Source organism: Anopheles gambiae, chromosome 2, assembly GCF_943734735.2.
Source record: "Anopheles gambiae chromosome 2, idAnoGambNW_F1_1, whole genome shotgun sequence".
NCBI lineage: Eukaryota > Metazoa > Arthropoda > Insecta > Diptera > Culicidae > Anopheles > Anopheles gambiae.
Window position 1 is genome coordinate 97,292,982 of NC_064601.1, and position 513,371 is coordinate 97,806,352.

Below are 513,371 nucleotides of genomic sequence, written 5' to 3' on the forward strand. Positions count from 1 at the left end.
TCACCATGATCACTTTAAAGAATATGCCATAAGATCCCACCACTCACTCATACTTCCCTCATAAACAATCGCTTCAAAATGTCACCATTATCACCATAATCCGTGACACCACTAACGATGCAATAATTGAATCTAAACGCACAATCCATTGCCCCGGTTTTGTACCATCAATTGCCCTTATTGTGTAAAGGAAAGGTCACCAAAAGAAGCCACACAACACACACACACAGATACAAATCGACACACACTTTTGTGGAGATACTTTTCCGCATCGAAAATATCATCCCCCAGCGTGTGAAACGCTCACCATCGACCCATCGAAACGGCATCAGCAGCAGCTCGCGTATCATCACCGGGCCGCGTATCGGCGGCACTCGTTGCAAGCTAAATGTTACAGCATTTATCATCAGCACGAACGGCAATGGCCTGGCACAGTGCCATAAGCCGCCGAACGGAACATTATGCGGGTTGGGCAAATATTATCATTGCCAAATATGCTCTCGTGTCTTCGTGTCGCTTTGTGACGCTCGTCTCGTCACATCTACACTGGCTCAAGAGTCCTTATACTCCATGGCGGGACAGACAAGCTAACGCCAAAAATCAAACCTCACTCCAGCGAGAGAGCTCACCCCAGACGATGAGAGCTGTGTTTGTGTTTGAGATAAAACTGTTTACCTTTTGGCTGACAGGCCAAGCGGCAGAAGGAAAGGAAAAGACAAATATCGCTCGAGCTAATTTCTACACCAAGACACAACCTTCAGGCCTTTGTGTGTGTGTGTGTGTGGCACAAAGTCGCAAAGTTGATAACACAAAGTGCGTAGGGCGCTCCATCCATTGAAAGCGTCGGATTATTTTCGATTGCAGCAGCGGCTGTAGAGACTTAATTAATGGAAATATGATACGGTTGATACGTTCCGGGCTATAATCTCGGTGGGAACAGGGCGTGATGGAATGGCATCGCATTACCCCGCGCCGACCTTCTTTCCTTCTTGTATTGATTTATCAATTAGGATCAACTTCTTAAGTGGTTAACGGTTGACTTAGAAGCTGCGCAAGATTGGTGGCAGTTAATTAATATTTTTTTATGAAATATTTTATCATAAAAAATGACAAAAATCACACTTATCATCATGTTTGAACAGCAATTTATTAATGCAACACGAGACAAAGCTCTCCAAAATTAAAGACAAATGAAACGCTTATCTCTTCACTAAACCTTAAATCGTCTCTTCATTGTGCTCGATTTACCAACCTCAACCATTCTTCGTACAGCAAAAACAACATTTTGTTGCACTAAATAAACCATCGACAAAATGGGATTTCTTTTGCGGCATTGTTCGCAAGCTAATTTAATTACACCCTGATTGACTTGTACTGGTGCTGCAATTTCGACCGAACGTACCAAGCCAACCGAACGATGCGTATGCCCGTAAATCTCCCGTGAGAGGCGTAACATCATCCCGTCCGATCAGCCCAGATTCCCTCATCATTATTATGTTATCGGATACGTTCCCCCAGCGAGCTGGCGGATATCCGGTGCGCCAAGAGGAGAAGAGAAAAAAAACCCGAGCCGGAAATGGTTGGGAAAAACTTCCCCAAAGCCCTCGACAATATTCTTGTCCGTGCTCGTCGGCTACTATTGAGAGAGCGGGGTCATCTTTGTAGTAAGATGTGTCAAGTGATACTGTGACGGAACGGAAAGAAGAAAGAAAAGGAAAAGCGATGGCTTGCCCCGAGCCAAACCGATACGGCGAGCGATACAAGTAATAATACAATAATAGAATAAAACCAATCAAAAATCAATTTGATAGTCCTTCAACCGATTCTTTCGTTATCCTTTACACGCTAGCGTTTCGGTAACCCGATTCTCTCTGTTCCGGCTATCGGCCTTCGGTCCGGTTCCATGCTCCCAAACTTCCCGCGCCATCACCATCACGAGATCAATTTCCTTCTTCTTTCTTCCTATAGCCGTGACCACTAAAGCGTGTTGAAGGGCCCATCCAACGCCCCTGCTCAGTGAGCCTCAGGCAGCAGAAGAACCCGGGAACTGGGTTGAAACGAGTCGATCTGGAAAGCGTCCGATGCTGAGCCGTGTATCAATCGTACACCACCGTACACGATGTGCGGACAAAACGGAGAGAAAAATTAAATAATAAACATTAATCTCCTTGTGGAATAGTGGCTAAAGCAGTACACGGTACTGGTGCTCCCTAATGCTGTTACAACGTACCGGTTCCACTGTTCTTGCGATGCTTCACTCTACTGTCGATATTCGGGCAGCGTTTAATCAGCGCCCGAGGTCGAATTCGGAAGGATAAAGTTAATTGTGAGCGTCATCACTCGGATTCCTTTGCAAACGTGCCGTGGCTGAGATAGAGCTTCTCCGGGGACGAATGCCATCGCTAGTGCAAGTTTGAGGCAAGTGAAATTTTTGACTCACATATTCAATAATTTTTATTAAATGATAAAAAAAATTATTAATCTTTTTTAAACAAATTTCAAAATTAAAATGTTTATATACACCTTCACTTTGCTTTACTTTTGATATTTCAATTAAAATCGAAACGCATAACTAAAATAAAATTAATATATAAGTAATTAAAATAATAAGCTTAATTAAAAGCTGATTAATGATTAAAATGAACAAAAGAATGAATGATTTCAACACTGAATGAAATAGTAAAAATATTAAATAATCAAAAGTGTTAATGAATCAGAGAACACGTAGCTAAATAATTAATAATAATAATAAAAATTTATGCTAACCTTCAGAGTACCAACATCCAAAATTTAATGAAAACAAAATAGAAAGAAATATAAAATGACCGAAAAAGCTATAACACAACATAAATAAATTAAAAATAATAAAGAAAAAACAAGCATAAAAATAACAAGCAAATAATCAGCTCTTTGAAAAGCAAACGTACAAAAGAATAAACACTAAATAATTACAGAAGTGAATTAAAACTAAACAGAAAACATATAACAAAATCAAATATGTTAACGAATCAGTACATATACCTATCGACGTGTAACTAAATAAAAAAATATAAATGAAAAAACAACACATATGATGGGTTCTACGAATAACAAATGTACAAAAAAAAGTGCTTGAGTTTTGAACAAAAAAAATACAATCGGCACTACGACGACTATGTTTTTTTGCACATTCTACACTCTCCTATTAAGATTTAATAGTCATGTAAATTAAGTAATGCATTTTTCTGTCACTTATCAATATGTTTTCACATACAGCTAACGACCATCGTTATCACTCCATTCCCTCCATTCTGAAGACTATTCCGAACACAAACTTACCTCCATTTCCAGGACAGAAAACGCTCGCGGGAACGAAATGCATGTGCCGATAAATAAAGCTAGTAGTTGCTTCCTTTTCTTTTTTCTTCCTCCTAATCGTTAAAAACACACGCACCGGTAGGGCCCATTCGTGCCGGTCGTGCTGTGAATCATCATCCGCTGTCGTCGGTGGGTTGTTGCTAGTATCCAAATCGCACGACCCATTTCCCCGCACGGGTAATCATTTGTACCATCTTGCAGCACCACACACACACAAGACTCATGATGATTACACGACGCAGCAGGGAATCCTTTTTGCGTACGGGCCGCTGCTCCACATCGTTGTACGACATTTGTTCGCCAATGGGTCGGTTGCAAACTCCCGCAACTTGCTAGGCGTCCATAAGAAAGTGTTCACGAGTGGAAAAAAATGCAAACGAACACAGAACGAAAACAACAACAGCAGAAAAAAGGATGGTCACCATTTACAGCTGTTATCAATTTGCTGTAATAAAATTTTATGCCAACCCTCAGAGTGCCAACACCCCAGAGTACGGCAGTACGGGGTCCCATAAAAATGATACGACAAAATGATGTTTTATTTAACGGAATTCTGGAGGATGATAGAGCAGGATGGCGAGAAGGGCAAGGCAAACCCCTTATATTGCATGAAGCTATACGGTAAAAAAAGAAAAAAATACGCATACTTACTACAGTACGGAGGGTGTCCTGGAAGTGTACGATATCCCGTTCAATAAATATGTTTTCGTTCGACCTACGAAGGACAAACGCTCACGCTCTGGTTAAAGGGCTGCCGGGCTATGGTTCGCCGGGAAATAAAGATGTAAATTTGATCGGGCGTGTTTCACCGATTATAACATTTCTCTCTTTTCATGTAAACATAAGGACAATGAAAGGAAATGTGTGTTTTGGAACAAGATTTTGGAGAGATTTTCTGCGAAAATTCTTAGACGGAATACGTCTGCAATATTACTATTGTATGATTTTTCTCAACTGAAATGGTAAATACCTTTACTACTAGCATCAACAGAACCATATTAATTTTATTATTTACTTTAACTTATGGTTCTTTATCACATTTTTTTCACTACCCCAACGCCACAACCCTTTCTACCAAATCTTTTCCAAAACTACAGCAAAAAAGCCTCCCGGGCACACTTTGCCAAATGTCCATTGCAATGGCCAATTTAACCAATCGAGTGAACTTGTACTGCCCGCACCCTTTCTGCGGCTGCCAGAAGACCGTGGCACGAAGACGGTCCCAAAAACGGATACTGCTGCTGCTGCCTCTCGACCAAGGTGGTACTGGTAAAACATGCAAAACTTCTTTACACTCCATTACCCCAGCGGGGAAGCAATCGGGCCACTGGATGGGTTCCATGGGAAACAAATGGGACCGAACAACCGGGTGGTGAAAATGAAGTTTTTCTTATTTCGATGGAAAGCCCCATTCGTTTTATCATGGGGGAAGTAAGAGCATCCCTTGAGATGGAAGGTAAGTGTGTATGTGTGTGCTGTTGCTGCGTGTGGGAAATGTAAATTGAGTGTAAATGTAAAACTTAAATCACAATTCCACCGAACAGCAATAGCGCTCGAGGTGGGTTGGGCAGAGGTGGTGATACGCACCGTTCGTCCACAAAAACGTTCGAGGTGTTGATTGTCCTTCCGGGAATGGAACAAAAATGGGTTAAAGATTTTAAAGACTGTTTGCTGGAGTTGGTAAGGATTGGTAAGGATTTTGGAGCAACGTTTCAGATTGGTTGAGTTAGAAGGGTTTTAGATATCTTATAAAAACTTTATAAATCAAATGTATTAAATTAAATTGTACACAAACGTCTTATACGTCCTCAATGTGCCTAAAAGAATGCTAATTTAATTTATTCAATAAAATTGACGCCTGAAAGTATGCTATAAGGATGATAATATACTGTTAAAACGAATATTGTGCATAACTTAAGGCGTAAACCTTTCAAAGCAAACTTTAAACCAGCAAATAAATCGAATTTACGGTCAATTCTTGGCTAGTATGAGAAAAGCGATATGGATTGTATCAAAATTGCACAAGTATTCTGTTCAATTAGGACTACATAATTGTATTCAAAGTGTATCTTTATAAGAATCAATTTGGTAGAATTAAATTGTACCAATCTATCCGACCCCCAATGGCAACATTTTCCCACCACTCACTGGCGCACAATCTTTACGCAAACTTTAAACCATCCTCCCATCGCCAGGAGCCAGCAGCAGTTTTCACGGTCTAGCGCACACAACCGTCTCCGCTATACGATCGATTTTGAGCACATCGATTGACCATCGCAGGCTACTTTTGCAGTTTTGTTTTCCTCGCAGCCCGCGTGAAGTCGATGAACCGGGCGCATAAGTCACTTCGCTTCATTTCACTTCCAATTCGATTCGATTCTTCCGTGCCCTCCCACGAGTTCAACAAATTACAATCTCGCCCCGAAAAGTGGCTCACTGTTCCGAAGCCGAACCAATTGCCGTTCCAAGTCTGTGCTGATGTTTTGACCAGTCGGCCAGCATCACTGTGCCGCGTTCGGTGCGGTTTGATATTGAGTGCGTGAAACCGACCAAATGGTGTGCTGGTACTCATGGTCGGCGATGAAATTTCCATTTCACCCTCCGATTCGTATCGGTGAAGCTCTGGAGCGAGGTTGAAGCTGTGTCGAGAGTCGAAATTGTAAGTGTAGCCATCAAGGCGTGAGTTTTTTTTTTTTTTTGTTCTTTCCTTTCCTGTTACTTTTCTCTTATCGGACGACATTCGGAAAAAGCCATCATGCAACCGGTCGGAATGTAACCTGCGAAGCGAAATGATGTCACGTACTCGAAATGATTTTCGTATCATATGGAATCATAATAAGTATCCTCCCGCACGCTCACTCACACGCACGCAGTGTTGGAGCGTCTGCTGGGACGTTTCTCGGCATCCGTTCATTCAACCGGCAGCTACGCCCGGTCTCCAAATGTCGCCACAGCACGAAGACGAGTCTAACGCACATCACACTCACACACCCATCACAAGCTTCTCGCCAGGTTTCAAGCTCGGAATTGCTTTGAGAAACGGAATCGAAGAACTTCTCTTGCACGAGTGAATTGTTCCATCTTTTTTCCCCCCTCTGGTTTCTCTGTAGCCCAGTTTCTTCGATGAAACCAGCACGGTTAGGCGGGGAACAGTGAAGGAATGATTCGTAAAAGGATTCGTCCACCGATCCAATGAAGCTGAAGGAAGCGAAAGTTAGGTGAAAAGTGAAGAATGGAATGTAAGCACCATCCCTTGGATGAGGCAGCCGAAAGGGGGGGAATGTGGCAAAGGGGTGGAATTGGCTGCAGGCGTTGAGTATGCTGGTGACGATACTACTGAATGCAATTTTGCTGTAAAGTGGTCGGAAAGCCTTTTTCCTTAGGCGGGTCGCTTCACGGTGGGCAAATCGATGAAACGATGCTGACAACTTGCTTAAAGTTGTTTGAAGATTTTGCAGTTTTAAGCTGAATTACGCTAAACGCCTGACAGTATGCAAATATTGCCTCTTAACAGGCTTAATTGTTCCTAAAAGCTTACACATTCTCACATGGCAGTGATTAAATATTATTAGGTACACCATTAAGCCAATAAAAGGTCTAACAAGCATATCAAAAAAGGTTAAATAAAAACTAAGCAAAATAAAATGTTAATAAAAAAACATCATTGCATACTTTCAGGCGAATAATTCGAACAGATGTAATTTAATCCAAAGAAGTAATTTAATGCACTACAGAAATGAATTATTTTTACCAAAATTTCAAAATTTATACCAATCCAGTCTCACTGTGTAATGTGATGGCATTTGCTGTGAAGACTACCCTGCGATGCAGCACAGCAAAACGCGTGTCTTTCAACCATCCATAAGTACGTACCGATGCACAGGCGTACCTTCCACTGGCTTGCCGTACAATGGCGATGGGAGCAGCGAACAGGACGATATTGTTCTGCTACGTGATATTCTTATCGATTTCGACTCGACTCCGATCTAAACTACGGCACGTTGCCGCCGCGTACGACATACCATACCATCCCCAGTGCCTCCCGCGAGCGCATCGAAACACCAATATGGGCCAAAGTCGTTCTATTTCAATTAGTTATAATATATATTTGTCCCGGTATCGTGTGTCCCGTTTGGTTCGTTTGACTTCGGATGAACAAGATCATGAATGTGGAATGTCGAGCAGATTTACACGGCCAAACGTGACCTTTCCTGCTCGCTGACCGGGGAGATAAGTGAACGTACGCGACGGTATGCGCCAAAGCGGATTCTAGCAAATCGAACGCCATAAAATTTGAGCTTGTTTAAAAATGTCCCTAAAGTTATCATCTCTCTTCAATACGGCCATATTACGATATGATGATCTTTATGCAAAAACGATTCATTCAACCAGACCGTTTCAATCGCTTGGATGTAGCGAATATCTTTCACTTTAAGAACCATCGCACCATCGTCAAAACGGTCCACCCGGCTGGCCCGGCATGTTCCGGTCATTCGGGGCATGTTTAACAGGTAATCGAATTTGCATTAAGCCGTATTGTGCAAACATCCTCACCCGAACAAAAAGGGCCGAACCCAGTCCCGGGATCCGACATTGAAATTCGATTAAACTCCCACAGCGCTAAACAAATTGCGTTCGAAAGTGACACCTCGGCTAAACACCCACAATTAACCCATCGGTCCGATCGGCGACCTCGGAGATCATGGTTCGTCCACACAAACACAGCCAGGTGGACTCTTCCTCCCCCCTCCCCCCCCCCCCCCCCCCCATCTCTCAACCCATCCCTTCAAGTATGCACTTTAAGGGAGTTTTTTGTTGTTGTTAAACACACAACCTTTGTCCTGCGTGCGCTCGTCTGTGGCATAAATTATTCAATCCATCTGCAGCGTAGCGTAGGAGGGAAAGCGACATACTGCCCACTTGGTGTTAGCGATTGGAGCCCAATCGTTATCAATTAATAATCAATTTGTTGCATAAATAATTATCGGTGAGCCGTGTGCGTCAGGTGTTGTCCCATGTTTACACGCAAAGTGGTTTGTGACAGTCTCACCGATGCGTGGCCAGTGTCACATGTGTGTGGATGAGTAGAGCATCTGATTGATATTAGAGCTAGAGAAAAATGTCTAACAAGTTGGTTGGTACGTTTATTTTTCAAATTTAAATGTGAAAATAATTGCTTTTTCTTGCATGGATTTTGGTGCTCTGGTATAAGCAAAAATATCATGAAGACGATGGATTTGTTATTAATTTTGGTAATTCCAATACATCTCCAAAAAGGGATTACAAAATTATTCGATTTTAGATTCTAGATCAAATAAAAGTTAGGTTAGAAAAACGACATACAACAAACTGATCCATCAAACATTTACTTTCTCGCTATAAATCAAACAGCCTCTTTCCTCCTCCAAGCAACGCTCCAGAACCTCCAAGGCTAGCATGAGCGGTATCCTTCCAGCGGCATGTGAGCTGTGACCCGTTCTACGCCATTTCACCTCCCATTTCGGTCTGCTGCACATCGCCCGAAGCGAACAATTTATCAATATCACATACACTCCCGTAACGATTCGCTACTTGCTCGATTCGACATCACTCCATCAGCACGAAAAAGTCACCCCACTGTGCTGCGACCTTTTGGGAATTACACCATCGCAAAAAAATGCCTTCCCATAATGAGCCCTTTGAGTGTTTAGTGTGGCAAGATTTTGTTGTGGTCCTCCATTGGTTCTCGCCTATTGTTTTTCGCTAAACCGACGAACCAACAAAAGGTCACGCGACCGGGGACCGAAGGCAGCCAGTGGAGAACAAAAATTACCGTCCACGAATCGATCACTCGATTCGACCGTACCACACACACACACACACACACACACAAAAGCCAGCAAAACTTCACACCCTTCCGAGCGAAAGTAATTTAAGTTTTATAAATTTCCTGTCAAGTGCGGGCGCTCAGTTCGGATTTCATGCCCCCTCCCTAATGTACCCAGCTGGCTAATACTCGGTCCACTGCTTGCAGCATTCCACTCCAATTCCGCCTTGAGTTCAGCGAATGAGTTGAAAGACGCCGGAAGAAAATCCCCCTTATCCCAAAGCGCCAAGGACGTCAACAATGGGGCGACTAGCGAGAGGGACGTTGGGCGATGGGAGCAAACCATGACTCACCTGAAATAAATTACACCCATCAGTGCAACGCGCCACAACAGACTCGAGGGAAACAAACAACTCGAGGTGGTTTGCGCGCGGTCGTGTACACGTTCGGCAAGGGTACACCTGGTGGTCGCGACGCCACGACCGTTTGTTGGGTGAGGATGCAGCGTAAGACCTGTTTACAATTTACCTTGTCCCGGCTGCAGGTTGCTCAAGTGTCTCGTGCATCGTATTAGCTAATAGGTCGAAGGAAAGGGTAGAAATGGTAAGAGAAGTGTTGCGATTGGAAAATAAACTTGGATCAACACTGATGCTACTGAATGTGTAGAATCGTAAGATTTTATAAATTCAGCAACAGGAAAATTCAAGTAGTATGACAAAGACTCAGTTTCTTTTCAGTGAGTTGACACAGCAATAACAAATTAGCATACAAACGACATGCAGCTGGCATCATATGCTCTTGTGCCACTAACATAATTGCCAACATCTGGTCGTGCTTATGGCATAAACATCAAACATTGTTGATAGTAGAATAATACTGATCAATAAAACCCAAACACAGTAGCTATTAGAATAGTACTGAACAAAGCATCTACCATTGTAGCTATTAGAATGATGCTGATCTTCACTGCAACAGCATCTCATGTACTGCCTAAAATTGTGTTTTCCTGAAGTCAGTGTTAATATATAACGTGCTGTCTTAATAAATAGTTATAGATATTGTAGAATTATGTATAAGGCAGCACAATTTTGGGTAAGACATTTTCTCACACTCAAGCAGCAATGTACATCTAATTTGTCCATTACAAATAGATTGATATGTTGGAGTAATTTGTTTCGCCTGTTGTGTTGGCTGCGGTTGGCTGTTCGATCAAAATGCAGACCCGGCTATTGGTTATCGACAATCGACAATCGCTGAGCACAGTTTCGTAGTTGATGGATCAGCATCTTCTTTTTGTCGCGTCCATCCGAAGATCTCGCTGCATTAACGGATCGATGTCCAATTCGTCCCGGTGGTGTGATCGTGCATGTAGCTATGGTGCAATTGCCTGTACATCAATAGAACAAGCAGGTTAGTTCTATGTTTTTATCATTTTGTAAACCATCATTTTGCACGCTATGGTGTACAATCAATCCAACTAGTGTTACCAGAGAGTGTTTACTAGTTTTTTGCCTTTTCACCCACAGAATGCATTGTTTTTGCAGGTCCAACACACCCGAAACCAAAGCATAATGAAATCCAATAAAACTTCCCTATAAATACTAATTAATTTTCTTTTGTGCAAGTTTAATTCCTTCCTCAATCACGGCGCGTTTGTTGTTTGTGATTCGGTACGGGTACAAACGCGGGATTTGCGACCAAAGGAAGCGCAGAAAGTGGTAAGCTACCCTTTCTCTCTCTACAATCGACAAAACAAAAAGCAGTGATTAGTGCAGTTAGTGCTGAGATTTACGACTCCCACTACCGAGCCATGATGACTGATGGTAGCGATTAAAAACTAGTTTTACAGTTAACCATTTTTGCCGGAAGGAAGTATGTTTTTGCAAAACTTCCTGCGTTTATAAGCAACTCAAGGGGCGATCCTGCACGCATACACCGAAACTGAGTGCTGTGAAAATATTGTTCTTTCGGCTTTCCTACAGAAAACACCTTCGTTTCGGTATCGTTTTCATACGCCGTAGCAAAACAGGATTAGATTTTGCTCACCTGATCGCAAAGCGTGGAAAACTAGGGCAGCCTGTGCCCCCCTTCCCTGTGCAGGTGTGAAAGTAAACTTCCAGCACGCTTCCGGAAGCATTGTTTACTTCCCGCACGCACCTCTACTGGGGGCGGAAATGGTAAACGGCAGGCAAAGTTTACCTTTTTGCAACCCTTTTTCACCGGCATCGGGACGGAGTGACTGGCTGCTGAACGATATTCTTGACAAAACAAACCCAAACTTCCCTACATATCATGAGGGCAGATGATTGTTTGCTCGATTGTTTGCCTTTTTGCGATGCGGTAGAAGGGACAGAGATTTGCATAGGATAGTAACACCGTGCGGTAATCGTGTTGGCCCGATAATCTACTTACGATTACGCAAATCAGCTTCACCAGCTCAGCCGCATCACAACATCATCCGTTCGCTGACTAAGAGGCCGTGGAAAGATTCTGCTTGAGTCCCGCCCCAATATTCCAATCCAGCGCACACAACCACAACCGTTTGGAAAGCCGAGGCGTAATACAAACAGCACCACTTTCGGATTACCACCTTCCCGAACAGGATCCAATTAACTAATTACAATTATGACCATCTCGCAGTAGTAGTAGTACTTCTACAGCTCCCCAGGGAGAGCAACTTGGAACGGTTACACTCCACACATCATCATCATCATCGGGAGTTGAGTCATTAAAGTTTCTTTCCAACCCCGTGCAGCGTGACAGCTTGTCATGTGACGTACGTCTGGAAGGCGCTAATTAAGTTCACGCTGTGTTACCAATTGCTATACTACTAGCAGGGCGATTATAGGCCAAAGGAAGATATACAGCAAAAGGTGATGAGGTGTTGCGTGCTGGGAAGAAAATGGCGAGCGAGCGATGATGATGTCGGTCTTAGCTTAATGAATATTTTATTGCACTTTTTTATTAATTGATTGAATTACTTGAACGTGAATGATATGTCTAGTCTGACCAATTTTATAACAAAAACTTTTTTGTCATTTGTGTTGAGCGTATCTGCTATACAAGACCTATTAAAATGCACACTATAAACTATACACACATTGTAACACATTTCGGTAAGCCAAATCACACCATAGCAACACACTTGACAGAGTTCAGGCCAGCCGTTATTGCAGCAAAGTAGGTGAACCGAGAACGCATGTCAACTTATCACCTTAAAAGCGCAGCGCAGGTAAAGACCGACGAAAACATCCGTTCTTCAGCAACAACAGTTGAAACCTTCTTTCACAAAACAATGAAAGTGCAGCATAGACACGTATCAACAAACACCTCACACCAATCCAGTTTATATATTTTTACCAATAACAACTGGTTAATTAGAACAGAAACACATTCCACAAAACAAACCATAACATGTTTTGAGTGTAAATAAAACCAACTTCGACCATAGTGCAATGGGTTCGGAGGATAGCTACGTACGCCATGTAATGCGATGATGGTACAACTGTACCTCGAGTACCGTCGCGGTAGGTCAGTTTTAACTGATATGAGCCGAGGTGGAATAAAACTTCGTACGAGCGGACTTTTCGACACTTGATGGTCCAGGCGATCATAGAAACCCAGAAGGGGTTACCCTTACAGGAAACGTTGGAAGAAGCCTTACCTTGGGAAGGGGGACATAACTAAACTCTTGAAATAAGTTAGAAGGCGAAGTTTTTAAGCAGCGTAACGTCCTATCTTGACAGTCCGAACGAATCGGTATTGCCACGGTCGGAATTGGTTTTATTTATACTCAATAAGTTTCATACATTTGGTTTTGGAATGTGTTTTTGTCCTAATTAAAGGTTATTGATATGAGGTGCAATTTATACATTGTATCGGAGTGAGTTGTCTGTCATTATGTGCCTATGCTGCGCTTTTAGTGTTTTTACGAAGGTTCTGGAAAGTATAAACTGTTCTTGCTAATGAACGGGTGCACTCGTCGATCTTTGCCTACACTGCGCTTTTAGCAATAAGTTGCTAGGCGTTCTCTGTTTGTCCACTTTGCTGCAGCAACGCTTGAATTGCTTATGTTGTGCGTTTCGGTTGTTTTCGATAAATGTGTCTCAATGGTTTTTTCTATGGACGGTATGGTCTAGGTATGTTGCTATGGTGTGGATTGATTTGCTGATGTAATATAATGAATGTGTTGCAATAGTGTGATTTGGCTTTCCGAAGTGTGTTACAATGAGCTATAGAGGATAGTGTGGTTTATAATAAGTTCTGTTTAACAGATATGCTACAATAGGAAGTCAGATTCGTTTAGATTGTCAGGATAGGAGTATGTCCCTTCCTACATCTATCGACTTCTCATTTAAAGAGTTTGGTTATGTCCCCCTACCCAAGGTAAGGCCTCTAAACTCCAACGTTTCCAGTAAGGGAAAGCTTCTAACAGTTTCTATGATCGCCTGGACGATAAGTCCACTTGGAACAAGTTTGATTGCATCTCGACAAATGTCAGCAAAACACTGACCTACCGCGACGGTGCTCGACGACCACTGTGATGAGTACATACGATCATCACATTACAGTATAGAGGTTTGTATAATTTTACACTAATTTATGTGTTTACTTGAAAGATCGAACGGCCTTATGGAAACTATTTTGTGCACAGAGGCAGACAATCAATTAGATACAAATTTTTTTTTTTTTGTCTTAAAGCAGTGGTCTCCAACCGCGAAAAAATTGATTTTTCAAAACAAGAACCTCATTACAATAAATATCGTGCGTTTCCCCCCACAATCAAGATTAAATTTTCAACCGACATGTCTTGAAAAAGATTTAAACATATGTTTTATGAAAAAGCTTTGAACTAAGTCTACTAACTCAAATATATATAAATGCCCTCAATATATGTTGACCGGAGCAAATGTATTTTCAACCCAAGTGGTTCGTGATTCTCAAAAGGCTGGAGAGTACTGCCTTAAGGGTTATATTTCACACATTATTTTTATATTTATTTTACCTAACATACAATTATTTAAACACAATCACTATGTAATTGGGTATGTCAAACAGACATTAATAATTATTATTTAATGAAAAGAATTTCTTCATTCTTTAAAACTTTAAAAATAATCTCAACAAACACCAATCTGCTCTGTGTCGTCTTTGTAACAACCAAATCTGTTCATAGACTGTTTCCACCTACCGATCCGTGTCGTTTCAAAAACACGCACCATAAAGAAAGCAGTTGTTTACCTCGCCGACATCAACAATTGAGTTTAAACTCAGCCATGCTTATTCTCACAACAATCACCATACACCGTGAACCATCGAAAAGGATTAAAAACACCCCAGCAAAGCAAAAGCAACCGAACCTAACGTCAAACGATGCGCACAAAGGGGAAATTTGTAAAACTTTCCACCCAAAAATGTTCTCGTGACCGTCGCCGTAACCTTGGAAAGAATGCTACCACATGTTCTTGCAACCTTTTCGATGTTTGTTCTTGGAAAGTACACCACCGAACACACACGACGACGACGACGACGACGACGATGGCATTCAAGAAAGCAACCAAAAAGGACATTAGGCGTGACGGTAATGCTATCGTGGACGAATTCACCCGCTACAAACGGAGTTGCTTTAAGAATTATTTCTTCACCCAAACCCACTGACATCGGATCGATTTGTTTGTGGCACATACTGGGAAGGGTGGAAATGTGCTTCCTTCTTCACGTACAAAAGCCTCGAAATGAACATTTGTATTTTGGTGACGGTGAAATCTGCAAAAACTCACCGCCAAAGTGAGGAATTTTACAAAACCGCGTTACTTTTCCTGAGAATGCGCAACTATCATCCGTACGAAACGGCAGCACCAACACCCACCGAACGTCTTTTGGAATGTGCAGTTTTACGGTGGAAAAGAGTTGAAACTTTTACCCTCTTTCCTCTCCGGCTGGTGCCCCGAAACACGCAAGACCACTCTGCGTGTGTCACCACCGTCGCTGAGGAATCGGTTTGGGAATTTAATTAAAATGAAGTCATGGAATGCTGCACGGGTTCATTTTACAACCATTCTTGGCGGTGTTTTTCCGTACGAGATTTTAATTGCTGCCTGCAACTACTGACAGCACCGTATCACACCGTGGTGTGTGTGTTTATGGGTGATCGTGGATGGGTTTGGTTGGAAGAGAAAGTAAAATTATGCTAGCAATTGCAATACAGTTCAAGAGCATCCTTACATACCAAACGCTACTAAAGAAGCTTCTTCAAGGACAATGAAAATGTAAGAGGAAATTATACAGCGCTTTAACTCTTTAAAGCGTTTTAGCATACATTAAAGTAGTTTTTTTACTAAAAGAAAACATAAATTACAACCTTTTCTTTAAAAAAAAATCCCGTAATAGCTTTCAATAACATAATTACCTTCACTATCAATCTTCGTTATAAAATTCAAAATTAAGTGGATTCAATTAAACAATTAAAGGCATAAAGGCACTCCTTCCTGCTTGTTTGCACTACACACTACAACATGATCGCTGCAAAATTACACTAAATTTATGAACACCTGCAGTAAACTTGTGCATGAAATATGGTGCCTTGCTCCCCACCAAGTGGACGGTCCCTGTCTACAAGTGCGGCGACGAAAATCGACTTGAGTGAATTTTTCCACTCCACTCTTAAGCTGGAGTCACCGTTTGGTACGTAAAGCTCCTCAACCAATTCACCCACCTCCACTACCGGTAAAGTGGAGAAACCGTATCGTTACACCAGCAAGAGTTATTATGTCAACCAAGTGACCGCAACAGCACACTGAGGAGGTGGGTTACAGGGCTAAACGTTTGCTGCTTTAGTTTGGTACTGGACGTTTATTTTTTCCCCCTCCGCTCTTCCTGTGCAACATCGTCGCTAACAAAACGTTCGTTGGAAGGTGCAAGGTGAAAAATGCAATGCCGCCATACATGGTTCACCATTTAACGGTGGTCGGTTGTTGTGCTGTGGATGAGATGAAACGAGTCGTTACCCCATTTTTGTTCGCGAAAAATGGGGTAAGAGTAGGGAAAAAGTTATTACGCTGTTATTTTTCAATGGTGGTTGTTGCTGGTGGATTATTATTTGGAGTGCATTTTTATCACACACCTAGAGAAGAAGATTGGTACAAGACGATCAAACCGTTACAGGAGAGCATTAGTTTCCCTCACAAACTGCTGTTATATTTTTCAGACGGTTGTTATGTTTATCGTGTACCATCATTGTATATGTTCGGTCAAAATTATTATGTTGTTTAGATATTATTTTTTAGATAACAATATATTCTTATTATTGCATGAAACAAAGGAAGACAGCTTCTTCGCCCTTGGTTGCCGCTCAAAAGGCTAAAACCTCTTTAAAAATGCTCCTTAAGTGATAATATTTATTACCAGTTTTGCTCTCCATGCTCCATGCGTAAAGAAGACCCTTCCAAGCCATTTTGGCTAATTAATCCACCAGATGCAGTTGCACCCAAACCCCCAACGGGGTGTAGCTGCCAGCTAACGTGGATAGCACAAATTAAATATTTATTACCCTCTTCATTAGCACAGAACGCTGCTGCTACTGCTACTGCTGCCGTTGCTCCATACTTTCGCCCATAAGCGCTGTAAGAGTTACATTGCAACATAAAAATCCCATGAGACGACTAGAGTGAGAAAGAGAGAGGCGAATAAAAAAAAACCCGGAAAGGAAATTAAACCTCTGCCGACAGGAAAGCAATAATCGCATTTAGCACACTTTCGCCGTTTGCGTTAGACACGACGGCAATTGCACATTCTCCGTCCGTGCAGGGGGAAAACATTTTCCGGCCAGGCGGAAAAGTGTGCCACACAGCCCCGAAAGGGATGTAACAGCGGATGAGTTAGGAAAAACAGGGGGTAAAAATTACATCTTCGTTTTCCTGCGGCTTGTTTCCTGGCGTGGTACTACAGTGTGATCTTAAATCGACCGTCGTTTGGTGCAAGATGCACTTCGGTGGCGGTGAAGTAGGTCGCAAAGATCGCAGCGTTGCGATAAATTTTAACAGACACTTGGTCCCGAATATAGGAAGCATACTGATTAAAGGAGATTTCTTGGCTTTGTAGCATTTATCTTTCTCTCGAAAAAAAACACTGAAGTTCAATTTAAAGTGTGTCACTTTATCGACTTCTTTATAGTTAATTTGTCTTATTTTCTATTCATCAAGTAAACCCCTCAAAGTTCCTTATCGTTTTGCACTCTGTTTACCTAGCTTTAAGCGCTCCAGCCTGCTCCACCAGCACAATGCAAATAGGTTTCCTATCATCATGCCCTATCGATCGTACAGTTACCAACCATACCTTCTGCGGTATCAATATTTAAACATTCCACACCGGTTTCCTAGTCTATATTCAAATCATCCGCCGTTCAGTTTGCATATCCCCGTTCAGGAGCAACGAACTCATCTGCCATTCTTTACATCTTTGCTTTCTGCATATGTCCTCATCATATGCGATTGCATCGCACCCGTACGGGATGAGGTTGGGATGAAAATCATTACTGCTCTACCTTCTTTTACTCTTCTATTTCTAGCACAAGGGTTTATTTAAACAGTATCTTGTAGCTCTTCTTATCAATCTCTCATGCTGTGCCTGGAATCAGATAACAGTTAACTAACAAACAGAGCGCACCCTCTGCAAAAATGGAAACTTCTTTCCCAGTGACACCAAACACACATTGGGAAGACCTTTTTGACTGATTGTCACACATTCTAGAACAAAAAAAGTATACAAAAAAGAAAAATTCCTTCGAGAGGCATCAAAAACTCACCCACCTTTTCTGAAATCCTTCGCAACCCAACAACGCAATATTAAATATTCATGTGCACGCATCGCTACCCAATCGGGTACGGGATCAATCGAATAATTTCGTGCTCGGCGGGAACACACAGCAAAAAGAGGCGGGAAGCAGAATGAGCTTACTACAATATCAAATCCCAATGCCTGACTGTTGATGTTGTGTCGGATCGGTTTCACCGTGTGCTGGGGAGCGTCACCATCATCATCATTATCATTGCCTGCGAAGCTGTGGAACGATATTTATTTTATGAAGGTAGAATTACACCGATGAAGCATTAAATCCCAGCTCCAGACACCGAGCAGGAACTCAGAACGACGGAATGCTGTAACGCGGGATGAAAGCGTGAGCTAATTTTCTCGATTGATATGTGACGTTATTATCGTGTGCTAAAGTGGTGTTTGGTGTCTTACCGTTTCATGTTTGCGTTGACCACTTTAGTCAATGAAATGGTAATGGTTTGGTGGGAAGGTTCGAAAAATGGGATAAAAATGCTTTTCTTTCATTATTCATGAACTGTGGATATGGATATTATAAGGCTGGGTTTTGCTGTCTAAATGGTGCAACTCGAGAGCTACGTGTTCCCACTACATAAAACTTATTCTGAAGCAAACTAAAGGTTTTAACCTGTACCTTTGGAAAACAGCGGCAAGCTACGAACCTACATTCAACACGTTATACCAAAAACATAGCATTATTCTATCATCTCACATCTGCAACCCATCACGAAGAAGAAATTTTTTACATTTTCAAACATTTTCAGTTCACAAAACCCACAAAACATAAACACTTCACGCCTCCCAACGCAGAGCTGGATTGTTCACAGAGCAACTGGGCTCAGATTTCATGGTCCAAAAGGCCCACACAGAAACTTCCACTTCATATTTGTTACTCGATTCCCAAACAATTACGAACGTACGGTAGAAGAAGAACAAAAATGCCCACACCACGAGTTGGCTGATTCCACAGAGAATGGGTAAAAAACCCAAGCGATCCCTGAGACAACACATATTTTCCAAGTGCAACCAGTTGTCCTTGAGCAAATGGCTGTTTCGAGCTGTTAAAATTCCCACTTATTTTTATTATAAACAGATGGATGGATGTATGTAGTTTAAAAAAACCCTTAAACAGATTCATTTAAGTTATTACTTCGTCTTTACTTTGTTTGTTGTTGCCACAAGGATAGTTTGTTTGTGAGATATGCTATTTACTTATATTTAAGTAAAACCATGGAACAAAAAATCAGTCAACTGAACGAAAAACGTTTAAAATAATTATGATTTTCTTTAATGAACCAACATTATTTTGATTTGTTAGTGAATTACTACTGAACGGGTTAAATCAAATACCAAAGAAACGGTATTATCCGAAAACTACTTCAAAAAGGCATAACAGAATGACCCGATCGTCACCACACACGATCAAAACCACAGGCTACATACCACCAACGAAGCGACCTTCAACGACCAAGGAAGCTGACGCAGCAATTTCGATCGCTCAACTTGCCCGAGTCCCAGCACCGATCGCCCTCGCCTTATGAACCCGGCTTGCTGAAAGTAAGTTCATTAGATTCTATTCTACCGTTGTTGCTGTAAGACGTATCGTTGAGTTCTTGCGTGGAAACAGCAGTGGATTATTGGCAGCGTTAGCCAGACGACAGTAACAAACTAGATCGCTTGAACAGCTCTGCTCTCGTACGTGTAAGGGTACAAAAAAGTTTTTGAAAACTACTTTACCAATTTGTGGAAAAATTACATTTTACAGTGAAAACCCCTGCAGTGAAAGTGATAGCAACCACCACAACTGACAGAAACGAGCGTGCCATTCGGCAGGAAAGTAAAAACAACAACTAGACTGCGGCGCAGTGAAATCAGCGGACTTAATTGCATTAAAATCAATTCTTTTTTGTGTCACCTGAAAGTGCGATCGCAAATCACAAAAAAATGAGTAACATCTCGCGTGGTAGAGGCGGAAACTCTCGTTGCTACTCGTATTATGAAACGAGATTGATCCACGTTTCCCGCCACTATCACGAAATGGATGATGATGATTGCTGTGATATCTACAATCACAGCAACGCACCAAGATACAGCGTTAGAGAAAACAGCTCCTATAACTACACAAGCAACATTAGGCAGCAGCTGCCGCCCATTCAAAGAGCAGCCATCCAGCCAAAAGCTGCCGCTGCTTTGTCACCAATTGCCGTATCATCGAGCCAACAGCTTCAGTGGCCATTTTCCAAAGAAAGTATCATAAAGGTGCCAGTGGGGATTAAAAAAAGTGCTCCTCGTTCATTTTTGGTGGGCACAGGATCAGACATTTCGTACATTAAAGCAGATAAACTAACTATGCCGTTTCAAGTTAACCACAGGGAAACATTAACTATATACCGTTATCTATCCGCGGCGGTAGAGTCGTTGGGCACTGCCACAGTTGATCTACGTTTCGGCAAAAAGAGAATCAAGCACCTGTTTCACATTATACCAGATTACGCCGGGCTGCACGTCGATGGGGTTCTGGGGTGTGATTTTGTGCACGTACATGTAGGCAGCATTGATTTTGGTAGCCATATTATCACCATAAGGGCAGGGAACTAAGATTATACTTATTGGAGTAAGAGTTTGCGTGAAAAAATATACTCATGATTACTTTTCAAATGAACATTTATAATCTTACATGTAACGAGATATCACTTATTTTTTGCAGCTCTTAGGTACTTAATCAACAGCAATGTTTTTTTAGTTCATCTTCTTTTCATTCAAATAATTTCGATTTTTTTACACAATGAAATGTTTTAATCAACAAAAACCAATAGCTTTAAGGCTATTAATAATAAATATTAATAATTTCCACATTTTGACAAACACAATAAACAATAATGAAGCAGTGATTCATCAACTGTGTTATTATTAAAATTAAATGTTATTCTTCATTAGTACAGAAGTCTTTGAAAAGTCACGTAGGTACGATTTGTTTAATTTGTATTAAATTTACCAGTTTCAAATCGTTGTGAAAATAACGATCTTTGGCATGAACCATTACCACGCTCACCATTACACATCTGAAACCCACCACAAACAGGATATATATTATCTAACCAATTCATACAATGGGACTCTTTGTTGGAAAGTCACTCAAACTATTTGGCTCTTACAATATACAGTCACAGATCGAAAATATTTCATCATATTCCACACACTTGTAGAAATCGACATTCTCTCCAGGCAGTTAGCATTTCCGTTTACGCATTGCCCGAACTTGACCCGGGTCTGCTCCATCGAATGTTAAGAGCACAACGCGAACAATGTTGCTTCATCTGCAGATATCTCGCGGACTGAAACAGCGATATTGTTGTTTACTTATTCTTCTACACTTCCAGAATCAAACATCAAACAGTCCCCTTCTTCAAACTAGAAAGAGACATTGCTCCATATACCAACCGTTTGGCGAGGCAGTTGGTTTCGCGTTGTGGTAGAATGAAGATCGCTGCTAGCGTGCATTCTTCTGTCGAGGTATACGCAAGGGTATGACCTGAGAACTTTGTGGCTTTCACGACAAAAAAAGAGGCATCGTCAATCGTTAAGTGTGTTTCTATCTCGCGATATCAGGTGATTTGCAGATTGAAGAGATCTTTTTAAACACTATTCGTTCGGATGTAGGTAGTTCGATTACAGAAAGGGAAACAAAATAGAGTACCTCATATTATGTGTTACAATTTTAGAGTGAATCTTATTTTATTTTATAAAATACTTTGATGGTGTTTTCCGAGTGAGTAATTTGATACAATAGGCTAGCATTCGTAATTCCATACGATACGCTACAAATTGTTAAAGCTTCTCAACGCTAACGCATCAAAATTTGAAAAAAAAATCGCCTAACCTTTACAGTCTGAAGTCACTGGTTGAACTTCGATTCCCTGCCAACTATTGAATATGTGCTTTTTAGTTGGCACGTTTTTCCATACAAAAAAATTATGAATTTTTTTTTCGGCAAGCCATGAGATTTTTGTTAAATTTTCAAAGACCGGTTTTCCCATACAAACGCATGCTTTTTAATTGAACTGTCAGCCAACTATCGAGCGTTCAACTAAAAAGCATGCCAACTAAAAAACGTTCAACTATTGAATTCTGACTGTATTGCTGTATCCTAAGGTTTGAAGTCCGATTCATACAGATTAATTTAATGTATTGGTGTATATACGTGTCATATTGCTACGTCTTTTTTATGTCTTTCCATGTATCTGTTTTCGGGTTTTTCCTAGGTTTCTTTATGGTGGGCTATGTTTATGATTATGTTTCAATCCCATGCCCTGCTGGTTGCATTCTACACCTGAGCTTTAAACAGCCTCGAACAGACATGTCCTTTTATTGTTGGCTCTATTACCTTACGTTATTGGTTTAAGATGTTCCTACTTATTGTCCCACCTGATCCTTGTGTACCTTCCGCTTCTCTATGAAAAGCGATTTCGTAAGGCGTTTTCTTAAAATTGCTTCAATCACTACAGTATTAAATTAGTAATTTCCGTTGGTTTCTCCGATTTTCTCTCTCATCCTTTGCTGTGACTCGAAATTGTTTTTCCATATTTGCTCGATACGCCTGAAATTGTGGATTTGTGTGTTTTCAATTGTGATCAATTGTGTTGCAAGCGCCAAGATATGATGTGTTCGTAAATTAGACTTTCTTCTATCGATTGACGATGCCGTCGAACTCATTTTACATTCATAGCTTTGGTTTTTGATGAAAGACAAAAGGTAACTTTGTTGTTGTTTTTGAAAATCGGTATTATATAATTATAAAATTTAAGTATATACCGATAGAAAATGTCTTTTCCAACCAAACCTAGAAAAAAGCAACGAAAAAGCCGCATCACAGCTGATTTTAAAGGACTTTTTTTTAAATTCCCTTAAACTGCACCAGTTCGAAACTGAACAATTTCGAGCAAATGTCACTTGGGGTGTGATCAAGTTTCTTGAAAGCGCGTTTAATTCTTCAAAAAACCATAACCTCATATCACCATTTCTTCTTCACAGGGCTTGCTACTGCAAGATTTTACACCAAACAACGATAAAAGATTGCTCCTGCCACGATTCCTTTTGGTGTATTTTGAAGACAGTTTTCTCAACCAATCCACCAATCTACAGATATTTTTATTTTGCCAATAACTCCGGATTACGCGTTCGTGTTCTTTCCGATTGTGGCAAGACAATCTGGTCACCCTGACTATTTGTCAGACTGACCGCACATGACAGACTGATCGACAGAGAATACACTACAACAAAAACAACACAATCGAGTAAGCGTCGTAGAAAAGCCGCTAAAATTTCGCATCAAGTCCATTCCTGCAAAAAAAAAACGTTCACAAGTAATAGAAACAACGAAATTAGACTCGTTTTCGTGTAATCTAAAACTGTGCGATCGCTATAACGCCAAAAAATGAACCACTTCTTCGATTACGACGATAGCTACAGTGCCACCAGCTACGAGAGCAGCGTGCGGTCCTCGATGCAATGGCCGATTTCCAAAAAGAGCGTCATCAAGCTACCGATTGGCGATCGAACCAAACCCTACTCATCGCTGCTAGTTGCCACCGGATCAGCCATTTCCTTCCTCGCGGTGAACCGTAAGAAAATCCCCAACCTGCGCCACAAGGATGCGATGGCCTGGAAATGCAATCCCGATGGAATCGTCCACACGCTGGGAACGGCCACGTACAATCTGTGCTTCGGAAGAACCACCATCAAGCACGAGTTTCATCTCGTACAGAATCTTGTCAACCTGGAGTATGATGGCATGTTGGGGTGCGACTTCGTAGTGAAATATGGATGCTCCATCAACTTCGAGCGCTATCTGATTACGATTAATTTTGACTAATAGTAGTGTAAAGCATGTGGAATTTTGCTACATACAATCTAATATGAACTTTACAAAACTGAACTTCACATAGCGTTATCTGCAAGCAGATAGAACATGGTTCTATTACTGGTGTAATAGTTTTTCCATTATTATTCATTTACATGCCTTGCCTAATGAACTCATGTATTACCAGGCCATGAATAAAATAATGAACTAACATCAATCATTGTTAACAAAAAGTCATATGAAATAGTTGCAAAATTTTTATACGAACCCTTGCATTACGCAACGAACAGATTTGGAGCCATCATGAAGGTAAGAAATTGCTTCCTTTTAACGATTATCATGTTTAAGTCAATAATGCAGTTTGTTTCATATATAACCAATACATCAATACTTCACCGAACACACGTACGCCACGGCAAGCAGCATTGCATGGCGTGGCAGTTGTGGCCGGATTAGTATCGATTGCACAATAATAACCCCGAGGATCACGGCTCAAACCTCATTCGCTGCACTATTTGTCGTGTAATATAAATGCAAATCGGCAACCATGCATGTAAGGGCCGTACCGTCTACCTTCAAGCAGCGTCGAAGAGAAAAGACTGTCCCTAACAACCCATCGGGCGGGGAGGGGGTCTCATAAAGTATCATCTCGGCGTAAACTGCTTCAGCATAAGATTAGTACTTCGTGCTTTGAAATTTGACGTGAACCACCCGGGAAAGAGCAATTGGAGTAAAAACCTCTCGTCCCTATCATTATTGCCCCGTGGCAGAGCATGAGATAAAACGAGGGAACAAAAACAAACGACAACCGCAACAACAGACGCGTCTTGATCCCGAATTTGAAAGAGTGATAGTAATAACAAAAATAATTCAGTCAAAAAGAAACGACACCACAACGCCATTGCAAGTGACAGGGCTTGAAGCAGCAAACACAAAAAAAAACATTTGCACAACCTCTTCCCACCAAGCATTAGAAAGGAAGGGGGATCGTTTAGTAGTGCCGCGCTGCTCGTGCCACGTGCGATGATGAAGCGAAAAAATCCTATTATTGAAGATAATCTCCATTGCTCGCGTCGTCCTCGACGTCGTCTCTCCGTAGGTTCGTGCGATCCCCTGTATTCCGTACACCGCAACGACACAACCGTCTTAAGGATGCGTTTAGTTTTCAGCTGCCGGCTGCTGGAAAGGAGCCGAATTATTTTACCCAAGGATTTTTGTCCGCCATCTCACAGCACAAAGGAAAAAGAAAAGGTAAGCAAATGGGACCGGGCGAACCGACGGCGGCACCGAGAATGCAAGACGCGAAATTAATCCTATCAAATAATCGGCCAGATGACAATGTCCTAGAGTTTCTCGCTTGCTGGGATGCTTGTTTGCTGCTGGCTCCACTTGGATTGCCCTTTCCGCCTTAAAGGATAGCGACCGCCCGCGAGTAGTGCGCCCGAGTCATAGTAGGCGGACGAGCGAAAATTCAAATTTGCATAAATTCCACCATGACACCGCGGGTTAGCGCGCGGAACCAGGCCATGCTCAGGACCGTGCACCCCGGGGTGTAGTGGGTGAATTTGGGTGTGTTTTTTGCTTTCATTTATTTTCTTCTTGCTTTGTTGTGGTCCTTTCTTCCTCCCCAAAAAAAAACCGCGACCAACCCTCCCCATGTTGTTGTCGTGCGGCCTGATCCCGTCGTGCGCCGGATGAACATAAAAGCACAAGACGGGGGAAGGACAACAAACCACCCGGATTGGTATCTGTTTTTCTTAGATTCAAAATTGAATTAAAGCAAGTCACCTAGAAACCCCCGACAGTACCCCGGCGCACAGCAGCTGTCCTGAGGTAGGTGTTTGTTTTTTGTTCTTTTAATGCTTTCCGGCGGTTGCTCACTGTCCCTCCCGCCGAGAGGCTAAGCGGAATAGCAAAAGGACACGCAGAAGTACGCGCGGCGAGAAAACGCGACGAATTAGCGAAGCTCAAGATGGAGCTTCTTCCCCTAAATTGAACCGGAATTCAATTTAACTGTCACTGCCCGGTGTGTTGGCCGACCGGAAGCATCTTTTTGGAATTGGTTTGTAGTGAAAGACGAATATTTCTTGGCGTTAGGAGAGAGCTTTGTTTTTGAAAAAGGTAGAGAAAAACTTATATAGTAGTTTAGGTGAGTTTTAGCGTATTTTTGAGCAATCAAAAGCCATAAATTCATTAAACTTGAATTTCAGTATCAATTCCAACCACCCTCTTTTAGTTGCAAGAAATATAAATATCTTTCTTGCCACTCACCTGCCATATTTTCCTCACAAATTCGTGTCCAAAGATGTCACCGGCAAGTTTCAAATTTCCCAACCATCTTTAACGCTAATTATTCCCCTCGTTCGCTTGTTAGCGCTTGTATCGTCCGCCATCTTCGTAATGCAACACCCATGTAGTTCTCTTCCCTTTTCTAAAGCAAGAAAAAAAGCTCAAAAACACACTCTCCGAACCAGAATGAATAATGGTGTCCCGTATGTGGCCACAAACTGCATTGTGCGACGGAATTAAAACAAAACTAAAAAAGCACACACACCTATATGACACGATGGAAGAAAAACGCGCGACCGCCGCCGAAAAAGAAACGACACATGATTGATGAAATCTTCCGACTGTCGTTGACAGTTATGAAATATATACCACGGGCGCTCGCGGGCAGCCCCACCAAGACACACGGCTGTAGGGCTGAAACAGGGCGCTCAGCATGAATGATAGCTGTACAACATGGTCACTTATTTGTGACCTGCTCTCTCCATCACCGACCGCTCCACTGAGGAGAGGCGTGATCGAACGACTTATGGTTTATGTTTTACAGCGTGCTGCGGGTACCATAGCGACCGTGCGACAGTGAAAGCATGAATTTCCCCCCGAGAAAGATGGATGGTTTTTTTATGCGTTTGCACTTGCACGCTTGCTAAGGAAGGTATATGGAAGGAGTGTCGTAGCTTTCCTTTTTCTCTCTCTCTCTCTTTCTCTCTCTCTCTCTCTCTCTCTCTCTCGCTCTCTCTCTCTTCCTTTAATTACCGATCGAGCGTCAATGATAGCGGTTTATAAACCGCAACATATTTAATCACCTCAACTGCTGACCACATTTCCTTCCCGGTCAAACGACTTCATCCCGGCAGGGAGCGTAATGATGGAGTTAAACGTTTTACGACTGCCCGCTTCGCGTCCCTTTCCGGCCGAAAAAGGGGTGATTGCAAGAGGGAAAGATTCTGTCGAACCACTTAGCCACACAAACACACACACACACACACACACCATCGAAGGTTCCAAGGTCCATCCCGTTCGTACATTTGTTGCGGTTCGAAATGTTAATTTTACTACGCTTTTACTTACCGAGGCCCATACCGAGTGGGCTGAGTTCCCCCGGGGAGCTGCGCGGTTACCACAAATTTGTTAGAGGAAAAGGGGACGCATCCGCATCGTTTTGTAAATCGGAGCTGCGGTTGCCGTTAAGTGACCCCGGCTCCTAGGTACAGAGGGGGGAGCATGTTTGTGTGTGCGTGCGTGTTTTTGCGGTTTTTCCTTAACAGCCCTCTCTCGGATGCATGGGAAAAACTGGCAAACCGATAAAGAGATAAAGTGTTATTGGGAGTTTGGTTGGGTTGGATAAAATGAAAATGGTTTCCCGCAGTAACAACAGGGCGATTAATGTTGGCCAACATGTGTTTTAGTGCTGTTTTTTTTTTTTTATTATGCATTTTTTAATGGTTCAAGTGTGTTCTAAGGGGTTGGTTTATAATTGGTGAAAGATAAGAATTAAATAATAATAGTGAAAATAATAGGTGAAAGATAAGAATAAGAATTAAAGCAATTTGCATATTTATAATAATGGCATGTGTACTAGAAATTACTTTTTTTAGGTCAAATTTTAATCACATATTGTCCTTTTTGTCCTTTGTGTCCTGTCTTCAGGATTGTTGTGTTATCTTAGATTTTATTGAATCATTCCACTGCAATGTCTCACATTTGAAGTGTAAAAATATATTTTTTCTTTTATTATTGTTATGCTTTTAACAGAAATGTTTTAAATTGTTACAGAAATGTTACTCGTCTCTGTATAAATTTGTCTCTTAAAGGAGCTTAGAATAACATTTTCGCATGCAAAACAAAATAATCATCAAATTTTTAATATGTATCATTTATTTTTCCACCCAATTTGATTGATAATATACTTTTCTAAAACATTTCTTTGTCCTATTATGGAACACTCTTCTACTGCGAGTGTGATCTTGCTGACAGCCGGGCCGTAAATAACGCTCTAATTTACCAATTGTTCCACACTTGTTCACCCTAGCAAATGATTGCCGTACTTAGAGCCAAATTTACTACCACTCGCTACTTTCATCGATGATAAACGGGGCCTCCCCTCCTGATTGCCCTCTTCCACCACTTCCAAGCAGTACACATCTTTCGAAAACCATCTCTCCACGCTTTCAAGTGCACCAAAAGGGGGCATGGGGCTGTCTCTTTACTTTAGCACGGTGAAAGATTTTCCGGCCCATCATCACCATCATCTTAACGCACGCAGTTTCGCACGCATCTCTCACGGCCACGGTTCACATCCGGATACGGGAACACGCACTCCCTCCCATCGAGTCCCGCAACGCTCCGCAATAAGCCCGCAATAATTTCCTTATTTTTATTCGGGCTAGAACATATTCATTGCGTTATAAATACCAATTTACGCTAAATAAATATTTCGTTTTATTGCCCTTTCAATGCGACCGGGGGGCCGTAGAGAGGGAGAGTGGGAGCCGTCCCATCCCTTTACCAGCCTTTCTTTTGGGGCGACCTTTCGTCGACGACGACGACGACGATGTGTGTGCTACGTTCCTCCCGTTGGCTGTTTGGCGGGAGTTGGTTGTCTGGCGTTGCGGCGTGTTTAAGGATGCTTTTTGGGGGCTGCACCGATAGAGAAAGATACACCGAACCTTTAAAAGACGCGCCGTCGTTATTCCCACGTGCCCATCTGTTTTCTGGGGTCGTTCTCATGGGGGGAGGAACACGGGGAAAGTGAAAAGATGACGGAAAAAGTCATCCCGTCGCCAGCGTTGTTTGTTGTTGCTGTTGATATGGCTGGTGGTTTCTTAGCCCGTCTAACAACCAGCGAAAGGGCATAATACACAAACACACATACACACACATTAACCATCCCGTCTGGTATGAGACAGGGCGCACAGAATGGCACGTGAGAAGACATTTACCCCGTGTGGAGTGGCATTTAAGGCGCACATACCGCGGGCCGGCCAGAATCGGCGGGTTTAAGGTGAGATGTGAAGCAAATGATGTGTGCATTCCAAGGCTGAACTGTGAATATATAATGCTATAAACAGCAGAAGATTCAAAGGATGAAAACAATACACACAACTTATTATTTATATCATTTACTAAGACGTTTTAGAACAATTTTCATTAATTTATCGCTTCCTTTAAGAGATGAGGATCACTATTGATGATTTTAATCAACTTATTTAGATGTTCAGGTGCTCGCGTGTTTTATAATTTTCCAGCATATATTGACTCTTACAATAATTTTAAAAAAAACTAACAATCAACTAAACATAAGCATAAGAGCAAAAATAATTAAAAACTAAGAAGATTCAAAGAAATTGGGCAAAAAAGTTGCCAAGGCTAATTAGTAACATTAACTAGCTACAAGACACTGATCGTGAAAAGGGAAAAGTGAAAAGAATGCAAAGGATAAAAAAGACTAGAACAAAAAACTAGTCATGAGTAATTAAATAGTAACAAGTAATTGGACATTGGAATGGAATGGACGAATCTGTTAAAAGAGTGAATAAAAAATAGTTGAAAAGTTTACAGTTTATAGTTGAAATACTAGTTTTTTATATTTATTTGAGTTAGATAAGGATAATAATTTCTTTGAAATTATTTTAAAAAATGATCTAAATGTTCAATTTAAACATTCTTTTTTATTCGGTCTATGAGTATTTCTGGTTTTTATATTGTAAATTTTACATTGCATACAGTTTATTGAGATTTAAATTTCATTATTCATTATCACATCTTTTGTTTTCTTTCTCTTCCTGTTTGCAATCCCATTTCCGAACATGTTCATTATTTTATATTTTTATCTTTCCGCTGCATTTATATTTAATTAATTTTATGTTCATCGTATATTTTAAATGCTTTAGTATTGATCCGATTACATGCAGCGCTTTCCAACCGAACCCAACGACTGTGTCTAAATTATTCAAAACCCATCCCGGAAAGTGATCCGATTCACTGCATTTACTAGTATCATCAGCGCCGCCTCATCACTATCAACAAAACCATTACATGGGCCAATGGTCCACCGCCACGCGTGCGGTATCAGTTGTTGCTGGGCTACAGCAAATACATCACGTTCGTGATATGCCTTGATCGATATGCAAAGCCCATCAGTCCACCAGGATCTGGGCCGCGGCTTTGTTAGTTAATCTGTGAACCTAAACACTACCATTGACTTGCGACGGTACAGTTGCTGCACCATTGACATCGGTGTGCCATCCAGGGAGTTGCTCCCGCGGAACGGTTAGTGATTTATAGATAATTATGAACTTTGCTTTATTTATTGTGCGAATCAGCTTAAATATCGTGTGGCTTTTTGTTGTTGTTGTTGTTGTTGTTGTTGCGTTCCACACCATTTTTGCCAATCCCGATGAGGTCAGGATATTTTTGCTCCACACTTCTGCCACCTCACACTGTGCACACGGATTCGGGTTGATGCGATTTTCCCGACACAGAGACATACATTTAACCATACAACCCATACACACATATACATGCACACACTCCCGGATAGAGTAATTCGAGCATGAAATTATTATATTTCTCTAACAAACGGCAGCACTCGCCCGCCCATCCACCCAGCCACCACCTCGATCGCTCGTCGATAATTTTAATGATTTATGGATTAATTTAATTTTCCCTTATACTGAATCACTCACTGCCTACACCACTCACTCACTCACTGGCACGTCCTGGCGCTGCTGCTCCTTCACTGATGATGAACCGCAATGGTTGCAAAACAAAACAAAAAGAGTGCAAATTGAAAATCACCGCCACGAATCAGAGCGCAACGGGCATCGGGCATGGAAATGAATAACACCGTTCCACCCTTCAGACTCATCAGCGAGGGCTGTGAGTGTTTGTTTGTGTGTGTGCTGAAAGCATTTCAACCATCCTTTTTCAGCCATCACTCCATGTGGTGTTGCCGGTACCATCGATTTCACCAGGTGGTCCAGGTGGCGAAAACTCCCCTCCACCCCTCTTTTCCGCGACTGTGTCACACATATATTTTCATCCGATCAGCCGGGCTGGCCATTTTTACATTAATTTATAAAATGATGAATAATTTATTCAACTCCCAGCATCCGATGCATCCGAGTTTGTATGATACAGAGCGGAATAGTGAGTATTTTATTCGAAATCCGATGATTGTGTTCTCTAAAGTAGCAGCAAATGATAAACTGGTGAATTGACATTTCGTTGCAATAATAATAATAATAATAACAACATAATATTTTTGTCTTTAAGCAATACGGCAAAACCGTTCCTCCTGAGTAAAAAAATAATATATTTGTTAATTTAAAGCATAAGGCTAAAATACTTGACGCAAGGTTTACACGATCGCGTTCAATGCGTATAACAGTATAATAGTTCAGCTGTCAAATCCATCGCGCCCGTATTATTGGCCCCTTTGACAGTTAGTATTTTTACGTTAATTTGGTTTCCAAGAAATCCTAAAACTAATAGTTGTAGGAATCCAAGCAAGATCCAAGTAAGAAATCGCTTGGTACATTAACCAGATAAAGAAATAATTCAAATTATTAGTCAAATTATGGCTATGAAACTATCAAAAGGTGTGCAAAAATCAATCAGACTTATGTATTGTATTGATGAATTTAAATTCACCATACGAATGCTCTTTTAACAATCTCGTTATGCTGTTTTTAATCCAAGTATATCGAGATGGTCTCGCGAGCCAGATTTGCAGACTTATGTTCTAAACTATTTTCATCCTTATTATTTGCCACAAATGTATGACTCGTTTGTCTTTTTTAAATTAAACGTACAATAATCAAATTGTAACTATATTCAGCATCATTAGAACTAATCGCTTAAAGACACTCCCAAAATTTCAAAACGATTCCTTAGGATTACCCAAAGAAGCATTGATTCGATTTTTAAATCATTAAAAAAATAACCCTCTACCCTCATTCATCAATCATCCAAGTGGGCAAAATGCACTTCCTCCGCGGCGCTATTCAGTTGACCGCCGTTGACCCGGATTTAGGTTAACTTATTCTGCTAATTTCTTTCAGTTTCAACCTCTTCCCTCTCCCAGACACGGTCACGGTGCTGTGACGAGTCGCTAATGAGAAAACTTTTAATTAGCTGATTAATATTTAAGAATCCAGAACACTGGGGTTTAGTTTTTCGCACCATTATCGGCATTATCGGCAAAGGAAAGATAATAATTTGATCCGTCTCGGTGCAATTGATTCGTGCGCTGAAAAGTGTCAATTTCAGTGTGCAGAGGAGGAAGTGTAGAAAGACATATTTGGTAGATTAGTGCTTGGTTTTAGTCGAATATAATTTGAATCAGTTTAAAGATCTCCTGAAGGATCTTGCCCTTAATTAAAAATAGGTTAAAATATCGCTGAGTTTGTTTGCCCCAGTATCTTACTACACATTCCTCAGCACATTCTATTCACATTTCAGTAGGTCATTACAGAGCACAGCGTTTTATATACACCACTTGGCCCATTCCTACGCCGAATAGCCTCTAATAGCATTCCACGATCATTAGATGCAACAATGTTGATCGTCGCGAGTGTGGTTGATCACCCGCTCGGACCATCCCCAAAACATAGCCATAACCCTAACACATTACACTTTTAATTAGTAGTCACCAGCTGACCAGATGACTTGCCTTGACGCCACGTAATCCTCCCCGAACAACCTCATTCGGTTTACAGAGTCAACACGTTCGGATTTATACATCCCCCCTTGCTGGGACCGTCTATACTCTCTCTCTCTCTCTCTCTCTCTCTCTCTCTCTCTCTCTCTCTCTCTCTCTCTCTCTCTCTCTCTCTCTCTCTCTCTCTCTCGCTCTCTAGCTGTCTACCATTGTCTTGGCCGTCTGTTGCCCCTGTCCCACTGACACCTGTTTTTAGCTCATCCATCTAGTGTCTGGTAATGTCTGGTGACACCTATGCCTGTCTGGCATATCGCGACGACACTATCGGTTAGTGTTGGCGCCCTTTGAAACTACATTAACCTCCCGTCCTACCCTTTTCCCGAAGCGTAGAGCAAAAACGAACGTTTCATGTTATAGTTTTCAGCTTTATCGCCTTTCAAACCTCCCCGTTGCTAGTTTCTAGTGCTTCTGGGAGTCAGATAACACTGCACTACGATCACCGAATCAGCGTCCCTGTGTTTGCTAATTAATCACACCGAGATGAAATATCTACATGTCACGCGTGACAGCGTTGCCACAAACGACTCAACTTTACCAAACAAAACAGTTTGGAAGAGAAGGAAAACAAACGCTAAATCCCCCTTTTTTTGGGGGGGGTAGTGGAGGGTCGGGAAAATAAAACACGAAATATTACACATAACCCGGTCCGGCACACGCTTACGGGTTTGCCGCCCGTAGGGACACAATAAAATAAAACTGAAAAATACACACACACACACACACATCTGCCCAGTGAAAGAGTGAAGATGAAAACCCAATCATCGTTACCGGACGGGTTAGTAACTATTTTTAAAGTTATAGGGTACTTATTTTTAGATTGGTTTTTAATTTAATTACCTCTCCGTTTCACTGCTGCTACTGCTGCTGCTGCTAGGGGCGCTGTGCACAATGCCGTGCGTGGTGATGTTTTATGTGGCGAGTACCCCCTACCGCCAGTAATCAACCCGTTTCTAGTGCCACCACCGGCAACGCGCTGCTAGTAAATGCCAACCCATTACTCTACCACAAAATGGGTGAAAAATATTGTTCCTCGTTTAACCGATTCCGGCACACGGTTTCACATGATTTCGAGCAAACACACACACACAAAAAACCGCTTCCCGATTGAAAACAACTAGCTGTGAATTTGTACATTTCACTACCTTGCTTCGGTAGGAACGTGGTACACAATGGAGCACATGGGATACGAGATTGGGACGCAACAAAAAAAACCATCGAGAACACATGTTCGGGGTCGATTTATCTTCGCTACCATAAATTGCAAGATTTCCACCGCATTGCTCGGTGCAATTGTGGCGAGTATGTGTGTTTGAGTTGTAGTTTTCGGTTCAACTACTAACGAAGGACCTGGGACATATGTCTTACCGTTTGAACGTTGCAGCCGACTGCAGGAGAGGTTGAACACGTGCAGTTGCGATAAATTCTGTATGGATCGAATTTGCTTGTGACCATTGCTCTGGACAACTATAAACAAGCGTGATTGATCAATTCTCATGCTGGGGTAGGAAATTGTTTGCTTTGGTTGTTTACTAAGAAGATTCAATAAAATCGAGTTAGTTTCACTCGGGCAAATCCTCATGGGTTAATTCAACAGCCGCTTAAACACGTGTTGAGAAGTTTAGAGTTATACACATACCCATACCGATGGAAAATGTATCACAAAACAGTCTGACTCCAAATGATCCAAATGAGCCCATGACGGGCATGATGTTAAGGCATACAAGTTGACAACTGTATCACGAAACCGGCAACAACAAATTTGGAATATAGGTTCTTAAAAGCTTGATTATAGTGTAACAGTAGGAGATACCTACACGCTCCTATTGAAATCGCACGACACCTTACTGATCAAAAAGTGCACTCGTGCTATTCTACGTCCTTTTCGTCAGTACACGTTTCATATGATTGATAAAAAAGAAAATAAAAAAGGAAAAACAACATGGATTACTCGCTTGACAATCATCGTCAAAATGCTGGAATCTCTTACTGTCGAAAGTATCCTGTTGGTTGGCAAACAACCTGACTATTGAGGTGCCAACTACCGACTAACCTAACTAAAACGGACCACCTAACCAGTGAGGATCAATTGTAGCTCTGTTTGATCATTGGTATGAGGTTTGTTAATACGTAAGAGATTCTCTAGGAAGCTTTGCAAATGCAAAATGCAATAAGCAATCAATGACTGCCGATGAAGTCTTTTTAGGCCGTCTATACGGACATAGGAGGCTTGGCAAGCCCAAATTGAGGTGGCAGGATGGCGTAGAAGCGTCCGCCATTAAGGCCGAGATAACGGACTGGCAGATGAATGCGTGAGATCGTGAGCGATTTTGAACACTCCTGAGGCAGGCCAAGACCACAAGGCGATTGTAGCGCCTAATAAGTACCCAATGACTGCAAATTAAGTATATCTATTTGTCGGTATTCATTACAGTCACAATTGATCCTTTATCAAATCATTTTGAAACAGTACAAGTGATATTGTTGTCTTTGTGGTCTTGAAACCATTGAGTGAAACCATAAATACATGATAAAGTGTAAAAAAGCTCTAAATTTAATCGAAAATACTGAGTAGTCAAGTGTATTTTGGTTAAAAACCACAAAATTCGACTTACGCGGATATTCGAGTTACGCAGATTCCTCGGGAACGCAGAAACCGCGTAACTCGGTAACAGAGTGTACAGTTACAGCTTGCAGCACACAAATTTGCTTAACATTATGAAGGAAATCCCAGATAGAGCATATATAAACTCCGTTAAAATAACGAATTTCGATACGAAACACTCCATTGAAACGAAAACCAACACAACAAAAAGGACCCCAAAAAACTGCAGTGTAACAGTTTTAATGGCTTTTTAAAATAGCCACTGATGGATGATACGGAACCACCACCCACCCAACATTCTCAGAATTTATTACAGCACTGATGTTTGCGATCAAAAAGATACGCTAATAAACTTCTCATTTCAATTTACATAACTATCAATGGTAAAGAGACACGAAAAAGCAGGACCAAACTTTGCTTCCCTCTCTGCTCAGAGAGCAGAAAATAAAAAAAATGCCACCCAAACTTTACCCAATTCATTTGCAGCGACATTGCCACTGTCACATTGATTAAACAGATCGGATGGAAAACAAACTTTTAACCCTCCCCACCGGTGGTGCCGTGCAAAAGTTTGATCGAAGCCCTCCACTATCTTGATGGCCGTGTCGCATTTCTGTTCGGCAAATGATTTGTCATGCGCTATTTGTCATTAGCTCCCGCTGCTCGAGGGTGGAATGCTGAAGGGATGGTGCAAACTAGTCCGGTAGTCGTATAAAAATAACCAAAAACGGCGTGATAAAAATGCTGTAGCAGCGATAAAAATTACCATGTAAATGTTTGAGCAAGGAAAGTAACCACCAACCAAGAGCAAAACTCTTCCCAGTGAAGGCATAATTTAATTACCACCAGTCATGCACAAAAAGTTTGCTAGCAAATGCCCTGCCAAGGAGGGAAGTTCTTCCTTTTTTTTTTGACTCCTACCGAAAAGAAACATCCTTGTTAGTTGCTTGAACATGGGGTAACATTTTCATTATAAAATAGTTCCCACATTTTATCGCCCACCGCGATTGGGCCGCGATTTCATGTTGCTTGTGCTGTGTGATAAAAAGGGATCGAGCACCACCACCATGCACGATATTGCACATTCGCTTATCGCCCATCGCCTCCATAATGTTCACCGAAAAAGCAAAAAAAAAACGCTAAACGTTTTACGCTGGATAGAACTTTATCCGGTGCACCAATCCGGGAACCCGAATTTTAAGTGACAGGAGCATATTTTCGTTGATTTCAAATTAAAATCTACCATCTGTGGTTCCGAGAGAGTGAGAGAGAGAGAGAGGGACAGCAACGCCACCCAAACGGTATAACGAGAAAGTTATGCACTTTAGTGTACTTTTACCATTGTTGTACCTCATCGCATCCCTTACCAATGCTGATTGCTCTTTTCGTACCACCGCACTGTATCAATTACAGTTGTTTTATGGATGTTGTTGGTGTGATAGTATCGCTACACTATCTGGCTCGGGCTCATTTCGCTGCCCGAAAGTCTTCCCTTCACAAAATTCTAGCGGGAACTAAACGAATGAACTTCCTTCCCCCATTGCAGCACCACCTTGCTTGGTTAGCTACCGTATTATAAGTTTATTATTATCGTAATATTGGTAATCTTAATCATGGCTCCATGAAGCCAACCCTAATTTGACGCCAGCAGCAGCAGCAGCAGCATGGTGCAACGGACCGAGTTCGCGCTGTAAAATGGTTAACGGACATGTTTTACAAAGTTCCGACCTCCGGCTAACAGCGAGCGTGGAAGGGAATGCACGAACAACTTGTATCGTACCATGTTCGGGGGGAATGGATTGGCAAAAGTTTGTACCAAACTCAACAGGACCGGGGTCTTGCTTCGGTAAGGAATAGCACTGTACTCGTTTGCATAGTTGACCTCGAGCTTACTATCCGTTCTGATTGATGGTTCCCGGTTCCGGTAAGCCGTTTAAACTTCCCTTCAAACGAGCCGGAGATGTTTATTTATAAATTCACCCAACTATTGCACAAAACAGTGTAATTTCAGGACGGTTCTGGGTAAAAGACGTTTACGCAGCTACGATTAAAACTCCATTATAATGCCGGCGAATCCTTTAATTGATGAGTGAAACTATTTTAGCACAGTTTTTATGTCCGTTCCTTGCCTTGAAGTCTTGAAGTTTCTGCTTCCACGGCTTAAGACAACTCTGACACCTTGAACAGTTTGACGTTTGCTTCAGTTTCTTTAAATTTAACCCCTCCACACAAAAGAAAGTGCCTACTAGGACTTGCTAGGAATTCTTGGAACCATTGCGCTAGTTTAATGCGGCTAGCCTGACGGACTCTTCTCCCCATGGCAGCCCCTGCCTGCCGTTTTGATACAAACGATAAAACCCCACAGGCGGTTGCTCCAGCACCGTCACCACCGTCATTGTCGCCGTCGCAATGCATCTTCAACAGACATTCTCCATTAGAATTAGGTCCGGGTGTTGATGAAGATAAATTACACTCAACCAGACACTCCGGGGTGCCGCGACCATCCACGCGAACGGAATGTGAAGTTGACGTCCCGGCGGGAGGGACCCACTCATCCGCGCCCACAGACCAACCGCGACGGCCAGGCCCAGCGTGGCTTTAGTTGCTTTTTTATGTTTTAAATAAAGATTAAATTTCCTTCTTTCCCTCCATTGTTGCTTGCCACTGTCCCTGTACACGCACAACCCGCATTAAGCACGAGAAACTACGGAGGGCGCATGAGATGCCGCACGGAAACTCCTGCCCCAGAATGCGTACGGCGTAATCTTCTGCCCAACCATGGAATAAAGGCAAGCCACCGATGTTGACGTTCAGATGACGACGTTGCTTTCGGCAGGCAGGATTAGACTAGCCTATCCGCAGGAGCTTAACGTCACTGATTTACCGCAGACTTCGGGGCTGGACTCCCCTTGCGCCACTAATCCACTTTCAATTTGTCCGCATTTGACAAGTCTTGGCCACAGATTTCTTTACCAAATACTCACCCAGAGCTCAGAGCCAGCTGGCTAGCGCGATGATTTGACATCGAACGGCGGAAGCTCTGTACCTCGGTGTGCTGCAATGTCACCGTGCCGCGCTTAAATGTCCTTCGTCATTACGCGGTTGTGGTGGTAGAAGGCAAATTTTCCATTAAAACCCATCACTGTCGTGGTCATGCCATCAAACGTAATTGAGCGGTGAGCATACATCAGATAGGCACACGAGGATGATGCAACTGATTTGTTTCGCTTTTTCTCTTAGGGGCATAGTGATGGTAGCATAGGGCTATTGAATGGATCATTGCAAGCCATTTGGGACAGGATATATCAATTTAGTATTTAATGCATATTTTATTATAGGTATTCGGTGATATTCACACATACTTTTGTAAGTTATTGTCATCGGAAGATCTTTAATTACAGCATGTTATTTAAAATTCTAACAATTGTTCAAAAAACCTATTTTTGTCTGATGATGAACGCCTGAATGTATGCAATGTGTTGTATCGTTAACTGTTATACGATTATCGATAATGAAATTTAGTGTTAATTGTTAAAGTATTTCAATCACATACATGTAAACTCTTTCTGAATATGATTTAAAAAAAACACGTATTAAAATGCCTTTTAGAATCATTATATTCGCCAAAGCTATCGAAAAATTGGATGATTCCACCTCTAGCCTTTAAAGAGATAATAATATATACTATTGCATACCTTCAGGCGCTTATCTAGGAGGTAAAGAAGAAAGCTTTATGTTCGACGATATTTTGTATGCATTCATAGTTTGGTATGAATGACATTGTCTGAGACAGTCAACATATGCTCATGACATTTCAAAAAATAGACACTAGAAATAACATACATTAAAAAGCATTATTTCATTACTCCCCAACGGGTTCCGATTCCTTGCCACTTAATTTACAACCCACAGCCAGCATTACTAAGCAGCACTCGTTTAATAGCCTACTGCCTGCGACCATGAGTTTGCAGCAAATCGCACAGCAAATCACAACCGCTCGACCGGCTTCTTAATATTCTCAAGTATCCTGATTCCTTCACATCGTTTGCTGGCCTTGCGTCTGGGAATTTTACCAGCAACCCCTTCCAAACGCGAGGGCTGCCGATTTAGGGAAGCCGCTTGGAGCGTGATTTGTAGCCGGTACCGGTTTCCGGTGCAATCCTTTTTCCGACCCAACTCCTGCTTGTCTAGCTAATTTATTCTACCTTTCTAGTAGATATCACTCTTTCGAACTTGTTGTAGAACTGTCCTACTCCCCTGTTCTGTTAAAGCAAGCATATAGAAGTTGTATGCAAACGGTCAAATCCTTCTTGATGGACTCCTTCCCGTCTTTAATTATTGTTCCTTAAGGTGCGCTACCACAAAAACTCCGTCCTTTTCCCGCGGCTTTCAGTGTGTCTTTCTCCCTCTCGGACACACGGAATCCAGTCCTGTTTCAGTCGGTCAGTTCGGTGGCTAGTACATTTCGTTTCCGCGACTAAGTACACCATTCCCAGGGCTTACATTTGCAACTCCGGCCCTATACCCGGATTGACCGGAAACCGAACTCTCCATGACATGGGCGAAAATATGTTGCCACCGAGCACGCAACGAGTGGGCATAATTTAACGTTTGCTTCTGGTCTATAAATTACAACGCAGCAACGCGGCATCCCTTCAGCTTGCTGCTGAAGGAACATCTTTCCCGCGCGCTGTTAGTTTGTTGCATTTTGCCATTTTTAACCATTTCTAGCAGCAGTGAGCGAGAAAAAAGAAGATAATTTATGCAAAGCACAAACCGCAACCAGCAGCAACAACCAAATTATTCGGTTCATCCATAACCGTACAAGTACACAACCGCCAATGTTCTTCACAGGATCCACAAATCTCCGCTGCCACGCGGCGTTTGGGGCTTCCGGGGTTTCTTCCCTCGCCCGGACAGCTGACATTGTTTTTCAAGCATCCGTTTTCAAGTATCGAACAGCTCCGGTTTGGGTGCTCCGGTGTGGTTTGGTGCAGAAAATACACATCCCACCCGATCGGTGTGCCCTCCACTCCGCCTTATTTATGGGTCGCTAAATCATGCCCAACATCAAAAACAGAACTGCATCCGTTCGGTTCGATTGTGGTGCTCTTTGGTTCGGTAGAAACAGTCACAAATAACAGCAAGAATGTTGCTAATTCCCACACGAGTTTAGATTGGCCGTGGTGGAAATCGTTGGGAATTATCTTGAGACTAGGAACAGTTAAGAACAAAATTATGCTTAATTAAAATGGTACGAGTTGCCCAACTACGTAGTTTACGCCATGAGTTTTTAGACGTTTGTTGCAATAAACACAAAAATCATGTTTAAATGCGCCTAAATGTATTCTATTTCATAGTAAAAATCGTTAAAAATTTACATATTGCCAAGTAGAACCTAAATTTGCATACTTTTAGGCGAGTAACTAAAGTTTTTAATGGGAAATGTTTTATTTTCATTATTTCTATCTATGTTTTCAAAGTCCCTCTCTTATTTATTGCCAAAAGTATACTCAGCAATGCGCAATCCCACGACCCATCTTATCACCTTCTGTGCAGCATTTATTAGTCATCCACTGTACAGCACCGGCACGATAACGCCGATCACATTTCGGACAGGGGTTTATTGCTCATCGCGTTCTCACAACAATGTCCATTCCAGCGCGTCATCATCCTTCTACGAAGCACCCTTGCTGCCCTTTATAGCGGGCAAAATAGTCAATCTTCCATATCTTACCCACATCGCTAACCCAGTTCCCAGTACTCGTCCTATCTCAACCGTGAGCTCACCGACTAACAGCACAATTGGATCCACCTTCACCCGTCTGTGACAACTCGCCAGAGAGACATTCCGCGCCTTCCCACACTTCATAGCGACGACACTGGAAAACCGTTTTCAAGCGAAATCATCTTACATTAGTCGGTTTGGCGGTACAATCCATCGCACTTGTGTATAGCGCACAGTGTTCTCCACACTCCCCACACTCAACATCAAACACTAGCAATGACAAATATGTAGGAGAATTGATTTCTTCACCAACCAACCAATCACATGTAGCCAGTGGCTACAACCCTTTTCCCCGATTTTGTTCCGGTTGGCACCTTCTGTGCAAACCAAGTAAATATAGCAGAAAATTGCATTATAATGCCTGTCACATTCGATAAGGACGTTCTGGTTTTGCACTTGTCATAAACAATTGCAATGAAAATCAATTTCGCACCGGTACCGGTTCCGTTTTGTCTGGTGTACTATCTGGCGTGTACTGGGACCGTTGAGCGTTGGTCGCACTTCATCGTGATATGCTTAAAGCTCTGAGCTGCCACGTTCATGCATTCGAAAAGGATTATTTCGTCTGCAATAAAAGAACACAATTTGTAACGAATATCGCTCGTTTGGAATGCATCTTTTCAACATTATTATTCCTGCACTCTACCCAAAAGATTGTTTAGCTGTAATTGTAGAGACAAATTCCATCTCTGCTACTAATGGCGGTTTATTAAGCACCATCACCATCACCACCACTACTCAGCCAAACACACTAGCTGTAATTTACGATTTTTGTTATATTAATTGCTAAACTTACTCCCGCAAGAACCGACAACGGGTCCAAATTCAAAACAATATCGATTGTTTTGCGCTTGAACGATGAATGCGATTCGCTCTTGCGTACTCTTGCGCAACCACTCCCAACAGACGGTACAGCGGTACTATCTACAAACCACTACTACCACTACTACCCCCAAAACACCAAACACCATAAATACCATTGTTTCCTGATATTCAAATTGCATCATAAATTTCCCGTTGGAATGTTTTTGTTGTCCGGAAAACGGACGGATGCACATCTTTTACCTTCCATTCTACTACTCCCGCTTCCAGCGAAGGAGCAGATTCGAGTCGCGCTGCAGTAACGACACCGGAACGTTTACGCAAGAATCTCTGCCACCTTCTTAATCTTTGCAGCCGCGTGTGTCTTTGAAATTTGATGCGATCTCATGGTGTACCAACACCAACAACGACTTTTTGCATCCTCGCTGCGCTCGGTTGTGGCCTGTTTGCTAGCTGGGAGAAGAGTTTGGTCCCGTCATCTCCAACTTTTCTTATAAAGAGTACACGGAAACACACATACACACACACGCGTGCGCGCGTTGCGGTATGATGTGGGTGCTTAATGTGAGTTTTCTGCAGCTTCGTTCTGTAAACTGTTGCTTCACAGTCTTGGTTCGGGGTGCTAGAAGGGTTGCTACATGATTGAGCAACGGGTTAGGAAATGCACAAGCGTGGTGACTTTTAAAGCGAAAAGTTTTTGTATTGGTTTGCATAAACGAGGATTAAAGGTTGGTGTTTTACTTTGGAGAAGATTTACTCGCTCGTAGCGCAACAATTGAGCGTGACTTTCACAGGATGTTACCAAACCATTACTATACGTTTGGAGGATTTAATGGGAATATGTACAATAAGAAAGGAACTTCATAGAGCTTGTTTATGTCGGAAATTGAAAATCATTTTTGAATTTTTAATTCGATAAAAATACGATTCGATAGAAATACTAGCAGCCTACGTTAGAGTACAAGGCTACAGTCTGCTTATCGCACAGTTGTAAGGTTGAAGATTATATGCTTATGCTACAGGAGCAACGCATCGGAGAAGAACGGTTGAACTAACGGAGAAGCTATGCCAAATGTCAAGGATCGTCTAGACATGAATCAATGCCACTATCAATGCCCTTCTTCGTATACACAAGGATACGGCATTAACGAAGGTCTGAGGTTGGCAATACTTCTATCAAGTCTAAGACTACAGGCAACGAGTCATAATCAGACCCTGGACAACAAGCGATCAATTGATAGAAGTGTAAATCTAAAGATCATGTAATAATGATATGATCAGCAATCCATGGCCTTGAGTAGTTCTGAGGATTCAAAACTCTGCATGTAGTTAGAGCAAATTCTTGCTAGTAGTCTTTTGGAGTATGCCTGTAATGCTAACATGTACTTAGGCTCTCTTCAATTGTTTGACTCTGTATTCGTAGTAGATCTAGGTCTCCCTTAGCACCTCCCAGACTACCCCATTATTTCAAGCTCGAAGGGTTGGAAGCTCCAAGGGTTCCACTTCCCCATCATTCCAAGCTCCAAGGGTTCCAAGCTACCGTAACAGTTCTAGACGAAATTTAAAGCCTCGTATACATAAACTCAGATTTAATACCATAATTTAACTCGATCATATAAATACTTTATTGTTGTTTTTTCAACTTTTTTTTTCATTTTAATCGTTTCAGTAAAATCCAAAACATCACTGCTTCAATAACTATGCCAAAAAAGCCCGAAAGAAACTGCGATCCACTGAGCTCTGCTCTGCAAACGTTCACACCCATGGTAGCCTTAAAGTTTACTTTGTGGCCGGATGAATCATCCATCCACACCAAAATTGGAACGCTTTTAGTACAGCATTTTAAGTAGCAGTAAAGTGATGCCCGCACCCAGCATACTCCAGGTGACGCCACTCAGCTTGGACGAACCCTAGGGAGAAAGAAAAAAAGACAACAAAAAGCCAAACAACGTAACGTAAACATGTAACATGATAAAAGCTATTCGAAATAGAAACACCAAAGCATGGACGTCACCACGACGTGCGGGCGTTAATTTCTTAATACCATACCGAGTGACTTGTGGACACGGATGACGAACCCATCCCGTTGGGGAACTTGTAGATCGTCGTTTGCGCGTAACCGTTTTTGTTCTGTTGCGTGTCTTGCGAGACTATTTCCGGATTGCCGAAGGGAAACTGTGGTCTGCGCGGGGCAGAGAAGGCAAAACAAAAGGTTACATTAAGTCCATTGTTTCGGGGTTTTGAGTTTTGCGCCCAGTCGATCGCTTCACACCACTTACGGGGGGAAATTCGGGAACCCTTGGGGTTGCTGTGGACTTCTCGCGATCCTCACCAAACTGCCCCGGTTGATTTCACTCGGTTGAAGATCATCGATAGCTACGGAATGAACGCATACGGAGCGTGGACAAACGTGCGACAACACTGTTAAATAGCTCTACAAACAAAATCACCACTCCAGCAAAACTAAACCAAACAAACCTGCGGCACTGGTCAAAGCGATCACCGCCAAGACGCTCACGAGCAGAAGCGAATAATGTACCGAAAACGAAGCCATCCTATCGCGACAAACTCGGAAGAGAAACTGAGCACAGGTTTATGCGCAACACACGATCATTCCCCTTCCCTTGTGGGGGGCAAAAAACATATAGATGACGATGACGATAGGTCCATGCTCCAATGGACCACCGTTTAGCACTTCTGTGTTGGTGAGCGTTGTGGCCATGCTGTAGTGCGGAGCGTCAGACACATTTTTGGAGCTCGCACTTGCGACTGACTCACGCCAAACTGCGTCGTTATCTTAATTTACCTCGTGCGTTAACGTTGACCTACGCACCTCCCCCCACGGGTTTCTGTAGTAATTCGTACACCTCCATTCAAGGTTTTAGCGTTTTGTTCTTGTGACGCCAGGGTCCATGTTCGCCGACCGGAACATAAACAAAACACCAACACAGCTCTAGCGAGTAGTGGAGTGCGTATGTGTGTGTGAGTGTTCGTTTCCGACGCATAAAACATTGGAGATCGCGGTTGATCTTGTGCCTCTTCAGGTACAGCAGGTGTGATGCAACACCACCACAAGCGAATGGGGCAGACAAAACAAAAAAAAAACACCCAAACTATGGCAAAGAACGAACGATCAAAATAAAACCGCGTAAACTGGTTTCGGTCCAGCGGTCACGGCACTGTAGCAACGAGGTGCGTTTGGTTATGGACAAAATTGTAACAGTTTAATGATTAGATAACATTGGCCCGCTACAGTCGTAGTAAAGTTGTAGCAAAGAATCAACACCTTGTGTCCCATTTTGGCCGTGAGTAAGCAAATGAGTCAAGCACCAATTTGAGTTTTGTGTAAATACAAGTATGGTTTACTTTGTCTTATGTGTCACCAAGGAAGTTCGAACGAGTGTGACATGGAATATGACTTTATCTGTAAGAACTTGGAACAAAAAACAACAAGTGGTTCAAACGCATGTATGTTTTGAAATGTGTTTAAAAATTTCATGATATGACGAAAACATCACGTCATTGGGCGATGGATGAAAACTGCTCCAGCTTGAATTTAAATCTAAAATTAAATCTAGAATTAATCAAGAAGTATAGAACGACTAGAAAGACGTAACCATTACGCCTACGTATACACTTTGTAACTGGTTTAACCATTAAATCATCAAATAGAATACAATATTCACTTGTTGGAATGATGTAAATTGTTAGACGCATCTTGCATCGTGAATAGTGCCAGGCTTCGGTATGGCTCCTAGTTGCAAAATTTCATCGTTTTTTTGCATATTCTTGGCTCTAATGCAACCGTGAGGCCAAGGTTTAATTAGAAACACTACCTACAATTCGGCAGGTTATAAATCTATGAATCTTCTATCGCAAACTGCGCTATTTGACTGAATTTCTAGAATTGATTGACCCAATATCCATTAGAGAACATTAGCCAGGTACACTTCCTGCACCTAGAATCTCTTTTGAGGAAGCAAGTACTAATATCACCGTCCCGTGTTAGAAAACTGACCATGTATTTTTTTAGCTCTTTCTAAATTCAGGATCGTATCGTTTTCCTTTTACTCTTGCCTGTAGTCACCAATTTCTATCCAGAATTTATATGTATCCTAATCCCGGACTCTCTCACGGTTCATGTCTAGTTTTCTCAGAATATGTTACAGAATGTGTATCACACGTTAATACACGTTGCTGTTCAGCAAATCTCGTTTCCATCATTAGTCTCTTTTTTCCCTGTTATTCCAATTCCAGCCCTAGTCAAGCCTTCATTTTCATCCTGTGCTTTTCGTTGAATTACGTTAACACAAATAATACATCCCGTTTTCTTTCTAGTGCTACAAATGGATTTTATTTTTAGAGCCAGATGTGCCAGAGCGATATAAATCGAAACACAAATTGATAACACAATTGTAGCTGCCCAATCCATTCGCGTCTGAGTTATGATAGAAATAGACACTTGCCCCAAATGATATCTACCAACGGTGGAATCGAGATTGAAACACATCTTAATACGATTATACATCGCATGGAAATGGAGCTTTGCCAGCGTATGTTTTAGAAGTCGCCTGGAGATTGCTGGCATATGAAGTGCTGGCCTCTTTGTATGAACCAACCGCACACACACAATAACACACACACATGCTAGCCCATAACCTATCCCAACTGCGCAAACAGAACATATTAAATGCTCCCACCATAATGATAACGCTTTTATCGTCCAGCACAACGGGACACAGAGTCTGTCCTCTTAACCCAAAAAACAAACAAGCACCGGCCACTTTCCCGACACACGACTGTAATGTAATTAAGAAACCGGACACTACACAGCACGGGTATGAAAATAAAAACTGCGCCAACTTTCCCAAGCCCTTTTCCCAGCAGTCTCACGGACACGTACACTTACGTAGCCCGCGGGGAAGCACATAAGCATAATTGTGATAATTGAAAAGAGTGCGGTTTTCTGAAAACCCACACACCACTTAGACCGGTAAGGACGGCGACTCTCTTTCCGGCTGCAACGGATGACGTTTTGTGCTAATTTTCTAATGTCTCTGCACAGTTGCTGCGTCCTGTGTCGAGCCACTACCACATAGGATCGGAATGCGCTGGTTTCAATTTGTCAAGCCCAGGGAAGTGGCTTCATTTTTGTCCAAATTAAACACAAATTCAATTTGTGCCCACAAAGTGCTTGAGAAACCGAGAGCCGGAGACACTGCGGATGGACATTCGAAGTATGAAATGTTGCCGATCCTTAATTGACAGATCATTTAATGTTTTTGGAACACACCGAATAGCATGAGGACAATGCAAAACATCGCTTCATCGTGTTCGGGGTTTAGTGTCCGTTTTGGTAAACTTTTTAAAACGAAAATACCTGCAATTGCCCAACATGTCCTAAGCTTTTATATCTTCTGCTACGCTGAATCATGTTCATGGTTATTTTCCCTTTTTTTCTGATCGAAGAAGCCATTACATGGTTCTAATATTGAATGTAAGCCTTTGTTAAGCCTCTTCTCACATTCACACCTGCCAACTACCAGATGGGACGCTACCCCTTCCCTTGAAGCTCGAATCCCTTTAGAGTACCCAAGTGAAGCCCTAAACCAGATTGCAGCAGTACTGAATTTATAATCACATTTCCCTCAACTTTACTCGCGCCAAATACACGGGAGCATTGCCTTCCCTGTTCCCTTGTTTCCAACGAAAACTTCCCCATGGAACCACTGGCTTCACGACCGTAAAAAAATCCCCCACTACACACTACCAACATGAGATAAACCGAAATCCCGGTGCGCTAAAGGTCAGATTCTTACCAGAGCTGGACAAGTTGACTTTGGAACTGTGGTTTGGAAAGGAACGGAAAACCCGTTCCGGAGCAATCACCACCACCCTCAAAACACCACACTGCTGGACCAGTGACCAGGACCGTTGCAGTGTCTGTGGTGAAAGTTCTCTTCCCCCTGGGCTGAACCGCGCGACAGCTATATTCCCAAAATTCCATCCCAAACCGGGATGACACGTCTGTCCGCTTCCCGAAAGCAGGATCCGTCCTATTGCCAGCGAATGGATATTCCTGGTATGATAAATGTTTAATTTTAATTTAAACTCCTTCTGCCCCTTTAGGGAAAATACACTCACACACATACAAAGATAAGGCCCTATGAACCAGGAAGTGACCAGGCTAGCCTGCTTTTAATAATTTTGCCAATTGACCGTACCCGTAAATCGAGCGATTAATTATGAAGGTGCACCATTTGGAAGGGAGATGGTTGTTGTTGTTATTCGTGTTGACCAGCTCACGATTAGATCAGTATGGATCAAAGTGTGCCAGCAGGATGGCGAATGTCTCCCACCAATCGGCGTGGTGTTGTAGCATGTTGCAGCCTGGATACACCTGGACCAGGTGCAGCTTAAGGCTTGTTTCTGGAAGCGCGAGTTTTAATGCATGCATAACGTCAATCAGTGGAAAGTTGGGCGTGTAATATCTTATGCTAATTAAGTCTGTCATATTTGATGATGCCAGTGATGCTTTGCTCCAAGGTGCGATGATTTATTTGGTGTTGGTTGTGGATTAGTTGCTGAGGAAATGTGATATATTTGATGAACGGTATATCGGTATGTGTGTAAATTTAAATTATTTTGAAACCGTTCTTTTTTTCCGTTAGATAGTCCAAAAACGACTAATATGTCCGAAAATCCACTACGAATAAACGATTGTTCTAAACCCAATATTGCAATCTGCGCAGTATAACAGTATAACAGAGTGCTTAGTGATCGTTGCGCTCATGATCAAGTAAATTCAATTATATTTATTTCAGTGACAAAAACTTTGCAAAAACTCTATGCGACGATTGTTTTGAACTTAATCGAAAATCGAAATTAAAAAAATCAAGATATGATTAGTATTCAGTATAAAGATCAAAAATCGATCACTACCAACCACCAAATGATTCACTCATAATCGATATCGGAAGTTTCGGTAGCCGTTCATTACACGTTTGACTGGTCATGTGATGGAAATGATAAAAAACGTGTCCAAAAATCCAACCAATAGTCTTTTAAGTCTATCTACGATAAGAGTTTAAGAAATAGGGTGCAATGATCATAACACATTTCCAAAAAACCAAATCATCCCTCTACCTAACATTCTATCTCAACCTTTTAACACATATCGATGCATTCCTCCCTCCTTCAAAGCTCAAAGTACTGCAAAACTTTCCATTATGCTTCTCGCACTGCCGGAAAACCATTAGCCTCCCTCAATGGGCTCAAGATTATCCGGCCAGCACCGCCTGTACCAGAATGCCCCCGAAAATAAACTGCTTCTCCCCTCCTAATGAAAATATATACTTACACATCTACACGGGAAACACCGGGGCGGGGGTTCCATTCGGCAAATCCAAAACCTACCAAAGATCCGCCCCACGCTGAAAACCGTATGCCAGCCCTACGTACCAGGCCAGCCATCAATAAATCATAAATTATTATGATTAGGAAATATTTCTCCTCCGGCCGGCCAATGAAATATTGAATTTGTTTATTACCCGTCCGCACTCAACAAATTCCAGCAAACCGTGCACGTGCCACCTGCAGCAGCAGCAGCAGCAGCAACAGCACCCTTCAAAGTACGCACAATCACCACCAACGACGAAGCGAATAAGGTACCAAACGTACACAAAAGTTTAATTTTCTACCGACGCTTTTCCCTTCACACACCTTAGCGAAGGTCTTTGCAAACCATAAACACCAAGACAGTAGGTGGGCAGGTTGGGGGACAAATAATTTATTACGCAAAATGCACACCCACCTCACCCCGTGCTTACCGTTTTGCTTAACGCAAATGCAATTTTGGGCCCGTTTTTTTCATCGCATCGCGTAATGGCGCTAAGGGTGAATAATCTTGTAGCCCCGCTCGCCCAGCCCGCTGTGGCCGTGCTTGCGGTCGTAGCTGGAAACGTCATGATGATGCTCCTCCTGTCCCTGCCCGTTCGCGAACTCCCCATGATGCTTATCGTACGAACCGTGCTCCTTGCTGCCCGCCTTCTTGTGGGCACTTTCCCGGTGAGCGTGATCCTCGTGGCCACCCTTCGCGTGCTGTCCGGCCTCGTTGGAGTGTTGCTCGTGCGACGAACCGTACTTCTTAAACTGCCCGCTGTGATCGCTCGTATCGTAGAAGATGTGCTCCTTCTTGTACTCATCCTTGTGATACACGTTGTGATAGCCCGTCGTTTTCGAACCCTTCTTGTGGTGCTTTTTCTCGTGATGCTTGCCACCCTTGGTACGCTTTGCCTCCGCGTGATGATCGTTGTAGTGGGAGGCTTCATCGTGATGCGCATGCTTGCGATCCCCACCGTGCGCGTAGTGTTGCTTGTGATCCTCCTTTCCATACGATCCCTTGCTGCCGTGTTCTAGCGCGTGCTTCTTGTCGTATCCTTTCTCCGACTTGTCACCCTTCTTTGCGTGATGATCCTCGTCGTACGCTGAGCCACCTTCTTGTTCGTGGCCGTGCTCCACCACTCGGTACGCTGCATGATCATCCTCATCTCCATCCTCATCACTGCTCTCTAGCAAAGCTTTCCCATGATGATCATCCCCTTCGTCGTGATGGATGTGCACTGAGGGGAAAGATTTCAGTTCCGGTAGTGTTGGAATCACCGACAACCCATCAAACGGTGTGCCAAGCTCAAGCGAATGTCCTGGTGAACGGCTGAAGTAGAAGTAGCTCGATGCAGCTTCATTCGCTGACCGTTGTACACGTGGGGCAGCACTCACTGAGGCAAGCACTAAACACGTACAAACCAAAGCAACACTTAGGATTTGCATCTTGCTAGGCACAAGTAACACAACAGATCACAACAGATCACAGCTCACAAATCACACAATCACTTCTCTATGCGAGACTTCAGAACCGACTACGACACAATCGATCGGTGCACCTATTTCTTATACCCTCGTTGAAAACTTCCACCCCATAAGCCCCCTTTTTGCGAGCCTAATCGAAGGCGACGAAAAGCTTACGCCGGCGGTTAATCGTGCGGGCTTTTGACTTCGTCTTCACGCCTCAACGCTTGTTGTCGCTGTTACCCCGAGCTGGCTCCATCTCCATCTAGCTGAGGTGTGAGATCTCTGCTGATCAAATCGATGAAGGATGACGGATTTTTTCGGCAGGTTTTTGGTTGTTTCGCACATTAACTTTAGTTGACAATAGTTTAATCAGCCATGGGGTATACCGATGTACAAAAGGCCCTACTGCTTACTCAAGGCCCTACTGTTTACTCAAGGCCCTTTGGTGGTGTGCTTTCTTGGTAGAAGTGTCGGTGTGGAAAATCATTATCAATGGCACTTGGGAAACTAGAGGGGGGGGGGGGGGGCTTAGTTTCTTTCTGAGACTTTGAGATTGAAGGTTGAGGATTTTTTTGGTTTTTTCTTTTTCTTTATGTGGAGATCGGAAACCAATTTGCATGTGAAGATCACTCCACTCACATCGATTGATGAGTTTTCCATGCATGGCGTTTCCGTAAACGCTTCATTTTCATAGAGGAAGGAAGCTATTAATGACGACAACAGGTAATCAATGATATACATGATATTGGTTTATTTCCTGCAAATGTTTGATGAAATCGCAACGAATTATAAGAAATGACGTTTAAATGCCCTTCAAAGGTATAAAGAGTTAACATGTCGACATTGTCCCAAGAGCACTTAAAATTAAGTTGAAAGAAGAAAATAACAATGAAATTGGTTTTGTAGTAGAAAAGGCAATCTAAACGGTATTATTTAAGTATCAAATAAACAAAAATAATAAGCATTAGGAATAGGTTTATTACATCGTTATGGACATCAACATAATCCTAATAAATAGCCCAAAAGTCTCAGCAGTTACTTCTAGCCGTCTTCTTCTGTTTGGAGTAACGTACTACGTGGACATGCTGGCGGTCTATACAGGGTTTTGACTCTTGTTCAGTGCCACGCATTCACCGTACCCGTATTTTGCCTAATCAGTCCTTGCCTAATCAGAGTTGACGACTGTACTACGGGACCGCTCGAAGAACCATGGCTATGATTACTGAATATATTGTTCTCGCTGACCCAATCAGTATTGGTTACTGATACAAATTACGTTCAAAAGATCCTACCTTCTTGAGTTCTTGGGTCCAGTTACAATCACTCTTTTGATGACTCTTCAAGTTCTGGTTCGATTATCTCTTTTATTGCTAATTTCTGGGGATTTTGGAGAATTTCTTTAAAATAATGTCGTTTATACCTTTTTTGTGTTTTAAGGATCTTCTGCAAATCCTTAACTGAGCAGAAACTGTTATTCGAATTTTGTAAGAGTTGGTGAAAACTATCGATGAAAGAAGTATAGAAATACTTTTAGGGTACTCAAACTGTGGAGAAATTATCAAAATGTAAATGCAGTATTAGTCTATATTTATTATTTATTTGGCATGTTTGTTAGCAATCCTGGACACAAACAGTTGAACAGAAACGAATTCTTCGGACAACAAAACACGTACTTTGCCAACATTCGTACATTTTCCCCAGCTTCAAATGATCAACTTCTACAAGCAAAAGATTACACCACGGCTAGTCTCTTGTACTTTGTAACCTTCACAAAAAAACACACACACTCCTGCATCCAATGGGTGTCTGCAGCACTCGTATTAAAACATTAAATTCACACAACACTTGACTCAGCAAATAATCGTAATTTGTTGCATACCACCCCCCTATTTCCCCGTGAGCAAAAATACACCCAACCCACATCATTAGCGATAATACCACGAAACACGTACCCGACCCGACCGTGCTCTACCCCACTGCACATACACACACTCCCCATCCTACATGTAGCCAGGATTAACAACAACAAATACATTTTCTCACCTCACCTCAACAAACCCTCGGGCTCAACACAACACTTTCCACCGTTCCCCGTTTGAAGTCAACCTTTAGCGTTGGCTTAATGCAGTACGCGACAAATTAAGCACTGTAGCGTTCTATTTTTTCGGCAGTGGCCAGATTTGGCGCCCTTGGGGTGTGCCCTCGCGGTGGTGGGAAGTAAGCAAATGCAGCAACACACTGTACATGTGTGTGTATGGGGGGTTTTTATACATCTACTTGCAACATAAAATCTGGTATGTAAGTGGTTTTTGTCGCTTGCTCAAAGGCAAAAGCTCTCTTGTCCCGCTTCTCGGCGCAAGAAATGCTCCACACCAGAATGTGTCGACAGTTTGCAAGGAAGCAGCAGTGCGGTATCGGTAGTATGGGTAGTAGTAATGTGTGGTTCAGGACATTGCCACAGACCATTCGTGTGCCTTTCTCTTGCCCACAGAGGTACGCCCGTGTGCCGCTCACCACCAGACAACGGCTGTACAACGAAGCTTTAAAGCAGTTGAATGCTCTACTGCATAAACAACCCAACTCGCACACACACACACTCAGAGCGACAATAAGGACATTGAAGAACGGAAAAGAAAAACAAACGTAATAGGAAATGCATACCAATCCCAGACGGTGTGCTGTTCCGCGGTTTCGCTTCGTAATAGAATTTAATTAGCCACATGGGTGACTTTTACCTTCGAGCGGTGCCACAATAACGGGCGACGGGCGGCCACAAACAACACGACGTTCCTCGCTCGTCGTGACGTGCAAGAAAACTCTTCTGCCAGGACAATAGTCGAGGGTGGAGAGAACTAGGAGAGAAACTGGAAAATAAAGCACATACACCCACACACACGAGCGTGCCCGCAGCATGGTTGATATTGTTCTCCACTCGATCACTCTTTCACACGTTTTTCCAGTCCCTAGTTGTTGCAGGACCGAAATCTTAATCAGTCTAATTCAAACGAATAGTTTCGGTAGCGTGTTTCGGAGCCCAGTCTCTACCCCGTGTGCTGATGAATATGGATGCCGTCGCCGTGGATGAAGCTCCCTGTTATATCGCTTACCGATCACAACAATGGTCGAAAAGCGAAACAAAAAAACACACACACGCCCGCACAGAGCGATGCCATAGCGATACTCCTCCTCATAATCTAATCAACCGGAATACATCTTCGTCAAACGGAGCGTGTCACGTGCATTTTTGTGCTAATGGGTTGGAAATGGTGGAACCACTTGGAGATTATTGGGACAGCGAAAGCTGGTTTCTCCGGCGCTGTGAAAACCTATTATTCTGCTGCATGATTTATGCTGCATTTTCACACAACATTTATGAGCTCTGACCAGGGAGCAGGAGACAAGAAGGGAGAAGCCAGTGCGGTGGAACTGTTTGTTTCGAAGGAATCATTCATTTATTCTGGCACGTTGTTAGCACACCGGTTTTATGCGCTGCGAATCCCTTCGGGCGTTCGGGTGGACATTCGGTGAGCCGTAATTTCTGGTAATTTGTGTGACACAAGAAGATTTACATCGCCTAGCGACGATGATTTATGGAACGGTGCTGGCGAAATGTTGTCTGAAGGATGTAGCGGTTGAACCTTTTTTGTCTTGAGACAAATTTTTTTTAATTATTTATTTTGCAAATGAAAGCTAATTGCTTCGGGAGGATTCATAGAGTATCATAATTTTAAAGGTTTTTGTTTTGCTAAACATAACCGAACGGGCTAGAAATTTACTTTTAAATACTAAACTACTGCTATTGTGTTCGCCAGAAAATTAAGCAGTCAATAGGCATGAGGTTTAAGGCTGACATTTACACCTCATCACGTTGATAATAAATTAAAAGCAAGTTGTAAGTATGTACTTCATGTTTCTGTACCCGTTAACAAAGAAATTTTGCTTCAAATACTGTGAATTGAAATGTTCAAGTCCCGGATGCATGTCCTACGGTGGCGTCACCTAGTGGAGAATAGCTCAAACATCAGACAGTGCACTATAGTCGATTATTGGCGATCGTTGGCCATGCAATTCCATAGAAATTTAAAACATCGTAAGAAATTGGGCCGGTCTCGTAGTACAGTCGTCAACTCGTACGACTTAACAACATGCCCGTCATGGGTTCAATCCCCAAATAGACCGTGCCGCCATACGTAGGACTGACTATCCTGCTATGGGGGGAAATCAATTAGTCACTGAAAGCCAGGCCCACAAGTGGTACAGGCAGGCCTTGACCGGCAACGGTTGTTGAGCCAAAGAAGAAGAAGAAATTGTGCAATCATAGTTAAACGAACATTGCGTACGAGTAAATCTTGCTCTTTAGGATTTAATTTGTATATTGAATAAATCTTCCGTTTATCTTATCACACCTGGTTTCAAATCAATGGAAAAGAAAGAGCAACAAACACATAAACGATTACTGGCAGTTCATAAACATTTAAATTTATTTAAAATTTTAGTTCAAATGCTAAATGTTGTTACGAATTTTTTGATAATGAATCATTTAATTTAAAAAAAAAGGCTACGGTAAGTTTGTAACAGTAAATGTACCTAAAACATTCGATCATTCTATGTGACTTCAAAATTGAGGTACTGGTGACATCTTGACGATTAACTGTTGTTCAATAAATTGAATAGCAGGTATTCTTCTTCTTCTTCTCTGGCTCAACAACCGATGTCGGTCAAGGCCTGCCTGCACCCACTTGTGGGCTTGGCTTTCAGTGACTAATTGATTCCCTCCCCCATAGCAGGATAGTCAATCCTACGTATGGCGGCACGGTCTGTTTGGGGATTGAACCCATGACGGGCATGTTGTTAAGTCGTACGAGTTGACGACTGTACTACGAGACCGGCAGGTATTAGCTCATAAAATAAACCAAAGCGTACAACGGATCTACTCTATTTACCTTCACTTTCGTGGCACTTGGCATGAAATTGGTAACTAAAAAAATCACTTCTAAACACCACTAGAAACTGGAAGTATCCATCTTTAAAGTGGACAGTTTGCGGCCCGGTGCCAAGCTAGTAGTTCTCGTACCGCTCACCGAAAACAGTGCCTGGTTGCGTTTTTGCACTTCCTTACCGCTAAGCCTGCAATGAGAAAGAGAACCACGCTCGGTAAGCTTACGCCCGCTCGTCTTCCAGTGCTCCTCGCGCTACTTAACCTCTGTTGCAGCAGCTTCCACACTTTGCGCTTCCACACAAACAGGAAGAAGATAAACACACCGCTGATGCAGTTACAGACGTCCGTCGCATACACTAGCCAGTTCTGCGCCTCAGCGAACCAGGTAATGAACTCAAACGTCCACGTTACACCCATCACTACGAACAGTCGGACGTACAGGCCATATCTGCGATGGACGAGCTCAATGAGGATCTCTAATATGGTTTACTTCATGTAGTTCACTCACCTATTTCGTTCGTTCGTATACTTGCTGTGTCGTCCCGACTCTCCTTGAAGAGCTGCCGCTGTGGTGCGCTCTATGCTGTTGATCTTTGCAGCAGTGCTGATGAAGAAGAACAGATTGGCACTCACCAGCAGCACCAACGGAAGGTACAGATACAAAAATGATACAAATTGCTCTCCTAAAATTATAAACAACACTGATTCTCATATGTAATTCAACATTAAAACCTTTCCTTACCCTTAAAAAGACACTGCCCATCTCCGAACCCTGGCCGCAGGCTCGTATACATCAGTTCGGTATGATCCGCCACCAGTGCGATCGCCAGGAAGATCAACGGACTGCCAAACCCGTAGCAACAGTACAGTAGAAATTTCCCCTGATCAGTCGTCCGTCGTCGCCTGCCACCGAACGTCCAGAAGATGTCGAACGCCATCAAATTAAGCCAGAAGAAGCTTGACATTACCGAAAAGTAGTACGCGTACCCGATGCCCGTACACCAATCGGGTGAACCATCAAACACGCTGCGCTTGATCAGTATCAGTGCCAGATAACTAACCATCAGCATTAAGACGTAGCACATCAGCGACTTCCCAGGGATGTTACGTAGGTCCGGTATAAGAGCGTACACGATCAACGTTGCTATGAGAAACGGTATGGAGATGATCATACCTAGAACAGAGAGGGATTATTCATTGTATAGCTTAACGGGAAATAGTTGTCTACTAGCAATACAGTGCTGATCTTTTCATTTCGGTTTCCAACGAACATAAGATCATGTTCTATTTTGAGATTCTGTGCAATACGGGTTGTGGTCCTTCTAATGGATAATTATGAATATCGAAACATATCAGGGAGTTGAAGATTCTCTTCAACTTCACATAGTGCCTCACACAAGTTGAAAAAAACACCAACAAGGACGCAGGCCAACTCCACGCACAACAAACAGAAGATCTCATAAACTACAACCCCAACATCCCCAACTCACCCAGCGAATGCCACCGGTGCACCTCCAGATGCTCGTCCGTTTCCATTATCCACACGTGGGGCGTCGAATCTTCAGCGGGATTTATGCAGTACGTTCTGCTCGCGTACACTTTCGCCCCATACGCAAAGCTTCCATCCTGCAAAGCATCATAAACATCACATAACACATTACCGCACTATCGCTTCCTCCTCCGCCACGCTTTCGGTACCCATACATTAATTAGTTCACCTTCATGGCCCGCGATCTGTAGCGAGTAGCCGGGCATACTGCTCCAGGCCGGTGGCGTCGCATAGATCAGCCAGTACTCGCTACTCTCCCGTAGATCAACCTCCTCCAGCAAGTCCACGTCGCTCCAGCTCGCTCGGTTTAGGCTGGTTCGATTTAAGGGCAGGGCCGATTGTTCACATTCCGTTCGATTAATGTGATAGCAACACACGTACACACACTTCCGCACGGCACACACACAGCTGTAGCGATGGTTGTGGTCCGAGCGTTGGGTGTAGTTCTCGGACGGATAAACATTCCCGGCGAATCGAATAGAACCTTGGAGATCTGGGACACCCTCCGTTAGATCGATCCGTTCTGCAGTGGGACAATCGAAAGGATCCATCTGATCACCGTAGACAATTTTAATTTCAATGTTTGCACAGTAAATGATCAAGATCATTTCAGCATAGAACCAACTGTAGAGCTGCATCACATACACTTTTTACACCACACTTCTTCACCATCGACTTGAGTGGACCACGTTTCGATTAGCACTGCAATGGTTGTATCTGCCACCTGTAAAACCAACCGGAGATCGTGACCAATCGCTTCACTACATCTCCAACATCCTCTGGGGGAGATCTTGCGGCTAACAATCGCCACCGCGTGTGGGAGCACTGAGAACGGATTTCGGCACCAAGAGCACACAGAAAGAAGCATCGACGAATCTTTGTTTATACACAAATCCGAAAAGGTCCTATTCCAGACAGACACCACCACCACCACCCCTGGAGAAATTACTTAACACCTTAGCAGCCGAGCAGATTTGGAGCAAAACAGTGATACTACTCTCGCTCTCTTTAGCCCGGCTGGTAGGTAGTTCTATTTTGAGTACATCGCGTTGCTCTCGCCCCCATCCACATCCCAGAAATCCGTAGGGGCGATAAACATACTTACGATTGTGTACCGAGAGTTATCGAATGTCCATTTGTGAAGAAAGCGAGGTAGAAGAAAACGAGCAACAACAAAAACACTCCACACACTGGCTAATCACTTTCTCCAAACCACTGCGAGGTGAAGATGTTTCAGAAAGTGGGAATTGAATGGTACGTACACAAACAGTAGTATTGTTCTCAATTTGCTCGACCACATAGAACTTGAAGCACAGAAACACTGACGGCTTGACATTGAACAAATAAAGATTTATTCTTCGGCTTAACACAATACTACTATCTCTTGTATCGATGCAATACTCTTTACACATTGTGTTGTTGTAAAATTAGTAAACTAAACATACACTATTTCAAAACGTACAAAGCAGTTTTGTAGTTGAATTCAAACGACCAGCGACGATACCGCACAAAACATACCAAAATATACAGAATGTAAAGCGCGCACACTAGCAACAGATGGTTGTTATCTGGCTCTGCATGGTTGTGTTTACCTAATGCGTTGAAAATATCAAGATTTATGAATCACTTTAATGCATGCATGTTGGTGAGTCATTGTGGCTGTTGGTGCGATCGCTTGTACTGCTTCGCGTATCTCACTGGAATAGTTTAATATGGATGTAGAGAGGTAGATAGAAGTACTCTGAAGAGTACAAGGAATTAACACTGATTTACATTGCGAATGTCTTTCACTAAGCTATTTTCGAATAACTATTGTTCAAATGCTGGATGCTCGTTAAGTAACTTTTCATATAATTTAGTCGATTACAGTTAAACATACGATTAGGTAAGTATTTTTGCATATTTTTTGTTCTTCTTATCAAAATCACCCGTCAAAACGTGATTGGAAATGACGGTTGGAGTTAAATTTTTAAATGAAAATCGATGAAACATTTGCTCGACCGGCTCGATTTGAAATATTTCATAGCAGGTGTGAAATATTTCAACAGTTTGAATTGTTCCTATCGATTTACCAGTTTTTGCATGAGTATTCGCTATTCCATTCGTGTTGCGTGTGACTTTGGAATACTTAACGATTATTTTACGTACGGCTCGTACGACTCAACAACATGCTCGTCATGGGGTCAAGCCTATAATGGATCGTCCCCTCGTAGCAAGGACTTACTATACGGGTGAGTTATACTGAATTAAGTCTCAAAAGCCAATATATGCCAGCAGGTCCCTATAGGACATTAAGCCAAATAGAAGAGGAAGGATTCATAAAATTAATACTTTTTTTCAAAACGATGTAGTCAATGACTGTTGTGTATCTGTGAAGAAAGTCTTTATCCGATATCGACAGGAAAGGAAAGCCCTACAATACAATGAGGTCATGTGATCGAAGATGCATCATTTCGCACGCTCCACACACACACACACACACACACACACTTGAACCTTCCCCAAAAGATCAGACGAAATGTGCCATAAAAAAGCAAACAGCAATATACTTGCACTGATTGCCAGTTAAGGTTGGTGGTCATGGCCATGCTCGCACGCCTAATGGTCAATCATCATCCGTACATGAAACAATGGTCGATCACCAATTGAAGACGGCAGTACATTAGCCCGCGGTTTTCGCGAATACATTAACTGCTGCAGCCGGTCGGTCGGTCGGTCGGTGCGTCGTGCTCGCGTCCATTGCGTAAACATTCCATCAATTCCCGTGAGTCACATCCGTCAGGCGCGTCTCCGCGTTTGCCTTCAGGTCGGTCGTACGCGTCGTGCTGATGGTGCTGTTGGTGTGCTGATCGTTCCGACTGGCGGAGGCCTGGGAGAAACCGAATCTGCGAACGGGTAAACACGGCCATGGGGCTGACTATGTGTTGGCGATCATCGTCACCTGCCCGGAATGCGGACGGGAGTGGGTACACGCCCGCACGCCCTTCAGAGGGAACAAGAGAGGGCTGGCACTACTGGGGCACACATCAAGTGGGAGGGGGAGCATCGGAAGGAATGAGGTACTTACCGTTTCAGCAGCAGCTGCTTCACCTTTTGCTTCCACACAAACAGCACGAATATGAAGATGCCCGTCAGACAGTTGCAGATATCGACCAGATAGATGAGCCAGGACGGTTCGCGCACCAGCCAGGTAACGAACTCCACCGTCCAGGTCACGCCCATGATGATAAACAGCCGCAAATACAAACTATATCTGCATGGGGAGGATGTGAAATGAGCACAAAGTGGGTCGCAACTTCCGGTACACTAATGGTGGACCCGGTCCACAAGGGCCACACCCTTACCTGTTGCGATCCTTCTCGTACTTGGTGTGGCGCCGGGATTCCCCAGACAGAGCGGAAGCGGTCGCCTGTTCCATGCGAAAGATGCGGTACGCCGTCACGGCAAAGAACGTCACATTGGCACTTACGAGCAGCAGCATGGGCAGGTACATGTACAGGAACCCAATCAGCATCTCCGCTGGGACGGTGGGCGCACAATGGAGAAAAAACCACACAGCGGGGTTAGAACGATAAACTAAACCCTTTCGGGACCTAACAGCTGCTGACACTTACTGCTGACGAAGCACTGCTCCGCACCGATCTGGGGCCGCATCGACTCGTGTACGAACTCGGTGTTGTCCAGCAGGGCTACGAGCGCCACGATAACCAGCGGTGCACCCCACCCGTACAGGCTGTAGTACAGGAACTTGCGCCGCTCGCTCGACCGGCCCCGGCTGCCCCCGAACGTCCAGAAAATATCGAACGCCATCACGTTCAGCCAGAAGAAGCTGGCGAGCAGGGCCGCGTACACCAGATACCCGGTCGCGACGCACCAGCCCGACCGGTAGCTGTACACGCTGAAGCGCATCAGCGCCAGCAGCAGGTAGCCGACGGTCAGGCACGCCACGTAGCACATCAGCGACTTGCCGGGGATGTTTTGCATCTCGGGCAGCAGGGCGTACACGACGAACGTTGCCACCAGGAAGGGAAGCGACAGGATGATGCCTGTTGGGAATAAGCCGCACAGTTTCGTTGTTCTAGTATCGTGTTACGGGACCGGGTAAACACAGAGAACGTGGCTGCAAACATCGTTAGCGGATCCGCTTATACCCCATGGGGAGCCGACTGGATGGTGTGGCAGAAACTCGGCAAGATTACGATCTACGTTTTGGGGTGGAGTGCACCATCTCGTTACTTAAGGCGATTGGTGCGAGGTTTAATCGATTCCACCTGCACTGCATTAATGCGATATTGTTTGTGGTGGTGTTTGTTTTAAAATATTGCTTTCCACAGAGTTCTTCAGAATATTTGCATACATAATAATGCATTTAAATTAAATACACACGTTTTCCCATTGGATTTTACGGCTGAAGAAGCCTTATTAGGTACTAATTTCAACCATTTCAAATTAACTCATTCTAATAAGCTATTCATAGGGTGTTTGGTTGGATTTTATCTTTTCTCATGAAAATAAACCTTTTCTAGCTTACCTAAACCCTAAAATGGCACTGCCCTTACAACCAATACCAATTAAATGCAATTAAAATTAATTAAAAAAGCAACTAAAAATTAAATTTTTAAATAATTAACACAAAAAGTAATTATTCTTCGTCATAATTCCCGTTCAGTCATGCAATGATTCGAGTTCAAAAGATGAAAAATCCATAAAAATCACAAACCATCCTCAATTGTGAATATCTTAAGCATCTGACCAGCTCGTATTGACTTTCCGCTACCCTGCAACGGGACAACACACCTTGCAAAAGTACCTATTCCGATGAAATCGAGATGTTGTTGCCTCCCTATATTTGCCTTGTGACTTAGAAATAGATAAAACCGTTCGGTTCGTTGTCAATAGCTAGTTTGCTCCTGGCAGCATTAAAACGTGAACTAACGCTTATTTACAAATGCAAGCTACCGTAAACCAATAATGGTTTGTCCGCTTTGTCTCTGTGGCTTTTATCTTTCAATCCCATTTACTGTCAAAGGCAGTTATAAATAACAAAGATTGTCTATTGAAATAAGAAAAGCAAATGCCTATCTATTGCTACCTTTCATTTCACGCTTATCTAAATCCCGGTTCTCCCCAAAAAAAAACAACCCTCACTGTCGCGCTAAACTTGTTATCACCTTTTTGACCTAGCTCAATCGGAATTCTCCCTTGCCGTGTCGAAATTTACAACACAAGCAAGGTGCCACCGTGCGAAAACAAATCCACTAATGCATTGCACGCGCGCCCATGCGGGACATGTAAACATTTTCCTGCGTGTGGCTGTGCCCCCAAGGACGACCCCAGAATACGCCCAAAATACGCGTGTACACAACCAAATGCACGCCTGCTTGGATCGTCGCCGCTCCCCGCCAACTTACCGATCGAGTACATGCGATGCATCGCGAGTACGTCCACCGTTTCGCAGTAGCCGGCGAGTGCGGTCGGTTCGTCGGCCTGCAAGCAGTAGTGCCGATAGTCGTACGTCGACGCACCGTACGCCAGCAATCCGTCCTGAAAGAAGGAGAGAGCACGTGTCCCAGCGTGTTTGCATGTTGCATCGAAATTGAAACTTCAACCTTTTGGCGACATCACCTACCGATCGCACGATGTACTCGTCCCCGTACAGTGTTAGCAGCGCGCCGGAACATTCCGGATTGAAGTAAAGCAGATGGTAGTTCGGACTGTCCAGCAGGTTGCGCACATCGTGCACCGTCCCGTCCGGTGTCATGGAGAAGTTCACGTTCAGCGCCACCGGTGGACAGGGTTCGCCTTCAGGCGACCCCATTGGGCAGCAGATGTGTAGACACTGGCGCACGAGGCACACACATCCGCGGACGGTTGAGTTGGCATCGCGAAAGTACTGATTGGACCCGTACCGAACGCCGTCCAGCTCGATAGAACCGTCCGCATTCTCCACGCCGTTGCTAATATCGACGGACTGCACCAAAGGACAGGGAGTTTTTGCTGCAGCGACGTCACCGATACGGAGGAACAGCGTCCCCAGGCAAAGCAATGCCATCGAATGCCACCACCAACACTGCCGCCGCTGTGCCGGACGTGGTCTTATCATGCCCCGATAAGAAGGCACACGTTGCGTCACTTCACCGCACATCATCATCACACTTGGGGCTTTTGACGCGCGCGACCGAACCCAATTTGTACCGTAAGTATTCGTGACCCTTGTTTTATTAACACGCTTTACTTTCGCACCGTTCAGACCCTATCATTTAAGTCATCAAAACACACACACACACGGTTTTGCTCTTTTAATCACACTTACTAATCAATCATCACTGCACCGCCTACTTGCTGCTGCCCGCATGCTACTACACCATAGCAACGCTTGCACACCCTTTTTTCGCGCAACACAACTCCCCAAACCAGGAAGTCCAGGAAGAGGAACAGCTCGCGGCCACGGTCGAACGCGTACTGCTGCGATGTTGTTGTGTCCGATGCTTGTAGCTATTTTCAACAATATCGCACGCGCGCACCACACATCACACCCTGCACAAACGCGGGATGACGCGAATTTGGGGTTGGGGCACGCGGTTTTGGAGTCGAGACAACGGCACAGATCATCCAGCTGCGCTGTTGTGCCTGTGTGTATATTTCAATTCCCGCGGAATTCTTATCGTTTCTCTTTGCACATCACCAACCGAAATGGTTGGTTCGCATACTAACCACTACCTAAAGATATTGGAGCCGCGGACACACTTACACATCACCACGATCCACGCCGCGCGGATGAATCATTTCGGTGGAGCAGCCGCTTGCTCCATCCACCCCTTCACACGGGGGTGGAAGTTTTATGTTTCGTCGTCCTTCGCCGACGACATAATTACACCAAAGTGTGAACACAGGAACTCAAGATATTTAGCGCCCGGCCCTGCTTCTGCGGCCTTTTTATGAGCTCCTCCTGCACCCAGTCCCTCAGAGTCCTAATAGTTGCACAATGAAAGTCTAATTAAATACCGATGCTCTTGCCCTCTTTATATTGCCCCCACACACAAACACACCCTCTGCTCTTTTCGCCGACATCAGACCCGATCAGCCAGCGTGTTTATGTTACGGGGAAACCCGTTGGCGCTTTACACTTTTTACAGTCAATAAACAATCGACACGACCATACACACGCCCGCATTTCCTTATGCCTTATGGTTTCTGTTGTATGTTTGTGTGTGATTGTTTTGCTTGCTTCTTCTCTTCCTCTTCCAATCATTTTTACCACAATCTCAATTTTACAATTTATTTTATGTTTCACTTCACGGTACTTTACACCAAACAACGTCCGATTGACCCAGTCTCGCGCGTGTGCGTGTGTAAAAGACGACGATGTCACCCTCTGCGACTGCAAGCCAACCGCTGCCTGTAATGTTTGCGATAGGGAGGTTGAGAAGCACCGATGATGATTGATAAGAAAGTGTTTGGAAAACAAGTCGTTCCATTGATATCGCAGGGTTTTTGTAGGGAGCTTTTTTTCTGTTAAGATTGTTTCATGTTGCTTTTTTTCGTTTTTAATAGCTTAATAATCTTTCACTTTATTCAATATTTGATTTTTGAACATAATAGCACGTTTCTTTTTTTATATGTTATGTTTGAGAAGCATGGGAATGTAGAATTTTTAATTGTTTCAATTAGATTCAATAAGGATTAGGTCTAAACTTTTGGTCCTTTTGAATTATTCTGATTGTTTTCATTCAATTTTATAATATTGTGTATTGAATATTTTTACTGTTTTCCATAATATTTTATAGTTTAAAATTTGTATTCAATACCACACGCTAACGACTATTTCAAACTGATCATTTTCCAGCTCTTCAACCTGTTTGATGCCCCGCACAACAATACCTCCAAATGTTTACATTTACTCACACCATTTATGCAGATTTTTCCAACAAAAAAAAATCCTATTCTATTTTTATTGTTCGGGGAACCCCCATCCAACATAACGTTTCCCGCCGGCAGAAAGTGATGAATGTTTGTTTATGTTCTCGCGAAAAAAAAGTAAGAATTCCCTCTCTTCAACACAAACCATACCATCATGATCATTGGTTTGGCTGCCTTTGGTCCCATCATCATCATCCTCATGCTACCACCGCCTCCGCCACATTTCGTTAGAACCAATTGTTTAACAATTTGCGTGTGAGTGGTTCCCATTTCCGTTGCGAGCTCTTCCCTCCTGCAGCTACGGTGCCCGGTACCTTACAACCAGTAAACAATTGGGGCGTGTGAAAGAGGATCTTCCTTATTTTCGGAACATTTCATTGTACGCGTTTGAACTTCCGCTTTCATCCGAAACTGGCCCCGGAGAAGATGAAACAGTGGTGCGTGAGTAATGTGCGATGGAGTCATAATATTTATGGCAAATTCAACAAGCACCACATATGCCGGTGCAGTGTTACGATCGTAAGTGCATTTTGGTGTAACTAAGGGTTACGGTTCGGTGAGGATCGATCGCATTACAGTACATTCTTTGCATACGCATCCCAATCCAATGAGACTCTGCTAATGAACATTTGAACTTGTTTTAAAGTTTCTACATGCATTGTTTATTGGTTGTGGATTCGGGTGATCCTCTTAATTCAATAACGTCTAAGTACATTTTACAAACTACGTCACATCGGTTAAAACTAAATCTGTCAATTTTCCTCTTGTCATCCTTCTCACTTTCCACATAAATGCGATCTTCACGGCGAAACAACTTTTGCAAAGGGTTTTTGTTTTTTACTTTTGTTTTCCCCTGCTTTTAGCTCTTTTCAGCGGTGAGGTAGGTTTGAGTTGTTTTACATTCGTTTTTTTTCCATTTCACACACATTTTTGTACTACATCTAACAAGAAATACTGTTTTTATTGTTGTTGTTGTTGCGCTTATACGTTCCTTGCACACATCAACAACATCGTGGTGATGATCGTCGCAGTCCAGAAGGAGCTACCGTCAAGAGCCAATTGGTAGAGCCGAGCTGTTTCGCCTCCCTCTCTCGCTCACGTTCGTTCTTTGGTTTGGAACAATGTCTCGCTCGGTCATCGTATATGAGATTTGGCGCAAAACAAACACTGATCGTGGGGATCGAACGCCTGTTGCCGATCGTATCTTGCGTTCACTTCCAGCCGCCTTAGATCGCGTTCGACTCACGCGTAACCAGCGGGTTGTCCGACTTGGACTCCTGGTAGGACGAAACCATGGTGGCCGTTGTTCGCGTACTGCACGATGACGTCTTCTGCTCCTGTCGGATCTCCCGTATACCGAACCTGGACGGGGAGTAAGAAACGAAGCAAGACAAACGTTTTCTTCGGTTAAGCACACAACGGGCAGAAAAGCGGCAAGCGCTTAGCGTAGAAGTTATTAGATTTGATAATGAACTTGTTAGGTGGTTTCCAAACACCTTTTCAATGTTTGTTAATCAACAGATTACAGATAAACGTTATTCCGCAGTAGTCACCCAAAATAAGGGAGTGTAGAGAGAGTGAGATTAGGGGCAGCAGAAGAAGTGGATTATGTTAGACTTCACCACCTTGAGACATTAAAAGCTTACACAAAAGGACAGGATTATCGCAACGATCATCACCAGAAACCAAGCAAAGCTACACACCACTTCCGCCCATGGGAGGGGGCAATTGTCAGTAATTGTACAGTTTGGCAAACCAAACAAGCGTCCAGTTTGGTTTCGGGTTACCTCTGATCACCTGACAAACATCCCCACGGCCAATGAAAAGACGACAGCACGAACAGCACGCCGGAAGCAAGAGACAGCACAATATCACAAGGGAGAGCATCATCATCGAGCATCACAGCACGAACATATACACCCGGGTCACGTAGTAGTATTGTCCCCTTTCCTTAAGATCCACACACAAAAACACACGAATACACACACAGGCACACAGGCACACATAAACATGGATCGCAATGAGCAAGAAAGAGACAAACAAAGAAAGAGAGAGGGTAAGAGAAGGAAAAGATTCAAATCGAAACAATCGCGAGATCAAGTGGTATCGAGGTACGCCACGGATGTGGTAGAACAACAGATAGATATCATGGTTGATATGTACTAAAAGCGGCAAATGGTTCTTCCGGGTCTTCGAGTCACAGCGGTACAATCGACATAGTCAGCGCACTACACACTAGCGCGATGGTACTTACTTTTTGTAGATTAATCGTTTAATTTTCTGCTTCAACACAAACAGGGCGAAAATGAGAAATCCTTGAATGCAGTTACACACGTCTGAGACGTAAAATATCCAGGCGTTATTATCGACGGCCCAGGAGATAATCTCCAGCGACCAGGTGACTCCCATCACGATAAACAGTCGCAGGTAGAGTCCGAATCTAGAAGAGAAATAAACAAAGCACAAGGTTAAACCACCTGTCTGTAATGATTTACGTGTCACGGATCTTATCAACACGTGTTTACATCGTTACGGGTTTGAAGTTGTGCTTGTTCCTATCGTAGTTAATTTTGGTTGTGTACAAGATACTGATCTTGTACAACAAAACGCTACTGAGATAGTGAGTAAGAGATTCAGAAGGTTGGAATTACATTTCACGAGCGTTTAATATTGCTGTTGGAACCTGTCTCGGAACACAGTGTCTTATCCTATTTACTTTCCCCTCATTTTATCTGACCTTTCTTTAGACTTGATTATCAGCAATTATTACAATTATAAACTATGTGATTATTTAGTTTAAAACAAATTTCAAGTTCGTCTAATGGAATGTGGCTCGGTAGCTAAAAATGTAAGCTCAAGTCGTACTAGTAAGGATTACGAGCATTATTTTTGTGACTTCCTGTATATTTGGAAAGCTAAGCCTAAACTACGCTGCGTTTCAAGCAACTGCTGCCGAGAATTGGCCAGTATGGTAGCTGAATCAGTTTCATAGGATCCAAGCAGTTACTGTACTGGTTCCTGGGCCAGGACTGAGACAGGTCAGGTACAGTTTTTTTTTTGCAAAATGATATAAGAAAACCGTCACGGGTGTAGAACCAGTTACTGGTCCGTTACGAATTCGGGATCAGTTCCAGGACTGGTATGGATTATAAATCATCTCTAGGATGGCAATGGATTCAGAATCAGTTATAGATCTGGTATAGGTGCATGTTCAGCTTCAGCACCAATAATAGTCAACGATCAGGTTCAGAATCAGTATGGAACAGTTCTAGGACCTATATGGGAGCAGCATTAATTCAAGAACAGGTTTAAGTTCAGGACCAGTTCCTGGATCGTTATGGGTTCAGGATGAATATTAGGACCGGTATAGGTTGAAGATTAGCTTCAGGATTTGTATGCATGCATGATTAACTGCAGGATTAATACGAGTTAGTGCCAGATCAAACACGGGTTTAGCTTCAATTTCACTTCCGGCACTGGTTCAAAGTCAGTGTCCTGCGATGTGCATAGTAGCAGGTATAACTGGGAAGATTTTTTTTATGATACCTTCGTTTGCACCCTGGAGTTTCTACTTCTGTTCGGAATCCACGCAGTCGGATAGTAAATCCTACGGGGGATCGATCTATATGAGGCCTGAACCCATGACAGGCAAGTTATTAAGTAGTGCGAATTATTACGCCCCTATACTAGGAGACTTTCTAAATATCCCTGCAATTTTTTGGCGTAACCCTATAAGCGGAACAAATTAACATCCACATGCTAGAAGATGTAGCCTAAATGGATGGTCTTTAAGCAACTCTTACTGGGAATATCTTAAGTCTACTAAGCCTGTAAAAGATCGCTTGTGCTACTTAGATCATAGATCACTTAGACCTCAAGAAGAGAATCAATCCGAATTCAACTCTGCTTTAGCTTCACATGTTCATCATTAAATGCGGATTAAATCCTTCTATCCATACTTAAGATACTTCTAAGAAAGAGGCTTTGATTCTTCTTCTACTTCTTTGCCTGCCTGTACCACTTGTGAGCTTGTCTTTCAGTGACTTATTGATTTCCCTCCATAGAAGGATAGTCAGTTTGGGGCTTGAACCCATGACGCTAATATTCTAATTTTCAAATATTGCAGATTAGGTCCTATCAATCGTCCCATTAGTGATCTTTTTATAAACTAACTACTAGTGCTGTTCTTATATCTTCCGTAGCTCCTGCCAATTTCTTCCAGGACATTTGATCTTATTTATATCGCGCTATAAATTACTCCAGTAAAACCCCTATCTTCTCCAATTCTTATGATTTTTACCTATCACGGTCGTTGTCAAGTTTGGTGTGCCGTTTCGAGTCACCCCGGCGCACCACCGAAGTTTCACACTGTATCTTGTAGATACGCAGCGCAGTAATGACGAAAAACACCACATTCATAAACACCAGAATCAGCAGCGGCATGTACAGATACAGGAATTCGATCAGCTTGTTTTCTAAAATGCAGAAACAGAACGACGGTTAGCATTTCACCCGCCCAATTCACCAATTACAATTACTTACCAACAAAGAGACACCTGGTCGTACCAAACTGGGGCCGCAAATAGATCGGCAAGATGTCGGTGTAATCCGCTATAATTGCCGTCGCTACCAGCAGGATCGGGCAGCCCCAGGCGTACAGTGAGTACAGGAGAAATTTCTTCGTTTCCGAGCTGCGAACACCCGTGACGCCTCTGCGGGAGCGATGGGAGAGAATCAAACAAGCATAACGCTTTCGATTAAACACAGCCCACGACGAAGATTGGCACAGCGGGACCACCTACTTGAACGTCCAGTAAATGTCGAACGACATCACATTCAGCCAGAAGAAGCTGACCATAAACGAGAAGTAAACGATGTACCCGGAGATTACGCAGGACGCGCTCAAGCCGGGGAAGACACGCAGCTGCACCATCGACAGTACGGTGTACCCGACGCTCAAGCCCAGCACGTAGCACATCAGCGACTTGCCGTGCATGTTCCGCAGGTCCGGTATGCAGGCGTACACGAAGAAGGTGAGCAGCAGGAACGGAACGGACAGCAGCATGCCTGCAAACGATCGACAGCGATTAGTGTGAGTGTGTGTGGGATTGGCTAATCAAAACGACCTCGCCCCGCACATACGGGGCCGGCGGGATACAATTAGCAAACAGGACGCTGATTATGATTGACATTCGATTTGTGGCGGCTTCCAAACAGTTGGGAACGCCACCACAGGAAAAAAAAGTACTTTATTGCCGCCAGTAAATTGGGCGATTAGGGTGTACGTGGGGCAGATAGGCATAAGCCATGACCACCCAACTCGGCCACATTCGGGTCCAACACATTAGCAAGATTAACATGTGCATTGCGGTAAGGGAAATGTCAACAGTTGATAAGGTTGCACCCCATGTGGATACGGATGAGTCTTGTGGCATGAAAGTAACTCCAAATGCCATCTGTGATTCGTAGCACCATCATAACTTCACACCTATCCCGGAGAGCTTCACCATGGGAAACGGACACTAGCAAACGATCAAACGATATGAGTTTTCCAATTAATTATTCCACTGTCTCCTGTTGCTATATCAGTCATTACCGCAGGGAGCACCAACATAGGGAAGGAATGATTAAACTCTCTGGAAGCGCCACTCCATTAGGCTAATAAATGATAGTTACGGGAGTTTCAGGCTGAATGAAAATAGAATGCTCATTTACTGCTGATGACGTTAGTGAGGTTTATTATTATAATGTTTTCTTCTTGTAAATTGAAACCTTTGTAGAAGGCTTTAGCATTTTAGTAAATAGCAATTTCTACAGCAATTTTCCACCCAAAAAACTACACCATAATTGGCGCTCCATATAACCCTATCACTCACCGACCCAATTTGATATGGTTTTATCAGTGATCCCTATCCGAAACCAATCTATTTACCGTGGCATCGGTATCACATACCATTTTGATGCTCACTCGCCCCAGCTGGGAGAGCAAATACGATGTAATTTAATACACCAACTCCAACCTATCGGCTGCACCACCGGCTGGCGTTTTTGGATGGCGCCAAAAATGTTAATGAATGACAAAAGATGATGACCATCTAGCCACTGCTGGCCACCCCTTACATTCAAATGCAGCATATGGTCACGCTGCACGAAACAAGCCTGGAGCGGGAAAATTGTATTTAAATTTGGAAATGCTGCTATAGCTCACTCGCCCAGCAGACTCGCCCAGAGTTACATCAGTGGCAAAGGATGTCACGGCGGTAAAAGCCCTTCCTGGCCACTCCCTTCACTGTGGGTAGCGTAAAACAAACAGTATACCTCGCTGTCAAAGCCAAACCCCATGTGCTTCCAAAACAAATAGCGCTGCTTCCGTTATCGTACGGTAGGATGGAGGGTTTCTTTTACGCGCTTAGTACCATTCTTCGATCCCTGATCAGGCTTGGCTTTATGTGTGGAAAGAATTTTTATACGGTTGGTTTGACTGTTCACAAACTTTCAAAGGACCTCTATTTATGGGAATTTTTTTTTGAACCCCTAATTCATAGTATTTTTCAATTAGTTCTGAGAACGCTTATGGAGAAACGACTATTAGCTTAAGAGCGTGATAAATAAAGGGAAAATGGTAAATAAAGGAAAATAATACAAAATAAAGACTAATGAAATATTCAAAATTGTTCGATAGATTTTATATTTCACAACTGAACAATTACCAAGAAGAAAAATATTATAAGAATGTGAGAAACTATCTTAAGAGCATCAAAAACAATAAAAAGCTAGTAAAATTATAGTAAAACATTGTATGACGCATAGCATAAATGAAAATAATAAATAAAGTAAAAAAACACAAATAGTAAAACATATCCAAAGAGAAAACAAAGGATCATAGCAATAGAATACAGCATTGGTCTCATGTTCTTCTCAATTGGATCAATTTAATCCATTAAACAAGATACAATACAGATCATTTCAAGTATGATAAAAATGAGTGTGGGATCTTCCCTAACAACACCACGGCCACTTAACACGTGCCAATGCAAATTAGTTTTTACGTCACCGGAGTTCGCCCGAGCATGATTGGCAATTTTTTTAGCTGTCCTCTTCCCAAGGGGAAACCCAAACTGTCCCACCCAGTGAATTAGAAGCCAACAGTCATCGTTCTGGCTTCTGGAGGAATAATTTAGAACTTTTACCCTGGAAACTTCCAGTCATTCTGCTTCTCACGATCTATGCCCTTCGGTACCCTGTGCCTACCTATGCCATAGGGTGTGACCTGTGCCCAATGTCAAACCGAACCCACCCATCCCGGGTTATCGATAATTGGACGCGACTAGGTTATTACCTTTGTCTGGATAGTACCAAGGCCAGACATACAGACAGATGGCAACTGATCGAGATTATTATCGGGCCGGAAAACATTAAAAGACTCGGGGAGCGACAGAAGAGCACCACGTGTGGTAGATGACAGCGTACAAATTGGCCACATTTGCGAAACACTACACTACACAGAGGGTCATATTGTTCGGGGTACGAGATGCTGCATGCAAAGCCAAGGTCACACTGTACGATAACATGGGGAAGTGTATCTATGCGTAATACCATAAGTGGTGCTAGCTCAATACACCCGGTACAATGTCAATATTGTGCCCGGTTGTCGTTTAGCAGTCATAAACTTCGTCTCGCCTCACACATTGCAAGTTGGGCAAACACGCGCCCAGTGTGATTCCTGCTCACTGGAAATTATACCAAACCGCACAAAACCTCTAATTAAGCCGAAATTGGTCCCACCCGAGCCTTTTACTTACCGACCGGATAAAGATTGTACTTGAACTCTTCGTTCGTGGTGAAGCAGACGAGTCCGGAGGCGAAGCCATTATTCTGTCTCGGCGCTAGGCAGTACTGGTTCCGTTGGATAAGCAGCTCGTCCGCAATGATAAGGCTGCCGTTCTGTTGGAGAGCGAATAGGGTCACATTAAATTAGTTATTTGGAATTTGGAAGTATGGAGTATAGTAACCAAAAGGGAACAGAAGCATGACCTCAATGACTTCTGGAAATATGCCTATACTCCATCAACAAACTAACCCGCTATATTTAGAGAAGCTTTTTGTCGATTTACGTCACACAGCATGGATGGTTTGTATGTGATTTTTCTCGAGTGTTAGTCATCTGAAGATGGTGCTCACGTTTGACACGCGTGTGTACAAAGATCAACCGGAAAGGGGGGATGATCATGTTAGCTTCATCGTATTGTGTTTTCATGCGAGTCTTCATTTACGAAATAAGGAGGAGGAACAAAAATATATGTGTAGGTAGATTTCAAAACAATCTTACAGAAAAAAAACCTACAACATGACACAATCTACGATTGATCGTTTCATCCTTCCGTGATCTTTTGACATCCACGATCGGTTGATGTTTCGTTATGCATTGCCTGGGCTTCACTACAGCACCGCTTACTACACATCGAAATAAAATGTATAACTTTATCTACACCGAAGGTGTTAGATCAAATTAACGCTACAAATGGGCAAAAACCCAAACCGTTCTCAATCAGAGAAGGCGGGAAATCCGCCCAACAGCCAATATCAAGTGTTGCGACACTGTGTAAACCACCCCAAAAGCCTCACACGCGGACCAGATGTGCTAAGTGTATGGGTAAATAGTAGAACCCACTAAAGCCGCACTCGACCCGTTGCAGGAACGACTCATCATCGAGCATCAGGATTGCATATCTCAGCATTTATCATTATTATCGTAGCACTTCAAATTTGCACCTCAGCACAGTCACCTTCCGGCCTTCGGTGCGTACGTTCGCTCGAACGAGCAGAGATACGTACCGCGGATGAAGAATGTCATAAAATTTACTTCTGCATGTCGGTTAAGTACATACCGTGATTGCTTCCATTATTATTTGAGCCATCCCCATTGATTCCTCTTTTCTAATGTTCTTACCCATATTTGTAACCGTCGTGTGTGTCAAACTCCCGATCAGTCACATAAATGATGATCATAAAATTAATTCGAATGATTTTCGACACACTGCTTCTTACGAATCTTCACGATCGTGAAGCGTTAACACGCGCTTGTGTGTGTGTTTTGGCAAATTGTTGTGCCACTCACACCTTCGTACGCGGCAGCCGCTCAGCCAATCAAAGGTGTTAACCACACACCGCAATCTAAAAGCTTGACTGCAAAACTAATTCAAAAATAAAACAACCAAGCATTGCCAAAACCCTCATCCATCATTTCGAAACACGGTGAAGGAAGTAACAATACACAATCAAACCAGGATTGCGATATTAATTATCATTCGTTAATTTGTTTCATCTTCGAATCTTCTATCTGTTCGGGTTTCAGGTATGCCAATCTCACCACCAGAATTGTTGAAGATAGATCATATGGAAACCCACCCGTTGGAATTTGACGTATTCCGAAATAATCTTACTTCCTAGACCTTGAGATTCGTAAATGACACGACGCTACGTCACTTGTCAAGTCTATAATTATCTCCAAATCAATGGGATTTTAATGCGCTTTTAAGCTCTTAAGTTGGCATGCACTCGAAACGCCTGTATAATGAATCTCCCTAGTAACGATTCCTCTTGATGCTTTGGCCCGTCCTAACATAAAGGTGCCTACTTAGATTTGGTCAACCTGTGCCTGTGCGATCTTATCGACGGGGGCTTATTTTGATGATTAGATGATTGATGTCTTTGTTCATTTAAAATGTTTTGCTTAGATCATTAGAAACTATAAACAATGTTCAACCTAAAGTGGTATTGCTAAAAGAATTCTGCAAAATAAATTATATGTATTCGGAAAAAGGCCTTGATTTCAAGCAAATAGTCAAATTGAAAGACTGTAATAACTTTTCCTGTTTCTGGATCACGATTTGGAGGCTTGGATCAGGATCTTCTTAAAAGACTCCCAACGACATCCCCAAACTTACCCTCGCGATGCTCCACTCGTCGGCCGGGCTTTCCTCCGGCAGCAGCTCGTACACCTGCTCGCACGGCTTCCCGTACAGGAACCCGTACAGTGAATGGTTCCGCAGATCGACCGCTTCCGTCGCGCTCACGTTCACCAGGATCGGCAGATAGTCGTCCGTGTGCGTGCACCGCTTCCCAAGATACTCGTGCTCGCCGCAGCACAGCCGCACACAGATCCGCACCGCGCACAGGCAGCCGCGCACATAGTTCGGCACGTACCTTTTCGTAGCAAAGTCCTGGTAGTCGTAATCGATCACCCGGTAGTACGTCTTGTTGTAGATCACACCGTTGTGCCGGATCTCATCATTCGGCAACCGTTCGCCATCGGTAATGTTGACCGAATCTATGAAATCGCACGGCAAACTGCACACACTAGACCGCACACCGAACAGGACGAGCAGGCAGGCAACTATCCTGGCCGCATGCATCCTTGCTCGCGTCTCGAACCGTACTGAACCACCGAAACGCGGAACTGAGGGAATATGTACCTTTTTTTGCCTCCTACTGCTTCCACTTCTCCTTCTCACGCCTACCTGCGGTCCATCTTTATCCCGCCAAAGCACACGCTAAAAATCGTCCACAGCTTCCGAACAGAGAGGTTGTTTTTGCATACAGACAGCGGTTATGTCTACCGAAACCTGTTCCGGTGTGGAATTTTGGGAAGAACGGGCTCGATTCGGGAAATTCAAACACTTCTCTGTTCTCGATAGGCACACCACAGCCTTTCTATCGCAGGTCAGCGAGCGAGTCCGGTTTCTCTGGAGGAAAGGAAAATGAGTAAAAGAGCAGAGAAAGAGCAGCAAATCAGATGGTCGTAAATTAAAACTGGTGTTGACCACGACCCACACATCCCACACGGGGACACCATCAGGGAAGATGGCAATAAAAATTAAATCCATCGCTCGATTCTATACCGGAAAAAACGTGCCCCCTAAATTCAAAAAAATGCAATAACTCCTCCCAGAGAGACAACCACACGGTCATTCACATATGCCACCTGAGCCGAGGAACTTCTGTTTACCCCGGTGAGTGATCACGCTGTTAGACAAAGAAGCGCCGTTTACGGTGTTTATGCTCACCATCGGTATCACGTGTGATCGAAATATGCTTTCCTGGCAGAGAACTACAGACAAATATTGGTTTAATTTTGATGAATTGGTATCGCGGTATGTGTAAGGTGAGTTAAAGCAAATAGCATTCGAACTCTGACCTTTGCAAGAGTAGGAACGGCAAACATCGGGGTACCGTGGTGTAAAACGGTCGATAAATCAACCGTATTTCGGTAGTATCAACGGTTGGAGTAAAAAACCCCTTTAGGTACAGAAATTATCAATAACATTGTGTTGATAGTAAAACAAGAGTATATTTTGTTAAAATGTTTGAATATCAACACAACCATTACAATCCACTAAGCATCATGTAGCCAGATACGTCACCAATCCAATGTCCTCAGTCCTCAAGCAACAAGTGTTCATCGCGTGACGCCAACTCAATAAAAGTCGTTAATTAACATTTTAACATCACGGTCGTTGTCGTTGTCCTTTCCGCTCCATTTGGTCCCTTTTCGGCAACGGCGTTGTACGGCTTCCAGCATCCTTGTCTGCGTCGTCCTGTTGGCGCCACCCAAGCAACCAGATCAACGCCGGCATAATTTCGACGAATCGACGAGATGTGTGAACAAATAGCGACGAACAAGCCTGTAGTCGCACAGCACCCCTCGCTATGCGTTAAAGTAAACAAAATCAACCGAAAATAGCCCAAACCGTGCATGATATTATCATGACAGAAATGTTTCATTTCACGCCCGATAACAACTTCCCTCGTTCCCTTTCCTTGCTTTCTTTCTTTCTTTCTTTCTTTCTTTCTTCCTTCCGACTGCAAATTAAACAAACAACGGCAGGAAGCATTTTTTGCTGCACAAACAAAGCCGCATTCGAAACGCCAATAGGGATAAACGAAACGGCCAAGAGCGAGCTCTAGTGCGTACTGTTGGCTGCAAAAGAGTGCAATTTGTGTTTTATTTTTATCCATTCTGCGCGATTCTGGGAAGGCGATTATAATGCGATCTTTTGCTTTTTCCAGCTTTGAAACTGCTGTAAGGGTAAGCACCATCTTTTCTCCGAAACTAGTTCTCCAGCTGTACGGTTCTGTATGGGCGATCAAATAGACAAGTTTACATTGTAAAAACTGCACTGTGCCTACATGATCGTGTAGAACTCGTTCAAGAAAGCAAAGCAAAGCTACCCCATTTTGCGTGAAAGATTCATAGTTCGTTGGAAATAAACAAATAGCATGTTACTAAAACAAGATCAACAGCTAGGATCTATGAATGAATTTTTTTTTTTGCTAATCAACACGTAACAAATTTCCCTCGAGTGAAAACCACGACTAGAGGGGATCTCACGTGTTGCACGCGATCAATGCGATACATCTAGCACACATCACGCTAATGGAAATGTGCTGCAAAAAAAGCGGTAGATGGAATGAACATTCTCATAATTATCGGTTGATTATTCGCGCGCTGACGTCAGGAATGGAAGTTGGTGATGGGGAAATATGCAAGAGCTCAATCTACCTTGTAATTATGCAATCTGTACTCCAAAGTAGAGACTTTCATTTGGCGAATTGTGTGGTAATGTAGATCACAAACAATAATTATTAAATTAGAAACCATTTAACTTTAAGATGATTCCCATTTTAGCCGTAAATTAGCACTAAATCGAACATATTGGAAACATTTTCGATATTGGTGATCTGTTCATTCTGTTTGATCTATTACTTGATATTTCTATTAATTATTGAAAGGCATGTGTACTTCGCTTGATTAGTTAAAGATTGATTTTTGTTTTTCAATTTTTCAACAAAGCTGACAGTAGTTCATTAAAGTCAACTATCAACAATTCATGATTAGTGATAATATAGTGATAATTTATTAATCATTTAAAATAATTAAGATGTTTAAAACAAACTATTTTAAAAATAAATAAAAAACTATTTTAAAAATAGTGAAAAACTTGTATAAAATTTGTAGTTAGTTGCCATTGAATTACATTGCCATATATGATAAATTATTCTTACAATGGAATTAACGACGACAAGAGGTTTCAAATACATACACTGTTTTTCGGATCATTTTACAGTGTTCCTAGAAAAATTATCCGATCGCGAGATGTTTTTCAACAACACAAATTTACGACAGCTGTTGAATCACACATTGGAAGCGTTGAAATTTGCTACTAACATGCGAAACTGAGCCCCAAAAATATTTTAAATCAACTTTTCACTACAAATGGTTAAGCTCTTTCGCCAATGACCCATACAACCTGTCTGATCGCGATCTCTTAATACAAGGCCGAAGCCGATCAGTCATTATTATTTCTTTCCCGTAGCGAAATCATTTCCCTAAACAATGCCTGCACGCTCTTCCGCTGTTCAATTTGTTATACTATATATTCTGCGAAACTATCCAATATTCATCTCCTTTACCCTGTGCCGGCTGTTTGCTGTTTGCTGAAAGATATTCATAACAATCCACACGGTGTTGCCATGCTACACGGTGTTACTAAACCCGGTTACTAGGTACCAAAATGTGTCGACTGATTTGTACCACCCGTCTCCGTGTAGTAAACATTTTACAATGGAATGGAAGTTGATAGTGATCTGCCATTGAAAGATGACCCGCTGGCGAACGGGACTATCTCACCCCCAGCCCTTGTCATTGCAAACCAGATACAGCCGTGTCACGAGCGCATATTAATAATTAGCAAGTGGAATAGTGTAATTCCAACGCTCGATGAGCGCGGAGTACATTACGCTGGCTGGGAAAAGCCATCACGAGCAAACGGTTGCGTTACTCAGTGTGGAATACTTTGCCTCTATTGAGGCGCCGGTTACAAAATAAGCCGCAGTAACCTGCTAAAAACAGCATCCCAATCGAAGATCACCTCGCTTCCGCTTGCGTGGCAATCAACGTGAAATTAATCTGTCCAGACACACTAAACCTGTTCGGGCGAGACTAAAATAGCTTTGTTCCATTCTTCCTCTTTGGTCGACATTTTCCTTGAAAAGGTCGTCTATTTTATGGGAGCTTTGAATTGACCTTCAGCGATCCTTCAGCGACATCAGGCAGCACGAAAAAGATTGTGCACGCAGAAGAATCAAAGTTTAACATTGATTGTCTACAGAAAACCATTCGAAAAAAAACAAATGCAATTAGTTGAGGAATTAAATTACTTTTGTACAAGATATCACTTTCTGCTGCTTCCTAAGCATCCTCTTTGAATGTCAACTCCTCTTCGGTCACCATTCTTCTGGCTAGCCTGCTATGGTTTAATGCTCTTCTCCGATAAAACATTGATCAGTACTTCACGTCGCGTCGAAGCCTCACCTTCCAAAAGCGTCCTAAAATCATTTAAACAACATACAAAAAACCCATCCCTAACAAAAGAGTTTCAACATTTCAACCAACCAACTAACGACGACGGAGCTGGGGAGCGGAGAAGTTTTGTTTTGATTCCACTTTCCCCCCCCCCTCACACAAAATACCGGTTTTGCGGTGGAATATTATAGTGACTGTTTTGTCCCCAAAATGTGTTGATGTAAGCGCGCGGAATCTTGGAGACTTGGACAACATCATCTCCGCAAGGGTTTTGGCCTCGTTGATGCCTGTGTTCCGTGATGTCTCTCTCACAGTGTGTGGGTTTGTGCTATTTATCAAAAGACGGTTAGAATTGCCCAAATAACATGTTAATCGTAACGTGTTTGAATTGTGTGATCGCTCGTTCCGAACTGAGGATCAAGTTGAGAACTCGTCAACAAGCAACCAGTTACACAATATTACCAAAAAACTGGTATTTATAGCTCAACGCTGCCGTACCTCCAACTCCAATTTCAACAATGATGGAGCAGTTTGTGAGAACCACACAGCACAAAACAGAAGTAAATGTCACTTTTTGCTTCACCGGTACTCAACTCAAGCGCCATTAAACAGGGAATCGGTACAAGAGTAATCAATACGACAGCGAGAAATAAAAACCACACTACACACAACCTGTTCAGATGTGTGTCTCTCCCGCATCGTAATGCATCTCCCCGCCAAGGTGAGTTCCTTTCACTTCCATACAACACGCGGGATTCCGCCCGACTGCCCTGCCAATCAGCATCATAAACCCGGCTACAACCAGGAAAAAACCCGCACAGGTTTACCATACGCCTTCACCAAACAGTTACCAAATGGTAATGTTTTAGTTCGACCGAATTACCATATTTACATGCACGCACAGAGCTGTAGTAAACAGCAGCTCCACAAGGGTGGATCAGTGTCTCTCCCTGTGTCCACTGACTGTCCAGAGGCAGAAAAAAACTGATTCATTGATAAAGAGGCGCGAAAGGTACCAGCAACACAACACGCGCGAAACGGAACCAACCTCCTCATCATGGGACTTATCCACTAACGGCTTCGACGACGACTGATAAGCGAACGAACCAATATCTTATCGAACTTCTTGGGTGCATCTCGAGTTGCTTTCATATACACCGATAGCAAACCATCGTCAACCTTAACGACACTGTGCACCATTTACCCGATTTGCCTGGGTCGTTCTTCTGATAAACACTTGACATGCACTGTAAAACCTTGCCCGGTAGACTCACGCTCAAGGATGTGTTCAGAGCGGATCAATGATCTTTTCTGTTGTTCGAGGATCACCTCCAATAGCACAGTTCTGGAGCGGAAAGATCTGAAGATAACTTCAGCTGAGCTTTCAGTGCCAACCAGTTAGACCTGTGGAGACCTGTTCACCAAACAAATTAACACGACATCAGTTCCGGTTTCTCGATCGTAGGATCGTTCAGGCAAGTAGCACGAATGTCCAATAAAATCAGAACTACTACAACTCACACTACGCGTGATCAGTATCCCGCAGTTCAACGATTAGAAATTAATATACCAGACAACCAACCAACCTTATTTCCTATCTTGCCCGGCAAAGATGCCCCTTCTAACCGGTAAGATCACACACACACACTAATGTTGATCACTCGCGAGCCCGCGTCGCTAACTTTGCTTGTGGGGCTATCGGGGTTGATTATCTTCGATTTTGTTTTCGGCAAGAAATTCAAGAATTCCCCAGACAAGATATTGCGGTCACAGACACACTTACACACAATCACCCACACGCGGAAACGACTCGCCGACTCACTCTCACTCCCGTTTCGCACTGGAGAACCAGGAACTTCCGACCGGTCGAAAATGCCGAAACTCCCGAAACTGGCACACAACTTCTGAGCCCGTACCGGCCAATAACTTGTTTCACCACAAATCCACCTCTAAAACTCAATATCGAATGGGGAAGATCACACAATTTCGATCCACACAAACAACACCAGCAAACAGGTTTAGATTAGGAGCCCCCGAAAACTCTTCACGTTCGGGTTTCTTGGCTGGCTCACGCGACAAAGTGTTTGAATTATTCAAACGGAATTGGGATAGTTTCGAGTATTTCTTCAGCACGATGAAACCACGCACGTATCACACACTTCGAAAACTCTGTCCACACACCACGCTTGCTCGGACGCGCGAGTTCGCTAGCCGCACGTTCGCCTTCGCTGGCCGTTCGAATCGGATTGAGCGACGGGCGATGCGCGAGAGCCCACCGAGAGCCCGTCGTCGCGCCGGAATGCAACGCACGACGGGCGTGCAAAAATGGTGGTCTTTGTTGTTGTGGTTGTTGTTGAGGGTTGTATCGCGGCACGAGATACGGTTTACAAGGCACGACGGCAAAACATACAAACACACACACACTAGACTAGCAGCTGAAGTCAATCATTGGCAGGGCCGACAAGGGGTGTCGCGGAACGTCCGTTGCACGCTGCGCTTGCACGGTGGACGCGATTGATGGTGGTTAAAATTTGAAAACCGTTAGAATGGTTTATGGGGAATTAATTTGAGGATTTTGAATACATAACCAGACAAATATATTTGAAATAACACACACATTAACGACAAAATCGTATAGCTATGGGTAAATTGATATGAAATGACTGTAATGCTTTTTAGCATACATTAACGTTGCTATATTTAATCCTAATTATATTATTACGATTAACCTACTATAAGTTTAGATTGATTCAACTTACAGGGTTTTCCAGGGGTTCTATTAATTGTGGGACACTTCCTTGACTCTTACTTATGGGAAGTGAACTACATGTGATGGAAATTGAACTCTATTAGACAGCTTCCATTGGACCATTAGAAATTCTTATTGGATTTGTCTAACAAAGGTGCTATACAGTCCGACTCCCATTACATTAAGTTTATTTCACAGAAGAAAGAGTAGAAAAAAGTGTCCAATAGCTATAATAACCCCTGGGAAATCCTGTACAAGTACCTATATTTATTTAATTATTTCGCCAAATTTTTAATTCTATAAGATAACTTATTAGCTTATTATCATCAGAACTGACACTTTTCTCTTATGTGTATAATGAATAACGAAAAAGAAGGTTATTTAATCTGGAAATATGTCATGATTACACAAAAGAATTTTTCAGATATAGTTTCATATTATTTTTTACTTATTTTTGATAACAACCGTTATTTTGATCGTTATATTCAATAATACCAGTTTACTGATTTCAATAATCCTACAATATCTTCTAAATTTCTAGCTTTTTTGACCGCTCCTCCGATTTACCGTTCTGTTTGATTTTACACTTCCTCCACACTGCCGGATGATAAGACATTCGCTTTGCTTGTTAGGTATCTCTCACAGCAAACATACACGATAAACCTTTAGAAGTATCTCTCTAACGGCGTTTGTGTGTATGTTATTCAAATAAAGTCACGTTTCTACCGATTAGAAGGTGGAGACTGAATGAAACTTCCGTTCGAATAAAGCTAGCTGGTTTTTCCATCCTTACCACCCAGAACACATGTATTGTAATCTGCGCAATAAAAAGAACAAGAAAGCAACAGCCGTGAACCGCGTGTAAAGACGATATGTCGATATTTTGAATCCTAATCACGAACGAAGAAATCCTTGACATAGAAAAACCTGTATTTAAAATTCTGGCCCATTGGCCAAAAATTCCAAGATTGCTCTAAGAGGTCTAGAACCACGCGCATACACACACACACACTCATAGAGGGCGATCGGCCGCAAGCGTTACGGGCATCCATAAATTAGCGCAGGAACAAGTTTTGCCGATCACGAGAGGACAATGCGTCGCATATGTTATACGCCGCACGATCACTTACTCTCTTGTAAACATAAACGCTTTCTCTACCATCGCCCCCCGGGATTTCACGCGTTTTTCACCCATAACCACCTCCGTTAGGCGTTAGGGTTTTTTGTGGTTTGTTTGATTTTTATTTTTAGCGATGCGTTTTTTCCCCCCGGGCTTTTACTATCGGGAGATTATCCGTTTGAAAAATTTGCGATTGCACCGTGCTCCCATAAATCTTTTCCCCGAGCAGAGATTAAAATGATGGCAATAAACGTTCTTTGGTGGGGGTTTCTTTTATTTTGCATCTACATAAATGATCTCTAGAGGAAAAACAGATTTCGGTGCTAATTTATGTTTAAGCTTAACTCATTTTTCTCTTCAAAGATACACTAATCACTTCACACATTATTATGTATTATGTTTTAAGCGTTCTTTTCACCTTATTTTTGCCAATATGTATCATGGTTTTATTTTATTTCAGTCCATTTCCTTTATGGGAATGATAAGTTTATGGACTCAACAAAAATTATGATCTGTTCTGATTTACAGGGAAAGCGATCATTGATCGTAGACGGTTTAATGATCTTCAGTTTTCTCGTTTGATTTAGAACTCATAAAATGTCAGTAAAAGGCAATTTATTATAGACTTGTTCTTTATGTTTGAACCAATTAACGGGTGCTGAAATATGTGTGAAAGTTGTTATATGTTGAAATTATTAAGAAGTAAATTAAATCATTATTTTTATTATTCAGGAGCGACGGCTGTAAATTAAATCATATCCACCCCACAAAGTAGCATAACAACGGAAATGTAAGATCAATGATATTATCTTTAAAAGGTTTTTTATTCGTCAATACGCAGAAAAAATTAAAATAAATTAAACAAAAATGTTTCTCCAACGGTTTTCCAACGAAACAATCAACCACGGTTCCACCACAGTTGATTTACCAGTACGCAGCCACACACAAAGTGCGCAGCCACGTGCGTCGCGAGAGAGTTTTCCACCGATTGCCCAGTTTTCCATATCCAGTCCCCGCGGGTGAAGAAAAACTCACGCACACGCACACTGCTCAGTTGTCCCGTGTCATCTCATCGTGACTGTACACACAAGCCAGTCTGCCAGCCGTCCAAGCAACCGAGCGAGTCTAAGCTAAACAGAAGGAATAAATGTAGCATTAGGATTTGTTAGTGCAGTGGTGTTTATCGTGCTGAAATGTAGTGAACGTGTGAGTAAAACCCGGAAAGAACGCAAGTTACATCAAATCGAGTGATATAAAACATTTAAAGTTGGATAAAGTCGAACCGATTCGATAAGGGAGGAGGGACGTTTGTGTGCTTCTTTGTTAGTGGGTTGGAGGAAAAAACAGGAAAGACGGTGAAAAGCTAAAAAGTTAACAGGGAGCTGGTGTGCTATTGTCTGTTCTTTATGTGAAAAATTGTGCGTCCTGCGAGTGGTGGGTGGCCATTTTTACTGTGTAAGTGTTTTCTTCCCCCCAGTGCACTCTGTATTTTTTCTCTCTCCTTTGTGCTTCACGTGAAGGATAAAGTTGCATTACCGCGTAATCCAGAGCTTACTATGTTGTATCGTAGTATCCGCGTACAGCGGGCGCAGCAAAGCCACCACCACACCAACACAAACCAAGCGTCTCGATTGACCTACGTAGTTGTAGTAGTGTTGGTATTTGTTTGCTCAAAGTGTGTATCAAAGTGTGTATTGGCACTCTCTGTGCAGGGCGCATCCGTTTAAACATAAAGCATAGAATGCTCTATCGAACCGCGCACAGTCGCGAGGCACCATCAAAGGGGGAGTAGGTGTGCCGACAAATGCACCGTCGTATCGATGCTGCAAGCCGTACCGTATTCTTCGTGGGTGAGCAATGCTATTAATGCTCTTCGCTAAACGAGGAATGCAGTAAAACGGTGCGTTTTTTTAGGGTCCCTGGTGAAGAAATGTGAAATGAGTGTTTTGACATCGGGAAATCAGGTGGGAATGTGATTAATGGTTGTTTTTAATGTGTATGTGTTTCTTTTTATGGACGATAGCTTAGAAGCATTATCGACCTCACACAGGGTCTTCATAATGCACTGTTGGCTAATACAGTCAATGTTCTTTCATAACTAAAACTGAAAGTAAATGTGGTTTAAATCTGATTTAGGATAAAGGTAAATTCTTCTGAATTTGTGTGACTAGATTGGTTCACCAATAACAATATAGTTCGGTACTTCATGGTGACTTATTAGAGGTCCAATTCAACCAAAATTATATCCCATGACGGTCATGTTGTTAGATCATACCACTTAACTTTACGCTAGAACATGGAGACTGTCCCATAATGTTAAATAAGCTTGTTTTCAAGTTCTGAAAGCTCTTGAATAGTCTGAAGTAAAAAAAATAATAAAGTACAGAAGCTAATTAAGATTTACTAAACGCAGTTTATCAGTGATATGGCTACATTTTTTTCCTCAAATTGATTAGATTAATATATATTTGTCTAAAATCAACTCTAAGTTGATAATGATGGAGATATTTTGATGGGATCGTTTGATAAAATTCTTTATTATTTTTAGTGTTTGTTTATTATTTAAAACCAAATAAAACAACATAACTTCAATGGATTTACTACAAACCACACCTATTAAACAACAAATGTAATGCTTCCCCTTACAAAATGTGATATTGTCCACTATCGATCGAATATGATCATACATTGATTATAATCAGAACGGTACGATATGTACATCATTTTCCAAAAAGCCGCCAATTTCGCTGGCGGTTGATTGACGCGATTGATTGACGCGCTTGTTGCCGAAACGCCACTCTGTCTAACGGGCTGTGGTGCCTGCTATCTGGTGTCGATTTTATACTGCCCAAAACTGATTTTCGAGAATTAGAGAGAATTCCAACAAGTGGTTGCATGCCGTCTACTGTTTGCACAGCCCGATGTGATAGTTTCGCTACCCGCATTTCGACCACCGAATTTTGTCTGCACAAGTCGGATCTGCCGCTATCTTGCAACATGTCATGCAGCTCCGCACGAAAGTTGTTTAAACTATTTCCGATGCCGGACAACAGTTCCGGGAAGATGTATGTTTCCCGAACACGGACAGTTTTGCTATTTGGCAAACATTAGCGCACATGTCAACCGACACTCACGGATCACCTAGTTTATTTTGGGCTTGCAGGCTTCCATCAGACGCTTAAATCATGTTTATTTGTTTTGCTGCCTAAAAATTGGTTTTGTTTGTTTGTGATAAAAATCTGGTTTTACTTTGCCGGTGAGTGCGGCGGTACACATTAACGAAGAAGTCTTTGGCGTCTGACATGCGGCAAACATACGGCGATAGGGCATAATACATTGTTAAATGTTCATAAGAAGCAGATACATACAGCTGTGAGGTAAAGCAAATAAAAGAAAAACGACAACCATGCACGACAGGGGCAAGCATTTATAGTTCTATTTTTTTTTAATGGGTTTGATGATCATCATGGTAGCAACTTTGATACCTTCTATTTGATACGTTATATTTCAACCCTTTGTTATGCAAATTTGTCAATTCTATTTCACGAAAGCATTAGCTATTATTAAAAACCAAATATCATAATAGATAGGGCCCTCAGCTTTTTTGCATAACAATAACTAAATTTAGTTTTAAAATTTCCTTCTATCATCATTTTACACTTAAAATCACTTCTAAATGCAGTAAAACGCATTTTTGTATCGGAAATACATAATGGATTTGTGAAACGGAAAACAAATTCAACCGAACGTTCGCAGCCTACAGCTGCCACAGTTGAACTCACCCTTTTCCCAAAACACACGATTCATAAAACGAGTGGCTGCGTACTGCCTCACGCCGTGCCAAAAAATTTTGACACATGCAATGAATAATTTCGTGTCCCTGCGTGCTTCCCGGCAATCTCGGTCACGAAAATGACCAAATGAAATAATCTTAATAGTTCTAATATGAAAATAAACAATTCTATCACAATTGGTTTTTAACATCCAACCGGTAATTTCAACCCCCTTGCGTCACATCCAACGCAAACAGCTGTACAAACCTTGACCAAAAACATAAAACAGCCATCCCCTTGCTGGTGCCGCTGTGTTGGTGAGCTCGGTTCCGTTCGTCTGTGTTGTGTGTACCACCAGCAGAAGCAGCAGCACAAGCAGCACCAGTAGCATAGCAGAAGCATAACTTTCTCGTCCTTTACACCGTCGATGACACACAAAAGCGTGCAGAGACACAAAGTGCAACATTTTTAAAGGGGGGCACAGCAGGGCAGTGAGTGTGCGTGGTGTGGTGTGGTGCGGCAGATGCTTCTAGTGGGTGTGCTGCTGCTTTGTGTGGTGCGGCTGAGCGTTTGTGCAGAAAAAAAGAAAACGTCTTATCCACCAAACGCGTTGTAAGTGCAAATCAAAAGCCAAGTGAAAAGTGTGTATGCATGTATGTGTGTGCGTGTGTTTGTATCGGGGAGAAAATCTCACACGCACTCGATAATTGTCGTGGGTTGATTTCGCTTGTTTTCTTTCCATTCCATTTCGATACGGTACGGTGAGAGGGTGTGTTTCGTTCGTTCAGCTGCCTCGGTTCAGTAGCATTAAACCACGCAGCATTACCACCAATACCAACGGGAATACATCAAGGAGATTCTTCTCCGCTGCCTTCCTCCCTCCTTCCTTCACTCCGAAGAACCTCAACTCCAAGACACAAACAAACAAATTACGGCTTCTGGGGGTCTGTGCATTTCTTCCACCAATTTGGCTCACGGTAAAGCGCATCCAGTGTGCACATGTGCAAGTATTGACTGTGTGTGTGTGTGTGTTTGTGTAAGTGTGTATAAGGAGCAAACGAACGGAAGGGAAAAGAAAGAAAAAAGTTATACCCAACTTATGCTTTCTTGAGTGCTCTCCTCTTTCTCCACTGCTTCCGAGCGTTCCCATCATAATTTCCAGCTCCGCCGCCGTCGCGTTATTGGCTAAACACACATATCCGTCGTGGTGAGGAGGGGCAGAAACGACACAGCGAGCCAGCCAGCCTGCCAGCATAATCCACTCCCGGCACGGACCACGAACCACCGATTCTTTTGTGTGTCGGTGGCAGTGTTGTTTGGTGTTGCTTGCTTGTGTGACGTGCGTGCGCGACTGTGCACTGTGCAGTTTATGCTGCCCCGCCGAAGCCTTACTACACACCCAAACGCGGGGGGTGCTTAAAGTCATAAAAATTGGAAACAAAATATAAAAGTCAGCTTCTTCCTCCCTTCTTTTCCAGCGCGTGCTCTCTCTCTTGTTCCGTCGTGTTGTACACGCAATCGCCGCCGCTCTACCACACGGCGTAACTTTTCCAGCCAAACTAGCAGTGCAATGAAGTGGTAGTTCCGTTCGGGTTTTAATGGAGTGTTAGAAGGAGTATTTATTGAGCGGATATAGTGCTCCGTCCCCCCGGGAAAGTTCTTAAATTCCAGTGTTTAAAAAAAAAAGGGAAGCCGCCCAGTGTGTGTTAAAAGTGACCAGAGCAACAACGGTTACCAAGCAAAGCAGGCGGCACGCTGCCGAAACTGTTGATATCATCATCAATCGTGAAGATCGAATTTCGTGTGCGTTCCTTTTTCCGATACCGGCCGCATTGAGTGCGCGTGAAAGTAGTGGCGTGGAACGCTATTTCCACCTTCTCTTCCTCTCTCCTTTTCAAAGTGTATATGTGTGTGTGAGTGCGTTTTACGGCGTGCAACCGTTAAAAGCATAAATTTTAATCGACCCCAAAAACCCCCCAATCCGCCCCAAGTGGCACGGTTCAATTCTGCCAGTAGCCCGTGCTTCGTGTTAAAACCTGAAAAGTTAAAACCATTCAACCTGTGTATGTGTGTGTGTGTTTGTGATTGCGTGTGGAAATAAATTTCCCTTTACCGCCGTGCGGGAGGGTACACACACACACAGTGTGCCTCGATACGCTCGTAGGCCGGCAGCGGTCCATTAGAACAGTGCGGTGCGCGCCCATTTCCCACACGGACGCCGACCGTCGCGGGTCCGGGGGCCGTCGAAATTATGTTAAAAGTGATTTACATCCTCACGATTGCCGGTTGTTTACACACGCCAGTGACTTTCGGTCGGGAACAGCAGCAGCAGCAGTACCAGCAGCAGCAGCAGCAGCAGCAGCACCAGCAAAACCAACCGAACCATTACACCTCGGACACATCCAATGGGTAAGTGAAGCCATGGCGGGCGTTTATAGGGCATAGATTTTAAATACGAAATTAAACACATGCACACCACTAGCTGGTCCTTCATCCCATACCCACTGGACGAGAAAAGGCATTTAAGGATTGACTAAGGGGAGGAGGAAAAAGCCGAAATATATAAATCGCTGCGGACTAACTCGACGAAACGGTAACCGGCAGCACAGTCCCCTTTCGGCATGGAGATTAGTTTTATGGCTTTTGCAGGATTTTTACTTCCTTTTTCGAATGGTTTTATATTATTCCGCTCACGGTTACGATTATTGCCCGGTACATTGCACGCCCCAATATTGACCACGTCCATTCCTCCCCGTGTGGAGTGACTAAAGAAGTGGTAAAAACGCAAAAAACCAATCTGGAAGAACGCCCAAAAACCCACCGACCGTACTGACCTAAAGCCGGTCGACGTCGTCGTCGTGGTGGTGGTGGTCGTTGTCGTGCAGCTTCCACCCGCACAGCCTCGGATAACTAACCCAATGACCTCGGTTGGCAGTGCGCTACCGGAAGTCGAATTCGGTCGAAATACCCCCCCCCCTCCCCCTTCCCCCTCTTGCTTGCTGGTATGCGACCATTTTGCTCGACTTCCGACCACGGTTGTACGGCGGGCGACGATTTGTTATGGAATGCCAAATTTGTTGGCCCTAATCCAATATCCATCCAAGAATAATGCTTCCCAGCGCAGAGATAGAGAGATACAGGGTGCTGGAAGGAAGGAGGATATTAAACTTTTCCTCCCTCGGTTCGATTTGCTGGTATTATATATAGGTGGGCATGGTGGTGGTGGTGGTGGTGGTGGGAAGTTGGGTGGGTACTGTGCAGCCCAATTCAAGATAGAGATAGGGACAGACATTAGGACGCCAGTGGAGCTTTGCTTTCGAGAGATACGGGAGCCTGTTTTCCTTTCGCTGGGAAAGCAAACATTCCGCACCACATCGTCGAACTCTCCCGTGGACGGTTGCTTCCAATACGCACTTGGAGATAATTTATGTCAAGCGATTTAATATGTAGATGAGGTTTTGGTCTTAAAGGGAGTGTGAGATTGAATTAGAAGAGTGCAAAAAAAAAACCGTCCCGTATCCTCCTCCCCCCGGAACAACAAGCTCTAAATGCCCACACACCGCAGAGAGTGAGGAACTGGGGGTCATCTGCAGCCTGCTTGCTTGGGGGGAAAGCTTAGAAGCCGTGTGGGGAATTGAAAATTAACTTCCCGCAAAACTCCCAACGATCCTATTTTTCCAGTCTGGTTCCAACGGGGTTTTGTCCTTTTAATAAATGCAAATATTAGTCGCCCCAACCAGCCACACACTCCGGTCCAACAGAGGGTTTTGGGGTTGACAGCAACCCTTTTTCCGCCGTTGACTTTAAATGATCTCTCCAACAAGAACAAAAGTCACAGCTTTTTTTATTCCAGTCGTTTTCCTCATCTTCTGCTTGTCTTTCGTGTGCGTGTCCCCGCTCGGAAAAAGGACAGACACAACACGTACACACCACACCTCACCCACAGTTCGATTTTATCCCGCACCAGGATGCTACTATGCTGGACACGAACATTAATAATCCTTGTTTATGTTTCGGATGCCAACGCACTCGCACTCTCCATCCTTCTCGGGCACACTGAAACGATCCGGATGGCGACGATAGTCCCGTCCCATCCCACCACACACACACACACGGAGAAACCGGATATACAAGATTAAGCCATTAGAATAACTAAACAGTAGAAGCCTAACGAGAAACCGAGCAGCAGACCTTCCCGAAATCTGTCCAGGCTCCACCGCAGCAGCAGCTTCTTCTTCCGAAGAATCGGGTCGGAAGATGCGTGACAAACGCTTCAGGAGAAAGGGACAGGCGGACAACAGCAGGATGGCAAATGGATTTGTGTTTATCGTCAAGCTCGTTTGCTTCCGGGTTCCGGGAGTCCCTCGGAAGAGCGGGTAAACGGGAGAGGATGTGCAGAACAAGGATGAATTATTAATACATGCAATCAATAATAACGACATAAAGTCTGCCGTTGTTGATGAACCGTTATTTGATCGCCGTTCGTTCGCTTGTCCCCTCCCCTGTCCCTGGTGCGTGTGTGTTTTCATATGTATCCTCACATTTGGTTGTCGGTTTGTGGACATGATGCTATTTGAACTTTCGTATAGCTCTGCTACCGCTACGCTTACGGAGTGATTTGAGTGGCCATATTGAACCATTTTCCGGTCATAAAAATTGGCAGAAGAAACCATTCTCGTTACTACTACTACTACTACTGCAGTGCAATAAATATTTCATTCGACAAGAGAGTTACAGATAAGGTTATTCACCGTTATCACTATATTAGGAGGTTCCTTATGGTGGATAGGAGGCACTTAAATCACTTAGAAGAAGGAAGTAATCAGGAAATTTGTACAACAATTGGATAAAATAATAATAAATGTGTAAGAACTCTTCAAGATGATTGTCTGTTCAGAATAACAGGAGCATCCTTCCCTTTTTGTTGTTTCAATCTCGGTTCTGAACTGCCAAGAGACCTCTATGAGAGGCTATCTATGAATTATTGATTTTGCTATAATAGAGTAATCATCCGGTGTATGTGAGTACGTTAGCGAAGCCATGGGTAAAGCACAATGCTCTGAGAAAGGATTAAGCTTGGTTGCTCATTTAAGCACTACTAAAATACTAAAACTTTACCTGAGTGGTTGAGTTGATAGTTGGAAATGATTTTAACCAAACATACCACAGACTAATATGCGACCTTAAAGTAGATGTCTAAGCGTCTTTTGGTTAAGAAATATGTTCTCTTTTGGATCCTGTTTCGATTTGATTTAGATTTGAGCTAAAAGCCATTGATGTAAAAGAACGAGGACTTAGCAACATCAAAAAATTGCTATCTAATGCAGTTCTTGTTACCTCAACTCAAATGTTGGCATTTTTGCAGATATTCTGTTGATAGCATCTATTCCAGGATTGTTCAAGTCATCTTCAAGAAATCATCAACTTTGTCGAGAATATTAAATTTTTAAAGTTCCCTGATAGGTCAAATTATCTATCTAACTTCATGGCACATTCATGCACGTCTTGGATTTAGTAGGTCCCATGTTATTACTTTACAAAGTGTAAAATATCACTTCACTCCCAGGGAAAAGACCCCCAAAAAACCTGCCATGTTGCTCATATTTTACAATGTTTACTTTAAACATAAAACAAAGCCAAAAGAATGCCTTCAGCAGATGACAAAATCACCACCAGGCGCTAGCTTAAAATAACCACTGTTTTGTATCTAAAATAATCCCCCCACCAAACGAAATGGACCTATTTCTTTCTCCCCGCACCGACGGGAAGTAATGTGGCGACACGGCCACAATCAAACAGCCATCCATCAGTCAATCATTCTGCTTTACGACATCGTCCCATCCATACTGTCTTTGGCCATTTCCTGCTCCATAACAACGAAATTTACTACCTCCCCTGGCCCACACCCGAATTCATCACGCTCTCTCCCCCTGCCAGGGTCCATCATATTGCGCCACATCCCCAACGTGCCCGGGCGAGTGGACATGAATTTGTCATCTTAGTTTTTAATGAGCAACCGCCACTGCAGTCCAGTAATGTTGCTGCTGCTTCATCTCCTCTTCGTAGTCCTCCTCCTCTTGGCATGGAAAGCGACCACGGATGACAAAACATTTACGATGCCCACTGATCTAGATCCGAGCGAGATGCATTTGTTTACACTAGAGCGCGGTGCACGAAGGACCTCCGAACCTCGCTCGGGCGATATTCGAGACGCAAGACCAGGGAAACGGACACTGGATAATTAATGTGATGAAAACGGCCACCACGAATCGAGGGGGAACGTTGGTGGTGTTGTGTCAGGCGACACGACTTCTCAATCATTCAGAAGCTCTCCGTTAGCGAATTGGTCGTCCGGGTCGTTTCCCCCTTACTGTTTCATTTGCCATTCCATTTTACGGACCCGTGTGCACCGGAAACCGTTCCAGGCGACACTTCGCTTGGTGTGTCATTTGGAGCGCTTGGGACGTAAATTTACAACCACCATACGGGCCCCGCCACGGACGACCGTTTCCCGGGGCCGAAAGACTCCCAAAGTGGTCGTAGTGGCAGTGGAGAGACATTCTACTCGTCTACTATTAGGTCCTGTCTGCCAGCTGCGAGATTGATTGTTCTCTAGGAGATTGCAAGAACGGACGACAGGCTTTTAGTACCCGTGCACGAAACAAAAAAAAACGAAAACAACCATACATTAAACCTTAGAAAGCTTTTTTTTTTCATTACATTTACAACACGCGCTCCTCTGCCTTTGTTCGTGTTCTGCGTGTTCTGTAGCGCTACCGGGGGGCGTACAGAAAGTTTATTGAATTTTGGCGTTCGTCCTAGCGGTTTGATTGCATATTTCATTAACTGTTAGCTCATTACCGAATTGTGTTAAGTGTTGTTGAATTAAAGATGGCGCGCCCGGCCTTTTCACACCGAACATTAGCATGTAGGGAAATTCTATATTCCATAATAAATTCAGGAACTACTTTTGAGGGAAGGAACCACTTTATCAGGAACAATTTTCATTACGTTGAGTAGTAACTTCAATTATTAATTTATTCCTAAATAATAACTGTAAGTGCGCGGTTGAAACGTTCCATTTCCATTTCAATTTGAACCTCATATGACCTTATTAGGAGTACCAACAAGTTCGTAACGTTTTGAAGTCAGATGTAGCAAGTTGATTGTTAAATAGATTTTTAATCAGGCAACACCCTCAACCAAAGTTGATACAATATAAGTTTTATAAACTCCAGAAATGGTAAATTTTGCAACGAATAGTGCATTTTTACAGAGAATTGGCCTGCCAGTTCTTATGATAGCTATATATAGGCTATATTTTAGTGGATGTTTATGATAGCTATGCTCTAGCTGAAGGAGCTTGCCAATTTTGCTTGTACAGGTTAAAAATTATAATTTTGAAGTAGAAAATGAAAAAGATGACTTTCAGGATGGACATCTTGAATAGGGAGTTCCATGAAGAGATCCTACTTCATAAAACATATCAAGAACACGCAAAGATACTTGAAGTAACTCAGCGAGTCATTTCCCATCAATTAAAAGCAATGACAATGGTCCGAAATGTGGATTCCATTTAAAGTGCAACCGAGAGACAACGAACGCCGTTTGTTCACTAGTGAGTAACTGGTCAAAGCTTCAAGCTTTAGACGAACAGATTTGAAACCATGACTAAATAACCAATTTTCAACAAAAAAGTGTCAAACTTCACTGAAAAAACTGAACTTATAGGTACACCTAATAGAAACAGGAAGTCGCTTTGCTGTTCTGGTAGCCTTATAGAAGAAATTGTATTGATTTTGTCCACTATTAAATAAAACCTTTCATGCACCAAAACCCATCCCATCATCCCCAACTCAATATCAATTATCTCTCATCGAGCATAAAAAGAGCATCAAACCTTGATGACCCCACCGGGGCTGACTGTAAATGGTTCCAGAAAGTAAACATGCAATTAAACTCCATCGTAGGCAAAAGCACCCCCTCATGAACTATACACAACGTTTGCCACCGTTGTTTGTTCACTATACTCATATTTCTTGTTCCGTCGAGCAAAGAAGACTCCGATACAAAATGCTCCAAATGTACAGCCGTGCGGTATACGTTTTGTTTGTCTTTGAAGCGTCAGTCAGTACGCTTCAGCAGAGGATCCATTCGCTGGGAAAATCTCCGCGCGTCCACCAGCAGCAGTACGTAAAGTGACGCAACCCGAGCCCGCTCGTACTCTTGCCGAACGCGCGACTAAATAAAAGCCAGATGGTGGCGTGGTGCTCGACTTTTTAATAACGGGCCTTCTATCGCTTCTTTCCATCTAAAAAAAATAAAGGAAGGGAAGGCTACTTTACCGACTGCATACTTCTTTGCCTGTTTGACGGGGGGAGCAGCAAACCTCAGCAAACCACCACCACAGTTCCATGGAAGGATACCACACAATAGCCAAGAAGCAAGAAAGCTCTTAAGCCATCAACGGCAGGCTTGAAAAGTGAATCACTTAAAATTCACATTTTCCACAGCACACACACACAAACACATGCACCATTTTCTTTGGCTCCTTCCAACACACCGGGATGCCTACGCGAGCGTGTAAAGTTTCCACCGACGACGCGTCTTGGAATAAAAGTAGGGACGATAATTTCAGCATTTTGTTTGAACTTCTCTGCATTCCCGCGCCATTTCCTCCTTCCATAGTTCCGTGGGCTTCCCTAAAGTTCAAGCTAACTTTCCATCGCACCATCCATGTTTGTTTGCACTTCTTTTCTAATTGTTCACTCCCCTTCTCTCTCTCTCTCTCTCTCTCTCCTTTTTCCAGGCTGACATTTACACCGTCCGGTACGGCCGGATACGCCCGCACGGCGTCGACGGGCAATGGCAGCAGCAGCAACAGCTACTCACCAAATGGCAAGTTTAAGCGGCGAAAGAAGACGGAAAAGCTGCATCAGCAGCAGCAGCAGGATGCGCTCGAGGAGGACACGATCGAGCCGGGCGTGTGCCAGGTGTACACCGGCACCACCTGCGAGCAGTACCTCCGCAACCAGACCGTCTTCGTGACGCCCGACATCACGATGGAGATACTGGAGGAGCGACTAAAGTCGGCGTACGGCGTGATCCGCGAGTCGAAAGACATGAACGCCAACTGTCGCGTGTACGCACTGCCTAGCCTGTGCTACAGCATCCTGCCCGTCTGCCGGACGCCCGAGCTGACCAACCATCAGTACTTTGCGAACCGTGCGGCCGCCGAAGCGGCCCAGCGGGCCGCCACCATCGGCCGGGGGAAGATGCGAGCGCACGAGAAGAAAAACAATCGCAAGCAGCTGCTGGTGAAAGCGGCCCTTTCGACAGTCACAACACCGTACGAAGAGCGCGGCAATGGGACACTCACCACCACGGAACGTCTGCGGGTGTACTTTAGCGGTGGCGTAACGCCCGATCTCGGCGGGCGCTTTTTCGACGGTGAAATTGTGACGGAAAACTCGTTACCACCGCGGTACGATAATGCGCGCCGCGGTCGACGAGCTGCCGGCCATCAGCAGTACGTGCAGCCGGGCGAAGAAATAACCGTCCTATCGTACACCTCATCCTCGTCGGGGCCGAAAAAATCCTACCCACCAACGCGGAACACGGAAAACCTGCGGCGCATCTGTCGCAACGACTGTGAGCTGCTGGAAAACGAGCTGTGCCAGAAGGAGTACGCTATTGCGAAGCGACATCCAACCATCGGGCAGAAGCTCCCACTGGAGGAGTGCGACGATCTGCCACTGCAGAAGAGTGTCGATGGGACGATCCTGAACGGCATCGGAGGGCTAGGGAGTTCGGGCGATATGGAGTGTATGCGGTTGGGGATTGATTTGGACATTAAACCGAACGATGATTGCTACTGGGAGAATGGTGCTAGCTATCGGGGCATCATGGACCGGACGAAGTCTTCGAAAATTTGTATGCGCTGGTCGAAGCTGATGCACACCATGTCGGAATTTCCACATCTGGCCGGTCACAACTACTGCAGGTTGGGTTACGATAAATACACCAGTCTATTAAACACAATTGTTAAACTCCAATTCTTTTTTTACAGAAATCCACCACACGCCGGTCCAATGGATGCACCCTGGTGCTACGTGGACATGCAAAAAACCATCGAGTACTGTGACATCCCAAAGTGCTCGGAGCGAATGTGGATGTACATCATCATCGGGTTCGTCGCCGTCATCTCGCCCCTCTTCATCGGTATTGGCGTGTTTTGCTGCCGAAAGTATCGCAAACATGGCGTCTCGAACATCCAAAATGTAAGTTCTTGTATACTGCTTACTAGAAGAGAAGTTATTGAATCTTGAACTTCTCCACAGATCAATCTACCTAACGCGGACAAGAACATCTACGGTAACTCGCGGCTCAATTCTCCAATCGAGATGACCTCCCTTATTGCTAACCAGTCGTCTACGGGGGCCGCTAGTCGTAATGCCGAAAACGGTGGCATTCAGGGGTTAACGACGGGCCAGCCCGGGAATGGCCATAACCCGGGCCAATCGTCTCAGTCGCGTAACAACGGTATCTCGCGCGTCCCACAGTACACACTGCAGGACGTACGGTTCGTGGAGGAGCTGGGCGAGGGTGCTTTCGGCAAGGTGTACAAGGGTGAGCTAACGCAGAAGAACGGCGAACGAATCTTCGTTGCGGTGAAAGCACTAAAAGAGAATGCGAGTGCTAAAACGCAGGCAGACTTCAAGCGGGAGATTGAACTGATATCGGACCTGAAGCATGACAACATCGTGTGCATTCTGGGGGTGGTGCTGAAGGAGGAACCACTCTGCATGCTGTTCGAGTACATGGCCCAAGGTGATCTGCACGAGTTCCTGATCGCCAACTCACCGAACGAGGGGAAATCGCTTAGTCAGCTGCAGTTTCTACTGATAGCACAACAGATCTGCGACGGAATGGAGTATCTTGCAAGTCATCATTACGTGCATCGGGATCTGGCAGCCCGGAACTGTCTGGTGGGTGACAACTTGACGGTGAAAATCTCCGACTTTGGGTTGTCGCGTGACATCTACAGCTCGGATTACTATCGGTAAGTAGGTTCTTGGGAGGACTCGTATAGAAAACATGTTTCTAACACAGTTCCTGTCCTCTTTCTTGCAGTGTTCAGTCAAAGTCACTTCTTCCCGTACGCTGGATGCCTTCGGAATCAATTCTGTACGGGAAGTTTACCACCGAGAGTGACGTTTGGTCGTTCGGTGTGGTGCTGTGGGAAATCTACAGCTACGGTCTGCAGCCGTACTACGGATACAGCAACCAGGAGGTGATCAATATGGTACGCGCCAGACAGTTGCTACCGTGTCCCGAGTCCTGCCCAAGTGCTGTCTACTCGCTGATGGTGGAGTGCTGGCACGAGCAAGCAGTACGACGACCCACGTTCCCAGAGATTGGCCATCGGCTGAAGATATGGTACCAAGCGCAGAAAAGAAGTAAGTGTTAATGCGTCTACATTCGACAACAGTGACAAATTGAACAATTAATCACCCGCCTGTTCTTTCCAGGTGAACAAAACGAACAGGGAGGTTTCAACCGCAAGGGCTCGATGCTGAGCGTCAACACGAATCGCATGTCCTCGCAGGGCAACTTGAACATTGCCACCCCGTCGTCCTCATCCAGCCATCACTCGCTGAGCCGGGAGCGTAATGGAGACGGCCGCTCCGATCAGCAGCTGCAGATGCAACAACAACAACAACAACAGCAAGCCCAACCACTGCTTGCCCAATCGCAGCAGCGCAAACATCATCATCATTCGTTGGAGCGCGAAAAAATCCTACGAACAAATCAATTACAACATCAACAGCAGCAACAGCAACTGCAGCAGCAGCAACTTCAGCAAGCTGGACCACCTCATACGGTCACTTCCCGGCCGCATCATCAACATCACCAGCATCACCATTCGCTGGACCGTAGCAACAGTGCGGCGGCCGGCCGGCTGGACGAATCGAACGCCTCCGCTGGCGATCAGTTCGAGACGCAAAGCAACCGCAGCTTCTACCACAATGCGAGCGCAAGTCGAAGCAACAAGAGCATTCACTCGATGCAGGAACCGGGTCAGCACCATCACACCAGCAACCACCATGCCCATCCGCACCAGCAGCAGCACCATGGGCACCACGGCGGCCAGCAGCAGCCATCGATGGGACACCCGCAGGGATACAAAAACTTTAGCCTGCCGCGGAAAAGCATCGACAGCGGGCACGAGTACGGGCTGGACGGTGCGTCCGGTGCGGATCTGGCCAGCCTGGCTGCCGCCAGCTGCAGTCCCGGCTATCCGGCCGCCGGCAACCGGGCGGAGATGAAGGCACGCCCACCAAAGGACCCGCACCGGCATCACCACCATCATCACCATCACGGTTCGGGCCGAAGCAGCCGGAATCTGATCGATGCGGTTGCGGCAGTTGGCAGCTCTATCTCGTCGCTGCCCGGTAGCAGCGATCTAGCGTCCTAGCTAGACCGCCAGGCACAGCACATACCAAAGAACAGCACACAGTCACTGGTTGCCGGTCAGCAGCAACAGCAGCAGCCGATGGCTGGAGCAGCACAACCACCGATGCCACCGATCGGGCGCAAACCGAGCCACAGCGGTAGCATCCTCAGCGTGGCCAGCAGTACGAGCGAGCAGGCGTGTGGGATCAGTTCCTTTCAGCCCGGTTTCAGCTCACCCGCGCCAACAGTGACGGCGAACGGAGTCGTCACTGGTGTTGGAGACGCACCAATGCTGCCACAGAGCGCTCTAATGCAGTCGTCTTACCACGAAGGCTAATGCGTTTCATTTCAGAAAAAAGGCCGTTTTATCAACTAGCGTAGCGTAGATAAGGATAAACAGATACTCCCCACACCACATCATCCCCAGTGCATATGTTCTACATGTCACCTCCTGTGTGGCATAGAACACAACCAGATATAGAGAGAGCGTTGGCAGTTGGCAGTAGGCAAGTTCGGTTTCATTTCAATTCACATACATTGCAAAACCCGCTCAAAACCACAGCACCGGATCCTTCACTCTGGATGGTGTGCCATGTTTCTCGATCTCAAACATTGGACTGCTAGTGCATTAGGAATTAGGCGTTAGGGAATGGGACACACCACGTGTTCATTCATTTTCCATTAAAATCTCATTTCGTTTGTATGTGCCACGCATCTTGGCAGGATGTGCTGCTTCAGACGCTTGGAAGTTCGCACATCCGAGGCTGTTCCATAGAGTAGACATCGGTAGCTATTGCTACATCCCCACAACAAACACATCTTTACCATTTCCCACTCTTTAGAACTGAGCATAGGTAAATTAATTCACTGTTTTAAGGTACGGAAGCTCCAGAAGAGCGAATGTCAAATGAAGAAAGAACCTCAAAGCAGATACTAGCCCGCAGTTCTCTACTAGCTCATTTTTTCGACTAATTTATTATCATCTTAAGTTGTATTGTAAGCCACGAAAAGGGGAGGTAACTGAAACGACCGTCTACGTGTATCCGTGCACTCTACGCGGTGCATTTGGATGACATTTTTAACCCGCACCCAGCAGTTCGAGATTGATGCATTTTAAGTGAACTGCCAAACAGTAGCAGACTCAATTGAAGCCACAGTTTAAACCAAGTCATCGATAATTCCGTACCATCAGAGCCTGTGCAGTCTTATGTACTTCGAGTGGGGCACAAACATGAGAAGAGTTACAGCCGCGGTACAGCAACAACCAACAAAACAAACAGAGAACTAAGAGACTATGCATCTGTTTCCGGGAAGGCAGTATGCATTTTCCAAACGCTACACGCCGATGGGAAGAAAGGATGCATTAAAGAATAAATAATTTAAATATCATAGTAAGGCCAGATGTTTAATGTTTAAGAAGGACAGTGAACGCAGAAGCGCACAACAAAAGGTGGAAAAACGCTCCAAGGAATGGAAGGAACTGTTGTGGTCGCAGCCAGGAACAGAAGGAATAGTCAGTCAGTCAAGTCAGTCAGTCAGGTGCCGTTCAGGGCAACAACCCGCAAAGGACAACGTCGCATTTAGCGACATTTTTATGAAGTGAATGAAAACCAAAACCGTGTAATAATAATGTACTATTAGTAAGGAAGATTCATTCTTTTTTTTTGCATGTGAGAAAATAAATTCAACAACGGCAACAAAACCAAAACAAGCTCACCCGAGAGGATTGATGCGGGAGCATTAGCCAGGATGAACGAATTTGTCGGAACAATAACATACCTGTGTTGCGTTTTTTTTATTTTGAAAGGAATTATAAAGAAATTTTTGAACATGTCTTCAAAAAGTATTTTATGCCTCAATTTTCACCACGGTAACTTGTAACTTCAATGTACAAATAATAGTTATCGGGCAGGTATAACTTCTTTAAATTAACATAAATCAAAGGTATAGATGGACCGGTCTCTTGGTGAAATCGTTACACGCACGACTCTGCAACTATACCCATCCTGGGTTCCAATCTCGTAGGGTCCGAGGATGACCTCACCCGTACGTATTCCGTCTGAATTTGTAAATATATTGCAAAAAAGATGATAGATAATCCATCTCCATTTACATGTTACGGGTGCATACTAGAACTTTGAGTAACGGCATGAAATTGATTTGATAAAATTAATGACGTAAAAACTACAGATTAACGTAAATTAGCAATTAAATTTGAAATTAAGGATGGTGACACTCTAATTCGTTTTTAGTTAAAAAAAAAAACAACAATCAGCATGCAACATGCACTAGTGTTTAGGAGTGATCATAAGGTTCCATCCCTAAAGTCGTCATAACAATGTCATTGTCAGCAATCAGAATTGATTGCATTTGCTTTTTTAAACTAATTTCTACCGGTACACAGTGTACTAAAGAGCATTATTGCACCAAACCATGCAATTACTTTCTTTGATGTGTTCGATCGATCGATGAGCACACCTAATCAAGCAACATTACCGAGCAGTCTGGCGTGGAATCGGATAGTGAACACGCAGAATGGCTTTGCTATATATAAATGATTCATCTTTTTCTTTACAAACAGCTGATAAGGCCATCAAGCAAACTGCATCGTCTCAGCTGTTGTAACCGGTTATTATCATATCATTGAGAGAAAGGGCAGGGAGGGTCGAGTGCATTGCAATCATGCTTCTAGAGAGGTGAGAACTGCAGCTTACAAGGGAGAGAGAACCATTCATTAACTTCTTCACCCAGTGGTACTTAATGCGAACGAAAGATAGAATTTAAATACTTGCTTTTAAATACAATACCATTCTATGTTACTTGAATGATTATCGAAACATGAATATTTTGTGTATCCTATGAAACTAAATTTGCAGCTTTCAGATTTGCAGGTCTCTTTCAAAAGCCATCGAAAATAAAGGTGCGTGCAATGTTACACCTCGTCCCTGATTAGTGTCAACACACAAAAACACACAGCACATCGCGACCCTTTAAAACAAACACGAGACTGCGCCCACTGGAACTGTCTGCTCTCGCGACTCGCGCAACAAGAACCTCACGCGTACGCGTTCGCGCAAATCTTGACTCTCTCTCGCTCTATCAACGCCCCGACAGACAAAGAGAACGAAATTTTCAGGCGAGGGGTAGGTAGAAACACGCGGTGGGGGCCCGGCCCAAGATCGGATCCAAAGTCCGTTGTTTTGGGCTCGAAATTAAAAATGGCGAATGGAGCGCTACCACGGAGAGAATGCGCTCTCTTGCTTGCCTTTAAAATACACGAGGCGCTCTCGCTGTAAAGAACGCTCGCTCGCGCTGTTTCATCGTATTTTCCTCATACCCCTTCCTTCCCGTTTCTTTCGGCTTGCGCAGCGCTGAACTGGTACCCCCTCCCACTTGATTCCAGCGAATTGCGCTGCGCTGGACTGACACCCCCTCCCGCTCGTTTCTTTCGTAGCGCGCTGTGCGCTTCCCTTCATTCGGACTTGGTGCACCCGAATCAAAACAAAAACTTGAACACATCAAACTTGGTTTATATTTTATCACTTTTATTGCAAATAAAGGGGCATTTTCACACATAGCTTCACACAATCTTGCCACAAAATCACACACATTATTTATATAAAAAAAATCGCCGTATTTAAAATAGTCGCCTAACTGCATGGATACCGTTGTTGATGTTCAATACAGCAAACAAATATTAAAATGAAGCAACGCAAATCACACATTGAGGATAAATGATAACAAATAAGCGCAGCTTCATTTCAATGTGCACAACACTTCAACACTTAGCGAAACTTCGATCGCCCGGGACTTAGGCTAACACGCGCGCAGCCTTTCACGGCGAACGCTTGAGCTGAACTGACGATTTCGTGTGGTGGCAAGAAGGGGAGCGCACAGAGGAACACTCGCTGCACTAGTGCGAGCGAGACACCGATACCCGCATGCCGCTGCGAGAAAACCAAACTGAGCGCGCAGGCTGAAAGTGAACGCACACATTCACACATGTGTAATTGTGTGAGTGCAAAAACTGTGTAGAAACCAAAACACGCTCGCGCCTCCGCGTAATTCCGCGTATTTCCAACCGTCTCCCCATGCTTCTACATGCCCCTCGCCTGAAAGTTGCACACTTTTTCATTCTCATTGCTAGTAGGGGCAGCGCCAAAACCCTTTTTGCGCGATGTGATCATCACTCGCTCACGATCAGTCGTAGTGAGAGGAACGTGTCCAGCGTCGGTCCCTCGTGTTTTGTTACGCGTTTTTTTTTTGTCCAGTTCTTTTAGTGTTTCTTCTTCTGGTGCTTCGTAGTCATATTACTCTCCTATTGCTGTTTGTCCTTGAAGCGGACAATTTCACAACTTTCGCATTTTACAGCAATTCTACACGAAGTGTCCTAAAAAAGAGGTTAAATTAAGACAATGTTCTCAACACTCGGTAGCTACATATGGGGAAGTTCGGAAGGCGATAGGTAAGGGATGCTGCTGTGAAAGTCCAAATTCCTGGCCAAAAGTGTGCGTGTGTATGTGCGTGTGTGTGGTAGCTTTGTGCCCCGAAACTACCATCCAATCATGTTTGCGAACCGTGCAATCCATCACACTACACCATCTCGTTTCTATCCATTACACTCATCCGCACGCCGAGAGTGTGGCAGAAAAAAACAGCAACAGTTCTTGAGACCGGTTTCAAACCCGAATCCAACCGTACCACCATGTACACAATCACCCTTTAGCATGACGCGAAAATTGGCGTGTGAGAGCTATTGTTGGATTGTGTCGGTGTGTGTGTGTTTTTTTTAATGTTTTGTTATGCTCTTCCATTCGTCATGTCTTTTTTGGGGTCGTTTTTTTGCATCTGTTGCTGAGCTATTGAACATGTTTAAAGAGAAAAAAAAAACATGCACGACAACAACCTGGTGGAACACGGAATTGCGTGATTGCGGTTGTTTGTGCACATTTTTTTTCCTACTTGTTGCATTCATCGCCCGGCCCATAAATCTCGTCCGGCGACGTGACAAGCGTCGTTAAGCGACCGAGAAATAGCGGCGGGTAGATAGCAATCTTGCACGGACGACTAGATCCTGCACTGCCTATATGGCAGATACGTCATAGTGCACCGATCATGTCACGAACTGCATTACCAGCTTCCTATCAAACACTCTATAGTGAAGTACAAAATATTGTAAATAAATGCTACACTCTTGGGCTGCGCCACTTCAACACACTCTCCCCCTTATCAACGGCAACCAATGCGCAATGGACATATAATGATAGGTTTTGTTGTGGGTCTTTTTTTCCCTCAGTCCCCTAACGGAAGTCACCTTTACAATCAACGGCAAGCCCTACACCGGTAAGTGCGTTGTGCAATTAGCGCTGGAAAAAGATGCGATATGTCAGTGTGCGTGTCTGACTGAACGATCTTGAATCTTGATTGCAGTTGATGCGGGTAAGATTTCGGTCGATACGTCGCTGAACACGTTCATCCGCAACCATGCCCAGCTGACCGGTACCAAGTTCATGTGTCTCGAGGGTGGCTGCGGTGCCTGCGTCGTCAACGTGAACGGGCTGCATCCGGTCACCAAGGAGAAGAAATCATGGGCAGTCAATTCGGTAGGCTTTCGGTGTATCATTCACAAGCAAATTTGATTACAATAAGAGCTTCGCTTTTAGTGCCTGTTCCCGATCTACGCATGTCACGGGCTGGATGTGCTAACGGTGGAAGGAATTGGCAACCGCAAGGATGGCTACCATCCGATCCAGCAACGGTTGGCGCATCTGAATGGGACGCAGTGTGGCTACTGCTCTCCCGGTATGGTCATGAACATGTACAGCCTGATGGAAGCGAACCGCGGCTCCATCTCGATGGAAGACGTTGAAAATGCGTTCGGTGGCAATATCTGCCGCTGTACCGGGTATCGGCCCATACTGGATGCGTTTAAATCGCTGGCAGTCGATGCCGATGAGAAGCTGCTCGATGCCTGTCAGGATATTGAAGATCTGACCAAGACGTGCCCCAAAACGGGCAGTGCGTGTGCGGGCAAGTGCCCGTCGGCGCGGGATCGTGCCGAAGCGAAGCGTCCGGTGCGGTTGGTGTTTGAAGATGCGAAGGAATGGCACCGGGTGTCGCAGGTAGCCGACATCTTTGCGATCTTTGAGCAGATTGGCACCAAACCGTACATGCTGGTCGCGGGCAATACGGCGCACGGTGAGTGGGGGATAGCTACTAGTAGCTTCCAACGACTCTAATTAGCATATCTGTTTGGACAGGTGTCTATCGACGTAGTCCATCGCTGCAGGTGTTTATCGACATCAATGCAGTTGAGGAGCTGCACACGCACTCAGTAAGCAACAGCGAGCTGGTGGTCGGCGCCAGCGTGTCGCTGACGGAGTTTATGCAAATACTGGACACCGCGGCAAACAAAAGTCCAAACTTTGCCTACTGCAAGCAGCTCGAGAAGCACATCGATCTAATTGCCAACGTGCCGGTACGCAATGCTGGCACTATCGCGGGCAACTTGAGCATTAAAAACCAGCATCACGAGTTCCCGTCGGATATGTATCTGATTTTGGAGGCGGTCGGTGCCAAGCTGACACTGGGTGAGCTGCTTCTTTCAAAGACGTTCTTCAGAAAAGATGTTACTGTATTTTAACCAATGTTATTTCTTTCTTCAGTTGAAGCGGGCGGAAAAACGAGCCTCATATCGCCGTCCGAGTTCGTCCAGCTTGATATGCAGAAAAAGCTGCTAAAATCGGTCACTCTGCCAGCACTCGATGGCACGCACTATGTCTTCCGATCGTTCAAGGTGATGCCACGATCGCAGAATGCCCACGCGTACGTCAACGGTGCCTTTCTGACCAAGTTCGCTGAGGACAGTGTGACGGTGGAGTCGATCCGTATCTGCTTCGGTGGAATCAATCCAGAGGTAAGGCACTTATTACTTTAGAAAGCTCCAAACAATCTCAGAACACTCAGGACGTCTTCCCCTCGCAAACAGTTCACCCATGCCACGGCGACGGAATCATTCCTTGTGGGCAAGAACCTGTTCGACGCAGAAACGATCCAAGCCACGATGAACCAGCTGAGCAACGAGATCCGTCCCGATTGGGTCCTACCGGATGCATCGTCCGAGTATCGTAAGAACCTGGCAATGGCACTGTATTATAAATACCTGCTGAATGTAGCCCCGGACGGCACCGTGCTGGTGAAACCGTCCTTCCGTTCTGGCGGTACCGTCCTGGAGCGACCACTCTCCTCCGGCCAGCAGTCGTTCGACACTTACGAGCGTAACTGGCCCCTCACGAAGAACATTCCCAAAATTGAGGCACTCGCGCAAACATCGGGCGAGGCTAAGTTTACCAACGATTTGCCTGTCCAGCCCGGGGAGCTGTATGCCGCGTTTGTGATCGCTACCAAGCCCCACACGCGCATCGGCAAAATAGATGCCACCGATGCGTTGGTAAGTGTGTGAACAGTGGTCTTTTTGGAGTATGGAAAGAATTCTTAAGTTGTCCTTTCCCTCACAGAAATATCCCGGCGTGGTTGCTTTCTACTCCGCGAAAGACATCCCCGGTACGAACAACTTCATGCCCGCCAGCCTCGGCAACCAGGAGGTGGAAGAGATCTTCTGCAGCGGTGAGGTTCTGTACCACGGCCAGCCCGTCGGTGTGATCGTGGCAGAAACGTTCAACCAGGCCAATCACGCTGCCACCCTGGTGAACATTCTGTACGAACGCATCACGCAGCCGCAACCCATCTATCCAACGCTCAAATCCCTCGTCGACAATCAAACCAAGACGCGCATCTTCGACGAACCCGCCACAACAACGCGCCGCGGATCGAGCTACCGCGTGAAGGTGTCGGCCGCCCGGAAGGTAACGGGACGGTTCGAAATGGCCGGCCAGTACCACTACACGATGGAGACGCAAACCTGCGTGTGTGTACCGATCGAGGACGGTATGGATGTGCACAGCTCAACGCAGTGGGTCGACCTGTGTCAGGTTGCGATCGCATCGATGCTGAAGGTGCCGGAGAACAGCCTCAACTTTACCGTCCGACGGCTGGGCGGTGGCTACGGTTCGAAGATTTCACGCGCCGGACAGATCGCTTGTGCCTGCGCATTGGCCGCCCATCTGCAGAATCGACCCGTGCGGTTCGTGCTGACGATCGAGTCGAACATGAGCTCGATCGGCAAGCGGTACGGCTGCATCGCCGACTACGAGGTGGACGTGGAGAGTAATGGCCGGTTCGTTAAGCTGACCAACAACTACATGCAGGATTATGGCGCGTCGCTGAACGAATCGGTCGGCGAGGCGACGTCCGAGTTCTTTAACAACTGCTACGACACCAAGACGTGGAAGGTGGTGGGCAAGGCGGCCAAAACGGATGCACCGAGCAATACCTGGTGCCGGGCACCGGGCACAACGGAGGGCATCGCGATGATTGAGAACATTATGGAGCACGTCGCGTGGGAGCTGGGACTGGATCCGCTCGAGCTGCGGCTGGCCAACATGCCCGAGGGTAGCAAGATGCGGGAGCTGCTGCCACAGTTCCGCGCGGACGTGGAGTACAACCAGCGGAAGGCAGCGATCGACCAGTTCAATGTGGACAATCGGTGGCGCAAGCGTGGCATCGCCATTTCGCTGATGCGCTATCCGCTCGGGTACTTCGGTGCGTTGCATGCGCTCGTAGCGATCCATGCCGGGGATGGATCCGTTTCGGTAACGCACGGTGGCATCGAGATGGGCCAGGGCATGAACACGAAGGCGGCCCAGGTGGCGGCCTACGTGCTCGGACTGCCGCTGGAGAAGATCAGCATCAAGCCGACGACGAGTTTGACTTCGCCTAACGCCATCGTCACCGGTGGCAGTATGACCAGTGAGGCCGTGTGCTATGTAAGTGTTTGGTGTGCAAGTAAGCCCGTTGCGTTAAGCGTATCTAATCTGATCTTCTCTTTTACAGGCCGTCAAGAAAGCGTGTGAGATACTGCTCGAACGCATCAAACCGGTTCGCGATGCGCATAAGGACGCACCGTGGGAAACCGTTACCCAGCTCTGTTACGCAGGCAATGTGGACCTGTGCGCTACCTATCAGTACCGTGCGACCGAGCTGAAGCCTTACATCATCTGGGGCTTAAGCTGTGCCGAGGTGGAGGTGGATGTGCTCACGGGCAATGTGCAGCTGCGCCGTGTCGACATACTGGAGGATACTGGAGAAAGCTTGAGTCCCGGCATTGACGTTGGACAAATTGAGGGTGCGTTCATTATGGGCGTCGGGTACTGGCTGACTGAAGCGTTGGTATACAATGCTGAGGACGGTGCCCTGCTAACGAACCGCACCTGGACGTACAAGCCGCCAGGTGCGAAGGACATTCCGGTGGACTTCCGCGTGCGCTTCCTACAGAAGAGCTCCAATCCGGCCGGTGTGCTCCGGTCCAAGGCAACCGGTGAACCGGCGCTGAATATGTCGATCGTGGTACTGTTTGCACTACGCAACGCGCTACGTTCCGCACGGAAGGATGCGGGACTGGCGGACGATTGGATCTCGATGGGTACCGCGTCCACGCCGGATCAAGTACATCTGCTTGCCGGGAATTCGATCGAACAGTACAAACTGAATTAACAACAAGATAGTGATTTCCCTATTTTACATGACATATGGTGCTGGATATTGATATTGAATATTCATTTATGAGTATACATTCTATACATCTCTACATATTCTATATTTTTGCAAATAGAAAAAAAAATGCAATAAACATTATCATTTAAACATGTGCCATACGTTTCATGCTTAATTTAATTTACGAAATTATTTAATACCTGAATCGTCGTAATCCAATGGCTGGGGTTTGACAACCCTGTATCATTGGAATGTACAACTTCATTGAGGGCCATAATTCAAACATTAAAACTATTAAAAATACCTCAGCATTTATGATGACCATGTTAAAATTAGCAGCTACGGTTATAAACATTAATCAATTGATTTTTTTTTTTCAATAATATATTATTTGCCAAAAAAGCAACACACTAACGATTCCACAAGATAGAACCAAAAGGGTTGATCGTGCAAAAAAAATGGATCTCGATCTGCAACGGCAAACGATGTTAACCGAAATCTACAGTCAGTCGCTGTTGATCGTTAGACTTGGACGGTAGTGTGTCTTCATTTGTGGTTATCATTCTTACAGAGTTTGGTGTGCGGAAAGGCAGTTTAAGATGCTTTCATCAATTGGAACGTATCTTTGGAGTAACTCGAGCTCAGTTGAAAGGTAGTACCCGTTACAGTAATATATGTAGTGTAGGTTCAAAAACTACTTGGGCCGGTCTGGTGGTACAGTCGTCAACTCGTACGACTTAACAACATGCTCGTCATGGGTTCAAGCCCCGAATATACTGTGCCCCCTTACGTTGGACTGACTATCCTGCTATGGGGGGGAATCAATTGATCACTGAAAGCCAAAGCCTACTAGTGGTACAGACAGGCCTTGACCGACAGCGGTTGTTGTGCCATAGAAGAAGAAGAAGAAGGTTAAAAATCGATTTTTTTTTCAGATTCATATGAATAATGTCAACTGGAATTTCATATCGTAAAGATATTATGATTAGAAGATATTGTGATAATAATATTACATCTGACTTTGTTCTTTTATATGTTAAATACTGGATAATCAAAGCGATACGAACTGATTTCAGGTGTAAAAAATCAAAAACTATAAGAACTTTATGCTGATGTGGTTCTCTCACCTCCCTGTGCGAAAAGAGTGAATTGTATAAAAATATGAAAAATATTCAAAACAAGAGGAAAAAGTTGGTTCATTATAAAAAAAATATTGTTATACAAAACAAACTGCGTCATATAGTTTGAAACCTGGCTAACGACTAACTACGTATTTCTGTAAATTGTCTTTGAACTTGATGTTATATACTTCCGCGTACACTAGTTGTATGTTTTAATAATTAAAAAAAACACCAATTTTAACAACTTTAGACGACCGTAACATATAACACGCATTTTATCTACTGTAAATGGAAGTGATATTTCATTTCTCCTCCACATATCTCAATCTACTAATGTTCGTTTTTTACGATCTTCACTCTGAATCTCTTTTGTTCTTAATTTCTTTACCCATCTCTCCCCATTCTTAAACGATCCTCCTTTCACTCGAACGTGTGTACACTGATTCTATTCCAAAAAACTGGTTATTTATGTTTTTTTAATGATCGATTCTTTTTCATACGTTGACATTTCATTTGCTTTATCTTTATTCTCGCATTCGTGGCCAAATCGTGGCCCAATCAAATGTTCAGCTATACGCAATGTTTTGCATACGATCTTGGTGGAAGGGTTTTTATGGCTTTCGTCGTTCTTCTTCTTCTATTTGGTGTAAAGTCCTACGCGGACATGCCGGCCTATACAGGCTTTCGAGACTTATTCTGCTTTCGTCATTAGAAAAACCCATTTGTTGTGCGTTTTATCTTGTTCCTAACGTTCCAGTGCTGATGAATCTTTTCACTGTATCTATTTTTAGTCCCCTTTCTGAAGTAACGTTCACCATTAATGGGATTGCTTACACAGGTAATGGATACTAAAATGCAAATTAAAATGTAATGCAAACTTAAACACCAAATCCAAATACCTACAGCCAAAACTGAGAACCTTTCATTGGACACTTCGTTAAATACGTTTATACGAAACCATGCACACCTGTCCGGTTCTAAGTTCATGTGTCTTGAAGGAGGATGCGGTGCGTGCATCGTGAACGTATCCGGGCTCCATCCCGTAACGAAGGAAACTAAATCCTGGTCCGCGAACTCGGTAAGTTAATTCCACAAATAACCTAGCGGGCAGTACTCTAACGAATTCTACCTAGTGTCTCTTGCCCGTCTTCGCTTGCCATGGTTTGGACGTCAAAACTGTCGAGAGTCTCGGCAACAAACGCGATGGTTACCACCCGATACAGGAGCGTTTGGCACACATGAACGGAAGCCAGTGTGGCTATTGCTCACCTGGCATGGTCATGACCATGTACAGCTTGATGAAATCGAAGCAGGGAGCTGTTTCGATGGAGGACGTTGAGAATGCGCTGGGTGGAAATATCTGCCGTTGTACCGGCTATCGTCCGATTCTCGATGCGTTCAAGTCCCTTGCGTCGGTGTCCGTGCAAGAGCTGCCTGACATTGAGGAGCTTAAGATTTGTCCGAAAACGAATACCGCCTGCTCGGCCAAGTGCCCCGTGGCGGCCAGTCTCATCGAACCGGGACGCCCCGTGCACCTTGTGGCTGGGGATGATCGAGAGTGGCATAAGGTTTTTACACTGGCGGAAATATTTGCCATCTTTAGTAAGATTGGAACACGGCCATATATGCTGCTGGCAGGAAATACAGCACACGGTAAACCGTCAGAAAATTGTGGAAGAATCAAGTTAAACTAAATGAGTAATTCAATCGATTTGTCACAGGTGTTTACCGGCGTAGTGAGTCTCTGCAAGTATTCATCGACATTACCTCAGTCGAGGAACTTCGTAACTACTTCCTGCGAACAGGAGAGCTGATCGTCGGAGCGAACGTTACACTGACCGAGTTCATTGAGATACTGGATAAAACGGCCACAAAACGACCAAATTTTAGATACTGTGGAGAAATTGCTCGACACTTGCGGCTGATTGCAAATCCTGCAATACGAAATGCTGGAACGATTGCAGGCAATCTGACCCTCAAGAATCAACACCCACAGTTTCCATCCGATGTTTACATTCTGCTAGAAGCTGTTGGAGCAAAATTAATTGTCGGTAAGGTACATGATAAGCTATTGAAAAGGTAACAATCACTCAAACTATTGCCTTTTATTATTTCATTTCAAAAGCTGACTCTTTGGCAACGTACCAAGCAAAAACTGCGCAGGAATATTCGCAAATGGACCTGACGAAGAAGTTGCTGAAAGTTGTATCACTTCCCCTTACTGACTCGTTCAACACGGCTTTCCGATCATACAGGGTGGCACCACGGGCCCAAAACGCTCACGCCTACGTTAATGCAGCGTTTCTACTACGGATGGCCAGCGATAAAATGACTGTCAAGTCGGCTACACTCTGCTTTGGCGGTATCAATCCTAAAGTAAGATGCGTTACAATAAAACTTCCTTTAACAAGCGCACTCACATACACTGCATCTTATTCGACAGTTTACACACGCCTCTCGCACGGAAAAATTGCTTGCTGGTAAACAGCTTTTCAATAACACCATCATTCAGCAAGCGATCAACACACTTGCATCGGAGCTACAACCTGACTGGATCCTACCGGACGCTTCAGCCGAATATCGTAGCGGTCTTGCAGTTTCTCTCTTCTACAAGTTTCTGCTTAGCGTAGCGACAGATAACAATGTTCCGCTTGATCCTCGATTCCGATCAGGATCCGCTATGCTTCAGCGCCCCCTATCGTCCGGACAGCAGTACTACGATACGAACAAGAAAAACTGGCCCGTAACCAAATACGTCCCAAAGCTGGAGGGGCTGGTCCAGACGTCCGGTGAAGCGAAGTACACAAACGATTTTCCACCATTTCCTGGGGAGCTGTATGCCGCATTTGTTGTTGCAACGCAACTGAACTCAACCATCGGCAAGATTGATCCCACGGATGCATTGGTATGGATAAACAGATTAAACGCCATTTTAAGCCCATTTTTAATGCCGACATAACACCCATTTTTTGCAGAAACTGCCCGGTGTGATAGCGTTCTACTCGGCGAAACACATCCCGGGAGTGAACAACTTCATGTCCGACGGTATGCACTTCTACTTCCCAGACGTGGAGGAGATATTCTGCAGTGGACGCGTACTGTTCCACGGCCAGCCGGTTGGAGTGATCGTGGCCGAGCGGTTCGATCAAGCAGTACGTGCTGCCAAGCAGGTGAACATCATTTACGAACGTATCTCCGACGAACCTATCTGCCCCACAATTAAGGCGGTGTTGACCCATCGATCCAAAGATCGGATTGTAAGCCAACCGGCCAGTAGCCGCACCAGCCAACAGGTAGACGTTCAAGTGTCGAAAAAACTGCAAGGAACCCTTGAACTAGCAGGACAGTACCACTACACGCTCGAGCCCCAAACGTGTGTCTGTGTGCCGATGGAAAATGGTATGGACGTCTACGCGGCAACGCAATTTATCGATCTGGTGCAGGTTGCGATCGCTGCTGCACTCAATGTGCCGGAAAACAGTCTCAACCTAACCGTGCGTCGCTTGGGCGGTGGCTTTGGTGCAAAGCTAACGCGTTCCTCTCACATAGCTTGTGCGTGCGCTTTGGCAGCCCATCTTACCCGACGACCGGTACGGTTCATCATGACCATTGAGGCCAACATGAGCACGATCGGCAAGCGGTACAGCTGCGTCAGCAACTATCAGGTAGAGGTTGATAGTAAGGGCAAGATACTAAAGCTTGCCAACAACTTCATGCAAGACTACGGCTGCAATCTGAACGAAAACGTTGTCGATGATGCAAAGGTAGTGTTCGGACTGTCGTACAATTCCAGCGCGTGGAAGGTGGAAGGCAGTTCCGTTCTTACCGATGCACCTTCCAACACCTGGATGAGGGCCCCGGCCACTACCGAAGGCATTGCCATGGTTGAAACAATCATGGAACACATCGCCTGGATCACTGGGGTCGATCCGATGCAGGTACGGCTATCGAATATGCCGGCCGGCAGCAAGCTGGTTACGTTGATGCCTCAGTTCCGTAAGGATGTGGAGTTCGATAAGCGGAAGCAAGCAGTGGACGAATTTAATGCGAAAAATCGCTGGCGTAAGCGCGGCATCGCCATGGTTCCGATGCAGTTCCCATTGGTACATTACGGCGCTCTACATGCACAGGTGTCCATTTACGCGAAGGATGGAACGGTAGCGATCAGCCACGGGGGTATAGAGATTGGACAGGGAATTAACACCAAGGCGGCACAGGTTGCAGCCTTTACACTGGGTATTCCGTTGGAGAAAATTGCCATCAAACCTACCACCAGCATGACGTCCCCGAACGCCGCAATGACTGGGGGAAGTATGACTAGCGAGGTCGTATGTTATGTGAGTACAAACCGGAATTCTTCTTTTTAGCTCTCATCCTAATTCACAAGCGTTTTCATTACACCTTTTCAGGCCATTAAAAAGGCGTGCGAAATACTTAACGCTCGTCTGCAACCCGTCAAGGACGAGCTTAAAGCTGCCCCATGGGAAAAGATCACCCAGACGTGTTACGCCCGCGACATCGATCTAAGCGTTCTTTATCAATACAAAAAGTCCGATCTTAAGCCTTACAGTATCTGGGGTTTGAGTTGCGCCGAGGTGGAGATCGATGTACTTACCGGGCAGATACAGCTTTCCCGCGTAGATATTCTTGAGGATACGGGCGAAAGCATCAGTCCAGGCATTGATGTCGGCCAGATCGAGGGAGCGTTCGTGATGGGGATCGGCTATTGGCTAACGGAGGTCCTCGTCTACGATATGAGCAACGGTGCGCTGCTAACGAACCGTTCCTGGAACTATAAGCCACCGGGCGCGAAGGACATACCGGTGGATTTCCGCATTCGGCTCATACAGACCGGTGATAATCCGTACGGGGTGTTACGATCAAAGGCAACCGGTGAGCCAGCCTTAACCATGGCCATTGTGGTGGTGTTTGCACTGCGATATGCCTTGCGTTCAGCGCAGAAGGATGCCGGACGGCCGGATGATTGGATTGCGCTCGGATCAGCATCAACTCCGGATCAAATTTTCCTCAAAGCGTCTAACGCCTACGAGCAGTACAAGCTTAAATAGAACGCATCCTTAAGCAGAATTAATCAATTAATTGGTGGAGGGATATAAAATCCTGGATAATGCTGAAATCTTTTTTTAAATTAATAAATACGATCTACACCGATCAAATATTACTGTAATCTGATCTCACGCCTCAACATTCTCAACAATGAATCACTCTAATCTTCAAGTATCTGCCAATGTCTACAGAAAATCAGAATGACAATCAACGTTTGAGTCGCACCGACGCTTTGAGATAAAAAAAATGGATAAACACAGCGATGATTTGCAATAAGTCTCAACACTACTACACACTCATCATTACGCAGCAAAAAACACCAACTCTTCACAGATTGTGTCTGCTCGTTCGGTCGATTCGATTTCAGTCTAGCGTTGACCGTGCTATGATTAACATCAATTGAACCTAGTGGCCGTTGTGTGATACGAAATGATACGTACCAAAAATAATGTTGTCGCGGTGGCATTCCTATGCCTGGCATTTGTGATAGGGAACAATCGTGTAGAGGTGGAATCGGCCAAAATTCTTGGCATCTTCCCCACCGCCTCCAAATCGCACTGGATTCTTGGTTCTTCGCTCTTGAAAGAGTTGGCTCAAGATGGACACGAGGTAAAGTCTATCAACGGATCAAAGTGGATTTATGTGATTAAGTGTTTTGTTTATCGTGTGACAATCTTAGGTAACAATGATAAGCCCGTTCCCGTTGAAAAATGCTCCCAAGACGTACCGGGATGTTAACATTGCATACAACACGAATCTGTTTGATGGTACGAGCACGCGACAAGTCTTTTGAATTAAAAGTTTATAAATTCATCACTTTCATGTTGCACCTCGCTTTCAGATATAATGGATGAAGTGTTTGAAAAAATCGATGACAGTATTGTGGAGAAAATGATGGAGCTAGGGACTTTTGTGAATGAAATCACCAACACTACGCTCTCATCGCCGGAAGTTCAAACACTGATACATTCCGACGAGACTTTTGATCTACTGATCTTAGAAATATTCCTAGATGATGCGTTGCTTGGCTTTGCCGATCGGTTCAACTGTCCAGTTGTCGGCATGTCAACCTTTGGTGCTTCCTCGTGGGTGAATTCGCTCACCGGTTCTCCGCAGCCCTTATCGTACGTACCGCATCCAATGTCAAGTTTTACTGATAAGATGAACTTCTGGCAACGGCTCGGTAACGTACTGTTTACTGCGTTTGATGAAACCCTTCTCACTGCCATGTGCAATCCAATACAGCAGAGACATTACAACCACTACTTTCCCAACGCCACTCGCTCACTGGATGAGATGCGCCGCCACGGAGTCTCCCTCGTGTTGATCAACAGTCATTTCAGCTTGAGCTTCCCCCGACCATATCTGCCAAACCTGATCGAGGTCGGTGGGTTCCATGTCAATCGTAAAGTGAACCCTCTTCCTGAGGTAAGTCTTACAGCACTCGCTCATTGAACACTTTCGCTTACGAACCGTCTCTATCTCTTCCCAAGGACATCAAATCCTTTATCGAACAATCAGAACACGGTGTTATCTACTTTTCGATGGGATCTAACCTTAAACCATCCAAAATGGACAAGCAAAAGCGAAACGACGTCATTAAGGTGCTCTCAAGTCTTAAACAAAACATCATCTGGAAATGGGACGACGATACACTTGTGGTCGATAAGAAGAAGTTCTTGATCGGAAAATGGTTCCCTCAGGACGATATCCTGGCACACCCGAACGTCAAGCTGTTCATTACACACGGTGGTCTGCTGAGTTGCACCGAATCGATCTATCACGGTGTGCCGATCGTGGGCATTCCGATTTTCGGCGATCAACTGCTGAACATGGCACGAGCGGAACAGTCAGGCTGGGGTATCGGTGTAACCTACACCGAGCTCAACGAACAAACGTTCAGCAAAGCGATCACCACCGTTCTCGGTGACCCAAGGTATGTGTTATCGTTCAACTTGACTTGAACAGTTTCGAACTAAGATTTTATATTTCAGTTATGCTGCAAACGTCAAGACGATTTCCCGTCGAATGAGAGATCAACCCCTGGCACCAATGGATACAGCTAAATTTTGGGTTGAGTACGTCCTCAGGCACGATGGCGCAAAGCATCTCATATCTTCCGCGCAAGATCTTAATTTCGTTCAGTACAACAATTTGGACGTCTACCTATTTATTGTGGCAGTGTTTCTAACGATCGTGTTCGTTGTTAGATTGAGTTTTAGAAAGCTCTACAGAGCTCTTTGTAAAAGGAATCGGAACTCTTCAACTGTCAAAAAGACGAATTAATTTTAACACAATAATAAAAACTAGCCTAACGACATTTGAAATCTAACGACACATTTAAACTTTTTATGGTAAAATGATTTAAAATGTAACAAATATAAGTATTAAACTCACCAGAGTTTTGTAAACAAAACCACAAATGTACAAAAAATATAAAAATGCAACAAAATAATTAATGATTGTGAGACAATCCACCTTCGTCCATTCATTACAACACAAGGATGCATACCTCTCTCTTCGAGTAAATTTAAAGTCTAATGATAATCAGAATAACAATCAACACTTGGGCCACACTGGCGCGTGTCTAGAGATAAGGGATGGATGAGGGCAGCGATGATATGCAACATTTCTCGAATTCGCTGCGTAATCATTATTACGAAGCGAACACCAAAAAAACTCCTCGCATATGGTATATGTTCGTTCAGTCGATTCGATTTCGGTCCAACGTTGACCGTGCTATGATTAACATCAATTGAACCTGGTGATCGCTGTGTATTTTTAGAGTGATACGAAATGCTAGGCGGCAAAAATAATGTTGCCTCGGTGGCACTCCTATGCCTGGTGTTTGCGATAGGGCACAACAGTGTGGTGGTGGAATCAGCTAAAATTCTTGGCATCTTTCCTACTAGCTCCAAATCGCACTGGATTCTTGGTTCTGCACTCATGAAAGAGTTGGCACAAGATGGGCACGAGGTATACTACTGGTAAATTAACGATTTAATTACTATACATTCATATTATCGCACCATCTTAGGTGACAATGATGAGCCCGTTTCCGCTTAAAAATGCTCCCAAGACGTACCGCGATGTAAAGATTGATTACAAAACAGGATTGTTTGAAGGTATGCAAATGAAGCCATGTTCTTCTATTGAAAAAATATTAACTCTCTTTGTACCACAATTTCAGCTGCAATGGACAAAGTCTTTGATAACATCGATAACAGTATTGTGCAGAAAATGACAAAGCTTGGAAATTTCGCAAATGCAATCACCAACACTACGCTCTCATCACCGGAAGTTCAAGCCTTGCTGCAATCGGACGAAACGTTCGATCTTGTAATCCTAGAAATATTCCTAGATGATGCGTTGCTTGGCTTTGCCGATCGGTTCAACTGTCCAGTTGTCGGCATGTCACCGTTCGGTGCATCTCCGTGGGTAAATTCGCTCACCGGTTCCCCGCAGCCCTTATCGTACGTGCCGCATCCGATGTTAAGCTTTACTGATAAGATGAACTTCTGGCAACGGCTCGGTAACGTACTATTTTCTGCGTTTGATGGAACCATAATCAGCGCTATGAGCAATCCGATACATCAGAAGCATTATGACCACTACTTTCCCAACGCCACTCGCTCACTGGATGAGATGCGCCGCCACGGTGTCTCGCTCGTGTTGATCAACAGTCATTTCAGCTTGAGCTTCCCCCGACCATATCTGCCAAACCTGATTGAGATTGGTGGGTTCCATGTCAACCGTAAAGTAAACCCTCTTCCTGAGGTAAGTCTTACAGCACACGCTCATTGAACTCTTTCGCTTACGAACCGCCTCTATTTCTTCCCAAGGACATCAAATCCTTTATCGAACAATCAGAACACGGTGTTATCTACTTTTCGATGGGATCTAACCTTAAACCATCCAAAATGGACAAGCAAAAGCGAAACGACGTCATTAAGGTGCTCTCAAGTCTTAAACAAAACATCATCTGGAAATGGGACGACGATACACTTGTGGTCGATAAGAAGAAATTCTTGATCGGAAAATGGTTCCCTCAGGACGATATCCTGGCACACCCGAACGTCAAGCTGTTCATTACACACGGTGGTCTGCTGAGTTGCACCGAATCGATCTATCACGGTGTGCCGATCGTGGGCATTCCGATTTTCGGCGATCAACTGCTGAACATGGCACGAGCGGAACAATCGGGCTGGGGTATCGGAGTTACCTATAACGAGCTCAACGAACAAACATTCAGCAAAGCGATCACCACCGTTCTCGGTGACCCAAGGTATGTGTTATTGCTCAACTTGGTTAACAGTTTCTAATAAAATAATTTATCCTTCAGCTATGCCGCAAACTTGAAGACTATCTCTCGTCGAATGAGAGATCAACCCCTGGCGCCAATGGATACAGCTAAATTTTGGGTTGAATACGTCATCAGGCACGATGGCGCAAAGCATCTCATATCTTCTGCGCAAGACCTTAACTTCGTTCATTACAACAATTTGGACGTCTACTTGTTTATTGGAGCAGTATTTCTGACTATCTTATTCGTCATTAGGTCGGGATTAAGAAAGTTGTATAGAACACTTTGCAAAAGGAATCGGAACACGCCAACTGTGAAAAAGACTAATTAATTTTAGCAAAATTATTATAACTGGCTATTTGTACAGTAACATTTCAAAAATGAGCAGTAAAAACTTAATAGAAAAATTCAATTCCGCATTTAAAAAAATGCCAATAAACAAAGGATACACGTGTAAACATGATAAATTATTTTCCCAGCCTCTTTTACCCAGCCCGTGCGTTCAGGCGTCGATAATAATTATCTCTGACACAACAATGCGCCGCTCAACTATCTGACCACATGAGATTGCGGGTAACAGTCGGCTCTCAGCCAATCTAAGCACCATGATGAACTGCTCTCAGCCGTCAGTCGAAAAGTGAAAGTCGCTCCGAGTAGTTGTGTGTTGTTGTGGTTTGTTATTTATAGTTCGCAAGCGGCCGAATTGAGACGGGTAGCAAAAATGGCCGTAGTGTTTACAATAAATGGAAAAGTATTCAATGGTAAGTTAAAGAACCAATGCATTCTACAGTATTGCAATTCATTTATTGTCTAGTTCAAGCGACTGAAATCAACGTCAATGTTTCGTTGAACACCTTCATCCGCAACCATGCCCATCTCAGTGGCACCAAGTTCATGTGCCTTGAGGGAGGCTGTGGTGCTTGCGTCGTCAATCTGAGCGGAGCACATCCGGTCACCGGAGATGTCTTCTCCTATGCTGTCAACTCGGTAATACACTCTCCCAATCATGCCTCTATAACGGCCACGTGACTAATTTTATCTCCACTTCTGCGAAAACAGTGTCTGTTTCCTGTTCTCGCCTGCCATGGCATGGACATTACCACCGTCGAGGGTATTGGTGACAAGCAGCGGGGCTACCATGCCACCCAAAAGCTGCTGGCCCACTTCAACGGTACCCAGTGTGGCTACTGCTCTCCTGGCATGGTCATGAACATGTACAGTCTGCTGGAAGCGAAGAAGGGAAAGGTCACCATGGAGGAGATCGAGAACTCTTTCGGTGGTAACATCTGCCGCTGTACCGGCTACCGACCGATTCTGGACGCCTTCAAGGCGCTGGCCGTCGATGCTGATCCCAAGCTCAAGGCAAAGTGCCAGGATATTGAGGATCTTACCAAGATCTGTCCCAAGACCGGATCGGCCTGTGCTGGCAAGTGTGCCGCGGCAGGAAAAACTAACCCCAACAAAGGCCTCCATCTGAGCTTCGAGGAGCAAAAGGAGTGGCACAAGGTGTACAACGTGAGCGACATCTTTGCCATCTTCGAAAGCATTGGAGATAAGCCGTACACGCTCATCGGAGGTAACACTGCCCACGGTGTGTACCGTCGAAGCGACGGAATTCAAGTCTTCATCGATATCAACGCTGTCCAAGAGCTGCGGACCAGTTCGGTTGGAAGCTCTCTTACTGTTGGAGCTGGAACTTCGCTTACGGAGCTGATGGACCTGTTGACCAACACGGCAAAGCAAAACAATAACTTTTCCTACTTCGAGCACATGGTTCGTCACATCGATTTGATTGCCAACGTGCCTGTTCGTAATACTGGAACCATCGCTGGTAACCTCAGCATCAAGAACCAACACAACGAGTTCCCCTCCGACCTCTACTTGATCTTGGAGGCTGCTAATGCGACACTGACGATCTGTGAGTATTTACAATTGTTATAATGGAAATTGGAACATTCCTTCATCAAACATTCTCATCCCTATTTCAGTGGAGTCCCAAGGCAAGACATCTACCGTCCGACCGTCCCAGTACGTCACCATGAATATGAACAAAAAGCTGCTCCTCAATGTGATCCTTCCTCCGCTCTACCCATCCGTCTACGTTTATCGCACATTCAAGATCATGCCCCGTGCTCAGAACGCTCACGCATACGTCAACGGAGCGTTCCTGATCAAGCTGGAGGGTTCTGAGATCATCTCCAGCAACATTTGCTTCGGTGGAATTGATCCTCAGTTTACCCATGCACTCAAGACGGAAGAGTTCCTCAAGGGTAAGAACCTTCTTACCAACGAAACGATCCAAGGTGCTCTCAAGACACTGGCCGCTGAGCTGAATCCCGACTGGGTGCTTCCGGATGCTGCTCCTGAGTATCGTAAAAATCTTGCCCTATCATTGTTCTACAAGTTTACGCTTCAAGTTGCTTCAGTATTACGCTTTCCACTGAAAAACGAGTACAAGTCCGGTGGATCAGTGCTGAGCCGTGCCATTTCTTCAGGAGCTCAACAATATGAAACAAATCAGCAACAGGAACAGTGGTCACTAATTAAAAAGATCCCAAAAATTGAAGCATTGTATCAAACTTCAGGAGAAGCAAAGTATATCAACGATTTACCCACATTGCCCGGGGAACTGTATGCTGCTTTCGTGCTTGGTACTAAAGTTCACGCCAACATAGCTTCCTTTGATGCGGAAGAAGCTTTGGTAAGTATACTTAGGGCTCGATGAGAAGGGATCCTTAATTTCACCCCCTATGACAGCAAATTCCAGGTGTGATCGCGTTCTACACAGCAAAGGACATCCCTGGTGTTAACGATTTCATGCCCGTAAAATCAGAGTTTAGTCCCAATGTTGAAGAAGTGTTCTGTAGTGGTCGGATTCTTTACCACGGACAACCTGTAGGATTGGTGTTAGCCGACACGTTCGAAGCCGCCCAGAAAGCAGCGAAAACAGTGTGTATCCACTACTCCACCGACACCGTAACTGAGACGATCCTTCCAACGGTCAAGGATGTCGCTGATGCCAAGCGTCACGATCGCGTTGTTAACATCGATTACGGATTCACTGGACAGTCTTACGGCGATGCTACCGTTCCGGAGTCCGCGATCCACGTTTCCGGATCGCATGAGTCCGGTGGCCAGTATCACTACACGATGGAAACGCAAACATGCGTCTGTCTGCCGCTGGAAGATGGTATGGAAGTACACACGGCGACACAAGCGATAACACTCACTCAAATTGCTATATCGCAAATGCTAAGCGTTCCAGAAAATAGCCTAAACGTATCCGTGCGCCGAATTGGTGGTGGATACGGTGGAAAGGCATCACGTGCTGTTCAGGTCGCCTGTGCCTGTGCGCTGGCATGCCATCTAACGAAGCGTCCAGTGCGTTTGGTAATGACGATCGAAACAAACATGGCCGTGGTTGGGAAGCGATACGGTGTCGTATCAAACTACACAGCTGAAGTAACTCCCGAGGGAAGAATTCTTCGTCTGCACAACGAGTTCCTGCACGATGCGGGATGCAACAGCAATGAGGCACCCGATTTTATGCAAGGCTATTACGGAAATTGCTACAACAAGGACGTGTGGTCCGTGGTGTCCAAAACAGCTCTTACCGATTCCGCCAGCAACACGTGGTGCCGTGCGCCGGGATCAACGGAAGCGTACGCCATGATCGAATCCATCATCGAGCACATAGCGTTCGTCACCAGGAGTGATCCGCTGGCAGTGCGGCTTCAAAACATGCCAAACGATTCCCCGATGAAACCACTGCTGCAAACCTTCCTCGCGGACATCGAGTACGATCGGAGGAACGGTGAGATCGCTCAGTTTAATTTAGAAAACCGTTGGCGTAAGCGTGGCATCGCGATCGTGCCGATGGAGTATCCCGTGGGTTACTTTGGAACACTGCACGCGCTCGTCTCTATCTATCACACCGACGGCACGGTTGCCATTACGCACGGTGGCATCGAGATGGGTCAGGGCATTAACACGCGTGCGGCGCAGGTTGCGGCCAAGGTGCTCGGCATTCCGGTCGAGAAGATCGCAATCAAACCGACCACCAATCTTACAGCACCGAACGACTTTTGCACACAGGCCAGCATTACCAGCGAGGCCGTGGCTCATGTACGTAGTTGATGTTTCGCTTAAAATGGGTCCTTTCTTGACGCTCTTTTTTTAATTTCTTTCTTTCAGTCAGTGCTGATTGCGTGTGAGACACTGCTTGAACGGATTGCCCCCGTCAGACAGCAGCATCCAGACGTTTCCTGGGAAAAGCTGACCCAGCTCTGTCACTCACAAGGTGTGGACCTTTGCGCCACGGCCATGTACAACGGGGTGGAGCTACCATCGTACAACGTTTGGGCGTTAAGCTGTGCCGAAATCGAACTGGACGTACTTACCGGTTGTGTGCTGCTCCAGCGCGTCGACATACTCGAAGATGCCGGCAAAACGCTTAATCCCGAAATTGAAATCGGCCAAATCGAAGGAGCATTCATGATGGGCGTGGGTCTTTATCTAACGGAAGCACTCATCTACGATCGAGCAACGGGCGAGCTGCTTACCAACCGGTCCTGGAACTATCGTCCACCGGGAGCGAAAGACATACCGGTCGATTTGCGGATCCGGCTGCTGCAGAACACCATCAACCCGACGGGCGTACAGCGTTCCAAAGCTACCGGCGAACCGGCGGTAAATATGGCCGTGGTTGTACTGTTTGCACTGCGGAATGCTATCAATGCGGCCCGGACGGATGCGGGCATGCCTTCGGAGTGGATTCCGCTTGGGGTGCCCTGCACGCCGGATCGAATTCTACGCCATTTGGGCAATGCGTACGATCAATATTTGCTTCATTAGGGTAAAAGCAAGCGGAAACAGGTGTCATATTTCACTGGAAGTAAAGAGGAAACAGAAAAACATTTGAACCTTGTCGTTAGTAAAGTGGATAAAAGGAATTCCTTCAATAGTGAGTGTTGAAACGCTTTCATAAATGATAATAAATTATGTACTTTTACATCCTGCGTCCAACAATACGTCCATCACTGTATTACATCACACCGAAAATAGAGCCAAGCGAAGTTCACAGCATGCCTATCTAATCAACATTTGTGCCGGTGACGCACACACCCTTCCCGGCTGCTCCATTCCCTTTTACGCGAGCTATTTTATTTTACCGGCACGCCAACGCCAATGCTCGTGTGTAGTGGTTCTAATGTCGTATCGCGTCTGAGAGCATTTTGCGCGCTTGGCGGGAGCATACTTCTCTTGCGTGAGCAACAGCATGCCCACCCAACGTGTGCCGTACGACATTGGCTCACAACACATTTAACCAGGCGCGAGAAACTGTGTTTGAAAAAGCGATAGAATAAACAAATGGATGATTTTTGTATAGACTGGCTTTTTTTCGTGTGTAAAGGGGGGATGGTCTCTCATCCCCTATATTTTGCTCACCACCATCAACGCAATCGCGTGGCCGAGCCAAAATTTGCCTCCACGGCCTTGGTGCTCTCTCGCGGCGCGTTAGTTGTAGTGCCGGCGAGCTACCGAAAACGTGTGGGGCCGAATTTGGATAGAGGGGCGCGATTGGACTTTTTTTTCTTTCTAAATATTTATACCCCTTTTCATTCATTCGTTTGCGAATTGTTTGTGGAGTGGACAGTATTTCATACAACAAAAAAAGAAACGGTGATGGTGCTGCTGGAGATCAACTTCACGATCAACGGAAAGGTGTACAATGGTGAGTGGCGGAAGGAACAAACGAATCTATGCCATGATACAGCGAAAAATGTAAGGGGGTCGAATGAAGGGAACGGTGAATTGTTCGCTGATTTGACTGTGTTAGATCATATTAGTTAAGTTTTGTTGTAAGGTGTGAGTTGAGGTTTTGCACTTGAACAGAGATCTGCAGCTGATCTTTTTGATTAATATTCGAAGTATGGAAAAAAGAGTGATTTTCATTTTAAATAAAATACATTTTTCTGTTCAATGATAAATAAAATTATAAATTAAACCAATTTTTTCATGAAAATTGAACAATAACAAATTGTTTACAAGCTTTTTCTCACACGACGCCTTAAGTGCAGCTCAAATTAGAACTCTCGAAGTAAACTGTTTTGTCTTGCCGTTATCATCCTTTCAAGCACTGTACCTCAATGGCACTGCAAACATAGCAATACAGTGCCGGCGTAGTAATTTACTACGATTTCATTAATTTATACTCAATGAACTACACCGCTCAGTGTATTCGTGTGTCTATCCCAGTTACGATTATACAACGGATCCCGATTATCACCGTAATAGGTCCCCCCGAAGGCAGAGGTTTCATTACTTACCGTGGTCGACGACTGTGCGATTCGATTCCAGTAGTAGATGGACAAGATTTGTCCTCAACGTCGCGTTCCGGTGGGTTGGGTGGGATGACGGTGTGATGCATACGCACACACACCCACCACCAACCACCATTAGCCGGCCACTAAACAATTGACCGAGGTGACAGAGCACATTTTTGCACTAGAACCTGCCCGTTCGATAAGCGTGGCGTGTGTTTATCGCGATTTTCTGCCACTACCAAATCGGTGCAATCTTCGCGCACGCTCCTCACTCGCTGACGATCAGTCGTAGTGAGCGGAGCTACTTGGATTCCACAGTGCTTTTTTTGTTTGAAATCGCTGCGCGCTAGTGCTACTACGATTCAACACTTTAGTGACAGCTTGAATTCTGCAGTTGTGCTCATTTGTCAACCACTTCCAGTCTCCAGTTACCGAAAGTGTTTTCGAGTGATTTTTGCACAGTGTTGTGAAATTAGCTGCAAATTATCTTTCTGTGCCCAAAAACCGTCCCCATCATCATGGAGGTGATTTTCTCTATCAATGCGAAACCTTATCAAAGTGAGTATCGTATGGTGCGGGGCAGAACAAAAAAACTTAACGACCATATCGATAAGATTATGACATCACGCTATCATCAAGGAAATAAAAGACACGATGATATCGACGTTTTTTGCAATTTCATAATCAGCTTTTCTTGTGATTTGTGTGTCTTTATATATATTTCATTATTGCAGTCAACTCGACGAGTGTGCCGGTTGATACGTCCTTGAACACTTTCATCCGCAACCATGCCCATCTCAGTGGCACCAAGTTCATGTGCCTTGAGGGAGGCTGCGGTGCTTGCGTCGTCAATCTGAGCGGAGCACATCCGGTCACCGGAGATGTCTTCTCCTATGCTGTCAACTCGGTAATACACTCTCCCAATCATGCCTCTATAACGGCCACGTGACTAATTTTATCTCCACTTCTGCGAAAACAGTGCTTGTTTCCTGTTCTCGCCTGCCATGGCATGGACATTACCACCGTCGAGGGTATTGGTGACAAGCAGCGGGGCTACCATGCCACCCAAAAGCTGCTGGCCCACTTCAACGGTACCCAGTGTGGCTACTGCTCCCCTGGCATGGTCATGAACATGTACAGTCTGCTGGAAGCGAAGAAGGGAAAGGTCACCATGGAGGAGATCGAGAACTCTTTCGGTGGTAACATCTGCCGCTGTACCGGCTACCGACCGATTCTGGACGCCTTCAAGGCACTGGCCGTCGATGCTGATCCCAAGCTCAAGGCAAAGTGCCAGGATATTGAGGATCTTACCAAGATCTGTCCCAAGACCGGATCGGCCTGTGCTGGCAAGTGTGCCGCGGCAGGAAAAACTAACCCCAACAAAGGCCTCCATCTGAGCTTCGAGGAGCAAAAGGAGTGGCACAAGGTGTACAACGTGAGCGACATCTTTGCCATCTTCGAAAGCATTGGAGATAAGCCGTACACGCTCATTGGAGGTAACACTGCCCACGGTGTGTACCGTCGAAGCGACGGAATTCAAGTCTTCATCGATATCAACGCTGTCCAAGAGCTGCGGACCAGTTCCGTTGGAAGCTCTCTTACTATTGGAGCTGGAACTTCGCTGACTGAGCTGATGGACTTGTTGACCAACACGGCAAAGCAAAACAATAACTTTTCCTACTTCGAGCACATGGTTCGTCACATCGATTTGATTGCCAACGTGCCTGTTCGTAATACTGGAACCATCGCTGGTAACCTCAGCATCAAGAACCAACACAACGAGTTCCCCTCCGACCTCTACTTGATCTTGGAGGCTGCCAACGCGACACTGACCATCTGTGAGTATTTACAATTGTTATAATGGAAATTGGAACATTCCTTCATCAAACATTCTCATCCCTATTTCAGTGGAGTCCCAAGGCAAGACATCTACCGTCCGACCGTCCCAGTATGTCACCATGAATATGAACAAAAAGCTGCTCCTCAATGTTATCCTTCCTCCGCTCTACCCATCCGTCTACGTTTATCGCACATTCAAGATCATGCCCCGTGCTCAGAACGCTCACGCATACGTCAACGGAGCCTTCCTGTTAAAGCTGGAGGGTTCTGAGATCATCTCCAGCAACATTTGCTTCGGTGGAATTGATCCTCAGTTTACCCATGCACTCAAGACGGAAGAGTTCCTCAAGGGCAAGAACCTTCTTACCAATGAAACGATCCAAGGTGCTCTCAAGACTCTGGCCGCTGAGCTGAATCCCGACTGGGTGCTTCCGGATGCTGCTCCTGAGTATCGTAAAAATCTTGCCCTATCATTGTTCTACAAATTTGCCCTTAACATTGCTCCGGAGCTGAATGCATCCGTTAAAAATGAGTACAAGTCCGGTGGATCCGTTCTCGATCGACCACTTTCGTCTGGCACGCAATCGTTCGACACGATTAAGGAGAACTGGCCGCTCACTAAGAACATCCCGAAAATTGAAGGGCTGTTGCAAACTTCCGGCGAAGCAAAGTACGCCAACGATTTGCCCGTCTTTCCGAACGAGCTGTATGCGGCCTTCGTCCTAGGAACGGAGTCACAAACGACGATTGTCAACATTGATGCTTCGGAAGCGCTGGTATGTTGGGCAAAGAAGTACGAGGAGTTACGTATTGTTTGTTATTTATTAATTTCTGCTTTTGATTTAATTCTAGAAACTACCGGGCGTTGTTGCCTTCTACTCGGCAAAGGACATCCCTGGGGCCAACAATTTCATGTACTTCAAAGGATTCATGGGACCTCACGATGAGGAAATTTTCTGCAGCGAGAAAATCATCTACCACGGCCAACCGGTTGGTCTGATTGTCGCTGAAACGTTCAGTCTGGCTAACCGGGCCACCAAACTGGTGAAGGTACAGTACGGAACAACGGCGTCTGTACGTTACCCGACCGTAAAGGATGTGCTGCGCGCTAAGGCCACTGAACGGTTGCACGATATGCCGTACAGTACGCTGGGCGAAGAGTTTGAAGCTGCACCCGAAGGTGCGATCAAGGTGAAGGGAACCTTTGAAATTGGTGGCCAGTACCATTACACGATGGAGACGCAGACCTGCGTCTGCATCCCGATCGAGGACGGTATGGACGTGTACTCCGCAACGCAGTGGATCGATTTCACGCAAATTGCCATCTCCAAGATGCTACAGGTGCCGGAGAACAGCCTCAACCTGTACGTCCGTCGCTTGGGCGGTGGTTACGGAAGCAAGGGTACAAGGGCCACCCTGATTGCATGTGCGGCGGCCCTCGCTGCCCACAAAACCCGCCGGCCGGTGCGTCTGGTGATGACGCTCGAGGCTAACATGGAAGCCATCGGTAAGCGGTACGGTGTCGTCTCCAACTACGAGGTGGACGTGCAAAAGGATGGAAGGATTACCAAGCTGCACAACGAGTACGTGCATGACTTTGGATCCTGTCTGAACGAGTCGATGGGCCACTGTGCCGAGTTTTTCCGAAACTGTTACGACAACAAGGCGTGGAAGACGGTCGCCAAGGGTGCCGTTACGGATTCTGCTAGTAACACCTGGTGCCGTGCACCAGGTACGACCGAGGGCATTGCCATGGTGGAAACCATCATGGAGCACGTCGCACACGCGACCGGGCTGGATCCGCTCGACGTACGCATGGCGAACATGCCGAAGGATTTGAAAATGTACGAGCTGATGCCGGAGTTCCGTACCGACGTCAAGTACGATCTGCGCAAGAAGCAGATCGACCAGTTTAATCGTGAGAACCGCTGGAGAAAGCGTGGCATTGCCATCACGCCGATGCGCTACCCGCTCGGGTATTTCGGTTCGATTCATGCGCTGGTGTCGATCTACCATACGGACGGCACGGTCGCCATCACGCACGGTGGCATTGAGATGGGCCAGGGCATGAACACGAAGGTCGCCCAGGTCGCGGCCTATGTGCTGGGCATTCCGATGGAAAAGATTAGCATCAAACCGTCGGCCAACATGACGTCACCGAACGCTATCTGTACCGGTGGAAGCATGACCAGCGAGACCGTGTGCTTCGTAAGTGGAATTGTCGTTCGGTTGCTTAATCATATCAAATTCTAACGTTCTAACTCTCCTTCCACAGGCGGTAAAGAAGGCATGCGAGATTCTGCTTGAGCGCATGAAACCGATCCGGGAGGAGCTGAAGGACGCACCCTGGGAAACGGTCGTGGAAACGAGCCACTTCAAGAACGTGGACCTGTGTGCGACCTACATGTACAAGGCGGAAGATCTGCAGGCCTACATCATCTGGGGTTTGACCTGCAGCGAGGTGGAGATCGACGTGCTGACCGGCAACGTACAGCTTCGTCGGGTTGACATTTTGGAGGATACGGGTGAAAGCTTGAGCCCCGGTATCGATGTCGGTCAGGTGGAGGGTGCGTTCATTATGGGCGTTGGCTACTACTTGACCGAAGCGTTGGTCTACGATCCGCAGACGGGTGCACTGCTGACGAACCGCACCTGGACGTACAAGCCGCCGGGCGCGAAGGACATTCCGGTCGACTTCCGCGTGCGCTTCCTGCAGAAGAGCTCCAACGCGACCGGTGTGCTCCGATCGAAGGCAACCGGTGAACCGGCCATGAATATGACCGTGTCCGTACTGTGCGCTTTGCGCAATGCAGTACTCGCCGCACGTATCGATGCGGGGCTACCGAACGATTGGGTTCAGCTCGGTGCGCCATCCACGCCCGATCAGGTGTATCTGATGGCGGGTAACTCGGCGGAGCAGTATCTGCTGAACTAATGCATTTTGCGTGGTCCCATACCATTTGCTTTATTAATTGGTGTTTTATTTGGTTGAAATGCAATGTTTGCATCACCTGTATTGTAGCATGGAATCAATAAACTATAAAGAATATAGAAAAAGAGATGAAGAAATTACAATTTACCGGCATATAGGAATGCGAAATGATTATCAATGTGCAACAATCAGTCCGAACATCTGCATTAATGCATTGTGAATATTGGTCCTCAGGCTCAGCCGATATTTGAATTCACGAACCGCCAGAATTGCATTCGAATTCCATTTTAAGATATCATATGGAATAATAATATCTTGGTAAATTAATACTATGTACATTCCTTTAAAGGCGTAAATTTATACTATACGGGGGCGGTCGCGTAGTATAATCGTGAAACTGGTGCGGCTTAATACCATATCCAGGCCCAACATATGGCCTAATTTGGACCGTCTCCCCGTCGTATCAAGGGACTGATTTATCCGGCTGCGTGGTATTGAATAAGGTCTTAAAAGTCTGTGTAGGCCTGCATCATTGCGTAGGACGTTAGACAAATAATAGTAGAGAAGAAGATGATACATTCCTTTAGTACTTCCACAATATTGTGGCACATCGCCGACATTTATTACAGGCATGGCGTGCCTTAGCTACTTGGGAGTAGGTTAAAATGGGATGCGATACACGTCCGGTATGATAGGAACCGGTGAGGCTACCATTAGACCACCAGGTAGCTCCATCTTCTCCGGTGCAAATAGCGTATCATATATGATGACGATATGTTTCCCTTAATGCTTACTTTCCCCATTATCGTTGTATCCTCACAAACGAGAACATTCTACGATAAGTTGGTTGATAAAAAAGCGATTAATAAAAATCTATTTTTATCACTCAGTTAAAGATATCAGGAAGAAGCTTTCAATTTATTGATAAGATACATGCATCGGGGTTTCGATAAAAATAAATAACATAAAAATAAACGAAAGCCGCATTTATTTTCTTTCCCACGCATCAACGATTCCCGCACAAAACCTACGCCAATTTAGTGCCCTTGGCGTGTGACCTTAGCCCGTTCCAATTATAGGGTGCCAAAATTTCGAACTCCAAACCGTTCGAACCGGTTCAATTCACGCCGGGTTGGGCCAAGCACAGCAATCGAAACGCCTCCCAACCGGTGATGATTTAAATTCCGTTCACGTGGAAACAATGCCGTCGATCGTACCAACACACGGTCACCTGTACCGAACGGGTATACTCGCTAAACACACACGCAAAACCCCGCTTACGCTCTCAAACGCTCTCTCACGCACCGGCAACAACAAACACGTGAAACCTCTACGCCTCCCTGCCCCGCGATGCTGTCACGCAAACACAATAGGCCGGCCGACGGTGATAAGGTACGTACGGGCTCGGGGTGTATAAAAACCCCCGGCGCGACACTGCGCTGCGTTGATGAGAAGTCGCGACTTTAGTCTCTCGCTAACTCGCGACTCGCGTGCACGTACGCTAGTCGCTCGATCGCTGTTCTATCGCGCAAAGCTGCAGCAGGGAGAGTGTTGTGTGTATTCTTTCATCGAACCGCATTTGCGCTAATCTTCGGCTGACACGAGCCACAACGAAAAGCCAGCCCCAAATAGCCATGCAAATAGTGTTCACCATCAACGGAAAGGTGCACAAAGGTGCGCACAAGCAAGTATACGAAATGGGAAATCTTATCGGGGTGCCTCGAACGATCGTTTTGGTTCGATAGGGAATGGCGAGTCTCGGCCGTATCAGTGATAAATTGCCATCCGTGGTTGTGCGGGAGGGGTTCAATACGCCGGCGAGTTAATAATAAGGGAACTGCGCGGTGTGTCTGTGTCCGTAATAGATATACCATCATGCCCAACAGCTCTGCTAAATCGGTTGTTATCAACCAGCCTATCTGCCGCACAGCTCTCTCTCTCAGCCACAGCAGGTTCCTAAATTCAGTGTGTTATTATATATTTCTGCGTTTCTCGTTTTACCCCTTCCACCATAGCTAACAGCAGCACCGTCCCGATCGATACCTCGCTAGGCACTTATCTACGCTACCATGCTCAGCTCAAAGGCACCAAGTTCATGTGCCGCGAGGGTGGCTGCGGCGCCTGTATCGTCAACGTTAGTGGGCAGCATCCCGTCACGAAGGATGTCATATCACGGGCAGTCAACTCAGTACGATATCACAGTGGCCAATCATTATCCTGCCATTGCTAAGAGCTTCTTCCCTGGTCTTTTTAGTGTCTATTTCCACTGTTTTCCTGCAACGGGTTGGATATCGTCACCATCGAGGGCATCGGTAACAAGCTGGAAGGATACCATCCTGCCCAGCGTCGGCTGGCCCACTTCAACGGTACCCAGTGCGGGTTCTGCTCCCCTGGCATGGTCATGAACATGTACAGCTTGCTGGAAGCGAAGAACGGACAGGTCACGATGGAAGAGGTGGAGAATTCTTTTGGCGGTAATATCTGCCGCTGTACCGGCTATCGGTCGATTCTGGACGCCTTCAAATCGCTTGCGATCGATGCCGACCCGAAGCTGCTGGAGGTGTGCCAGGACATAGAGGAGGTGCCTAAAATTTGCCCCAAAAGCCGGGAGGGAGCGCCCTGCACCGGCAAGTGCTCGCTGGCAGCACAGGGCGAGGAGGCGAACGATATTCATCTACAGTTCGTTGGAGGGCGCGAGTGGTACAAGGTGGAGAATGTGCAGACCATCTTTAAGATATTTGATAAAATAGAAGCCCGTCCGTACATGCTGGTTGCGGGAAACACTGCCACAGGTAGGTAAAGGCTTGAGTGAGGATCAATGCGAGCTTCACACATCTACCTTTTTTCAGGCGTTTATCGACGACCCCACGATCTGGAGGTGTTTATCGACATTAACTCGGTAGCGGATCTGCGTGTAAACTACTTCAACGATGCACTGACGATCGGTGCGAACGTTTCGCTAACCGAGCTGATGATCATTCTAGAGGAGGCGACAACTGCCAAAGGGTACGAATACTGTCGCGAGCTGGTCAAACATCTGGACCTGATCGCTAACGTGCCGGTGCGCAATGTGGGCACGATCGCAGGCAACCTCAGCATAAAGCATCAGTACCGAGAGTTCCCGTCCGATGTGTATCTGCTGCTCGAGGGCGTTGGTGCACGTTTAACGATCGGTAAGTGCTTCTTTGTGGACTTATGTGATTATGATGCTCTAAGATAAAGCCTCTTCTCAATTTTAGCGACTTCTACCACCTCCACAAAGATCGTCACGGTGGAAGAATATCTGTCGATGAACATGAGTAAACGTATCATACTTAACATCCTACTGTACCCGCTCGACCCCGAGCAGTACTCGCTGCGCACCTACAAAGTGATGCCACGGGCGCAGAATGCACACGCGTACGTCAATGCGGTGTTTCTACTGCAGTTCCAGGACTCAAAGCTCCGCACCGCTTCCATCTGTTACGGTGGCATCACGCCCGGCTTTACCCATGCCGTGCAGCTGGAAAGCTTCCTCGTTGGGAAGGACATCTTCGACGGCTCGGTATTGCAAGAGGCGCTCGAAATGCTCCACACAACCATTGCACCAAACTACGTGCCACCGGATGCTGCCCCCGAGTACCGGAAACAGCTGGCCCTGTCACTGTTCTACCGTGCCGTACTAAGCATCGCAGCAGATCGTGGCGTACCGATCAACCCACTGTACGCGAGCGGTACGCAGCTCGGCAAGCGGATGCTGTCGAGCGGCCGCCAAACGTACGATACGATTCAAGAGCATTGGCCCGTAACGAAGCACATGCCGAAAGTGGAGGGACTGTCCCAAACGGCCGGCGAAGCGGACTACACCGATGACCTGCCGAACCTGCCTGGGCAACTGTTCGGGGCGTTTGTGCTCGCCACCAAACCACGCACCCGCATCGTAAGCATCGATCCGTCCGAAGCGCTGACACGTGCCGGGGTGGTAGCGTTCTACTCTGCCCGCGACATACCCGGCAGCAACAATTTCATGCCCACGGAGCTGGGCAACAAGCAGGTGGAGGAGATATTCTGCAGCGATCGTGTGCTTTACCACGGCCAGCCGGTAGGAATTGTGCTCGCCGAAACGTACGACGAAGCGTACCGTGCCGCGAAGGTGGTTGAGATCGTGTACGGTCCACCGGACGGGGAACCCATTCTGCCCACGGTGAAGGATGTGATTCGGGCAAACCGAACCGAGCGCATACACGCGAGCGCTCAGCTGGAGGTGGGCGAACGGTACGAAACCGGCGCGGGACCGATCCGGCTCGAGGGCAGTTTCGATCTGCCGAGCCAGTACCATCTGTCGATGGAGACGCAACAGTGCGTGTGCGTACCGATCGACGATGGGATGGACGTGTACAGCTCGACCCAGTGGGTCGACATCTGCCAGATTGCGATCGCGCGCGCCCTGCGCGTGCCGGAAAACAGCCTCAACTTCCGCATACGCCGGCTGGGCGGTGCCTTTGGAGCGAAGATATCGCGCGCGTCCCAGGTCGCCTGTGCCTGTGCCATTGCGGCACACTACTCGCAGCGCCCGGTACGGTTGATCGTCTCGCTGGAGGATAATATGGCGGCGATCGGCAAACGTTCGGCGTGCGTCAGTCGGTACGAGATCGAGGTGGACGAGCGTGGCCGTGTGGAGCGATTGCTGAACCGTTTCTATCAAGATTCTGGCTGCAGTTTGAACGAGCCGGTTGAGCAGGTTACCTTTCTGTTTTATCGCAACTGCTACGACACGAGCAGCTGGAAGGTGATGGGGCATAGCGTGCTGACGGAGTCTGCCAGCACCACCTACTGCCGTGGCCCGGGCACGAACGAAGGCATCAGCATGGCGGAGAACATGATGGAGCATATCGCGCACCGGCTAGGGCTGGATCCGCTGGCCGTGCGGATGCAGAATCTTGCCGAGGATAGCAAAATCCGGGAGCTGCTGCCCATGTTTGCGCAGGATGTGGAGTATGAAGCGCGGCGCGAGGAGATTAACCAATTCAACGCAAGCAACCGTTGGATTAAGCGTGGTCTAGCGATCGTACCGATGCGCTACCCGCAGTACTTTGTCGGTACGCTGCACGCGCTCGTGTCGATCTACCATGCGGATGGTAGCGTTGCCATCACTACTGGTGGCATCGATATGGGTCAGGGCGTTAACACGAAGGTGACACAGGTTGCTGCCCGTGCCCTAGGCATCCCGACGGACATGATACGGGTGAAGGCAATGGCAAATATAACCTCACCAAATGCGATCGTGTCCGGTGGCAGTATGACGAGCGATGCAGCCTGCTATGCGGTGCAGAAGGTGTTCCGGGCCCGACGGCCAAGCCGACCGCGAAGGTTTCGGTCGTTCTGGAGCGCTTGATAACCGTCTGCTGCCACGGAACAGAACGTCCCGGGCAAAAGGGTTTCAGGAGCGTCAACGGTCCAACTCTATTTCACCAAACTAATTTCAGTATTGGCCTACCAGGCTAGTTACCTCTTTTCCAAATTAAATTGGGAGGTCTATGCCGTGGAAGCGCCGCTACTGATTTCGTAAAGCGCCGTCGAGAAGGCAATCGTATTCGCCCTGGTTTCACCCGGGAGAATCTTAACACCAAATAGAGAAACGCACTCTTGAAATGCTGGTGTAAGACTAATTTATTATAACTATTTCCTCCTTTTATACTCTAAATTACTAGCTATCATAGCCTACTAAGAACAAAATATAAATTATTTAATTATAAATTCAAACAGCCACCTTTGATGTGGTCGCTGCGCAACATTCTCCGACCCGTAAATAATCCTATTTACAATAAATAAGCGCAGCCAGTCAAGAGTTATGAGGGACGAAGTATTTTAGCATTCGAAGTATTTTCGCTCGTAGCATCAATAAGATTCCGTTTAAGATGATGGCTAGAATGCTTCAAAAGATGTTCTTTTTGCTCGACATCTACTACTGCTACCTTTACCGCCGGTCGTTTTATAATAATATTTCCTATTTTAACCTCTACTGATCGTACTTGATTATCTTTTGCTAGATTTACTTGCACTACTCGTCCTTTCATCCATTTTCCTGGCAATCCATTTTCATCCACTAATACAACTATATCCCCTTCCTTCAACGGTTCTATTCGGGTCGTCCATTTGTTTCGTTTGATAAGCGTTGGTAGATATTCTTTTTTCCATCTATCCCAATAGATCTTGGCGTGATGCTGAACAAGTTTCCATTGTTTCCTATCTACAGGATTGGTCTCAGATATTTCTGGAGGTGCACACTCGAAGCTTCTTCCGATCAAAAAATGATAAGGTGTTAAAATTTCGTCGTCTTCGCAGCTAACTGGTATATCTGTCAATGGTCTTGAATTTACCATTGACTCTATTTGTATCAGCGTTGCCCGTAGTGTTTCCGGAGTAGGTTTTCTTTCGTTCCATTGATAGAAGAGATGCCGCAACGCCTTTTTTACGGTTTGTATCAAACGCTCCCAAGATCCGCCAAAGTGTGGAGCTGCAGGTGGATTGAAAGTCCACTTGATGTCGAATTTCAACGCTGCTTCTTGTCCCATACGATGATCAATTTCATTTACTAATTGTTGAAGTTCCTTCTCAGCTCCAACAAAATTTGTTCCGTTATCGCTGTAGAGGTGCTGGACTTTTCCTCTGCGATGTTGGAAATTTTTCAAACATACCAGAAAACTATCTGTGTCGAGTTTTTCAGCAAGTTCGAGATGAATCGCTCGTGTTGACATGCATGTAAATAACGCTCCCCATCGCTTTTCCACGGATCGCTTCACTGCAACTTCTATCGGTCCAAAATAGTCCACTCCAGTATGAGTGAATGGTGGTACATATGGATGTGCTCGAAAATGCGGTAGAGGTGCCATCAACGGTTCTTTCGGTGTAGCATTTTTCAATATACACGTTTGGCAGCATGCTTTCACATTTTTTAGTACTACTCGAAGATTGATTATCCAATAGATCTGCCGCAAAGCTCCTATTACTACGTTGTCTGCTTGATGAAGGTATTGCTCATGAAAGTTTCGTACTAACAGCTTTACTATGCGAGGTTTCTGAGGCAATAATATCGGTAATCTTGTTGTCATGGAAATAGCAGCAATGTTTTCTAAGCGACTTCTGGATCGTAGTATTTTATGTTCGTCCAAAAACGGCATTAGCTTATGTATTGGACTATGTTTCTCTACTACTTTTCCTTTACAAAGAGCGTGATATTCATCCGGAAATCCTTCGATTTGAGCTTTGCGTATCAAAGCCCTTCTTGCGACATCGACATCCTCAGGATCAATTTTTTTCGAAAATTTCTCCCGATCTTTCAAAAAATCGACGAATTTCTTCAAAATGGTTGTATGTTTCAACAATTTACTCCATGATGAATAGTTGTTTTCCGGAATCAAATCGACGATTTGATGCATGGCTACAAATTTCTTTTCTTCATCCGTCTCAACGATCTTTTCTTTTTTCGGCCAAAACTGCTCCTTCTCTACGAGAAAATCGGGTCCATTGAACCAAAGTCGCGTATCTTTGATTATCTTAGTAGCAATATCAGCGGGATTTTCTTTTGATGGAACCCATCGCCATTGGTTGGCACTTGATACCTCCAAAATTTCACTGATTCGATGGGCCACAAACGAATGATATTTTCGGTGTTGATTATTTATCCACGACAAAACCGTTTGTGAATCACTCCAGTACGTTGTTTTCTGAATCTGCAGACGTAATTCCTTTGCTATTGCTTCAGTTAGACGAATACCCAACACAGCCGCTTGCAGCTCCATCCGAGGTATCGATAGTGTTCGTATTGGTGCCACACGAGCTTTTCCAGAGATCAGTCGTACCACGTAATGTTCTTTGAAGCAGGATCGAAGATATACACATGCCGCAAATGCCTGATCTGATGCATCGACAAATGTATGTATCTCCAGCGGTCCTTGATTATTGATTAGTAATGGCCTAGGAATTTGTAGATCCTTTGCACCTTCGACCATGGTTATCCATTCTCTCCATTGCTCGTACAGCGAATTGGAAATTTCAGTATCCCAATCGTTTGAAGAAACGTGTACAGCTTGCATCAGGATCCGTCCATGTATTGTTAGATAACTGATCAGCCCAAGTGGATCATATGTTCTCATGACCGCACTTAACAATTCTCGTTTCGTAGGCTTCTTATTATTTCCGATGTCTGATGATATTCCTTTCAAGTTCACCTTATAGCCGAAACTGTCCGCAACCGTATCCCATTGTACACCGAGGATTTTCTCCACGTTCGATTGCTTCTCATCCATTGATAAAGGTTCAGGACGTTGTTGTCGACGCTCTTCTGAAATACTGTTCATTAGATCCTTATTGTTTGTAATAAAATTCCTTATGTGGAAACCTCCGTTCTGATGCACTTCGATCACTTGTTGAACAGTATTGACAGCATCTTCCAACGAAAAGAAGCTGTCCAAATAATCATCAACGTAATGTTGACGAATTATTGGTTCTACTGCTAACGGATGCGTTTTCTCGTGTTCTCTAGCGTTTGTATTTTTTACCACTTGAGCGCAAGCTGGTGAACATGTTGCTCCAAACGTCATCACTTGCATCACAAAAGTTTCAATCTGGTTGTTCGCATCTCCTTTTCTCCACAAAATCCTTTGTGAGTCTTGATCCTCCGGCCTTATTTTCACTTGATGAAACATTTCTTTTATATCGCCTACCACACAAATGTGTCCTTCACGGAAGCGAATCAAGACTCCGAACAATGAAGCCATTTCATCTGGACCGACCAATAGCTGAGAGTTTAAAGACACATTGTTGATTTTTGCAGCTGCATCAAAAACCAAACGCGGCTTCGGAACCGGCTTGTTTTTATTAACCACGATGAAGTGTGGCAAATAAAATGTCCTGGGCGTATGCTTCGAAACTTCAACCGGCGTTAATTTTCTGATATATCCTTTGGCTTCATACTCCTCAAACGTTTTATTCGCCCACTCCATCAACGCAGGATTTCGAATTAATTGCTTCTCCATACATTTCAACCGCGTTAAAGCGTTGTTATAGCTGTTCGGAAATTTCGGATCGTCACTTTTCCACAATAGACCAATTTCAAACCGCTCTCCCGTTCTCTTCAAAGTTTTTTCTATGATGGAATTCGCTCTTTCTTCTGCACTAGATTTCACCATCTTTGTTGCCTTCACTCCGAAATCTTCCGTTGAAAAATAATTTCGCATCATCTCGTCCATGCACTCGTCTCCTTTATGAACCATCAGATGACTAGATTCGCAGTCATAGGTTGCTTTGCCCAAACCGAAAATTATCCAACCCAGCTTCGTGTAAATAGCGATTGGCTCATCTGCTTTACGCATTTTTCGATTTATCGGTACTATTAGATGGCTATGGTTCAAACCTATTAATATAGAAGGGCGAATATTTCGATAGCTGTCCATCTCGATATTACTCAAGTACGGATATTCTGCCTTCATTTGTTCCACATCTAGGCTTTGAACTGGTAAATCCAAATTTCGTATCGTCCTTACATCGTTCAGTTCGTATTCTTTATTATTTTTTCCCGAAATTGTCACGCGAACTCTTTGGCTGTTGGACTCCGTATTTTCGATGTCATTTGTCCACTTCATTGTTAACGGGTCTCTTACACCTTTCAATTTCAATTGCTCTGCCATATTTTCTTCCATCAGAGTTAAAGATGATCCAGGGTCCAAAAAGGCAAAGGTCGTTATTTTCTCCGATCCATTTCTTAAAATAACTGGAACAACTTGATAATACAGTTTTTGTGTACAAGGCCACAATTGATGGTGATTTAATATCGGATTTCTTGACACGTTGTTTTCATTATTATGAGGTTGATTCCATTGCCTTTGAACAGGATTGCGTTGTTCGATCATCTGATTTCTCGGTTCTGGACGGTTGTTTCGGGCAGGTACAGCATGACGTTGTTCTCCCGGCTGATGGTTTCGTGAATCTTGTATTCCAACTCTTCTGATGGTTTTTGCAATAGGTTTCAGCCATTCATTTAGATCTTTCAAATTGACTATTTGGTCGCCGTTCTCTTGGTTATATTCCGACCATTGGTACTGGAATACCATCGGCAGTTTTTCAACGATCTCGTTAACCAATCGTGGATCGTTCAAATATTCGCCATGGTTTAAATTAGTCATATTAATTACCAGATTTTCCACGGATTCTGAAAGTTCCGGAATCTGCGAATGCCTGTTAACTCGGACTTTCAAAATGTCCTTTAGCAAATCCTTGTATACAAGATCTGGTCTACCGTAAGTCTCATCCAAACGTTCGATGATAGCCGGAACGTTTTTTTGGGTCCATTAACAGCGGTCGTATGCTTCGCTCTGCTTCTCCTTTCACGTATTGTTGAAGTCTTCGCAAATTCTCGAAATTCGAAAATTTTGCATCCTTAGTTGTCTCGTCTAATGTTTTCTTGAATAAAGGCCATTCCTTAGGTTTGCCATCAAAATAGGGTAATGGAACTAGCGTATCACGCCGTATCGCAGAGTTCGTGGTCTCGTCCGTCATTTTTGTTTCTTCAGTCTTAGTAGTCATTCCCTTCAGTACATTTATTAGCTCCTGAATCAGCGATTTTTCGGCTGTATCGGATGTTTTCGATGATGGTTCAGGAACATTTCTCGAGGAACACTTGATGCAGAGCCATGGTTCATCTGGTCCCGGTTCGCGAGTCAGCTTCGCACAATTCAAATGGAACCACCTGTCACAGTCATCGCATTGAACCATATTATCCGCCAGATCTGGTTCATTGCACAATCTGCATGCGCCATTCTTATTTTCTACAAAAAACTTCTTCCTTGTCGCCATGTTCTACAGCAAACAAATTCCTCCTCTCGTCGTTATTCGAAAAAATATGCGGGTTGTTGGTTTATTCGATATCGTTCAACAGTAAAATAGAGTTCGTGAGATTACTTCGCTTGCTTCAAGCAAGATTGATGTAATGGAACTCTCCGTGAGGTTCCTCTCTGGAGCCACCAATGTTCCGGGCCCGACGGCCAAGCCGACCGCGAAGGTTTCGGTCGTTCTGGAGCGCTTGATAACCGTCTGCTGCCACGGAACAGAACGTCCCGGGCAAAAGGGTTTCAGGAGCGTCAACGGTCCAACTCTATTTCACCAAACTAATTTCAGTATTGGCCTACCAGGCTAGTTACCTCTTTTCCAAATTAAATTGGGAGGTCTATGCCGTGGAAGCGCCGCTACTGATTTCGTAAAGCGCCGTCGAGAAGGCAATCGTATTCGCCCTGGTTTCACCCGGGAGAATCTTAACACCAAATAGAGAAACGCACTCTTGAAATGCTGGTGTAAGACTAATTTATTATAACTATTTCCTCCTTTTATACTCTAAATTACTAGCTATCATAGCCTACTAAGAACAAAATATAAATTATTTAATTATAAATTCAAACAGCCACCTTTGATGTGGTCGCTGCGCAACAGAAGGCGTGCGAAATGTTGCGCAAGCGCATCGATCCTGTGCGCGAGCAGCATCCGGAAGAGTCGTGGGAAGCGATCACACAACGCTGCCACCAGCAGCACGTGGATCTGTGTGCGCTCTATCAGTACAACGTGACGGAGATGCAGCACTACGTGGTGTGGGGTCTGACGTGCTCCGAGGTGGAGGTCGACATCCTTACCGGCAGCGTGCAGATTCGTCGTGTTGACATACTGGAGGACGTAGGGGAGAGCATCAGCCCCGGTATCGACATTGGCCAGATTGAGGGTGCGTTTGTGATGGGCATTGGGCTGTACTTTACCGAGCAGCTCGTCTACAGCGGGGAGTCGGGCCAGCTGCTGACCAACCGCTCCTGGAACTACAAACCGCCTGGTGCGAAGGATATTCCGGTCGACTTTCGCGTCAAGTTTTTGCAGCGCACACACAACAAAAACTTTGTACTGCGGTCGAAAACGACCGGTGAGCCAGCGCTCAACATGACCGTGTCGTTGCTATTTGCTCTGCGCATGGCACTGAACTCGGCACGCAAGCAGGCCGGTCTGCCCGATGAGTGGTATCCGATCGGTGAGTAGTGTTTGGTTGGAGGTGTGACTCTAGGAGGAGTGATTTCATGTTGTTTTCTTTCTCTCTTTTCCAGAGGTGCCAGCGACTCCCGAACAAATATGTCTGCTGGCGGGCAGCACGATCGAGCAGTTTAAATTAACGTAAAAAAAAGAATTCGATGTTTCGTTTTGATAAACTCGATAACGCATAATTCCTTTGTAGCATTTTAGTGTTCAATCAAACACTTCTACGTTTTATATGTCGACAATTGTTTAAGTTTCTTGTAAATTTATCTTTAAAGCAACCAACAACGACGTACATGAAAAATCTAATAATTTGATTTATCAATTTAATAAAAAATATAACTACGATATTTAGTAAGCTACTAAAGATGCAATCAAACTGTACTACCAGCACCGTATAAAGTGTTTACCTCTCTTAATACAACTGTTCCCGTTTGTACAACGAATCCCACAGCAGCATGCGTCTCATTTCCGGCAAATCGATAAAGCTCACACCGCCATTGTTAATATTTAAACACTTGTACGGCTCCACCTTTGCACCGACCGGTTGCCATATATCGCCAACACTGCCGCCAACATTCGGGCTGCCCACGGTCGCAAAGTTAGTAAACAACTCGACCTATTGCGAAATGTTCCTTTAGAGTGTTTTCCAAATACTACGCAAACACTACGCAAACCATACTACTTACCAGCGTTTGCATCGTCCTGTACTCCATCGTGCCCACATCCGGCACCGGGCTGAACACGTTCTTAAACAGATACGAAAGATCATCCGCATGGGCGGTACCGCGCACGTTACGATCGCAAAAATAGATGCGATAGTGATTGTACGTCTCCGAATCCACTGCAAACCGGTAGACGAACGTTTTGGCCGGCTTTTGGGAGCTGATCCTCGAGCAGACGGTACGGTGCAGCCCGTGCCAGAAGAGCTTATCGGTCATGAGCTGCAGATAAATGAAGGGAGCGAAAAAGAATCATAAATGTTTGTCAAAAAAGCCCGATTTGTGGCTCTCATGCTACCGTTAAATAGCCTTCCCGATTGTCGAACGATGGTTGGGATCCACCGTAGTAGAACTTTTTCAACTTCAGCCCATACTGCTGGCATGCTTGCGATCCACGCACCAGCTCTAGCTCGGTAGGTACGAGATACTCGAAGTTTTTCAGATTATCCATTATGGCGGGGCTTTCCTTGATGGAGCTCAAGCAGAACAATCCTTCCTCGGCGTTTCCCCCGATCAGTATGTCGATGTCGTTGCTCCATGCCTCACGGCACATTTCTAATGGTGCCTTCGGAATGAAAGTGCTTTCTGTTACGTACGGTTCCACCACTGGACCAAAAGCGAACAGAATACGGTTTTCCAGCTCCTAAGAATACATGAGAAATTAACATTCTTTTCTTTAGACTCCACATCATTTTTTTCGTATTCTTACATTCGGAGTTAGTAGCAGATCCTGATGCTTAATAATCTCCTCGGCCGGTGCTGCTCTCAGCACCTTCAGCAATTCCGCTTCGCCTCCCTTCCCGTTCCAACCGAGCGCTTTGGCCAACCTTTCCGCCATACCGCGTCTCGGCGCCGTTGACCAGTTGTTCAACGTACAGCCCGACATCACTATCGCCCGCCGGAACAACTGTCTCGATTGGCTCGATACCATATGGTAGTGGACCGAGCAACCACCGGCACTCTCACCGAACAGCGTCACATTGTCGGGATCGCCACCGAACTGTGCGATGTTGTCGCGCACCCAGCGAAGTGCCACATTCTGATCTTTCAAACCACCATTTCCGGGTATGCCAAGCTCCTTCGAATCGAGGGACAAAAATCCTAAAAACGGAAAACGGTTTGCTGTGTGAGAAAAGAGAATCACATGGGAATGCCACACATCCAGCCGTACCGAAAGCTCCAATGCGATAGTTGAACGTAACCAGCACAATGTCCTTTTGGATGAGATAGTCCGGTCCGTACATTTCGGTTCCGCTTGAGCCGCGCATAAAAGCGCCCCCATGAATCCAAACCATTACCGGGCGCAATTTTGCCGGTTTGAGCTGAAACGGAAGAGAAAAACAGTAAGTAATCTAGTGCACAAACGTGTTTAAATTCACCACATCTTTGTGACCACAAACAATGTCACAGCCTACTCGTAAGATAAGAGAGCGGGGCTGGAAGAGATTTCGCCAGACAAGCATGAGAACACACTATTTGCTATCGCTCCACCATGATTAGACACAATTGCGAAGGAGTCATGGCAACTCTGACCGTTTTGTTACCTCTTTCGTGTACACATTCATGTACAGGTGATCCTCACTGCCCACGATCTTGTTCAGCAACTTGTTGAACTGATATCCACTGGGGCCCTGCTGGGTGCAGTCCAGCGGCTCCGTCCATGGCTCTGGCAGCTCCAAATCCTTCCGAAGATGATGTAATCAAACAAACAATTAAATACACTTTCTCAAGAGGTGTCCACCTCCCGTAGATATCTGCTATCTGTTCTACCTTAAAGCGTCGCTCACCGATCGGTGGTTTACAGTAAGGTATCCGCTGGAAGTTCAAGTACTCGACACCGGTAGCGGCCGTTTTCCTCACGCCCCGCACTGGGCCGTACTGCGTCACAGCGACAGGGTGATCGGGCTGGCTCATTTTGAATACGTTAGCAAACAACAACCGGAGCAGATCACGTTTGAAACACGTCTGTGCGACCGCACCACACCGCTAGTAAGGTGGCGGAAAGATACCTTTGCTCGGGAAGCTGGTAGCTGGTGCACGGTTATGGCTGAATGTAATCTAGCGGGGAGGAGCGTTTGCTGATAGCACTCTATCGATAAGGGTGGCAAATCGTTCGCTACTCGGTCTATTATTAAGTTTTATCAAAGAGGCGGTAATTGATAGTGGTGAGATAATAGCACAGGTCAGCCGATCGATGATAAAGGTCAACAGTGTTTTATATTATCGCATATTTTTCTTCTCTTGGCATGAAAGTGGTGGATTTATTATTTTTTTTATTTTATGACTATGATTATCTACTTTTTAATTCTACAATAATTTTTATTTATCAAAATAAATATATTTTAAAATTATCCATCTTCAACACTCTCTCAATATATTCTGTAATATTTACGCTTCAACATAATTTAAAATATTATTTTACAAAAAAAACCCTACAACACAGCTCTTGCGTAAGAAACACTGACCTCAAACGCAATCAGCGTTGTTGCGTGCGCAAAGCACCCCATCAGTCGCGTAAAAAAGGGAAACGAAGATCACCACAGCATTATCGCCCAAACCGCGGCCTACTGCACAACCACAACTCACGAACCACTTGTCATCTAGAAATCTTCCAACAGAGGTGGTTCAGTTTACTTCTTGCACGGTTCGGGTTGTGATTGTATCAGAGCAGTTGGTGCTGTGTTGTGTCCCTTTTTTGTTCGTCTGATATTTTAGAGCTTTGAAAATTCAAATCATATCAAGCTGCAATGGCCAACAGCGAGCTGATTGTTAGCACCGGCTACGGACCGGTTCAGGGCACAGCCAGGACATCGCTCTACGGGACTGGGTACGTCAGCTTCCAGGGCATCCCGTACGCGAAACCTCCGGTCGGAGAGCTACGTTTTAAGGTAAGATAAAATAATTCATTTACACAATTTAAGGGAGACAGTAACAAAGTGAGTTGCTGGTATTAGTGAGCAACACCCTTTTCCCAGTGTTAACTATGCTCAGAGTGTTTTGCCGGTTGATTGAATGAGTTTGCTAAGTGTTGTTTTATCATGCACCGGGGCTCTCTTGATGCATGATGTCATTCCATTACCGTTCGCTTTCAAAGCAGTGGTTCCCAAGCGAAACAGTTTAATATTATTTTTATTGTAATAAAATAAACAAAATAAATAAACATCTCTTTCGAAGGATCCCACGCCACCTGAAAACTGGACGCAGGTTCTCGATTGTACCGAGCAATGTGACCCTTGCTTTCATTTTGATCGGCGCGTTAACAAAATTGTCGGCAGTGAGGACAGCCTGAAGCTGAACATATTCAGCAAAACGGTAAGTATTGACTACTGCCAACAGAAGTACTTCCATTAGCAAACTGTTATGATGCAACTTACTAACCCTGTTCCAGATTAAACCCACCAAACCTCTGCCCGTCATGGTGTACATCTACGGCGGTGGATTCGTCGAAGGTACCAGCGGAACCGAACTGTACGGTCCGGACTATCTGATCGAAAAAGACATCGTGCTGGTAACGCTTAACTATCGCGTCGGAGCACTCGGTTTCCTCTGCTGCCAATCACCCACGGCAGGTGTCCCGGGCAATGCAGGCCTGAAAGACCAAAGGCTGGCGCTCCGATGGGTGCGGGACAATATTGCGTCCTTTGGAGGCGATCCCAGCGCGATCACCCTGTTTGGACACAGCGCCGGGGGAGCGTCGGTACAGTATCACACGATTGCGGACGCGTCGAAGAATTTGTTCCAGCGTGCCATCATCATGTCCGGCAGCACGATGTGCAGCTGGGCCCTTACACCCCAGCGCAACTGGCCGGAAAAACTGGCCAAAGCCATCGGTTGGCAGGGCGAGGGTGATGAGGAGGCGGCGCTGCAATATTTGCGCCAAGCTTCGCCGGAAAGCATTGTGGATCATCAGGAGAAATTGTTCGGACCGCAGGTAATTATCCATTTTAAAGTCTAAAGTCTTTTTAATCAAAACTGATGCGCAAATGTTTGCAAATTGCAGGAAATACAAGAAGGCCTGCTTTCTCCATTCGCGCCAACGATCGAACCGTACGAGAGTGAGGTATGTTTCATCCCACGATCGCCGTTCGAGATGTCCCGCACTGCGTGGGGAAATTCCATCGACATCATGATCGGCGGAACCTCCGAAGAGGGCCTGATACTGCTGCCGAAAGTGAAACCACAGCTTCCAAGCATGCTGCAGGATCCGCGACTGTTTGTAGGCAATGTTCCCTTCCATCTCAAGCTTAGCCTAGAGCAGCGTATGGCTTTCGGGGAGCAGCTGAAGCAACTCTACTATCCAGATTCCAACCCCTCGATCGACAACCTGGATGGATTCGTGAACATGGCCTCGGATCGCATCTTTTGGCACGATCTGCATCGTACCATACTGGCACGGGCCAACTACGCCCGCACTGCCAAAACATTCGTGTATCGCTTCTGCGTTGATTCTCCGTTCTTTAACCACTATCGTATCCACATGGTCGACCCGAACGCACGTGGGACGTCTCATGCGGATGAAATTTCTTACCTGTTTTCAAACATCTTCGCGAAACCGCTGGACAAGAGCACGCTCGAGTACCGTGCCATCCAGCACTTGGTCGATATCTTCACCAGTTTTGCCACCAACAGCGATCCCAACTGTGATAGCACCGCCAGTCTGTCGTGGACGGCCGTCCCGAAAACGGCACCGCCGTACAATTGCCTGAACATCTCCAACGATGGTGTGGAGGTTGTGGTGCTGCCGGAATCAAGACGTCTGCAGCTGTGGGATTCGTTCTACGTAAATGATGCACTCTTCTAGATAGTACGATATTATTCGACGAAATTTTGAACAACAATAAATTCTTTATGTATCGTGTGCAAGTAAGCCCACCCTATCTGTATGCACCTTTCTATCACCTGTCAACAGCTGACAGTGGAAATGTCACAACAAATCCGAACAGCAACCAAAACAACACTGACTCATTGCAAAACAAAAAAGTCCATTATGCGAATAGGAACGCACTGTTTTACGATTCTATTCTTTTTCTAAGCGTATTTGATAATTCAATTAGGTTCCTCCGGCAACCAGCCAGTCGCTTTTGCGGTCCATGCACGATGGGAAACATTTTCGGAAAAACTAAAACAAAACCCGTCAGTCGGGTGACGGAGCAGGACAAAGCTGTTCTGGTAAGAAATCTTCTTTGTCACACATTGTACGGAACTGCTAAACCCTTTTTGCCTTCTTATCTCTCCAGCAACTGAAGCAACAGCGTGATAAGCTAAAGCAATATCAAAAGCGCATCGAACTTTCGCTGGAAAAGGATCGCGAGCTGGCCAAGAAATGTTTAGCCAGTGGGCGGAAGGAGTACGTATCAGGTTTCAGGTTTCTCAATACAACGATAACATTCACTACGGTATCTGCTTCCCCCGCTTTCCCTAGACGTGCCAAAACGTTGCTGCGCAAGAAAAAGTACCAGGAGAAGCTGCTGAGCAATACGGACGCGCAGCTGGAAACGCTGGAAAAGCTTGCCTCCGACATTGAGTTCGCACAGGTCGAAGCGCAGGTGGTGAGCGGACTGAAGGTAGGCAACGAGGCGCTTAAGAAGGTCAACGAAATCCTGTCCATCGACGAGGTGGAGCAAATACTGGACGAAACAAGGGAGAGCATCGAGAAGCAGCAGGAAATCGACGCACTGCTCAACGGTGTGCTGAGCGAGGAAGATGAGGACGAGGTGTTAGCCGAGCTGGAGGATCTAATCGGTGCGGAGCAGCCAAAGGAGCTGGAAACGGAGGACATCTCCACCCGGTTGCCCGACGTTCCGGATGAGGAACTCGTTCTGGAGCGCAAGCGCAAGGAGAAGGGTGAGTCCAGTGCCGCGTGGTTCGCTAAAGAGATAGTAAACCATCAAACAACTTATGCACTTTTGTAGATACATCCGGAGCGAGCAAAAAGGTTGCCTTGGAGGCTTAATGTGGAAGTTTGGGGTAGGCTGCACCTAGCACAGGGGCCCCCGTGGCTGTTCCGTGGACTGTTGCCATCGGTTTGTATGTCGCAATTTTGCAACGATTTGTGTATGCTTCATATACATATGCCTTTATGAGCGTTTAATGTTTTTTTCCAAACGTTTTGGAAAACCTGTGTAAATAAACATATTCTAACTATGGGAAAGCGGTGCGCACACTTTGTGGTTGTATTGTTAACTTAAATAGAATAATATCACAGGAATGCAAAATGTTTTAGATAAACTTTCGACATATATTAAAGTAAAATGCTTCGCTCGAATTGCATAAAAGCAGCGCTTTCGGGTCAAAAGGCCAAAACCGAAATAAACAAATCAAACGGATTATGGCGATAACAGCTCCCACACGGATTTCAAATTTATTTGACAGCTCGGCCGATGCTCCCCGTCTCGCTCGCACACGCCGTCTTTGACATCTCTGGTTTTGCTACGTGAATCGGCGAGAGCAGGGCAAAGAAGAGGAAGAAAAAGCTGCTAGCTTTCATTTGCGGCGCCCCGACAGAGCGGCATATTTTCTTCCCTAATCCAATTGAACTAAAAATTCAAGAAACAGCAAAGCAAAGCCGAACATATCTGTGCAAATTAACTCGCCCGATTCCGCTGCACGTTTGGCCCGTGGTGTGGCGCGCGTGTGTAGTGTGTGTATGTGCGTGTACGTGTACGTTTGCAAAAAGGTGAGCGACAACGGCACGGTGCGTGAAAATTCGTGACCACAGCAGGCAGGGGGCAGGCAGCCCAGCAGTCGCTTGCTCTGGTTCGTGTAGGTTGAAAAGAGTGCCGGCGGAAGCGGCGACGGCGGTGGTGGCGTGCACGGTCAAGTCTATTTGCTTCCCCGGTCCTAGCGCGTGTCCGTGGCTATGTGTGTGCGTGTGTGTGTATGAGTTTTTCTCGGTTGCCAAAGTAATGTAGGGTGTCCGTAGCCTGCCCTTCCCCGACTGACTGTGGCGTGTGTGTGCGTGTGTGCAATCGATCAAAGGAAACGCAGAGCGCGGATCCTTCGCAAATAGGAGTCCCAAAGCCTCCGGAAAAGTGCAGTCTTCTTACGCCAGAGAAAAGAGTTGCTCCTCATAGTTTTAAGAAAGCAAAGTTCAACCGCTGGGGACGGTCACGCACAAGTTGTCGCAGCTATCTTTAAGAAATTAATTTTCGTACCACACGAGATGGCCAAAATTGCAATAATTGCTCTCTCTCTCTCGTCTCGTAGAAAGGGAACCAAGCCGCTCGAAATTTCTTCCTCCCCGCAGGGTGGAGTGGAGGAAAGTACAAGATATGAGACACCTCCCCCTTGGACATCCGGGCGGCGGGAGAGCCACCAAGAAGCAAGAAGAAATCACATTTGCTATCCTGCCTCCACGTGTCCCTGTTCTGTGCGTGTCTCTCGCTCCCTCTCTTTTCGATATTCCCCTCTCCCTTCGGCGTCAACATCGGTCGTCGTCGGTGGTGGAATCTGCGCGCTCCTGTCCCGGTTTTTCTCGCCTTTTTTTTTCTTTGCTCATTTCGCTTTCTGTAACCGCGCACCGTCGCTGTGTGTGTGTGTGTGTGTGCGAATGTGCTGCAAGTGCGCGCGGACGAAATTTTAGCGTGTGTGTTAGTGTATCTGCACCATGAAGTGGAAGGGACTGCGGCTACAATTTATAGCACGAGATAAAAAAAAGTCCTCTTATTTTGTATTATGTTGCCCTTGAAGAAGAAAAAAAATCAAAAAAGTTTTGTTTAGAGTAAAAAAACTAGTTTGTGATGGACCCTTCGCAGCGCATCCTTTTCGGCGCGAGGGAGTGTTTACTTAGAACCTACGAGAAAGAGAGAGAGAAAAAAAGCAAGTCTGAGAGAGGGAGTGTTTTTTTGCATTAAAGGGTGTTCCTATCAAACATTTCACTACAGACTGGTTTATTTTTTTATTTTTGGGAAGTAATGAAACATGGAAAGAATCAGATATTCAACATTTTTACGAATATTAGTCGCTTGAAGCATAACTCAATTTAATGTTTAATTTAGAATGTTAAAAATAGCCATTGGTACAAATTTTGAACGGAACACCCTTTACCAGGATATTTACTGGCGCAGGAGCATCACCAAAATGCGTAAATTCGCTTTTGTTGGATTGTTGTTGATCGGCCCGGTCCTTCCCAGGAGTGTGGTAGCATAATTTGCCTCAAATATTCTCTAAACACAACTATTGATAACCATTTCTCTATCATTTCGTTCCATACAGACGTCCACACGGAGGAAAGATCCCTTTCCCTTAGCATAACATGGTGACTTTTTGCGCGTTGGAACTGCATAAGTACGATAAACAATTTCAGCTATGTTCACCCCAAGGTGTGAAAGAATGAACGTACATAATTAGTGAAAAACTGAAAGGAAACGTGTGGAACAAACACAAAAAAAGTGCGCCTCCTCTCCCAGTCCGCAACGTGCGTGCGCGACCGGCCCGAGTGAGTTTGTGTGTGAGGAAGTGTAACTGTGTGTAGTGATTAGAAGCCGGTTCCTGATTTGCCAGGATACGCGACACCGGTACCACCAGATCGTTTTTGCTGGACGCGTAACAACGAACACAAGACCGACCTGCTGGACTGGAAAGCAATACGAAAACGAACGAACAGTGTATATCGCTGGCCAAAGCAATCGCGCCTTCCCAGCTGCCCAGAGCAGGACGAGGAGGACGAGAAGAGGCCGGGTGGTCATCACCTCACCATACCATTATTAGCACCGTATCCGTTGGAAGCTGTTGCAGAACGCCGCTGCCAACTCTCTTTATGCACTGACCCTCGGTGGCTGTGAAGATGCCAATGTTGTCACATTTTCAAATGAACTTTCGCGTGTTTCTCGTACTGGCGTCGAAGTTATGGACATGCATCTGCTTCATGTTCAAGCGGCAGGTTCGGGCGGTAAGTTCGGTGTCCCACCGGTGAAATGGGGCGGCCTTTTCTTTTTCTGTTCTTTCATGCACCTGTTACTTCTCGCCTTTTGCGTTCGATTTGTGTTCAGAGTAGTAGTAGTAGTAGTAGTAGTAGTACTAGCACCACGTGCGCTTCTTTTAGAGTAATTCGTTTCAATGCTTTTCGTTTCCGGTGCAAGGTGGCTGGTAAAATGCTGGACCCAATACGGTTCATTGGGTTGGCTTTTTTCATAATAATTATGTTAAAAATATTAATGGCAGAATTGGTAAAACAATAACACTAAAAATAGAAAGCAAATGACGTACCAGCGCTTCATATCAACGCTGAATACATATTGGAATAGAACACAGAAACATAAGCCGATAGAAGCAAGGGTGTTGTTTGTTGTATCCATTTATTCCGTTGTTGAAAGATACTGCACAGCCTGCATAATGTTAGCCCCCTGGCTGAAGAAGATGTAGGAAACAATCCAACAATCCGGGCCACAAATATGTTAATACAGTCATCTCTCGTTTAGCGAAGAAACGAAGATCACTTTGAAAGATGCTTAACTGGTCCAATTTGCTTTAAAAAAAAAAGCAAGCAATTGCACACTTGTCTCGAATGTGAATCGAAATATGGAGAACTACCATATCTCATCCGCCTGTGGCTCGTTTTTGTTTATTTTGTCCTTACTTTTGGCATGATTTTGTCGTGCGATGATCGAGCCAAAAGCATGAGTTTGTGAGCATGCCAACGGGGGGGGTAATGGGTTAGAAATATCAGTTTAAGTATAGCAACGGAAGATTTTGCCCACGTTTGCGGGCGGGTGAAATGACGAACACCACAATAGTGGACAATTATAAATAACTCACTGAAGCACTGAAGTTCATTCATGTCATGTCGTGTATTATTACGTTTGGAGCATGTGTCTTTCCTGAATAGCTCAGCGTTTGTGTGGAATGAAGCAATGAATTTAATTTCAAAATGTTGCTTCGAATTTAATTTCAAAGCTATATTAGCGCTTCAAAATACGTAATTACTATATTGTATTACTTGCGTTATAAAAACACGACCAACTCGGAAATAAGGCTCCTTTCATTAGGAGGCATTGTAATTAAAGCAAAACAGCCTTATCTCGTTGCATATATCGCAATGTGGACCTGATTATCAGCCGAGTTGATTGTGACCAATATACGCGCACCACGGCGACGATATGTGCAGGAGAGAATTACCGCGTCATGCTGACTAATGTGTGAACCACCAACCGACCAACCTTACCGAGAAACATCCAACGAGGTTGATAAATCCACTTCCAGCACACACGGGGCCATACGGCCCTATATTCGCCGAATTTGATAAATGATAAATTAAAATCCGTTTCACGTATCTCCTGCATATGCCAGACGGTGGCTCAAAATTTGACCACACAAAAACATGCACAAAAACTCGTTTGGATGTGATGTGGTCGTCGTCCCAGATGCGAACCCTCCTATACGATTGACGTCCGTATTAAGGGCCGTTCATCTTCCGCAGATTAGTGGCCCATTAGCTCATGTTGAAATCGTACCCAAAAAAAAAAACCACGAACGGCTCTGACGCGCGAAACTGAATTGCGTTTGCCGCTGTTAATGTTAATGCAACAACATCGCATCGGTTTTGAGTGATGGCAACGATCGATTGCAAAATCATCAGCAGCGCAACCACCGACCAACCGTACATTCGTCCAACGCAGCACATCTGATGGGCCCCGCAGGAGACGGCATTAAACGGAATGACGCGGTGCTGAAGTTTTGACTGCATTTCAACTGCAGTTTGCATTTCGGGTTGGATTGCATGTGTTTGAAATTGAAGCGTTCAAGGAGAAATGGGGAGGCTCGTTTAATTAAGCGGTCATGCTATTTTCAGTTGCAGGTTGTCAATGTTTTTTTAGCATATGAACAAGTTTGACAATTTATTATAAATTTTTCAAAAGTTAACTTTAACCACAACCATTTTTACATCACTCAATCCTCTGTTGGGCCTCTTGTTGGGCTCACTGTTTTGTGGCTCTCCGGCTAATCAATTTGTTTCACAATTGGCGATGATGGTGCAACTAACAATTAGAGGCATGGAGAAAATAGCAACAACAAACCCCGCCGGTTCCGTCACACCGTGCAGACACAGGCCACAGGTTAAATTCAATTACCGTCAAGCGGGGACGCACACTAGCTTAATGGGTGATAAAAACGAATCGGAAACCAATCGCTTATCCAGCGCACGACACACCACTGGCACTGCAATTGCCGCTGCTGCTGCATCGTCGCAATGTCCGCTGTGGTGTGGTCAACCGTGCGCTGTATAGGGGTCACCACCACAACAGCACAGTTCACACCCAGCACAAATTGCATAACCCCCCCTCCTTCACCCCTTTTATGCAATTGGCGCCTTCATTCGCCGTTCGATTATCCGCTATTAAAAATGACAAACCGACCCGCGACTTTGCAGCGGGTTTAGAGACAGCCAGACATAAATCCGAGCGCGCTCGCGACTGCGGCCCTCCCCGTCGCAATCCGCGCCTACTACGCGTGCCCCTTGCACTGATTGTTTGTGGCAGCACGTGTATGTTATGTTCATAGTGTGCAATGCACACACTGTGCTGTCGATCACAGCGGCGTTTCCTGTAGTTCTTCGTTGTGTGTTTGTTTGTGCCTGTGTGTCTCTCTCTGTGTATGAGAACACCTTCACCTTTCTCCCTTCAGTCTGCTTGCGGTCGTGCCTGCCGCTGTATAAACAAACTGCGCTCGTGCTCTGTTATGGCGGTTGCTTCGCTTCATTCGCTTCGTTCACACATTTCTCGTTGGGCGAAGCTGGGGGTTCCATTCATAAATTCTCGCGTACTAAGCCGCGAACACTGCGGGCTGCGGGCTCGTTTCGATAAGCTGTGATGACTGATACTTTTTTAAGTGTGGAACAGTAATCCCAAATTAAATATCGGTTTTAGCCTATTTAAACATATTTTGTTGATGCATTTAACCATCTCCAAGCAGTTTCCGATCGATGACCAACACACAATTTCTCATCATGAAACCAAGCACACACCTGTGAGACTGCTCTCCCACATTCAATTACTACCCAATATGATCTAATTTTAGCCGGTCCGGGCTTTGCATCGCTGGTGCCTCTTTTTGCGCGTGTCGGTTAATGAAAATGGTCGTGCCAAATGAGTTATTTCTTTCTTTTTGTTTTGTTTTGGAAAACCTGGTTTGCGCTCCGACGGATATAAATAATGTTACATTTTCATGCAGACAATACTAAAACGAAGATTGGCACTAACGATGATGAAATGTGTGCTACAGTACTAAAGAATTATGCTTGCTTCTGTTTCTGTTTTGTATCATTATACACTCTTATCAGGGAATAGTGTTCTTAGTCAGCTAATTCATTAAAATAGAGCGGTTTATCACCTGTACATTAATTGGCATTCTGTATTTTTTGTGCGAAAACAAACATAAACTCCGCTACAAAATGACATCCCCTTTCGGCTGTTTGAGTAAAAACGACATCTGGTCCACATTGTCATGCCAAAGGCCGTGTGTTGTAATTTTAATGTTTTATGTACGCTTTACTGCTTACTACCTTGCCTATCTTTTTCACGCTACAATTATTGAACAACACAAACCAACACCACGTTGCCGATAAGCCACACTATGTCACGAACTCACACTTCCGAATGCATTTAAAAAAAAGGGCATGCAAAGTAGTAACACTCCCCTCCTGCCACCACCACCACTACTACTACCCCGCATTCTGAACCAATATGTTGCCAAACACAAGCACAAGTGCGCCATTATCCGCCATCGCCCACCCACCACCGCCACCCACCCGCGAAATGATACGCTTTATGATTTTCTCTTCAACGATAATTGAACTGCCTTAGTTTGTACAGCATCAACCGGTGAGGTATCAGCTGTTCCCGCTGTCGCCGGTCTCCCGCCACCGGCTGAGCATGGTCCAGCGGAAGACGCTGGTGCTGGACCTGGACGAGACGCTCATACACTCCCACCATGACGCGATGCCGCGCAACACGGTCAAGCCGGGGACGCCGCACGACTTCACGGTCAAGGTGACGATCGATCGGCATCCGGTGCGCTTCTTCGTGCACAAGCGGCCCCACGTCGATTACTTCCTGGACATTGTAAGTAGTGTGTGCGCGAAGCGCGTTAATTTGCTTGTCCCCTTTCATTTAATATGCGTTTCCCTCTTTGTTTTCCCAGGTTTCACAATGGTACGATTTGGTCGTGTTTACCGCCAGCATGGAGATTTACGGTGCAGCCGTAGCCGATAAGCTAGACAACGGACGTAACATCCTGCGACGGCGCTACTACCGACAGCACTGTACGCCCGACTTTGGCTCGTACACCAAGGACCTGTCGGCGATATGCAGCGATCTTAATAGAGTATGTAGTAGCGTTCGGTTCCCTCCCTTCGCTCTCATAATCTTCTTTTCTAACTCCCATCACTATTGTGCCATTGCTTCTAGATATTCATCATCGACAACTCACCGGGTGCATACCGATGTTTCCCCAACAACGCAATACCGATCAAATCGTGGTTCTCCGATCCGATGGACATTTGTCTGCTGTCACTGTTGCCACTGCTGGACGCGCTAAGGTTTACGAACGATGTGCGATCGGTGCTGTCCCGCAATCTACACCTTCACCGTTTGTGGTAGCAGGTGAGCAGGAAGGATCCGCGCCCAAACACCCCTCTCTCTCTCTTTCATGCTTTGTGTGCTAATCATCGATCACATCTCTTTTCGTTGCAGAATTTAACTAATTTTTTATGGTGCGCTGTGAGACTTCTAAAATCTTACAAATACTTTTTTATTTTATTCTAATCTTATGATTACTTACCGGTCTAGTGAAGGGATTGTGTGTGTATGTGTGTGTGAGAGTTCTACTACTGAGAACGGTGTGAAACAAAAGCGTTAGTAGAACGGAATGCATGCAAAGACCATCGTCCTCTCCGGGTTGTGTTTTTAGCACAGCCGAAGATGGTAAAAAGTATCATCGAAAGGGGGAAGGGATAGGGTATATGCTCTTCTCCAACTGTACTGTACCCGTATACCCGACAAACTTCCTACGTGTGTTACGTTGCTTTATTGACAGGCTAACACCACACACCCACCACCACTCCTCCTTGCTGCAAACGCAAAGCGGTACCGGGGTGGTACAACACACCCTATTTAAGGTTAACGAATCGTGGTGGACATCGAAACAAATTAATGCCAAGCTGCTGGTACTAGAATGGTGCGCATATATATAGAGAGAGAGAGGGAGAGCGAACTCTGCTACTATTGCTAGTGATGAATACTAGTAAGAAAAAAAGGTGGTGTGTCCAGCATTTGGTATGATTCCTACACTTCGAGGTAATCGCTTCAAACGCGTGACGATTATAAAGCACACCTTGGGAAAGGAAGGAGTAGGAGAGAGAGTGTATTTGCTAAATATGTTTTGTTATTATTTTATCGTCAACCGATCAACTTCAAGCCAATGGGTTAGTACCATGATAACCATTAGGATGAGCGCTTTTTCGTTTGAAGGGTTCCCGAAAACCACATCCTAAACCGCGGCGGTGAGCATCCTCCACACTCGTGTTTGGATTACCTTTTGTTGAAAATATTGTGTGTAAAATAGTAGTTTATAGTTCCAATCGTTTTTGGATATGATTATTTGTACGAGGCTCTCCTTTTCTTTTGTTATTCAATCAACTAAAGTGCGCTATGTTACGTTTTCGCTTTGTTGTGAATAAAAAAACGAATAAAAAAACGAAAAACAAAATCCCGATTTGAAAGGACGCCGGGAGGAATTCGATTCAAAGCTAAACCAATAAGAAAATCACTATGTATCATTGGGCAAAACTGTAGCTGCACAGGGCTCGCGCGCGCTTTCTATAATCAAACATAGTTAATTTTCTACGAAAATTAGCAATTAGCACGGTTAAGTTCTGCGTTTTTCTGGAGGGGGCTGTTGTGTTTGATCAAACGCCTCCAACATCTAAAGTTACGTTCACTTTCAATGAAAGCGATCAACGGGGGGCGCTAAATCAGTATCTATAGCCACCGCCCGCCGCGTGTATGAAGTAATCGATGTGTGAGTAACAATCAAGAAACTGCATCGAAAATCGTCACCCCTTGCCCTCTCGCTGCGTGTGACAGCGCAACAGCCAATTTGCGTCCTGAGACAGCAGCTTACAGAGGCCGCCCATTCTGCGCGCTACCATCATTAGCTATAAGATTTCAATCGCGAAAGAGACATTCTCAGCAGCTTCAAATGTGGTGTAGCCATACGGGGGGGTATGGGGAATTCGCTATCACAAAAGCTATCGTCGCGAAATAGCTAATTTAATTTGCTCAATCAGTCGCAGCAATATTTGGCGATAAAGAGAACGGTTGGCAGAACTTACGGTATTGCGTCCAAAGACAGACAGACAGAGGGAGATAGAGAGAGAGAGAGTATGGATTGTTCGTGAATATTACTCAGTATATGGATGGTTTTAATGCTTCCGTGTCGTATCTATCTTTTGAACTGGATAGTAACTGGATTTGTTCGTTACATTTTGATCCACTTTTCATGGTCAGACTCCATTTTGATTTTAGTAAATTTTGTTTGCTTGATTTACGTGTTTGCAAAACGAAACGGAAAATACAAAAGACACCGATTGGCTCATCTAAAACCAGTAAACGATGCCCAATTATACCCTCACAAGAAGAACACTTGAGAAAAAGGAGGAAACAAACATGTATTTACATATAAGTGAACGACACACGGTACAAATGAAGTAAGCAAAAGAAACACACACACACAAACAATATCATGACGTAAGTTCGCCGGCACAATGTTGTGCGTGCGTAATGATGATGATGAAGACGATGATGCTGCAGATATAAGCGTAACATCTAAGCAAATTAAGTAAGCGTAAAAAAATCACACCCAAACACAAACACACTCAACGCGCAATCCAAAGAGAACGTGCAGAGGAAATATGTATGCGGAATTAGGATGAACAACACAAACAAATGATGAGCATAGGGGAAAAGAGAAGGAAGCAGCAGCAGCAGCAGCAGTTGTTACACAATGTGTTGCGATATCGGTTTGTTTGCACATGTATAAAATGAAACACCAGTACATACCGCCCCCGCCCAGCCCGCGCCAATCCATCCGGTCAGCCGGTTTTGGGTTTTGATAAAAGATCAGGAAAAGTGTAACCATAATCCGGAGACATTCATTGCATTTTCTTTTGAAAAATAGAACCGTTTTCTAACACACGCAACGCAGAGAAAATGTGGCAAGCGGCACCACACGCATGTATTTCCCATTCATCGTGAGTCAGCCAAGTCAGAAAGGCAGCAGATACTCTTGTGTGTTTATGGATGCGAAGTACTGCAAAGTACTGCTGATAAAACCAGAAACCAGAAGGTACCAGAGTGACAAAAACAAAGGTGTTAGTGCACACATACAGAGAGAGACATTGAAATGTGCTCTCGAGATAGGACGCTGATGCCTGCTGGGCATGTCGAAATAGACAACAGATTGTAAATAGTACTTGTTAGCATGATGATTGAAAACGTGTGTGCAAACAGAAGCACATTTAACCGTAAGCGAAGCATGTGAAAGGAGCAAACAAACTCGACAACAACGCATACCTAGAGGGGGGGAGAGCATTAAAAAGCATTAGGACATACCGGCAACACACACACACACAAACACAGTACAGAAAGATGGCGAAGCTGGGCACACATTTGTGAGGACGAAAATGGGGAGCGGTGGAAAGCAAAAATCTGGAAAAACAATAGAACGTAATGGAATGTATTTGAGGGATGTGTTTTATTTTTTCTATGGGGCGTTGGATGTCTATTGAGAAAAAAGAATTCTTGTATTGAAAAACACACACAAACACATGCGCGCTATTTTAAACTGCATAGACTTGAGTTGATTTATTTTCCTCTAAAAGGTACATCGTTCTGTATTCATCAGTTCCCGAGCGGACCGTCGAGAAAGCTAATTTTAAGTCATTTCTTTGCTTATACGCAGACTATTGTTCTGTTCGATCCCTTTACCTCTGTCCCACTTTTACTGCAAATAGGAAGTGTATGGTTGCTTTCTTGTGTTTTTTTCTCTCTGTACCCAACCCAATGGCTTGTTATTTATGTTTCTAATTACCCAAACTTATCCCACAAAACTAAACACAAACAAACAAACTATTTACCAATTGAAGAACAGCTATATGTACCCGATTGTTTCCCTCCACAAATCCACGTACTGAACCTGACTGAGCGCTGTTTCGAGAGAAAGAGAGTTAAAATTAAATCCTTACTATCTGGAGCGTTTCTAGTGAACATTGAACTAGATTGTGGAAGCAGCAGGGGGTTTCGTATAATTAAAACATAATGTACAAATTCAAAAACAAAATAGTTTCATATGTCGTCGACTGTGTGTTAGGTACGGGTAGGACAAAAGGAAAAAAAAAACTTTAAAATCGTTTGCTTAAAGTTTTACCCCATACTGGACCCGACATACTGGGACGCACACACACGGGTTGGCGTGATGATGCTTATGGAACGTTTCAACATATTGCAACGATTTTGAGATCGATTATGTCCTTCCAACTAAATGTGTCGCTTTTCGGTTTCATGTGATCATCGCTCGCCTTCCTTTGCCATAATTCGTCCAAAAATGCCTACGGTGTGAAATAGATGGCCCTTTTACAAAGTGCCACCACCGTGTACCGTTCTGTTTTGGTTTAGATGCGCGCTCCTTCGTACGGCGGTTGTTGTTCACTCCTCCCCCGGAAGGTTCACTCCTCTCCAGCAGTGCGGTGCATTCACATTGTTCGACCGTTTAAGATCTGTGATGTAGGACGAAAAGAACGATTTCTATTAGCACCAGCCGCAATGAGTGTTGTGACGATGATTTTAAATACATCGCAACTGTCTTTTTTTTTGTTTGAATTACATAATCTCCAGGCTGCTGTCGCTGTTCTTCAGGACGACATCATTTTCACTCGACCCAGAACCCGATCCGGTGTCGTTGTCGTCGTGCTTGTCGTGCTCGCCCTCGCTGCTGGCCGGTTGATGTTGCTGGGAACGTAGCTGCCATGCCGGAATGGACGGTGGAACGACCGGAAGGTTTGGTGCGGCGAATTGTTTTCTAATGGAAGGAATGAAGGCAAATTAAAAGCAGATCATCACCAACAGACCTGTCCTTACCTGTTCAATAGGAGTCCCTTAATCGAATCAAGATCGCCCTTAAAGTTGGCCAGCTCCTTTACGGTCGCATTGGTTTGGTTTACCTGGTTCAGTTCGGCCTTGATTTTGCTCAGCTCGGCACTCAGCGTGTCAATCTTCACCGTCATCGTCTGATTAAGCTCCGTCAGCTGTTCGGTGACGGTTTTCTTCTTCTTGCTGCGAAACAGCAGCGGTTCAATGAATTTCTAGAAGCAACAAAAGAAAGCAAATAATCAAACAACTGTGCCCCTGTGCCTGTATCAGATACGATGGGGCTTTGGCGTATAATCTGAGAGACACACACGGGGTACTCAACACACATAAAGCAAAGCGCATTTAATGAAATTGAAAGCAAACAAACAAAAGAAAGAAAGCCCAACCACCAACCGTGTTGTCGTCACACAGATGTGTGAGAGAGTGATTTGTGTCTTGTATTTTTTTATATATGCATGACGGCGAGTATTTGGGAGGCAAACAGAAAACATCAATCCGTCCTAGTCAGCCGAACGATGCGGGCACACGTCTTCTACTTTTAAATACCTTATAGAACAAGTACACGCCATACATCAGTCCGCTCAGTAGAGCCACCGAGCTGAGCATGTCCTTCATGCGGGTAAGAAAGTTTTGCCTTGGCTGAATTTGGTAACCGGGCTTGGCATAGTTACCGCCACCACTCGACTCCACACCCATGCTGATGACCGTCTGTTGTGTGGGGCTGGTCGTAAAGACGCCCGCTCGCTCGCACGCGATCTGTATCTCATCCTCCGACAGTCCTTTGGAGCGCAGGAAGGCCTGCTTCTTCGTTATGGCACTGCGAACTACGTTCGGGTTGTTGAGGAACTTTACGGCAGTCACAATCTGCGGGACCAATTGTGAGACATGAGAGAGAAAGTAGTGGCGGGTCATCAATCTAGGTGAACGACACCAATAGATGAGACGCAAATGACCTTTGGTTCCAAGGCAATGAGTGGAAAGTTCCACTTACCAAATGTTCCCGCGGTGGCAACGGTGGCACAGGTGCTGTGGTTTCGGAGGTGCCAGTCGAGTCAACCCCCGCGGAGCTCGACGGCGGCGGCGATTCCGCGCCCTCGTTACTACCGCCTTCGCTCATGTTGATTTTCACCGAGAGATTAATCTTGACTGATGTCAACCGCCGCGAGCCGGACTGATAATGGGTGGCGTGCGGCGTTTCCGCTGCAAACGAGGGCGAGGATTAAGCGGTGCCGCTTATCACCCCCCTGTTACGGTAGCACTGGCGTTTTTACTGGTCCGCAAGCAAAGGGGTACACAACGACGCAGCCCCGCAACAACAATACGAACAATTCCAAATTGTTGAGAGAAAAATCACGTTTATAGGGCACACGCACACACTAAACACATCACTGCGCGGTACTTTCGAGGGAATAGATGGTTTTCTTTGCGTTTCAGAGGGTTGTAAATGGGTGAAAACTGTTTTAGCTACTCAGGATGGGTGCATTTACGCAAATTAGTAGAAATCCTAGCTAAAAAATTATTTGTTTTCATTTCCCCCTTTATCTGTCACAGCGAATGACAGATCGTTTTGGCAGATTGTCCACGTTTATATGCTCGGTTTAATGAGTTTGAATTTTTAATTCAACGCAATATCAAGCTCAATCGTTCGTTTCATTGGATTTTTAGGTGTGAAATAGCAAAAAAGGTCATTTTCTGTGTATAACCTATATTTCCTGTTCCATTTTCACCGTATGTACGGCTTTCCGGGACTGAAAATGAATTGATAACGCCTGCGTTGACAGCTACAAGCCGGTAACGTTTTGTTTATGTGTTCCCGGAAAAGCAAACAACGAAACCATTCCACAGCGGCGTGCTCGCTCAACTCAGCAATGGACGCGGTACTGCAGCCCTTTTTAAGCTTTTTTAAAAGCAAACCAGGCAAATTCATCATCGCTGGCGGATTGCTGATCGTGTCGTCGGAAATCGTGTACGAGCTGTATCTATGGGCGCGTAAACCGGCCAAGCCAAGGCAAAAGTCATGTGAAGTGTTTTTCATCAATCGGCGCAAGCTAGCGCAGCCCCTGCCGAGCCCGCAGGAGTTTACGTACGAGCATATCAATCGCATCATAAGCTACATAAATCGAGCAGAGAAATCCATCTGCCTGGCGATGTACATATTCACCATGCGCGAAATAAGTGAGGCTGTAATACGCGCGAAAAAGGAACGGTCGGTCGTGGTGCGTGTGGTTACGTGCGAATCGATGGTCGGCAACGAAGGTTCCCATCTGCGCGATCTGATCGCTGAAGGTAAGGATAGCATTTTAAGGTAAAGAATTGAAACCCCACGATAAGTTCTTCCACTCTTTTGCAGACATAAAGGTGCAGTATAAATACAAAAGCGAGTATCTAATGCACCATAAGTTCTGTCTGATCGACACCGACTGGTACTGCGCCAACTGTCTGATCGAATACCATACCGAGCAGTACGGGGAGCCGACGAAGAATATGCAGCACACCATGTTCGATAAAGCTGTAATGAGCGACCGGGCAGGATTGTTGCAGCGGTTCGGTAGCTCGTGTGCCCGTTGCAACCCGTCGAACCGTCCAAAGCAAGCCGTTCCGCGGCGAAAGAAGAGCAATGATCCGCTGCCGAAGCATGGAGTTCTCATAGCGGGCTCCAGCAACTGGACATTTCCCGGCTTGACCACGCACTGGGACACCGTGACCATTTCCTCGCTGCCGGAACTGATCGATCCGTTTGCAGCCGAATTTCAAAGAATGTGGTACGAGCTGAACGATCCTTTGAAGGAGCATGCTACGAGGGAACCGCTGTACAAAACGAGACGCGGAATGGAAGGGGCACACTAATAGAACGTGCCAGCGTCGTGGATAAATGGATAGGCTGTATGAAATGTGCCACATTGCATTTAATGTATTTGGAAGATTTGTTTGTTTGATTTTGAACTTTTCTTTGTGATGCAACACGCTTTAAAAGCAGAGAATTTGTATTCCAGACACGTGCTACGAACTCAATAAAACATTATACTACTCTACGCTCATTGTGTCTCATGTGGTGTCTTTAGGTTAGGTGGAATATGATCGGCAAAGCCACGCTACGGTTCTGGCGGTATTGAATTTCTTATTGCATGTTGTTTACAGAAAAAGTGCAACTCAGCAAAATTATCATACACGTTTATTCTTGGTGGAAAGCGTTTGCTTTTTTAGATATAATTACATTTTTAAATCTAATTTAGCACCTTTAACGATAAATAAAGCCAATCGAAGAAAATTGGATCACACAATTCTCATTTAGATTTCACATCAATTCGGCATAAACCGTCAATTCGCATTGCGTCTGTCATCCACGCGACAATCAACGTACAGCTAATATTTCTTTTGGCCCTTTTCCAACTGCAGCACACGCCAAAGCACGTGTTGTTTGTAAACAAGTTCCCAACACGCGCCCCACACTTTCTTTCTACAATGATGGAAGATAATTTAAGTTTTCGTACAGTTTTGGAGTGCAATCATATCGACGTACTGCTGGATCTACCAGAGCTGGATCTAGAACATGAAAGTAATCTAGTGTTGGATGTTTTTCCCAACGAATGCACCTTTACGGCCGCACCGTATCATGCCAGGTATGAAGCAGACACGGAAGCAGAAGAGCAGAAGAGTGGAAAATAATTGTAATTCCAATGTTGTTTGTAGAATACCTTTACCCCAGCCAGCACAACCGGGGAAATCGTTTCCAGAAAGCATAGATTATGAGAAAAATACGGTAACGTTTCGTGTGCCACTGGAAGTTAAAGCTAAAGCGGTTGATAACGATACACCATCTTACCCGTACGGTTTCTGCCATTTCTATAGCGGTCCCCTTGCATTGGTAAGTCTTTTTTGAAAACTACTGCATTCTAAACAAATGATCATATTGATTTCTTGCATTTACAGGAAACAAGCCAAGAGCTGAAGGTGCTTCCCAATCCGCAGGAATGCAGCTTTTCCCAACGGTTGGAAATGAAGGAAGCGGCCGAAAAGAGTGACTTTTCCGCCGAACACTATGGCATGGACTATATTCAGTTCAGCATCGATCAGCTGGGTCTTGATTTGGATAACTTTCCCGCTCCCAGCAAACTTACGGCCGACCAGTCGTACCGAATCCGGGTGATAGTGGATGAAAAGTTACGTGAACAAGAAAGCTACACCTCGATCGAAGATCATCGCGCAGTGCTGCTCGGATTGATCGATATACTGCTGGCGGCTGTGTACGATCAGCTGACGAACAGCAACGAGCTAAATGAGGCCAATTCGCATATCAACATCCATCGAATATCGGGCACGCTGGCGTACTTTGTAGAGTACGGCGGTGTGGAGCAGATGTTACGATCGTTCTACCGTCGATCCTGTACCTATCCTTACTACAGAAACAAGGACATTGCGCTGGCCTGTGTAAAGCAAGTGTTATACAGAATGTCCTCCGAAGACAGGAAGCAGTGGATACAGCAGCAGCTAATACACACGTACGAAGCATTCAAGCGAACGGACTGTGCCGTCCTGAACCATTACTTTATCAAGGATTTTATTCGCTACGTGGAGCTGGGTTTAAACGAGGAGACATTATTGCAATGCGTAGAAGAAGTCGAAAAGGTACCATCGGTGATGTCGCACTGTTTGCGGTAAATAACTAAATTTGATTTATTCTTCCTACTCTAGCTGCTTCCTTACATCCATCAAGCAAGTCTTGGGTTCGGCGAAGAGAGCTTGCTTCAAAAATTGCTGCAGGATATAATGGGACAGGAGGAATCCGATTCTACTGACTCAGATGATTATGAATCGTCCGAAGAAGATAGTGAGGAGAGTGACAGTGATAATGAATCGGTTGGAACCGATACGGACGCTAATCCGAATGAAAATGTACTAGAGAAGCTAATGAATCTTAAGCTGTCAGGTTGAGTCCTGCGTTGTAAAATTAATATTGGAGGACAAAAAAACACCAGAATTGGACTCAGAACTCAAACGATAGTTCAACTCAGCTTTGTAGAGATGTTGGATTTTATTCATTTCATTTTTGAGAAAATGTTTTATAACTAAAATAGTGTCGGAAATTCATGGCCATCGCCTTTGTCAAGAGTTATCAAAATAGTGGTATTATTATGTTGCACACAATCACACGGTCTTTTTAAGGTGTTAAATTAATACATTTTATATTCTCCTCTACGAGGAATTACTTACCAGTTACTCACACACACGCGCGCGTGTCTGGACGCGATAGAGATATAGCTCTCAAAAACTATGAGATTTTGACTTTTCGGTTTATCTTTTTAGTAATCCACATACACACCTCTCCTCGCTCGCTCCCAGCTCCTCAAAGTCTTCAGGTGTTTTAACCTAAAGCAAAACAAAAACAGTGAAATTAAACAGTGTACCAAAATCGTTACAATTACTTCCGCATCACACGCACCTCCACTGCCTGTCCGTGCGTCACACACTGTAACGGCATCGAATCGCCGATAGCGGCCTGCTCACGCAGCTTTCCCTCGATGCGGTGCCACGTTTTCGAACACTTTACCAGCAGCGTCATATTGCCCACTATATAGAGCCCTTCGCGTGCACGCGACAGCGCTACGCAGATGCGATTTTCATGCGCCAGAAATCCGATCGTATCGGTACCGCCGTTGCCACCGGTTCCACTGCGCACCAGCGAGAGTAAAACAATTTTACTCTCCTCGCCCTGGTAGTTGTCAATCACGGCAATACGTACGCCGTGCAGGGATGGACGATTTTTCTTCTCCTGTTGACAGTAAAAACAGCAAAGCTATAGCAAAGCGCCCGCTCAGCTCTTTATATGGATGGTAATAAAAACTTACCGCAACGAACTGCAACATTTGCCCGTTGTAAGCCGTCAGTATGACAATGTCCTCCGGGGTGTACGTGCCTTGCGCGAGCAGATACTCGCACAGTCCGAGCAGGAATCGACATTCAAAAATGTTTTTCTTCGATTTTTCATCCCCTCCATCGTCTCCCACCGACGAATCGTTGGCTGGTCCACCTCCTTCGGGGTAGTTGTGCGTCAAAAAGAACATGTTCCGCATCATTCCATCTACGTTGGGACGTGTTGCAACCGTTTCAGCATCGTCCAGCACCGGATAGATGAGGGGACGCAGCAGGTCGGCCATCTCCGGGCGCATCCGATGTTGTACGGTCATCGTGGCGACGCTGAACCGGTTATTGATCATACGCTCGAACAGCGACAGATCCATCCGATAGCGACTGGAAAGCACATACGTGCTCGTCGTCGGTCGCAATTGCTTGTGATCACCGATCAGGATGCACTGGGCGGTGTGACGGGTGAGAGCGGCCACAATGTGCGCTTCAAGCACTTCGGCCGCCTCCTCGATCACGACGATCGGCGTACGCAGCAGCTCTAGCAGTGTGCGATTGCGAGCGGCAAAGGTGGTAGTCATGGCAACTACGCGAAAGCCCTGTATGAGCTTCAGCGTGTTGAGCTGGCTCAATTCGCTCAAACGCCGGGAAGCGTCCAACAGCTCTTCCTAAAAAAGGTGAAATTTGATTATAGAAAATTGCTTGCTTTTAAAAGCATTTTTTACCCTTACCATACACTCCTGCATTGCCTGCGTCATACCGTCCAATGTCTCCTGCTCCTGCTGCAGCGCATCAAACCGCTCAACCAGCTTCAGGTACTCTTGCTTCGCATTGTAGTAGCTGATGCGCAACCTTCGATCGATCCGTTCATCTTCCTGCAGTTGCTTCACGTTGTACGCATCGAGCAGTGGGTGCTTTGACTGGCCGCCCATCCGCACGATGCTGTCCGTGAAGCGGGTCACCCCGCACAGGAACTGATCCAGCGCATGGTTGGTGAGGCAGATCAGCAGTATCTGCTCGCCCGTGTTCGCCAGCAGCGTCTCAACGATTCGCAACCCTATGAACGTTTTCCCCGTGCCCGGAGGTCCTTGGATTAGTGAGAACCGGCTCGTGAGCGCCATTCGGTACGCGTCGAATTGGGACACGTTCAAGCCAGCGGCAGCAGTCAGCGCTTCCGTAGGCCACTCGTCGGGCTTCTTCAGATCGAACTGTATGCCGGCGTAGTTAAAAAGATGGCCACCTCCCTGGTACAGATAGCCGGGCAAACATTTGCCGGGCAGTGTCACATCGACGATGTATGATTTCAGCGGGAAATTATCTTCCCGCAATCGGCTCAGCGCGTTAAAGGTTTGGTGGTACGGTTCGAAAAAGATTTCACTCTCAATCATCAGCAGTGGTCGATTGAACAGGTTCATACCGTGATCGGCACCCATCGGCTGATCCTGCCCGCCTTCCCTTTGCTTCTCCATCCGTATCAGCTCCACGTAAATGTACCCGTTCAGCAGCTGAGCCGCATCGCGATTACTAATGACGGCGACGACCAGCTCGTTCAGCTCCGGCCCATCGCAGAACAGTACCATCGACCCGTTCATGAAGCGTTTCGTGTTCGGCAGCGCTAGGCGTTTGTAGCGCGCCGACAGGTTGGAATAGCCGCGCTCGGTCGGATCTAAATCGACCAGTATGAGCTGCTCCTTCGCCGTCCGACGATTGACCGTGCTGGGCAGCAGCAGCTTGACCGGGTAGTGGACGCGAACGTTCTCCCCGACGAACGATTTGCCCGGCCCTTTCGTGTCCACGTGCTTGCGGTACTTTTCGATGCCGGTGCGCAGGGGAATTAGAAAGTCTTCCTTCAGCAGATTCAAGTGTACCTCCAGATAGTGCTGCACACTTTGGTACTTTCCCTTCACGATGTTTTGCTTCAGATTGATCGGAGGACCGGCGCCGTCCTTCAGCTCCCGGATGGTAGGATAAATCTGTAAAGAAAGGAATCGGATTGTTGGTTTTCCGCCTTTACGCGCACAACACTCTTGCGCTTACACTAATCTCCTTGGTTGCCTGTTGTTGCTGTGCCTGAGTGTCCCTTGTCAGCTCTTGCAACAGCTCCACCTGTGCCTTATCATCCGGAGGTGCACTTTTCCTCAGCTTCTCACAAAACTCCACCGCCTGCTGGGGTAACGTTGGCGCAACGTGCCGCTTCGCCTCGAGCAGAAACTTCAACAACACCTCCATCATATCGTTCCGCGCCACGGTCGGACGGATGACTTTGCTTTTCTTCTTCTTCTTCTTCTCTCCCTCGGCCGGCTGGTGGAAAAACTTTAGCAGCTGCTCCCAGAAGTGTGCCTGCTCGAGCAGCACCCCGAACAGCTGGCGCACCGTCTCGTACAGCGGCAGCGTAGCGAGTTTATTCATGATTTTCATCAGCACCAGCAGCAACTCCTCGCCGTACGTTTTCTTCGCGAGCGTGGCGAGAAACTCTTCCTTCTGCACGCAAATGTCGGCAAACATGGAGAGCGTTTCATTTTCCAAAATGTTGGCCAGCTTCGTGAGGGGAATGGTTTGCACGTACTTTCCGGGCGGGCCCTTCGGTAGCTCAAACTTGGCGGTGCGATCGGTGCCGGCGCTTTTGATCGAATCCACGTAACTGCCTCCAACGTCTGGAATGAAAGGCACAAATTAACAGGAACCAGGCGGTCAACAGCTTTTCTCCGCCCGCCCGTTTAATACCGTTCAATGTAAACTTTAAATTTTCCAACAATTCCCGCACGGACGTTCCGGGTCCTTGCGCATCATCTTCCTTGTCGCCTTCGCCTGCCTCGTCGAAGCTGTCCGCGCTGGTTTGGCTGGGTATTTTTACAACGAAATCTTCCTCATCCTTGTTGAACCAATCGTCACAATCATCGTCATCTTCAACATTTTTCGAGTTCGACATTAAATTTGTGCGGCTTTGTGTGCAAATTTTCACAACGCTTCAGTGCAGAGAAATGGAGAGATTGAATGCAGAAAACCAAACCAAACGTATCACAACAAAAGCTCAATGAAAAGTGTCAAACTGACAATAAGATTTTCTTCTTCTTTTGCGCACACACACACAACAATAACAAAAGCGTAGCGAAATTGGAGAAAAAAAAATGAAAACAAATTGCTTTCTTTTGCTTTCACTCTTTTTTTAGCTGTAAAACGTTAGAACTAGTGATGGGAAAACTGAAGTTTTCGTAGGAATTGATTCCGGAATCGGAATCGGCTCCAGAATTGGTTCCGGAATCGAAATCTTCTCCAGAATTGGTTCCGGAATCAGCTCCGCAATCGGAATCGGCTCCGGAATTGATTCAGAGCACGGAATCGGCATCGGGTAGGTCCGATTCCGAGCTCCCACCACTAGCTAGAACTACTATGGACGCCGTTTTAAAACGCTTTCTTAATTCTCAATTCAAAGCCTTTCTTCTTTCATTATTTTGGTACATCATTTAGAGTTAATTCAATTTAAAAAAAACTAAAATAAAATAAACCTACCTCTGGCACATGCTAATTAGTTCTGTCTCCTACCTCCGGTTAACTAAACGAATGAGATCATTAACATAAAACGCTTCTCGTTGCATCGTTCCCTTTCCCAGCCCTTCCAGCCCTGCTTATCCCGTATCCGAGGTACAATCCGAAGAATCGTCGGTCGAGCTGCTCTGCGCGGAACGGAACGAACGTCGCTTCTGTTCGCCGCTCGATCCACCGCCACCACCACCACCAGATTTACGATTTTCCGGACTTTGTTCCATCTTCACATAGCCAACAGTGGAATTTTCCCTGCTACCACCGGCTGCCAGCACTTTTTTCCGCTCCTTTGCACCACCCTCCGTTGCTTCACTCTTGCTTGTGGATGGTTTGCCGCTTCCGCCGGACGATCCCTTAACAGGAGTGGACACAGCAGGCGCTCCACCGCCAGCACCAGCCTCGGCACCCGCACCGTCCGGTTGGTCCCGCTTCTCGTCCAACGTTTCCGCCCGGCTGGCCGTATCGATCTCGTCCTCCTCGTCGAAGCTGATCGGTTTGTTCTTCGCTTCCGCCTCGGCAAAGGCGGCCGGATATTGGTTGCCGATTTTCGTCTTGATCGTGCGAATCTTGCGGAAAATGTAGTCCAAATCCTTCTTCATGTCGTGCAGCAGTTTGGTGTGCTTTTTGAAATCATCCGTAGCCAGCTTCAGCCGGCTAGCGCTGAGCGCGTTACAGTTGAGCAGCATTTCGTTCGTCTTCTCGAAACGCTGCAGCCTGCAAATGGGAGCGAGGGGATGGAGCGTATTAGCACCGTACAGTGGACACGGCAACCTAAACTAAAACACTGCTTACATTTGCTTTTGGGCGCGTATCATAACTTCTACGTCGGTTTGATTCACCAGTCCGGCCAAACCCTGGACGAACACTTCCGGGGCGGTGTAGTTCTGAAAGCACTCGATGCTGAAATCACTTTCCGGCCGTCCCGAGTGCATGCTGCTGCTCATTTCCGAGTTCATCATGACTGCGATGGTTTCTGGGTGGTTTCGATATTGCAAAGGTTTTGAGCGAAAATGTGCAAGATAGTTTGCGATTTTTTACATTTGGTGTGCGAACAGCTGTACAAAGAGCAATGTTTTGCGTAAACAAAGTCGGTCGATATTGTTGTTGTAATTGTGCTGTAACGGTACGTCACTCTAGTAACGCATACATTTTTCACTGGGACGATTTCGAATGACTTTTCTTCCCGCAGCAGATAAATCTCTTTTCAAAAGTCGATTACATTTTACTCTCTTATTTCTATTTATTCTTCAGCTTAAAATCTACAAAATGGATACGACCGTGTCTTGTAAGGACAGTTCGCTTAAAATATATCATCGTGATCATAACACACCAGCTCACGATTGTCCTTGTGTTTGCCCTTCTGCGACCGGTTGGTAGCGAGCGCGGACCAGACGGCCGACGAGCCGGCATCGTTGATCGGATTTATCTGGGGCTGACGGCGGGCCAGCTGCACCTGCAGCTGTATTCCTCCGACCGTCTTCGAATGCAGGTCGGCAATCGCCTTGTCGGCCGATTCCGTCTTCGAGAACGTGATAAACCCTCGCCCCTTCTCGATCTCCATCGATATGTTGAGAATTTCGCCAAAGTCGCTGAAGTGCTTCTTGAGAAAGTTCTCCGTCACCTTGTTGCCCGACACGTACACCGTGTTCCCGGAGCGTGGTTTGTCCTTCGATGCATCCGCGCCTGGTTTCGATTTGTCGCTCTGGTCCTCCTTCTCCCGCTCGTTGGCAAACTGTTGGTACAGGTTCTGCACGCGGCTCGTTTCCTTCTCCGCCGGGCTGTTGGGAGTTTCGGTTGGCGTCGTCGATGCACTGGTGGCACTGCTGGACGGGACGGGAGGCGTTGCGCTGGAGCTTTCAAACTCCGTTGACGCACCGAACGATTGGTACTGACCGGCGGGGGACATTTCCGGCTGGGTTCGCTTCCGCTCCTGGCCCTTCGGTCGCTTGAAGGAACCCTCCTGTTTGGGCTGAGGTTTCTGTATCGCCTGTATGGCGCCGCTCTTCAACAGCTTACGGGCCACCTCGCGGGCATCTCTCGCGTCGGCCGGACGCTTGGGAAGCAAGTTCTTCTCCGGTTCCTGTTTCGGTGCCTTCAGTGCTTGGAGCGCTTTTTTCTTCTTGCGCAGCTTGGCGTACTTTGCCTGAAGCATCAGCTCTTCTTCGGTAAGGTTTGACGGGAAGTGGATGTAAACCATTTTGGTTTACCAAAATACTCTCCAAAAAGTGTTTGAAGAACGAACGAGCACGAAATGTTTTGCTTTGGCAAAGTTTGTTTGGATTGTTGACGTAAATAAAAGAGAAGCGTTACACCCAAGGTTACTAGATAGTGCATAATTGCTAATTGTTCATTTACACTTGCGGATAGTTAAATGGGAAAGAGCATGCACAAAAAAAGCCATAGACTTGAATCACATTGGGAAAATAATCAAAAACCAACTCAAATCATAAAGTTTCATTTGTCCACTCGTTTAAGGCGTGCTGTAAATAAAAATGAAAAGAATTCCTTGTGTTATTCATGTGCACGTGTACACTCTGCTGCAGTTCCGCCATCGCTCGTAACGGCTTTCTGTCAAGAAGATGGCTGTCATTTGGTGACACTTGACAATGCGTTATTTCAAAGACCGAAATTCAAAAGATCAAACCTGTAACGGCCAGCTGTGGAATGTTCCACAAATGTTCTATCGTTTTTGTTGTTTTATTTTGTGTGGTAAGTCATTTGTAAGTGCAATATCAACCAAACCATCGCAAATAAATGTTTTCTATTGCTGGATAATACATTTTCTTTCATATTTTTCCCACTTTTCCACTGTGGAATCTCATCCGGATCCCTCAACCAGTGGCTAAAAACACAGCGCCCGTAAGAAGCATCCTCGCCCTTTCGGAAATTATTAAATGCCAGACTCAGCAAACTGAAACGAAGGCAATTGTTGTAGCGAAGAAAGAGGGAACGAATCGCATCGCGCTCAAGGTAGCCTTTGGCAAAAAAAAACTGCTGCTGGACCAGATCGAAGGACGAACGAGTTATCGAAAGCCTGCAAAAGGTTGTGAATAAGCGTACAGTTCTAAGCGCCATCCCAAGCCAACGCCATCCTCAATCGAGTCGCTGTGCCAGTTTTAGGCGTGTACAGGGAGAGAGAGAGTGTGTGTGCGTGTGTCGCCATTGGGAAATAGAAAACGGTGTGCGCGTTCGGTGCGGTGCGGCACGGAAGCGTAGCGGAGTGTGTTAAAGCAACAATTCTTCTCCAGACTTGCATCTCAGCGCCCAGCTGGGCAGCTCTCGGTCAGTAGGAAAGCCAGTGGGCAACGCGTCGCTGGCGAAGCAGAACGCCTCTATCGCCGTAATTATCGCGCGTTTGACATAAACGTACGAAAGGAAGGGCAGACCAGAGGAGGAGGAGGAGCAGCTGCATCTATTCACCATCCGCATTGCTAGTGCGCTAGAGTGTGTGGAAGAAAAGAGGTCTGGGGCAAGCAGAACCGCAACGCGTCCAAAAAGAAAAGGCGAAGGTGTGCGTGTGTGTGCGTTTGGTTAGCGCAGATCAACAAGAAACGGGAGGAGAAAGAATGGCCCAAAACATCAACCCCGAGCGCGCACAGTCATCGAACCCATCGAAACAGAACGATGAGGCGCTGATAAACAACAATAACCAGGCGGTTAGCAAACGGTGAGTGTTGTTTCCACTATTTTCCGAACCTGCGGGATGTCGTCAGGAAACGGATGTGCGGAACTACTAGTAGAAACACAGATGAATTTGCGCGCGTGTGAAAGCTGCGCCAGATGGCCGATGACTCCATCGTGAAATGATGGAAAACGTAGACACCCTTGTCGTACTGCTGCCTTTGGGTTTTTGGCAATGGCGAGTGTCTTTTGCACAATTTTTTGCAAATCGTCGTTTATGTTTTGATGTTAGTCAATCGTCAAATTGCGCAATTTGTTGTGCACTCTTCCGATGAATCTCTTCCGTAGCTCCATGGGACACGCATTGTGTGTTGCAGGAGAAAGGCAGGGGTGGAGCACAGTGAGGGTGACGTAGTTGGGGGGAGCCCTATCTGTCATGGCGTTACGCGTCTCAACATTCTTGTAACTGTTTTTGAAAATGGTAACGGTTTCTCTGCCGCCGCCTCCTACGTGTTGGTGCATATTCTAGCGCAACGTATTCGATAATCTTCGCTTACGCTCGTGAAATTTAGGCGCGATTGAACGGCGGATAGGGCACAGTTCTAGCGCATCAGAAAATGCTCGCTGTGAGAATGTTGGGTTATGATTTGCATCGAATACCATTAAGTTCATTGACCTTTGCCGCCTTTTCCTTAGTTGCAGGTTGTATAGAGATTTACAGTGCAAATGAGATCATTGCAATAGCTCTGGTACGCGAGTTTGTATCATTAAACGTTCTCTCGTTCTCCTTCCCACAGACTCCAAAAAGAGCTGATGGCGCTGATGCTGTCGTCGGAAAAATCGATCTCCGCCTTCCCGGAGGGTGAAAACTTCTTCAAATGGATCGGCACTATCAGCGGCCCGGACGATACCGTGTACAAGGGGCAGAAGTACAAGCTGCTGCTGGAGTTCCCCAACTCGTACCCGTACTCGGCACCGAACGTCAAGTTCATCACGCCCTGCTTTCACCCGAACGTTGACCTCAGCGGTTCGATCTGCCTTGACATACTGAAGGACAAGTGGTCCGCGCTGTACGACGTGCGGACGATCCTGCTCTCGATTCAGTCCCTGCTCGGGGAACCGAACAACGATAGCCCGCTCAACTCGCAGGCCTCCCAGCTGTGGCCGAACCAGGTCGAGTACAAAAAATATTTGGACGATTTCTACGAAAAGAACAAGGACTCCTAAAGTGGTGGGCGTGCGTGTGTGCGGGACTTGTGAGTGTAGCTTTCCTCTCTCCTCTCCCTCCCCGATTCACCGGATGCTTGTTCGCAGCCACCTCCTCACCGATTGGATCCTTAAAACTACCGACCCTACACATCCCCCCTTTAATTAGTAGAACAATTTAATGATAGGAGATTAGCCAGAGTCAGCCTTGTCGTCGTCGTCGTCGTCGTCTGAGTCAGTCCCATCCGGAACCGGATCGGTCAGTGGGAATGTTCTTGATGTGTTGGTTAAATTATTCGCTTTAAAAGTGCACTTTTCGGATATCATTTGGAAGGATAGGAAGGAAATTAGTTCAGTTGCAGAAAGAATAGAAGACTATTGCTCTCAATGAATTTCAAACGTTTTCAATCAACCTTTTCAGACAAGTCCGTACTAAAAACAAAGCGTTAAATTTAGTTTATTCAACAGTTTCAAGGCCTTCTCTTTCAATGACTCCGAGAGGTAGCGAAGGCGAAGGTTAAACTACACCATCCATCATCACCGCATCACCGATTGGAAGGAACCGACTTTGTGTTTATTGTGCTAGCTTTTGTTGCACTTTTCGTACTGTTAACAGCAGAGCTTTGGTTTGAGGAAGCGGAAGGGAGATTTTGATTTACTTAAAATGGTTGCGAACTGAACTAACCGTACGCAAAACCAAACGCGTGTTGCCCTAGTAGTTTATAGTTAAATGAAATTCACCATGTAACATGCTTGTTTTTAAGGCCCATTTTAATTTTGACTATCATTGTATTTGCGTGAACCTTGTTACTTGAGTCGCAATAGTTTTGCGTGGTTCAGATTTTCTTCGGGCACCACTTTATTCTCATTCAATGTCAACAATCCAAAAGGTTTAGCTTAGCATTAATGATTTAGGCACATACACAGCAACACACAGGCTACGATTCGGAGAGCTAAAAAAGCGAAAGACGGTGAGACAGTTTAGTTAGTTTGTTTGTTTGTTTTTTTTTTATGTGACCGTTAGCACATGGATGGCACGTAGCTAGCTGATGGGACGATGAAAAAACAAAAAAAATCAATATCCTTAGTTGTGTGGTGGCTGCTGGCCTCATCTCCCTCTCATACACTGCAATCTCGGCCAGAGTACGGGGCGCGGGCAGGCTGAACGAATCGAATACAGAAAAGGCTAGCCAGTTTCAATTAGGGTCTGGAAAGGGAAAGAATTTATGTATTTATTTATAATTTTGTGTGCAGTAGAAAAGCGAAATGAACTTGGTCGTTTAAATCACAGCAACTAAGCGGAATCAAAATCTGTGTACGCGTGTCTGTTTGGTATTTTATTATTAACTGATGACAAAAAGGAGTCCTATTTTAAAGGTGCATCGTGTTCGAAGGGTAAGCTGTTCGCACAATTCTTTAAATTATGAAAGTTCCGGAAAAATTGCAAATTATTTTGCCATCCGAAGTGCGATAGCCTACTCTGTTTCGTTTCTGGTGACGTCATCGCCGAACGTAAACAATCAATAAACAGCTGTCAAATGAGCTAAGGGCAGCAAAACAGCACACAAATTTATCGCACAATGGAAGAAAACAATTCGCTCGTGTATGGGCTCGAGTTTCAGGTGAGTGAAAAGAGCTGTACACCAATCCGCAGACTTGTAATTCTTTTCACCATTTACGATCCGGGCCGCAGGCGAGAGCTCTCGCGTCGCAGCAGGCCGAAAGTAACGACGTCCGGTTCTTCGTTGCCACGCAAAGCCTCAAGCCGAACAATCAGCTGCACGTCGTCGATCTGAACGAGGACAGCTCCGCGCTACAGTCGCGCATCTTTGCCCATCCGTACGGGGAAGTATGGCGGCTAGCGGCAAGCGCTCACGACCCACGCCTCCTGGCCAGCTGCTACAGCCTGCTGAAGGGCACGCAGGTGGTGATGGAAACGGCCCTGCTTACGCTGCCCGAATCGCTCGAACCGAAGGACGGCGAGGAGCAGGAGTTCCTCGCGTTCGAAAACGTGGAAAAGCTGGCCACCGAAGGGTACGGGGTGGAGATACGTACCACCGAGTTTCATCCGACCGACGCAAACCAGCTGGCCTGCGTGGTGGATGGAAAGATAGTGCTGTTTAACCGGGCGGAAGCGGCGACCCGCGTCGTGGCCGAGATAAATGCCAAAAATGTGCCCAAATTCACGACCGGCCGGTGGTCTCACTTTCACCAGGGCAATCATTTCATAGCGCTGCATGACTGCAGCATAAAGTAAGTGGGGGAGGGGGAGGGGAAGGATAACGTGCTAGAATAACGCTCCAGTTGTGCAATGTTTAATGTGTGTCTCGTCATACCTTCCAGATCGTACGATGTGCGAGATCCCAACCACGTCGTGTGGAGCATCGACGAAGCCCACAGCCAGCTGGTGCGCGATCTAGACTGCAATCCCAACAAGCAGTGCCACATCGTGACCGGCGGGGACGACGGCGTGCTAAAGGTGTGGGATTTCCGCAACACCAAAGAGCACGTGTTTGCGCGCAGCGACCATCACCATTGGATATGGAGCGTACGGTTCAATACGTACCACGATCAGCTGATACTGTCCAGCGGGAGCGACGGCAAGGTGCTGCTTACCTGCGCCGGAAGCGTTAGCTCCGAAGCGCCGGAAGTGATCACGGGAGATGGAGGGGGTGGTGAGCAGAGTGGCGGCACCGAACCGAGGGAACACTTGGCGGACGGACTGTTGCAGACGTTCGACCAGCACGAGGATTCCGTGTACGGCGTGGAGTGGAGTACGGCCGATCCGTGGATGTTTGCGTCGCTGAGCTACGACGGGCGAATGATAATCTCCAAGGTGCCCAAGCAGTACAAGTACCAGATACTGTTGTAAAAGGGTCTCGTTTTTTTTTTAAGATTCCAGACACAGAGACAGCCACATGCCACTTGTTTTCACAAATAAAGCATTCCTTAATTTATTGCAAAACTCGTTCAACACTCTCAGCGTACTTGGATGCTTATCGTTTCGAATGTAACACAAAACGGCAGCTGCAACGATTCATGTACCGTTCCGTTTTGGGGGAAAGACATACCAAGAAAAGATAGTAATTTATTTCTATTATTTAAATTTCACTTTGCTTCACTGCAGAATGGTTACAAAATCCCTGACCATGGGTGGTGCTACAGACGAACCTATATCCACAGACGGTTATAGCCAGGACGTTACAATACACGCTACAAGAACGGACAGCGCAGATCGCGGAACACGCACACGAACGGGAAGCTTTGAAAGAATAGTTTGTAACACAACTGTTGCTGAAGAAGGGAAGGGAAAAGACGGGGGGTGTTTTTGTTTGTTTGTCTTGTTTGTTTTTCCATGGTCGCCTAGAACTTAAACTCCTTGTACTTCTTCGACTGTTTGCTGGTCGTGTCGGTTTGCTGCCGTTTCCGTTTCGACTTTTGCCGCGCCACGTGCTCCGCCAGCATGTCCGACAGGTCCTCCTTCTGCAGGTGGCTTTGCTGTTCGCGCATCTGCTGCTCGTACCGCTGCGCCATCGCTTCATTGTCCAGATCGAGCTCGGACGGATCGAGCGCCAGCTCGACCATACCCTCCCGATCCACCGGCCCACCGCCACGACCCGGTCCGCGGCCACCGCCCGCACCAGCCGCCGGGCCACCTCCCGCACCGGCCGGACCGCCCCCACCGGCGGCCGAAATGTCGTACACGTGCGTCGACGCCATCATGGCCGCACCGATGCGCTCGTTTCGCTTCTCAGGCAGCACGTGGTACAGCACTGGTGTCTCATTATCCTCCATCTCGCTCTCGATCTTCTTCTTGCGCAGCTCGATCGTGTCCGGCGTCTCCATGCCGGCCGGCACACCGCTCGTCAGTCCGGACGGGGTCACCAGTCCTTCAGCGGGCGTGATCAGCCCACTCTCGTCCGGCTGGACCGTCATGTCTTCCCCTTCATCTTCCTCCTCCTCGGACGATTCTTCCGATTCTGACTCCAGCTCACCCCAAACCGTTCTATCGATCTCCTCCTCACCCATGCCACCTTCCCCGTCCATACCGGCTACGCCAAACACGTCGCCGTACAGAGGTTTGCCGGTTTCGTCGACCGGCGGTTTGCCCCACCCGCCCGCATGGTACCCGAACGAGCAGCCCTCCGGGATCGGGGCGTTCAGTCCCGGTATCTTCAGGTTGGGATAGCTCGGCGGCGGCCCGTACCGCTGCTGGGCAATAAGCCACGGCGGCGGTATCTTGTGGCAGGCCGGCCCGATCGGCATGCCGAGCGCGATGCGCAGCTCCTCCGACAGGTCGCCCGGTTTCTTCTCCTTCAGGCGCGTCTCAAACTCCTTGCCCTCGTAGTACAGATCGCCGTGGATCGTCATGCGCGGCTTCGTCTGCCATTTGAAGAACGCGTCGTGCAGCTTCTGGTAGTCGATGTCGATCTTGCCCATCTTTGGCCGGGCCCGCTCGCGCATCTTCGCCTTCAGCGTCTTCGCCTCGTCCTTCTCCTGCAACGAGGCGCGCATCTCCATGATGCCTGTCTTTTTGATGAACGCGGGCAGATCGAACGGCGGCTTCTCGATGCCGCGCTTGCCCTGCAGGTACTTGCGCTTGAAGCACCAGTGCCGCGGCACCTGCACCGTGTTCCGGTGGCTCTTCAGCTGCACCAGCAGCTTCGGATCGCGCGCCGTCACGTCGTGCATTTCGACCACGTCCGGGCGCGTCACCAGCTGCTTCAGCTCGGCCACGGTCAGCCGGTTCAGCTTCTTCAGCTTGCGCTTGGAAATCTTCTCCTTGTCGTCCTTCTCGTCCAGATCGCCCAGATCGTCGTCGTCGTCATCCAGGCCGTCGTCCACCTTCTTCGTCTCGGCGGCCGCCTTCTCCTTCTCGGCCTCCTCCGTGCTCTTTACCGCCTCTTTCGATTTGGTGTCGAGCTTGAAGATTTCAAACACGCGGTAAAATTGACGATACATCGGTCCGAGATCCGCTATGGTCATCTTTTCCGGCACGTACTCAATTTCCACATCCTTCAGGATATCATCATCGCTGGGTGTGCTTTTCTTTCCCTCGCCCGCTGGCTGTGCTTTCGTCGCTGGTGCCGACTCTTTGTCGTTTTCTTCACTCTCGGCACGATCAACCGGTTCTGCGTCGCCGTCTTCCTTCTGCCCGTTTGTACGATGAGCAGCCTCTTCGTCTTCCGCTTCGTCCGCGTCACCGTTTTTCCCTTGATCGCCATTCAGTTCCTTGCCCTGGTTCGGTTCCGTGTCCTCTTTGTCTTCACTTTCCTCCACCGAGTGCGCCGGATCCTCCGACTCCGTGGCTGTGCGTTGCTCCTCTTCCCCATGTTCGCCACCGTCCCCACTCGGCTCTTGGTCCGGTTCATTCGAACGGATTGGTTTATGCTTCGAATGCTGCGTTTTGTTGACTCTTTCGGGCTGCTTCTGTTGCTGCTGCTGCTGCTGTAACCGCTGTTCGTGTGCTTTTTGCATCTGCTCACGTCGCGCCTTGCGGTTTTCCTTCTTCCGTTTCTTTTTGCGCCGATTTTTGTCCTGCTTGCCTTCCACGCGCGTCTGCCCCGCGTCTGAAAATACGCCATGCAGTGACGAATCGTCCCCGTCCGCGTCCGCTGCGCTCGGTTCGTTTGCATTCTCATCGTCCGATTCGGCCTGTCCTTCCTGCTCTAGATACGAGCCCGGCAAAACGGAACCGGCTGCGGCCAGCGTTTCCTCGGCTCCCAGTTCCTGGGCGCGTATGGTCTTCAGTGCCAGTACGTCCTCCAGCGCTTTCGGCAGTACCAATTCGGACGGTTTCTTCGCACTATCGTCGGGATTGTCCACCTGCAGCGACATCAGCGCTGGCGGTGGGGACAGCTCCGGCTGTGGCTGTTCTTGCGAGTCCTCTTCCTGCGGCACATCCCTCTCGTCGACCAGTTCAGTTTGCTGAGCGTAAGCCTGCTGCTGTTCGTCCTGCATCATCGGGACCATTTGTATGGGCCATCCGCCACCACCACCATCACCACCGCCGTCCATTTCTAGGGGCATACCCATCAGCATCTCCGCGGGCGCCATTGGCGGTGGTGCCAAGGTGCCATTCGTTTGTTGCTGAAAGCAAAAGAAAGCAAATTAGTGTTGTTTCTGCTGCACACGATAATTTTCGTTTCTTGCCGCTAGACACAAACAACACTGCATCTGGAGGGAGAAATTTGACGCCTAGCTGTATAACTTACCTCAAAGTTATTGTCCATCGTGGTATAATGGACCTACCGAGCCCGGTTACACTACACAAAGCAAGATTATGCGACAAAATCACAGCGAAAACTAGTAATTTTCATCTATCGAAAGCGGCCGAGCAGAGAGTTGTTTGGTATTGCAACTTGACATTCTGCTGCGGGATAAACCGCGACGGGCTACCATGGCGCACCTGTCAGATGGCTGTCAAATTTGGCCCGGTTTGCGATATGGAGTGGGTGAAATTATATCCCACTCGCTGATCGTGAAAATAGACACCTGAAAACAATAATTGTTGTGTTAATTTTACATTTTGAAGAACAGCACAAGTTTTGCTGACAATATTTAATTACGTTTCGTTATCAACGGCACGGAAAGATTATCTCGCTGATTATCCCTCTCGCTCTCTCTGTCTATCATGTCCTGGTCGTTCTCGCGTCACCCCGGATAATCGAGAGACGCCATTTTTAATTTGAACTACTACACCGACAAGCATGCCGTGAGCTCTTTCAAGTTCTTCTGTCCGACCAAAGAAACAGAGAATACCGCCCGGACAGTGCCCGGAGTGATCGATCCATAGAAAATCGCCCATCATGTGCCACTGAGGCGAACCGGCGTAGCTTGTTCCGAATTTCCAAGTGCTTCCCCGTAACATCCGCATATAACAAACAGCCCAACAACAAATACAGCATCGAGATGCTGGAGTTTGTAAGGCCGTTGCAGAGCATTCTGCAGATCAAGCAGGTCAACTCGACCGATCTCGTATGGCGGCTTCACTGTCGTGTGACGGTGTTCCTGCTGCTGCTAGCGTCACTATTGCTATCCGCCCGCCAATACTTTGGCAATCCGATCGACTGCGTGATCGGATCCGGCACGGTGTCCTCTTCGACGATGAACGAATTCTGCTGGATCATGGGAACCTACATTAGCAACGATCCGAACTTCGGTATTGTATTTCATGGCATGCCGGCGTTTGTGTGTGCGCTGGATGTTAGGTTACCTGCTGTAATTGTTTTTGCGTGTGCTTGCGTTTCTTTCCTTGCTCTTTCTACAGTGTTGGATAGCACCGATTTGGTGAAGATCAATGCCAAGATTGGACACATCCCGGAGAGTGAGCGATCCTACCAGAAATACTACCAGTGGGTCGTGTTCATACTGGCGCTGCAGGCGTGCATGTTCTCGGTGCCCAACTTCCTGTGGAAGGCCTGGGAGGCCGGTCGTCTGCAATCACTGTGTGATGGTTTGAGTAAGTATCAAAAGTCGAGTCCTCCAAACAGACCAAGGACAAAGTTTAAGCTATTTCTTCCCACCGTCAGCTACACCCATCCTTCCGGATCACTGGGAGAAGACACGCAAGAAGCAGCTGATCACTTACCTGTCGGCCGATTTCCCCCGCCTGCACCGCACGTACCTGCTGCGGTATTGCTTCTGCACGCTGCTCAACTTCTGCAACGTGCTGCTGAACATCTTTCTCGTAAACGTGATCTTTTCCGGCTTCTGGTCGAACTACCATCCCGCCGTCAAGGCACTGCTGTCGTTCGATTTTCCCTCCTGGAACCGGTACAACTCGCAGGTGTTTCCGAAAATTGCTAAGTGTGATTTCCACTTCGTCGGGCCGAGCGGTTCGAAGCAAAACCGGGACGGACTGTGCCTGCTGCCGCTGAACGTGGTCAACGAGAAGATCTTTGCCTTCATCTGGCTGTGGTTCCTGGGGCTGCTGGTGATATCGATGCTGAATCTACTCTTCTGGATAGTGGTGCTGTGCAGCAAAGGCTTTCGCCTTTGGCTGCTTACCGCTCCACTGTACCCGATTCGTACGTCTTACGTCGCACGTGCGCTGGACGGTCAGGGCGTCGGACAGTGGTTCTTGCTCTATCAGCTGTGTCGCAATCTGAACCCGATCGTCGGCCGAGAGCTGGTCCAGAGTGTGTCGAAGGCGAAGGGACACAATGGTCACAAAACGTTCCGAATGCCGAAGGGTGGTGAACCGGACTTTTACACCGATCCGGAAGGATACGATGAGGAAGGCGTGTGAGAGGACGGCGAGAAGTAATCATATGTCCGCATTTTGCGCAAACCAGGCGCTTAGACAATTTGCGCGTAAGCACATTCGAAATGTGCAAAGCTGAAAGCAGTGGTTTCGCCAGCCCGAGTTCAGCGAAACGGATTCCTTCCAAGTGTTTGCATTCCTGGCGGAGTATTCCTCCCAAAATGCACTCACCCTGCGTGCAGTGCCAAATCGTGAGTTTCCTAATTTTTTCATATTGTTTATTACCTACCAACTAAAGTTGTTGTTATATATTGCGTTTTACGTACGACAAATAAGTTCGTATTCAGAAATATTTGCGATAAGAGAGAACTCATTTGCGATGAATCTCATTGTATTTAGCTAAGTGCCTTGATAAGTAAGCGGAACAGCAGGAATATGACACTCCTTGGGAAATACATGTAAGCGTCTGTGAATTAGATATATATACACGCAACCAAATGGTCCATGGTTGATTTAAGCACTGCCTGTTGTCGAACATTGCTATAAGCAAAATAAAGAAGCATTCATTAATCTAAAATTTCTTCAAAGTGACTTCAATGATGATCTCTAGGCTATAGTGAAAGCTGAAAGCTTATTCGACAATGCAAGGGAAAGTGACGCACGTGTGTCGTATGGGACCGCGCGCATTTATTCTCTCAGCTAATTCCCCTAATCATTAGTAATTGACGGCACGATTTCTGCTTCTTACTTCCTTTTACTTTGGAGCTTTTCATCAATAAAACCAGTACCATGGCCGTACGCTCAACGGAAAAGCATTCACAAAAACCCGCGTTCCTCGTGTGATTTGTGGGTGAGTGGCGCCATCTATTAGAGAATAGCTGTACTACATCTCGTGGACGAAGGGGTCAGAGAAGTTGAAAGAGAGCTTGATCGACTGCTATCCAAGCTAGGCGAGGAAGGGAGATCGCTAGAGCAAAAGAAAAAAAATAAGCAAATATCTTTTTTTATAACAAATCGACGTTAGCGAAATATGTTTGAATCGATTTAACGGTTAGAATTCCCTTTGGTTCGTTCATTATGCGATAAGTAAATGAACTAGTGGAATCAAAATCTCTATAATTCTATCCCGAAATTAGCCAAAAGTACATTGCTCGGTTTGCAGTGCATGCAGTTGAGCATACAATCCAACTTTTCTGCCCTTTCTCAACAGCATAGAACTAGTTACCTAAGTAGCTGTTGCCATATGTTTCACGAACCTCCACTCCCCTAGCAACGCCTACTGTTGCTACCAAACGAATGCTGTTATTACGTTGCCAACAAACGGCGCCGCCACAGCTCACACGCTTCCCTCGCGGCACACCGACACAAACCATTTAGGCCCTTTCGCGTCTAAATTACCCGGCAGTAACGAAATTCCGATGGCCAGCAATCCACCGACCACCGCCAGCAAGGTGAAACCTCCAACGCTGCCCTCAATGTTTACGCTGTTCGCCAAGTACCGTCCGACGCTAAACTCCTTCCAAGGCGATGGAAAACGCATCCTGCTATCGCAAAGTGACTGCTGGATGCAACAGGCCAACCTGATCGGGCCCAAACATTTCACCCTCACCCAGACGGGGTTAATATTTTTCGAGTTTAGGTAAGGTCATGCATGTGCGGTGGCACACGATGGTGGCAGGATGCATCGCGTGATTACAACCATTTGTTACAAGCATTCCCCAATCGCTGGGGGAGCATAGATAGGACTTTGCGTGGCACCACATGTGATGGGATGGGAAAAATTGCAACCTTCACTTTCACTACCTGTTTCCTCCACACATTTACAGAAAGTCTACCCTGGATTACGACGAGTACCTGCAGTTCCTAGCGCTGCTTTGCAACGAAAAGCAGGTCAGTGTGGAGGAGGTGAAGGAAAAGTTAACCAACTGTGGGCCGCCCGGCATCACTTCCTGACAGTTTGGAACGCACACGCTAATGTCGTACCTGAGCAGCATCCTGGACGATCGTGGAAGTACGCAGGAGTGTGGTCTGCCTATAGTAGGCTAGCGGATTACCAGTTTGCACTACAAGTTACCAGAATGTGTAAGCATTCCTCCTTTCGTTCTTAAGTGGAGTGGAGTTCACGGGCCAAGATAAGCCATCCGATCGGTTATTGTATCTAAATTGCCTTTATTACTGCTTCATGCATTATACAGCTCTCGGCCAGAGCTCGTCACCTACTAGTGAGAAATTGTGGAAAGCGTATTTTATATTACTTTATTATCGGTTCGAGTGTCTTGCCCTCCTCCCTGTCAGTCCCAAGTCTCGCCATCATTTGCTCGATCGTGTTCGTTCGCTCGTTCCTACGGTCAAGGATCGCTAAGGATCGCATCTACTACCCCGTCTGGGAGAGGGGGGACAGAGCATTCTGCATCCGCAATACATCATTGACACCGTTACCGGCGTTCGTTTGGTACCATTTAATATCGCACACAAGCTCACACAACAACACCAACCCTGATCCTGCTGCTGCAGCTGCTACTTCCTGAATTGTTTGCATCGGATTCTGTTATATCAGCGCCAGGGGTTTTTGCAAAGTTGCACAACAAATATTGCAATTATTAGAACGAGGGCGGTACTCCGCTGACTTTAGCTTACATTTCTCAAGTAGATTAACATTGGTTTAGAGGGAGGGAAAGGGGAGCAACGTTGCCGAAGATAGGAGAAGGGCACACGACCATTTACAGCATTCTCGTTCGATACGTAACTTAATTATGTTCAATATTTAGTAAAACATTTGCTAATAACCACGGTGTGTGTTTATGTGTGTGTATGTGTATATCTAGGCGGCTCTCGAAAACCCGAAACAATTCGTATTCAATGCAGATTGCAGCATCAGTTCCTTATCGTCAGCCAGAGCTCGTTTCCCCGCTCCCAAACCGGTACACGCTTATGACACTGGCACTAGCAGTTAGAGCATCCTCTCCGGCCCCTAGCACGTGAATGCACGTGTATGAAATGTGAAGGGTATGAATTTATGTTTCATATGTATAATATGCATGAATAAATGTGTTCCTTTCTCTCTCTCTCGTGCCGACTACCCCTGTTGTTGTAACTGAAAACAGGCTAACTTTTGTTTCTTTTGATACGCTTTTTACCTAAAACATTTAAATACCCTTCCCCCCCATACATGACGGGGATTGCCCAATCCGGCATCATTTCTGCCTTCCTGAGCACATCAAACAAGCCTCATCACATCTCATGGCCACATCTAATGTTTCACAATTATCGTGTGGTTTTGTTAGTTCTGCTTAAACCTGCCCCACCTCCGCTCGAATATCAGTTATGTTGTGTAATGTTAATGTGTGTGTTTTTTTAGCTTACTTTTCTCACATTCACATGCCTCCTTCCAATGCTTCTGTTTCTTTTTTTGCTTGTTTTTTTTTTCATCTTCTCTAGCAAACTCTTGTTTTATACAATCATATTAAACTCATAATATACATGGCTAAGTGCGGTAAAAATAATAATTCAAGACTGTATAAACGTTATTTAAAAAAAAAATGAAGAAAAACACGAACAACACATAATCAAAGGACAGTAAACAATATTGCAAGCCAGCGGCATTGTTAATTGAAAGGATATTCTCTCAAAACAGGGAAAAAATTGCTACACAAAAACCAACAGGAAAGTGATGGGAAATTATCCGACACACACGCACACCACCGGAAAAAGTATGATTCTACCCTGATTACAAATAACTCAACTCAAAAGCACGCACAATTGGATTCGAAAAAGCGTAGCCATATACGCTACTTTCGTGCACTTTTTTCGCTATCAATCTAAATAGTTAACCTGGACCCCGGAGGGTGGGCAGAAACCCGGGGTTCCACCAAATGTTCTACGTAATTTTGATTAATCTTTTTTTCCCCCCATTTGCAACTGTGCTGCATATTTGATCGGTCTTTTTAGCCTGTGCCTACTGTGCCTATCCCCCCACCCTTTACTAATCTCTTCTAGTTTGCTCACAAACTGTAAATTTTGGTCCGATCTGCGCATGCGCGACGGGCTTTGTTTCCTTCCGTTTGGTGGCACCATCTCTTCCCGCACCATTCATTCCTCCAATGGAGCTGCATATCCAAACTGTTTCTTCACACACGCACACACACCACTGTTTTGTATTGTTATCTACCGCTTTTATCACACCGTGCTAATGCTAATGCGCATCCATCGACTCTATAGCGAAACGCACACGCGCACACGCACGGGCTGCGCAGCAAAAGACGCCGCCGCCGGCGCTTGCTGCTTGCTCATGTTAGGAATGTGTTGCACTTTACGGTAGTCTGTTTTAAGAAGTGACCGTCGTAAACGGCCCATCAATGTTGCTAATCTTGAGCGAGCAGTAGTAGAGCGCCTTCGCGAAGAGCAGCACGGAGATGAGATAAAGGCTGATGTACGCCACAAATATGCCACCGTAATCCTGCAAAGAAGTGCACAGTGGAGAGAGGGAGAGTGTGCTGGTTAGTGTGTGGAAGGAAGGACGGAGCGATGGAGAAACTTACCCTCACGTAGGTGTAGGTGGCGAATGTAACGCCGATACCGATAGCCAAAAATATAATTCCACCAAGGAAGTGTAGATTGCGACGCTTGCGGCAAAAGTCGGCCCCGACCGACGACACCTTGCGACAGTGCGGGCATCTCGCTAGATTATTCTTCAGCGTATCAAACTGTTTTAAAATGGGAGAAAGTAAGAGCGGTTAGTAAAAGCGGCAAGGGCACCGCTGGACAAAAGCGCTGGACGGCGGCCGTACCAAGAACGTGTCGTGACAGTGGCCGCAGGTAACGCGGCACATGCCGGGCATTGGGAGCAGCGGCGGCGTGACCGGGCTCGGGGCCAGATTGATGATGCGTTTGCAGTTGGGCCGCGGGCAGGCCACCCGCTGGGAAGAGCTCTTGCAAATCAGCAGACAGTTGCACGGGCATCGTACGTACTTCTTGCCGGCCGGTGCATTTCGAATGGGCTAGAAGAAGAGATAGGGGGGAGGGAAAAGGTGAAAATTGTAGCAATCAAAATGGGGGTGGCCGATGGGTGGTAATGGGGTATCCCCTGCTTTACTATGGTACTGAAAATTGGGCTCAATTTCAAGCTTAGCAACTTAACTTCTAAGGTTTTTCTGAGACATGCATCTAGCAAAGGTTAGCGCCTGTGTATAGCACGAATTGTCCAATCCAGCTGCACACACACCGAGAGAACCACGGAACCACAGGAAAGCCTACATTAAACAGTAACACCCGTCCCGTGAAGCCGCCCAGGAACGTGTCCACAAGCGTCAAAAGCTATCTCGTTTTCCATCCTCACCGCCGTCATCAAACATACTTGCAGCGCAGCAGCGTGTGTGTTAGTATATCATATACCCAGCGAAGGAACAGGAACATTTCCAGCAAACTCACTGGGCCTGGGTGGATTAAGTGGATCATGTTTCATTGTACCAAAGCCATTGTGGGGAGTTGGGATTCCGGGTGAAACAAAACAAATATCGTCCAGACCCACCGGTGGTGTGTGGTGCTGTTTTGACCAGTAAAAAAAGGCTTCACACACAGAGGCGTTTCGGTGTTTGGGTCTGCGGCTAAAGATCTTGCAGTGTGCAGTGGTGGGGCAGCAGGACAGAAAAGCAAAAACTGCCAATGCAAGTAAATTGAGCAGCTGCGGTCAGGCGGCGGCGGTGGCCGCAGACATGCACAGCTTACTTGCACAGCATTCCAGCTTCCTCAGCCCTCTGCCCCTTCCCCTCCTAAAGGTCCTCTCTACGTACCGTCGCTTCGTTGCACTGCAGACACTTGACGACGTGCTGTTCCTTCTTCCAGGAGATGTCGATCAGTGCCTGGCACACGCGGCACGTCACGATAATACTATTCTGTTGCTCCTGCTGATACGACGGCGGTACCTCGTCCGGCCCGATCGGGGATGCATTCACGACCGCTGCAAATGGAAAATCAGGAAAAAATGGAAAGCAAATGGTTAAATAGTGCTGATCGAATCGAGAGGAGTAGTAAAACTGAACGTTTACTCATAAGGAACTTGAGGGAAAGATTGTTTCTGACACATTCTTTACCGATAAATTGGCGTAGGTCATTGATGCAATACATGTTTTGTTAATACGATGATATTAGAGGATGAAGTAATCGTACGTGAGATGGCGATAATGTTCCCATTCCCAAGGGGAGGCAAAGGATGAGGGTCGATCGGTGAATGTTTGCATGGCAGAGTTGACTGTTTCACCACATCACCACCAGTCAACGGCTGGAAGGTCCGTCGTACCCGGGGCCTACTGCTATCTGCACACGTTCAGAGACGGGGGCACGGGGAGACGCGGCAATGCCACAATCGTTTTCGGTTCGCAGTAGGCACAGAGCTCTCTCCCACCACCACCAACAGCAGCTGATAAGCAGCAGCGGAAGGCACTGGTGTATAAAAACAAAAGAAACAAACCGCTGCCTACACTCGACCCCACCTCCTTCCTGACTCATGTTTTTGTTCCCCGCAACCATCTAGCAAAACAAGCTCACAGTTTCCTTCTGTAAGCTAATTTGACCGGTGATTTTCATTCGTCAAGCCCTAGCGCGGTCTCCTTGCCCTCTGCCTCCTGCCTCCTGCCTCCTGCACACAAACGGAGCAGCAACGAGAGAGCTGTATACCTTGCAGCGCTGGCCCGAAAGAGACAACAAACAACGGAGGGCTGACTCATCGCATAACCCGCAGCACTCTAGATGTAGGGGAACAGAAAACACAGTCGGGGGGAGAGAGAAAAAAAATGTAATAGAAATGACAAACCATCCTCCGCTTCTCGCTAGAACGCTTTTTCGGTGTTTTAGCAGCCACAACGGCCTACGGTAAATTCAACGGAGAGAGATTAAGTTTTCACGCAAGTATTTTACTAACATTTGATAAGGGGCCATCACGCACCACGTTCCATTACTCATAATTGAAGCGTTTGTTCTAGATTCCCGAGCAAAGAACGGCCCTCGATTTTTGGGGGAACACTCCCGGATAGAGAACCCGCCGAACCCCGATCGACCGCAAATCCGATTTTCCGGACCCGGAAGTGTGCGCGAGCCCGTTCACCCAACCCACCCTCTGCTGCTACTTACGCTGCACTGATCCTGATTCCTGCGACTGTTGCTGTGCTGCTTGCTTCAGGAGCGGCTGTTTTTCCGATTCACCATCCATCGCGAACTTCCGGATTGTGTACGCGAGCGTTGAGTGTTGCGCACACACGAAGAAAAAATTGCACTTGCGGCCGCTGCTCGGTGTGTTGGTGCAATCCCTGCCCCGCTCTCTCGCTCTCTCTTTCTCTCTCTCTCCTTTCACACACACACACACACTCCCCCTCTCGTTTGCCACTAATTTACTGGCACCCGCTTGCACACACTGTCGTGGCCACCACCACCACCACTGGCTGCCCTCCCTCGTCACACACTCGTTTGCTTGCGTTTCGTTTCGTACGTGCAAGCAGCAGGCAGGCAGACAGTAGGCAAGGACAGAAACAAAGAGAATTTCTCAAACAGGCACCTCCTTACAAAGCACCACACCACACACACACGACAGGCAGAACGGTTTAGAAACAACGCTAGAAAATTTCCTTCACACCCTGCGGGGGGAATCGGATTCGCTCTAATCTAATCTGCGGTGCCGTTTGCCTCGCGTTTGCCACAATTCACTCGACAAATCTGTGTACGTCGTGCAGGGATGTGCGGGGAGGAGAAAAAAAAATGCGATACGCTTTCGCCTCACTTTGACATTTGCGATGATTTTGCCCTTTCCGTACGCATCGAACGAATTTCTATTGCTTCCACACCATCGTACTAACACGCTTCACACGCCCTCTCGGTGAGCAGCCACTCGCAGGAGGAACTCGGCGTTCTTGTCGTGACTTTTTTCTTCGTTCCTTTGCTTTGCTCCACCGAACCCTTTTGCCACTGATTCCCACCGACCCGCAGTTGTAGCGTAGAGTGCACAGTGCTAGCGGCAGCGTATCACCTTGCCTAGTTGGGAGGCGCAATAGCTGACCGACGGACGAACAATGAATGGTAAATATTGCACAGAGCAGATGCAGCGGACGGGGTGTCGCTAGAAAGTTACACCATCGGCTGCGTTTGACAGCTCGGGCGCAAGAGTGCATGCATAAAAAACGGCGAACGATCGGCCGGGCAGGGCCGATTCGTTTGGAATAGCCTACGAATATGGCTTCATCGCTACCCCTCCCCAAGTAGCAAACCGTCCTGACATCAGCTGTCTGCTTTCAGTACGCAACGTTTGCACTAGATGGCGCTGTTTGTTGATGTTTTGGATTTGTTTTTCTTTTCGCATTTAAATGGGGCGGTAAACGAGAGAAAAAAACGGTCTTAAAAGTTAATCTTTTCCATGCGTACGATCAGAATGAAAATGTTTGTATGATTTTAGTTGTTAAAAGTTATGAACCATTTGGGAGAGGGTGTTTTGGTAACATTGAATTGGTGATGGGAGAAGTTGGAAGCATCGTCAACGAATTATTCCATCGCTTGTTGACCTTCTTTATTGGGCCGGTCCCATAACTGTTCTAAAGGACAAAAATATATTAATTTTTGTTATAATTACACAAGAAAACATACTCCCATTGCGTGAAATTCGTCATAAGTATTTCAAAATTGTTGCCCAAACGTTCATGACAGCTAGCACTAGAACGCTAGTCAGACGATGTTGTACGATTTCGAATGAAATTATCAGTTTAATTGAACACAGAATTGCACAGTTTAATCATCAAACCGTGCCGCAAGTATCATTAACGAATTGTGTATAATCACCGTACAAAGGATACTAACGTTGAAGCATGTAGAGTTCAGACCCCAGAGTTATGAATGGATCTCACAAATGACTAAAAAGAACCCATTCTATTTAACATCCTACTGAATCTGAATGTCATGTTTGTTTTGTAATACATAATACAGTGTTTAGCAGACACCTAACTAACAAACGGTAAACATATTCGAAATAAAGAAAGGGTAAATCTTCTAAACTTTACATCCTCAAATTACTTAGGTTAGTAACTCATGAAAAGGTTGAATATTGTTGTAAGCGCTGGGATAACTCCTTGGTGTGTTAAGTAAACCCATACACTGCCGATCGGAACAGATGTTTACTGTCTTTTTACACTTATCGGTCACTGTGTTCAATACATTTAGTCTAGCGTAAAACGATACTTTACTCTCCTAATGTTACAAATGCAAAACAAACTCTTCCTGCTATTTTTTATCTTTTCGTCGTTTTAAATTTAACCCTGTGTAGCGTAGCTTAACAATGAAAAAATCTGCCACCGCTCGGTCGTCAATCGTACAGAGCCGGGTAGTGCCTATTGTTTTAAACAGTTGAACCACCGCTTTGTACCGTGACATTGCTAGTTTGGCCTGCTTCCCTTTGCCGGTCCAGGTAACGGTACAGAGAAACTCCAGGGTAAACATAGCACTCAGCGCTCTGGACATGCGTTTTTTGCTCTCATTCGTGCATAGCCGCGCTTGCAGCCACTGGAGCAGCTTCTTGGCGTACTCTTCATCCGTTTCCAAACGCTCGTTCAACAGCTCCAGATCCTCGCTGTTGTCGATGATTTTAAATTCAAACGAGTTCGCCGTCGGTATATAGTCCTCCACCTCGCCGTCGTTGGGAACAGCGACACTATTCAGCAGCAAACCGATCGAACCCTCGATACTGGCCAACCGGGTATTTATCGAACGCAAGTGGGTCTGAAAAGCGTCTGTAAATAGAGCATACAAATGCCAACCGTGTGTTACCGTGCCTGTCCACCTTTTAGCATCGACTGGCCAATATGCTAACCTTTTATAATCTGTCGTAGCTCTCGCCTGGTGGTAACGATCGGTGTGTCATCGTCGATCTCGCCTCTGCAAACGCCGTATTCTGCAACATATCAAATGTACATTAATTCGGATACCGAACATTGTCAGCGCTACCAACAACACCGACCAATGATGTCCTCAAAGTCTTCCATCGTTTTGACAGGCGTGCATGGGTCTACGACCAGTTCGGAAAAATCGTCGGTTACATCCGTGGAATCGGAAAAAGAGCTAACTATACCCGCCTCTTCCTCCGATAGTGGGTTATGTTCCCAATTGGGCTCATCTTTTATCGCTATCCTCGGTGCGCTGGTGTCTGAGAAGAAAAGGCCCAAAGATGTTGAGATAGGTCCGGACTGAAGTGCCTGTTCAATTGTACTGACCTGAAACCGTACCGTGAGAAACCTTGGTTACGCCAATCACTTTGCCCGGCTTGCCTGGCTGTCCCTGGGTAGCCATTAACTCTGCAAGGAAAGTTTGTGAACATGGGTTGTAAAGATTAAACGGTTTGAAATCGATGACACGGTGTTATACGCACTTTGCAGCTCCACTGCCGAAACCTTCTTTACGCTGCGAGCTGCCGGTTCACCATTGGCAGGCGGCTTTTTCTTCTTTTGCCTTGTCGGTGTCGGTTTCGTGGTGCTCATGGTAACATCAGCAATCGTACGTATCCTTCAAGAATGCAAACTTAATAGATCAATTCGGAGAAAACCCTGCCAACCCGTGGGGACACTGCACATTGCGCGCTGTGGATGCGAATGGTTTTGTTTGTGTACAATTCGCCGATCCCGCGCTTGACAGTTACGCACACTCACTCGCTCTATCCTGCAAGCGGAAGTGAGACAGCGAACTCTTCATCTAGCTGCACAGTGGTTCGTTCTCTTCATCAAGCTCGATGAACGACGAGCAACAAAAAAAACTCGAACAAACAACGGCAAAGCACGACTTTGACAGCTGCTGGGTGAAGAAGCGACGCCAACAGAAGCAATAACAACAGCTTTGGTGCCGGGATCGCGTCATCTTGGTGGAATGTTTTGAACGAAACGGGGCAGGAAGCAATTAGCACCAACGCCCGCCCCTGTCAGCGAAGTGAAACAGTAGTTGGACGCAGTCCGGACGATATCCCAGCAAGAGAGTGATTCTGCCACGATATGGGTTGCTTCGAGAGCAAGCCCGACCAGCAAGTGCAGCCGGTGACGGTGCGATCGCCCACCGACATCTTTTGGCTTGTTCTGTACGTTGTCTTTTGGATTGCATTGGTACGTAAAAGTGTGTGTTGGGAGGGGGGGGGGGGGGGGGATGGGCACATCTAGCACCCATCGGAAAATGTGCCCCGGGTACCATCTCCTTTATAAACCAGCAAGAATCCTTTGTATCTATTATTAACCGAAGTTTGCATCGAAGCGCGTGCGTGCAGTTAATTACAGTGTATTGACACGATTGCTCCCCCAAGCAAGCCGTGGCATGCAATCGTTTTGGGGTGTTGTCCCCTTCTTGTTTTAATTTCCATTACCTGCCACATGCAACATATGGTTTTTCCATCGCACCCTGACCCTGACAATAACTTCCTCGCGGAAGGAGTGTCGCTTGTTTCAAAATAAAAAGGGGGAAAGCAAACTCCACTCGCTCACTCTTCAAGGTCAAATTTAATGATCCACCACCACCACCACCTGTGTTACAACCCCTTCGAATGCTGACACACTAACTAACTGATGTTTTCCTTTCTTCCCTTCACTCGCTTCCCCCAGATCGTCATTGCAGTGTTTTCCTTCATCTACGGCAATCCGCTACGCATCATCAATGGGTACGATTCGTTCGGTAACACGTGCGGCGTGCGCAGCAACGACAAGTTCTCCAACTTTCCCCTGTCCGGCATGAACACGGAAGACAAACCGTACCTGTTCTTCCTCGACATCAAGGAGCTGCGCCACACGCTCAAGATCTGCGTGAAGGAATGTCCCCAGCGAGAGCTGCTGAACGCGGCCGAACTGTACCGCTACTACGAGGACCGCAAGACGAAGCTCTGCCGGTACGACTTTAACATGAGCATGCTGCAAACGCAGGAAGCGAACCAGGGGGCCAAGTACTTCGACTTCAATGGGCCGTGCCCACCGTTCCCGGTGTACCAGTCGGCGCCGGTACTGCACCGCTGCATCCCGACCGGCGTGAACGCGCCGCTGCAGCAGGTGAAGAAGATGTACGCACTGATCAACTCCTGGGAGGCGACGCAGCAGGTGTTTAGCGATCTGTACAAGGCGTGGCCCACGATCGTGCTGATCTGTGCGCTGAGCCTGGTGTTCTCGATCGTGATGATTGCGCTGCTGCACTGGCTCGCGACGATCGTGTCGTGGCTGATCTGCATCATCGTGGTGGTGGCCAGCGTCGGCATTACGGGCGTGCTGTGGTGGAGCTACTACAAGGCCAAGCATACGCTCGACACCGACCAGCAGCTGTCCTACCTGGAGGAGCTGGTGCGGAACGAGGCCACGATCTACGTGCTCGCGATCGCTGCCACCTGCATCATGATCATACTGCTCGTCGTCATCTACTATCTGCGCGAGAAGCTGACCGGCCTGGCGGCCCTGTTCGAGGAGGCGGGCAAGTGTATGCTGCAGCTGCCGGGGTTGGCCGGACCGCCGCTGCTCGCCTTCCTCGCATTGTCGATCTTTCTGGCCTTCTGGGTGGTGGTGGTCGTTTGCTTGGCCACCGCCAACTATCCCGGCGTGAAGCCGTTGCTTCCGTTGGCCCAGCTCGAGGACAGTGCTTCGATTGCGAACGATCCGAAGCTGAAGCCGGAGCTGGCGGGGAAGAATGATACCAGCTTCAAGTGTAAGTAACTGCAATTGAAGGAAACGTGGTCGATCTAGATGCAATTAAATTTATACATTCCCCCCTCAAAACAGCATTCAAATTGGTAGAATATCACGACGTGAACGTGCTGCGACACATGCTGTGGATCTACATCATTGGGCTGATCTGGACGAGTGAGTTTATCTTCGCTTGCCAGCAGCTAGCCATTGCCGGTGCCGTCGCGTTCTGGTACTTCCGCAAGCCCACCGATTCGCCCGTCCTGCTCGCGATTGCCAAGCTTGTTAAGTACCATCTTGGGTCCGTTGCGAAGGGTTCGCTCATTATTACGATCTTCAAAATCCCCCGCCTCATCCTTACCTACCTCTACGCGAAGTGAGTTAAAAAAAAGCAAACATTCAACAGCAAAAAAGAGAGGGTTTTTAAAATGAATTTCCATTCCACCCATTATTCGCTTGCAGATTGAAGCGCCACCAGCAGGAAGGATCGGAATGTGCTAGCTGCTGTTTGCGGTGCTGCATCTGTAGCTTCTGGCTGCTGGAGAAGTTCATCCGCTACCTCAACCACAACGCGTACACCGTGATCGCGATCGAGGGTGTTAACTTCTGTCCCGCTGCAAAGATTGTACGTGCGGCTCGCCGACCACAGGGTGGCAATGAATGGCATTTTGATTGATCTTCTTATTTGCTTTTACGGCTCCCATTTCCCAGGCTTGGAATGCACTCGTCACGAACGCACTGCAGGTCGCCACCATCAATGGTATTGGTGATTTTGTCCTATTCCTTGGCAAGCTGGCGGTGGCATCGATCTGTGGGCTGATTAGCATCCTGCTGCTGCGCGACAATCCCGATCTGCACTTCTACATGGCGCCGGTGATCATTATAACCGTGTTTGCGTTCTTCATCGCTCACATTATACTGTCGCTTTACGAGGTATGGGAACAGTGGGACAATTTTATTTGAACATAAGCGCTTAATTCTCTCATTCATTCTCTCCTCCAGATGGTGGTTGACACGCTGTTCCTGTGCGTGTGCGAGGATCGCACCATCAACGGCAACAGCGGCCGCTGGAAGGAAAGCAATCTGGCACGGCTGCTGGGCGAAGCGCCGGAAGAGGACGCAGTTGAGGCACCGATGCAGGAGGTGCAGCTTACCCCGATCACGAAGCAACCTTTCTCCGCCCAATTCCTGCAGGCGGAGATGGAAAACAGTAAGGCTTAAGGATCATGCATCACAAAGTAGTACGCCACCGCGACAAAGGTTTGCGCAAGTGCATGAAGCAAGTAGAGAGTAAGGTTTTTCATTATTTTTTTTTATATTAACTATAAAGTGTATTTAAAAAGTTAAGGGTAAAACTTCCCTTTTACATATTTACATCTTCCGCTACATCGATATTTAACTATATTGGCGTGCCGGCCATTTAGGCTATTTGTATTATGGAACGTCTTTCAATAATCATGCACCTCACAATCGCCCGCGGGGTGGAAAGGAGAAGTTTTGAACGCCCCAAAGATAAATCTCATCCACTTAAATAGCATAATTATTTCGGCCATGCACATCCGGTTAATGGCTCACGTTCGGTCGTCGTAACCATTTACTTAAATTACTATCTTAACCGTCGTTGTAATAATTTCGCCAAACGGAAACAACCCGATCACCGATCCGGAATGGAGTGGAAACAAAGCATTTACACTACTGACTATCACGATCACTGATGCACGATTCTAGCGCTCAAATACAAAGAACAAAGAAACGAAACAAAAGAAACAAAACAAATAATGCAACAATTTACTCAATAATAATATGCTCTTCTTTGAAAAGATGTACGGCGTGCTTCCGATATTAAGTGTGGCGCAATGGAGAAAGTGCACAAGACATGACCGCTGCCGCCGGGGCATTTGAAACTGTTTGAAGATGTTGCGAATCTATATTTACAAAGTTGTGCTCATTGCAAACGATATATATATAAATATCGCCTGTTGAATGTTTTTTTTTTTCTTATATACAATAGAAGTTTTGTATGGGCCGTTTTTCTCTTGGCGCCGTCCTTTGTAACAATGAGCGTACCACAACGTCAAGGCAGAGCAGAAAGGTAGAGGACAAATAGGAAGCGAGGGAATGTGCGAGAATTTCTACTCAAAATATTTGCTACAATTTGTGCTATTTAACTATTGAACTACAAATAAAGTTGCGCACCAGCCGAATAATGTGAAACGAAACACGACTTGTGGGTGAGAGAGCACGCCCAATTTGGTTTTTAAAATAAAGTTTATTCTAATATACATTCCTTCGTCAGTTACAATAATAGGTCAAATACGAGTTATTAGTACCACCGGGGGGTTTGAACAGATCCAGCAGCAGCAGCAGCAGCAACGCATTGGAGACGCTGCTAACCCTCCTTTTCTGTAAAGCACGTCAATTTCGCCTGTATGGTATTTAGTGTTTAGTTATCGGTGAGCTCAGTAAACCATGCGACGGAAACCAGAAGAATATCCCCTCCACCGGACGCCACCGGAAAGGTCCATGGCATTGGTGTAGTAGTGACCCTCGTGAGCCACTTGCTCTGGTGAGGAAAAGGAAATTGGGGGAGTGGGGCGGAAAGGAACGGGAAAATCCCTACCCGTGTTCAGTTCTTCTTCGATCCACCGAACCCGGCAAATCCCATGATGGCAGCCATCTCCGAGCTGCCCGCATCCAGGTCCGGATCCGTCTCGTCCTCGTCGTGCTTTCGCTTGCGCTCTTTTCTCTTGTCGCGCTTATACTCCCGGTAGCGGTCCTCCTCCTCCTTGGCCTCCCGTACCCGCGACTCCAGCTCGTAGTCCTTCTTCTTCTCTTCCGTTTTCTTCTTGTTAATCTTGAACCGCTCCTTCACCTGGTCGAGCGAACTGCGCTCCACCTTCATCGACATGCCGAGATTGCGCTGGTGCTTCTTGCCATTGATGTGGTCGAGAAAGTTGATCGAATCCTTCACGACACAGTCGCACACGTTGCAGTAGTAGCCGCCGGACTGGGACGACGGTGTGCTCTTGTTGATGACCATGCTCTTGCCCAGCTTGCTGTCCAGGTCGACCTTGTATTCGCGCTGCTTGAGCAGCTCCTTCGTGACGGGCTCTCCTGGTTTAGAAAAAAAACGCCAATCAACAGGTTAAAAATCGCAACCAGGGGAGGAAGCATATGATGCCACGGCAAGCCATCTTACCATCGTCCTCGTTGCCCTTATCCTTGGCAAGAATGCGCTCGTGCGCGAGCCTTTCGTACTCCTTCCGGTCCCACTTCCGGCGATGATCGTCCGGCCGCATTGACGACATCCTGATTGCACCAAGCAGTGGGCTGTTTTGCGGTCCCAACGGTAACGTTTTATCCGCACTTTCCGCTCTTATTTTACCACGAATAGAAAAGCTGTTTACAGCGCGAAGGACTAACTGAGCGATTGCAAAAACAATAACAATGCCCAACAAGCGTGTGAAGGACGGGTGATGCCATGTCGAAGAAGCTGACAGATGCCATCGAAGTAAAACTGCTTTTGACAATTGCTGTGTAAGTTTATTGATAGAAATTATTTTTAGCATGTTTTAACTATTCTCGCCTATTATTAAATCATATTAAGAGAACACACTTTTAGATAGTATTTCGATTAAAGTTCTCAATTAAGCAAACACAGTATTGAAACATTTCAACGAAACCCTTTTGTAGAAAGATTAAGGGTGTTTCTACTGCTTTGTGTACGTTGATGATTTACAGTGCGTAACAAAATGTATGTACACCAGTTTATTTGTTTTCTCAACAGGTCTATTGGTACGTTTTTAATTGTTTTATTTCATTATAACAGATTTTGAGTCGACATTAGCTACATTGAGTCTGAATGAAAGATATAAAAAATAATTCAAAATTTTAATTTCCGTCAACATATTTTTCGCTAAATGTATATTATATTAACAATAAGAAAAAAAAATAGATTTAACGGCTTTCTCTCAGATTAAACACGATAAACCATTCGTATTAGATAATAGTACATTTATTACCAATAGAATAAAATACAATAATTTTTTCGTCGTTGTTGCCATCGCCGCCACCACCGGACCCCGCTCGCTACTGCTACCTTCGCTCAAGTTACTAAGAGAGCCCGTTAGTAGCTAGCAGCCCCACAACCCCCACCCCAACATCATCATCATTCAGCACAATCTGGCGGCGGTTGCGAAAAACTTACACCACACAAGACGACGACGACGACGACGATAGCTCCAATGCGCAGAAACCATTGCTAATCAACTCAAAAGATATAACTGGCTCCAGCAGAGTACACACACGAGCAGCACAGGGGAATCGCTCTCTATCTCCTCACGGAACCCAAGACGCATGTGGATGATGGGGGCCCGCATTAATGTTTGGCATGCATGTTTGCCGCCCTTTCCCAGCCTGCACCCCTCCACCAGCACTACTTGACGTACAATCTCCGTTTCCGCACATGCCGTTTGCTCTAGCTTTTTGAAGTAGATATAAATTATGACGCATATATATGAGTTGTTGTTCTATCTGTGTGTGTGTGTGTGTGTGTGTGTTTGTGTGCCATTTTCTTGTGTGTCTAGTTGAACCTTCTGCTGTACTATTACACCTTTCTCCTTCACTACGATACGATGATTATTATTGGTGTTACGGGCATGAGGAATAAGTTAATGAATGTTAACCGGGTTTACAGTACGTTTGCTTGGGCATCATTTGTTGCACTGATTGTTTCTCGTCTGCGTCCGCTTGGTTTGCGGGTGATTCCCCCTCCCTTCAGCGAGTTCCTTTCCTCTCCATCTGAGTGTTCGTTCTTTTTGATTCTCACAAAAGCGTATTTCATTCAACTGAATAAGGCTCATCCAGACAAACATCCGGTATCGTCCATCCTCTCCGGGCCAGGTCTTTCCGTACTTCACACATCTTCACACACACACACATCCTGGTTTTGTTTTGTCGCTTTGTCGCTTTGTCCGTTAGTAGAATACTTTAACAGTGAATCATTACCGTGCTTTACTTTATCGCTGCCCCGTGTTTGTGTTGATGTGTTGTGCCGGCTGTGTGTCCGTGTCCAAGTGTGTGTGTCTGTATGTGTGTGTCTGTATGTGTGTCTCGGTGTGTGTATGTGTGTGTGGAAACGATAGCGGTTAGGTTAGGAGCATCGAAGTTCATTCGGCCTGACTGTCCCCGCCGGCACAGTTTTAGGAACACATGGAGAGCGCGATGCCGAGAAAGTCCTCGAACCCGATCGTAATGATGCCCTTCTGCTCGGTGTCCCGGACGCGGAACGCGTCAGTAAAGCGCTGTATCTGGATGCACGTCACGATGAACTGGTCGACCGAGATTTCCTTCCGGTTGATGGGATCGTTTTTCGCAATCAGGTACTGTATGAACTGGGGCGAAAAGCGGAAACCCATCTGCGTCAGCGCCTGGGTCAGCTCGGACTCCTCGATGTGGCCGGATGCGTCGCGATCGAAGTTCTTAAACACGTGCAGCCACTGGTTGATGTAGTTGTACAGCTTCTCAAAGTCGTAGATGTCGACCGTGCCGGTCTTGTTGCGATCGAACATGCCTATACACGAACCGGGGGATGAGAGAAACGGAACAGAGCAAAGAACCGTACAGTTGAGTCATCAGCAATTCCTCAAGCACTACCGCTCACATTACACACACTCGCGCGCGTAAGCACAAAAACTCACTGATCATCAAATTGCAGGCCGTGTCGGAGAAGTGGTCGCCCCGTCCATTGATCAGCGCTTGCTGCAGCTCCCGGTTGTTGATGCGGCCTGTGTTGTCTTTGTCGATGTTGCGGAAAATGTTCTGGATTTCCGGATTGACGGGCGGTTGCTGCGGTGGCGGTGCGTAACCACCGTAACCGCCTCCGTACCCGCCCGCTGCAGCCGGGTTTTGTCCATAGCCTCCATACTGTTGTTGCGGGTATCCTCCCTGTTAGAAAACGTCCCGTCGAGACACACGAAACGACACAATTAGAATGAATAAAGCTGGGCGTATACACACACGCACGAACGCAGCGGAGGGGGGAGTCAAGTGTGCACCAATGATTCACACCATTCCAGTAGTTTGGCCCAATGTTGGGGCTCTCTATCAATCTAGTTAGCATCGCAAAAGTCGCGTAAATAAATCACCACAGTGACGGACGGGTCAGGTGCACCCTCCCCCCAAACAGAGGGAATGGGGCAAAACAACACGTCAGCTTTTATCAAACAAGCCGAAATCGGCTGGCACTCACCTGATAAGCCATCGTCGTCTAGATTTCTATCTTCGCTCAAACACACAAACACTCCAGAGTGGGAATAATAACTTAATCACGTACAGATAAAACGAACGCGAACAACACGGAGCTGCCTATTGCCGACGCGATTTTTTTTTTTTCTCTTTGCTCTACCTAGCTGGCGAACCAAATGACAAATGACGGAACGGTGAGCACTGTCAACTGTCAACTGAAAAATTGGCAATATTTCTGCACGTACTCTGCGGGCGTGCTCCAAACGGCAAAATTTGCAGCTCGTTCCCGCTGCGTAAAAACAAGCTCGCCAACGCACCAAATCGGTACGATTTGCCCTCGCTGGCGAGCGTTTTTGAAAGGCGTTGTGAGGGTTTTTGAGAATTCAAGATGGCCGCCAAAAAGCTCGCACTAGTGTGCGAATGTGTTGGTGGACAAAATTCAATGGCAAAAAAAAATCTCGCCACCATTCCCACCACCTCTCCTTCATTGTCTTCCAAGGCTCCTTTATTCCATGTGTGCGCCATATAAGTACCTGAGCTCCGCCGTCTCTCTCATACATGTTTCGCTGTTACATCAACTGATCGGCGGTGGCTTTTTATGCACTGCCTTCATTTACTGGTGACCTTGACGCTGAGGGAATCAGGGGAAAGCCGGTATTGAACTTTTAACGGTGCTTTTATTAATGTATTTATTTCGTGCCAGTTCTGCTAATCATCAACTGTTCTACGAAGGCTCATGGTCATGGCTGTCTCCTTTCACATAGGCCATGCGTGCAGCAGGTCCACAAGATCGGAGTCGGAATAAACGATTGTCAACCCAAACGATTGATGCAAGAAAGCATAAGCAACTCCGACCCATTGTTGCAGTGAGTCTAGGTCGGGTCTTGAACCTATTTTGGTCCGATTCCGACCCGAACTCGCGCCCCAACGGGTCGGAATCGCTTATGCTTTCTTGCACCTAACGGGTTGATCCGAACGACATTACGGGTCATAGCGCACATCACCGGCATGCACCACACGCTTGCTGACGGTGAACTGAATCGTACTCGAGGGCTGGATCAGGTTGAGCTGATTGGTCTTTTGTAAATCGGAGACAGACGAAGACGAATGGGAAGTAGGCCTAGTCACCTTTCCTACGTGCTCAATCGTGAATAGTCCACCTAAAATGATGAGGCAAACGTGTTGATTACACATCTTATAATGTACATTTTTGCGTGTGTTTTGAATTGAGGTCCTACGCGTTGCTTAGCTTTCCTACGGCCCTTACACAGCAATTTAATTACATTTGTACTAAACTGTAATCGATTCCGAGGTAATATTTTTTTGATTAACACAAGAACACTATCAATAGATCATTTTTAGCAACAAAATACGTTGTCATATTCGGTACCGGCCGGTACACTTCGGCCGTCATGTCGCTACCATTACTATAACATTAGGAATTGTAGACATTCTCTGTCATTATAGTCTAGTTCACAAACAAGCACTTGGAAATTTCACTCACTTTTAAACACTGATCCTAACAAATAACAAACCCAAACGAATATGAGCAACATATTTATAATTAATATGGTTTAACTCACTAATATCACGGTGTGCCATTCCGCTTGTTCCCGCATCCTCTTCATCCAACATGTTCTGCCGATCATACTCCGTGGACATAGCTGCAAGCTTCTTGTTACGCCGAGAAGTAACTTTTCTGCTCCTCTTCATTGGTTGTGTATCCATTTTACTGAAAAAATTCAACAAATTTTCGCAAAACAACACAGCACAAAATTTATTTTCTTCTTTCGTCAAACATCAAAGCCAAATAAATGACAGTTGAAACCGGTGCCATCGTCGTTCGCTACAAGAAGATCACACGCACACAATCATACTTGCCACTTCCTACACGGTTGATCATACACACACATCCACACTTTAGAACGGTTCGAGCACCAATCGAGCAAAATTAGTAATGAAGTGGACGAGGAGGGTACAAAACCTCAGTTTTAAACGAGTAAAGGAAGGGTAGAGAAAATGAGCGAGATGCAGCGATATTCGTACGTCAAAACCCCTCGCCATGTTGTACGGGCGGGTTGACATGAACTTTCTACGAAAATAAAAAGAAGAAAACATTGATGTTGCCGTATCGAAGCGATCGCTCCTGCTGCAGCTAAAAACTGAAAACAAACCCAATAAACTAGGCGAATCTCGGTTGATAGTACCCCAAAATGGCAGACGATTTGCAGAATTACAAGCTGCAACTACAGCAGGTAATATTAGCATGCGCTGAATGGCGGTAAAGGTTTGCGATTAGTGAAGCCACAGTATGCCAATGCAGCGCTCCGTTTTCGTAACCCTAGGTCGAAGCTGCCCTGCTAACAGATCCGGAGAACTCGGAACTGCTCAAGCTGAAGGAGGACCTGAACGAGGTGATCGAACTGACGAAGGATCTGATCAAAGCGCAGCAGGAACCGGAACAGAAGAAGTCGTCGTACATTGAGCCGGCCACCAGCAGCTACTACGAGGGCGTCTCGGGAGCGGACAAGAAGCAGTCAAAGCCAGCGAAGGTATGGAAGGTGGGTGATAAATGTTCTGCTAAGTGGATTGAAGACGGTCAGTACTATGATGCTACCATAGAGTCGATCTCGGAAACGGGCGAGGTGAACATCGTGTTTGAGGCGTACCAGAACCGGAGCAACACCACGATTAGTGAGCTGAAGGAGCCAAAGACACGGAACGAGGTGTTTCCCGCCAACAGTAACAAGTGAGTGGAAACCGCCTCTACGCAGGCAGGCAATTATGGGAGCTCATATGCGCTAATCATTTCTTTTCAGACGCATGCGGCACAATCAGAAGGAATACCTGAAGAAAAAGAAGATGAAAAAAATCCAGCGATTCAAGGAGCTGGAAGAGGAACGGGAATGCGAGAAGAACAAATGGCTTCAGTTTACCGCCAAATCATCGAAAAAGTCCGGTGGCGTGAAACCGAAGAGTATTTTTGCTTCGCCCGAAAATGTGAACGGCCGGGTCGGTATCGGTACCTGCGGTGTGTCCGGCAAACCGATGACGGAGTTTTCACACGGAGAAAAGTACAGGAAAGGTGTTTAGGGACGCTTTTGCTGGCACGAACGAGTGCTGGGGCTGAGAGCTTGAGTGCTCCACACGAATCGTTCTGCTTTCTTTTTTCAATCGAAGTAAATTCTTGATATGGCTTAGAAATTAAGATTACTGCACACACATACACACACGCACATAGGCTTGTGTGCAGTTTGTCTACACCTTTTTACCTAATCATTTTACACAGTGAAATGGTCCGTCTTTGCCATCGCAGTTCCGGCAGAAGCCCCCTTTTGCTGGTGAAGGATTTAAATTCCAGGACGAGCAATTTGGGTACGTGTTGCGAGCATACTGAGTGGGTGGAAATTATCATTATGAACTACAAATAAAACAAAAATTAGTTAAAAGCTGCTGATTTTCTATTTTTTATTAATTTGTTACCAAAAAGCCCTCTGCTACTGCTGGTTTAGGCTAACCCGAGTTGAAGTACTGAAGCCGATGTGTTAAACTCAAATTGAGAATAAAAAAAAGTTTGACGTACGATGCGAGTGAAATCAAAACATTTTTCACAAATAAATCCACCCGCGGTCGTACGGTTCCCTTTTTTTCTGCTACGTCTCCGAAAATATTTCCACCTTCAAGATGACTTCGCCGTTGGAAAATCTGGAAAATCATCTGGAAATGTTCATCGAGAACGTGCGCCAGATCCGCATCATCGTGAGCGACTTCCAGCCCCAGGGGCAGAATGTGCTGAACCAGAAGATACAGTCGCTCGTGACCGGGCTGCAGGAGATCGACAAGCTGAAGAACCAGATCGACGTGAACGTGCCGCTGGAGGTGTTCGACTACATCGACCAGGGACGCAATCCGCAGCTCTACACGAAGGACTGCATCGATAAGGCGCTCACGAAGAACGAGGAGGTGAAGGGCAAGATTGACTCGTACCGCAAGTTCAAGAGCAACCTGATGAAGGAGCTGAGCGAAACGTTCCCGGTGGAGATCAGCAAGTACAAGGCAATCCGGGGCGACGAATAGTAGTGGCACTCGGTTTGAGCGACGGTTGGACCGCGTGCGTCCCGACGTCAAGGAGTGATGAAAGTGTGTTTGTCTGTGGTGGCAACCCCGCTTGGTGTACTAGACGGCACAGCGAGGGGAGAAGAAATGGCTGGTAGCTGGTATCGTAACAAACGAACTATCTTAGGATGTAACTGTTTATATTAATACACGCGCGTAACTTACTATGTACAACAAAATAAAGTTTTTTCTAAAAGCTTACTAATGCAATCGTATTCCTTACCCGGTATCTTTCAACGGTCCAAAGCTATCCGAAGCTACCTATTTTAATTTCTTTCCTCCTTTGTGCTGCTTACAGCGCTAGCAACGTGTTGTCTTACATTGTCAGTTATATTTATTTATTTTTTAATTACACAGCGTTAGTACATCCCAAGTGGTACCAATGGAGGACGCTCAATGCTTTACGATCGTCCGAATAACAATAGAAAGGAATCACTTGCATATTTATTGTTCTCTCGTTCTCGCTGACGAACCCAAAACGTATAAAGTTTATATCCATTAATTGTACTTATCTAAGATTGGTTCCACCGATACGCTTCCCCCGGGGGATGGTTGGATTGATTTTTAAGCAGTCTATCTACCTGGAATCGACAGGACAGGGCAGTTCGTGAGGAGCACTCGCAAGCCAATGTGCCAGAAGAAAAAGCAATACTGTATGCCAAACAATGAAACGTTCGGCCACTATTACGCCATCTGCCCAGTGGCAAAACATAGGTTAGTAATAGTTTGTTCTAATCTCAACGTTAGCTTTCACTGGAACGTAATTTTTAATGCTGCAATAGACGCGGGGAATTAGTTTGCGCTGGTCGTCGGGAGGGTACGTTAATAAATTAGCTGGAAATGCGTTATTTAAAAGGACAAACTCAATGTACAATTCTTACGCTAGTAGTTGTAAGCTGCAACACAGTAGGGAAGGGAACAACGATACCTTCTTCTTCTTCGTATGTACACATAATTTCATTTGTTGATCCTATGCTACGGTTTCTTGTGTTTAGATGACTGATCATTCCCTTTTCTATCTCTTCCTAATCAATTTTGTCCGTTATTTGTTGCATACGTGCGCGTTAGTGATACGTTGGACATTTTGATGTGTAATGCTCGATATTGCTTGTTACAATCTCCTATACAGTGGACTAAATATGTTTTACATTGAACTTTTTTTTTGTCGAGCCGCTTTGAGAATTTACAACCAATCTACGCTATGCCCTCCACAGCGCTTTCCATCATCAGTACACTTTGGCGATCGATTATCATGTACGGCGGGTTACACGAAGGTTACACGAAAACGAGGATATGGGGGGGTTACATCGTTTACAACGGAGCAGACCTTGCGCTGTACTTACTGGTCTGTGGCTAGTAAAAGGAGTTTCTCATTTGTTTTTTTTTTTGCGTTTGTCAGCGCCTTCTAAAGGGTGCTGCTGCTAATGCCTGCATCCCCCTACAAATCACATCTCTCTCCACTTTGTGTCTACTTTTTCTGTTCACACTTCATCCACATACCTTCCCTGCACGACTGCAGTCTGATGGTATCGCCGCCGGGAGGCAAAGTCTTCATTTTCTTCATTCAGTTGAGCAGACGCGAGGTTTACGTTCGGGCAGGTTTGGGTAACTACGACCTGTTCGTAATCGTGCATACGTTTTCTAGAATAAAAGCGGGATTGAATGTATCGTTAATAACCTCTGTAAAGGTGCTAGTATTGAACGACTTACCCAAAGCAACGGAAAACGACATTTTTTAACCACACAAAGAAGCGGAACTCGTGAGCCAGGCCCGGCTTCACTGCTGGATTCGCCGTACCGACATAGAACCAGACGATAAACACGGTCCCGATGCAGATCAGTGCGTACACCCAGCTTACTAGCAGCATAACGAGAATTTTTATGCCAGCCTGGAAACGAAAAAGGATGTTTTGAGTCAGTTGCCATGGCCACGAAGACGAGGTCGAGATGGACTGCACTTACCCCAATTAAAGAGGCCCACCGATTGCAGAAACCGGAGTACCAGTTTTTAGTCTTGGAGTGAATGGGTGGTCGAATCGGTGCGATAGGCTCGTCGTCCGCTTCGCTCACGGAGTTGGCATTGTTCGCACTGTTGGTGCCATCGCGGAACACCACTTCCGAATCGGCGCTGGTAATCGACGAGCTGTGAGGTATTCCATTTGGTTGCTGCGATCGTGCGCTCGTTGCCGCATTTGAAGGCACATGTTGTGGTGAGTTGGACGGGGTCTGCAACAGAAAAAAAAACGACACGGCGTATAAAAGAGCCCTAATAAGCACAGTGTGTGCACACTTCCACTTACACCTAGATTTTTGTGACGCGTCCGCTCGGGGAACAGCTGATCGAGATCGTTGTTTTCGTGATAGTCACCCGTCGCGCCGTAGTTGCGCGTCTCGTACAGCGGACTCTGCGCCTGTATCCGGAACCGCTCCTCGCGGTTGTTCTGTATGTCGAACGTTTGCGCCAGTGCAAAGTACGAGTAGTCGATGCAGGCGTACGTCAGCAGGAACGGCATCGTGACGATCGGAGCCAGCGTGTTAATGTCGCCGATAATGATGAACGTGGTTGTGACACCGGCCACTACGGCCATCGCGTACAGCGGCACCTTGTTCGGGCCGCGTCCCTTGCCGAGCTTACCAATGCCGGGAATGACGTTCTCATTGGCGATACTTTGCAGCACGCGCGGCGTACCGTACATCGCGCCGAGGCAGGACGACATGCTTGACACATAGATGCCGGCCAGCAGCAGGAACTCGACCGCCGACACCTGCACCGCAATCTGGTAGTCCGTCAGCAGGTGGCTCCGCTGGCACGTCGCGCCAAGGAACAGTATAAACACCATGTACAGGAACGTGGAGGTGCTGAGGGCGGCCAGCGTACCGTTCGGGATGTCCGTCGACGGGGCGCGCAGATCGCCGCTCATATTGATGCCCGACAGGATGCCCGTGATGGTCGGGAAGAACACACCGAACACGGTAAACCACGAGGTGCCTTCCGTGTAGGCGGACCACAGGTTCAGTCCCATGTTGCCCGATCCCCACCCGTCGAAACCGTGCTCGGGCGCCTCCCCGATGAAGCTGCCCACCATAAAGTCCAGCGCAGACATCAGTATCACGATCAGCAGCGCAAACTGTAGCTTAACGACCCACTTCACACCGGCCACATTGATCACGCCGAGCAGCAGGACGGCGGCGATGGCAAAGCCACGAATCGCCCACTGGTTGCCCTCCAGCCCGACCAGCCCGGCGATCGATTCACCGAAACCGAGCACATTCAGCGCACAGCCCACGGCCTGCCCGAAGCAGTACAGCAGCCCGAGTGAGCCACCGAACCGCGAGCCGAGCGTGTGGGCAATGAGAAAGTACACGCCACCGCTCTCCACCCTGCACCGTTCGCAGATACCGACGGCCGACAGTACGGAAACGAGCGCGATGCCGACCGCACAGAACACGATCAGGATGGCATGCATGATGCCCGCCTCGGCCACGATCCAGCCGGAGCGCAGGAACACGATCACGCCGAAGATGTTGATCAGGCAGGAGGTAAACACGCCGTCCCACGTGCCAAACAGCACCGGCTGCGAGATGAAGAAGTTGCTCCTCCACCACGGCTTGTCGCCCTGATCCTCGGCGAAGATTTCATCCCGCCCGGACGCGTGATGCCCGCCGGCACCGTAGTCGTACTCGTTGCCCAGATCAACGAAGCCGCCGCCGCCCCCACCGGACCGCTGGCCGTGCACACGGTTCCGTTCGGTCGGCGATGAATCATCGCTACCAAGCCCATACCTGCAAATTGAGAATTGAGAAGGAATGTGAGTGTTTTGAAAAACAGTGCCTTACAGGGTCACCTTGCGGAGGACCCTTCGCGCTCACCTGGACCAGTCCACATTCGTCCCGTTGGGCATGCCTTGCCCAAGTTAGTGCAGCCACGTCACGAACGCAAAGTAAAGTGGCAAGTGGCAATATAGCAGCAACAAGTACTCCCCCGAAGCTCCGGTAGCGCCCGTACCGTGTTGTGCTACTACTTTTCGTTAAAAAACAATAATCCCGCTTCGGCACTCACGCAAACTCACCCAAAGTCCGCATCTACCGCGCGCTTCGGTCTAGATTTCACCTTGCCTTTATCCGCCGTGTAAATTCCGTTGTTTTCACACCGCTTCACTAAACACACCCGCGGGCACACACACATGCACACACATTCACAACAACAAAAAACTCTCTCGCCGCTGGTTTCCGCTGTCCGGCCAACGTATCAATCGTCGACGTAGGTGGCTGGCGGTGGGTGTGATGTCATGTTTTACTAACACCTTCCAGAAACTGTACGAAACGCACTTGCTGCTTCTATTGATGATAAGGATAACCTATACAAGGCCTCTCCTCGGTACACCTTTGGTGGGCGCGATACTTTCTCCTTTTTCCGATTCCAAATGTCACTAACAAAAAAGGCCGTTCCCCGTCGTCACAACAAATAGCGCACTAGGGGTTTTACGGAAAGGGGGATTGCGTGGGGAGGGCAGGCAAGAGAAAGAACGTTGGGAAAATTTCTACCAACTCACTGAAGGCTGGAGTTGTGCAGACGGGAAAATTTGGTCCATTTTGCGTGACATTGGATGAAACAAAATTCTTTAATTGCGATGTTTCTGTGTGGGAATTGGCAGGCTGAAATATGCAGCATCATGAGAAATTGATTAAAATTATCAACAATTGATTACGCAGAGCGATAATACAGTCGGACGTGAGACAGAATATCAAATCTCGTTTACGTTATCTCTAATATTTTATCTCGTATCGAGCGACCGGTTTAAAATCTTTTACAATATTTAATTCAGTTTTTTTTTTATTAATTTCCTTTTTCCCTCTTGTTCAAATTTGTTTATGTTTTATTTTCCCAAGAATAAACTGATCCCATCCAACGACCATCACTATCCGGAACAGTTTGGAACAGTTTGACAGCACCATAATAGGTAAACACAGCGAATGTAAACAAACATCCCGGTGTCTTGGAAAACTATTCCCAGATGCAGGGAAAAACTCGACACACCGTTTCTGAAAGATCACAGGAATAGGGAAAAACTAACACCTAAAGTTCAGTAAAAGGTTCGAACAGTATGTATCTTAACCTTAACATCGGCATACTGGGCCACGTGGACTCGGGAAAGACAACGTTGGCGAGAGCACTGAGCGCAATTGCTAGTACGGCCGCCTTCGACAAAAATCCCCAGTCCCAGGAACGGGGCATAACACTCGATCTGGGCTTCAGTGCACTGCAGGTGGATCTGCCAGACCACTTAAGGGAGCAAGCGATTGCCGAAGGCTATGAAAAGCTGCAGTACACCTTCGTCGACTGTCCCGGGCATGCTAGTCTGATACGAACCATCATCGGCGGAGCGCAGATCATCGACATGATGCTGCTGGTGATCGATGCGGAGAAAGGCATCCAACCACAAACGGCCGAATGTCTTCTCATCGGTGAGCTGACGTGCCGGAAGATGATCGTGGTGCTGAACAAGGTGGATGCGCTGCAAGATCCGGCTCAGCGTACGAAAACGCTAGACCGATTGCGAAAGGGCATTGCGGGCGTGCTTTCCAAGATGTCGTTCGATGCGTCACCGATCGTGGCCATTTCTGCATCGACGGGTGAAAACGTTTCCGCGCTGGTAGATACGATGAACGGCAAATCCTTCATGCCGCAGCGCGATATGGCGCTACCGTTTATGTTTGCCGTTGATCACTGTTTCGCCATCAAGGGACAGGGGACCGTCTGTACCGGCACGGTACTGCAGGGCAGGTTGAGCGTGAACGATGAGGTCGAAATACCGAAGTTGAAACTGCAGCGCAAGGTCAAATCGATACAAATGTTTCGCAAAAGCTACCAATCCATTCGGCAGGGCGACCGGGCTGGAATATGCATTACCCAGTTCGATCCGAAATCGCTGGAGCGTGGCATCGTGTGCGTCCCGCACTACGTGCATTACGTGTACGCGGCAATCGTGCCACTGCGCTGCGTACGGTACTACAAACGACCGATCAAATCGAAGGCAAAATTTCACATCACCTGCGGGTATGAAACGGTCGTGGCCACGGTGCTATTATTCACCGGTGAAAGCGAATCTTTCTCCTTCGCACAGCAGTACGAATACTTGGAGGAGATGGTCGCCGGCGCCGACAGTACGCAAATGAACGTTTTTGCGCTGCTAGAATTTGAAACACCCATTCTTGCGTGCCACAATGCGCTCATCATTGGTTCGAAGCTGGACAGTGACGTACATGCGGCCGATTGCCGGATTGCATTTTCGGCTAGGTTGACGGACGTCATACGGGATAGCAAGTACGCCGAAACGGTCCTGCCGGAGCAGCTGCAAGTGTACAAACACAAAAGTAAAAGCGGCACGATACAGCGTGTAGTCAGCGAGCATGAGCTGATCGCGGTGGGACTGTTTAAAAAGGCAGCCAATAATCGGCAAGCATTCGTGGGGCTGCACATTACGCTGTCCAGTGGCGAGCGTGGCATCATTGAGGACACTTTCGGTGCGAGTGGGAAGGTGAAGCTGCACTTTGCGCAACCCATTGCGGCAGACGTTTTGGAGCGATTGCGACAGAAGGGCCCAACGACGGGCGGCGAGGAACCGATCAAAGTGGAACTTAACTTCAAAAAGTTTCTGTTTCGTAAAAATGTAAAAGACAAAAAAGTGGTTCAATAAACCAGTTGTTGAGAGTTTAAATGCGATGCATCGAATACAGCTTGTGATAAATCACTCGTTTTATAGAGAAATGTTTTTTTAATCATACAAAACCCAGCATATGTATCTTTCATTCCTTTATATTGCATTTACTTTAATCATGAATGGCTACGCGACAAAAATATTACTTGGAATTTCAAAAAACTTTACCACTCTACTACTTTGTGTCTTTGTTCGAACGGTGCTCCCGCAGTGAGCGCACATTCTCCTCCTACATGCTACGTTTAGTCAGGGCCTTGCACCGTGTTAAGAAGGAAGACGTCCTCCTTCTTAGTGTTATTTCCTACACCTACATCGCCCACTGGTCAGCTTTTCTCTTCTTTTGTCCGCAACTCAGCACACATCCTCACTGCCAATTGAACCAGTTCTTAATTGCTTTCCATTTTTGCTCTTTGCTACCACACCTAGCGGCGTCTCTATTTGTTGTTTTGTGTATGTGTTGTAATGGTTGACGACGACTCGGGGTTTAAATATAGGAAAATTTGGCTGTCTCAAACGGAGTGGTTAAATCTGAGCTACATTTAATACATTTCACGAAAAATATATGCAACGATCAATCGCTCAAATCGACTGTCTCTGATCGCGCCTGTTGCTTCTACGGGGTTTGGTTTAATATTTATTACTCTGCTATTACAGGTGTGTGTGTGTGTGTTGGTAGTTTTGTTTAGAAAACAGAAATAGTTCAAGTTGTAATACTAGTAAATCCATTTCTCCATTTTGTTTGCATACACTCTTTCGCCATCTTACGTGTGTGTGGGGAGTTTGTATATGGTTTGCTTATATGGAACGTATGACTAGAACGAAATCTTTACTGCTCCCAGAAGGATTAAATAAGCTGATGATGATATTCGCAAGAACCGATTGAAATATCATTCACCAGAGGAATGGGACTTTAAAACGGGTGTATTCTCCTTTGCCAAACACGGAACAAAAGAGATCTTATAAAAAATGCAAAATTAGACCGGACTTATCAAACCTGAGCAGATGATCCCGCCAATACGAAATGATGAGTACGATATTTACAATGTTTTTCAGTGTTAAGTAGCTACTCTTAGGATGAACTTAGTCATACGAAACGTGTAGTTTACACACGCTTGACAATAGAACACACAAACGCAAGGAAACAGATCTGCAACTTCTAAAAGTTTTAAAAGAATCGATTGAAACACTTGAGCTGGTGTTGAGTGAACCTTTTTTTTACTAATGATGTAAGTTAAGAATTGATCTAAAAACTTATGGTAAAAGTTTAAAAAAAATCACAATCATTATACCTTTACGCTTTAAACGAAGTAGTAAACTACTAGTAAACTACGATACGCTCTTCCTTTTTTTTGGTTTGTTTCTTTAACATACTCCCTATTGCAAAAATAACTTACACCGCCTAACTTTAGCTTACTTCCCACTCGCGCCCACTCCTACCATAACCCGGGTAATCATCTTGTTGTGTTCTGTTTTACGGTAGACAGATATAGATTAGAGAATGATGTAAATAATTATCACAACTACAAGTGCTATCGATAGAACTACGATTGCTGTCCACTGTCTCCGGTCTGCGGGATAAAGAGAAGAATGTATTTATTCATTTCTGGCCAATTGACACCCTTTCCAGTATCATTTATCACTTACCGTTGGACATGTGCAGTACCTTCGCCACCTTTTTCATGGTAGCATCGAGCTTGGAATCAGTTTGCTCCAGCTCGTTGCCAAACTCGTCCAGCATGCTGCATAGGCAAAGAGAGAGAAACATGCATTAAACCGCAGATAGAACTCAGCAGGGACAATCAACTTACACAGCCTGCTCATCCAGCTCGATGCCAATCTGGCGGGACACCGTTTTAAGCGTGCCGATCGAATCGCTAATAATGTCCAGCTGCTCGTCCTGTCCGACCAGAATTCTGTGCTGCGTTGCGAGCGTATCCTCGACGAACCGGCTCGAGTTGGAATCGAGCACGGCACCACCGGACGCCGACGGCACATAGTGGCTCGGGCTGTCATCGAGGTTGTTCTCCAGCTTGGAGTACTTGGCCCCACTGTGCCTCGAGGCCATCGCTGCGCCGGCCGAGCTGATCAGATGTTTACCCGTTTCGGCAAGATTTAGATTGTTCACCTGGCTGTTGTTGTTCAGGTTGCAGTTTAGCGTGGAGGAGCTGCTGCTGTGTAGCCCACCGCCGGCGGTACCGTTGTTGCCGTTCAGCACGGCCACACCACCACCGTTTGATATGATGCTGTTGTTGTTGATGTAGTTTTTGCTTTGCAGCTGCTGCGGCGACGATTCGACGTTATCGAGCAGCGGCTGGCGGGCGGTAATGTCCTGGTCACGGTTGCGGCTGATGCTCATGCGATCCTTCATCGACTTCACCTCATCCCGGGTGGCGTCGATGAAATACCGGCGGCTGGAAAGTTCCCGGTTGTCGATCTTGAATTTGCTCGGATTTTTCTCTACAATACGTGCGCGGTTACGGAAGGGTAACGGGTTAAGGAAATATTATACGCAGTTGGATAAAAAATAAGACAAATGTATGGAATCTTCATTGGAAAAGGATATTAATAGTGTCCTCTAGATCTTCCAAATCCCATTCGATGCTGCGGAGCGAGTTCTTCAGTTCAGTCGTTGTCCAGTCGGCCTCGGCAGTTGATCCACCCGAATGTGCATCGTTTAGTTCACGCCAGCGAATGTACAACCCACGTGTTTTATTCAATGCTTTGAATACTTCGCTGCAATTAGGGAGAGCGAAGAAGAAATACGGTAACGTCTTATACTATCTAATATCATACGGTACTTTCGATCGAGAACGTCGATCGCCGGTGTGTCAAACACAACTAACAACTCGATCGCAAGGATTTCAACATCATACGAACCGAGCGCGATGTGAAACGTTAAGCAATACGTTTGGATAGCAGCTTTGATTGTTTAGGCGGAGTTGTAAAGTGGGACAAAACTAACGCCCAACGATTCATGTTTTCTGTTGACTTTCTCTCGCAATGACGTCGAATTTGTGCAGGTAAAAGCATAGAAAGGTTGAAGACTATAAAACAGGTGCATCGTGCACGATGAGGGTTTAGTTCTATGGAGTTTTAGAAACAAATTTAAACAACAAGACAAGCGATGAAGTACGTAAGATGCATCTCGTTAATCGTATTCGTTGCGCTGATGGTGACTTTCGTGTACAGCGAAGGTAAGTCATTTGCCTTCACACATATTGTATTACTCTCTGTGGTGCAAAACTAAAGCATATTGCATTTTGCTTTCCAATAGATTGCACCGTCGAGAACGAGGAGTACTACAGCTGTGCATCGCCGTGTCGCCGAAACTGCACCAATCTTGCGCAAATGTTGAGCTGCACGGGCGTGTGCGTTTCGGGATGCTTCTGCCGACCGGGCTACTTTCGCCGGGAGGACAATGCTTGCGTGAAGCCATGGCTATGCTCTAATAATTCGTTGCAAAATCAGCTCACCGCCGGGAACGGCCTAGACGTACCACATTAGCGAAAACGGTGGTGTTCAATTCACCAAGACAGCCGCAACCATCCACCGCACGGTGTATCTCAAGCACAGAAATTGTTTGTGCAGTATGGAAAGCCCCAAACTGTACAAACAATTCGCTGTAAAATTGTGCTGGTGTTTCTTTTTCAATAAAAAAAAAAACGTCCTCCTTTTCCCAATGTACTTGAGCCTCCCGAAATATGGTTGATTCATAGTATGAGTAATATCTACGAAATTGAAAAATGTTCTATAAAACTATGAAAATAGACTACATAGACTACCGAAAGTCGGTCTCCGGCTTGTAGCACGAGCAGAAATGCAAACACATACCCTTTCCGAAGAAGGTGGCCTGTTACAGTCTGCTCCCCACGAATTCGAGATTCAAGACCCCAGTTTTGGCGAAGAGCAGCTGTGCCAATACCGGCCCAACTGCATGCGGGACGATATAATGCGGCCGCCGGAACGTTACTGAACTTAGTCTGTTCCAATACGTTGCACAAGGGAAGCAATTTCGAACGTTCTTCAAAATGCGCGCCATCTTCGTCCTGCTCGTCGTTGCCGTCTTCGCTTTCCTGGGTGTTTCGGGTAAGTGAAGATTTTGCTATCGAAAACAAATATCTTGGATTGATAATAATTGTCTCATTATCTGTCTGCCGATTCTAAAACCACCCACAGCCCAGCAGCCAAAGAAGTGCGGTGAAAACGAGATCTACCAGCGCTGTGGTACCGGTTGCGAACGCACGTGCGATAACGGAGACACCTGGGACAAACCATGCAAGGCAGCCTGCGTTGACAAGTGCTTCTGCAAGGATGGTTTCCTGCGCAACGAGAACGGAAAGTGTGTCCGTGCCTGGCACTGCAACCCCAACCTGTAAAAGGGAAGGCATTTAACGTGTCTTTCGCATAATTTCGCTGCCACCTCACACCACCAACAACTGTGCCGCGGGGTTGGCACCACACATACACCATGAGGATGTTTGCGCTCTGCCACCCGTATGCAAATAGTCCATCATTCTGGTACTGTGGCGAAATAAAGCATAATTAAGAACCGCATGCAAAAAAATACAAAAACACAAAACTCGTACACACCGAATGCGTCTCTCAGTGGTCTCCTGTGTGAAGGATGTTTTTTTCGGCGTTTCTTGCGTCACACTCTCGCGTGCGTAGTGTGTGGAGGGCACATTCAAGGGATGACACATTTCAGCTTCGGGAAAAGGGAAAGTTATGCGGACGATTATAGATTTCACAAAGTGCCATACGGTTGGTCCGTATGGTTGGTCGCCCTTGAGGCACAATTTTGCACTATTTCAGTAGGCTGCAGGAATGTGCGGCTACTGTGATGTTGAAAACACGAAACTCCACTTTCCAGTTTCACATGCAATTAGAGCATCATTTTGTCCGTCCTCTTTCAAAGAAATTGCAAGGAAACATACTGACACTGTCGATTCACCTAGCATTCCAGCATTGAAACAATCAATACCGGAGGGTTCGCGTTGCACAGCATACCCCTCTGGCGATGATGCATGAATGAAAAACAACTCCCCCCGTTGCGGAAAACTTACTCTTTCACCACGAAAAATGGATCTTCCATTCTAGGGATTTAATTCGCGACCGTATCACAAAGCTGTGCTCTCTCATTAATGCACCAATGGACGATGCTGCCGGACGACCACTGTTGCTGCTGCTGATGTTTGCTGCTTTCCACTGGCAATCTCGTGCAATTTCACCAATTTCTTATGGCTGCCTGCGCTGGAAGTCATTGGACACACGCACACGCACTTTTCTATTTTCCGCCTTAAGCCAATGTTTCCCTCCACGGAACGCTGTCGACACAGTGGAGTGCTGGGGTCCCCTCCCCCGATGGTCCTTGCCCTGTGTATGGGTATCCTTGCTGGGCGATGATTATAACATAACCATCGATTCGATTTCGAATGCACTGACGATGATAAGACTAACAACGCTTGCCTATGCCTGTGTGCATGTGTGTGTGTGTGTTTGTAGGAAAACTTGCTTGCCAAAGAAGCAATTTGCTAATTTTTTCCTTCCTCGTCGCCAATCACACTTTTGCTACAACACACCGTGTCGCTACTACTACCACCACCGTTTTTGCATCACACACGTACGGAAAAGCTGCTGCGTCGACGGACGGCGCGACGGTTTTCCACTTTGTGTGTGAGAGAATTTTCCTCGCATCCTGGTGGTGCCAGAGCGCCGCTCGGGAGCGAAACAAGGAAAACCGTGTTCGCAAGCCATCGCATCGCGAGATGCCGATTCTCGCCGCTATCCACTTGTGTTTCTCTCTCTCTCTCTCTGTTTCTTCGCCCACTCACATCGTCTGCCTTACCTCTCGGTCCGCGTCCAGTGGGGGAAAAACTTCGGCTTCCTCACATTGCGCCGCTTCGCGCACGGTTTCGGTGGTTTGCTCCTGAATTATTTTCCTCGACGGAACAGGGAAAAGCTTGCATGACACCACAGTGCTGGTCCGTGTTTGACAGGAAAACAAAGCCGCGCGTTTATGGTGTCGTGTCGAACGGTTGTGCGCATGAAACGGATGCCCTTTTCGGCGGCAACGAGTGCATTGGGCTTGCATTGGGTAACGAGTTGCAAAAGTTTTGCGAGAAAAATGATTTTAGTTTTTAACTAGGGAAATACAGGGTTTTCCAGGAGTTCTCATAGCTGTGGGACATTTTATTGAAATGCGTGAAATGAACTTAATGTAATGGGAATTGGACTCTATAGCACCCTTGTACGACAAATCCAATAGGAATTACCAAGGAGCCTGTCCAGAAAGGTTGCCATAGTCAAATTTCCATTAAATGAAGTTCATTTCCTGTAAGAAAAAATCAAGTAAGTATCCCATAACTATAAGAACCCCTGGAAAACCCTTTAAGAGGCAAAGGGTGAATATTTCTTTAAATTCTTCTTATTATTTTTGCAAGAGCGGATTCATACAGTCATGCCAACCTATACAGGTTTTCGAGACTTGGGGGACGGTCCAAACAAGGCTTGAACCCAAAAAGGACATGTTGTTAAGTCGGCCAAGTTGACGACGATGGGCCATCAGTCACTTAGCTTCGAATTATTGAGTAAATATGTTTTATTTCCTTGGCTCATGTGGTTTCTTCGTGGTTCTCAAACTATTTTCCAATTATAGCTCCCACATTTCGGATTTATTGCAAGATTCTCAACATAATAATACACACATTTCTTCTGTTTAAAGTAATTGTAAACCATTTTTTTTGCTTTAATTGTAACATTCATTTCAAAATTCTTATCTAGTAGATCGCAGATGAGTCGATAGAATATAATTCGACTGTTTCTTACGCGTAAAAATTACATCTAATTGCTACCGGCCCGTCTGTGCGGTGCCGACAGCTGCAATTATGTACAACTTTCGAAGAGGACCTAGGGTAAATATGGATGAAAACTGATGGGTCCTCTTCGTGTTGGAGGAAAACGTTAGCGCTACCGGATATGCCGCTCCGAGGGTGCGAACCATCTCCTAGGACATATCAGCAAAAACTGTGTTGCGTATGTGTAAAACCGCGTAGGGAATCAAAACAGCGCGCTACTAATTAGATTATCTCAAAACTTTGTCATTTTGCTATGTACAATGCTTGCTTGCTGCACGAAATTAACACCTGTCGATTGGGTGGTAACACCAAACGTATGAAAAATAAGTAAATCGTGCTACCTTTCTCTCTACAATTTAAGTAACAGAGCTTCGACAATCCTGGCGTGCGTACGCGCATGTGTTTGAATCATTTTGGAAAGTTTAATATTATTGTTGCTCTTCTTGTTCCTTCCTTCCTGTCATCCTAATAAAATATGTTGCCATTATGTATCCCGTGTTCAGAAAATCAATCATACCGATATATGTTGGAAAATTAGAAAAAAGGAAAATAAAGCCTGTCATAGCAGCAGCTCCCACACACCCACCCATCCCTAAAGTAAGAAAATCTTAAAAAATAAACAACAAAATCCATTCCAGCTAGCTTCTAACACTCATTCTCAAACTGAAATACACCACAACTCTGTCTGCTTTCAATCTTTCACATCGAAGAGAGTGAAAATGCTTCAAAATTACGCTCCAAGATGGAAGAGGAAATCCTCATAGTTCACCCAAGTGAAGGACTTCCCCTACACCACTACTACGCCAGCGAATCTACTTGTCCTTCGCGGAAATGTGATCGGGTCGTTCGCCGCGCGCAAACCGTTCCCACATCTTGTAGAACAGCATTTCCAGTCCCTGCGCGTACTGCTTGCAGTCGAACAGCGGACTTTCGCAGCGGGCTACCCACACCTTGGCACGCATCGCCTTTAGGTACTCCCGGTCGGTACCGAGTTTGATCGCGATGTCCTGATACTCTTGCCGCGATTTGGCGATCAGTTCCGGGCAGCCCAGCGTTGCCAGCTGCGATGCGGCAACTCTGCGGGAAGAGAAGAAGAGCGAACGAAACGGGTCGTATAAGTAAAACGTAGAACAAAACCTTATCGAATGTGCTTTTTTGCTCTCTCTCTCTCTCTCTTACCTGGACGCTAGCGTTTCTGCCGGCAGCGTTACGACCGGCGTTCCGGTCCAGAGCACATCCATCGAGGTGGTGTGTCCGTTGCAGAGCGGCGTATCCAAGCAGACGTCCGCCAGCTGACCCCGTCGCACGTGCTCCTCCTTGGCGGCCACGTTCGAGAAGATGATGCGCCCGGCAGCGATGCCCATCTGCTGGGCGGTGGCCTGAATGTTGGCCTCACCGACGGCCGGGAAGCGAAGCAGCCACAGCACCGAGTTGGGCACGTGCTTCAAAATCGTCACCCAGGACTGCAGCGTCAGTGGATCGATCTTGTACAGCTGGTTGAAGTTGCAGTACACGATCGCGTCGTCCGGCAGGCCGTACTGCTGCCTCGTCGTGACGACAATGTTCTGCGGCACTTCCTCCCCGGTGGCCGCTTTGTTGTTCGTCTGGGTCGTCGCTAGCCCGTTCTGTACCACCACACCGTTCAGCGAGGTTTGCACCTGGCCGGAGGCGATCATCGTCTCGATCGGCGTAGTCGTCGGCAGCTCGGCCACCTTGTGCTGGATCTCGACAGGCTTGTTCGCGAGCACGACCTCCCGCACCGTCTTCACGTCGGTGCTTTCGACCAGCGGGGAAAGATCGGTCGCATTGATTACGGCCACGTTGTCAGCGAGCGAGTTGTTCGCTTTGTTGCTCACGATCACCCGCTCCTTCAGGTGCGGGAACATCTGCCGATGGTCACCGATGAAGTAGGTGTGCGGCATGTACGCCAGCTTCTCGCTGTACTGTGACTCTAGCGACAGTGGCGATGTGACCGCATCCGTAACGATGTAATCCATGAACGAGGCGCCGCTAGTGCCCGGATAGCCGAGCCACATCACCTGTACCGGTGCGGGGCGCAGGGCAAAGATTTCGTTGCGCGCTCCCTTCGTGTAGCCGTTCATGTTCACCAGGATGTGTATGCCGTCGGCATGGATGCGATCGGCCGCCTTCCCGTTGCAGGGCGTCTGCGACAGATCGATAAAGTGCTCCGCCTCACGGCTTATCTTGCCACGGAATGTTGTACCATCGTCGGGGCTGAGCGCGTAGCAGAAGATCTCCACCCGGTTGCGGTCGTGCAGACCGGGAATGGACTGCATCAGATGGGACGTCGGATGGTTGCCGAAATCGCTGCTCACGTACCCGATGCGCAACCGGCCGCTCAGCTCGCGGCCAAACTTGTACGGCGGCTTGTGCAGCACGTTAATCTTCTCCAGGCACAGGTTCGCGTGCCGTGCCGCGATCGTCTTGCGGAACTCGTGCGACAGCGGGTACAGCATCGAGTGGTGCGGATGGACCGACGGTAGCCGGTTCTTGTCGAGCTGATCGGCCACGATCGCCACCAGCTTCTTCATGCGCGCCTCGTAGTCGGTCCAGTCGCACACGATCTGCAAACAGTGCGCCAGGTTGCAGTACGCGTCCGGGAAGTCCGGCTTCAGCTTCAGCGCCGTCCGGTACGACTGGATCGCCTCCGGGATGTTGCCCGAGTCCTTGTGAATGCTTGCCAGATTGCTGTGCGCGTCCGCAAACGCCGGATTGATCTGGATGGCGCGGGTGTAGCACTGCAGCGCACCGGCCACATCCTGCATCTCCTTCAGCGTGTTGCCCATGTTGGAGTACGCGTCGGCGAACGTGGGCTGGATGCGGATCGCTTCCTTGTAGTGGAGCAGCGCCTCGTTCAGCTTCCCCTGCTGCTGCAGCACCGAGGCCAGGTTCGAGTGCGCGGCCGCGAACTCGGGAAACACCTCCAGCGCCTTGAGATACAGGCGCGTCGCCTCCTCGATGTAGCCCTGCTCGCGCTTGATGTTGGCCAGATTGTTGAGCGAATCGGCATGGTTCGGGCAGAGGCGCAGCGCAATGTTGTAGCTTTCCTCCGCTTCCTTCACCTGGCCCTTTTCCTTGAGCGCGTTCGCGAGGTTGCAGTACGCGTCGGGGAAGTTGTGCTGCAGGTCGATCGCACGGCGGTACGTATCGATCGCCAGATCGATGAGTCCCTGCTCGTAGTACACGCAAGCGAGATTGCCGTGCACAACGGCATTGTTGGGGGACAGATTGAGCGCTCGCAGATACGCAGCGACGGCTCTGAAGAAGAAAAAAAATAGAAATAAAAATAAATACTTTAGCTGCTACACAGTTTCAAAGGAGCTATTCAAAACACTCGAGTAAAATATTCCAAATATTTGAAGCAACCCTTTGCTCTTATCTCTATTTCATGCTTATTTTGTGTCGTTGAATAATTTCTCCCCAAAAAAGATGGGTCTCGCAAGCCGGGGGAGCGTGCCTAATTTATCTGGGATTGCTTTTAACGCAACAATCACGTTCGGTTGACACAAAAGCCTCTACACCCGCAAAAGCCGAAACCTCTAAAAAGATCCCCTACCGCCTCCATACATCCTTGTCCGGCCTAGTCACCTCGTAAATGGTAGCTAGAAAGTAAAAGGGCTTTTCAAAAATGTCACCACGAGCTAACAACACCCACATTTCGTTCATTTCAATTTGAAGCTTGCGCCCGAAAAAAAGGGCTTGATGAGGTTTGGGGCGCTCCTTCGTTCCGGTATACCCGCCACACGCAAAAGGTTGCCCTCCCTCTCTCTCTCTCTCGCTGATTTCTCTTGTCCCAAGTTCCGCAATTGAGCGGAACATAAAAGTGGAATAAATTGAAAACGGCTTTCGCCAAACGCTCTCCCCGTTGTAACAGGATTGGGAGGATTATGTGCTAGCCAGGCCAACGCCACCATACTCAACCAGTGCGGGGAGGTGCTGCCGGGGTTAGGACCAGCTTGGTTGTTGGCGCTGGAGCAACGAGTTTCAAATGCTAAGAATCAGTTTTCAATTTCTGCCATTCTCGTACCAGCCAGCGTGCGCGGCTCCAAAGCCTCCCTCGGTCGACCGACAGACGGATCGAACGGATACACGTTGTTCGTATCCTCCTATCCTTTCTCTTCCTTGGCGTTTGGATGGGTCGATATGGATCAACCGGTGCTTCACTCCTTCCTCCCTCCCCCTTCCTCCTTAACTGGGCATGTTCCCCGTGTCGGGTGGGCGACAGGAAGTTTAATAAATTCCATTACATCAACAAGATTATTTTTAGCTAGCGCGTCCCGACTTCGATCTGCATCTGTGCTTTCTGGCAAGGGTCGGAGCAGTGGTGATGATGAAGCGACGGCGGCAACAGGTCTAGTAGAGTGAAACACACACACAGACACCCACAAATACCGCGTCGGTGGGACGAATTGATTCGCACCAAAGGCAACTGTAGCAAAAAGAATTCCAAAAACTCATTAAACTGTAAATAATGATGCTAGCTTAAATTGTGTAAACGGCGTAGCTGGGAGCTTCGGAAAACAAGTTCTGCAAATAGCTGTTTTATGCGCCAAATTGCTTTTTAAAACGCTGAGTGATTTGTAACAAATTTGTGATTGGAGAAATTTTAGATCCTTTACTAAGAAACTAATTTAAACATGTAAATCATATCCTGTGCTTAATGCGGAATTCGCTAACAATGCTGTCTGTCTAACGGTTATTTTTAACGATAACATGAACTTCTGTCCAAGACATGAGGGACCCCAGGACTACTGAAATGCTGCTGGAATAATAAGTTGGAACAGTATTCAAGATCATACACATTAACAAACAACATACATGCATAGCATACATCTGGTTTTCGACGCTTGGAAGCGACAGTACTTCATCTTTTCCGGCACTGATGCTTTCTCCTGGTACGGCGGGGGAAAAGAAGTCCCCCAATTGAATTCCATTCCATACCTTAAGCCTTATGAATAGCTAGGATACGTGACTGCTTCCTCGAACCCGAAACAATGCGTACCGAGCTACTGAGGAGTCTTCAGATATGTTTTGTGCGTGACTATTATGTGTAAGAATATTTCGAGTATAAAACGACAAAGACAAAAGCGCCATACCATACCAACGCACAAAAAGCTAGAGCAAACAAATGGCATTCTAAAACTTCCTTCCTCCCTTTCTGAAGTGCATCATCGTTGAACTGCGAAAAACTCGGCATTGTGTATGTGATACAAAATCAAAACGGGGACGAGAGCTGGCAAAGGCACAACATTATCATAGCGCACCAGAGTTTTCCATTTTATACCGAAAGTATCATAAACCATGGTCTCGAATGGGGATAGAAAACAAAAAAAATAGAATGTTTAATGTCGTTGCGCGGGTGAATAAAATGGAGATGCAAATTAATGCAAATAAATATACTTGAAACCCGAGTATGGACAGGATGGAATGGTTATACAGGAAGGAAAATAGCGATTAGGACAAAGTAATGATAATACCAGGGACAGTCCCGTGGTACAGTCGTTAACTCGGACGACTCAATAACATGTCTGTCATGGGTTCAAACCTAGAATGCACTGTCTCCCGGTAGCAAGGATTGACTATCCGGCCGCGTGGTAATTAAGTCTCGAAAGCCTGTATAGGCCGGCATGTCCGCGTAGGACGTTTACACCAAATAGAAGAATGACAATACCAATAAAAGAATCATTATTGTTGATAATAACTAGAGCTAAGTATTTTTGGAACACTCAGAAATGTTCTTTTCGATTCCTAAACCATTTTAATACAGTAGAACGTCGATTATCCGGGGACGGATTAACCGGCAGGCGGCTTAACCGTGCGCATAAATCTGACAGCTGTTCATGCGTACAGCGAATGTTTGCAGAGATAGTCAAGTGGGTAACCAGTTTCTTATGCAGCTCTGTAGTCTGTCTAGTGGCATGTTGGAAATTCATTTTTGTTCATGAACAGTTGTTAAACCTATAGTTATTGATTAAAATTATATTCTACTAACGATTTATCGATTGATTTCAGGTGAATTAACCATAAAACTAGTGAATTTCATTTATTTTATATGCGTTTGACATTTCTTGGACCATTATCCGTGCAAGTCGATTAACCGGCAACCGTCCGGTCCCGAGCTGCCCGGATAATCGACGCTCTACTGTAAATTGATACGTGATTACAAGAATAATCCCATAATTCAGTCGATATGGAAGCTCAAAAGTGGAAGGAGTTAAAATTCGATAGGCGAAATATTATTAGCTTATTGCTGCTCTCAAACCCGTTCGCTCAAAAACAAGCACATCTTATCATCCTTGTGCCTAAAAAAAAGGCTTATATCCCACGCTTCTATTACAGCCTGGTACCCTCATCGGATCAGCTTATGTTTTGCTAGCTGGCAGCAATAAAAGCTTCTCTTGTTTCAACATACACACACACAGCCATTACCCATCATCATCGTTATATGCTCGGGTGCGTAGGCTGAGTGGTTTGCTACTGACTCCCCCCCCCCCCCTCGTTCTCTTCTTAGTCCCACGGTAGGTGTGTTCTTTCCGGCTAACCTTTTGATATAGAACTTAATCCAATCCAAACAGCCTTCCTGGCTCGCCTTCAGCTCCGACAGCGAGTTGTACGGATGGTACGGCGTTATACGCACAATGGTGTAAATTACAATGCACTGATAATCCATCGCTGCACTGCGCTTTCGAGCGGGTGAGGTGAGTAGTTTGTAGACGAAGGTTTTCTGCTTGGCACGACAAACGAATTCTATGCTGCCCTCCTCCTCATTGACAAGCACACATTGTTAACTCAGCAGCTAATTTGGCACAGAGTGGTTGCACTGCCACAACTAGAACCGGGTCAATTCGTTCGTTCGTTTCACTCCTTTCCCAATAACCTAGGTCCTCCCTTTCACTATTAATTATTCCGTTAGCCTTGCGCTGCTGGTGTTGTCACGCTCGTTAGATTTTGTCCTGACAATATGTAACACACACGAATGGGAACTAGAATTTACACGCAAATTAGAACAATTTAACAGTTCGTTTGAACCACCCACAAAATTGGCATCGAGTTTATATAGTGGGAGTGTGTGATGATCTGCTACTGCCGCCGTTTGATCTTTATGGCTTTCGAGGGTATGAGGTATAGACTCATGGCAGGCAGAGAATCTTGTTGACATGGTTTAGCTTGTTGGTCGGACTATTTGGCAACCATTCTCAGAACACCTGCCATCATATCCACACTTCATTCGCCATCATATCCACCGTGTGTTCGCGTAGTTGGGCGGGCACTTTTTGCTGTGTGCACACATATGTCCAGGTGGTTTATAGTATTAAAATAGGACATGGCAGCAAACACAATAAAGTACACCACACCTCACGCAAAATGTCAAAGTGAATATCGTGTGACCGCAACATCATTTCCCAGTAGACAGTCAAACACACACACAGAGGGAAAACGGACGCAAACAAACCAACTGTCCTTTTTGTCCTTTCGCACATCCACAACCTTTGCGGATGAACGGTCGGTGCTTGGCACAACAGGCAAATAAAACGGTTCGTTTCGCACATTCAAGAGTTCTAATTTCCTGCACAACTTGGCACTGATTGAAAAGTAAACTTGTTCACTACCTGCCCTTGAAATGGAATGCTAGAATAAGATAGGGGATACTGGCCCTTAGAGCCAGTGCTCCAGTATCATCATGGGTTCCTTTTCTTTTCCTCATGCTGTAGTAGTAATATGCCATCTTTTACGCATCTCTTCTCCAGGCTTCTTTCTATCGACAAATTAAATGTCATCAGGGGGTCAGAGTCAAGAAGTTTGTCAAGACCTTTCCCTTCCAGATCTCTTCTGTCCCTAGTTGTGTTCCTTGCTTTTCCTGCTTTTCTAGCATCATGTCGCTTGTGCTCGAAACGGAGAGGAAGAAGCATCCATCCCTAGTCGTCCTGCAATTAAATTTGCCAACGCAAACACACCTGCGTTGCCTTCTGATGATGATGATGATGATCCAATTAGATGGTACAATATAGATGTCGCTTTCTTTACGGCAACATCCGAGTTTTGCATCAATCTTTATCTCCCACGTGCGGAGGGAGCGCGACAGATAGCGTATGGCGTCAGGACCGATAATTTCCAGGCCAAATGATTTTAAATTCAAGCTTCAATAAGCATTCTGCAAACACCATGAGTAAGGGATAAATTATGAATAGATTTCTTCCTTCAATTCTGCTGAATTAATATTCGTTAGTGATTTTTTTTAATGCATACATCATATCCTATTGACGAAATTGGCGAAAAACTGTGCGACAGTGTGCCAACGATTCAAAATCAGCAATCATTACACATCTTGTCATAAGAGTGTAAAATTAGACAGTTGCCGTTTGCTCACTGTGTGCAACACAACCATCATCTATGGTCGGATTCAATTTTCTTGATGCAATCAAAATCATTAGTACGTGCAACCCGAACAACGAGACGGTACTACACACACCCTTTCTGTCTCTTGCAGTGCGACCATTCCGGTACGTACTCTGCCAGGGTTAGAAAAATACATAGACCAATCAGCAATGCAGTTGAATTTTAAAATTAGAACATTTCCGTTACAGAAAACGTGGTGGTGGTTGGTGTGTGGAAAATTGTGTCAAAATCATAATTAATTGATTGGCAAGCGTTTCTCGGCGAAGAAGAGGTGGCGCACTTTTTATTACCACCGGCGAGTACGTTTCACCGGGTGTTGTTTGTACCAAAGGCAGCAGTAAATGAAAATTGTAATCCACTATTTTTAGGAAGTCGTAAAATTCACCTTGCCATGTCTTTCATATGAGTTACTAAACCGCACTCCACACTAAAGCCACTGATGTGTGTGTATTTCGTACACCATCATACTATTTCACATAAAATTACTTCCCCATCGAACTATATTGTATTGAATTTTTAGCAAAACTTTTCCCAATAACTATCAAATTGTACAAAAATGAAACGTGTGCTACGTGTTTCCACTGAAAACACGGTACAGCAGCAATACACGAATTTAGTATTTGCACTACTAGTCCCGCTCTCTACACGCGTTCGTATCCTACCAAACTTTCAAAACAGCTTTCCTAATGTTTGCACTCGCTCGCTCGCTCGCTCCCCTTGAGCCTCTGACTGGTAAGCGGATGTTTTAAGTAAATATTAATTACTTCATCGACAACGCAACCGTTTCAGCGCTTTTGAATCCGGCAGTACAACACGGCATGTGTTTTCCTTTCCCTAATACTAACGGTTGAAAATCTACCTTCCCCTTTACACTTTCGTTTCCTAATTCCGAAGCGATTATTTTGAAATTACGCTTCAACCTAAACACTCCCGATTCAAATGTAATCTATCACAATCACGCGAAACGAAAAAATAAACGATGATTAGTGATCTTCATTGAAATGAAACACTGAGAATACAAATGCTTCGCACGCGATAAACGCAACCGTTTCCGTTGTCAACCGAATCGACACTGAGCGATATACACGTTACACACCGGGCTTACAGGTGGTGAATTCGCACAGACGACAGCGGAGTCCCTTTCGGAAAAGGACACGCTTTTCTCTCACAAACCATTTTCCATACCCAAAACGATGCTATCGTTGTGGCGTGCCGCTCTTCTCTCTCTCTCTTTTTCGTTCTCTCTTGTACTTTTGCCACGGTACACAAGCTAGACGAAGGGTTGCGTTCTATATTTTACTCCCACACAGGTTCGTGCCGGCCGCCTCTCTCTAGTATTGCATGCTGCCGCCTGCTTTCTCCTACTTTTAAATACATCTCGTAGGACATCTTCAACCAGCGCATACTACTTTTCCATCCACCAAAAACCCCTACCAACTCGCGCGCAACTCTAAATAGCGACGCACTTAGCGAAGCGCGCTACGAGTACGGAAAATCAGCGGAACATAAAATAAAAATTGAGTGCAGTTCAGAGCATCGGGGTGTATACGTCTGCTGTTCCGCCATTTAGTACCCATGGTGTATGGGTAAAAGCAGCCACGGTACTTGAGCAAACGAACGACGAGGAGGAGAACGTCGTGCCTCAGCCACATCCGCGGAAAAGCACAATGTTGACGACCCCAGAGCAGCACGCTGCTGCCTATGGAAGGACTTCTCGTGCTTCTCCCCCTTTAGAACCCATCGGAACGAGTATAACCATCATAGACATTTGCCAACTTCTGCCATGCCGGCGATGACGGTGCGAATGGGCACTTGAACAGTGAACGGTGAAGAACCGATTCGCGGAAGCGTAATAGATTTGCGTCTGGCCCAGCAGGTTGCGTTGGATTTTTTTTTATGCTAAACAGATCCCGGTGTGCTATGGATTGGCATTTCCGGGGCCAAGTGAAGTGGCTTTTCCTTTTCCGCATCCATCCATGTCGCGGTGCCATTCAGTGTTGACACACTGTGTTCCTTCCTCCTTTTATTGCCGTGGATGGTTGAAGCATTAGTGAAGCGTGTAAGCAAAAATAAAGCCTGTGCTTATTCACAACGTCGGTGGGTGTGACGTTTTGTTTCAGGATTTTTGTCAATATTATACGCTTTGTGTGGATATTTTAGTTTAGCTTTACATTGTGCATTTTTCTTTTTGCATCATACTTCCAACGCAATCAAAAACGACCGCCGGCTAAACTCATCGACCAGAAACGGCAATCGCGTACACGTCGCTAACTAAATTATGCATCGGTAGACATGAAGGATAATAACTCACCGAGCACAATAGACATGCAATAAAATCATCATTACATCCAGCTGAAGGTCGAACGTGTGACAAATGTTTGTCCGGTGAAACTGGTGTCACCAACCAGTTCGAAAGAAAGGACTAGCATCATCATTCATCATGGTTCCATCCATTGCCCTTCGTATCGTCTCGCTTAGATAAAGCAATATAAAAAATGTATCAGCATCGATTCGATTGTGTAGCGGCCGCATTCTAAACCGATGTGCTTTTTCATGCCGTTTTCATTCGGGCATAAAACCTCGATAGGGCACTCCAATAGCCCATCATTGTCATAGTACATACACACATATAACATCCTACTCGCTGGATCGGAAAGGACTCGCTACGAATGAAAGAACAATGTCTCGAGGGCTAATGTTGACATGCCCGAAAAGATTACACGCTTCTCTGCTTAATCTATCAAAAGGGCATGAAAAAAAAGAAATACCGTGCTCCTCCCTTGTGTGGTCTAATTTAAGAATGTCCCACAAACTCTCAAAAGAGTAGAAGCCGTAGGTCGAGCTAGATATCTTCTCCCACTAGTGATGGATTCATTAGTACCGTTCAACCATCATCAAAGGGGATCGTGTGTATGTCCTTGCAATTAAGCACAACTGTTGGTGTGTTTTATTTTTAAAAACTACACACACTGACACACATTGTGCGTCCCATTGGAAACGGAGCGTGTATGTTCCGTTTAGCTAGAAGGGAATGTTCCCTTCAAGGTAGTCGCGACACATATCCCCCTCACAGAATATCGGATCGTTCTGAATTGAAGTAGCACGATGGTGCGATATAGAAGCATATGATCCATTTACGATACCCTATAACATAATTATGATATAATTCGCTCTTCTCTCCCCACTCCCATACTTATACTAAGCACAACACTCACCTGTCGAAGATGCGGGCTTCCTTCAGCACGTTGCCAAGATTGATGTACGCATCGAGGAAGTTCGGGTCGAGTGCAACCGCCTTCTCGAAATGATGTATCGCCAGCCATATCTCACCCTGCGCATTGAAGACGCAGCCAAGATTGCTCCAGGCCACCGCAAAGTCTGGTCGAGTTTCGATGGCTTTTAGATAGCATGCCTAGCATACAAACGCAGCAACAACACGTAGTAGCAGTAAACACAACAACACACCAGCCAGCACGACAAGCACGCGGAATGCATGTGGTGCAAGCCGAGATAGAGAGTTTTCGGTACGGTTGGTGTTTTGTGGTATTCGTAGTAAACGTTACGATTCGTAGTAAACGTTACAAGTAGATGTTGATCGGAAAGCAAATGAACGGAACGATGATGTGCACGGTTTTTGTTTTCGTCAATTTGAAACAAACACAATAGAGGGAGAGAGAATACCGAAAAAGAATGAGAGAAAAAGAAAAAAAGATACAGAAAATACATTAGTACTCTTCGTGCGATGGCTGCCGTCCTAAAGAACATTGATTTTTTTGTGCATTGAAACGATTCATGGATTGTAATCCACAGCTCTTCTTCCTATTTTTTTTGTTCTTGCTCATGAAAAATGTACCAAAGTATGGTTGGTGTGCGATCTTAACGGTTTTTTTTAAATACTAATTGCAATGAACAAATCATAATGAAAATACTGGTAATGGTGAATAGAGAGACTGTATGTTTTCAATGAAAAATTCGAAAGTAACAGAAAATGTATGACAAAAACAGTAAAACAGAAAACTTGTGATCTGTGCAAACGGCTAGAGTGAGAGAAAGAGAGTGATTGTAATACATACACACACACACACATCTAAATGTATAAATTAGAATATTATTAAAGCACTTGTTCTAAAATCGCAATTGTTTGGTGACGTGCTGCAATCTACCACTTTCTAGCTCTCATTCTATTCGTTTGTAGCCACGTTTCCCCTTATTGGTGCGTACAATGCGATCCGGCGCCTGTGTAGAGTTACTTTTCTTCATCGAAGCGTGTAACGGATTCAGATTCCTTCCAGTGCAAATCCACACGCACGCACGTATCGTTTCCCTTCGCGTTCGTTTGTCGTCGTGGCGCTGTCAAAAGGTTACCCCTCGAAACACGAGCTACGAATCTACAGCCCCACCAGAAGACCACCAATCATAATGAAATGCACCTGAAGGGATTTGGGCGAGGTTCAAATTTTAATATACAATGTGACGACGTCGTCTCCGTTGCTGTGCCATCGTTGCTACCTGCAAATGCAACGCTAGGAGAAGAGCACGTATGCATGTGGCACACGACAAGTTCCCTTCTCACTAAAGGTACACGATGCGCTCAGGGTAGCGAATTATGTAAAGAAAAGTAAATGGAAATCTTGTGTGCCGAGGTTGCGCGCGGTTGTTATACCGGCTGGATATATAGTTTAAAAAAACCGTTTCAACAGCTACAATATGCTTAAGAAAATATGTTTGTTTCGTTGTATGCGTTTTCCATACATTTCCTCGTTTTGTTTCCACTCGGTTGCAAGCACGGCTAAAATGTATCCGAGGGCATTGTAATAACAGGGACGGACGGCGGTTTTGGATAGCTAACGATGGAGGAGAGGAGTTGTTGTGCAGCTAGTTTCATCAGCATGGCGAGCGAAGATTTAAAACATTTTGCAGTTCATATTATAATAGGTGGTGAGGCAATGAAAAGAATGAATATGCAGAGATAATCGAAACAACAACAGTACTGCAGTAACAAAACAGTTCATAAAACAATGTTTGACAGATTTTCTCTGAAAATTGAATTTACTATTAAAAAAATGCATGATGATTTCTTCTTTGTATAAAAAATGAACATATAATAAATACAAATGAACGATGTTAATCAAAGTTTTATGAAAAAAGCTGGGAGATTCTAATAAAATATTGAGAATTGGAAAAAAAATAATCTAAATCGATTTTAAAATACATTAAAATGAATACAATTAAAATTTTGACAACTTTGAAATTGTTATTAGACATTTCGTTTCGGGTATCCAGTGGTATTTCATTTTATACCTCAACTATTTGTAGAAACAAACCATTGTAAGATACTTATATTAGGTCTTACAATATAAAAGCGCTAATACTTTGTTAGTGCCCTTGTTATGGAAATGTTGCAATGTGATCTTGTTATTATCAAACCACAGTAGAGCTAGACTAACTTACACTAGTCAATTCATTGCGGAAAAGTAGTTGAATGATCTCGTTTATCTCGAAACAAATAAAGACACTCGCGAAACAGAAGATCGAGGTCTGAATGAACTTATTTTTTTCATAACAAAGAGATGTATTGATTACCGCCATGCATTCAACATTTGGTATGGTTTGTACATAACTGTTCGAAACAAGCGACTGCCATCTATCCTAAGATATATTTCGAAGGGATAAACTGAACTACTCGGAATGTTATGGAATTAATCCTCACAATTCTCTCTCTCTCTCTTTTTATCATAAGTAGATATTTCATCCATTTGTCATTTGTCAAACCTAATTTCTGTTCATTCGCCTCCAGCTTTCCCTCGTTTTGCATTTCGATCGGTACTACACAATGACCAAAACCTGATCGCCGTATGATAGATTAAAATGATTACTATCTAGACCATTTTGCCCGCCATTTTGAAATTTATGCATTGCATGTTTATCGCCGCTTCTGGACCTGAGAAAAATGATCTTTTAAGTTATGTTAAATATAGTCAATCAAATGCTGAAATTGCAGGAATCGCTGAAATTTACTGAAAGGCTGAAACATCTTAATTTTACTATTAACATCTACAAGTAAACATTCATTTAGTATACAAAGATAATGAAATCATCATGTATCATATAGATCAATTGAATACAAAACAAATCACTAAAGAAAATAAATAGATTGTGAATAGCTGGAAACGGCAATGTCAAACAACTCGAAACAATCGATTCATTTTCCAAGGAGTTTAAGAAGCCTAAAACAATTGGTCACACCTGATATTTTAACATTCAAATAAGAAAAACAACTTCATAACAAGCTTATTCGAAAAAGTGTGACCTTTTTGTTTTAGCCTCCTATTATAAGTAAATATAGTATAAAAAGAGAGGACAAATATAATATAAACTAAATAAAAGAAAGTACATATCAATAAAATATATTCAGAGAAAATCTGTCAAACAGGATGCACGCCGCTCTGCTTATCCTTCCTTTTCATTTTTGCTTCACATTTGCTGTACTGCATCTTCGTCGCCGGGCCGAGGGAAAACGGGCGCCACATGCAACTGAAACATTTTCTTAAGCCTAAGTAGCTATTTGTTGATATGGTTTTTTAAACAAATATATATATCCTACCGCTTCCAATCACAACCCACAACGTTTTTCGTAAAATACCAATGCCATAATTATAAGGCAGAGAAGCAAAATGTTTTTTTACAACAAAGAATCTGATTAAATCCAATTTTACGAAAAGGGATGCGTGGATTGTCATTGAAGGGTAACAATAGAAAAAATGTATAGAGTGTTTAGCAAAAAAAGAGTAATAAAAGTTTAAGAGCAGCAACAAGTTTTCCATTCGTGAGGGGTCAGGAAACGTTGGCACAGCAGCAGACGGGGTACGTTGTTGAGCGCGTTCGATTAGTAAGGGATGGACGTTACAAACGGCGTGTGGATTCACAGTATTTCTAATATTATAAAACTAGTATAAACGATTTAAAAAAATATTTTCTGGAGCAAATTCCTGTTGCAAAATTTGAAGGCTACGTCAATTGAATAATAATTTTAAATGTCGTTGACAGGCATCGGATGCTGGAAGGAATCATACAATTTGTAGTCAATGCCTTGAGACCAGGAACATAAACAAGTTGTTTCTACAAATAGCAATCTGTTACAGCCATCGAAGATTAATCCTAAAACAACTTATGCTACAATAAGTATATAATCATGTTCAGAACTAATAAGACAAGAACGACCCAGAAATTGAATGCTAGTTGGAAATAGGTGCTTGAGTCCATCAATCGAGCCGCAGACGCAGATATTTCCACCAGAACGTGATTAGCGCGTTATCATGCGAATCCCATAGCAGTTCTTGTCCCGTATAGCGTCCAACATATTACGTTACCTGCCGCGATCAGTGATCCGGAAGAAGACTAATTTATTATCTTATCATTTTGAAGTCTGTTTCCCATGGTTGTTGTGACTGCTCTGCGACACAGCTTCTACACACGCACAGTTATCATTTTTTTTTTTCATTTGCTGCCGAACCATTTCTGGACGATCAATAACTGCGATCGGCTGGATCCACGATTTGTGATACGATATAATAGAAAATAATGCAAGCGAGCGTTTCAATCAATCGCATTCCTTCGCCCTCCTGTCGAGACTTGTTCGTTCGCCGTCGACAGTGGTTTTGTCAATCCATCATCATCATCTGCCTGATGGAAACGCTCACGTCATGCAATATAATAAACTAAAGTTATGCGTGTGTGGCATCTCGTGCTGAAATAGTTTTGGGCAAGAATCGTACACGATCAATCAGAGTTGGTTTTCCATGAGTACCATCTTCCCGCAACAACCCCCCCCCCCACCCCCATCCCCCCTGCACCATCCATTTACGGCCCCCTCCCGTAGTAAACACAACATATCAGATCTGTAGTGAGCCTAACGCGATTTGAATGATGTTTTGAATGGTTTCTTCTTCTTCTTTTTTTGTTCGAGAGAGAAATGGTTCAAAAACATAAAGGATGAACTGTGGCGGTAGTTGTGCATTAATCTGCATGACGAGATGCATTTGTTTAGATACTTTTAATATGCAAGGATGCACCTATTTTTTGAACGTGTTAGCCAGTATTCTCATTTTAAATTTGCTTGGTTTTGTACATTGTCAATATTGTAATTTTTGTACTGAATTTTAGAATCGTCTGGCATAGTATTTACCGTGTACACTAAAAACAACATGGCATCCAACGGATGCATACTAATTGGCAAGTGATTTTTTGCCATTTGTTTTAAATTTCACACATCTCATGCCTTGGAGACTTTACACAACGACCGCCACAACACAATCAATGACACGAAAAATGAATAGTGATAATGACGACCTTTCATGATGGGACGAGCCTTTACTTACCTTCGCTTCGTCAAGCCTTCCCAGTGCTTTCAGTAGATTTCCCAAATCACTTCTCACGCAGTACAGATCCTACCGGATAGAACGGGAGGGGGAAATGTTAGTGAAAATTGTACACTACACAAAAAACAGCAGTTTCGGGGCTCCAAACTAACCGGGTTGTATTGCAGAGCGGTGACGTACGCTTGCACTGCCTGTTCCATGTCACGAGCGGCAACTAATGCAGCGGCCAAGTTGATGTACCCGTCAATGAAATCGGGCTTCAGACGCACTGCATGTCGGTAGTTTTCTAGGGCTTCCTGGAGCTGTCCGCGCTCCTTATAAACATTACCCAGATTGCTGCAAGAAGGGCAGAACAACATGGTGGTGAAAAATACAATTACGCGATGCATACAATGTTGGTACAGCTAAATATGGTACGGAGCTAGTCGCACTGGAGACTAGAGAGAGAGAGAGAGAGATGGCGCGAGAGGTCGTTATTACCTGTACGCTTCGGCAAGCAGCGGGTTCTGCTTGATGGCCAGTGTAGAGAATTGGGCTGATTTGTCCAGCCGTCTGCACTGGAAGTGTATCGACGACAGTAGCAGCAGTACGCCCGTGTTGTTGCTTTCCTGCCGCCACAGCTGCATGCAGTGCCGTTCGGCGTTGTCGTAATCGACCGCCTGGTATTCTCGGTGTGCCAGCTCCAACAACCCTGCAAGTGGAAGGGGTAGGGATAAGAACAGAAAGAATGATGACAAAGTTTAGTGAAGCTGGTTTTTTTTTGTTGGTGAGTCCAATAATAGCACATGATGCCGGCAGTTGCAAAAATAAACTTAACAACTCTGTTCTCTGCCGCCCATGGTCGCGGTGGTGGCGCGCCGGGAAGATATAGAAGTGGTAAAAATTTTGCTACCAAGATTTTTATTTCATTTGTTCGAGTTTAATTCGCTCCTACACAATGGCACAGGGGCAGAAAGCCGTAACGTGACCCGTTACATCGGATCCATTCTACACAGACGCGGCGTGCCACGGGCCCGGTCGACGCGCGCTGCGCCATGTAATAGTTTGCTCTATCGCTAAGGTACGGGGAGTAGTCACGTTGCAGCGAGAAAACTGCAGCAATGTTTGCAAAGAAAGAGCATCGAATGCTAGCGTGTAAGAGAGCGCACCGAAGGCGCGTGACCGGGATGATGGTGGGAAAATCAATATGCGCGTTGTCGTATGACAGCGGTCTGCCCTTGAGGCACACACACACACACACACACACACTCACACATACACGGGGTATATTAAAAGATACTTTTTAAACATTCCTTTTACATTAGCGAAGCTTTTGTGTTAGATAAAAGCGTTTACTTTTAACAGCTTTAGCTCCTGCGCATTGATAAAAACAATGGCAGCGAGGCACATTCGATTGATTTTGTGTACAACATCTATCTTATCGCGAACGCGAAATGTGCCATTGTTTTATCTAAGATTAAAACACGTTTAATGAAACACCAAATTGGAATCTTCTCGAAAACGGACAGCACGATGCAAGCGCGTTCAAATCCAAATCCCCACAGTACTTACCAGCAGAGGACAGCTGATTCGCTGGGTCCATCTTTACCGAAATGCTTTGTTGTTGCTGCTGCTGCTGTGCTGCTAGGGCTGCGGCTTGCGGTGTTCCACCCTGGACCTGCACCGCAGCGGCACCGGGAATTTGTCCCTGCATCTTTATTGCCTCGATTCTCCGACGCTTCCGCGTTAGCTCACTGTCGACCGCTGCAGTAATCTGTATGTAGTGTCCGCAGGCCCGATGGATGAAAAGGTAGTCACCGTTCGCAGCCAATCACCACATTGTGTAGCAGCAGCACCGAGGGAAGTGAAACGGAACGTAGAAGGTAGATGGGAAATACAAAACCACGTTTGCTTGCCGTTAGTATCAATTTGTTATATAAACTACGTGCCACACACCACACTCCAGGGGAGCAAGATCAACAACACCTTAGCCTCTCGATTTCAGCACTGATTTTGACACTGTGGCGACTTAGGAACAATATTGCAAATAGCACACACATAAACACACACACTCACGCCGCAATTTTACTCTTTTTTTAAGGCTAATAATTGCCGAGCGATTTCAATCACGAAGCACACCAACTAATCGCCATCTTTTCTGAGAATTAACATCGTCAGCAGTGGCTTGCTGCTGCTGCTGCTGTTGCCCGTGTGCTCGCAGCTGCCATCCCAAAGCGAGCGGCGCTCTCTTTCTATCTCGCTCTCTTTCTTTCTCTAGCTTTCAACACTGATTGTGTGTATCTGTTTCTTTTTCTAGCACGCACGCACTGTTGCCGCATTAGAACACCTTGTTGGGTTCGGTCTCTCTCTCCCTCTCTCGCTCTTTCTTTCCCATTGGGCATCGCAAGCCTCTTTTTGAAGGGTCGTGTGCGCACGCGAAACTGTGGAAACTTTTTTTTTTGTACGGTGCGTTTATAGTTCTCACTTGAGCATTCCACCTACATCTATCAAAGCGGAGCATTGAACTTTTCATCACAATCGCGCGCATCATATCGGGATTTTGAAGGGGAAAACCTTCTAGAAGGTTTTTGGGTGCATTATTTTTTTTTACCATAAAGCATCCGATCAGACAATGCCCCTTCCGGTTGGTGCATATATTGTACTCTAAATATTGCAAGATAATTATGCTTATTGGTATTGGCCATCTATTTTGCAAGATATTTACAAAATAAAAATAAAAAGTAAGACATAATTTTCGAAAAGACCTTCAAACAAAGCAAAAAACTGCAAACGTTCGCTTTCACCTTGGACATCGGTCCGGCGGCTGGTGCTGCGGCGGAGGGGCGGCGGTGGGCAATTATTTTATTGGCCAATCAGTGCTGACGAAAGGAGGTGGTCTGTACCCTTCTTTGGCGTTGCGTTTGCCCTTTACTTCTCGTACGACCCATTAATGCCCTTCTTCCCTCCGTCTCTCTCTCTCCCTTTCATCCCGTATCTTACCGCGTGCAAATTTTCCACCTGATCCGATTCGCCTTCTTCGGTGCTGTTGTTGTTGTTGTTGTTGGTTATGATGTAGTACACCGTCTGATAAGAGTATTTTCCTACGCCATTTTCTGCATTTTCGACCGAGGACATTGTATCTTGCCACGACACGCGGCGATGGTGTGGTGCAACAGACACACTACTACGCTTTCACATGAACAAAGCCGCTGCACCGCTGAATCGCTTTTATGTCACTGCACTTATCACGATGAAAGAGAGCTTAACTTGGGCCCGTCTGGTTCCTTCGCGAAAGCCGCGATATGAATTTACATTAAATTAGAAAAATGTGAATACTACTACAGAACGTGTCTAGGCTCGGCCGATGGTAGGATTGAGAGTGATTAGCAATTCATCCGAAAATCGATTCCTCTAGACGGCGATCTGTTTGCACGGTTTCTAACGTTATTGCCACAGCAACCTCGTTACGCGCAGCCCTGGTTGATAATCACGGGAGTGGAGGAAAAACACTTGATGCATTCACGTAGCCGACTGGCCCGGCGAACAATTGCGGTCGCATTAGTTCGTGGTCGATGAAACCGAAGTCGACATACGAAATGTCAAATGGTGTTGAAGTAATTTGTTTAAAAAAATGGAGTTTGTTTAAAGTTTATTTAAATAGTAGTATAAATGTACAAATAAAGTTGCTTTTTTCAATTTCAAATATCATTTTGTGCATGGTCGTTTAGGTAGAAAATCGTAACAATCGACGAAACACTGTCAGCAGCTGTCAGCGCCGTTCGTCGATTCGCGTCGGTTCTACTTTTTTGATGAATCACAATCTCGCGCTCACTGCTGGGGGAAAAAACGGTGTGTGTGCTTCAGTGTGTGCGTGCGTGGTGCGTTGCTACATGCAGTCCCCAGCCATACCATTGTGTGTGTGCGCTGTTTGTTTTCATCACATATCGTGTGTGTGCCATTGAAGATTGAGCAGCGAATTATTTCTCCGTCGTAGGCAACGCGCGTAGCTTTGCCCAGTAAACAGGTAGGTGATAAAGTGATTGCATTTTTCATTGTCCCATCCCTGGTAGTGATGTGTGTAATGGAAATTTCCCGCAAGAATGAAAATGCTGCCCACCCCGAGCAGCCCATTTGCGTTGCATTTTGTCTTCGCTTTCGTCGTTGCTTCGTCTTCTTGCTGACGAAATCCGTCTGTGATCCGCAATGGTGCCACCACCAACCTAGCCGTGTGTGAGGTGAATGTCACACACAGTGTTGGCGATCGAAGTGCGCGCAACCAGTTTTGATTGATAGTTTTCGTTGGCTTTTGCGAAACCATCGTTCCGTCGTGCTTATGTAAGTCTAGTGCTGTGCCTAGGGAGTGTGTGTGTGCGCGCGTTTGTTTGGATTAGAATGTAAGGTGGAAATTTTGATTTTCCACAAGCCAACACAATCCAATCCGTACAGCAGAAGTGGAGCGAGGTACGAAGTAAAAAAATATACAAACAAACACACACACGCACACAAGCAGAAAGTCTTCCTGTTTGACGTCACGTACACTGTGCACGGACACTGTGTGAGGCTGTGGTGGGGGGAAGGAGACTTGGAAGAAGGGAACAAAAAAAGGTCGCCAAAAGTCAGAAAACCCATGAAAAACGTTTCTGTTTTCATCTGGTTTGTTTACATTTGCTGCATTGATGGTGCCATTTTTTGTGCACTATTTTGCACTGCCATCGCACACACTGTGCACTCCCGTGTGGCTGAAGGCGGAAATGTTGTATGCATGCAGCTGGGATGCATCTCCGTAAAAGGTCAACAACGCGAGCCGTCCGGTTTGCGGTGGGTCCTTTTCTGGAAATTTCCACTTCCTTGTTTCGCTGCGTGCAAGCGGAAGTGTTTGTGTATATGTGTGTGTCGTGTGTGGCGTTGTATTGGATGGCGCAAAAAGAGATACGGTTGCGTTGTTTGATTTGATCGCTTGCGTTGTTTTTGGTGTAAATTATTCATTTATGAACACACATGCTTTTCCAAAATCGTGGCCATGCGGTTGTTTATGTTACGAAAGGTTTTGCGGCTGTGTTTCATGTTACAGCAATTTTGGTAGCTTTCGTGGAGATAAAATAATGCTGTATTGTTGAAAATCATTCCTATTATTTTTATTTTTTTCCATTCCAGAATATCTGCTAGAAAAAGTTGAATTTCAACGCAAGCAAACGAGGCAGCCAACCCTACCAATGGTTATGTGAGTTTTCTACCATTTCTACTCACCATCACGACAAGGTACTTATGTCCAGAAAAATACTTTACATTGCATCAACTAACATGCAACTCTTGTTTTGTAGCTTTCTTAAAAGAAAGACAAAGATAAAATGGCTTCCGAAATCGATGAGCAGCTTCGGCTGGAAGATACGCTCAAAACGCTCGAGCAGCTGCACGCCGACCCCTCGACCCGCAGCAAACTGTCATCCCTCACCGGCAAAAACCCGTTCCGCACCGAGCTGGACAGTGGCGGCGAAACGCGCCTGAAGGATCGCCAGCTGATAAGGAAAATATTCGGCAACCGGTGCGAGTGTGGTGCGGAGCGGGCGCCCCTCGCCGCGACCACGCTGCACCACGGCAAACACAGCGCCTCGATGCATCTGGAGCACGGTATCCGGAATCAGCCCACCTTCAAGCACAAGCACCGCACCGATCGGAAAACGATCGTGCGCGATTCTATGCTGCGCAACATCGGCCGCTGTGTGCACCAGAACCTGCGCAAGGCCATGGCAAACGACGGCAACGCGAGCGTGGTGCAGGCCGGTGCAGCGCTGAAACCGTCCCTGTCGGAGACGAATCTTACCAAATGCTTCGCCAACGAGGCCAGTGACGATTTGCTCGATTTTAGGTTACTGATTGCGCAGTGTAACGAGCTGTCGCCGGCGGTCTCGGGCTCTTGCTCGTACCGGCCGGTGGACGAAGAGGCACCGAACTACACGCACAACAGCTTCCGGGCACTGCGCTCAACCGAGCTGACCTGGCAGCAGCTCAGCCGGACGACAGCCAGCGCGCGGCACAACCGAAAGCGGCAGCTGAAAAAGTCCAACAGTACCTCATCGCTTGACAGCGACGGTAGCGGCAGTGCGGAGGCACACTTCAAGGGCAGCCGTACACGGTGCGGCACGTCGCAGGGCAGCGTGACACCGCCCGATGGTGGTGATGGTGGGCTCGGCATGGCGTCACTGTTACCGGCCCTACCGAGCGGTAGTGCGACGGTCCCGGGCGCTCCCAATGGTTCACCGTTGGCCGGTGGTAGCAGCGGCAGTAGTAACGGCGCTGCACCATCTGCTTCCTCGTCGGCTGCAGCGTCCTGTTCGCAGCAGGCCCGCCTTAACGCCATGCCGTGTGATGTGACGATCGACGAGATGGCGAGCTACTTCGAGACGCTCGTTTACATCCCGAAAAAGATGTCGACGATGGCGGAGATGATGTACATTTAGGGTGTGTTAGGGGGCGAGAAGAGGAGGCGATTACCACGTGAGCACGCGCACCGATCGCACGATCTGGTTCCGCGCTTCGGGTGGTAGTGGTTCCGGTTCGTAAAACGGTGTCGTGTCCTGTACATTTATTTCACTATTCCTTTGTTGGGTGTTGTAAGCATTATCGTAACCGTGTCGTTCTATGGTGCCCGCCTGTTGTGTCTGATGTAAGCCTGCGCAGGAACCGTTCCTGCGGGCGAACCGCGTATCTAGGCCATGTGAAATTTTATTATTTTTTTTTTTACACTAAATCTATCTGTAGGCAATTTTGTTCTGTTGCTTCCTGCAAGCACGCTCCTCAAATGCAAAGCAGTGTGGGTGAGTTTAAATTAGCCAACAATACACAGCATACTCTTCAGAACTATGGAAATATCAGTTAGTTTAATGTGGAATGTCTATCATTCTGGCCTACGCACCCTGCGTACGCTGGTTTTACTAGCATGTTCGAATGAATGGGATAACGAGTAGCGGAAAATGCAAATAATCTGTAGAACTGTCCCTATGGAAATGGGTTTGATTTGAAGAGGCCACACTGAACAAATCGATAGAACAATTCCTTTTGCCAGTGTCAATGCTATAGATGGGGAGTTGTGCTAGATAGATAGATGTTGCCTGCACAGATACGCGACCTCGAATGTGTGTGAGTGTGTTTTGTTTTCTCTACAAACAGTTCAGCCTATTTCGAAGGGTGACGATACGATCAATATTCCCGGGTTTTTCCATTTAAATGTAATCCTGAACTCTGTAATCCTTATTTTGTGTCGCATGGTCACACTTTTCATTCATGCTGCATTCATTATCGATCGATCGTACGGTACGTCATTCTAGTGAAAATGTATTCCCAGGTGTACTCTATCCATGTATAAGGTATTGCTCTGTCCTTAGTGATAAGCTTTTATTCTCTTTCTCATATGTTATGCCACTAAAACAGTCATATTTTATGCGCAGTAGTAAAACGAACAAAAAAAACAGTCTCTCTCTTTCTCTCTAGAACCGCGCAGCACCTAGAAGAGCATGAAGATTAGTGTAAGCAAGGACATTAGGAACGGGTGAGAGAAAGGGGGGAAATGTGTAGATCGAATTTATCAATCGTTCTTCATTTTGTATTCATTGTTTTACTGAATAAAGGAAGCATATGATTCCAGGTTTAAAATTGGGAGTGAAGTTCAAGAAGTTCATCGCCGAGAAAATAAAATTGAGAAAAAAGTGTAGCAAAAGTAGTGTACGATGACGGAGCAGCACCAAGAAGGTCAGTCTTTAACAAGAGCAACAAATGATTTACCTACGAGAACTATAAATTGATTATTCTTTATACTGCAAAGGGAGGTGCCTTCATCTGCGACAACAGTGCATTAGTTGCAGACGAAAACCTTGAAGATGTATTAAAGTGTACACAAAGACATCAGCAATCAGGAGACTGCATTGTTCACAAACTGCACATTGTGTGTACTGCTACCTTTACACACATGTGAATCCCAGAAGACTTAACAAAACATATGAAATGTCGCTACACGTGAGATCCAGTACACAACGTGCAGGAGAAGCATGTTCTACGAGCGTATCGTGGTGGTTGGTGGTTTGCTATCCAGATAAAATCGAGGTAAGTGAGTAATGTCTAACATTTGACTACTAAAACATTTTTAGACATTAACAATACTAAACATACTACACGATTGGACAACTTCAAATAAAAGTTAGTCATAAAACTGTTTTTCGATCGTACTTCGAGTGTTTTTGGTCTAGTAGCTTTTTTGGAGACCACTTAATAACTCTTTTTGCATATCACTCGGACGATATGTTACTCACAGTTAGATACATGTAGCTATTTGACGTCAACTAGGTACTTTAAGTTGATTTCAACTAACAATCAGTTATTGCTACTAGTTACTGTTATTAGTGACTTACGGACAAGTAAATAGAAATAATAGTAGATATGTTTCCTTTTTACTTCAAATATTCATATCTTTTGAAAACTTCTTGCTAATTCATGGTTGTTGAGCTTTCAAGATGTGATCAAATCTGTTGGGTCTTCGATGATTTTCATCATCTATTTTGGATCAGTTTCATCTTTTGTTTTCCTTTGACTAAGGATATTTAGCTAAGATTACTAACACAAAATATTAGTTAGGTAATCTGGTCTTTGAAACTGTAATCTAATAGAATTTGTAAATATTGAGCTCTATGGCAAGTTGTAGAGATACGTTAACTAGTATTTTTCGTACAGATCTGGAACTTCAACTAAGACCAAACAGTAAACTACTTTGATATTTCTTCTTTAACCGGTACAGTCAGTTTCCGGGCTAAGACCTGCTTGAGAGCCTCCACACTACTAGCCTTAGCTGTCTTGATTAGTGTCTTGATTAACTGACCTATATCATGATATTAAGCGCTACTTGTTAGGTGGTCGCTTGATTTGGGGGTTGAAACCATGACGGGAATGATATTGTGTCGTATGTATAACGACTAAACCATGGGACTCACAAGCAATCTGGCCGTTAAATTGTCTTTATGAACTTCTCCTATATTAAAACGTCATAAGAATAAATTTATAGGACAAGTAAGAGATACAAAGAAGACTCGTAAACAGCATGTCTATTTACATTGTGAATCCGAGACACTGTAAATAAAATAACACCATAATTTCACTTTACAACAGTTTAATTTAACGTTACCTAGTGCTTTATTTACAAAATACATCAAATGCAGTTAACACGCACGTTCCTAGCAAGCCGTGAACCGCGCGAAGGACGTTACGTAGATGGTGGCGAGCGCAGGAACCTTCGGAACACTTGATCGCGCTTGCAGTAGCTGCAGCGGCGGTGTGCTGCCTAACAAAAACAACACGTAGCAAGCAGAGCCTGAGGAAGTTGATGCGTAGTTTGGCACGTTTCCGTTCTGCGCACATAGTGTTCACAGATGCATTAGAGCGCGTAGTTCCCTCATCCAGTTCCATCTTGCGTACACGAAACGCCAAATAACAAAGGTTCACTCTTAAAAGTAGCAATAAATATGTTCCTTCCCCATTCCCCTTAATAGTAGCTTGCCCTATTGGCAAGTGTCAGCTTTGTCGGATGTCCCTGCTGCTGCTGCTGTTGTGGCGGTAAACATGTTCTTGACCCTCGGTTGACCAACGGTACGGTGCCGGTTGGTTTGGTGTTCGCTTTGCAGCACAGAAAGGGAGCTCGCGTAGTGTGCGCAATGACTTGCGCGTGGAGTGAAGTTAAACAACCAGTGCCTAGTTTATGACTTGTTTGTACAGACTTTTAAAACATTGGCCACCTTGGCCTTTGGCGGCTACAGTGCACCGTAGATGGGTTCGGTGTAAAGTACCGGTGTCGCACTGCCGTAGATGTCCGAACCAACGATGCGCTGCGAGTTGATCGTTGATCGCACCTGGTTCTTGTACCTGTAAAGAAGGGAAAGCATGCCCGTGGTTAGTGTTTGCGGGCTGATGTTGTAAACACAAAGTCATATCTTACCGTTTCGCCAGACAGCAAGCCGTCATGGTGGAGGCAAAGGCGGCAAAGCCTATCAATCCCGCCAGGATGACTAACCAGGTACCGGACGACGCGATCAGTGCGGTGGCCGGCGGTTTCTTGCTCACCGCACACGAATCGATCTTGTGCACCGAGTACCGGTGGTACACCTCCGCAAGCGTTTCCTTCATCTCGGCATCATCCATAATGCGCATCATCTCGACCGGCGTAAGCGCGGAACCGTGGCGCGTCAGCTGGAAGCAGGAACTGGTCGAGCTAAAGTCCAGACTGTGGTCCGGCTGGCTTAGCACCTGCGCATCGAACACGGACAGCTCGAGGTTAGCGTTCGCGAGCCGCTCCTGCATCTCGACCGTGAACCGGTCCAGCACGCCGCTCACCTCCGTCGGTGGGCGCGAGAACACGAACCGCAGCAACGATTTGTCGCGTATGACGAATATCTTCATCTGCGTCTCGCTGATGCGCTCCGCCTCGTCGGAGTTGGCCGCCCGGACCATCAGCTGGAAGTAGCCGTCGACAAAGTTGGACATACTGCGCGTCGTGCGTATCTCCGCCGTGTCCGGGTTCAGGCTAAACACGTCCCCGTACTCTTCCGTCCGATTGTCCCGCCGGTAGAACTGGGGCACAAAGTTGATGCTCTGTATCGAGTACACGATCGGTCGGGCCGTTGGGTCCTCGTCGAACGCACGGCCGTTCGCGATCGGTGTATCGATCGGGACGTTGTGCCGGATACCGATCGTTTGGTTTTCGCGCTCAAAACGCGGAGCATGATCGTCAATGTCTAGCACCCGGATCAGTAGCTGCAGTTGCGATTTATCGTGCCGATTGTAACTCTCGTGCATAAGCGGATCCGGTACGGTGTTGAGCTTGAAGCAGCGGATCGTTAGCCGGACCGATTCCAGCGTTTCCCGATCGAGTGGCTTCTTGGTGCGTATGATCGCTTGGTTATCTTCCGTGCGGGTAACGTTGAACAGGCCCAGCTCGTTACCGTCTATGATGATGTAGTTGATCGCACCATTCGGCCCCACATCTTCGTCCAGTGCGGACACGTTGCCTACGATCGTACCGGCGGGCTGTTCCTCCAGCACCTCCAGCTCGTACGGTTGCGCTTCAACTTCGCGCACAAACCGCGGCTCGTGATCATCGATGTCGAGCACGTTAATGCGCAGCACCACGGTGGAGGCTTGCGGAGGTTCTCCCATGTCGCTCACCTCGATGATGATGTTGTACGTCGATTTGATTTCCCGATCCAACGACCGGGTCGTAGTGATCAGGCCCGTCTTGGCGTTGATGTTGAACGATTTCGCGTCCTCGATGTCGGATTGGATGCGATAGCGTAGCGTGCCGCTCGGTGTGGCCGGACTGTCCGGATCACTTGCGATGACCTGGAAGACCGGTGCACCAACCGTTGCATTCTGGGAAGCGTGACAATGAAAAGATACACACTGAGCATTGGGCATTTGAGAAAGAGTTTATAATTAGGAATACCTCAGTAACGTTGGCCGTTTGTCCGACCTGCGGTGCAATGAAGAAGGGAATGCCATCGTTCGCACTAATATCTCCAATGTACAGCGTAAAGGATACGTCGTTGTACAGCGAGCTTTGCTTGGGAAGCTGACCGCCACTGTCCTGGGCACGGATGACCAGCTCGTACGGTTCCGCTCGGCCCTTACCTGTTAGCATTGATTTCGTTTTGATTTCTCCCGTTTTGGGGTTGATTTGCAGTAGGCCTGAGGTTGAGAATTTTGATTTACTATTACCCCACCGGTCACAGAGAGAGAGAGAGCATAAACCTACAATCACTTACCATTCGCTTCACCTTCGTTCAAGATATCGTATCGGACCTCTCCACCAAGTCCCTCGTCCGGATCGTGCGCCGTAATAGCGATGACGAACGTATCCACCAGCACGTTCTCAGGAATTACAGCCGTGTACGATCGCTGCCCGAAGATCGGCGCATTATCGTTTACGTCCAGCACGTCCACCATTACCTCGGTGGTTGCTTTCTTGGCATCCTGCGGCCGGCCTGGTGCATCTTCCGCTACCACGATCAGCTTCAGTACTGATTGCTTCTCGCGATCCAGCACCTGCCCGGGTCCAATCCGTATTTCGCCCGTCTGATTGTCGATCGTGAAGAGGTTTGAGTGAGACCCGAACAGACTGTACCGGATAACGTTGTAGCCGAGCAGTGTGTCCTTCTCCGTGCGCACCACATCCTGATCAGTCGCGCTAACCGTAGTTACCACGTGCGGATACCGGTCGGACTCGAGAACGGTGACGCGGTACGAATCCCGCTCAAACACCGGTGCATTATCGTTCACGTTCTCTACCGTCACGTTAACGTACGCGAGTGAGTGACGCTTCCGGTTGCTGGTGATGGCTTTCACCACAAAATCGATCGTCGTTTTGTTGTACGTTTCGTAATCCAGCCGCTGGAGTAGCATAATTTCTCCCGTACGCTCGTTCAGCCCGAAAATCCCATCAACGTCCGGCATCATGAGCTCAAAGTCCGTGATCGGTACGTCGGCGACGGGATCGTCTGCCTCGATCCGGAACACCACACTTCCAACCGGGGCTTCCTCTTTTACCTTCACCTCGATCTTGGGCCGCACCGTGGACCAGCCTTTGTTCCTGAACAGTGGGTTGGTGTCCTTGAACGACTGCACGTACAGCGTTACCTCCGTTTGATCGAACTGCCGCTCGGGGTACAGCTCCGCTGCTGTATCGGTGGCCCGCACAGTAAGCGTGATGACTGCGGCGTAGTTGTAGTTGAGCGTGCTGTTCACAAAGATCGTCCCGTCGTCCCGATCGATGCGGAAGGCTTGCCGGTAGTCGTAGGATGAGGTCGTTAGCAGCGGGATGCCACCCTTGGTGACAGCCGTGATCGGTTCCACTAGGGCGTATTCAATTCTGGCACTCAAATCCGTATCCTTCGCCGTGACACGCAGGACCTCCGAATCGATCGCGCTACGCTCGGACACGTACGCAGTGTAGGACTGTTGGGTGAATTTGGGCGGCTTGTCGTTGATGTCTTGGATCTTGACGTGCACCGTCGTGGTGGCAGTCTCGGGAATGGGAAAGCCGGCATCGATCGCGTTCACTACGATCGCGTAACTTTCCGGGTTAGTGTCTCGGTCTAGCCGAGCATCGCGAGTAACCGTTATCAGGCCCGTGCTGTGGAAGAGAATTGAAAATAGATACATGAAGCATAAACTTCGCGGACGAAGGGATCTCGCATACTTACAGATCGTTGATTACGAAGTTATCGCTGGCACCGACGATCTTGTATCGTAACAGCTCATCCAACCCATCTGGATCGGTAGCACTGACCTGGGTAACGTTGTACCCTGCCGGAGCATTCTCCGGAATGGACGCACGGTACGAAGGTGGTCCAGGGATGTCTCGATTCCCAGCCGTTGCATGCCCGCGGAAGATCGGGCGCTGATTGCCGGAAAGTCCTACACGCACCAGCACACGCGTATCATTCTTCAGTGGAGGAACACCATGATCGGTGGCAACGACCAGCAACTCATACTGCCCACGATCCGTATCCATCGAACTGACCGGTCGTGTGATCTTAATCTCTCCACTATCCCGATCGACCGTAAACACGTGCCCCGAGATGCTGTTCTCCGATTCGATCGCATACGACACGCGTCCACCACCCTGCGTAGGTCCATCCACATCGACTGCGCGCACGAAAAACTGAGGCTCAAATTCCGTCGCACCTTCGCGGATCGTGCGCGTATACTCGAGCGCCTCAAACGCTGGATGGTTATCGTTCTCATCCATCACATCGATAAAGACGTTCGCGTTCGTCTCGCGCCCACCACCGTCACGCGCAACCAGCGCCAAACTATAGCTCTTCTGCTCCTCATAATCCAGCTGCCGCTCCACGTAAAGCCCTCCCTCGGTGGGATGCGTGCGGAAAAACTCCGCCCCGAAGCCCTTCACCGCGTACGCCAGCTGACCGAACATGCCGGCATCGTGATCGGTTGCGCTGAGGTCCGCAATCTTAAAGCCCTGGGGTGAGTTTTCGCGCACCTGCAGCGAGTAGCTCGCCTGCGGGAAGGTGGGCGAGTTGTCGTTTGCGTCCTGCAGCCGCACCGTCACGTTGGCGGTCGATTTTTCCTCCCCATCGACCGATGCGACCAGCTGGAAGCGGAACGTTTTCGCCTCCTCGCTCGGCACATCGTAGTCCAGGCGGGACGAATCCAGCACCTTCACCACGATCGGTGTGCGACCTTCGCCCTGCGTTGGCACAACCGCAAACACTCCTTCCGAGTTGTGCAAGTTACGCAGCGCGAGCGTGTAGTGGCTGTTGGGACCGAGATCCCGATCCGTCACAACGATCGCCAGTCCGGGCAGGGGTGTGTCTTGCTCGAGATTTTCTGGGATTGAAACCTCGTACGCCGGCTGGCTAAACTCGGGCACATGATCATCCACATCGGTCAGCACGATCGTAATCTGCGAGGTAGTGGAGTCACCGGGCAGCTCGTTGTTGATCAGCTCCGTCGCCCGGATGGAGAACGTGTAAGCGCCACCGTTCTGCGTGATGATGGGATCTTCACGATCGAGCGGCTTGCCGGTAGTGATCAGCTCTGCCACGCCGGACCGTGGATGACCGATGTAGTTAAGCTTGAAGTGTCCCATCGGTTCGTTCTCCAGCATCAGCATGAGCGGGTTCGGGCTGCCGGTGTCACCGTCGGTCGCGTTGATTGTCAGCACGCGCGTACCCTCGATCGTGTTCTCCGGTATGGTGGCCGAGTACGGGGCGTTGATAAAGATCGGCGGCTGATCCTGCACGTCCAGGATGGTGATAGCGACGGACGCAACCGCACGGAGCGAGTTGGTTGGTGAACCATCCCGCGCCTGAATGGTGAGGATGTAGGAGGGGCGTGTTTCAAAATCGAGTGGCCGTCGCAGCTCTATCCACGCTCCGAATTTCCCCTGCGCGATCTTTTCCGTGTGTACGGTGAACACATCGCAGATATCGTCCGCACCCTTGGCCGGGTCCTGATAGCAACTGAACGTTAGCTCCGCGTTCGCTCCTTCGTCCTGATCGGTGGCAACGATATCAGGCGTCACCGTGACATTGCTGCCCGGTTTCGTCGCTTCACTGATCGTCGCACTGTACGGGCGGCCGACAAAGACGGGCGGGTTGTCGTTGTAGTCGCGGATCGGGATCTCTCGCCGTAGCGAGACGGTGTTTGGTTCCGTGCCTAGAACTCCCTCATCTAGACGATGGAAGAAAGCATTATAGTTTACGGACATTTATTGTGGACCCAATTATATGGACGGTGTAACAACTCACCGGTAAGACTGATGATGACTTCCACCGTGTCCTGCTGTTCGCGGTCGAGCGATTGGCGCAACCGCACTACGCCACTGTCGCGATCGACGCTAAACACCGGTCCGGAGATACTGAACCGCAGCTTACTGCCCTCGGGGTCAACACCTGTACGCAAGCGAGAGACAGAGAGAGAGAGAGAGGGCGTGGAACGTGGCATTATTAGAACACATTTTATAACAAGCTTAGCTAAGTTAACGGCATCTCAAGGGGTTCTACTTTATTGCTTCGTGCCTTCCCAGTGTGCCAATTGCGTAAACGACCCAAAATTACTGCTGTTTGTACAAATGGTCACACAAACACACACAGTGGAGAAGGGTTAAAATAGAGCAATGGAATAACATCAGCGGTCACGCCGCAAAAAACGGAGGAGAAAACTGCCAGCGAAGCGTGCGTAGAATTCTGAGCCACTAACTGCTGCTGGGGAGCATCGATCGGTTGTCGACTTCTAGGTCGACAGGCACCTGCTTGTGGCGTTGGTTCGTTTCTTACACTCCTTGCGAGATTTCTTTCACGTTGGTGCGCGCAAACACTAAAGGGGAAAGGGGGCGTTACGATACGAGGTGATGATGGCCTTTGCTGAATTTTAATGTGCATCTTCAGACAGATCTTCAGCGGTTTTTTGTTGTTGCTGTTGCTGTTTGGTAGGCCACACGTAACACGAGGTGCATGAGAAATGGCACAATGTTTGCAAAGAGCATACAATGATACGGAACGGCTTGACGGTTGATACGTTTATGGTAGATTAGTGATATTATTTAAGCTTGTTTTACGCTACTTTGGTGCTGGCGAGATGCGTCAAACAATGGTTACTTTCAAGTGTTACAGTTTTGGTGCTTTCATCTAGCGTTATCTAAACCTTTTTGGTGGTTTTTAAACATTCATTTAATTTCGGTTTCATTTAATTTCCAAGACGTCTTTATCCCAGCCCAGTGTTCACTTTAGTGTACTTGAAGCCTACAATAGTCGGTAAAATTGGGGTAACAACTTTTTAGTTTTTAGCTCAGATTTTATATGAAAAATACTAAAACTTCCCTACTTATACACTCAAAGCTTCATTGCCATCATCTAAGAAAAAGAACATTAATTCAAAATAGTAGCTGTTGGCAGACTGTTTTTATGTTCCTCTTTTTAACACCTGCATTTAGCTGCATTAGTATGTACGTGACGTGACGTGATGCGAGTGGATCGTCTGCCTCGATTGTTCACGCTTGTTCAATAGCACGTGACTAATGGTGGGTATTGTTTTGTGTGTTTGTTTTTTGTTTGTATCTTAGCTGTCTCAAACAATCCAACGACTTCCATTACCATGCACTTGCAGAAAGGTATACTTTATTCAACTTTGCTCCCGTCTAGTATCTCTTTGGGGTAGGTTCTATTAACCTTCGATAGAGGGAAGGCATTATTTAAAGCTTGTTTATAAAAAGTAAAGCATTTAATGGTTGTAGTTTTCTTGTCAAGACTTCATGATTCGGGATTGATACGGGACGGGAAGGAGATCACTTCAGTATTAGCTTCAGCTCTGGTGCAGGAAATTCCGTCAACTCATTCCACCCAGCTCGCCTCAAACGGGCCGTGGGAATTGATGCGTCGCAACAGGCCGCACACACTGTACAGCGTTTCCATTTTCCACCACATCAACCCGAACATCAGAGTGGATGGGTTTCCATCATGACATGCTTGAACGGGAAATGCCACACCGGCACGGCGCATGGTGGAAAGAGCGACAGCGAAACCTTATGTGAGCTGGACCACTTTTAGAGTGACACCTGCAGTGCTAGGTGGAGTCTTGGGGCGAATGGTTTTGGCCATGCCTTTGCCCTAAAACGCGCAGGCTAGCAGTGAACTTCACCTTACCTTGGCGCAAAAAGGGGACCGGAGAGGGCGCAAAATAGGCCACCTAAGCAGGGTCTGTTGTTCAATACTCGAGAACGAGAATGCGCCGCACGCGTTAGTGGAGCTTCGAAGGCCACGCGATCGGTTCTGAAGCGAAAGGCGAAATCACGCTCGCGGGCCGCAAGTACGCGCTGACCACTAGGCGCGCTGGTTGGTAACCTTTTCCCAACCTAAACGGTCACCGGTTTCTTGTTCAGAAATTGAACGAGCCAATGAAGCAAGCGGTTGAACATGCAGTATTCGTTTGATGTGGTAAGTGCGTGAAACGATACACACACCGTTTTCTCACCCAATGCGGAGGATCATGCGGAGGATCACTTTCGTTTTTTTTTGTTGGGTTGAAGAAGGCAACGTTTCCTTCACGGCGGATTAAAAAGATGGCTCATCAAGTGATTGGTTTGGGGAAGTGGTGTTTGGTTCAGCGTTCAGCAGCGCAAATTGGCTAATGGAGATGCATGACGCAAAGCCGCAACAGGCAGCGGTGGGGTAGTTTCGTAAGGTCTAGCGGACAAAACTGTTGCTGATTAATTATTGTTCGGAAACGATTCCACCTTGGTGTGTGTGTGTATGTGGAGTGTTTGAAGGAAAATATTTTGGCGGGCTAAAGGTAGAAAGCGCGTTTAGGACATAAAGCTCACAGCAATTCTATTTGCTCACCCCTGTACAGCGAGGGACTTTGACAGCTCACCACAGCCTACTTAGCATGACAGCAGGGGCACTGCTTTACTTCGCATCATTAGCCATACAACGCGGGAAGCTGATGTCGTCGCCCGGGCACTGGAGATGGTGAACTTTTCCATTAGCTTTCGAAAATCGCCCGAAAATCTATCGGCAAAAACCCAAACGACGTTACTACGTACTAACGTTTCCCGGGGAGCAGATGATTCGAAACAAAACAGATTTCTCCCGCCTAGGGTCGCATTCCTTCCTTCTTTCCCAAAACGTCGATGTCCCAGGGGGGAGAAGGGGTACTGGAGGCTGACTTTATAGACTTTTTCTCTTCCGCGCCTGCTTCGTTTGCTGCTCTCGCTCTCTGTCTCCGCTATTCACAACAAGTGAAAGCCTGTGGGGTGGTGTCAGCTCCGAGCGTCTACTTCTTGCCCTGGCCTTCAGCCACCCAGCTATTGTTGGCCGTGAAAGACGTTGGAGACGCTCGGCGACAATCAAATTGTTGGCAGAGACTAGGGCCGTGCAGCAGCAGCAGCCGTAGACGCAGCAGCAGCCGTAGACGCAGCACCACCACCATTTCATTATCAACTCTTCTTCCCAGTGCTGAGGGCTGGGGAGTCGATTGGAGCTTTCTGACGTGACCTACTTTGACGCGGGAAGGGGATGTGAAGTGTGCTTTTTCGTTGTTTATCTCCGTTTCCGTTTTTTTTACTTCCCGCCGGTATGTGGGGTGTTGTGTTTCGTGACAGTTTCGGGGCGATTGGGTGTTCAATCAAGGGTGTTCAGGAGTGTGTAAGGCGCCCTTCGGATTTGGTTCGCCATAGATATTACAGCACCATTTCGAACGGGTTGGGGAGCGAAAAAGAAGAAATAAAATCAACAGTACGGATTCACGAAAGTTGGTTAGTGTTAGCTATCAGTAAAAAGACGAGCTTGGCTAATAATCTCAGCTGTATGTTTTTAGAAACTAAAAAAGCAAAAACCACTTCAAAGAGCCTTCAGAGCGCGGGCAATAAAAATGCAAACTCTCATGCTTTTCGATTCATCAGCATCACCACTACCGAGGACTGGGCTTATATTCCGGTTTGTACTTCCAATTTCCTGCATTGACTTTCGTTTGCATTGCTTCGGCACGATATGACCCACTACCGGATTTTTTCATTTCTTCTGTTGATCCGTTATTTGATTTGAGTGTAGCGAGTTTTTGTTTCTCCCATTTGGGATCGGGGAGGATCATCTTCCAACAGATTGATTCCGGCCGACTAATGATGCCCCATGGTCACAAATCATCGCTTCCGGAGTTATTAAGCCGCACCGTGATCGTAGCGGGATCGTAAAGAGTGTACGAAAAATTGAAACATCTGAACAATCGAACAAACGGTGTGTGAAATGTTGGCAAATGAACGGTTGTTATAGATGTTCGGTTGCAATTTGCAATGGTAGAGGGACCCATGGGCTTCAAGAATTTTAATAACGGTACAAGAATGGACTGAGCCCAGCAAGGGAACCGTTTAACGCTAATTTCGCATTCCGGTAGGCAAGCCAAAACAATAATCGGTCGGTGTATAAAACGAAATGAAAGTAAATGTTGTGGATCTTTTTAATTAGCAAATTGTGCAGCAGCCTTCCAAAATATTAAACAGTAAATACACGAATGTAAGTTTGCTTTTTTTAAATCAGAAAAATGCTAATTTCCTCTTTGGAGCATCTGTGCGCTGTTTCTGTTTTCCATTCCCTTTTCAACTAGCGGCAAGAGATGAGAAAACTCCATCTCTTGTTCGGTGTTGGCACGGAGGAAGCGGTTGCGAGATGTAATTACACATCGTTTCGCCGCTGAGATTTGGCAATGTACGATTTCGAGGCAATTTCCTAATCAAACACACCACTAACCTACAAAAAACGATGCTAAAGAGCAGGTGTGAAAAACAAAACTCAACCAGTCCTTCACCCTCGACCAAAAGGCTTTAAACCAGTTGATCATTCATCATTCGATCGTCAGCATCGAAACCGCCCCCCTGAACTGCTGCAACCTACCATGCTCTGTCTGGCATGAAATGCAGCCATTATGTCTATGTGTGTGTGTGTGTGTTGTGTTGTGTGTGTACAGCGCGCAACTTATGCAACTAATTTTCCTCTCGTTTTCGGTGGCACCTTATCGGAACGAAACTGAGCGATCATCATCGTTCCGGCACGCCGGTGGAGAGGGAAAATAGGAAAATTGAAAACTCGTAACGCCTTTATCACGGTTGTTCAGGAGGTTTCCTCATCAAAAAGCACTCGTTTGCCTTATTCCTCTCATGCCAAACGATGAGGGAGGCCTAATGAGCGGAGCAAATCCTCTGGAACTGATGCTGTATCGAAACGGATCTAGAGCATAATTGAAGGAGTGAAGGCAGGAGGAGGAGGAGGCTTAGCTTGTGTTAGCTCCGATTTATATCCATAGGCACATTTTCCACTTTATCGATTCAACCGGTTTCAATCGATGGAGCAATTACTATCCGTTTGGTTGCAGTTTTCTTTTTTTTTCCTTTTTGATTTATGTTTAAATTATAGATTAGTTCAGGGTGTTTAATTCATCCAGCCGTTGTCTTGCAACATCTTTCACTCAACGGGGTTGGCACAAGTCAGGAATGAAATTTGAAAGAGTAACGAGGCAAGGAGAATGGCATGGACAGAGGTATTTCGTTGCGTCGAGTTGACCACCATTTCACGAAAAAAATGTCATTCCAACATTTGCTCTGTTGTTTTGTTTATATATATGCCACTGAATGGACCTCGTTTATGACGTTGACCTTTTCAATGTGAAGGTAGTTGAAGGCAGCGAGGCAGGTGTTTCAGTTTTTCCCATAAAGTAAGAGTGTAGCTTGCAGTTGTTTACGATTCAAATCGTAAATGTGTCTTAAATTTACTGTAGTTTAAGTTTATTATTATACTTTCGTAAGACAATGTCATCGTTATTTGAGATTAGTTCCGTTGCCGTTAGTCAAGATCGCGTAAGAGCTGCTTTATCGAGTAGAGTGAAGACCCGACATTAGAAAGCATCTTAGTATTAGAAACCATTGAAATTGTATTGGTATGTACAATTATTAAGCTACGAGGAAATGCAAAATAGGAGAACTTTGGAGGAGTTATAATAATGCTCTTGTTTCCTCCAAAAAGTCGTGATCATCATTCGTGATCTTTTCTTACCCACCCTTTAACAATACCATCACACCGCACGCGCTTTTTTGAATTTACAAGCAAGCTTCCGGTGCCCCCAACAAGCTGACCATGAACTGCATTCATGGGAAACGCCACGAAATGGAAACAATTTTCTCATCCCACCCTCTGGAAGACACATTTCACTTCCGTTCTCTTTCTTCAGTCTCAAGCAGACAAGTACGCAGGGGGAGTTCAAGGCAGACGCTTGTTGAGGAATAGTGTGTATCATTGGTTTTCTGTTTTGTTGAGTGAAGAATCTGCACCAGACCGTAACACTCGTTATTTGCCGGGACTTAAGGGATTGGATAGTGAAACAAAGCGTCTACTTTTCGCTGTTTGTGTGTGCGTGTGCGTTTGACCGGTGACAACGAGGCAGAGTTGTGTGGGAAGTTGTACAGGTTGAATCGAAAATTGCACCAAACTGGATCAGCAGCGCTGGTTTTGCGTGATTCGGACTGGTTGAAAAGGTTGCTAATGCTTAAGACGATGAATTATAGGATTGGTGAGCTGAGTTTGGGATCGCTACTAGCAGCATTGCGTTTTATTTGTTTTAAAACCCTTCTTATGATGTAAAAAAGTTAATCTTAAACATTCTATATCATTTTCTATAAAGGGTTATAATAACATAATTGTACCTCTATTCATTTTCAATATTTTCATATATCAGTTCATGAAATAATTAGAATGAAAATAATGGAATACAGCAGATATTTTCAATAATGATTCCTTGGGTATTTGACTTTGGAGGCAATTATTTAAGTTAAATTATAAGGAGTCTTTTACTTCTCACAAGACGATTTTTCCCATAACGAGTGGAAAACTAGAACCAATTCAATTCGCACTATGAAAATTGTAGTGACATCCTACTTGGCTTAAAGACTCCCAAAACATAATTTAAATATTAAAGACTATTTCTCAGGTTTTAAGAACTCAGCTCTGAAGTAACCAATATAAAATCATTGTAAAATTGTGCCTTCATCTTGAAAACCCCTCTATTTCATCTCCCTTTCCTAGCTAATTACAACAGTTCAAGACAAATTTCATTCTACTTTCATCGATCAATTTGACTCAATCGTAACCATTTGAAATTCTGCAACCGTCGACACCGTCAGACTTTCAATTGCACAGAAAAAAGTGAAATGAACTTTGCCGACTGCCACGGTACACGTTGGTGTAAATGAAAAGCAAACACCACCACACCGGACCCGTTCCAATAATCCGGATATCTAACCGGAATCAACGCTGCATAATTAAACGAAATCAAGAGTGGCCAAAACGGTTTCGCATTGAATCATCCATGTCGGTCTGCCCATGGCTGTGTGTGCAGGGGGATAGGGGCAAATTTTCGTGTTGTTTGCTGTTGGCTTTTCAAGCGACTAATTTCTTCCCCACACCGCCTTTCCCGCCACCACTTACCTCGCAGCTGGTACACCACACTGCCGACCGGTGTGTTTTCCAGCAGACTGAACCGGGCCATGTCTCCGCTGCCCGGGATAAAGTGCGGCGTCCGGTTGATGATCTGTGCCCAGGCGCATTGCTGCAGCAGCACCACCAGCACCAGCAGAGAAACCAGTTTCACCCTCGGGTGCATCATTCTAGTGCACGAATGCACCGCCATGGTTTGTTCGGCTCCTGCTCGCGCTGCCAGCGAACCAGCCAGTACCGGTTTAGAGGAATCGTCGTCTGGTGAATGTGGATGTCTCGATCTTGGTCTACACCACCATTCAATCGCAATCACACACGCCTTCCGGAACTGGTTAGGCTCAGTTGAAAGCAGTGCTTTGAGCTGTTTTTTTATGCTACAGTGTTTCCTTGACTTTTTTTTAGCTCTTCAAAAGGTTACCTCACTTGTATGATTGAATCGCTTCACACTGCCCGAACCGCACGATTGTACACCTGCTGCTGTGTCATTCTGCGGGTCTGAAGCTGATTGGGTTTTTGATGAATTTCTGTGCCACTCACCCGCAGCTTCTAGGCTAACAGTGGCCACTCAACTCACCCCAATCGAGGTTGCTTCACCTTGATCACACGCCTCCCTTATCAACCGCTTTTGATTCAACCGCAAAAATTACACACACAAACACACGCGAATGAAACCCTACGAGATCGTAAAAATTGCACCACCACTGTGTTGAGAGGTAGATCACTCGTTTGTGCTATAAGAGGCTATTTTTCATTTCATAAGCTTATGCATAGGGTTGTTTTCTGCTTCTTCTTCTTCTTCTTCTTTAAACAATTCCACTTCACTCAACGCGCGTCGTCTGCAGGATGTACACACGGACGTTACAGATTTCCTCACGGTTTGGTTTTCGCTAGCCCGGAGCTGCCCTTAGAAAGATCGTTGACTCACTTCCACTGGTCTGCGCGAAAAGATCGCTCGGCGGCCCGCACCGATCGGTCTACAGCGGTCAGCAAACCGGCGGCGGCGGCGGCGGCGGCGTGACCGTTTTGTTTCGCCTTTCGCCTTTCGCTGCTCGTCACCAGCACAGCCGTTTGGCCCGGCGTTGAATAACCAAAACCGAAAGACAGGAACACTCAAGAAGGGAGAGAAGATGAAGCGAAATTCGCCGTGCTGCTGTGCCGAGCACCGTGTGACTCAGCCCGATCACGGGACAGGAGGATGAGAAGTTTCTCCCGCTAACCGGTTTCCTCTCCGTGTCGGGGAGGGAAAGAATATGGGCCAAAGTGTGTGGAATTTTCGGTTGCTGACCGACGGTTCGTCGCTTAACACGACGTTGAAATCTTTCGTGTTAAAATTGTATTACACTATGCACTTTGGTATGAACCCGATGATCACGATCTTCTTCACTACACATACGCGTAATTGTGCTAATCGGGACGCTGAACTATTGAGGCTTCACACTCACTTCCTGCTTGACATCCGTGCAGGTGTCTTGGGCAGGGACCACACGCACACAAACACACAGGCGCACGCTCACACTTCTTCCGAGGGTGAGTTTGAGTTGATCTTTCTACTCCACACCCTTACGAGCGCCGGTACAAGACGTGCGTTCGGTTTGAACGTCGCTCACGGAATGAGTCTTGTATGGTGTGCTCTCCGATGAGCATCTTAAGCCGACTAGCCTTCGCTTCGCTGAGAATGCCACGAGCCACGAGCGAGTGCGATCGGGCAGGAAAAATTATGCTCACCGCTATACCTGCGCTACCCGTGTGGTGCGATTGTTTTTCATTAGCCAGAAGGTTTTTGCTTTCGTTTACAGTCCCGCAGCGGTGGCGGTTCGTGCCTTTGCAGGGAAAACATACCTTCTTTCCCCGGGCGACAGCAGTGCGTGCTGTTTGACACGGGAACTCAGCTAAGCGCTGGGGTCGAGTTTCGAGATGCGTTGATGGTACGGGCACGGAGAGCAGGAAAGCAACCAGCGGCAGCTGCTTTTTGTTTACCTTTGCGTTCGTGTACCGTGTCGAAAATAATCGAGATGCTAGCCGCACTAGCACTGCGTGGAATAGGCGAGTTTGGTGGAAGGAAAATGCGTTCGCTTAGTGCACCGGCACCTGATAACAGGGAAAACGCAAAGTTTTAAAGTTTGTCATGATCGGTGGAAAGTGGACAGAAGAAGCTGCGGTTGTTGATGCTGCGATAAGTACGTGATTTGGGCTGAATTTTTTATGGCAATGCTCACTGCGTTTGTAATCAAATAATTGTATTTCAGATACTCTTTTCAGGTTATCTTTCCGGACCACTGGGAAGTAATTTTTAACACGTACAGGTAAATTGGCCAATTTGCTTGTTTAAAAACAATGTTTTGCTGATGAGAAAAGTTAATTCATAAAGACATGTTGATCAGAGAAATTGTACGAAAAAATATTTGTATCTGTGCATGTGCAAAATATTAACATGTTCAACTTTTTGAGTGATTTTTTAGTTATACAATACCGTGTTGTCATACTCATCGATACCGCTAGTCACATATAGAGGGCGCTGTTTGCAATTCCTAATTTATATGTACAAAATCAAAAAAAAAACCACAGTTTTTAAAGTTTAGTTAGTTTACAATAAAATCACGCTGTTCATATCGACAAATGTTAAACAATCGACCCACAGCATTAGGTGAATTATTTCCGATGCTTCTCGTTTCACTCCTCGTTGAAGTCTTTTGATTTTGTTTTTTTGTTCGGATTGATCGTTTTTGAAGGGAGCTTGCAGGCAACTGGTTGTGTGCGATGGATCTTTTAAAATGTGTTGCATACAATACAGATTACTGCTTTTCAAATCGATAGGATTCATCGACCCCATCGAGTTACGGCTAATGTGTTTGGTTGTTTAATTGTCGAATGAATATGAAGTTTTGTTTAACGACAATTTAATGCTTTAAATTGATAAAATTGAATGCTGCCTCACACAAATCTGTGTACGACACCATGTGTACGGCTGACTATCCCGCTTAGTGTACATCAATTAGTTCAGAAGCTGAACCACAGCTTCTAGCATATTCGACCAATCGTTGGACGAGTCATGGCTTACTTTTAAGATATTTTTTTTAAAAGTATGCGTCAGATCTAGGCTACGGAATGCGAATTGATTCACAATCCAACCTTGTAGGAAAATACCCGCTTACCATTAGATCACGTGATCTTTTAAATGTGTGATGCTACCAAATTATCAGCTTAGATGACTCGCATTCTTTGGTGTGGTCAACCGGTTACGATATTAAGTTAAGTTATGAAAAGAATGTCCCACTTTGTGCCATTTTTAGACTGTTATGTAATCTGAAACAGATGCTTGCATGCATATGAATGGCCAAGGTATCGAGAATCGTGCATAACAGCCCCAGGAACAAGCCATTTGTGTCGAGTGAATCGAATTTCAACAGTTTAAATCGTGATAAAATTAAAACGCTTCGGCTTAAGAATGTAGAGTTTTCTCTTTTCTTCTAACCTTGCTGCTTATCAAAGGGTCATTGCTAAGCCTTAATGAACTATTCCGTGTTGTTTCTAAATGTTGAATATAATTTTAGAAGCTAATCTTTATAATATACCTATTAAAATGGAAATACATTGATCAATTAGAGTTGCACTTTTAAAATTCATCAGTTCAAATCTAAGTACTAGCGGAAACAGTTTTACTTGTGATTTAAGACTACCGCTGTTTATAAAACCAAATTGCATCTTTTTTATGGGTGAAGTGAAAACATAAAAAAGCTGTTTATCCATTCAATCTTGTTGTGGTTCCTCCAACACCACCTTAAACCACTTAGAATCTAAAGCGAATAATCAGTTAAAATGAAGGTCACCACTAGAACATCAGTATTGTTTTGCGCCTGATGTAGACTTTCCCTCGGAGCTTGGAATAGAGCATCCAATCATCATCATCATAAACTGGTTCGCATGTTAAATAGTTTCCAGACAACGGCACACGGTTAACAAGCCATTAGCGGAAACTATTTAGAAAAGCTAGCAGAAAAAGAAGTCAATATTATTTAGGTCCGCATGCACTAAAATATCATCGGAGACAACGGTTGAGAGGTGGAGCAGTTGCTGCACGTTGACCGATCTTGAGCAATCAAACGATAATTATAACAAAACGACGAATCGTTTCCAGAAACAATACAATCGTACCAAAAGTTGGGGAGTGAACGCGTAAAGCAACCAAAACCATATTCCCACCACACGCTGAATGCATGGTTAATATTTGGCAACGGCAAAAATACGACCTGACGAGACGATCGTGCCGTGCCGTGATCAATGGCTTTTGTTGGTGGTTCTTCATTAAGGTTTTTTGTTTTGCACACGAGCGCGTGAACCACCCCAAACAGGTTGTGAAATTCATCACGGCTAGGGTGAAAATTTGGGCCGGCCAAAGAAAAACAAACTCAACCACGCCAGGGAGAAGGACGGGAGCCGTTATGGTGTGTGTGTGTGTGGTTTGTGATCATTCTATTTAAAAATGCATCCTCAAGGTTTTGCCACCACCAGCCGGCTGACGACCAGTCGCGTCGTAGTTGATTAGCATTTTGGTGCAGATTTCGTTTTTTCTGTTTGGCGGCCCCACATCGGAGGTCATGTCGACGACAATCAAAAGACGATTCAACCCGCTCCAGTACGGCGAGACGCTCTGCGATGAGTGTGAACGAGCGTTCACAAAGGTTCGTCGCTTATCGTCGCTGGTCATTTGTTTATCACACGACACGAAAGCTCTTATATTCGTGAGAAAGAAAGAAAGCAAAAAAAAGCAGATCGTTTCACGGGGGTTTTTAGTTTATTTACTTAAGTTTGTGTTTGTGTTTGTGCTCGTGAGCCTCCGCTTAAAAGAGTCCGTTCGTGTAGCGTCCCTGGTTGTAGGCGGCGAGCGTATTCTGCGGCGGTAGATAGGTCGGCGCACAGAAGGTCTTCGTAACGGCGGGCAGCGTGACGGTGCTGTAGATCGTTTGGGCCTGCACCTGATCGCGCTGCACCTCGGTCTGGGTGACGTACACCGTCTGGTAGCCGCCCGGTTGCGTGTAGACCGAGCTGACGGTGCGCGTAACGGCCGGCAGCGTTACGGTGCTGTAGATCGTCTGCGCTGGCACCTGGACGGGCGGCAGCGTTACCGTGCGCGTATCGGTAACGGTCTGGTAGACGGGAGTGGCCGTCGTGTACACGGACGTTTCGGTGCGCGTCACCGGCGGCAGCTGTACGGTGGAGTAGATGGTTTGTGCCGGAAGCGTTACCGGCGGGATCGTCACGGTGTCGCGCACCGTCGACACGACCTGGCTCGTGCGCGTAACGACGGACGTTTCCGTGCGCGTTACCGGCGGCAGCTGGACGGTCGAGTAGATCGTTTGGGCCGGAAGCGTTACGGGCGGCAGCGTTACGGTACGATAGTCCTGCACCGTCTGGATGACGGGCGTGGTGGTGGTGTAGACGGACGTTTCGGTACGCGTTACCGGCGGAAGCTGCACGGTCGAGTAGATGACCTGCGGCGGAAGCGTTACGGGCGGCTGGGTGACGGTGCGCGTTTCCGTCTGCGTGCGGTAGACGGGCGTCGCCGTGACAACGGTCGTGGTAGAAACGATCGGCGGTAGCGTGACCGTGTTGTACACCGTTTGGGCCGGCTGCAGCGGCGGCGTTACCGTGTAGGTAACGGTACTGGTGAGCGTCTGGTACACGGGCACGGTTGCCGTCTGGGTGTTCGTAATGTAGACGGAGGACACGACCGTCTGCTCGTCACCGTACACCGGCGAGGCGACGGTTTCCGTGTAGCGCTGGTAGTCCGTTTCCGTCCGCGTGATGTAGACGGTTTCGGGCAGTGGGCAGCTCGGTTTCGGATAGAAGTATCCTTCGAACTGCTCGGCACGGGAACAGCCCAGCACGGCCAGCAGGAGGAGGGCGCACAGTTTCTGCGAAGTATAGAAGAAAAAACAAAACCAAAAAGATTGAAAAATAAATCGGGTCGATAAGAAAGCATATCGTTAGCGAATGGAAAAACAGGTGTTTAATGGGCAGCAGAAAACAGCTCCAAATTCCAATGGTTCGGAATTTTGAGGCCACCGGGTGCTGGAAACCGTACACAAAAACACGTCACGCAGCAACTAATCATCGAAAGGTCCCTGAACGGTGGGCCCGATAAGTGGCCGGCGTTATTCGTTTGCGAAGCTTACCGCGATAGAAAGAGAGCCATTTGCATAAATGTGGCGTAAGCCGTGATTTTGGGTGGAATTGAATCAATACATAATAATGGAACGAGCAGGTCGTTATGCTCATCATCGATGGCGCGGCTTGTCTTGTGAGAAAGAAGGGCAGATAAGACGCACAACAGGATAATCATAAATCATTGGATCGGGCCAGGTGTCGAAAGGCTGGGCGTCTCTTTTCATTTTCGATATTCACGAATGAAGTAGCGCCAGAGGATGATTAACGCTACACTTTTGTGTATTGTTCGCTGAAGGGTTTGCAGTGTGCGGGGAAAGGAAAACCAGCCGCCGTTGTCCTTGGCCGTGGATTAATTATCAAACTAAAAAGAGAAGCACCGATGACCTGTACAATATGCAAATATGCTGGCATCTCGAAGGGCTGCTGCGGTGCTGTTTGGAATCGTGAGAAAGGGATTTAGTTTGGAGCTTAATTTTGAGTTTCAGCTGTGCTGTATGGGTAAAAACGAAAATTGCGAGGCGTTGAATCGGGATTAAAATTAGAGAGAGAGAGTTTGATGCGGGTTTGGAAGAACATTCGTTTTTGAAGATTCAATAATAGGTCAAATGATAATAAAATATTGCTTCTTTAAATTCCTATTAGCCATTCAATATTCATGATCATCATGATCATAGCTGAAGATTTAAATCGTTTTCTTTACATTATGATACTTCATGTGAAATAGTTCTATTCTGTATCATCTCTCCTCAAATTGTATTATTATCATATTCAGTATCGCGTGCAAGTCTCTCTTAGTGACATCGTAAGCCATTTTAACAACACACTCAGTTACTAGAAATGCATATGAAATTCACCGAAACCACAGCAAACCCGTTGCGCAATTGTAAATCTGAGTTATGCAACACGATCATTACACGATCATACGCTAAAGGACACTGTGGGTAACCATCATTCGGAATAATCAACAACACTTGATCAACAAACAAACAGCACCGGTGGAGCTCCGTGTCCTCACCGACACTACTACTACTACTACCATTCGAGGTCACTCGGTGTTAATAAAATGCCACAGACTCCACCGACACAGACAGCCAGGAATTTCAAAACCACCGCCCGGGCAAGATAACTGTCCATCCCGTCATGGGGCTCGCAACAAATTCGCAACATCACTAGACGAACGAACGTGGTCTCCTTCACGGCACCGATCGAATCAATCGTGCAAACACACACACACACACTCTGTTAGCACCTGCTGCCGGATGCAAGATCCTTCCTGCAAACTCACCATCTTTGAGTTCGAAATTAGGCGCCGATAGTATTGCACTGCGGCACGTGTCTCGACAACTGGAAGCTCCGGTCACCACACTTCACTTTCGCTTTCGAAAGAACTGTTGCCTGCGTGCTTCGGGAGGGCTTTTGTGCCTGCGCCTGCAATGTCTGGTTCGATCCTTCGTTCCTTTGCTCCTTACAGCTGTTTCGTGTTTCGTACCACCAAGCTAACCTGGTCAGCGTTAGACTGATCGCCGCTGGTTCGATGGTTGATCTTTTTATATGACAGTGTGTTCAAAGCGGGGTAGAAGATCGAGTGCGAAGAGTGCGAATCTTCGGCATGTATATCTTGGCGATGGGTAAATGTCTATGTCTCCCCCCCCCCTCGGCAAATCTGAGTTGTGTTGGAAGATTTCGAGCGCATCTCGGCGACGCGTGCACCGTCGGGAGGGGTCACATGCGCGAAAGGTGCCGTCTGTGATCACCAAAAGAGGAAGGGAACCCCCAAAAAAACAAGCAAGAGAAAGAGAGACGGAAAGAGTAGACAAAAAAACACCGTTCCGACAGAAGTCTACTCTGATCTTAGTGAACACATCTGTAGAAGATTTTGGAAGCATCTCTCTCTCCGTCTTACTCATTTTCTCTCACCCTCTCTTTTTACCCAAAATACTACCTTCTGAATGAACTCATCCCCTTCCACCGAAATGGGTAGTTTTTTTCTCTCGTCTGACTCGGAAAGATCGTGTTGTGATGGTTTGTGACGTACTGATTATTTAATTTTCTGATTCCACCTGACCAGCGGACAGGGGAGAGGAGAATCAACACGCGGTTCAAAGGGTTACATTTTTATGTGGGAATAAGTTGTGGTCTTTAAAATGAAAACAGAACATTAAAAAAAATCATCAGCGCTGTAAAAGAAAGAGCACCACCAATTCTTCTGCAGTCGCTCTAAAGCAAAAAAGGGTAGCGTCCATCTTGGCCTCCATCTGGACCCATTGGCGCGCGTTTTTCCCGCCAACTGGTCATAATCGAAAAGACACACGTCACGGAATCGTGGCGTGGAGATGATCTGTTTAGCGTTCGCAGGCAGGCAGGCAGGCAGGCAGGCAGGCCGCAAACAACCTTTAACGCCAATCGACCCTGATTTACTTCTGATGGTTTTGTGCAGCATCGGCGGACGGTGCAGCGCTGGAAATGTGTCGTTAACACTCACAGGCTCACAGGAAAGCAGGTGGAAGCTAAAGGGAAAATAATAGCCACAAAAAAAATGTAAGAAAACATCAACAACAAAAAAAAACTGCACGATGAACGCGTGTGAACCAGCGAGCACCGGCTACCGTACAGAAGTGGTTCATGTTTTCGAGATGTTGCGTGCTGTTGACAAATGTTATCCAATAAAGATGACATCTTTGGGGACAGCGGCAGCAGTAGCGAAAATGACAAATTGCTGCCAGCGGCTGCCTTGAAAGTGAGAAAAAATGTAACGCCACATTCACGCGGTTACAAATTGTTCAAATTCTTCTGCCTTTACGGTGGTGGTGTGGAAAAAGATACCCCTCCTCCCCGTAGGGGCGGATTTGTTTGCAAATATTACCACTTCAATTGGAAATATGTGTGCGATTTCCGGTAGGGAATGATTCGGTAGAACATTCACTCAACACTGGGGAAGCACTACGAATCATGTACTGAACAGGCAAGCCACAGCGTGTAGTTTGCGCAAAAGGTTAACGCATTCACCAATTGGATGAGGTGGAAATAATATTTGCATCATTTGTTTGCTTTCGATTCGGTGAGTCGATTCGGTACAAAGGAGCAGAGGTCTTACTGTTGACCTTTGGTGTGTCTTTGTATGGGGGGATGGTGCCTTGCAAGCTCTACTTATTTAAAGGTCCGCTTTATGCCTTACATGGGTGAGATTTAGTGTGTAAATGATAACCTTTTGTTGATGTAGAAGGAAATTATATTTCATCTTTTTTTTTCGAAAAAGATCTATCATATTGTAGTTATGTGACCTGAATCGCTAAAATGGCCTAGAAATGAATAGATCGTCACAACACAATCGAATATAATGAAGATCTGTTGTACAAAGTTTCTCTTACAATCATAGAAAAAAACATTTAAATATTGATCGTTAGTTTCATATAAAATTTATCTCCAAGTTGTAATAGTCCTCGGCTCTATTGATTTTTTTGTAGTAATTTGGCGCTACGAGTTGTGACCATTCTTAGTTTAGTCATTGAACAACCAGCATCGCCTGGTTGTTCTTTCTGGCAAATATTTTTTGGCCATTTGAGCGGAGAATCGAAACTCCCTAGGCGTGTTTATGTTTATGTTTATGTTTATTTGTCTATCGATGGACAATAATGCCCTCTCGAACCATTTTAGCAATGTTTTACAATGAGTTCTTTACAATGGATTACAATAACATAGAACATAAAAATGTGCACTATGGAACCAAATTTAACACAGAAACACGATCATTAAACTCAGTTGGCGAAATCCTCGGCTCAAAAGCGTCGCTGACTGCGTTGAAAGCACGGCACATGAGTAGGAACGGGTCAGAGGAGCCAAATTGCGTTCTACGGTCGTCGAGGGCCAACATTGCCCGAGTCCGGAGCGGCCTGGCCGGAACGTACAGGTTGACGGCAGCCAGTAGTGACGGAGAGTCAATACGGTCGTCGAGAAGTCCCGTGATGAACGACAACCTGGCTTTTCGTATTCGCTCACTTAGAGTGGGTAGCCCGAGTAGTAAACACCTAGTCCGGTAATCGAGCCTTTGGTTCCATGAGCGAAGTGCAAATCGTGAAATTTTGCGCGGGAATGATTCCAATCGAGCTAACGGACGCGCTGCAGTTGGCCACCATACGATATTTGCATACAGGCGGTCCCCGAGATACACGGTACCTCTTATACGCGGATTCGGAGATACGCGGTTTTCTAAATTTGACAATTCTTTGAGCAAATTGTACTGATTTGACACATCAATTTCAAATTGTCAAATAATTTCCGTTTTGATCGAATGTTAAAAACTATTTCAAAAGGTTTAAAACAGTTATATTCAGTCAGAATCATATCAAATAATTCATAAAGTGACTAAAACCGCCCCCTACTTGCAAAATTACACGAAAATTTGTGATATTTTAGCAGGAAATCACGAGATTCGACTTACGCGGAAATTCGAGATACGCGGTATTTTGCGGCCGTTTGCGGTCCCCATTAACCGTGTATCTCGGGGACCGCCTGTATTCCATCAACGACCGGATAAGTGAGCAATAGAGCGCCTTGGTGCAAGGTATATCATTAAGCTCGCGAGTCATATTGATAACTAGTCCTAGCATTCTATTGCTGGTGGCTACTACGTGATCCAGCTGATCCTTAAATGATAGTTTTGTGTCGAGCAAAACACCTAGATCCTTAACACATTGTTTTCGCGCCAAGGACTGTTTATCAAGTGCATATTCATACAATGATGGGCAGCGAGAACGACTGAAAGTGATGGCTTCACATTTATGTGTGCATAGGGATAAAGCATTACGGTTGCACCAACACTGGAACTCATGCAAGGAAGTTTGCAGTCGGGCGTGGTCTTCTGGTTCACGAATAACACGAAAAATTTTCGCGTCATCTGCGTACAGTAGATGATTATCAGCCGGAAGGAGCAATGTCGCGTCGTTGATGAAAAGAAGGAACAGCAAAGGACCCAGGTTGCTGCCCTGCGGGACTCCAGAAGATGCATGCACTGGACTTGACATGTACGGGCCTAACTTCACAGAATATTGACGATCTGTAAGGTACGATGCAAAAAAGCCGGATGAGCCGGTCTTGTAGTACAGTCGTCAACTCGTACGACTTAACAACATGCCCGTCATGGGTTCAATCCCCAAATAGACCGTGCCGCCATACGTAGGACTGACTATCCTGCTATGGGGGGAAATCAATTAGTCACTGAAAGCCAAGCCCACAAGTGGGTACAGGCAGGCCTTGACCGACATCGGTTGTTGAGCCAAAGAAGAAGAAGTAAGGTACGATCTAAGCCACATTATCATAGGGTTTGGGAGACCAAGTAAGTCGAGTTTCGCTAGCAAGATGGAGTGCGATACACTGTCGAATGCTGCCTTGATATCCGTATAAATAGCATCTAGTTGTAAACCGTTATCGATAGATTTATGACATTTGCTAACAAATTCTAGTAGATTAGTCGTTGTAGATCGCCTGGGTACAAAACCATGTTGATTCACACTAATATAGTTGCAGGCCGAGGCCAACAATGGCTCGTAGATTAGCATTTCGAACACCTTTGCACACACGCTGAGTGAGGTTATGCCACGATAGTTTACAGCATCATTCTTACAGCCCTTCTTGTAGATGGGTGTCATCCAGGAAGATTTCCAAGTGGCAGGAAAGGTTCCACATCTCAGGGAATCCTTAAAAATCTTCATCAGCGAGGGAGCAAGCGTAGAAGCACACCACTTTAGGATAACGGCCGGTTTGAGCCACGCATCCTGCGGACAATCCTTTGGAGGATTGCTCGAGCATGGATTATGCTCGAGATATGATAAACCGGATAGTCTAACGGTGGTAAAGGCCGGCAGAAAATGATGGTTGAAACCACCAGGATACCACCAACAAGGCTCGATAAGCGACTCTTAGTTCGACACTAGGCTCAGAGAACCTCATAAAGATCGTTGGATGGGTCAGGTAAAGCAAAATTGGTTAATGATCGAGCACCTACGTGTATGGGAAGCTGCAGCAGTCTGACTGCATGAAAAGTAGGTATAAGGCAAATAACTAAATAAACTTAGGCTTTGTTTAAAACTACGAAGAAGGATACTGTGTATGTGAGTTCTTGAAAACTGAGAATATAAGTACATAAGTACAATGGCCACGCTTTATTTATGTCCAAGCAATTTGGACATAATTATTTGTTTAGATATGGTACTCACCACAAAAATTACCCAATTATAAAACTCCAAGATGTGTCCCGTAATGTTTTTTTTACATCATTAAATATTTGTAATTTAGCTAGAAGTAAGGTCACTCATGACCTTTCCAAGCACAATCATTCTGTAGCACAATTATTCTATGTTCATGATTTTTTTCAACGATTTTTTTTAGGCTAGATTATGCTAGTTGATTGTAATGCCATCAAAGTATCCCACAAAAGTCATTAATCATATGTTTTAACGTCTTTTGCAAATGGACCTTGACAGGGTCGTTAGCTCGGCGCACACTTTTGGCACATGCTTTGCAAACCTAGTTGATTAAATATACTGACAAAAATGAGGAATTTGCATAAAACGCTTTAATTGGACCAACGATGCAACAATAGCTCTGGCAACAATCCTGCTAATGCACCTCTCATTCAGCCCTTCCACGCAGGGCAGCCTTTATCGGGCTGGGAACGATCAGACGGTATTCAATTCAGTGGCGGCCAGTTTCCCTACTAACGCGTGCCCTTCGTTTCGTCAAACCGAAGGAAAAACCTTCAGCCCAACCAATGGTCGGATCCGTGCACGCACCATATCAATTATATCTTCATCAAAAGCGCACTACGGTTTCTTGCGGTCTGCGGTGCGGTAGAGTAGCGAACGATTTTTCACGGCCCACCACCAGGCGGCCGCTTTACACCGCCCGGGGAACTATCGGTCTGAAGATGCATCACAAATCTTGAGAAGGGGATGAGCGTAGAGCTCCACCGAACGGGAGATAAAGAGAGAGAGAGAGTGTGTGTGAAAGAGTCAGCAGAAGCCTACACGATGGCTCATTCGAATATGTCGCGCAGTAGGCTGAACAGTGAGGACCATTAGCGAGTATAATTAGTTTGCCATACAGAGCGAACGGGACAAGGGGCGGACAGACAAGGCTGCTGCCATTTCGGTGCGGGGCCCGTTCGCCCAGATCGTCTACCTGGCGAGCGCGTCTATGATAATGTGAAACTAATTTCAATGCTAGTAAACTCGTCCCGAGCGCGGCCCGGCCCATGCTGAAGGTACACCACTTCGCTCGTTTCGATTAGTGTACCGATGCGTTTGTTTGATGCGTTGCGCAAAGATGTGTACACGGGGTAGGAGCAACGCGTGTGCGAGAGCGTGCGCGCGCGTGCCTGCGCTCACTATTCAGGAAGATCGCTGACGATCGTTGTACAAGGTGCTCGAATTTCATGCCACAACGACGCGGCGTGCTCGCGGCGTGGCAGAAATGGAGGCGATATGTTTTGTGTGTTCGGTACGTTTATGTGAACTTCGGCCAGGGAACTCAGCAGGAGTGACCTTTCCGATGTAGCAGAAAATGTACGGGGAACCACATTACCTGGTATGTCGCTTAATGGGGCTTTCCGTTCGGCGAATATGTGTGTATTTGAGCAGGTGAAGTGTTTGAGCAAGCCGAAGAGTGAGTTCTCTAGTGGCTGTCCTGCCAATTACCCCCAAACCCCCTTTTTTGGGTGGCAAAACATTCCGGAAAGACGGAAGGGGGGACTGTTTTTGGAATTTGTCTTGGAAGCTTGAATTGAAAAGAATCGACCACACCGGACGCACCCTTCTCCGGGGAGTGAGTGCCCGTTACGCTACATCTAGCGCCGTTTGAGCAGCGGCAGAAGCATCAGCACAATCAGTGTACGAGCTTCCCTGCTAATGAAAGTCAAGGTCGGGATCATTATTATGCGGTAATTTTTGGCATAAGTAAAGCCTCGCTGTGCGCAAATATTTGATCCCCTACTTGCAGGCGATATCGTACTGAGAAGAAGGATTAGAGAGGGGAAGCTGTTTTGTCATTCGGTAGCGAATGGGTGGTGCAAACAAAAGTGCGCTCATGGGTACGTGTGTTTGATAGCTGGGGATGGGGGTTGCATACAATGATAGATCGATCGATTGGGCTGAGGTTCGTTTTCTGTACCGTCGCGCAAGTCTTTGGTATTGGTCGAATCGAAAAACATGATCGAATATACAGTCAGCAATCGCAGATGGTTCGACGTTGACCAGACCTTGGGGCAACGTTAGCACCGTTTGCAGGGGAATTTGCAAATTGAGCATATCCTTGTTTGAGTGTGTGGCAGCTGGGTATGGGTTGGTGTTGCAAAAATAGCTAATCATTTAGCACAACCTTTCAAGCAATGTGTCGGATGAAACATTGTAATGTAGGTGATAACACAGTTCAATGTGTGATGGATGGATTTATGCTGATCCCTTTTTAATATTTTGCTGAATATTGCTGGAATTTGCCATGAGTAGATCTGTATTTTTAACTGAAATGTATTAATAGTTTAATTAATTTCTGTGACATAATTTTGGAGTAATAATAATTTGGTAATCTCTTAGATTAAAATAAAATATAATGATTAAACTAACATACAATAGATCAGCATGTTAGCAACTTCATGTCATTTCGTATTAAAAATAACATACATATTGTATTTATTCATCAATAATAAATGATAAATGAAAAAGCCTTCCTTAAAGGCTTTTTCTGGAGCTTATTTGTCCTAAAATACTGCTGAAAAAAAGAAACTTCAAGATGAAGCTCTCCATTCGCCCCTCCGAAATGTCAAAATCCCTTTATCAAAAAGGTCGGATAGGAAAAGGGCCATCGCTTACACTGTCCTTCAATTTGTACAATTGCCTCTTTACTTACACCCATTGCAACTGCCCAACAAACAACAAAAAACGCATCTAACCACATGTACCACACGTCTGCTAGCCGGTTGAAGATGACCCGATGGCATTTGCATGGTGGATGTAGTTCCCTCTTTCCTCGGGTTGCTCGCCTGCTCGCCTTAAAATGTGGTAATTTCATTAGACGCTCAAGCTTTTTTTCTCGGGGGCCTGAAGTACAATCAATCATAATCTACCGAACCGATCGCGGAAGGTCGCGGGCAACCGCCAGCCAGCCAGCCGGGCCAGTAAATATTAGAAGATGCATGCGATAGGGGAACAATACGATCAAACGGTGTGCGCTAGCACATCTTCATCTGTCCGCTTGTTTGACTAGGTGTTGAGAGCGGCAGCCGTTTAGATGGATTTGGGTTCGAAAAATGTGTAATACGTACACACACGCACACGCTCACATACATGGAGGGGAAATTATTTTGACATTTCGAATCCGGGTGAGCTAAATTTGTCTTGCACTGTCTGTGTGCGCGGTGCCGTGTCCGTGATCTGTGAGCCGTTAAGAGTTTAAGAATGATTTATTCCGTGTTTGATCCCAAAAAATATCCAGAGAAAGAGAGAGAGAGAGCGATAAACAAACAGAGCAAGAGAGAACAAGACAGAAGTTTAATCTGCAGCACAGAGTTAATGTCGTGGCCGCCGTTGTTCCGAAGCTAAGCCATTGCGGATCTTTCCTCCGGACCTACCTTTGGATGAGAACATTTTCCTTCTCCATAACGGTGGCGAAAAAACACAGCTATTCATTATGCAGTCCTAAATCCGGAGAGCTTAAAAGTGTATGCATTTTTACAGGTTTTATTGCTGGTGTTTAAATTTACTCCCCCGTAGGCTCATCCGCGAATGAATGGTGATCAATTCATCGGCGCTGACGGTGCCGGCGATCAGTCAACCTGGAAGGTGTTAAGTTCAAATTTTATCCATGACGGCACAAAGCCGTTAAAAAGCGGGGGGAAAAGGCGGTTATAGGAGCGTGTTTTTTGTTGTTCTTCTTTTTGCTCGTGTACTGCGGGAATAGTAAAGGATTTTTCACCAGAAATTCAGCCCATCAAAAAATCCCCGGAAGTTATCTACTGCCCACGGTGTACACCGGTGTAGAGAATGCAAACAACCGTGCATTGAACCGAGCAGCGTGAGGCAAATTGTTTGCAAAGCTACTCAATGCTCTCTTGACATTTACGATACCATTGCGTGTGAGTGTATTTGTACATGTGACTATGCATGTGGTGAATGAAGCAACCAAGAATGCCAAAAAGGTCCGGGAGCAGCACGCCGAGAAGGTAGAGGCGTGACATTTTCGGCTGAATTCATCATCCGAAGGAGTAACGTCCGTGCACACTAACATTGAACTGAATCCATCTTCGGCATGCTTTGATTGAAGGCGGAAATGTCTGCTGAAGTGCGGGTTAAGGCGGGATCATCATCAGGCGGTTGTGCGGAAACATGGTTGGGCAAAAATGATGGTGCTGTAGAGAAAATTTTTGGCGCATCTTAATTTGCCCAAGAGCGATGAGTCGGTTCCACGCCAGTGCCGGTGACGGACGAAATCCGGTTACGGGATTTTCCCAAGGATGTTTGCGTTCTATTATGCTTTAGTTGTTAAATTTTTTACGGTTCTGGCATTTCTGTTACAGAGCTCGAGAGCTTGAATTACTTTTAGAATAACCGCTGCAGCGTTGATTAGCGTGTCGCAGCTCTGTTTGGGTGTTGCCCGGTGGGAGAGTTTATTGGAGGCAGTTTACTGTTTGAGGAGCGAATTAGTGCAACAATAAAAAGGTGCAGTTCCGGGAGCTTTGAAGCTCTTCGAACAACATGGCTTGTTGAATGAATAATGAGTCATTTGCTGATAAAATAGGACTCTTATGGTAGTAGGAACAACGCGATTGGTTTTTGTGTTGTTGAGATTTTCCAATCATCTTAAAGGAGTTGCCATGTACACGACACACGCATTTCATTGTTAACTAGGTATTTACTGACTGCGAGAGTTATATTCAACTAGCCAAGAGCCGAGATGCTGACATAAGCCAACGACATAGATAACATTGATCTACGGGTTTTTTATGCAATTGAAGCTTAGCAGAGGATCAAGCTTGAAACAAATAACCTCTGCATGTCGATAAACGTGCCAAGGACCAAATGCAAGTGACATAAGGGATGTTATATAAATTCTATTTTGAAGTCGTCCGGGAATTCACGTATTCAAGGGCAACGTTAGCACCGACCAAAACAAGTTGTATCAAAATTAAACACAGAAAAATAAATAAATCAAATACTAAGAACAGGGCTAAACACTGGATGGATGTAGTGGATATCACGAAGTATCAATTAAAGCCGCCTTAGACATGCAGACTCATTTTAAAAGACAATCTGATATAATTTCAAGATCGTGAGACTCTTTCGGTTGAAATGTTTTGACGTCATAACACTTTTGTTAGAGCGTTCTCGATCTTACGCGATGTGAAACCAGATCATTAACTTCAGGATACTTTTGTTGATGGCGAAAACGTTGTAAAAAAGATAAAAATGCACGGCATGAAAAGTCGGAAAAGCTTGCATACCTCTACTTATGGGCCAACATTACCACTATTCCTTCAGAAAGGAATGGCACGATCTAGGGTTTAATGTAGGTGGTACTTGCTTTACATCGCTTTTTATTTTTTGCTGAATTCAGTACTGCAAATGGAAGGTTTGCTTTTGAAGTTGTGAAGTACTTTCCATTTAAAAATTTGATAAAAAGGAGCGTAAAATTTTAAAACCATTATCATTTCGTGTCCGTTTTCGAAAATGTATTGTATTTATTGGTTTCGGATGGCCTTCAAATTGTGTGAAAATCACTTCTTGCATATCATTCCGCCAACAGTCTGGGCAAGCAGTTGGTTACGCATCACACAGTTGGGACACCGTTGCGCTCAATTGCAACAAAAATTGTCGAAAAAAGCCGTTTCCACCCTTGTATTGCTGCACGGCCTGGTGCAAGCTGTTTGTGGAGACAATTTTCACCTACGAAAACCAGGTTCGACCAAGCGTATCTCCACCGTGTGGAGAAGTAGAGGGAAATGTGACCCAATCATCGGGGTCGTGGTATATAAAGTCTAACGGTAAATCAGGGATAGGTGTCACATCCGATCCGTCCTCCCATCGGGTAGTACAGTACCCTGAAGACGCAAGTAGCCATCTGACAAACCCGTGTCCGCGTAGTCAGCTGCCTGTTGCCTGCGGATTAAGTGTGAGAAACTCGCGGACCAAGGTCCGGTTCCGACGTCGACGCGCCCGTTTTGCAGCCGGAGCAGGTGTTAATTTGTGCCGCTAATTGTGCCGTAATCGGTAGGGAAAGGGAACTTGAATACGTAATCAGGGAGCCGTCGCTGAGTGGATAACGTTTACGCCAAAGATGGTAAGTGATGAATTCTTGACCAATGCGGGGAGTCAGTGTTCTACAAAGAATGGGATTGTATTTTTTGTTTGCAGAGGAAACTGTCAACTTCGACGGTGTTGCTGTTGGTGGTGCTACTAGTCGGCGGTGGATCGTGTGACCCACAGGAAGGATACTTTTATCCCCGACCAACGCCACAATGCTTGCCGCAGGTTTTTACCGAAACCGTAACGGACTATGCTACCGAAACGTTAAACCACTTCTTCACCGATGTCAACACGGTGTACTTGACGGACTTCATAACCTCCACCGTGGTGAACCCGGTGCTTATCACCTCCACCGAGTATGCCGTCTCGACCGTGGTTGTGCCGCAGCTGGAGTATGTGACCGAGACGAGCACACTGGTACTGCAGCCCAGTCCCGTCGTCCAGTACGTGACGGAAACCGTCTTCTCCACGGTATTTGCCCAAGGCGATTTTAGTGGTGCCGCTGTCAACACTTATCTGCCACCGGAACCGCCGGCACCCGTACCCGTGCCCGTTCCGAACCCGTTGATCGTCAACAATGGTCTGCAGATTCAGCAACCTCCCCCACCACCCCCATTCATTCCACCCCCACAGGTGTCGCTTCCGCCTGTGCTGGAGCATCCCGTCACGCATCAGCCCTTCCTGCCGGGCGGGGAAAGTTTCGAAGGACACCGCGAGCTCGGTCAACTGGGCAATGGGTTCGATGGATTCGGTGGAGTTCATTCGCTACCGAACGTTCACGCACTGCCGCCACCGCCGTCGTTCGACGAGCATGAGGGTTATCGCTACAAGCGCAAGCTGAACGAAGAGACGGCAAAGAAGTCGGCCTCCGAAGCGAAGGTTGCGTCAAAGTCGACGTGAAACTGCGACGGTGCTGCGGATTGCATACTGTAGGGCGGGATTGTTGTGTTGCGAGCAAAGGTGATGTTATCTCATGTGCCGTTTAGCTAGTTTTTGTATAGACCGTTTTTAACTTGTTTTAAATAAAATACTCATAAAAGCTACTCAGTAAGAGGGCAATGAATTGTTAAAAATAAGTGTTACATTTGTTTTATGCTAGATTTAGTTGATATTTACTGCCAAATTGAAGAAGAAGTACTAGCTGCAGTACTTCTCCATAACCATCAGGAAGGCTTCAATCAGCCAATCCTTTAGTTTTGTATTTACTGCCAGCTCTAATAAAAACAACTGTTAATATCTTTTTAGACTAAGCATATTTTCGAAATGTTTAAAATGTTTAAACGCTTAAAACGCTCGGTAGTACTTCTTATTCTTCTTCTTCTTTGGCTCAACAACCGTTATCCGTCAAGGCCTGTCTGTACCACTTGTGGGTTTGGCTTTCAGTGACTTATAGATTACCCTCCATAGTAGGATAGTCAGTCCTACGTATGGCGGCATGGTCCATTCGAGGCTTGAACGAGTTGACGACTGCTTAACCTGGCTTAACCGGGATTGGTAGTACTAGTGTTACTATATAAGTAAAATTTCCAAAAAAGACGTAGTCTGCTTGATTGATCTGATACATCGTGGCCAAATACTAATAAATTTATTAATTTTCTCAATTATGTTGTGGAATGTTGTTAGTTATTGATTCCTAAATAGTCCTAATTATTAAAAAATTAACACAATAACCGATTGCATATCTTCAGGCGCTAAGTAACGACAGCATGACAGAACAGGAAAGATTTTCTTTTTACGTTTATGAGTTGCAAAAAATATCGAAAGCATGAGACACGACTCTTTGTAGTGCAGATAACTTTAACGACAACATGTGAACTGAAAACGGTTTACATGGCTTGCCCGAAATACTTTTCAAATAAATGTAAATATTGCAATTAGAGAAAACGTAAAGGCGAAATGTGAATTGAGTCTTTTCCTTCCATTGTACCCATCTTATGAAGGATTCTTTGAAGGCAAACCTAAAAAATCATACAGATATGACCACGTATCATCGTTATCCCAGGCAGCATAGTCTGAATTTTGCATAAAATTTTAATCGAAATGCATGTATTTTTCAATACAAATCCCATGTTTTGTAAAGAATTGTACAAAATGGTCTAAAATCTATGAACACTCATTCACTGTTGAAAATAAAACAACATTGCTAAACATTACCTTTGATCAATCAAAGACTTTATTTGTGAAATCATTACGAACACCACACGCACACACATTTACACGCTTACACACACAGTAACTACAAGGAAAATCACAACCAGGTTGCTGTTATTGGTTTTAGCTGTTTTTCACGCAATCAGTAACCAGTCCTGGTGTCAGCTAGGGGGAGGGAAAACATTTGCCACAAAGTGAAGTAAGGTGAGAGGAGCAGTAAGTAGGTGAACACAAAAGGATGCAACAACTCCAACGATCTAGCTTTGTCCTCTCCGGAGGAGTTTTGTTTTATGTACATTGATTTACGAGCGGGGATCCTACAACTAATCACTGCAAGCTGTGGGCGGGCGGCCCACAGTTGCCGGCTTACAACCACACTTAGCAAACGAAGGTATGAGTATTTCTGTTTCTTTTCTGTATCGCGTCTTAACGCTTGATGCTACTCTATCGAGCTATTGGAGTGAAAAGGCTCCCTTTTTCTTCCTACAGCCTGTTGCCTTAAGCATTCCAGATCAGGTTGTTTCGTTCATCGTCCTGCGGTGGCAGAACCTCACGGTGCAGACTGGGCACACGGGCAAAGGCGGGTGACAGCTGGTTGGCGGCCGCGGTTTCCTTTACCGGCAGGTACGCGTTGGTAGGCGTGCATGCAATGACAGTGGTAGTGGACACTTCCGTTTTCGTTTCCGTCTGCGTGCGGGTGATGGTGGTAACGCCCGGATCGGGCAGATAGGTGCGGGCCGGTTCGCACACGGTCTTAATGACTGGTGGCAGAGTAACGGTGGAGTAGATGGTCGGCGTTACCGAAAGCTTGGGCGTAACGGTGACGGTTGTGGATGCGGTCTGCGTGATGGTACGAACGGGAGCCGTTACGGTGGTAGTGCTAGTAGCCTGCGGCGTAACGGTGCGTGTGATCACGTTCGTTGTGGAAGCCGTCGTCGTAAGTACACTGGACGGAGTGACGGTGCGGGTTATCGTAACGGTTGGTACGCTTTGTGTAACGACGTACGATGGTGTGAGTGTTCTGGAAGTAGAAATACAATCATGGAATACAGTATGTCCATACCTAAGTAAATAGCAGATGCGTTACTTACCTAGTAACGGTAGCAGTATCGGCCGTTTGCTGCACAACGTACGTGGGCGTTACCGTGCGTGTTTGCGTGCGTGTCTGGTCCAGCGTAATCACAACGGTGGAAGTCGGCACAACCGTCCTGTCCACAGTAACCGAGTCGAGGTAGAACAGTCGAGTGGACGTTGGCGTAACGGTTCGGTTCACCGTTACCGAGGCAACGTAGAACACATTGGTCGAGGTAGGCGTCACGGTCCGATTGACGGTGGTCGATGGTAGGTAGAACACGTTGGTACTGGTCGGCGTAACGGTGCGGTTCACGGTGACCTCACCCGCGTAGAACACATTGGTGGAGGTGGGCGTTACGGTCCGATTAACCGTGGTCGACGGTAGGTAGAAAACGTTAGTAGACGTCGGCGTTACCGTGCGGTTGACGGTGACCGAGTCGGCGTAGAACACATTGGTGGACGTGGGCGTTACGGTGCGGGTAATGGTCGTCGAGGGCATGTACGAGATGTACGTCGAGGTAGGTGTGATCGTACGCGTTATCGAGACGCTGCTGGCAGTGATGATGTTGGTCGAGGTAGGCGTCACGGTACGCGTAGCCGTCACGAACGGCGTCTTGCTGATCACGATCGTGGTAGTCGGCGTGACGGTACGCTCCGTGGTCAGTGGAGGTCCCCGCGAGGTGATCGTGGTCGTCGTTGGTGGCAGTGTTTTCGTCGTCGTTATCGGTGGTTGCGTTACCGTTACTGTCTTAGTGTCCGGCGGTAGCGTGGTCGTCGTATCCGGCGGCAGATAAGTGTTGGTCGTTCCGCAGAACGGAGTGGCACTGGTCAGAGTTGTCGTAACGGTTGTCGGGATGGTTTCGGTAACGGTAGCCGTGGTCGTCTGGACACTCGTTTCCGTGCGGACCTCGGTGGTGGTTTCGACGACGGTTTGCGCCTGGCCATCTTCCCACGGACACTTTGGTGGCTCGTACTCGTAGCCGCACTCATCGGGACCACCTTGGCATTGGTTCGTCGGTTCGGGCAGCTGTTCGGTAGGCTTCTCTATGACGTATCCACCGAATTGTTCCTGTTTTTGGCTGGGTGCCACCTTCGTATCGGTGTCGGCGGGGAATGAGCCAATCTCAAAGATGGGAATCTCTGCGTGACATAATGCCACCAGACATAGCACTGGCAACAGTTGGCGCAACTGGAATGGGAAAGTAGATGAATGAAAAATGAAGTATAGTAAAAGTTTATGACACATTCCATAGTTTATATTTCTGGTCCATAACTGCAATGTTCAAAGAATTAAAAACAAAATAATCAAAGCTTAACACAGCTTTATTTGATGTAGATTTACAGACACGTTACATTACAGCCAAAACCGGCTCCATGCCCAGAAGCTGTATGACCGTATGTCGATGAAAAATGTCTCTTATTTGAAATCAGTTGAAAAACACTTGAGCGCCCTGTGCTAAATGTCCGAAAATTCCATGCAAATACGGTAATTCCCACAGCCTCGTGCCTCACAAATATCACTCGGTGAAGGTAATTTGGAGGCGTTTCCGATGCATAATATTTATCAATCACCCACCGTCACCCCATACTCGCAAAGCTCGACCTCAAATTGCCGCTAATGGAATGCATGTGGCCCCTCAAAGGTTAACACTGTTTGCCAGCTACCGGTTGACGGTAGCTCGAAGGAAACGGTCAATTTATCTATCAATTAGAGCCATGCGAGGATGCGTGAGAAGTGATTGGAATGGCCCCAAAACGGGACTGCAAATCATTGGCGAGCAGGTGAAGTGACGAGTAAGTGCAGGAAACGGGGATCGGATTCGGAGAATGAAACTCCATCCATCATTTGTATCATGTTTTAATCATTTGGAAATATTCATTCATTAACATGCATCGCTTGTGCGAGCGAGTAGCTGAAATGTCATCGAACGATCAGTGCAAACAAGATCAATGAGTACCAGCGAGTCCGTTGCGTCATGGGTGCTTGTTTGGCAAGCCCACTGACGACTCTATTTGCTCAGCTTGGTCATCAGTCAGCTTAGCTCAATCTTATCCGTGCTCCGTGTTTTGTTTTTCTGCAATTTGTTTAGTCTCGTTTGATTTTTGTTTCGCAGATCTTGCAGCACTACGCTCAATCTACATTGTGTACAGCCACACACCGATTTGCCGATCGTGCGGAGGTGATACGGTACGGGGTGAATAATGTAGCCGCAATGCAGTTACCCTCCGTATATCTTAGTTACACCATCAATGACACCGTGTTTAATGCTTGCTAAACCTTAACGCCACACACTGCGGGCAAGTGTCCGGTGACGGATGCACGCATGTAAATGCACTCATCGTAGAGCCTGCTCATCACCGGGGGTAAAAATTCAAACGAACAAATAGCCAATGAATGTGAAATAAGGGACGCACTGGCTAGAGGGGCGTTAGCGTATCTCAGTACTGGCAGTTGCGTTACCGCATCGCTTTCACGGCTCGTTGCGTTGCCCTAGTCGAGTGCTTCCAGCTTCTCGACTAGCTAGAACAAGCACCCGCACCAGGGACTCTCGCCGCGTTGTCGGTCTTTCCCGAGAGTGACTTATCCGGTTTCTTGTTTCGTTTCGTTCGGGGTAGGGGGGAGCAACGGGGAGTAATTTTTCCTTGGGCGTTTGCACTGTGGCGAACAAGAATTGTGATGGAATGTGCGATTGGTGTGGTTAGATTAAGTGGCGGCGCAACCTTGCCGACATCCTTTTCATTGCCGCGCCGTTTAAAGGAAGATGAACGAGGCAAACAATCACGTGGGGTGAATGAAAGGAGGATGAGAGGAGCAATGACGGCCTCTTAGTTGAAGCTTCGGTGTAATTAGATTTTGCATGAAATCCAACCAGCTAGGGGCAGTTAGGAATAGGTAATTAAACGAAGGCAATCAAATAATTATAATGTTATCTACATGAAGCGCTCAAAATGAGAAGATTAATTATTGTAAGCTAACACGATATTGTAATGAAATCTAGTTATGCGTTGTTACTGGATAAGAGGATTTTTTGAATCAATTGCGCCAATAATTGTAATTAAAACGTATTGAATAAGAGCTTTCAGGCACTTTATTTATTACAGAAGTTTTTATATATATTAAAAAAAAATTATATCTTCTAACCATCAATCAAGACTCGTTTGCTTCATACGATTCGTAAAGATCAGGTTTGATTGTAAATATCTTTACTATGATAATTTTGATGTATGTACCGAAACACTCCTTTTAAATTGAATGGCCACTCACAAGCAGTCTTCACAAACCTTCTAAGAACGTCTATGTCATAGAATTGACATCGTTTAAAGATACGAAAGCGGGAGCATTTTCAAGGACATTGTAGTTTATTTCGAAATATATTCCTGTCCTATCTTTAGCAGCTGAAGCACCAGACATCAACTAATTAACTAATGAACTCCTGTTCGCGACAGCTTCCTTTACCTTTTCGTGGAAGGATAATGTACACGATCGTTTTTGTAAAAGTCTCCGGAAATGGCCAATCAAATCATTGTATTCCCTCGCTCAATCGCACAGCACATCCGGGACCGGTGGAAGTGGTGGAACGAAACGAGTATCCTAAAATACACAAAGGCCTCCCAAGGCGTAGGGTCCATTGAACTGGACCTGTTTTCAAGCTCGCAGCAATCGACACCCCGAAAGCATGCCCGCATTAGACGCTGATTTCAAAGTCAAGGTGTATCCTTGTACTGAAGATGACCCACCTGGGGATCTGAGTCTGAGCGCGGCATGTTGGTTTCCTCTTCTTTCGCTTTGATCGTCGACGAATTAAAAATTTGTGTAGAGGAGAAAAAAAGAAAAAAGAAGACACACAAACCGATATCAAGTTGGCTGTGAACCAAGTGTCAACCGGTTTTGTGCCCCTAGCGACAGTGTGCACATGTTTAGCTTCATGTTTGTTTTCTTTTACTTCATTTGAGCGATCTTCTCGCACTACCTGATCCTCCATCCGCTCGTTATCACGCTGCCGGATCATCTCGCACCGCAGCTATTTCTACGAAAGTTTTATTTTCGTCCCAAGCGTGTTTCTAAATGCGGTACCACGGAGCGTATTTTGCGGGCGTTCATGCCAAAAATTTGCATTTTATTATCAGAAAATAGCAACCCCGTTCGCGGATGGCTTGCGGAAAAGGAAACGAACACACAAAAAAGCGGCAAAACTAAAATGTCCAAAGTGGCATGGGAGTGTGATAAATAAAGTAACAAAAAATATCATCCTACGTTGAAAAGGATGTTTTGCAAACGGAGCTTAGCGAGGGGAAAATACGAATGGCATTGGGATGCAGCGAGGTAGGATGCATTAAATGTGATGACATTAGCATTGAACTTGATTGAAAGCTGGCCGGTTGCATGGGAAAGTCAGACTGTTAGGAATGAATGCTCCACCCATTTCGGTGACCGTGAGGTGACCGAAAAAGGGTTCGTCGCTTTTGCCTGGCTGCAGTCTAACGTCAACGGCAGCGATGGAATGGATGTTGAGTTTGAACCACACCACACACGGGTTTGCTGCCACGGATTCATGTATGCTAATGGTTGAAAAATGATTCGGAACACGTCTAGATGTTGTGATCCACACGTGTCGTTACGATGAGATCATGGTGCGTTCAAATCGCTCCAGCGATCATTTGTTGACATTTGAGCTAAATTTGTTTGCGTATTATTGGAGTAAAAGGGACAGTTCGGTATTTTTTGTACGTTCTGTGGATCGTAAAGAAGCTTTACGGTGTGTATACACAGCAAACCTTCCCCAGTTTCCTTATGAAGATGAGAAGTGAAAAAAGGAATCAATTATAAACACCCAAAACTGGTTAATGCCCGGTTGTTACCGTTGGTTGACATATGGACAAGTGTTCCCGGCCAGCAAAACGGTTGTCTTCTTTGACGTTTAAAATAATTAATACACATTAATCACGCCGTTGGGTTTACGTTAAGGGAAAACGCATTGCACTACCGTCCTCCTCATATGCATATGCAATCGATTCGATCGATCGAACCTTATTACGGCGTTACGGCAGAGTTGCAATAAATGGTACATTGTAATTTACCGATTCCGTGTACGATAAACTGGCCACTGATTGTTGAAATCGGTTATATGTTCCGGCAACACTGCAACGCTAATATGGGGGTTGCTGTACAGTTTTGGGGAGCGAGTAAAACAAGTCATTGTTGCGTCATTGTTGAGGTTAAAATTGTACTACCCCGTTGCGTGTTTGCTTCAACTTTGACCCTAAAGTGGCAAGCTGCCACGAGGTATTATTGACGCATGATAAGCACAAACATGTGTGTCTGGTGATGGTGTGTTTGTATGTCCTTCGGTTGATCGCTTCCTGCCGTTGTGGTTGGCGTATGTGGATGTAGCATTTTTTGTTGCTGCTGTTGTTGTGTAGCTTCTCTGTTGTCGTTGTTGTTGGTTGTTTCGAAATGATCGCTTAAATAGTCAATGCGGCCGTATCGGTGCGGTGTAGCTATTTCAGGACGAGCTATTTACCTTATGTGAGTAGCTTTTTTCATTAGCATGTGCTTCGGGGAGTTTGCGTTGCATATGGAATGAAGACATTTGAGCGACTAGCCATCATTGGGGAATCCTGTTTAGCGCTAAACTTTGTCTAATATATTTTGTGTGCTTTCGTTTGATTTGGAAAGAGTGTTTCGTTTTCGCAATCAATGTCTCTGCCCAGTTGAGAACATCATGCTAAGCTGCCAACTGGTTCAACTCGTTCGAGCTAATGTTGATTATGTTTTGCTCCACCAATAATATGTTTATGAAAACATTCCAATAATCCTTAGCAAGGTTCCCCAACTCAGCAACCAAAAACCGGATCGATCGAGGAAACGCGAATGAAAAGCGAATATTGATGCTATTCAAGTCATCACTATTAAAATAATGATAAATCAACAGCACTAGGCTGGGTAGGCTGTGCTTCCTATCAAATGCCATCGCCAAAAGTCGTTAGAATCGCGATACGGCTGCATAATTCACCCACCCAATGGGATAGGGTTGGGCGCTTGTTTGAGCGAAGATCCAATTGGCTTCACAAAAATTCATACATACCGGCAATCGCGAGTCGATGGAATCTTTGACTCACAAATATAATAGACAAAACAGAGAGAAAAAAACCGCGCAAAACCAAACGACCGGTCAATACTTTATCCCCCCGTGAAGATGACAGGTTGACATTGAGCGTTGGGTTCGAATCGGTTGAATAAATAAGCGCGCCACTGGGTGGTACCTGTCCGATCGCAGGTTCATCGGCAGCAGCACCAGCAGCATCGCTGGATGCTTTGCGTGAGGAAGCGACCACAGCCCCATACGCACCGGGGGTGATGTTTTAGCTACGAACCGGGCAGACGACCTTGAAGATGTCTCACCTGCCCACGAAAGCTTACCGGAAAACCTGTTCCCACTTTTGATCGCCGTTCGAGTCGATCGCGTCGGTTCGGTTTGGGCTGGGTAGTATATTTAGCTAACAATACCGCACGGGGTATGCTACGCTTGCGATTGGATACTAAAAGATCCAATTGTATATGGAAAGAGCATATGGGTTTATGGTGCTTGTTTAAGGTGCAAGGACGCAATAAGGTGTTTGAATGTTGCAATGTGGAACGATAGGACGCATCAATCCTATGTGAATGCATACGTGTTGGGGTTTTGAATGATTTGTTTTGAATGAAATTAGATGATCGCCTTATTGTAGTCATTCTAAAGGTTATATTGGTAGGATAGCATAGTGTGAGGAAATTTAATCTCCTCGAAACGTCAGTGATTTTTTTTTACTTAAAAAGGCTTATTGAGGGATGAGTTAAGTTCTTATACTTAATAAAAATTATACTTAGGCTTATTAGTAAACAGTCAAAGCCTTGACATTTAAGAGATTGTTACTATAGTTGGGCTAAATATTGCATGAAGGAAGTTACATACAAAGTGTTCCTTCTAACATTTGATCAATAAAGATCGCGTGTACTTCTGTTTCCCAGGCAATTATTGGATTTCGGCAAACAGAAAATGTGTTAGACTAGTTGAACAATCGTTAGTGATAAATGTATAAATGTAATGTAAAAATACTATCCAATTCGACCATCTGGTTACAACTTATAATACAATTTATTGCCTTTCAAAGCAGCTGTTCACTAATCTTGAAACATTCAGTAGCTGAGCTTACGATGAGACAACTTCAACGAATCTTCTGATTTTGGTTAGTTTAATGTAAACCACTTAGTTGGTAATGAGGTGAACGCTTGTTCATTATGGCCACTATGATAATTTAATTGAAAAATTATATGGAGGATTACTACGTTGCTCAAATCAAAATTATTATACACATCACAAGTCTTGGATAGTTTGGTACGGTTGTTTGAATTTCTACAAAAAAACTAACATAATTTAAGATTTATTTGAGAAATTAGCAAGCAATAGGTCAACACATTCCAACTAATCACCCATATCACATGGCGCACTAATGGTGTGAACGATTCTACCGATGCAGTCCCAAAATTTCAACTAATCGTATGCATTCCGTTTTGTTCGATCGTCTGCATCTTCCGCCCACTAATTAGCATCTGCCTAAACATCCGCCTCCATAGCTCATTTCTCGTGCCAAAACGCATATCCAATAAATCAATTCGAGCGTAGTTTTAATTTACGACAGGCAGGCGTCAGCATCAGTGAGCAGAACAAAGTGTGCAGACAACGCTCATGGTGGTCAAGAGGGTTGCAAATACAAAAGCGCATACAGCCGCAACCTTATTGCATCACGGCGGGTGGAAGTATTCGTCTTGTGTGTGTGTGGCTCATTAATTTTGGCGAAAAAATGCAAATTAGTCTGCGTTTGATCTATAGACGATCGTCGAGCGAATGCACGCTGGGCGCTGGGACAAGACGCGAGCGTTTCCGCCTCTCTGTGTGTGTATGTGATAAATGTATGTTTGATGTGCATTCATAATTGAGTCCTTGGCAGAAAGTGGGCGGTAAGTTGATACACCCACGAAAAGGCCCCATTGCTTTGGCCTTCCTTTACTGCGGATCTTCGTGAGTCATTGCAGAAGTAGGTAAGATGTCGTGATAAACGCCTAGAAAGCTCTTCTAAGTGGCTTTCTTTTTGCGATGATTTGCTAGGCTCATTTTAGGCGCCCGTTTTAAGCAAACGAACCACGCACAAAAGCTCGTAAATGCTATGACAAACGCCGGTAGATATCGGAAGCGCTTAGCCAACCAAGCAAAAGATTAATAATGATCGTACGTTTGTGATGGCAAAAGCCACAGAACCATCGTGCACCGACGATCAGCAGTGCTTTCGGCAAAGCATTTGTGCAAATTTCTCATGCGACAAACCCGCCCGTTAGTACCCCCGGCTGATGGATGGGAAGCGATTTATCTCATCCCAAGCGTCCACCACACGTCACCCGTTTACATACTGTGGCGCATGTTTTGGGCGGGTTTTGTTTCATTTGTTTTAACGAAGGTGGCTTCCCCCTCCTTCATTGCTGCAGGAATACGTGACCCGTACGCGTGTGAATGTTGTACGAAAAGCTTCGGGTTGGCACTGCTGGTGCAGGTTGGCGCGAGGGCAAAAGGTAAATAAAGGAAAAAAAGAAATGAACCCGTCGAACTTGGGACGCGAACTGGCTTTCCCCTTTGGGTCATCCGCTTTGGACGGTGATGATCGTTCTCCTTTTTTAATGTTACTCTCATGCTGTGATGGTGGCTGTGGTGGGAATGAAATGTAAGTTGCTGCACATCTGATCGGTGCAATCGATACCGGACTCATTCGGCCGTATGTAACACAGTGCAAAACTGTACTTTTGGGCTTGGCTGTGTTGCTGCAAGGATGTGCGCAGCAGTTCACTTGAAATGAGCTCTTCAAGTAAGATAAAGACGACGAAAAGGAATTTATACCTCATTGACTGGTTTCTGTTATTACGCTTACTTCTTTTATTGTGCTGGCTTCCCTTATTGGGGTTGAAACCGCTTTACCGGGTCAGGTATAAGTATGATTTGTTCAAAATCGCGTTATAGTTTATTTTATGTGACGTGAGTACTGGCCCGTGGTTCGGTCTGGGCATCACCGACCGCTCCGGAATTGACCCTGACGTGCTGAACCAACCAACTCGCTAAGGGCAGATGCACAGTGAGAGATACATTTCAGCTGCGACAGTGCCGGGGTGTTGTCAGAGCGAATTAATATGTATGACACAGTGTTTACGGTGCTTTTTTATTTTGGTGGCTTCACCCTCATTGTATCCACCCCTATGAAGCTCCGCATGCAGCCTGAGGGCTTGGTGAGCGTGATTTAGCAATGGAGCCAATTTACGCACACCATGCGCTGCAAGCATCATGGTTCCCTTTGGTAATGCTCCGTCTCGCTTTCTCGCTCATTACTCCCTCATTGTGTATGGTAATGATGAGAAAGATGAGAGCTTAAGACTTCGGTCAGCGGTGCAATGGGCTGGTCTTGAGACCCCACACGGGTACAAGTAGATGGGCTTTTGTATTTTATTCCGGTGACCACGGATCCACCGAAGTTACGGTATGAGTGTGTCCGTGAATCACGGCAAGCAGCAGCAGCAGCAACTGATCATGGTTGCAATGGCGAAATTGGCTTATTTGCATGATATATTTTGTTGTTGTTTGATTAATGCTTTGTTTTGTCCATGTCTAGTTAGTGTAGGTTGAAATTAGTTGTGTAATATTTCATGCTGTCTTGCACGTGCCCTAAACAGCACAACTAAAACGTTGCGAAATATTATATCCACACAAACTTACAGTGATGGAAATCCCATCAAAACAGTCTCAAGATCGTCCAGTTGATCTAGGCTTCCTATTGGTGCATAAACAACATGTATTTTAATAAAACATCCAAAAATAAGATTATTTATTCAGCATCGTAGAATGATACGGCACATCGATTTCAAGAACAGCGCGATAAAACGACATGTGAGCGTGAAAGGAACCATCGTTCACGCCCCGCATGCGATCGCTCTTTGGTTAGATGGTTTGCCAATTCGAGCCTGTGTGTCCTCCCCGCAAAGGCTACGGAGGCATTAAATTAGCAAAATTAGCATACACCCCACAAGTGGAGCTTGAGCGCTGGCGAAAAAAACCTGATATCTGTCAATTGTCATTCACACAGCACACGTCACAGATTTGAAGGCGTTTTCTATCACAGGCGGGAGAGAATTTCTGCTTGAAAAAGTTTTACTAGCTTTGCAAAACGATGGTTCCATTCCCATCTTATTCCGACCTTAGTAACAGGATCGAACGCCCTTTAGCTGATGTAGTGAGCACACCTGTATGATCGTCTGTTTCGATTCATCTTCACTCAAGTTCACCCACGTGCTGAAGTTCCTCTCCGTGACACAGAATCCGTCACCTTAACCAGTACAAAAGCTTTGCCACTAGGAGGGCTGGGAGGAGGCAGTTGTCAAGGTAATACTAATTGCCACCGCTTGCTAGGATGATGACGCCTTTCACGTGCATTTCACGGCCTAACGCGACCAGTTGCGCACGGTTACTTGCACTTTGACGCATCGCATATTGAGATGGCGCACTGCCGAGAGCGGATGAGAATGCAGATTCCACCCTACTACTGGATTTTTTAACTACTTAGACGACATGTGCATGACCCCTCCAAGGGGAGCAATCAATCATAACGCCAAATCACTCGGAAGCTCTGCTTCTGACACGATAATTGAAAGTTCATATCGCTTTCGCACACTTTATGTTTCACCTGTGTAGTATACACTCACCATTTTTAACGCAACTGATGTTGTAGAACTTTTCAGAATGTCCACTTTTCACCGGATAGCGATTTTTTTTGCACGAGCCCTGCAAATATTGAACAGCGTTGTAAAAACCCGATCACTTCGTTCTGAAGATGGTGTAAAGACACCGCACCACCACACACTGGCGCACACAAGTAACTATGCTGTAAACTGGAAACGGACCCCCTTTCTTTTGCGTACTTCCTCGGCACGGGAAAGACCGGTCGCCGGACGCAGAGCAGATTGTGCCGGCTGCTGTCGACCGAAAATTAAGTGGTAAACTGAAATTTTTTCACCCGTCGCAGGATGCTTTTATAGGTGCGCTGGTCGACGACGGCCGCTAGAGCGGTCCCGCGTTCCGGTCAAGCTCTTCTCGCCGATGGCTAGATACTGGGGTTGATAGTGGATGCGCACACTAGCCAAAGGGAGACTGGGGCGCTCGGGGTACGTTCGTGCGAAGGTGATGATTATCATTGACTTAGCTCTATTGCTAGGGACATGTACTATAGACAATGTACTATAATTAGTAACAGAAATATGTGGAATTAATAATACTATTATGTGTAGTAAACCTGATTGAAATATAAAAATTCAGATATAACTGATTTTATAGCTAAAAATATAAATAATAGCATAAAGTATAATAACTAAACATGCAAAAATAAGAAAGAAGGATTAACACGAGATAACATGAGGTAAATAAAACATATATTAACATTAACATCTTTTCGTAACCGTATTTTTTCTTCTAATTCCCTTTAATTATTCTCCTAAGTTTTCTATTACTCTCTTTTTTTTGTTTTTGTTAAGTTTATGATAGTCTCTACGCTCTACTCTTGTTTTTTTTCTTTTCTTTTTTGCTAGGTCAAGACTAGGTTAGTTAGGCTTAGTTTTTCATGAATTATTTTGTTTATTTGTTAGTATAAAATTAGTTTTAAGTCTATTATATTTAGCCTTGATGGCGGATATTGTATTAAATAAATGAAATGAAATGAAATGAAATGAAATATATAATGAATCAAATGAAACACAATCTGAAAAAACTATAATTATTTAAAACGCCAAAACATTACACAAATTATAACAGGATAAAATGATGTTTCAAAATAGTCTGCAAAATAATATTAAAATAGAAAAAATAGATAACAAAAGGAACTACATACAGTAATGAATAAGTTGGATCAAACGTCAAACTTGGTTAGTCAAATATGCTTGAAAATTTAACTAAAGAAGAAGATTATTTGTGTTCCTTTATCCCTAAAATGGTTTAAACTTAGAGCCTCAAATACATCGATAATATAAATCATCAAAATTCGTAACGATCTGCGGCTCTAAAGTCTCCCAAAGCCCCAGCCTCCCCTACCCGAAGAAACTTCTCTGCGTAGGGTTCGGTTCTCCAACTCACCTTGACGATCTGGTAAAAAAAACAGGATGCCATCTCTTTCGCTCAGCATCATCATCAGCTCGGCTGACCAGTCCCCTATGGTCAGCCGTGTATACCCTTTGCCCCTACGGTAAGCTTCGCGTTTGCAGTCTCTACCAAACCCACAGCTCACCTGATCTCAGATGCTCATCACAGTCAGTGCTGCTGAAAGTCTCCCTCCTATGTGTACTCTGCTTGTTGGTAGTCTGTAATTGAAGAAATTCTTCCACGCATTTTCTGCAACTTGCCGCGGATGATGCATTGCGGGAGATGGAACGAAATCAGACTGTAATGACCATCCGGGAAACGTTCGTTGCTCCCGAACCCATCATCCAAGGTTTCTTATCTAACTCGCGATCGTGAGACAAAATCCCCCAGAATGAATATGTGTCAACATGTAGATCACACCGCGACTGGGTTTGGTCAACCAAGAAGACGATGAGTCATTGTCGAGAGTGATCTATCTAAGCTAAAAAGGTAAGGTAGAGTCATTCATATGATCTTGATATGTGTGATAGAGGAGTCAGGCATAGTGCTACGTTGCCGCTGATTACCTTTGAAATAGAAAGGAAGAAATATTTTAATACGCTTCAGGGTTAAACCAGTTTGAATATCAAGGCGACTAGACGAACCGCTGAACCTGGGAAGGCTCATAAAGATTTCCTTGCAAAATAGCACCTTAGAAAGCACCGCACACACCGGTGGAAAGTGCCATTCCCATGCAGACCTATAAATTAGCTGGATGAAGTTTTTTTGGCCCTGTCTTTAGTTCAATAAAAGTTCCAGAACTATCCGAAAAGAAATGGATTTATTTTTTGCTGCTGTGGTGCAAGCTTTCTACTGCATAAACTTGAAGCAAAGCTAACAGGCACTTTCCATAGGGTATATATAGCATAAAGGAAAAAAACAAACATTTTGCAGCAAAACAACGATAAGATTGTTGCTCATTTCCCTCTCGCACACGGTTTTGGAATTCGGGTTGGAAGTGTTTACGAGCCTCATCCTGCCCGGTCCGGTCGTACCCGAGGATGATCTTTGCCTTCTCGTCCTTGTAGCAAATTTTGCGTCAAGTTGATCAATTCCACAAAAAATCCAGTTCTGCAAGCCGTGAGCAGTCGAAAAACGTCGAACAAAAGCACCCAGAAATAGAAACGGGGAGCGTAACAAACAAACCGAAAATCTGGTCGTTTTGGAGCGAGAAAATTTATGCAAAAGCTTAGACCTTTCCTTGCCTTGTCGTCCGGTGCTCCACGTGCTTCATTGGTGCTGGCAGCGATTCAACCCGTTGTCCAGTTTTGAGCGTTCGTATAATTTTAACTCGATCGGCAACCTCGACCGACCGTGATCGTGCTTGAGTGGATGGGACGGGCCGATCAGAAATGGGAAGAACATGCGGTTTGAGAAGGAAATATAATACACTAACTCGCACAAGGATCTTCAGCGAAGAAGCGATGCTGGAGTGAATGTTGTGTGAGCGATCACATTCCGTATGCTTGGTGTTGGTGGTCAAGCGCTCGGATATATTTGGACGGAGTGTGATTTTAAAATAAGCTTCAGAATGCGAAACCGTACAGCGCTGGCGTTCTATTTCTGCACCCAGAACTGGATCATTGGTTCGGCGTCTGCAGATCGCGCCTAGTGTGCCGTAACGGTAAGGACGTGGACTCGTATGCAAATGCTGGTTCGTCGTTGTTGTGGGTTCGCTGGTGATGAAATGAACATAAAATTTGATAGCTAATGGTCAAATTAAGATTTGCGTTTTATTGTTTTATCCCACGGCGAAGAACAGTTTGCTCTCATCACTGCCATTGTTCGGCATTCTTATTGATCATTAATAATGTTGTGCGGGAAGGAAGGCATGCCGAAAATATAATTAACTTCAAAGATGATACGCTAGCAAAAAATGAAGCAATACAAATCGAATTTCTCATGCTGTTCTCTACCGGCAAAGGTTAAAGTTCGCATGATTATGTGTGAGACAGAGATGTTGTCGCGACGCTTGATTGTCATATATCATCATTAGTGATAAACCATGCACGATCGAAGGGGTGGGTTGTGCAGTTTGTGAGTCAGATGGTTGGGCAGAAACTTGCGAGTTCTTTTATGGACACGAGAATGACACAATCCTCTGCACCGGTTGTAGCAAGTGCAATTTTTAGTTCTTTTTGTGTGTGTGTGTGTGTGTTCAGGAAGAACAAAGATAGAAATTCCTCCCAGCACGATAGCACAGATTGTTTCAATCGGTTTATTTTGGTTTTTAAAATATAAAATTAATCGTTTTCGATCGGCGCGATGGCATTCAGCATCCTTGAGGCAAGGAGTTTGAAGTTTGACAGCATAAAAAGTTGCTCACATGGGAGTGTGTGTGCTGCTGTAGCAAAAACATGAAAACAAGAGATGAACCACCGTCCTAGGCTCTGGCTCATTAGAACCAGAAGTAGACGGTACCACGCACGCTCGGAAGCGCTCCACCATCATTATCGTTTATCATTAAACGCTTCACTCCGCCACGTTGACATCACCGTGCATGTATACTCCACATCTTCAGCATAGTAGTGTTCCGTTTCGGACGCATCTTTCACGCCTACCAAAGCAGCAGCAAAAAAAAAAAAAAAGAAACCTGTTCGAGCAATCCGAAATCACGACCTGGAGGGAAGAAAGGGGTTGTGTTTGTGTGAGAGTGAGAGGAAGGTGATAATTTTATGCGAAAATGTTTGATTATTTGCTCCGGGTGCTGATGCTGTTTGACATCACGCGTGTACGGTTGTGTGGCGGTCGCTTTTTACGTGTTGAGGTTTTTCGGTAAGCGCTCGGTTCGGAGTTTGCGAGCTACCCTTTGCTCTTCTGCGCCACATGCATGGCCAGGCGTACGATAGGCAACGCGCACGTTCTAATCATCTCATTGGATTCGGGGAGATGCTCCAACCGTAAGCCATGCGATCAGGTTGTTGAAGGTTGTTCCGTGCCGTCGAGCGTCTAACAACTGAACCGTTCTAAGAACACTTGTATGCTGATGTTGTGTGTAGGTAAAGTTTGAGATACTAGATGGGAATTTTACATTATTGCATAGATGTATACGCATTATTGCTGCAGTTAACAGGTTACTTCTGAAGAACCTCGATAGAACAAAAGGTAAAAGAATGCTAAATTGCGTTTGCTTGAAAAGAGAAATTCTGAAAGCGGCCCCATGCCCTGGGATATCAGATTCTTAGTGTTACTAAATAACCAAAAATGCAATATGATGGAGTGATAATAAAGGGGTTTCTCTTGTTGTTTTGTGTCGTTTTCCAAGGATTGTTATAAGCTTCTCGGCTTTTTAATCATGAGATGGATCCAAAGTAATTTCCAGAAACAACCAAACAATTATTTGATAAACTTTAATGCATGTTTATTATACAATAGTTGTTAGTTAATTGGGACTTTTTGCTGTTCCAAAACATCTCTTAAGCTGTGGAGAATTTGAATAATCTATTTTTTAACTGGAATATTGCAAGAACAACAACAAATCAACTGCTTGCTGTCCTACAAGCACAAGTTGCTCAGCAATCCCACACAACAATAAGCTATAAATGACGTCAAGTTAAAGATATGACATCAAATGGGCTATGATTTATGACAAAAAAAGCTCCGTACCCTTAAAAGAATGCAACTGCAGAAAGGGAAGACGCTGTCAGCTCCCCGGGATGATAATAAGAATTTTATTACCCTCATCGTACGCACACAGACCGCACACAGGTGAAATGTCACTAAACAAGTCCCGGGAGCAACCAAATCCGAAGTCCACTAATTACACATTGGAAGTCTGGATGTTCTGGTCGAAATGATCGTGCTCGTGGAGGTGATGGTGATCGTTTGCCGCACAACCATCGTGGTCGAGAAGAGAATGGTGCTGGTGCTGCTGGTGACAGTTGATACGAGCGGCGGTGTTGAAGTGACGATGTTCGTACCAGTGCTGGTAATGGTCGTGCTCGGTGTGATGGTTAATACGGTGGACGTTAGTGTGAGGGTGGACATTTCCGTAAGCATCACTGGGGTCGGTGTGACAAGGGTGTAAGTGCGTGCGGTATTGGTGACGGTTGCAAAGTTTGTTACCGGAACGGTTTGCGTGATGGTGGGCTGCGTTACCGTTTGCAGGCAGGTTAGCGTGGTCGTTTGGTAAAATGTGTGATAATGGGAATAGTGGCCGTGGTGATGGGAGTAGTGCGATGTGCATCCTGGGTGTATATTTTGTAGGAAGAGTAGCATTAGCGGGAGTAGTGGCTGAAAGATTAGAAGATTTTGTTGGTGTAGGTTGTCGTTACCAGTACACATTTTAATGCAAAAATACCTTTCTTAATACGAAGTTCATCTTGCGTAGATGTACAAAGTACGGATGATGAGCAGATGTGGATGGCTTAAGCAGTGAAAGGGTACTAAAGAGGGCTTGGCTTTTGGGACTTTCGAGTTTTGGCCAAAAGAGACGAAACAATCTGGAAAGTTGTTTAACCAGGTCATAAATCCAAGCGATGTTGAAGTAGGTTCAGGTTCTTAAATTCAGAACAAATGAAGTAACGCTTGTTTGTATCCACCTAAAGAATGTTGCCAAGTTGTGTGTAATATAAATGTTGGTTTTTTATTGAAGATTGTGTTCCAATATTTTAGAACAAGATTTAGAACATGTTTAATTTGGTCTTTAAAACGATTTTTGCTATCAATTATTTACAAGAAATTACATCTGTTTTGCATTCTTGCCTCGCTAATGGTTAAAACTCGAACGGAAAGTCCGAAAGAATGCATTCGTCACCTCGTTTGCCGTTAATGAGATACTCCCAAAAAACCTGCCACAAGAAGAGTCAACAGAAAGGTCACCGGTATCGGTGCTTCAGAACTTGTTGTGCCTTGTTGTGTATGATCAGTTCAGAATTGACAACGCACTGGTGAATATCGTGTGTCGCGCAAAATGACACCTCGCTGCAAAATAATGTCCAAAACGACTGTACTTTTGCTGTTTGTACTGCTCGCCGCACAGCCAACCCATCCCCATTTGCTGCACAGCCAACACCATCTTCATCAACACCATCCCGTGCTAGTAAATTCGGTAGGACAGGCATCTATTTGTCTCCCAACGACATCTACACTTGATCCATCGACAACAACTATAAGTAGCACCGAAACGGACACCCTAACGGTGGTGGTTAGTCTTACCGAAACGGTCACCCTACCACCAAACACACAGGCCACCCTTTCGCTTATCACCTCCACCGTACCGGTAACGGCAACCCTTCCAACGTCAACCGCTACCGTATCGATCACCGAAACTTCCACCCTAACACTTCCACCGCAAACTACCACCTCTACCGCGCTCTTCTCGACTGTGGTCACCGTGCCGGTAAGCTCTACCTCCACGATAACGCTGACCAACACAGCGACGACACGCGTAACCGTTACGGTAACGGAATCTTGCACACCCACGATGGGATAGATGATGTGAGACAAAATGTTTCACATTGTTTTTGAAATAAAATGCTACCAAGTACATCGTTTATGCTGAAGAAAGGTTGAGATTATGAGTGTTGTGTTTTATTCGCTGTTATCTGTTATCTTTCCAATAGTAGGGCATAAAAATGTCAAGCTTTTTAGGTGCGCGCAATCACGGTGTTGTTGAACTTCACCTGCACCGTGGCCGTCTTCATGTTCGAGTTCGGGGTGACAAAGTCAGCCAGCGTGGCAACCGTGTCCGCGGTGCGACGATCGAACGGATAGCCCATGGCCCGACGGTCCGGGTACTTCTTGTCGCGCAGTCCGCAGAACGAGTGGGCATCGCTGCATGGTGCGTTACTGTGGGTAGACGAAAGAATGAGTCATGAATGCCGTTCAACACTCTACAGAGCACTGGCTGAAGCGGGTACATACGGGTCAAGCTCTTGGGCGACGGAGTCCTGCTCGAAATCGGTCACCATCGCAAACAGATCGAACTGGACGCCTTCGGGTGAACCCTTCGGGACGAGCATGTGCTGGGGCCAGCCGCAACCGCAGAAGCGGAACTGAGCCAGCGCATCTTTGTCGGTCGGGGCGGACTTGGTGCCGATCGCACGGAACGTGCGCTCGTACGGGATGGTAACGCTCGATTGGTCCGAACGGCGCACGATCGTGTTCATGCCCGGGTTCACTGTGAAAGTAAAGGGAATCCGTGAGAAAATATTAAACGACACTCAAAGCTAGTGATAGGAAAAATGAAGCTTTTGGAATGGATTCCAACTAGCTTCGAAGTTATTCTAGAATCGGTTCCGGATAGTTTAAGAATTGGCTCCAGAATTGGAATCGAATCTGGAATCGGAATCGCAATCATCTCCAGAATTGGAATCGACTATGCAATCGAAATCGGAATCGTTTCCGGAATCTGCATTGGCTCCGGCTGCATCTCCATCGGTTCCAGAATCAGTATCGAAAACGGTTGCAGAATCGGTATCGGAATTGGTTCCAGAATAGGAATCGGTTCAAGAACCGCCTCCAGAATTGGCTCCAGAATCGAAATCGGCTCTGGTATCGGAATCAACTTGGGAATCCAAAACAGTTCCGAAAGCACAGTCGTTTTCGGAATCAGAATCCGTTTTAGCATCTTCATGAGAATAAAAGCTTGCAAACGGCCCATTCGCATGGAGACTCCGGAACTGATTCTTCTTCGGGAGCCAATTTAAATTCTGGAACCAATTCTAATTACAATTCCTGAGCCGATTGCGATCTCCGAATCGATTCTGATTTCGGAATCGAAGTCGTCTCGAGAACCGGCTCCAGAATCGACTCTGGAATCGGAATCGAGCAGTTCCAATTTCAAGCTTCCACTACTAAACTACTCAAATTACTCAAAACGCCCTGCACTTACGCGTCACTGTCGATGTGTCCATCTCGATAAAGTACCGACGCTGCTCGCGGAATGTCAGCGCAGTGCCGCGCTCGTCCGACTTCGGTGCAAGCCAGATACGCAGCGTTCCCTTGCGCACCGCACCCGACTCATTGTTCACCTCCACGCGGAACGAGAACGGTGCGTGCTGCAGATGGGTGAACGACGCGAACACGTTACCCTTCGGACCAAAGTCCAACCCAGCCGCCAGATCGACCTGCGATCGCTGCCAGTACGTGAGCAGCACGTTGGCGGGCGTGTTCGGCCGGGACAGCTGCACGCCGACCGAGTTGACGGTGACACCCGGGTTGCCCAGCTGCTCGGCCGTGTACGGCGTCAGCAGCTCCTTGTGCCGGCGGAAGATGCCGTCGATCATGCCGTGCCAGCGGTAGAAAATCGGATCGCGCATCGCCGTCGTCACGTCGCCCATCACGCCGTAATCCTCCAGGTAGCGGTAGTCCGGATCGTGCACGTACGCGATCACGTTGTGGCCCATGTTGTGCAGACTGCCATACAGCTGAGCGTTCGGCGTCAGGCTGGACGCTTCCACCACATCGCCGAGGATGTCGATGCCGCGCTGCTCGTCCAGCATGATGCGGTTACCACTCTTGTCCAGCACGAAGCCCTGGTCAATCGCCTCGTGGATGCGATCGCGCCACCGCTCGAGATCGTTCACCGATACGGTCGTTCCGTTGTCGACGCGATCGACGTCCTGCAGCGTCGTGTTGGCGGCCCGTGCCGGGTACGACCGGTTGTTCGAGCTGCGGATCATCTTCGGGTAGTAGCCTTCCACGATCGGCTCGCGGTAGTTGGTCAGATTGCGCACCTTCTTCAGCTTGGCGCAGAACCGATCCGCATTGTAGCGCGCAATCAGCTGGCTGTGCATGTAGAAGAACAGCTCGCCGCGCCGATCCTTGCGCACGACCTCATCCGGTCCATCGCCCGGGTATACCAGATGCCAGTGCCAGTGGTGCATGTTGACACCGATATCCTCGCGGAAGTACGCCATCCGCTGCTCATCCTCCCGGTCCGAGGCGGTATAGTTCGGTGGGATGTCAATCACCATCTGGTTGGTTCAATCGAAAATCAATAAAGATTCCCCAAAAGCCCGCACACAGAGGAGCCCTCCTCCGATACATACCCGGTTCTCCTGCTGCACCGCAGCACCTTCCTCGCGCAGCTTGGGGAAAACGGCTGGATCAACGAACTGATCCGGGAAGAGCGACACGATCGACGGGATGTTAACGTCCTTGGTGTCTTCGCGATGCTGCACGGCCACCGCCAAGCTGTACTGGAACAGCACCGGGTTGAGCCGATCGCGGCAGTACGTGGCCACACTCATCAGCGTCGCAAAGTCGGGCTGCTGCAGGAACAGATTGATCAGGGCGGCGGCGGCATCCCGATGCTTCGGCGCAAACAGCGAAAAGGCACCACGGCGATCGATTCCATTGGCAAAGGACAGATCCGGCATCGCGACCGATCGCACCGGGATGCGCTGCTCGGCGTCGCTGGAGAAGCGGGACTGCAGCTCGGCCCCAATCGGCCGGTACCGGTCGGTAAGGAACTCGTCCGGCAAGTCGATGACCGTCTTACCGTCATCCTTCGGCAGGAAGGTCGGTTCCAGAGGGCGCTGCAACAGGGCCAAGATATTGTTTGCATCCGTCATGGTGGCGGCGGTACTTTGCACGATATGCCGGCGAGATAATGAACCGAAGCACTAGAAGCAGAACTGCAGGAGCTGTTAGTTTTTTTTTTATCACCACTAAGTGTATATTTTGCTAGAGTTTGCTGAGGCAGAACTCAAACGCTGACTGACAGCTTGCCATCTTCGTACGGGTGCATTTTATAGTGAATTCAGTACGACCGCAAGGTTTCGGGCTGATTAGGACTTGGCCCGCACAATCACTATCAGTGATGGTGTAAACCGCAAAACGTTCTAACTGTGGCGATAAGTCGTCCACCCGCCGTCTGACTTTCTCGCACGAAACGGGGTCAATTTTCGGACAGTTTGTGTGAATAAACATATCTTGGAGGTTCTTACTGTGGCATGAAGTTGGTTTTTGTTTTCTTCTTTGCTCTCAAGCACCACTTTTATTGGACTGTGTCAAATGTGAGTGTGTTTCGCGTTGCGCGCGGGAAGCGATAAAACTCCCACGTTATCGTTGCAGCTATCTTTGCCGCACGTCGTTCTTTACAGCTTGAATGCGTCGGTCAGCTTCTTGCCCACTTCGGCGGCCTGATCTTTCGCCTTGCCGGCCACATCTTCCACCTTCTTGGCGGCGTCCTTTGGATCGGGCGTCGTCACTGCATCCTTGTCCAGCTTGGGCGCATCCGGCAGAGCAGCCTTATCCTTCACCTTGTCCGTAGCATCCTTTGCCGCGTCCTTGGCGGCATCGGTTTGGGCGTACGCGGCACACACCAGCGCGAACAGCAGGAAAACGAGCGTGAGTTTCATGTTGAGTTCACTGTTTGAGTTGTAGCTTTGGAGGGTAACTGGAAAACCGTTGCTTGCGAAGATCGTTCAATCGAACACTGATGCTCCAGGTCGGTAGAATCGGTAGCTTTTATAGGTGAAAGATTGCGGTGCCTACCGGCGGCTTAGGTCGGGCGGGAAATGGGTACAATCAATTAGACTATCAGTGCGTCGGAATCTAGTCGGAACTAGTAAGAACGCCCTGATGTCTTACTAGATGCACCTTTGCAGCGCAAAAATCACACACCCCCCTTTTCCGCTGATCGGAATACAATCGTGTGGGAACGGATAAGACCTGGCTGCGGCTGGTTGCATTTTATGCGTTGCATGCAGTCATTGTGCCCTTTTGTCTACGGAGCTATTGGGGGGAACTTCCTCCGGATTGTGATTGTTGCTGTTGCGTTTGGGCAGCGCGATTTTGAGATGTCGGTGGATGTATTTTCATTGAACAAAATGTACGCAAGCCGTTATCGATCGCATGCAAAACACAATTAAATGCGTGCTGTTGCGCGCTGTTTCCGTGACGGGGTTTTGTTTACTAAGTAAGAGATTTCCGCGTGGTTTCGTCGATTGGCTCAGTTGCATCAGACAAAAGGGGCGTTCAGTTCACTGCGATATGTTATGATTATAAACAAAACCAAAAACGATGACATATTATTGCGAGGATATTGCTGAGAATCAAATCTTGTTGAGATGTGTTTAGTATGCTTTAATCCCTTCGCACTTTTTAGATATGATCTTCATGACTCATATGTCTATTAGTAGACTCTTTTGTATAGCTAAAACAATCGTGTGACCGGGAGGGATTTTTGTCAAAGACTCATAGTAGATTGTTGTCAGCTGTTGTCTATAAGCGGATAGTAAAACTGCTGATGATTGAAAGATTGTATTGCATGATTTCAAGAAGGTACGTTTATTACTATTCTTGTTACATGTATTTGTTATGTATTGTGAAAATGGTTTAGCACTGGTATCGAGGCCATAGAAAGAGTGTCTTAAAGTCATTTTAATTGAAATGCTGTTGTGTTATTATCAAAATATTGTATCTAAATCTGTAATATTGGTTGGTAGTCATAGTGCCTAATCAGATAAATGTGATATTGTTATTTAATTTTAATATCTCTACTTAATTTCTATACTTATGGATATATTACCACTGATGACTGAGGATGCTACACAAGAGTAAGCACGTATTACTCAAATAAGATGATCTATTAACTTTCATGAAATTATTTTTTTATTGATAAAAGCATTTGGATTACAAACTATTTTTTTTCTTTTTTTAATGTTTTTATATTATTTTGTGAAACTTTTAACACACCTATTTAAAATAATTTATTTCAAATGTCGTAACTTATTAAAGTTTCATATTGAATGTTACAGTTTTTATGTAAAACTTAATCATCTCATTTAATATTATCACTAAAATCTTTTAATTCAAAGCTTTGATAGGATATCGGTACTGTTTGCTCAAATAGAATGGGTCTGCTTACCCCTGCATAGCGCATACCACTAGCGCCATCTGTAGGCCAGTAGTGCAAGATGTCGCTAGAGGTTGATTTTGAAAGGGGAACGTTTCAACTCAAACCACAGCCCACAGAAGAGCGTTTAAAAAGTGTTTTAAGTAATTCGATTGGTAAAGCTGCAACCATTCAAACACGATTTAAAACATTTTTTATCTTCAGCAAATGTTCGATCAATTAACAAAAACCCAGAGTGTGATCAAAGCGTAGAAGACGACACAAGCAAATTAGTAAATAAACTTTCTTTCCTATTTATTGTTCTTATACTACAATGTGGTACTCTTAAGAAAATTTTATCATTAATTTCATCTTTATTCTGCATTTTCGTTCATCGATATGTGATATCACTGTGTACATAAATGGTAATAAATAGATATATCTCGTTGAAAGCCGTGCTAAACTATCTTCTCTTGTTTTTTTCTCTCTCTCTCATGAGTATGTGTTTGAGTGAATGTGTGCGTGTATGTATGTGTGGACTTCCCTATCCACTGCAATGCATGTGTACCTTCAAATGTGTTTCATACATTGTAGTACAACAAAATCAAACGTACAACAACGCTAGTACACTCCCCTAGTCGATGTGTGTTCTGAACATACGATAGGTTTTATCAAACACTCGAAAAATTCTTTTCCTCCATACTCTTAGTTTCTGCCTTGCGAACGGTAGTAATATATTTGATAAATTGTATACAAAACAAAAAATGTAGCTACTGCTTTTGTGAACGGTTACGTGGCGGCCCCTCGAAACGTACTGCCTTCGGTAGATTGGGCCTTGCTGCAACACATAAACGATCGTTGACTAGAACATACACTCGTTTCGCAATTTACTGCTCAAACGTTCAGTGAGCCTGCGGGGATTATCTTTAATAAAAGGTTCAGTAGAATATACAAATCGCGTAACTGTACGGTTTGATAAATAGATAAATAATTAAATATGCAAATTTGCTTACAGCAAACACACGCTGGGCGGTGGTCAACTAGATGGGTGGGGGGTGCTATTGTGAGGGGGGAAAACATTGAGGGACCAAAACCGAGCCCCAGGGATGATGAGGATGGATAGAACAAATAAATAAAAAGAATTCGATTTCTAAAGGTGATATTGGGGCATTGGAGAAGCACTGCTTATTTACAAAACATTCGCGCAGTTTCACAGTTTGGGGCGATGGGCATGGGAAAGGGTGAGGATTAAGATCTAACAGAGAAACAAAACAAAAAAAAAGATTATGTTTGTCTTGCTTCTCATCAAGCTACGATGCTCGATCTTTACTCGATCAAGAGCGCCGTGTGTTTTGTGTGGATGGGAACGACGTGGGCTACACGATAAGGGTTCGTTTTGAAGTGCTTTTAATGTCACTTCGATGAGAGCAATCTAATAAATATGAGAGGATGTGTGTGTGTGTCGGTGTGTGGATGTGAAGTAAAACATTTTTTGTTTGTTTATGTGGTTGTTCAGCGCTCCAACCGTTTTGGACGCTCATATTTGCACGATGAGAGCCGCATTAGTCCATTTCGCTCATGACGTGCAGCATCAAACGTTTGAAGGATCCACTCTGGTGGATCTTTTCGTTCGGCTCGCCCATCGAGTTGACCCGGTACGCGAACTCTGGCTGAGGTGCAGGGTGATTGGCGTTAGGCTTCTGGGGAAGAAAGGGAGAGAAGAGTAACAAAGTTGATGATGGTTAATTCGATAGATCCCTCAAAATGTCGCAAGAATCCGAATGATACATTTTATTGGTTGCTTAGATATTTGAAAGAGTTACGAGTTTCTTCTTCATCCTTCATCTTACATTCTGATTAAATGATCATCTATCATTGATGAAGCACACAGTAAATCCAAACAAATTCTTGATTACATCTGATTGCATCCAACTTGATGAAAGATCACATAGTCCTACCTTTCCAGGCACTAAACGGTTCGGGGCGAAGGTTTTCGGCTGAATCGGGTTCGGCACCTCCTGCAAACCTTCGCCAGTTCCTTCCTGCAGCGCACGGTAGGTTTCGCTCTTGCACGGGTCAAACACGACGGTCTTCTTGTAGCTGTTCGCGCAGGTTCGCGCAACACATGTCGTTCGTCCGTTCGTAGCAAAGTTTGATATTTCGTTGTAGCGCATCCACCGCCATCACATGACGTCCGGCAGGGTTAGGTTACGCGCGTGTTTATTTAAATGTAGACATGTAAGTGGATGTGTATGTGTGTGTGTGGCAGTGCCCGTTGTTTTTGTTTGTGCCAAATGGAATGAAATTTTATTTTTGGCAAATGCGCAAGTTTTTGCCCCAATCCACCAGGATGAGATTGAGACGATGGTGAACATTTTAGTGTGGTGAGGGGTTTTTACAGCGCCGACCACACAGCAATATCCATCGTGAGTGCATTTAAAAAGGACGAGTGTTTGTATTTGTTTTTACAATTTTTGGACACAATTTGGTACGTGCGGAGTATGTTTTGGGGACATTTCGGTGGGTGTCATAATTGATGTAAATTTTTAACATTTTTAATAGTTATACACAGTGTTGTTTGACCCACACACGATTGTGTACGATGAGTGGCAAAAGATCGTTTTCGGGATTCGAGTAAAAATTGGAAAGAAGAGAACAGAATGATACTTTGTTAGATAAAGGGACAAAAGATTAAGGACACTACAAACTAAACTTAAGCACATATTTTTACAACAAAACACATTCAGTAACAACAACAACAATAACATTTATTTTGCAAATAACAACAAACAGATATACTCAGCGTGTATATGAAAACGAAACGAAACAGAACGATCGTAGCATTAAATGTTCTAATTTAGATTTACCTAATCGATGTGTAAAATTGGTTCTTTGGTTTGGTTCCTTTACATAATAATCAAAGACTAAAACAACTCTCGAGTAAATTTAAAACTTAGTTAGAAACAAAAAAAATAGAATTAATAGTTTGGTCCTTTCATTTTCGCTTGACTTGAGCCTTTCTACTGCACAATTTGGTCGTTCTGTAACGTTTTTTACTTGCTCTTCATCTTCCATTTGCTTATATCACACATAAAAACATCACAATACACAAGCATCAACACTCCGCTTGAGAGCATTTGTCGTTCGATCCGATTGCCGAGTGGATAGGAATGCAAACGCCTTTCCCCATTCGCACAAACCCATAGACAAACACGGGGCGATCATTTCGCCCTAACTAAGTGTGTGATAATTTTAGGACGAAAAAAAGCAGACCGAACTGGCCACAACGGTTTCGAAGTGGACGCTCGAGTGGGGTTCTTAATTTAGACGATTCGCAAAAAACAACTCCAACAAGCTAGCATGCATGCACACGGGCTGGGCGTTCGCGTTAGCGGCGGGAGTATATTTTGGGGTTCAATTAGATAATGAAGAAGCATATGATGAGAGAGGACAGTGGTAGGGTAAAGGGTGTCTGGAGGCAAACGGGGTGGGAAACAAAAAACTAGATCGCGACAGAAGAGAAACAACGACGACGACGCTTATGGCTGCTGCAGGTCGGGCTGGTGATAGCGATGACCGACCGCTGATGCTGGGTCGACGACCATATGGTACGAGTCCGGTAACGGGGGCACCGGTGGTGGTGGACTGACCGTTTGCTGACGCGATGTACGGCCGGACGAGCAGGAGGAGTACGATTGGAAGGGGTACTGTTTCTGTTGCTGCCGTTCCTGCTCCAGCCGGCGCTGCTCGTCCAGTATCTTTTGCTTCTGCTTCAGGAAGGACAGATCGATGAAGATGCTGCAAATCGAGAAGGTCAGCTCAGATGATATGGGTTGGTATGGTGGTGGTGGAGGGAATGGGGTGTCGGGGAAGAGATCCGCAAGGAGAAGGGACAGTGAGGGTATCCAATGTTCAAGAAATAATCATAATCCGATCATTTTAAGAGAATAAGCAGAATAGACAGAATCATTCAGTTTTGCTTTGGAATATTTCCCTTTATGTCATATTTTTCATATACTATAAATTGGAGATTTTTTTTCGATATAGACTTTCAAACGTAATAGTTTCACAGGAATTAAGTTGCCATATTTTCACAGCGGACACCATCTAGCGACATTGAAAGCGACCAAATTTAGATTGCATCTTCGTTTGCGTGAGCTACATTTGATGTTGCGTATAGAGGCAACGTTTTGGAACGTTTTTGCACAATGGTGAGCGTTGAAAGTCAAACTAAACGAACTGGGTTGTGACGGGAGATGTGAAATGAGCGGCGTGGATGATGTGTATTTCAAGCCAGATTTAAATTAAAAGGAGCTTTGTGTGTAAGATTTGCGAACCACGTTTACATAAGCGTAACAAAAGCTCTGGCAGCAGCATTTGCACCGTTGGCAAAGAAGCGTACATTAAAAAGGCAAATAAAAAGAAACTAAACGCAAAAAAACAACAAACGAAACAAACTCCATAGCAGTGCCACGATCCAAACCACAGCTCTATACTACAACCGTAAACCGAATGTGAAATTTACCCTTCAATTTTCGTTGGCCGATGTTGGCGATTGTTGGTGTATCCGTTCGATCTAGAAATGCACGCGGGCGGGTGGTGTGTTTGCGTAGAAAAATTTAAAAGTTCATTTACTTTGCTAGGGACATTTGCTTCGGTACGTGGAGACAGTTTCGACAGATTGTTGGGGTGTTTTGGGATTGATGGGAATGGAACACGCTGTCTGGAAAGTTGATCAGTAATAGGACGAGTTGTTGAAATACTCTACGGGGTTTGGGTAACACGTAACTGATGCGCAATTGAAAAGATGAAAGGAAATGTTTGGAACCTTTTTGAAGACGATTGAAAATAGTGCTTGAAAATAGCAACCGTATTGGCAAATAAAGAGCTGGATGGAGGCGCATTGTATCTTGTTCTGCTTGATTATGAACATTACCGGTCCGGTTTAAATATTGATTTTTATTTTAACATACACATCCTTTGTTTTGGTTTATACACGTACTAGGGGATATAATCAACTTTCCACACAACCATTAGGGTACCCAGAAAGATTTCATTGGGATATACTCGGCCTCGTATCAGGATATACGCGTTCTCTACTTACGGGACGGTTTGCGTCTGCTGTGGAGCACTCTGTCTGATCGTGTTTTCAATGTTGTTGTCCGAGTATAGTCCGATCGGCGAGTTGAACTGCTTGTGAACGACCTGCGAAGATGGTTTGTTTAATCGATAAAAATATTTCATTACAAATCGTACGAGAGAGAAAGAGTGTAAACAGAAGAGGTAAAACAGTGAAAAGAAAGACAAGAACTTGTAAGCGTATGAAAGAAAAACAAAGTAAACAAATAAAACAGAGAACATAAAAAAACGAAAAGAAAACAGAAAACAAAAACAAATGAAAACACAAACAAACGCGTCATTTGCGTTGGTGATGGAGATGGTAAATAAAGTAAACATAAATCAACAGAAGAATGAAAACATAAAAACAGAAAGTATGGAAAAAAAGAAAACAAACAAACACACACTTAAAATTTGGTAAAATCAAAACAAATTGAGAGATAAAGAAAACACAGGTTGAGAAGAATTCATATATGAATCTTGTACCGAAAGATATGTAGTAATAGAAGTTGAAACATCAATGGTGGAAGCTCTGTTTCAAAAAAGCTTTTGCAAAAGTATAAGCAAAATTTAGAAGTAAAAGAGATCCAATACAGCACTCACAAACGCACTCAAACACACACACACACGCGCAACAGGATCATGGAAGCGAGAAAAAAGGGAAAGTAGAGAACAAAAGTAGACAAGCACCTTCGGACCGCTCGGTGGCTCTTCGCCAATCACTCGATGAATCACAGTTTCAGCGAGCTGCATATGTATGCACATGTTCGTTCGATGGCATGATCATGGTGATGATGGTGATGATGATGATGATGATAATCGGTTGTTTTTGTACGCAGGGGTATTTTATTTGTTGATCGAGTACACCGTGGTACGCATTTAACAAGAATCAAAGAATAAGGTTTTATTTGTTGCATTGAACAGGGGCGCAATCGGTTGGTCGAAAGACGAACAAGACGACCGGGTGGTAATGGAGGTGCGGGGGATTTGCGTTATGGCAAACGACGAATAAGGATGACAAAGAATACGAAATGAACGACATGACGGAAAGAGAGAAGAAACGAAATATCATAAAGAGTAAGACACGCAGAGTTTGTTCGCGATCTTGCAAACGTGATGGTGTGTACAGGGAGAGCAAGGGATTGTTTTTTTGTGGTGACAAAACATTCATAAAACACTCGCTGAACGCTACTTTATTTCGGGAGTTCCTAGAAAAACAAAAACAAAACAGCAAGGACAATCCGACAACTATCTATGTTTGTTTTTGTGTGCGTGTGGGTAAAGGGGGGGAATTTTTGAAGGGATAAAGCCATTTATAGGTAACATATTGTGCGTGTTTTTGGTTGTTGTTGTTTTGATTATGCCATTCCCAAAGTGGACTGGGAGAATAGTTTTGTATATGCAAGGGTAATGGTGAGTAATTGTATAACAATGGTGGTACATCGGGAAGCCGAGGTCCCGAGGGTCGCCGCTGGTCTCCCCCGACTAACGCCAGTACTGCTGTACCTTCTGTTTCATCAGTGAGTCTGTGTAGTCGTGTGCTGGTGGGGCGCGCATGGCCGGGTTCGGGTGGTGTCTGAGGTACGACTCTGTCGGGAGCGTATCCTTCTTCGGTACTTTCGCACCGGGCAGGACGAGTGGCGTGGTACGGTACGGCTGGAATTGAATAGGGGAAAATGGAAAGAGAAGAGAGGGAAAGAGAGAGAGAGAAAAAATACACACAAAGTTTAGCAAACACAACAAAAAACAAAAACAGTTATTCATTCGAGGAATGGAAGAATGTTTTGGGAATGTGTGTAATTTTACTTTTAAATTAGATGCTTCACAAAATATGTAGCACACTTTTTCCATGCTTTATTTATGATCGTTAGCATTCTTTGAAATTACATTGCTACCCCGAAAAAACACCATTTAATTTCAATCGAAATAAGATACACAATTCAGGAGCTTTGCTCTTAGAAATAATTATTCTTTGATCATTCCTTGGTTGCCATGGAGACGCCTGGTCGAAAATGATCTCCACTGCCAAATTCACTGTACCACTGAAGCGTGCACAGCTGAACACCTTAACGGTTGAATAACATTTTCATAGAGAAACACCTTTAAACCGCCAAGAAGAAATAATCCATTTTTTTTCTTCCCGTTCTCGGTCGGTAACGGTCAATTTGCTGTGTAATGGTTTCCACATGGCCCGTTGCCACGAGTCACGCTCGTGTAGAGGTCCGATTGTTGCCGTGTTGGTACGTTCCTGTACAAGAATTTGGTAAGCCAAACAAATTCTCCCGCAATTCTCGTAACCATCGGGACCAGCAGCGGTGGAGCAAAAGGGAAAGTTGTGCATTAGTAAACAAGTAGCGTGGAAAAGAAAAGCGGTACTGTAAAAAAAAACTCGGACCTTCATGCTGGTGCCAACAAATAAACAGCCCCAGTAGTTGCGGTGTGTAGACAAATTACCATTAAAAGGGTACAAAACTCGCACACACACAAACAAGCGTGGTAAACTCGTGGCAAAAGCCAACAAAACCCACACCCACTGGGTGGCTTTTTCGTGCTAAGCGGTTTGAAGGTTTTGCCCTTAAAGTAAGTGAATGAAATGTATTTTTAGCGATGTGTTTCTGTACTTTATGTCGCGTGTCCATGCCATGCCACGCTAGCAACAGGACGGGACGCTTCTCGACCTCGAGCAGGACTTTAGATTTCTCGAAAAATCTATGTCAATGTCACCCGTTAGGCGCGGGGGACGAACACGCACAGGGTCTCAACATAAGTCAGCGTTATAATTTATGATATGTTTGCTCATTGTTTACATGACGTATCATTGCAAGTGACGAAAATGTATAAATATATGACAGCTGAAGTCAGAAGATCAGAAAAAACTGAAAGTATTCAGTAGATCCATTATCTTCACTGCGTTTGTTGTTAGAAATGTCTGTATCGAAACACATAAATATTGAAGAGTTTTGAAGAGTTTTTGTGTTGGACTACGTTACATTTCTTGTCATTTTTATGTCATATTCTTTCCTGGGAAGTGCCTAAAATCACAAACTTTTGTATCTACTTGCCATGCATGCACATTTGAGCGAAGATTATATAATACTTCAACAAGTTCATCCCTCGCTACGTAAGTCCGCTTTGCCCTCCAAATGGCCAACGGTCGTGTTTTCTCCTTTCACTCCAGCACTCATCAGCCTAGCCGGTGGGGCCTAGTGAGCGATGAAAGGCAAACCATCGCCGTGTAACGAGCGATAAAGAGGAGGGAAAAATCTAGCAATTTCCACACCGAAACGGTCTGCCAAATGGCCAAACCGGTCATCGACAATGCGCGGCATTCGATGCTGGAGGGCAAACGGTAGGGTTTTCTTATATTTTTAGAACATGAAACCACTGAAACGCTCCCGCGTTCCGGGGGGAAAAGGGAACGTGAGGCAAAGTAAGATGGAGGCAGGATGGTGTATACAGTATGCAAACATCCGCACAAAATGTAGAAATCGTTGAAGCATTGGTTCGGGCAGGGGTTTTTTTTTTGCCTTCTTATGTCACTCACAGCCACAGTGATTTATCGTCAGCTTGCTCGTAATGCAAAACTTCGTTGTTGGAGGTGGACAGAGGAGACAAACACAGACATAGAGCAATAATTTGGAAAGAAATTTCACGATGGCAGAAACTTTCTAGAAGGTATGATAAATTGGCACCAGATTACACAAGTGGCTCGGTGGCCGTGAACGATCGAAACTGAACGAAACTGATGTATTGGATTCTTATTTTATCTACATCTTATGCTATCCACAGTGTGTTGTAGGTAGCGCTCGAATGAACCATGCCGACAAGTACTAAATTTACGATCACACACAGCTTTCGATCGCTCTTGAACGGCTGGATGTCTCAGAAGGACGTGCGTCAGCATTAACCTTGAGGGCTTCAGCCAAATCAATCAGCAAGCTACTAATCGCACTAAAGTTCGGTGGTCTTATCTACGCGTTCATTGGGAAGATTTTTTTCACAGCTCAGCTAATGAGGTCGTACGATCGCGTCACATTTAATGGTTGTTTGTTTCTCCAATAATCACACTCTCGCTTGTTGGAATGAGATGTCACTCAGCACTGGTCCCTTTCTGGAGTATATTAAATCACCGAATAATCCCACAAGCCCACAAGTACACTTAAACACGATCCGCTTACTTGGTAGTCGATTTGTGCCTCGTCGTAGTTTTCATTTCGATGCGCGAAATGAATGAACGCGGGCGAACCACGATACTGATAGGCGGCGGCCATTTTTTACTGCACGCAAGCAAGCACACTAAAGCAAAACTGTTCTACTCGCTTCAAAACACTTAACACTTAACTAAGCTCAGAAAGTAGAGCTGGAACAGGCACTAGGCTATGAAAGGTTCGCTAAGGCAAGCAAGGCAGGGCAAGATCTGATCCGTCGTTGTACGATTCCCGAGCGCAACTGACCGTCTTTGAGTTCGAGTCGATTCCAAATGGAAAACGTTCGACCTTCTGGCCTACTCTGATCGATCGTGCAGGGCAGGAGAGAGAGTATAACAGAGTGAAAAGGAGAGAAAGAGAGTACAATTGCGTTTGCGTTTTCTTTCCCACTGCTAGGATTTTCCCTTCGGCTCAAGGATCGCAGGACGCGCAGCCGTGTGGGTGTGTGGGACGTGTCTTAGGCTGTGACGTCCGGTGAATGATCGGCGATCTCCGGCCCGCATGAAAAGCCGTTTGGAGGGGATAGGAGCGAAAGCAGAGTAGCTGGGGGACCGTGGTTCGAGGGAGCGGCAGGGAAAAGCGTACTCGCGAGGCGCAAAATCCGAAACGCAGAAAGAAAAACATCACGCATCTAATGTGTTCGCAGGCGCGGAAAATGCGCGCCAACTCACTGGCTCGCCCCAGCACAAGGTACGGGTCCGGTCCGGTAGGTTTGTTTACGTATTGTGCTCTGGGGACGATGGGTTCGGAGCATCATTCCACGGCGGTTAGGCGTTTGTCTAATCGATTGATCTCGATCGCTCGTGCCCCGGTGTGTGGTTGGCTGAGTTCATATGGAACGGTACATAACCTGCAATGTTTTGGGGGGCTTGCTGTATGGAGTGTTGTTTATTTTGACTATCGGCCGGGTGAAGCGGAAAGCAATAAGGTACAGTAGGTACAGGTTTCCCTTTACATTGTAATCGTGTTGGAGAGTGTAGGAAGAACGCAGGTTGCATAATGACTTGATGATCGAGTTGTCCCGGTGTATTGGCGATCTGTTATGCTGGGGAAGGGTTTACGTGCTTCAGAGTTTAGACGTTTTTCAAATGATTTTATTTAATAGAAAAATCTTTCAATACAATTTTTAGAAATGGTTAATAAGTTCCATTCTTCGAATGGAATGTGATGTTTTGAAAGTAAAAGTAATTATTCCACAGAAATGGTGTTTTGATCCAGGCGACTTGAGTTTGAGAGTTTGTTTTCGGCCCAAGGTTTTCCACCACAAACAAACTCATTTGCCATCAAATGTGTTTGGAGGCTTTCCAAAAACTGAAGGGGATTAGTTCGGTCGTTCCACGGAGTCAAGGGGGTTATAAATAATTTAATATTCGCGAGAATTTTTGTGCCAGCAGTCATGGCTAGATCAAATAATAAATGAATAATCAGTAATTATATGACATTCTTTACTGTTTGGTAAGCTTTCAGTGGATTCATCTTTTGATTGTATCCAGTAATTGTTAAATTTGAGATTTATACACTCTATAGATACTTTCCAAAGATGATTTTTTCTTGAGGTTTCTTGAGGTTGAGGATTTTTTTCTTTCATACGTCTTCCATAAATTACATTGCGGACTTTTGAGGGCACAATTTCATGTAAACAATATTAATCAAACCCATTATTGCATTATTCGTCTCACCGCAGCTTCCATTTGGCCAGTTATAAAACCTTTAAATTACTACATTTATTAATCACACACGAGATGAAAGCAACGAGACCGCCCCCAAAACAGCTGGCTAGAGCACGACAAAAAAACCTCTTTACTTATTCACCACTCCGTCCAACCGTATCTGGATCGGTGCCAAGGAGAAAGAGTAAAATTTGTGTTTCATTTTCTGGAACATTTTTTCCAATCCAGTGTGGTTGAAACTCTGACAAGTTGTCGCCATTTTTACCCTCCGCCCAATTATTACATTCAACGTTCTTGGGTGGGAAATAATAATCCCAAAACAAAGAAAACTCAATTTAATTACCACTCCTGTTGGTGTGTAGCGTTACGCGCCCCGCGTTACAAATAGAAAAACAGAAAACAATTTTCATACGGGCAGCACGCGTTCACCTTACGGCCAGCCGTTTGTGTCCGAGGACGAGGACATTTCGCGTGACCTCATTTATTCCGAATGGTCGAGAAGATATTTTTAGCGACCGTGACAGGAGGGAACTCAATGGTACGGTGCGATTTTTGTGGGCAGTGCAAGGGGGCAACGGGAAAAGTCATACATCGAAACTGGCTAAAATTATCATCCTTTAGCACGTCGACGACCACTTGCCAAGCCGGTCGAGAGGAAAGGAACGAAAGGAGAGATGGGTTGATTGTGCCGAATGTGTCGCGACTAGGAGCGGTGGGGACAGACAGTGTTGGTGATGATACGTCTAGCGTTTGGGTACACTCTCCCTGCTGCTGCTGCTGCTCCACAGGTGATTGGAGCGGTGTGGTCTCTTGCTCGCAGTCGCAGTCAGTCATCCCTTCCGACCCCGACAACGGCAAACACTGGTCGCTCGGTGTCGGCAAAGGGTAAGGTTAGTGTTGAAAGTTGAACTTGATACTGGGCAGCGTGATGAACAGGAGCTGACCAGCATGATGCTGGCGAAGCGAGGGAGTCAATGTTTTCCTTTACTCACACTTGTTCGGAACTTGTTTTCCCGAGCGTCCGTAGCGCCACGGGAGACGGCTATCAAACCGGATAGCGGAGGGAGAAAAGTATCCGGCTGTACCACATGTTGAACGTGCTGCCCTTGAAGCAGACCATACCTTCGGACCGAATACTTCCCCCCTTATCGCTCTCTCTCTCTCTCTCTCTCTCTCTGCATGTGCCTTGGACTTGTGCCACTGTTGGGGTTCGATAGGAAAAGCTGCCAAGGTTTTCCTTTGGGTCTCGGTAAGCATGGGCACGGTTTGTTTGTGGCCCGAGGATGCCCGCACGATAGTTTCACTATCAGTTTCACATCGAACTCGTGTATGGTTTGCGGGCAGGCCTTGGGTGTGACGGATCGCTGGCTCAAGGTCATACACAAATAGATGGTGATGACCCTTCGCGTGAGCATATACATTTGATTAAGTTTTGTTTTTGTTTGTGGGTTTTCTTTGTTGCTATTGATGTTTGTTTTCGTGTCTTTACGCGTCACAAACAACACATTTGTTGACGAGTTTTGTAGCATGCTAGTATGCTTTTGATTCTTATCAACGACGTGGTTTTGGTAATGACGTATCATTTTGGATGGCTTTGCGTAACATTGTTTTCGGGTTTTTCGCAGAATCATAAAAATACGCGTATTTATTTTCGTTTATGGTGTACTGCGAGATCTTCAATGAGCACGCGTTAGTCTACGTTGCATTACAAGTGTAGCGCAAAGTAAAAATACGCGTTTGCATGAATACGAGCGATACGAGCACCCCTGCAAATCCGTTAAACGCCTGGAAGTATGCAATCCATAATCTCCTCTTGACTACGGGACGAGTGCGGGCATGAACAATTTTTCCACAGCTTGTAAGCGGAATAGCGCGAATAGGATCTTATGCATTGGTGGAAAAATACATACACACCGAATCGACAAATGGTTATGTAAAGAAATTCATTAAACATTTATTTTGGAACTGCTTATTTATAATAAAGGGTAGCCGGTTTATGAATGGTACAGAGATGTATAGAAAATCGATTCACAAATTTGTACTTGTTTGTCTGAAGATCATAGGGATCATTTTTAATTGTATTTTATCGTTTTGTTACCAAGACAAAGCAGTAGTTAAAGTATGTTTTGTTCAAAAAATTTTTACTGTCTTTTACTAATATCAATTACTTCTTCTTCTTCTTCTTTGGCTCAACAACCGATGTCGGTCAAGGCCTGCCTATACCCACTTGTGGGCTTTGCTTTCAGTGACTAATTGATTCCCCCCATAGCAGGATAGTCAATCCTACGTATGGCGGCACGGTCTGTTTGGGGATTGAACCCATGACGGGCATGTTGTTAAGTCGTGCGAGTTGACGACTGTACTACGAGACCGGCCCTCAATTACTAACATGGTAAAATATGTAGCTAAAACTCTACTCCAATCAAGTAGAAAGGTCAAAATATTATAATAATAGATATTGGAAAGGCTATATCCTTTACGAATTGCTGAACTTCTTTCCTAATAGACTGTATTAATAGTTTGCATTTATGTGCCTCTTATAAATCAGTGCTAAGTAACGTATACTAACGCTGTTAATACTGTGCTAAGCCTCAATTTATAATGCGTCTAAGATCAAAAAGTAAATCAGAGAGCTTAAGGCCTGAAATAGGATGTAAGCTGTACGGTGGTATAATGTATATAAGAAGAGCTATTGTAATCCAGCATACGTAGAAGAGGAGGGAATTTATTAGCCCGTCGGGTACAATAAGTATGAACGAACTTTGCACTGGCATGCGGGCATGATATCCCGTTACACTCCAAGTAGGTCTGATTGAACATTGAACATCGTTCAAAGATGCTAGATATTTTAAACAACAAACAGACCAATAAAATTTTGTGCTTGTATTACATGCTTTGGATCAAAACAACGCAATACAACATGCTTGTTTGGAATAGTTTAGAGACTTTAGAGGTTTAAAACAATTGTTAAAACCATTCAATAGAAGGCATACCATAAATTTATACATAAATCCAATTTTCCTTCTTATTACCGACGAGTAACATTCTGCCCCACAGTAACACTGTTGTCGCGGAAACCATCTACTGTGCCCTTAATGCATAGTTAGCGTTTGCCCGCTGGCATCCGTCTCGTTTGCCGAAAATACACGAGATAAATTTAATAAATTTTAACTTTTCCAACATTGCCGCAAGTAAATTTGGTACGAAATGCTCCAGAAAGTCCGCTTCGTCCTTCCCGTAAATCAAGGCCCGCATCATCCCGCAACTCTTTCCGTGGGGTATTTTGTGCGTAGTGCGGTAAAGTGCTTTGCTTTGCTATAAGGATTAGTGCCGGCGGAAAATCGCTAAGCAGCACTTGGCGTTTATTTGACGCTCACTCCGATAGCAATAATGTATGTGAAAATAATTAGTTTTGCTGCCGACGGTTCGGCATATGACTCGCTGCTCCCAGAACGGGCTGTGATCCACCGGTTAATGAAATACAGCGAGCCGGAGCTTAAGAGCATACTCGAGCGCGGAAAGTTTGCACAGCGGGTTTGGAATGGGAAGCAAAATTTATTAGCATGAGGCGATCTTGGGGATATCCGGACCCTCCCTGCAGCTACACGCGATACGAATAGTTGAACGAGTACGAAAAATTCCTCTCCAAACTAGCTAACTCCATTGGCAGACGCTGCATAATGCTAGCTTGTTAAAGAAGTTGCATTGTTAAATGAAGTGCTGGTGCGATAAGAAGTAGTTCGCTACTGGGTGGAGTTTTCTTTGCCCGCAACCACAGCGTCTTAAAAACTCACGTGCATCTACGTGAGCGCCATTTTCCATCAACTCCCTGCGCTTATTAGCGAAGGAAAACATCAGCCTGGCGGATGAAAGGGGCAAAAGGGATGCTGTGAAGGGTTCTTCTTCCTCAGCATTGTCTGTTTGCCGACAAGATGACGCGAAAGAACGCGAGGGGACTGTAAATGTGTCACAGGTTGACACAATCCGTTGCTACATACACGCACGCGCGCACACTCCACGAGGTTGTGGCACGAGCCATAAGCATATGTGTGTGTGTTGGCACACACATTTCCTTGCCCCTTTTCTCCAATTTTACCCCTGATCAACCCTTTTAAAACCGCTCGGAAAAGAAGCTGCAAAGATGGGTTAGGGTTCTATCTCGCGATGTCGCTCTGCTTGAGATGATGCGTGACAGAAAGGGGTGTAAACCCATCCCATCCCTTCGCATCCCGCGCCGGGGAGGGTTCGTTGCCGAGCACTCATCTTCAGATTGTCACTTTTATCAACCCCGGCAAGATGCGAGCTGCAAGTGTTGTATAGATGTACAGGCGCCGAGTACCGTTCTTCCCTACACGTACATACGCGGGGAGCGAAATACGTCAAGCAGTAGTTCCTGCCCCTGTTCGACGCGCTGAAGCAATGGTAGTAGTGGTACGTGCCACGGGCGGGAGAAAATTTAATTTATTCATGAAAGCATCCTCTCCAGGCAGCCAAAGGCAGTGGAAAGCTGGAATCTCTGGGCCTGAAACAACCTGTTTCGCTACCGCAGCAAGCTCCGGGAAGACGTTGCTAGGTGACGCTTGCCTGTCTTGTGCAGTGAAGCCGTTCGGTACGGTTTTGGCAGGTTTCGGGAAGAGTACACGGGAAAGAAAGAGTGAGATGGAGGGGTAAGACCACTTCTTCTGGGCGCGAAACGGGCGCGAAAGCCCTAAACAACCGGGCGCAAATGACGATGCCACGAAGGGTTGGGGGGGGGGGGGGGGGGGGGGGGCGTGGGTTTATATTAAGATGGGCGCACTTAAACTTCAGGCAACGCCGTCCATGCGAAACGGCGTTGCGAGTGGCAAAGTTTTGTCTTTTCCGAGGGAAACCAGGAGCTTCGAGTGGGAGGGAGTCGTGAAGCGTGGAAAAGTAATTTAAAATTTTCCAAAAGATTCGCGAAACTCACTCCATGTACCTCTCCAGCGCCATTTCAGCAACGCCATAATAGTAAGGATGAGTTTGTTCGTTGTTCTGTTTGCGTGTGTGTGTAAGGCATTTGTCGATGGTCTTGTTTCTGGAATAGCTTTGTTACATGCCAAGGAAAGTTTTCGCCGTACGATCGATCGATAGTGGCCCACGATGTGTAAGGTGGATCTTATTTTGCTCTTAAAATTTTATTTATGTACTAAAATATGTACGTAGTACTAAAATATTTGCTTATACCTTATTAATATACACTTTGGTAGCATAAAGTAATGGATAATTGATTATTGGAATATTTGTACTAGTATTTTGCATGTTGATATTCACATTATGAGTATTAAATTTATAATATCAGTCACATCTAGTAAATCTATCAAATCAAAATAAAGTTTAATACAATAAGGAAATAATAGTGATTACAAATGTTAAGGAGAAGCTGTCTTAGAAGCTGTTCATCTTACCATTTTTATATTATTTCTTATAACAGCAATTTAATCAATATTACGTGATGCTGTTTAACGAAGAACTTAGAGATCAAACAGTATTTAGGGATAATAAGCACAACTCGACTAAAGTGCTTCTTAATACGAGGAATTTAATATTAGTACAACTTAGACTATGTCCAAACGTTTTAAGAACATATTCAGTTGTATACTATAAACGTCTCGTTAGAAACTGAATTATTAAACAAATGCATTTGGTATGTTAAGTGTTGAAATAATTTAATTTACAAGAGTGATTTGTTATTGTTGACTTTTAGTAGAATATATTGTACTAAATACTAAAAGTACTAAGTAGCCATTTAAATTGAAATATCCTTAGTTTTATACACAGCTATTACTTATTGAATGCAAATGTTATTACTAGCTCCAAACCAATATGAAGTAATTTCCGTTGAACTCGGTTTTGTACCACAGCCACAGTAACGTTTGGTGTAGTCCATCAGCAAGCGAAGCGAAAGTATGGAACATGTATTTGTATTATGTATTATGTCCATTTTTTTAAAGTGAGAAAGCACTTAAAACGAAACCTCCCGATGAGAGTGACAGTGACTCTTACCTGATTAGTGATCGCTTCGTTGGCATCGTTCAGGCTGGTCGGGGCCGGCGGTGGGTAGGGCTGCTTCGGCAGATGGTATGCTCCAGTGCCGTCCACGCCGGGAAAGACGGTGTGCGGCAGCGTTTCGACCGGGCGCTCCAGGGCGGCCGCATACGACTGCGGTCCATGTGGCAGCGAGGTTGCCGTGCTACCGAGAAGAGAGGACAAGTTAATATTCGGATCTTCGTCAGCTTTCCTTATCGAATTGACTTCCTTACCTCGGCAACAGCTGTGTGGGATCCGGTGGTGGAAAATTCTGATGTAGCTGCGGCTTGGCCGGCTGTCCCGGCTCAGCGTACGGCTGGTAGGGCTGGGCAAAGTTGGCCGGCGACAGCGGTGCGACCGGATTGCCATTGATCGGATGGGCACTCTGGTGCAGGGCCACCTTGTCGTCGCGGCGCACCGTCACCTTGATCTGGTTGCCGGCGTTACGGAACAGGTTCTGCGCATCGATGTGCATAAGGTCGCGCGCGTCGTACTGGTCGATTTTGGTAATCACATCACCGCGGAGCAGCTCCGGCTGGGCAGGGCTGTGGTCCTGTACCTGGTGGTGCGCGGATGGGCAAGGGTATGAAAGAAAAGACAGAAGAGGGTTAGATTTCAGCCTTGTTGTCCCCTCCAAGAACACACACGTCTCCTGAGGACGACTTTGCTCGAAGATGTTGTCCTTTTTCCCACGAAAACCGGACATTACCATTTGCCAACACTTCCCGAAATCTTCGATCGTTCAGTGGCAAATGTTAGGCCCCGATAAGATTATTTCAATTTGAGAATGACCCATTGAGGCAGGGTGGTTGCGGACGGCTGGACAAACTGGATACGATAACAGGATTTTATGAAACACTTCCGATCCCGAATCGTCCCGTTTTGTGGGCCCTTCCCGTAACAACGAGTGGTCAAGCTAGTTTGCGACGAATGAAAGCATAGTTTTGGGTAGATAATCGTGAGAAAATGTACCGGTTGTTTTCTGGGTGGTATAAATGGACATTCTATTGCTTGAAATTAGTTTGCCAGATTTCACCCTTGGTGGTAATTAAATGTTGTTCGGAGTGTTTGGCGTAATTTTGAGTTTATTACTAATTTGGCCCAAAAAGTTTTAGTTCCACTCGTTTGGTGATTGTTTTTTAAGTTTTGTATCTATATTTGCTCAGGAATCTTTGATGGTAAGTGTATGAGACAAATTAATCAAATTTTGTCTCAAATATCATTCATGTGACAGCAAACATAGAGTTAAAATAACCGTAAAATATAGCAGAAGCACAACTATGATGTGAAAGGTTTCCAAATAATATGTTTGAAAACAATAAGAAACCCGATTTTTATCTGAGTGTTTTGTTAAGAAAGGAAAAAAAAATCATGATAAAGTAACGTTGATAAGGACAAAGATTATCAATCATCCTCGCTATTACCCTCAAAAATGACGAAGATTCAAGAAATAGAAAGACTATGAATAGAAATAGCACATCCAAAATCTATAAAGCAACTTGTCTTGATTTATAATTGAAATGATTATTAAATAAGCCAATATTGTTAACTAAGGACTATATGGAACTGAAGATAAGTAAATTAAACAGCATATTTTTAGGTAATGAATTTCATATTTTAATATGATGATTCGAATAGAAGAGAATATGTACCTGTTTAGTATTGACAAATTAGACACGGATTTTATATTTTTTTTATGTTGAATGTAAAGTTAATTTGATTAAATGATTTATTTGGGTTGTAATTTCAAAAGATTGAAATCAAAGTTTTGATAATAACGTAATGCAATATTTCTTTGCAAAAGAAGAAAAACGATTGAATTTGACTCAAATAATATTAAAAGAAATATAATAGTAATAATATAATTGTAATAATATAATAGTAATATATAAAACTCTTCATATCGAGTAAACTTTATAGTCTAATAGTTTCAAATCCCAAAATAAAGCAAAAGATACTCTGTATAGATAGATTCTGTCTTCATTGTATGCGCCCTTTTGTGTTATTGTTGTGATGATAAAAGGATAAAATTCCAACTTATCAAAGAAAACATTACGTCTAATCATTTGCTGCTACACCTGTCCCATTTTGTGAAGCCGAGTGCCGTCACTTTTAATTAAACCTTGTGTTGATAATGCTTCCATTTGCTTGTGATGCAAATAGTCTTTACATTCTATCCATCTAGAAATCGTCTTTCATTACCGTTTTACTTTGCAACGACTCGGAACATCTTACACATCCATCAGCACCGGTTTCTATACACCGCTTTCCGATCCGATGGGGATTTACCTTCGTCAGCTTAGGTATAAAAACAAGCTTTTTATGAACTCTGGCACGGGCCTGGTAGTAAACCAATAATAGATAACATCTTTTGCCCGAGACTTTGGGTGCAAAATTGAGATAAAGCTGAAAGACATCGACAAAGATTTTTCCTTTTCCGCCACAGGATGCCGCCGTCCTGTATAAGAATAAAAGTTTTGCCTATGCGTCGGCAAAAACGCAACCCAGCCCGATACGAGATGGTTTGGTTGTTGTTGAGTTCTTCAAACCCAACCCCCTACCTAAATACGGGCATTTCATCCTGGGATTCATCGGGGATTGGTTTGTTTCGTCCCCTTTTCATACCAAACCCGGGACGTTTCGGGACAGGGCGAACCTACCCGTTCACTTTTGTAAATATGTTTGCGAGCGTCGCTGAATGACTCCACACGCTGTAATGCTAATGAATGTGTGTCCCGTCCCATACCAGCCGAGTTTCGGAGCATAAAAGCCAAGCCAAGGCGGCGCAAGGCACACGGACGCTACACCGGGGACACGAGGAAAAATTGGGTGTGGCTCCGTGGTATCGTGGTACGTGGTATCGGAGGGAAAAAGGAAAAATCTCAGCATCTTACAAGAGTTTGTTTTCGGTCGGTCGTTTGCGTAACAGTGGTTGCCGTTTTATGGATTGTATTGGACAAAATTAGCTGTAACGACCTTGCTCTGCCCGGTGGGGTTTTAATGACAATGGCACAGCACAGAGAAAGAGAGAGGAGTGTTTCCGGCCGCCTGTTTTAAGTTGGTAATACGATGTCGAAGTTCAGTAAGCACTGGGATGGGGACTGTCATTTGCGAAAAATTGCTAAACTTTTACGCATATTGCGAGTACTTTCCTTTCTGATGGGTAAATATTTAAACAACTTCAACCGATTTCAGTGTAAGCTGAAGGTGGGTGGCTTATTGAAGGGTTGTGCCATCAGTATTGCTAACTTCACTTCGACATTGAAAGCATGACCCGTATGGCCTGTCCCTTCAAACGACACTGCAAAACGGCAAAGGAAAAAGCGATAAGAGGATCTGTGATTGAATGGGCCGTCTTTGGTGTTCTTACTTAAAGAAAACCACCCTGTCTCACACACACACACATCCACTCCGAGCACCGTTTTCTTTACACGCTACAAACAGACCCTTTTTTCCTCGCCGGGTCGTTCAGGCCCCCCGTTTCGCAAGATTAAAATAATAAATTATCTAGAAATTTAATATAAATGAAAATCTAATTTAGATTTTCGCATTAATTAAAAATGGCTACGACCCGCACTTTGCGGCGCAGACTGTGCAGTAGCACGGCGCTGGGTTTCGGTTTTGTATCACCATAAAAGAAAAGCCGGCAAACGACACCGACGACGACGATGACGACAAAGTTTTCTTCTCCGGTACCCGATAAAGCAAAAGAAAAGAAGTCGTCCTTTTCTTTTGCGCCTCCGTTTTTGCGCAGTGGTTTGAGCAAGCATTCCACTGTACGAGGGGGGCGAGGGAACCTGTTTTGCGGAGCAAAGGAACGCTTTTGTAATTTTCTTTTCCCAAACTCTTATCTTTTTTCTGCAGCGACAGAAAGTCGGTCCGGATGTCTGTGTGTGTGTGTGTGGTTTTGACTCTCCTACACACTAAAAGTACACTTGCCGAGCCAGCATTCAATGGCGGGAAAATGGATGGAGAAAATACTTTGAACATAAATTATAATACAAATGGCAAATGCTGCATGCACGGCCATCTTGAGCAAACGTGCTTGAGATACGCTATGGCTTTTGGAAGAAATGAGCAGAGTACAGATGAGGAAATAAGTGATGGGCAGGGGGGGGGGGGGGTAAGTTTTCTTAGCAAGAGTTTACGGTGCTTAAGTTCGGAAACGGTTCGGAGGGCAAACAAGTTCACTATCTTCATCGAAATAAAACGTAAAAAGGATTCTGGCGGGAAAGGATAAAGTTTTCCTTATGCATAAATTAGCACTGAGAGAAAATTAGATAAGGGAATTGAATCGCTATTCCAGTGGGTGTGTGTGTGTGTGTGGGCGGGTATGTTTAGGCGAGTATGGCTGTGGGTTTATGGTGACATTTTTTACGACAAGGTGATCGTAAGCATTTTCATTTAACGATATTTGGTTTAGTCTTGCGATCTGGGTGTTAGAATATACGGAGGGCCGAGAGAGTTTTATGAAAAAAAATGCTTTCAAATCAAATAAACTACACTTTGAAGCAGACAGATTTTAAAGTACATGTACACAAAAAAGAAACCATTTATCGATGATTTTTTTCGATGATCACTTTTTAGTTACACTCGTGACAACAAGCTTTAATATCAATCATTTTGAGGCGATGCTACCTCATTTACCTTACTATCGCTATTATCACTTTTATTTTAATTTGATAACTCTCAAACGATGCGTTTTACCACTTTAGATAATAATAATAATAATAATCATGTTAAGTTACATTACGAGCAGCAAGTTTTAAGGTACTGAAGAACTTTTGTCAACTCCAGTAATAAAAAATCATATAGAATAAGATATTTACAAACAAATATACATGCTTTTCCAAGTCAGTTTTGAAAGTAAACATTGTTATTCACCGCATACTTAATGTACTTAATTCCACATCGATCTGACATTTCATTTCCATCAAAATAATTTTTACAATCTACAGCATGATTTTCCACACGTCTCAAGCTGGATTGCGTTTACCAGCTCTTTGTTATGTGTTGAAAACCATGTGTTAAAACTGAAATTTCATTTGCAAGCAAATAAATCATTTGACAGCTGTTGAAATGCGAAACTGACTTGGAAAACCCTGTACTGCTCAATGTATTATGATCTCAATGTATATGATTGTTGTAACCGTTGTAGGGTTCCGCCGAACTGTCAGCCAAGCGCATCGCGGATAGGACAAAAATAGTTTAAATAGGGAACGAACGGCAGTTTCGGCCCCTTTTCAGTAAAACGAACTCGCCGAGACAACAAGCCACAAAACGCATAAAATAAAAACTAATTTTTTGGCACCACGCCTAAGCCTAAAAAATTCGGTTTCTTTGTTAGTTTCTAACAATGATACATAATTTTATATCAATATTACAATTTCAAGTGATGAAAAGAGCACACTTTAATAGAATTTGTTACTCAGTTTTCTTTGGAAATTTGACAGTTTATGAGTCAAATCAGTACAATTCGCTCCAATAATTACTAAATGTAAAATGGTTTGTTTGTAGTTTTTTTTTTGCTAAAACTTTCAAAGCGCTTTAAAGAAATATGAAAATTTTCTGCCCACAATCGTATTAAATAAATTATTTAGCATATGAAAGCATGAAATTTATTCAAATATATTCACGATTCGTCTAGATTTTGGCTGAAAAAGGTGACATTCTACTTACACCTCCGCAATCTCAACGGAAGTGCTCTCAACAGAAGTTCAACTGTACATCTATCTCAAAACTATAGAATGATCTTAGAAGTAATCTTCAATAAAATGCCTAATTTTATATTTTTGAAAGAATCATGTCCTACTTAAAAGTGAATTACTTTTTATCACTTCAAATTTTCTCAAACAACCTTCACACAACCCAACTGACAGGCACCGCACCAGGCAAACCAGCCCGTGTAGCAGTCCCGCACATGTCAATTTTAATTGGCTAACCTAGTTATTAGTGAGGCGATAAAATTTAAACAGATTGTGACGGCGTTGGCATGTTGTTATGAAGCATCGCTTAAGCAAAAAACCCAAGGACCGTAGAACCGTACGCAAAACCCCAGTGCGCAGTCAATTCGTGGATATTATGCGCAAAGCATTACGCGACATTGCGCTTCTTTGCAACCGACTGCACAACTGTGAAGGTTAATCGTAGAGGTGAGCTACAGAATTGATCCTTGCTGAAGGAACAATTTTGTAAAAAAAGTTCTTTTACATGCATTAATTTTGTTGATTTCTTTAGCTGCTTTATAAATGAAAATAAATAGCAAAAATGTGTTTGCTCATTTGCAGCCTTAAAGTGAGCTAATAAATAATCATTTATCATCTGGCTCGTTAGAAGATGAAAACAAAAAACCGAACACGCTTCCGAAAGAAGCGAGTGGAAATAATTTGTTTCACATTGACGCATCATTTGTCAGCTTACCGAGCTAGCGTTGATGGTCGGGAGGCCAGCGTTCGATCAGGGTTGCGAATAAATAAGCGAAACAAAATGCCGCGCGCATCGTCGGTTCAGTGAACGGTAGCGAACTTTGTTGTCAGTGTTGTTTTTAAATGTGTTTGTTGGCACAGAATGTGCATCGGCTGCAGATGCATTGGTAAGCTCGGACCACTGCCCGGCTCGGAAGTAAGTGGTCGGAAGTGATACACGCCCATGCGTGGCATCGGTGGGTCGTTGCGAGTGATAGAGCAATCTTGCTACCAAACACGCTGCCAAGAATGCGCTCGACTGAGCTGCTATGCGTCACGGCCATTTCCTCGCGCGCCGTTGCGTCGGCGGAAGCGAACCGTGTGGGATGCGAAAAAGGTCGTTGCTCACAGAGGGAGAGCTTGGGAGAGAGCGAGAGAGGGATACATACGAACGCAATGGTATCGCGTTCAAACGCGTTCGATGGAGACGCTTCATGTTTTGTAACAGGTATAGGACACCATACAATAAAACACTTTCGTAGTTCAGCTCAAAATATAATGATTAAAGCAGTTTCTTCGTTAAATATTGCTACAATAATATACAATAATCCATACAATAATAAAATATCAATCATTCTATCAGAAGTGTAAATTCAAACACTCGGAATTCGAGTCGAGCAGGACTTATGTGACTGTCCAGTTAAGTGTTAGTCCAGTTCGTTTTAGTCCAGTATGGTTTGTTATTATTGTTTTATTAATTGAACAATCGGTTCAATGTTTGCCACTCAATCTGTAGTCCATCCAACTTGTTTGTGAATAAATAAACTTGCTCAACCATATATCAAATATCTTTTCACTGTTTTATGTTAAAACAAATCTGAATTTATGTTATTTTATCAGGTATTTGTTGGCATTAAAGGTATCCATGATACTCAACACTGGACTAAACACTTCTATTTAGTTAAATAATCGTTTCTTCCAAGAATGAGAGTAGATTTCTCCACAAGGATGATATTAGACAACATAAACGAGAGAGCAACATTTTTCCCTTTCTATTTAGTTCCAGCGTGGACGAGAATAAGCGAAAATGGCAATGTAAAATCATGCTTTTTTAATGAATTCCTCCAACATGATGAGTTAATGAATTCCTCCAACGAAACAAACAAGATATGAATTGCTTGTCCTAAGATGCATCATATTTTTACAACTCTTATGTGTAAAAGATCCTTTATGAATTAAGAATAATGCTTGTTTTGTAGTAACCTGAGCTTGACATACATATTCAAAAGAACAACAAGCTGAGCACTTAAAGCAAATTGAGCGCTGTTCGTGGAATCATCCACATGAAGAGATAAAAATGTCCAACCGTCTCACAACTCAGTTCAATGTGAGTAAACTGCACACGACTTCTGTACAACAATAAAGCGTTAAAACTTCTGTGCTACAATAAATCAAACATATTTATTGTCTCTCGCTTACATTGTATCAAATGATTTGATTCGCTCAAACCAACGTCAACGAATGAAAACAATACATCGCTGTAAAAGTAAATAACAATCTTTTCGTTGTTCCAATACATTAACAGGGCATGAACGGATCGTTAAACCGTTCGCGAATGTAATAAAGCAGACTGTTTATCCACGACTACGACTACGTACTTGCCCCTTGAGCTGACCTTTCGTAACCACATTCGTCGGCATTGCCGAGTGCAGCGACATTATTATAGCGCCCCGGCCGTCTGCAAGATGCATTTATCCTTTTTCCATATTGCGTTTTAATAAACACACTGAACCAGAGAACGCGGCTGCAGGCAGGATGGCAACCATTTTGCAAACAAACCACCATTAATCACTGCAAAACTGTGATGCAACACGATGCAACCGTCGATACTGCTGCTGCTGCTGCTGCTGCTGCAGGCCATGTTGGCTTGAGTTTATCCCGATTTTTCTCGCCCGATGGGGTGAGGGAAAAAAAAGACTACGACTGCAAATGGTACTAAAATTTTATTGGCAACCATCCCAAGAAAATGGATATCGGTGTGCCGGTGTGCACTGCCCCGCTGAGACGGAGAGCGATTGTGCGCGTTGTTTTGACATCGTGTGCGCCTCCATGCTCCCGCCTACCCGCCGTCGGTTGTTCTACTCCACCGAGTGGCTCTCAATAACATTGTTTTTTTTTCCTCTTCACTTTAATTTCCCTCTTCGTTTTGCCACTTTCTTCGGCCCCACGGGCGACGTTTTCCGTTTTGCGCAGTCGAGTGGCGAGCACTGTTCCTTTATTTTTGACACAATCGGTCACCGTAACCTTCTGCCGAGTGTTGGTGGGTAGGTTTTGTTCGCTACTTTTATGCTTCCACCCTCTTGACGATGCTTACCCGTGTGATGATAAGTGGTGCGTTCAGGTCAGTACCACCGGCCAGCCGGATGCCCCACGCGACCTGGGGCGAGGAACGCCTCAACGTAACGGTAAAATCGTGCGGTTTTGGACTCATTGCGCAAAAGGGACGATCGGGCTGTAGCTGTATCCCTTCACAGGTTCAAACACACAAAAAACACACACACTTTATTGTACGGAAAATAATATGTTTCAATCCACTAGTTATGTGTTTGTTCGACTTTTTGAAACTCCCACCCTGAGTTGTCTGCTCAGCACCAAAATTACACGATCACTGGCACTTTCTGTGTATGTGACAGAGAGAGTGAGAAGGAAAGGTCGAGAAAAAATCCACGTAACTGTAAAAATGTCGTGCAGCACCTAGAGACACTTTGTCAGGCACACTTTAGAGGTTCGCACTAAAACACAGCGGGAAAAGGATAAGAAGAATTAAATAGATTTTCCAATTAATTCTGTACTGAAATTGGGTTTCGTTTCAATGGGAAAAATCACTTCTTTCTCGATATTTCCCGACAAGCACAGTAAAATTCACACACACACACACACACACACACACACACACACACACACACACACACACACGTACGCACGCTCGCTAGCTGAAAATTGTTTCCGCGCTGACCGACTTCAGAACCGTGTCGCTTGTCGCTTGTCGTTGTCTGGTTGCACTTTTGCTAGCATCACCCGGGAAGCCCGGCCTGAACGGGGACCTCGTTTTTCTCTAGTCTCGGGCAATGTCGTATGCTCCCTGGGTATGAATGTGTGTGTCTGTGTGCGCGCGTTTTTTCTCTTCTATTTCCCTTCGCATCAGGCACTCACCCGACCGGACGAACCCCGTGGACGTGGACGGACCGCGGTGTCGAAAATCAAATATTTATTTTAATCGCCGGACGGTCACTCGCACTGGCCAATCGTATACGTGTGTGCTCCCGCGACGTGATCGTGATCGCGTGTTTGTGTGAGCTTCGGGAGCTGCGGTCACTCTCTGTGGCCGAGACCAGCAACGATCGTGCATCACTCATTTTCAGCCCAGCTGAGTGAAACCGATCGTGCGATCGTGTGGCAGGGCGAAAATTGTGCAAAGAAAGGGAAGGCAGGTAAGGAAAATCTTCAAGATGTAACGTTCCCTCTTCCACCCGGGGCAAGATGCATTGGTCATCGGACGTGTTGTTTGACTGTCTGTGTACGTGTTTTCCTTTGGGAAGTGTTTTCGTTTAAATTTTAATGTGAATCATGGCCGCAATAAGGCTCGATCGAATCGTCTCGAGTGGATCACTTCACTCGTCAAATGGCATAATGAAGTTGTTCGCGGTGTATTTAAAGCTTGATTTGTAATGCACTTTTACATTTTATACGTTATGTTTGCCTTTGAACATTGGAATCGAACCTTGAACATGTGTTAGTCATCGGCTTATTATTGAACTCTATGCTGCAAAGGAGAGCTTCCCTTTGGTCATGCATGCATTACTCATCGCTACAGCAAATACTCTATAAAATCTGTGAATCATTACAGATAATTGTAGCGAGTTTTACAAAATATTGTAAAGTGTAAGGGATTTCCCTCTTGTATTGACCTACGCTTCGATGTTAAGTTGGGATAGTACTGGTGCGTTGTTTACGTTCTGCCCACTGTACAGATGATTCACACACAGTGAAAACTGATGAAGCTGTTAGTATGGGACGATTAGCACAGTACTAAATCGACTGTGTTGCAATGCTCCTGCAGCAAAGGGAGAATATTGCTGGCAGTTGTTGAATTGTTTATCAACTGGAAGGTTTGAGCATGTTGAAAAGTATAGTTACGCCATTCTAAGAAGATGTTAAACATAGACTAAATGTCATAACTAGATTAATTCTGTAATTGCTGTAATTCTAGGCTATTTGTCCTTCGTTCCGTTGTGGTTATTTCCCACTCCACAGTCACAGTATGCAATCAGCTCACAAAACTGGACCGTAGACACCTGTTGGGTGGCGCTGCAGGAGTGTTCCAAAGTGATAGTTTCTATAAATATATTCCCATGCATAAGCAGACCACGACCAACGTAAACTGCAGTGTCGGCAGCTGAAGTCGCATAGGTACAACACGCTCATATCACGCTCATCGCTCCACGCTTACCCTCAAGGCGTCAGACGGCAATGACGGGGAAAAACTGTAACCTTCTAGCGGTGTATCGATTGGGACACCCCGGGTACCGTACCTCGGTCCAAATTGATGATTTTGAAATTCATAATCGTTTCACTCGAGTGGAAATTATAACCGTTATGCTGACCCAGAGAAAGCACGCTTCGTCTCGACGGCTGCTGTGGTGATGGACGGATAGACCGATGGACACATGAGTCGGTTTCGATTGCAGCACGTCGTCGTTGGAAGTGTTTAAGAAATTCCGTCCATTTTTTCCTGTGCTGATCGTGTCGTGTCATCTGGCAAATCATACCCCGCCCTGGTTGTGGGGTTTTGCTGTTTTGAATGCAGACCAAAATAAAGTCTCTACGGTGGTAGGGATTGTGTTTATGGCTTGATATACCCGCTAGCGTCAAGTGTCTGCGCGTATGGAACCGCTCGGTGGCCGTTTAATGGGGATTTTTGCCTCGTACGTGGATCATTCGGTGGGGGACATTTCGAGCAGCGTAAATAAAACTTAATCCGGTTGAAACGGAGACAGACATTATTTCGTGCTGGGTGGTGAAGTTTCCCAACAAAAAGATAACGCTCATGAAACAGCGCGTTTTGTAATGGATTGGATTTATCAAGGAAATGTAATACTTTAGTTATGAAAAATTGTACAAAATTTTACTGTTCTTAAGTGAACTCTATAAAGTTCTTAATAGAAATAATAAAATTAGTGTTATGAAATCACACCAATCAATTAGTCTATTTACATAGCACAGCACCATTTTGCAACCAAATTCATCAAACGCACATAAACGCACGCGCACCCACACACACACACACAAGCGCAGCCAGTCTCATCCAAGCAGCCATCGCCTACCCCTTGTACTAAAACACACATACACCCATACACGCAGAAATGCCATGCACAGGAGGCGAGCGTGTCGCCGCGAAAAAGATGGCTTCCGGGGATGAAGCTGCGCATTACGCAACGCGGTGGAAAATGATTTTTCCATACCGTTCGCGCAAAACCGTGCTTTGGGTTTCACGGACTGAGGGTGAAATCCTGACAACCGAAGGGTTGATTGTGGTTCGGGAACCACATCCGTGCACCATCAACATCACCACCACCATCTTGCTTTGCTATTGCGTAGGCACTAATACATTGGAAATTGTTGGGCGATGGCGTTATATTGCGTGAACGATTGGAATGAGGCAGCTAATTTGAGTCCTTTTTAGGTTTACGATTTCACATTAGATATTCAAATTAGTATAGAATAGGAATATAATTAGCATTCTATTTGAAATATAGAAGCAGTTTAATGGAGTTAAACATTTTCAAAATTTATAAAATAAATCATGATAAATAAATAACTTACAATACAATTCTTCATAATTTGCCACAATATGATAAATTCTTCTTCAAAATTCCAACTTCTTACGGTCCAATCGTCTTGAGCTCTATTGTAAGCCACATGTTGGAAGTATAGGGCAACCACAAATTGCTCCTTCAACCAGGAAACCCTTCCGGATATCCCTCATAAGTGCATAAGGATGAGATCATCGCTGTGCAAACAAGCAGCAGTGAGACTAAACGATCGGTTCCGGCAGCATTCAATTGCTTCAATTATTCCCCATCAATGTAAGGTTCTATCATTTCGGTTAGCCGGTTAACCAGTCTCTCTGTCTGGTTGGATCGAACGCAGGAACAGCCCCGTGCAGAAACAGATGGTTCCTCTTCGACCGGATATTACTCCCACTGCTCACGCTTACGCCTACCAGCCCACCTCCATACGAAAGGTGTCGACAGTGGAATTTATGCTTTTGGCATTGAGACGTTCCAGCCAAACCGTTCCAAAACAACCGCACAGATGTCTAACACAACCCGTCAGTCTGTCCTGCAAACCCGGGCAAAAAGGGTAACACGTCCGGTTTGGGAATCGTTACTCTGCCTGAGGTGGGTGGGTGGTGACCATTGTGGCGAGTGGCGAGATGTACCCAGGCACACATCTCCAGTCCAATCGCACCGTACGCAGCAGACCAGGATGTCCCGCATGCAGCAGTGCCGGACGCGTCGGATCGATCGCTTTAAAGACCAAACAGACCGAAAGTCGGCAAACAATTTGCAGCAACAGTAGCTTCAAAGCGCTGTCTGTTTGTGCTGACGACTAAATATAGGTCAGTTCAAGTGGTTCAGTTTTGTTGCTCCGCGCAAGGGGAACAGATGATTGCATCTTGTTCCACATTAAAGGCCCCAAGAGAGGGCAGCTTGTACAGGGCCGAGATTTCTAAACGATCTCGTGGAAACGATTTTGCAACCTCTGCTTGATGTAGTAGAAGTGCAAGTTTAATCCTATTCCCGCGGGATATCGAACTTGGAACCGATCCAAACCCATTCAAACCGACCGACCGACCGAATCGGCGCTGCGATAAATGTGAAACGCAATTTACACTGGTGCACTGATTTGACGGGCGAGCGTTCCTACCGAACCGAATCAATCGCACACTAATCAGCGCCACACTTGGCATGGAGCCGGTTCAAGCGATCCCTTTTCCAAGGGCATCAGAGAAGCAGGGCAGAATGCATTGCGTAAAGATTGTGGTGGAATGTTTCATTTTAAAAATGTTTTGCGTCAAAAGTTTTAAACAACCGGCAGTGGGAAAGACGTAGAATGGGCTTTCTCAAGTCTCGGTACAGCAAGACGCGCCAACCAAAAGATTCCGGTTTGCAAGAAAGGAAGAAATTTTGGAAACAGGTCAATCCCGGTGACCTGTGGGATGCATCGGTTGCGGGACGGGTACCTTGGGCGCCAGGTTTGGGACAGCTCGTCTGTACCGGGTTGCTTTTTGTTGGGGCATTATGAAGAATAACGAAGGATTACCTGTTTTGGTAGGATTTTGGGTGGAAAAGAAAATACTTGTTTCGGTGGGAAATTCGAGAAAATGTTGTCAACGAAGGCAATTGGATGTGTTTTAATCTGAATGAAAACCAGTTTGATTGGAGTTTTGTTTTGATCCGTTTTGAATCCATTTTAATTTCAAACAGTAAGGTATAGGAAATAGAAAATTTTTGGGTCCTCGACCTTAAACGTGATTAAAATGCAATACAAATCCTCTATAAGTCTTTTATGAAATGGAAATACATTTCTCAAGATTTTGTTAAAATAGAATACCTTTGTTAGTGATAGATTTATTATTGCACATTTTTGATCATCCTTTAAACTCACAAATAACCATTCATCGAGTGTTTGGAAACCTCATAGACATCAGTTTTTAGTATATATGAATTTTCTTAAGAGCGAACGCATTTTTTCTCGATATCTTACGCTTTCGCGGGTAACATCAAAAGCGGCACGCGTCTTAAATTATCTTAAAATTAAAAGACCGAAGACAAGAAAAGGGTGCACTTACCCTCGATTATTTATGTTTGTAGGGTCTAGGGACGCGCTGGGCCGAGAAGGGCTTGCTGTTTCTTGATACGCTTAACCCTTCGGTACTGTGTTGCTTATTTATGGACCCTTTTAGGAATAAAAAGGGGGAAAAAAGTATTGCTTGCAAGTTTGCAGGTAGCAAGAACCATACGCATAGCCGCAAATGAAAAAGAAAATCAATGCAGTTGTTTACCGGTGCCCTTTGGAAACGCTTGAAACGCTTACAGGGTTCGCGTGTTTTGTTGCTTGGGTAGTATGGCGTTGTACGGATTGCATATGTTGCAGGGGCTTAAACATTCAAACTTGTATTGGATGACCGTTGGAACGCGAGGAAAACATGTGCTACGTTTTAGCGGCAATTGTTTTTCTGCTGATTTCGTACGTAATGTGCTAGAATATATGATTCCGAAGGATACAAAACGGTCCCAAATGGGACAACAAATTGATAAAACACACGTGAAATGTTTTAAAATATTAATGCTGCTAAAACAGCTTACTTTTACTTCTTCTTTGACTCATCAACCGTTGTCGGTCAAGGCCTGTCTGTGCCACTTGTGGAGTTTAGCTTTCAGTGACTAATTTATTAAAGCAGATTAGTCAATCCTACGTATAGGAGCACGGTTCATTTGGGGCTTGAACCCATGACGGGCATGTTGTTAATTCGTCCGAGTTGACGACTGTACCACGAGACCGGCTAGCTTACCTAAAACAGTTTACGTTGTACTTAAATAGATTGACAAGAGTGAATAAGCAGTTACTTCAAAGTTCACAATCCAAATAGCACAGCTGCTACCAGGAAATAGTAACAATGGAGAAATGATATCATCACAATAACAGCCAGCATTACGTTTATTTTTACAATCAAACAATGTAGTGCCGCTCCGACCAAACTAGTCACCTACCCAAAATCTCAATTGTAAACCATCTTACAGTGTTGCTTACAATCCGATCAAAACCGTAGTGCACGCTGTACAAACATGTCAATCCTTTCCGACAGCAGTTTGAATTGATTTCCCATCAACACCTCATTTGCGGTTAGTCGATGGAGAATGTGAACTAGAAATAGTGACGTTTTGTGTAAGGAATCTATTACGTAAACCATTATATAAACCGGCGCTTGACGCAAAATGCCCGTCCGTCAGAATCAGCTGACGATGGATTCGCTAGCTCATGAGAAGACGTACACTTTTAACACAAAACTGTAACTACACAGGATTCGATGAAAGTTTGGTTTGCTTTAACCGTCTTGACGACGCACAAAACCAGCGAAGGTTTCAATTATTATTCCGTACCGATGATTTGTCTCCCAGTGTCATTGTATAAAAATAGGCTGACATAGTAATGGTGGCCAACAATAGGAGCCGTTTTTTTGTGTTATTGAAGCATAATTCAAGGGTAGCACAATGTTTGCGTGTAGCATTGCGATATGACACACATACTCGCGTGCACGAATTGCGATTTATTTTAAGAATCAGAATTTCATCGTTTCATCGTAAATCCGCAGCCCCAAAGTCAACTAACCAACGCGAAGTAGCTAGATGACACACAAGAAAAGTTCAATTTCGTCGGAACACCGTATGGTGAATGACATTGGAAAGTGATGTTTTTCCTCTTTCATTTAGCATAGCACTGTCTGCCACAGCAAACACCTGTTCCGGGCGGCTTTCCCCGCAAATGTCCATCTTTACAAGGGTGTGGATACAATGATGAGCACCGTCTGGCCGTTGCTCGGTACTCACCTGCTCGCTGAAATGGACCCGCTTCCTTCCGTACGGCAGCTCGAACGTTTTCTGCTTGGGCAGTCTCCAAAATGCCGGTCGCTCAAACTGCTGACGATCGTACTCCATCGTGCGCGCAGGTGATTGAACGCTTCACTACGAGCTGTCTGTCTGTGCTAATGGGGTCAAAATGTCTTGCAAACTTGACCTTCCCGGAAAAGATGCGTTTGTCTGCTTGCCACGCGGCAGGAAGATTTTCCGATTGGACACTGTCGATGCGAACAGCTACTGTTACTGCTTTACACTTGATGTTCGAAACCTGCTCTACACGGTACACCCTAGCCAATGCTACTACTGAAGTGCGACTGATCTACGACGCTCAGCACCCCGATTAACGACAAACGATTTTCCCGCCCGTTTTTCGTTCGTCTCTTTCACTCACTTTACCACGTCTATTCGGCGAACCACAGTGTACACACAATATCCGCAAGCATACGCGATTGTTCTCACCAGGGGACAGTCATACGATCGACACCCACGTTCTTTCGGGACACAACTGAGCAGGGTTCTTTGGTTTCGTGCCTTTGCTTAACCTGGGTGTTCGGGGTGGGCGAAGGGTTTGCGTGATCGGGAACGAGATCGGAAGGGAATGCAATTTTCTCAATGGAAAGACAGACGGTGTTCGTATGCGCAGGTCTCCCACGGTTGAAGGGACGCATGAGACAGGAGTGGCAGGGCACTGGGCGGTCTACAGATCACATCCAAGACGTCAGCTTCTTGCGCAAACGGATCATTTGCATCGGAGGGAGAGAAAGAGAGTTGAGCAAAACGAGAGAGAGTAAATTATCATTTTAAAATGTCTAACCTCTAACTTTCCTCACGAATCGTAAACGGACCACAAGCAAGGCTTTGCAGTTCAGGAAAAGTTCAGGAAAAAACCCCAACCACAGCCAGTGTAAATAAATTCCATTTATTTTAACATTCTTGCTCGCGGGAAGCGCTGTGCGGTGAAGATTTACTCCACTTCTACCACTCCAATACACCCTGCGTCGTGGGTTTTACGACGGCGATGTCGATCGGCGGCTCCGGCTTCATTTTCGGTTCGGTTTCAACGGTGATTGATGAGCTTGTGATACGGTGCCAAACGCAGAGATTTCATGCCATGGCGACACAGCACGTTGGAAGCAACTGTTTATGATAAACTATTTGTACATCTGTCAGGCGGATGTGTTCGCGCTGGTGGGACATTAAACGATTTTGCCAGATCTATTCGGGCGCCTGATGCGTTGAAATCGGACCGGCAGCATTGGATTTTCAAGACTGGTGATTTATTTTCATATCAAGAGCATAATTTAAACGGAGTAATACGGCATGCAATAGAGAGGAAAGGAGAAATGGCTGACGGTTGGGTGTAAAATATGCCAACGGAAATGCGGCATCATAGTGGTGGCCTTCAGCGATGACCATGAAAGTGGTGAATCGAACTTCAGGCGAATGTATGATAAATTCTTTTATATTGTAAGGTAATTAATAAGAAATTCCTCAAGGTACGAGGTACACATGAATATGATTCGATACTTAGATGAATGGGGCATGAACTGGAATGTATCAAACCAAACCGTTTCAACTTAGAAGATACTCTGGTGCTCTTCCATAGGTCAACAAAAAATAATTTCTTATAATAATTGGTTATTGTATCAACAAATTGTTAATTCTGATAGAGCTCTAGTTGTATTAAGAATTTTGTTCTCAATTCCAAAGGTTTAATTGGGTAAAACTACTCAAAACCAAATCGTTTTAGTAATCATGTCCATTGTTACTTTCCTTATTTCCTAGATCAATTTGTTCTCGACGCTGCAGAATAGTTGAATTCTTGCTACTCAGGGACGTTTTGGATGAGACTCGCATCCATCCAGCCTTGTAGAAGCCGGTACGTCTCCCAAATAGACCATCTGATCACTCAGTTTATAGTGTATTAAAGTCTTCTAGGCAAGTTCTTATTGTCCGAATTTACTTCTAGGCTGGGATAAGGCATACGATGTATGACACATTACAAGGGAATTTTCAATTCCTATACTTTTGGTACACTTTCAGCTTTCCTAATGATTGCAAAGTCGTAAACAAGGCATGAGTGTATAACTTAATGTCACACAGAGTTCAGAGAGTATGCTAACTGTAATAGATCATATTAAAAATCCTGTATTGAAGTTACCCCGTAACTGATCTTCATGAATTCGCCTCTTTTAGGTACATCTCAAGGTCTTTAACTGTAATCCCTTTTTGGAGATATTCCTTAGATTGATGACTACAGTATATTTTTGGAGAAAAACTGATTAGCAAATCATATCACTGACCAAACGGATGAAAAACTATTGGAGTCGAAACTCAGCAAGTGATTGACCTTTGTCCCTATGCACACTAGAAATGGTAGAATCGAGGAAGTAATGTTTTATATCTGATTTCGGAAAAAAGTAGACAAAAAGACACGTAAATCGTTAGTTTTATTGACAGTTTTGTGTTTTTTTTATTTAAATATCATGACTTTACGATAAAGGGCAAGTGAGAATAGTGTGCCCACAGGCGATAGGGTCGGCCGTGCGAGCGACAGAAGCTCACACGGACGCCAATTTCTTAGGAGTTGCGCATCTTCACACGCATGGACACCTTCACTTTACTAGCTCTAGTGGTGCCGAGTAAATGGTTTTGAGACGATCACTACCAGGAAGCACGCACGGAAGGGCGATTTCTACGATACTTCCACATTCAGTCTGTGGTCTAGGTTTGACCGAACGCATGGACAGGGCCTGTCCACGACACTGTCTCTAACACAACATAAATTACGTGGTAGTGATGGTTGAGGAGAAGAAGGAGATCCACCCTGCTGATCCGCCTTACTGGTACTGGGAGTACTCCTGCGGTCTTGGTCGGGGCTGAGCCTGCTGCTGCTGCTGGGGCTGCTGCTGCACACGGTACGCACCGGCCGACTGGGGCTGACTAGCGAAACGGTCGTGCTGGGACTGGGGTGCCGGCGTCGGGATCTTGACCACGATGTCGGTTGGCTGGCGGCTGACCTCGGCCTTAAAGCCTTCCTTCGGGTCGGCGGTGTACGTGACGGTGCGGATGAATCCGTCCGAGTCGACCACGGAGTAGCTGCCCTTGATCACGTTTCCGTCGCGCTGCTCCTTGCGGTTCTGGTAGTTGGTGAACTCATCGTCCTTCACGTCGAAACCGAACTGGTACGAAGGGTTGGCCTGGATTGTATGATAGGAGAAACGAGGACGCAAATCATAAGATTGGTTGGCACTTGAAGCAATGTTACGAAACAAAACGATATGATACATCATCCAGACATGAAAGTAAACTGCTGTTTCCCTTTCACCTTTTAACCCCCCGAAGTCAAAGAAAGCGTCCAACCAAAATGACTCCAATTAGTGACTCCAACGACAAAAGAGAATGCAATGAATCTGTCTCGGGTCATCCGATGGGGCCCCAAGATACGCCACAGCGGAGAACTGCTGGAGCTCGCGTTTCACGTGTGCTTCGCCGTTATGTCATCTCGATCGGTCCGCCGGGTTCGGAGGGTCGCCGTTCGCACAGTGCTGTCACATTAGCGTGCGACCCGTGTCCGCCACCGATGCAGTTCGTGCAATGTGTCTTATGCAATCTGGTTATTCGAGCGTCGTCGGTTGCAGCCGCGTTTTTTCGGAGATCGCTTCGTATTGAACATGGTACAGATTTGCATGCCAGAGACAGAGTGAAAGTTGATTGATTCATTGCCTGCCCGAGTAACCGACGGGGGTATCGTAACAGAAACCTCCTCGTTCTGAACACATTGTTGCTTCGTTCGAACATGAAAGGAACACGAAAAAATGTCCCCAAATGTCGGTGTTATACACACAGCGGCTGATCAGTGAGCGCTGTGTCATAAGAAATACATCACGCTCGTAATAACCGAACGCACGAAACTGCTTTCCACGCTCAAGCATATGATTTAAAACTCCCACCGTCTCTCTGGTAAGCGCACACAAAAACCACTCGGTAGCATCGAAACGGCGCTCCGCTTTTCCTGGGGGGTTGTACAACAACAGCGCCATTCATTCATCAAAATACGATCACTTTCGCTGCGCCGCAGTAATTGGAGCGGGACAAACCGGGCAAAACCTTTCTGTGTGTTATTCAACAACCGAGGCCCGAGAACTGATGCAGCAGGTCCGAGGTGTGCAGTGTGCAGCTCCAAGCATCATCGAAAAACGCTCGGTGCTGCACCCAAACGTGATGATTCAATGGAATGAAAAACATTCCCCGATGCGGTCATCGCTCGAGCGGAGAAAAGTGGCCACCAGCCAAAAATGGGGAAAAACTGCGATCGAGTTAATGATCACCTCCTCCACTTGCACACCAAACAGTAGGTCTCGGTCTAGGCCTCGTGCATCACCAGTAGGCGGAAAAGTGTGGCGTGTGTAGATGAACCGGAAACCTCTTGCCTATTTCGGTGTGTGTGTGTGTTTGTGTGCGCGCGCGGACGGGCTGTGTTTACATCCCAGCGCTCGCATCTACATAATTGACCGGAACTCGTCAAACTCGTCGAGCGATGTCCATTGACTTTTGTGGAGCTAGAGCCGGTCAGCTGTGAAGTTCAATGTACACACGCAACCAGCTGGTCGCGAAGATGGCCATTCCGAAGATAACCAGTTCCGCGCGCCAGTACCACGATGGGGTAGGGATCCACAACTGAGCTGCGATGGAAACAGGCATGCAATTAGCTTACGGTGAGGGACACCCAACGATGATCGCTGATCGGGTGAAACACGGAAACGGATTTTCCCGGGCGCAGTCGGTAGGCACTTTAGTGAGCGCGCTTCAATGTACGCGACTTTCGCTTTCACGAGCTTTTGCTCGGGCGCAATTGAATGTCATGTACGGCGGCGACTTACATCATAGTCCTCCTGTTCTTCTTCCAGCGGCTGCTTTTGACCTCCCTGCAGGTACTGGGGTCGGGGCTTGGACACCTTCAGCTGGGGCTGGGGCTGCTGGTACTGCTGCTCCTGAACGTACTGGATCTGTCAACGGGGGAAGGAAAGTAAGCAAGAAAAGGTGCGATGTTGGTAAGGTAATAAAACCATGGTACAACTTCCTGAATCTTTTGAAGTGTGTCTTGCTAATGCCCGGGCTGTTACATGTTCCTTAGCGGAGGCCTTGCGGCACACCATAAGTACAGGAAATGAAGTCAAAGTGACGACAAAGTACTTTCAATATGAGTTTACGATCGCTTAATGATGTCTTTCGAAAAGGACCACCAGGTGTGTTGGAGTGTTGGAGATAAAGAAGAAATGGAAGACTTCAATTACCTGCTGAGGCTGGTACTGGGGCTGGTACTGTCTGGCCTGTGGCTGCTGATACTGGGTACGCTGGATGGAAACGGAGAGTTAAAATCAATATCATCACTCACAAAACACTTCCATCGCTGTTTCTCTATCCACCATCCATCCTTACCTGTGGCTGGCCCTGTGGCAGATACTGCGGGATGTGTTGCTGCTCCTGGGCGCCCTGCTCGTGGATTGGCGTAGCATCAGCACGACCCTGGGCCGCATTCTGCGCACCAGCGGCCTGTGCGATCTGCTGATAGTACTGGCGCAGATACGCCGGATCGACCGCTTGCTGCGGGTACGCGGACACAAATCCAACGCAAAGTATCGTCGCTACTACGAAGGCACGCATGATGTGGCACACTGGTAACACTGCACACCGGCTCGATATACACACACACAAACACGCACGCACACGCTTGCGTTCTACTGACACAGCAAACAATTCACTTTCACCGACTAGGTGAACTACTACTGCCACTCTGGGAGCACTTGGGTATGGGTATCGGACCTATCGATGCGACGATCACGATCTACAATGAGCTACAGTTGTGCCGCACGATACGGTTTATATATGAAGGTGCCGCTTGGGCCCACCGCCGTACCAATGCGGGTGGGGGGGATCAGCATGGGCCCGATGCAGTCCGACGATGGCCCGACGGGCTTTCGGTGATGGTGGAGGTGGCTGCAGCCTATTTTTTGTTTTTGTGCCGTTTGCAGACAGGGGAGCCTCTCGGAGAGTCCATTGCACCGAAAGAGGGAACCACCCTTCACACGGTGCTAAAGGGGAAATGGTGATCGAGAGTTGGATCCCAGCTGCAGTTTGTGCTGCTGGCCAAAGACGCATTGTCATGGTCAGTGAAGTAGCTCCGAGTAGCACGATGATTAACGCTTCAAGTGTAGTTTTTATTACTAAATTACATTACACACCTTTAGGGTCGTGAAGCAGTGGTTCTGACTTCTTGCAGATAGCAATCTTTCCAGCAGTAACCTCCAAAATAGGACACACAGTCGCTCGCAGTACACACGCACGTACTAGCCGCTTTCCAGCATCCAGCGGGTGTGGCCTGGGCTGTAGTAGCCTTTTTATCAATTAGTCACAGTACCGAGCGCAGGCTAGCCAGACTTCTTAGAATGGGAACTCCCAAACACTGACTGGTGAAGGTCGCAGCGCTCGAAACCTCAACCCATCCGTCCAGCACATTCTAGGGCTCGTCCGTCCTTTGTGTGTGTGTGCTCTATGCCTGCCCGTCACTTTTCCGAAGACCAGGGGGGCCCCCATTAGAGCAGCCAGACGCCGCTGGGCGTCGATTGGTTTACTTTCGGAACAGGTCTCGCGGATCTCTATCAAGTCGACATTCGCGGGCGCGTGTACGTTCTACCGTTTTGGCTCCGTGCGAACGGGGTGATAGGCGTTTGGCGTTAGCAGCAGCCCCCGTTGCGTTGGGTGTGTGACATTTATTGCAGGAGGCAGGAGGAGGAGGAAAAAAAGAGCAACAAAAAAAAAAAAAAAACAAAAACGATGCATTGGAACGCACGTTCAGCTCTACAGCTGGGCCCTACAGTGTTAGAGGCAGTTTCGAGAGAAAGGTTGCTGATACGGGAGTGCGAATGGTGCGAACCCGATCTACTTACGTTGCGGTGCGTGCGTACCGAAATTTTTCCCTAGAACTGGTTTAAACGTTACATAAAGATGGAAACTGTTTGGCCGGGAGTTAGTTTGCAAGTTGTGAAGGCGGGAGTTGGTTGAAGTACTAAATAGGTGACAACACTGTCACGTGCTGTTTAATCATGTTTGCAAATCAGTCGCAATTTGTTTGAAGCTATTACCGAGATATGATGGATAAATCATGATCAGTATGTTTAGAAGTCTATTGCATCATAAATCTGGACTCAAGTGATCAGTTTTAGGCTTTATAACTTATTAATAATAACCAAAATGCAACTGCTTGTGTAAAAACAGCAACGATTTATTACAAAGCTATCAAAAACATGAAATCCTTTATCTATACTAGTTGTGACTCGAATTATGTTGAGAAAATGAACTCCAAGGTGAACTATTTTATTCAAAAAGCCATCAACGACAATTTTATTCGCTTTTATGAGTGTAATACACCTTATGGAAAGAAATATAAATGACCAAATACACCTTAAAGTAGTGAATTAAATTCAGAACATAGAAATGTCAAACGTAAAATTAAATTAAAAGAAAACGAAAAGTAATAAACTGAGTTAAAAACCGACAAAGGCCCAGCAATAAAGTATCAAGTTAAAATGATTGCGTAAGATGATCAATCCAATAATTAGCGAAACTAACCCTTTTATTTTTAATTTCCTTTTTTTGCTCATATCTACTTCACCTTCAACATATTTGCCTCGCTTTTGCGATCGCCATTAGAAGTAATCCAGATAAACGATAGCATTTTGGTAAATCGGTTTATTGCTTCTTTGCTTGACACATTTTACGACCCCATTTTGCTAACCCCGAGTAGCGCACCTTCGCCAGCGAACGTGTTACGAACTCCCACACCGATCCGGCCTAAAGGGGGCTCAAGCCTCCAACTGGAGCAACCCGCTACGTAATCATCTCCCCCTCCCCCCGATGGCGTGTAGTCGCCGTCGCAGCATTGACTGAACTTTCGATTCAAGGACACCCTAACAGTTAACGCAGGGACCAGTTAACGGTCGCATTTCTTTACCCCTTCTTTGCTGCCCCAATCCGATCCGATCCGAGGTGATCATTATTTTCTGTTTCCCTTTGCAGCTTCCCTTCTGCTAACCAATGGGTGGAGGGAGCGAGGGAGCTTTCAAGATCTTGTGCCGTTTACATAAGTACCGGCTCGTACCCGGGACGCAAGGATCGTTCGTGAAGCGCTAAGAAAACAATCTTAACGCGGTTCGCAATCTTGCCGATCTTACCCTGTAGGCTGTCAGCTTTTTGGAGGGGGATTGTTTGTAGGGTTTGGCGAGATCTGGCGCAGCAGCGTTTGCAACAAATTTCGTGCAAATGTCAGCAGTGGCAGCAGCAGCAGCAGTACCCAACGCAACGGATACTTTGATCGCCGAAGATCGCACCCGCACCAAGATGATCGGGTTAAGATTGACCGGGCACCATCGCAGTTGCACCATCGCACCTACTCTTCCCTCTCGCTCTGTAGACGCCTGATGGATGGATTTCGCTGCATTGACCGTTCGTCGTCTGAGATCGGGCCCGTGAAACACTTCTCAAGACATTATCATCTCGGTGCCACCCGCCCGCCTGTTGGCAGTGGGCACGGTTTACCAGGCTCGTTGCAGGCTCGCTTACCGCGGCGCACTCCTCGTTCACCGGCTGGGCTTGTTTTGGGCAAGCGCTAATTATGTTGTTACACCGATCGGTTCGATCGACCCGGATTTTTGCCATGCTCTCAAACCGTTTGTTCGCTGGGCGAGACACCACCTTCACCCACGGTGACCCACATGAGCGGGTCGGCAAAGCAGTGTGCAAAACGCTCTTCAGCGCGTTTGAAAAGCGTTCGCGCGGAGCGCAATGCCCCACGAGTGGGATGAAGATTTGCAGAGCTGTACGATTGGTTCATCTCGAGTATTGATTTGTTGGGAAAAGTTTACGTTGAACCATGAAACGGTAGTTATTGTTGTTTTTTTTTTGCTGTGAGGGTGAGAGACAGGCTGGAGGGTTGCACCGGTTTTTGACCGGTATCGATGATGCTTGTGTGCTCTCAATGCACAAGTGGCGTGAAGTTTGCTCAATTAGTACTCTTCGGATGATTTGGGCAATGCGTGCGATGTGGAGCAAAATCATATTGAATAATGGAAATAACACATAACTGATGAAATGGGCAATACCACTTGATAGATATATTCCTGAGCTTTGATTAAATTGGAATAAAATCCAATATAAAAGATAAATATGCTTTTTCTGTCATAGTTTCCCCACAAGTTCCAAAATACCATGAGTTCAAGTCTAACATATGAAGGTAACCTTATTATTACTTGCATGCACCACATTTGATGTCACATTGAAGCTTTCATGAGCAATAAGGGTTATTGGTCTTCTCAATCTATATACAATTAATGCAAAAAAGTCTGTTTTTGTCCATAATAGTTCCGTGAAACAACAAAAAAGAGTCGAAAGGAAATGAGGGAACATGTGTGTACTATTGATGGGGAAAAATCTAGATTCGAATCCAACCCGACTCCAACAATTTTGCAACAGACTTCGGTATGTAAGACCGCCTAGTATTATCCGGAGACGTTTTGAATGGTCTGAAGCTATCCAAAGTCTTTTGGAGTTGGCCGGAGTCGTCTAGAGTCGTCCAGAGTAGGAATCACCCGGGATCGAAGTAGTCCGAAGTCGAAGTCGGAGTCGTCCGGAGACGCCTGGAGTCACTTAGAGTCGTCCGGAGTCATCCGTTCCTCTGACTACGACTCAGGATGACTCCGACTCTTGCTGACTCCGGTCCTATAAAACCATCAAATTGTTTCAAACTGGACAAGAGTGTTAGAGTAAATGATATATTACAAAGAGTACTATATGTAGAAGTCGTTCTTTGGAGCTTAGAAACAAGGAGAAGTAGTACGTTATAGTATTAAGATGCAGCAGATTTAATCCGTAATGAGTTAATGTTTTATCTGGCTTCTTACATTTTCTCTTACCCAAGATTAATTGTATAATAAGTAGTGAATGGCCATTCTAGGAATGGAATGGAAAAACCAACTTAAGTTCAAATATATATTCATTGTTTTATATGAATAAAATAACGAGTCATATAGTGAATTTTTTTATTCATTTCTAGCGATTTTATGCCATTTTCGCCTAGAAAATTGAGCTCAAAATGCGTCAACCATGTATTAATGTTTCCTCTCCTCTGAAGCATAGCATAACACATCAGCAATAAGATCCCACATCAGCCACACAGGTGCAACAGGCATTTTGTTTTCGCTTTTCACAAATCATCGCGCAATCGTAATTAGAAGCGCACTGAACTCACACTCGGTGCACCAAATGGAACCGGCGACCCACACCAGGCATCACACCTCTGTATCGAGTTTAATTACTCTCGATCTCGATTGCTCAGCCGATAGTGCCGATCTCACAGCCGCAACGGTACCGCCAGTGCCATTGGCCAACGGAAAACCCACCCCGACGCAGCAACGCAGCCTCCATTTTCCCACACATGTGGAGCGTTTTCCGAGTACCACCCCCAAAGTGTACATTATCTTGTGTGTGTGTGTGTGTGTGTGTGTGTGTGTGTGTGTGTGTGTGTGTGTGTGTGTGTGCAAGGTGCAATCTAGAACAGGCTTTCGAAAATGGATTTCGTAGTAGCGCTTTGCTCAGTGTCAGTTTACACGTGGTCACGATTGATGTCTTCGGCGGGATTGCGCGTGTACTTCACCATGGTTACCGCGCACAGGGAACACATGATACGCAGCAAAACATTTGTTCGAGCGGTTTTGGTAGACGGTTTCGCAGTCGGAATCGCTTCGCTGCGTCAGTTCTGATGACTCGATTAAAGTCTGACCGACCGGTAGGCTTTCGGTAGGCCATCGATACGGTTTTGGCCCTGCGTCATCAATGAAGTGAACCGGTTGCTCACGTGTTGCACCGTCTCCGTTCGCATGGTCGTGCACGATCGGTTTCGTGCACCCGATTCTACGTGCGCAGCCGGCCCAAGGGATGGGAATTTCTTTTCCCTTATGGTTTTAGCGGGTTTTTTTTTGTTGTTGGTGTGTGTTGTTGTCTGTTATAGTTGCTGTTGTCGGCTACCCTTCTCGTACAGGACGATGACATAATAATAACGGGCACGCATAAGAGAGCGAGAGTGAGAGCGAGCCGCGCACACACAACAACAGCAAAAAAATGCAACCCCTTTCTGTGTTGCGGGGTGAAATAATAACGAGCTGGTGGTGATACACAACCACAGCCAGCAAACAAGCAGTGTGCCGAAAAAAAGAAAGAAACGATGGAAAACAAAATATAACCAAAACAGCAAACTGTTCAATTTCGCGTGCCGGGCTTCCTTTTGGAAATTGCGTTACAGCTGGTTCGGTTCGGTCGAATGACCGTTCAGTTCAGCGGGATGATGGTTCTCTTCTTCAGTGTGTGTGTGTGCGAAATGGAATATTATATCCAATTTCAGCGTGTTACAGGTCGGTTTGTTCGGGCGCTGTTATACGACTAATGATGCTGGATCCTTCGATGTAACGAACTGTGCGTCAGGGGAAAAATAAGCAAAGCGATACTTGCACATGGTGGTCTTACGTAAGCCGGTATGTTTTTAAAATTTAACGTGTATTTTAAAATATTTTCGGTGAAAATTAATACCAACACATGTTGAATGTGAAGAAAATGAACTAAAAATACAAAATCCTGACAAAAGTTAGCGCACATTATAAAGAAGTAATGCACTAGTTTCAGGAAAATGTATTACAAATGTTTATTTAATGAGAAATGTGTGATAAGTGTCAATACATTTTGGTCAGAAAGCATTTTGTTGGTCATATCTTTACATCCTTTAGTTTTTGTACTAAGAATGAAGCTTAATTTGATTGTATTATAATTTATTTCTTATTTTGTGCTTAGATATTGAACAAAGTTCGTGTGCTTCTACTATTTTTACTTCTGTTATACTACTTTAATGGTGTGATTTGGTGGCTAACACGGTTTTAAGGTTAAATTTTCTGTCATGTTTAAAATATTCAAATAAATGTTATCAACAGTTGGAAATTCACTACAATTTCTATAGATTTTGGTAGAGTAAGCTGAAATATTGAGTAACGACACTGAAGAGAATTAACTGTTATATTGCGTAAAACGTCATCTTTTTACAAATAAATGAATATAAGACCATTGAATATACAGAAAAAGGGCAATATTTAATATAATTTCAAGTGCGTTAAATGCTAAAGTGCTACGGTTTGATAGTTGAACGTTGTAAAACGGTTTGGTCGAGCTTATACTGCATCGATCTGTCTATTTCAATGAAAAGCCATAACATTATTAACTATATTTTTACGCAGAGGGAAAGGCTTACATCATATTGCTTAAAACATTATTGGTAATATTGGTTGCATATTAATTCGCCTAATGTTACAGCCTAAGCAACATAACGCGCAGGTAACAAATACACTCCAGCATCGTTTGGACTACCTCAACGAACCAGTAGATCATTACCACGAAAGGCATCGTTTGGCTCCGGCTGGCGCACACACAGTTCGCTCACAAACGTCACCTCAATCATGCTCTTTTAAATATTTATTTGCCAAATAAATCATTCACGCCAGCCACATCTCGCCGGTGATCTACGGCGCGCAATTCTTTCCAGCAATGGGAGAAAAAAGGGCACCTCGGGGAGTTGCTCGGATCGAAGTCGGATTCGCGTGCTCAAGACATGCTCTTGACATTTGTCCGCTGGGGAGGTTGCATTTTTATTGACCCCTCCGCGCCGTGGCCTTAATCTGTACGGGGTGTTCTGCGCGCGCCCGTCTATCGGTGGGAAACGCCGCTCGGCTGGATGTGGTTCAGGTCCCAGTAGTGTTCGCCGAAGCCACCGCTCTTGTCGGCCCATTTAACCTGCCGCCGCAACGTTCGGATCGGATGAGTCAGAGAGGAAATTGAATGTGATGTTAGCGAGTGAGCGAGTCTCTGGACTGGATGGATTGGATTGGATTGGATGGATGGATGGATTGGATGGTGCAGTAAGAGCATACTTTTTTCTGAAACACCCCGATACCGTGCGAGCCGCGTTCGAGCTGTTCGACGTAGTGCTGATCGTTGCCTCGCCTTGCGCCGGCAGTGAATGAGCCATCACCGAACACTTCAGCGTATCTACAGGAGGGATAAGGGGAAGCGTGTACAGTGCGTTAGTGGGTTGTTAGTTAATGCTCGGGTTAATACAGGGATTATACAGTAAAGCTTATGTGCTGGGAGTATAACACATAAAACGGTTGATTAAATTACTTTTCCCTGATGTCTATGATTCTGATGATCTTGTCGCTCGTAACGCTCTTCCCAGCCGTCGTTCGATTCGAACAAGTGGCCAAACTCTAGCTCCAGTGGGGACTTTTGAAATTGGAATGTATCCCTGTACGAATGAGGATATTAGCTATACCACTTCACCGCCACAAACACACACAGCACTTACTGAAAGTATTGACTATCCTCCTGTTTCCCGGGCTGGTTAGATACTCCCCTCTCGATCGGTTCCACATCCGACCGTTCGTAAGCAAACACTTGTGGATCGGATTCTTCGTACCGACGCTCACCATTGCCACCATCACCGACGACCGTTCGTGTTCTGCGCCTAATTGGACGCTTTTCCTTGGTCCGCTTTTCTGGCCGCACAATATCGAACAGCTCCACATCGTCCCGCACGTACCGTGGCACCCCCGCGGCTGCTTTGCGAATTTTTAAATAATTATACTCATGATCCGTCTGCGCATCGACCACGCGCATCGGATCCGGTGCGCGCTGTTTGGATTGATGCGCACGTCCACGCGTATACTTCCGCTTTCGTTTCGCTTTCGAACAACAATCCGCATCAGCGACGGGTGCCTTCTGCTGCTGTTGGCTTCTATGTAGCGTCTTCTCACCCTCCTCGAGCTGATCGTCCTCCTGCTCCATAAAGTTGCCCGTGTCCACGTGCAATCGACGCGCGTTGTATTCTTCCACCGGATCTTTACCCCTGACGTAGCTGGGATAGTAGTAGACGGTGTTGTGCTCGAGCTGTAGCGACGATGGTCCGATCAGTTCGACGTCGCGCAGATAGCTTCCGGCAGCGTACTTTCCCAGCGGAAGACCGAGCGCAACGAGTGCGTACAGCACCGCGCAGCCTGGCAGTACAGGACGTGAGTATGTCATCTCGGTGCAACAAGGTAAATCAGCACAAAACCAACCGTTAGGGCAGGACCACTTGCGCCCGATAGTGAGCAGCAATCCATACTGGCCGGTTCGGTGAATATGCAAATGATTTTTATATGACAAAAGTCAACCAAACGTGACTGGCAAATTAGATTTGGCAAACTGTTCCGTTTGGGCTTCTGTGGGGCGGCTGGAAATGCTTGCCATCTAATGCTTGAGAAGTGGAGCAGCACAACCAATAAAGGGTAGCAAATCGGTGGAGTTTGTCGGGGGAGTGGCAGTGTTACGAGTACGGTGAGGGTAGTTTGCATGCGGTTAATGTGACCGTATAAATTCACTTCACTTTAACTAATCAAGCGCAGGTGTGGCAGTGGTTGCATAAGACAAGCGGGAAGAAAGGAATGATTTATAGAGTTATTTCAACAAGTTTTTATGAGCAAAATTATAAATTTTAGTACAAACAAAATTGGAAAACACAATTAAAAAGGTGTGCATAGAAATCAAAATGTTCATTGTGGAAATCAAATAATTTGCCATTTTTAAAGACTTATTGATCGTGTTTCACTTGATTTTTTCATATGTATATTTTGGATTCGATTGAATGTTTTTAGTTTTGGCAACCAATTTGGCTTAAAACCCTTTTAAAACTCAAAGCAATTTCTCTTCGATCTAGATGTCATAGCAACGAATATTTAAAAAGGTCAAAGGTCAAAATCATTGAAAATTTCTAATTGATCCAAGCTTTTCTTACTAGTCAGAAGTAATGCGTAAAAATCTAATTGTATCAGAAGAATCAGTCTGAAGAATCATCAATAACTATTTATTAGCTTTTACAGAATGTTTTATGTGAATTATTTGGTAGCTAATAAAATCTTAATGTTGCTGATGTCATAATATAATTACCATTTCTCTAATATTAAGTGACAATTGAAAAGAGGACAAGTGGGAAAAAGATTTTACGACTTTGAAATAACGATTCATTTTGCACAACAAATGGCATGAAATAAATGTGAGAATATGGAAAATTAAAAAAAAAACTTTTTTCAATATTATTTACAGCAAAATACAAGAGTAGGCAATGATACTGGTCTCAAATTGATTTGAATTGAATTGAATTGAATTGAATAATGATGAAAAGGATATAAAAACAGTATTTTATCTACCAGTATTCAACCTATTTTACCGAGAAATGCCAACATTTCATTTAATTACAGCTTAAATTAACACAAACGATTCAAGCTCAAAGTATACAATCAAACCATACGAATTGAAACTGGCAATGAAGAAGCGATAAATTAAATTATAAAAACCCATTTTTATTGCAATTACGTCGCCGACATTACTCACCATCTGTAACAATTTTGGAATTCTAATTTCCTCCCCACCGTGGTCAGCGCTTTTGTTAGAGCATCACCACGGAAACTACTCGGAACGCTCGGTTCATTACGGTCCCGGTTTCATCATTAGTGAAGCTCGGTGCTTTCCGTGCAACCGGTGCCAAATGGCAACCAAACGAACTTCCATTTTTCAGCACGAAAAAATGAGCCACAGCTTGTCGGCACCTTTTCGCCGCTAAATCCGTTCCATTTTGGTTGCTGTTTTTTTCACCGTTTTCCGATCAAGTGCAAAAAACAACTACAGCACAACCACATCAAAGCACAACCACATCACACTCAACGGGGTTTCATTGTCAGTAACCAACCAGCTCACAGCCAGCCCACTCTGCCGCATCCGTGTGCATCCGTTTGCACGTTCGTCTGTGACGTGTTCACGTTTCTTCTATGTGTTTACATCGCCGTTTATTTTTCTTTCGCTTTTGTTTGTGTTTTTCTTTCATTCGCGGTGTGAGTGTGGTTTTACTTTCATTAGCTTTTTCTTAATTTTGGATTGCCTAGCTTACCTGCTTCCGGTGCCGAAAATAGGGGAGGAAAAATCAATCGAATATCAAAGCAATCAGCTTGACGAGTGAAGAAAATCCGATCGTGAAGTTACGATTACGAGCGCAGAGAGAAAAAGGGGAGGGGGAAATAACATCCAGAGGAAATGGAAAAGTGCTCATTGAAACTGAGCAAAGAATGCAAAGATGAAAAGAGATAAAGGCGAGATAAAAAATAGACACAAAATAGATACGGAACTGCAACAGAGCAAAGAAGTCAATAAAACACCTCAACAGAGACAAGAGCAGAAAGCGAGAGAGAGAGAGTCAAAGACAACATACATACACGCGCTTCAAACGTTTATAAATAAACCAACTCACCCGTCAGGTGTCGCTTGATTGTGATTGATTGTCAACCGAGGTGGAGCGTGCCTAGCCTAGCCCAGACAAGAAATCACAATGACACGATCGTACCGTCGGTTTGCATTGGCTGCAATACTTCTGCTAACGCTACACCAAACGCTCGGTGAACTGCAACGCGCTGCCACAGTAGCGAAATCGATTGGCAAAGGTAGGCATTAATCACATTTCTTCCGGTCGATTTCAACCACTTTAATAAATCTTTTACCTCTCTCTCTCTCCGCACCGAACATCTTTCACCGGCAGCGGGGAGTGAATCTTCGCCAAGGGTTGCGCAAGGGCACGGAGCGAACGAACGCCCGGAGCGGGTACGGGCACAGCTGGCCGGTGGATTCATCGACGATGCGACGGTGCATAAAAACGGTGGCGCAGCTCAACGGCAGCCGCACGGCACTGATCATCCACGATCGCGCGCTCCGCCGTTTGCCGGAAATGGACGGAAGATGCCTGTCCACGGTACGAGTGGTCCGATTCACACTTATATAAAAACGGACAAAAATGCCAACTTTAAGTGGGGTGTGCGGCATTTCGTGGGGGCAAAGTACGCCCGATGAGCGCCGAGGCGGGGCGAGCGAAGCGATTGTCAATTAGCAAAGGCGGTACACGATTAGCTAACTTGTAGCAAATGGGTAATTTAATATGTTTAGGGTTAAAGCTACGATGTAGTTTTGGATGAAATTATGCGTTAAACAGGGTGCAATCGAGGTGAAAATAAACAATTTAGTTCCGGTAGTAAGACGGTGCGGCCGTAATCTGGCACAATCGTTGTTAAGGGCGGTCATCAATGGAGGAAGATATACTTACCAAAGTATTTGTTTTCACATTTAAATTTATTAGTATTGACATTTTCCATGATACAACATATTAATAAAGGTATTATAGACATTAAAATTATTTGACAAAAACTTCATTTATAGTTATTTACAGATAATTTTTTTACAGTTGTTTATCTGTTTAATTAACAGGAAAAGTATAGAGCCATACAATTGCCGATATCGTTGACCTATTGGGAAATATGTGGCTCACTTTAAGCTCATTAAAGTAAGAGAGTAACTCGCTTTTATTGAGTTTATTAGCAATAAAAACTATATTTGGCGATTATCTATTGGTTCTGATCAATTGATCTCTACTCAGCATAAGAGCTTTTAGGGGCGCCACAAAAGTGGTCCCTAATTTTTTAAAGAGATACGCAACACGCTTTGCGAACTACGTTTTGGAAGAATTCGATTTATTTTTTTCTTTTAAGCCGCGGAACGGTGAGTTCGGGAGAGACGCGAAAATTAGTGTTGTTCGTTCGAGAGTTGCCGGAGAAGAAGTGTGTTGGGTAAGCCGGACGGATATGCGCGTGTCGGTGTTGAAACGTTTAGGACGAGAGAGAGCGTGTATGGAGCAAGCCACCGTTTTTATAGCTGCGGTGCAGCATGCTACCACTGTTTGTCCTGCTCTAGCTTTGTGTGCAGTCCCTGCCTAACTAGCCCGTTAAACATTTTCTGTCGGTAGTTCTAGGTGTGCGCACCAGATGGAGCTCTGGTCGCTACAGGATTCCCCTCCTAGATCGGTGTTATCGGTATCGCAGAGGAATTACTACTCTTCGTTGAGATCTGGTAACACCGGTCGATACGTTTTGATCCTTGCGTAAGATAGGCGGTGGTGGGGCGAAGCTGGTGGTTGCTCTGGCTGGTTGTAGCGACGGCATGGGTGATGTTCGTGTGGCGCGGTTCCGGGCTATCGGCGGTTGGTTTGTTGACGGCAGCTGTATGGTCGAAGGCGACTGTGTGGCCGTTGGCTGCTGATCTGGCAGCGACGACTGGTTGGACGATGGCAGCTGGTCGAGCGTCGACGGTCCGGGCATCGGAGTTGTGAGACGCTGGCTCATCGTCGATTGTTGCGTCGACGGTGGTTGGGCCACCGGAGTAGCGTGTCGTTGGCTCGTCAGCAGTTGGTCGGGTGACGGTTGTTGCGGGGCTGACGAGATTATTCCTTCGGTTGTATATGCTGGCTTTAGGCGGTCGACGGACACAAGCGAGGGGTGTCCGTTTAGTAGGATCTGAAAAGACTTTGAATTTCGAGTAAGTACTTGGTATGGGCCGTGATAAGGTGTGGTTAACGCGGGACGGACGGTGTCATTGCGCACAAACACATGCGAGCATTTGTTCAAGTCGGAGTGCACAAACGATGTTCGGTTGGTGTGCCAGGCGGTGTTAGAAGGTCGAATTTTGCTCATCGCTTCTCGGAGTGTCTTGGCAAAGTCGGACTGGTTGACCAGGGCTGGTTGCGGTTTTTCGACGAGAAATTCGGCGGGAATGGTGAGGGTCGTTCCGTACACGAGTTCTGCAGGTGACGCATTAATGTCGTTCTTGAATGTAGTGCGTAATCCGAGCAGTATGAGTGGGAGATGTTCGCTCCACTTCGATGTATCTTTACAGCAAATTGCAGCTTTGAGAGTGCGATGCCATCTCTCGATCAACCCGTTTGCCTGCGGGTGATACGCGGTCGTTCGAATGTGTTTTGTTCCAAGGGCTCGCGTCAACTCCTTGAACAGGGCGGACTCGAATTGTCGTCCCTGATCGGTTGTCACGTGAGACGGAACTCCGAATCGTGCAATCCAATGGTACAGCAGTGCTGATACAACCGTAGTCGCGGTCATGTCTGGAATCGGTATAGCTTCCGGCCAGCGGGTATATCGGTCTATGATCGTGAGGCAGTATCGGTTGCCGTTGCTAATTGGAAATGGCCCGATGATATCGATGTTTATATGGCTGAACCTGTCTTGCGTTGCCGGGTACGGTACGAGCGGGCTTTTCGTGTGTCTGCCTATCTTAGCGCGTTGGCATGCCAAGCAGTTTCTGGCGAATTCCTGAGCGTCCCTTTTGATATCCAGCCAAACAAATCGCTCTGTCATTAATTTGGCAGTGGCTCTCGCTCCAGGATGGCTAAGGTCGTGTACGGCGTGTAGAAGCTGATTCCGGAATGATTTTGTGATGTACGGTCGGATTATTCCACCAGGGCAGTCAGCGTATAGCGATTGGGTGCTTCCTGGTATCGGCGTTTTTTGAAGGAAAAGGTCGGTTCGTGTTTTACCGCTGAGTATATCGGCGAGCTCAGGGTCGTTTGTTTGCTCTTCGGCGAGACGTTCAAAATCGATTGCAGGTGATGCGTTTACAATTTCGATCCGTGAGAGTAGGTCGGCGGTTATGTTTTCTTCTCCCGATACGTGGCGAATGTCGGTGGAGAATTGTCCAATGAAGTCGAGTTGTCTGGCTCGACGCGGCGAGGAGCTGTCAAGAGTCTGGCGAAAAGCGAAAGATAAAGGTTTGTGGTCCGTGTAGATGCAGAATTCACGACCCTCTAACTGATACCGAAAGTGTCGTACAGCCAGATAAATAGCGGTCAACTCGCGGTCGTATGTGGAGTAGTTGAGCTGTGCCTTCTCAAACTTTTTGGAGAAAAATCCTAAGGGCTGAAGTTGGCCGTCGATACGTTGGTGGAGAACGGCTCCAGCGGCGAAGTCGGATGCGTCTGTCCAGAGTGACAACTCTGCGTTTAAGGCAGGGTGAGCTAAAAGCGCGGCTTGTTGTAGCTGCTCTTTACATCGGTCGAATGCTTCGCTAGATTCGGGCGTCCACTTTAGCGGTGTCTTGTCCTTCTTCTTGTTCCCCGGTGTCATCTCAAGTAGGATGCTTTGTGTCGTCAGAGCATGGGGCAAGAAGCGTCGATAATAATTGATCATCGCGAGGAATTTCTTCAGCTCCATTATCGTCGCTGGTTTACTCAACTCGCTGATCGCTCGTACCCGTTCTGGGAGAGGACGTATTCCTTCTGCGTTGACCAAGTGGCCAAGAAAGGCAATTTCTCTTCGGTTGAATTCGCATTTGGCCGGATTGATGGCCAGGTGGTGTTGTTCGAGACGCTGGAACAGCTGGCGCAGGTGTTCGTGGTGTTCTTCCTCTGACGACGAGGCGACAATCATATCGTCTATGTATGGGAACACGAAGTCGAGACCTCGGAGGACATCGTGAATGAGTCGCTGAAAAGTCTGCGCAGCGTTTCGTAGGCCGAAGGGCATCGTGGTGAACTCGAACAATCCGAAGGGAGTTGTGATCGCCGTCTTCGGTATATCTTCGGGATGTATCGGGATTTGGTGATAAGCCTTGTGCAGGTCAACCTTAGAAAATATGGTTTTTCCCTGCAAATGCATAGTAAAATCCTGCAAGAAAGGTAGTGGGTAACGGTCGGGAATTGTTTTCGCGTTGAGGGCCCTGTAGTCGCCACAGGGTCGCCACGTCCCGTCTGCTTTTTTCGTCATGTGCAGAGGACTGGCCCAGCTGCTGTTAGATGGTCGGCACACTCCTAGCTGTACGAGAGACTCGAACTCGGCGCGAGCTGCAGCATATTTTTCGGGGGACAACCTACGCGGACGGGCGAAGGTCGGTTGTCCAGTAGTCTCTATGCGGTGCGTGACGTCGGATTGCAGGAGCGTTCCGAGCGCGGTCCGTGCAGTCAACCCAGGGAATTCCCTCAACAAGGTGGCGATTGGCGAAGTCGAATCGCACACCTTTACGGTTGGCTCCCCAGGATGTAGATCAGGAACACCCGGCGTTCGTAAGTTGGTTAAGGCGTCTACGAGGCATTTGTCGCGCAAGTCCACTAAAAGGTGAAAATGCTGGAGGAAATCGGCTCCTATTATTGCGGTACCCACGTCTGCGATCACGAAGTTCCACAGAAAGGCGCGTCTAAGACCAAGATCCAACGTGTAGAGTGACTCTCCATACACTGGGATAGGCGTGCTGTTAGCGGCAAATAGTTTCATGGTCGATGGTTTGCAAGGAACGGAGCTGTGCTGTCGAGGTATTACGGAGACGTCGGCGCCGGTGTCGATAAGGAAGGGTTGGTTAGTTTTATAGTCTTTGATAATAAGGCGATGACTGGCCGATGATATCGAATCGACTAGAAGCTGGACGTCTCCCGCGTTCCGTCATGCAGAAGTAGTAGGAGTACCGTTATTTTGAGGACGGCTGTTAAACGAGCACGGAGCGCGGCAGTTACGCGCTTGCTGTCCGTATCGGTCGTGGTAGAAACAATAGCCATTAGTGTTAGGATTAGTAGCCTGGTTCGTGTTGCGATTGCGAGAGCGTGAGCGGGCCCGTGAGCGTTCACGAGCTTGGTTCTGGTTCATTAGAGTTTCTAAGCGTTGACTCAGCTCGGCTACCTGTCGTGAAAGGTGGTTGACCTCCTCATTCCGCACCTCGGCGATGGTTTGGTACGGACCGGAGCGATTGTACAAGGCGAAAGAGTCGACCACTGAATCGGCTACCTTAACTTTCTCGTCGGCGTTTTGAGAGGACGCGATCACGGCGGACTGAACGTAGGGCGGCAGCCGACCGATCCAAAGATCGATCAACATGGAGTCGGTCATTGCACCGTTTGCTGTTCGCCGCATCTCGGCTAGCAGTTGAGAAGGCTTACGGTCGCCGAGGCTCATTTCGGATAGCAAACGGTGTAGGCGGCTTCGCTGAGACTCTTCGAAATGTTGTATGATGGCCTTCTTCGCGGATTCGTAGCGGTCGGTATTTGGTACGCTGTCGAGAATGGGACGCAACTCGGGAAGAATTCGCGTAGGGATCTGTGTTTTCAGGATGTTAAAACGTCTAACATGATGGTGCGGAGAAATATTCCAGGCGTCGAACCAGTTCTCCAAGGCGTAGAAGAACGTATGGATGTCAGCAGTATCCAATTCGGGCGGCTTGAGACGCATGGCGTTCACGGTCTCGACTTGGAACTCCGGAAGGTCGGTAGAGGCGTCACGAGCGAGAGGAGTCATATCGATTAAGTATGGACTCGGTGTGGGGAGTCCAGCTGCGGGGCTGGCGACCACCGCAGGACTGTCGGCCACTGCAGGGCTGATGGCAACTGCAGGGCTGGCGACCGGCGCTGCACCTTGTTGCGGGCTGCGCTGCATCTTTCCGCGTCGGGGTTAGTAGTGAATAAAAAGGGTGGATCTTACCTTAATTGTTCACGTAACCAGGGTGTCGTCGTTGCGGTCGATCGGTATGAAAACGCTTCAGAAGCCGCGTGCGTCGTCTTCCTTCTCGGGTGGAGAAAATGTCGTTTCCTCACTTGCGATGAAATGGTGCACAGAAAATGGCGGCGTCGTTCTTCTTGTCAGCTGGATCCAAGCGGGTTCGCCTTCGAGCGAAAAAATCGTGATAGCGGCGATGTGTCACTACTGCTACGGCTGGATAATTTGCGTGCGCAACTCGACGTTGGTGTCTTCCTTCTTGATCGCACCCTTAGATGGAAGCACACACAAACGGAAAATTCCCAGTAGCACGAGGTGTAGAAACAGCTTGCGAGGCGGTGATCGGCGTCGAGGAGACCACCAGCGGAGATTGTCGTCGATCCGCTTCCAGGAATTGCGTCGATTGCGTCAGCCGTCGAAAGCTCGATGGAAAATTTCTGCTGCGCCGATGATGGTGTGTGTGCGCTTGTCTCGCTTCGAGGCGGCGCGCGTGTGTGCGGGGGGTTCTTTTGTTCGCTGAATGCAGGAACGCTCCGTGTAGCTACGGGCGCACTAACACGGCGTTGCTGCGTTTTTTCGTCGGCCCGCACTCAACGTCCTGTGAATGATGAAAGGGCGCTCGTTGCACACTTTACAGGGAAAGGGGGGGGGAGGCCAGCTGCGTTGCCGGTACCTCTAACGCTGGTAGCACTCCCGGTCGTAGGCACACACACACACGTTGTCTTCTCTGCGTCGATCTCCGCTGCCGGTGGCACGTTTTAACACGTTCAACGCGGTACAAGTTTGCGATGCGTAGTACACACACACACTCACGTACGAATTCGCGGCGTCGGTTGCGGATCACGTCGGGGTCACCAGTTTTAGGGGCGCCACAAAAGTGGTCCCTAATTTTTTAAAGAGATACGCAACACGCTTTGCGAACTACGTTTTGGAAGAATTCGATTTATTTTTTTCTTTTAAGCCGCGGAACGGTGAGTTCGGGAGAGACGCGAAAATTAGTGTTGTTCGTTCGAGAGTTGCCGGAGAAGAAGTGTGTTGGGTAAGCCGGACGGATATGCGCGTGTCGGTGTTGAAACGTTTAGGACGAGAGAGAGCGTGTATGGAGCAAGCCACCGTTTTTATAGCTGCGGTGCAGCATGCTACCACTGTTTGTCCTGCTCTAGCTTTGTGTGCAGTCCCTGCCTAACTAGCCCGTTAAACATTTTCTGTCGGTAGTTCTAGGTGTGCGCACCAGATGGAGCTCTGGTCGCTACAAGCTTTTATAGTAATGGGATAATTTATACACTGATATTGAGATCAAGTCATACGTTTAACAAAGCTTATATTAATTCAGCATACTTTTAGGACGTAAACGAGACGAATTTGAATATAAATGATCAAAATGTTTACTGAAACGCTTTGTTGGGATAGATAACACTACAGATTGTTCCTGAGATACGTCATTAATGTAGACCGAGAAGAAACTGCGATTCTTGAATTGTCCCGTAAGCTGAATTTTACAGTTTCCTACCATAATAGTACCAATTTTCGTGTAAATTTTCTTGAAGTGATACGTTTTAGCCACTAAATAGATTATTTGAGAAGATTATGGGAAATAATTATTTCAATTTTGAACCTTATTGAATTGAATGATTAACAAAATTCGACAAATAGATACATTTGACATTTGATAGATCAAGCCGAAACAATTTACTCTAACAACTATTTAATTTAGAAGCCCGCCTAACTCAGGGATTTACTGTATAAAGTATAAGATTGTAAATGTTTATAAGATCGTTTGACATTTCATTCAATTGTAAATTGTCATGTCACAGTCAATTGTAAATTGTTATGCTAGCCATTTCATGTATTTTATTTACTTTTTACAGTCTACAGTAAGCCAGAACCTGAGACAGGAGCGTACGAAAAAAAAAAGAATTTTATCAATCACTTATATTATTTAACATCTGTTTGGTTGCTCTAATGTTTACAACATTGCCTCATTTTTATGTCACTTTGAATTACAATTTTCCCAACGCAATCTGAACGTATCATTCGATTTATGATGCATTTACACCTCACGCTACTTCCTTCCAGTCAGCTTCACTCTCACCTCACTGTGGCGTTCGTAGGTTTTACGCTTCCTTAATTGAATGCCGGCACAGCTGTATCTGTGCAATAAAAATCACGTTCCGCTCCGACTCCGAATCGCCCGATCGCCGGACCAGCATTGCCACCGTCCCGCATGTATGCAGCATGTATGCAAATGAGCTGCACAAATAACTCGTTTCCGTGAGCCGGCCAAATCACACCGTTTCCCACGGCAGCGGCTCAGCTCGGACAGCTCGCGGTAAAAGGGATAGCCCAGTGATACCTCTGTCTTCGTCCATAGCTGATGTACACACAAAAGGGAAGAAATAACACATACACACACACAGAAAAAAACACAAACACCCAAATCCAAGATGTCCCAAGTGGTCGAAAAGTAGCCAGTCCAGTTTTCCACCCCAGCCGATTTTTTTGGGTTGCATTTTCCGCGCCACCCAGAAGACCGGTTTGGACAGACGAGTACCCGTCCGCCCGGGGGCCTTCCTCATCCTTTGCGCAGCGCCGTACGGGACAGTTCCATTCGACCATCCCGTCTCGGACTGGGCTGAAAGGGGGACAAGGGAAACGAGAGGCGGGTAAAATTTGGTGGCCCGAAACTTGAAAGGTCATCAACGAATTTTCGGTACCGAGCTGGGCAGGAAAGGGTTGTAAAAGGGAAAAACACTGACGAGCAAATTTACGCGAGCCCGGTTGCGTTTGTGACGCTTTGAATAGAGCAAGGGATTATAGATCGTCCGTCGGAACGCAAAGGGGAGGACAGTGCGGCCGGTTTGGGACGGATCCTAAGGCTAAAGCTAAGACAGAATAAACATTTGTTTTGATTTGATTATCAAGAGCAATCTTTAATTGCAAGCGTTTTTCATATTTTTTGGTCGAATGTAGTTATTGTATGGGACTTATTTCTTAATTTCAACAAACAAGTTATTTAACAAATCTTACATTTTGATTTTTGTTTAAAATAAATGTTGAACTGAAAAAGTATTAATGTTTTCTGTATGTTTATTTAAAGGAGAAAAAAATCTAACAATAAACTATGAAAGATGATAAGTAACAATAATGTATGTAAAAAAGGATTTTTTTACATACATAATGTATGTAAAAAAGGAATAAGTCAAAATAATTAAGGGCTGATAGACTAATAACAACAATAGTAATTTAATGAAAACAAAATGAAACAAATTTATGTTGAAAAAGAACCAAAAACGACAACGCAAGCGGATCAAATGAGACAATAAACAAGCAAAAGAAAATAGAAATTCGAAGGCATAATTGAATAGCAACACGAAGAAAATATAGAAAAAGAAAGGAGAATAAAAGAAAGAAAGAATGTAAAGAAATAACTATAACATTTATCACATATACACATTTTTCATTCAAGCATAAGTGCTAGGAATTTGCAGCAATGCTGGAAAGTTTCTCACAATTGAAGACAACAATACTAGCTTAACGGGACCAGACTTTGCCTTTACTACAATCGAGCTCAAGTTTGGGACGTTTTTTTTTCTCTCTCTCCAAACAGTAGCGCCCAACTTGACACCCGCCCAGGACAATGTCCAAACCGGTTTATTTCCCACCAGAACAAGCGAACCCACGGTCACGAAAATTTTCTCATCACCAAAGGGTCACTTGGTTCGTTTGCCAAGTAACGGGGCAACGGTTAGAAGATGATATATTAAGATAAAACCCTCATGGATTCGCCAATCATTCCCCGGCCCCGGCCGCCTCACGACTTTACTTCCCAGGGAAAAGCGAATCCTGTCTCTGCCCGGGCCCTCCAGCCAAATCCCGATACGGGTCAACCCGGGCCGCGGCCCACCGAATGCGGGTTAGCGTGTGTGTGTGTGTGAACATTTGTGCCCTGGACAGCAATCCGATGGTCGGTACGAATCGAAACCGGTTTGACCGGTCCTGGCACTGGACCCTTCACCGCATACACCGCACATACCGATGCAAGGACCCTCTTGGCGCATCACTGCGGATGACCAGAACAGTGCGTTCGCTCACACTCAAAAGGATAACAACAGGCGAAAGGACCAGGGGCATCGGACACATCGAGCAGACGGGGAACCCTTTTTCCCGTATCAACAGGTAGACTTTGCTCAAAAGGACTCGTGCAAAAGGGGTTCACGAAGAAGCTAGTGAAGGGTGCGCGAGTGTCAGCTCTGCTTTGCATACTGGCAACAATTGGCTTCGGGGGCTTTCTTTTTTTTTTTTTTTTTTGTTAGGTAAGAAGGATTAACGAAGCGAGCGTCCGATGTCATTGCGTTCACATGCAATTGCCGAATCCGATGAGAACGTGACGGAATTCGAGATCCGTCCGAGATGGTCATGCGTGCATTTGCATGACTGCCGTAAACGGTTGCGGAGTAGGGAAAAAAATGGGACGAGTTTAATGAGCGAAAAGTGAAAGAACGTAATTCGTGCGGAATTTATGGGAGAACAGATTACTGTTTGCTTTGTGCGGTGTTTGCGCAAATCGCTTTCGGTTGCGATGTTTGGTGTGTCGGTTGGGTGTAGTGATTTCATTCCGGGTGAAAAGTCGTTACTGATTTGTTACGATGAGAAACAAGTTTTGTGCTGCAATGTTGCTAAGTTTCAGAATAATTTAAGACGAGCTTAAATAGTAACAAGTTAATTTTTAGTTTAACAACGAAACAAGTTTATTCAATCAATACTCTTTATTGTGAGGGCAAATAAAATTAATATTTTCAATCAAAAAGCTAATAATAGAGCTACTCAAAAACGATCTTAGAATAGAAAAAGTAATATCTAGTCAATATAAACAATTGATAGAACTTATGAACAATATAACAATGATTCAAATTGATCTAGAGAAAAGTTGGTAAAATTTTGTAGAAATAAAACAAATACGCTAAAAGAAAAAATGTATATCGATGAAATCAACTAAAATCATAATAAATACAATAATAATTCAAACATGATCGAAAATACTGATTTCAACACTAATAGGACTAATTTGAGCTATAACTATAAATGCTAAGGACTAAAACTCAATTGCAGAAGAAGATGAAAAAAGGAGAAAAAATAAAGCTAAACAGAAAAGTCAATAAAAGAAGAAAAATTGAGAAAAAGAAAAAAAGGAAAAAAAAGATAAGGTTACAAAAGTAGTGAAGGAATTGAGAAAATAAGGCTACTGGAAAAGGAGATCTCAAAGTAATAAAGATAAAACTAATCATTAGCTCAAAAACAAGCTTTAGGCAAATTATTTGAAACTATTATGTTTCAAAATATGAAATCTACTAAATCGACAGAAAATATTTCGCAAGTCAAACATTTGTGTCGTGCATAGCCAGCAATGTTTTGAATACAAATTGAATTGCAAATATAATTTGATCATATCGAATGATTTTTCATCGTTTGGTAATGTTGAACTGAATCATAAAAGCATTGGTTTTTCTGTGGGACTCGATGTGTGATCTTACTTTATTTGCTGTTAAAATATTTATACAATAAGTAGTTACATATAGGTATGCGATTGCTTAACATTGCCAAGATAGTTTACACTAATTAGTGTCATATTTAGATAGTCATCGTTGATATTGCAGAATTTGCACCCTAATATACTGTATAATTGTAGTTACTGTTACTATTATAGTACTCATTATGTGCTGCATGCCGAAAAAAAATAATAGATTCCTCTTTGGAATTGTTATGGTTTGTGTCATTATAGTATAAACTATGCGCATTTAATGTCGTCATAGTAATGAGCTTAATAGATACTTGCACACCAGAGTAAACCAGAGTAAACACACTCACTACATTGTATGGTTAGGAATATATTGTTAGGGCTTATTGCACAAAGTTTGGCGAAACACTGTGAAGCTAAGTACAATACTGACTTCCAACACTTGCTTGCTTGCTTGCTTGCACGCCCTGTTACCTCATTACCTCAAGCACGTTACGCATTCTAAGAAGGAACATTTAGCCGCTGCTTCTGTTTTCCCCCACGCCAGGGACCATCGTTCGCGAGGCGAGCAGAGGAGCTCCACCAGCAAGGACAGCCGTCTGACGGGGTAAGTAAAATGGCGTAACTAAAATGGTGTTTTTTTTGTATAATAATACGAATGAAACATGTTTGTTTTGCTGTGTTTGTTCCGTTCCGGGATGGAATACGCTACTGGTGCTACTATAATATATTGCATTACACTGTGAAACGGTATCCTACTGTCTAAAAGTTACTGTGTTGCTTAAGCTACGACAAACACCGAAAGTTTAGCGTACTTCTACGCACAATTTGCTGCATTGTATCGATAAGGGATCCCTCTTTTGCTACCATTATGCCACCATCAAAACACTGAATGATTTTACAGCGACACAGCGAACGACACGACACGACAACGATACGGAACGGATAAACGGCACCATTTATGGCACCTTAACGCGCACGTAGTATATGTTCCAATCCTTCCCACCACACTTACACTTACACACTGTGCCACTCGGAGCACGTGTGGCAACGAGCTTCGCAAAGCATCCTTCCCGGACGGTCAGCAGCGCGCGACTAAAGGATGACCGATCGAACGGGCATCCCGAGCCGACCGTTCCGAGCCGGTCCATTCGGGTGGTGGTGGTCCAGCTTCAGCTGACCGATACGCTGCAGCAGCAGCTGCTGCTGCTCGGGGACTGCCGGTGGACGGCTGTTGCTTTCGAGCAGCCAGGTCCGACTGCACGCATGTTGTTGTGTTTGCGTTTACGCGCAAATCGCAGAGGGAAAAAATAGAAAGGGTTGACCACACAGGGAAAACCGGATTTGAGGAGGGCACCACTGGGTAGCAATTTGGTTCTAGCACTTACTCGGCACTGCCCGCTTCTAGCGACACAACTTTCAGTTTAACCGTTTTCCAGTGTGGACAGCCCATCCTGCTTGTGGATGTAAAAAGGAGAAGAAAAAACACGCGGACACAAAGTGCGCCGAAAAACGGTTATTTTTCTGTTTTTTTTTTTTGTATTTAGATTTGCTGAGGTATGGAAAAAAATATGTCCAGTTAAATAATTGTTAACGGTTGTTTTCGTATTTACCTGCAAACACAACACCCAGATAGGGTGTCCTCGTGCCAAACGCTCGGTCCTAACACACCAACACCAAGAAACTTCGCCGAAAAATGCGCCCAAACTCGCACACGTCCGCTAACGGTTGAAATCTTTGCATAAATAAAACCTGCCAAAAGCGGGCCCACCGTTCGTGGCCGGCCAGCGATGCTGGAAAATCCGTTTGGCCCGTCTTAGAAAACCAACGCACACAGCCACACACACACATGCACACGGAGCGTGGTCGGCGCTCTGTATACCGAAAGAGTACATGAAGTTTTCGCGCGTTCGTGCGTTTAAAAACGGGCGGCAAGAAGTCTCCCCTCCCCCCTTCTTGGGCGCAAAAAAGGCGAACCCTTTCGCATGCCCTTCCGGCCGTAGGCGTTTGCGCGGGTGCGCGATAGAGACGGTGCGCTTGTGCTTGGAAGGCAAGGCAGTCGCAAAAATTGGGCCCGAAAAATTGAGCCCAAGACGTCTTGCTGCGTTGTGTGGAGGGCGCTTGGCTGTGGTGGAGGTGGTGCGCACATGACAAAAATGGGGAGTTTTCTTATATCCTTTTCGAAACGGGTATGGTTGGGGTTATGTACGCCCCCAATAAAAACGTTAAAGGGGGAAAAGGCGCGTGTGGAAGAAAGTAAGAAAAAGAATTCACGCGAATTCGTTGTTAAGTAAATGTTGTATTCTAATTATGAATGCTTTTAAAAATATTAAATAAAATATTTAATTTAATTAAATAATTTAAAAAAAAATTGTGGTTATGCTACTTCTTCCTTGACACACGAAAAAAAATCCTTGTAACGGACTTTTTCCACGCTTTGCTCAAGAAATATCATCCCCAAAACGTACTCATATCCTTCATTTTCTTCCCGCGCCTTTACATACTCAACACGCATACGCTCGCACGCAAAAGACGCATAAGGATCTTCTTGGATGGAGCTTCTGCGTGTGTGTGTGCTTTTTTTCCTCAACGCCTTTCGCGCAACAAAATAAAATGCGCCGCGATTGGATGTACCGCACCCAATACGCACACGCAAACGCGCGTCGCGATAGTACAACCGTATCTACGCAAAGGTCCCCTTGTCTCAAGAAAGGAGGAAAAACTCACGCTCGCTATTACAACGCAGCCTGTGTGTGATGTGCGTACGAAAGAGAAGGAAAACAACATTAAATAATATGTGTTTGCCATATAAACACACACACACACAGTAGAAAAAACGAACCATCCTTTCTTCCATCCAAGGAAGCCTTTCTTTTCTTTCGCGCAAAAGAAGTTCGCGCAGCCACCGGAGGAAAGGCAGAAGAGAGAGAGAAAAAAAACACGCGCGCACACCGCGCGAAGCGTGTTTGGAAAAACTTCGGAAATCTTCGAAGAAAAATCACCCCTCCCTCCCTCTGTCTAAACGCGCGCAGCCTCGCTGCCCCAGCACACAGGGCCGCGGCCACGGCAAAGGAAAAGAGGCGGAGCTAAAGCACTTTTAGCACAAGCGCAAGCGATGGAAGGACCTTTCCTTGGAAGACGAAGACACCCGCCCGAAGACGTTCGCCGAGCGTTTCTTCGTGCTTCGTGTTTTAGTACAGACTGCTTCGAGCTCGAGTTGCTTTCGAACAAAGGGTAAAGGATGGTAAAGGGTAGGGTTTGGTGCATTTTTTTTAAAATAACGGGGCAGCGAGCGCTGTAAAGGGGACCTCCTTTTTACTCCTCAGCTTCTTTTAGAGGAGCGGCGTTTTCTTATACTACCACGGAGCCACCTCGTCTCAACGCCCGTCCCATCTAGGAAGGACGCAGTACATAAGCCTCAAACATCCAACGGAGCGAATGTGGGACTTTTAAAATTTAAAAGGATTTTCCCGCGAACCCGTTTCTGGGTTTGTCTTTCTCACTTGCTCCCTCACTGCCTTCCCCTTCCAACCCATAATCGGAAGCCGCACAGCGAATGCGTGAGTGCGTCCAGGTTTTTGGGATGGTAGTTTTAAAAGGACCTCTTGCCAGTCCGTACATGCGTGTCTGCGTGCCAGCCAAGTGAATGTCAGCGTTAGTGTTGAAGGAAAAAAAAAACACACGCACTTTAAATCACCCCATGCTTGCATAACGGCAGTCAGTCGGTGAACCAAACCGGTAGCCCCGTTCGCCGATGGAATGTGCGGGACCAGTCTGGTACGAGATTTACTCAAGTCAGCACAATAACCTCCAGCGGAAGACGGTTTGCGTTGCTACTGTCGTCGTCGTCTGCAACACGTGGTTGATTCGATTGATGACTTCCGGGAGCTTTACTAACCCCACACACACACTCAGGCTCAGACTGGACCGTTGGGCCCTGCAGCTTAACGGACACTGAGTATCCTTTTCCCGCCCCGCCGTAAGCAAGCACGTGAGTGGTTGCGTCTGTGCATGTGTGCCTGTGCAGAGTGTCCTGGCAGTTGGTTATCTGGCTGTGTTAGTGGAACGCTTTTAAAAGTGTGTGAAGTGAAAGTGGTCACTGCAGCGTTTCGGTCAGATCAATCCAACCCCGTCCGGCTGCCGAGGTCGAGGTCGAGGTCGGTGCCCTCCTCGAGCAAGCAACGACCGTTGCAAGTTTAAAGAGCTACACCGTTGACCATCGGTGCAGTTGGGTGTGTGTGCAGAAGAGGGTGAGGGTAAGTAAAGTTCTTAAACTGCTTGAAGTGTATTTTAAATGTGACATCGATTCGTTCGCAATGTACTGTCATGTGTTCATGCATGCGTTTTTTTATACATTGAGTGTTTTCTTTTAGATACTTTAAGTTAACTCCTTTTCTTGGAGGTGGTGTAATAACATGAGTTTTTCTTTTAGTGTTGTTGCAATTCCATTTTTTCTTTTTAAATGTTAAAATCATCTCATGCTTTTACGCTTTTCGTTTTCATTTTACTGTTGATTTTAGCAATTTTACTCATTTGAGGAAATAATTTAGAGTTCGCTCAAGCAGAAAACTATACTTTTACGATAGCTTTTATCTATTATTTCCATTTCTATCTTGTTTTGACAAATTGTTCTATGATCTTTGAATATCTGAAATTATGATTATTTGGTTAGCAAATGATGTTCTCTATTATTCTTGTTGTTTTCGTATTCGTAGTTGTTTTTGTTGGTGCAGTTTTGATATTTTTACTTTTTGTGCAATATTGTGACAATTCCTATTCGAAAGTTATTTATATTTTGCAATAAGCAACAGTTTTACTGTTGGTTTCTAACTGTTTAACAGTGGTTACTGTTTTATATAATTTTTTGTTATGTTTTATTCTATTTTTTTGTGTTTTTATACATTGCCTTTTCATTTGGCTGTATTTGTTCATGCTTCTTCATACACTGATGGCTTACTTTTGACAATAATTAATGCTTTTATGTACAGTTTGGGCTTTTTTAATGTAATAACTTTGTAAACTTGTACTGTTGACACATTGTTTTAAAATACAAAACAAAATTTGGAGTTATTTTGCATTATTCTCTTCTGATTTGGTTTCTGGCCTTTTGCAAACAGGAGAAAAATAAACCTGAAAATGTGTTTTTAGCACAATATCTGTTGAAATATGATTCCTGCTTCTAAGAATTTTCCTTTATTATGATAGTCAAATAACAATGTAAACTGTTTCAAAATTTAAAATTTCAAATCCCGATAGTACACACATCAACTCGTTGCGTTAAATGCATTATCACATCCTTGAATATCACGCTCGTTGCAGTATATTGGTCTCTAGAAACAGAAAACGGTCCATCCAAATCCTTCCCCTATCTTCCAGCAAAAAGGGAATACATTCTAATTGAGCAAATACCGGTGCATTCGTATACATATCTTTACAAAGAGTTAGGGTAAGGGTTGCTTTTTTTTCTTTTCTTCCATCAACCAGTTATTTCTTTCCCCCTCTACTACCTGTGGACCGTTGGCCGAAAGCCTCCCGACCAAACGCAAAAAAAGAAACCTGAAAAAACAGTACAAATTGGAACAAATAAAAACAAATTCAATAGTTGCTGGTTTGTTTGTAAGTTAGTTTTTTTTTTTGGTTGCTCAGCATTTTTTCTCCAATTACAATAATAACATAGCCAAATTAGATTTATACAAAATAAACACAGCTACTAACAGTCCACTGTACATCGCAAAACTCAAAACTGACTCTATGTGTTGCGTGACCTTTGGGTTTGTTTATGTACCAATAGGTCGTTGCATTGGTTTGAAATTGTGGGTTTTTTTTCTCTATTTTCCAATTAATTTGGTTTAATTTTATTGATTATAAAGTTTCCCTTCTGCTCTGTTCCTATTGCATTTGCAGGTAATAATATAGCATGGTTTCTTTAGATAAGAAAAACCCCCATTTTGCATGAACAAGCTTATGTCAACCAATCGAACACAATCTGAAACAATAATTGACTCGCAGTAAGGAGCGCTGAACGAGTTGGGGTGAATGAATCGGAAGTGAAAACGGTACCGGGAAAAGGACATCTTCATGTCCACTTCTCCGCACCGTTTTCCTTAGCTCTTCACTTCCCAACCGCATTCATTGCATTCATTGCTCGTGTGGTTTTGTTTTAATCTTCTTGTCTGTTTTTTCCCCTCTGCGCTTGTTGCTTCTAGCTTCCATATGCCTAAATTGTCTGCTCGTTTCCCTTAAATTGCCTGCTCCAATTGCTGTCTCACCACGAAAAACAAAACAGAAACATAAAACGTCTTACACTCTAAGGCTGCTGTCGCCAGCGGTTCGGATGTGGCCGGTTTTCACCATAGCCAAACCGGGGAAAAGCGTCCACGTACGAACCGGAGCTGCACTAGATTATCGTCGATTTCGTTCACTTCTGGTGTTTGCTTGGGTTTTTGGGCTTGGTTCTTGTGTATGATATTTTTTTTGTTCGTTTTTAAACATTTTTCGATTTAAGTTGCTCTTCGATTGATCGATTAATTGCTGCACGTTACTCATGTGCGTGTTCTTCGAGGGAGGATTGTAACCATCGCACCCCCAGTTGGGGATTCTGCATTCCCAAGGGAGTTGCTGGTTCGCGTTGCCCTTCCTCTTGACTGCGCAGTCGTTGATGTTCTGGTTTTCTTCTCGGGAACTTCTCGGCACAGTTTCTCCGGCAGGGAATTAATCGATGAATCAAATTTGTTGTCTATTTGGTGTTGACCATTTCATAATCGTTAGTTTGCTTGTTGTGATTTTAGGAAGGGGGTTTTGGCTTCGTTAGTCGTTTGTTTGTTTTTTGGCGGAGGCTACCATTAACACTCCTCATTTTCATGTCGTTTTTCTCTCGTTACTTCATATATCGTTATAGTTTTTGGGGGAGCACTTATAGGGTAGGTTGTTCCTTCACTAGATAGGTTTTTTTCTCTACTGCTTCTTCTTCTTGCTGTTTCCTTATCGCGCGCTCGTTCGTTGCTTAGCGGCGCCGTGTTGTTTTTGCGATTAATAATTTAAATAGCATCATCAGTGTTATCACATTGGGCATTGTTACGTGTGGTTACGGCTGGGAAAGGCTGATGAGCGTCTCTCAGGTGACCACCACTCTAGCCGCTAGCCTAGACGAAGGGTCCCCCCGAGGGACACTCGTTCGTCCCCGCTCAGCCATCACACGCACGCTCGTACCGCTCCTGGGAGCATTAAAAGGGCATGAAAGAAAGCATACTTGGCGCGGAAAAGCATTGGGAGGATTTTTGGGGCGTGTGTGTTTTCTTCATGTTTGCGTTTGCTGCCTGCTCGGGTGCTCGGTGGAGGAAATGGAACAGAAGACATGGCATTTGCTGTCTTCTCTCCGGATTAAAGCCGTTCGCCCTTGGGGTGAAGGATGGTTGCAGGTGAATGCCGCATCAGGCGGGACAGGCTTACTCCGGCTCGTTCATCCGCAGGCGGGCAAAGTCTTCGAACACGATGTTGTCGTCATCGTCGGCGTAGTGCGAGTTCTCGTAACGGTGGCGCTCTATCGACTTCATCTTCTTCAGGGCGTTCACGCGCTCTCGCTCGACAGATCCTGATAATAAAGAAATAGGAAAAAAATATGCATTAGCACCATCTATTCGCTGAAGTGCGAAGATCGCTCCCTTACGACACTTACCAGGTGCTGGGTTCATCAGCTTGAACGGTACGTCCGTCTGGAGTTCACCGCCGAGCGTGCCACAGTTGAGCTTGACGCGCAGCGAGTACGAGATGACAATACCCATCGCATCCGACGGACACTTGCCCTCGCTGATCAGCGTGGACGAGGCCAGGTTGACGTCATCCTCCTTCAGGTGGCCGTCGAGCGCAATGCCCCGGCGGTCCTTGTTGCTGGAGGCGAGCGGGACCAGGAAGAACGATTTCGTGAAGCTCGCCCCGGGCGTGATCGGGCAACCCTCGCGCGTCTCCAGCGAGGCGATGTGCTTGCTGAACTGTGCATTCACCATCGTGACCTAGAATGCAGGAGGGAATGATTGGGAGTTAAATTAACCCGATCATCACATCTAGGTGCCCCCTCCCAGGAATGCTCCATCACTACTAACCTCACAGTGCTGCACAACGAAGCACTTGATGCTCTTGACAGTCTTGCGCGAGTTGTTCGTCACGACGATGTTGGCCGCAATCTTCTCGCCGTGGTAGTAGATCTCCCGATCGAGCGTTACCTCCAGGTTGATCTTGCCCTGCGAGAAGGTGAAGCCCTTGCTGACGAGCGACGAAGGAAGACGACGACCGCGGGACACCGGCGCGTACTGGAGCTTCTTGATCGTCAGCGTGACGGCGCTGCGCTTGTGGCCCTTGTCGCTCTCGTCCTCGCCGACGTGCGCCTTGATCGCGTACTCGACGCCGAGCGGTTTGCCCGTGTCGTCCTCACCGGCCTGCAGCGTCACCGAGCTCGGCGCCATGCTCGGGAAGTGGAAGGTGAACGGGAACGCGTTCGCGCCCAGCTTCTTTACCAGCCGCTCCTGCATCGGCGTCATCTCCATGTTGGCGTTCTCCATCGGGTAGATCTGTTCCTTGGTCAGCACCATCTCCTTGGAGAACTTCACGCCCATCACCTCATCCTCTTCCCGGCCATAGCGGTAGGTGGTGATGAGCTGCGGGGAGAGAGAGAGAAATGGAACATTGAAGTGGGTTGGAGAACAGTTACATGCTGAGAACTTGCAACTATGTTAGTAAAAGATAAGAATTAGGCTATTCTGAGACATCAAAGTTCTTCGAAAGAGTTTTCCAATGAGTTGGAGTTCATTAAAAACCTTTAATACCCTTGATATTAGCATTCATTTCAACTACATTATGACATCAGTTGTGTGTCCTTCTAGTACGTCACCTCACTAATTGGATTGTATTGAAACTAATCGGATGATATTCATCAAACGCTGTAACATTGTGGTTCAGCAATAGAACGATAATAGGTCCTGTGTATTGGCCGTCTGCACTATTATCTTCATAATATCCTCGAACCTTTCAAAGATCTGATAAATTCATAACATGGCAACATGAGTATTGGCTAATTAACGAAGATTTATTGTAATTCCAAGTTATCGATACTCTACTTCTGCTCCAGGCATTTGAGAGTTCATTCCAAATTGCACACATATTCACTCATCTAGTAAGTAGACACTCGAGAGAATCATATCTGTTCACTTAACAAGTTCTTAAAGACTTCCTGAACTGCAGTCATCGAGGATCGAGATCTTCCAGTAAACCAACCTGGCCGAAGACCTTGCGGCCTCGCAGGTACTCCTCGTCCAGCACGATAACGCCATCGATCGGGTCACAGTAGTCGGTGTGGTCGATGAAGTCACGCTTGCCGAGATAGACGGTCAGTTTGCCATTCGGGGCCGATTTTTTGAACACTTTCACTGCGACAACCATCACTGCGCGTTAGTTTGTGTCTTCGCAAACACAGAGCAAACAATCAGATAAAAACTTTCGAAATGTATCACGAGTATTCTCACACACGGTTGCTCACTCCCTGCTCAATTCACTCGCTTCGAGATTGGTCGAACAAAATTGCGTGTCTATTCTCCGGGGTCGTTCTACGGAGCGCTGTTTTCTTGCGTTTTTTCAATTGCTTGAACTACAAAGTTCTCAGCTAGTTTCGGGTATTGTATGGTTTGAAAGAACAACCAGAAGTGCGATCGAACGGTCGGCTGGTGGACAGTTTTATACCTTTTCACCGCCCGTGTGGCGGACCGTACACTGAAAACACCGAAAAGGTTTCCCGGACCATCCCCGTGCGGGCTTTTGCAGCGGGAAAATCGATCGACGCTTGCCCGATTGCCATTAACTGAATTAGGCTCGAGCTACTGCCACCGACGAGCTGCCAGGTGGTTGCGCCTGCATTACGGGGGAGGGACAAATAGTGTCAGCTAATTCATGCTCCTTGCGTCCCTTTCCCCGATGCCGTCCGTTCGCGTACGATGGTGCGATACGCAACAGCCTGGACGTAAGCAGGGGTACACGCGCAGAACGGTATACGAAATTACGATGCAACGGTCAACGGGCGTCGGCAGCGAACGTTAATCTTATTTCCCCGCGAAAACGCAAAAGGTCGTGACGTCACGCGTACGCTGTGGGGTGCGTGTTTAGGTCACGTTTGGCTGAGCACCGTGTGTTGCAGGAAAGAGCGAACGGGCAACACGGGCGTCATAAAGGATTAAGACGGGAAGGCGAATTTGCAAATCATAAAGATCGTATGATCTTGCACGGGCAAGCTACGGATCAGCAGCTCCTTTATGCAAGCTGTGGAAGATTTTGCACCTTCAGCTGACTAATGCTTTGCATAACGCAGGGGTTTTTAGCACCCAGTTGAGCAACAGTTTTGGACATTTGGAGAGTAGAAAAACGCTTGCTTATTTGTAAGGCTTCATTCCCCGCCGAGGGACAGCGGCTCACGTTGAGTCGTCAGTGGGAATGGGTGTTTGTTATTTTGTTTCGTTTGTGTGTGCATATAGTTTACGCTTCTATTAGCCCGATCCGTAATAAAGGACCTTTGCACTAAAATGCTACAAAATAAGTTCATCCTACGGCATGCCAGGCCAGCTCGAATGTCAAGGTTGGTGCTGGGCATGTTTTGCTTAGTGTTCCAGTTAGCTTTACTACTACTACTACTACTACCACCATTACTATAGGTGTAGGATAAATTAGGTATAGTGTGCGATGAAACCTTGATATCATTTTCATCGAATGCATGTAATTCCGATTAAATAACATGACCAGACGAGACTGTGATTACGACGCAACGAGGTTGTATAGGTAGAAGTTGTACATTTTGTAACAGACGATCCCCCAGATTAGGCTCTTAGCTATCGGGCAGTAAGGATTAAGCGTATCGTACTTCGAATTATGTAAAACGATGCTATTTCTGTGGCGAGTGAAAAGGGTAACGTTGTTTGATGCGTAAAAAGTTACATGATACTGAGGACAGTCTTGCTAATCGTGGACGTTCATTGTGGGTACGGTTAGCAAACAACAGGTTAACTTTGAGCAGTCGTTTAATACGACGTAGATGATGATGGTTAAGTTACCTTCGTTCACGTCTACTTCAATGGTCATATCTTCTATTGAATAGAATTCTTCTAATGTAGAGTTGAACTAATAACTTGTAGTTGCTTATATTTGCCGCTAAGCCAACCAGTAAGATCCTTCGAGGAATGCGTGCTGGGATGGCAATAGACAGTATTGGTATTCTGTAAGACTTTGAATCTCCTGTAGTCTCACAATAAACGTTAAATGTAAAACTACTCAAAATATAGTACCCCGCGAGAATTATTGTCCATTATAAACGCTTTAGTAATTGTTTTACAAATAATTTGTGGGTTTGTACACTTATTATACAAATAATTTTGCAATATCAGGAAACATACAGCTGTACTAGGTGATCTACCAGGAATGGTGACAATTATCGCTCATTGAGTCCCATACATTGCAATTGGAAGTTTGGAGTCAACCAAACATTATTGAAGAGCAAACACAAAATCATCGTAATTTGACTCTGTGCTTGACGAGCAGTAGAATGATGCCAGATTTGAACACATAACGAGCGTGTTGTTTGGAACGATTTGATGACGTTCCGGGATGTAGAATTGCATTCTTGCCTTTGGACACTAAACACAACCTAGTGATGGAATGAATAAACTTGAAGAAATGATAAAATGAAGATATTATTTAAATAACTAAAATCATTGATGCAACATATGAACATCAATCGAAGAATTTAACAATTGAAATTGTTTGCACAATCACAATTAAGGTACAATTACAATTACAATTACAATTGCACAATTACCTCACGATCCTTACCTCACAATATTGCCTTCAACACCAATTAAATTATTTAAAAAAAAAAACAAAAACAAAAAACTATCCAGTTAATCAGCCAGATTCTAATAAACTCCCATCCGATGCCAAAGAAATCTTGCAAACGAATTCCTCCACGAGAGGGCTGCATTCCAAACGTTTCCATCCAACAAATTGATAGGGAAACTCTCCCCAGTAAAAACTGGCGCTCTTAAACAACGGCCCGCAAATGTATGTAAAAGAAATAATCTTTTCATCTAGCGATTGTTGGTTGCCATTTGCGTCCTTGCGTCGTCGGCCGTTTTTTGCACCGACCCCTTGCTGTGAACCCTTTGCAGCAAGCCCTCCCCGGTCAGTCAGTCCGCAGCGATGGTGCTGCCACATATTAAGGTGCCACCGCTGCATCCGGGTAATGATGAAGAATTCGTGCAATCGTGGAAAGAAAATCGATAACACGCCGTTGGGTAGGAATTGCAAACGCAACCCACCTTGAAATGGTCGGAATGGAGCGGAAGCCTTCATCTTGTGATGCCTGTGATGATGCCTTTTTCCACCAAACCGGCGATGCCGAGCATGATGCAAGGACAATCGAGCGTTGTGGTGAGTATAGCATTGCCCAGGGATTATGCTGTAGTGTCGCAGCTTTAATGGGAAGACTCGTTGCATGTTGCATTTCTTGCGGTTTTGCTCCCTTTCTTTCTGCATACTGCATTCTTGGTCCCTTTCTCTCTTCTACGCACCGTTTTGCACTTCCGGGTGGAGACGCCTTGCAGTCGGTACAGTTTGGCAACGTTGCCTCCCCCTATTCCTTGGAAGACGAATTCCACGCGGGAGGATGGGGAAATAAATTCACCACCCATCCACCCACGCGGGGCAGGGGTTGCATATATTGCTGACCTCTCCACCTGGGTGGGTGGTTTCGGAGGGAGATCTCTTACATCAACCCTCCCAATTCGCCTCCCCTCGTTGGTTAGGGTGGAATGGCTCGATGGCCTTGCGTGAATGTCTCCACGCACCAGCCGGACCAGTGGACGTCTGGAAGGCGTTCGTGGTGGTTGGCCTTTTCGATAGCCTCGAGCTCGCAGGTGCTTTTGGTGCTGTTTCTTCCCCTGTGTGTGGTTCTGTTACTCCGTGTGTGTGTGTGCGTGTTAGTGTACAGTGAATATCCTTGCTACAGAGTGCGGTTGCTAAGTGTGCTTGATTGGTGCAGCTTCTTCGCACGACTTCTGCTGCGTGTTTAATCGAACCAAATCCACTAGCGCTAGAGCTGTTTGTATGATCAATTCCATAATATAATATTCTCAACAAACAAACAAACAATCTTAACCAAAAACTAAAGACCGTAAAAGGAAATCAATCTGTTTCACTTTGTTTGCAATACAAAAAAAAGGGTATGGCTCGTTGTTTTCTAGGTTGCAGGCCTGGTTTGAAGTCTAAAGAGTATATAGAGTTAAAAAGCAAAGGCCTCAGTATAGCAATACCAATGCAAACACTAACCATGGTAAGCACAACGTATCGGACTAGTTTCGCAAATGCTTTTTTTTTGTAAACTTTGTTAAGTGAACCTATATTTGTCATCGCAATTGTTGCGCCTTTTGAACTGAATTTCTCGCTGACTTTCCAATTACTCCATAAGACTGGAAACACTTTAGCAATACAACATTCACACACTGAAACATCAGCACAACACGCAAGCTGGTGCGTATGGAATATAGTTGAACAGTGCTTCGTTTCGTCCTCCCATTTTCTATCCGTACGACATCTTACCGTGATGCCAAATGAGGCGTTGTTTTATTTACTATTTTTTTAAAATTATTTTCGTTCTTCCCTCGAGACCTAGTTTGCCTTCACTAAACACAGTTCTTGCATACACACACACACACACATTGAGCTACAATTACCCTTTTGCATCAGCGTCTGTCTACCAACCGATCGGCGTTCTTCACTTCCCTTCGTTTGTGTTGATCCTTTTTCTGGAGGGAGGAACAACTTTTCGCCAAAAATAATGCAAAATTTGCTCTTCGCATCTTTCAACTTTTGCTCTATACACACACACACAAACACACGGAAAACTACACTAACCACGAGACACTTTAACTTCTGCCGACCTTTCCCAAGTGTGGGACGCTTGTACGAGTCGCACCGACGACCCCGGCATTGCTGCTGGATGCCATATTTAAATCACAAGCCCCATTTGCTTTTACGCATTTGATGCTGCGGCGGTGCATCTTGCAAGGCAGAAGCAAGGGTTATGTTTTTTTCTTTTTTTTTTTGGTACAATTTTTGCACTGTTTAGATGCGTCCCGCTTTGGGCATACACACACTCACACCAAAAAAAGAACCTAAATTTTCTAATAATACCTTTAGCGGCGTGCACACAGCGTCTGGCCGCGGATGGGTTGGCAGGAGTCCGCACCGTAGCGTCACGACACACTGGCTGACGCCGTGCGGGAAAATGCGGGAAAATTATGCTACACTAGTGGTGTGGCGTTGTTGTGGGCCGGAGAAGGGTGGGCCGGTGCTGTTCTGTAGGGGGAAAAAGGGAGCAGTGATGCTGCGATGAGCGAATTTTGCTTCGAGGGATTGCTGAAGAGTACGGTTTCGTTCGTCCTGCTTCTGCTGACTGATGTGCGTACTCTTTCTATCTCTCTCTTTCTCTGAGATTTGTGTTTCCTGAGAGCACTTTCCGAGGGTAGCCATCTCGGGTTGCTGCGATGCTGCGCAGTTTGTGCGTAGCACGTGGTTTTAAGAAGGGTACTGTTTTCCCGCGTTCATGATGCGTAAACGGAAGGCAAGAGAATTGTGAAACGTTAATCATAATATTAAAATGTTTTATTCGTTAGTGTATTATATGAATTTGTGTTTTGTCACTTTGTCTTTGTATCTATTTTTCTATGGATCTTAGCTATTTTGTCCATAGTTTGGATGATTTTCGTTTCAATTTTTCTATGTTTACTACTTCCCCCAAATTCTACTTCTATCAGTTTCAATGTAATTTACTATTAGATGCACCACAATGGTCCTTCTTTGAAATTGTTATGTATAATTTTGTTGTTTCGTTTTTTTTATATATTTTCTTACTAGATTCCTGTTTATACTACATTCTTTTTATTTCATTTTGTCATGTTTGCGTTTTAGCTTTATCTTTTTCTCAATTTTACTCAGTGTTTTGTTTTTATCAAATTATTACGATTATTATCATTTAAATTATTAATTGTTGTAATTTTTTGAATCTCTTTGTTTTTTTTCATATTCACTATGAGAAACATTTTTCTACTTGTTTTTTTCAATTCTGCGATCTGCTTTAGACAATAAAGAAAGAAAAATGCGTACCTTGCTCATTGTACCTTTGTTATAATCGTTATTTATGATTGATTTGATTTGCATCGATACAGGTAAACGATGTTTAGAATGGATTTTTGAGAGGATTTGACAATGTTGTTGACAAATTGTTTTAAAAAAAATAATTCAAACATTCATATGTGTGACTCTGTTTATTTTATATTTTATATAGTTCTTATATATTATGTGTTAAATTATTATTGGTTGAGATGATATTCTAAAGCTGAATCGCTAATTATCTCCATTGTTACCATTTTCCCTTTTCCTTTGCACATCATTTATGTTATTGTTAGCTTGACCCACATATCTCCCGTCTAGAATATAAAAACCAAACCTTGCTAACGTACGGCCGCCCGGCACTGATTCTTTTCGCTGATTCGACACTGTGGCACAACCGTTTTTAAAGAATAGTAATATTACCTAAAAATAGTAACACGGAAGCAAGCGACTAAGCGCTAGTGTTTCTTATACTGCAAACACAACGCAGTGCAAAGCAAAAGAAAGTAGGGCAAAATAAATGCATCTTAAAGTTATGGCCATTTCTGTTATGGCACACGCCTTTGGCACGCCAACTCTGTGGAAAAATGAAAATTAAAGATCGCAAATGCAGAACACATTAATACTGCATCCGAATGCATTTTTCCTCGATGTGGGTGTGTGTGAATGTAAAAAAAAAGAAGCACCGAAATGAAAATAAACAATCTTACTGTAGTTTATCGGCTGAATCTGGTTGGAAACTATTTACCGCGGCTATAAACAACCGATCTAATTTGCTTTTCCGAACCGTAGTTGTGCAGGCCTCGAGATGGTGTGAATCATTGGCGGAGGATGGAAGAGGGTGTAGCTGCAATATAGTAATAAAAGATGCATTTATAGATCGGAAAAATTGTGTCCCTCACATGATTGCCAAAGAATTATGCAAGAAAGTTGTTTTTTACAATCGTCCCGCAACAGTTCGTAAAACCGTTCGTTTTTATGCGCGTATGCGGCCTGCCCTGACCTAGGGCATAGTTGGCGCGCTTGGAAGATAAATTTCTTTTACCATGTTTATTTCACCGTTCACCCCGTTCCCCGCGTGTGGTTGGTTTATTTTGTTACGGTCCTGGCTTCTGCTGCTGCTGCGATTTGTGTTTTCGCGCCCCGTATGCATGTGCGAAAACGGTTTCATCCTCTTGCTGCGCTTCGGAAGCAAAGCGCACGTGGACCATACGCGACGGGCATGGAACGGGCGCAGACCGTGAAGACGCGTTCCATACGCATCGCAAAGCCGGTGTGTATGATTTTTGTAAGCCATAGACACACAGCACACACATCGCAGGCGGGGATCGTTTTGTACTATTTTGAACTGTTCTGGCTGTGGATCGTTACTTCTTTCTTGCTACGGGGTGGTGGGATGTTTGTGTATGTGTGTGTGTGTTTTTTTTTTGCTCCCGTTTGTAGTATATTCTTTGCCCCATCCCGATCTGTGCTGCATTTTGCCTATTTTCTATTCATAAACACACACACCGCGGGCTGGGACAGGGGAGAAGGGGGTTCTTGCCGTACCATGCCAGCTAGTAGTTTTCCTTTCTGTGTGAGGAGTACAGGCAGCACTAACAGGAGAAGAAGAAGAAAAAAAACTCCTCCAAAACCAAACCCGCCATGAAGATGCACCCGCCTGTGGTGCAGCGGGTCTGGCAGCTAAATGCAGCCGACTTACCCCGCACCGGGTGTTGCATCGAGAAAGGGGGGACCCAAAGGGGGTGGTAAAAAATAATGAAAAAAAAGAACGATCTAAAACAACCGGACACACATGGGTGGAAAATCGGTTGCGTTTTGTGGTGCGCCCAGCACGCCAGACACGCGCGCGATTTAGTTTTTCTAGTCGCGTGAAGCCGTTGTGTGGTGCGCATTTTTCGGCCGGCGTTAGTTAGTGTTAGCCTTTTTTAGGGGGTTTGTGGCGAGTGTGCAGTGTATATTGCCGGTTAGATTATTATTCTGGTGAGTGACTGTGTGTTGGATGCAGTTTGGGTAAACACATTTCATTTTGTGGTTATGGATTTCGCTATTGCGCATGAAATAATAATTTAAATAATATTAAGGAATGATTTAGTGTTAAGCCTCCAGCTGGTTTTGTAGTTTTACAGTGAAAACGTGAGATGCGATGCAGTGTTCTGTGGTCAATTTTTATTATTTTTTTATTACTCTTTTTATTGGTGTTGGATGTAATGTTCGTTGGTGCCCTCAAAATTCGTTTACACTTTATCTATGACATTTATGTATTCAAAAATTCAAATTCAAATCATGCTTTTGAAATTACCCCTAACAACTAGGTATACAAATTTTTGTGGTATCGGTGCTACTATTCCATACAAAATGAAAGTTAATTTCATGATTCTAAGATGATATTGAATAAAATCCTTTTTTTAAATTCAAATGAGTAGGACCGGTAAGCCAAGCAATCGTTTAAAATGAAGTGTAAGTCTATTGGAATCTAATTTACATTGCATCTGCATAGAACTGGTGCAGCCAGGTGATCTAACGCGATGAATGAGGCGGATACTTCAAGGCCAGTAGGCTTCTTGAATATCTAAAAATGGAAGTGATATAGGGGATGTAAGGAAAATCAATTTTATGATGCTATTAATCTATGCATCTATGCACAAAATCTTATTTTACCATGTAGAATGACCTTCAAAACGTTTTTTGAAAGGCAACTTTGAAAAAAAATACAATTAAAATTGCGTTCAGAAATTTTAGAAAAAGTGAAAATTCCTACGAAATTGTATTTTATAAATTTAAAATGCAAACAAAAAGCGATACGACAAAAAGGCGGTAATTGGAATTTCGTACCAGATTCGTATTAGTGTTACAAACAAATGATTCAACCATATACTAATCAAAGACAACATGTAAGAAAAATGTAAAATCTGCGTTCATGTACACACTACCTTTGCCTTCTTCGGCCAGCGTTCGCCAAACTGATCGTGATTGATTGAAGGCCACTTGAGAGGCACTTTCTTCGTCCTTTCCCTTTGCGAGAATTTGTTTCTTCTACATTCTCTTTCACTCAATTGAACGTGCAAAGAGAGCGCGCGCGAGAGAGAGAGAGAGAGGCCAAGAGAAAGAAACAGCAAATGTGGAGGAAGGAGTTTTTCCTACGAGAGAACTTTCATTTTCCGCCTGCTGCGATCATCTCAAATTTTATCTCAGATTTATCTCAGCAGCCTGTGTCCTTTCCCTTTTGAAAATAGAGAAAGAAAGAGAGAGAGAGAGAGAGATAAAGCGAGAGAAAGCGAGAGAAAGGGATAGAAAAGGACGCAGTAGTTCACTAAAACAAAACGCGCTCCCTCTCGCGCCCAGTTCACGAAAGCACGCGAAAGGCGCGAAAAGTACGCACGTGGTTTTTTTTGCTTCAAACGGCTTTTTTTCTCGCGCTCTTTTCGAATACCATTACACCCTGTACACGGGAAGGAAGCAACGACCGTACCACTACGACCCAATGCCGATGATGCTGTGCGATGAAGGGTTGTAAATGTTTTGACTAGGCCGCGCGGCTCGCCTGTGTTCGTTCCTAGGCCCATTTCCGCGCGGTGTGCGTTTACGCGCACAAAAATCGCAACCCACCACTACACGCGCCCGCGATAGTGAAGCGCCGCGACACGACGACGACAAGCACGCACACACTCACGCGAATGATTAGTTCCGCGCACACGGCCACCGTGGCTGTGTGGTGCGTACGTCTCACGGCGAATAATAATGCGCGCCTGCTTCGTCGACCACATCCCCTCCGGCCTGCTGCGTTGAATTGTGTTTTGCTCCATCACTCAACCGCCGCGAGCATCATCTTCGACCTTCTTCAGTCCCCCACACATCTTTAACGTGCTCCACCCCCCTCATCTCCATTCTAAAAACGACGACGACGAGTGTGTGTTCGGGCACACGGCATGGTCGTAGTTCTTCCTGCTGCTGCTGTTGCTGCTGTCCCCGGGTTTTTCGGTGGTTGTTTAATAAATAATGCAATCTTTTTCTACCGCGGCTGTTGCTGCCTTCTGCGGTTGCTGGCGGACATTACTCGTCGATAGTTCCGCGGTGACGGATCGTAGTAAACCGCGTGTTTTCGGGGCGCAGTTTCTTGAGGGAGCAGCCGCCTTGTTGTTGTTTTGGTGGTGGTGGTGGTCAGCTGCGTGTATCGTGTACATTGTGTCCGGTAGCGCTATCTCGTGACAGTGTTAAAGAGCGGGTGGCGGGGGTTGTGGTAGAAGTGCGTTATCAGGTGGAGAGGGTGGGTGCGCTCCAAACTCCATAATCCATCAACGCGTCGGAGTCGGTCGGTCGGTCGGGTGCGGGATGTGTGGTGTAAATAACAGTTGTTTAAGATAGTGTCCCTTCCTCCCTGGGCGCGTCACGGTGCTCTCGGTGCAAGTAAGGCTCCAATTGAAAACCCTCAAGCTTGCGGAGAGCAAGATTTTGGAGCTTATTATTTTCGTTTTTCTAATTTAATCTAATATTTTGGCAATTTCTTTTCCCGGGTTCATTTGCAGGAACGACGATGTCGACGTTTTTCACCACCAACCGGCACGGCTACAGTGTGCGGTTTTCCCCGTTCAACCCGGACCAGTTCGTGGTCGCGTCGAGCCAGTTCTACGGGCTGGCCGGCGGTGGCACGCTGTACTTTCTCGAGCTCACGCCGGACGGTTGCGGTATCGTGGAGAAGCGGACCCACCACTGGACGGACGGGCTGTTCGATGTGGTACGTACGGCCAATCTTATCGTTGGCTGCTTTGGTGGGGCTAATATAGCCATGACAAACAGGGCAATCGTGTGTGGCCCGCCACAAGATAAGGCGACCGAGGGTGTGCTCTAAACACACCTGCTCTAAGCTCGGTGTAAGGGAAAGGTTTCAAAAATGACACTAAAACACGTACTGTTTTCCTTTAGACCTGGTCCGAATCGAACCCGGAAATCATCGTGTCCGGGTCTGGCGACGGTAGCGTGCAGCTGTGGAACACCAACCTGGCCAGCAACAACGGTCCGCCGTCGATGGTGTACCGGGAGCACAAGAAGGAAATCTACAGCGTCGACTGGAGCAAGGTGCCGTACGAGCAGCTGTTCATTAGCGCCAGCTGGGACAGCACGGTCAAGATCTGGGACCCGATCCGGAACAACTCGCTCAGCACGTACATCGGCCACACGCAGCTGGTGTACAGTGCGGTGTTTGCGGCCCACATCCCGAACACGTTCGCGAGCGTTAGCGGCGACGGCTTCCTGAAGATCTGGGACATCCTCTGTTACGATCTGCCGATCGCAAGCATCAAAGCGCACGATGGCGAGGTAAGGAAGTGTTTGAGCGGTCATGATTTTGGTGCCACATCATCACTGAATTGGTTTTGATTTGTGTTTTACAGGTCTTGACAGTGGACTGGTGCAAGCACGACTCGAACATCCTGGCAACTGGCGCGTCCGACGGTTTGATACGCATTTGGGACCTGAGAAACTTTGGCGTTCCGATCACGGAACTGAAGGGCAACGAGTTTGCCGTAAGAAAAGTACAATTTTCCCCGCACAACTTCTCCGTGCTGGCGAGCGTCGGGTACGATTTTACCACCAGGTATGTTTTATTTAACTTTCCTCAATTCCCCAGTATGTTTGAGTAATATGTTTCTTCTTTGCTAGAATATGGGACTTTAAGAAGAGCAATGAAGCGATCGAAACAATTAAGCACCATTCGGAGTTTACGTACGGGCTGGACTGGAACAGGCGGCGCCGGAACCAGCTGGCCGACTGTGGCTGGGACTCGCTGGTGCACGTCTTCAAGCCGGATTGCCTTTCGGACAAGATATAAGGCCCTCGCTTTCTTTGCTTTCTTCCAACGGTTCCTTCTTGTTTTAGCTCGATCAGGCTCTGTCTGCTTCAGCTGAATATGGGGCGTTTAGCTAGTAAGGGTATAGGACTTCCCCTTGTGTGATGATGTATGTGTATTCACCTTCCAGAAGCACCACTATCACACACACACACATCCCTTCTACACAAAATCCTAAGGTCCTAAGGTAGTAAAGGAGTGCCAAATTGCTTTTCGGCCAGGTGGAAGATGCCAAAATTGTGATTTAGATGATAAGTAGACCAAAAAAACAAAACAAAAATCAATCCCAGAATAGTAGTCCCGCTGTGGTGGTAGCTCAAATCCTTCAATACTGTGCTGGTGGGTGGAAATGTGGCCACATTTAAATTTAACTATCTGTACAGAAAAGCACATTGGAGCGAGCGAGGAAAGCGCAGGATTAGGTGTAAAATTTATGTTTCGATGTACAGTTGTAATCAAAAACCGGTGATGGTGATGGTTGAGCTAAAATATGATACTTACGCGTGGTGGCCGTTCTGGCAATGCAGCGAGTATAGCGCGCGACGGAGTGCACAGCTTGATGGTAGTTTATATTAAACTTAAACTGTTTATATTATTATTTATTATTCTTCGTTTTGAAGAACGTTACGTTGAGATTAATGTGTTTTTTTAATCTTTTTTCGTGAAAAAACGATAATCATAACGAAAGCTTGGTTCACGGGGTCCCGGGATAGTAGTTTATTTTGGTTTCGCGATGCAAACATTGTTTTAGGCTAATGGGTTATTGGATGTTCGGGATATATAAAAGAAATTGTATTACAAAGAAAAACAAGATAGATAAAATTGTGAACAAACAAAACAAACAAGCAGGAAATATATGCGTATGTGTCAAAGAAATGTGAGTTTGTTTTTGAAAATGAAAGTTTTAGCGAATTTAATGCAAAAAGTGCAACCAACGTCTTATTTAAAACTGTCATCCATGCTATCATCAAATAGCAGATGTAAATGGGTAAGTACGCAGCCATATCCGTTTCATTCGCAAAATTGCTCTGAAAATTGCACTCAATATACGCTTTAGGAACTTTATACGTCTCAGTAAATGATTAATATTATTTACAATAGCTAAATACGATATAAAACAATCTAAATAAAAAGAACAAAACCTAAATAACTGAAGTACGCAGCTCAAAATGAGCCCTGGAGCGACCACTGTGATCCATTTTTCTGACTGACGTTTAGCACAGGCAAAGTTGTTTACATTTCCTCAGTACCGCGGTACGGTTTTCAAGCGCTCAAAACAACGAAAACACTGTAGTTTTCGATTTGTAAAACGTTTCTATCGTACTAAAACGGGGGCAAAGCAAACGCCAACCGGTGTGTTTTATATTCAAGTGATTTATTGCAAAGTGTTCAGTATTCAGGAAACAATAGCAGTGAGCAGCAAATTCACATCAGTGTGCACACCTTGGACGCTCTATCCTCCGCCTGGATAATCTGGTCGTTCTTGGAGTACTTTACGTCTGTAAAACAAAAAAAGGAAACGGTCCAGATTGGCGATCGAACGGTAAATCTAAACAATCATCATCCCTCCCACTAACTTACCATCATCCAGCACGACGCCCGGGTTTTTGCACGACACGTCCATGCTTTTCGATTTCAGCTCCTTGAAGAACTTGCGCATCCGGTCGCTGGATTTGGTGCTGCCCAAGCTACCGTTCAGCTTGCTGCCGAGGCTCAGCTTGCGCACGTCCTCATTCCTTGCGTTATTGTTGCTATCGCTGTGGCCGACACCGTTTTTGTAGCCCTCCAACGCCTGCTTGCCCGTGCGGCTTCCATTTTCACCATTTTCTTCCTCCTCATCGTGAAAGGTGGACTGCGACGAGATGCTATCATTATCATCATCACTGTAATCGATCAGCTGACTAATGTTGGGTGTATGCGTTTTCCTCGGCACCACATCCCGGTGGGCGGAGAACCGATCCGCCTCATCGTCCGCATCGACTGCATCGGCCGGCTTCAGCTGATGGTGATGATGGTGGCGTCGCTTGTGCTGCTTCCCGTTGGGTGTGACCGGCGCTATGCTTACCCCGTTGTCGATGAACCGTACGTCCGCCTCGCCCCGGTCGGTGGTTTCGATCGCGATCGACTCATCCTTGGAAATTTCCCGCTCGACGTGCTCCCGCCGCAGCCGGCGCTTTTCGTTGCGCAGAAACTCTGCCGCCTGCTGTGCATCGCGCTGCAGCTCGGTCGGTAGCGGGGTGGCGTTACGCAGCAGCTCCAGGGCGTGCGTCACATCCAACCGCTCAGCGGCTGGGTAGGCTAGTACGAGCGAATGCTCCGCACCGCTCGCAATGTCGGTGACGTTAAAGTGGCGGAATTTGGACAGCTCCTTGAAGTGATCCGATGCTGTGAAGGGACTGTCGTCATCGTACGTCGTCAGCAACCGTCCGCTGCTGGTGACGAACGAAACGCAATCGTGTGCGGACGCTATCTTTGTGACGTACTCGTCGTCCGCCAGCAGTCCCGCTAGGTGGTCGAACGGTTCGAAGCGTAAATCTTCCACCGCTTTTACGCGATTCGAACGATACACCTGGCCCGTCGCCAGCAGCAGGTAGACACAGTCCCAACCGGTAATCTCCCCACCGGTTACCCTGTCCGGGAGGGTACAGCTTTCCAGCGGCTTCAACACGGGGAGTGTGATCTTTTGAAACTTTCCTACGAGATAGAGCGTGTTCGCTTCGGTCACGAACAGCGTGCAGTAGTTGCCGCAAAGCACGTGCGCTACCGGTTCGTCCAGTGCGATCCGTTCCGGGTGGGTCAGTATGCGGAGCGAATCCACTCCACCGAGCTGCTGGTGACTGTTGTAGCCCCAGCCGAAGCAATTGCCACCGGTAGTGAGCAGTACGAAGTGATTAAAGCCGGCTACCACGTGGCTGAAGGACTCATCATCGGGTGATTGCTCCAGACAGTGGCTGAACTCGTGCAACTCCACCGGGTACGGTGTGTATTCACTGTTATCGGTGGGATTTTTGTGCAGTGTGGTCGCATCGAGCAGTGAGGCTACCTTTGCATTGAAGGGGAACACATTTTTCCCACTGTAAAACACCTTACCGGATGCTAGCAATGGAAGAAAAACGGGGTTACTTTATTAATTTACTGCTTGCTTCAATTTTAGGTGCAATTCCCCCAAATACACTTACCGGTGAGAATGACGCAGAATCCATTCCCGCCAAAGCAAAACGACTGGACACGGTCCTTGAGACGCTTGATCGTACGCACGCAGGAGGGTTTATGGACGGTTTCCGTTTTGCCCAGCCCAAGCTGACCGTGTCCACTGTGGCCCCACACGAACAGTCGTCCAGATTCTGGAATTTGCGACACACAAACACACACATATGCAGGTCCACAAAGGATAATTGAGAATGATTAATTGGGCTGGATGGAAATATTCTAGTGAAGCATTTAAAAAGAATGAGCCACAATATCGTATCCCTGCCACTTTTGTGTCTGTTCTCGCTCCCGTGGGTGAGTGTAAATATTATTCTACCGGACTCCTGTGCCTTAATTGTGCGATCGCGTGCATACACGGTTGTCACGCGCGGCCAGTCCGACCAGTGACTGAACTTCCACTCGCTCTTGCGGTACGTTAATCGACGCTCCACAGGCCACAGGGGTGGAAGTGTAAAAGGGCAACTTTTAACAGCTAGGCAAGGATTGCGCCAATCCACACGCTTGTTTATCGTGTTCCGGTGCCGGTTGCGAGTGCAAATGTATTTATTGTTGCTGGGGTTGGGGCCTAGATAGATAGATGGAGCGGGTCTAAAGCACCGGCTGGATAAATACCGATTGCCAAATGGTGTAGATTAGAGTGACCGGCATGACAACAGGCACAGAAGTCAGACCGTAGTGAGACATTAGCTTGCTCTGGGGGTGGTAAAGGTTGACATGAGTTTGTTGCAAAAGAAGGAAATGTTTAGTGGCCAAAACGAAGAAAAAGAAAATCCCCGTCAAACTAATCAGAACAACACCGTTGCGGCGGGGGTCCGTTCGTGTCTGTTTCAAGTTCACGAACGCGCTTAATTGCTAGCCTAGAAAGGTCAAACAGAGCAAACGCGGTGCAAGAACGCTTGCCGGGCCAGATTGTTTCGCAAGGCGAGACCTTTTTGACACTAATGATTTTATTGTGACCGTGGAAGGATAAAGGAAGTTTTTTGGCGTGTTTTAGTGAGAAATAGGGTAAAAGAAAGCGTAGCAAAGTTTGTTTGGTTGTTCATTCGGAATTCGGTCCCTTCATTGTTCCGGCGATGAGACAGCTTAAACGCACACGCACGTGCTTTCATTTCCGGGTTTTCTGCGACAATGATGAGGCAGGGAATCGATTCGACACACACAAACACGAAAAAAAGTGCTCACTCACCACATATCACGCCACTTTGCTTGCTGCCACAGACAATTTTCACGATCGGATCGTTTTTGACGAAAAAGTAACTCTGCTGTCGCGTTGGTACATCCTTGCCGTTGGGGGTTTTGGGCCGCTGGCCGTGCGGGCTGTGAGGGATGCCATCGTGCTGGGGCGTTGTTTGCTCCTTAATGGTGTCATCGTAGAGGTACGATTTGCCTAGCGTGAACACGGCACCCGTATCTGAAGGTATATCATTCGTTTTTAATTGTAATGTGAAACGACTTTTGCACATGTGTAAAGCACCACAATCACCTGGAACATCGATATCCACGTGCATCCCATCGCCGTTTTGATCCGTTGTGTTGCACATTTAACTTTATCTGCTGTGTATTTGTACTGTGTGTGTTTTTTTAAAAGTAATTAAAGGCTTTAATAATGCACACTTTTCGAAACAATCTTTCCCTTAACAGTCCATTGCACCTTCCTTGCGGAGAGGTTTAATCACTTTCCAAAGGCACCTGTTTGACCTATTTTCACGTTCCCGTGCGTGCCTATATTTTCAAGAAACACTTGTACTGAGACAATCCTTTCCGTTCTGGTTGGCTTCCTACACGATGGTTTCCCGTCCGTAGTCCGCGTGCTACTGAGGTCCGAATGAACACGAACGGCCAAACCGGCCAAAGCGCGGGTCCCGTTTTTGCGTGACACAAGCCAAGGTGGTCTCGTGCGCTGTGCTTTGCTGTAGTAGTCCAATCGTGCTTTCGATACTAACACCGCCGAAGGGAAAAGTCTCCTTCGAAAGGGTCAGTCTGTGGCCGATTCGGTTGCTTTGTGGTACGAACCGGGACAGCGCCTAGCCAGACGGAGGAGGGTGGTAAATATGAATGATGTAAGTAATAAAAAAACAAGTGATGGGAACTGAGCAAGTGAGTGACAATCAGTTAGGCGTAGGAAGTGGGTATGGCGTCGCTGCATATGGTTGGTTCGAAGTGGGTCGCCGGCGAACGTTACAAAGAAATCGTTGATAATTTAGATATCGCCCGTTATTACATGAGCCGAGCGTTTGCGGTGGATAGGGAATTATTGATCCACAGGACACTTCGGTTCACACGGATATGGAGGTGTCTATTTATGGGTTTTTTGTTGTGTGATTTGCTATCTATAGGACGTTCGAAACGGTCACCGTTCGTGTGAGGCTGTCTTTTGATCAAAGCGGTTTAATGGTTTATTTTTAAAGCTAACGATAATTGGTGTATGTTTAACACTTAACTCACTGTTCTTTGATGTGTTATATTTATACTATTTTTTTAAATCAATTAATCACTAAATATAGAGCAAAACGTACATTAATTTCCTTATTAAATTCCTCGCTTTTATCAAACGTGTTGCAGGTTGCATACATTCAGGCGATTAAGGATTACACTCTTCATTGAATACACTTTGCATGCATAATGCATCGCTGTCTGCCGGAGTGGCCAACCGTGCACACACACACATTGAAACACATATATGCACGAATGCACACAATTGCAGCAACACGGATGAACCGAAAATACGTTGCATTGTTGTGAAAAACGGACCCTTGCGATGCCGGGGCAACAGGCAGCAGCAGCAGCATATAGGCGCGTATAATCGATTTTCCCACCGGTGTACTAAAGTTGAAGGAACTGTCCAGTCTATTGACCCCTTGCGTAGTGCGGCTCGATGAGGACTTTCGAGAGAAAGCGGGAAATAGGCCACTGGGAAATCAGTAGAACAGGGTGAAACGATGACTCCCGTCGCGGTCCATTCGATCGAGAGGGAAAAGTGTCACAGTAAAAGCGCGTTTTGGAGCATGTGGCGTCATTAATATGGGGCTGTTCGAATTATTTCCCTTTAACGGTGTGAGGGGGGAAGGGGTTGAAAGCGTAATCTTGATTTCCCCTGTTTTATTCACATCGCTCCATCGCTGGAAAAAGGAACACACCGTTTATCGCTGAGAGTTCCGTTTCTCGTCGATAAATACTGCCACCACCTCGGCTTAACGATCAGAGACGGGCGGACAGTGGTCCTTTTTTTGGGTTGGATTATAATTAAGTATCGACAAATCTAGGCTACTTCTCACTTCCACTGTGTCTTTTCCGAGAGAGAGAGAGAGAGAGCAGGGCCTCGGAGAGAAGGGCCACTGATGCCGACGAATCGACGATGTTCACGGATAGCGAGCGAATGAATATTCAATCAGAAGGATAATAGTTGTTCCAAATCCCGTTCAAGCTCCGGTAAAGCGACATTTATATGCAGCCACCGCTTATAGACTAATTGCCGCTTCTCATTAGCACAGGATGCCACGACGGGTTTGTTCCATTTACCACTTGAACACAGAGAGAGAGAGAGAAACTCAATATTTAAAAAGAGGAGTTCATCCCTTTGTGTAAGGTAATCCTCCGGAAGTATCGGAATGTTTGCACCATCAGCACATTGCACACCGGCGCACCGTCCGTTATTGCCTGCTGCAAAACCCTTGAACTTGTACCTACTGGCCGTTTGAAATCCCCGGTAGCAACTGAAGCACAAACCCGCACAGAAGACGCCAAAACGGCGTGTAGGATTGTTTTCCATTTCACCCTCCTGCGCTCGATACCGTATCCAAAACAACGGCACTGCTCGCGTATCCGTTTTGAAAGTAATGCCCGGGAAGTAAAGGTTTTTCTCTCTGTTGCATAGTTGCATGTTTGTTTTAGTTCCGTTCCTCCCTGTCTCGCAAGGCGCAAGCAATTAAGTGTTTGGAGGAACAAGTTGGAACTTTGGCACCTTGTGCGCCATGCGGCAGGCGCATGCCAAACGGGGTGTTTGTTTACACTCGTTGGTTACTATCACAGCCGGTGTGGGGAGACTTGGTTCGTTGGTAAACAGGTGGAAAATATGGGAAATAAAAATGCCATAGCAATAGCGGGGTGTCTGTGCTGTTGAGGAATGTTTGCAAAGGCGAGCCTATAACATTGCATCACTTCAACCATTTCTGGGTGACATACGCGTGAAAATCATTGACTAAATAATGCAATTTGCAATTAAAATTGGGACCAAAGTATGATTAGGTTTTAATATAAACGTACAATACGTCCTCCAGTTCTTTAACTCTAATGTGCTAACCATTCTATGCATTTTTAGTCACTCTTTAGTCCGAATGTACGCAAAACCATCCACCGCGGAAAGCTTACTCTAAAATGTATGAAATGGCGCACAATAATAATCCATGCATGAGTAACGAGCAGCAGCATCGAGTTCGCATGATATGAGCAACATGATCAAAAAGATAAAAAAAAAAAAAATATGGAAAAATGGAAACAGAAAACATTTTTCGTTCGCTCCCTGTAATGATGCCGTGCGTGTTCGGCTCTCGCACACGTGTGCACCGGGAAATCAGGCCGAAAAGTGACCGACATTCCCGCAGCAGTAGTTCAGCCGCTCCCGAACCCGAGCCGCCTTGTGATGGAAATGCATAATTTATTATCATTGCATTTGAAGGGACAAAAAAACAGAGCCTCGAAGGTAAAAACCACCACTGAACGAAAGAGTCGTAGAGATGGAATTCATTTGGCTGGCTCCGTTTGCTTCCAACGCTTCCTTCCTTTTGCCATGCGGTCAGCATTGATCGGGCATATGAAATATTCAACCAGAGCGCCCCCTTTTTTATGAAGCTTGAGTAATCGAATGGGAAGGCATCGGAATCGATATGCTAATACAGAACACGCGCCCCAGCAAGCAGTGGGACGCTACAGCCTACTGTCGTTAGCGTTTCAATTAACGAACGAGGTGGGGAGGAAATTATGTCCCTTTGCCGTAAGTAAAGGATGATTTGAGGGAACAGACAAGGACATGTGATTGAAAGCCTGGGCTTAATTTTGAAACTAAATTATGGGTAAATGATGTGTTTCATTGCAATGATGTTTACTTTTGAGTGTGAGCAATGTAATAGCCCAAGGTTCTTGTTGATTCGTTCTGTTCTTTGAGTTGAAAGTGTTAACACTTTGAGTGCCATAGTTATCATATATGATAGCCAGTTATGTTTCCTGGGATGCAATGGTTATCATATATGATCATATATGCCATGGTTATCATTCCCTGTCTGGATTATGACATTTTCCAAAAAGAACAACAAAATGTTAAATAACTTTGTAATGTATAGGTTTTTTTTTGGATTTTTTGTTTTTTTTTTCCTTTTTTAGAATAATTCATTGATACCCATATATGGTCAAAAATCGAGAAAATAAATGCAAAATAATAAATTAATACAGTGTTACAACCACATATACATCTTTTAGTTGTAATGTGAGTTTTCAAACCGTATATTAAACGGTTTTAGTTAAAGGAGATTTTAGTTAAAATTTTATCTACATGTCAAAATACGTTGTTTACATGATCGCTTTTCAATGAACCATCCTGTTGAAAATAAATCTATAAGTAGCATTAGACTGTTGTTTTCCCGATTCAATGATAAAAAAGCAAAACAATGAAAATACAACAAGAAGTCAACCATAATTGTATTAAAAATCAATAATTTTATCATCTTTTAGATTGTGTATATTCAATCACAACTTCCCTTGGGGCCATGGCTATCATATATGATATATAGCGATTTAATGATGTACATTATTGCATTTTCCTGGGCTTTCTTAACTATTTCTCTCTATAATGCTTTTCAAATCGTATTTGTCTTCAATGTTTTGCAATAGCAACTTGAGTTCTTGAGTTGTATATTTCATAGCATTTAAATAATGAACAATAATTAAACTACTTCCGTGTCCGTTTACACCCCACCATGTCAATCAAATTGTAGTTTGAAAGTATTGTTTTTCTTGCTTTAGGTGTTGCAAGGCAATTTAAGACAATTAAAAATAATTTCACGATCGAGTAAAATATTCAGAACCGTTCGGCAAAGCAGTACCTATTATCTATCGTGCAGCGCAAACTTTGCTTATGCATATTACCTCCCTTATCGTATTCATTCTTCCACCAAGAAAGAATGCTGGGAACTGACCCCGGTGGCAGGCACTGCACTACGTCACCGCACCAATTAATACACGGGGACATTGTTTGAAGAACCGTATGTATGTAGGTTAGCAAACGACCATCTTCGAGCCACACACCGGGTGCACACCAATTAACCCTCACCCAGATTCACCCCCCACGTGGTTTGGAAGAAATCAATACGCGCGTTGCGTATTATTTGGGTTTTTGCTTCATTCATGCGAAATCCTGGTAAAATTAAGTCCGAAGTCACCGTGCGGAAGTGGGTCTTGGTCGGTTTTGTTATCGTCCTGAGCGAGGATAATAAAACCAATACGAACTGTTAGGGTCGAGACGGTAAAGCGCGTTCCGCGTAGGACGTAATGCGGCGGAAAGCGTGAAAAGCACGGACTTTTCACATCAACCTTGCCCTTCTTTTGCTGTCGGTGTTGGTTGTTTGCGAGTTCAGTAGATTTTCGGTAACCTTGTGCCTAATTGGTGAGCTATGGTACGGTCTCCCGGTGGGGGTAAGCATGGGATGGTAGTCTTAGTGGTCAAGTGAAAGGTAAAATTGGGGATTAATTTGTTGCTGAAATTTAGGGAGCACTGTTTCCACCACGAAACGCTGTAAAGGTTGATCTAATTAATTCGTTTTACTGGTCGCGCGCTGCGCGTGCTTTACTTTGATATACTTTGAGGATAATTTATTTGCCAAACTGTTTGGCGCAAATTATTTCAACGATCACGGAATGGTCAGCAGAGTTTGTGTTAGGAACATTTCTTTATTTTATTTATTTAATTTTGTTTTTTTATTATGGTGTGAAGTAAGATCATGGATTAATTGTTTTGCACTAGACAAACACTTTGTATGAATATGAGACTGATTAAGTATCTATTAAATAACTTTATATTATGTTATATGGACATAAAACATAAATAGTTTCAATGTACAATTGGACACTTCTCAACAAATGGTGGTAGAAATTGTAGAAAATGGAGAAAGTAATAATAATAACACTATTAATATGAAATAATAATGTGAAAATACTAGGAATGAGCAAGGAAGAAAATACTAAGAGCTAGAAAGAATCAATAAGACATAAATATTAGATCAGAATAGAAAACTTGATCAAAAACATTGCCAGCAAAAACAAAACTAAAAAATATAAATTTAAAAACATATTGGTCAAAACAAACATAAGAAAATGATAATTGATGGTATTACTCTTTATTCTTCGAATGCAACCAAACAAATAAATCAATAGAAAAGGTGGAAATGAAATATTAGTAGGAATATGAAAAAAATGTAATAAGATAAGATAGAGATAAAATAACAACATAATTAAAAATACTGAATAATTACATAAAGTGAGATGGAATATAAACAAAACCTTGCAAACAAGATCAAAATATTAAAATTTATCTTTAGAAATAATTAGTGAAAACAAATATAAAATTTGATAAATACAGGCGGTCCCCGAGATACACGGTTAATGGGGACCGAAAACGGCCGCAAAATACCGCGTATCTCGAATTTCCGCGTAAGTCGAATCTCGTGATTTCCAGCTAAAATATCACTATTTTTCGTGTAATTTTGCAAGTAAGGGGTGGTTTTAGTCACTTTATGAATTATTTGATATTATTCTGACTGAATATAACTGTTTTAAACCTTTTTAAATAGTTTTTAACATTCGATCAAAACGGAAATTATTTGGCAATTTGCAATTGATGTGTCAAATCAGTACAATTTGCTCAAAGAATTGTCAAATTTAGAAAACCGCGTATCTCCGAATCCGCGTGTAAGAGGTACCGTGTATCTCGGGGACCGCCTGTAACGAAAAGTCTCTTCATGTTGTAAAAGAGTCAAATTTTGGTAAATTAACTTTAGCTAAAAAGGAAAAGAAGAGTTAAAAAGGAAATGAAATGGAAGATAATACCTAAATCAATGTTAATAGAATGAAGTAACAAATAGTTGGATACAATTTGTTAGAACTCTATTTTAAGATTTAAAACAATTTTCCTCATATCTCGTTATCCAATATACCGTTCATCAGCTTCATTTCATTTCATTTGGCAACTAGTGACAAATCTGCTGACAACTCTAGTGTATCACATTACATTATTCATCGCACCAAACGTCATCTCCGAAAGCAACCTAACCACGGCCCAGATCCGTCATCCAGTCGTACATGTTCGCACAAGTTTAACCAGTGTATTGTGTGTATCTTGTTTGTTCTTACAGCTCAGTCCACCGTCCACCATCATGTCCAGTGGTGAAAGTGACGCCAGTGAACCAGCAAACGTTAGTGCTGCCCCGACGATGAGCTCCCAGGAGACGGCCGCCGCGAGCGTAATGCTGACCGATTCCGAAAACGCAAACAACGAGAACCGTGTCATAGAGATGGAATCCAATCCGAGCTCGGGGGACACCGAAGCGGAGACTGGCGCTACCTCGAGTGCAATGGAACCGGCGGAAGCACCTGTGACCGTGAGTAAGCTCCCCGCAGAGCGAAAGGATGATGAGACTGGCCCAGTCCAGAAAGAAGCTGCCGGCACGGCAGATGTACCCACCGGGGAGAAGGATCAGTATGCGGAGCATGTAACGTACGACGAGGCAGGTGAAGCCATCTACACCGATCCGGCCACAAAGTACCAGTACCGGTGGAGCAAGGAAAAAAGTGAATGGGTTCCACGGGAGGAGTCGGGCAAGGCGGGTGAAACCCCCGCGGATAATCCGTACGAGAACGAACACTATCGGTGGTGTCACGAGAAGAAGGAATGGATACCGAAGCAGCAAAATGTGACCGAAACGGAGCACTATCGGTGGGACGAGAAGGCAGCGAAATGGGTCCCGAAGGATCGTCCGGCTGGTGCGGGTGAAGGTGATGATCGTAGCTACGGGTATGAGGAGGGTGTGCACACGTACAAGGATAAGGATGGTGCGGTGTACTTTTGGGACGCAGAACGGAAAGCCTGGTTCCCCAAGGTGGATGATGAGTTTATGGCCATATATCAACTGAACTACGGGTTCATCGACAATACGTCCAGTGGAAGTGGACCAGCGGCGGCGGCACCTGCCCCTGCTCGGGTAATGAGTGAACCGTCTGGTAGGGAATTGCCCGGATGCGACGAGGACGATGACGCTGATGAGCAGGGTGAGGAAGCGCAACGGGCATTAGCAGTAGCAGCAGCAGCAAAGGGCAAGAAACGGAAAGCTCCTCCGGAACCACCGAAATGGTTCGAAATCGCACCGGAGCATAACACGAAGGTGTATGTGTCGAACCTGCCGACGGACATTAGCGAGGAAGAGTTCGGGGAGTTAATGTCCAAGTGTGGCATGGTGATGAAGGACCCAAAGACGCACAAGCTGAAGCTGAAGCTGTACCGTGAGCCGGACGGAACGCTCAAGGGCGATGGGCTGTGTCACTACATTAAGGTAGGTGGATTAAGAGTTCTTTGCTTGTTTTTGGTTGGATTCCTCGGGTGGGATAGGAGGAACCGCCCTGTCGGATTGACATGTGTAGATTAAGCTCATTTACACAAGGTAAGGCCCTAAGCGGCCATTTGCTTTACCCTAAAAAGAGTCCCAAATTAGCTGCTGTGTCTTTTGCTAAGAGGAAAGAGTATCTGGAGGAGAGATTTTGGCTAAACTCAGCAGAATGTATAGCTCATTCGAGTTCCGTTGTTTCTAAAATCTTATCAGGAATAGTTCGTTATTTTTTTGATTTTTTATTTTACATCTTCTGAATGTACCCTTCGTTTTTATTGACTCGTCCAACATTGGGTTTTCTTTTAGAGTGCTTTTTAGTTAATCTTTCTTCTACTGTTGTTTTCTATTCTTTTTGTTTACTTTTTCATTTAACAAACGGTGTAGTTATTTTCTTTTACTTACCTTTTATTACTTTCATTTAAAACGCTTTTCTTTCCTTTATTTATTTCCTTCTTTTATTTCTTTGTTTAATGTAATATTTCTTTCCTCAACACTGTTTTTTCTTCCATCAAAAACAGCTTACTCAACATAAAACATCAATCACTTACCCATCCCATCGTTTTCACAAATCTGTTCCATTTATTGCTTTATCGTTTTGCGGTCCTGCAAATGCACTTACCCATTTTTGGCGCGTTACGCTCATCCCGCGTGTGCTCAACAAACGAACGCAGTAAGTGGCGCGCGCGCACACGCAATCGCTCAAGTAATACTTTATTTCAATCAATGGGTAGTGTATGCCTTGCTGTGTAAAACCGAGATTGCCAATGGGGCACACGCGTGCCCCAAATTCCTTCCGGAACGTTAGAACATGTTCTTCGTGTTGGATATTGCATGATTGTGAGGTGTACTATACTCTATAAGGGGGTTGTTGTTTTTCTTGTTAAATCCTGTACTGCATAAACTGAACCTTATTATGAGCTGAAAGGGGAGATTTGTTTTACTTCTTCGTTTTAAATCGTTGTATTGTGAGCTTACTTTTTAAATGTGTTTTCTTTTCTCATGTTATTTTTGTTGTTGTTGCAAACGGATAATCATCCCGTGCGCAAACTGTTTGTGCGCAGGACACTTTATAATCTATACGCAACTTTCATTTTGCTCTAATCTTTAAACGTCATCCTCCGCGGCGTCCTCCAACTAACCACACATCTACGCAACGGCTAACTAGATTGATTCCCTCGCAACGGTGAGAACGAACTCCTCACCCTGGTGTGACACATACGCTTGCTGTGCAATACTCTCTGTCCCACTGTTTTGTTTTACTGTTCTTTGCTTCTTCACTTTAAATACATCCGTTTGTGTTTTTGTATATTATTATAGGTAGTAAATTACAAATAGTTTATGCTTTCGCGTTTGGCGTTTTCAACTTTGTAGTTTGTAGAGAAACGGGGAAACCGGTTCCGGCTTTTGTTTTGTTTTTGTTTTTCGTGCGAGATTTCTCCTTTTGCTTCTAGTTTCTTTTCATATTCATATTAATTTTCCGCAAATTCTCGCAATCATGAACCAAACCCGCTGTTTGCATTTGGTTTTGCAAACACGTGCAAACACTTTCACAAAAGTAGGAACAGTAAAGTACATAAAACAATATAGAGATAATTATAGTAGTGGTTGCATAAGGTAATATAAGTAGTAAATAGCATGGCAATTAGAAATTAAGCGCTACTCTTCTGTTAGACTTACTTCTTCTGTACATCGGTACGAGGATTGGTCAGCTGTGTTCGCCAATTTTCTTGCAATCATTCAACGCCTCTTTGAACTGCTTTCATCTCAAAAACTGACCCCTTTTCCTCTGTGCTATCAACTGTGTTAGTATACTATTCTTAAACAGGAAAATGGAGAAGATAAAAGGAGCATCTGTATATAAATTCTCTTCGCGATTTAGACGTACGCTTCCTCCTCCTTGCTCTCTCTCTATTCGCTAGTTTGTTCTACCAAATAGTGAAACATTTGTTCTCTTGTTTTTATCTTTGTTTTGAGGTTCTTCGAGAGGGATGATCCCTTCTGCAAACAGATTCCCTACTTTAAATGTTATACTTTATTCCTCAGTTTGGTCACAAATTCTACCAAGTGTGGTTTAGTGGCATTTTGTTTAGTGTTTAACCTTATAACCTGCTTCTGCTAACAGTAGTTTCCTGGAACGAGATTGTGTTTCTAATGCGCCGAAAGACTATATTGAGGGTGACAATTTGGCCTGTTGTTGCGTGTGTGTGTGTGTTTTTTTTTGTTTATTCGAACGACGAATTCACCGAAAACATTTTACATTTCTTAAACGCACTTAAACTCTAGCTCTGCTCGATCGTAGTTGGTGGTTCGCCGCTCAGATCTCTCATGCGCTTGCTACTAGGTAGCGTTGGCAATGGACAAGACACGAAGAACCACAACAGACTTATCCCAGTGAAAAGCGCGCTGTGCAAATTGTATTAGAAATTGGAGATTTTTTTTGTTTTTGGCTAGATGGGTTTTTTTTTGTTTCTGCTTAGGTGCAACTTTACTCTAAGAACTAAGTGAAGAACTGCTTCAGAAAATTAGATGCAGGTTGTAGTAGTAATAGTAGTAGTAATCTGTTCCAAAAGCACACCTCTGGTGTGTTTACGGGATGTGCAGTAGTAGCAGCAGTACTACTAGTTCGGGTTCTTTGTTCCAAAAACGGTTTTTGGGATATGTATCGCCGTTCCGTTCCTTTTCCTCGATTGTTATTCTGTTTGAGTTATGCCTCCTCCAGGAGAAAGGCGTATTCATTTACACTATTTCTAGACGACGGTGCGACTTGCTGGGTTCACTCCAAAGCAGGAGTGTGCACGGTCCGGGTATGAGACACCACTGGACCGACCATTTCTGTCCATGTTTTCGCGCTATCATCTAGAAACTAGTGTGTATACTATCTTGCTTGCGTTTAGTGGCTGCTACGGGGTACCACCTTACGGCACTACCTCATTCGCCCGCTCGAGCTTTAGCTTGAGCAGCTTCTGCTCCTTCAGCTTCTTGCGCATGGCACGGGTCTGGAAGAAGGCCTGCTGCTCCTCGGGCGTCAGCTTCTGCAGCCGTTTGCGCAGAAAATCGCGGCTCGCTTGCTTTTCCTGCGACGTCATCGAGCGGTTCGCGTATCGGGTGGTGTGGTGTGCGGATGGTTGTCGTGCTGCGGTTGGTCTTGTTGTTGGTGGTGGCGGTGTTGTGGTGGTAGTAGTAGTAGTGCTGGTAGTCGTTGTGGTCGTAGTAGGCGGTGCAGCACTGGTAGTAGTAGTTGGCGGATACGCTGGCACATAGTACTGCTGCGTCCGCTTGGTCGGCTTGTGCGCACCCGGCTGGTGACGGTGCTGATGCGGCAGGCGATGATGCTCCTCTCCGGTGCGCATTCGGTGGCCGCGCGGGAAGCTCGGCTCACGCGTCTTGCCATTGCGCGGGCTAAAGTCTACGTTGAAGCGTGCGGCGGAATGATAGGAACCTCCCCAACCGCCACCACCACCACCGTTTCGATGTCCGTTATCGATCGTGTTGATGTCGTTCGACGCGTCCGGTGCGTACTGCGCGAGATGCTGCTTGCGGCCGACCACTTCCGGCGGGATGTAGGTGCGCCGGTCGGCGGCGGTCGGAGCGGCGACCGGCTTCTTCGGACGATTTGCTCGGCGCCGATGGGCCGGCCGGATCGAGGGATTCGATTGCATCACGCGCTTGACGCTGTTGTACAGGCGCGGTTTGCCGTACTCGCTGCAAGACAACAAGAAAAAACACAGCGAAACACACACATTAGCTTGTTTTTGAAGACATCTCAGACATTGCATATCCTCTTTGCTGCTGCTACCTTTGCGTACGGTTGTTGCCTTCGCTCACGATGTACACCAGCTTCTCGTTGGCCCGCTCGTTCGGGTAGGTTTTATTCCACTTTTCGTACACCAGGCTGCGGCCCATCTCGGACACGAGCGGCATACGGTGCTGGCAGATGTAGTTCATTTTGTCTGTGCACGCTGCGGCCGACCATCTGGACACGTTTGTGGGCGCAATTTTGGGCGCAAAGAAAATTGGGGAGGAAAAAATAGGAAAACAACAACACAACCATTAGCCAAGCCATGTAGAAAGGGCCCTTCGCAACCCATTTGTATATGTACAGGACTTAGATCTAGCATTCTACAGCCTTTATGTTAAGTTCTATCACCAAGCCACAAATGTGTGAGTGCGTAGTTCACTACATTTACAGCAGTTCGTGCTGCTTGTGCCGGTGCCACTAGGTTTACTATAAAGTGTTAATGTTACGCTTGGCTTATCATGTACTAAAACTACGAAATGACTACGTGCGCTCGCAGTTAGTCCAGTTGTTCGTGCAAAGTGTTTAATACCAGAAAGCTACTTTCGCTACACAATATAGCAAGTTCTACGAATACAACGAATGTTGCACCACCGTATGGTGGGGTGTTACCTTTTTAGCTATTTGCTCACGCAAATGTACAATAGAATACTAATAAAAATACTAAATATGTATGAATTTAATGTACAAAATGGAAAACAAAACAAAAAAAATGGGACAAAAGAGCGCAAGAAGAGTTGGAAGTTGGCAAGCGCATCATTCCGGGGGTTTTTAATCGTTGTGTGGAGCAGTTTCGTTTTTTTTTCCAAAACTCTAAAACAAATCCAAAAGGGGCTCTGGGTGCAGTATCATATGTCCACTTACCTAAACTTGATGTCGGCTTTAAGCAGTGCACAGTGGAAGGTCAAATCCTGGCTGCTCCTGCAAAAAATGCTCATAAGTAAATGCGCTCTCTCGTTTTTAACGGACGAAACGTGTAAGAAATTTGGTTCAGAATTAGGTGCCCGATAGGAACATCCTACCATTGCAGGGTGCTCTGTTTTGTTTTTGTTTTTGGGGGGAAGAATTTATGCTGTTCTGTTCTTGGGGCGGATTTTGCGTGAAAAGAAGAAAAACAAAGATAAATGCAATATGAAGCAGTATAATCACCTAGGCACCATTTGGCTGAACGATTGGTACTCGATTTCGCGCCCATTGTGGCCCCACTGCCATTTCTTCAGCTTCCAGTTGTAGTTGCCACCGATCCAGAGGTCCTCTCGCACTGGTGCGCCGTAAACAAAAAAAGCCAAATTATGAAAATAATCATTATTGTACAATGTTTTTAAACAAGAAAACTCCAAAAGCGGCGCATGGATGCGGGTTTCTTACAGCCCATTTTCTGCAGAGTTCGCCGGAGCACCTTGTCCTCGTACATCATCGGTTCCGCCAGCTTGCTGTTGTGGTCCTTACACTCAAAGTACGCATCGAGCCAGTTCAGCTTGTTGGGCGATATGTAGTAGCACTCGTTGCTGATGCTAGTGAACTTGGGCGGACACATGCCGTACTTGCGCTTGTACCGCCGGTTCGGCCGGTCCGTGTCGTTGGCGCCCGACACTGCCAGGCAGGCGGCGAGCAGGCAAAGTGTGGCTAAAGGATGAAAGTGGGAGCAAAATAGGGGGAATTTCTTCCATCAATGAACGAGATGGTTCTCGTTCTCTGATCTCCGGGATGTTTCACTTACCTAGGAGTAGAGCTTTCGATTCCATCATGACACGCAGGGGTGGGGATAAATCAAAGCGGAAGGTGCAATCTTTCCCGTACCACGATCCAAGTAGCCACCGTATCTATCCACACTACGGCACGCTCACTGAAATATCATCCGGACGGTGTCCGGGGGTTCCGTTTGGGGTAATTGCAAACAGCGTCCCTTACCCTTTTCCGGACGGTTTGGGTTTAACAGTAAAAGGATACTACCACACCCCGTCGTCTGCCAGTGGCGAACTAATTGAAGGTTTAGTGTACGCGCCAAACTGCTCTGCTGGTGTGTAACAGGGAGGCCCCTCTTCGGTCGGCACGACGTGAAGTGAATTTAATTAAAATTATTTCACAAAACCCGCCGCTACTTGCAAGTGGCTACTAATTTTCTTCCCAGCTGGCTGCTGCTTACGTGTGTATATCCTTTTTTTCGCTCCCGACTTTGGGGTCGTGTTTCGCGTTGATTCCCCCGCACGAAAATGGATGACGATGATGGCAGTACACCTTCTTCTGGGCTCCTGGCGCTTGCTTCGATGTGCGCGTTTATAAGCGGGAGCAGAAAAATGTGGCGAGCGCGCGTCCTCGTTTTTGAATCCTTTCCACCGGATGGGGGCCGTTTCAATCCGTTTGATATCGTGTTTCGTACGCCAGGGGAGGAAACCGGGAAGCTCTAGAGTAGGAACAGGAATAAAGAAGCAAAAAAGTGAATTAATATAAAGTTGGTGGAGTGGTAGTAATAAGATATCGTTTTGTATAGTTTCGCTCAATGCTGTGTGCACTCAAGCGGCTAATAAGGTTGATGTCTAGGGAAAGGGGTGCACGAGCGCCCTCTAGGTGCGAGACTGTGAAGTACACTTTGGAGAGCACGTGCTTTATCCAAATCGTACGGTTTGGTGTAAAGAGGCAGCGTAGGATCTAAAGGAAGTAATAAATAATTCTCTCTACCTTTCTTCACCCCCCAAATCCCTTCATCTTCTCCACCGAATATCCGCCATGGCGTTAGGAGCTGCGGAGGGCGGTGTTAATGATGCCCGCGTGATTGCAAATGGTGTTAAGTGTAATTTCCGTTAGTATATCCTGCCCGGAGTGTAATTTTAATTGCTTCGTATAGCTCGCGCAGTATAGTGCTCGCGACACATATGAGCGCACCCATCGGATGGGAAGTTGGGGAGAGAAAAAGGGGGCTTTTATGGGTGGTTCTTGCCGTGCCGAAAAGGCGTAACATCTTCTTTTGTCGAAGATGGTACCAGAAGGGGTGTGTAAGGCGCATGCATTAATGCCAAACACTGGAGGGGGAGTTGGAGCCAGATCAGATCCAACGGGCGGGAGACTGAGGTGAAACACTCCCACCCACAGACCATTGCTGTGAGCATCTCCCGTTGGCCAGGGGTTTGGCGCCTCGTTGCGGGAAGCGTCGGATTGTAGTTTTTGCTTTTATTATTATTACACACAAACATCATGCACACTGGTTGTTTTTTTTTGGCTTTTACTCGTTGGCAATGGCAGTAAAAGATGGTAGAAGAAAGTAGACCCACGCACACACACACACACACACAGAAGGTAGTAAATCGCCCTCTTTCCTTGCTGTTTTGTGCGAGGGGAGAGGGTGTATAAAATACAACCGCGTACTGTTTACTGCCCCGGTTGTGGGCGTGTGTTCCTCAAACGGATGTTACTCTATCCCCCGTGGGTTCGAACCGTGGGAGCAGTAGCAGAAGCATTATTCCTCTTTCCAGTCGCTCATGAATCCGTCATTACACCGAGAGTACGACATAATCCCTGTCCCCGTTTGCTAGCTGTTTTTTGTTGTTGTACCTGATTGCTAAGCTTTGCAGAATAATGACGGTGAGGACGTCCCGAGCGCATGGATTGGATGACGGGGAGATACCGAGTCACCATCATGATGCTCACAGCGTGATAACCTGCCCGATGCAGCGCCGTGCACTCACAGTGCGTCATCAGACCATCAGCAGGCTAACTTATGACGAGATTATTATTGGGCGCTGCCTGGAGCCGTATTTCCATGCATGTGACAATGCCGGCAGCATTGTGCGGGATCGCTCGGGAGCATCAAATATTAGCAGTAAAATAGGGGATTGGAAAAAAAGGTATTAAAAATTGCAATGGTCCTGTCCTGTGAAGCTTTGGTGCATTGTTTCCATTCATCCATCCAGTAGGCAAGTAAGAAGACCCATTTTAACCTCTCACTCTCTTGAGTTTAGCGTGGCTTTTGCGATGAAAGGTGCAGAAGTGCACTTTTCACGGACGAAGCGGCGAGATAATACTGCTTGGTGAAACCTAGCGAAGCACCAAAGGTCATGGATTTGTTTGGCAGGAGATATTCGGCGCGGTCTGCAAACACAGCAAACCATTCCCGCCAAGGATTACGCCATCGAAAGTGCAGTTGTGTACTTCCCCGTGTGTTGTGCAGTTGTTGTCGCGCAGACACTTTTAGTCGTGGTGGAACTGGCCAAGGTAAACGACAAACGACACCGACTCTTTACTCCTCGTAGGGGAGCACTCTGTGCCTTTTATTTCATCTTTTTCTGGGTTTCTTTCTACAGTTGACACTGTGCGGATTAATCGGGCCTTTTGGGGGAGCTCACGGGTACCACGGGGGAGCAATCTGCATGCAAAAACTAATAAATCATTGCCCGTGGAGAGAGGTGCGAACAAGATCAACGGGTGAGCAAAAAAGGGGGAAAAAGCCCTCCCAGATCCGTACAATTGCTGTCAATGCGTCGGTTGGACTTCAAGCTTGAACCTTGAAGACCTGCAGCCTCCAGCTTAAATCTTCTTTCACCGCACCACGCAAAGGCACACCGACGACACCGACCGATCGTTATCGCGAGTGAAGCATAATCGCAAGAATTCGAGGATCGTGATCGTGCCGCTCATACAAAAACTGAAGTTGTGCGCGTTGTTGGTGTACCTTAAAGCTTACCGGGACTTACTTATTTCCATTGCTTGGGTAGGAAACACCAGATCTGATTAGGTGCCAAGAATTGTCTGCACGCTATTGAAACAAGGGAAACGATTGTCGGGGGAAGTAAGCGTGCTTCTAAAGTGCGTCAGTGTTGTTGAACCAATTTCATTCATTCGACTACTACACCAACAGGTCCGGTAACTCATGCAAAGGGGGCAGGTGTCCGGAGAGTTAAAGGCCCCAAGTTGAACGTATGTCCCATGGACAGGAGGGACAGAGCAACGTTTTTACTTTAATTCCTCTCCCCGAACCTGATTGGGTGCGCATTAAACAAGCGTGTCACAATTTGTCCCTTTTTGCGTCTTCCACGCACGGGCCCGACTGTACGGAACCGGTTACCAGGTCCTGCAGTAAGTATTACAATTGCAGCAGGCAGTCCTTCCTTTCCTTTCTTCGCTTCCATTTTCTCAACACCGATCGAAACGTGGAGACAACTCAACACGATCGTGCTCTACGTGCCCCCCCCGCCGCTTGCGATGGATTTTAATCGCAATAATTACTTCTTTTCTGCTGGCCGCACGCCGTTCCGTTTTATGTTTACTTTTTTTCTCTCTCTGTGTTCATTCTTAAGGGACAGTAGGGGTAATCGGAACATCGGATGGATCGGAGGGATGTAGAGCTCGAACGGAAAACATCTTAATAAGCGCGCTGCTTTTCTTCCACCGAGGAGATCCTGGGCTCGCTTGGAAGAAGGCACTGTGCTTCCTTTCATCTTGCGGCGTATCGAGACAGGAAGGCGCTTCCAAGAGTGGCGAGCGAGAGAAGCTGCACAAAAAGGGGTCGAAAGGGATGATGACAAAAATTCAATTACCGTGCATAATTTATGCAAATAGTACAACATCATCCAGTGCACTGGCAGTACACACACACTATCCCCTTTCTCATTCTGTCGCCGTGTGCGGGCTCGGGTAATGGCTCTTTGCTTTTGGATAAGCGCACATAGAAGCGACAAGAGCTCATAGCGAACAAGCACTAGTGCTATTACTATGATACTATTTCCTGCTTTGAGCATTCGTGCCGGAAAATATGCTTTTGCGTGTGCTGTGTGTGCTGCACAAGATGGGGGGTCGTTTGTTTGTGCTTAGTTGATGCCTTAGTTGGTCGTTGCTTTCTTGAAGCGGATGACTAAAGAGCGCTGCTGCTGCCAGTACCAACAACACGCCCAACAGTCTGCACAACTTTCTGATGTTTCACTGCCAGTCATAAGGGAGCTAGATAGAGAGCCCTCCGCTTATCCGTGTCATCATCTAATTGTGGTGTCGCTGCCAGCTGTGGATGGATCAGTATCCCGAAAAGTACTTCATCGGATTATTCACGCCCGACCGGTTGGGACGCACGGTTCCGTTTTGTGAAAATTCCATTCAAAATCCATCCATTCCCTTAAACGAAGCATTTTTCCCCCTGCAAAAGTTGCTCAATTTGCGGCTCCAGTGGCTGGCCACAGTAAAGTGCGGGGAGCAGTGGGAGTGAAATTAAGAAAGTTGTCCTTTCAATCTGCCAAAATCGCCCAAAATCGGCTGACCGATTTATTTGCTACAAAATGCGTACTTCTTACTCTCTCTTTCTCTTTCTTTGCCAAAACTCTCGGTCAGTGTCGTCGTGCCCGAATTGGGTGGCGATTAATTGCTTATTAGTTTGGGGGTGGGTGGTGGATAGGCAGTTGAAGAAGAAGAAGAAGCAGTCCCTCCACAAAACTGGAAACGAATTGCGATGAAATGGAGATAAATTAAATCCCACGCCTGCGGTGAACTTGGAACGGCATGCGTTTGGGGCCAAGTAAGATGGACAAATTTGGCTTGGCGGATCGGTTTAGCGTGAGTGTGCTTTTACCTTTGGAGGAGGTTGACTTTTTGTACAAAAAAAAGCAGATTGCATTGTGCAGCGCACCCCAGTGTGTGCTTTAATAAAGTGACACCGATTTGCGCTCATAATAGTGCTCCTACTCTGCGTATACATTTGCAGATAAGCAATCAACCACAAAGCGGTGTGTTTTGTAGAACATTGCCATCCTCGTCAGCAGCCGAGCATCCCCGAGGCGCGGGGCTGTTTTACAAGTGCTTTATTAAATTAGCTCCAAAGTGCAACATTATTATTATGCTGACCCGTCCTCGCTTGTTGCCGACCGATCTCGACCGATAATTAATCGCATTAATCGCCGACAAAGCAGCGTGTTTAGGGCTGGTGATGTGGTGTTGTTTTCATGGTTTGTTAGAGGTACAGGCCCTGGTTTGACCGTTTCGTCCCTAGCTCTCGCCGCTCACGCGCTAATAGGTTCCTCGCTTAGTTATGCAAATTGTATCGATAGCGATTATGCCTTCCGCTTCTGGCCTTACGTGAGATTGTGCTGTGGGAGGTCCCTTTTTGTTGGTAGGAAAATGCAAGCCCCAATGCAACGCTCACTTTAGCTCTCAAAATCGATCGATAACACCCGGCGGGTTCGTCGTTTGGTGCGCACGGATGCACACAGGGTGCCGACAACACAGAGCTGTGCGCGGTTAGAGTGTTATTCGCTGACGAAATATTAATTTTATGCTTGCATAAACACACACACACAACTCACATTCCTCCTCCCTGTGTATGTTTCGGGGTATGTACGCTTATCAGTGGCACGGATCGATTTCCGTTGACAAGGGCAAATAGCTGACGAGCGCGGGCGCGCTTGTGATCATACTTGCCACACGCTTGCTTCCCCCTCGCTAGGTACACAGTACCTTGTCGGAGCGTAATTTAATCAACTCACAAAAGCGTATGCCGCCAACCTTTCTCTCCAAACACGGGACCACCGGCCATTGCATCGCAGTGTAGTACCTGCAAATGGGTTGCAATTTCCGCACAGCATTAAGCACACACAGTACCACACGGTACAGGGTGAAACACAACAAGGGTGTTTGGGGGTTCGTGTTCGTTTGGGAAACATCGCTGAAAGCTTGCTGATTACGCAAAAATCCCTGTGAAGATGGGCTTTTGATTTGGTTTATTAGCGAAAGAAGGGTCTATTTGTGCGCCATTCACAGCTCTCAGTTCGCAGCTTTCAATGAGAAAATCGAAATGAAAATCTTATTTACTCCGAATTTAGATTCCCTTTGGTGGGCGCGCGAGCGCTGGTACGTAATAACTGTAAAGCATGAACATCGGGATTTTTCGGGGCTCTCCGAATCCATCGAATGGTGTGGGGAAAATTGAATTTTCCACTCGCGCGCGGTGGTTTTGATTGATTTTTTGTTGTTGTTGCGGTACGCTCGCCTATTAATCACGACGACCCGGTGTGTAATAATTTTGTTATCTTTGGAGACCCCTACATTGAATGTGTTTCATGTACGGGAAACTGGGCAAAGAAAGCTTTAAAAGCTACATACAAATGAGTGATGTGTACGTCCTTTATTTTGGGTGAATGTGTACGCCTATGCTGTGCAGCAAATAATGAACCATGTTGATGAAAATGTGTGGATCCACTCTGTTTTGGAGGGGATGTACTTTTTATCGATACATTGGCGCATTCGACGAATGAATAGAATATTTTCAGTTTTATCCCATTCGCTCGTAATGAAGTATGTGTAAAAAGTTTAAAAACGTTAAAGTTTTCACAATAATTATGACCAAGAAGACATATGGCGTTCAATCCAATTTTCGGATATTTCTACAGAAAACAAGCCAACTGAACGGTATAAACACTAGTGTTGTGATTTATGAGGCTTTGTGGGAGATTGTTTGGAAGAAATGTCCAACAAAAAGTTATTCAAATTCCAAATAGAATCTATAAACTAGACAGCAAAGTTCATGGATCTCTGAAGAATCTTGAATCCTTGTGGCTGTTCCCATGTAGGCATTGGAATTGGTCCTGAAGCTACACCGACCCTGGAACTGTTACTCAATCTATACCATATTTGCAACTTGTACATTATCCATATTGGCTCTGGATCTGATCCTATACCTCTGCCATCGTTTGAAGTTATCCTGGAACACCCATATTGATCCTGGGACATATCTTGAACTCATATCGTTAATAGAACTGATCCATAATTTATTGCAATTCAATCCTCTACCTCCACTTGTCTCAGTCAAAGAATACATCGAGATCCTCTCCAGCAGGTCTAGTACTTACTCTGGTCCAGTAACTAACTTGTTTGTTGTTATCCGGTGCTACAACCGCTTTGCGGTCTTGGCCTGCCTCAGGAGTGTGCGAAACCGCTCACGGTCTCGCGCCTTCGTCTGCCAGTCCGTTATCCTGGCCTTAATGGCGGACTCCTCCACGCCACCTTTAATTTGGGCCTACCACGCCTCCTCTGTGGACGGGGGACGTTGTGGATGGCCTAAAAAAACTTTACGGCCTGACCAGTAACTAACAGTTTTTTGTAAAATACTTTGTAGAAATTTAGCCATCTACACAATCATAGACAATCATTAAAAGTTAAAAATCATCAAAAAACTTTGGTACTATGAAGAATTCAAAATTGTCAGCATTTATCTGTCTTCTCGTGTTTGTTCTTAGTTCATTTCCTTCACGTTTTTCTCTTTTGTGTTTGTGCAAATTCCACTGACTAAACACTAAACGGCTTCATTTGTACCATTCGCGCGAGTAGTTTCACTGAACTCAACCAGTTACTACTACTTCAGTTAATTATACCATCAGGAAAGCTCGTTATTTCCCCCTGCTATTCATCCCCCGTAACTTCCCGTAGTTTCCCTTTTTGGTGACACTCCTCGTCAACGGGGTCTCACTCGGATAATTCTATCAAAAGTTGTACGTCCAAACTCCTGGCAACGGGAGATCAACAATTATTTCCGAACCGGAAAGTGCTTCGGAACTCGAACCCGCCCATGCCCTCCCCCCTAGCGAAAGTGAAACTTTATCGTTCCCATTCTATCAGTGGCATCGGATACGGGTTCGAGGATCGTACACAGCGGACCACCATCATCGCCATCACCAGTACCACCAGCAGCATCAGCATTATCAAATTATTAAGCTACGTGGAAGTTGTTTAGACATCACCTCTCATGACTCGCTTGCGGAGTAGGGGTCGTGAGGTGTGTGTGTTTTTTTTGCACCATCAATGTATGCACCATCCCATGACTGGGGACTGGGGAGCGCATTTTGGATCGATGCAATTTTTCAACCCACCACACACACAATCCACGACCGCAGAGGCAGCAAAACGAGCGCAAAAAGGGCGTTGAGCGGTCGCGCTCGTGTGTCGCTTCCGACGATGATGATGGAGGTGATGATGATGATCGGTGTTGATGGATGTGTGTTTCGGTTGCGGCGACACGCTGCATGGTTGTAATATATGCAGAGGTAGACACAAAAAAAGCAGGGACAAGGCAAATTAAGAGCATCGTAGAGTTGACGTGACGTGATCCGGTGTGTGTTGATTTACTGCACACAACGGTTAAGTAATGTTGGCAAATTTATTTACTTTGCACATTAACGAGACACTTCGCACCGGAGGGAAGGAAGTGCGTTAGAGATCTATTGGGTGAGTTGGCCGGTTAGTTTAGCAAAAAAGGTGTGTTGTAGGGGGTTGGAAAGCATTGAAAAATTGATTGCCGCACGCATATTCGCTCCCTTTTTTGCTCTATCGAACGGTTGTACTAATGACGTTAAACGAGGATCGTTTAGTGAGAGGTGAAGATTAGAGCAATAAATAGCGGAAAAGAACTTCTTGCAGGTGTTGTTCTAATGTTTATACTACCGTTACCTCACTGTACTGTAAGACTCACATTAGTAAAGAGACCTCCCACATTGGATACTTGTCACAACAGATCGGCTTGTTTCGCTATTGATGGGCATAATTCTATACACAAATACACTCTCTGTAGCGAGAGCATTAGCGAAGAAGTTAGAAGTTATCAACTGTTTACAGTAGCAAATCGGCGTGGTAGCGCGTTAACCAGCATAACCGACAGCGACTTGTGCGAACGTCAGCAAGAAGCCGGCGGTTTGTCTCAGGTTTTGAGGCCGTGGAATTCCAATTCCACAAGGTCTGGACGCGTCTCAAGTTCGCATTGAATGAAGCTCATTCAGAAACGCGCTCTGTGCGCTGCTGCGTTGACAGTAGCAACTGGCAAGCTTAAGGCATAAGTAGGTGGGGAGCTTAAGGGAGCTTAGGTTATTTGTTTACCGGGGCTCGGGTGACTTCCCTACAGCATTGCACATTCCCCTTTGAGCAACCCATTTCAAGAGGCCTCCGAAACACACAAAAAACACTGAAACCATGCCGCGTGTTTCGTTTCGCATAGAACAAATGACATCAGCGCTGTTTATGACGCTCCTGTTACTCGGGTTGTAATTGGGTCTAGGGGGGCGTTTGGGGTTCTAATTTGATGAGATTTTTTAATGCCTATTGGGGGACGTGACGCGACGCGACTTGACACCCGGAGTCGGAATGAGCTCCAAAAAGGCATCGCATTCGGTGATGTCGTCGTCCCCGTCGTGCGGTACGTGCCGATGGTAGAACTATAAAACTCAATTTGCTAAATTAAGCGCCTCCATCCCACTGCTGCTGCTGCTGCTGTTGGTGGAATGCACACGCCTGCCTGACCTCTGGAAAGGGTCTAGTTGTCCAAAACGCACCCTCGGCTTCTTCGATTGATATGGTGCTGGGTAGAGGAGATAGCGAAGCATTGGAATTTTACCCATCCTAGGCGTTGTGTCTATGGGTCAGTCCCGTCAACCGAGCGCGTCACGCGCGAACATCAATAGACAGCAGCATAACTCCACCGTTGGTAGGCAGGCTTCTCCTAGCGTGGTAGGTGGTCCGAACAACAATAACGAACAACAGTTTGGGGAGTGCGAAAACGGTCACATTCTTTGCCAACCAACGGCTAATAAAAACATACGGCCAACCGATCGCGCATGAAGTCATACCCGTCCGGCTCTTAATTGGGAATGATAAATCATAGACCTCTGTGGAACGTTGTGGTTGGCCTCTCGCAGTAGGGTAGAGGACAGGCAGACACAGGGACCTTGTAAAAGCATATGTTCTATTTTGGTTTAATTTTTAGTAGCATTCGCGCGAATTGTTTGCGTATGCTGCCGAGACAACGGACCGGCCAATGATGGATCGGTTTCGGTATGTCGGAATGGCATGAAACTTAATATCACGTTCACGTGCGCTAATTTTGGTGCTCAGTTGTGCTCAGAAGCTGTTTGTGCTTCAAACATCATCAAATAAACAAATACAAATGTCCGTTGGCTGTCAAACACGAAATCAAAATTGTTTGGAGCATGTTTAGAAGTGTGTTCCGTTCCCGGGAGAGGGCAATGAAAAACTCACGATCAGTCGAACCTCCAGGCACCGCCGTCGGCCGCAGTACCTGGGCGGGTGAAAATCGCACAAAACGCGTGGCCGCTACCACACCACCATCCTGACCATGATGACTTTCATCGCGCACGTTCGACAAATCAAACAAGACGACGCAATCAAAATTTGATGACAAGGCCGGATATTAAAACGATTCCCGCAACGGAGCATTGCGGGAGGCACAAAAAAGGCACCAACGACAACACTTTTCCTCCCCCCAAAGGAAAAGTTAGGTTCGCAAAATCGGAACGAAACTTCCAACAATGCATGCTCAAGCTCTTTCAGCGTGTGTGTGTGAGATGAAAAGTTGCTGCCACTCGAACGGCATAAGTAAGGCTTTATTATTCTATTTCGGAATGTTTTCTTCAACTTATTGCTCGCCCGCTCTCCTTCTGCTGAACTACTGAACGCCGTCGGAAAATGCTTGTTAAGAACGCAAATCCCTTGCACTGATAACGTCCCAAACACGAGCCAAGAATGATGTGGGAAGTGGCTGAAAACATTATATCCATGTGTATGATATGATTATATACGCAAGCTCGCTGTAACCATGTCCTCTTCCTTCGATTCGATTTTTTGATTCGAAAGACGATCGTTGTTGTTCGCCTGTACCGTGCTGTAACTTTGGCGACGAGCAAATCCCTCTCCGACTGGCCCTTTTTAGTACAAGTTGTGTCGAGATAGCATAATGAGATGGAAGGAACCTAAGGATGGAAGGAAAGGGGGTCACTTAGATGAACATGACACAGAAAGCTAACGGTTTCGGGGAAAGATTAACGAAACACGGCTCTGATGGCTTTGTCCTTATAATCCCCATTTCGCGCTCTAACTCCCTCCCTCGGCTCTCTCTCTCTCTGAATCACAATTCGATGATGATGATGTTGACCGTACCGGTACGAGAGATGTTGCCGTAAGTGATACCAGTTTCGTTTCGTTGGGGGGTTTGGAGAAATTGGAGCAATATCGGCACCTGTTTGTGTGCAGTTCGGCTGATGTGTGTCATCGCTCAAACATCAAGCAACTAGCACCGGACGTACGTATCATCGGACGGTTGGGTGTGTTAATCGCCGAGTACTCCCGTACATGGCAGTAGAATGTGAAGTGAAGTGGTAAAATTGCATCGTGTCAGCTGTAAAATTGCGCCAGACTCCGCTCTCTTCCCCAAGCATGTCTTCCCAACCCTGGGAAGGAGGTGTTGGTTTAACACGTCTGCGTGTCGGTGTCCGAACAGACCGCTCAAGACCGTTCGTCATCAGCCTGAACGTGATAATGCAATTTTAATTATTTGTTGACACGAGGAGGAGGGGAGCACACCTAGGGTAATTATGGGCTTCGCAGTTGTTCTTATTGGCCTCCCGTTGCTTGGGTAGACACAACAGCAAAATAGCATGGATCATTTTTGGAACGAGGCGATGGCTTCGTCACCCGGGCGTTGGCAATTGGTTGCCTAAGATTCCAATGCGTTTAGTTGCCAGTTCGCCTAGCTCTCGATAGTTGCAGACATTCCGGAATGGCTGGAATTCCACTACGGTAGAGGAAAAAACCTTATTAGCGGTGCGTGTGTGTGTGCGTGCGTGCTCATCGTTTCACCGCGTGTAATTGCATGTGAACGGGAGCAGACGTGCGCATCCTGTTCGAGCGAAAGCGCACATTCTTTGCTGCAGCTGAATACTTGCCGCTGTTCTTGCTGCTAACGCCGCCGTTTTAAATCATCGCCTCGAATATTCATTTTTTTGGGCATGAAGCTCCATGAAGCCGAACGAGGCAACAAACTCTCCAAGTTTAGGCCGCGTAAGAAGGCCAGTGTTTATCGATCGAAGGAATTTCCCAACAACTTCGTGGAAGCAATTTCCATTGCCCAAACTTTCCGCGTCACGTTATTAATGTTATTATTATTGTTATGTTAACCACCAAACTCAGGCCGGCTGCCCGATGTAATGGAATATTTTTGTAATACGGCGGAATGTTTTCTCGGAGTCGGACCTGGAAAGGAAAAGCGCTCCCCCTGGCGGAGTGACTCTCCGCTTTGGGAGGAAGGTTAGACACCGGAATAGCCACACGAAAAAATTGATTCATTTTCATATCTCCCACACCACTCCGCAACGGTTGACTGTGGTGAACGTGGTTTTTGCCCGGTGTTGTTGTTTTTACCGGAACGAGCAAATGTTTCTTAATGATGCAAAGGTAATTTGGTCGTTGTTTTGTGCAAAATGTCCCTTTCTACTGGAAGGGAAATTCATGTTGCACATGAATAAAAATGACTTCCCTCGTCCTTGTGGCCGGAAAGGGGAAAGCACACACACCCCGAAATGAAGCTATTAAAATGATAATTTATGTTTTTAAGGATCATGTTTTGTTTTACGCTTTAATTGAATATGACCGCTTTTGGTGTTTTGGATGGCACGTTTGTTAATGTGATCCAAATCCCGCATGTTTCTTGTGACACTAAACTACAGCTTCGAACGCGTACACGCTTAATTGGAAATGGTCAAATGGGTGGGTGGTTGGTTCGTCCATTGAAAGGCAAGCAAGAAAAACAGACACAACGGAAAATGGTGGCCGAATACGGCCATTTAAAATTCACTTAAAAGCTCATTACCGGTGGTGGTTGGGTGGCGCATCTTCCCTTCCCTGAAGTTGGATCCCACGACAACGACTACTTCGGCAGGACGAATTGGGTCACCGGTGGATGTGTTCGGTGGCTTATGGCAGACGGAAAGCTCGCTTCAGAATGGTAATGCTATTTAGGTTTTGGATTGGTATTGGTCCTGGCGCGTGTTGTGGTAAAGAACAGCGAGAGGATTTTCTCTAATCCGGTTGTAAGGTTTTTTTTGGGGGAATGGAATCGAATCCCTTGAGGTATTGACATGACATGGTGTGTCGTTAGCATTTTCCAGAATTTGAAGAGAAAACCATTGGAGGAATCCATTCAACAGTAACGTCTTGGTAAATCGGTACAACACGTTTGTACTAAAACCCCATTTCAACCAATTAGTACAGCTAGGAAGATCAAATTCCTTGAACAAACCCTCCCAAAACTATGCCGTCATCGAACGTAAAAAGAATTGGAGTGAAATGTCCGATAAAAATAGCCAATTATGGCTTTGTTCGATCGCCCCTCTCGAAAATTCCGCTGTCAGAGCATAGTTTATTTTACAACTCTATTTCACTACTCTGTGTCATTCCGGGGCCAGCTCACACCGGCCGGCGGGTCGTATAAACAATTAAACATATCCTGTGTGCCAGTGTCCAAAAAATGGAGGGAGGGTGTTTCTCGCACTGCCAATTTTATGGTGAGCACCACATGTGTGCGTCTGTCCATCAGCAGCCATGGCGGTCGGGTTATGCAAAAAAAAAAAAGAATCGCCCCCATGTATCGATTCGCACACCTTCTGTGCGCGTTGCGTCGAAACGTTCACGCTTGGGATCGCTTAGAAGCTGTCCAAACCCGATGGTACATCCCACCAAAAACTGGTGGCGGCATCGGTTCAAAGACAAACACACCCAGATGGGCCGCGATGCGGTCCAGGCCCGATAGCAGCAACGGGTTTGTTGGACTATTTTTAACAAACCTTACCGCGCACACATTAGCCGTTCACGTGCGTACGCCGAGCTAATACAGTTCGATTCCGACTGCCGACATCTTGATCTCTGATGGGGTTTCTGCAGAATGTGCTAAATCATCTTCCAGCGTGCTGTCGCTGTGGTTGCTTTGATTTCAACTTACAGTTTTCGATCAAGATATGGAGCATGATTGTGAAAGTGCGTTTGGCGCACTGCATTGGGAACGTTGGCTGATGCTCAGTCGTTCCAATCCGAAGTTCACCATTAATCGAACAAGAACGAAGCTTGGAGAAGGAGTCCCAATCCCGTGCAAGTGAGAAGGTATGCGTTAAACATTGTGCACTTCTTTTACTCAATTTTCGTGCGACTGTTTACAGAAATACGATGCTGAAACCTAAATTTGTTTAGCTGGGGTCGCAGAATTTTCGACCCCGTTTCCCGACACGGTTTCCAGCTAATCAGATGTCTTCGTTTTGTGGGGTACCACACGCAGTAAACAAAGTATTTTTTTCTTCTCCCAATAGGCCCCCTCAGTTGACGATCGTTTTACCACTGCCGGCGATGAATATGATGAAGCTGACGTGACTAAAATTCGGGGGCTTTTTTTTGGTTGGGGTAACGAGATGACGATGGCTGAAGGGAACACAAACACAAACCTCGTCTACTGCGCCTTGCTTTTTGCTGGCAACAATTTTATTTCAGTTTCGTTCAGCAGGGCCTTAGGCGGTCGGATTGCAGGGCACGAAAATGTCACAGCAGGCCGTTTCCGGGGCCTCGCACTGCCGGTGGTAGGCGTTGAAGTGCTGACCGGGTGGGCAGCTTTGCTCGCAGGCCGTACCCTGGTTGCAGAGGAAGTACTGCGTGCAGTCCGGGTGCGGCAGAAGGTAGTTGCTGGCGTCGGCCGGACAGCGAGCGTTCGGACCGCAGGCGGCCTGGGCCGTACCGAACAGGGTGGCGACCACGGCCAGCAGGAGCAGGGTGACCAGTGCCAATGGGGACTTCATTTTCAACTCGTTGGTTTTGTTCTGAACAGAGCAAGGGCGAAGAAAGCAGGAGTTAAGAAGCGACTCGATGCTGCGAACAGACTGAAATGTGGTACCGCAGCGGATCTGGTTGCTAATGTAAGGTTTATCGAGCCAAGATATGCTTATCTTTGGGTGCCGATTGGATTAACGATGGGAAATACAATGGCGTCCCATGACGACCCCCGTGCACACCCCGTCTTATCGATTGCGCTCTCGGACGTCATTCATCGCGCGTTAACCAAGCCGATAGCAACAGATTGCGTTCGCTAATGGCGTTGCCACACCAGCTTCGTACCATTATCGATCTTGCACGTGTTGTAATCGATAAGCGATTTGTTTGGCAAATCTCGTGCCGGGTATGGATGCGTTGGCGTTCGCGTTTGGTCAGCAGACACAGCTCTGGTCCCGTTCAGTTCGATTAGTATTCGCGGACAGGTTTCATTAATCCTGCACCCAGACATTAAGGTGCAGATCGCTGTCTAGCGATAACCATTCTCTTCTGGCCAGCTGTGCCAGCACTCTTCTGCTCGCTCGCGTGACACAGTTCCGTAGTACCCGGGGTGGTTTTGCAAAGAATGCAAAGTAGACGAAAACAGAACACGCGGGCAAGCTGTTGCAGTCGGAAGAAATGTTCCCATTCGATCGGTCAACAAAACGATTGCAAACCACACACACACACACAACACATACACTCCCTGATCTAATGTGGTCAGGGCAGAATGTTGAATAGTTTCTAAAAACCCAGCAAACACACCTTGGTCGGTGGCCAGGGTTGTGATGCCGTCAGCGCGAAAGCGGCCACACAGTGTAAACAAGGCGGATTATGTGTGGGCGCCCCTCTTTTGCCGTTGCCGGGGCATATGTGTGCCAGAGCTCGCCGCATCGGCAATGAATGAATCCATTGTAAGCAGTCCCACAGAGCATGTGTGTATGCGCATACTCCGCCTAGCCCAAGAGTTGCTGGGAGACGATCGAACTGCGGACGCAGACTTTTCTTCGGACCTCGCTCTGGGGCCGCGGAAATGGTTGGGCCATAAAATAGTCGAACAAATAAATTTGTCTGCGTGCGCGGGCCCCACGCTACATTAATGGTGTGGTTGCGCCCTGATAATAGTTTGCTTTTCCCCTCTTTCCGATCTGACCTGGGCTGTCTGTCTTCCGGTCCAGTTCGGTCGTGCAAAAAGGACACCTCGACGGGTGTGCGTCATCGAGCGCGCCTGCAGGCCCATTAAATTGCGAGGTAACGAAACAATTACCGAAACAAACAGAAAAAAGGGTATTAATTTGATAAACTGTGTAACAATGGCAATGTGCGTGTGTGTGTAACGCCATTCACAGGCGGAAGAAATGAGATGTCGCTCGAAATGGCAATTACATTAATTATCCTGTCATTGGCGAGATTTATTTTACATCGGAGTCTGGTTCATACGGAGGCAGCCGCCCGACGGTGGCATTAAAAATCTCGTCACAGAACCTCTGGAAAGCGGGAAGAAGTGAGTGAGCAGCGCGGTCGTGACCATAAACAAACACGGTCAATGAATCTGGGGGGGACGCTTGGAAAGAGTTTCGTAGAAGAAGTTGGACCATGTTGGGAACGCGGGTTGATCTTACACTCCTACGGGTTGCACTCACTGTGTGGCTCACTTGTTCTGCTGTTGCTGCTGTTGTCCGTTCAAAGAGGGTGGCTCACTTGCCGTTGTTTCTTGTGTACCCTCCGCTTCTTCTGGTTCGACAAACTTACTACTCCACCGATCATCAAACCAGATTACGCTTTAATTTTTATTTATGATAGTTTTATTGGGTTGAAATGGGAGTTTTCTTTCACCGCATGGGGCGTCCTGTTAGCGTACTGTTAGTGTTAGGGTTGCTGTCTTGCTCTTGGTGACAGTGCGCTCCGTACCGTGGTGGCTCTTTGTAGCTGAGTTGACTTCCGATGGCACTCGGGCAGGGAATTGAATAAAAAAGAAAGCAGCTTCAGTATGAGCGATGTGCGATGTCTCGGTAATGATTGTACCGACCCGTTGAAAACTCATTTACTTTGATTTAACAAGCTATTGGACGTGCCATTTAAAAGGGCATTATTTATTGTCATTTAAGCGCTCCGTCTTTCTCTACGAGTCGTGGAGACGCCACGTTGGGTTTTGCCACGTTGAATTGTTGAAACGCTAATAGCAAGTGACGCGTTAGCATTGATTTATTCTTCATCGCTTCTAGTTATTGTCTAATAATTGTGAAAATAATTCCATGTTCTACAATTGCGTAGATTCATTGGTAAATCGTACGGCCCATAAAGACTGTAGCGGCCGATATTTGTCTAAATATTAGCCTCATTAACATCCCCCATTCCTAACTGAATGTCTACGTTACTCTCGCTTAGCTATATCTGGTGATTGGTGTATAATCTTCCACCAGAACAATAATAGCAGCCTGAAGATGTGCGTCCTTTTATCCCCATCCCATCCATCCCCCGGAGGCTGAAATACGAGCCCGAACGGAAGCTTCGTTTTCCGGATTTATCGGAAGCATTTCGTGATGCCTTTGCGTGATGCGTGTGTATTGCCGCCACAGTATTCCAGCCTCGGAAGACGACAACATAACAGCTCCGAGGCGCAAGCAAACAAGTTTGGGGAAGGGCAGTTATGATAATAATCATAATTCATGCCCTTTTGCGTACTCCATCTTCTTCGTTTTCAGAGCGGAAGGGGGACCATCTCGGACATCCGAAGACGAACCGGCCTTTTTTAATAATACGAGGCGTGTCCAGCGTGTACCAAAGAATGCGTCGCTACACGCAAAAAGACGCCAAAGAAGAGAACCCGGGGCGGACACAAAAAGGCAGAAGGAATAAATTACCCGCCAACGATTCCGGATTCCGGAGCGCGCGCTACGCTTAGCCGCGTGGAAGAATTGATTTGTTGTGGACTGTGTGCCTCCGGGAAAGTGAAATGTTCGGCATGACTCAATCCTGAATTGGTAGGAGCGCTGAAGAAGGTGAGAGGGCGGTCAGTAGCATGGTTGGAATGGCAGATTTGATTGAAGATCGAACTTCGTGTCGACGGGCTCGGATGGAAGTTTGTTTGGCTAAGTCGTGTGCTGCCCAATATTTTCTTCTAGTAATGACGGGAATGGGGAGTTTCGGGTTTTCGTGAATGAACTTGCCATCGCCTTGTTGGAACTGATGGCGCCAGCAGCAGCAGTAGCATTGGTAGAAGCAACGCTCAGAATCCATCCATCTCGTGGTTGCGTGATCGAAGGAAATGAGATATTCCGGGGACCGGGATGCGGGGACCGGGATGCGGGGACCTGATTGACATGCTCGCACGAACTACTAGGGCGCTTGCGTTCAAATGGTGGTGCAGTCCAGCTGGTCCAGCTTCCATTCCCGAACATGAGGGTTAATTACTTCAACGCCCGGTTAAAAATAGTTCCTTCAATTTCTACTCTATCCCCCGATTCTTCAGGAAAGTTCCTGAACTGGAAAGAAAGGTCATCTAGCCTAGCAGATGGAGGTGGTTTCAGTTGCTTCTCCTTGCGTAGAAAGCTGATGCCACATGTAGAGAGGCATTTCTAATTGTCGATAAAAAAAAATCATACGAGGTGGTATAGTTCTCGAAATTAACCACACAACAGAAATGTGGGGCTGGGAAGAAGGAACACAAGCGGTCGTTGATTAGTTTGCCATTAGTATCATTTGTTGCGCAAATGCAAATAATACCATGTAGGTTTGTTGGTTTGCGGGATGCGTAACATTCGGGGATTGTCTCAAGATTGTGGCAATTCCTCCCCACGGCAACTAATTGGCCTACCGGGGGCCAGCCACAGGGTCAAATATTTGTCTTTATATTTGGCCTCATCAAACCGAACCCCAGACAATGGTAACGGTAAAAATCCCAATCTTCTCGTCTTTGTAGCTCAGCTGAACTGTTTGTTTTCAGGGTTTTTGGGGAATCGGAATCAACATCAGAGCCCGTAAGCAAATAGCTCAACTCTCCAAGAAGAGATGAAGGTTTTGGCGTTGTGAAGATTGGAGATTTATTTGTCGTGACAAACAAATCGTGCCCACACACATAAGCACATACTGGGAGAACCCTATGAAACTCCGAATCTCCGGTTTTGGGCATGTTTTATCAATTTAACAAAACCTCAATCTGATCAATACCGACCGATTGATGATGATGTTTGTATGTGTGTCTGTGTGTGTGGATAGGAAGTTGTCGCAGAGCAGTAAAAATGGATTTTGTAGAAACGGATTCGGTCCACACATACGCGTCGTTGGCTTTGCATAAACGGATTTACTTTTAGACGAACACAAGCGTAAAGAGAGCATGTTCTCGTATGTATAGGTGTGTGTGTGTGTGTGTGTGTGTGTGTGTGTGTGTGTGTGTGTGTGTGTGTGTGTGTGTGTGTGTATTAGTTTGGAGCGAAAGGACACAAAAAACTGTCCCATATTCGAATGGTCTAAACACCGGTGGTTCAGTTGGCTATAGTAGCTGGTCCAGTTGGTTTTTGTTTGGTTCTCGTTCTCGCTTCATTATGCTGGAAAACGTTCGTTCTTGTGAAAAGTGCACGTGTTCCAATAAGCGATCCTTCCGGCATTTGCCTAGTTTTGCCTCCGAGTGTGTATGTGTTTGCTTGGAGCATGATTGCGTTTTCGGTTGCCATGAGTTGAGGGAAAAAATGCTCACAAAAAGGGGATCTCTCCTGGATGAGGAATGTGTTGTTGCGTTTGATGCAACCGGTAGCTTTGCTTTGGTGGTATTTGTTCACAGCGCAACAAACGGTGGATAAAAAAAACAGACGACATACGTTCCTATCGCGAGGGTTTTTGTGTAGGTTCTTCATTTCGTTTGTCTATCTCGTGGTCGTAGGGTTTTATCCCCTGAGCGTGAATGGCCGGCTGCCCGCATTTCTATGCTTTGCTTCAGAACACAAACCGACCGGCAGCAGCGAAATGTATGGCGCGCACCTACCTTACTGGACCACTTTGCGTGCAAACCAGAAGACTCGTTGATGCTAGACATCAGTCAAGCGACCACTGGCAAAAAGTGGTTCATCATCTGCCATCTGGATTAGCAGCGCAAAAAAGACATCCAACGGGCATGGACGTGAGCATTGGCATAATATCCTCTGAATGTTCCTGTTGGAGGAAGGACCTCATCCAACCAACCAACAGTGCACACTTCCCCCCTAGAAGCCGTTTTTAGTACAAGTGTTCGATCCGAGGTTTGTACTCGGTTGCGTTTATTGGAATCTCTATCTCTGTTTCTCTCGGTCTAGCTCTCTCCGTGTTAGTGAGTTTAGTTGCCCGACCAACATCCGGAGCACGGAAGCAATCGACTCGTCCGTTTCGGTGTGTTAGGCCTGTTCCGGACTTCCTGTCCCGTGCGCCCTGCGTTTTGCCGCGGTTGCTACTCTCGGTACACGATAATTGCGCGCCTTTGTTCGTGCCTATGTGTGTTATCCTGTCCCTCCAACAACAGGACAAAACCGGAGGGCAATGGAGATTCCCGGATTACACATACACACAACACTGGTGATGAGGGTGGTTGAATACTGTGATGGGATTTGTTTCCGGAGCCACTGCGGGTGTGTGTGTGTGTTCGTGTGTTATCGTCGGGTGCTTTAAGCCGCTGTAATCCTCCAACGATCCAGCGATTGTTTGCTACTACTACTAGCATCACCAACAGCAGCCCGGTGTTTCGGGTTGTGGTTTTCGTGGTACCACTGAAGGTGTGTCTTCTTATCGCGGTCTAATGGTTTGCAGGCAGAGAGGCAGGGGCAACTGTTTGGTGGGATGAATCGGCTCGGAAGCAATTGGTTTGAAAAGCTTCTCCATTCACATAATATGACCATTTGCAGTTGTTTTGGGTTGGGCTGTTGGGTTAGGCACTAAGCTTTCGTTTGCGCTCGTGCCTTCACTTATTAGTGAATAGAATGGGACAAAAGGGCTTCTTTTGTCGGTTTAGTGGTTTTAATAGGCTTTGTGTGCGAGACGGATCCACCGGAAGCTTCTACAACCTGTGACAGATGTTTGGCAGACTGGCAAAGGCCTGAAGTATTTTACCCCAATCACGGGGCTAATCCTGTGGAAACGAGTGACACAGGTATTCGCTGTCTATTCATCAATAACTAATAGGAAAGCTGTATGCAAATTATTGGATGGCTTTTTGTGACAAACAATGCTTGTATTTCGTAGAATTAACAACACTTTGCTTTTCCATTCTTGCGAACTGAAATCACTTTTTATATAAGAATTATTGTGAACTTTTAAGACTGTTGGTTAAAAACCAGGATTTCTTTAATATCTTAGTATGATGAAAATATTTTTTATAAATATTTGGAGAATATTTTGAAGTATCCTCTCATTCAAGAAGATAAAATGGCTTGAGTCACGAATATGATATTTTGATTTAGATCCATAAGATTCATCATTCTCTGATATACTTTTACTGGTATCTCTGATATACTGGTCTTACAAAGATCTATGAGTTTTTAAGGTAGTAGAATCTTTTTACTTTGTCATCACCCACATTCATGAATTTCACTTCTTTCAGTCAAGAATCTGAATCCAATTTGAATTTTTATTCCTATTTCTCTTCGTTCCTCCATAGATGTTTGCCTATTTATTGTAATAAATGTCTATTTAGAAAGCTTTTGTTGAAAAACCCTTCTACTGAAAAACCCTATAAAAACCCTATAAAAATACTTTCAATTTGCATTTTTGTGCACCGTTAACTCTTTTATTGCTCACGTAATAATTAAAATAATCAAATATTTCCCATAAAGCATCTGCCTTCCTTATCCGGGCACTAATTGGTGTCTGTGGTTTGCAACCCGCACTTTACAGTAATATTCATTACACTCATCAGGTGTGTTTACTTTCGTGAGTGAGTGAGTAATTAACCTGCATCTCTGTAAACACACCCAGCACGGCTCCCGTGTGCCTCGTATACGGTACCACAACACTGAACTGCACTGGTTAAAGTAAACATAAACGACACTTTGGTACACAAATAAACAAAAAAAAAAAGATCAATGAAAAATGCCCGAGTGTTGTGCATGCATGCAAGTGTACCGTACGGCGGGTCTATCACACTTGCCAAATGCTGACCAAACACTCATTAGCACCATTGGGCAGGGTAACAAATATATTTAAATGGCACCCGCCGTCCGTCCGCCGGTATGAGATATGGATTTTTTATTGGGCATTAATATGCAACACACTACTGCTCCTTGGTGCGATGAGTCAGATGCACCCCGTTGGTTTTTAAAAAGGTGGCGCAAAGATGCGCAAAGATGGGAACTGAAATTGAAAATTCTCGCAAATTACCACGGTACAGCAGTGTTTTTTTTTTTGCTATTTCAACGATGCACTTGTTCATGTTTCATGGTTAGCCAATCGAGAGTTGCCCTTTTTGGCACCACGGCCGGCCAAGGATGACATCAGCGCGGGCGCGCGCGTTTGGCCTTTCGATAAACGTTTAATAGGCGCATCTGATATTTATGTTATGTGCCGTTTAGTGTGCGCTGTCAAAAAAAATGATGACAATCACGCTGCGCTTACGGTGTGGTGTGATAAGTGCCTTCCGGCGGTGTCGGACGGAGTTGATCTTGCGACGGGACTTGGGGGTCATCACGGAACAGAAAGAGATAAAAAAGATGAAATGACAGCATCGTTTCGTTAAGTAGAAGGTCACATTTAATTTGGAAAGCATAAACTAAGGTGGCAAGATGGGCAAGAATGTACTTTTGTCGCTGAAATGCAATATCGATTCGAATGCTCTAAAATGGGAGGGTTAAAAGGACTTCTCGAGCTGTTATGACGGTGAAAGCTACCTTTTAATGGTTGTTTGATTGGTTGTGTGTATCTTTAAATGAGATTCGTTCTTTTATGACCCCGGATTGTAGTGGGTTGCAATTTCAGGTCCTTTATTCGGTGTAAAAAGAATAATTTTATTAATCAATATCAGCTCGTGATCGTGTTTAATCACAAAGTTGAAGATGATGAGGAATTTACGACCACAAACAGGTTCTCCTTCATACAGTGTCATTTGAACTTCAAAGTTGGGAATAGTGATAAAACTTGATTTCGGGTTTTGTTTCTACTGTTTTTTTGCCACATTGACTTTGTGGGGAATTCCACCCACTTGCGATGCACACCTTTTTGTCGACAACTTCCCTTGCCTGTCATAATGGACGGTTCCGAAGCCGGCCGGAACTTGCGGTGTGTGACATCGGGCGGCTTGAAGTAAAACCTTGGGACGGGCGGCACATTGCAAAGTGTGACATAATTCACTGTCCAACACCTTCTGCCCGGCCACATCGTGGTCGGCCAACACACCACCAGGCCATCAAAATCAAACAGGTTTTCTCCGGTGCTCCGCGTTCCGTTTCGTTGCGGGCGTAACTGCCAAACAGTTTTCAGCGGCTGCCAAAATGAATTAGCGCATCGGCGGGGTGAGCTGCGTGTGTGCTGCTTTATTTAGCATTCGTGCGGTTTTCCCCCCCCTAGGCCGCCCTGCGGCGTGTGTGGGAGTTCTGGGCGTGGGAAGACTCACGACGCACACACAGCTGGGACAGACAGACAGACAGTGGCTGAGTGCGTGGTTGTGGTGCATTATTGCATCACTCGCGCTGCATAAATGCATTTGCACAGACACCAGCAGCGGGCGTGAAAAATGATTCAAATGAATGAATTTAGGGTTTTTGAGGGTTGGGGTCTGCCAGCAACCACAGCGTCATCATCCGAGGCAGTATCCGGCCCCGAACGAAAGCACTGTGTGAAACGAACGATCGAATAACTGGGGAATGTCGAGGAGGCGTTTGGTACGACCGATAAATTTGCGATGATCTCGCATTCAATTCCCGAAACGGCGCCAGCCAGCCAATGTGTGTGAGGTTTGGTGTGGTTGATTTGTATGCACCACATCTGTATGCAGTACAGGATGCAGGCAATGATCGTACAGCAACAACAGCTCAACTCGATCGTAGCCGGTGGTCGATATATTGATACATCTTTCCACCCCCCATAACTACATCTTCCAATTCCCAAAAGGTGGGCTAGTTTAATGTGTATCGTATGCAAACGATCAACAGCTTTGGTGGGTTTTATAGCGATAGTTTGCTTACAAATTTGACTCGATACGACCGTCTCAGATGCTCAATGTTGGTAGGTGTCTGAATAGAATAGTTAAGAGAGTAGTTAAGAGACCTAGGGGGGTTACGTTGGAGATAACATTATACATCAGCCAAGTATCGAATAAACATTGTAATTTGTTAAAAAGGTGGCCACTTTGAATGCCGTTTTAAACTTCATATTACTTCATACAACATCAGCAAAACTGCAAAAAAATATTGTAGAAATGCAGAGGCAAGCAACGAAGTAGCGTAATTAAGTTATACAACCTACAGTCCACCTCATTCTGATACAATTGCTTTGTCCTGACCCTCAAGCTATTTTAGCTTGTTTTTCCATTTTCACTCCCAACAAAACGGCAAGAGGAAACGGGGTGCTTACCCCGGAGATGCTTGCATTTTTATTTATCTCCTCCTAAAGGATTGTAATGCTAAACCGTCGGCCAGTAGCTGTCTCCGGAAAGGTTACACCTACCGTCTGCAAAACAAGCCAATTTGTCTTTCATCGTTTTGAAAAATATAGCCTCTCTTCAAGTGGTGCAACAGTGCAGTAGCTAGACATTAGAGCTCGTCGCATAAATTGTTCACCAGCCAAGCAGTAACATCATCATCATTGTTGCCGTTGCAGCGCTACTGCCGTGTGCATTTTGCGACTTGCGACTCAAGGACGCAGTACGGCAGTGCAAACGAGAGCTTCCTTTTTGCTCCGTTCCATCTGCAACAAACGCCCTTGCCCTTTTCAAATGCAACCTAATCATTATCCGATCGATCATCCGTAGCCGGGTTGCGCTCCGGGAAACCAAACCACCCCATACTGTAGCAGCAACGCTGCTCTGGTGTGTGCAATGGAACGAAAAGCGAAGTGGCATCGTTTTTTGCAATATTTGTTATCGCTTTGCTTTTCGCTTTGATCCGCTTTAGATTGCCTTTTCCTCCGTTTGTGTGGGAGTGGAAAACACACATCGAGTGACCTATAGTGAGCAAGGTCAAAAGAAGGGCTAGAAAAATGGGAACAAAATTGCCCTTTTGCTCTTAGATGCAATGAAAGAAATGGAGCAACACACTCTACCCTACTGGCTGATGACAAACGATCAACGGTTAATAACTGGGTGAAGAGTCTATAGTTTACTCCCATTCCCAAGTATCTTACTTGTTACAGTCCCTTATCCTTCAACGCAGTGTCCTAACAAACCATTGTACAAGGCTGAACAAAGATGAGACCGAAATACAGAGGCTAATGTTATGTTTCCGTGCAGCAGTCCAGCCCTGCAGCGGTTATCCATTCCATTGTGCTGCTGAATGGGTTTTCTATTCCAAAAAGCACCACACCACAGTTTCAGCAGTAATCACCTCCAAAAGCAGTGGCCATCATATAAAGCCGTGCGTGCGCTACTGCAAAATCACGTTCCGAAATTGGCAAATTTGGTTCTGGTTTCTGATAGCGGCACCGCCGCAACACATCCCAGCTGTTGATATCTAAATCTAAATCCTTAAATTTATAAACACGCCATCATCGCGCACGCAAATCGTTAAAATGTCGATTCGCATTCGCACACGGGGGCCACATTTTTTACATTCTTTTACACACCCTGCCTTTCCTCTCCGTCCCTGGGTAGGATTATCATCCGTTTTGTTCCTTCCATTGCAGAATGCTGCAACAAGGGAGCGCTTCTTATCGCAAGAGTGTTACTTCCATGGGTAAAACTTCAACCAGAAATGATGCGCGCAACATTTGTTGGTGCTTTTTATGGTCCATTTTTTTGCACCTTTTCTCGCAGCATCCAAAATAGCACATCAAGCACATCAGTAAAAAAAAACAAGTCAGATGGGATAGGCCGCCCCCAATGGAGAAGCGCTCAAACAGTGTCAAACAGCGAATGAAAGCGAGTCCTAGCTTACGTTTGCACGGTGAATTGCTTGGTGTGTGTGTGGAATATGAAATGGTGATTATTATCGGGGATTTGGTCGCCATTTTTATTGCCACTTTGTCACCCCTCCGTGTGCTACCTTGGAGATACAGTTGGTCCTGGCCAGCAAAAAATCCCAAAAAGCCCAGAACAAAACGAGCAGCATCACTGGGACTGTGGCGAATGGAAGGGAGCAAAAAATCCCATGAGCATGAAAAAATTGAATTTAAATAACCTTCAAAGCGTAAATGCTGCTAGAGCGCTGCACTGAATTGCACTTTTTGAACAGTGGAGGCAAAAAATGACACAAAAATGAAGTTAAACAGCCACCTAGCTGAGAGAAGCCTGTGCCTGTGATGGTATTAAATGTTTAATTATCTTCCTGCGCGGTGCACTCGTGCTTCGTTGCTTTTAATTATTTCATAATCAAAAAAACGACACCCCACACTCCGTCGTCTGGAAAGCCTCTATTTATTGGTAATCAAGGGCAAGGGAAGGGCAGAAAATAAGCACCAGCAACCTGGGACGATCATTGATCAATATTTCACCTCGTTTCATGCGCAAAAGGGCGACGCCTGGTGGTGGTGCACGTTTTACGGCAGTTGGAATTAATTTCCGATCGGTGCGTTATGTGTTTTTGGCGAGATGGAGGGAGTAAAAGGTGTTTAATGTTTCCGGTTTGGCGCTTTTTATTTGCCGCTCTTTTGCTTACCTGCTTATAGACTTCAAAACAGGCTGATACACCGTAAACGATAAGTCTGCAAGGGGAAGAGAAAAATTGTGATTAACATTTTATGGATCTTCATTGAATCAAAACCATTAAGGATATAAGATCTTAAAGCTAGTTAAATTTAAAAAAAAGAACCAGAGTTTTGCACAATCAAATTAAGAATAAAAGCTGCTCATGCAAGCTTGGAATTCCCTTCTCCAAGTGTTGGAATGAACTCGCACGCATCCCAGGAAGAGGAGAACGGGCGCACGGTCGCTAATCGTGTCACGGCTCATTAGGTATGCATTTGGCCGTAATGAGGCGCGATATGATCCTCCGACCACACTGCCCCTTGTCGGGGTCGTCATCGTCACTCCACACTTGCAGCGGAATAAAGCAGAAGCAGAACAGACCAAAAGGGGGAAACGAGTGCATTTGGCTATTAATATTTCCCGCCGCCACATCTCTGCAGTTGCCGTTGCCGCAGGTCGCAGTAATATCTCGACCATATTTTTATAGTTGCCGTCTCTGTTGCGCGACTATTTGCTGTAAATTTGCTAACCCACCCCCAGATAAAGCAGCCGGAGATTACCACCAGTCCACGGAGCACTGGAGCTTAATGTACGATTATGGGACCTGCCAGTGCACATTTTCCCTTTCCGTTCGCTCCTGGCTGATGCTACAAAATAGTTATCTTTTGGCCGTTTATTACTATTTTATTGTGTGGCTTATCTCGCACGCCCTCTCTCTACACTGGACTGAAGGCCGCGGCAAGTGCGCTTTAATTTACATTTCACGGGGGATGCATTTGTATGCATTTATATGTGCTTGCACACGCATTGGGAACAGCATTTGCAGTATGAATTGGAGTTTAAATCATTTCAAAACGCACACCAGTTCTTCTGCGTTCCCCCTTTTTTTGGGGAGTCCGTGGTTGGTGGGACGATAAATCATAATTAACTGAGCTCGTACCCGTATCCCGGTGCCTTTTACCTATACCGATCGATCCGGTATCGCCCTCTCTGCCGGGTGTGTGTGTCGTTTATCTCATCCCGAAACTGGAATATCGTGGAATGGCTTGGATGTGTGTGAGCTAAGCTAAATAATTTCCACCTGAGTTGTTGGGTTTGATTTTCGCTATGGCCAGGTGCTCCGTGTAGCACATTCCTCACACCCAGTGGAGATGATTTATGATTTATAACGGATATTTTCGTTTGTTGTCCGTACGGTTGTTTGTGTTTTGACAAATTTCAGCCGCTTGACGGCCGTTTGGCCTGCCGAAAGCGCGTGTTACTTTTACTCGTGTTTGCGTTCGTGTTGCAACAACAGACGTGCTCGTTGGATAAACAGTGGTCTAAGATGGTTAGCGCTAGCTATCCGGCTAATGGATTCGAGATGAGCATTAGAACGATTCGGGCGAAACACGATTTTTTTTCATGATAATGAACCAATTTTTTTGCTGTGCAACAATTTTATGCGGATGGGATCTAAAAAATTGTATTCCCATGAGCGGGGAAATTGAAATCGAATAAAACATGATCGCATATATTCACAGAAGCGTCGTATTTACAGGTTATTTGAATGTTGAGGCATCGCAGTTAAGGCTATTGTTTTCGTTCCATAATTATTCCCGCGAATCGAATGCATAATTATTTCCGTTTCTTCTCATTTATTCATCCATCAGAAGGATTTTGTTATTGTGGATAATAAATAAAATTCTTTGTAAATTATGTATACCGTGCATGACATCCCGTGTAGGTGGATGGTTTGCGATGGCTTCTACTGAATTACATCATAATGATATGAAAGCAATGATAGATTGCACTGTTTAATTCTCCAATTTAATCTGCTAAAAATAAAATGACAACTAAAATGTTGATTCATTACTCTCAAAGCCACTGTTTGATCTCTTTTCTCATCAGTTAATTTTGCCCCAGTTTCCTCCTGATCGTGTTCAGGTAAGGGAATTGGGGAACAGTAGAACAGTAGATTTTCCTCTTACTTCATACAAACTGCTCCCCTCAACAGACTCCACCTCAAGTCATATAGGCGCCGTCCTTTCCATTTGGCTGGGCCTTCATATTGTGTGTACGCTTTTCGCTGATCATTTCTGCGTTCCCTCAGGGAGCAACAGCAGCAGAAAGCACGAGCACAAGTGAACAACACTGTGTGGTAGCGCATAGAATAGAATTTTTTAAAGCAATATTTTCCTAACCCACATTTAGACGGGGGGGATTTTTTTGGCTCCATTTTTTGTGTTTGTTTGTGAAGTGAAACATTCACCGAAAGCGCAATTCCTCCAGCGGCAGATTCGCTGCCCGCGCAACACACATACACACCCACATTACCATATGTATCCCTCGGGGGTTTCAGGCGACGGTATGACGGCATGTAAAGTTTTTATCCGCGCTGTATGCTCCGTCCGGAAGTGAAGAAAGTAGGAAAAAAGTGTCTGGAAATAGCGGACATGAACCACAAACACACACACACACGTGTACAATGGCTCAGAGTGGTTGGATGATAAAAATTGTTATTTTACTCACATTTCACTGTGCCACCGGGGTGGGAGATTTACAGAGAAAATACGCACACATACACCAACTAATAATAGAGCGATGGTAAAAGTTCGTGTGACGATCAGGGAATATTTACTTAACTAATCTAACTTCAACGTGTCGTCTGCAGAAATTGGGACAAAATTTGAGAGCGATTTTCTTCCGCTATTAGTGCAGGAAAGGACACAGCCTGCTTCGATTGCCTGTGGCAGCTGATGTTTGTTTATCTCCCATGTCCCACGTCAATCGTCCGGCCTGCTATGTTCACCTGTGCGGAAACATCGCAAAATATCATCCTCTCTCTCTCTCTTTGTCCCATTGCCACGTGTGTGGTTACATTTCCAGTCTGTCATTTGTGACTGGCCCGATGTTTCCTCTCTCGGGGCAATAATTGATGGGAAACGTCCCCCCCCAAACGGCTGCTGATGTTCATTACGGTAAAGTGTCGATAATTAAATTTCAATACCATATTTTGCGTCCCATACCACGTGTTTCGAGTTTCAGCATAAATTCCATGGTCTGCGTTGACCGCTGAAAACGCTTAACCGGGAGGCGGATGGCAATAAAATTCGATCACCTTCAGGTGAGTTTCGTGTGCCTGTTGTGTGCCATTCCGAAATGACCGCGATGACACGATGTGTGGTACGAAGACCACCGGCACTGCGCGTCGCTTGTGGCCAATGTTCACGGCTTGGCTGCGCACTATCGCTGAGCGCCTGTGTTCTTATCGATCGAGCTCTGGGAAGTGGGAAATGTCCCCACAGTCCCATCCTCCCATTCTCATTCTTCCTCCCGGAACAACACATCCCGCACACACACACACATACGATGGAGAGGCGCTTTTCCAACCGTTTGTTGATTACAATAATTTTCAATGCGCATACGCGAATAATACGCACGAAAAGGACTGTGGCGGGCGGTGGCGGAGCTGTTCCGAGGACCCCTCCAGGGACCTGGGGGTGCGCTGATGATGATTTGCATGATTGCTTGATTGTGCAGAGGCCGCGCGATGTGCGATGAAAGGTAGTCTTTAATGAGTGCTCTGGATATTCCCGTGCCTGGAACGCTAAACATAGCTCCCGCGTGTAACACGGGTGCAGTAGGTGCAGGTTGGTGAGTAAAGCGGGGGAGGGTTTGGGTGGAGGTGGTCCCGCACCACCACGGACAGGCTTTCAATTTTATTGACTGCTTTCTTCTGCACTCTCACTCCCTCGGAGAGTAGTCAGTGGGTAGAAGAAAGTGAGCCTTGAGAGTGTTTTGATTAATGTGTTCATGAGTGTGTTGTGCGTCTTTTCATGTATGTCTCCTCGGCGACCGTTGATGACTTGCGTGCGTGATGCCCACCATTTTTTGCTCATTTTCATGTGTTTTTTTGTACCTTTTTTGTCTTTTTGTAACTTTTATTATTTTTTTCTTTTTGTTGTTGCTTTCTTGCTTGCCACGTGTTCTTGTTTACTTCTTTTGTTTCCTTTTTTCTATGTTATTTCATTTTGTTTTTGTTTTCTTATATGTTTTGCTTTCTTTTTGTTGAGAAGAACGTTCTTTTCTGTGTTCTTTCGCAGAGCTAAATTGCTTTCTCAAACTTGAACGTAAGCCAAAAGAAGATGACGCACCATCCATTACCCGATGACTTGCTTGTTTTAACCTTTCTTTTCGTCATCCACGAAGCGCCTCTCGATGCGTTCGATAATTTGGAGCTCGAATTTTAGAAAGGCCTCTGCTCCCCCTCTCCCTCCGCCTCCTTCCTTAACCACCCGGCACTTAACGCACCTGATGAAACCTCAGCACAAAATTAGTGACGGATCGCTCGTTGTCCCCTAAATACCAACTTCTCTGGTCCGAAAAAGGGAATATCAATGGCAGGAGGGATAGATTTCCATTTCCATCGACCATGACCAGCATGCAGTCCCCCGACCGGACAGTGTCCAAAACCACCGTCCCCAAACTCAGAGCGCCGAAAAAAAATGCCGAAGGCCAATCATATCATATGATTTGACACGATCAATCAAAACGTGCGTTTGACTTTTCGATTGTGCGGCTGGAGGTGGTGGCCGCAAAGAAACCCTTGCGTTTGAACGCTTCTCTTCTACCCTCTACTGCTTCTGCTGTTGCTGCTACACGTTCATTTACTCAAGAGTCATCGTGCGTTCCAAGAAGAAAGAAAAAAAGCAGAACCAAGTGAACCGATCACGGCGTAAACCTTGAAGTTTTCGGGTTGCTGACTGCGACCGCAGCTAAAATTATGCTCTCATCGTCAACGGACTTGTTTAGAGAGTCTGTGTGCTGCCCCGAGGACAGTAGCCGTTTGTGGGTAACATCTTTACAGTAGCCGGCCGCTGTCGGGTTTGACCCATTGATTAATTGAAGGATTTATAGCATTTAAATATGATCAATTCGTAAACGGTGGGGCCAAGACCGACCGGGGGGGGTGTCCAAGTATCTTGTCACTTGTCAGCAAGCAGGGCAAAGTGTGTCTGGTGGTGATGTTCTTGTTGCTGCCAGTAAGATGCCAAACAGACTGACCATCGTGACTGCTGTTTGGGGTGGATTTTTGGGTAGATAATTAGAACAAATGCGATGTTAATAGCACACACACATTCGCGCAGCATTATGCCGTGAGCCGCCGAGAACGCTGTTGCCCAGCTGGCATTCGTCCAACCGGGGTTTCTAGTGCAATTGAGAGCTTAATTTATATCAAAAATTTGAAACATGTTAATTTCTTTCACCTCCAACAGGACCTCGCTACTGTTTCGTTTCGTGTTTTTCTTTGCGATAAGGCGTGCCAGAGGCTGCATACAAAACGCTTACAAAATGCAGCCAAAAAACCGGCTCGTTTGAAGATGTTGCCAGCCCGACATTTTCGCCGCTCAACCGGCCCACCATGGTCGTGCCACGGTCGACAGTTTTGTTTTTCGTATGGGCCTCCTACCCTTTTCGCCGTGCTAAGTAAGGTGCGGTCATAGTCCGATTAGTGAACCGAACACACTTTACACCTTGCTCACACTTGAAATTGATCGCCGCGCTCGGTCATGTCGAACCCGAGAGCCCGAGGTTTTGTTATTGTAACCGACAGACCAGTGAGTTTGGGTTTGATTTGATTTTTTGAATACCGTGTGGTTTTGAAACACGATACGCTGCTGGTGATGGTGAAGATGGGGGAGGGTGTGCCACGCACACGCCAAACCAAAATGCCAAACTTGAACCGGAGCCAAATTGCTATTAAAATCACCGGTGGTCCCAGCACGTAGCTGACATCCAATACACACACACACACCCGGACAAATCGTCGAGTTGGTGGTTGGTGGTCGCATCGAAACGGTTTTTGTTTAGTCTTGGCAGGGGCATCGCCTCGCGGTGGTTCACGACGCATTCGTGCGGGAGGAACCGTGGTCCGGAAGCTAGAGTTGTTTTTTGTGTGTATGTTTCATTTTCAATTTCCTCACACAGTCGTGTTCAACCGTAGGTCAGGATATAGTTTCCCGCGATTGAGTTGTGACGGGTGGGGTTTTTTAATGTCTGTTGCCTGTAGAATGAATCGAATGAAGGGAGAAATTAGGTCAGATTACGGAACGGATGGCCGTCCACATCCTCTCGCTCATCATGCCAGGAAGGTGTGAAATTTTATACGCAAGTTCATTATCTCGCTTCCCCTTTTTTCGAATCGAATTTTGTGTTTAATTGCAATCAAATCATCATAAAAATATGCTGCACGATGTCATCTTCGTGGTCTGGGATTTGGGAGAGAACACATCAAAGCGAAAAAAACTTGTTAAAAAATGCGAAATTGTGTTACGAATTTGTTGGGGTATGCTCAAGCTCAATTCGGACATGCAATTCTGATGAAGATTCGTCTGTGGAAATAACTAATAATAGTTTTTTTCTCAATTCTCTTTAAAAGTTCTTTCCAAACGAAGAACTCAGGTACTATTTCCGATACTATATAAAAGATTTGGAGCATTTTTGTTAAGATATCATATCAGAAGTGGATGTAGTTACTGAGGCTTCCTTTAAGAGATTTTTCCCTACTAATATTCTCTTTTTAGATATCTGCCTCTTTGTTCTTACTATAGGACTCATCCACAGGTTTAATTTATACTACTATTTAGTATTAATTTTTACCCATTTTTGGATGTGAGTTATGACATATATCTCTAACTCTATCGACGTTTTATTCTGAACTTCAATGAAAGAACCTTGTGTTCTTGTCCCAGGGACATGATCTCTGTTTGGGTCCCGGTTAATGTACCGGCTAATAGTTGTTGAAACGGTCCTAGTTTTGTTCTGGTTTGGATTCTGACTTTGGTTTTGGTCCTTGATTGCTGTCTCAATTCTTAGGAAATATCACACAACTATCTTTAAATGACTCTGGATCAACATTGACTATCTTGTATTCTAAAAAATACTCGCTTCTCCATGTCACAGTTGAGGATATAACTTGTCTGTACACATTAAAATGATACTTTCATGAAATGATGGATGTAATCGAGACATCCCTTTCGCAGAGTTAAATTAAAGGACCGCTTTATACAATGTTTTGTCGAATTGCGTCGAATGTAATTCCAAAATGTGTTCCAATAGCTACATTTCTCTACAACGGGCAGTTAATTATCAATTATATATAAAAAAAATTTAGTTTTATATTTTAAATCATTTCACAAGTACCAGACTGTGACTGGGAAGTCTTCAGCTCCACATACTTCCAATTGGGCTATTGATCGAGTACCGAGGCTTTACTATTCGGAGTATATTGTGCTCCTAATAGTCCTCGGTGACCCATTATTTACCCGCTGCACTAAAGCGAGTCGTGTGTAACAAATTGATTTCATTCCGAAATGCACTCCACTGGCTGTGTGTTCCTTTCCCTTTGCCCCTGCCAGCATCACCACCACGGGGACGCATATACGTAACCGTGGAAGCGAGTCTTTAACTCCTTTCCCTCCCGAACTTCCCGAAGGTACAGCAAACAGCTCTGTAGTAGTAATAATAATAACAATAATAGCAGCAGCGACAGTAGTGAAACGAAAACGTCATCAGCAAATTGAGCACCCCGAGTGCACTGGACAAATAATATCGATCCCGCTTTCAATGAGGGCCTCATCCCCCCCCCCCCTCCGTCTTCTTCGATTGTTAGCGTTTTTATGCTGCCGTTGCGCTGAAGTAAAGAGCGCGAGCGGAGTGTGTTTGCGCAAAACGCAAGTCCCACCGTTCGGCATGCGTGTGTGTCACGTGGCCGGTGCCGAATGAAAGTATCAATATTTGCGCTGCATTTAGCACCTTTGATGCAGCTCGCAACGGTGATGGTGGCTACTGGTGGACACGCGACCGCGATCACGCTGGAGTTCCTCTTCCCCGTGTTTGCTCAGATTGAAACGCTCTCGTGTGCGTACTTGATGGCACTTAAGGGCTTGATAGTTGGAAAGTGGACCGCTCGTACCGCGGTCGACCCGGTATTGACACTGCCAAAAGCGAAAAGCGTTTGCCGTAAGGTTGATTATGAGGGCGTTCGTTTAAAGCCAGCTTCACTCTGCGGGGAGCTGTAGTGCTAACGGTTTGTTTAATTTTACCAACCAATTTGTAAACTTTTCGTATGCTGTTCACAGTGTACTGGCTTTAGATTTACGTGAAACCCCAGCTGGAAATAGTTATTCACTTCCTGTTTTCTCGTTCTTCCACTCACTTTCAGATCGAGTCCGTCGATTTGGCGCTGAAAATTCTCGACAACTACGATGTGCGCGGCCACAAGATCAAAGTGCAGCGGGCCGAGTTCCAGATGCGGGGCGAATACAACCCAACGCTCAAGCCAAAAATGCGCAAAAAGGAGAAGGAGCGGCTGAAGAAGATGCAGGAATCGTAAGTATTGCCCCTCCCCTGTAGGAAGGTTGTTTCTTCCTTGCTTATTTTTTTTTCTTACGTGGTGTAGCAAAACGCTTGTTGGGCAGTTTTCGCTTCTGCCTGACTGACCGGCAGCGTTTAGCATAAATTATGATCATTCTCATTTAGCACACCCGGCGTAGACGGACGGAGCAAACGTAGGGGATTGATCAGAGGCGAATTCATGCCGGCATTGGGCGCACTCGGATGCTAATTGTTGCGGTGTTTCGCTTTGATAGTTAGTGGAACGCAGGCGAAAGTTAGTTTCAGTTTTAAACCCGCGATTGGTTGTGGTTGCTCGTTAGCAAATAAGGCAGCGCTAATGTTGGCTCTCGCGCCGTGAAGGACGCTTTGTTAAGATAAAAGTGTTTGTTGGCTATAATGGGAATGATGTCTTCATGGCCCGAGAAAGGTGTGCTTAATTTTAATCTCTTAAAATAAACTGTTATTGACAGGGAAGAGATAGCCATCCACAGATCGGCTTACACCCGATCTATAAGCGCGTATTTCGACATCAAAATACGACCCAATAAACATTAGCGTGTTATTAAGAAACAACGAGATAATTACGCACACTACACATGTCGCCAGCAAAAGATGTGGGGTTTTACCAAGTACTACGCTTGCCGCTGGTTGTAACGCGACCAATAACGGTATGAGTAAGAGCATGTGCTCCTCTCATCGTGCCTGGTTTAGCAGCGAACAAAACAAACAGAAGAGAGACAGGTATTTAATTTAGCACTTTTATTGCCCGTACGTGCCGCACGCGCTTAATGCTGAGTATGTGCAATAAATTAACATTGCTTTCGAAACAATACAAACAACTTCACGATTTCGCTAGCTGCCTTTGTTAATCTTCCTTCTGTTAGTGTGTATGTTTTCCTTTCGGTATGCACTTCTTCGCGTGATGAATCACGACGAATAACTTTAAGTAAGAGAAGACGTTGTTATTCCAGCGGGATTTTCTATTTGGAGTTGTTTTTTTATGTATAAATTGTTCCGCGCCTGGCGCCTCCATCGAGAAAGTAGCCGCGAAACGTTAATTTATTCCTGCTTTGCAAAAACTCAACCGTCCTCCCCCCTCTTCTGAGCACCATTTTGCGACAGCTCGAAAACACCACGCAATGGCGTGGTGTGAAACTGGCACGGCGCGCTTATCCTCTCAATGGCACGTTTCAAGTGTGTGACTCATTACGCGTGATGTGCCGTTGCTTGCTTCTTGCTCTACACACAGAGGGCACGCCGTCGACGGGCGCACACGATGCAAGGGCGCAAGGGCAGTCGTTATCCTCACCGTGTGATGATCATGATCATGTGCTCCCGTTGAGTTTTCTGGCCGGGTTCGACTCTTGCGCCGGGCTGAGAGTGTCTTACGTGCACGGGCGCTTGCTATCTTTACGCACACAGTTCATTTTCAATTGGTTTCGCAAGTTTACCGTCAAACAGCGGATTAGGGATGGTTTTGCGTGCCGTGCGTTAGCAAACACTCTGGGCCCTATTGAGAGGCGCCACTTGAAGACGACGGAACACGCTGGTCGGACGAGAAGCAGGTCGTCCCGTGTGCTACACTTTTAACGAGTTTTTAGTGCGTGCACAGGCACAATCCAACCGCAGGCAGCAGGAAGCGATGATTCCACCAAAAGCGAGAACGATTTTACGGTTGACCGATCGATACTTACGGACGGAGCCGGAGCCACACAGCAGCTAATCGAATGCTCCTTCTCACCCTCTTTGTTTTCGTCTGACAGGCTGTTTGACTGGCGCCCGGAAAAGATGCGCGGCGAGCGGTCGAAGCACGAGCGTATCGTCATCATCAAGAACCTGTTCGAGCCGGAGCTGTTCGATCGCGAGGTCCATCTGCTGCTCGAGTACCAGAACGATCTGCGCGAGGAGTGCGGCAAGTGTGGCACCGTGCGCCGCGTGCTGCTGTACGACCGGCACCCGGAAGGGGTGGCCCAGGTGACGATGGGCGACCCGGAGGAAGCGGACCTGGTGGTGCAGCTGATGAATGGGCGCTTCTTCGGGCAGCGAAAGCTGACGGCAGCGATCTGGGACGGGCGGACAAAGTACCGGTAAGTCACGTTCGGGCGAGTGAAATTGTGGGCTTTTCACCTTTTATAATGTTTTTGTGTGTTTTTTTTTTTTGTAAACCACCCATCGACAGAATTGCCGAAACTGATGCCGACATTGACAAGCGGCGCGGTAACTGGGAACAGTACCTCGAAACGGAGGAAACTGCTGCCGAGCAGGGGAAGGACACAGGCGACACTTCGCCGCCTTCCAGTGGAGAAGGAACCACCGAAACTGTCCCAGCGGGTGGCACAGAATCAGAAACACCGGAAATGAAGTCCTGCGACGACCAGGAAGAGCAACATCCGGGCGTGAATGTTGCCGATACGGAGAAGGAAGCCGAGAAGGGCGATGATGAAAGTGAAGAGGATAAAGATGTGAAGCAGAAGGATGGAGAGGCTGACGAGGAGGAGGAACCAGAGGATTAGCCATCCAGTTTAGATGTGGCGATCGATTGTAATTGATTTAGAGAACGTTGAATTCGACGACCCAACTCGGATTTCGAGAAAATAAAACGGATCTCGAATTGTAAAGCGGGAGAAGCAATCGAAAAAAACGCCTCTTTGTGCGATGGCAACGGAGAGGTCGATCATAATGTGTATATCCGAAAAGAGCAGGAAATTAGTTTCACACGATCAAAGCGCAAACCCTCAGGTATGTTGGTATTGCTCTTTTATTATTATTTGATTGTATTATTTTAAAAAATGAGGCATGTTTTTGATTGTACCTCAACAGTTTTGTATTTAAGTGTAGGTTATCTTATTACACATTTGATTGACGGATATCAATTTAAATTTAATCGATTTTTTGATAGATTTTTTGTTGCTGCTTTTCATACCTTGGGATTCTTTGTTTTTTTTGAGACTCGTTTTTTTCGCTTTCGTCCATGTGATGTATTGAACCATTCTACATCAGTGTATGAACGATTTCATCTGAGAATCTTGTTCAAAGATAATTATCACATACATGACAATACGTATTAAGATTCAGGAATGAGCTGAGGAGGAACTGAGGAAAGATAAATGTTTTAAGTTTTCAATATAAGGATTTAAGCTGACTTTATGTACTAAAATATTTTTAATCTATTTACTTTGGTTACAAAACATATACTGTTTTCCGAGACAGTTTCCAATGTTAACAGAATTATTCAACGCTCTCGAGATGTTTTTAAACAGCGTAGCTTTCGCATTAATTAAATAGCTATTGAAAAACATCTTTTGAACTGTTGAGGAATGCTGTTAAAAGTGGAAACTTATTCGCAAAACAGTGCAGTTCTCTTTCCCCTATTACCACACTCTCGCTTTTCAAATTTAAGGCTTTTAAACAGTATTTTTATGTCTAAATCCCTGTTTGAATTAATCAAATATCTTGTCGAATGAATAGCCGGACGTGATCTATCAGCCAAATATAATTTAAATAATATGATAGCAGCGTAACTCGAATATACGCGTTCGATAAATACCGTGATTATCAACAAAAATACCATTCCAGTAATGTTGATGCCATTCGGTAGTTTTAGATACTAAATTAATTGTTTAGCAAGGTTTAGGATTTAGTTTAACATGAAAATTAGCACAATTTGGACTTTAACATAATTTAAATGTCTTTAAATGTACTAATGGTACAAAGATTAGCCCATTTGAGCCAAAACTTATCTTCAAATCCGTGTTAAGCAGCAGAATTGATAAATGTGATCGATTATAGGGAAACAAGCTAAAATGTGTCGAGCATGTCTCTTCTAAGTAAAAACCCTGGTAATTCGAGTCCAGTCTCTGCAAAGGAATCGATCAAAATACCTCTTTTTGATCGCAAGATTGGCTGCCTGAATGATGTTCAAAGGATTTCATTGGAGTTCGATTTGAAAGATATAACCCGCCTCGAAGTTCTAATCAGTGTGTGACTTCGTTTGATCCATTGTAGAAGAAAACATGAAACAACAAACATTGAAACGTTCATTTCGGTTGATTTGTGGTGGTTTTGGAAGGCTCTAAAAATGCAACTCCAGACACTGTTCGTTTGCTACATATCCAGCAAAGCACTGTGTCTCTTGTGAAGTTTTCCCCCAAAAAACCACACTCATTTACAAACTTGCAAACAAGAGCCTTCTTTCAACAATGAACCACAGAGTTGACAATTGCAAAACCGCATGCTTTTGATGCGTGTACCACTTCATTATTACTCATCCCTGTCAGAGGAAAGATAGTGTGTGTGCCTGTGTGTATGTGTGTTTATGCATCTACAGTGCAATACACTTCCACAATACCTGTTAATAATCTGCTCACCATATCAACTGAGTTTGAAATACTGTTGACAGTTGCCTGCGGGCACACGTTTTGCGCACGATAAGGAATGTGTCTGCAGTCAGCCGGCCACAAACCGCAAAAAGTCGATGCCATGTCACCGCCAGCTTGCGGTTGAATCGTCTCCGTTCGCCGGGGCCCATTCAACGTGTTGAGGTTGAAAGAAAGTCGCAACGGGAACGGGAGCAACGTGTGTGCTGCACATATGCGTTCGCATTTCGTTGTGGCTGAAAATTTGCAAACAAAACTCTCCTGTGCGCGCTCTCCCTCGAAAGGTGTGCTCTTTTGTGTGTTATTTCGAACGGCACCACCGACAGCCGGACATGTAGAATTCGTTGCATTTGCTGCCTGTTGGCCCACACCCGTGACAGCACTCTCTAGCGCTAGAGGCAGAATTTGTGCTCAAGGGACGGACGGACCGAATCAAGTGTCAAGATTCGGTGCAATCGCTGTGGCGAAGTACGCTGCACCGCACCAAAATGCACCTATTTATTCTCATTTGCATTCTTTCGTTCGTTCCGGCACAAAACAGCGCCGCTCACAGTGTACCGAGCGCGAACATTTCCCAGCAGCAGCAGCAAGTGTGTGAACATGGTTGTCGGTGTGCGGGACATACTTTCTCCCGGTGCTCCTTGAATGCCGCAAACAGCAGCGAGCATGGAAACTACTCGGGTCGGGTGCATTCAATGCTCGAAATTTCATTGAAAGTGAAGTAAAGAGTGAAGGGTAATGGGGGCTATACGGGGAGGATCATTTCATGTGGTCAACACACGTATTCATCAACATCATTCGCTGCTGCCATCAACCACCACCTGGTAAAAGTGCATGCCGCAGCATAAATGTGCAGACTCAGCGGGTGGGTCGGGTTTTGCGAATCAAGGGCATGTCCTCTCGGCACGGGAGGTAGTGTATTTGCTTTTTAAAAGTGTGTGCATTTTTTACGGTTTTGTGCACGCGTAAACTTCTTTTTTTAATTACGTTTGTAGTGAAGGTACTTTTGAAAAGGGCTCTATGGAGCTGGAGTGGAAGAATGTCAAGAGTGGTGGATCGTGTTTTATGTTCGTTGTACGGTTAATTTCATTGCAGCGACTGATATATGAAGTTTATGCTATCTTTTTCTGGCTGTTTTTATTAGTTAAACAGAGCAAAACCTCCATATGATGAATAAATGCTGGTTAAGAGGGGATAACAACAAAAAAGCATACACAGCAGAACACAATCACTGCTCAACACAGTACAATGTGTCCAGGTGCCACCGAAAAAAAAACACACATCCTGCTGACGTTTGCATTAGGACGTCGACACTTGTGAGTGTTTTTTGTTGTTGTATTCTTCTTCGCACATTTCCTCCACTCAAACAGAAGTGCATTGCGAGCGCATGTTCTATTTCTACGGACGCGCCGAACTGAAAAAGGAATGCAGCAGAACGGAATGAAACTCGTGAGCATCGTGAGGTGTTTGTGTTGCTTCCCTCATTGTGGTGGTGTGCGCGCACAAAATAGGAAACAAACCCGCACTTTGGGTTGCGATAAAACCGACCAGGGTTTTGTTTTTCGGTGCGATTCAAGAGACAAATCAACTAGACGAACAGAGCGGCGGTAGAACAGTCTCACTGCTCGTCTCGCAGCCATACGGTCGCCAATGTGCCCTTCTGTGCGTGAGGAATTTAAAGGCGAAGGTTCAGGTGCATTGCACGGGCCGAGCTGGTGAGAAATTTCGGTGGTTTTTTTGGGACGGGGAAGGGAAACTATTCTGCCCTTCGCGTAAGCGCCAACCAGCGGGAATGGGTGGGGAATTAAGACGACGGGTAAACTAAGGTGGCGCTTGAGCAAGTGGGAAGTGTTTATGCGAGAACAGTTTCCCGGTCGTCGTCTAGCACTAGGCTACAAGGGTAACGACGATAGAGTGAGGATATAGAATAATAGAATAGAATAATTGCAAAAAGTGTCGTCATAATCAGTGATTTTGATAGTTCGTTTGAATTGATGATAAAAAATGTTACATTTTTATATCACAACGACTACAAAATATTGTGTATTTGTATCGCAACTTTAAGACTCCATGTTTAGATGCTCATGTCAGTTGTTTTTGCTAAATCATACTGCTACATCACACAGTTTTGCCTGCAAAAACCCAAAAATTGCTTATATTTAGTATAAATTGATCGATTACTCATGTATAGAGAAGCAAATGCTCATTGATTTTCAGGTTTTTTTACTTTGTTAGTTTACCCAAGGTGTTTTGAAAATAACTAAAAACTAAAATAAAACTCTCTTCAAATGGCAATGGGAAAAGGTGCAGGGTAATGCCGATCCCGGCCGGCTCTTGCCGACTTCGGATGAATTCGGGATGCTCTGGCCGATTCCAGACGACTTCAGATGTGTCCAATTCCGGACGTCTCCGGTTTTGGACGTCTCCGGACATCTCCGGACTTCCCCGGACGACTCCGGAAGACTCCGGAAGACTCCGGACGACTCCGGACGACTCCGGACGACTCCGGATGACTATTGACGACTTCTGACGATTCAGGACGACACCGGACGACTTCTGACGACTCCAGACAACTCCAGACTACTTCAGATGATTCCGGACAACTTCGGACGAACTCGGGGCTGACTCCGGGCGACTCTGGCCCACTCTGGACGAAACCGGACGACTCCGGACGACTCCGGACGACTTCTAACAACTCCGGAAAACTCCGGACAACTTCAGACGACTCCGGACAACTTCGGACGGCTCCGGACAACTTCGGAACACTCCGAACAATTCCGGACGACTCCAGACTTGGGACGACTCCGGACGACTCCGGAAGACTTCGGACGACTCCAGATGACTCCAACTCCGGACGACTCCTGGCGATTTCGGACGGCTTCAGACGATTCGGATCGGGGTATACTCCAGATTTTTTTCCAATCTTACCCATCACTATGTTAGATAAATCCGATACATCTGCGCCGTAACTCACACTTGACAACAGCTTCACAACCTAACCACATCGCCATCATTGTAGCGTAATAAAAGCTTTCAATTGTCACTTCATAATTACTCATTCGTTTGATAGGAGTATGTTCAATTGGCGTAGAAGTGTCGCGAGTCATTACTTTTCATTCGTATTGACATCCTTCAGCGCTGCACTTACATCACCTCCGTGCCATTGAAATCCATCAGCGGCGCTTTATTAACACCACTTGATTACAATTTAATCTTTAGTCACACCATTTGCAAAAATAAAGATTCACCCATATCGTGTGTGTGTGTTCTTTATGAAAAAAACAGCACGCATCAAAACACGTGCCTGAACAGATCCAGTATGTCGTGTCCGAAACGCGTACGAGCTCGTAAACTGCAACTATGAGCTCAGCGCGGGAGGGCGGGCAGAGACCATAAGCTGAGCTCATTGCGCTGACAAACGTTGTAATAAATATTCTCCCAGCTGACATTCCATGGCGGGGACGAGTTTTCTAAATTTACATACTAACCGGCTAGTAAGGAGGACGGTTCACTAGTTCAGTGCTAGCCAAATTACGTTACCCACTGGTTTGAGGTGGCTGTGATATGGAATGTGACCATCAGGTGAGCTCATGCTTTAAAATTGTACTTGTAAAATTACCAAGTGAATGATGCAAGCGTGTTGGGCAACAGTGTTGCAAGGATGTGAAATTTTGCAAATTAAATCACCATTTTATTTTTATTATACAAAATGGCAGTCACTTTTTGAGCCATTTTAGACTTGCTCTCCTTTACAAGGGGGCTAGAAATTTCCCATCCATCCTGCTGAATGTCTCAATTTGGAAACAATCAATCCAGTTCGTTGACATTTGCAGCATCGAAATGAAGCAATTCAGGGCGGATGTATGCTCCCTCCTTAGGGCGTTGAGTTTCCTTTACACACGCGCAATAACTGCTCTCCAACTGTCGCCCAACCCCGTTTCTCACTCCTTTCCGCTCCCAGCGGCGCTTAACATTAATTGCGAATTCGGCAGTTTCACACGATCTAAAATGCCGTAGCTTGTTTCGATTCCCGAAAACGGGTGTGTAGGCTTTAATGCGGGAAGAAGGCAACAAATACGCAACGCGCGCGCACACGGAGACAATAAAAATAAACAGGAAAAGTCACAGATAATGCCAAAAAAGTGCACGCGAATGTAGAAAAGAAGCTGAAGGCACTGCAGCAACCCCTAGCGAAAAAGGAAAAACAAAGAAAAGACGCGTTGTTTAAACCGCCAAACAAAAAAAAAACAAAACAAAAAAACCGCACCATACACTCGACATAAATAAACCGCGTACGATCGCGAAAAAGGGCAGCAACGGTACTGGTGCCGCGTGTGTGTACCAAACCCATCGACACGATCAAATTCGTACTTGTTGGGGGGGAGGAGTGCGACAACACAGAAGGAGAGAAAGGGTGACTTTAAGAGCAGCGAGGGGAGCAAAAACCCGCAGCCAAAAACCCCCAAAAGAAAGAGGTCAATATGCGGATCCAAAGTGCGTCTTGTGCAGCGGTATTAAATGTAAAAATAAAACAACCCACCAAGAAAACCCCTTGGTTGTCGGAAAACGGACGACCCGGCCGAAGACGGTGTGTTGTTGTTAATTGTTTTATTTCGTTAACTAGTTGCCGTTTGCTGCTCTTGTTGTTGTTGTTGTTGTTGTTGGATGTTGTGCTCCTTTTTTGTTGTTGCTTTGTTTATATGGGGCTTTCTCGCAGCTCTCAGCGCTATGCTGCGGCTGAGTGGCTTTAGGTTTTACGATTAATTTAAAGCCCAATTTTTCTTAATCGTTTCGCTGGGGTTTTGGGATGGCAGCACGATCGGTTGCTGGCTGTGGGTAGCGGGAGAGGTGTTTTGGGATCGAAATTGAGACCCTCGGGGGAACCTCACGTTCGGTTGATTTTAAGCTCCCTTCACTCATTAAGCGCACCAGCAGGCTCTTGTGGGATTGCATTGACTCACTCTGGGAAGCTTGTCTATTTTCTTGGCCATTGCTGTATTATTGGCGATGTGTACTATAAATAAAATGATTGCAATAATACACATTCCTAGCGTGCTGTAGATCATGTTACTATCTTAAGGCACGTTGCGGGTTATAAATGAGTAAATTCTATTTTATTAATAGATAAACAGGCACATTTTTACATCGACATTGCTCTGCGTTATTTTTGCAACAGATGCAAGGTTATTGGTATATTATTGCTATTGTTGCTAGGGTAGAGAAGGATAAAAGTACGTCATTTGTATTTGATATATAATTAGACTTGCGATAATAGCTCCAGCTAGTTATAGCAAACATAACATGACTCTTAAAATGAACTAAGAGAGCACAACGAAGCTAAGAATAATTTAAATGAAACAGATTTTAGTGGACTGGAGCTGAAAATAATCAACTAGTTTTTTTTGCTATATTTAGAAGCGGGATATGACGATACATGGTACAAATCATCGCTATAGATGTGTCCAGACATTTAAAAACATACCGAAGCTACTACAGAAGACAATGTATATAATAAATAATTATTAGTAGCTTCGAATCTTCCTCTTGCTGAGCTTAACATAACAACTATCGTGTTAGTATCTTGATTTATTCCTTTAATTAAGTCATTACAAGTTGGTTTTTTCTTGACATTTAGTTAGCTAATAGCTGAAAAACCAGTCTAGAGAATACATTATCTATTCACTTCTCGGGACAGGTATATTGATAGGGTTTAACATAGACTGCAAAAGAATGCAAGGATGCTTGAGAGATTACTTCATGTGGCAAGCGATTGTATTTCCTATGTTTAAATTATGTATTTTATCGTATTGTTTGTGTGATTTACTAGCAAATATTGTCAGTTGACTAGTTTTTACGACTTTTTCCGTGTTAATTATCGTTACTTGCGACATTCTTTTATTAACAACTTTTAATTTAGTTTGAAGCTATAGAATATACCAAAACCAGACAATTTAAATGCCATTTTTCCTTACACACTATCGTTTTATGATTATTTAACTGGAAATTATTTGAATAACTGGAAACAATGTTCATGCAATCAACTCCATGGCTTTATAAATGTAATCCGATTGATTATAATTTTAGTAAACGTCATAACGTCAATAACTTAAGAAAAAATAGCGAATGGTTTCAACACGAGATAAAACAATTCGTCATAAATAATCCCGCAGGCATAATTAAACTATTTCTGGCAAAAGTTTTATTGCTGTAGACAAGGTTGGCATCTTGATTCGAGTACATCAATCTTGTTCCAATAAAACCTCCTGACCCTGGTGGATGCAAAGCCCCACCGTCTTTCCCACACGTGTTCGGGTCGCGCGCGTACGGCAATGGCGGCACATTTAACCGACTGAGTGCAACTGTCACTCTTCATTGTGCGTAGAAAAAGGCAAAAAAAAACAACAACGCTGCCATGTGCATGCTGCTGCAACCCCAATGCATCGCCAATGTAAGCCTTCGGTGAAATCCATTAAACATCTCGATATGAAGGTTTGCTTGGAAAGATCAAGTGCACCGAATATCAACCGACTGGCTGATGATGCAAAGGTGATGCAAATGCACGCACTGGAGAGTGCCTTTGGCGGGTATGCTCGCTCAACAGGTGGATGTTTTGTGCGATGTTTCCCCCCATCCCGAGTGAGGAGCTGGCAGCATCGTTTGGCCTTTGCTTATTTTATGTTATTGCATCGTTTCCACCCCTTGCCTGCTCACCGTGTCTCGTCCCTTTTCGACGCGGGGGGGCTGACATGCACCTCCGTTCCTTAGAAAACATTATTCGTTATTGATATTAAACGTTGCGGACCTAGGCCTTCGACAAGACCTGCGGCTGCCACCGGCTTACTATTCGGCGCGTTCGTTTAGCCCTCCGCCGGTTTGGAAGATAACGGTGGTTCTTACCATGTTTTCGCGCTCCCGCTGAGGAGTAGAAAAGTACAAAACCTTCGAAACGAAGAATGGGGGAAAAGACGCAACGGCAACGAAACAACGAAATGAGTATAAAAAAAAAGCGCCAAACAAAATCAGCCAACCTCGAACGCGTGCAAAACGAAGATTTATTGTGCTACTTTTTATTGACTCTATCCTTTCGTGGCCTCGAGGCCAACACAGCCCAATATCTCTCCTCCGGTTTCTTCGCCCGTTCAGTGAGCGAAACCCTCCCCTTTTAAGGGTTGCGGCCTCCCGAAGTACCGGGCGGCAGTTTTATTTATTTATTTCCTTCCCGGATCCGTCCGTGCGCAACCTGTGGCGGGATGTTATGATGCGGTTTGGTGCGCGAATTTCATAGGGAGGTTGTCCGCCTTTTTTTGTGTGTGCTATCGTTCTTCTTGCGAACCGTTTACGTTTCTATGCTTGTATGTTTGTGCTTACCTGTGCTTTGCCGGCGTACCAAGGGTTTGAGGTCAAGGGTCAGCGCATTTGTTCTGGGCCACCGCCGAGGGAACGGGATCTGCAATGTGAAGAGAGCGAAGAGAGGAGAAAGTTCAGTCAAAAAAGTATCAAAATTGGATGCACACACACACACACAAACGCTGGAGGAACCGAAAACAAAACGCTGAGAAATGATTAAATGATTGATATCCTCCCGGTTGGAATTTCGGTGGCGGGGGAAAATGCTAAAACACGCCATAAATTTACTCAGACATGTTTTTCTACTTATCCCTGATGATGGTGGTGGTGATGGGAGGGCAAATTGAAAGTATAATATCTGTTTGGCTTTTCTGCTTATTCAATCAAGCGCTTCACGGTTCGGTCGGTTACGGCCGCTTAACGGTAGGTTTCGTCTTTCACCCAGACATTGTCCATGCAAAAAGGGTTATTATTGTTTCTTTTTTTTGTAGGTTTGTCATGGCCTTGCATGCTTTTCGCAAGTCGTAACCAATGATTTAGAAGTGATTTAAGTGAAGTATAATAGCCATAACTATTGAGCAATTTGAGCGAATCGTAACGAGCTGTTAATGTAATTGAAAATTGCAATAACAGAAATTTGTGTCAATATTGGGGTAACAAGAGTATATGTGATGCTTTCGCTACAACTAGGAGGTTTTTATTCGAGAGCTTCAAAGTTTACGTTCAAATGATGATGAAAATGTGTCTTTCTTCATATTTTTGTGCTACAATTATTTGTCATGCATGTAATATTTAGAACTATTTAGAATAGTTTCTAGATCCTAGGCTGAAATTTCAGCCTATCAGCTGTATCATTGTATTTTCGAGCAGCTATCACAGTGGGAATAATATACAGGTGGGATTATCCCAATATGCATGTATTTAGCAGGTTGATTTTTATTGCTTCTGCTTCTGAACGAATACAAAAAACATTCTTAAAATATGTTTTGTGTATTCCTCAAGGCTCCAGAAAGCTTGTTTAAGCAAAAATGTTCACCCGTTCTGTCTAAAAGTGATGTTCAAATTTGGTTATAAAAAACATGCTATGAGACCACCTGGACTACATACACTTTGAATTTAGAATCCACCACCTGATCTCTTTAATGCACCCTTGTCCCAACAAATGAAAACATCACTTCGTTTTGATATTTTTTCTAGCAGGTGCTCGAATTTAATTCTAGCTTTGAGGCTAGAATAATCTAGGCTGAAAATCGTATGGAGTTATTACATTATGTCAGCCTCCAACTGTCAAACTCCATATAAAAAGCAGACTAGAATCGTGAAGGGCCCCAATATCGTAGAGAAAGTAAAAATAATTTCAAACAACTCGATAAACGATGCTATTAAATTACATTTACAATACAATTCGCGTAAAATTTTTGAAAGGAAATGATCAAATATACGGTCCTCTGTTTGTGAATCTCTTGTTTCAAGTGTATTGATGAGAAAAAGGTTAACAAACACTGGAAAGTCATTCGAAAAAGTATTTTGATCGGCAAATTGCAATGAAGTTGGTTTTTGATAAGGGTCTATACATTTTACCACCAAACCGAGAATCATTAAGCGTACACAGTACTTTCACATTAAGGTGATTTAACTTTATGCTCGTTGCAATTCGTTGCATTAAATATGTAACTCGCTCGCTGATATTGATTTTACGCAATCCACTAGGCCCCAATTCGGTAGGGCTCAGGGCTCAACTCAAAAATTAACACCATTATTCAATTATTCAGCACCAACTTCACTTACAGAGCGACCTGAAAGCGGCATGGATCAGACTGAGTGATAAAAAAAACTCACCACTACTCAGCAGCCTATAGCCGCCTCTCGGGAATGCTCTCCCCCCTTTTCGAAAGTGCAAATTATCACGCTCATCGATAATGGAGTTTCGTGGTGCATTTTATTTGGCTACCCTTTTTATTGTGTTCCTTCCGGGAGAGGAAAGGTTTTTGGCTTGCAGGTTGGAAGTGTGGTAAGCTTTTGCAATCGAATTGCATACTACCTGCTGGGTTTTCCCCTTAAAACTCAACCATCATACGGTTCTGTGCCTTTTTGTTACAGTGCACTGCGAGCGTGAAAATAATAGCAATAGAAAATCGATTGCATTTCCGCCGCGAGCTGAAAGCGATGAGCGCCATGAGCGCACTGTAGTAGGTTTACTTGTCTAGTCTACTTTCCTCTTCTCTAGAGCGATCGATGCAGCTATCGGCCGAACGAGCGCCGCTATTATGAGAATCAAAGAGGGGAGTGAAAAATCGGCCGAAAAGGGAATCGATAAAATTAAAGGGCAGCGTGAAAGTGTTGAGGTTAGGGAGGAGTCATGGAACGATGTGTTCAATGAGCATTGAAATGTTTTGATTCTTATCGTGCGTTTTAATGTTACCTATCAGCACGACTTTTCAATGGATGGGGTGGAATTGTGGCTGAGAGGATTGCTTAGGGGGAGTTGTTCTGTTGTGGAGAAACTGTGTGCCCCACAGCAAGAAAGAACCTTTTTTGGGGTACGGGTATTGTCTGAGAAAATTAGCACCCTGCTGGAGGGAACACTAGTTTTGCAGCAGTTCACCAAAGATAACTAGAAGCGAAACTTTAAGTAGACAAAATCCCAGGGACAAAGGTTTCCAGGAAAGGTTTCTTCTTCGGTAGTTCAGAGAATGGTAGCTTGTAGAAGGAAAGCCAAACCCTTCTGAGTAAGGTTATCATTTTATTAGTGAATATAAGCTGACAAACTCAACAGCTTAATGTTTCCCGGTATGAGATCCCATCAGTAATGTACCTTGCAGGGTATTTTACAATAAGCGAAGCATTTTGTGTCAAGAATCGTTTAACCTGATGATTTTCAGCAAATAGAATCAATTTTATCGTCTCATTCTACCAGCATCAAACCAGGCGGTGCAAGTCAGTTGGAGCTAAAAATGACTCAACGATTTATTACACAACGCTTGTGTCGAGAATTTCAAAGCGAGCGCTCGCGCGTACTGCAAACCCACACACCATCCGATGGGAAGGGTTTGAAAATGGATTGAAAGTTCGAGAGTATATCCTTCGATACCTTGATGCTTTCGCAGCTCACTCGCTCTCTCTTTCTCTCGCTCTTTCTCCACAAGCCACATGATCCGCAAAGGAAGGGCACGTGTTTAATCAGCCCCGAACGCGCTCTTTAAAATCTCGCCCCACATTCCGATCGTCTTGTGTGCACGCGCCGATAATCGGTTATTGAGTGAGATCGATAGCGAGCGTGGCGGACGGTTAGAGTGCGATGCGAAGAGTTCGACGTGGTAGAGCATCAGCAGCAGCACCGGCAGACGATGATGAGTGTCGTGGTTTCGGTTTCGATTTCCTTTCCCCCCCCCAAAAACGAACGGCGCCTTCGATGACAGGTCCGTTGAAAGGTTCGGTACGGAAGGTAAACGGAGCATTATTTTAGTGAAGAACCATGCTCCGGCATCATCTTCATCATCATCTTGCTCCACCATTACCAGCATCGTTGTCGTCGTTCCAGAGATGGAGGAGCCACACTAATGAAGCCTCGAGCCGTACACGTGCGACCAAGAAGCGTACTTAATCCTGGAGCTGGAGCTGGCTATACAGCTTGCAGCCGGGGATAGTTCAATCGGGGATGGGAATCGAATGCAGTTTTAGTTGCCTTTCCGAGAGTTGGGTAAGGTTGTACAATGTGTTTGCAGCGATTATTTCACCGGCTGGGCGGGGGTGGGTGTCTATCACGGCGAACAGTTTAATTAACGAATGGAAATGAGTGCACGTTTAACATGCAATTAGTTTCGCATGAGTGTCTTGGAAAGAGTAAACAATGTCTGGATCAATGATTAAAATGTGTTATGCATTGTTAATGTGTGTAATTTTTCTGTTTATAATTAAGTCTGATGGGACTTTTTATAGATTTATTGCACCTTATTGCCGATTGCTCATTATTACTAAACAAATAAGGAGGCACGAGCTGTCCCATGCGTTTAATAATGCTCAGCTTCACACTTGGCATGTCCAGCATCGTACACAGCTCGTTCGCGTAGGCCAATTGTGAAGCGATCGTTTTCTTGATGGACGTATTGGCTGCTTCCAGCTCTGCTGCTTCCTTTTTCCATCACAGCTTCGGCCATAATCGACTTAGCCCTGCTGACACGAGCTGATTCGTTGTTTCGGTGGCGCTTGTCCAGCTGCTGTAGGGTGCGGTTCGTGACCGGGTATTGTCGAGCCATATTTTGGTGGTATACGATCGGTATTCCTTCATGATGCCCCGTTAACTTCGATTGCCATCGGTAGAGTGTACGGGAAGGGTGAAGCTTCTTCATGATAGTAACTCCTCCATCTCGTTTGTCTTGGAGATCGGTTGAAGCGGTGCTGGTAAATGTCGATGCCGACTGTTCGCTGTGATTGGATTGTGTGTCACTGTTGTCGCTCGCCAAAGTCGTATATAGCCGGCTGTTGTCATCGCTATGCAGGAAGTATCGTGCCAGGATGCACTTTGGATCTGGTGCAGCAAATCCCAGTGCAGACCTCAGCAGTTTTTCAATGTCTTCTTTCTGGATGTTGTTGGATTCTCGCTGTAGTGCAGATAGGGCTTTGTAAAACTTCCTTGCTGTATCGGCGAAATCCAGGATTTTTGCGAAGGAGTTAGAATTATCGCTGGAGGCCATCGTTTGATTTCGTTGCCATATTAATGGGAGATGCTGAATAGGCAGAACTCTTAGCCTTATGTTACACGATATCCGTTAATGCGAGCTATAGGACGTTAATGTGAGGAGCAGCTAGTTTAGACTGAGATGATTTCTCTGTGGAGTTTTCCCTTTTTACATGGTAATTGGTTGTAGAATTTTACCCTAGATCAAAACGAGTTATTAGATCAAAACGATCTTCTGCTTCTTTGGATTTACAGTATTTGTAGCGTTTATTACTTTTTTTCTGGGTTATATTGTGGTTTATTTCTCATTTTACTAAGCACTGAACGGCGATCACTGGAAACTTTCGTCGATGAGAGTTTTTCTTGAAATCAGCATGATGATCGTTTTGTGATGGTGTATGATTTTAGTGGAGTTGTCACTAATTCACATTTTCATGATTTTAAGGTTGGCGTTTTCGCCTACAACCAGCATTATCTCTTATGTTGAGGCTCAATAGTTAGGCTGGCCTGGCTATAGGGCTACGCAACGGATTTTTTAAGGAGTATATTTACTCCAAAGTCCACACAAAAGGTTTTACCTTTATGGGTAGTACATGTGCCTATTTTATTCGTGTCTTTTCTGCATCCTTGAATGATCTCTGTCCATAAACCATATCCATATCTTTTCCACACATGAAAGTATCCATTTATGTTTAACTTATCGTTAAGGTTTTACTACGCTTAGTGATAACTATATAGTGGAAAAGTAACGCTCTTTAGTGATACGGTAGAAAATTAGATTTTTTGTTTTAAAATGTGTTATAGGATTGATGGTAGTACTCAAGTATAAATAAGCATAAAATAATCATGTCAAGTTTTTGAATACTTTCATACACAACACAGCAATTCCCACCTCAGCACCCATGGGTCGTAAAAATTCATTCCAATCGATAACAATCACGACCGTGGAATGAATACCAACAACTTGGAGGGGCCCGATCATTCGAAAGCATCTTGTTTATCCTGTTACGGAGGGCAGCAAAAACACACACAAACACACCCCTCTATCCGTTGTGCCGCGACAGCTTCCCGAAGGAATTTCCCCTTAGAAAGGGGTGGCATCCAACAAAAAGAAAACAAAAAGGTCACCTTTCTTGTGCCGCCCCATCAAAAGCGTATTGAATTTCCACTCAATTTTTTTCCACTACTCGTAGAAAATATGTTTCCAATTTGTTTGACCAACGAACCATGGGGTCCTGCACTCCCTTCCCTTTCGCCGGTCAATATTCCGATAGACGGTGCGGCCCAGATGGCAAAGGAAATGGCCCTCAAACTTGGTGGCCTGAGTGTTGTTGTTTCGACACGATTCAATTTCACTCCCATTTGACCTTTTTTTCTGCACCCCATCGGGTGTCCTTTTTTTTTTTTTGGCCGTTCGCCGGTTGAACGTGTGTAGAAAGCCCGGGTAGGAAAATGAAAACTGGGTGCCAGAAAACAAGAAAAAAAATATCATTACATTTGCAGCGTTCCTACTGAACGAATGTTTGTTTTATGTGTGTTGGGGCGGGCAAGGAGTAACAACGCTCGCATCTTCGTTTCAATTTGACCGTCGCCTAATCGTGTGAAATAAAGTTTTCCAATCGAAAAGGAAACGCGAAGGACACGGTCGCTCCTCGTACCCGGCAAACCGTATTAAAGAGCCACTTGGTACGACACTGGTGACACTTTTCCTTAATTTTTCGTGCGCCGAATTCTAAAGTGAGTGCGTGTGTTTGTGTACTTTTCTCCCTGTTGGCCTTTCCGTGCAACTCGTTGAACGCTCTTCATTAGATAATCTTTCAAACACATGGAAGTGTAGTGTATGTGGTCCTTCTTACGCTTGGATCTGAAATGATAAATAAACAAGCACATTTCGACGCGATTCGGCGCTCGTGTTCTTAGTACCGGCGCCACCGCACTGTGTCTCTCACTGCAGCAACATCACGCTACACCGGCAGCACTTTCCCACGCGGTGATGGTGAAGATGGAAGCTGATGATGATGATGATGATGATGGATACGAAACGACTTTTCTTAACGAGAAATACAACGACATAAAACACGAAAAGCCAAGGCTGTCGCTATCTCCGGCGCGCGCTCTACACTTGCGAAGGTGGGAATAAAACTGCAAACGGAACGCAATTTCAACTCGCCGAGACATACGATACGAGCTTCTAAACATTAGAAAGGGTCTGGGGGAGTATTTCTACTGATGGATGCTGACTTAAAAGCATGTCCCTCCCTTCCCTAACACCCAACTGATCCATTAGTGCTGATGTTTGGCCGTAAGGTGAGGAGAGGTACAAGCAGTACAAGACGCAGGAGTACTTGCGCCATCTCGAGTGTCGGACTCGGGGTACTTGCACGGTATAAAACAGTCGAGTTTAAGCTTTCTCAGCCATTTTGTCGGCTACGAGGACGTTTGCCGAACACCGTTTGCTTTCCGGGAAATGTATGACCTTGCCTAGTACTGGTGCAAACATACAGCCAGAGCAAAACAGGATATTATTATTCAAACACCGGGGAACGAATCGATACGCCAGGAAGAGTTGTTAGCAAATGGAAAAAGGAGCAACCGAAAAGTGTTTTTGTGCATCTTTGTGATGACGGCTGTCTTTTTGGGGAGTTTTTAGTGTGGCACAAACAAACAATTGTTTTTTTAAGTGATACGTGTGAGTATGGTTCAAATATTTTGCAAAATCTTGTTCTTAATGACTGACGTTATACTGCACATCTGAACTGAACGTTTTGACCGAAACTGATGACACTTTACTGACATATTTAAGGCGTAAAACTATCAGAGTAACATCTTGATTTGTGTGTCAGTTATGATAAAGGTGGAATCAATAAAATAACAATCCTTGGCATCTAATTTGCTGTTCTTGACAAACTCCTATTCATATTAATTTCATCATAATTTCTTGGGTATTATTTGTACATTGAAATGTCTGCGAGTTACGCAAGATTGCTGGAGTCATCACCCTTACGGGAACACCAAACATTCCTCTATTTCTCCATAATGTCGATATGATTCAATCAAGTCAATGACTTCGAAATATTAAGGGATATTCGAGGAGATTGCGATGAGAATTCTTACACTCTTCATATTTCACTTCTTCACTCTTTTTTGGAACTTTATTAGACTTTTTATGAGTTGAGGTACTCTAAAGATCCTCAAACCACTCTCTAGTTGTTCCAGTCACTCTACCATCTACCATCACATCTACCTTAAACAAGTAATCCGATCTTTTGAAATTGAATTCTATGAATTATTCTAACATTCTAACATTGCAAAACCGTTCTTAAAGAATGAGTAGAAAAATATTAGAGGGCTTTGTGTTGTCTTGAATCTGTACATTCACCTGTAGGATTCAACACACTCACTTGTTCACTCTTACTCAGTGGATCCTACTTCTTTACTGCAGGCTTTACGGCTCATGACGTAGCTCATTCGTATGGTGCCTTACGATCCAGCCAGTAGAGTCGTCCTGCTTAAGATCGTCCTCAGTTGCCGAGGTCGCTAGTTCAGAAGCTGTACGAGATATTCATCCCCTTGAAATAACCCATTCCGTGACTCAGTATTAAAGTTCTCCTCCACCGTCATTTTAAAACCACCGGCTCAGCAAAACCCGCCAGAATAGTTAATAAATTTCAATCAACACACCGTGTACATTCAACGCTCACGGTGAAAGGGATTTACTAATATGATTCATTAATCTACCACATTCATTGAACCCCTCCTGTGCTTCTTGTAAAGGGAGAGCGCAGTGCTCCTTTCTGTGTCAGACTGTTTTTGTCAGCGCACGGTGTGGAAACGGTAGCCGAACACAAAGCCACCGGATACTCTCCATCTCGTGCGAGTAATTACCATCATAAATGTCAAGCACATGTTGCACTCTTTTGCGCCCACAAAAAGCGCTGCTGAGCGGTATGGAAAAGCTCCCCCGAAGCAACAAACGCCAGCTGTGCTCTTGTGTGGGTTAGGATGTTAGGAGCCGACATCCTTTTTAGGCGCACAGAAACTTGTGTAAGAGGATCACACACACGTACACAAACCGTTCCTCAAAGACACGCTACACGCTCTGTGTGACGTCATGCTGTTCGTTTGCCGGCACACCACTGGCAGGCACTACGCGGACGCAATTAAAGGAATGTGCGAGACGTGGCATTACACGTGGCACAATCGGTCGCAAAACAATAGGCAGCAAAGAACCGGCGCGAACACAGGTGCATCGAGCCTGGGAAAGCACGCGAGCGGGCTTGTATTTTCCATGCCATCACATAACGAGTCATAATTCCTGTCGCCTGGGCTTAATGGCGCTAAACCGCAGGAAGTTGCCAATTTCGTCGGCGAGATGGTTGTCAAAAAAAAAATGGTGGCCGTTGGTATGAAAATTTAATTTATGTTGCTGCCTGTTTTCTTTCGCGCCATGGCGCGACGGTAAGAGGCGTCTTGTGTTGCCGAGGAAGTCGTGTTTCTCGCTTGGGAAAAGTGGGTGATCTTTCGCCGCTGACGCTGATAGGAAAAGACGTAAGGAAGAAATGAAAGTTCTTCTTGCTCGTGGTGATGGTGGTTTGAAAGAAAAGGCATAAGGTAAAGCAGAAAAGCGTATCAACTTTGAAGGTGAATATTAATGGTGCGTTTCTTTAATGTGTTTTTTTGCGGAAAAACCCCCGTGTTGATCTTGAGCGTGTGTGTTTGATTGGGGGAAAGTAGAAGCAAACAGTACAAACACGTGTAGGGAGACGACGGAGATCCCTTTTTTCCTTTATTTGGATATAAATTTGCATCCAAATTACATTGTAACATTGAAGGAAAGAGCAGAGAAGTTAATGTCAGTCAACACGAAATAAACTCAAATGAACTTTGACCTTAGTTCCGAAACCATACAAAACCATTCACTGAATTTGAAGCTGAAAAAGGATTCCGTTTGCACCAAATTCATCACAGTACTTTGTGGAATGAATTTTCCGCTGAACACTGAAGCTGTGTAACGTGTATTGAATTCTTTCTCGTTTTGTTTTCAGAACAAATCTGTTCACTTTTGTTGTGCTGAAATGAAATGAAAAAGGAGGAGAGGGCCCGTTAATAACTGGCACACAAAAAGTGTGCCAGCAACAGTGGGATAATTAATCTTTGCACTCTCCTGTCGGCGGTTTTGTTCGATTCGGACTATGCAATCCGTGCCATTTCATTTCCCTTTACCACCACGCCACGCCGGAACGCCCTAAAAGACCAAAAAGTCGGAACCGGAGCAACTTTTCCAACCGTGCACTCGTTCAATATCATTTAGAAGAGTGTTTTCTAATGTGCTTTTTGGTCGCTGAGAATGATTTTGGAAGCCCGGCCCAAAGAACGCAAGAAGCACAGTGCGAGAGTAACCTTTGGGAAGTCATTAACGCTTCACGCGAAACGTTACGCTGGGCAGTTGTTTTATGTTTTTGCTGGCAGCATTTTCGCAAACAGCTTCCATTGAAATGTGGCATTGCGTTGAGTTTCAGTAATGGCAAACTGCTTTCCGTCTGGTGGGCTGTAGCCCGTAATGTTTCCCAGTCCGGTGGAAAAGCTCGGCCAATGAGCTGTGTTTCGTGGTGAGACGTTCTTGTGTATGTGTCTTTTTTTGCATTTGAACCTCACCCAAAGGGTCGCATGCGGAAAGGGAAAGTGTCAAAACCGCAGATGGATGTATTAGCCGGCCGGGAACCGGGTTTTCCCCGGCCAGCACCCACAGACCGACAGACGGTGAAGGGAAAGTTGATGGGCTCTCTCTCTCTCTTTCTATGTTTCTAACCGCAGTTGGTTGGCTGGCTGCCGCTAGCTGGGCTACATTGGCAGAGGGATCCGATGTTCCTTCCAATGGGTAGAACATACGGTGTGGACAAATGGACGATATGTTTTGTGTTGGGGAAACTTATGTTAGTAGTTTATGGGTTTGTGGCGTATCTGTTGACATGATGTTGGGTGTAGTAGACAACTTGTTTGACAATTTGTATTTGTGTGTTGCTGCTGAAGCAACAGGAATCGGAGTTCTTTCATCATTAAGTGGCTATTTTCAAGCGCCTTTAAATTCTTTTTTTTTTTAATGTTTAAAATGACCAGAAGATCACTGAGATGGACCAACAGCTATCAATGTTGAAACATTTATAAGCTTCTCAAGACTGTTAGCTGATGGTTAAAACTACCACAGCTATCATTTTGCTATACTTCGGTCACAAAAATTGATGAAATTCAGGAACAATTCCTAAAGTTCGATAACATTGGAGAACTAAAAAAAAACTTCAGCTAGCTACAGTAAATAGTCCTCTAGAACTCCAGAATTTTGGAGTCGTTTTCTGTCTATTGGATTTACTGACAGATGTTGCTGATAGATGGATAGTTGGATATTAATTGAAATATAGTTAATTAGTTTCATTTAAATAATTGAAAACATTTTTATCAACAAATTTTACAAACAACAATTCAAATAGCATTATTTAGTACAGAATGTCGAATCAGAAATATTACAAGACGATGTGCCGAATAGCAAATGATATAGAATTTCTCTTATATTGCGTCATTAACAAACTCCATCAATAATGGTCGTTTGAAATTTCCAACAATAACTTCCACGAATTGTGAAATCCCTAATGTTAAAACAATGTCATTTTCTTCCATCCTAATTTCCTCCAGTCCCTCCACGTTTCCCGTTTATTTCAATTCCAATCAATTTTGTAACCTGTTTACATGCGCTGCTGACTTGTTGTTTTTTAAATACATTGCAACATAGTCGTTCCACCGCGCGATAACAATAATTTTCAATTTCCCCCAAAAAGCACAACAGCCATCTCCTAATAGCTCGTTAAGCGTCCATTTGGAAATATGATTTCGGGATGCTACAACGAAAACAAACCACCTCAGCATCCTGCTCCGCCCAATGTGTGTCCTTGATGTGCGGGGGAAATTCCGGGAAAGTGAAATAACATCCGATTTTCATCACGACGGACACAAAATAAGAGCGCGTACTAAATATATATCCTTCCATCCTTCCTTCCTTGTTGATCCCCGGTCTGGCAGGGACGTACCGAAACATACACACAGACCGGTGTGCGGATGATGTTATTATTTCCAGCCGACCACCGATTGTTGTCGTATAATTTTAGTACCTTCATTACTTCGTTTGTTTCTGTGGGTGGCTGTCGGAGGTACTGGAGGACGATAGAGGTCGAGGGAATGAAGCGGAATGTGAGTTCGTGAGTTGTTTCCATTTTTCCTCGCCCTATCGACACTATCGCCCCGCACACACAAACACACACGACCCGGGGTCACATAAAGTCGTGCAAAATACGTGCGAGTGTGCGAATTGTCTTTGTACGTTGTGTTGCCAGGCTCCCTCAGTTTGGTCAGGATGAATGATACCTACCGGTCGCGTGTCCGTGTTGGGGCATTGTTAGAGCTATTTCCGGCAGAAACTTAATATCCCAGGACATCACCTTTCCTACCGAGCGGCGCTCCGTTTTTACCGGAATTTCCACCGGAGCAGCTAAAAGCGGACGGGTTATCATTTGGATCCATTTATCGTACCCATTTTGTCTTCTTTGACCGTAGTGAGTCTTCTTTGATAGTAGTGAGGGTTGGTAGAGGTCGAGAATTCGAGCTGTAGTTTTGCGGGTGTAAAATCTCCCAGAAGGATAATCATCCCAGGGTTGCAAAATGAACAAAAATGGTTGATCTTGGAAGCTGAATTTGTTAAACCAAATAAGCAGCACCGGAAAAGTGCTCTTGTGTTGTAAACTGGCACGGCAAACTGTCCTTGTGTCCCTCACTTACCCTGAAATGGATTTTCCATTGAATTCCTGCAAGCACGTTCTGCCCAAAAACCCATTCAATAATGGCTCGGGGGACCACCGTGACCTTGTCGAAGTGAGGTTCGTTTATTTTTGAAACATTGGGAAACTCCTCCGAAAGCGCAATAATGAACTGTTTACCGAGAGAAGAGATCAAGTAAAGTGTGTTTCAAACAGAGAAAGTTGTCGCAAAACCCGGTAGATGGTAAATGCGCCCTACTCCCAGGAAGAAAGCGACGATAAATGACGAAAATATGGTATGTAAATATTTGCCTCCACCCCTCCCCTAAAGTAGGGCATTGAAAGAAAGCCAACAAGGGGATTTTTTTTGTGTTGTTGCTTTGTGTAACAAAAGTCAACAACCAGCAGCAGGAGCTGTGTAATTTGTCTGTCCCTTTCATTAGTGCAGCATTTATCAACGTTGACGTACGGATTAAACTTTGTCAGCTGGCAATTGTTTAAAACAACTGCAGAAGAATAAATGAAGGTCCTCCCACTTTGAAGCTGCGTTGCGAATCAGCACAGCAATAGAGCCGTCCCCGGCGGGCTGTGTTTTAGTTCATAATTTAATTCTACACCATTGTCAACTTCAGTGCCACCGGCATCTGTGATGGGCCAAACGTGGTTGTGGTTGTGCAAAAACGGTCCTATGTAACCTAGGTCGAGGTCCTGGATCGATTGGAAGCTGGAAAAACGGCTCTCCACAGGACAGGAGTGTAAATGAAAAATGCTTCTCTATCATAACTTACACAGTCGGCACCCGCATGAAGCACACGACGTGATGACGATGGTGGATTCACATTAAACCCCCGTCCCAATCAATTCCCAATCAGCCCGCAGAGAGACATGGAGTGGAGTTGTTCGTTTCCGTTGGAAATAAATTAACTTCAAAACGCCATATTTTACGCTACCCTTGGGGCGCACGTGGTTCCGGTCCTAATCACTTTGCCGCTTTTGCATTTGTTTGCACCACGGCATACATACATGGGAGGTACATTTTATAGTGTACATTAATTATCCAGTTTATTATCATCGTCTGCTCATCGTCGCGCATGCTGGAATGGGTTTTTAAACACTCTTCTTTCGCTTCTCCTCCTTGTAGACAATTCGGTGCGACAATAAATAGCGAAAGCCCTCCCAGTACATGCTCATAATTCGCTTCCGGAAGGTTTCATCTGCCGAGAAGATGTAACTTCCCGAACCGTACGCCACCACGACAACAACAGACACGTGGTGCGAAACAAACATACGCATTGGCTGTGCCCCTGCATGCGTGTAGTAGGCGATGAAGTCATCGTCTAACATATCGTTCCCGTTGCTACAATGCGTGCCGTCCGATCTAGTAGCAATAGGGCACCGTTGTCTGTGTGCCGTTACGTTCGCGTTGGCGATATCGAAATGTAAATAGCTTCCAGTATTTATTTCAAGGTACTCCTCTGCTGCAGGGCGGGCGGCTGGGCAAAGTTACACACAGCCGTGCCAAAACAAACGCTGCGCTTGTGGAGACACTGCGTCATCTGGTTTGGTAAGGTGTGGTACGCTTGGAGCACAGCAAAAGTGTAACATTTTTAGTGACATTCTGTGGTTTGGTTCTCTTTTTAGTGCTGTTTGTAAGCCATCCTTGATGTGGAGAAGCACCGATGAAGCATATTGGTGGCAAAGGTTTTTGGGTGATATTTTTGGAAATCACTTCAGGATATTGTTTTGCTGATGAAAGGCTTCAGACTGTCTGGTTCGAGAGGATGCTGCCCAAATTGCATAACAAGGAACGATCACACCGAGGTACAGATTGTATGATTATGTCAAGCACATTGGGATGTAGAGGGATCGGAAAAAGCTGGATACACCGGAGCCTGCCTGTCTTGTGCAGTGTATCATATTTTTACGACCCACAGCAGGGGATTGAGACTGTGGTTTTAATCATGCTCTGGCGCGTCGCCTCCGTCTCATGACGCTCCCTCATCCAATCAACCTTGGTAGATGATTGGCCATTGTCAAAAAACGAAAGAGGTAACTCATATCCGAACGCATAAGCCATATAACAAAGCCCTTTCCCTTCCCCCCTGCCCCACCGGGGCAAACATGTCGCGCTGGGCTCGTGGAAAGCAAAATAGTGACATTGCATAGCAATGAACTCTCGGAATAATATGCAAAGCATTTCATCTCGAGATGTGTCACGCTGGCGCGAGAAGATGACGGGTACCACGGGGCGGCAGTCGCCTCTCACCCGGGTTCGCCAATTGCTATGCAGATTTTATGAAAACAAAATTACTCAACTGAAGCACACACAAGGCACATCAGGGTGGTGGCGGCCCTCGGAGTGTCGGATGGAAACCGTACAAAGACCGTGGCAAACGTTTCAGGTGCAGACTTGTATACAGCTGGAAGAAAAAGCTTTTTTGGGTGGATAGCGAACCGTTTGGGCTTTGATTAGCTGTGTGTGTGTCTGTGGGTGAAGTGGGCATTGCAATTTAAATATGGCTATTACGCTGAGAGTGGCTGATGGGATTTAATTAGGCCGGAGGATGCCCTGTTGTTGGCCAGAAGTATTAGTTACGAAATGGGGAAAAAGAAAACAACGATCCTAGAGAAAGGAGAGAGTGCTGCACTTTAGTTTGAGTGATAATAGTCTCCCTCTATGCTTCATTTTGCTATTCTAAGCCTATTCATCTGAACTCCATCCTTTGTTGTGTTTGTTGCTATAAACGCAATCATAATCTGGTTGGAATTAATCTATGCAATCACTCTCCGCTTTGACAATGAGGACGACGTGCTTTCAATCGAGCGGTGTTGTGTGGGCTGTGAGGCTCGAAGCATTGTAAGTGTTGGCACGAAATTCCATTGCCTCTCAGCGGGTCTCTTTTGGGCTGTCGGAATTAATTTCCACCCCAATCGTGGAAGCCGTACGTGTGAAGGGCAATGAAAGGCATTAAGTTAATCGGTTTGCATTTATACTTAATTAGCTTTTTCTCATTACACTGCCAGTCTGTGCCGGGGGTGGTTTGGTACTTTTGGAAGTGTTTGTTACCAACTGACATCCATTTCGGAGGATGTAGATTAGTGGATGTGAATGTGCAACGGTTTGGAAAGTTCATCAAATTCAATCCTCCCAAACCTAACCGGAATCCAAATCCGGGGATCAATTCGCTTCGAGAAATATGTTATTTCCAATTTCCTTCTTTTTCTGCGTAAACCCCACTTTGTTCATTACTGTGCGAACAGCACACGGATTTGGCGAAACGTTAGCTCTCGGTGGCACCGTTTGTGGGATTAAATCTGTGTCTTTATGCGAATTTTATTCCTCCAGTGGCAGTGCGAAACACGGATCCCTTAATGGGCACACTCCGTTACAGCACTTTCCCGAATGAACGGGGCAAGCTTTAGTCGCGGGAGTAACTTTTGCCGTGGAAGTCCTTTTATTCCACCGCATATACCCCGCGCCGGTTTCGATCGTGTATCCTTTTGCTGGGGTACTGGGAGGGAAGCATAGTTCCCCTTAACCTCTAACAAGCACCACCACACACACATACCCCATCATTTCACAGTTACAATATTGTGCCGCCTTGTGTCGGGCTGAGAAACGATGTTGAGTTCCTTACAAGGGAGGGGAGTAGCTTTTCCGTTCCTTATCGAAACCGGGACGGCAGGTAGCAGGCCCGAGCAGTGGGTGTACGGCCCGGCGAGGTATGTTTTGCGTTTGTTTGCGTTTACTAACTGCTGGAACATGTTTGCCGTAGAAGTTTGAATAACTTCATCAACGATGGCGGGGTTTCCCAGCATCTCTCCGGTGCCTTGGCTTTGGACTGTTTGGGAGTCGATGGCAGTGTCGGAAGGCGGTTACCATTGTTTATAATTAGTACTTGTACAAATTAATGTTTAGTAGCATAAAGGAAGAACACACGGGGCTGCAAGTTGACAGTTTTAAATGTGGTACGTGAACGACCCGGAAGTGTGTTATCGAGAAATGTTGGGTATGCCTTACGGTTCTTCTTGTACTGCCGTGTAATTGTTCCACGAACTGGAGCAACTTTTAATACCTCATGCAACAACTGCCTGCAACAGACCACACAAAAACACACACACTCTCTCTCTTCCTTTCCCTTTTAATTGGCAATACGAGTGTGTTACTGAGTAAGTGAATTGTTCTACCGAATGGAAGTAAACTTTTCGTAACCCAACTTTCTTCGTAACCGGCCTACTTTTGGGAAAGATGAAGCGCCCACAACATCTGGCACACGAGCGTGTGTGTGTGCTCTTGTATTCTTGTATAGGTTTCTTCGCTTGGCTTAGCCGGAAACCTGCTGAGTTGTACGTGACGGTGAGATTAAAATTACAATTAGCTCATAAAACAATAAACATGCTGACGCCACCCGAGTGTTTTCAGGTGCACTTTACTGCTGCAGTGTTCCGTGTGTGTTTGCGTTACGCTTGCTGTTTTGTATGCGAGGAAGAAGGTTTGCAAATTGCACCATTTCCATGACATTGCCCCCGAAATCCCATTTAGCAGTGGTTTAGCATGTAGTTTGAGGTGTAAGAGATAAGAGATATTGTCAACCCCATCTAAGTGACTCCATATACGGGATTTTGTAGCCGGTAGTACGTGAGTGTTGTGCAAATATTAATTTGGCATCCTTGTAAGCTCAAAGCAGCAGCAGATCAGAGCGATTGATTAAATCGTTTATTTCTTGATGTGATTGTACTTCTGTACCCAGGCTAAGCAATCTACACATTCAAACTTTTTTTTTGCTCAAGTTCGTGTGTGTGTGTAGAATTTCTGGCATTGCTCTCTTCGTGTCGGGGAATGCTTCTGAGGAAGAAAATAGACAAATCTCCCAGCACACAAGCACAGCAGGACAATAGTGACGACAAGGCGTAAAACTGATGATCCTCTACAAATACCAGTCCTCCCCTGCGATGTTACCGTCGCATGTCGGAAGGATACTCGTGCCACATAGTCCCTCTTTTCTGTTGCTCTTTTTGTGCTGTATGTGCTTTTAACTTCAGCATCCGGTTCCGGGCGGTTAGCATTCGGTCGGTTGAATGTGTGTCTGTAGCCGTGTTCGACATACCACCGTATAGACGACGGTGTGTTGTGGTCGTTCGTTACTAGCTGTAACCAACCAGCTATTGGATAGCAAGTGTGTATAGAGTGCATCCTTCATCCGGACCTTCATTCTTCCCGGTTGGGAGTATTTGTTCTTCCACGTGTCCCAAGGTATCCAAGCCTTTTTTGCATGACCAGCGGGGAAGCGGTTGTCCTAGGTAGCAAGTACAATAGAAGGATTGAGTTTTTTAACCCGACCCAGATACCGGAGCTAGCCGCAAAACGGGTTAACTTTCATGTGGAGAAGGTATGGCAGAAGGATGTGGCTGAAAATAAATGCTTCCGTAGGTGAGAATTTCTTCCGGATGTGGTCTTAGTTTTCATCGCTGCACAGCGCAACTACAGGGAAACTGGCTGCTAATTCTGCTCCTGGACCGGAAACCGGGGGAAATTAATGTGCGCTGGAGGGGCGATGAAGGTCAACGACCTGGCTAAAATCTGGAACATCTCGAGAGCAGAACGTCAGCTTTACTCGCGTTCTGTGCTGCGTGACGTCATACATTCTCATTCAAATAAGCCCGCTAGCACAAGCGTTCCTTCTTCGCCAGCTGTGTATCGCAACGGTGTGGCCCTATTGTTATCATTCTTTAGCTCGGCGTAGCTTATGTTGCTAGCGTGCTATTTATAAATGCGCCGCGAGGAGCATTAAAATGGACCGGAATTGCTGGAAGTTCATAGGGCCATGACATATGGCCCGAAGCTGTTCTAACTTTCCTTTATCCTTTTCGCTACTATCAAATGAATTTAGATGCCACTTTTTTGCTTTTTTTGGGAAGGGGAGCTTTGCTTTTGTTCTGCATGTGAGATAATACTCCATATTAGCTTACAGAAGACACAACCCATTTCGCCGATTCGGTGCTAAGGTCGGAGCTTTCGGATTTCGGGGTAGTTGTTAATTTATTCATTTGCCAAATTTTCCAGACGCTACCTTTTCCGACCGGCCGGCCCGACCCGGTGGATAGAATGCTAGCACCGCCCTTTTGGAGCTTTGAAATTCCAAACGGTGAGTTTAAGCTTCGCAATGGAAAGCGTTTCTCATGCTCGTGGGAACGAAAGGGGTTTGCGCGAGGTCTCCCGCCACCGTTCGGTGTGTGTGTGTATGTGTGCGCTGGTACGATGGAAATTTTGGAAGGATAAAATTAGCACCGACGCTCAACGAAACCTCCTCACCTGGCCAAAACTTTCGCCGCAAAGTTCGCATGAAACTGAATCGCAGTTGAAATCGGACGCCGATTGAATATTCGTTGCGGTAGTGAAATTAGTGTGCACAAATAATTAATGTACCGGCAAAGTGGCTTCGGCTGTGTATCATGATTGTGAGTGTTGGCTTAAAGGATGGCAACAGTTTGACGGAAGGGAGGATTCGTCGAAAGTTGAAGAGATCGAAAGAGAGAGTGATTCTAATAAGGTTTGTTGTATGTTAAGGATACCTGATTATCGTTCATATTGATTTCACATTTCTACGTAGGAGGATTTAAATAGATAGTTTGCTTGGTTTCTTGTTCTTAGTAAATATAGGAAAGATTCGTTGATAGCTACACTTATTGAGTTACAAATCATTGTAATTACTCCAGTGTATTAAACACGACGATTTGGATATCTATTGGAAAAACTTTACAAATCTTACTAATATTCATTTCTTAGTCGATTCGATTCTCATGTTGATGGCAAGGGCATGAAAGAGAGACGACCGAATGGGAAACATATTTCTAGACACGGTATTCATGTTCTGTAGTAATCAAGAGCTAAAACCGAAATGTATTTTAGAAAATCTGTGCACAACAGTTTCAGTGTTATCGGCGTAAGTGTAATCAAAATTTAGAGTAGATCTTCGAGTGATAAGTTAATGATGACGCTTAAACACAATTGCCGTTATCTTTAATCACACATAGTATTAAAGTATTACGCACATGTAAAGTCACATTTTCTTCTTATTCTTTAACGCAACAATCGTCAACAGGACAACTAGTACTACCTATGAAGGCATAGTCCATTCGTGGCTTGAACCCAAGACGGCCATGTTTTAAGTAGTGCGGGTTGACGACTGTACCTAAACGCTTTAGTTTTAGTTCTCTTGTTATCTTTTTATTCCGTTTTTAATGGTTTGCTTACTGTTGAGTACATCCTGGTAATACACAACTCTTTCAACAGCAATGTACAAGGTTTATATGTTCTTTGATTCTGCTTCGCCTACTGACGTCCGCCTGATTGTCCAAAGATACTAAACCTCTTCTACTATCTTAAGACCTTCAGAAGATCTGTCTAAATCTTCATCAATCAGGTACTTTGTCTTTGTCACATGTATTGTTAGTCCGATTTTTGGGACCTTGGGGGTACACGTCTTGCACACCTCATACGAACAGTTCCGTTGGACAATGTTTCATAAGTTCATTGCGCTTTATGGTGGTGGTTGGGCGTTGTTAAGTCGGTAATCAACAGGTTGTTGTATTGTTATAAATGTTTTGGACCTCGTGAGTCTCTTTCATCTCTTATTATCAACAGTTCTGAAGTACTCCCTAACTTTGGAGATTTTGTTGAAGATTAAACGTTTTTCCAATGGTGAATTTGCCATAAAAAACTAGCTTGAAAGGTATTAATCAAATATTTAAACATGTGGCCCGAGTCCTGAAACCGGGAGCTTAGACAGAAACTTATAGGCATTATTGTAGACTTTGATGTCACATAAGTTCGAACAGTTGAACAAACGAATGCAGTGTTTACAAATGAACTGAATGACATCCAGCTTAAACTCCTACGTTAGTTATTCGCAGGTTTTTTTGTGTAGATTCATCTGGACGGTAAATTTCGCAGGCCTTATCTTAAAGAAATGTTGCCTTCAGACTTCTGACGAACGAACTTTTACTGTTTGGTGTAAGCCCAACTGTTTGTCGAGATTGTAAACGGAGAGTGTGTTCGTAAAATACAACAAGATATGATTGCAACACTAATTGGCAACATGATCTGAACGCCAACAAAAGAACAACTGTAAATATTATGAAACATCGACAGGTTTCGGTATCAATAAACTTCGATAAACTGAACAATGTATAATGCACCCTTGAAAACCAGAAAACCAGCGAAACAATGTTGTTAATGAAATGGAGCTCTATAAAACCACACGCTATAAATTAATGTACTGATATTCCATAACATCCAACCACCGTCGAATGTTTATGCCCCGCACACATTGTTACGGTTATGGGTGCGTATGTGTATTGTTTTACCTTTCGGAAGAGGCGTTAACTTGCCCGTTTCGATGAATTATGAAAATTGCATCCATACGAAGGCGCTAAAGTGATAGGTGTTGATCGTAGACAGAGGCTGGTAACCAAATATCTTTCTTATAAATTGCATGCCACACTTTTCCTCCCAGTTGGCAATCACTTTGCGTTTGCAAAACATGTGCATTGGCGTGGCATATACGTATCTGTCTCCATTAACTTTGAACCCACCGTTTCTCAATGATGCAAAGTGTAAAAATCGTGCTGTTATACAGGAACAGGACAGGACAGGAATTGTGTTTTTCTCTCTCTCTTCTCGACCAAAAACTGCCACTGACCGCATGTTTACGGAGGTGTATTTTCCACCGCTTTTTTAACAAATTGCACCACACGATGTTGCTAACGGCCTAACCGCGAACGAAATTGGCAACACAAGTCGAAACATTGTCGCACCGGTTCCGATGTCAGCCAATGTTTTTATTCTCATTCTGTTAACGCAGTGCTCTTCCATGTCAGCCCGAACCAAACAGCGGACAGTGCCGGTATGGCTGTGCAAGCAAAAAAGCAAACTCGCAGCAAACGACGATCTTATCAACGATAAGGTTGCTGCTTGTCCGTTTTTCAACACCTCGCCGATGGAATAAGAGTGTATACGGCTCGCTCGTCCCGCTGAGATTTGCAAACAAATGGTTGCAATTTTTGTGTAACGCCCTTCCTGGTTCCACTCCCCGATCGTCGCCCCTGGCAAGTGCAGCGCAGGAATGACAGTCGCGTGTGCGCGGCCTCGACGTTCGTGTCGCTAATTTGTTTATTGTTTGCAATTTTGTTGACTTTGTTTGCTCACTGGAACGGATTTACCGATGTGTTCTGTTTGCTGCTCCTCTTCTTTTTTTTGTTACTAAACGCAGAAGGTGCGGTGAGGTGTGGTTTCAGTTGGCACCTTTTTTGTTGTTGTATTATGCTATACTATCAGCGTACGCGAGTGTTTGCGTACACGACAGTTTTCGAGTGCTGCGTGACACTGTTGCAATCTGATGACACTCGACGGCACTGCAAATAATAATGCACTCCACCCGAAGTGGTCGAACTAAACTCGATCGGTTCGATAACTTTGCTGCGGACGACACACTTTGCGTAGCGCATTGGTGACGCATGTCTATTGGGTGCAAGATGACATGCGGGATCGTGCCGGTTGCGCGTCTAGACGTGATCATTCGCGAAAGGCGCAAACGCAAAGCGATCATGCATGGCGCCGGACGTGAATAGCGTCGGGTGGGTCGTATTTCGTCGTCTTGCTTGGGAAGTACAACATTTATGGGAAGGTTTCATCATGTACATGCGCTGATGCATTGAAAAGCATCATCCAATGACCGTGAACATGGGTGTGAAGCGTCCTTGAGGATGACTATTTACGGTTATTGCAGATAAATTTCTCCTGTATAAAAATACCATTAAACCCCTTTTTTAACGCTCTAACGCTTAACGTGCTGTTAAATATGATTCAAATTGAATCATCAAGTACTATAGTGGATCACTTAACATATTTTTTTATCAAAAGACTCACATATAGAATTACTGAATACAATTCTGCCTCATGACATTAATCTGAATTTATTATACTATCTTTCTTGTTATTATTCTATTCTTATTCTATTTCGTTTACTCTTTTTATTTTCTAACAACTTATAACAAGTACTTTTTTGATGGAAATATCGTTAATTACTTTTAATTATAGATTTCAAATATTTCACAATGAATTCCACATTTCGAAGTAATTTATATGTTTGTTGTCATTTTTAATTGACTTAATATTTAAAATTAGCGAGCAAGCTTTGAATTTCTCATATTTCTTATTTGAAAAAAATACACACTAATCCTTTTGTACTCAATAGTGCTCCACAAAAACGTACAAATCTAGCAAAATAAAAATAACACCACCTGCAACTGCATTTCAAATAAGCAACGTTGCAAACATTTATTTTTCACTTCAACTTCCCTTCCATTTCATTTCACGCGATCCCACTTGTAAATCATTTTTGCCTTCACAGCAGCATCGATGGACAATTTTCCAGCCGACAGTTTTTTTTCCCCAAACCCCAACCACGCATGTGTCTCTTGAGAATGAAAGTTCCTGCTGGTCGTAAAAGAAAAAAGCAGCAGGGAAATTCAGCCCGCTCGACAAGAAATTCAGTTGCCGCTTGAAAGTTCATGATCATGTAAAACAAATATGGCACACGGGGGACACATTTCACGAGCGACTTGCGCCACCAGCACACTTTACCGAAAAGCCAAAAATCAAACTTTGCGTGTTCGTTTTGCTGGACCGGTCGGGAGGGTTGTTACTTGGTTACAACGCTATGTACGCAAATCCACCCGAAAAAAAGACACTTGATAAGGATACACACACACACACGCAGGAAGAAGGAAAAAGCCCGGCGGGAGTGGTGAGGAGATAACTTTTTTATGAGCATCTTGAGCCCAAAGCAAAAGGCGATAAAGTAGTCTCAGCGGCGAGCTGAAACGGTTTAATACCGTTCGCTTGCTCGATGTGTCCATGTGCCTCCTCCCCCTCCTCCGTGTTAGTGTTGTACCTTGCAAGGACATGTACCCCTGTGTGGGTGATTCGAGATTATTTGCTTAGCACGGAGGAGAAAGTTTCGTTCGGTGCTCTATTTCCAGTCTTCCATTGAAGCCTTTTCCATCTCGGCGTCCGGCGTTTTGCTCCTCGCCGCACACAGGTTGTGTGTCACACGCTTTAAAACTCCATTCATTTTGCGGATCGTACGGTCCTTATCCTTCCCGGAAACCCGTCGGTAGGTGTTTTGCTGCGGTTCGACGTGTACGGCCGGACGCTTTCCAGCAGCGGCGAGGGAAGCTTGCTTGGAGGAACATTCTGGGCACATTCCTACGGCGAGCTTGTAAAGTTAAACAATTTTGAGAAAGTTGCAAGATTGTGAAAATTCCCATTCGAAGCATCGGTAGACAGCGTGCTGCTGCTGCTGCTGCCCGTTCGTTCTATCCTACGTGCTGGTGGGCACGTGAATGGAACGGACACTGTGGAATGACCGAGCAGAAAATGGGGGGGAAAACCGTAACAACCTACGGGTTTACAGGAGTTTGAGGCAATTTTGTCAGCGGAACATTCTTCTGCTAAGCTTCCCCATGGCTGAGCGTGTAGGACTGGGATGGGAATGGCCGCTTCACGAGCCAAAGACAGGAAGGCAAGGAAGGAATTGACATTTCTTTGGCTACTGTTACTACCGGGAACAATTAGCAAAGGGTTGAGGGGAACGAGTTCCAATTTAATATTAAACATTTTATGAATGGAAGGTTGCCTAAAAAGGAGAAAATTATGGTTTATTTCATGATTAAAGACTCAAATAGTAGGGGTTTAAATCACATGCTTGTTTGATATTGTACTTTAGTTTATTTTTCATTTATTTCTTTTGATGCTTCTCATGTTGCTTTATCTAGGATGGTTTAAGTTTTAAAATTGTTTTAAAATTGAACTCCTAACATTGCTTGTTGATCTTTTCGTGTTTTTTTTATTGATTATTATTATATCAGTTTATACCGATTGCAGCAATTTCTTCTGTTCATCTTTTATTTTTTCATTTTTATATATCATTTTCCTTAATTTTATCTTCAGTGGTCGATTATTACTTTCATCTATTGAATTTTGTATGTTTTGATTAAATATTAATCTGTTTAACTAGGAAGTCGTTGATCTTTAACTCTATTCGGCTTTCGATCATAATTTAATGCAGGTTGAAAATACATTCATGTTCAGTTTTTATGCATTTGTGTATTATTTAACTTCTTAATTCTTCAGAATAAAAAAATCTGCCATATTTTGAAACAAAACAAAAATGTCACACTTTACGCTTTCCAACGATTTTAAAAGTATAGCTTTTGCATTTTTTGCAACTTTTTGTTTGCATGGGATATCATTTTGTAACATATCTGAATACTAATTTAAATACTTATTTGCTTTTACCAACGTTTTGCGGTATCAAGAATCCTTCCATAGTTCCACTAGCGCACCGAATAAGATTGATCGCTAGCCAGACCAGGTGGTAGCCCAACAAAACGTGAACGCGAACCCATCTTGCTCACACCTTGTTGGATCCATTTATATTCCTACGTGAGCCTCCACTATCTGTACGATCGAAACGATAGAACCAGCCGGCGGAGAGAGTGTGTGACACAGCGCACTCTAATACAGGCGAGATACAACGAGTGATAGAAGCGACAAAAAAAAACACCAAAGACTACCATGTGGATGGGTCGTTTTGCGTCGCTTTTCATCCGCCACCGCCTGACGTTGGGGGCCGGAAAACCACATTTACGTGCCTTGCAGCGATTCATCCAATGGATAGAGCAATCAAATAACGTAAAAAAGCGGATCAAACGGCAGCCAAAGACAATCCACAAACGGCTCTCCCCCTACAACACACACACATACAGCAACACTGCAGCATAAGCATACTTTTGGCTCGCTTCTGGGAAGCTATCTGGTTTGCTGCTCAGTATGTTTGCGTGGGGCTGGCTCTGTTTTTGTTTCTTTTCTGTGGTTCTATTTTGGCACATAAATAATGACCATCGTATACCATCGAGCCATCCTAAAAGCTACCTTTTTGGCCACCTTCCACACAAGCCAACGAACTGGCTGGCGGTGGCAGTGTGACGCTCTAAAAATATTACCACCCAAAAACATTCCCCTCCATCCCAACTCCACTCAGTTGCCCTGTCCCCCAACGCCCCTGCTGGAGCGAAGATTTTGGATTGATGGCACACTAAAGCAAGCACTAGCCAAGCCTCCGGGGCTTCGGGACGATTCTCGGCCCCTGGCGCGCCGGCACTTGGCTTGGTATCAATCAATTTTCGTTAGATTTTGATTGATACGCTTGGCCGGCGAGGTACAGAGCGCCGTCGAAAATGGAAGCTTTGGGCGGAGTGTGTTGGAGTGCAAGGGAGAAGAGGGCTTGGCACGCCTTTCTGTGGTGGCAAATGGACACACGGAACAGCGGGTGGAATTTGCGCGACCACCCAAACAACACACTGCGAACCGAAACGCACGTGTATGGGGAAAGACGGGTGAGATGATGTTGTTATTAAAAGTGGCCCTTTCCTGGGTAGCGGGGCGGAATGGATGGTCATTCATTCAAAACGGGAGCATAACCGCGGTAGCGAGATATGTTAATTGGTTTAATAAATTCAGTGTCTAGAATAATTAGCCCCGGCACGTTCCGAATTTCGTTCGCCGTTTCGATGCCCTTTTCGGTCGGTCGGTTACGGCTACAAGCTATTTAGCTGGGGTTCGTCTTTGGGGTTTGCCCAGCTTTATGAATAGTTTAGCTGAAAGCGGTAACAAATGGCGTGGAGGAAAGGGTTTCTTTTATGACCCTGTTGCTCGGGACACAATCACTTGGTTTTAATGTCTGTTGTAGTAGAAATAAAACATTTGTTTTCCATTTTCGCACACACCCGCTAACGTATGGGCAACAACGAGACTGTTGATACAATGTGTTTCAGGTGACATCACGAGTGTACTCGATAGACCCAGCTACCCCCACGCAATGGACCAATGGGTGGTGGTGTCAATAGAAACAACCCTCGGGCTCGTTGAGCACATTGATAAACACAGGCACAGGCAGATCGTACTGGCATCTCTACGCGTATATGTATGGCCTAATAATTGTCAGTAATTTACAGCTGATAAACATCGACCAACAGAGCGGAGGAAACGGGAATGATGGAGCACAGATGGAAAGGGTCGATTTCATAATGTAAACGAGATGCGCTTGATGGACCGACGGAATGTTGACTGCAGATGCAGAAGGGTGTGTTGATGTTGCGCTCGATAGCAAATATCCGCAATGCAATAATATCAGTTGCAAAACAATAATTAATTAAAGTGTAGTTGATGTTTTTCGACCACTGATTGGTAAAATTAAAATGTTCTTCACCGGACTAGCAGTAATAGTTTGTAAATTGCAACTTTGTTGTTCATTACACGGGTTTGCTCTATTTTAGCAACACAAAAAAAAGGCTCACTTTAATTCCCGCCCCTGCTGAAACGCGTCGAAGCTATCTAATCTTGTTTATGTAAACAAGCCACTTCGCCGATAAGGGACGTAAGATATAGTCAAAAGCTTGTACGTCCGGTTTGTTCTCGTTCACTACACCCACACATCGTGAAAGTGAAGATCATTGGTTACGCATGTATGATGGAGATCAGTGGTCTCCAACCTGTGGTTCGCGGACCACTTGTGGTCCGTGACGTTAACAGACGTGGTCCGCGAAATAATTGATTTTTAATAGAAAAGCTTATTGCACTACATATCGCGCAATTTTTCCGCACAATCAATAGTACATGTTCAACAAACAGCTCTAGAATAAGATTTTGGAGAATATGATAAGAGTTGGAGAGCACTGATGTAGATGGCAGGCGCAGATAGATGGTTACGCATGTATCGTTCACGAGTGATTAAGAGACGCGCCAAATGTTGATGTAACTTTTCTCTTTATGTGTGTTTTACTATAAGCTATCATTTAGTAGTTAGCTGTGTGTTGTAATAGTATCAACGTATGGGATATGTTTTATATTTTCCCATGCTATTATGAGGATGGAATGAGTCAAATAGAGCAGGCAAATGGGTTCGATTTTATGTTTGATAGAAGCAATGAATGAATGAAGTATATATGAAACGTATTTCATAGACCGTAGAATTCATTCTAAGTATTGTTAATGCTTCGTTATATCACTTTAGCATTCAAAAGGCATGGCCAATTATCGAGATAACAACCATGAGTTGAGCGATTCGACTAGAGTATTTAAAGCGGTACTGCACATTTATATGACTCTTGGTGCCAAAAATGATATTGAACAACTAGAGCACTATATAATTAATGATATCATATCATTTGAATATAAATATCGATTCATTTGCGTAGAATTCGCTCTTTTAGTTTGAAGTTAGTAATTTCGGATTGCCTTAATTTCTCAAATGATAAAACAAAATACCAATAATGTTGATAAACGTTAGTGAGGAGGGCATCATATTAACCAATTAAATTTTGTATTATTTTCTAAGATTGAAGTAATCTAATTTCTGTACTTAACATTGATAGCTTTTCTGATGTATTCTTCTCACTACGAGATCTCTAGCTATATTTAATAAACAAACTAACCTGATACACTTGAAGAAGGTTTTAAATTGTCATATGCTCTCAGAATTATATCAAATAATTAATTTATTGGCTGAATCCTTACACTTGAGACACAATTATACTAACATGTAGTGATATTTTGCCTGGAAACCGTGATATTAGAGATACGCGGTATTTTGCGGTTTCAGTTCCGTTTTGAATCCCCAATAGTGTATCTTGGAGAACGGCGGTACTATATTCTGATAATGTTTGGCTTTATAACCATCTTACTGATTCTGATTATCCTCTTGCGTCATTTTGCCTACATTTTGCAATTCGCCATTCCTATATTTGCTCTACAAATCTTTTAAATAAATACATTAAACTCTAAGCAACCTCGTACGCATCTGCCTGAAACCTGGTTTTGTCTCTAAAACCGTTCACAGCTCACAAATTTCGGAATAGTGCGAACGCACTCAACCGGCCCAAAGCAACTATTCCATTCAGTATCAAACCAACCCGCCTTACATATGTGAATGAACATGTGAGACATCTTTTCAACACCTTTCAATGACGTCGATGCTCGCCAATCGAGAATGGGATCCCAGCACCATCCCACATCCGCCGTATACCTTGCGTCGGCACAGGGCACAGAACCAAACGGAACCAACCTATTTGCGATTGGGGCGCGTTGGTCGGTCCAAAATCGCGCCTATTTGTTGTCTCTATTCTAGCACCTGCTAAACAGTTTCCATTTACATTTGCCGATACCGCCCGATTCCAATTCGCACCTGACTGCCTGCCGCGTTACGAAGGGCACTGTCTTCACCTTACGCGAAGCGAACAAAACGGATGGACGGACACGGATGGATGGATGGTTGCTTTTTGACAGCAAACCTCCTCTCTAACGCGATACCTTTGCGGTGCGTTCATTCATTGCGTATCGTATTCCCGCTGCCAGAAATCCCAATTTTTCAATCGACTGTTTGGCCAAAACGTTTTCGCATTTTTGTCGCAGTAAACAGCAACATTCGGTACTGCGTCTATGTGTGGTTTTCATACAAATCACAAACATTTGCCGTTCTCCGGAGCTTGTTTCTTCCCTTTTGTTTTATCTGTCAAAGTTAGCTAATTTGTTCGAAAAACAAAACAAAAAAAAAAGTGGAAAAAGAGTAACCCCAAAGAGATATGACAAGACGACAGGATGCTCTGTCTGTCTACATGGAACTCCATTTTCTATTAACCTTTTGCCGAACGAAAAAGGTCCAACTTTCAGAAAAGGTAAAAAGCTACCCCTTGCAAATATGATGACATCCTCGCAAAACCGCCAGGCTTTCTGCCCGCTACATAAGGCTCGTGGCTTGTTCTAGAGAAATAAGACGAGCAAAGACAAGCAAATAAAAAAGGTTTAATAAGCATACGACACAATGTTGTGTTGTACAATTTGTAAGTTCGATTGTGCCGCTTCGAAAGAAAGCAAATATGTGTTTCATTGTACGCAGAACACAAAGACTGGAGGCCAATGTACAAGAATAATATTTATTTCCATTTCGAACCATTTTCATGGCAGGAGACAACATTTTCGATAGAAAAAAAGTACACTCACACATTGCGATTGTAGTTTGCATATGGATCCGAGCACCTTTTTGCTTGAAATACTTTTGGTTGGAGGTAAGAATTTTCAACCCAAAAAAATCCAGCCCCACCGGAAACGGTAAGCTCTGTCGGCTTCTTCCTACGACACTGGCAGCGGCCACAAAGACGATCATTGATATGCAAAACTGTGGCGTGGCGCGGTGTTTTATGACAGCGCTTATGTCAGCTAAGCTGGCAGCTGATGAAGTCATTGATCATTGGGACGCGCGCGTTTACCAACCGGTGGTGTGGTGATCGACTGCTACTGGGAACAGCGTTTTTGGAGGTCGCAGCACTGTGTAGGCGTCGGTGGTCCGTCCAAACGCAGCATCCGTCATCGGCACTGGCAGGAGATTGGTTCCTCTGGCTCAAAACGCTTGACTTTGGCGTGCTTTTATTGACTACAAACCACCGTGGTCGTTAAAAATAAAACGCGCTCTTAGCCGGGGAGCTTTTCGGTTAAACGCTCGCCATCATCCCGCCCCGTCCAGACAGCGCCCAGTGGTAATGAAGAGCGCGGTGTTTAAGACGAACCGAAAAAGTTCGTAAGATGAGCACCATCAGAGAGGCGGTACAGTAGGGACCCCAGCCCCCGATGGATGGCCAATTTCTTATAACCCGCCAGCACAGCAATCGATTTGCCGGTGTTGTTCGGTGCAAAAATCCTTCCGCTGAAAAGTTGTAAACATTTTACGGCCCTCTTCATCATCCCCAAGTTCCTTTTGTTGGAGTCGTCGTCCTTGTCCGGTTTCGATGCTTCGGGAAAGAGTTATGCTACAGTTTTTGAAGGATTACAACTCTTTACTGTTTGCCGGGCGCATGAGGTTTTGCGCTTTCCGAGAATCTTTACACAAAAGATTGGTAGTAAAACGGCGTCTCTGGCTGATTAAAGGCGTCGGTCCAAGGTAGGTGGACAGCATTCTTGTAAGTAGTTATCATTAGGCAGAACCCACTTGAGCTTTAAACCGTCCGCTCTTTGGCTTTGGCTAGAGTAATCCGTTCCATCAGTTTCGATAGAAAAATGACATAATTTTAGCTCTCGAGAGGCGAAGAAGACGACTCCGAAGCTCCCGTCACAAACTAGCCCTATCGAGATTGGTGTACTAAGCGAGAGGATAATTTACGAGAGTGTCTAACGTCTGTGTATATACTGCGGCGGCTTCCAAAACGGGTCGATTGACGGATTGGTTTCGTCAAACAAAATCCCGCAAAGCGTCGATTTCGTATCGATTTTTCTCGAACAAACTATCGTGTATCCATGTGTGTGTGTGTATGTGTTATAAATAATGCACACCATGAGCATGGGTTTCGGTTACAGTGGGGCCATCATGTGCCGGAACACGTGTCGTTCTCTAATGGATGGTGCTAATTTCTTGTGCCATACGGCCGTGGATCGCGTGGAGAGGGACAGCGCACAAGAACCGTCCGTCGTCTTCCCTTACGTCCAAAAAACTATCCAAAAATTACCCCAATTTCCCCCCTCGAAAAAAGGGAAAACAATTGCGTCATACACGTACAGAAATGTTTAGTGAGGGGAGAGGTGTTGTGGAAGGAAATTGGGCAGCCCTCGGTGGGGGCAATGAAAGTCAACATTGGGGGGAACACATTCCCGAGTCGGGAAGGTCTTTTGTGGATGGGTCTTTCCACCCCTATCTTCAAACCACCCAGAATCCCGCGGATGGTTGCAAAACATTGGCCCGGAATTTTCACCCGGTGGCCACGGGAACCGCTCGGGCGCGCTCGACGACGTCACAACATGTGCCGCAACAAACTATTCTACCGAGAGAAGAGGAGGGAAGGTAGCAAGATCAATATTTACACTCGGCGCGTAATCAAATTTCTGGTTTGCTTCGTTACTGTCGAATGATAAAGAGGAAGGGATGGGGAGGTGGTGGTAGGATACAGGTATGCGTGTGTGTGTGTGTGTGTGGTTGTGAAGGTATGGATGTACCTTTTGTTGCCGTGCTGGCAGTGTGGTGTGCTGTAAACGCGTCCGGCAGAGGGCCTGTTTATCAGCACATTTGCGCTTCCACCCTCTTCCCAAACCACCCAGCCGTAGGCCAAGGGGGAGGAAACTACCTCACGCACATTCGACACTACCGTTGAGGGATGAAGTATGTTTAGTTTCAAGAGTGAAAAACGGGAAAAGAAGTGTGATGAAAGCATCGAGTACACACGAATATGTTCTGTTTAACAGATCAAAACAATTTGTGTTATCGTTAGCTTTTTCCAGGTAGATGTCGAACTTTGTATAAATTTATATTTTAACTTATTAGTCCAATTTCTCAAGCACCAAGTTCTCCAAAAGAGCTCATAGCGACATATAGTTTTAACCGGGCTATGCTATCATATGCAGCTTTGAAGTTGACGAAGAGATGGTACGTGTCGTGTGTGTATTCTGCCATCTTCTCCAAGATCTGTCGCATGGTGAAGATCTGATCAGTGGTTGATTTTCCGTTTTTTTTTTAATCCTATTTGATAGTTTCCGACTATCTCTTCGACGTGAGGGACAAGACAAGATCCTGAAGGATTCGGGAGAATATTTTATAGGCGGGAGTCAACACCCTCATACCCCTGTAGTTGTTGCAGTTCAATCTGAGGCCTCCCTTCTTTTATATGGCGTAGATGATGACGAGATTCTAATCACAAGGCATCGATTCGCTATCCCACATCTTTGGCTAATGACTCACCATAGTGATTACAACAACGTTGAAAATGAAGTTTATAAGCAAAACTGACTTCATGCTATAAAAGTGACACATGTCATCTGAATGTTTTTAAATAAAAAAAAACGATTAAAAATAGATGATACAATTTTAGACAGCGCCAGAAAGACCCGAAACATAACGGCAACAGCCTTTGATGTGCACTGATACATCGTGCTGTGTTTGCAAAAGTGGACATTTTTTTGCGAATTTGTAAGCACAGATCACATTTTCTATCGCTCACATCTTTTCGGCATCTGGTAATGTACCTAGTCGTCTATGAACTGATAAAATTTGATAAAGTTATCAGTAGATTCGCGATACCTAGAACAAAATTTGACCGACAACTGCAGAACGTGCAAAAGTGTGTTGGAGAAGACAACTCCATCGAGAATATTGGCGTCAAGAGACGCTGCATGTCCTCGAGGCGTTTAAAACATCTGCGACTACTACTGGAGAAAACACAGATCATGTAACGAGATGGCCTTGTTCTGGCCACCTCTACTCTGTTGGAGGTAACTGTAGTTGACGGAAAAGTTGGAGTAAATTTAAAAACTGAAAGGACGGAGTAATAGGTGCAGTGGAGAAAAAGGTACTTGCATTTAGTTGGCGAACAAATTCAAACACCTTTAAAGGTTACACCTTTCTGCGATCTTATCTTACCTTGGCAATGCCAAAATAGGATATTAGAAATTAGAAACTTCCCTTCCCAAATCCACGAGTAAAACCAACAACCATTTAAAAACGCCCGCACCAAAGACTTTTGTGTGTATGTGTATTCCATTGCGATTTTAAAATGGCTTGGCGGCATGCGGTTCTTTAAAAACGCACCACCGAAACGGAGGGAGCGTGTACGCATAAAAGACAGGTATGCTCGGTTTGTAATGATATCAGCCCGTTTTATCTCTCCCGTTCTCTGTCTATTGCTGTTTGGGTGTCTTTTTTTTTTCTTCACACCTCTCCCACTTCTCCGGAGCTGTCTGGATGCTGTGTAGCAAACGGCGGCAGCATGGCGATAGAGCTACACAGATAAGTAGAGAGAGAGAAAAAAACTCCCACCACCCCACTGCAAAAGTCTGGGGCACGTTAAACCGCATTCTGGTACCGTAGCGACGACACGGCAGTTTCGGTACATCGAATGTCTGCGTTGCGTTTGCCTTTTTTTGGAGCCTCCACCTGTCCCCTCCACCTTCGCAGGAAATCATTCTCATCCGGCCCCAACAGCAGCGCGTGTGTGTGTGTGTGTGTGTGGGTGGGTGAGTGTTTTGCGTGAGCACGGAGGCACGGTGACACTTTAGCTAGCAAACTTGCTTATCTAGATGATGGTATCTTCCGTTTTTTTTCTTCTCTCTTTCGTGCCGGTGCTTGGTGGGGAAAGGGAGAAGGAAAGCTGCGTTTTGTATGCTGCTGCGGAAGGCATCTGCCACATGAAGGGAAACCTGTCACCCTACGGGCGGAACTACCCGAACACCACACACCGTTCACATTATCAGCACCATCCAAGTTTGACAGTGGCGCGGGGTTGTGTGTTTTTTTTCGCAAATGGTGCATAATTTTTGCCAACGCGCGAATAAAAATACCTTCACAGCTGGAGGGGGAAGAATGGAAACTAGAGCAAGAGACTGTGTGTGTGTGTGTGTGTGTGTGTGTGTGTGTGAGTGAAAATGCTGCAGCTTTTCTCACGCCGAGCAATTTGAATGAAACACTCCGTGACCAAAAATAACCCCGAAAATTGTGAATGACTGCACATAAAACTGTGGTCAAGCATCGTTTCTTCTTTCCTTCCTGCGTGGGAGGGTGGGAGTGGGTAAAGAGGCGAAGGGAAAGGCGTTATACGGATGGAAAAACTGGAACAGCATAAGCGCAGCAGCGTACGCAAACTACCGAGCAGCAGCTCCAGGAAATTTGCCATTTTCATCTAGCAGCAGAAACTCGTTTCGATTTTCCCACAGCGCTTCCGTTGCGTGGACGGACTACGGATGGATTTAATGGCAAAACCACACGCACCCACTCACACACACACCCACACACAAACGGCCACGAAATGTTGAGATGATTTTGATGAGAAAAGGGATATTGTCCTTTTTTGCTCCCTTCTCGCTGCTTTCCTTTCAGGTTATCGATGTAATAGAACGATCACGATTCGCTGTCCTTTCGATGGCACTTTATTTTTATATCTTTTATGATGATCATTCTAACGCTGTCGAGTGGGTGGGTAGGCAAAAGCGAACGGGCAAACAAGAGGCGAACAACGAGCCAGGGAAATGGGAAACCGTTTCTCGGCAGAATGTGTGTTTTCGCCATCGGATTGGCGGATGTGTTTTCTTCCCATTTAGGATGTGTGCGATGTGTGGCAAAAGTTGCTCTTTTGTGCATATACACATACATATGTAGAAAGGACAAAATGTTATTTCACATCACATCAGCAAACAGCGGGCAACACGAACCCAAGAATGGGCGCTTCCGAGTTCCATGCCGTGTGCCGAAAGCAGCAACGATGTATTTTTGATGATACTCTCGATGTCGCTCACGGAAACGATTGATTGATTTCCGAATGCGAACAAACAGCAGCGGGCCGGGTAGTACCATTGCCGGGTTGTTTGTTTTGCAGAGGAAGTTTCTTTCTGTTCACATGATTTGAGCGGTACCAGTACTGGTTAGAAAGCAATACAATTCATTTACATTTTGTTAGATAAGTGAAATTTTTCCTCCTGTGGGAAGGTGTTTGTGCTGCTAATACTAAACGACATTGTTCATCATTTCATTTGTAGAATTGTGTTTTCAATCTTGATGTGTGTGACGTCAAGCTTAAAGATGGAATCAAAGACAAGAATTTGTAAAATTATTCTCTGTCTCTGCAAGTGAGCACTTGTCGATTGAAGGAAAAAGATGACAAACAGACCTTTTCACTTGAAAGAAATACAAAAAAAACTAGCACAAATTTGAATGATTCGAGCCTCACTTTCATTTCCACGGTTAATTATTTATTCATAGTACGTGGTGTGAGTCATCATCTTTAGCGTCAAATTTTTGTAACGTGAAATTGCTAACATGAAAATCACTTCATTTCATCCCTTGCACATGTGGCAAAACTTACACCCACAAACTCACAAGCTGACTCATCTTTTTTGGACAATTTTAGTGCTCAACTTAAGCTGCTAACACTTCCCCAATAGTCTCGATCCCGATTTATAACACATTTTTGCTATCACCCCTTTTCACACTGTCAAATGTGACCCACCGCTCCAAACGGGAGCGAAGATTCATCGTCAAGCGAAAAGGGTTAGAAACCCTTTCGAGACAACGCACCACGCGAGAGCACACACATACCTTCGCGATACAGAGGATGGACCGAGATAAAAAGCAACCAGCCAGAATTTGCATGCCGGCAGACCGGAACAAGTATGTCTCCGGCATCACGAGTTGGTTTGTGTGTGTGTGTGTGTTTTTTTTTTTGCTCTTCAACTCCCTCTTAGGGAGTTGACCTTTTTCCGTCGCAAAGGAAACCAACAAAACCCCCAAAGCGGATTGATGGGCTTGATCATCTCCGCGTCGTCGTATCCGTCAGTGTGAGTGCGAAAGGCCGCACGCGCCACTAACGAACAACGCTCGATGTATCGATGAGTTAACGACAAAAGAGCCAATTGAGGAACATAATTTAAACACAACGTGCCAAAGAACACATAATCGGGGCACAGAGAGAAAGGGGCCATCCCAGCTCGCTCGTCCGTCTCGCTATCGATATTGGACGTGAAATGGCTCGTTGTGTCTAGACGGTGGGGATGAATCAACATGCACACACACACACATACACACAAACACACAATTCGGGAAGATGAACCTTGACCGTGAACTTGAGGGAGCTGAGGATGCTACTGCATTTGATAGAGCATTCAATTAGTCAGTGCGAAGTAGCATAAGTTATGCTCCGCACTTTCGTTGCTATTTCTATGTTTTAACTCTTCGTCCGGCAGAGGGGGGCGTACTTTTTAGCTCATCGTCACATCACACTATCTCGGGCACAACCCGTAGACCCACCGAGCATAAATTCACTATTATCGAGAGTAACGTTCCACGTGAAGCAGACATTAAAGCAAGCGTTATGTTCTTTAAGTAAAACATGCACCACATTACCTGCTTTTCAAAACTGCAAACGTCTGTTTCTGGGCGACGCTTGGGGACACACGTACAAATGGAAGCAGTTATTTTGTGAATCGACCTACTGATGTGTGTTTGAAAAACCTTTAAACCTCACAATCACTACAAATTGATAACGATTTTCCTTTACTTTCCACTGGCAGCACAAGATGAATTACGCTTTTTGGTGGCAGATTCGGGTAGCGCTACAAGCTTCCCCAACACACACACACAGGACTCAGAGGTCCTGGGCCAGAAAAGGCTCCCCAACTAAGCACCCACACACACTCACACGAGCCTTTTTTGGCTCCTCACTCCCCTTCTAGTAGCACCGATACACCGGTGATTTCGACACAGAATCACAACAACGACGAGCGCGATATGGCAAATTCACCGGGAACTTCACGAATTCATCCGGCTTTGGGCAAACAAACTCGCAAACGCGGTAACACTAGACCGATAAAACGTGCGATCGGGATTGAAAACTCACACACGCACTCACACACGGGAGCTGGTGTCGATCTTAGCAGACACCTTTGCCGGGTTGGAAGTGTCTGGTTTTCTTTCGGTACGCGGTCGCGGTTCAAGCAGAGCTGCGAAAATATCGAACGGCTGAAAGCAACTGATTCGCTTTGGCTGGCCCGTCGTTGGTTTTAGTCGCCCTGTGCAAATGAACCGCCCGGCGAGTAGAGGAAACAGACAGTTGTGCGGTCATTCCTGTGTGCGCGTTCATTCGTGTTGTGTTCATCCGGAGGGAGAGATTTTTCCCCAGCGCTGCTGCTGCGTTTGTGGGAAGATTTGCACCGAAACCGTTGGGACCGTGTAGCTGAAAAGCTGAGAGAGAGAGAGAGAGGGAAAGAGAGAGAGAGCATAAAATTGCACTGAAAGCTTGATTGAAAGAGAGAGAACGGGAGAGCCAAGTTAGACGATGCGTTGTTTTAGTTCTCCGATTGTACAAACGAGTGTGTTTCGTGGTGATGCTGTACAACGATGGGGATGGAGTTTTCCACTACACGATGAACACAGATGTTGTGCAACAACGAATGTATCACAGGGTTGCTTGCCGAAGCAGTTGGAAATTGTGTTTGTGTTCATCATGATACAACAAATAATCATTTAAATTGTGCAAATTATATATTCTGTTAACAGTAATAACGTTCCGCAAATTATAAACTAATTTGATTGAATTTGACATGCTTTTTGCAGAGTAAGTTGTACTCATCTCATTAAGAATACATTCCAACTTTGTGAGTGTTTCATGTATTTTAATGTTCGTTTGTTCAGTAACTGTAAGGATTAAACTACCTTTACAGCTTTGAACCATTTTTTGTTTAGAAAATAAAATAATCAAATATTAAATATTACCATCTAAAGTCTTAAACAACTGCAGAGTTTAAAGGAGTGACGTTGATAAATAGAGTTTCACATAATTTTATTTTTATGTTAAAATTTGGAATCAATTACACAATACTCCAATATTAACCTCGATACCCCAATACCAGGGTAAAATAAAAAAGTAAAATATCATATGTAAACATGGGGTTAAAAAGGTAAATAATTCAAAAAGATAAAAACATTCAAGCTGAAGTCGAGAAAATGAACTCCAAAGTGAGCTTTCCGTGCAAAAACTCATCACCTCGACGTCGAAGATCATTGATTACAAGAAGAGAATATGTTTGATTTATTAAGCGATCGCGGTGCTCATTTAATGTGTATACATTTTATATTCCATTTATATCCATTTTATATTCTATTCCAAACACATATTAACAATATTTTAAACAAATTTCTTCGAACACTCTTCAATTCTAATGCAATAAGTATTCGTTTCTAAAACGTCACTCATTTTAGGGGGATAGGACGTTTGCCAAATGTCGCAGTCACGATGATCAAGATAGTTCATTCGATTCATTGAACAATTCATCCGATTCCCTTTGCAACAATTCCCTTAGCATGAGAGCATTGGGATAGAGCGCAAGGTAGCGAAAGCTCTCTGTTTTGATTCACTCGTTTTTTTTTCTCCTACTTCCATCCCGCTACACTACCCTTGCCCAGGTTCCTTTCCGTCCTATCCCACGGTAATGCGAATGAATGCAGTGTTAGCGCCACCGTAGTGGTTACTTCCGTTACTGCTCCGCGTCCGCACTGACCTTTCCCAAAAGAAATCGGAATCCCCCACTCTGGTGCTCTCCTTCGAGCACACAACACAATCATCAACCGATGCATGCAACCGGTAAGGTGCACCCCCGTTGTCATGTGTCTATTTATAGAGTGCTTTCTTCATTTGTCTCGTTGCTCGTTCAGTTCAGTAATTCAAACGACCGTTGAATAAAGCAACAGCTACCGTGAAGCAAAAAAAAAGAAGCAAATCATAGATGAGTCAGCATCGCCGCAAGTAGTGACATGCCAAGATCGGAAAGCGTTCAGCAATGAAGCTGAATGAAACCCCCCATTCTGGGAGGCAAAGTCTGTTTAGAGAAGCGCTCAGACTGAGCAGCCTTCCATTGCATAAGGGAGAAGATGATAGGAAAAAATAAAGCAGAAAAACTGCTACAACAATTGCAACTCATGTGCGCTTCGCGTAGGTCGTGCTTTGAATGGTTTATGTGCTTCGAACGTGATTGTTAAAAAGCGTAGCAACCGTAAAGAGCCTCTCGTTACCATAGAGTCCGTCCAAAGAACTGTGTGGCGTATGGGCTAACAGATGCAGAGTGTAGCATAAACGACAGTGACCGAGCAATACGAAAATGACGTCTTGGGAAAATGATTTGCTTGCCTTTTTTTTTGCGCAGATAGCACGATTTTCCATCGAACAAAAAATCAATCGTCCAAATATGCTTCACAGTCACAGTCATAGCCGTGCCCTTGATCGCGCCCTGTATCATCGCGCCTGGCACATGTTTCTTTAATAGGCCAAGAGCATTGGAGCGAACAAGCGCTGGGCATCCAGGGCAGGAATGATCATAATTTATTGCTCCAACACACACACATACACACAAAACAGGGCCCTACTAGTTAGCATCGAATGGCACATAAAAGGAATATTCTATGCGGTTATTAATTGGAACACATTAATAAAATTGTTTTTAGTGTGGAACAACATGTAACAAACAGAGGAACGTGCTAGTTGTTTGGTTAAGTACAAACCCTTTCAACAGCTGTGATGTCATCGGCATTTTTTAGAATAGCTGAGAAGGGTTAGAAGTTACTGAAAAATACTTTAAATTGTTTCAAAACTCTCTCTCTCTCTCTCTTTTCTTTAAAAGACTGTGTTCTGATTTACATAGCTGGAATCGTTAGCGCTTGTCGGACGGTGACAAAATCTGACCCTCGCCCTTCTTCAAACTTCACAGGCCATCAAAAGGATCACTTGTCCAAACAGCCATAAAATTAAACGCTACTTTAATTTCGCGTCATTTGTAAACCGACCGGGTGAAAGGGTCCTTTGGAGCTACGGGGTGGAGAAGGAAATATTTGTCCACAACCCTACACCAATGCGCTCAGTAGTGGTATCGCTATTAATCATCATAAAATCGTTGCAGTCGTAAAACGGTTCCCAAAACGAAAATGGTTGCCTTGGTCTGTGTGTCTGCAGGCTGATGACGCCATTCGCCGGATCTTCCGACCAGCGCAACATTATCTACGACTCACACTTCATTAGCGACATTATGCGTCCGATTCGAGGTTGGAACAACAATCTGCTGTGCATCCGCTTCTTTACCGCATCCGAAGCTCAATTCTTTGGCCACACCCGAAAATAGATCCCGCGATCGTGTTTCCAAGCGGCTCGTCTGCAGCTAGTTGCAGTTTGCAAGAATGTAACTGCCTCGAACGGTACCCAACACAACATCCCGCCAAAGACAACATCACATTTTATGCAAAACTCCCCACACTCACTGGCCACCGGAAGGCAGCAGGAGCAGCAGCAATACAGTTTGGCGAACCAGTCATGCAAACCATCAGAGTTCGGGCCCTTTAATTATTGCGTTCAAAAGACGCCAAACCCGGAGTCGGAGTGCGTTTGTTTATTCGATCGCACGGACAGAGTTGCTAAACACAAACAAGCGATTCCCTTTTTCCGGATTAGCAGCGGTCCTCGTCGGCGTAAAGTCATGGGCAGCAAGCAAAGGGCGCCAGCAGTGGGCACGGTGAGGCAAACAAGAAACATAAACAAATAACTTATCTATTTCTAACACGCCTCGAATTGCTGATGGGAGACTGCTGATGTGCGTGCGGGTGTGTGTTTAGTTTGCTCCCTGGAATGGTCTTTCTGAAGGTGATTCCACTTCCTTTGTGGGTGCGATTAATGGAGCTAATTTTTATTAACCTCTGTTTATCGATGGAGCTTTGCTTTGATTTCTTTAATTGCTTGGGCCAAAGCAAGAGCGGCTAGTGTTGATTGCAGAAATGGGAGAAAACATTTATACTGTTTGCCAAATCCATCACGAGAATATTGTGTGGCTAGATGAAACATTTCGTAGACAAAAATTTATGTTACTTTGGCGCAACAATTGACGTCGTGTGTGTGTGTGATAAAATGATGAAAGAGACTTGTTTAAAAGTAAACAGAATTGAACTAGATATTTCTGAATAGTTTAACTGTTGATTATAGAACAGCATGTCAGTTCTCACTAAAAAAATGTAATTCAACTTTCAACATTCCGAGGCGTCAACCAGCTTTGTTGGGAGGAAATAATCGTCCCAGTGCTTTCTCGGTTCTGAAATCAATTCTTTAGCAATGCCAATGTCAGTAACATCTTTGGTTTGACTGCTGGCCTGACTCATCGAAGCATCCATTTTTGGGTTTTTGGGAACTGTCTCTGATTATCCATCAACTTTAAATGTTCAGTATCATCTTCCAGGCCACCAATGCCAGGCAACATTAGCCTGAGTATTCATTAACAATATACCATTCCAAGAGGAACAGTTCCTCATGATATTACCACCACACTGGTGGTGTGCTCTTTGGAGCGCACCCACGACTCCGATCCGACTTCGATCCGAACATTGTTAGTCCGATTTCGACTCGGGCACATCCGAACCACTAGTTCCGCTCGGGCGGTCCCCCGTGGTACAGTCGTCAACTCAAACGACTCAATAACATGCCCGTCATGGGTTCAAGTCCAGAATGGACCGTCCCCCGTAGCAAGGATTGACTATCCGGCTACATGGTAATAAATTATGTCTCGAATCCGCGTAGAACGTTACACCAAATAGAAGAAAAAGAAGAAGAAGAAGTTCTGCTTGGAGCCGGCGTAGTCCGGAGTCGTCCGGAGTCGCCCTAAGTCGTTCGGAGTCGTCCGGAGTCGTTCGGAGTCGGAGTTGTCCGGAGTCGTTCGTAGTCAGAGTTGTCCGGAGTCGTCCGGAGTCGTCAGGAATCGTTCGGAGTCGTCCGGAGTCGTCCGGAGTCGTTCTTTGTGTTTTTTGTGTTTCACTTTGCGCGTGCACTTTGTATACAGGTCTTTGTTTCGAAGGCCGACTCCGAACGATTCCAGACGGCTCTGGATGACCCCGACTTCGAACGACTCTGGACGACTCCGGTTGATTCTGGGCGATTACGAACGACTCCCGATAATGCTTGGGAAGGTAGGTCTTCCGGAGTCAATTCCGAAAATATCGGGGTCGGATCGGAGTCGACTTCGGATTTTTGTCAACTTTACTCATCACTACACCACTCTATTCCTTGTTGATAGTGTACAGTAATCACCAAAGTACGACTTTGAAGAGCCACCAGCGCCTTGCAAATTGACTTCAATGTCCTTCTGTGAATAATTCTTAATGACCATCGTTTTTAGGGACGATCATTTTTTATACTTGAATTCTTCCTCCTATTTGTGCAACTCAATCGCTAACTACAGTATTACACAAGCAAATAAAAACGAACAATATCATGTATGCCACCTTCCGGATGTCATAAAGTAAAACAAACGCATTAGTTGCATATTTGTACACAATAGGTAGTTGAACAGAGGAAAAAAAATAACACAAAAAATCCGCCTTGTACACAATCGATCGACAAACGTTTAATTGATGCTTTCAAGGCAATCGGACTTGCTTAGGCAAACTAAACTGCTAAATGATTTCCATTCGCTTGCAAAACACAGCAATCCTGCGTACCCGTAAGGCGGAAAACAACAAAACCCTTCATCAAACACCACCATCAACATATCAAAGTGTAATTGAGGGTTTCAATTGAAATAAATATGTGCCCCTTGCGCACACCGACGCCGGCGAAGCTTTAGCGCCTAATTGCACAATTACTGGTGACGGCGTGCGCCACCTCGTCCGCATGATGATTTGTTTTATTTATTGCACTCGCGCCTGCAAGATCGCTGTCAGTATAGTGCGGAGGACTGCTGCTACGTAAGCATTGCTACACGCTCAGTTTACCTTGCTGCCGGCCATAAGCAGCTTCACAAGCACTCGCCACGCCAATTCTCAATGTGTCATTAGTGCAAATATTTGCATAAAGTATCGGTGATATCGGCCAACAATCGACAAGTGCATAACACCATAACCCTTCTTACAGTCCCGTCGTTCGTGGGTGTCATGGGTGCACTTTGGCGGCAGCTGTATGCCGCAGGGATACAAATCAATCGTCACCTTGCTAAACGCGGGTGCAAGGAATGTTTCGTACTTACCGTTTTCGCATCTCAGGGCTTTGAAACGGGAGGAAGCATAAGACACTTCAACAACATTGCCGTACGTACGCCGTGACCTTCTCGGGAGGGGGGGAAATAAGAGCGGTTTTGTTTTTTCAACCCGACTTAGGAACACACTTCCCCGCAACACATAAATTCAATTAACGTCACGAGTGCATGTTGTCTTTACGTTCGTTGTGGTAGAGAATGGTTTTACGAGGACACTACACCACAACGGGATCTCTGACGTCTTCGTCGTGCATACTAGCTGCTCCCGTGTTATGCTGCACCCACCGTGCGTTCCGTTTCATCTTTTCAACTTTCACGCACACTTTCACCCTCCCCGGAGACAGTTCGATGTGAATTGAATCATTTAGCCCAATTTAATCGAGCAAAGTTGAAACGATCTCGTACATCGCACTGGTCCCAGGGGTGAAGTGTGGGTGAATGGAACATTGTCACGTTTAGTTCTGCCCAGTGGCCCCCTGGATTGGATGAATTGGATTGCAAAAGGTATATTTTTGGGGGAAAAGCGAGAGCAAAATAGATAGTCATAATTAAATTTCGTACGGATACGGATGGGAATGAATGTTTTATTGAATTATTACCCTTGTCGTGTCGTGGTGAACTTCGTTCGTAGCTAATGTTGCAAAATCCAGCAAAATTCTTTAACTTAACTTCAGGGCTGATTGAACGTATTTCTAAGAGACATATACTTCAACGTTAAAGAATGTATTCAAGTCGCAAATGTTATGTCTAGCGCTACGTTTGGGGCATTGCTAAGTTGTCTCATTGATATATTGTCAGATGCAAGTAATTGAGTTCCGCACCATAATTTCCCACCCCAAGAAACTCCGTTTAAATCCACGTACATTTTGTTCAGATATCTTCGGGAATATGCTAACACGTCATTCACTGGATCTTTTCTAATCACCTTCATATACAAAATAACATAAATTGAAGTAAAACCGGGGTAAAGTAGTAATACAATTAGATTAAGAGTTGGCCTAGGTGCAGGAGTAGTTTCAGTGCCGATATGGACTGGAATTATAGAATCACAGTCGATATGGATTCAGTAGCAGTTCCTTAGTATCAGTACGGATTTGGGATCTATTCCAGGATCGGCATGGATGTGTTCTGTGTAAGTTCCAGGAATAGTGAGGGTTCAGGGCCAATAACAGAACCGGCATACCTCAAGGAATAGTTCCAGGACCAGTAGGATAAGTTCAGGACTGTTATGGATTGCGAATCAGTTCTAGAGCAATTTTGGGTTAGGGATCAATTGCATAAATGGTTTGGATCTAGCCTCAGCACTGATGTATGATATGGATTAGTATCTGGATCGGTCATGGGTTCAGAATCAGTTCCAGGAACAATATGAAACCATCACTATCAAATCTACGTGTGAACTATATTGTTTTAATCCCTGTTTCGATAATTGATAAAACTCCATTACACAGCCTTCTGATAAAATTCCGATGTCATCAGACAAACATGGACAACCTCTCTTAGGCATTGAGCACCATCCAGATGCAATAACTTGTTGTCTTTGGTTAACTTCATCATCAATATCTCGTTATTATTCAGAGTTCTGGTTGTGATGTAGACCTAGACCTAGATATCGTCCAAACCTTGGTAGTAACGCTGACATGACCAGCTTTCGTATCCATAAATAAAACATAAGATTAGAGAAATGAATATCAATGAATTTGTAAGAATTAGGAGGATAAACCCTTATTATGGATTCCTACAAAATAATTGTTCATCAATGCCACTGTAATCATTTGTTACCGTTAGCTGGATCAATAACTCACACAAACCTTTTCCGCGTTTTTTACTCACGCCCTACTTAATCATACCCACCGACGTTTGATCCCACCAAACTTTAATTGAATTTAATATTCCGCTCAGTATATCCTTTTCCCATTTATCGTTTCCCTTTTTGCAACAAAGAAAAAAAGACAAACGCAAAAAATCGTTAAATTTAAGCCGGCATTTGTGAGACTAACCCGTTAAGCAGCTCCAATTTCTTCGTGTGAAACATGCCCGCCAGTTCTTCCGGTTTGTAGCAATCAGGGCAAATGATGGAAGTGTGAAGCCGGGGGAGAAGTGGTGAGAACGGGAGGTCACAACCCCACGCCCGTCCCACTGTTTTATCTTGCCATCTGAGCGAAGGACGAGAGCGGGATAAATCACCGTCAATAAATCATGATGAGTTATGGTCGCGATTTAGCAGAAGGAAGCTGCTGATATCTTCGTGCCATCTAGGTTACTTTCTTGTTGTGGCATTACATTTTTGTGTTTGCTGTTGATCATTATTTGCCAGCTGCAGCAGGTCGGGGAGTTCTTTTCTTTTCGTTGTTGTTCTTGTAGCTTATCTTTTGGATGGATGATGTACCGCTAAGCTTCAGAATTTACCTTTCACAAAATTCGCTCTCCAACTGCATCCGGTTGCATGCCAACGGGAAACGTGGACAAGATTATCGACCAGCCGCCAAGTGTCGGTAGTGTTTGCTGTTGCGGAAGCGGATAAAAAGCGGACGAACGACGAACGGGAAAAGCAAGCAGCACAGGGAGGTGTGGTTATGTTGTCCGTGTTTTACGTTATTCGGTAATAAGATCTCCTACGGTGGCTACTGCTCCGGAACAAATTGACCATCTGATTGGGGGTGATGGTGCTGCTGCTGCTGCTGTTGCCCAGCCCTAACCTTCATTCATTCCGGCAAACATGAAACGTTACACCGATATGTCCACCAAACGCCTGTTTTCGCCCATGCGAGAATCTGGAGCAGCGCACACTATCCGATGGCGAATAATTATCGGGTTTATTTATCGTGCCGCGTCGGCGTGTACCGGTCGCGATCCGACAATCGGTACATAAATGGCGAGAGGTAGGGGGGGTGTTTTGCTGTTTTAAGATTGAATCTTAACTACCGCATTGTTTGGAACAATCGAAAAAATCGGAGGCAGGATAGCGTAACCATTTGCCCCTTGGGCGATGGTGTGCAGTGGGAGTGCATTTAACCGTTGACTTTTGCCGGCTGCATGAGGAATGCATCGCTCAGATCAATCGATTACTACTAGACCAGGGTGGTGCATGAGTTGTTGATGTATGACTATGACCTTTATCAGTCCGGGGGGATCTTGGAAGGCTTAAAATAGCTTCAGGAGTCAATTGCTTCGGTAAAACCTGCTCGTGTTAGATTAGAGTTATGATTGATGAGAAAGAGGCGGCATGCACTAATTGTTGCTCTCAATTAGCTAAACAGGGATTCAACTTTAAGAGTTCTTTATTTATAGATAGAAACGAAAAAAAAGGTATTGAAAGTTGGGAACAGCTTCATAAAACAATAATATTGGGAATCTGCTTTAGAAATATGGAGAAGACGGAAGCCTGCAATTCTAGTCATATTCTGACTGGACTCTAGCAATAATCCCAATTGTATCTTACTTACAACTTCTCAATCAGATGAACTGGAGTTTTTGGATGAGTTCATGATTTTGGATTTGACATCCTATCAGTGTGTACTATCCATATCCACTAAATACTACATATCCACTTATCGTTGTTGAAGAATCGAACTCTAAATGTCTTTATCGAACTCTAAATGTCTTTATCTCAACCAGAAATTTCCCCGATGGACATCCAATTCATTTGAATACTCTTCTATGTAGCAGTGGAGAATTTCTACATTTGTACAATAGAAACATTTAGAATAGAAACATTTTTAGATAAATTAATTTTGTTAAATACTGAACGATCGTTATCTTGTCAAAGCAAATCATATGGCAATATCAGGCTTTCAGATCTTTCTGCATCTTTTTGGCCAGTGTCGGGTTTTCAAAACCATTTAGTTAGATTCGAAATGATTGCAAATCGGAATGGATAGTCCGGATCTAACAAGCCGTTTTTGATAGACTGGTTGTGTCTAACAGTCCTCCAGTTGTTGCCAAAAACACCACATTTTTGTATCAAACAACATTTGATGTTTGATTTTTTTTTAATTGCTCTTCTTTAGAACACACACGTACAAATCCATATGCAAATCATACAATTGAAATATCAGCCAATTGAAACAACGACAAAAAAACAACAATCAACAACTTCACCACCAACGGCCATAAAGCGTTAAAATTGATACAGTACCAACGCCCACGACACTTCATAAATAAACAACATCATTTTGGAACAATGAACGATTTGAATGTTTTCAAAACCAAACCACAACCACAAACGCATGCTGACCGCACAGCCACAGCTAGCGCGAAACGAAACTTGTGGCGGCAGCTGAATGAACTGTTTTGTTTCACAAATTGAACACCAATTTTATGAGTTTGTCGGTCCTTTCGATGCCTGCGTTCGATGTGTTGCAAAACCCCATTCCCTTTAGCCAATATGCATTGACACGTAGATGGATGGATGGATTGATATTGTGGCCGATTTTCCAACACGTTTTAAGCTGGACGTTATCTTCCTCTCTTCTCTATTCATGTATTCTACAGACGATTCTGCCAGCATCAGCACTGGTTTGGGCCCCGTTTTATGATTATGATTGCGAGATTCGTGCTTGTTTGTGGAGCCGGATTGTTTTGTTTTAATTTGCAGGGTGTGAGAAGGTGCACCAGCAACACACAAAAAAAAATTGGGAGGCAATAAAATCGGTGCCAAAAGTAGCAATGGCTCGTCCTCCCCCCAGTACCTATCAATTCGTAACAATCGATCATAAAACATAAATAATAAAATTCGGTTTCGGGCCGATTGAACAATTCCCTCTCTCTCTCTCTCTCTCTCTCTCTCTCTCTCTCTCTCTCTTTCTCTCTCTCTCTCTCTCTCTCGTCATTTGTGTCCCCGATATGGTGGCGCTGGTGTGAAAACACTTGTCGCGCGCGCTCGCGGTGCCTTTTTCAGGGAAGATCCGGAATGATTGGTAAGATTGGAACACACAATTCATTGCCCGAAGCCTTGAACTGACGGGAGACGAGTAAGTTCAATATACTCGAGCTGCTCCGGTTTCCGTTTTATTGTGCTACTAAACTAAAGAAAGAACCAGAGAGAGAGAGAGAGAACGTAGGGAATGGAATGGTGTCCCCCAAAATCCGGAGGAAACTTTTTAATGAACGATTTCTGGCAATTGGAAGACGCCAGCGCACAGGCTTTCAACTCCGTTTAGCAGCAGGATCAATGAAGTTTATGTGGTGGCAACAAACATGTTAACACGCACCACACTTATCAACTCACTAATTAACCTTTTTGTGCCACAACTGGCTGTTGTGTCGAAAGCAGCAGTTGTGTGTAGGCTACGGAGTTCAATGGAGACATAAATTTAAGGGTCGTTTCAAATCGCCGTTTAGCGCCTTTGTGACATTCCAAGTTTCGGGAATAATCACGTTCGTCTTCGTTCCAGTGGCGGTTGCTTTACAGCGTGTTCCAAAAGCGATAAAGATAGCACGCAAAGATTAACTTGTAGCTGCTACTTGTGGATTAACGACTCCGTGGGATGGAGTACATGATTAAGAATAAGCAGAAAGAAATATTTATTTATTGTGCATATTTTGAAGTGTGGCAGTTGTTGGTGGTTTGTTTGTTTAAAGAAAAGAGTTGGTATGTTGAGATTTATTTGTTATCTTAATTGGAATCATTTAAGAGTAATCTACAAATAAAGTGAAGTATCATTAAATGTGTTAAATCACATAAAACCCCCATACCTTTAGGTTCGTCGATATTAGTGGTCCATCAAAAGGCTACACTGTGTCTTAGCAGGATTAAGCTGAATAAATGTGTATCTACAGTGGCGCCCACCTAATGTCAGACACCTCATATTTTCACCTATTATCGAACTTTACGGCTCTTATTTACGGCTAGGTTATTTAATACGTAGATGGCCCCCCAAACTAGTCGATTGTCATTGTGGACCGCATAAATTTCATACCTTTTATTACATTGATGCATATTGTTCCGAGATTTTAAAAGATATAGGTCTAATTTTTTCCAGCGACATAGAGTGTCCGCACCGATGGGTGAAAATAGTTCTCCAATAAGTGGTCTAGAGAACTGTCCAGGGTGCCACAAAGTCATATAATAAGAGAAAACATAAGGTGTCCGACTTTAGGTGGCCGCCACTGAACATTGAAATCTCTCTGAGGTGAATCTTCAAGGGACCGTCAGCTTAGAGAGATATTCATATTGAGGAAAACTAATTAAGGTGTTGCTATGAAGTATCCCAGAAACCACGGGAAAAAATGGCATCCTTTGACCAATAGTTTAGTGAACCATCATCCAAAAATTCATCCTAGAGAATTTTGGCTACCAAATCGCATATGCTGCTTCAAGAACATTTACCTTAGCGAGACACAAAATGTATGGAATATGACGGGACCGTCAAAATGTTAATCTTAAAGAAACAATTCATCTTGATCTTAGAGAGATTTTACTGTAAATGTATACGAATTGTATATAATTCTTTGCTTTGCTCAATAATACCTCTTACAATTTAATACAACTAAATACTGTAATGAAATAGTGACCAAGCATTAGTATATCGTTTATAGTTCCTTGTTACATCATCAACGAAAGATCAGTTTGAGATCGTTTCATCTAGTTTCATTTTTTTATGATGCATACACTTGACTTGTTCACCTTGTTGAAAGCTTCAATTGCACTTTAAAGCGATTTGATGCGCCTCGCAAAGTGTGCAGATGTGATGACTTTGCAATAAATTAATAGCGCACGCGTGTTTTATTTCATGTTGTGGCCAATGTATAATCCCACAGGAAGACCTTGCAATATCAACCGTTTGTGAAGAGTTTGTGAACAATTATATCGTCATTTTTATAACTCTTTTTGGAGTTCAATGTGTGAATTAGAGTGGCAAAAGATGATAGATGTAGTGTTGCAGTAAATGGTTAGATTGGAGGCTTGTGACTACACACTACTTCAAGCGATAGTGCATTGGAACTTTGATTAGCATTTTAGGAAATTGATACTAACCAATCACCAACAAATGTGTAAACACAGTCACGAAATACTTCTACTAAACATGTTTGCAATTCTGCGAATCTATCCCTTCAAACAGATTAGTTTGGTTCGCACCCTATTAAAATGGGCTACCCAGAACAGACATCAATTCACGCCAAACTTGAAATCCAACAAGTGTAATTTGCTCTATTTTCGTGAACCGACCAACAATCCATAAACCACCTGCCCACGTGCCCGGAAGGAAGTGAATCAGCTGTTGACGTTCCTCGAAAATCGGATGATGATGATGTTCATCCGTTCCCATTCCCCTGCCTTTTTATCGGCTCGTCGAGATGAGCCGCGTGTTCAAACCGCAGCCCGTGCCCAGTCTCCTTAGTTGTTTTTGTTGCTGGTAATGAAAGATCAATTCTGCGAATCATTCAAATTCATTCATTTGCATGCGTGACCCACGAGACGTCTCTGGTCCGTTCTGTCGTTGCTAACGATTACGTCGTCCGTGTTTTACTGCACGGCTCCCATTGCGTCATGAACACAGCTGACATCATGTTCTGCTCGCGGGTTGGCTTGAGGTTCACTGCAAAGCACGCGCGACGACCAAGACCAAGACCACACCACGACCACGACGTGCAGCGTGCCGGGCAGTTGGCTCTCGCGATCCCGGTGCGGAATTGGTCAGGGTCAGTGGTTTGGCGTTAAGTCATCGGTTAAAAATTTTATCCCTCGTGAGCGAGCCGAGTGTGAACAATTTCGGAACGGAATCATAAATCTCGCCGCCGCTTGCGTGCTGCTGCTCTATTGACCTACCGTTGGGCGTGAAATGAAAGCGGATGTTGACGGGGGATGAAAAATTGAAATGCAACACACTGTCGTAAAGGGAAAACCAAACCCGTCCGCGCCTGCTCGCCCGCCCGACCCGATCCCGTTAACACGCGTACGACGACGACACAAATGAATAATAAATTACTCACAGACGCCACTTTCTTCGTCTGCGGTGCGCGATGAAGATGGATTCCCTCCCCCCCCCCCCCCTCCTTGTGCCATGTTGTTTTGTTCCTCGGTTTCACGAAGCAATTTTCCGATTGTACTGACCGTGATGAGTTTTCCTTTTTTTATCGCTTCCTCTCATCCAATTCTTTGCTTTTAGCAAAGAACGGTTTCGTCGTCGTTTTGCAGCACCAAAACACCAGAGCAACATATGTTTTTTCACGCGCCAGTTTATTTACCCACCGGTGTGGAACATTTTGGGATGTGTTGTTTCAACCTCGATTCCTTCCGTGAAATGTGAATGGGGGACGTACACACGCAATGCCTCATCGATCATAATTACGGACCGGCACGGCAGTACGGTTCTTCGCGTGTGCGCCTCGTACCCGCTTTGGTCCCCGGTAAAACAATCGCGCTAATCGAATTAATTTGACAACATCCACTAAACCAATTTTTGGTGTCAGTGGATCTAGATGGGATATCGTTGGGTGGTGTGTATTTTTTGGAGCGATTAGTTGTAAGCAATTTGTCGCGATTAAGGGAAGCAGTACAAAGTGAAGGAGACACACCTAACCGCCTTAATATTGTTAAAAATTAGTTGAAGATCGTTCGCCATTGTCACATTGTCCGGGTTTGGAAAGCTTAAAAAATGGTTTAAAAAGACAAAAATATGAGCATTTACGAAAATAATATGAAATACAACAACAAGCTCAAAACAGGCGTATTAGGGTGTAGTTAGTTTACACATCTTACATCTCTTGGTAACTATATCATCTCAAGTCATCCCGATCTTAAGTCTCAAGAAATCATCGGAAAACCCATTCAATGACAATCCCAGTTAAGAAAAATTCAACATAACATAAAACCTGACATATATAAAAACTGAACTGATGCAACTTTGATCAAATGACGTAAGAAAAATTAGGGTCAACAGAGGACATGGTAGCAACTAGATACAACTCTGGAGCTGTGTTTGATGAATGACATAAAAATTCCAACCTTAAATTCGTTGACTAATCGCTCGGTTTTATGCACCGCAACAGCATGCAACACACCAAACGGTTGCGCTAAAACGAATCTAGCAAAAGTCGAGCCTTGGTGGCAGTTGGTGGCGAGTGGGACATACCGAAACAACTGTGATCGGCGTGCTAATTCAAACAAGCTCATCTTTTTGCTGCAAATCGGATTGCCAAACGCATCTCCCCCCGTTTTCTGTGTGTTTGTCTACTAGTAAATCGGCCACACACTCTTCCCTCCATCGGCTGCAGATCATCGTAGCGCCAGACGATATTCATTACGATCCACTCAACCCCGGGGTCGACCGTTCTTTGAATGATATCATCCTAATATCGCCGCCTGCATTAGTGGTGCCACATGCCGCACACACGCGTCATCCAAACACGCCCTTCCCACGGGGTGGTGTGGTCAGTGTTTGTGTGTTGTCCATCGAAAATATTAGCGGGACCGCTAGAATCGTGGTAAACATGCAACTGCGTCCAAAACGCGAGAGCATGGTGGAGCAGTTTTTACGTTGTAATTTCACTTTTTTTCCTTTTTTTTCTTGCGTTACTGTCAATGTTTATTCTAACTCGACTGCGTCTGACCAGATGCGGATTAGTTTAATGTGTACGTGTGTGTGCGTATGCATGGTCAGGGAAAGCGTTGTCGCTCGGAAGGGGAACGAGTTTTCTTCATTTATACATTGTGTTTGCATTTTTTGTTTTGTTTTGTTTATAAAAATGGCGTTGGCTTCATCATTCAGTCAATGTCTGAAGCGTGCTTGACATCATGCTAATAGAATGCAAGATTTGAATGTTTAAAAATAAAACATAATACTTCCCTCCGCACATACACTTTGGTCTGGAATGTCCAAGTGGCCTAGTTATGATGAGCTGCGTTTTATGGTATGGCGATCGTCAAACAGATCGTTGGGGGAAGAATTAATTTGCACAGGAACGGCGCTCTTCGCAACATCGATCGATCTACGTCTGTCGTGAGCAGCTGAGGAATTTGAAGAGTCGAAAAATAAGTCCCAGTAAGACCCAGTGTGTTGTCTCGAAGCAATGTCATTCTAAAGGCTTCAGGTTTGAAAATGTGTCCCAATAGGGCCCGAAAAAGATTTAATGTACAGCAAGCAATAAACATATCAATACTGAAAGTACTGTTTGTTGATGTTAGGAGCAGAGAAAGTAGAAATCTGCAATAAATATGTCACAACAGCGGCATCTACCAAGAACAAGCATCAATAAACAAGCTCAGCCTGATGGTATGTCACTTGTAAGCAAGCACTTGAAATTGCAACGAGACGATCAAGCGCAGCGGACGAATGTAAGAAAATAAAAATATTTGAAGCTAAAAATAATGTTTTCCACCATGTGAATATTGTCTATCAGGTGATGTTGATATGGTATCACCGTATGGATACGGTGAAATGCCTTTTTTTGCGCGCCGTTCTGTGATACGGTCTGCAGTTGTTATATTTAACTGCAACTGGTTGGTTTGAGATGCTGTTGAAGGCAGAAAATCGATTTTGTTTCACTTATTGGTTGTAAGCCTTCATTAATATGGTTAGCTGTGTAGGCTTCAGTTGATCAGTTGAATATGGTCAGTTGATTTGTTTGTTAACGTAATCGTTTATGCGTAGGTCTGTAACAGTTTGCCCATGTACCCAGATAGCGCTGTTTTATCACATCGATTTATGTACACCTTACATCAATTTGAACTGCTGTCAAGATCAGACAAAGTTTTCCTTTCCATTTTGATAAATTACCAATAAAGCTATCTACATCGCTCGTAATTTCTTGATGTGTTTTCATCAGATATTACAACTGAAGTACATCCTTCGTGTAGTTGGTCTTACGTAAATAATTCCAATCGATAGAATCGATGAAATACGGCAAACGAAGTACAATCTATCTCAGCTGGATTCATCTTCCAAAAAAGAACCATTCAAGTGCCTAGTGCCAAGTTGTCATCATAATTTATACAGTTTGATCATATTTAATCTTATGATTCTTCCTCTGTACCTGACAGTGATTTCAAGTATGCATAAACTGTATGCGATTCTTACTCAATTGCTACAATATTGCTACATTTTGTGTTGAAGACTATGCGATTGCTGTGCTAATGAATGAGCTTTAAATTAAACCTTAATCGACGACAGAGAATCATAGAAATATATAGCATCCTTAGATGAACTCGTGTAAAGCAACACGATGTTTACGATACGATACGGAAGAAAGTGATCTCGCGTGTCGCAATTACGCAATCGAAGTTCTAAGCGCGCCCCAATCCCTCTCCCCTGCTGGAATGTGGCAAAGCGCTTCAATCGTTGCGATATCAATTAAGCAAACATCAGCGCGATTGCTCGTGTGTGTGTCTTCATGTCCATGGAAGCCGGAGGAAGCTGGTGAGCTCACACTGTACACCGCACAGGGACAGTAATTGACAGTTCACGCAGTATCGTACGAGCAACGCAGACGCGCGATGCACCCCGAGACGTGTCTCACCACTGACCTAGAACCGTAGAAGCGCAACCCGAGAGTCAATGAAACGTGTTCCATCTGTTCCCTACATGCCTGTTGCTCGATGTTGGCCACGCAGCGCTGGCACCACTTTCGAGTGAAAGCAGCTCAGAATTGCATCAGAACTGGGATGTTGGTGTGTGTGTGTGTTTATCGACCAATTGTGTATCGAGGAATCTTCACATTCCACTCACTTACCCGCTGCTAGTTCCATCTGCTTCCATCAGCCACAAGTGTCAGAAATGTAAGCGCAAAAGCGCAACACAGCCGCAAACGATTGCAAAAGCTTTATCTCGTGCGCATAGTTGCAATTATTTGCAATGAACTCTGCAATGAACACGCGCTGGAATCGGTCAGTCGATCGTGGGGTATTTTTGAAGGAGGGTTTGTTACCATTGTGGAAAGATGAATTTATATCTCTTTTTAATAAATTAATTGATCGCACTAAGGCGAACAAACTTGGCCGATGTTTGCATGTGGCACGGCTCTTACAGAGTGTTTGCAAATGGGTCCAAGCGATTAGATACGCGGTTTGGATGCGGCGAGGGGGAATGCATTTGGAGTGTAGTGCATTTAGCGCGACGAATAAACGAAGTTTCCGAGCATCGGGACGTAGACTGTCTTTTCTATATACAAAATCAACTTGTGGTGTATTGCCTGTTGCTTCGGCGGATTAAATAAGGGTAGCACTAAAGCATATTAACCCTTGCAGAAAATGTGAACACGAAATGTCTGTTAGAATTGGTGTCCGAGCAGTATCTCAAAAAAAAAAGGAAATTAGCTTAAATAAACGTAAAGCTAATTGATAGATTCATCGCTAGTTACAAAGATGAATTGAAGAACACATTCGTTAATTTTCTCATAAAACTTGAGCGTTCAACTACTTTTACTAAGCTTTTGGTCAGGTTTTTGTCTATTCTTGATCTTCGTTCTGGTTCCTGTATTGGTATCAACTTTAAGTCTCCCTTATCAATTGCCTTATTCATTACCGACAGTTGTTGTTGGTCTCGATCAAAGTCTTGGTTTCTATCTCTGTTGTTCTGTTTGGTCCAATCTCAACACTGAGAATAGAATACGATCTCAGTTCCAGTGATTGTTCTTATTCTGAAATTCGTTAAGACATTTCATTTAGGTTGAGTTTAAGTGTTTTAAGTGGAGTTTAAGTGTAGAAAAATAGTCTCTTATTCAAATGTTTACAAATCTATGCCATTATTCACTTTTTACATGCGCTGAAAAAAGAATTATAATGTAACCGTGTATCTGTCTACAATAGCTCATACTCTTCTTATTGAACTTGAGCTACTTCATACCCGCAATTGATGGAAAATTTATCTCAGCAAATTGATCTTCATCTATTAATTTATAGATCAAAATTTATACGTCTGAACCTGAAGATGCGTATTGTATTGTTTATTGTAATAAGTGATTGGCCAAACAAGCGGCCTTATCACTGAATTAAAACTATAACTTAAATAACTACTTAAATAACTTAAACAAAGAGCATGTTAAACGCAGTGTACAATGACAAGACGGATCAACAGAATCTTGTAGGTTGGTGCCAGTCAAATAACATGTAACGCTGATTAAATTTACAGGCCATCGCAGTCATTGGGTCGTTCTCGCTGTATGCACGTCTTGTAAGGTCAGTTCTTATTAGTCTGTAGTTACGGAACACTCTAGGAGGGAGATTTATGTTGACTCTAGCCAGTAGTCCTGGCGAATCTATCTCACAGACAATAAATTTGGACAAAAACGTACATTGGGCATTATCACGTCTCCTAGCAAGTGTGTCCAGACCAAACAACAAACAACGAGTATGATACGATGGACGAGGGGTTACATTACGCCACGGAGTGAAGTGTAGGACAATGCGAGTAACTCTCTTTTGGACAGCGTCTATCCTATTGGACCAAACACTAGAGAACGGACACCAAACTGTAGAACTAAACTCGAGGATAGAACGAACATAGGACTTATACAGAGTTAACAGGCAGTGTGGATCATTGAGCTCTCTCGTATGTTGACGAATAAATCCTAGCATTTTGTTAGCTTTGTCTAAAATATCACAGTAATGTTGTCGGAAATCTAGATTGCGATCAAGGGTAACTCCTAAATCCCTGACCGTATTGCACCGCGGTAGTTGTGTCCCTGATATGCTATAGTTATACCTTATCGGACTAGCTATTCTAAAGAACGACATTGACGTACACTTATCAACCTAAATTAGCAGGTCGTTATTGATACACCAGTCAGGGCGTAAATAGTTAAGCTATTACGATATGTTTTTAATGTATTATGAACGCATTTTCTTTGTAAAAGTAATATGGAAGTACATAATTCCAACTAAATTACACGACCATGAACTCCTACTGTAAGAGACCGGGATTAAATGCTTAAACATGATTCCATGGTTAGTAATTAATCTTGAGTTTTGTTTGCCAACACAATTCAAGAACAATCAGGCTACTCTTGAAGCCTGCGAAACTCAGTGCAAGTGCAACTCTTCCATCTGTTCCATCTTTCTATCACAGCACCACACCACAAAGCAGACCCACTCAGAAGATTTTTCACATTGAAGGGTTCTTTTCGTCGAGCGATTCGCGGAACGCATACGCAACGCTCACATAAGTACACCCTCGAAACCTTTCTCAACTGTGGGCTGTGGGTTCAGAAATGCAAAATGTTGCACACTCAGGGACAGAAAAAGAGGCAGGAAAAAAGGAAACAAACCCGCCCGAACTCTGGCACAAAGTTCACACCGCTAATGTCTGACTTTTGTCAAGACAGTGTGACTGGTGGCTGGTAGCACCGCAAAACCAGCAGTTCCTCAAACGTTTGCTGAAGCTAAGCCCCGATGTCGGTATTATGAGATCGCACTGCAAAAAAAAGCAACACCAGAGGAAGAATGATGTGTATGGGTGGGGTATAAACTGCACACCCATTGCCACTTATCAGCCACCTCAGCCAAGCACAACACAACCTCGTCGGGCGTTGAGACTGTGCAGATTGCGGGTGCTGCAGCAGCGAAGTAGCAATCGGTGGTGGCGCATTCTAAAACTTTCTTTCCATTCTTTGCCTTTGCCGACGGCAAGCCGTGCCCACCGCTTCACACTTTAATCGACCTTCACCGTGTACCGCGCCAGCGGAGGGCAAACTTTAAAACCACCGGGGCACTCTGGCCATGTGTGCTGTGGTCGGTGGGGTAAACATCTTTCACCTGCGAGCGAAACGAGCGCGCCTGATGATAATCTCCCTCTCAACGCCGACCGAAAGTGGCAACCGCGTACCAATCACGATCCAACGACGACGATGTTAAAAGGATGGAGCGAAATGGTTTCTGCGATAATTAAGAACTCACCAAAGCGTCGATAACGAAGCTGGGTGAAAAATGGGAATAAACAAAAAAGAAGACGGCTATCACCGTGCGTCGGTTGACGGTGGTGCTGAGGGGAGAGTAGTAATGCGCTTTTCGTTGAGCTGGGAAAACCCTAAGACATTGGCAGAGGGGCACGGGTGAAGTGCAGCAGAAAGATTTGAGAATTTATTTTTACTTCCTTCCATGCGCCAACAGTGGTGTGGCCAACAGAGGGTGATACGGATCAGTGGGATAGGTTGTTGTATTGGATTTTGCAGGGTTGGCGAATGGTGCTTTACTGTTGGTTTAATTTGATTTGCTGAAATAGGACGTAATAGTATGGTACATTAAATGCTTAAATGCATTAAATGAATATGTTGTCAACAAGTAAGTGCAATTTACAGGGTTTTTTAGTAGTTCTTATAGTTATGGGACACTTCCTAATATGAGAACTCCAGAAAAATCCAGTCATCTACTTCTACTACTTATATAATCTATATTAAGATCTATCTAAATCTTTTACAAAGTTCTTGCATATATTGGAACTAATTTTCATATCAAACGCGCATCTACCAGAACCTTTTCCATTTGCCATCCATTAAGATGCAAGTCGAGAAGAATCACTTTCAGATATTGAAAAGTTTTGTTCTTTCAATAGAATTTATTTTTATTGCAACATCACTTTTCCTTATCACTATTTTTGAGATTAAGGAGCTTCATTAATGCTCAAGATGTTGTGGAGTTTCAGAAGATTCCAACACAAACGTGTTGGAATCTCCCGGCTCTATGTTAGGTCAAGTTTGGTACTGTCGAAAGGTCAGGTCGAACCCACCTACCATTCATGGTTACTGCTTTCACGCTTTTACACCCATACCGTTAGGGGGGAAAAAGGTGTTGCCAAAGCGCTTGTTGGTCTTGCTGCTCTTCCTGCTGCTGCTGCTGCTGCTGCTGCTGCTGCTGCTGCTGCTGCTGCTGCTGTCAGTTATCACGCTGTAATCTGTTTAGACGGAATCTAATAGAAGCTATCAACAACGCGCCCGTTCTAAAGCAATTTCTTCGCCGCGTGCAATGTCGCGAGACGCAATCAGCCGTCGTGGGTAGGTTGTTACCGAGATGCATTACTTTGTACGACCAGCTTCGTCGTTAAATGTGGATTGTTTTAAAAGCAGCTCGTTAGCAGCTTTGATTAGAATGATGTAACAAGCGATTGAATGGAATGGTTTCTTATCTTCTTAATTATTATTGTTATTATTGTGGCATTACGAAACCACGTTCAGACTACGCGATAGATACCGAGCGATTAACATCTCTCGAGAACACGATACACAATGTATCATAATTTGATTTCCAGACATTCCAGCTCGTTGTGCCAAGCCTGTTTGTCGCGGTCGGATTTTGCCCCTTTTTCCTCCTCAGTACTATGCACATTCCAAGGATTTGTTCCGATTTCTAACGCACCTCTCCTGTGCCTCTGCTCGCTTCAAACGCAGCAGCAGCAGCGCACAAACTCTTGATAGACGCCTCAATACAACGTCAGTGACGCATGGTGCAAAGCGCAAAAACGTACGCAAGGTTAGGTACTAGAGTGGTAATTTGTCACCGAAAGCATAAGGCGTCGGGGAATTAATGTTTCCCCGCCGGTCGCCCCGCTATTCTCCTATCCTCGTTCCAAGGATGTCAAGTGTGATCGCGCGATCTGATCTCACGCAACGTATTTCCACGAATACATCCATTTTGGGATGCAATTTTAACCATCGCGTGTCGCTTATTACCGTGTCGTGGTTGGTATTGCCCAGATGCATTTCCATAATGTGCAGCATGCATTCTCGCGACACTTGATGGTGGTGGTGGTGACTTGATTTGCATACGCGCGAATTCATTCCCGGTATGAGTCGTTGTTGGTAAGACGTCTACCCGGCCGCTTCCAAAGCACTACCACACGGGGTTGCGTCATGTTTTGTGCAGGGTTTGTGTAGGGCATTGCAATAGCAACAGAATGTAGCGCATACTGCACAGACACACCAAAGAGAAAGAGAGAGAGGGAGAGGGAACAAGCGGTATAATTATTAAGTGAAACCTTGCCGGCCGAAAAGGTGAACATGCTATGGCACTTTGCGGCGGTGCGAACTTTTCTAACCAACATTCAAACATTTTTATGTGCGCGGATCATTTGCCCGCGATCGCGAGATCGGATTTTACGCGAGCGAATTTGATGTTATCGCGGAACAATGCGCCCAGTACTGCTGCTGCTGCTGCTGCTGGTGTGTGCTGTGTCTTTGATCGTACGCCATCGCTGGAATCATGGAAAGTGTCCCCTGAAGGGTTGCTATGTTTCCGCTACGGTTGATTATGGCGTTTCACCCACCGATCAAGTAGTCGATCGGCGTCGTCGTCGGCTTTGTGTCAGTGCACCAAACACAATGTTGAGTGTGTTCGATCGCGATAGTGAAATCGCTTCTCGAGATCGAGATATAAATGGAAAAGAGGGCTTGGAACGGATGTTAAGCACACCGAGCTCAGATGTTTTCCAAGTCCAAATTCAGTGTTGCATTGTGGCATATCTTCAATGATATCATCCTAAAATCCCCTAAAAGGGTGATCAAAATAAATGCTTCTTTTATCAAATTAATAAATTGTAAACAAATATCAAATTAATAGCTTGCAAAAATTGTAAATGGTTGATTAGCCGGTCAACATGCAGCTGCTGACGCGAGCAGATGGCTGCAGATACATTAATATCCCTTTTGAGCGACACGAATTCGTGATACATGGTGCCTATGCCTTAGGAATTACTGAATGGCGTGAGTCTTGCACGGATAACTATGCGAATGCGGTGAAAACAAAGTATAAAATTTAGAAACGAAAGTTTAGTATCATCTTTCTTACCGAGAAGGGCATTCGACATGACGTTCTTCGTCGCTAGTGAATAATTTCGTCATACTAGCAATTGCTTGTAACTTCGCTGGAAACACAACAATACATTTTGCGACTGTTTGTGGTATAGAATAATTATAAAAATCGGTCCAAATATTTAGCCCTGATGCACGTTCAGGCCACGCGATGATGCAGTTCCTTGTAATCAGAGTACCCTTTGACGTACTTAAAGTTTTAT

General features: G+C 45.2%; 55 protein-coding genes and 2 long non-coding RNA genes across 125 annotated transcripts; 29 read left to right on the forward strand and 28 right to left on the reverse strand.

Moving 5' to 3' along the window:
* The first annotated feature begins 17,312 nt into the window (after positions 1–17,312).
* Positions 17,313–20,654, forward strand: LOC133391825 (uncharacterized). The gene is made up of 2 exons (XR_009765289.1): positions 17,313–19,687; positions 19,758–20,654. It is a non-coding gene; the product is annotated as an uncharacterized LOC133391825 (long non-coding RNA).
* Positions 20,655–21,435: 781 nt separating this feature from the next.
* Positions 21,436–29,695, forward strand: LOC133391715 (uncharacterized). The gene is made up of 3 exons (XR_009765175.1): positions 21,436–21,601; positions 23,024–24,161; positions 24,952–29,695. It is a non-coding gene; the product is annotated as an uncharacterized LOC133391715 (long non-coding RNA).
* A 13,980-nt stretch (positions 29,696–43,675) lies between these two features.
* On the reverse strand, positions 43,676–44,676 carry LOC133391988 (uncharacterized). Its single transcript, XM_061649568.1, has 4 exons — positions 44,553–44,676; positions 44,354–44,450; positions 44,124–44,256; positions 43,676–43,984 (listed from the first exon to the last, which is right to left on the reverse strand). The coding sequence occupies exons 1-4, from the start codon at positions 44,626–44,628 to the stop codon at positions 43,904–43,906; spliced, it is 387 nt and encodes a 128-aa protein (XP_061505552.1). The 5' UTR covers positions 44,629–44,676; the 3' UTR covers positions 43,676–43,903.
* A 5,171-nt stretch (positions 44,677–49,847) lies between these two features.
* On the reverse strand, positions 49,848–51,015 carry LOC5667129 (histidine-rich glycoprotein). Its single transcript, XM_001688776.2, has one exon. It carries the CDS (start codon positions 50,901–50,903, stop codon positions 49,965–49,967), a length of 939 nt encoding a protein of 312 aa, XP_001688828.2. The 5' UTR covers positions 50,904–51,015; the 3' UTR covers positions 49,848–49,964.
* A 4,362-nt stretch (positions 51,016–55,377) lies between these two features.
* On the reverse strand, positions 55,378–58,940 carry LOC1276878 (G-protein coupled receptor Mth2). 3 transcript variants are annotated; one of them, XR_009765406.1, is made up of 8 exons: positions 58,518–58,940; positions 57,568–58,136; positions 57,354–57,489; positions 56,606–57,037; positions 56,372–56,546; positions 56,126–56,311; positions 55,859–56,051; positions 55,378–55,482 (listed from the first exon to the last, which is right to left on the reverse strand). XR_009765406.1 is itself a non-coding variant. In XM_061649550.1 (7 exons), exons 2-7 carry the CDS (start codon positions 58,048–58,050, stop codon positions 55,928–55,930), a joined length of 1,536 nt encoding a protein of 511 aa, XP_061505534.1. In that variant the 5' UTR covers positions 58,051–58,136; positions 58,518–58,640; the 3' UTR covers positions 55,378–55,927. The 3 variants fall into 3 exon arrangements, 2 of the variants coding, with proteins under 2 accessions (XP_061505534.1, XP_061505533.1); XM_061649550.1 differs by having other exon boundaries at positions 55,378–56,051; positions 58,518–58,640; XM_061649549.1 differs by lacking the exon at positions 58,518–58,940 and having other exon boundaries at positions 55,378–56,051; positions 57,582–57,729.
* On the reverse strand, positions 58,742–81,961 carry LOC1276880 (uncharacterized). Its single transcript, XM_061640527.1, has 14 exons — positions 81,284–81,961; positions 75,280–76,077; positions 73,135–73,276; positions 70,135–70,399; positions 69,875–70,044; positions 69,633–69,807; positions 67,587–67,772; positions 66,586–66,694; positions 63,042–63,665; positions 62,824–62,956; positions 61,027–61,458; positions 60,757–60,931; positions 60,480–60,665; positions 58,742–60,297 (listed from the first exon to the last, which is right to left on the reverse strand). Exons 2-14 carry the CDS (start codon positions 75,745–75,747, stop codon positions 60,168–60,170), a joined length of 3,195 nt encoding a protein of 1,064 aa, XP_061496511.1. The 5' UTR covers positions 75,748–76,077; positions 81,284–81,961; the 3' UTR covers positions 58,742–60,167.
* A 4,177-nt stretch (positions 81,962–86,138) lies between these two features.
* Positions 86,139–101,569, forward strand: LOC1276882 (tyrosine-protein kinase transmembrane receptor Ror). Its single transcript, XM_061649544.1, has 7 exons — positions 86,139–87,951; positions 88,818–89,748; positions 96,149–97,342; positions 97,409–97,619; positions 97,680–98,401; positions 98,473–98,798; positions 98,871–101,569. The coding sequence occupies exons 2-7, from the start codon at positions 89,591–89,593 to the stop codon at positions 99,815–99,817; spliced, it is 3,558 nt and encodes a 1,185-aa protein (XP_061505528.1). The 5' UTR covers positions 86,139–87,951; positions 88,818–89,590; the 3' UTR covers positions 99,818–101,569.
* A 2,411-nt stretch (positions 101,570–103,980) lies between these two features.
* Positions 103,981–109,563, forward strand: LOC5667133 (uncharacterized). Its single transcript, XM_061649543.1, has 9 exons — positions 103,981–104,260; positions 105,092–105,138; positions 105,226–105,398; positions 105,459–105,993; positions 106,056–106,385; positions 106,461–106,711; positions 106,784–107,245; positions 107,313–108,680; positions 108,748–109,563. Exons 1-9 carry the CDS (start codon positions 104,211–104,213, stop codon positions 109,405–109,407), a joined length of 3,876 nt encoding a protein of 1,291 aa, XP_061505527.1. The 5' UTR covers positions 103,981–104,210; the 3' UTR covers positions 109,408–109,563.
* A 125-nt stretch (positions 109,564–109,688) lies between these two features.
* LOC5667147 (uncharacterized) lies at positions 109,689–115,606 on the forward strand. 2 transcript variants are annotated; one of them, XM_061649542.1, is made up of 9 exons: positions 109,689–110,059; positions 111,320–111,366; positions 111,434–111,606; positions 111,662–112,181; positions 112,250–112,579; positions 112,654–112,904; positions 112,972–113,433; positions 113,504–114,865; positions 114,938–115,606. In XM_061649542.1, exons 1-9 carry the CDS (start codon positions 110,007–110,009, stop codon positions 115,595–115,597), a joined length of 3,858 nt encoding a protein of 1,285 aa, XP_061505526.1. In that variant the 5' UTR covers positions 109,689–110,006; the 3' UTR covers positions 115,598–115,606. The 2 variants fall into 2 exon arrangements, with proteins under 2 accessions (XP_061505526.1, XP_061505525.1); XM_061649541.1 differs by lacking the exon at positions 109,689–110,059 and having other exon boundaries at positions 111,042–111,366.
* A 311-nt stretch (positions 115,607–115,917) lies between these two features.
* On the forward strand, positions 115,918–118,050 carry LOC1276885 (UDP-glycosyltransferase UGT5). Its single transcript, XM_316292.5, has 5 exons — positions 115,918–116,204; positions 116,275–116,362; positions 116,437–117,023; positions 117,089–117,531; positions 117,590–118,050. The coding sequence occupies exons 1-5, from the start codon at positions 116,025–116,027 to the stop codon at positions 117,879–117,881; spliced, it is 1,590 nt and encodes a 529-aa protein (XP_316292.5). The 5' UTR covers positions 115,918–116,024; the 3' UTR covers positions 117,882–118,050.
* A 138-nt stretch (positions 118,051–118,188) lies between these two features.
* LOC5667148 (UDP-glycosyltransferase UGT4) lies at positions 118,189–120,356 on the forward strand. The gene is made up of 5 exons (XM_061649548.1): positions 118,189–118,571; positions 118,633–118,720; positions 118,786–119,372; positions 119,438–119,880; positions 119,938–120,356. Exons 1-5 carry the CDS (start codon positions 118,392–118,394, stop codon positions 120,227–120,229), a joined length of 1,590 nt encoding a protein of 529 aa, XP_061505532.1. The 5' UTR covers positions 118,189–118,391; the 3' UTR covers positions 120,230–120,356.
* Positions 120,357–120,465: 109 nt separating this feature from the next.
* LOC5667145 (uncharacterized) lies at positions 120,466–124,923 on the forward strand. The gene is made up of 6 exons (XM_001688781.2): positions 120,466–120,659; positions 120,713–120,885; positions 120,958–121,816; positions 121,887–122,599; positions 122,656–124,023; positions 124,093–124,923. The coding sequence occupies exons 1-6, from the start codon at positions 120,620–120,622 to the stop codon at positions 124,750–124,752; spliced, it is 3,813 nt and encodes a 1,270-aa protein (XP_001688833.2). The 5' UTR covers positions 120,466–120,619; the 3' UTR covers positions 124,753–124,923.
* On the reverse strand, positions 124,695–146,116 carry LOC1276888 (esterase B1). 2 transcript variants are annotated; one of them, XM_061649547.1, is made up of 7 exons: positions 145,533–146,116; positions 145,307–145,444; positions 144,934–145,084; positions 144,472–144,863; positions 144,061–144,405; positions 143,730–143,984; positions 124,695–124,786 (listed from the first exon to the last, which is right to left on the reverse strand). In XM_061649547.1, the coding sequence occupies exons 1-7, from the start codon at positions 145,674–145,676 to the stop codon at positions 124,784–124,786; spliced, it is 1,428 nt and encodes a 475-aa protein (XP_061505531.1). In that variant the 5' UTR covers positions 145,677–146,116; the 3' UTR covers positions 124,695–124,783. The 2 variants fall into 2 exon arrangements, with proteins under 2 accessions (XP_061505531.1, XP_316295.5); XM_316295.5 differs by lacking the exon at positions 124,695–124,786 and adding an exon at positions 143,180–143,659.
* Positions 125,217–143,390, forward strand: LOC1276887 (xanthine dehydrogenase/oxidase). Of its 4 annotated transcripts, none has more exons than XM_061649537.1 (7): positions 125,569–125,632; positions 133,011–133,183; positions 133,250–133,787; positions 133,845–134,168; positions 134,235–136,309; positions 142,462–143,038; positions 143,112–143,390. In XM_061649537.1, exons 1-7 carry the CDS (start codon positions 125,584–125,586, stop codon positions 143,180–143,182), a joined length of 3,807 nt encoding a protein of 1,268 aa, XP_061505521.1. In that variant the 5' UTR covers positions 125,569–125,583; the 3' UTR covers positions 143,183–143,390. The 4 variants fall into 4 exon arrangements, with proteins under 4 accessions (XP_061505522.1, XP_061505521.1, XP_316291.5 ...); XM_061649540.1 differs by lacking the exon at positions 125,569–125,632 and adding an exon at positions 132,393–132,669; XM_061649538.1 differs by lacking the exons at positions 133,011–133,183; positions 133,250–133,787; positions 133,845–134,168; ... (1 more) ...; positions 142,462–143,038; positions 143,112–143,390 and adding exons at positions 126,959–127,131; positions 127,204–128,062; positions 128,133–128,839; positions 128,916–130,271; positions 130,339–131,138 and having other exon boundaries at positions 125,217–125,632.
* Positions 146,117–146,509: 393 nt separating the features above from the next.
* LOC1276889 (esterase B1) lies at positions 146,510–148,645 on the forward strand. The gene is made up of 4 exons (XM_316296.4): positions 146,510–146,650; positions 146,937–147,074; positions 147,151–147,693; positions 147,763–148,645. The coding sequence occupies exons 1-4, from the start codon at positions 146,510–146,512 to the stop codon at positions 148,561–148,563; spliced, it is 1,623 nt and encodes a 540-aa protein (XP_316296.4). The 3' UTR covers positions 148,564–148,645.
* A 33-nt stretch (positions 148,646–148,678) lies between these two features.
* On the forward strand, positions 148,679–149,913 carry LOC1276890 (charged multivesicular body protein 6). The gene is made up of 4 exons (XM_316297.5): positions 148,679–148,931; positions 149,000–149,109; positions 149,185–149,606; positions 149,675–149,913. The coding sequence occupies exons 1-4, from the start codon at positions 148,860–148,862 to the stop codon at positions 149,713–149,715; spliced, it is 645 nt and encodes a 214-aa protein (XP_316297.4). The 5' UTR covers positions 148,679–148,859; the 3' UTR covers positions 149,716–149,913.
* Positions 149,914–150,167: 254 nt separating this feature from the next.
* Positions 150,168–160,496, forward strand: LOC1276892 (CTD nuclear envelope phosphatase 1 homolog). Of its 9 annotated transcripts, none has more exons than XM_061649557.1 (6): positions 150,168–150,438; positions 151,977–152,652; positions 156,563–156,820; positions 156,900–157,082; positions 157,166–157,360; positions 157,451–160,496. In XM_061649557.1, exons 2-5 carry the CDS (start codon positions 152,548–152,550, stop codon positions 157,355–157,357), a joined length of 738 nt encoding a protein of 245 aa, XP_061505541.1. In that variant the 5' UTR covers positions 150,168–150,438; positions 151,977–152,547; the 3' UTR covers positions 157,358–157,360; positions 157,451–160,496. The 9 variants fall into 9 exon arrangements, with proteins under 9 accessions (XP_061505541.1, XP_061505547.1, XP_061505542.1 ...); XM_061649563.1 differs by having other exon boundaries at positions 150,188–150,438; positions 156,572–156,820; XM_061649558.1 differs by having other exon boundaries at positions 150,201–150,524.
* On the reverse strand, positions 158,293–163,459 carry LOC1276893 (peroxisomal membrane protein PEX14). 2 transcript variants are annotated; one of them, XM_316300.4, is made up of 5 exons: positions 162,897–163,459; positions 162,452–162,769; positions 161,894–162,117; positions 161,640–161,834; positions 158,293–161,532 (listed from the first exon to the last, which is right to left on the reverse strand). In XM_316300.4, the coding sequence occupies exons 1-5, from the start codon at positions 163,020–163,022 to the stop codon at positions 161,526–161,528; spliced, it is 870 nt and encodes a 289-aa protein (XP_316300.3). In that variant the 5' UTR covers positions 163,023–163,459; the 3' UTR covers positions 158,293–161,525. The 2 variants fall into 2 exon arrangements, with proteins under 2 accessions (XP_316300.3, XP_061505539.1); XM_061649555.1 differs by having other exon boundaries at positions 158,293–161,834; positions 162,897–163,456.
* Positions 163,460–163,513: 54 nt separating this feature from the next.
* Positions 163,514–164,937, forward strand: LOC1276894 (uncharacterized). The gene is made up of 2 exons (XM_316301.5): positions 163,514–164,191; positions 164,256–164,937. Exons 1-2 carry the CDS (start codon positions 163,711–163,713, stop codon positions 164,750–164,752), a joined length of 978 nt encoding a protein of 325 aa, XP_316301.3. The 5' UTR covers positions 163,514–163,710; the 3' UTR covers positions 164,753–164,937.
* Positions 164,938–165,299: 362 nt separating this feature from the next.
* LOC3290130 (protein SHQ1 homolog) lies at positions 165,300–166,916 on the forward strand. Its single transcript, XM_556934.4, has 4 exons — positions 165,300–165,525; positions 165,596–165,770; positions 165,836–166,531; positions 166,598–166,916. Exons 1-4 carry the CDS (start codon positions 165,368–165,370, stop codon positions 166,835–166,837), a joined length of 1,269 nt encoding a protein of 422 aa, XP_556934.4. The 5' UTR covers positions 165,300–165,367; the 3' UTR covers positions 166,838–166,916.
* Positions 166,914–170,944, reverse strand: LOC1276895 (NFX1-type zinc finger-containing protein 1). Its single transcript, XM_316302.5, has 6 exons — positions 170,492–170,944; positions 169,805–170,421; positions 168,499–169,740; positions 167,752–168,435; positions 167,346–167,675; positions 166,914–167,272 (listed from the first exon to the last, which is right to left on the reverse strand). Exons 1-6 carry the CDS (start codon positions 170,694–170,696, stop codon positions 167,198–167,200), a joined length of 3,153 nt encoding a protein of 1,050 aa, XP_316302.5. The 5' UTR covers positions 170,697–170,944; the 3' UTR covers positions 166,914–167,197.
* A 234-nt stretch (positions 170,945–171,178) lies between these two features.
* Positions 171,179–172,443, reverse strand: LOC1276897 (kxDL motif-containing protein CG10681). The gene is made up of 2 exons (XM_316304.5): positions 172,103–172,443; positions 171,179–172,024 (listed from the first exon to the last, which is right to left on the reverse strand). Exons 1-2 carry the CDS (start codon positions 172,267–172,269, stop codon positions 171,394–171,396), a joined length of 798 nt encoding a protein of 265 aa, XP_316304.5. The 5' UTR covers positions 172,270–172,443; the 3' UTR covers positions 171,179–171,393.
* An 82-nt stretch (positions 172,444–172,525) lies between these two features.
* On the reverse strand, positions 172,526–173,628 carry LOC1276898 (negative elongation factor E). The gene has a single exon (XM_061649553.1). It carries the CDS (start codon positions 173,505–173,507, stop codon positions 172,611–172,613), a length of 897 nt encoding a protein of 298 aa, XP_061505537.1. The 5' UTR covers positions 173,508–173,628; the 3' UTR covers positions 172,526–172,610.
* Positions 173,629–173,914: 286 nt separating this feature from the next.
* Positions 173,915–177,447, forward strand: LOC1276899 (ubiquitin-conjugating enzyme E2 C). 2 transcript variants are annotated; one of them, XM_061649567.1, is made up of 3 exons: positions 173,915–174,019; positions 174,150–174,977; positions 175,729–177,447. In XM_061649567.1, the coding sequence occupies exons 2-3, from the start codon at positions 174,877–174,879 to the stop codon at positions 176,156–176,158; spliced, it is 531 nt and encodes a 176-aa protein (XP_061505551.1). In that variant the 5' UTR covers positions 173,915–174,019; positions 174,150–174,876; the 3' UTR covers positions 176,159–177,447. The 2 variants fall into 2 exon arrangements, with proteins under 2 accessions (XP_061505551.1, XP_316306.3); XM_316306.5 differs by having other exon boundaries at positions 173,929–174,030.
* A 165-nt stretch (positions 177,448–177,612) lies between these two features.
* LOC1276900 (EARP-interacting protein homolog) lies at positions 177,613–179,102 on the forward strand. The gene is made up of 3 exons (XM_316307.5): positions 177,613–177,759; positions 177,831–178,390; positions 178,481–179,102. The coding sequence occupies exons 1-3, from the start codon at positions 177,718–177,720 to the stop codon at positions 179,007–179,009; spliced, it is 1,131 nt and encodes a 376-aa protein (XP_316307.2). The 5' UTR covers positions 177,613–177,717; the 3' UTR covers positions 179,010–179,102.
* An 87-nt stretch (positions 179,103–179,189) lies between these two features.
* LOC1276901 (splicing factor 3B subunit 2) lies at positions 179,190–182,514 on the reverse strand. The gene is made up of 2 exons (XM_061649545.1): positions 182,353–182,514; positions 179,190–182,227 (listed from the first exon to the last, which is right to left on the reverse strand). Exons 1-2 carry the CDS (start codon positions 182,368–182,370, stop codon positions 179,501–179,503), a joined length of 2,745 nt encoding a protein of 914 aa, XP_061505529.1. The 5' UTR covers positions 182,371–182,514; the 3' UTR covers positions 179,190–179,500.
* A 74-nt stretch (positions 182,515–182,588) lies between these two features.
* LOC1276902 (innexin inx4) lies at positions 182,589–184,920 on the forward strand. The gene is made up of 3 exons (XM_316309.4): positions 182,589–183,299; positions 183,408–183,599; positions 183,670–184,920. The coding sequence occupies exons 1-3, from the start codon at positions 183,050–183,052 to the stop codon at positions 184,386–184,388; spliced, it is 1,161 nt and encodes a 386-aa protein (XP_316309.4). The 5' UTR covers positions 182,589–183,049; the 3' UTR covers positions 184,389–184,920.
* Positions 184,921–185,761: 841 nt separating this feature from the next.
* LOC3290131 (tubulin polymerization-promoting protein homolog) lies at positions 185,762–186,296 on the forward strand. The gene is made up of 2 exons (XM_556944.1): positions 185,762–185,982; positions 186,170–186,296. Exons 1-2 carry the CDS (start codon positions 185,762–185,764, stop codon positions 186,294–186,296), a joined length of 348 nt encoding a protein of 115 aa, XP_556944.1.
* A 196-nt stretch (positions 186,297–186,492) lies between these two features.
* On the reverse strand, positions 186,493–192,566 carry LOC1276903 (type 1 phosphatidylinositol 4,5-bisphosphate 4-phosphatase). Of its 2 annotated transcripts, XM_316310.5 has the most exons (5): positions 191,469–192,566; positions 190,133–190,299; positions 189,131–189,340; positions 188,882–189,046; positions 186,493–188,799 (listed from the first exon to the last, which is right to left on the reverse strand). In XM_316310.5, exons 1-5 carry the CDS (start codon positions 191,545–191,547, stop codon positions 188,668–188,670), a joined length of 753 nt encoding a protein of 250 aa, XP_316310.4. In that variant the 5' UTR covers positions 191,548–192,566; the 3' UTR covers positions 186,493–188,667. The 2 variants fall into 2 exon arrangements, with proteins under 2 accessions (XP_316310.4, XP_061505540.1); XM_061649556.1 differs by having other exon boundaries at positions 186,493–189,046; positions 191,469–192,539.
* Positions 192,567–193,054: 488 nt separating this feature from the next.
* Positions 193,055–194,988, reverse strand: LOC133391987 (uncharacterized). 2 transcript variants are annotated; one of them, XM_061649551.1, is made up of 5 exons: positions 194,740–194,988; positions 194,585–194,665; positions 194,332–194,517; positions 194,185–194,265; positions 193,055–194,104 (listed from the first exon to the last, which is right to left on the reverse strand). In XM_061649551.1, the coding sequence occupies exons 1-5, from the start codon at positions 194,846–194,848 to the stop codon at positions 193,599–193,601; spliced, it is 963 nt and encodes a 320-aa protein (XP_061505535.1). In that variant the 5' UTR covers positions 194,849–194,988; the 3' UTR covers positions 193,055–193,598. The 2 variants fall into 2 exon arrangements, with proteins under 2 accessions (XP_061505535.1, XP_061505536.1); XM_061649552.1 differs by lacking the exon at positions 194,332–194,517 and having other exon boundaries at positions 194,740–194,978.
* Positions 194,989–195,070: 82 nt separating this feature from the next.
* Positions 195,071–199,227, forward strand: LOC1276904 (choline transporter-like 1). Its single transcript, XM_316311.5, has 6 exons — positions 195,071–195,460; positions 195,950–197,030; positions 197,105–197,384; positions 197,471–197,633; positions 197,720–197,941; positions 198,011–199,227. The coding sequence occupies exons 1-6, from the start codon at positions 195,353–195,355 to the stop codon at positions 198,227–198,229; spliced, it is 2,073 nt and encodes a 690-aa protein (XP_316311.5). The 5' UTR covers positions 195,071–195,352; the 3' UTR covers positions 198,230–199,227.
* Positions 199,228–199,257: 30 nt separating this feature from the next.
* LOC3290133 (zinc finger matrin-type protein 2) lies at positions 199,258–200,486 on the reverse strand. Its single transcript, XM_556948.4, has 2 exons — positions 200,208–200,486; positions 199,258–200,122 (listed from the first exon to the last, which is right to left on the reverse strand). Exons 1-2 carry the CDS (start codon positions 200,314–200,316, stop codon positions 199,635–199,637), a joined length of 597 nt encoding a protein of 198 aa, XP_556948.3. The 5' UTR covers positions 200,317–200,486; the 3' UTR covers positions 199,258–199,634.
* A 521-nt stretch (positions 200,487–201,007) lies between these two features.
* Positions 201,008–203,537, reverse strand: LOC1276905 (peflin). Its single transcript, XM_316312.5, has 3 exons — positions 203,259–203,537; positions 202,708–202,954; positions 201,008–202,580 (listed from the first exon to the last, which is right to left on the reverse strand). The coding sequence occupies exons 1-3, from the start codon at positions 203,268–203,270 to the stop codon at positions 202,210–202,212; spliced, it is 630 nt and encodes a 209-aa protein (XP_316312.3). The 5' UTR covers positions 203,271–203,537; the 3' UTR covers positions 201,008–202,209.
* Positions 203,538–205,065: 1,528 nt separating this feature from the next.
* On the forward strand, positions 205,066–206,703 carry LOC1276906 (survival of motor neuron-related-splicing factor 30). The gene is made up of 3 exons (XM_316313.5): positions 205,066–205,509; positions 205,600–206,003; positions 206,074–206,703. Exons 1-3 carry the CDS (start codon positions 205,468–205,470, stop codon positions 206,345–206,347), a joined length of 720 nt encoding a protein of 239 aa, XP_316313.2. The 5' UTR covers positions 205,066–205,467; the 3' UTR covers positions 206,348–206,703.
* A 132-nt stretch (positions 206,704–206,835) lies between these two features.
* On the forward strand, positions 206,836–207,571 carry LOC1276907 (mediator of RNA polymerase II transcription subunit 10). The gene has a single exon (XM_316314.3). The coding sequence runs from the start codon at positions 206,939–206,941 to the stop codon at positions 207,329–207,331; it is 393 nt and encodes a 130-aa protein (XP_316314.2). The 5' UTR covers positions 206,836–206,938; the 3' UTR covers positions 207,332–207,571.
* A 110-nt stretch (positions 207,572–207,681) lies between these two features.
* On the reverse strand, positions 207,682–212,093 carry LOC1276908 (solute carrier family 12 member 8). Of its 2 annotated transcripts, XM_061649569.1 has the most exons (6): positions 211,441–212,019; positions 211,241–211,385; positions 209,671–211,153; positions 209,333–209,596; positions 209,081–209,259; positions 207,682–209,011 (listed from the first exon to the last, which is right to left on the reverse strand). In XM_061649569.1, the coding sequence occupies exons 2-6, from the start codon at positions 211,270–211,272 to the stop codon at positions 208,852–208,854; spliced, it is 2,118 nt and encodes a 705-aa protein (XP_061505553.1). In that variant the 5' UTR covers positions 211,273–211,385; positions 211,441–212,019; the 3' UTR covers positions 207,682–208,851. The 2 variants fall into 2 exon arrangements, with proteins under 2 accessions (XP_061505553.1, XP_316315.4); XM_316315.5 differs by having other exon boundaries at positions 211,241–212,093.
* An 85-nt stretch (positions 212,094–212,178) lies between these two features.
* LOC1276909 (selenocysteine-specific elongation factor) lies at positions 212,179–214,089 on the forward strand. The gene has a single exon (XM_316316.5). It carries the CDS (start codon positions 212,476–212,478, stop codon positions 214,066–214,068), a length of 1,593 nt encoding a protein of 530 aa, XP_316316.5. The 5' UTR covers positions 212,179–212,475; the 3' UTR covers positions 214,069–214,089.
* An 82-nt stretch (positions 214,090–214,171) lies between these two features.
* Positions 214,172–220,085, reverse strand: LOC1276910 (syntaxin-6). Of its 2 annotated transcripts, none has more exons than XM_061649571.1 (5): positions 219,935–220,085; positions 216,653–216,822; positions 215,898–216,555; positions 215,734–215,828; positions 214,172–215,657 (listed from the first exon to the last, which is right to left on the reverse strand). In XM_061649571.1, the coding sequence occupies exons 3-5, from the start codon at positions 216,455–216,457 to the stop codon at positions 215,581–215,583; spliced, it is 732 nt and encodes a 243-aa protein (XP_061505555.1). In that variant the 5' UTR covers positions 216,458–216,555; positions 216,653–216,822; positions 219,935–220,085; the 3' UTR covers positions 214,172–215,580. The 2 variants fall into 2 exon arrangements, with proteins under 2 accessions (XP_061505555.1, XP_316317.4); XM_316317.5 differs by having other exon boundaries at positions 219,153–220,058.
* On the forward strand, positions 217,169–217,593 carry LOC5667070 (venom serine protease inhibitor). The gene is made up of 2 exons (XM_001688782.2): positions 217,169–217,283; positions 217,364–217,593. The coding sequence occupies exons 1-2, from the start codon at positions 217,214–217,216 to the stop codon at positions 217,591–217,593; spliced, it is 300 nt and encodes a 99-aa protein (XP_001688834.2). The 5' UTR covers positions 217,169–217,213.
* On the forward strand, positions 218,052–218,674 carry LOC4576563 (chymotrypsin inhibitor). Its single transcript, XM_001237785.2, has 2 exons — positions 218,052–218,175; positions 218,266–218,674. The coding sequence occupies exons 1-2, from the start codon at positions 218,118–218,120 to the stop codon at positions 218,463–218,465; spliced, it is 258 nt and encodes an 85-aa protein (XP_001237786.1). The 5' UTR covers positions 218,052–218,117; the 3' UTR covers positions 218,466–218,674.
* Positions 220,086–220,794: 709 nt separating the features above from the next.
* Positions 220,795–241,376, reverse strand: LOC1276912 (UDP-N-acetylglucosamine--peptide N-acetylglucosaminyltransferase 110 kDa subunit). 5 transcript variants are annotated; one of them, XM_316319.5, is made up of 8 exons: positions 240,719–241,376; positions 239,291–239,492; positions 238,220–238,430; positions 237,892–238,075; positions 237,740–237,808; positions 232,577–232,773; positions 222,123–224,222; positions 220,795–222,020 (listed from the first exon to the last, which is right to left on the reverse strand). In XM_316319.5, the coding sequence occupies exons 1-8, from the start codon at positions 240,851–240,853 to the stop codon at positions 221,756–221,758; spliced, it is 3,363 nt and encodes a 1,120-aa protein (XP_316319.5). In that variant the 5' UTR covers positions 240,854–241,376; the 3' UTR covers positions 220,795–221,755. The 5 variants fall into 5 exon arrangements, with proteins under 5 accessions (XP_316319.5, XP_061505558.1, XP_061505559.1 ...); XM_061649574.1 differs by having other exon boundaries at positions 239,705–241,227; XM_061649575.1 differs by having other exon boundaries at positions 239,678–241,227.
* A 123-nt stretch (positions 241,377–241,499) lies between these two features.
* Positions 241,500–245,368, forward strand: LOC4576562 (uncharacterized). Of its 4 annotated transcripts, none has more exons than XM_061649580.1 (3): positions 241,500–241,742; positions 242,873–242,977; positions 243,040–245,368. In XM_061649580.1, the coding sequence occupies exon 3, from the start codon at positions 243,067–243,069 to the stop codon at positions 244,174–244,176; it is 1,110 nt and encodes a 369-aa protein (XP_061505564.1). In that variant the 5' UTR covers positions 241,500–241,742; positions 242,873–242,977; positions 243,040–243,066; the 3' UTR covers positions 244,177–245,368. The 4 variants fall into 4 exon arrangements, with proteins under 4 accessions (XP_061505564.1, XP_061505561.1, XP_061505562.1 ...); XM_061649577.1 differs by having other exon boundaries at positions 241,519–242,053; XM_061649578.1 differs by lacking the exon at positions 241,500–241,742 and adding an exon at positions 241,785–242,179.
* A 1,487-nt stretch (positions 245,369–246,855) lies between these two features.
* LOC1276914 (cadherin EGF LAG seven-pass G-type receptor 3) lies at positions 246,856–261,880 on the reverse strand. Its single transcript, XM_316322.5, has 7 exons — positions 260,242–261,880; positions 253,024–253,167; positions 250,954–252,946; positions 249,517–250,883; positions 249,198–249,439; positions 247,695–249,124; positions 246,856–247,621 (listed from the first exon to the last, which is right to left on the reverse strand). Exons 1-7 carry the CDS (start codon positions 260,441–260,443, stop codon positions 247,510–247,512), a joined length of 5,490 nt encoding a protein of 1,829 aa, XP_316322.5. The 5' UTR covers positions 260,444–261,880; the 3' UTR covers positions 246,856–247,509.
* Positions 261,881–265,023: 3,143 nt separating this feature from the next.
* On the reverse strand, positions 265,024–267,955 carry LOC133391802 (uncharacterized). Its single transcript, XM_061648151.1, has 2 exons — positions 267,701–267,955; positions 265,024–266,162 (listed from the first exon to the last, which is right to left on the reverse strand). Exons 1-2 carry the CDS (start codon positions 267,701–267,703, stop codon positions 265,089–265,091), a joined length of 1,077 nt encoding a protein of 358 aa, XP_061504135.1. The 5' UTR covers positions 267,704–267,955; the 3' UTR covers positions 265,024–265,088.
* A 10,487-nt stretch (positions 267,956–278,442) lies between these two features.
* Positions 278,443–279,941, forward strand: LOC133391418 (uncharacterized). The gene is made up of 2 exons (XM_061645791.1): positions 278,443–278,739; positions 278,814–279,941. Exons 1-2 carry the CDS (start codon positions 278,737–278,739, stop codon positions 279,603–279,605), a joined length of 795 nt encoding a protein of 264 aa, XP_061501775.1. The 5' UTR covers positions 278,443–278,736; the 3' UTR covers positions 279,606–279,941.
* A 908-nt stretch (positions 279,942–280,849) lies between these two features.
* On the reverse strand, positions 280,850–293,014 carry LOC3290136 (mucin-2). Its single transcript, XM_061645790.1, has 4 exons — positions 292,906–293,014; positions 292,708–292,786; positions 281,948–283,119; positions 280,850–281,877 (listed from the first exon to the last, which is right to left on the reverse strand). The coding sequence occupies exons 2-4, from the start codon at positions 292,708–292,710 to the stop codon at positions 281,355–281,357; spliced, it is 1,698 nt and encodes a 565-aa protein (XP_061501774.1). The 5' UTR covers positions 292,711–292,786; positions 292,906–293,014; the 3' UTR covers positions 280,850–281,354.
* A 6,651-nt stretch (positions 293,015–299,665) lies between these two features.
* Positions 299,666–302,850, reverse strand: LOC1276915 (phenoloxidase 8-like). The gene is made up of 4 exons (XM_316323.3): positions 302,167–302,850; positions 301,008–302,091; positions 300,038–300,293; positions 299,666–299,962 (listed from the first exon to the last, which is right to left on the reverse strand). The coding sequence occupies exons 1-4, from the start codon at positions 302,689–302,691 to the stop codon at positions 299,761–299,763; spliced, it is 2,067 nt and encodes a 688-aa protein (XP_316323.3). The 5' UTR covers positions 302,692–302,850; the 3' UTR covers positions 299,666–299,760.
* Positions 302,851–303,059: 209 nt separating this feature from the next.
* Positions 303,060–303,578, reverse strand: LOC3290134 (uncharacterized). Its single transcript, XM_556962.2, has one exon. It carries the CDS (start codon positions 303,478–303,480, stop codon positions 303,217–303,219), a length of 264 nt encoding a protein of 87 aa, XP_556962.1. The 5' UTR covers positions 303,481–303,578; the 3' UTR covers positions 303,060–303,216.
* Positions 303,579–305,312: 1,734 nt separating this feature from the next.
* On the reverse strand, positions 305,313–339,219 carry LOC1276916 (PDZ and LIM domain protein 3). Of its 30 annotated transcripts, none has more exons than XM_061663420.1 (10): positions 331,620–331,643; positions 330,781–331,198; positions 322,236–322,561; positions 321,979–322,165; positions 311,583–311,732; positions 310,767–310,823; positions 310,063–310,163; positions 309,484–309,534; positions 306,917–307,058; positions 305,313–306,658 (listed from the first exon to the last, which is right to left on the reverse strand). In XM_061663420.1, exons 2-10 carry the CDS (start codon positions 330,895–330,897, stop codon positions 306,521–306,523), a joined length of 1,269 nt encoding a protein of 422 aa, XP_061519404.1. In that variant the 5' UTR covers positions 330,898–331,198; positions 331,620–331,643; the 3' UTR covers positions 305,313–306,520. The 30 variants fall into 30 exon arrangements, with proteins under 30 accessions (XP_061519404.1, XP_061519400.1, XP_061519401.1 ...); XM_061663416.1 differs by having other exon boundaries at positions 331,391–331,643; XM_061663417.1 differs by having other exon boundaries at positions 331,387–331,643.
* A 1,335-nt stretch (positions 339,220–340,554) lies between these two features.
* Positions 340,555–343,985, reverse strand: LOC3290137 (activating signal cointegrator 1 complex subunit 2 homolog). Its single transcript, XM_556966.4, has 4 exons — positions 343,553–343,985; positions 343,408–343,467; positions 342,994–343,119; positions 340,555–341,310 (listed from the first exon to the last, which is right to left on the reverse strand). The coding sequence occupies exons 1-4, from the start codon at positions 343,775–343,777 to the stop codon at positions 340,951–340,953; spliced, it is 771 nt and encodes a 256-aa protein (XP_556966.3). The 5' UTR covers positions 343,778–343,985; the 3' UTR covers positions 340,555–340,950.
* A 6,210-nt stretch (positions 343,986–350,195) lies between these two features.
* Positions 350,196–354,185, reverse strand: LOC5667065 (uncharacterized). Of its 4 annotated transcripts, none has more exons than XM_061652629.1 (3): positions 351,570–354,185; positions 351,136–351,253; positions 350,196–350,998 (listed from the first exon to the last, which is right to left on the reverse strand). In XM_061652629.1, exons 1-3 carry the CDS (start codon positions 352,283–352,285, stop codon positions 350,912–350,914), a joined length of 921 nt encoding a protein of 306 aa, XP_061508613.1. In that variant the 5' UTR covers positions 352,286–354,185; the 3' UTR covers positions 350,196–350,911. The 4 variants fall into 4 exon arrangements, with proteins under 4 accessions (XP_061508613.1, XP_061508612.1, XP_061508615.1 ...); XM_061652628.1 differs by lacking the exon at positions 351,136–351,253 and adding an exon at positions 351,386–351,509; XM_061652630.1 differs by lacking the exon at positions 350,196–350,998 and adding an exon at positions 351,386–351,509 and having other exon boundaries at positions 351,164–351,253.
* A 427-nt stretch (positions 354,186–354,612) lies between these two features.
* Positions 354,613–355,419, forward strand: LOC133392275 (uncharacterized). Its single transcript, XM_061652632.1, has 2 exons — positions 354,613–354,732; positions 354,828–355,419. Exons 1-2 carry the CDS (start codon positions 354,621–354,623, stop codon positions 355,133–355,135), a joined length of 420 nt encoding a protein of 139 aa, XP_061508616.1. The 5' UTR covers positions 354,613–354,620; the 3' UTR covers positions 355,136–355,419.
* A 369-nt stretch (positions 355,420–355,788) lies between these two features.
* LOC1276917 (arrestin homolog) lies at positions 355,789–380,446 on the reverse strand. 4 transcript variants are annotated; one of them, XR_009765594.1, is made up of 6 exons: positions 380,336–380,446; positions 374,215–374,766; positions 373,791–374,124; positions 367,729–373,706; positions 367,504–367,572; positions 355,789–367,373 (listed from the first exon to the last, which is right to left on the reverse strand). XR_009765594.1 is itself a non-coding variant. In XM_316327.5 (4 exons), the coding sequence occupies exons 1-4, from the start codon at positions 375,545–375,547 to the stop codon at positions 373,561–373,563; spliced, it is 1,197 nt and encodes a 398-aa protein (XP_316327.2). In that variant the 5' UTR covers positions 375,548–375,829; the 3' UTR covers positions 355,789–373,560. The 4 variants fall into 4 exon arrangements, 1 of the variants encoding a protein (XP_316327.2); XR_009765593.1 differs by lacking the exon at positions 380,336–380,446 and adding an exon at positions 375,383–375,829 and having other exon boundaries at positions 367,504–367,569; XR_009765592.1 differs by lacking the exon at positions 380,336–380,446 and adding an exon at positions 375,383–375,829.
* On the forward strand, positions 370,232–387,438 carry LOC1276918 (peroxisomal targeting signal 2 receptor). 5 transcript variants are annotated; one of them, XM_061652625.1, is made up of 5 exons: positions 370,232–370,371; positions 385,840–386,048; positions 386,237–386,629; positions 386,704–386,906; positions 386,972–387,438. In XM_061652625.1, the coding sequence occupies exons 2-5, from the start codon at positions 385,848–385,850 to the stop codon at positions 387,138–387,140; spliced, it is 966 nt and encodes a 321-aa protein (XP_061508609.1). In that variant the 5' UTR covers positions 370,232–370,371; positions 385,840–385,847; the 3' UTR covers positions 387,141–387,438. The 5 variants fall into 5 exon arrangements, with proteins under 5 accessions (XP_061508609.1, XP_061508610.1, XP_061508608.1 ...); XM_061652626.1 differs by lacking the exon at positions 370,232–370,371 and adding an exon at positions 379,011–379,247; XM_061652624.1 differs by lacking the exon at positions 370,232–370,371 and adding an exon at positions 379,338–379,475.
* Positions 387,439–388,512: 1,074 nt separating this feature from the next.
* On the reverse strand, positions 388,513–392,888 carry LOC1276919 (X-linked retinitis pigmentosa GTPase regulator). The gene is made up of 5 exons (XM_316329.4): positions 391,852–392,888; positions 391,555–391,779; positions 390,338–390,502; positions 388,740–390,254; positions 388,513–388,657 (listed from the first exon to the last, which is right to left on the reverse strand). Exons 1-5 carry the CDS (start codon positions 391,907–391,909, stop codon positions 388,584–388,586), a joined length of 2,037 nt encoding a protein of 678 aa, XP_316329.4. The 5' UTR covers positions 391,910–392,888; the 3' UTR covers positions 388,513–388,583.
* Positions 388,566–444,734, forward strand: LOC1276920 (HIV Tat-specific factor 1 homolog). Its single transcript, XM_316330.5, has 5 exons — positions 388,566–388,701; positions 398,768–399,961; positions 440,411–440,577; positions 442,347–442,670; positions 442,763–444,734. Exons 2-5 carry the CDS (start codon positions 398,789–398,791, stop codon positions 443,094–443,096), a joined length of 1,998 nt encoding a protein of 665 aa, XP_316330.5. The 5' UTR covers positions 388,566–388,701; positions 398,768–398,788; the 3' UTR covers positions 443,097–444,734.
* LOC1276921 (uncharacterized) lies at positions 400,572–489,578 on the reverse strand. 2 transcript variants are annotated; one of them, XM_061651961.1, is made up of 9 exons: positions 488,777–489,578; positions 452,328–452,406; positions 432,176–432,221; positions 405,532–406,215; positions 405,180–405,437; positions 404,961–405,072; positions 404,676–404,726; positions 403,812–403,988; positions 400,572–403,717 (listed from the first exon to the last, which is right to left on the reverse strand). In XM_061651961.1, the coding sequence occupies exons 4-9, from the start codon at positions 405,557–405,559 to the stop codon at positions 402,931–402,933; spliced, it is 1,413 nt and encodes a 470-aa protein (XP_061507945.1). In that variant the 5' UTR covers positions 405,560–406,215; positions 432,176–432,221; positions 452,328–452,406; positions 488,777–489,578; the 3' UTR covers positions 400,572–402,930. The 2 variants fall into 2 exon arrangements, with proteins under 2 accessions (XP_061507945.1, XP_061507943.1); XM_061651959.1 differs by having other exon boundaries at positions 404,676–404,732.
* Between the last annotated feature and the right edge of the window lie 23,793 nt (positions 489,579–513,371).

Bases quoted from the DNA above. Each gene is read 5' to 3' on its own strand.
- LOC133391988 (XM_061649568.1), bottom strand. From the start codon at position 44,628: ATGGCTTCGTTTTCGGTACATTATTCGCTTCTGCTCGTGAGCGTCTTG. The intron at 44,257-44,353 runs GTAAGTGGTGTG...TGCCCCGCGCAG, and splicing joins GGGTTCCCGAATTTCCCCCC to ACCACAGTTTCCCTTCGGCA. The intron at 43,985-44,123 runs GTATGGTATTAA...CTTTCTCCCTAG, and splicing joins CCGTGTCCACAAGTCACTCG to GGTTCGTCCAAGCTGAGTGG.
- LOC5667129 (XM_001688776.2), bottom strand. From the start codon at position 50,903: ATGCAAATCCTAAGTGTTGCTTTGGTTTGTACGTGTTTAGTGCTTGCC.
- LOC1276878 (XM_061649550.1), bottom strand. From the start codon at position 58,050: ATGCAGCTCTACAGTTGGTTCTATGCTGAAATGATCTTGATCATTTAC. The intron at 57,490-57,567 runs GTATGGGTACCG...GATGCTTTGCAG, and splicing joins ATGAAGGTGAACTAATTAAT to GATGGAAGCTTTGCGTATGG. The intron at 56,052-56,125 runs GTTAAGTAGCGC...TTCTCATTGCAG, and splicing joins TGGAAGCTGCTGCAACAGAG to GCTTAGCGGTAAGGAAGTGC.
- LOC1276880 (XM_061640527.1), bottom strand. From the start codon at position 75,747: ATGCATGCGGCCAGGATAGTTGCCTGCCTGCTCGTCCTGTTCGGTGTG. The intron at 69,808-69,874 runs GTAAGTAATTGT...TCTGCATTTTAG, and splicing joins GACCAGGTGTCTCTTTGTTG to AAAACAAGCTGATCGAATTC. The intron at 66,695-67,586 runs GTAAGTACCATC...CTCCCCGTCCAG, and splicing joins AAACGATTAATCTACAAAAA to GTTCGGTATACGGGAGATCC.
- LOC1276882 (XM_061649544.1), top strand. From the start codon at position 89,591: ATGTTAAAAGTGATTTACATCCTCACGATTGCCGGTTGTTTACACACG. The intron at 89,749-96,148 runs GTAAGTGAAGCC...TCCTTTTTCCAG, and splicing joins ACCTCGGACACATCCAATGG to GCTGACATTTACACCGTCCG. The intron at 97,343-97,408 runs GTTGGGTTACGA...CTTTTTTTACAG, and splicing joins GCCGGTCACAACTACTGCAG to AAATCCACCACACGCCGGTC.
- LOC5667133 (XM_061649543.1), top strand. From the start codon at position 104,211: ATGTTCTCAACACTCGGTAGCTACATATGGGGAAGTTCGGAAGGCGAT. The intron at 105,994-106,055 runs GTGAGTGGGGGA...CTGTTTGGACAG, and splicing joins CGCGGGCAATACGGCGCACG to GTGTCTATCGACGTAGTCCA. The intron at 106,712-106,783 runs GTAAGGCACTTA...CCTCGCAAACAG, and splicing joins TCGGTGGAATCAATCCAGAG to TTCACCCATGCCACGGCGAC.
- LOC5667147 (XM_061649541.1), top strand. From the start codon at position 111,108: ATGTTTTGCATACGATCTTGGTGGAAGGGTTTTTATGGCTTTCGTCGT. The intron at 112,905-112,971 runs GTAAGATGCGTT...CTTATTCGACAG, and splicing joins TTGGCGGTATCAATCCTAAA to TTTACACACGCCTCTCGCAC. The intron at 113,434-113,503 runs GTATGGATAAAC...CATTTTTTGCAG, and splicing joins TTGATCCCACGGATGCATTG to AAACTGCCCGGTGTGATAGC.
- LOC1276885 (XM_316292.5), top strand. From the start codon at position 116,025: ATGATACGTACCAAAAATAATGTTGTCGCGGTGGCATTCCTATGCCTG. The intron at 116,363-116,436 runs GTACGAGCACGC...CCTCGCTTTCAG, and splicing joins CAACACGAATCTGTTTGATG to ATATAATGGATGAAGTGTTT. The intron at 117,024-117,088 runs GTAAGTCTTACA...TCTCTTCCCAAG, and splicing joins AAGTGAACCCTCTTCCTGAG to GACATCAAATCCTTTATCGA.
- LOC5667148 (XM_061649548.1), top strand. From the start codon at position 118,392: ATGCTAGGCGGCAAAAATAATGTTGCCTCGGTGGCACTCCTATGCCTG. The intron at 118,572-118,632 runs GTATACTACTGG...GCACCATCTTAG, and splicing joins TGGCACAAGATGGGCACGAG to GTGACAATGATGAGCCCGTT. The intron at 119,373-119,437 runs GTAAGTCTTACA...TTTCTTCCCAAG, and splicing joins AAGTAAACCCTCTTCCTGAG to GACATCAAATCCTTTATCGA.
- LOC5667145 (XM_001688781.2), top strand. From the start codon at position 120,620: ATGGCCGTAGTGTTTACAATAAATGGAAAAGTATTCAATG. The intron at 120,660-120,712 runs GTAAGTTAAAGA...TTTATTGTCTAG, and splicing joins AAATGGAAAAGTATTCAATG to TTCAAGCGACTGAAATCAAC. The intron at 120,886-120,957 runs GTAATACACTCT...CTGCGAAAACAG, and splicing joins TCTCCTATGCTGTCAACTCG to TGTCTGTTTCCTGTTCTCGC.
- LOC1276887 (XM_061649538.1), top strand. From the start codon at position 125,269: ATGGATGATTTTTGTATAGACTGGCTTTTTTTCGTGTGTAAAGGGGGG. The intron at 128,063-128,132 runs GTGAGTATTTAC...TCCCTATTTCAG, and splicing joins CAACGCGACACTGACCATCT to TGGAGTCCCAAGGCAAGACA. The intron at 130,272-130,338 runs GTAAGTGGAATT...CTCCTTCCACAG, and splicing joins CCAGCGAGACCGTGTGCTTC to GCGGTAAAGAAGGCATGCGA.
- LOC1276888 (XM_316295.5), bottom strand. From the start codon at position 145,676: ATGAGCCAGCCCGATCACCCTGTCGCTGTGACGCAGTACGGCCCAGTG. The intron at 145,085-145,306 runs GTAACAAAACGG...CTTCCGTTTCAG, and splicing joins TGAATGTGTACACGAAAGAG to CTCAAACCGGCAAAATTGCG. The intron at 144,864-144,933 runs GTACGGCTGGAT...TTCCGTTTTTAG, and splicing joins CTATCGCATTGGAGCTTTCG to GATTTTTGTCCCTCGATTCG.
- LOC1276889 (XM_316296.4), top strand. From the start codon at position 146,510: ATGGCCAACAGCGAGCTGATTGTTAGCACCGGCTACGGACCGGTTCAG. The intron at 146,651-146,936 runs GTAAGATAAAAT...TCTCTTTCGAAG, and splicing joins TCGGAGAGCTACGTTTTAAG to GATCCCACGCCACCTGAAAA. The intron at 147,694-147,762 runs GTAATTATCCAT...TGCAAATTGCAG, and splicing joins AGAAATTGTTCGGACCGCAG to GAAATACAAGAAGGCCTGCT.
- LOC1276890 (XM_316297.5), top strand. From the start codon at position 148,860: ATGGGAAACATTTTCGGAAAAACTAAAACAAAACCCGTCAGTCGGGTG. The intron at 148,932-148,999 runs GTAAGAAATCTT...TTATCTCTCCAG, and splicing joins AGCAGGACAAAGCTGTTCTG to CAACTGAAGCAACAGCGTGA. The intron at 149,110-149,184 runs GTACGTATCAGG...CGCTTTCCCTAG, and splicing joins TTAGCCAGTGGGCGGAAGGA to ACGTGCCAAAACGTTGCTGC.
- LOC1276892 (XM_061649557.1), top strand. From the start codon at position 152,548: ATGCCAATGTTGTCACATTTTCAAATGAACTTTCGCGTGTTTCTCGTA. The intron at 152,653-156,562 runs GTAAGTTCGGTG...GAACTGCCTTAG, and splicing joins TCAAGCGGCAGGTTCGGGCG to TTTGTACAGCATCAACCGGT. The intron at 156,821-156,899 runs GTAAGTAGTGTG...TTGTTTTCCCAG, and splicing joins TCGATTACTTCCTGGACATT to GTTTCACAATGGTACGATTT.
- LOC1276893 (XM_316300.4), bottom strand. From the start codon at position 163,022: ATGAGCGAAGGCGGTAGTAACGAGGGCGCGGAATCGCCGCCGCCGTCG. The intron at 162,770-162,896 runs GTAAGTGGAACT...TTGGTCCCGCAG, and splicing joins TGCCACCGCGGGAACATTTG to ATTGTGACTGCCGTAAAGTT. The intron at 162,118-162,451 runs GTATTTAAAAGT...TGTTGCTTCTAG, and splicing joins GCGTGTACTTGTTCTATAAG to AAATTCATTGAACCGCTGCT.
- LOC1276894 (XM_316301.5), top strand. From the start codon at position 163,711: ATGTGTTCCCGGAAAAGCAAACAACGAAACCATTCCACAGCGGCGTGC. The intron at 164,192-164,255 runs GTAAGGATAGCA...ACTCTTTTGCAG, and splicing joins GCGCGATCTGATCGCTGAAG to ACATAAAGGTGCAGTATAAA.
- LOC3290130 (XM_556934.4), top strand. From the start codon at position 165,368: ATGATGGAAGATAATTTAAGTTTTCGTACAGTTTTGGAGTGCAATCAT. The intron at 165,526-165,595 runs GTATGAAGCAGA...TGTTGTTTGTAG, and splicing joins GCCGCACCGTATCATGCCAG to AATACCTTTACCCCAGCCAG. The intron at 166,532-166,597 runs GTACCATCGGTG...TTCCTACTCTAG, and splicing joins GCGTAGAAGAAGTCGAAAAG to CTGCTTCCTTACATCCATCA.
- LOC1276895 (XM_316302.5), bottom strand. From the start codon at position 170,696: ATGTCGAACTCGAAAAATGTTGAAGATGACGATGATTGTGACGATTGG. The intron at 168,436-168,498 runs GTAAGGGTAAAA...CACCTTTTTTAG, and splicing joins AGGCAATGCAGGAGTGTATG to GAAGAGCTGTTGGACGCTTC. The intron at 167,273-167,345 runs GTGCGTGTGATG...GTTTTGCTTTAG, and splicing joins CGCACGGACAGGCAGTGGAG to GTTAAAACACCTGAAGACTT.
- LOC1276897 (XM_316304.5), bottom strand. From the start codon at position 172,269: ATGATGAACTCGGAAATGAGCAGCAGCATGCACTCGGGACGGCCGGAA. The intron at 172,025-172,102 runs GTAAGCAGTGTT...TCCCATTTGCAG, and splicing joins ATACGCGCCCAAAAGCAAAT to GCTGCAGCGTTTCGAGAAGA.
- LOC1276898 (XM_061649553.1), bottom strand. From the start codon at position 173,507: ATGGTTTACATCCACTTCCCGTCAAACCTTACCGAAGAAGAGCTGATG.
- LOC1276899 (XM_061649567.1), top strand. From the start codon at position 174,877: ATGGCCCAAAACATCAACCCCGAGCGCGCACAGTCATCGAACCCATCG. The intron at 174,978-175,728 runs GTGAGTGTTGTT...TCCTTCCCACAG, and splicing joins AACCAGGCGGTTAGCAAACG to ACTCCAAAAAGAGCTGATGG.
- LOC1276900 (XM_316307.5), top strand. From the start codon at position 177,718: ATGGAAGAAAACAATTCGCTCGTGTATGGGCTCGAGTTTCAG. The intron at 177,760-177,830 runs GTGAGTGAAAAG...TCCGGGCCGCAG, and splicing joins TGTATGGGCTCGAGTTTCAG to GCGAGAGCTCTCGCGTCGCA. The intron at 178,391-178,480 runs GTAAGTGGGGGA...CATACCTTCCAG, and splicing joins CTGCATGACTGCAGCATAAA to ATCGTACGATGTGCGAGATC.
- LOC1276902 (XM_316309.4), top strand. From the start codon at position 183,050: ATGCTGGAGTTTGTAAGGCCGTTGCAGAGCATTCTGCAGATCAAGCAG. The intron at 183,300-183,407 runs GTATTGTATTTC...CTCTTTCTACAG, and splicing joins TAGCAACGATCCGAACTTCG to TGTTGGATAGCACCGATTTG. The intron at 183,600-183,669 runs GTAAGTATCAAA...TCCCACCGTCAG, and splicing joins ATCACTGTGTGATGGTTTGA to CTACACCCATCCTTCCGGAT.
- LOC3290131 (XM_556944.1), top strand. From the start codon at position 185,762: ATGGCCAGCAATCCACCGACCACCGCCAGCAAGGTGAAACCTCCAACG. The intron at 185,983-186,169 runs GTAAGGTCATGC...ACACATTTACAG, and splicing joins TTAATATTTTTCGAGTTTAG to AAAGTCTACCCTGGATTACG.
- LOC1276903 (XM_061649556.1), bottom strand. From the start codon at position 191,547: ATGGATGGTGAATCGGAAAAACAGCCGCTCCTGAAGCAAGCAGCACAG. The intron at 190,300-191,468 runs GTAAGTAGCAGC...TTCCATTTGCAG, and splicing joins GGAATCAGGATCAGTGCAGC to CGGTCGTGAATGCATCCCCG. The intron at 189,047-189,130 runs GTACGGCCGCCG...ATTTTAAAACAG, and splicing joins ACTGTCACGACACGTTCTTG to TTTGATACGCTGAAGAATAA.
- LOC133391987 (XM_061649551.1), bottom strand. From the start codon at position 194,848: ATGAGCACCACGAAACCGACACCGACAAGGCAAAAGAAGAAAAAGCCG. The intron at 194,666-194,739 runs GTGCGTATAACA...CTTTCCTTGCAG, and splicing joins TTCGGCAGTGGAGCTGCAAA to AGTTAATGGCTACCCAGGGA. The intron at 194,105-194,184 runs GTTAGCATATTG...CTCTATTTACAG, and splicing joins GCTACGACAGATTATAAAAG to ACGCTTTTCAGACCCACTTG.
- LOC1276904 (XM_316311.5), top strand. From the start codon at position 195,353: ATGGGTTGCTTCGAGAGCAAGCCCGACCAGCAAGTGCAGCCGGTGACG. The intron at 197,385-197,470 runs GTGAGTTAAAAA...ATTCGCTTGCAG, and splicing joins CTTACCTACCTCTACGCGAA to ATTGAAGCGCCACCAGCAGG. The intron at 197,634-197,719 runs GTACGTGCGGCT...CCCATTTCCCAG, and splicing joins TCTGTCCCGCTGCAAAGATT to GCTTGGAATGCACTCGTCAC.
- LOC3290133 (XM_556948.4), bottom strand. From the start codon at position 200,316: ATGTCGTCAATGCGGCCGGACGATCATCGCCGGAAGTGGGACCGGAAG. The intron at 200,123-200,207 runs GTAAGATGGCTT...TTTCTAAACCAG, and splicing joins TAAGGGCAACGAGGACGATG to GAGAGCCCGTCACGAAGGAG.
- LOC1276905 (XM_316312.5), bottom strand. The intron at 202,581-202,707 runs GTGAGTTTTTGT...GTTCGTGTATAG, and splicing joins GGCCTGCAATTTGATGATCA to GCATGTTCGATCGCAACAAG.
- LOC1276906 (XM_316313.5), top strand. From the start codon at position 205,468: ATGGCAGACGATTTGCAGAATTACAAGCTGCAACTACAGCAG. The intron at 205,510-205,599 runs GTAATATTAGCA...TCGTAACCCTAG, and splicing joins ACAAGCTGCAACTACAGCAG to GTCGAAGCTGCCCTGCTAAC. The intron at 206,004-206,073 runs GTGAGTGGAAAC...ATTTCTTTTCAG, and splicing joins TTTCCCGCCAACAGTAACAA to ACGCATGCGGCACAATCAGA.
- LOC1276907 (XM_316314.3), top strand. From the start codon at position 206,939: ATGACTTCGCCGTTGGAAAATCTGGAAAATCATCTGGAAATGTTCATC.
- LOC1276908 (XM_316315.5), bottom strand. From the start codon at position 211,272: ATGCCCAACGGGACGAATGTGGACTGGTCCAG. The intron at 209,597-209,670 runs GTAAGTGGAAGT...TTTCTGTTGCAG, and splicing joins CGCGTCACAAAAATCTAGGT to ACCCCGTCCAACTCACCACA. The intron at 209,260-209,332 runs GTAAGTGCAGTC...TTTCGTTTCCAG, and splicing joins GGTGGGCCTCTTTAATTGGG to GCTGGCATAAAAATTCTCGT.
- LOC1276909 (XM_316316.5), top strand. From the start codon at position 212,476: ATGTATCTTAACCTTAACATCGGCATACTGGGCCACGTGGACTCGGGA.
- LOC5667070 (XM_001688782.2), top strand. From the start codon at position 217,214: ATGAAGTACGTAAGATGCATCTCGTTAATCGTATTCGTTGCGCTGATG. The intron at 217,284-217,363 runs GTAAGTCATTTG...GCTTTCCAATAG, and splicing joins GACTTTCGTGTACAGCGAAG to ATTGCACCGTCGAGAACGAG.
- LOC4576563 (XM_001237785.2), top strand. From the start codon at position 218,118: ATGCGCGCCATCTTCGTCCTGCTCGTCGTTGCCGTCTTCGCTTTCCTG. The intron at 218,176-218,265 runs GTAAGTGAAGAT...AACCACCCACAG, and splicing joins CGCTTTCCTGGGTGTTTCGG to CCCAGCAGCCAAAGAAGTGC.
- LOC1276910 (XM_316317.5), bottom strand. From the start codon at position 219,181: ATGGAAGATCCATTTTTCGTGGTGAAAGA. The intron at 216,823-219,152 runs GTAAGTTTTCCG...CCCTAATTGCAG, and splicing joins CCATTTTTCGTGGTGAAAGA to CGAAGTATTCAAAGCATTGA. The intron at 215,829-215,897 runs GTAAGTTGATTG...TTGCCTATGCAG, and splicing joins GAGCTGGATGAGCAGGCTGT to CATGCTGGACGAGTTTGGCA.
- LOC1276912 (XM_316319.5), bottom strand. From the start codon at position 240,853: ATGTCCTCGGTCGAAAATGCAGAAAATGGCGTAGGAAAATACTCTTAT. The intron at 237,809-237,891 runs GTTAGTTTGGAG...TCTATCCGGTAG, and splicing joins CCGCTCTGCAATACAACCCG to GATCTGTACTGCGTGAGAAG. The intron at 232,774-237,739 runs GTAAGTAAAGGC...TTTGTATGCTAG, and splicing joins GAAGGCTTGACGAAGCGAAG to GCATGCTATCTAAAAGCCAT.
- LOC4576562 (XM_061649580.1), top strand. From the start codon at position 243,067: ATGGCTTCCGAAATCGATGAGCAGCTTCGGCTGGAAGATACGCTCAAA.
- LOC1276914 (XM_316322.5), bottom strand. From the start codon at position 260,443: ATGGCGGTGCATTCGTGCACTAGAATGATGCACCCGAGGGTGAAACTG. The intron at 250,884-250,953 runs GTAAGTATGCGA...TCTCTTCCACAG, and splicing joins AACTTCGTAATCAACGATCT to CACGGGCCTGATAACGGTTA. The intron at 247,622-247,694 runs GTAAGATATGAC...CCTTCTTTACAG, and splicing joins GCTTGCTGTCTGGCGAAACG to GTACAAGAACCAGGTGCGAT.
- LOC3290136 (XM_061645790.1), bottom strand. The intron at 281,878-281,947 runs GTAAGTAACGCA...TTCTACTTCCAG, and splicing joins GATACTGCTACCGTTACTAG to AACACTCACACCATCGTACG.
- LOC1276915 (XM_316323.3), bottom strand. From the start codon at position 302,691: ATGACGGATGCAAACAATATCTTGGCCCTGTTGCAGCGCCCTCTGGAA. The intron at 302,092-302,166 runs GTATGTATCGGA...TGAACCAACCAG, and splicing joins CGGTGCAGCAGGAGAACCGG to ATGGTGATTGACATCCCACC. The intron at 299,963-300,037 runs GTATGTACCCGC...GTCTACCCACAG, and splicing joins GTCGCCCAAGAGCTTGACCC to TAACGCACCATGCAGCGATG.
- LOC3290134 (XM_556962.2), bottom strand. From the start codon at position 303,480: ATGAAACTCACGCTCGTTTTCCTGCTGTTCGCGCTGGTGTGTGCCGCG.
- LOC1276916 (XM_061663420.1), bottom strand. From the start codon at position 330,897: ATGAGTCCAAAACCGCACGATTTTACCGTTACGTTGAGGCGTTCCTCG. The intron at 310,824-311,582 runs GTACAGCAGTAC...ATACATATGCAG, and splicing joins ACTCACTGATGAAACAGAAG to CTCGCTGAAACTGTGATTCA. The intron at 306,659-306,916 runs GTAGGACTATGT...TTTCTTCCCCAG, and splicing joins ACCGTTTAGTGCCTGGAAAG to AAGCCTAACGCCAATCACCC.
- LOC3290137 (XM_556966.4), bottom strand. From the start codon at position 343,777: ATGCGTGCCTTCGTAGTAGCGACGATACTTTGCGTTGGATTTGTGTCC. The intron at 343,120-343,407 runs GTAATTGAAGTC...CCCCGTTGACAG, and splicing joins CCCAGTACCAGCCTCAGCAG to ATCCAGTACGTTCAGGAGCA. The intron at 341,311-342,993 runs GTAAGTCGCCGC...CATACAATCCAG, and splicing joins AAGAACAGGAGGACTATGAT to GCCAACCCTTCGTACCAGTT.
- LOC5667065 (XM_061652628.1), bottom strand. From the start codon at position 352,285: ATGACATACTCACGTCCTGTACTGCCAGGCTGCGCGGTGCTGTACGCA. The intron at 351,510-351,569 runs GTAAGTGCTGTG...TCATTCGTACAG, and splicing joins GAGGATAGTCAATACTTTCA to GGATACATTCCAATTTCAAA. The intron at 350,999-351,385 runs GTAATTTAATCA...TTGCGGCGGCAG, and splicing joins ATCATAGACATCAGGGAAAA to GTTAAATGGGCCGACAAGAG.
- LOC133392275 (XM_061652632.1), top strand. From the start codon at position 354,621: ATGACACGATCGTACCGTCGGTTTGCATTGGCTGCAATACTTCTGCTA. The intron at 354,733-354,827 runs GTAGGCATTAAT...TTTCACCGGCAG, and splicing joins AGCGAAATCGATTGGCAAAG to CGGGGAGTGAATCTTCGCCA.
- LOC1276917 (XM_316327.5), bottom strand. From the start codon at position 375,547: ATGGTTGTCGCAGTGAAAGTGTTCAAAAAATCGGCCCCGAATGGCAAA. The intron at 374,125-374,214 runs GTTAGTAGTGAT...CCTGCATTCTAG, and splicing joins TCGTTGTGCAGCACTGTGAG to GTCACGATGGTGAATGCACA. The intron at 373,707-373,790 runs GTAAGTGTCGTA...CTTTATTATCAG, and splicing joins GCTGATGAACCCAGCACCTG to GATCTGTCGAGCGAGAGCGC.
- LOC1276918 (XM_061652625.1), top strand. From the start codon at position 385,848: ATGTCGACGTTTTTCACCACCAACCGGCACGGCTACAGTGTGCGGTTT. The intron at 386,630-386,703 runs GTAAGGAAGTGT...TGTGTTTTACAG, and splicing joins TCAAAGCGCACGATGGCGAG to GTCTTGACAGTGGACTGGTG. The intron at 386,907-386,971 runs GTATGTTTTATT...CTTCTTTGCTAG, and splicing joins GGGTACGATTTTACCACCAG to AATATGGGACTTTAAGAAGA.
- LOC1276919 (XM_316329.4), bottom strand. From the start codon at position 391,909: ATGTGCAACACAACGGATCAAAACGGCGATGGGATGCACGTGGATATC. The intron at 390,503-391,554 runs GTGAGTGAGCAC...CGCAAATTCCAG, and splicing joins GCAAAGTGGCGTGATATGTG to AATCTGGACGACTGTTCGTG. The intron at 390,255-390,337 runs GTAAGTGTATTT...TTCCATTGCTAG, and splicing joins ATTCTGCGTCATTCTCACCG to CATCCGGTAAGGTGTTTTAC.
- LOC1276920 (XM_316330.5), top strand. From the start codon at position 398,789: ATGTCCAGTGGTGAAAGTGACGCCAGTGAACCAGCAAACGTTAGTGCT. The intron at 399,962-440,410 runs GTAGGTGGATTA...ACTCACTTTCAG, and splicing joins GGCTGTGTCACTACATTAAG to ATCGAGTCCGTCGATTTGGC. The intron at 442,671-442,762 runs GTAAGTCACGTT...ACCCATCGACAG, and splicing joins GACGGGCGGACAAAGTACCG to AATTGCCGAAACTGATGCCG.
- LOC1276921 (XM_061651959.1), bottom strand. From the start codon at position 405,559: ATGATGGAATCGAAAGCTCTACTCCTAG. The intron at 405,438-405,531 runs GTAAGTGAAACA...TTCATCCTTTAG, and splicing joins ATCGAAAGCTCTACTCCTAG to CCACACTTTGCCTGCTCGCC. The intron at 403,989-404,675 runs GTAAGTGGACAT...AAACGTGTCCAG, and splicing joins AAAGCCGACATCAAGTTTAG to ATGGTCGGCCGCAGCGTGCA.